Source organism: Wyeomyia smithii, chromosome 3 (genome assembly GCF_029784165.1).
Source record: "Wyeomyia smithii strain HCP4-BCI-WySm-NY-G18 chromosome 3, ASM2978416v1, whole genome shotgun sequence".
Classification (NCBI taxonomy): Eukaryota; Metazoa; Arthropoda; class Insecta; order Diptera; family Culicidae; genus Wyeomyia; species Wyeomyia smithii.
The window spans coordinates 109626965-110203680 of record NC_073696.1 but is presented as its reverse complement, the minus strand read 5'-3'; the positions used below and the strand labels follow the sequence as shown (position 1 = coordinate 110203680).

Below are 576716 nucleotides of genomic sequence, written 5' to 3'. Positions count from 1 at the left end.
TCAATGGAACTGAGACTGTCTGTGAAGATGAAGTAGTGGTCTATGGGCAGGGTTTCGATGATTCCAAGAGAGTACTGAATAGCGGGAAGTTCTGCGACGTACACGAAAGCAGGAGCATCGAGTTTGTAGGAGGCGGTAAAATTTTCGTGAAAGACATCGAAGCCAGTGGACTCATCTAGATTAGATCCGTCAGTGTAAAACATTTTATCACAACTAACATGTTTGAACTTATTGGAAAAAATCTTAGGGATCTCTTGCGGTCGCAATTGATCCGGGATACCAATAATATCTTCTTTCATGGTGGTGTCGAAGAATATAGCATTATTAGAAGTATCTAAAAGTACGACATTGCAGGAATCGTATGAAGAAGGATTAATATCTTGAGCCGTGTAGTCAAAATATAAAGTCATAAATCTGGTTTGGGATTGAAGGTCGACCAACCTCTCGAAATTTGCAATTACTAATGGGTTCATAACTGTGCATCGAATTAGCAACCGATAAGAGAGATTCCAAAAGCGATGTTTCAACGGAAGGATACCCGCTAGCACTTCAAGACTCATCGTATGGGTCGACTGCATGCAAACTAAGGCAATACGCAAACAACGATATTGTATTCGTTCCAGTTTGATCAAATGTGTGTTTGCTGCGGAGCGGAAGCAGAAACACCCGTACTCAAGAACTGACAATATCGTTGTTTGGTATAACCTTAGAAGGTCTCCTGGGTGGGCACCCCACCATGTTCCGGTAATCGTACGAAGAAAATTAATCCTCTGTTGACATTTTTGTGTCAGATACCTAATACCGGGTAGATACTTCAACAAGTTGAATTTGATTCTATCCAACCCTGGAGCTTTATTGTTGCACGAGAGGAGAGCCATAGAAAATTCCAACATCGAAAATGGAGGCTCTTCCGTAGCTACTAAAAACGCGTCGCGAAAGGTTTTCTGTTCCGGTACAGAGTCCGGGCAGACCTTTTTGGCAAAATCGACCATCCAGCGGCCTGAATATTCCTCGCTCTCATTAGAAACGTTACGATTCCGCATGCGTCTGGCCGTGTCCCAAAGAGTTCTCATTGCTGTTTCCCTTGACAACGCGTTTACAAACCGCCGCCAGTATCCGCGTTTTTTCGCTTTAATTAAACTCGTCATCTGTCTATCCAGTACATCGTACTTTCGGAGCAGATCAAGAGTACCGTGTTTTCGGTAGGCCAAATACACTGAGGACCTTTGCGCGTACAGTTCAGAGCACTCTTTGTCCCACCACTTGTTGGGAGGACGCTGTCTAATCGTTACCCCGGGTATCGGTTTCGTCTGAGCTTGAGTCGCGGCGTCGATGATCAAGCCAGAAAGGAACGCGTATTCTTCCTCCGGAGGAAGTTCCTCGTGAGACTTGATGGATTCCGCTATGATCGTCTCATATGACTTCCAATCAATATTACGAGTAAGGTCGTGTGAAATATTGATTGGGTCCGGGGGAGTTGAACCATTAGCAATTGAGGTAACGATTGGAAGGTGATCAATACCGTTGGAATCATTGATTACTTTCCACCGGCAATCTAACGCTAGTGATGTCGAGCAAAGGGATAGGTCAAGCACGCTTTCACGAGCTGGAGGATTAGGTACACGTGTCGCTTCCCCAGTATTCAAAAGTGTCATATTGAAGTCATCGATTAAGGAACAGATTAACGAAGATCGGTTGTCGTCGTACAGCGACCCCCATTGCGAACAGTGAGAGTTAAAATCCCCCATTATCAGAAAAGGTGCGGGAAGCAATTCTGCTATATCAGAAAGTTGCTTCTGTTCAATCCGCGCGGCTGGAGGTATATATAGTAAAGCAAGGCAAAGATCTTTTCCATTTATATTGGTTTGAATGGCAACGACTCGAGATCGAGGGGAGGTTGATTCTGAAGAAGGAATAGCACTTTTTAATCCCTAAAAGTACCCTTCCACCGTGTGAGTCTCGATCTCGACGAATAATGTTAAAATCGTGGAAATTGAGTTGATCGTTTGAATTGAGAAAGGTTTAACAGAGCGCGAATGCGTCACAATGGTATGTATTTATCAAATGAGAAAATAAATCGAATTTGGGGATGATACTTCTGCAATTCCACTGTAATACAGTGATAAAATTCCTAACCTCTTTCGCCGTATTAGTCATCGAAAGATATAATAGCTGAAATGAGGGGCCAAGTTGCTGCTAGTTGCTTCAAAAAGGTTTTCACTGTAGGAAAAAGGGCAAGAAGAATATTTTGTAGGGGATCTGGTATGTTGAATGTTTTAACTATCCAGTCCACAATATCAGAAAACTTTTATGAACCCTTTTTTTTTATCTTCTGATCGAGAAATGGGTGCACGAAGGGTTTTTGGTGCTCCAGGAAGCGGTGGGTACTCCTGGTTTGATTTAAAATTAAAACCGGGAGGAACTTGCTTCGGTTTTTCTACACCGCTTCCTTTTTGTGTTGGCTAATTGGTCATTCCGCTAGGGGTTATCTTGCGGCCTTTGCGAGAAAGATTAGGAGAGTTGATCATTCTCCTCTTCCTAGATCCTTCTGGCATGGCATAAGAACACCCTTCGACGGGATCGTCAGAGGTACCCTCATCGGTTGGCAAAAAGGAAAAAATGTTTCCTGTCGAGGGTGGCTCAGCCCTCTTAAGCATTTCTGCAAAAGAGCGCTTTGATCGTTCCTTGAGGGAACGCTTAATTTTTTCCTCGCGCTGTTTGTACGCGGGACACGCCGAAAGGTCATGCCGAGTTCCCTCGCAGTAAAGACACTTTTCAGTATCCTCACTGCAAGCGGTCTCAGCATGATTGCCTCCGCACTTGCTGCAGCGTGCCTTGTTGCAGCAGTAGGTGGCTGTATGACCTAACTGCTTGCAGTTTTGGCAATGCATGACCCGCGGTACGAACAGGCGTACAGGCAGACGAACCCTGTCCAAAAAGATGTAGTTCGGCAGTGCGGATCCGGCGAATGTTACACGGAAGGAATCCGAAGGGAGGAATTTCTTCTTCCCTTTTTTGATGGATACTGAATGCAATTGCTTGACATCCAGTATCTTTACATCTTGAATCAGGGGGTTCTTGAATCAGCCAACCCCGTGGCGCAAAATGTCATCGACCGTGAGGCTTCCTTCGGTAACCACACCGTCGATCTCCACGTTCTTGGCAGGGATGTACACGCGGTACTCCCTTGTAAAGAGCTCGTAGCTAGCAATTTCGTTTGCTTGCTTCAAGCTACTCACGACAACTCGCAGTTTGTTCGGCCTCACCTTCGTAATCTCGGTTACGGCCGAAAACTGTTTTGCCAGGTCTTTGCCTATTTGAATTATATTCAAAGGTTTTTTTATGGGCCGGAAATAAACAACGTAGGGACCGCTAGCGGCATCTGGGTAAGCTTTTACCCGTATTTCCGGTACCCTTGGTACGGGGCTAGGTAGCGGGGGTGGTACAGGGGAAGGTAAGGGAGAACTGCTGGGGGAAATTTCAATTTCTTCCCCATTTGTTTCAACATCCAGGAAAAGTTGCACCTGCATGTCGTCCATTTTGCGGGAGCGTTACGCTCTACCGCACACAAACGATAAATATTCGAATGTGTGGGGGGGATCAAATAGTTGATATTAAATTTTAAAAACAATTTTTCAAACTACAAGGGATCAAAATAAAAAAAAGACAGTAATACTAATACTAACAACAATAGCAATAATAGTAATAATAATAATAATAATAATAATAATAATAATTATTATTATTATTATAATAATAACAACAATAATAATAATAATAATAATATTAATAATAATAATATTAATAATAATAATATTGATAGTAATAATATTAATAATAATGATGAAAAATCTAAAGTGAATACTTCACCGAACGTCTAAGTCACGACCTCACGGCTGATAGTAGGATCAATTTAGTGTCTCCGCAGAACAAACAATGACGATCCAGCTTCGTGTTGTGAAACAGTGGCCGTATCCTACACGCGACCTTGTAGATGCCACTTGTAGTTGACTTCCACTCGCTCGATCGTATGGTGGTCCGTGCTGCTAGCGGGGTAACAGCGGTGCGGGAGAATTATTCTTGCTGATATATCAGCTGCGTATCAGATCACTGGCGGGGTAGCCTGCCCCTACCAGTGTGCAGAAGATGTTTCTGCCGATAAACTGCAGGCTATTGTTATCGCACAACACAAGAACTAATCGAAAAAAAAAACACCCGTACGATAACTCGTGTATTGTTATTTTGCGAATCAAACGGAGAGAAACAATTTGCGTCTAATCGAGACGAAAGCAAAACAACGAACGAAAGATTTTATTATCTTGAAGGTTTTTTTTTTACTTTTCGAGCCTGTGTGAAAAACATTGTCTAAACCAAAACAAACCTTTCTTCCAACCACACTGCAGTCGCTCCAATTTGAAACGTGACTCCAGTGTATTCTGATTTTTTTTTTACTTTCTTCCTTTCATGTGCCACGACGTACAAAACACGAATAGTTGACGCGACTGGCAACCTACCAGTGTTTATTAACAACAGTTTTTACTCCGCAAATTTCAACCACAAAACGTCGCCATCTCTCATCTCGTGCGCTCTTTAACCTTTGAGACTTTTGGAATTTAATTCATGCCACACGCAAAGCGAAAAGTGCAAGTAAGAAACGCGACCACGGCGGTGAATGAAAAAATCAATATTCTGTCCTCGGTTTGAATGCTTGATGGGTGCTCTTGCAATTCTCTTGCCCCCGGTTAAACGAATCCAACAGCGAAATTGATTAGCAATATTTACTAAATTTAAATCGCCTTCTCAACAGTTTCATGGTTACATTTCACCACTGTGGTAAGCACAGGGTACTAAGGCGGAAGTTCCGCCCTAGTTCCGTTATGTATTTATGAGTTCACCAAGTCGTAATTCCTGGTCTAGCCTGCGGTGTCTGGTGAAAAGATAAGTTCAAACGACGGCCATAAAGCATCGGGCGAGTTGGCTTTTATCGGTAGAAAAATTGCTTCTGGCTCGATGTTTCGCTCCAATATGTATTTTCTAACATATAACCAGCGGTATGAAATGGCATTTCGTAATTACCCAAAATTTGATCAACCGATAATCTAACGCGACCGTTCGTATAGAACTAGTACACACACACATACACACTGTTATCCCTTGTAAATAAAGTGACCGGTCAATATATTCGGAAGTTCGAATTATGGCGACTCGCAGTCGGTCGTCACGTCAAGGGTTCATCCACATTTACCAAAGAACACACCGCCGAGCGTTGGTGGTTTTGTGTAGACAAAGGCGCAATTTTATGCATAATGGTGTGCACTGCTGTAAAGTATAAATTTATTCACAACGCATATCAGTGCCCAGCCATGACTTTGATTGTTTCTGATGTTTGTATCTTTTTGGTAAAGGTGGCAAAAGACAGACTTCGCGATTCGTGAAATCACGTTTTACTATGCAGGTCGAAAAATGGTTCACCTAGTTTCATCTCATGTCATTGGCGAAAAGTTACGATGAAATGCGAAGTTCGGCTGTAACTGTGATGTACGATGCTTTATCTGTTTTACGTACAGTCATTGTCACCGAATCACGGCTGCCTACCCCGGGGATTTAGCGTAATTTGATTAGCGTAAACTGATAATCGGATGGAACGCTGAATTATGTTTTGTTTTGATGTTTGCTGACATTTACTATCGAATAATTGTTTTTGTTGTATAGTTATTTGGCGAACGTGTCATTTGCAGTGTCAAATTACGGTTTCGGCTTATTATCTGCTGGTTTCCGATTATGTTTATGTGTACCTAACAAGTGCAGTATCGTATGTCTTCTTGAATATGGTTGACCGGTTTTTGATTTCATTATACAATCAAAAAAAGTTTAGTGTCGGTGCGATTGATGAGTTGACAGTGGAACCACATATTAGAAAAAGAGTTGAACATGTATTGTAGAATACATTGTTATATTCGATGATACAATCATAATTATGAGCAAACTTATTTGAAGAAAACGCAATTCTTGCTTGAAGGTGCGTTTTGTATCACACGTTTATAGATTTTCATTGAAGAATCGAGCATCATTCGATTTGTAGTGTAGAATAGCATAGAATGATGTGGAATTTCATCATACTGAGTTTTGTATACTCAACAACTTAAGGAGGTCTAACTCCATATGAAAAATTTTGTTTAATTTGGATCTTTCGTCGTTTTGATAACAATTGTTTGGAATATCTTTTCAACGAGAAATCAGACTTTTAAGTACACCTTTTATTCGGGTCGACGATATACGCTTCCTACCATATTATTGATTTACCAGATTTGGTGTGGAAATATTCACTAGTATTATTTTAACCCCTAAATTACACGCATTTGAAGGCATGAATGTTATCGTACCTGAACAATCTCGATGCTTTAGCTAACCCTTAAGATCGACTCGCCCGTCAGCATGGGCATTTGTTCAACTTTTTACTCAATGGAAAAACTTCACCACTCAAGTCACTGCGCGATTTGCAGTTTATTTTCAAAACAACCACTTGTGTGTATGTGTCTGCCTCGTGAATCATCGCAGCGTGCATAAAAACAATAATACAGCACGATGCACCCAGAGCTCAACAACGACCGAGAAGCTTTTGCCGAGGTCACAGAAGTAAAATAATATTTACTTTATTTTGCAACTTGCCACAGCACCACCTCTGTTTACACGGCGATGACGTGGAGCGGGTTGGTACAGAGGAGTGGAACCCAGTGTTCAGTGTCCATCTCTGATTAGGTCCTTGCGGTGGGCCGCACTACATGCTAAGGCCCGAAATTAAAATAAAGTGAAAGCAAAGTTAGCTTTTCATACCAAAATTGGAAGCGTAGTTAGTTTAGAGTTGAACCCCGATCTGGTCATATATCTGTGACGTTTAATTATTCGCAAAGTTAAAATTTGTTGTCAGTTTTTGGGACACACAAGAAAAACTTGTGGCTCAGTTGAGAGGATTGAAGTGAACACGTTGGGAAATAAAACTAAATGCCTGTTGTTTGCTGAAATATCATATCTAAAGTAACCTCAAACAGAGGTTTCATCATTGCTCTCATTACTGGCCAAACAATTATTTCATTACTCACATTATTTCTGCTTCGCGAAGAATTTTTCACTGGTGAATGCCATTTATCGTTGTCCAGGGTAGCAAAAATCTGGAAATACAGGGAGTGTCAGGGAATGTATCTTTCAATCTGGGAATATCAGGGAAAATTAAAGACGCAAGAATTACACTTAGACGCGATTTCTGCAACGTTCATTGGCGCCAAAACGGATTCATTTCAGTGCTAAAGGCTAAAACGGGGCCTCTATTTGTTTGGTGGAGAATTTCGCACATTAGTCGACCAAATGTTGGTAGCTTTCTCTTAGAAATCAATGAAACTTTATGAGTGTGTAGGCCTTACTATTCAAAGCAACTCGTATTTTTTTATTTGTACTAACATTCTAAAAGGACTGGAATTTTTTTATTGATCAATATATCTGAATAATAACAAGAGATATAAAAAAGTTGTCACGCGACGACTTTCACGGAAGTGTTTGAACTTTCATTCAAAAATATTTAAAAAACTGAATTTGATACACTGAAAAAATCGTTTAAACTACACCTACACTGAAAAACAATCATTTAAACAGAAAAATTATTTCTAAAAAATCAGTTGTGTTCTCTTGGAATGGAAGTACGGTAATGTCAAGAGTTAGAGAAAAGTTGTCAGTGGCTGACTTCTGCAGAACTGTCTGAACTTCCATTCAAAAATATTAAAAAATTGATTTTGCGATTCTACACTGAAAAACAAATTCTTTCTAGAAACAACAAATGATTTTGTTCATTGTGATTTTAAAAAAGCGGTCATCTCAGTTTGTTTTCAAAATAAGTTTTGTAGATAGACAATTCAGTTGCCTAAAACTCTTCTAAACAAACCAAAAAAATGCAGGCAATTTCCAACTCTTCTGAGCAAACCAAAGAGATTCTGACAATTTTTCGAAAACCATCCCTTGACAACTTTTCTCTAACTCTTGTCATCATTGAACGGTTATGGTCTCAGAGGCAAAAAAACTTGAAATTGCGGCAGTCATGAAAAAGTTTTTGTTAGAGAAACTTTATTTTTCAAAGTGCCCATTTTTTTGGTTTGTTCGGAGAAGTTGTAGGTAACTGAATTGTTTGTCCAAAAAATTTATTTTCAAAAAAACTGCTCCCATTTTTTTTTAAAATCACTTTTTGTTTTTTAAATGAAATATGTATTTACTGTGTAGACTCTCGAATTTAATTTTGTAAATTTTTTTAATAAGAGTTTAGATAAATTTATCTCTTATCTCTTGTTCAGATGAATCGATTTATAAAAAATGAGCCATTTTCAAATGTTAGTGCAGATAAATTCTTAATACAAAAAACCAAAAATTGCTCAGGGTAGTAAGGCCTACACACCCAGAAAGTTTCATTGAATACTGAAAAGGTGCTGCCAAGCCTCTTCAGGCAAGCTGGCACGATTTTTTTCTGGTGTCATTTTCAATCGAATCCTGTTTCTTTTGGGGTTTCAAAGTTACTTTTTGCGTTGGAACTTCAGCATACTGAGTGCAACGCAATTCATTTATTTTTATCGATATTCTGAATAAACAATCAGAAAAACATAAATCATTCATAACAATTCGTTTTAGATTTTTTTAGATAAATTTACCTAAATTTCAAAATCCACATATTCAAAATCCACATATCTAATTTTTCAAAAATCGATTAGATCCGGATATGAATAAAAAAAGTAACTCCATGGTTGGGAATTTCAAAATGGCAAACTTATTATCAATGTTTAGATAAACAAATTGTAACTCTCCCAGTTGGTCTTGAGGTACGATACTAGCCTAAAAAGCCAGCCGTCGGAGGTTCGACTCGGCTCGAGAGAGGTTAGCATAGTTCGAAACCCCTCCCTCTTCCAAAAGGGAGAGGCCCCATACATATAAAACACGACGAATCAAGCAAATGAAACCATATTTAGCATGTGGAGGTTTTCAGGAGCATAAATTTTTTTATGATAGTACGACACCTCTCCCTTTCCTAGAAGGAAGGGCTCTCATACAGATCGAACCGAAATTTCTGCATAACTTGGGATCTAATCAAGCAAATGGAACCTAGTTTGGTATGTGGAAGTTTTTAGGGGCAAAAAATGATGATGGTTTGCCACCCCTCCCTACTTTGTAAAGAGAGGGCGTGGGGCTGAAACAGCCGAAAGTGACCAAATTATACCCAATATAAGAATTTTCGTAATCATGATGATGCACAGAAGCTAAAAATTAACCTCAGGCCATTTTTATTTTCAAGATGGCGACTTCCGGTTTTTAACAGCCCAACATGACCGAATTTCACCCAATATGGATGAATTGTACAAATCGTACATCCTACAGGGGTAGACGGACCTTCGGAGGAACCCCAAAAGTTTTTGGTACTTCGTCAGCTCTAAAAGGAAAAGTGCATCGATGCCTATAAATGTCCGTCTAGACCAGCGGTTCTCAACCTCTTTTTGTCCGCGTACCCCTTGGTGATGGTTTTGTTTTTCCTGTCGATTGTACCCCCTGGCTTGGAATGTTATCACAGAGTGGGAGAGAGAAGTGGTAGATCATGTTGTTGTAGTCTAGTTCAGGTTTAAAATTCAACTATCATCGTTTGTTTAATTGCTGCAGTCAGGTTCTAAGAGCAAGATGAAGTAAAAAATGCTTTTATTATTATAAAAAATGCATTACTGACTTTTCTTTCGTGTACCCCCTGAAGTCTTTCGAGTACCCCCAGAGGTACGCGTACCCCAGGTTGAGAACCGCTGGTCTAGACGATTCGACTTAGACTTCAGAATCTAAGCTTTTCGCAAAATTTTTCGCTTCGTGTTTGCTGATAGAGTTGCCTGCGATTTTGATTCAGACATTGCGGCTACTGCCGTTCCGGGAGGTATAACTGGTTTGACTACATTCGATATTATCACCGACTTGTTACTGGCCGCAGCAAAGAAACCTAAACGTTCTTATAGTTAAAGACCCGATGGTATCCATGCCATAATTATTGGCCGATGTGCCAATGTGTTGACAAATCCACTTCGCTGTATCTTCAACAAATCGTTTAAGTAACGGCAATTACCCGAGGCATGGAAACAGTCGTTTATGTTTCCAGTGCTTAAATCTGATGATCGACAAAATGTGAGGAATCATTGTGGTATCACTTGTCTGGATCTAAACTGTTCGAAATTCTAGATAGCGCCGTTATATTTCTCTGTACTAAGAATTACATTTCCACAGCGCAGCGTGGATTTATGCCGAACCGCTCAGTTTGTACAGACCTAGTAGAGTTCACATCATTTTGTATCCCACAAATGAAACAAAGAGCGCAAATTGATGACTTCTACACCGATCTGAAGGCAGTTTTCGATCGTTTTGACCATTGCATATTGTTGCGTAAAGTTTCACGACTTGGAGCATCACGTTCGTCGAATGGCTGAGTTCGTATTTATGTGGAAGGATCCTATGTGTTGAATTGGGTTCGTGTGTTTCGTCGCAATTCACTAACAAATCGGGAGTACCGCAAGGCAGCAACTTGGGATCTTTACTTCTTGCACTTCTTCAATGCACTTCTTCAATGACGCTATGCTACTGTTGGAGACTGGTTGTAAGTTAGTATTAGGGATGTTACGGATATCCGCATCCGCAAAAGCGGGATATCCGCACGAAAATTGACATCCGCATCATACCATACGGATATTGCAAAAAAAAAAAAATATCGCTTCATAAAATTTTGAAGAAAAATTTTCCTTGGTGTATTCACTGCTCGCTTAAATAACTTTTGCACTGGGGAGGGCCATGGAAGTAATCAAAATAAAACACAAGGGATGCTACGGATTTCCGCATCCGGGATTTATTACGAAAATTGGTCGAGACTTCAGAAATCCTCACTGTCTAAAACCGTTGTACTGTTCATTGGTACGACCATTACTCGAAAGCTGTAGCATGATTTGGTTTCCTCATCACCTATCTTGGTGTCTAAAGATAGAACGTGTCCGAAAAAGATTCGTCCGATTCGCATTATGTGACCTGCCCTGGCGTGATTCGGCGAACCTTCCACCGTATCCTGATCGCTGTCGATTACTTGGCCTTGACACACTTGAACGCCGTAGAAAAATTTAGCAAGCTGTCTTTGTCGTCAAAATTTTGAATGGCGAGATCGATATAGATATCAAATATCAACCTTAGACAACATTTTGAATTCTAAGAAGGCTACTTCGGTTTCTGGAAAATAACACAAACTGACCGATTACCACCCGAAATGGGTAATTTCGGAATCAAATTGATGATGATGATTTTTACATATAAGATGGTGGCTTTCGATGGCTGCAAAATAGTAGAAAAGACCTAACACCATCCAAAATAGGCATATCCGGAACCAGAATGGCCCCCAGCAGTGTTGCCACATTTTCATCTGTACTGGGAGCTGCAAAAATCTTTTTCATCTGTACTATTTGCGGGAAAAATCTGTACCAAAATCTGTACCGCTGGCTCAAAGTTTTTATTTTCTATATTTATACAACTTCAACGTGAATTGTTTAGAGAAAACTGGGACTGCGTTGATTCAGTTAATATTAATTCCAAATTAGTAGCTCGATTTTCAATAAAACTTTTGCACACTTTAGAATGGGGCTCGGTAATGCATATTACCGTGCCATTGTGGTTCAATCTCCTGAAAATTCAGCCAAAAAACAATGAAACCCATAATTCAGCAACACTACCGATATTTCGGATATTTTGTACCAACATTTTAGTTTGGTTAAATCGAGATTTAAGAAAACATGTAACAACTGCCGTTTTTTAACCGAGTGGTGCCATTCTCGGCAGCAAATTACCGATAGTTGGCAGTAAATTCTAAGTGCGTGGATTGCAAGATTCCATCCATTGTATCGTTGCATAGTCGGCCAAAAAGTTTTGTCTAATCTTTTCTAACCATCTAAAAAATCTGTACTTATCTGTACTTTTTCTGTAATCTGTACGGTACAGAATCTGTACCGAAAAACCCGAGGAAATCTGTACATTTCCAGATAAATCTGTACAGTTGGCAACAGTGGCCCCCAGAGGTCAGAAATTGTCTTCACATGTCATTTTGACAACTTCCGGTGTCTGGAAAACAGCCATAATTATGCAGTACAATAACAGTTGACTGTAAATTCTTTCGAGAAAAAGGCCAACTGTCTTGAGAAACGCTTGTTTTTCAATTAGTGTTATACCCAGCGTTGCCAGGTCATTTTTTTAAAAATCTGGAAAAGGCAAAATAAAAATCTGGAAAAAATCAGGCAGTCATTTCGTGGAGTGAAAGGTTAATTTTTCGGATAAAAGTCTTGGGGTACGCAAAATTTGAGGTGACAAAATTGCAAAATTTCGCGCCAAAATTGAAGTGATGACCTTTTTGCGGAACAGAGAAAATAAAATCTGGACCATCCATGAAAAATCTGGATAATTGGACATCAAAGCTGTTTACCTGGATACATGTTCAAAAATCTGGATAATCCAGCTAAATCTGGATACCTGGCAACGCTGGTCATACCTATTCATATTGGGCAAAAAATGTTCAGCTCGATTCAACATTTGTTTTAGAAGGGTTCATTTGCGTAATGTTATAGATAGCGACATAAAGTGCGCGGATCAAATGCCACACGTAATTGCTAAAAATTATTAAGGCAAATAGAATTGTAAGATTCCTTTTATCTATTTTCATCTTAACTACGTTTTATTTATTGCTAGTTTGTTTTCCAATCCGCGCTGAAAACTTTTCCCATTTCATGTTCAAACAAATATGTCAATCTGCTCATTTCGAACCCATTAGACCACCCTTTTCTTGGCAGCACTACCCTTCCATAGAGTTGCACCGTGTTCGACAATTTCATGCGTGTTGCTTTGACCACTGCCATAATTTTTCCCGACCACCATTGAGCCGATCCGCACCCGAAGCGTAGAAGTTTTCATAATGCATTCGCCACTGTCTGTCTTTCTCGTTCCTTGCTCAATTTATGCACTGCCTACCCCCATCCAAAAGAAAGAGAGAGGGGGGTTAAGCAATCGCACTTTGGATGCTCTTCTGTAGATAACATCCGAGATGGAATGCACCGGCAAGAGCAGCTGTACCCAGATGCACCCAGCTTGCGAAATACCGCATCGCTATCGGCTGCTGCATGAGGCAATAGGGCTGGGTGGGACGAAGCCGACATGGGTAATACCATTAAGAAGCCAACAGTTGCAGCAGTAGCAGTAGTAGGGGTAGCAAAAACAGCAGCGGATATAGTAGTTACCTCCGGCATTAGCGCTCATAAATTATCGCAATAAAGAGTGCAAAATAAAATAAAGGCAAAATTTAGCGTATCCTTGGCCGCTGTATGCAATTTAACGAGATCTAAATGAAAGTATTTAACATGATTTAAAAATTTAATCGTAAGCGAAAGTTACACTGTCTGTTGGGTAAGCAGTCTTGACTGGTTTGGCTTGTTTAAATTTTGTATAACTCACTTCTTGAAAGAAATTTTTGATTTCTATCAGAAGTTGTCCATTTCAAAAACCATTTGAGGAAAAAAGGCAGTATAAGTAGAACAATCATCCGTTATCGAAATGAATCAACATTGAGCCTTTTCTGTCTACGCTTTGTTCAAACTAACTAAATGGGCTCACGGGCCGGACAAGGAGTAACAGTGCCGGCTTTGAACGTGGTTAACTCGATAGGATTATAAGTTGAATCTCATTCCACGATACAACCGCGTATGTCGTAGCCGCGGCACTTATGCAATCCGTGGCTCGTTTTCCTGCAATAGTGTAACGGTGATGACTTCCGAGTGGGATAACAATGACCAAATTGATGGGTGCTCTTGTCTCTCCTGCTCTCCGGTCCTAACGATCGGAATTTGAAAAGCTTTCAAACCTTGCCACCTTGAACGCGAGAGCGTGTTGATGTCATTAGCCAGACTGACTGCAACATTGCAATGGCGTCATCTACAACTGTGTATTGTACACGTGTAGCGGCTTGATGGATGTGAGTTCGAGCGCATTAAAGAAGAATCGAGCTTTCGTTTAATTAGCAACGTTGTTTTGTTTCGCTGCGCTTTATGTGTGAAGTGTCGCACGACTGTTAGTAATATTTCATTGAATCTTTTATCTTTTTTTCGTGTCAAGGCTAATTTAGCACCCAGGGTCTTGGGATGGTCTATGAAGGAGAAGATGTAAGATAATTATAAATTTACGCTGAATTAGGTGGGGATAATTGAACAACACCGTAGGATTCTTCAGGATGTCGTTGGAAAAAAGGGTCTCCTTTCATAAGTTTCTATCTCTCGAAATTGCGTTTTGTTGGATCAAACCTTTCAGTGGATTTTTTATGAACAAGAAACCGACAGAACGATCACTGAAGAAGGTGTTTGTGACAAAAAACTATTTGTGAATCTGTGATAAAATATAAATAACCTTTGACTTCCTTCTCCGAAGAAGCGAAGATTTGCTACCCTATAGCAAAGTTTTGCAATAAAATTCTCCGTTAGTCGATATGTTTTAAGATTGTTCCAATAATTGACATCAGAAGAAAAACAAATCGAATTGAATTTTATTCGATGTGTTGCAACTGCTGAAGCAGATTCAGAAGTCTATGTTTTTTTTATCGGATGTTCCGTTCATTGACTGATTCTATTCCAAGAATGACGAAAGTGACTGTTTTCAAAGCCACTCAGAACTGGATTATTCTTGCTTATCATCACCTTCTGAGTATACCATACAATATCAGATTTCAGTTTGAAAAACGGTGCTGTATAGGTCCATCAGATAGGATTCCTCCAACTCTAGCTCACGACAATATAGTATTATCACAAGGAACGAGGATGAACTTATCGATTGCAATTATATGTATCCAAAATTGAGTATGACTTACAAATTCAATTTCCTCATTGTCAGTTACATGTAGACAACAGGTTTATATCGAGGTGTTTTAATTTGGGGGTTGGTTTTTGCATATTGCTCCAAAGACAGAAATCGTGGTCGAGTTTAAAGCTACGAACATTGGATGCAGCCCTTGAGAATATTTTAGTTTTCTCAGAATTACAAATCAGACCAACCTCGGAGTTAGGTATTAGTTCGTTGGCCGAACCATCAAGACCATAATCTGAAATTTTGCATTGGCTCTTCTTACGCGGCAAAAAGCATTTTTTTATACAAGTACAATCAACAAATGTGTTTTGGATCGAGTCCCCAATAGTTTCCAACAGTCCGTCTCCATTAGGTCTTGCATGCTTTTTTTATACCTGTTTAATGTCTGTAACTTGGAACGACCTTTTTAATGAATAATGATGAATTAACTTAAAAAAGAAACATTTCTGAACTGATAGGAATTACTTCTCTTGTTTCAACTAAGAATTCGTTTGCATGTGGATTAGTACATCCACCTCGCATACAAACCTTCCCATAGCAAATCACGCCCAGCATTCCCGTCCACAGCTTCTCGTCGCATTCCAACAGAGTACAACATACAGATGCGGGGCAGCCCGCCAGCGTTAGCTCACTTGGATTTCTCAAATAGATCAATCGAATTCCCATCAATTTTTTCGTTCGTTCCTTGTGTTCAGCGGTTTGATGTGGTGATTCGACTCGTCTGGTCCGTCAACCTTCGGAAGGAAACCTCTTCAATTACGCACCCCAACCAATCAAAGTTCAATTACTTCGTGATGCTGTTGTACCTTAAGAGCAAAATCATTTCAAATCGCCTGGAAATACGCGAAAATTTAATCGACCATTTTTAATTTGAATGAAACTTTGCACACGTATTTGGCTTAGCAAACTGAGCATTTTTCACAGGTGGAGAGATTTTTTACACCCATGAGTTACATTCTAAGAGGGCGTATGCCTTTTGGCATAGGTTTTATTCGAAGCATTGTAGCCCAGAAACCGTTGATTGTATAGTAAAACTGTCTGAGAATGAGTTGTAGGGAATTGAAAATGCACCATAAAAAATATACACTGTACAAAAAAAATTTTTTTGACCAAAAAAAATTAAAAATAAACATTAAATTTCAATTTAAAAAAAAAGAGTTGAATTTTTTATTATTTTTTTTAAAGAAACTTGACGTTAATACGCAACTTTAAAAAAAAAAAGTCCAGGATGGAGAAATGAAAAATAATTTTTTTATGGTAGATTAATTTTTTTATAAAAATTTCAATTTAAACATTTTCCAAAATATTTGTATTCTGATGATTTGAAAAGATGCAGAGAGTCATTTTGAACCAAAAAGCTAGTAAACAGTAGTAAACATTCTAAAGGCATTGGTTTTCGAGTTATTTCTAATTTAAGCTCGAAAAATTATAATTATTTAGGAAAATACACGTTTCTCTTAATTTGTCCATGGTTCTCCAGCAAAAACCATACGTTCATTGGAATGCTTCATCAAAAATATACAATTCATTCTTTGACAACAAAACGATTGGGCGAACGGTTCTCAAGAAAAGAGTTAAATGTTCTAAGTGATATAAATATATATAAGAATCAAATATTTATTCTCGAGTTTTATTATCTTAGGAACATAATTTTTTATGACATAGATACTTTACAGAGTTTCACCTTATATTTTATTTACATCATAAGTAAATGATTCGTCATCTTTTGAAAACAGCTTCGTTTGTATCTTATTTTCTGAAATCGGAACAAAAGAGTAATACTTTTGTGTGGCAGCTATTATTATAGATTTTTTGAAAATATTGCTCCATTGTTACTCCTTGTTCATATTCTTCATATGATACCCAACTAAATGACATTTTTGATGAATTTTTATTACAATCATACAATAAAGAATTGAATTGCGCTTGTAATGGGATGTTCATGTTCTTTAGCTAAACTTTCATTTCCTGCCATTCGTTTTAATATGCCACCAATTGCATCGCATGGGCCTTTACCATGCGAAGTCGCAAAAAATGCCACTCTGCATCGACGTAATATTTTGTTGCAAAGTTTTTTCTATTTTTATATTGTGAGGCAGCTTCATCAGACATTAATATCGCTTTTTTCAACTCTATTGTTGTTTTAAAAAAACTCATTAATTTGGCAATGAACACCTGAACCGCAACAGTATCATGATGGAGTACTTCCGATATTATGATGAAGCTGATATTCTTAAGTGTTCCAGATTCTGAATAGTGACTTGACTATCATTCCAATAACTACACGAATCACAAATTGATAAAGACATATCAAAATGAGCTTGACTGTTCAATATTTTCAATTTTCCAATAACGTTTTCGTTTAATTTGCGTAAGCTTGATTCCATTTTGCACTTTATTCATCTTCACAAAATGCAAACTGTTACTAACACATCTGGAGTAGTGCAATCGTATTTATATACGAAAACAGATATTATAGGTGACCCAGTAGTTATTGGTTGCGTACTTCACAAACAGTTATTATTAGTAAACAAGTAGGTAGTGTTGCACGACAAACATATTATTTTATAAAACATTTTTATAAAACATTCGAACAAACTTATGATGTATATAAAATATAAGGTGAAACTAGTTCTGTAAAGTATCTATGTCATAAAAAAATATGTTCCTAAGATAATAAAACTCGAAAACAAATATTTGATTCTTATATATATTTATATCACTTAGAACATTTAACTTTTTTCTTGAGAACCGTTCGCCAATCGTTTTGTTGTCAAAGAATGAATTGTTTATTTTTGATGAGGCATTCCAATGATCGTATGGTTTTTGCTGAAGAACCAAGGACAAATTAAAAAAACCTAAATTAATCCACCTAGCGGTCAGACTCAGCCTTTCTCATTCAAACTTATTATTTGTAAAAATAGATTTACATGAATGCTTAAATCCAATCAAGGGGTATATTCACTCTTTGGGTTCTAAAATATTGATGTTGTAATTTAAGTATAAAATATGAAATTTGACGTAATGTTAGTACTTAAGAAATAGCGAAATAAAAGCAATGACTCCTAATTTCGAACAATTTAATCACGAGCGATGCCGGGAACGTTCAGATAGTACGATACCACATTTAAATCATGTTGAGGCCATATATATTGATCGAAGCAGGTAAAGTGTTGAATAGTCTTTGAATTTCTTTTCTTTCTAAAACTTTTAAACAGCATATCAAATTGTTATGAAGTTTGTTATTTGTAAGTTTGAGAGATGACTCATTTGTATGACACTAGTTATGTTCAAATAAGTCGTGTAATACTTGTGATAATAGACTTTCGTTGTTTCACAAATTAAAACATAACGCTTGCTTGAGTTTGATTACAATCAAATGAAAAGGTAACGTATGGGGCAGCCAAACTTTGAAACCACGTGTTCAATCATAATTCATCAGTTAACCCTTAACTAGCCCGTTCATCTGATACCAATATCGTTCAAATCGGTTGTGTAGTTTCTAAGATAATGAAGTTTAGTGATTTTCACATTTCGATACATTACAGACGAAGTTACAGACCGATTACTGCAAAATTCAATAGGGTGTTATGAGGTAGGTAGACCTTTTATTTGATACTAATTCTGTGGAAATCGGGTCAACCATCTCTGAGAAATATGAGTGAGTCCAAGTAAGTTGTCTTGGAATATGTTTCTTTTCATAGCTGGATTTCACATTTTCAAACATAACAGGCAAAGTAATAATCCGTTTGTAAAAAAAAATCATTAGGGTCTTATGGGGCAACAAGACCTTCCATATGACACTAATTTTATAAAAATCGGGCCAGCCATCTCTGAGAAACATGAGTGAGAATAAATAGTCTCCAGAACACGTTTCTTTCCATAGCTTCTGAACCACATGTTCAATCTTCATAAAATTCAAAAGTTAAGGGTTTTTTAGGTAGCCCGTTCATTTGAAACTAATTTTAATCAAATCAGATGTGTGGTTTCTGAGATATTGATGTTTCGTGATTTTTACACTTTGATACATAACCTCTAAACTAGAAATCAGATTACAATAAAATTCAATAGGGTCTTATAGGGCAACTAGACCTTTCATTTGCAATTATATTTCATTGAAATCTGTTCGGTCAGACCATCTCTGAGAATAGTGAGTGCGAAAAAAGGTGCACATACACACGTACACACCCACACACAAACATATACACCTATACATGCTTATATGCAGAAAATGCTCGATTAGTCTAACTGAGTCGAGTAGTATATGACATTCGGCCATTTGGATCACTTTTCTACCTTTTAATTAGCCAGTGATCGTTAGGAGGAAGTCAATATATTTACTTTCATTATGTGATTTCACATTTTCATGAACAACGGACAAAGTTACAATCCGATTGCAATGAAATTCAGTAGCAACCTATGGGGCAACTAGACCTTTCATTTGACACTAATTTTGTGAAAATCGGTTCAGCCATCTCTGAGAAAAATGAGTGAGTTTAAACAACCTCAGGATAACTTTTCTTTACATAACTTTTGAACCATATGTTCAATCATTACGAAATTCAAAAGTTAAGGGTTCAGCCCGATCATTTGAAACTAATTTTATTTAAATCGGTTGTGTGGCTTCTGAGATATTGATGTTTCGTGATTTTTACATTTTGATACATAACCTCTAAACTAAAAATCCGATTACAATGAAATTCAATAGCAACCTATGGCGCAACTAGACCTTTCATTTGCAATTAATTTTATGAAAATCGGTCCAGCCATCTCTAAGAAAAGTGAGTGAGAAAAAAAAGTTGCACATACACACACACACACATACACACATACATACATACATACAGAAAATGCTCAGTTCGTCGAAAGGGGTCGAGTGGTATATGACATTCGGTCATTAGGACCACTTTTATACCTTTGGTTTTTCCAGTGATTGCTATACCTTTCTAGGAGAAAGGCAAAAACGTGTATTTTCCTAAATATTAATAATTTATTGAGCTTAAATTTAAAATAACTCGAAAACCGATGCCTTTAGAATGTTTACTACAAAGAGCTTTTTGATTCAAAATGACTCTCTGCATCTTTTAAGGTCATCAGAATACAAATATTTTGGAAAATGTTTAAATTAGAATTTTTATAAAAAAATTAATCTACCATAAAAAAAATATTTTTCATTTCTCCATCCTGGACTTTTTTTTAAAAGTTGCGTATTAACGTCAAGTTTCTTTAAAAAAAAAATAAAAAAAAATTCAACTCTTTTTTTTTTTTTAAATTGAAATTTAATGTTTATTTTTAATTTTTTTTGGTCAAAAAAAACTTTTTTTGTACAGTGTATATTTTTTTAATGGTGCATTTTCAATTCCCTACACCTCATTCTCAGACAGTTTTTCTATACAACCAACGGTTTCTGGGCTACAATGCTTCGAATAAAACCTATGCCAAAAGGCATACGCCCTTTTAGAATGTAACTCATGGGTGTGAAAAATCGCTCCATCTGTGGAAAATGCTCAGTTTGCTAAGCCAAATACGTGTGCAAAGTTTCATTCAAATCAAAAATGGTCGATATTCGACCATCGGTGATTTGGCGCGATCTTGCTCTTAAAAGAATCGGTCTACCGTTTGTTTGTTTTTCTAACCGTGAACAACGACCACAGTTTGAAATCTTTCGAATTTCAATAGCAATAAAAATGTGCTTCTACCAGTGTTGGGCTGGGTAACAAGGAGTAAATTTCGTTTCATTTTACACAGTTTCCACCTCTCTGTGCACCTGATACCGCAATACCGTTTTTTTCTTTGCCTTGGTAGACGACAAAATGATTCAGCTCGGATAATGGTTGCGTGAAGTCTTATGAAATCGGAGTAAGTTCGTATGGGCAGAGAGAAAAAAAAAACAACCGAATGAGGAGGGCGATAACACGAAAAAAAGATCTGTTTATGGAGTGGTAAAATTGAACCCGCCGCCATTCTTGTTGGCGTCGGTTAAACGAGAAAGATGCACACCCGGTATCGGGTTAAGAGTTAAGATAAGGAAATTGTTTTGTCGTTTTTGGGGTGTGTTCTTTGCTAAATATGTGCTGCGATAAGCGAGTGTACGGGGTGTATTCTGGGTTCAATTGCTTTTATCCGCAGGTCTTTTATTTGTTTTAATATGTTTCCGATGGCTGGCTGCTCTTAAAATATCTTAAAATATTAGTATTGCAACGGCATATTTTAGATACTCAGTGGAACAATATTCCTTTTGCGGCATCCGCTAAATCTTTCTTGCTAAATAAAACTGAAAATATGGGTCTACCAACCTGTGTATTGTAACTTATTACAGTATAGTAGCAGTGTTCGCATTATAGTTTTTTATTGAGATTCTGTTTAAAACTTGACACGATGTACATTCTAAATGTAAATCTATAACGAAGCATATGCATATGCAAAACTGCTACGCCTCGCTTGATGATCTATTATTAATTCGATTTGAAACCGTATCGCTCAAACATTTGCTTTGATGCACGACATGGCTGGCGACGTTTTTTTCTGCTTGTTACGTACGAATGCAAATGCAGTGGTCGATGCACATCGTGTAGGTGAAACAAACGCACAGTTTCCGACGTATGATTAGAAGGGAAAATATTCGTTTGTTTTTGCACTATCCAGTCCACCGGTTCACCCGGATGAGGTAGTGTCTATTTTATGCACGAGTATGTCTCCTGCAAGCTTCAGCTTATAGGTTTGTTGATTTATCAAAAACAATGCCATGCCGTGCTGCTATAAAGAATCACAGCCGCGATGACCTAAGGGTATAACTTTTTGGCAAGGGTAAAACTTTTTGTGGTTCTTTTGCCGTGTCCTGTTTGGTAGAGATTGCATCTGGTGCATCGTCCTATGTTTTGTACCCGTTTCGAAAAACAAAAAAGATTTTTAATCCCTCTTTAGATACGTATTTTGATTGATTTTTTTCTAGTTTATTCTCGGTGGCTGATGCCTCTTGACAACATGATTGTTCAAGATATGTTTAAATCTTTCAGGTGCGCTACTAAATTCTCGTTCTGTGCCAATAGTAAGTGCTGGTCGACTTTTTGAAGACGCTGTGTTGGAGAAGTTGCTCGATGAGGATCTATGCCAAACGCAGAAACAGCTTGCTTTGCTGATAGAAGTTACTCGCCAAGCCATATCCAATCGATTGTTTGCTTTTGAAATGATTAAAAAGTAGGAAACTTGGATTCCTCATGATATGAAGACGAGTTGAAAGCGACAAAACTATCTCTGGAAAACGGTATTGAATACAACCGATAGGATTAAGTCGAATACCGCGCTCAAATCGGTCACAGTACGAGCAGAGGTGCGAAAAAAGATTCTACTGCATGACAACACTCGGCCTCATACTGCTAAAGTCGGTAAAACTTACATAGAAACGCTCAAATGGGAAGTCCTACCTCAACCAACATAATCCAGAAATTGCTTTGTCCAATTATTATTTGTTCCGTTCGATTGCACATAGTCTGGCTGATCGGCAACTCTGCTTAAATGAAGACATAAAAAAATTCATGAAAAACCTTAAAAACGACGAATGGACGAAAATCGATCGCCTTTTTTGCAGTCCAAGATGGTGACTTCCAGTTACTTCCATTACTTCCAGTTCCTTACGTGACTTCCAGTTAGGAATGCAGCCCGAAATGGCCAAATATCATCTAATATGGATATTTTCGAATTCGCGAAGATGCCCATAAGCAGAACATGTACTCCGACATCATTTTGAAATTTGAAATTCCGACTTAGCCTAAAACGGCCAAATACAACCCAATATGGGTTCCGCCTTAACCTATCAGTTAGTCTCGAGGTAAGAGGCTGGTCTAACAAGTCAGTCGTTGTATGTGTGTACCCCGACTTGAGAGAGTCTGTTAGTGTAAATTGTGTAGAAAAACTTTCTAGGAACGAGTGCAGGAAATTGATAATGCTTAGCAAAAAAATACACATAGAGAAAAAAAAATTTCTGCAAAAAAATTTGAATAAACATTAAATTTTGAATTGAATTTTAAGAGTTCCATCTCACACATCACTCATTACTTCTGTTCGTATAATTGTGTAGATTTAAATAGCGATTTAATTCAACAGACTCCACTTCTCTGGTATAAAACCTTTACCCCACTTGAAAACGTTCAAACGTAGAAGATTGCCGGTAATAAACCGAATCGCAAAATGCGTTTAAATTATACTGGTGTTATGAAATACTAGCGTCGAAGAAACTGATCCGTCTATTTACCATACTTGTTACCAAATATCAGTGAAAGTGCTAATCGACTCGACTGACAGGAGACGTCTGCAGTAATATCTTGTGCCAAGATCATCTTCCTGTCAATAGAGGAAAGTCGCTAAGGTCAGGCAACGTTGTGTAGTACACACTGCGCAGTGTACTTGTACTATAAACTGAAAGCTGAATAAAAAATATTAAACTGCTGCAAAGTTATTTTATTTCGCATTATCAATCAGTTCAATGAATAAAAATGATGATAATATTTTACGATTTGAAAGTGTTTGTAGCGATAGCCTCATTCGCTAGTCTCCCCTACTCTGGAAGCAGTGCGCGTGATGCAAATTTTGTTCAAAACGAACCACACATAAACATCGGCAAAACATGCATTGGTGCCGATAATCCGGTAGCTTAAAGCAGGTATATCACGTTGGTGACGACTGAAGCAGGTCTCGGGCAGAAACTGTTGTTGCTATTTTTTTCGTTCGAATAATTATAAATAGATTTTTCCTATCATTGCTCTCGCATCGCAAATCGAATCAGCAACAATACCGTCTCTCTCGGACGGTGGAATGAAGGAAATAAACAGAGACAGACAGACGGACAGCGCATTTATTGCCGTTCATCGGCCACTTAGTTTTGTTGTTCCTGTGGTTCTTCACTACGCAGCAGTTCCGTTGTGTCGTCCGATGCTTGCGTTAGATATCATCTTGGCTCAAGCTCCAGTTACAGTTCCGTGATGCTTCTCGAAAACTGAGCAAGTTTTACGAAAGAATGAGAAACAATCGAGAGTAATCGATATAATGCTCATTGTCGTCATCCGTGGCAGTCTACAGACCAATGAGGTGTGAATGAACTGTAATGGTGTTTCTCTTGTTTCAATTGGCAATAAGATTAATGCTTATTAGAATGATCAATACTGTGCAAGATTTTTGTGCGTTAAATTCATTATAAGTTATATTTCACTAAATATTTGCATTTTTTTTTTCAAATATATTACAATACAAAGTTAGTCAAATTGTTTTATGTTAAACGAATTTTATTCTAGGACTATTTATATGGTTTTACGATTTTTTCGCAATATCCAACTGTATATCGAACATATGGCGAAAAAGATAAAGTTATTATCTACCATATTTGTTCATCTGAACAGAAGGTTGATTGTGTGGTGAACTGAGGGAGAGATTACTTCACCGGTAATCGAATAAACGTACCTATTCATCAAGTTCCGAATAAATTCCGTCGATTAAATTTAAACCTGAGATTCCAAAATTCGTGTAACTAACCATCCCTTTTGCAATTGTGAATTGAATACTAGTTAGCTAGGGTATGGCTAGCACTCGTGATATGCCCTGAACTTGTTTTATTGAAGTGTTCATTATATTGATACCCATTTTTTTTATTCTCTTTACAGGTAAGACCAGTATGTGTATGTTCAATTCATTTCTTCATATTAGTTGTAAGTATACAATAAGAGGACAAGACAATTTGTTCGTGGAATTTATTGAATTGGAATTTATATTTCGTTACTCCTTAGGTAACTGTCAGTTATTACGAACTCTAATGACATTAATCGTTCACATAATAAAATTCAATAAGCTTCTAATGAAAATTGTTTTGACTTCGGCTTAGTACCCTAATTACCAAATGCTCGAGAAATTTTCGTTTCCAGTACAGCTTTAAACTTCTGCGGACTCACATTTTCGATTTTGTTTTTTTTTTTTTGTATATCAACAAACGTTTGTACGCCTCGCTCTGTGTACATGTGTCTATGTCTCCCTGTTATACTGAAAACTTCTCCGTATCAACTGAAGAAATACAGGTGGGCTACATTCGGCAAAGAACACAGTTTCCTCGAAGTAACTACTGTTCTGTGTGTTCACCAATGATAGCATTCTCCCGTCGTATCATTTTATACCGTAGCACTTCTCGCACAGTATAGATGGCCTTTAACTTCCTTGGCGTAATTTGAGAAAGTTTTATTTATCTCGCTATGTTCATGTGCTCCTTCTGTGCATAAACTGGAGGATGGTTCGATACGCTTCAGTCATTCAGACTCCGTGATAGTTGGCCTGTAGATATGCAGTTTTGTTTAATTTGAAGCTGTTTGAATTTTGCACGCTCCTAAGGACAACTGTGTCGCGTTTACTATTGTATAGTTTTTTTAAATAAAAATTGCTAATTTTTTGAAACTACAGATGATTTCTAAAACTCTTCATGCAAAATTCTAGCTCAATCGTGTAGAACAAAATTTTATTCCCACAGACAGGCAGATATTCGACGCAACTTTCCCTTGAATAGTCTGTAATAGCATCAATATTCCTTCGCCAGCATAAAGTGCTGATGCTTGACACCTCATTTCCCATGAGGAAAACAACGACGACCGCTTAGTAAGTGTGCAATAGAAATGAAGAATAGCGATAAAGTTTTCCAATCGCAACAAGCAATTGCACTCCCAGAAAGCGGTTTGACCGATAAAAGCATTAAACTTTCGACTTTGATGTTTTTATGGTGCAAAGTGTTTTACACGCAAAAGTTTAAGTCTTGTACAATCAATGTTTCTTCCCGATTCGCACAAATTTTGCACTAACATCGCACAATAAATGTGTGAAATGCATAACGCAACAGTTGTACCGCGAATTAATTGACGTGGATTGAAATTAGAATATATATCGTGTACACGTGAATCGTGATGTTCCGGTAAACTTCAGTTTCAGGCGAACGATAATTTGGGGGCGCTCGAAAAATCGTGCTTCATTTTCGTGCGCCGGTTCGTATGAGCGACTTCCCCATCCCTAATAATACTCTGCAGCCAAAACAACCTTCAGCGATTCATGTCCCCCCACACAACTTAGTGACGCTGGTGCCAGTAACGTGGAATCATATCAAACCAGAGTCATAGTTAAATGCAAAAATTAATCTCTTCAATTTTTAATGATTCAATGATGTTTTTAAATGACCGGATTTATGAAAGTGAACCTATCAGTTAATATCTTCATTTATATAGTCAGTACCCAAATTATCAGCATTGATTGCTGGTTCCACTGTTTTAACGAGAGCACTGTTTCCTGAAAATCCTTATCTATACCAGTACAAATCAACATGACGATACTAACACCAGTGCAAACTTTTTAAGTGTAGTAGTTTGGAGCTGCAACATACATTGAAAAAACACTAAAGCATGATTTGCGTTATGCCCAACACGCAAGCATTGTACTGGTTCTAAACTACATTAACGAATGCGCTAAAAACGCACAACTTTGTAATGGTTTCGCATCATCCAACTTTTGAGTGTATAATCGTCGAGTTCTGGTGTTGGTTACGCCACTGATATCTCCGGATGATAAGTGTTTTTCGTGTAAATTTTCTACCTAACACCATTAAATCGTCAAATTTGAAATCAAAATATGCTCATTTGCCGAAAATCGCAATTTGATTTTTCAAATATAAAAATAATATATCTGGCAGCACTGCCGCTCAAACTAGGTATTTTTGGATAACTTGACTAATGCCCATTGATATGAAATATCCGCAGATGTAGATATAGAAGAACTTAAAAAAAAAACAAAATTGCTTATAACCAAAAAGCTGTAATCGAGTTTTGTTCAAAATATCTCTGGGTGAAAGGTGTCCTTCATATAAAATTTTCTCGAAAACACGATAAAGTTTGAAATCAACAGATACTCGTTTGCCGAAAAATGCAATTAAAGCTTTCAAATATAACAATTATTTATTTGGCAACACTGCCGCTCGACCTTTTTTTTCGGATCGTCACTTTCTTGAAAAATAAGAGGCCCTCACGGAGCGAGGAATGGTCCAATCGACACCACAGTGAAAATTTTTTCATAGTGATATTACATATTTGTATATTTGTATTAGGGTGGGGAAAAATGATCGATTGTCCAGAACCAAGCTTTTTTGGTTCCTTTTGGGACCCCAAACAACCCTAAACCAAATCTCCATATAAATTTGAAATGCAATGCGCCAAGCGGAGACAAAACCAATCGACTTCCGATAAATTCAGGATTGTTAGGGGCCCCAAAAAGAACAAAAAAAAACTTGGTTCTGGCCTTCTGCTATCAAGTTTCGTTTTTTTTCATATAACGATTCCCCACCCTAATTTGTATATTTGTATATTTTACTATAATTTATCTGACAATAGTCTTAATAAAAAGTAAAAATTAGAGTCAAGTCTAAAACATATTTGACAGGTTTATTCTATGCACAAACCTTCGTGATGACTCACCGAACTCAAACAAATCTTCAACACTCAAAAAGGTTCTGATTGCGGCTCGTGAAAACCAAAGGATGTACGATGAAATGCAGTTTGAAGTAGGCCAGTCGATCTGAGAGTACGTTGCGAAGCACGGAAGTTTAACTGGAACAGAAGCGAAGGTGAATCGATTTCGCCATTGAAAATTTTGGCGACAAATCAGCTTGCTGAATTTTCCTACGGCGTTCAAGTGTGTCAAGGCCAAGTAATCGACAGCGATCAGGATACGGTGGAAGGTTTTCCGGGTCACGCCAGGGCAGGTCACGTAATGCTAATCGGACGAATCTTTTTTGGACACGTTCTATCCTTAGGCACCAAGATAGCTGATGGGGAAACCAAATCATGCTGCAGCTTTCGAGTAGTGGTCGTACCAGTGAACAGTACAAGGTTTTAGACAGTGAAGATCTCTGAAGTCTCGGCCAATTTTCGTAATACATCCCAATTGTCGGTTTGCTTTCGATATTAAGCTGGCATGATGCAAATGGAAAGTGAGCCTAGCGTCAAGTATGATACCAAGGTCACAAACACGGTCAACTCTTTTTAGCTCAAGTCCATCAATGCGATATTCGAACATAATAGGGTTCAATGTTCGGTGAAACGACTCGGACTACCAAGTACAACTTTAAGTCATCCGCGTATACTAATTTACAACCAGTCTCCAACAGTAGTATAGCATCATTAAAGAAAAGCGCAAAAAGTAAAGGCCACAAGTTACTGCCTTGCGGTACTCCCGATTTGTTAGTGAATTGCGCGAAACACAAGAACCAAATTTTACACGTAGAATCCTTCCACATAAATATGAACTCAGCCATTCGACGAACGGACGTGATGCTCCAAGTCGTAAAATTTTACGCAATAATATGCAATGGTCAATACGATCGAAAGCTGCCTTCAGATCGGTGTATATGACGTCAATTTGCGTTTTCTGTTCCATTTGTGAGATACACATTGATGTGAACTCTAGTAGGTTTGTACAAACTGAGCGGTTCGGCAAAAATCCATGCTTCGATAGAATTTCGAACAGTTTAGATCCAGCCGAAAGACTAGTGATACCACGATAATTCCTTACATTTTCTCGATCACCAGATTTCAGCACTGGAAACATAAACGACTGTTTCCAAACCTCGAGAAATTTCCGTTGTTCGAACGATTTGTTGAGGATACAGCAAAGTGGATTTGCCAACACATTGGGGCTTATTACGGATGTCACCTCACGGTGAGAACGAAATGAAAAAACCTCACCGTGAAAAAAGACGCGTGCAAATCAAATGGGAATCACTTTCACCGTGCCTACTACAGTTGTCATTTTACCGTGAAGTGACTCCCGTAATAAGCCCCATTGGCACATCGACTAATAATTATGGCGGAGATGCCATCGGGTCCTGGAGTATAAGAACGCTTAAGTTTCTTTGCTGCGCCCAGTATCAAGTCGGTGGTAATTTCGAATGTAATTATGTCAGCAATTCCCCAAATTTCAAGTAAAATCGGAGAAAGTCGTTGACATGAGGTGTATACACTTGAAATGGAATGACCCATATGTTTTTGACTAAGTATAACACTAAGTGTCTCCCAGATGGTCTCGAGGTACGATGCTGGCCTGATAAGCCAGTCGTCGTAGATTCGAGTCTCGGCTCGGGAGAGACTGTTAGTGTCAGTAGGATCGTAGCGCTAGCCCCGCAGTTGTCCTGTACACTTAACAGTTGGCTGCAAAGTCTGTGTATAATAATCAGAAGGTCGAGTTCCGATACGGAATGTAGCACCAAGGCCTTGCTTTTTTTTAAAGCAGTCCACAATGACAGTTCTAAAAAAGAAGCAAAAGTGATTTATTTTCTTATATTTTTTATTATTCAATTGAGTAGTGAACATATTTTTATTTTCGTAGATGATAATAAAAGCTTTTGCAATGTGAAATATTCAAATGCTTTAATTCAATTTTAGTAGACTTACGTTGATTTTGAACATTGACGAATGTTTGTCTTCTGATTCAATACCATCATACAAAATGTATTTAATATGAAAACATCTATCAGTAGAATTTAGTTGTCAGTTTCGTACTGATTGCATAAGTCGTAAGTCTAAGTGTTTTATTCACAAAAACTCTCCTCCCAGTTTTTAGATTTACGACACTATTAAAATATATGTTGATAACATAACTGTTTTGCATATAAAGTTTAACGTTAAAAATTAAGCACGCAATAGAAGTATACCCAATCGTCACTTCGATATTACCACCATTCTCCGCCGTAATTGTCAAGCCAAAGTCACCAGCCGAACCGGAATAAATGCACGCACATATATTATTTATCGCAAATAAATCACTATGCCGTATTTTAATCAGATTTCCGTAGCATCAACAGGTTGCACATGCCGCTGAAATGTATTATTTAATAAATTAAATTTCATTTTGCTTCTTTGCCTGGCTGCCGTTGTCGAGTTTTGCCATGTATGATTTTGGTTGACACAGGAAGAAAGGAAGCAGTGGTTGTGCAGAGCAAGGTCGGTTCGTTTTGGTAAAACAAAGTCGAGACGGGTTCAGCCAACCCAATCCAAACCACAAAAACGCGCTGTATACATACACACCAGCAACGTTTGTGAGCAGCGTTGCCACTAAGTTTTGAATGAAATCTGGCAAAACGAAAATAAAAAGTCTGGCAAAAATCTGTCACTCATTTTTGGATAAAATTCCTGACAGAATTGAAAGTGATGACCTTTTTTTTTTGCTCTCGCCGTGTGTAGGTAGGTAAAGGCCAGGCACACGGGCCATCTCGCATTAATGACCTTTTTGCGAGACGACGCGGATGAAATATCTGGCAAATATCTGGCTCATTTACAAATATCTGGCAGATTCTGAAGTTTATCTGTTTGTTTGGCGCGCAAACAGAAATCTGGCAAAATCCAGATTTATCTGGCACATTGGCAACGCTGTTTGTGAGCATGTTTACCGGGCCGAGTCCGTCCGCGTGCCGACACGGAGAGTGACGTATAGCTTCGGTAAAAGTTGTTGGTGTAGCACGGTCGCAGATATTTATTACCAAGCCAAAGCCACCTAGCGGCTGCAACGGACCATACGAGGGGCGTGTATGTGTGTCTGCCAACGTGCAGTGTAAGATTGCTTTGGACGGTCAAGCAGAGGCAGGCAATTGGAACTAAATTAGAAGTGCAATTATATTTATGCTTGATGCTAAATGTAAACTTAATCAGCAGGAATAAAACAGAAATAAAGACAGTTCACGAAGGAAAAGTCATCGGACTGAAGTAATTTTAAATAGGTTTTTCACTTACAACTTGTAAATTGTAATTCAAGCATGTTCTGCTATTACGTTTTGGACAGAAAATGTCACATCATTTACTAATTCCAAACCTCCCATCTGAACTTCGCATGCTTCTGCACCAATCATGAGTTTCTATTATATCTTTGAGAATAATTAATTAACGATTAATGTTCTCCGTAATTAAACATATACCTATGTGAACCTAAATCTGCTGGTTGGCTTGCTGGCATGGCAGTGTTCAACAGTTACACCCGTACCAATCCTCCCGATTAAGTTCCCCACGCGTTTGCTATTTGCTATTGGGACCTGCTAGAATCGTAATGTTAAGGTGCTTATCAAAATCGATAACGACAATACGTAATTAAATATGCCCGTGTCACTTTATCTCCCGAGCGAATAAAATATATTGCTTTATGCAGCGCGACTCGTTATAACTGATTAGTTGTTATGCTTATTGTCAGTAATTCATACATAATTCATGAGCTGCCAATTAGTAGATTGAATTATACTGTCAAGAGTTTTATTTATTAATTCACAACGAAATGACGCAAATTAATAATGGATGTAATAATTTATTGGTAATTACTTAATTTCGGTAGCCGGAAAGTGATATATCATGAAAATATGTATTTGCTAACTTTCTGGCTAACGGGTGTTTCACATCAAATTGCTTCACGAAAAAAGAAGCTGTAGAAAATTACCTAATCTACCGATGTTTTTTAAATTTTCAGACTTGAATATATAATTTATTTGTAAGCTTTTGGCATATTTATTTCATTCAACTTCGATGCCATAACCGTACGCTCACATCTAGCTACAGATTTTTCTATACGGAAACTTACTTTATCTTTATGTCATCCTCAGATATAACCCCCTTGGGATGCTTTCGTGGTGTATTTTTTGATAGGTCTTAGTTCCGGTGCATTGGTAAGGAGTTGCTCATGTTCTTGGGTACGAAAGTGACCCCTTTTTCTTCGTACCTCTTCAGGACATAATTTGAATACTGGAACGAAGCTAGATCCGGCTTGAAGTTCGTAGGTCCCTCGTGTTGCTTTAACAAAGGAAGTAGACGTTTGTGTAGACACTCCTTGAGGTAAATCTCCCCGTTTGCAGTCCCAATAGTGACGAACAGTGCACTTCTTATATCACATGAGCAGCCCGCTTGTCAAATCAAGTATTTCTTGGCTAGCTTTGAAAGGTTCTGCCTTCAACCTCCTCTGCAACATCAAACTTGTGCTGGTTAGTGAAGAACCGTAGCCCCGGAAGCTGCAGGACGTCCACCTTGACGTAAGTCTCATCACCCATGATTCTGCAGTTTCCGGGCCCGTGACTTTCCCACCGTATTTTGCCGTTCGTCACGATTTGGAGCCTTATGCGCTTTATATGCATGCAGTCCCTCCTGATCCTTGGCTCTCTGAACGGAAGACTTGACCACATCCCTGACCGAAGCATTTTGATTCCTCGTAAACGCTGTCACAACACGCTTGTGATTCTAACCACTAATAGAGCATCCATTCTGGCCGCATTTCTCTTTCCATTCGATGCTCGTAGTAACGTTTAATCACATGACTCATCGTTGACTGCACGATTTCGAGTTTTTTTTTTCTAATGTCCCTAAAAGAGCGTTGACGACGTTGCTTTGCGGGTAACTGTTTTTCTTCCAATTTTTGAAAAACTGACAGTGATAAAGTACAGTGTAAACAATACACTCTAAACTACTGCTACCCAAATTTTCAGGACAAAATACCCAAAATAAAATACACAATAATCATTAGATTATCTAATATGAAACATGACAATTGACAATTGTGCTGATAGCTATTCTAGATTTAGGTTTGAGCAACTTTTGTACTATAAATTGTACATCTTTCATTGTCTAATTTTGACAATCAATTTCCAATTGTCAATTTTTGATATTATACTTTAAATTGTCGAATCGTGAATGGTGATCTAAAGCGGTTACTTGAAGCTGAATTGCAAATGTTGATTTCTGATTGTAGCTTTTGATTAATAATTTCAAATTTTTATTTTAGATAAACGAGTTCGGCTGGGATTGTGATCCTTGAAACAAGAAGATAACTTTTGAACCTCAAACATGAACTAATTTTATTTGATGAAGAACTGGGGGTGTTCTCGCTGTTTTTTTGTGAATAAAAACGGAGCTTTATTCAAAAAAATAGTTACTAGTGAATCCATCAAAATATTGCCTATCGCTTGCTACAAATTTGTCCTATCCTTCGGACATAGCTCGAATACCGTTACGATAAGAGAGTTCGTCTTTTGAGGTTATCCACGAATCTAACCTTTTTTGATGTCTCAATGTGAAGAGAACTGCTGAATACGAAATTTATGCTGAGACCATGTGTCATCGAACGGAACAAGCAATAATCGGACAATATCTGGGGGATATGGCAGGTGAGGTAGGACTTTCCTGTTGGGCGTTTCTGTGTAAGTTTAAATTATTTTGGTAGTATGAGAACGAGCGTTGTCATGCAGTTGAATCACTTTTTGTGACTCCTCGTTCTGTGACCGTTTTTCGCGCAGCGATTGCCTTATCGCATCAAATGAAGTCGATACCGTTCCCCATTACAGTGCTTTTTCGGTTTTATCACGGTCAAAAAAAATTTTACCGTGAATTTGGCGAAACCGTGAATTTAGCGAAATGATAAAAATTGATTTTTTTGTGTTGGATTTAATCGAAACTTATGATATTTTGAGTAAAATGATGCACTTTCATAGTTGAATGGAATATAAGTTCAAGATACAAATAAATAAACAAGAAAAGGTTAGTTTATGATATTTTTCTCCATTGAATTTTCGCGGAATTTCTCACGGCTATTATACATGCAATATCAATATGATTTGTACTGCTCATTTTTTAGCATAGCTAGCAGAGTCTAATGCTTGTTTATGTGAAATTGTGGAACCGCTAGATTTTATAATTTTTAAATCCACGTTATATGAGAACCAAGCTGTAGGGCTATTTGAGTTGTTAACAGATCTTCTTTCTCAACTGCTCGAATAATACGAAATTTTTGCTTCAAAGTCAATAAAATATCTATTTCACGGTTCATTTTTCTCAAAATTTTGACACAAATTATTTGTAACAGATATGACACTTGGTTGCCTTAGAAAATTGATCAAATAAATTGAGTTCATAAAATTATACACATGCAAGGACACAAGGCACAAGTGAAAATGATGTTTCGAATACATTGTCTGCAACTGGAAGTACATTATTCTTGATTTAAAGTTTAAAAGTTAAAAAGCGTGATAAAAACGAAAAAAAATGTGAGAAAATCGAGCGTGAATTTGGCGAGTAGTGATAAAAACGACTGTTGATAAAAGCGAAAAAGCACTGTATTTCTTTCGGTTTGAACCACTCATAATGAATAACACTGACCTGGTTCCACCAAATGACGTTTTGTTTTCCAAGTTGCATCACCCGCACCCCCTCCCTCAGCGTAGCATTTCGTCATGAAGTTGCAGACCCCTCTCTAGATAATAACAAAAGCTTCCCTTGTTTTTTTTTTTCAAATTTTATTACCAAAAACTACCCTCTCCTCCCCCTTGTCACATTTCGTCACAAAACTGCAATACCCCCCCACCCCCCTCGAATGCTACGTGGTCAGGTTCCGAGAGACTTCACGTGTTATGTGTTGAAATTTGAAAAAAATTTTGTCGTGTTTTTTCTCATAAATCATGATTACTCTCTATCAATATAATTCTTATTCTGCGAAACTCATTCGAAAGCAGAATTTGTTTTTCTTTTTATCATTTAGTTATTTTATCTATCTGGCATTCCATCATGATGACATGGCCGGATTCACAAAGTTTCTCCAATTCACTCGGTTATTGGCTGCCGTTCTCCAATTCCTGGGTCACGGTGTACTCCTCGCCGGATCTCGCTCCGCTTTTTCTACCCATCTCGCCCGCTGCGCCCCTGATCGTCGTCTTCTACCAGATTCGAGGCAAACACCATGTTCGGAGGGTAGTTGTCCGGCATACTTGCATATTTTCGATCTCCTGCACGCAGCTTAAGATCGTCCTTAGTACCCGTCGTTCGAAAACTCCGAGCACTCGCACTACCGGTATTATGAGCGTTTTGTACAGGTTACACTTCGTACGGAGGCTTGGTCTGTTCGACCGCAATTGCTTGTGGAGCCCATAGTAGGCACGACTTTCGCTGATAATACGTCTCGGATCTCACGGTATCATTGTCTTCAGTTAAGCGGGTATTACACGAAGCAAATATTCGCGTGAAATAACGGTCTGCATTTGTTTGCCCGTCTAATACCGAAATAGTTGCTTCAATTATTCGCAAAAATATGTTTGCGGTTGTATTTGCTAGACATGAAATTAACCTTCATTGAACCCTTGTGTGGAAAACCACACAAATGAATTTTGTTTTGATTTTTTTTTCGAAAACTTCTCGATCGATTTTGATGGAACTTCTTGACAATTCCTAAACCATCAATCTTACACAAAATACATTTTCTCCAAGGGAAAAATATTTTTGGTTGATGAGATATTTAAAAACTTACGTTGTTTACCCTGGTGTGTGGATTTCCACACATACAACATTCGAATTTATTTTGGACAAGAAACAACTTAATTTTGCCCCAAACATATTTTTTTCATTGAGTGCTTTCATACCTGAAGCTATAGGCACCAATTAATCCTGTTTCAAAAATCGAATAAGGTGTGTATGTGTGCGGAAGTATGTGTTATGTGTGTATATTTTAATTCTTACGACCAATATATCTCGATTTTCTCAGCAACGGCTGAACCGGTTCGATTGTTGTTAGTCGCGTTTGAAAGAGCTTAAAGTCTAGTTAGTTGATGGAAAATATCGTTTTGATCAGAAGGTTCATTAAAAAATGACGTAACAAAAGGGGAACTGATAAACTAATTGATTTTTGTTTTCAACGGTTTGACTGATTTTAGAAATGTATAAATGTGCATTCTTGTAATTCGCATCAAAATCAAATCAATCAAAAGGCTACGTGGGACATGTGTAAAAGTATGTGTTTATTTGTTTCATCCCAGTGTGAGAATATTCACACATATGGGTTACGAATACGTTAATGCTAAAAGTACCTATTTAGTGTTTGCACAGCCTGGTTGAGCAGTGTTCAACATTTACACAGTTTTATATCTACTGCAAGACAAGTATACTCGCACTTTTAGGTATATTGAAATAAATTTAGAATGGATCTCCCGAGATGGTCTAACAAGTCAGTCGTCGTGGGTTCGAGTCTCGGCTCGGGAGAAACTGTTAGTATTAGTAGGATCGTAGCGCTAGCTTCGCAATCGTCCTATACACTAAACATTCGACTGCGAAGTCTGTGTATAATGAACGAATCGGAATGTAGCACCAAGGCTTTGCTTACTTTGCTTAGCATGGATTTCAGAATATTCTTACGAACATTCCTAGCACCAAATTGCTTCATTTGGTCACACCGATGTTAGGATTTTTTTTGTTCAATTGCTATCATAGCATGTTTAATTGGTCTCATATCATGTAGCCACGTTTTGTTTCGTAACTTTTGCATGAACCATCGGATCAAACAGATGTCCAATGATGACCTAATAGCCGTCAAGCCATTCCAGTTGCAGCCAAGGAAATCAAATCAATACATCCATTGCTGAGATAATCCAAATTCATTTTTCAAGATTGTTTATGTACACTACGCATAATATCATTCAATTAGTTACCTCCAAGATACTGCAATGTACTAGGCGTTTCCACAAGTTTTGTTTTTTTTAACGTACCTTTGGAAATTATCATTTAATTTTAAGTATATTTTTGAATATAAATCTACCCTCCAAATCCTAACAAACGCATCTATCACCAAAAGGACCCAAATCAGTCAAACCGCTGAAAGAAAAACTCAGTTAGTTTATCAGTTCCTATATAAGCTGACCACATTTCGTTACGTCATTTCTAAATGAACCTTCGGATCAAAACGATATTTTTCGTCAAATAATTAGACTTTTAGCTCTTTCAAACGCGACTAAGAACAATCGAATCGGATCAGCCGATGCTGAGAAAATCGAGATATATTGGTCGTAAGAATGAAAATATACACACATACACATACTTCCGCACACATACATACCTCATTCGATTTTCGAAACAGGATTATTTGGTACCTATAGCTTCAGGTATGTATGCACTCAATGAAAAAAATAAGTTTGGGGCAAAATTAAGTTGTTTCTTGTCCAAAACAAATTAAAATGTGTGTGTGGACAACCACACACCAGGGTAAACAACGTAAGTTTTTTAAAGATGCAATGAAGGTTAAGTAAATATTTGCTTCGTCTAATGTCGTTCTTTGCTAGTCAATTCGCTACTGAGTGAATATTTGCTTTAATTTTGAGATCGTTACGTAACTGTGATGTTTGCTCAAAATTGCAAATTTGGAGGGGGGGGGACAGATTGTCCAGCGTTACGTAATTTTAGGGGGGGAGTCATATCGAACGTTACTTATCGTAACATAGGGGGGGGGGTGTACCATAAGACTGAAGTTATTGTTATAAATAACAGAAAATCGGAGCAGGAGGCATCGATCAGTGCTGGTGCATGCACTATCGCCTCAAAACGCTCCCTGAAGCTTCTGGGGGTTATGATCGACGACAAGCTCACGTTCGGGAGCCACGTCGATTATACCTGCAAGAAAGCTTCCATGGCTGTGGCAGCGCTATCTCGCATGAGTGCAAACAGCTCGGCGGTCCGTAGCAGCAGGCGCAAAGTCCTTGCTAGCGTGACCACGTCCATACTCAGGTATGGAGGACCAGTGTGGTCCAAGGTGTTGAGTACCTCGTGCCATCGCGGCAAACTTGAGAGTACGTACAGGCTAATGTGCCTAAGGGTCGCGTGCGCATACCGAACAGTGTCGTACGAGGCGGTTTGTGTCTTGGCTGGCATGATGTAGAGTGCTTCGACCAACGCGACACGAGGGGTATACGCAACACCATACGGTCATCTTCAATGGCCAGGTGGCAGCGGGAGTCGTCCAACACTACGAAAGGTAGATGGACACACCGACTCATTACATAGTTCGCATGCTGGATTAATAGGCGCCATGGGGAAGTAACCTTCCATCTGACACAGATCCTGTCAGGCCATGGCTGCTTTAGGCAGTACCTGCATAGGTTCGGGTACGCCGTGTCCCCTATGTGCCCCGCATGTACGGGTGCGGAAGAGAACGCAGAGCATGTGTTCTTCACATGTACGCGTTTCGAGCGGATAAGGTACGAAATGCTGGCAATAAGTGGGACGGACCCCACACCAGAGAACATCGTGCGTAGAATGTGCAAGAATAGGGAAATCAGGGATGCGGTCATCAAGGCCGCATCACAGATCGTTAGCATTTTGCAGGGCACCAATCGACGGGAAACCATCGATGTGCCCCAGTTAGTTAGCGGTTAACTAACTGGCCTGTATAGGCTGCTCTGCTACCCGTAGAGGTATGTGCAAAAAGCACGACGGCGGTCCCGGGGAGACCAAGAACTTTAGCTGTTCAGCTTAAGGTTGCTCAGCATGGGTAAAAGCAGGGGAGAGGGGGTCTGAAATCTAGGTTTTTAGCGTTACGTAATTTGTGTACGACGCCTGACACAAGATATGAAATGGAAACTAGATTTACTAAATTTGCTAGCAAGTTTATTTTCTGGAAATAATTCGCATCGTGTAATATCACAAACATAACAGGAGGGTTGTGTGCAAAGCCACGACTTTTCCAAGAAAGATAACCCGGCTGCTTGCGTAACAGTCATTTTTTCTAGTAAATAAACGTTGACTAATCAGATCAATCGAATTTTGCGCTTCAACAAGGATTGGCCATTTTCAATAATATAGTAAGTTGCTTGTCATGGTTGGGGCTTGACAATTTTTAAATTCTGAGATGAAATTTTTTCGGACTGAAAGAAAAGATAATTCGGTACGTTTTGAGACACGGAGATGAAGTAAAATTTTTACAAATTTAAAAATGTGAATTAACTCATTAGAAAATATTAACTCTTCAATCAAGTTTTTATTTCATCCTGAAAAGGACAATTTGTTGTTCATTTTAGTATCGGATAAGATGCCGATCACATCTTTGCGTTATCACTGAAAGTGTGAATAAAATATTCCTTGTGATAAAATAAACAGTAAAAAGCTGATTTAACACTCAAAACTAGACGGTTCACGTGTTGTCAAAATGAGTCAACTTTTCATTGAATGCATTTACTAGTGCACACTATCGCACAGAGACTGGATTTCACTAAAGTTCCTCACTGCATCAGCCGCTATCAATGCTGAGATCCACTGCAACTAGTGCGCTATCCATTGCCATGCAACAGTTGTGGCCGCTTTACGCTGCCATTAGTATCCACTGTCCCTGCATCAACTGGCCCAGCTGCTATCGTTGCTGGAATCCGCTGCAACAAGTGCGCTATTCATTGCTACGCCACAGCTGTGGCCGCTTTCCGCCATCGCTGGTATCCACTGCACTGCTAGTGCTGCTGCTAAGGGAGGACGACTGCCGTTGTCGCTGTCTAGAACTATTATGAGCGGCTTCGGCTGAAACAGGCTCTTATATAGGCCAAATAGCATGTTTTCAATTGCAAGGTATATGATGCTGTCGACCGTGCTTGGGAAGCAATCATATAACGACCAATCAGAGGTCAAATTTTTCGTTTTGACAAGGCTTGACTATTTTCAATAGTACAATAGTGTGAATAATAAAATTACAATTATCTTCTTTTGGGAACAATCTTAGAAGAATTTCCAATCTATTGCTGCAAGAACGAAGGAAATCCATCGAATACTAACCGATTTATTAGCGTTTGAAATTAGACATATTTTTTGGTTTTAAATTTTCGTTTCACATCCCTATTTAGCCGGACTACCTGAGAGAAGTATTCTGCTTCAAAACACACACTGAATTCTGTTTTTACGTGACTTTTTTACGTGATTTTATTTTACACGATTTTTTTACGCGATTTTCTCGAAATTACGCGATTTTTTTTGAAATTACGCGATATGTGATATGGGAAATATTGTTTGTGAGCTAAGATGTAACGCACACACATACATACACATGCATACATATACATACACATGCATACACATACATACACATACATACACATACATACACACGCACACTTACCACATAGCGAAAGATTTTGTAACGACTCTATCTTTTTTGCACGATTTGTTCCAAACTACGCGATTTTTTTCACGCAATTTGTTCAAAATTACGCGTTTGTTTCGCGATTCTTTTTTTTCGCGCACGCATCAATCGCTTAAAAAGAGAATCCAGGGGCTTTTCTGCTGTTCGAACAAACAGAATTGTGAACAAATATTCGCTATAGTATAATAGCATAAAAAATATATTTGGTCGAGGAAAAATATTGTGCAAATAAATTCTGTGAGAAATATACCAAATATTTGCTTCTTGTAATGTCCGCTTTAACAGTAAGCAAAGATAGACAAACTCGTGGTCGGTTCAGCCGGCTTACCCAATCCTCGCTGTTTCCTGTTTTAGTCTGGTGTACTGTTCTGCCACCGCCGCAATTGTTCTACCGACAATGTTCATGTAATCAGCAAAGCAAACGAATTTACTGGATTTGTTGAAGAATGTATCCCGCGTGTTGATGTCCGCTCGATTCATTACACCTTGTAGCGCAATGTTGAATAGCATGCAGGAGAGACCTCCTACCTGTCGAAGTACCCTGCAGGATTCAAATGGACCTGACAATCTACCCGAAATCCGCACACAGCAGTGCGTCCCATCCACCGTAGTCTTAATCAGCTTTCCCAGCAAACCGTATTCGTCCATGACCTTCCTTAGTCCTTTTCGGTCGATAGTGTCATACGCGGCGTTGAAGTCGATGAATAGGTGGTGCGTGGGGGTTCTGTATTCACGGCTTTTCTGGAGGATTTGCCGTATGGTAAAGATTTGGTCCGTCGTAGATCGTCCTTCCACAAGGTAGGCCTGATAACTTCTCACAAATCTGTTGGCTAGCGGTGACAGCCAGCGGAAAATGATTTGGGAAAGAACTTTGTAGGCGGTAGTCATGGCGGTGATCGCACGATAGTTTCCACAGTCAAATTTGTCGCCATCTTATAGATATTTTGCATCTCAATCTATAAGCTCCGCTCTAAAGTCATTCTTCCTAGCTGATTTATTATTTTTCAGCTGCTTGATGGCATCCTTATATTCGCCACATCTCGGCTCGCGGCACAAAGCCTCAGCGGGATGCGTTGAGTTTCTGGTAGAACTTTCGCGTTTCCTAAAAATGATGCAGCTGTTCCAGCTCTGCATACTCCTCCTCCTCCAGGTGGCGCTTTATCTCCCGGAGGATTTGGGTTCGCTGCATCTTCTTTTGTCTGTGTCTTCTGACCCTCTGACGAGTGGTACATAGTAGTTAGCCGCCCGCGCAGCGTTCTCCTCATTCATAACCATCCAACATTAAACGTCGAACCACTTCTTTCGTTGGGTTCGTTTCACATGCCCGTGACGTTCTCCGCTACGCTGTTGATGGGTGTTTTGATGGTGTTCCAACAGTCTTCGAGAAGAGTTTCCTCCATTTGGTCCTCTTCCGGCAGCGCAGCTTCGAGAGAATGCGCGTAGTTTTTGGCGACGTTGGGCTGCCTCAGTCGCGCGAGATCTAACCGGGGCGGGCATCGGTACTGAATGTTGTTAACAACGGAGAGTTCTGGACGCATCTTAACCATCACCAGGTAGTGGTCCGAGTCGACGTATGCGTCGCTATAGGATCTGGTTTGAGAAGTGCCGACAACCAATCAGAAGGTGGTCGATCTGTGTTTCTGTCTGATTTGGTGACCTCCAGCTGTATTTGGGAGGAGGTTGTGCTGAAAGCAGTTATTACGCGGCTATGTTCTTGGTATTTCTCCTCTTGGCCGACCTGAGCGTTGAAATTCCTGATGACGATCTTGATATCATGTTTTGGGCAGTGATCGTGCTCACGTTCAACAGCCGATGTCGGTACTTCCGAGGTGAGCGGTGTGCACGTTTATGATGCTAATGATAAGGAACCGGCCATTGATTCTCAACCCGCACATTTGCGGACCGATTAGCCTCCAAGCAATCACCCGTTTTCGCATCTCTCCCATCACTATAAAAGCTGTACCTAGCTTATGTGTGTTGCCGCAGCTCTGGTAGATGACATGACTATTGAACCCTTTCAGCACACCGTCGAATCTGCGGGACTTTGATACTCCGGAGAGCACTTGTGTGCTCCCTTGGCAATTGACGGATCGGCAATTCCACACTCGAGTTTCCAATCGTTAGTCCGTTTTAGTCGCGTAGATCTGGGCGGATTGTTCCAGTCCGATTTTTTTTGTTCCTCATTCATAACTTGTGACTGTTTTACGGTAGCGGCTTGTAAAACCTTTGCTCCAACCCCCTGTCTCGCTGGAGGTCCATCGTGCACAACACTGTTTAGGCCGCCCCTAACCTGGAGTACAGACGCTGTTTTGAGCCGTTCCTAACATGGTGGACAGACGCTCGGGAACTCAAAAGAGCTCTCTTCCCTGTCACCATTCGACCAAGTTCCCACCGGGGCTGGTTACCATATCTTCTCTTGGTTGCTCGTATCCCAGCTGGCACCGCGTGGAGGTCGGGATAGTCCACGGGAAATGTCCACGGTCCATACAATTTTGTTAGAATTTATATGGGCAGTTGTCCACGGAGGGGGAGGGGGGGATCAAAATCGTTAAAAATCTGTCCACGTGGTATGTGGATGACCTCAAAGTCATAAACTTTCAACCTCAGACATTTCCTTGTGATAGTCACATGGTTTCATATTTTTACCTTCAAACCGCATCGCATCTGCGTTAAACGTAAACAAATTTTCTTGCTCGAAAGTCGCAGATTAATTTTATCTTTGTGGAAAATACATCGTGTCTACGAAGACATCTAATAAAACGTTGCCATGCAATCGAAATCATTTAATGTCGATTGGGGATTCACCGTGCGAAATAAAACCCAATCAAATACGAGATGTTTCATTTATATCTTCATTCTCCCTGTATGGCATTCGAGTAATTCAGTCAACAAGTTAGAACAACTGTTTTGCACCCGTATGTGAATTGAAAACAGACAAATCAATTATACTGTTTGTCCAGGGCCATTTACAGTAGCATCAGTTTCAAAGCACCTCACTCAATGTCAAGCGTTTATTCGTTTCATTATCGCAACCTTCTGCTTCTCTGTACATGCGGTTATGCATGGTGGCTTCGGGGTGAACTTTTCATTCTCTCATTCTTCACTAGTGTAGCAGTTTTTTTAAAGGATTCAGGAGAAATGTTTTTGTTGACATTCACCATAGTAAAATTTTTAATGATAATGTTGTTCAAATTATTTTCGGAATTTTCTGAAACCACTGTGTAACAGACATAGCGTTATAAAGACGTTTGCATTAAGTCGGTTTCACGCATACCGATAGTAACTCAGCGTCTGTATCGATTAGAGGTGCAGTGGTATTGAATGGTTCTACAATATTGCAACTATATCCAGCTTAACAACAAAGTTATACATTGGCTTTGATATTGGAAGTGCGATATGAATTGCTGTTATTTATATGAGGGTTCAATCAAACGGTGGCTTATTTGTACTGTAGTAAAAAAAATCGTTCAACATCGTTAACCGAGTAGCAATACCTACACTGATTTCTACAGCTCATATACAAACCAATGTAAAAAGTGAAACTAATCAGTATACTATTTCACTACAACTGTAACTAATTAACAAAAACTAACTAACACCATTCAATCGACGCAACGTGTGTCAACGAAACAGCTGTTTGGCCATGATATTCGATAATAAATCGCTATGTACTGTTGAACTATCAGCTAGCGTAACGTAAACGTCAACATGGTCGCTATAGGCACAGCTTCGCCGCTGATATACATGTATGTGTATGGTTGATTCAACGTGTGGAAACTAACTTTTACAGCAAGACGAAACAAATTGCTTCACTTTTCTCGTGCAAACCTCACGAAAATGGGAGCTCTGTTTTCTTTTTTATTGTCGCTTGAATTGAGCAAATGATGTATCATCTTGGAACTTCTTAATTCAGTTCTGCTGTTACTTTTTTGCTGTACTGTTTATTCGTGCATATATATCAAAGCCGTGATTAAACCATAATTCATGTTTTCACGTTTCAATTCGATGTTGTCGTTGTTCGCTTCACAAGGTTCTGTTGCGTTTTGTAGTGCAGAGCTAGTATGTTTTACTAGGTGTCAGCGTCGGCTGAGTTTGGTGTGGTATTATTATTGACGAAGATGTTCATTAATGGTAGAATCATTGGAGGCATTGAGTGTGCACTAGTGTTTGTCTCCTTTGGTTGAGTATGTAAGTAAACGAAACACGTTTCCCACTTTTGGTGCGGTGGGATTGATAGTGTATACTTGGTTGATGGTGCGTAAGCGTTTTTAATAGGTATGCTTGATAATGAAATAAGGTAACTAAGTTCTATTATTAGAATATTGTTATGCAATATTAATGAGTTTATTATATTAATTTCAACCTTATGAATTTAATGAATCGAAATGTCATGGTTTTATTGGATATCTTAATTTAACCCACATTTTTTATTGATGAGGCGTAAAATATCATGAAATTTAAGCTTTCACATTATTCTATAATTGGACTTTGATTCCGACAGCATTATTCACACACCGAAAAGGCGAACAGATTATAATCATTGTTATATCCTTATCGGTGTAAATTTCAAGAAAGTTCACGATTGTACGATTATCGTATAACCAACCTGTTGGTGGTCGAGGTCTTTTTGCCACATTGTAAATTACAATCTTGTCAGCCTTCTTCTGTTGCTTCAGGTTTCTCGAATCGAAATGGCAGATGATCCTATGTAGGGCAAGCTTAGGAAGAGCACTCGCAAATCGTCGTTGGCTCAGCGAGGGATAACAGGGCGGAGAAAGCTTGAATATACGAACTGCACAATAGAGGAGATTTTTCCTATACCATTTACTGCAAAACTCGTCCTTTGTCACCATTGAATACTTCTAGTATGCGTTAGTGTAAAAGTGTATATATATATATATATATATATATATATATATATATATATATATATATATATATATATATATATATATATATATATATATATATATATATATATATATATATATATATATATATATATATATATATATATATATATATATATATATCTGCTTGAGTTACGTTTTCCTTATGTTGTCACCAAAAGTACGCACCGGAGCCGTACAAGTGAATGGAAGTGAATGTATAGGGATTATGTCCAAATAAAGGAATTATTTCTTTCAAATGTTAGATAGGCGTATAAACGATTATCGTTACAGTCTAGCTTATTAACAAATTGCTATACTTGTCATTCATTGTGTAGAACTCTTCTAGAACTATAAATAGAAAAATAAAAATCTTTGTGAGCGTTCCAAAATAGTTATTTTTTTTTTTCTTCACATAACATTTATTTGACACGGCACAAATACAATTTAATGTTTAACGGCGCCAATTATATCTGATGACTTAAAAACTAAAGCAAATTTTTTATCCTCGCTGCCGACTACGAGCTGAAATTAAGTCTAACTTAAAACTAGCATGGGATTTCCAATCAGTGTTTTGTTGTTCAATGGTCGTCTGATAATCGTCGAATGGCATGCATGGATTCGTTCTGCTGAGCCACGATGTCGTGAGTTGGGACAGAGGCTCGTAGTCCTTGGGTCCTGGTTCTATTGTGCGGGGTCTGGTTGCTGGTTTTGTGCTTAAGGTTCAAACGTGTTCTTGTCGTTTTGTTGGGTGTAGACGGAGGGGAACGGGACTAGACTGGGGCGTGGATGGATTTCAGGAAAACGTATATAAGGGACATGTAGGATAGGTCACGGCTCGCCAAGACATCACGAACAGGAACAGCCGGCTGTCTACCCTCGGCCTGCAGGGAAGCTATTAATTTAGACCTGGCGTCACGGTGTACAGGGCATGACCAAACCACATGCTCTATGTCGTGATAACCTTCACCACAGGCACAGATACCACTTTCCCCGAGCCCAACACGACGGAGGAGCGCGTCAAATCTATAGTGATTGGACATAAGCCGGGACATCACGCAAATGAAATCCCGACCTACATCCAACCCCTTGAACCACGGGTTCGTCGATACTTTGGGGATTATGGAATGTAACCACCTTCCCAATTCCCCTCTGGTCCAAGCATTTTGCCAACTGATGATCGTATTCTGACGTACAAGTGCGAAAAATTCATTAAAGGCAATTGGTCTTTCATAAATATCACCGTTTGTTGCGCCCACCTTAGCCAAAGAGTCCGCTTTCTCATTACCCGGTATCGAGCAGTGAGAAGGGACCCACGCTAAGGTAATCTGAGTAGATTTTTCGGATAAAGCACTCAGATGTTCCCGTATTTTCCCCAGGAAATACGGAGAGTGCTTAACATCTTTCATCGATCGGAGAGCCTCAATGGAACTGAGACTGTCCGTAAAGATGAAATAATGGTCCGTGGGCATTTTTTCGATAATCCCTAGGGTGTACTGAATTGCAGCTAATTCTGCGACGTAAACAGAAGCAGGATTATCGAGCTTATGGGAGACGGTTAAATTGTTATTGAAGATACCGAAGCCAGTGGACCCATCAAGAAGTGATCCGTCAGTGTAGTACATATTGTCGCAGTTGATGTTTCGATATTTATTGGAAAAAATTTTAGGGATCTGCTGCACGCGTAAATGATCCGGGATTCCACGAGTTTCTTCTATCATGGATGTATCGAAAAACACAGTAGAATCAGAAGTATTTGATAAGTCGACACGATTTGGAATATTCGAAGAAGGGTTAATATTTTGGGACATGTGATTGAAATACAATGTCATAAAACGGGTTTGAGAATTAAGTTCGATTAACCTTTCAAAATTTTCAATCACGGGACGGTTCAAGACCTCACATTTGATTAGAATACAAGAAGACAGGCTCCAGAAGCGGTTTTTCAATGGTAGTACTCCAGCTAAAACCTCCAAACTCATCGTATGGGTCGACTGCATGCAACCTAAGGCGATACGCAAACAACGATATTGTATTCGCTCCAGTTTGATCAAATGTGTGTTTGCTGCGGAGCGGAAGCAGAAACACCCGTATTCAATAACAGACAATATCGTTGTTTGGTAAAGCCTTATAAGGTCTCCTGGATGGGCTCCCCACCATTGTCCGGTTATTGTACGAAGAAAATTCACTCTTTGTTGACATTTTTCATCAGATACCTCACGTGACAACCCCAGGTGCCTTTAGAGTCGAACCAGACACCAAGATATTTGTGTACCAAAACCTGAGAAATCGTTTTACCCATTAATTGTGTTTGAAGCTGAGCAGGTTCATGCTTCCTAGAAAAAACTACTATCTCAGTCTTCTCCGGAGAGAATTCGATACCTAGCTGTAAAGCCCAAGCAGACAAATTGTCCAAGGTATCTTGCAATGGTCCTTGCAAATCGGCAGCTTTGGCTCCTGTAACAGAGATTACACTGTCGTCTGCAAGTTGTCTTATCGTGCATGAATTTGCCAGACATTCGTCGATGTCATTTACATAAAAGTTGTAAAGAAGGGGGCTTAAACATGAGCCCTGGGGAAGACCCATGTAGCTAATGCGAAAAGTTGCCAAATCGCCATGCGTAAAATGCATGTGCTTTTCGGACAACAAATTGTGCAAAAAATTGTTCAAAATTGGAGAAAATCCTTGTCGGTGAAGTTTACCCGAAAGAATGTCAATAGAAACGGAATCAAAAGCCCCCTTAATGTCCAAGAACGCAGACGCCATTTGTTCTTTACGAGCATACGCCAGCTGAATATCTGTTGAAAGCAACGCAAGACAATCATTCGTCCCTTTGGCACGGCGGAAGCCAAATTGAGTATCCGATAGTAGGCCATTTGATTCGACCCAATGGTCTAAACGACGGAGTATCATTTTTTCCATCAATTCCCGGATACAGGATAGCATTGCAATCGGTCTATAAGAGTTGTGATCAGAAGCTGGTTTCCCTGGTTTTTGGATGGCGATCACCTTCACTTGCCTCCAATCCTGCGGTACAATGTTTTGCTCCAGGAACTTATTGAACAAGTTCAACAAGCGCCTCTTGGCATTGCCGGGTAGATTCTTCAACAAGTTGAATTTGATTCTATCTAATCCAGGCGCGTTATTGTTACAGGACAGGAGGGCAACTGAAAATTCTGCCATCGTAAAAGGTGATTCTATCGCGTCGTGGCCCGGAGACGCATCGCGAACAATATTTTGCGCAGGAACAGAGTCCGGACATACTTTCCTGGCAAAATCAAATATCCACCTACTTGAAGACTCCTCGCTTTCGTTGACCGTTACGCGATTCCGCATTCTTCTGGCTGTGTTCCAAGGAGTGCTCATCGATGTCTCCCTCGACGTCTCGTTCACGAACCGACGCCAATATCCGCGTTTCTTTGCTTTAGCCAAGCTTTTAAGCTTGGTATCAAGCTCCGAATACCGTAAATAGTCGCCAGGTATACCTCCCGTCTGGTAGGCCTTAAACGCGTCGGATCTTTGCGTGTAGACATCGGAGCACTCTTGGTCCCACCACGGAGTGGGAGGCCGTACTTTGATCGTTACGCCGGGATATTTCTTCGTTTGGGCTTGCAACGCGGCGTCGAGAATCAAGCCCGCGAGGAGGTTGTATTCTTCAAGTGGTGAATGATGTTGAATCGACTCGACCGCTTTTGAAATCATTTCCTCGTATAACTTCCAATCGACATTTCGTGTGAGGTCATACGGAATGTCAATTGGTCGCATGCGAGTTGACCCGTTAGTAATTGAAATAAGAATAGGCAGATGGTCGCTACCGTGAGGATCGAGGATTACCTTCCATGTGCAATCCAACCGTAGCGACGTCGAACATAAGGATAGATCCAAAGCGCTTGGGCGCGCTGGAGGTTTCGGGATACGTGTCATTTCACCGTTGTTTAAAATAGTCATGTCGAAGTCATCGCAAAGGTTATAGATTAAAGAGGAGCGGTTATCATTGTATGGGGAACCCCAAGCCACGCCATGAGAGTTGAAGTCTCCCAAAATCAAACGTGGCGAGGGAAGAAGTTCTATTAAATCAAAGAGCAGCCGTTGCCCAACCTGTGCTCTGGGGGGAATATATATTGAGGCAATACAAAGCTCTTTACCTTGTATTGTCATTTGACATGCGACAACTTCGATGCCTGGAATCGAGGGGAGGTTAATACGATAGAAAGAATAGCACTTTTTAATCCCTAAAAGTACTCCTCCATATGGGGTGTCTCGATCAAGGCGAATAATATTAAAATCATGGAAGTTGAGATCAATATTTGAAGTAAGCCAAGTTTCACAAAGGGAAAATGCATCGCATTTGTTTTTATTTATCAAAACTTTAAACGAATCAATTTTTGGTAAAATACTTCTACAATTCCACTGTAAGACAGAGATAGAATCCTTCATATACGCAGTTGAATTAGGCATCGAAGGATACAATCGCTGCAAGGAGAGGCCATTGGGCAGTCAACTGCTTCAAAAATGATCTAACTGTTGTGAGGAATGCTGTAAGAAAAATTTTAATTGGATCGGGTACATTGAAAGTTTCAAAAATCCAGTCCACAATGTCAGAAAATTTCACTAATCCAGAGTTTGTTTCATCAACTGGGAGTGTAAAAGGAGCAACTGGGGTTTTAGATGTTCCTGGCAGTGCTGGGAACTCCTTCTGGGACTTTAAATTTGCCAGCCCAGGAGGAGTTTGCTTCGGTTTTTCCGCAGCACTGTTTGGTTTGTTTGTAACTTTCATTTCACTTTGAGAAATCTTAGGACCTTTTCTGGGAAGTTTAGGAGAGGAAATTTTTTTCCTCTTTCTAGACTCCCCAGGATTGGCGTAAGATGCTCCCGCTGGTGAATCGTCAGAATCGGTTTCATCAGAGGACAACAAATCGAAGGGGTTCGAAGTAACGGGAGAAGTGGTAACGGTCTTCTTCAGCATGTCAGCGTAGGAACGCTTTGAACGCTCTTTGAGAGACCGTTTTATTTTATCCCTGCGCTGCATGTACACCGCACATGTCGAGAGCTCATGCAGATTTTCTCCGCAGTGAATACACTTTTCAGCGTTAACACTGCAAGAATCTTCCGCATGAGACTCCCCACACTTGCCACAACGTGCCTTATTGCAGCAGTAGGCGGCTGTATGGCCTAACTGCTTGCAATTCAGGCAGTTCATGACGCGGGGCACGTAGAGCCTCACAGGGAGACGAACCCGGTGGATCGAGACGTGGCTTGGTAGTGCAGACCCGGCGAACGTAACTCGAAACGAGTCTGACGGAGTGTATACTGTTTTGCCACCGATGATCGATGCTGACCGCAATTGCTTGCAGTCGAGCACCTTTACTTCGGGACACGTTTTGTTCTTAAAGCACCCTTTGGCACTTTGCAGTATACACTCGACGGACAGACTCGAATCGGTTATGACACCGTCGATCTCCACGTCTCGTGCGGGTATGTAAACGCGATACTCGCGTGTGAAGAGCTCAGAGCAAGCTATATCGTTGGCCTCTTTCAGGTTACCGACCACGACACGGAGCTTGTTAGGCCGGACCTTGGAAATTTCGGTCACGCCCTTGTACTCCTTCGTCAGGTCCTTAGAAATCTGCAAGAGGTTCAACTTTTTCGATTTCGGTCCTGCCTTTGGCCGAAAATAAACAGTATAGCTGCCTTGGGCTCCGTCTGGGTAGAGCCTGGGGCGAGGGGGGACTGAAGAATGAACAGGGGAGGGGGTAACAGAAGGGTCAGGGTCAGAGGGGTTCGGGGATGGTGGCGCGGGAGGCGAGGGATCTACATCCATCGCGCTAAGTCTAGCGCACTAGCGCTGACAAGAACACGTGCCTTTTTATTTCTCCCTTCCAGTAAGGTTGGTTGTCCGATCGTTCGAAGTAGCAGCCGTTACAGCCAGCAGCACCAATACAGCAGCACCAAACAGCCACCAGCAGCGAGCCAGGTGTGAGATCACTCCACACAGCGATACAACTCGCTGACACTGATGGCTTCTTCTTTTTCCTCGTTTGTGTCTCGTCCACTGCTGTAGCACAATCCAGCCAGCAGCCAAATCGGCTTACGCACCAGCTGGCAGTCACGATGCGAAACAGTTGCACAAAGGCACGACCTTGAACCCGGATTTATTTCACTTGACCAGGCAAACAATGCCAACACTTGTTCACACGTCTTTTGTTTTATACTCTATCGGACCGATCACCAAACACGTCCAGTACTGATGCGTGTTCGGCACAGAATGACCAAAATAGTTATGTGACGAAGAGGTTTTTGCGCATAATAAAACGACGGGTTATTCAGAATTCGCAGGGTTATCTATTTTAATACCAGATCCCCCAGCTGGTCTTGAGATACGATACCGGCCGAATAAGCTAGTCGTCGTATGCTCGAGTCCTAGCTCGAAAGAGCCTGTGAGAGTCTGTAGGATCGTAGCCTGTCCTGTACATTAACAGTTGGCTGCAAAGTCTGCGTATATGAAACAGAAGTTCAAGTTCCGCATCGAAATGGAGCACCAAGGCTTTGCTTTTGGACCGGAGCAGAACCAGGACATATCTTTTCGTTTCGATATCGATCACCAGATCCACTTATGCAGCTTAGACGTAAATAATTTGTATAAAAGAGCTCCCGAATAAGTAAAATTCGTGGCACGCAGGACACGCTTCCATATTTTTGTGAACATTTTCACTCTTTGTAAGCGAGCATAACCGACTTCGGTTACATTGCCGTTTTATGTGCTCTGCATAGCACGGCAAGATTCACGAACAAAAGTAACGGCAATGGCAATTTTTTCGTTCTTCTGTCAGCAGCTCCTTGCGGGCATCTCTCGTTGTCCTTTCTCCGTTCGATAGAAAATGATGTAGGAATTTGCAGGATCTTTGTTAGTGGGAAAGAGTCATTACACGGGGAAATGCTGCTGCTTCAGCTTGCAATCCGAGCAATGTGCTGAATGGAAAACAGCAGAAGGATGGAGGTTATACAGTGTTAGCCAGAGCAAGAGGAAGTAAATTTTGGAACTTCAAGAAAGGTGATTCGAAAGGAGGCAATAGAGCTAGAAATGGCACGCTATGTAAGAAACCCATCCTGATGAAGTGGGTTTATGTTATATATCACAAAAGCTTTGGCATGTGGTGGCAGCCTAACTAGAACTGCTCGATATTAATGAAAAGAGCAGCAGTTGGCTTTTGTAGTAGCCGGCTCGAATGAGTGAATATGTTCCCGGAAAACAATAAATGCTCTAAATTGAGACCCTTTCTTTCGAAGTCAGTTTCCTAATTATACTTTGCAAAAGTTGGTTCCGTTTATCCTGCCATTAAAGTTAGGCTCGATTCGATTGTCAACTATTTCTGCAGATTTCAATTTTACATTGCCTTTTTCACTGATAAGTATTGTAACCGTCACTACGCACTGGTATGATTAATTAAAGTTCAGTTTTCATCATATCTTTGCAAGATAAAGTACAGGCAAGAAACAGACGACCCCACGGTATGCTTAAGCGACGTGATGATGCTGTGCAATACGATGTACACACTAGGCGTTCTATTAGAAGACGTCCTGTCGGAAGAAGTTATACAACCGCCTACTGCATCCCTCTGTTTCGCTTCCGCACTCCAGAGGTGAACCATATCCGGTTGATATTTCAAACTAGTCTCTGAAGAAACGAAACAACGATTGAAAAAGGTGGGACGTGCAAAAGACCGCTTTCCTTTATGGGACGTGGCAGCATAAAGCGAAGTTGCACTTTTAGGGCAGTTTCATCCTTGCTATTGTTGGATGGAAAATGGCAGAAACTTGGCTCACAAGCTAAGGGAGTTTATCGCTTTCCACAGTGGGGTTTCTCAGCGTAGCTTTGCATACGTTGTGACGAAAGGTGTAACCTGCAGACAGCTGCGTGTCGTATGTTTTCTCATAAACTGCTTTTAACCCGTACAATCGGGTTCAAAAGTGTTGATTTCAACGCATCTCATTTTCGATATGTTTGTATTTGTCCTTTCAATCAGTATACCGAAATATATCGATACCTATACCCATATGAAAAAACTTAAGACATATTTACGAGTGCAGATGTTCTAGTTATTTTAATTTAGTAGATATTTTATGTTAGATTGTCTAAGTATTCATATCCATCATTCATCAACCAATAAAACGTACTTCAACAAAACACACTAACTTTGCTTTTTTCATCTCCTTCTACAGCTCAGCCCCTCGGATATGGACATGCGGATCCAGTCGAAGCTGGGCAACTACGACCAGGCTCGGCCGCATTTCCTTTACGACTCATCGGCACACCACCTGATTGGCATCACGACGAGTCCTGCGTTCACGCCGCGCTCGAATGCACCCACGTCGCAGATGTCCAACACCCTCACCAGCACGACGCAATCGTCGCTAGCAGGATTGGCTCCGAGCTCGTCGGCGTCCTCGCACTACAATCGACCGCTTCTGCCAAAAACCAATAGTAGCAATAGTAACATCAGTAGTAGTAACAGTAGTAGCAATAGCAATAGTGGCGCCGGTGGCAGTTTCGTCAAACCCACGGACAACCGACCGGTCTTTAATGGACGTTCCTCATTGGCTGGTGGCCGCCATTATGGTTCAGCATCGTCCGGTACTGGAGTAGGGGCATTTCCTAAGCTTGAGGTATGAATTAATTATCGTTTAGATAGAGTGATTGAGTACTCTATGGCAATAATGTGACGAGCACACATACTGTATTTCCTTCTTCTGGTTGGTATGAGCTAGTGATGAGGGTGTAAGGAGAACGATTGATGTTTCTATCATTTTTAATGCATCGTTTCAGTAGTTTTTATCAATCAATACTACTTTCGATTACGTAAAGTTTGTGTTCGCTGTGATAAGCGATGCAACCGATTGTGACCCCAAAACGGACAACATTGATGTTTTAAAGATTTGTGTTCTTCTATTTCGCTCTGGAATTTTTATTTATTCTGAGAACACGCATGTTGTCTCTGGGCACCTACACTCTTTTTTTTTGCATAACCAATAAAACTACCTACGATCGCATACTGACTACATGTCGATTGTTTAGGGTGTTTGTCTATCTTTTCATTATGAATTCATTATTCATGAAAATCATATTATTGTAAATTTGTGATCACCGTACAAAGATTCAAAACGGCGCTATTATCCAAAACAGCTAATAATCAGCATAGGGTTCTATTACGATCTGGCAAAACTAAATCAAAAAGTTTATATTTTTCAACAGTATAAACATAGAACAGGCATATGAATGAAAAAAAAGAATGAATTTAATATTTTGTGTTTCTGAAACTTTTGAATATTTCCGAATATTATTCAAAACTTAATTTTTCCGAAGGCGCATGAAAATTTTAAGAGGCAGGCGATATACTTTCACCATAAAAATGGGATTGTATTTGAAAATAACTCTTGGCAAAAAAGCAAAGCTTTGGTGCTACATTCCGATTCGGAACTTGACCTTCTGTTTATTTATACACAGACTTCGCAGCCGACTGTTTAGTGTACAGGACAATTGCGGGGCTAGCGCTACGATCCTACTGACACTAACAGTCTCTTCCGAGCCGAGACTCGAGCCCACGACAACTGGCTTGTTAGGCCAGCATCGTACCTCGAGACCATCTGGGAGATCTGGCGCGGATAACTCTTGGCATTTATCGCGATTCCGACTTTTTTTTTCTTCATCTATAGTTTATTTGACACGGCACAAATACAATTCAATGTTTAACGGCGCCAATTATATCTGGTAGCTTACTTTCTAAAGTATCTTAATAACTAAAAGCAAATTTTTTATCCTCGCTGCCGACTACGAGCTGAAACTAAATCTAACTTAAAGCTATAATATTTTGCATTAAAAGCACAGGTTTGCTGTTTGATGGGTTTCATTGCCTTAGGTAAGCAGCATATTAAATTTGTTCCGCTGCTGGGCCAAGATATTACGGACTGGCATATTGGGTTGTTTCCATCGGGCCTTGAGAGTATCGTGCGGGTCTGATTGCTGTTTCCGGATCCGGGGTCTTAACGTGTTCTTGTCGTTTGGTTGGATGTAGACGGAAGGGGATAGGACTAAACTGGGGCGTGGATGGATTTCAGGAAAACGTATATAAGGGACATGTAGGATAGGTCACGGCTCGCCAAGACATCACGAACAGGAACAGCCGGCTGCCTATCTTCGGCCTGCAGGGAAGCTATTAATCAAGACCTGGCGTGACGGTGTACAGGGCATGACCAAACAACGTGCTCTATGTCGTGATAACCTTCACCACAGGCACAGATACCACTCTCCCCGAGCCCAACACGACGGAGATGCGCGTCAAATCTATAGTGATTGGACATAGGCCGGGACATCACGCAAATGAAATCCCGACCTACATCCAACCCGTTGAAGCACGGGTTCGTCGATACCTTGGGGATTATGGAATGTAACCACCTTCCCAGTTCCCCCTTGGTCCAAGAATTTTGCCAACTGATGATCGTATTCTGACGTACAAAAGCAAAAAATTCATTAAAGGCAATTGGTCTTTCATAAATATCACCGTTTGTTGCGCCCACCTTACCCAAAAAGTCCGCTTTCTCATTGCCCGGTATCGAGCAGTGAGAAGGGACCCACGCTAAGGTAATCTGAGTAGATTTTTCGAATAAAGCACTCAGATGTTCCCGTATTTTCCCCAGGAAATACGGAGAGTGCTTAACATCTTTCATCGATCGGAGAGCCTCAATGGAACTGAGACTGTCCGTAAAGATGAAATAATGGTCCGTGGGCATTTTTTCGATAATCCCTAGGGTGTACTGAATTGCAGCTTATTCTGCGACGTAAATAGAAGCAGGATTATCGAGCTTATGGGAGACGGTTAAATTGTTATTGAAGATACCGAAGCCAGTGGACCCATTAAGAAGTGATCCGTCAGTGTAGTACATATTGTCGCAGTTGATGTTTCGATATTTATTGGAAAAAATTTTAGGGATCTGCTGCACGCGTAAATGATCCGGGATTCCACGAGTTTCTTCTATCATGGATGTATCGAAAAACACAGTAGAATCAGAAGTATTTGATAAGTCGACACGATTTGGAATATTCGATGAAGGGTTAATATTTTGGGACATGTGATTGAAATACAATGTCATAAAACGGGTTTGAGAATTAAGTTCGATTAACCTTTCAAAATTTTCAATCACGGGACGGTTCAAGACCTCACATTTGATTAGAATACGAGAAGTCAGGCTCCAGAAGCGGTTTTTCAATGGTAGTACTCCAGCTAAGATCTCCAAACTCATCGTATGGGTCGATTGCATGCAACCCAAGGCGATACGCAAACAACAATATTGTATTCGCTCCAGTTTGATCAAATGTGTGTTTGCTGCGGAGCGGAAGCAGAAACACCCGTACTCAATAACAGACAGTATCGTTGTTTGGTAAAGCCTTATAAGGTCTCCTGGGTGGGCACCCCACGATTGTCCGGTTATTGTACGAAGAAAATTCACTCTTTGTTGACATTTTTTCATCAGATACCTCACGTGACACCCCAGGTGCCTTTAGAGTCGAACCAGACACCAAGATATTTGTGTACCAAAACCTGAGAAATCGTTTTACCCATTAATTGTGTTTGAAGCTGAGCAGGTTCATGCTTCCTAGAAAAAACTACTATCTCAGTCTTCTCCGGAGAGAATCCGATACCTAACTGTAAAGCCCAAGCAGACAAATTGTCCAAGGTATCTTGCAATGGTCCTTGCAAATCGGCAGCTTTGGCTCCTGTAACAGAGATTACACTGTCGTCTGCAAGTTGTCTTATCGTGCATGAATTTGCCAGACATTCGTCGATGTCATTTACATAAAAGTTGTAAAGAAGGGGGCTTAAACATGAGCCCTGGGGAAGACCCATGTAGCTAATGCGAAAAGTTGCCAAATCGCCGTGCGTAAAATGCATGTGCTTTTCGGACAACAAACTGTACAAAAAATTGTTCAAAATTGGAGAAAATCCTTGTCGGTGAAGTTTACCCGAAAGAATGTCAATAGAAACGGAATCAAAAGCCCCCTTAATGTCCAAGAACGCAGACGCCATTTGTTCTTTGCGAGCATACGCCAGCTGAATATCTGTTGAAAGCAACGCAAGACAATAATTCATCCCTTTGGCACGGCGGAAGCCAAATTGAGTATCTGATCTGATAGTAGACCATTTGATTCGACCCAATGGTCTAAACGACGGAGTATCATTTTTTCCATCAATTTCCGGATACAGGATAGCATTGAAATCGGCCTATAAGAGTTGTGATCAGAAGCTGGTTTCCCTGGTTTTTGGATGGCGATCACCTTCACTTGCCTCCAATCCTGCGGTACAATGTTTTGCTCCAGGAACTTATTGAACAAGTTCAACAAGCGCCTCTTGGCATTGCCGGGTAGATTCTTCAACAAGTTGAATTTGATTCTATCTAACCCAGGCGCGTTATTGTTACAGGACAGAAGGGCAACTGAAAATTCTGCCATCGTAAAAGGTGATTCTATCGCGTCGTGGCCCGGAGACGCATCGCGAACAATGTTTTGCTCAGGAACAGAGTCCGGACATACTTTCCTGGCAAAATCAAATATCCACCGACTTGAAGACTCCTCGCTTTCGTTGACCGTTACGCGATTCCGCATTCTTCGGGCTGTGTTCCAAAGAGTGCTCATCGATGTCTCCCTCGACGTCTCGTTCACGAACCGACGCCAATATCCGCGTTTCTTTGCTTTAGCCAAGCTTTTAAGCTTGGTATCAAGCTCCGAATACCGTAAATAGTCGCCAGGTATACCTCCCTTCTGGTAGGCCAAAAACGCGTCGGATCTTTGCGTGTAGACATCGGAGCACTCTTGGTCCCACCACGGAGTGGGAGGCCGTTCTTTAATCGTTACGCCGGGATATTTCTTCGTTTGGGCTTGCAACGCAGCGTCGACAATCAAGCCCGCGAGGAGGTTGTATTCTTCAAGTGGTGGATGATGTTGAATCGAATCGACCGCTTTTGAAATCATTTCCTCGTATAACTTCCAATCGACATTCCGTGTGAGGTCATACGGAATGTCAACTGGTCGCATGCGAGTTGACCCGTTAGTAATTGAAATAAGAATAGGCTACCGTGAGGATCGAGGATTACCTTCCATGTGCAATCCAACCGTAGCGACGTCGAACATAAGGATAGATCCAAAGCGCTTGGGCGCGCTGGAGGTTTCGGGATACGTGTCATTTCACCGTTGTTCAAAATAGTCATGTCGAAGTCATCGCAAAGGTTATATATTAAAGAGGAGCGGTTATCATTGTAAGAGGAACCCCAAGCCACACCACGAGAGTTGAAGTCTCCCAAAATCAAACGTGGCGCGGGAAGAAGTTCTATTAAATCAAAGAGCAGCCGTTGCCCAACCTGTGCTCTGGGAGGAATATATATTGAGGCAATACAAAGCTCTTTACCTTATATTGTCATTTGACATGCGACAACTTCGATGCCTGGAATCGAGGGGAGGTTAATACGATAGAAAGAATAGCACTTTTTAATCCCTAAAAGTACTTCTCCATATGGGGTGTCTCGATCAAGGCGAATAATATTAAAATCATGGAAGTTGAGATCAATATTTGAAGTAAGCCATGTTTCACAAAGGGAAAATGCATCGCATTTGTTTTTATTTATCAAAACTTTAAACGAATCAATTTTTGGTAAAATACTCCTACAATTCCACTGTAAGACAGAGATAGAATCCTTCATATACGCAGTTGAATTAGGCATCGAAGGATACAATCGCTGCAAGGAGGAGCCATTGGGCAGTCAACTGCTTCAAAAATGATCTAACTGTTGGGAGGAATGTTGTAAGAAAAGTTTTAATTGGTTCGGGTACATTGAAATTTTCAAAAATCCAGTCCACAATGTCAGAAAATTTCACTAATCCAGAGTTTGTTTCATCAACTGGATGTGCAAAAGGAACAACTGGGGTTTTAGATGTTCCTGGCAGTGCTGGGAACTCCTTCTGGGACTTTAAATTTGCAAGCCCAGGAGAAGTTTGCTTCGGTTTTTCCGCAGCACTGTTTGGTTTGTTCGTACTTTTCATTACACTTTGGGAAATCTTAGGACCTTTACGGGGAAGTTTAGGAGAAGAAACATTTTTCCTCTTCCTAGACTCCCCAGGATTGGCATAAGATGTTCCCGCTGATGAATCGTCAGAATCGGTTTCATCAGAGGACAACAGATCAAAGGGGTTCGAAGTAACGGGAGAAGTGGTAACGGTCTTCTTCAGCATCTCAGCATAAGAACGCTTTGAACGCTCCTTAAGTGACCGCTTGATTTTATCTCTGCGCTGCATGTACACCGGGCATGTGGAGAGCTCATGCTGGTTTTCCCCACAGTGAATACATTTTTCAGCATTAACACTGCAAGAATCTTCCGCATGAGTCTCCCCACACTTGCTACATCGTGCCTTATTGCAGCAGTAGGCGGCTGTGTGGCCTAACTGCTTGCAATTGGTGCAATTCATAACACGGGGTCTATACAATCGCACAGGCAGACGAACCCGGTCGATCGAGACGTGGCTAGGGAGTGCAGATCCGGCAAACGTAACGCGAAACGAGTCTGACGGAGTGTGAACTTTTTTACCGCCGACGAGAGACATGGACCGCAATTGCTTACAATCCAAAATCTTCGCCTGTGTTTCGGTATTTTTGAAGCAACCGGTTGCGCTTTTTAGGATACACTCGACAGACAGACTCGAATCGGTTATGACACCGTCGATCTCCACGTCTCGTGCGGGTATGTAAACGCGATACTCGCGTGTGAAGAGCTCAGAGCAAGCGATAGCATTGGCCTGTGCCAGATCACTGACCACGACACGGAGCTTGTTAGGTCGGACCTTGGAAATTTCGGTCACGGCCTTGTACCCCTTCGTCAGGTCTTTTGAAATTTGCAGTATGTTTAATCGCTTTGAATTCACTCCTGCCTTTGGACGAAAATAAACAGTATAGCTGCCCTGTTGAGATCCGTCCGGGTAAAGCCTGGGGCGAGGGGGGACTGGAGAATGAACAGGGGAGGGGGTAACAGAAGGGTCAGGGTCAGGGGGGTTCGGGGATGGTGGCACGGGAGGCGAGGGATCTATATCCATCGCGCTAAATGTAGCGCACTAGCGCACTAGCGCCGACAAGAACACGTACCTATTTACTTCTTCCTTCCAGCAGTGGTTGTCCGATCGTTCGAAGCTGCACCCAAAGCAGCCAGCAGCACCAGTACAGCAGCACCAATACAGCCACCAGCAGTGAGCCGGGTGTGAGATCACTCAGCACAGCGACACGACTCGACTGTCAAATGATGGCCTTGAATTAGAAAGATCTATTCACTGTGCACAGATCAAAACTGCAGCTGGTATTTTGCACCAATACAGCCAAAGTTGCGAGCCGGGTACAGAACGTAGCGACACAACTCACAATCTAGTTGGCCTTTAGCGCGAATAATACACTCTTTTGTTTGGCTATTCGTACACACGGACCGGATTGTAATAGAACGACCACTTTGCACGTCCGTTTCTGTCGAGTGTTCGACGCGGAATGACGATTTCGACTTGTTGTATTTTATTCCTTTATATGTATACATTCAACCATTTCTGTATTTCATCAGAGAAATTAAATGAATCTAGAATAGAGAAAGGGCTGATTAAATGGACACCCTAAGCCATTTCCCAATTTCTCCACAGTTTAACACTACAACTATGAGTCGATAGCGCACATTAACTGAGCCACTATTGGTTGATACAAAAAAATAAGAAGTAGTACTCAAATTAAGTTTTTTTCGTAGTTTTCATGAGCATTTTCGAAAGCAGTTTTTTGGGGGTTAAATGGACACGTGTGGGTAAAATGAACATAGGGAGGTGGTAATATGAACACCTTGGGCTTGAACATTAATGATCCTGTTACAGATCATAAAATGTTGTTCCATAGTACGTAACACGCTTATGCATTCACCAACAGTTCAATTTTAACCGTTTGTCGTAGAAATAATAACAATATATGTTAAGTTTAGTAAAGCGGGCAATGTATGTAGTTTCGCGGGAATGCGAAGATGAACGGGAATAGAAGGTGTGACTAGAATTAGAAAAAAATTTCCCTCGTCCAGACGGGACTCGAACCCGCAATCTCCGTTGTCTCCGGCAAGGTGTTTTGGCCAATTCAACTACTGGGTGAGGGTAACTCTTCCTAAGACCAATGTCGAATCACCCTCTACTATTGTGTTCCCGCATCTCAGCACGCCGCGATGAAACTGCACACACTGCCCTGTGGAAGTTTATTTCTGTCAACTGAGAGAGTGGTCTCTTTACACACACTATGTATAATGACTTATTATATCTACAGCGGCGCAAGCGATGAGACACGTCAGTTGGTGGCCAACTCCCATGGAAGGCGTATCACAATAAGATATCATCCATAAGCAGGGCCGGATTTAGGATTGTGGAGGTCCGGGAACTAAGTACTGTGTGGGGGCCCCTTGTTCTGGTATCGGAATTTCAATGAATTAATATATCATACAAAATTATAAATCAAAGGAAGGTTATAGAAGAGTGATAGTTGCATAAAAAATTCAGTTATTTTAAAGTTTCACGAAATTTTTGGTTTTTTTTATTTCTTGTATTCAGTCATGAGTCATAAGAAATAATTTTTGCGGGGAGGGGGAGGGGGTGAAAGTGTGGGAGCCCAAGGGGCCCCTCAAATGAGGCTATATCCATGAGCCAGGTTGAAAATCTTATCAATGTAATACAGAAGGTCAAATTCCAAAAGGAATGTGTACCTGGGCTTTGCTTTTTTTGTGAACTCAAATCTACGAAGCGAAAGAGCGATCAAATAACTATAAAGAAGAAAAGAATAGAACCAGTTTTTAGGTTATTTCCTATGAAAATATAGGAGAAATACGCGATTAAGAATGGATATCGACTGATTCATATTTGCTTCACGTTACAACGGAGTGAGAACCTCACTGAGCGTTGTAAAATCACAAAAAATAAACTTTTCAAAATAGATTGATCATTCCATGTGGAATTCTTCGTTCAAAAGTGTGCGACAGTTGAAGGTAAACTAATTGACCAGTTTTATTTTTACTTTTGCAGAATATATAGAAACAAAGGGATCCTACGTCAAAATAAGCGAAATTTCTTATTCCGTAGCTCAAACGGTTTTATCGCTAATTTGCGATTTAAAGAATGGTGTTAACAAAAAAATAACAAAAAAAATATACATTTTTTGGTCTTACATGTGATATAGCCAAGCTGGATTTAAAAATATTTTGTCAATTGGTGTAAGCTTTTGTATCTATAATGCTCATCTGAACGGTTTATAAATTTGATAGCGACATGCACACAGTCCTTTGTCTGCCTTAATTGGTTTTCGCTGATAAAATTAGACAACATTTTATTAGACCGTCATCAAGACCCCGATGCTGGAATGGAATCGAAATCAGTAAACAACGGCAGAAGAAGTGAAGGTTGGCGGTTTATTGAGAAGAATATGATGATGATGAGCTTCACTGCGAATCGAGAAGAACAAGAGAAAAAACTTCTCCGACCGAGAATTTTAAAATTTTTTTATTTAAAACCATTTCATCGACTGCTCGTCGTCTTTGCTAGTGCAGAAGTGATAGCTTTTCTACACTTTGCACTACAGTACGTTTTGTATCACCAGCTACTCAAAATTTCTATCACGTACAAATGGTGCCTCCACTCCATCCGAATGTTTACTTCGGTATGGAGCGCTTGACACCGGAGAAGCCGGATCCGAGAGGTGACCCAAAAATCTCAGAAACCTTTTTGTCTATCATGCTGAATCGGTTTCTCCTTTCGTTCGGTATTCCATCTACCATACCACACAAAACAAAGGACGGGATATAAATAAATTTCAGACGCTGTGGTGGCTCCGAATTTTATCCTTCCTTGCCAATAAATTTGAAAGTTTTATGGTGGATCCTTCCGGATCCAATATACCCTTTTTTGTACCCACTCAATATTATTATGGCAATCGAAAACAGTGAGAAGCAAAATTCGTAAGGACATGTTTAACCTCTCCTCGCTCTCAGGCCTGTTGCTTAAACGTGCATAATTGAATCACTGTGGTGTAAGTCAAGGTCGTTAGCTTTTGGCAAACGAGGTGAGAGTCGTACTTAATTTTTAACGGAGTGGAGGAGTTAGGTTGATTTTAATTATACTTTTTTTTCAAACCTCCTGGTTGGTGGTGCTGCCGATGCAAATAATCATAATCTCATTCGGGAGCCTTATTTATTTCTAAATGAAAAGCCTTTCGTTAGTTAAGAAGTGATCTCATGTTTTGCTACTACTTGTTATTGTTTTAGTAAGCATTAAAATATATATAAATTTCATTAGGAAAGTGTTCGTGATCAAGTAACAAAAGACACGATATATTAATTAAAATGCTTTAGGAATATAAAAAATCCCAAATTCTTGTTTTGCCTTTCTCCTAGAAAGGTATAGCAATCACTGGAAAAACTGAAGGTATAAAAGTGGTCCCAATGGCCGAATGTCATCTACCACTCGACTACTTTCGACGAACTGAGCATTTTCTGTATGTATGTGTGTGTGTGTGTGTGTGTGTGTGTGTGTGTGTGTGTGTGTGTGTGTGTGTGTGTGTGTGTGTGTGTGTATGTGTGTGTGTGTGTATGTGCAACTTTTTTTTCTCACTCACTTTTCTCAGAGATGGCTGGCCGATTTTCATAAAATTAAATGCAAATGAAAGGTCTAGTTGCGCCATAGGTTGCTATTGAATTTCATTGTAATCGGATTTTTAGTTTAGAGGTTATGTATCAAAATGTAAGAATCACGAAACATCAATATCTCAGAAACCGCACAACCAATTCAATAAAATTGGTTTCAAATGATTGGGCTGTCCCCAGAACCCTTAACTTTTGAATTTCGTTTTGATTGAACATATGGTTTAAAAGTTATGTAAAGAAAAGTTATCCTGAGGTTGTTTAAACTCACTCATTTTGCTCAGTGATGGCTGAACCGATTTTCACAAAATTAGTGTCAAATGATAGGTCTAGTTGCCCTTATAGGTTGCTATTGAATTTCACTGCAATCGGATTGTAACTTTGTCCGTTGTTCATAAAAATGTGAAATCACATAATGAAAGTAAATATATTGACTTTCTCCTAACGATCACTGGCTAATTAAAAGGTAGAAAAATGATTGAAATGGCCGAATGTCAACTCAGTTCGACGAATCGAGCATTTTCTGCATATATGCATGTATAGGTGTTTGTGTTTGTTTGTGGGTGTGTACGTGTGTATGTGCATCTTTCTTTCGCATTCAGTTTTCTCGGAGATGGTCTGACCGATTCTTTCTATCTTGGTGTCAAATTAAGGGTCTATTTGCCGCTTAGGTTGCTATTAAATTTCATTGTAATCAAACTTTTAGTGTTGGCGCTGCGTCAGAATGTGAAAAACGCTCTTATATCTCAGAAGCTATGAACATAGTTGAATTCAAATAAATGGGCTTTCAAACCCTTAAACAATGAATTTCATTGTTGAATGTTTAAACATGTGGTTTGAAAGTTATAGAAAGAAACGAAACCCGCAGACTGTTTAAAACTATAGCTACGATCAACATATGTGGCCTCAACATCATTTAAATTTAATATTGTACTATTTCAATGTTTGAGGCCTTGCTCGGGATTGAAGTTCACTTTTTGCCTTTCTCCTAGAAAGGTATAGCAATCACTGCAAAAACTAAAGGTATAAAAGTGCTCAAAAAGGCCGAATGCCGTATACCCAGTGTTATGAAAATGACTGCAAGACAATGACAGCAAATTTTCAACTGATCCGGCTCTCATTGTATTGCACAGCTCTCACTGCTCCCCACACGTTTGGTGAACAGTTCGACAGCAACTGACGACAGTACACATGCAACTCCATACGGACTGTTATTTTTCATCTTCATATGTGTGTTGGTATTCCCAAGCTGTCGTAAATGACAGCCTATAATCTTCCGACATCCTTCAACACGAATCCGAGCGGGATGTCAGGTGATTATGATCACGACAGTAAGGCCGATGAAAGAATGAAAGAGAGATGGTGCGAAGCACGTTTTTTCTTACGTGGGGAATAATATCAACAATGGAAACGGTTTGCTTTGTATTCAATATGCCACCGGCCTGTGAAAAAGGTGAAACGAAAAAATGCAAGTCGACGACAGCCGCAGCCGATCAGCAGGCTGTCAACAGGAACAGGACATCCTCAAAATGAGCAAACTAGGCTGTCATGTCCGAACGAATAAAATACATGCGAAAGAATGAGCTGTCGTACGCAACACAACACCGTTTCTTTGCCTTGTTTAAGCTGTAGCTGTATGTGAGCTCTCATGAATAGCGCATGCATGAGGCTGTTAGAGTGAAGAGAGGGAAAAGTCGTCAGTCGCTCTCCAGTCATTCTCCTAAGCTTGCGTATTTTCTGCATGTGTGTGTAACGCTCTCCCAATCTCACTCGATTTTCTCAGAGATGGCTGAATCGATTTTAATGAAATCAATTGCAAATGAAAGGTCTAGTTGCCCTTTAAGACCCTATTGAATTTTATTGTAATCTGATTTCTAGTTTAGAGGTTATGTATCAAAATGTAAAAATCACGAAACATCAATATCTCAGAAACTACACAACCGATTTGAACAAAGTTGGTTTCAAATGAACGGGCTACCTAAAAACCCTCAACTTTTGAATTTTATGAAGATTGAACATATGGTTCAGAAGTTATGGAAACAAACGTGTTCTGGAGACTGTTTAATCTCATCAGTGTCATATAGAAAGTCTTGTTGCCCCATAAGACCCTAATGATTTTTTTTGCGAACGGTTTATTACTTTTCCTGTTATGTTTAAAAATGTGAAATCCAGCTATGAAATGGAACATATTCCGAAGACTACATAAACTCACTCACTTTTCTCAGAGATGGTTGAGCCGATTTCTACAAAATTAGTGTCAAATGGAAGGTCTAGCTGCCTTATAACACCCTATTGAATTTTGCTGTAATCGGACTGTAACTTCGTCTGTAATGTATTGAAATGTGAAAATCACGAAACTTCATTATCTTAGAAACTACACAACCGATCTGAACAATATTGATATCAGATAAACGGGTTAGTTAAGGGTTAACTGATGAATTATGATTGAACACGTGGTTTCAAAGTTTGGCTCCCCCATACGTTCCCTTTTCATTTGATTGTAATCAAACTTAAGCAACCGTTATGTTTTAATTTGTAAAACAACGACAGTCTATTATCTCAAGTATTACACGACTTATTTGAACATAACTAGTGTCATACAAACGAGTCATTTCTCAAACTTACAAATAACAAACTTCATAAAAATTTGATATACTGTTTAAAAGTTTTGTAAAGAAAAGAAATTCAAAGACTATTCAACACTATAGCTGCTTTGATCAATATATATGGCCTCAACATGTTTTAAATGTGGTATCGTACTATTTGAACGTTCCCGATATCGCTCGTGATTAAATTGTTCAAAATTAAGAGTCATCTCTTATATTTCGCTATTTCTGAAGCACTAACATTACGTCAAATTTCATATTTTATACTTTAATTACAACATCAATATTTTAGAACCCGAAGAGTGAATATACCTTTTTGGATTTAAGCATTCATGTGAATCTATTTTTACAAATGATAAGTTTGAATGAGAAAGGCTGAGTCTGACCGCTAGGTGGATTAATTTAGGTTTTTTCAAAATGGTTGTCTCTATATTTTGCTGGCACAAATAATGGCCGCAGCGTTTTTTTTTAAATTGATCAACGATTGGTCAGCAGTTGACAAAAATTAAAGAAAATTTTCAAAAATTGGTTTGGTTATTGATATACTTTAATTTCCAAAACATTTTAAAAGCACGGTACTTATGATTCATAATGTTAAAGAAATAAATTAAAAGGTTTAAACTAGGTGTAAAAATATTTTAGCATCGCACCAATACAAGCATAAAATTTGTGTCGTATCTATCTAGGAATCATTTTCATTGTACCGAATGTTCTTATTGCCATTATCATCGTCAATGACATTCTTCAATATGAGAGCATCGTGCAATGTGTGTGTGTGTGCCTTAGACTGAACCATTGTCAATTACCATTCAATTTGATTAAGCTGTCTGTTTTTGCTTCTGTTCTATTTATGACTTCAAATCAGTGTTGAAATAATTTGTTTTGAAGTGCACTTGATCTTGGTGATGATAATTGATGACCATTAGATGATTGATGATGGTTGACTTACAAAATTTTAAACGTAAAGCTTTCTTTCACATACTCATTTGATAATAAGAATAAATTCTGCTTTGATTAAACTTACATGTCTTACAAGAAACTTTTGCTGTATCATGCACTATTTGAACTATTTGAAATGATTTCTTATCCGGGTAAAACGCAGATTGATAAGTGTTGTCTTGATCTTCTCATAAAGTCCTCAAGTCTTTAATTTAGGAATGCAATTCAATCGTTCGTTTTTAGGATATTTTTCGAGAAGTTTACTTCATTTAACCCATTCCCAACGGGTGATGATGTATGGCATCACCTGACATCTAAACTTTGATTGAGGCTTACAATTATACGTGCAGTTTTGAACGACGGAATTATTTAATACGGTTAGAGAACAGATCGATCTACAATATGCAATACAGTTTGTGTCAATTGTACATGTAGTTGCTGAATAATACGAGTTAGAAGGTAATTTTTTGAGAGTGCGTCTTGAACTGTCCTACAGATCAGACGTTTTTTCGGTTGCTTGTGGACTGGTCTTTGACTGCCTATAGCTTCAAAGTTTGTGTTTTGTCAGTGTGTCTTTTAAAGACTACCTGAAAGTTATTTTCCATCAGTCTTTCTCAAGACTACCTACTTTTGAATTTAACATTTGTTTTAACTTTTTTCGTATCACCTGAAATGGCTGGACGGAAAAAGAAACCTCGCATCGCTGCGGGGAGGAAAAGAGAGGCATCTCTTTCTGACACATCGAGTGTCTGTAGTGACAATCCTTTTGATATTTTGCTTGAGCAAGAAGCTGGTGAAATGGAAGTTATTAATAATGAAACTATACAAAATATAAAATCTTTAAAAAAGGAGAAAGTTCCACCTATTGTGGTAACTATTTCTTCTGAATTTAATATATTCAAAAAGGAACTTTCAACGTTTGTTTCTGACGTTAAAGTTACCTATCAGATTGGCCGTAGAGGTGAATGCCGCTTATTAGCCGACTCAGTAAAGGGTCGTGATCGTCTTGTTCAGTATTTAACTGACAAGATGTACAAATTTTTTACATACGACACCAAGAACGCCAAGCCGTTCAAGGTTGTCTTGAAAGGTCTCACCAACGATCAAACCGTTGATGAGATCAAACTTACTGTAACAGAATTACTTGGCATAGCCCCTACCCAAGTAATTCTAATGAAACAAAAATCACGAGGCGAAAACAGTCAGAGAACTGGAATTTCCCTTGTTAATTTTTTAATTCATTTTAACCGCAATGAGGTTAACAACTTAAAATTTTTTGAAAAGGCACATGCTTTGTATAATGTGCGTGTAAAGTGGGAAATTTATAGGAAGTATGGCGGAGGTGAAAAGCATATCACCCAATGCCGTAATTGCCAACGTTATGGCCATGATTCCAAATTCTGTAACATGGACCAAAAAAGGCTTAATTGTGGAGACTCTTCTCACAAAAAGGACACATGTCCTGTGAAAGAGAGTAAAAATTTTCGCTGTGCGAATTGTAACGGCAACCATATGTCACATTTTTATTAATGCCCAGTCCGTTTAGCAATTGTTAAGGCAAGGCAAGGTAAACAAAATTCAAAACAAACTTCAAAACAAAATTCTCCAAGCGTACCAGTGACGCATAGTTTATCTACTCCTTTGCATACCCGTTTAACATATGCACAGGTTACAGGTAGTTCGAACATTCTACCGCCTAATGTTGGTAGTTCCAAAATAACCGCTAATATGGGTAAGCAAAACACGCTAGAAAATAATTGTACACCTATTACCCCAGCTAATATTGCTACCGAAAATATTTTTTCTAATGTCAACTGCCTGGGGCCTATTACGGCAGGTAAACTTTCTTTTTTGCAACAGGCAATGTTCGATCTTATGAACGCCATGTTGCAGGCAAAATCAATGTTTGAAGCCATTCAAATAGGCACAAATTTTACTATTAAAATTGTTTCTAATTTAAAATTTAGCAATGATTTTAAATAAAACAATTAAAATATTAAATTGGAATGCTCGCTCATTGAAGGCCAATGAGAATGAGCTTTTCAATTTTTTAACAGTAAATAATGTGCATATTGCAATTATTACTGAAACATTTTTGAAACCTAACATAAAATTAAAATATGATCCCAATTACGTGGTTCATAGATATGATAGGATTCAGGGTTCCGGCGGTGGAGTTGCAATTGTTATTCATCGCCGAATCAAACATCGTGCTCTTTCCCATCTTGAGACGAAAGTTATTGAAACTTTGGGAATTGAAGTTCAAACTGAACTTGGGATTTTATTTATTGCCGCAGCATATTTACCATTTCAATGCACACGCGAGCTCAAAAATTTTTTTAAAGGTGATTTACAAAAACTCACCAGAAATCGTTCGAATTTTTTTCATAATCGGCGATTTTAACGCTAAACATCGTTCATGGAATAATTCTCAAAGTAATTCCAATGGCAAAATTTTATTCAATGATTGTTCTTCAGGATACTATTCTATTTTGTCTCCGAATAGTCCTACATGCTTTTCTTCTGTAAGAAACCCTTCAACAATTGATTTGGTGCTAACAGATCAAAGTCATGTATGTAGTGATTTGATCACACATGCTGACTTTTATTCTGACCATCTTCCAATAACTTTTTCTTTATCACATGAATCAGTTTTAAACCCTATGAGCTCTGTTTTTAATTATAACAAAGCTAATTGGGAAAGATACAAAAATTATATTGAGAGAAATTTCAATAATGAGCTTGATTTGCAAAACGAAGTGAATATTGATTCCGCTTTGGAAGCATTAATATGTGCAATTGTTGATGCCAGGAATTATTCTGTTCCAAAGGCTCAAGTGAAATTCGATTCACCAATAATTGACGAAAATCTTCAACTTCTAATTCGTTTGAAAAATGTCCGCAGACGTCAATATCAACGTTCTCGTGACCCTGTTTTTAAAACTATTTATAAAGATTTACAGAAAGAGATTAAACATAGATTTACTCTTCTGAGAAATCAAAATTTTGAGACTAAAAATGAAAAATTGAAACCATATTCAAAACCTTTTTAGAAGCTGTCGAAGATTCTTAAGAAACCTTCAAAGCCTATTTCAGTTTTAAAAGATGGTGAACGTTTTCTTGTATCCAATGAACAAAAGGCTCAAAGACTTGCTCAGCAGTTTGAGAGTGTTCATAACTCAAATTTGAATTTTGTGAGTCCAATTGAAAATGAAGTCACACGTCAATTTGATTTAATTTCTTCCCAGAATTTTTTACCTGCAGAAATAATTGAAACTAACTTGAATGGGATTAAATCAATTATTAAAAATTTCAAAAATATGAAAGCACCTGGTGACGATGGAATCTTTAATATACCAATCAAACATCTCCCTGAAAGCACAAAGGAATTTTTAGTAAAAATTTTCAATTGCTGCTTCAAAATTGCATATTTTCCCAAATTATGGAAAAATGCAAAAATTACTCCAATTTTAAAACCGGATAAGAACCCAGCAGAAGTTTCAAGTTATCGACCAATCAGTTTGCTTTCTTCAATAAGTAAACTGTTTGAGAGAATTATTCTTAACAGAATGCTGTCACACATCAACGAAAATTCAATTTTTGCAAATGAACAGTTTGGATTTCGCCATGGGCATTCCACAACTCATCAATTGCTCCGAGTTACTTATATGATACGAGCTAACAAATCTGAAGGTTATTCCACTGGAGCTGCTCTTTTAGATATAGAAAAAGCATTCGACAGTGTTTGGCATAAAGGTTTGATTGCGAAATTGCAAACTTTTAATTTTCCAATTTTCCTAATCAAAATTTTAAAAAATTATCTTACTGATCGAACTCTGCAGGTTGTCTATCAGAATTCAAAATCTGATAGATTTCCTGTCAGAGCAGGTGTACCTCAAGGTTCAGTCTTGGGTCCAGTCCTGTACAACATATTCACTTCAGATCTTCCTGATTTGCCTCCAGGATGCACAAAGTCATTGTTCTGCGATGGCACAAGCATTTCCGTAAAAGGAAAAAGTCTTCGTGTCATATGCAGTCGATTGCAGAAAAGTTTAGATATTTTTTCTTCCTAATTGCAAAAGTGGAAAATCTCTCCCAATGCTTCTAAAACTCAAATGATAATTTTTCCGCATAAGCCTAGGGCTTCTTTCAACAAGCCAAACAATAATCACGTTGTCAAGATGAATGGGGTTATTTTAAGTTGGTCCGACAAGGTTAAGTACTTGGGACTAATTTATGATAAAAAACTTATTTTCAAAGAGCACATTGAGAGTATACAGCCAAGTGCATCAAATAAACGAGATGTTTATATCCTCTCATTAACAGGAATTCTAAACTTTGTTTAAAGAACAAACTTTTGATTTACAAACAAATTTTTATACCAGCAATGCTTTATGCTGTACCGATCTGGTCAAGTTGCTGTTCAACAAGGAAAAAAACGCTCCAAAGGATTCAGAATAAAATTCTGGAAATGGTTTTGAAGCGTCCTCCTTGGTTTGGTACACTCGAATTACATAGACTTACTGGTGTTGAACCATTAGAAGCTATGTCATATAAAATTATTAACAATTTTCGACAAAAATCGTTGCAATCCTCAATTGCTACGATAAGCTCTCTTTATAGCCAATAAGTTAGCAATTAAGTTAGTTGTAAGTTTACTTCCCCTTCTCTGACAAGTAGGTTTAAATCCCTACGAATGATAAGTCCTAATTGCGAAAGCAAACAAATCCTAACATTTAAAATTACAAATTTCTAACAGTGTTGAGAAGTCACCATTTGTGATTGGACACACATACTCATTATTTACTAATATTTATCATAAATACTTAAGCTACTAACAAATCCCCCCCATAAAAAAGGTAATTTTTTGAGGTAAAATCTGATTCCTCTCCGCCGGGAATGGGTTAATAATCAACCGTTTAATTTTATTAGCTCATATTGATCAGCACTGGGTTACGATGTGTGTGTGTCATTGGCCGTATTTTTGAAACACATCTATTTGGTACAAGTTAAATGTATTTAATCGTCCATTTTCCCAATTTTCTTTCAGGGGCACCCAAAAGCACTCTCTTCGATGCCCACGTCGATGTTGAACGGCCGCTCTACCTCCGGTCCCGGAGCTATTGGTGATAAGTTACACTCGCATATAATACCGAACGGACGTTTTCCTCAGGTTTCAAACGCCAAAATGCCTTCTAGAGTAGTTAGTTGCCGATTTTATGTTAATTTGCTTGTTTCTACATAACCTCAACTTTGCATCCCAAGTATCGTTCCTAATCTCACGTATGATTCCAATCTATGACGATCGATTTTCTTTATGTTGCATTTATTGTGAATTTTTTGTGATTCGTTTTCTCGATGTATTGGAATGCTGAGCTTCGGTTTGCGATGTCCAGTCGAAACTAAATTCACTAACATTCACTCTCGAATTTTTATTCCCGCAGAGCCCAAGTGATAGACTGACGCCGAAACAAAGTACCGGTAATGTAGAGAAAATTCTGAGCGAGATCAAAACTTTAAACGTGGGTACGCCTCTGACGGAAATCGGTGCAACGCCCCGGAAAGAACTAGAGAGCAAGTTTAGCTTTAACAATCCCAACATGCCACACCACAAATATGCACCTCCACCTGTGCTGATGAAACAACCCTCGTTCAAGACACCACGTAAGTATCAGTTTCTGTGAACTTTCCGTGCAAATATGTGATAGACATTACGAATGTTTCCAAGTGCGACCCGGACCATGCAAAATTAGTATGTGCTTCGGTTTGCTGTGCCAACGGTTGTGACTTCTTAATGCATAATTGATTATCTGGTTTTAATCGATATTTTACCTATATTTTCCGTCATTTTCTTTTATGCTTGCAATTATTATCGTTGGTCAATTGAATGCAGTGGACACGTTTCCCGCAATGTTTAAACCAATAGGGTAAGCATACGGTTGAAAATTGCAAAATAACCACTAATGTTTGTAACTAATTTAAATTACATATATTTGTAGTGCTCGCGAAGATGACCCAAATGGATCGGACAGTGATGACGGTGCCTATAAGAAGAAGCGTAATTCTAGTGATACTTCCTCAAACGAGAGCGGCGATGAGTCGTCCAGTGAGGATTCGAACACCGGCAATAAAGCCAATAGTGCCGCTGGTTTACCGAACTGCGTCAATCCAACGAGTGGTCCGGGGAATGTGCCTACTAGTGGGACTGGTGCCACCGGAAGCGCTAGCAGTCCTCAGCGATCTACGATTGATTGGTCGTTGATGAACTTTCTTCCATCACAGGTGCCAAATGAAACCAACGTCGGCTCTCAGATGGCTGGTTCTAATAATTCTGGCTCGAATCAGAACCTATTAATGCATGAGAATTCCAATTCGCCCCTGATGCCGGGATCATCACCAACTGCTATTAAAAACGAACCTCCCCCGATGGAGGATGATCATTTATCCAATGGTAGCAGTATTCCGGAGGGTGTTTTTGTAAAACAGGAACCTTTTCCTAGTGAAAACAGTACGTCTTCGCTTAGTGCCAGTGGGATGCCCACAGCGACACCGATTTCGGCAATACCTGGTCTAAATGGTGGCTCTGGTGGAAGCATTTTGCAAGATTTCAATAAGTTACGTGATATGAAAGACGACATGGATATGTCCAGCCCTGCCAAAAGTCCAGAAAAAACTTCTGAAAAGGATTCTAATGATCAGGTCGATAGCATCGAGTCGGACGAAGTTAGTAGTGCGCTACGTAAAGTCAAAGAGCTCCAAAATATACAACCCTTATCGGGAATATCCGATATTGAAGACAATAATGTAGAATCGAAGGCGACAGCGTTAGTACGTGCAGTAACGGCAAATGCTGCTCCAAAAGTGACACATAAAGTCAAGCGAATACGCAAAGTCACCAAGTCTTTCAAAGAAAGGGAACGGGATGGGTCAAGTAGTAGTGATGACGACGGATTTTCCAGCTCGCGAAGGAGCCGTTCGCAATCCTTTGAAAAAGAGAAAAAGGCTAAAAGAGGTAGGCCAAAAAAGAACTCAACGGCGACCCCTGCTGGTTCGTCTGTTGTTGGTTCTTCGAGTGCTAGACAATCCGACGCAGACTCGGTAGCCAGTAGCAATAGTAAACGTCGATTGTCGATGTCTTCCACTAAGACAGTAGCTTCAACGCCCAGTAAAAAGGATGCCTCCAGTACACCACTTAAAGAAACTGCTGCTCGAAGGCGACCGTCCAGAGCTAATCGAAAATTTACCAGTAAGGAAGTACTCTCTACTACTGATGATTCCGATTCTGAGCCGGCTAGAGACAGCAACGTTGGAAACAGTGAGCTGGAGGATAAAATCAAAAGTCCCGACAAATCAAAATGCTTCGATGGTAGTTCTACGAAGGGTGTTGCAAGTTTGTTGCTCCCGCCGAAGCCTACAGGAACTGACCCACTTTCATCCGACAGTAACGACAAGTAAGCGTTGATTTTATTATAGCTACTTGAATCAGAGCATTAATCCTGCAAATATTTTCAGTTTATCTTCGCCCCGAAGAACTCCGCTAACGTCACCACCATTCATGCCGATTTTGACATGCAACAGTCAACCGTCGTCCGTTTCAAAGGTGATGCCAAGAAAAACATCCACCTCTACGTCCGCCTCGATCGACGATGACGACGATGATGATGATGATCTGGGACGATCACTTAGCGACTCGGGCAGTGCTAGCGATGGAGGAGTTCGACGAGAGAAGGTATGGTATTGATGCTAAAGAATAGTTGCACGGCATTAGTTTAACTTCCCTTTCACACCAATTTTCAAAATAATATAACTTTTACACGATTTCTTGAAATAACATTTTTTTGCACGTATTCCTAAATTAATACGCATTACTCGGGTTGTCGCCAGACAACGGTTTTACTCATCCGTTGTTTTCAAACTCCACGGATTTTTGGATATTTTTATCCTTTTTTGTATTGTGTTGTTTGTAACGACCATGAATAAAGATAGATTAATAACGATAACTTCAAGTTGGCATTTCGCTGAAACCCCGTTCGAAAAAGTTTCAACTAAAATATTACTTTTTTTTATCGCGGGATAGATCATGCAAGTTACACAAATTACACTATTCTACTATTTATGAATAGATCATTTTCTAAAAAAGTATACAGTCGTACCGCGATATAAGGCAACCTCGATACAACGTAACTTTTACCTCGATATAACGTAACTTTTTAAGATGTATTGAAATTGAAAATAAATGATACAGCAACTGTTTTTGGGGTATAACTTGCTTCAAAAAAATGTTCGTAGTAAGTTTTGAAACCAATGAAACTAATGCAAAAATTGTCCTAAATGGGCATAAGAACGGTTTAAAAATACTAATAGGTGATGGGAAGTAGATTTTCACGCATCCTTTAGTAACAATTCACAGTCTTGCATCAATTAAAAAAAAAATTGTTTTTTTGCTTGTTGAAATTTTCTCTAAATTGGCATAAGAAAGGTTTAAAAATATTGATAGGTGGTGAGAGATAGGTCTTCGCGCATCTTTGAGTAACCATCAGTCAGTCTTGCATCAATTAAAATTTTTTTTTTGCTTGTTGAAAATTGTCCTAAATGGGCATAAGAATGGTTTAAAAATACTGATAGGTGATGGGAAATAGGTTTTCACGCATCTTTGAGTGATATTTTGTATCAATTGAAAAAAAAAATATTCTGCCTCTGAAAATATTTCTAAATGGGCATTAGAAGGATACTGATAGGTTATGGAAAATAGGTTTTCGCGCATCTTTGAGTATAATCATCCTTGCATAAATTAAAAAAAAAAAATGTTTTGCTTCAATATAACGTAACTCGATATAACGTAACGAAAATAAAACTAAAATTGTCTTATATCGAGGTATGACTGCATATTAGGGTGGGGAAAAATGATCGAGTTTCCAGAACCAAGTTTTTTTGGTTCCTTCTGGGGCCCCAAACAATCCTAAACTTACCGGAAGTCGATTGGTTTTGTCTCCGCTTATCGCATTGCTATTCAAATTTGTATGAAAATTTATATGGGAAAACATACTTTTTTGCATTTACCTTTCTATAGTGCTTAATAACGATCTAATAATGCACTACATTATGTAAAAGTAAAGTATTTTAGATGCCTAACAACTTTGCAGAAGGCACTGAAGAGCTAAGATGACCCTAAGGAGAGCTATAGCTGTTCAAAGTTGAGTATGTCGATTTAAATGCAAAAAATCTTGTTTTCTGCCAACATTACCAATGTACCGGCGTCAGTAGGATTTCCATAAGAAATAACTTGTCGTAACGAGTTCATACACTCAGCTGGATCAAACATACGAATTCAGTTCAATATTCTAGGCGTAGGTAGAATCTACAACGTGTTTCAGAGGTAACTTCTGATGGAAATCTGACTAACGCCGGTACACTAGCAGTGTTGGCAGAAAAAATGATTTGCAACATAAATTTCGACATACTCAACTTTGAACAGCTCCAGTATTTTTTTGAGACACCCTAGCTCTTTGATGTCTTCGGCCAAGTTGTTGGGCATCAAAAAACCTACCATTTGAAGTCATGAAACCTATGGTTTGAGCCACTTTGAGCTTTTTAGAATGGAAAATGCAAAAACGTTGGTTTTTCCATACAAATCTCCATATAAATTTGAAATGCAATGCGCCAAGCGGAGACTAAACCAATCGACTTCCGATAAATTTAGGGTTGTTTGAGGCCCCAAATAGAACAAAAAAAACTTGGTTCTGGCTTTCTGCTACCAAGTTTCGTTTTTTCCATATAACGATTCCCCACCCTACTGCATATACCATTTGAGAACTATTCTCTGCAAGGCTACCATGTAAATATAAACTATATAAGGGATTTCATTTTTCGATCAGGTAAATCAGGGAATATTAGGGGAAACTGGAAAACAATCAGGGAAAATTATTCAACCGATACGCGGTTCTTTTTTGAACCGCTCTCTAGCGCAAAAACTGTATTTTTTTTATTTAAAAGTATTATTCAGGGTGGCTGACGTTCAGTTTTATATCTGATCAAGTTCCTTTTCCACTGAGATCTTAGAGTTGCGTTCATCTGCACTTTTTCGTGCCGAATACTGAAAAATATCAGGGAAATTATTGTTATACACTAAGGTCGCTTTTTACGCGGTTTTTTTTACGTGGATTCCGGAATTTAAGCGGTTTTTTTTACGCGGATTCCGGAATTTACGCGGTTTTTTTACGCTGTTTTTTTACGCGGCAAGTATCCCCCGCGTTAAAAGCGACTTTAGTGTGTTTCAGGGAAAAATCAGGGAATTTGATTTTGAAATTTTTTTCGCCACCCTGTCTAACTTATTTGTATATTTTTGAAAACTTGATCTTCTTAAGAAATATGCGAAATGATATTGAAGTTTGCTAAGACACATTGTCTATTTATTTTAGAAAATCAACAAAATCAAGAGTGATAAAAACAAAAAGGACACCCTGAGGAAGCTCTTCTCCAAGGAAGGTGGCGCGAAAGGGGGCAAAGGTAAAGGCCAGGTGGTGATCGAAGAAGTGCACACTTCGAAAGCATCTTCGATTCAAACCACCATCAGGACCACTCCCAACTCTAAGATGCACCATTTGTCCGTGCCACAATCGGATCACTCGCGTGTTATCACTCCGCCACTAAGTGCTACTACTGTCCCTGCTGGCGCCGACAATCGCCACAGTAACACATCATCATTATCGACAGCGTCATCCGTCGTGGAAAAAGTGCTTTTATCACCCGCCAGAACTGCCTTACTGAACATCTCTCTCATCTGCCGTATCGACTTGAGTCGACTGCTCAAGATACCACCGCCGCCGCCAGCCAAGCAACAGTTGGCTAAAGCGAACGAAAGTTACAGTGCCCAGCGCAGTGCCTCCGCTCGAAACAAGAGCAAAAGCCCTTACGAGAAGAAAAAACGTCGTAATTCCATCGCCGTTAACTACTTTGATACGAGTGTCCAGCGATCTATCGACGACAAATCTTCCTCATCCACCAACTGCAAACTGCCCGAGGTTGTAGATTACAAGCTCCCGGCTAATGACTCGGTACTACAATTGGAAAATGGTCGGCATCGGAGTAATAGTAATGCCAGTGAGCATCAATCGCGCGAACGTTCACGAGAATATCACAGAGATGGGGCATCTCCTTCGTTTTCAGTTCACCACCTTAACAATGCCTCTACCAACTCGCTCTCCTCTGGGTGCAGTGGTCCCATACAAAAACAAATTCCCGCAGCCAAACAACATTTAACGTACGATGAAAAGTTACCGACGAAAAGTGAGAAACTACATTACGGAAGCAGTGCCGTTTCATATCCTATTAAGGAAGACAAATCTGCAATACTCTTCAATTCCGCTGGCTCCAGTACGGGCGCCAACACTAAACCGTTTAACATTAAGCACCTCATCAAGCAGGAATATCCCGATGTGGGTGAAGACAGCAAGATGTCTGCCACCGCCTCTCTGGCAAAGTTGGGTGTGACTGCACAACCAGCGCCACAATCGCAGCAACTACCGTCAGGACCGGCGGAGAGCGGTGGCAGTCGGCGGAAGCGCACATTAAGCTCCGGTAGTAACTCCTATAAGGATAAGCGACGAAAAACGCGCAATGTTAATGCGCAGGTAAGTTGGAAAGTTTAGGTAGTTTTCATACCGTGGGTGGCTTTCGCTTTGGTGCTTCGATATTTCTAGGTTTTGCACATATTTTGGTTTAAAAACAGTATCGAAAAAACATTTGCCATCATGTTCATTTACATAAGTTTAATCTATGGTAAGTAAAGGGTACCAGGCTAAGTTAAGCATACGTTACTAACTTGAGACACTCTAACGGGTAATATCCGTTAAGTCGCAAAAAAGGCTCCGCGTTTACAAGCTAGCTGTTGAAATTGAATTATGAAAATCATCAACATTCTGAAGTATCACTGAAATAAAATGTTATTTCCATTTTTTTTACAAATGTAAAAACAGTTTTCGAGTTCAGTACATCGCCGCGCATAATATTTCTCAATTTAAGTAATTGAAATGCATAGTTTTATACTGCTTTTAAATTTGAGAGTGCTGAAATTCGTTTGGTAAATTTTATCTCGCTTCCAAAAAAATGAATTGAGTTCGCCAATATTGGTTTTCCTCTCATTACCAAGAAAATTTGGAAATATCTGTAACAAAAAATAAATCCGGTTGTATTAAACCAGTGGTTCTCAACCTGGGGTACGTAGTAGCGGGGGCCTAGCGTGGTTGGTAACGTCTCTGCCAACCACGCTCGTCGCTTGGGTTCGAATCCCACCGCCGACATAGGTGTCGATGGTTGTGAGGTGGCGTGATCCGCTCACAACCAACCCAACTGGTCTAGATTCAATCCTAGCCGACACCGGGAGATTTTCTGAGGCGAAAAATCTCTGGGATCACGCCTTCCATCGCATGAGGAATAAAGCCGTTGGCGCCGGTCCGTTAATAAACGGGTCGTGAGTTAGGGTCCTGGGTGGAGTCGCCTCCCCGGGCGTCGGTGATTGGCACAACAACGGTGGCGGAACTAGACCGACGGAAAATAAGCGAGAATAAAAAAAAACCTGGGGTACGCGTACTCCTGGGGTTACTCGAAAGCCTTCAGGGGGTACGCGAAAGAAAAATCAGTAATGGCGGATAAAGCAATTTTTTTCAAATACTATATTTGTTGTTCAATTTTGCTCTTAGAACCTGACTGTAGAAATCAAACAAACGACGATAGTTGAATTTTAATCCTGAATTAGACTACCACAACATGATCTACCACTACTCTCTCCCACTCTGCGAGAACGCTCCAAGCCAGGGAGTACAATCGATATGAAATATACGCGGACAAAAAAGGTTGAGAACCGCTGTATTAAACAAATGAATTAATCGGGTGGCGAAATCCTGGAAAATCAGGAAATATCAGGGAATTACATTTTCGATCAGGGAATATCAGTGAAAATTGAAAAAAAATCTGGGAATTTTTTTTATCGAGATACGATTCTTTTTTAAACGGCTTTTCAGCACTAAAACGGATTTTTTTCAGCATAAAAGTCTAATCTGGGACTTCACTGTTTAGTTTCCCATCGGATCGAATACTTTTTTCATTGAAATATCAGACTTTCGTTCATAAACATTGCATTTTTTTGTTTTGAATACTGAAAAATATCAAGGAAATTAATGTTTTATTTCAGGGAATATCAGGGAATTTATTTTTAAAAACTTTTTTGTCACCCTGAATAATGAAATTTTACACTCAGTTTTTCTTTAACAAGTTACATAGGTTTGTCAAAATCAGTGAATTGATTAAAAACTCAGAATAAATTTATTTGTCAAGTAATCTGTATAATTACTTCAAAACCAGTTTATTTTAACACACAACACAGATGTACATACAAGTAGAAGATGAATGAGCAATCATATTTCGCCGCTTATTTTGTCAGTTTGCCTAAAGCAAATTGTGAAAATAATTTATTATATTGCAGAAATAATTACCCTTCATTGTTAGATTCTATTTGTTCGCTTCATGGTTTAACTGCATGATGATTCTCATCCAGGACTCAGCCTTTTTTTAACTTGATTAAAGCATTTTCTCAATGTTACTAATTCATTCCCTCATAAAATGAAGTCCAATAACTTAGTTATATTTTGAAATTGATACAGTATAACATGTCGTGAATGACGCATGTCATTAATGTAGGTTTTATTAATAATAGCTAATGAAGCCAGAATCGTTGGCGTTTCGTGTCGTCAAGTAGAGCCTTTCATAACAAATATAAAACGATAAAAAAATGTAAAGAGGTCGGCAGTGGCGGTTATATCTATTCTATTTGGTCTTCTGTAATAGAGAACATTTCCATTTCAAACAGCGAGATAGTTAGATACGATGGTAGCTGGTTCCAATGGAAAAGTCTTTTTCGAAAAAGTCTTTTTCAATATATGACGGATTTGTTTGAATAATAAAAGGCATAGTATCTTTGTAAATCAATTTTTCAAAAATAGCAGGAATAAGAAAGAAATCTAACAATTATTTATATAAGCAAATTATTCATAACAAGCAGATCATAACTTATAATCTGTTTCATGAATTGTTTTAATCATTTTGTACATACAACATATCCAAATACTTAATGTGGCTGAACTAACCTTGCATAAAAGCACCATTCACAGGGGATGGTAAAGAAACGCTTGTTTGCAGCTTTAATTCCATGCGATTCGCTGTACGCAACCGATTTGTCTTGCGTACAGGTACTCAACAAGGGAACCTCGTCACTAACCCAGCAACCAGAAATTGCATCACATACGCATTCCAAAACACCAAATCTCAGCAGCGGGTATCGGTGTTGTTCTATTCAGCACATCAGAATTGCACACGCATCTATTTCTCAATTCTAGATGGCCCATTCGAGCTGCGTAGTGGACGCTGTAGAACAGCAAAGTAGTCACCACAGGCGTCACGATATATCGAGATCAACTGTAACTACGGTGGATGCATCTGTCCAGACGGAAGCCATAGATGAAGTTAGGCAACTTCGAAGGGAGCTACAGCAGGCGCGAGAATTACTGCGTGTTTATAAGCAAAGATCAGAGTATTTCAAAACTTTGCTTGACAAACGAAACTCTAGTTCCTGGAACGGGGGACATGCTTACCATGATAGACGATATTAACCGAACGCAGTTGTCTATCTACCTTAACGAAACGGATGATCTCTTCACTAAATAGCCAAAGTAGTTCCAATAATGAAGATAATTGTTTTTGCTGTTCTAAAACTCTGCACTTCATACCTAGGTATTTTTTCTTTGATATATACCTTTGTGGAAACTCATTTTGGATGTTCACTCAAAGGGATTTCATCCGTATCAAACCATCAAAGCATTATTGACCTCTGACCATCTCTCAGAACTATGTGCTTGAACGTCACTCAATCATAATAAACATGGTGCGAGTTAGCGATAGCCACTCACGAAATATCACCACTTTTGTATCGCATAAAACATATTACAGTATTCCCTGTTTCAGACTGAAATTCTCGACCAAATGCCCCCCACCAATCACGACCGGTTAGAGGTGGACTCTGCGCCTTCGATCGCTCCTGTAACCAGCGCAGTAAATTCTCACGCAAAAATAGTATCTGGTTGCTCTGTGGCAGCTCCTGTGGAACCTGTTGGCCAAGATGTTACGGTATCTGGCGCGACTAACACCAGTGCACCGGTTGTTAAGATGATGTATGTTTCATATTTTGAACGCTCGAATGACGACGAGCTGGAAGTTCGGGACCAAAACCGATTCTTGTCGGAAGCTAAACGGTTAAAACATGCCGCCGATCGGGAAGGTGATCACCTGGCACAAGCGATGCTCTACCTGGAGGCGGTGCTGTTCTTTTTGCTCACTGGTGATACCATGGAGCGCGACCCGATCACTGAGAAAGCCGCATTCACCATGTACAAAGACACGCTTAGTTTGATCAAGTGAGTTGGTTAGACTGTTGGATGGGCAACATGAATAAGGTTTTAATGCTGGATTTATCTTTGCTCGTCTTTAGGTATATATCATCAAAATTTCGCAGTCAGCAGCAACATCTCACGGTACAGGGAAGCATCCATAGCAAAGTGGCGATTCTGAGGTGATTACAGAGTTCTCGATTAGACTGGCTTTAGGATAGCTTGTAATGATTTCTTTGATACATTACAGTTTACGATGCCAATCATTGATTTATCTCAAGCTCTACAAAATGCGACGTCACGACATCAAAGAGGTGCAGAGAATTATTGCCGAATACAATCAGAAACCTAACACAACTGTGTCGGCTGATATGGTAAACGGCAACACTCCTTCGCCACTGTCACCAACTTCGGTTGGTTCACAGGTTAGTATCAGAATTTTTTTGTTATATACGAAAAAATGTTTCGTACGGTTTTGGGACGATCCAACATGGTTTTAGTTTATAGCCAAAACACTTCACAGCTAATGATATTTTTTCTCTCTCAGAGTTCCGGATATTGTTCAGGTCAAACCGGTCAAACCAATCCAATCCAGTGTTCGTCGATCAGTTCTTCCCCGTCACCGTGCATGGTAATGCCAGTGCACGTAAGTTTTTCTATGTTTTTCGAAAACTAGTATGGATCTAAACCTTTTTTACACGTTTCCAGGTGCACATGGCATTCCAGAAGCAAGCTACCCTCTTCAATCATCTACTCAACTGTCAAGATTTGTGGGAGCAGGCGGACAACTTAGTGATACGGGGGAACCATACAGGTAAACCAGCTTCATTTCGGTTGCATGTAGCCAAAAAGTAATTGTTGTAATTCATTTAGATTTCTTCATCGAATTGGACCATGAGAACGGTCCGATGACACTGCACAGCTCGCTGTATAACGTAGTCAAGTATGTGCAGGCAGGAATCCAAAAGTTGCGACGGATGTAGGAAAGGAAGTCAAACCAAATCAAAGAAAAACTCAAACGGGTCCAATTCTGTTATCCTAGAGAACACTTACACATCAATAACGACAAAAAGCAAAACGCGAATGTCTGATCGGATCTGTAATTTAAGAGAAACACTAGCCCAATCAATAGACCATTAACCGGATTTCTATGCTCCGTGTAACTAAAAGGACTGAGATTGCTGGCACCGATGAGACGTTCGGTGCCAACGAAGGTTTGGCGCCGAGAACCTAGTTCCTCTGCTGCGCCATATCGTCAGTAACTGACAATAATCATTGGTACACGTTTTATTGTAGCGGCCAACAGATGTGGGAGCGACATGCCAAAGGAGTTGGAAACAGACCGGTCGGGAGGATGCTACGTACGGAGGACAACAGCTGTGATTTTGTATTTGAACAATGTTTCAAAATGGTCGACAGCCAGCAATTGGTTAGAACAAATATTGCGTATTAAGTATGAAAATTGATTAAGCATAGTGGGCAAAAGGCTCGGTTGGAGTTGGAATGGCTAAGCCATTCCGCTCAGATTGATAGTGTAGGGGGCGGTAATTTAATTTTTTTCTGTTGAGTTTTCAGTGCTTTGCAGCTGTGTTGTGTGTTAGAGGTTAGGCATGATGAACTGGGATAATCAACTATACATTAATTCCATTATATACATTCGTTATCAGCCAGGTTTTGTTCCCGATTTTCAATTTTCATTTTTTTCCGAGCATAAGAAAGAGCATGAATAAAATAATGAGTTCATGCAGTTGTCGTTAAAATATCTTAAAAATCATAACGCTTCAAGTCAGCGGACGCCAATGCCAGCTTAGGATCAGTTTTGTATGTTTTTTCTTTTTTTTTCTTTTGCGTGTATTGAGAGCAAGAGAGTTTCATTTCTGTCGATTATCGGAAATAGCATTTTGTTTTAATGTTTTCACAGTTCATGCAATTATTTGCGGTATATTTTATAGAGCACAGCTCAACTACCTTTTTGACAATAGTAGTTACTGATGGTAAGAATTTTTGAATATATGAGGCTCATAATCTTTTTTGATATGGGTTTTCCATTGAATATAAATTACAGCCTTGCGCTATTAACTCACGTTTATTTTCTTTTTGACCCAAAAGGGGCTTCAGTTTTTCATCAAATTCACAAAAAAGTACCTCTATATTATGTGAACTACGTAACCACTACGTAACTGCATACATGAGTTTGCTTGTAATAGATTGTATAAATGATACGTTTTTTATAAATTTTGTGTCTTTTTTTTATTCAACTAAATATCAACATTTTTTATACAGCTGATCTTATTCAAAATTTAATTATTGAATTCATCATGGGTTTCAAGCGGTCGAAATCGTATTGCGTATGGAAGAACGATCTATTTTCATACCGTGTTGAACAGTTTGATTTTAAATTTTGTTGTAAAACTGGCAAAAATGGATTTATTTAGTTTTAACGAATAAATTATTATGAATCAATTTTTGCCTGCTTCGAGTACTGTCAAGCAGGTGCTGATGAATACAATCTTCATTCAGCTCCTATTCTCAGTTAATAAATATACTCGTTGTAAAGAATCCCTTGTTTTGTGTAGAAGGTTACACAAAAAACCAAACCCGTGATTTGCAAAAAATGCCAAACCACAGCACAGAGAAGACATTGCCGTGATACCAAAGTCACTCACAGCTGCAGCACGCACCATAGTTTTAGATTCACGAACATTACGTTGGCAGTGTACAACACTACAGCAGTCCGGTTTGTTCGATTCTTCCGGAATCACCAACCTACCTTCATCACAGTCAGTTTTATCCCTCAAAAAGTAAGATTTAAATTATTGCTATAGACTATGGACACCGTAAACATTTAGGGGAATTCTAATTAGAAACTCACATCAAAGATTAGTTAACAATACGTCCTGAACACTGGACGCACGAAGATCTTAACTGTTGTAAAATTCCTTTATTTAAATGCTTTTCATTATCTGTTATTTTAGATATAAGTAATTTAAACTCAGCGCTGTACTTTTACAAGTTGCGTAAGTAGTAATACTGAACAAACAGGTTCCCTACAGGAACTGTACGGTTTTGCCACTAAAGTTCACAATAATAGCTCTAGTTAATATGTAATAAAATGTGCTTTCTTGGTGAGTTAACTAAAGAACAACGACACACCCACAACAATAGTTTAAATTGTTATATTGGTGTTGCCTTCATTCTATGTTTATCTTATGTTTGTTTACCTATTTAAACAAGATGCTTTTTACCATAATTTTTAGTTTATCTGATTTTTTTTTTCAAATATGTTTTATCGTCTAGCAAAACAGCAAATAAAAATGGTAACGGTTTCATATCGCTTACATGTACGGACCGAGTATGGGGTTTCTCCATACTCTATTCGGCCGCATTCTTCTCGCGTAATTAAAAGAACAATTATTATATAATCGATGTTTAAACAATAAGACCCACAAAAAGGATCTAAATCAATCAAATCATCTTTTAAAAGAGATTCAACCAATCGGAACGGGATTCAACTTGAACAATGGAAACATCAATACAATACCAAGAAACTGGAATGAATAGATCGTAGAAAAAAAAGAAAAACAAATAGGAAAACAAATACGCAACCAAGTACTATTTTAGATACATTAGAAGTCAGTTAAGCCAAGTCAATATACATATAAATGATGTGATTTTTTCATCGCATCGAAATCAGAAACGAAGTCTAAACAAATGGAACTAAACTATGATTGACGCAGGAGGCAGTGCAGCAGCAGATACTAAAGCAAGTATAATTGACATAGTTCTAAACTATATAGCGAAACCAAGCAAACAGTAACTAATTATCCTAAAAAATAAAAACAAAATATAATGAACTGGAAGCTGATAAGTACTATATTATATATATACACCGTAGATTTTAGTAATAATTTAGGGGTACTCTCTTGATAAGCAACTCAGTATATCTAAAAACAAGAACGCTAGTAACAGAACATTTCTAAGTGCATTGCATCATGCAAAAGCTCGTAAGTGTAGTTTGGGTGCGCAACTCTGTGGTGGATGGAGCAAATCATATGCAATGACCTATTCGATTACTGATACTTGGTGAAGCAGAAGCGCGTGACGTTGAATTGATTCTAAAGCTAACGGCAGATATATGCTGCCTGTGAGTGCGTGTGTGAGAGAAGCGACAGTCGCAACCGTTGGCTGGTTCGCGAAATTTATACTAAACAAAACAAAATGCTTCAACACAACAAAACAAATGACTAAACTATAAACCTATGCGACAAAAATGCAATTTGAGCAAAAGGAAAAGAAGAAATCAGAACAATTTGTACATAGGTATATATACATTATTATATAATATTATTATTGCTATTATATTATTACAATTATGTAGAAATTTTAGAATAAAAGATTGCAAAATCAGTAAATTTATGTGTTTCCAACTGCGAGCAAATGAGAATATGAAATCATAAACATCGTTGAACACTACAAATGTTTATTGTCTCTTGTTGACAGCAGAACTCTCTCGCGGTGCGACGCAGAACACGCGCTCTCCAGAGCAAATGAGGAGATCCTGACGGGACAACGTGACAGATATGCATAACGGTACTTAACGATTCATATTCCTTGAATGTTGATTATACTAGTGATGATCGCTTTCGGATCACTTAATTACCTGGTGGCAAAACATTTCTTTAGTTGTTTGTTTATTGATAAAAAAAGGTGCATCATAAAATTTTCAATAAACTATCAATCGATAGATTAACGGACATCACTAGCTGCGTGTGGTAAGTCAATGAAAATTCACGATACGGTAGTGGGACAGTATAATTCTCGCTAAACATGTGAAAAGGGCCCATGTGCCATATGTAAACAGGCCACAATTTCACGTTTTTCAATGAATTCAAGCTTAATCTACTCTCACAAATAAGATTTTTTGATAAAAAGTGAATTCTTTTATCAATAAATCTTATTGGTAAGAGAAGATTTCGCTTGTATTGATCGAAAAACGAGAAAATTTGGCTTGTTTACATATGGCACATGGGCCCTTTTCACATGTTTGGCGAGAATTTAGGTTGGTGGTTTCAGTAGTCTTTCAGTTTGTTGTTTACGATAAAGCTTATTAACTCAAAGTTTGAATGAAGTTATTTAAAACATTTGAGACTACCTAAACTGTTATTTTTGTTGCTAGCAAATAGTGTATTTCTATCCGAGTGCAGTAATTCGACTGGTAAGTTAATCCCTTTCGTATTTTAAATTGAAACAGCAGTATACTGATTAAATATTCACGCTGTATTAATATCTAGAAGAAGAGATGGGAGAAAACTGAGTTTGAATTACACACAGGACAACAATCCATGGCGAAGTTTACTCTCAGACCGATCATAATTTGGTTGATGGTCGGTATTTCTCAGACGTTATCAATGTGCGGTCCTTCCGTAATTAAAATTTAATATTTATATTTATGTTTGACAAAATTTGCTGTCGACTTACCAAACAGTCCCAAGCCGTAGGCGTGGCCTTTGCTGAACGTAAGAGGCTTCTCCATTTCACTAGTTCCATGGCTGCAGTTTACCAGCTCTTCGATCTGCGTAGAGTCCGTAGATCGTCTCCACCTATTCCATCCATCTTGCCCGCTGTGCACCTCTCCGTCTCGTCCCTGACGGATTGGTTTCAAGAACCATTTTTACCGGGCTGTCGTCCGTTATCCGTACGACATGCCCAGCCCACCGCAACCTGCTAATCTTGGCAGTGTGGACGATAGATGGCTCCCCGAGAAGCTCCTACAGATCGTGGTTCATTCGCCTTCTCCACGTTCCGTTCTCCATCTGCAGCCCGCCGAAGTTGGTACGCTACAGCTCCCGCTCGAAACCTGCAAGGGCGCGTTGGTCCTGCTTAAGCATAGTCCATGTCTCATGGTCGAAGAGGACTACCGGTCTAATCAGTGTTCTGTAAATGGTAAACTTAGTGCGGCGGTGAATTCTACTCGATCGGATCGTCTACCGGAGACCAAAGTATGCATGATTTCTGCCATAATGCGCCGCTGAATTTTTCGGCGGGTATCATTGTCAACAGTTACCAGTGAGCCCACCACCCGACCACCTCGATTTCATCACCACCAACTTGAACTCAAGGTGGGAGCACTGTCTACTCGTGAACCCTTCTCTTTCATGTACTTCGTCTTCGATGCATTGATGACCAGTCCACGGAATGTATTTTTAGAGATATTTTAGTTAATGCAAAATTTTGCAAAATTTTGAGTTGCGCTAGTATTGAATTCAACTGACGGTATGTTCGTTGTACGTTTAACCGACTTTTGGAATATCGTACCACTCGTGTTATTACCCCCGCTCCTTTAATGACACCGTCAAGGGCAATATTAAACAGTAGGCACGAGACTCCATCACCTTGCCTTAAACCTATTCGAGTTTCGGAGGGGCTCGAAAATGCTCCCGATACTTGAGCTGCACACATCTCTCGATCCAACGTCGCTTTGACCGACAACGTTAGTTTGTCCGGAAATCCGTATTCGTGCATATTTTGCTATAGTTGGTCTCGATCGATGTTTTGTATGCCGATTTCAAATCAATGAATGGATGATGTGTCGGCACGTTGTATTCGCGGCGTTCCAGCTTAATCAGCCGAACCACGAATTTTTGATTCGTGATGGCGCGGAAACCCATGAATCCCGCCTGGTAGTGTCCCACGAACCGCTTCGCAAATGGTGATAGTCGACGGCAGAGTATCTGTGAGAGTACTTCATAAGCGGGGTTCAGCAGAGTGATTGTCCGGTAATTGCAGCACTCCGACTTGTCATCTTTTTGTAGATGTGACACACAATACCTTCTATCCACTCCTCTGGTACTCGTTTTCCTTCCCAAATCAATGACCCAGTGCACGGTTCTAGCCAGTATTTCTCCACCGTATTTCAACAGCTCGCTAGGAAGTCAGCCGACCAATCTCCTCCTCCGCATCCAGGAGATCGGGGACTGGAATCCTGTTGTCTTGTGCTCGTGCACCAAGATCAAACCATCCTCGCATTATACTGCATCGCTGCTCAGATGCAAATCAATGTGTGGCTTCTACCTTTCGACCATCTAATACCCCGTTCACACTACACCGCATTCGCATATCACCTGATATCAGACGATTCGTGCTATCGAGGCCATATCACCATCCAGATTACCTGATATCCCATACAATCGAGCTGTCAACGGATATCACCTCGGCTACATGCTATCGCGGATATCATTTTCGAAAACCAGTAATAACCACATTTCAAGCAGTTGGAAACACGGCCAAATGACTTTTGACGCAACCCTACAAATTTCGAACTTCGCGTTGCATGCGAGAAAAAAGGAAGGAAATATTTTGGTTATTTTCATCCCGCACATATTGACAATTGCATATGAGAGTTCGCGTTGGTGCGAACCAACTCGCTGACATCTCTATCCTAATCCCATTGCTCTTGTTGTCTTGTTTTAGCTTTGGCCTGTTTTTGTTTTTTCTCTTTTCAATTACCGAAGCAAATGTCAAATCATATCAGCTCACTCTAATGTGAACGCTCGAGGTGATATCTGATATCATCTGGCGATATCAGGTGATATCCGGCGTAGTCTGAACAAGGCATAACACTCATCCGTGAGGATATTGCCGTCCAAGCACCAGCCAGTACATATCGGCGAGTAACCTTTACGGGAGTTGTTCAGCTTCTTGTAGAACTTCCGAGCTTCGTTAGCTTGGTATAGCTCTTCCATCACTACGGGATCTCGGTCCTCTTGCTGGCCCTTCTTTCTTCGGAGGACTGCGTTATGGCTGTTCCGTGCCCGTCGGTATCGTTCCACTTTCGCTCTCGTACGGTGTTGCAGCATTCTCGCCTGTGCTGCGTTTTTCTTCTAGACTAACTGTTTGCATTCGTCATCAAATCAGTCATTTCTTTGATTCGGAGCCATTGTACCTAGTGGCGCTACAGCAGTGCTGCTTTTACCCATGCTGAGCAACCTTAAGCTGAACAGCTAAAGCCCTTGGTCTCCCCGGGACCGCCGTTAGGCATTACTTCAGGGAGAGGGCCAGTCGTGCTTTTTGCCCTTACCTCTACGGGTAGCAGAGCAGCCTATACAGGCCAGTTAGTTAACCGCTAATTAACTGGGGCACATCGATGGTTTCCCGTCGATTGGTGCCCTACAAAATACTAACGATCTGTGATGCGGCCTTGATGACCGCATCCCAGATTGCTCTATTCTCGCACATCCTACGCACAATATTCTCTGGCGTGGTGTCCGTCCTACTTATTGCCAGCATTTCGTACCTTATCCGCTCGAAACGCGGACATGTGAAGAACGCTCGGGTTGGCGAAGCGTAGCCTCCACCGTTGAAGTATGGTTCACACGCCAATGATCACGTCGTACTCAGACCCAGACGACGCGTCGACAACATTGCCCAGGCAACACCAACTAGTTCAGAAACCTGTGGTTGTATGAAAAATGTATGAGAATGAACTGTAGGCAACTAATGATGCCTTGTTAAAATACACATCGCGAAAAAACTTGTTTTTTTTTAAGAAACTTGATTTCATAATAAAGTGTTTGTGTAAAGTCCAGGGTGGAGAAAAATATGAGACCAATTTTTGACGTAGAACTACGTTTTTCTTTAGCCTACCTCATAGGAATGCAAAATGAAAATCTATTAACATAACCCTTTTAAACAGAAACCCTTTTTAAATGATTATAGAACGGTTTGATTCTGAATGATAACCATCGTTCTTGCAACTATCGATTGAAAAATTACACGCATCCGCCCAAATGCAGGACATTGTTGTTTGATTATGCTGACTATTGTACAACTGAAAATTGTTAAGCCTTGTTGAAATGTTGTTGAAACCTGCTTATGGTCAAATTCAAAATCTGCCGCAGCCGTCTAATTTTTTTAATGTGAAACCGGTGTTTTACGTGGGACACGTCTTTCTTTTGTAGTGGCATGCTGTGGAAAGGGCTACGAAGATGTGTCCGCTTAAAACGCATATTATGTTGCTACCTCTGAGCGGATTTTAAACGTCAATGTCTTTATCGAAAAGTGAAGGTTGCCCCAAGCTTATGATATAATAATTAGTATATTTTTGCGATGGTAAATCAGTGAAAAATGAGTTTAAAACCGTCAATTTCAGTTTAGTTTTGCAACTTTTAACCAATCACAAGCTCGCTTTCCCTCCGCTTATTGTCTGCTGCTTGCTGTATTACTATACATAGAGGTAGTACGAAAATCAATCACTCATTTTGGTTCGCGGGCCGTGCTACACAGGCAGAGCGTTGCTATCTCAATCGACAGTTGAAACATTGCCCTAAACTTTGCTGTAATAATTGGAAAATCTTGTGTTCATTCAACCAATCACAAGCTCGCTTTCCCTTCGCTTGCTATCGGCTGGTTGCTGGCTTACTATAAAAAGAGAATGAGTCAAAATTAATCGCTTATTTCGTGGAGGTAGCTGTGGCGAGCAGGTAGAGCATTGCGATGTGTGCTTCTGGTTGGTTAGACCGCATTACATACTGCAGAGTTAACAGATACTAATCATTTTCAAAAGCATTTTATCTTATTGCCACCAAACGGTTCTTGGTTGCGATCAGCATCATATCAATTTTGAGCAGCAAACTGGCCTTCTTATGGCCACTAAACAAGTAATGAATTGATGAATTGATTTTACCATGCAATAGTAGACTCTATGAGTCGTTAATACAACACTCTCAACAATGCATTTGGTAATAGTGTGCGTAGTTTTACGTCGGTTATGAAGTCGTGCCTTGGATACAACCTACTACTTTTTTTGGAGGTTGAATATCAGATTTTTTTCAAATTCAACGCTTCTGAATCATTGTTTTGCAATTATGTGAAATAAGGGATTTATAATGGAAACGCTGATGGAGATTTGCCTTCTCAAAGCATCTGTTTTCAAGTTATATCAAATTTAAGTTTACAGAACCAGACAACGAAAAAACGAAATTTTGAATTAAACATTTGTATGTGTTTATTTGAAATTATTATTAGAAAAAAAAATTTTCACAATGTATATTTTTTACGAGGCTTTATAAGTTCCGTTTGGTAGAAATCTATCTCAAACAGGTTTCCTAACTATAATTTTTAAATAAAGCCTACTCCGAAATGCATACGCTCTTTCACAAAATAACTCTTGAAATTAAAAAATTCCTCCACTTACCTATGAAAAATATTCAGTTTGCTTAGGCAAATACCTGTGCAAAGTTTCATTCAATTCAAAAATAGTCTGAATTGGACGATAGGTCATGTGGCATGGAATTGCTTTTTTAAACACTTCAGTACTACTATTAGTGCACGAATCCAACTGATTTACCCATGTTGATTGGGGTTTTTCAAATACATATTTTGGCAACGGTTAACGGGTTTCATTGAAACTAGCTCAAGTCGTCATAATCTTTTAACGGTATTTATTAAAGAATAAACAAGACAATATGTGAAATATATCTTAATACCCTCATTAAAAATTAAAGTTGTGTATGTGTAGTGTATGTACGTAAGCAGTTCTTGCGTGAATCTACGCAAACTTTAAATGTGCTATTGCCAAACAAATTGTCCAAAAAATGCTAGGCGAATAATTTTTTTTTAACATTTTTAGGGGCTTGGGCCTCAATTAGAAACATTCGTATGAAAAACCATTCCTTGTCTTGTCTAAAATGTATTCCTGTAGCTCTGAGGTTCACACACAGCACGTTATGATTCAAAATACAAACCGCTTCCATTTCTTGTGAACCAATGGGGTCGCATGGTTATCTATGAACAGTTGAGCCGCATATTACTATTTGTGCTTGCTTTGTTACGAATTGAGTGGAGTACGAATTTGATTCATGTTAATATTGAATCTGCTGAATCAAAGATTCATTTCTTTTTTTCTTATTAATGCTAATCAGAGTAGGCAGTGTGACTTTGCACTCGTATCCAAGTGAGTTTTAAAACTTGCTTGCACATTTATTTTCGGTTTGCACGTAAACCCTACTGACAGTGCATTACACTTGAGTTGGATTTGAGTTTGAATCCTGCATAACAACAATTGCATAAAAATCGAATTGCGACGAAATTCGCACCGCGTCTGCTGCAACAGTTTGTTGCATTGTCCTTTGAAACATAAATTCAATCTAAAAACAAAACTCGTGCACTGCATGCATTGCACGCATTTAAACTCAATCGATCAGAGTGTGCGGTGCAAAAAACTCAAACTATCGAGGGGAAGCAGATTCAAGTTGGATTCAAATCTGAAAAAGTGTTACTCAGTTCAACTATGCACGAGTTCATGCCATCACTGATGCTAATTCATGCATCTAAATTAGCTAAATTTGGTACATTGTTTTTGTTTACAAAACTTGTAGTGAGAGATTTACGAGAATTAAAAACGCGTAGCTTATTATGTTCAGCTCAAACCATTTTATAAATTTCCTTCTCAAATCCTTCCTGCAAAATATATTGGTATTCTGGAGCATGATTTCTCATTAGTCCTTCACTGTGATACGCATTGAAAACTCGATCAAGTTTCAGCTAACACTGGACACTTGTTCCATTATTCTTGACGAGATTAAACAAGGCTATAGCTGTAGAGAGGAATAAATCTGTTCGATTTCTCTAGGGTCATCAAAGCTTTGAGTTCTACGTTGGCGATACCTAGTTGGAACAAAAAACATATTTTGTGTTATTTGGAATATTCTTTTTAGAATAACAAATGTTTTAACATCGAGAGAAACTGAGAAAACTTATTGTGGGTACTTACGCTTGATGTATTTTTTGTTTGTTTTTGATTTTGGGCATGGGGAAAAATAGTAAAAAATCTACAAATACTACTCTTTCATTCGCAAATGCAGTACACAAAGATTCCCGATTAATGTGGCAGCAGTTCTTATTCTCAGCGAGAGCCAGAGTATTACGCTCTCGCCTTTCTCTCGTAGGTAGACAAAACATAGCTTATAGTTCCGCCGACCACGTGGTTTGCCGTTCCCTTTCCCTATCGTCTAGCGGGCGTAAAGCACAGTTCAAGGATGGCTGCATAAACGATTGTAACTCAATCTCTTCCCTGAAAGCAGTGGTGGTAGTTATTAATTTTTTCAAATTGTTGATATCAAAAAAGTACTAAATTTTAGTTGTCTAAAAATATTAGATAGCTCGTCTACTAAACATTTTAGGCAATGCTGCAACCAGCGTACATTTTAGCGTAATCAAAGCCGTTTTTCGTCGGCATGTAGATTAGATAAATCTAGCGATGGCTTCCAGCATGTTGAATGATTTTGATAGCACTGTCTCAATTGAGTAACGCTAGGATCATCTCAGAGCCGAAACTCTCCTGAATCTTTTACTAGTCTATGTCTACCGGATGTGGCCGCCGGTAACTCACGCCAACATTGATCTGATCCGGACATGCACGACAATACCACACATCCTCACCGACACATACGAGATCATGTTGGAGAGAAATTGTAGCGCTTTCGTTGCTACATTCGAGATGTTATCTCAGCATTCGCGTGTGGGCTGCTGCTGTGGTCCTGATTTGGGTGCTGCTAGGTCGGATTGTTTGCAATTTTTCGATTGCGGGTTGGCTGGACCAGAGGACGGGGAGGGTCGCCACACAAAACATCTCCCGCTCTCGTCTGGGTCGGGGCCGTCCGGTTTTCATTTAGTTGCCGCACTCAATGGAATCAAGTTGTGTATTTTTCTAATCTCGGTCTAAAAGTCTCCAAGTGTGTTCTCTGTATCATTTTTTCGAAGGAGTAAGCAATGATAGTAGGGGCTGAAGATTACAAAAACGAAGAAAAGCAAGAGTTTGTTTTGCTGTGAATTTTGGATGCTATTCGGAGCCTGGAAAAGGTGTCAAATAAATAGTGAGTGTTACCGACAACTAGGTGAAAAGTGCTCCGTTTGAACTGCGAGGTGTGAATGAGGGCACAGCAACTATTTAACTGGGCCTCACTGCTGGTGCTTATCGTAAAAAAACACCCCTAATAATCCATTCAACAATTGAACTGAATGGAATCCAGAAAATGAGGATCGAGTAATCCTGCAATTGGTTCATTTAGTTCTACGGAAAAAATTCGAACTATTATCTGGAATAATACAATTCTATAGGGTAGGTAGAGTGTATGTTATCTACTCAGTTCTGCGGGCTTACATAATTCATCACAATTTTGTTTGGTGTCCGAGTGCAGTGTCCAACGCCCACATGAAAAATAAGGGCAGTACTGCGGTCTTTGGAAGAAAAGATAAAATTAATAGAATTTTAAGAACGTTAGATCCTTGAATGATAACGATAAAAACCCTGGTCACTTTGGGAAAAAGCTTATCTCATACCCGTCAGCTCTAGAATATCTATCGTAAATTTTCGATATAACCACCAATTAGAGATAAAGTGGGTAGCAGGAGAAGAAAAAAAACGCCCATATGATATATATCTGTAAATATCCGTGCAGCCACAGTCCTCGGATGCTGTTCTATTCTGCTTCCATGTGCGAATATGTGCTTTGGTTCAATGGAAGTAAACGTGAATTTATGCTACCTGGAAGTATTCGTGTAGGAGTAACACCTGCAAGTTAGGTGTTCTCTTCCGTAATCGACTCTGGAACGGGTGATATGAGTAGGGTTTTCTGTTCTTTACTGAACTTGCAATAGATTTGTGTTGACTTACCTCGCCTGATGTTAGGCGTTGATGAGGAACTTTTTTGTTGTTGTGTTGTAATATTTAGTATGCTAACAAGCTCAAGCTTCGTTTTCGGTTATAAAAAGAACATTATAAAATGTCTGATCCATATTCTTGGTAGAGGTTAAAACTTATCTCTAGAATCGTGTCGATCTTATGTCGTGTGGTTGTCGATTTTACTTGAATATTACATTTATATTTTTTCTAGTTTTGGATATTGGGAATAGTTAAATACGCTTATATACGTGTCAAATGATACTTTCCTCCTCGTTGATAGCGGATGGGTTTCATCATGGATCTACTCTCAGTTTTGAAGCTGCGGGTCGGCTGACCAAAATTAGGTTTTTAGATTTTAGTTTTGTTTCATTGATGATAAAATCTTCAATTTTATATATTTTACCTATTATATACTATATACATTTCAATGTTATCAAAATAATGGTAAGCATATAGTAAACATTTATGATTATGTTCGCTATTATGACACATACACTATTGAACACTTTAAAATATTGAGTACCCGGCTTTGCTCGGCATAAAAAGTTTCAAATTATAGAATCATTTCTTATATTTAACTGCTCATTTAGCCATCCTGGAATTAAAAATGGCGTCTGAGTACGATTTTCAGCCTCTGGTTATTACTCAGTTCCCGGCAATTTCCATAGGTTGGATTAGTTATTTGAAATTTCTCCTGAAACCAAAAGTTACCATCAGGAATTTCAAAATGTCATCTGGGGTCGATGGACATCATACTTACCTTACCAATTAGATGAAGGCCTGTATGGTCTTTGCTGTACATTCTCGATTCGTGGCTGCTCATCACCATTCTTGCAGGCAGCGTAGGCTGCGAGAATGTCCTTCCACTTGGTCGATCCACCGTGAAGTCATCTGCACGTACGATTGGTTGTTGTACTACCTTCATCGGCTAAAACATCGCCGTTATGATGCTCGTCGTAGTACTGTTGTAGGGGTTGTTACAAGGTTAATCGTACTCCGGTTGGCGGCTCGTGGAGGTTGGGACAGGAATTGCTGGACAGAGTTGAGTGACAACATTAGGCTCTCAAGTTACACGTGAGCAGCCAACTATTAACTCTGCCATAAAAAGTACATGGTAGCTGGCAGAAAGCGTGGAAGCTCCGGTGGTTTTAGTGTTGAGGTGGAGATTGATGGAAAAAAAATTTGAGATGGTTGGACATGTGACAACGATATGAGCCGCGAGGTGAAACGACGAGTTGCAGCTGCGAAAGGATCCTTCTACGGACTACGACCTGCTAACTTAGAACCCGTAGTTTGCTAACTCGCACAAAACAAGCGAGAGGACGCTGCTCAGAAGTCAGAAGATGGATTGTGGCGGAGACGCATGAATCACTAGTTGTACAATGCATACAAACATGCTGATATAGTGAAGGTAATACAGCGGGGCAGGATTCAGTGGGCTGGACTGTAGCCAGAAAGTCTGACGAGAGAGCCACCAAAACTATACCCAGCAGAGAACCAGGAAAAGGCTATCGACTCCGTGGTAGACCTCGCACGGTGGAAGAAGATGTACGATCTGCTGGTGTTAGAGATGGCTGCCCAAGACAAAAGAAGCAGGATATATATAGGATATCTCCAATTCGTTCGGCCTTAGATTGGTAGACGGTCTGTCGGCCAATAAAATAGAGTAAGTAAATATACCTACCAGCTACCTTCAAAAGAGCCTGTGCCAAGTTGATCTTTCGTTGGTAGTACCGCTTCCAGCTGCTGCGCGTATCTCTGTGGCAACAAAGGGTGTGTTCAAGCGTTGATAATATTGGAGAAAAGTCTCCCGTCGATTAGAAAGTGGTCAATTTAGTTTTCTGTACGTTGGTCAGGGAGCTGCAGATGGCTTTGCGGGAGAAGAAGGTGCTTCGGACTACCATACCACGTGAGGCTGTACAGTGTACGCACCGTTGACCGTTGTCGTTCGGTACGGCGTGAAGGCCTGTACATTGCCTCTCGTTCTACCTGAACATTCATGTAGTCCATGACAATTTTAACGCCCCTCTTAGGGCAGCCGTCATAAACTTGTTCCAGCTGCGCGTAGAATGCTTGCTTCTCGTCGTCGGGTCTCGCTTCGTATGGACAGTGCACATTAGTGATGCTGTAGTTGAAGAAACGGCCTTTAATCCTCAGTTTACATATTCTAGCAATCGGGTACCACCCTATCACGCGTTAACGCATCCTACCCAGTAATACAAAACCGGTGTGGAAATGCGGGCTGCCCAATACCCGCTTTTGCACACCTTCTCTCCTGTCCAACAAGCAATACTACAACTTCGAAGCTGCGTGGATTCATAGTCCGTTTTGTTGCCATGGTCTTTGCTAATTATTCCGGGTCGTTTGTTCTCTTTGATCGTTCGTGTCTCGTCGGAGGACCATCGTGGCAACTCTGTTTGGAGTCCCACACTGGCATCAGGACGTTGATCAGCCGCTCCTAATATGGAGATAAGACGCTGTTTCGAGCCGTGAACAGATGCTCGGGTTGGCGAAGCATTTCCTCAACCACCGAATGATATAGTTTATGCGCCAATGAACGCGTCACTTTTGTCATTATTGTCGGATGACAATTTTGCCCAGGCTACAGCAACCAGTTGTGTTCATGTTTCGGCTGGCAGTCAAATATGATCGTATAACTCGTGGAAGTGTGAAACAAGACTTTGTAGTGCCGGAGCTGAATTTGACACTCCTTTCAGGTTGCCAACTCATCGTTTGAAGTTTTGGACATCATTCTGATTCCAAAAATACTCATATTGCATGGTTTCGGATCGTTCTACGTACGTTTCTAAAAACCAGATTCTGGCCTTTAGGCATCATCCCGATCTTATGAATACCTATAATGGGTTGTATTTGGCCATTTTAAGCTGTTCAACAACAGCTAGAAGTTATCATGTTGAATTTCAAAGTAGCGCCTATGATCGGATTCTAGTTTCTGAGTGTCATTCTGATTTAAAGAAATATATTAGGTTGTTAATGGTCTAATCATTAGGATAACGAGGGTATTTTGGCCCGGTTTAGAAAGTGATTGCACAATCTTTTTCAAAAAACAAGAATTTTTCAACATAAATACCTGCTCTATCATACCGTATCTATTTTGACGTACATCGTTCAACTATGCAAGTTATTGGAAAATATCTTAGAAATATAAAAATTTTCATGGAGTACTTTAAATATATTTAGGTCCACCTCAATATTTAGAACCGAAGTGTGGAAGTATTTCGGACTAAACATATTTTAGATCAACAGCGATCTTTTTGAAGTAGAAATAGTGGCTTTCAAGAGAACATCTTTCCACCGTGGAGTTTTCGCCATTTTAGGCATCTGAAAATTGAAAGATCAGGCGTATAAGACACATTCCAGCGTAACGCGACACCATGAGGAACCGACTTTGGTGTACATTTTAGGCTGGATATTAGAAATTAGCTTTAAGAGCATATGATTAAACAGGTCGTAAATAATGCCAACTAAATGTACTTTCTTATGACGGGTTGATAGTTGTATCATGCACTGCAACCCGATACATTTTGTAACGCGACACCATCGCTAAATTTCGCTTTTTCAACCTTCGATGGCATACGTTCAGATATCTGATGATATATTACAAAACAGAAATCACTGATTTTTTAGCAAAATGTTCCCAAAAACATTTCGGTGTGTCAATGGGGTCGCGTTACGCAAAACAGTCTCCTGCAAATGGTGTCGCGTTACGAAAATGCGAGCTTTCTAAATGTGGGTATCATGATAAGTTTTTAGTCATACTATCTTCGGCAAAGTTGTTGTTTAGGTTAACACCAATAAGTTTATGCTATGACATTTACATTTAGTTCAAAGTTACGCCGATGGGGCGTTTCAGATATATATTATTTCACCACTAATCGTACTGAGAATTATTTCCTTCTTAAAAAAGTTATATCTCATTCAGATTTTAACCTTTTTTGATACAGTTTTTCTTGAAGTCAAGGGGAAACAAGTAGTCTATGCAAATCTATCACTCCGCACCCTCCATTTTTCGACTGTCAAACAAAAGTAGCTGTATCTTTATGAAACATTGACATTGAGTAACTCGTCTCGTTTGGGTTTTTCTGCTACAATCTTACTCAAAATTCCACTAAAATTGCAAATTTGTTGAGGTTTTCAAGAAAATAAAAAATATCAAAATGTACTTTAAGCAAGAAAAGATATGTGAAAACACGAATAAATCCGTTTTTTGGGGTTTTTTGTGGCTTGTGTGTTGGAATATCAGATAGTGTCGTAACCATCAATAACTGAGTTTGATAGGAATATTTTGGTAATTTATAATGTACCTAGAGTTTGATGAGTTTGAATGAATGTTGAAATTTTTTTTTTTATTGCTTTATTAAGGTGGTTGTTGGTGTTGGTGTTTTGAAAAGGTATTATTCAGCAACTCCCCAAGGAACGAAGTAAAGTGTAATTGGCCTAGTTGTTTTCGTGTTTCGGAGATTTGAGCATTGAAGACCAACGAGTTTCCATCGTTTGATATTTAGATATATCGTTTAGGTATAATACGTTTTCAATTTTTGACTAGAAGTAAAAACATTACCAGAGTATATGTAGTGTACGTGAGGTTTCTGTTTTATTTTCTGTCCTGTGGCAATGATTATTGTTGATGTGTTTTTCGTAAATAATACGGTTGGTTAAAGCTGTATTTACGCCAAAAGGCAAAGAAAAACTAGACACTAGCAATTGAATCAATTGCTCAAGAAACAGCATAAGTCTATTTGTCTGTTTGGGGTTAAAATAGTCAAAGGCACTGTTTTACACTATCTTTGAAATTATAATATATTCGCGTTCCCATAATTTATTTTAATTTTCAAGCACAGAGATATTTTTACATTTTTAATTAATTTCTCATGGGTTTCCATTGGCACTGAATATGTTATGATCTAATTCCAGTGAAAAGCAAACTTCTCACTTCTAGGTGGATATAATTTGATGCAGATGAATATTATTTATCATGATTCTATATTGTATTATCAGTATACCCTGACAGAGGCTCAAAAACTCGTTTTTGGTAACTTTATAAAAACACATAAAATTTTCGTAACGCGACACCATAACTTTGACCCATTGTAACTTTGAGTAGAATGCACCAATTTCACATACCAGCATATGCTAAGAAGGATCTCATCGAGTACTAAGAAAATCCTGAATACTACTTCTCTACAGTTTGTAACATTTGCACAATACGAAAAAAACTACTATTTTTGTAACGCGACACCATAACGAAGGACCTGTTTTTCAATTACCTACCAATTGAATCTACAAAATAGCAGCAACAACTACGTTTAGGCCATGAATACGCCCATAAAAACCCTTTACTTTCTGATGTATTACATCCCCATAGCTTCAAAATAGTATCATTTAAGCATATTTTTTTAAAATAGTGTCAAAACTATGATTTTATTAATTTTTTTATGAGTGTTTTAATTCAATCATTTAGTCAAGTTTTGCATGTAAATTCAAATGAAACAAACGTTTTCCGTGAATTTCAATTTATCCTCTTTCACATACACAACAATTCTGGTTTAAATATGCGGTTTGAAATTTTGATGTCTTGGCGTAGAAGAGCTAGGAATGTGTCATAACGGTTTTGCAGGCATTTGCAATTAGTTTCATATTGTTGAATGTGATAAATTAAAAAATAATGGGCTGTTTAACGCTACAAGCTGCTCCTCTGTTTAGCGCGTAACTATCTTATAATACCGTGATGATGATGATGATGGTCCCGCCACATACCCCTACAAAGGTTTGAGCTGGACGATTTATCTATAGATAATTAATGTGATCACATTTTAATCAGTTATACAAAACAAAAAAAAACGAACTGATTTTACCTCCAGATATAAACTTCTTCAAAAACTGTATACTTGATTCATAGAGCACACAAAACTAGTACAGGGTTTTCATGACCTTCAGTCAGACCAACCACAACTATTTCATGATTTTCTCTAAGCATTTATTGTTTTTAAAGCTACAACAACATGAATGAAAAAAAAATCCATCTTCATCACCGTGACGAACAGAGTAGTTTTGTTGTTATAAATTTAGAAAAGTCCAATGTAATATAAACATATAAATAAAATTTTACAACAAAATCAGATCCGTTCGTATAAAACTTCGTCAATTACAAGCTTCAATAAAACAATCATTATATGAATAGAAACCAAAACAAATAGTTCATCTAAAATAAATCCGTTTGTTAAAACTTCGTCATTTAAGATCCGTTTGTTCAAACTTCGTCAGGTAAACTCTACATCATTTTGAAAAACTTAGTATCGTTCTATACAATAGAAACTTTCACGTGTGAAATACATTGTCTCTCGAACTCCGCAAGTGTTGGTGCACGTTTAACATGTCTTGGCATCGAATTGAAAAAATTTATACCTTTATAAAACAATGAATTTTGTGAAGCTCTCGTTAGAAAGAAAGGTGTTCTCATTTCATCCGCGTTTCTACCGTGCTGGATCGAAACCCGTACAGTATCGAAATCCGTACACCTTGATGTTTTTCGTCAGTTTTAAGCATTATAAAAATGAAAATTCATATGATAGTTACATGTTTGTACATGTAACTATCATATGAATTTTCATTTTTATAATGCTTAAAACTGACGAAAAACATCAAGGTGTACGGATTTCGATACTGTACGGGTTTCGATCCAGCACGGTAATCAAAGAGCTGTCAAAGCTTGGTTAGGTGGCATGGCCAAAATATGCTTGCTTTGGCCATTGAACTACTATTTTATCTTTTTTCCCACTTGTTAGAGTATAAAAACTGTTTATATGATATTTTATTGATGTTTTTACAACAGTTAATTGTTTTATAGCATGCATATTTGTTACAATAGCTTTTGGAAGTTGATTTGAATATTACCACTTCCCTTTTAACTTTGCGTCGATTATGCCATGATTTTGAATAAGTATGAAATAATTCCAAAATAGTGCCGCCTTGAGTCAGTATTTTTCTTTATTCATAAACTCAAAATTTCAGTAATTAATTGTAACTGGGACTTAAGTACATATGTTTCAATTTCAGATATATTCGAATTTTCGAGTCATCATGAAATGAATTATTGACAGTTTGTAGTTGACTTTGTATAGTTTTTTGTCAACCTATGATGTGTCATCATTTTTGAGAAAGAAGTCTCCCAACGCAAAAGTTTCCATGTCCCTGAAATTTAATTTTTGTTCTTGAAACAAATTTTTATGAAACAACATCAGATCTCGATGTTCATGCGTTTCTGAGAGATTTGCTATAAAAAAAAATCGATTTCGGAAACTTCAAGATCTACACTTGTGCATTTTTAGGTTGGTCAAAAATATAAGACTTCCACGACTGTAAGTGAAACCTTATCAGAAATTTGATTAGGCTTAAATTTTGGATGGAGACTTTTTTCGAGAAGACAAAATTGCTGAGCCCTAACGTATGCATTAAAGAATGCTCAAAAAATACCGATTTTTCATGAGTTTACCTTTACACGCACTGACGAAACTGACAAAAAACCAATCATAGTAACCCATGAGTCAGCAGAAAAAGCTTGACTCGAACTCTAACCGTGATGGCGAAAATATTGAAGCTACTCCGTTTAGAAGTGTGCGCGGTTAAAGAACGTTACCCCGCCGCGTCGGAAACAGACATCGTACGAAAAAGGGGCGCCAGTTACGCCTTTCCCGGTATGTACAACATCTTGGCACTGTTGGACTACAATCAGAGCATCGAAAGAAGACCGGTTCCGGACGGCCGACGACCCTGAGCGACAAGAAGCTCCAAAGAATGCTGAAGAGAAAGACCGAGGGGAAAGTGGCTACATTGCTGCGTACGCTTGATCGGGAGGTCGTTTCAACCGGTCAAACAGTGGAAAAGTACCTGGCGAACATGGACATCAGAAAGCGGCAGTCCCGTCCATTGGTCTCGAAGCTGCAGCCAATGACGCAGTGTCAGCGGCTGAATAAATAGAGGTAGAGTCGATTTTACCGGCGAATCGTGACGTGATGGTGGTGGTCGATGCCGAAGGGATGTCGAAGGGATATCTTACCCTGGATGACAACGACTGACATGGCACTCCGTATTTTACTTTCCCCACGAAAGACCTCTGAGGTGAAATTCATTTCACACACCAAGTTCTTAAAGAAGGTGCTGCTGTGGCTGACAATCAGCGAGAAGCTCCGTTCTGGTCGTGAACGGGAAAATTTATAGTACGAAGTGCCTGCCTGAAGTTGGGTCGTTCATCAAAAAATACCATAGCGTCTTCGCGGTACTCTGGCCGGATCTGGTGTCGGCCCACTACTCGAAGCAATCGTTGGAGGAGATGAAGCGGTTGAAAATCGAAACGGTACCCAAGTCGGCCCAACGTTCCCCAGCTGCGTCCCATATAGAGTTTCTGGGCAACCAGAAACGTAAGACCTATTCCAACAATTTTGACGCGAAAATTGAGAAGGAATTGATAAATAAAACGTAAAAAAAGAACTCAAAAACATGCCTACACGCATGTTCCGGTAAACTCTCGGAAGGCCACTCGCAAGGGCGTGGAATTACTTTTGCAAATGAGCCTATATAATTACCTTCCATGGGAAACTCATGAGAAACATTACTACGAAATTCGAAAATCTCATGAACATTTCATTGGCACACTATTGTTGATGCACTGTCGATTTTTCGTAAAATTATGTTCAGGTATCAGTAGGTCGCCCCCCCCCCCCCCGGCTACACCTTTGTCACCCATGAACCTTCCCTATTCCTTACTACCCACTCGGAAAAAAAACGTGCGCCGGCCCTGCTCTCTTACACCAGGATTTTTCACTATTTTCCATCATAATTTTAAAATTTTCCTTTACGGTAGCCCGAGACATTTCGATGTATGGTAAGGTACAACCGAGCGGAACAGAATGCGAAGATAAGGGACCATCCATTAATGATGTCACGCGTTTAAAGGGGGGAGGGGGTTTCAATTATTGTGAAATTTTGTGACATATGGGGGAGGGGGGGTTAGCCTGAGTGTGACATCACATTTCAACTCAAAAAAAAATAAATATATAAAAAAAGTCACATACCTAATATCTAATTTTTTTTTCTCGTTGAAAACCATAATGTTCGTTAATTCTGTTTTACCGTGCATGTTCGTTTATGAATGACAGCGCAATTTCATAAATTTTTAGTGTCTCTTAATCCAATCAATATAAAAATTGGGACAAAACGTTAAAAAAAGGCTTGGCTATTGTAACATGTGGAGAAGATTTGGATTGCGAACTGATTGAAGAATAGGAACTAAATATTGACGGTCTATCAAAAATCAGCAATGATGCTGTAGTTACTGTCTCGGCTTTCTATGTCGTCGGTATGCGACTCCATCAGCAACATCCTTGGACTAAGAACTAAACGCCTTTTCTAGTTATCTTCTATAATCTTCTTTTCCTTTTAGTTTCAGTTTTTCTTTCAGTAAAATCGTTCTTATTAAGAAAAAAAAGCATTCCTAACAAATTTCTCGATTTTCATTCAATTATTACCAAAGAAGGGGGAGGGGGGTAGAAAAACGTGACGTAACTAAGGGAGGGGGGTCAAGGAAGTTGTGACAGCTTGTGACAAGGGGGAGGGGGTGAGGTAATTTTTTCCAAATTTTGCGTGACATCATTGATGGATCGTCCCTAAAATAATGATACCAACGAATCTACAAAACAAACATGTCGAGACACGTGCTGGGGTCAAACACAAATTATGTGTTTTTAATATAATTTTCTTTGATAATCGTCAGGGAACATGTTGTATCCCAACAATATAATTTCAATGTTATTGACAAAATATTTCAAGTAGGAAGATTGTTCAATTGAAGATCTTGTTAAATTTTGTACCATTTAATATGGATACTGAACGCTTACTTTTGTTTAAAACACTGTTCACTAAATAACAAACTGTTTTCTTGTACTATTAATTATTTCCGAGGGGTCTTCGTACTAGTTTGAAAGACCCCAGGACTCAGTTTTGAAAGACCCCCGAACACAATCATGGTCGTGTTGCATACACCGGCATTCAGCAAAGCCTACTGTAGAAAAAACATCGATACGGACACTGCTGATTAACGATTTTTAACATGAATTGACATGAAGACAATCGTTGCGAAAACTCAATCGATACGAACAAAAAATGCGAATTACTCGGTAAGCCGTTACCAACGTTGCAAAGCGAGCGAGAAGCAAAACCTTTCGCCTCTTTTCTGCTTGAGAACGAGACATATGCTACGCTTCTCAAGTCTTTCGCACATAAGCTCTCGCGATACTCTTTTTTCTTCATGCCTTACCCTGCGTAGCAGCAAGCACGCACCGACACGTAAAAACTCTTTTGTGTTTCTACTCAGCGACTGTAACGTAGTAGTACTCGACTAAAATTGCTCGACTAGAAGGAGTGCTTGAAAAACTGTGCTCGAAAACGAAAATGCTTTCTTCATCTACTCGGTTTTGCTTTGTGCACCAACAGCTGAACGTGGGGGAAGAATCTGTAAAGTATCGTATACTGGAAGTTGAAATTTGAATTTCCTATTTGAAATAGTTTTTTCTCTCCACAACTATCGTGATGCACCTTGATTCTTAAAGCAATTGTACTAGGCTAGTTGTGCTCGCAAGAAGGGGAGTACACGCGAGTAAAAGAGTAGCCACGCGTGTGTGCATTTGATCTCAGGAACGGATGCGAGCAAGGAAGACAGCAAGAAAGAACGAGAAATAGCTTGAATGGAGAATACTCCAGTGTGTGATATCGGCAGCTACGAGAATCTCACTTGAGGTGTTGGATGCTGTTTATGAGTGAGACTAACATCACTGGCCGCAACTAGTAACAGCTGATTTTTGGTTTAGTACTAGTCAATACCTTGTATTTTGTATTTGTTTTTCATATTGCCGAAAATGAGGAAAAATTACAGAAAAGCTTGTTTTACATACTATGTCTCCTACGAACCTAATTTCAACAAAACTGTCCTAATATCACATTACCTTTTAGGTAATACTCTATTTTACGAGGATCATATGAGTTAGCTTATTAATTTCTACGTATTTGCATGTCCTACTGAAAAATATCTGTGAAAGTTTTCTTCTCCATTTTGCAAGCCTTGTGAATTTTCACTTTCACAATATTACAGCACATTTTCTAAATCATTTTTCAAAGTAGATTATCATGATTTCCAGTCGACAACAATTATACTGTAAGTAGAAAATAAAACGAGGCATGAAAGCTGAATTTTTTCTTGAGTTTCGTCGCGACTTTTCTGGGTTCTGCCCCACAGTGCAACGCAATCAGACAGTGCCAATCAGGGAATCAATTGAAACAGGAGGTCATGCGAAGAGGATAGAGTCATCGACAGAAACAGGAAAGAAATAGAAGAGGATGGACAAGCCGTGGATCTGCCAAGCTTGAACGGGGTCAGCGAAGCTTCTTATGAGGTGGAAATTCACAAAGCAGCTGAAACGCTAACTTTTCACAGCTGGCTTATCACACAAGTTGAGGCCGAAGACAAACTACTAGCGGACTGACTAACTTCTGCAAATAGAAAACTTTACCGCATCCTGTTTGATAAACTGAGGCCTTTGCTGGAAGTCCTTGTTAGAGAGTACCAGTGCGGTTTCCAGAGGAGGCGATCGGACTGAATTTTCACCTTGCGTTAAGGGGTTATATACCTTTTTAGTTTTCAAAAAACCGAAAAAAAAATTTATTGTATTATCTTCAAATACAACATCTTGAGAACATTTTCACAAATTTTCATAAAGATCTGAGCAATAGGAAGAAAGTTAGAGCGATTTGCAGCGCGCCTCGCCACGGCCGCATAAGCTAAACTTGAAACTTTACACGCGATTATCTCGGAATAGTGATTTCCGAAAAATGACTTTGCCGTGATCTTGATTGCGGGAAAACTACTGAACCGATTTCCTTCATATTTTTTTTAAAATTTTCGTTATTAAATTCGCCGGTCCTTGAACGATCGCTTTTCGAAACATACAGTTACATTTTGCCGCAAAAAATTTTTTAATGCAATTTTTAGCGCTCAAAACCTGCTTTTTTTGGGGAAAATTTTCCCATTTGCACTGAAAACAAAATGCTCATAAAAGCGATCGTTCAAGGACCCGGCACACTTATAAACTAATGAAATAATATGAGTTTTTTGATTTCGGTTAACCGGCTGAGTCTCTATCAGGATCACCGCAAGCCTCTGCAAAAAAATAGCGTTTCGGGGAAACGGTCATTACTCCAGTAATAATTGGTATATCTCAAAATCAAACGTATTTTTTTTTTTGTTGATAAACTGTACTTTCAGAAAAATACCCCTTTGATGCAATGAAAGTGGTGCTATGCACTTAAAAATAGATTCAAACTTCCCTCATTTTTCTCGACCAAAAAGGTATATAACCCCTTAAATCCATGACAACCCAGAAAAATAAAGTTGTGGATTTTCCATCTGTTTATAGATTTTAAAGCGGCGTACGATTTCGGTAAGCACAACGAGTATTGGCAGATTATGCTTGAACACGGTTTTCCAACAAAACTGATTAAGCTGATTCGTTTCATCCTAGACGGTTTTTCATTATGCGTCAGAATAGCGGGTGTAATTTCGGGCAGGTTCGCAATGTAATGCAAAGTGACGAGATCTCGAATCTGTTGTTCAACATTACCTTGGAGGGTACGGATAGCCTGCCGGAGTGTAAAGAAGCGGTACTATTGCCATTATCTCTAAGTCTCATATGCTCTTTGACTTTGCGGATGATATTGACATGTCGGCATTACTAGCAGAGCAGTGGAAAGATATTCGTGCCTTTTAAAAGAAAAGTAGCAAGAACCTTGTACCTTGAACGGTACTCTGGTTACAGTGGTTTGGCCACGTTGCATGAATGTCGGAAGAGTGACCGGCGAAGATATTATTCAGCAAAGAGCCCGACAGAGGATGATGACTCCGTGGTAGACCCCATAATCGTTGGAGGATATGTGGTGTGGACGAGAACGCCCGATCGGCGGTGCCAGAGGTGGCTGGAGAAAATTAGCCCAAGACCGGGTGATGTAGTGCGTATTCTGGACACGAATTAAAGTAAAGTAAGTATATTAGAAACAGGTCATATTCCAATATCCGAAAAACTCATTCCAAAATGTAGGAAAACGCAGCAATCAGCCAAAACTGTTGGATTAGACATCTGTATTTTGTGATGTGCACTGAATAATATTCATCGACTACCTAACGCAAGGAAAAACAATCAACAGCGATTATTACATAGCGTAGTCCGAACGATTAAACGACACTATGCACTAAATTATGAAAGCAACGGTTCGAATTAGTTTCTAGTCCAACTTATTCTTTTGATTTGTCAACCCATTCTCATGTTTTTCCTATTTTCAAAAGAACTTTGCTTTCTAATTAATAGAGACAGTGGTAATTCGTGGCAAAAAGTTTTAAATTCGCGGGTAGCAAAACAGAAAATATACGAATTTCAATATGAATTTTTTTTAACAGAAATTACTAAACAAAGTGATTTATTTATAAAAAAAACCTCAATTAATCCACCTATTGGTGCAGAAACCTTCGTTATACTAACTATAATTGTATACTTATTAGGCTGCCTATAATCGCATATCAGTCCCATCTTTATTTTCATCAAGTTGAGAAAACAGCACGTAAAGGTATTTTTCGTGCTTAAGTTATTTCAACTGTTAAGCGTGGTTTAACTCATATTTTCGACATGATATAATGAGATAGACATTTACCATAACTTTTCTATAAAAAACGACAAGAATGCACGTGGGACTGGTATGCGATTATAGGCAGTAGGCCAGTAAATCACAAATTGTATGACAACGTAAATCCAATTTCAATTATGAATAAAATGAATTCAAAAGATAATTTTCAGAAGGTGAACCAAAGACGATCTTTAAACTATAGCTTGACGTGGTTTTCGCAAATATTATGGATGTTATCACTGGAGTATATGAGTCTTATTTTTTCAATCGTGAACCAATTTTGAAATGCTGGATAGAAGCAACATATTTTTTCTAAATAAACAGAAACAGTGAACAGTAAATAGTAATAGATAACAAAGATGCTGATTTCATACTAGAACAGCAAATATGTATGTTGGCTCGAGGCAGTTCTAATTTTTTAATTCCCCATAATCCAGGTTTGAATACCACATTCGCATTATTTGCAGAAATCGCAGGACCTAGAATTATGAATCAGCTTCAAGTCTTTTTTACGAATTGAAGCAAACTTCTACTAAGATCAGCATTACAAAGAATAAAATATAACCATTGACGAAAGTTGTCAATTCAATTCTATCTCAAATGCATAATCTGAAAATGAAGGTTTTCGCGACATTTGAGAGATTTGGATTTTCGGAGTGTAGACGAAAACATTATTCTTTTCGAAGGCCCAGGCTGTACGATAAAATCCGAAATAAAGACTTTATAAAACTTCCTGCGATAACGAGAAATGGAATAACATATTTGCACTTTATCTTAAATTAGTAACCAATATTTATATCTTAAATGAGCGTAGTGTATCATATCATAGGAATAAGTGACTTTTCACCGGTGCAAACTAGTAAACGTGTATAGCCATGTATTTTATAACCTTTGTTTAGTATAACCAAGGTAACAAGCAACAACTATCATATGTGGAAAAAACAACAAATAATTTAATGGTACGATGTATAATTTCTTTGCACTGTAACCTAGAGCAGAGGTTCTCGACTTTTTTTAGTCCGTGTACCCCCTGGCTTGGAATGTTCTCGCAGAGTGGGAGAGAGTAGTGGTGGATCATGTTTTAGCAGTCTAGTTCAGATTTCAAATCGAACTATAGTTTGTTTGATCACTACAGTCATGTTTTAAGAGCCATGTTTGAACAACAAATGAAGTATTATAAAGAAAAATTGCTTCGTTCGCGGCTTTCGCGAAATCTCGATTTTCCACTCTCCTAGTTTTTCAAATTTCAACTTCATCGAGAAAATAGAATCTGAATTTCGTTTTGTAACTGGTAATATAATAAACGCATCATCAGTGACATTCATTGTTCACTTCTCCTAGTTGGTAAAACGAGTTAGCGTTGGCAAGAAGCCGCACTTGCAACGATAGTCTAGCTGACGACAGAACGTACTGGTGGTCACTTTCCATTAACAAAATTCGCAAATGCAATGTATAAATGGACCCTATCTGCAAAGCCTAATTCAGCTGGAAATGCACTTTCAGCAGGCCGGGTCATCAATAATATAATTCGGTCAGTTCACTTCCCAGCTAGCTCGTGCTCGAAAGCTGAATCAAAAGAATCGATATAGTGTCACGGTGCAATTCGATAAACACACTTGAAGCTTAACTGAATGCTGAAATGCGATACTCCCATGATGGCGAGCAACTTCCCTCGTCTCTCGAACAGGAGCAACACAGCGCAGTGCTACTAAAATCATCCTCATCAACAGGCCGGCGTTTCAGATTGGACTTTCCTGTATCGGCTTCTGGTTTATTATTCATTTTTTCATTACGGCTGTTGTCACCATTTCCCGTCTTTCGTGTCGCCAAACCTGCATACCTTGGCAGCAACGTCGACGCCCTTGTGCAGGTCGATGCTGTTGGCCAAGCTCCAAAATTGATATTTAATGGCATCCGGCATCCGGTTGAACATTTATGGAGTTGATGTTTCTGGGAGCACAGCCTAATTGTTATCGGGCACGTCTGCACATCAAATAGGCCCTTTTGCCCGCGCTAATGATAGCTGATAATAATATTTAGTTTGAAAATACACAATTAAATTAGCGAGAGCAATATGCGATCGGAGGTAAACAGGGATATCGTCGATAGGCCTTGTATAAGAAAATTTTGGAAAATGTACAAGATGTTGACAATAATGTAATATTCAACTAAAGAGACCCGAAATCACTTAGGCGACATCAATGAATTATGTAACGCAAAAAACTCGATTTTTCAACCATCAACCCTCCACCATAAGTAACAAAACGTAACGTCACCAACTACCCCCTCCCTCCTTCTAAAAATTACGTAATACTGTAAAAGACCTCCCCTCCATAATTCGGTAGAATTCGGATTGATATGTAACTTATGTTGTTGAGTTCAGTTTCTTCATTGAAAAGTCATTCATTTTTTTCAAAACGAGGTATTGGTGCTTATTACGGGAGTCACTTCACGGTGAAATCAGAGTGAAGTGAACAAAATCCTATTACGGGACTCACGTAAGTGAGAAAAACGTCGCAAAGTGACATCTGCCGTGGAATCTGGGTTATTATGAGAGTCATATCAGTGAAGTGAGAACGGAAAAAGCGACGTTTCGCGTGGAATTATTTCACGACCATTTTGAACGGTGAAATGATTCCACGAAGATGCCATAAGTCTTAAAGTTGATTGATTTGTGATCTAATGGTAAAAATTGGATTTATTCTTCAGTAACGAAACGAATCAGAGTTTGATCCGTGCCTTAAAGCGGTCAAATTTTCATTTTTTTTGCCCGATGAAAAAAATGCAAACTAGTTCAGGAAATTTTCGATACCGAAAAAAACATTTTTTCTTTGATGCCGAATGTTTTAGAAATCCAGAACACGTCAAGATCTGGAGTTATCTAAAAAAACGGAAAAAACGACTTTCTGGGACTTAGAGATTTTTGAGCTGGGAAACAATCTCATTTCACTTTTCCTATTCTCAATTTCACTTCACTGTCAATCTCACTCCACGGAGGTGATTTTTGTCACCTCACTTGAGGTGGAATCGGGAATAAGTCTAAAAAAGTGAAGTGAGCGTGAGAGTGAAATATATTTCACCGTGAAGTGACTCCCGTAATAAGCACCATTTAAACGATCAGAAAAACATCAGATATGGTCGGCGGGCGACCAGACCGAAACAAGTGTCATTTTTTAACAAATATCCAAATATTCAAAATATCCAAATACATATATACTGGTGGGGCTTTTCCCACAATAAAGTACAATACTTAGTTCTTTCAAAAGGTGCCGGAAGATATTTTTTATTGCTACCCCTAACGAAGATACCAAGTTTTCAAAAAAATGCCTGTTTTCAAAATGTTCATAACTCTTCACATGTACAACATATCGACAATGTTTTTGCGTCAAAAGTTGCGTCTTTTTCAGCTCTTAGAGTCATCTGGAGACAACTTTGTTATTATATTTGAACCTTAAAAAATAAAGCAACCCACCCTAATTCAGTTACGTAAAATTGCTCTAAATCGGTCAATTTGATAGCTACCAAAAATTTTTTTTTACAAAGTTGCATGCAATTAGTTGATCTACAACTTTGCCAAAAAATATACACAATTATGTCTGCAAAATAATTTTTTTTTTATTTTGCTGATTTTAGGACCACCCTACTTTTCATTTGCACTTAACTATAAGAAACAACTTCTTAGAAGAAACAATGGTTCTAAAACCACAAAATCGCATCAAAAAGCTCATGTCCGCCTAAATTGCCTTTCTAAACTACTGTGCAACGGCTTCTTATTCAAGTTCAGCTCCTACCCTGTTTTTTTTTCACAGTGATTCTGAATACTTGATTGTTTTTCTGTTTATTTTTAACAATTTTGCATAATTGCTTCTGTATGCGGTAGATTTACCGGTTCATGGTTATCGGTTAATCTGCGTCGATTCTCTTCTCAATATTCCATAAACCGAATGTGTGTCATCCATCGATGATTATCGCAAGTTTATTGAAATTGATCAAGGCTGCTAAAAAAAACGCGTAAATAAAATAATCAAATTAAAACGCTCGTTTTTTGAAGTAATATTACGGCTTCCCCGGAGAGGTAGGTAAGATATTTGTTCGTTATGTAACGCCAGTCGTACTTCCCCTCTTTCCTATGTAATATTTTGTAACGCTCGATGGTACCCCTTTTCTTTGAGCGTTACGTAATTTATAGATGCCGCCTAAAAATGCACACTCCTTATACCATTTTGGGTATATTTTTGCGCTTTTTGTCATAAATAATGGTTTTCTCAAAGAACTATGGTTACGGAGGTGGGATTTGTTTGATTTGGACAATTCGTAAGTAATACAAAATTAAAAGAGTCTCTAACTGCAACGAAAGAATAAATTCCACGGCGAAACTACATGCTCTAAAATTGTATTACGATTATTTGACGAAATTTTCAAATGTGTTGTCTTAAATGATGAAACTTTCATCCTGGAAAAATTTAAACAACTACCAGGACTGGGTTGCTTAACTCGGCCATTTTTTATTTCAATGAAACATTTTTGAATTGAATAAAACATTGCATGTAACTGGAACCGTTTTTAAAATATACACCCGAATCACGCGAAAGTCAGTGGACGAATGAATGATGATGTGATGATGAAACTAACCTGTACGATTGTTTTAAATACCTACGGAGAGGACTAACACGGCAAGTGGGCAGTGTCACGCATACTGCATTATGGAAGAAAGTAAAAAAAGTTGGGCTATGCTGCGCGTTATTTTTAGGTATGAAAACGAACGTTGCGTGCGAAGTGCATTAGTTTTTCGGGTGCGTGCCACGGACAAGTGGCAGAGCAGCCAAGTTTAGCTATTAATACGCCAAAATTGCCTTACTGTACCATTGTGCAATGAGTTTAGTTACCTTTTTCACCACAATATCCGTCTTCTTGAAAATATATGGGAAATTTGGGAGTGAACTATATTGCTATTATAAGATATTTGATAAAATCGTCGCCTGCGGCGCTGCGGCATGTCTGCTTGGCGATCCGGTTTTCAGTATATTATCCTTTTGCTATAGTTAACGAATGAACAATAAAGACTAAATTGTTACATGCTAGCTTTTATATGTGACTAATGATAGTTATACTTCCGGTGGGCGTATCGTTATGCACTTGAGTGAACACAGCAACAACAACAACAACAAATCATTTACAAAGTCAAATCGTTTGCATACTTTAGTGTCGGCTGTGGTGGGAAGTGCTTGGATTGTATCGTTGAGAGCGCACAATCGGCCAAAGCTGACTTATAATCAAACTGGTAATGAAATTTAACCTCTTTATTATAAAAAAAAGTTTCAAAAAAAGATCAAATAAACTAGAGAAATTTGTTCTCTATCCAACGAGATATCAATAACAAAAATCCGTTCAGTGGTAACAAAGTCGAGGACATTTGAAATCTTGCATTCTGCATTTCACTCTATTTTTGATATTTCGGAATGGCATTCTATTAAAGTATAACGTGTTCTATGTCAAAACCTGTTTTTTCATGTACACTTGTGCACCCTCTACACAGAATTTCTCGAAGTTATCGCTATAGTTAAGATTGTTTCTAACACCCCAAGCTTTCATTTGAAGGGTGAGATCCCTGGTTTCCAGATAATTTTGGACTATCTTAATGAATACCAATATTTAAGCATATATGAGCAATTTTCGCATATATCCTGAAAACGGATATAATCACATTGAATTTTGAATACTGTCGGAGATCACTGTTCGATATCTAGATCACATCCTGCTTCTGGAAATACTACTAACGTTCGCATTAAAAAAAAAAATGAGCAAAAATTGCTGATTTTTAATGGGGTTACACGTACTGGCGAATTCACCCATGCAGTATCAGTCATAGTAACCCATAAGTCAGCAGAAAAAAAAGATGGCTCTATCAATCGAACTCTAACCTTGATGGCAAAAACAGTGAAGCTATTCCGTTCAGAAATTTGCGTGTTCAAAGAACGGTATTCTGCCTCGTCGAAAACGGATATATAACGGATATATCGAAAGAAAGCTCAGTTTCGGACGACCAACATCCCTGAGCGACAAGAAGCTCTAAAGTATGCTGAAAAGGAAGACTGAGGAAAAAGTGGCTATATCGCTTCTTGCGCTTGGCCGGGGGTCGGTACAAACAGTGAAAAAGTACCTGGCGAACATGAACATACATGTCAGGAAGCAGTAGTGCCGTCTACTGGTCCCGGTGACACAGCGGCAGCAACTGAATAAGATGGTCAAGTCGATTTTTCCGGTGAATCGCGACGTGGTGATGGACGACGAGACCTATCTCACCTTGGATGGCAACGACTGGCACATCGCACAGTGGGGCGACTCCAAACAAATGCTGGTCAAGCAAAAAAAAAATGTCTTCAAATCATGGCAAATAAATGGTTTTTATGTAATTTTAGGATGCTGAGTCCGGATTTGATATTATTTTTGCATGAAAATGCATATTTTTGACGCCAGGGCAAATTCTCATGTTTTTATATATATATATTATATAAGGAAAATTTTACGTCGGTTTCAATCCTTTGGAAAATAAAATGCATGATGCTTGAAAGACTTTCATATGCCGTAAAAAAAACATAAAATATTAATCAATTATTAAGAAAATAAAAATCAATTGAAAAATAGGCTTTGTGTTGAAAATCAATTATGAACTGTTTTTTTTTCAAAGTGACTATATTACATTGCTCCTATTTATCACATTCTTCTTTTTTATTCACTTCTACCTTCATCTTCATTTTTGTGTCCATTTTCAATACAGTTTGAATATCTTCAGGGAGGGTTTTCAAAAAGCAGTTTTTAACGTCAAAATAATAATTCACTATTTGCTCTGTAGAAATTAGCAGGCGATGTATTATGACATGGTTTGTACTTACACGATTGTTTTCACATGTGACTGGTATGATATAGGGTAAACATGTATAAAAGATTTATTGTTTGTGATAAACATAGCTACAATATTGAAGATGTTCCTTAGGGGGGGGGGGGCGTATTATACCTGTTTACCCTAAGCTTGAAACATGATTTTGGTACTCAGTGCTGGTGATCCAAAACATAAACAATGATTGTTTATTGATACTTCGTTAATTATCGGGATATAGATGAGTTAAACTTGTTAATATGAAAATAGTGTGATTAATTATACTGGAACATGTTTGAAAACGTTGTTATTATCAAACTTCTACGAGCTATTTGTTATTCTGTTGACGGCTTGCAGTGTGCAATTTAAATTTACATTTTTAAAGTCCGATATCTGCCGAACACCCGTTGTTTCTCTTCGAAAGAAGGGTACTCTGCGCAACTCTGTGCAGGATCGGACTAGATGCATTTTTCCAAGCTATCTTTTAAAACTAGTGCCAAACCCTGCCGTCTAAACATTAAACGCTGTTTTAATGCAAAAAATACGTAATTTTTTGATTCCGCCTAATTTTTTCGAGTATTACAATGAGATTACATTGCACAATGGTCCAGAAACCAAATTTAGGGGGAGGGTATAGAGCTCTATAGCAACATTTTAGAGAAAAACTTTCTTCTACAAAGTTGTTACATATAATAAAGCGCTTATTGAAAAATTATCAAAAATTAGGGTGACCAACATTTTCGATGCAATCAAGTATCTAACTTTTTATCTTTGTAGATAGAAGAAAAATTTGTTCTACAATGTTATAGCTCCATTAATTTTAAGTAACTTTGTAAAATAAAGTTTTTCTCTATCTTTGAAAACAACTGATTTATATTGAAAAAAACATATTTTAAGTTCTAACTTTTTTATTTCAAGTTTCATCTCAAAACTGTCTGAACGACTTTTAGAGCTTTTTAAGAGAAACAATTTACAACACTGACATCGTAAATATCTCAATTTTACTCAAAGTTATTAATATTTTTCATCAAAAATATGCGTTTTTCATTTGTATATCATTCTTTTTGGGGCAAACATAAAAAATATCTCTTGGTCTCATTTTGAAGGGCATACTCGACTCTATAAATGGATGAACTTTTAGAAATATGTTACTTTTTAAATTTGAGTAAATTCAATTTAAACACAAGCCGAAAATTTCAATAATTTTATACATTATGCATATAAAAGCACCCAGATTTATTTTTTGGTATTTTTTTCTTATAACTAGAAGTAATTACCTTAATTTGACCCAAATCGAAAATCGATCAACTGGTTCAAAAGTTATGATTTTTTTAAAAACTTATGTTATTAATGTTCGATGTACACAGTCGTTTTTTATGGTCACCCTATTTCGAAGTTGGTCACGCGAAGTGCTTCAATTGTGCTCAAAATCGCGGGGATGCATCTATATTGAAAATAATTAAACCCGTATTGTTTCGTTGGGTTGTTAAGGGGACCAGCTCCGAAATAGGGTAGACCCAAATTTCCCTCTAAACTCGGTTTCTTGACCATTGTGCATTGTCCAATGATGAGGATTTATTCTCCACTATTTTATATTCAACTTTTCCTTAGACGTCATCGCTGACTCAGTACACTTTGAAAAATTATAGAAAATTCGAATTTTGTCGTAATGCTCTAAAAATTTGATTTCTGACACTTCGATAGTATACAACTATAGGAAAAATATAATTCAAATGAAATTCGCATTTTCAATTTGGGGTCGATGGCCAGCGATTCCCCACTGGGCATCGCTTCGTATTTTACTTCTCCCACGAAGGAAGTGAGCTCCGAGGTGAAGTTCATTCCATATACCAAGTTCCCCAAGAAAGTGCTGCTGTGGATCACAATCAGCGAGAAGGGAATGTCGAAGTAGTTCTTCTTTTACTCCGGACTGGCCGTGAACGAGGAAATTTATAGTACGAAGTACCTGTCGGAAGTTGCGCTGTTCATCAAGAAATACTTTAAAGGCGAAGACGCGGTGTTCTGACCGGATATGGCGCGGACCCACCAATCGAAGCTATTGGTTAAGGAGATGGATCGGCTGAATATCTATATATATGGTACCCAAGTCGACGAACCCGCTCAACGTCCCCTAGCTGCGTCTCATCGAAAATTTCTGGGAAAACCTGAAGTGTGTTAGATCTACTCGAACAATTTTGTCCCGAAAACTGAGGAGGAATTAATAAATAAAACGAAGAAAGAGCTTAAAAATATGCCAACACGCATGTTTTCGTTTGCCATGGCGAACGTTCCGGTTAACTGCGGGTCGGCCACTCGCAATGGCGTTTTTCTTCTGCAAGTAAGTTAGTATGTTTACCTTTCATGGGAAATTTATCAAACTCAATTATCTGTCTTAGTTATTTTTTTCTCACCTTCCAAAAAAAAATCAACTTGAATTTGAAAATGGCGTCGAATATCATGTTTTGGTCTCTGGAAATCAATTTCCGGCCTCCCGATATGACCGATGGCCGAAAATCTAGAAGTTCTCATAATGGTCGATAAATCGACTTCCGCTTCAATTGAGACCCATTACTATGATCTCTTTATTTGTAGAAAAACACGTATACCAGGTTTGGTGGGAATTGGTTCAGGCATTCAAGAGTTATGCTGGAACATATGTACAAAACTTAGGCTATAAAAATCAATTAGATTGCAGCAGTCTGATTCTCTTCTACTAAACAAGCTGTCTATTTATTTTTATTTAAAATATTGATTTGTGTTCAAAATGCCTGTTTTCTGTGTCTCAGTTTTTTTACCTTGCCTTGTCTAATAATTAGTATTGCAGAGTGTAATATAAATAAAACGGTCAATAATATTCTGTATACCTCCTGCATGACTCAAGTAATTTACCCACCTTCAGAGGAAAGTCTCTCCCCCGGTGTCAACATACAGTTTGCAATTTATTTTCAATTTCCACCCATTGATTGTGAAACATTGCCATTAGCTTGGCTGTTTCTAATAGATGCACCTAGCGGAAGGCAATGCCAAGCATTCGCACACTGATCGAGATGTGAATTTGTAGGGTCAAAACTCGAAGGTTTTAATATTAGTTTTCTATCTAAAAGTTATTCGTTTTGTAAAAAATCAATATTGAATTAATAAATATTGTCTTTAAGAAATCTATTCCACTTTAAGCAGATCATTTTTTAACCACAATGTGCTGTGATAGCACGGGTAGTAGTAATTGGTCCCATTTCCGAAAAAATGTGAAACTTTGATTCCCGAGACCATCCACGCTGATACGTTTCTCTCCTCGGGTATGGACTGGAGCTGCCAACAGCAGAAGCATTGGTGCATGAAAGCGACTCAGTTCGATTCGCAAAGTCGAATTTGGGTTGGGTCCAATTTTCAGGCTTTTGTAGTTCCTGGTCGGTGGTAGTTTCGTTTCCGGGGGGAGTTTATTTGCAGCACAGACATAATATTGTGCTGAAATTGGATCCCCTGGTGGCACTCAGTTCGGCTATTGGCGACCTACATCTTGTGGTTATTATACAGTCCAGCGCCGAGGATGATAGTGTAGCGTTAAAAGTTTTTCTTCGATGTAGAGTTATATTTTCGTTTCATGCGAATCACGCTTCGGTAAAGATCAGAGGTTGAAACTGAACAGAGTTTAACGGAAAATTGTTCGTTCGTGAAACATTAGCGGCCACATAAGCAAGGCTCAAGGCAAATACCGTAGCAATCTACTTGAAAAGGTTATCGTTTCCTGTAACCAAGAACCATGCAGCGAATCAGTTGGTTGTTTAACGCTTGTTTGAGCTGGTAAATTAAAATTACAGTCTTATATTTATCGTATTCTTTTGAATTTTATTTCTAAAAAGTACATTAGCGGACGCGAGGTCCTATCGGTAATAAATCATGGATTCTAATAAATTCTACGTTTTGGCTATATTTCAAGTATTTTATTTTAAGAAAAATTACAGCATTATAGAGAAAATTGTAAGTCATATCCTGCAGTGCCTTTTGAATAAATTCATATCGACGCTACACGCGACGTGGAAAAGCCATATAAAGTACGACGCAGCGCACAGCTTTCAAGGTAGACAGTCGGTTAATGCTGGCGCGCTGTGGAAATACAAGCAAATTCATACACGCGCGTGTCCCTAAAACGTGTTTCCCGAATGGGATCAATGTTTTTACATGGAGTATGGGTTATTTTAGTGCACAAACAAACGGCGATGTAATGGTGAATGTGACTAGTAGCGTGGTGAACGCATCAGTATTGTCGTACCGTAGGCAGGTGCAATATTAACCACCATACCGAAAATTTGGGCGGTCTTGAGAGGTGGATGACGGATTTGGTGTCAACTCGACCAGCGGATAAAAATTTATGGATGCCGAGACTATTTTTTTTAAACCGATGGGAATAAATTTTAAAAGAGACTTTATCTTTCTTACCTACAACTATATAGTGATTACTGTGAGAATCGAAATTCAACAAAAATCAATTTAATGTATACAGTCTACTTTCAAATGCGCGAAACTTAGTCAGTTTTCAAAGGATTTCCTTCATTCTTAAAGCAATCGATTGGAAAATTAGCTGTGCGTCCACCAAAATTCGAAAAATTGTGATTTTGTGACGTTAATTATTCTACTATAGAAAATTTAAAGCCTGGTTAAACGCTTGTAAAAAGCAAAGCCTTGGTGCTACAGTTTTTCGAACTAATTTCTATTTTTAACAACGGCTTTTACCCGTTAACATTCAAGTTCATTAAGGCAGACTATGTGTGCAGCAGGGGAAGCGAAAAATAAGCGAACTGGAAATATGATTCAGATTTGGAAATATATACTGCATCTACACGGGATACTCGTTCGGATGCACAACGACAAGCTGACCGGAATATAACTCTCGGTAGTCCCATATAAAAGCTAGCATAAGTGAAGACTAGACTTATGATATCGACCTGCTGCAAGCGGAGCTACGCCAGGTCGTAGCGCAGCAGGCGGCGATTTTAAATTCCATAGCGGACAGACAAGCAAAAGAAACCGGTGGACGGCGCTGGTGTCTATAAATCATCTTCCAGAACGCTAGATTTTGGATCTCCCGTCTGTGTGGGCAGCTCCGTCATGCAGACAGGTTTGTAGCACTACTCAACAAATCCGGACATCTTAGTGATTTTGTCGGTTGGTTGTTCAGCGTTACGCAGTTCTAGGGGGGGGGGGGGAGTCATATTGAACGTTACCTGTTGTTGCATAGGGAGGTGAGGGGGTCTGAAATATTGATTTTTAGATTCAAACTAGCTCAATAATTATAATATGATAGCTTTTGGTAAACGGCTGGGCAGTGCCTAGCAGCAGTACACCCGTACTAGTAGGCATAAAATAGACCACAGTGTAGCATAACATCCAGCAACTCCTATCCCTACCTCTACGTGATACCGAATGGGATACGAGCAACCAAGAAAAGATCGGTAAACCGGTGGGAACTTGATCGTGTGCTGAAAGGGAAGGGGAGCTGTGCTCATTGGAGGGCAGCTTACCTGAGCGTTTGTTCTCTATGTTTGGGGTGGCTCAAACAGCGTGAATTATTAAATGCGGTGTCTTGCTAACTACACCCAAGAAGGCAGCCCCGTCGAAATAAGAACGAGGATTGGAAGCTCGGTACATGGAACTGTAGATTGCTTAACGTCCCGGGTGGCGACCGGATTATTCTGGATGAGCTAGAACTCCACCACTTCGTCGTCGTGGTGCTTCAGGAGCTTTTCCGGCGGCACAACCAATGAGCTGGGTACCGGCTTTATCGTGCTGGGCAGGATGCAGAGTCGTGTGATCAAGTGGCAGGCGATTAGAGGTAGGTTGTGTTTGTTGAGAATGAAAGGATGGTTCTACAACTACACTATCCTTCATGAGCACTGCCCTCACGATAGAAAACCCGATATAGAAAAAAAAGCGTTCTACGCACAGCTGGAGAAGCTCTGCGATAGCTGCTCGCGTAGAGACATCAAGATCGTCATCGGAACATAAACGCTCAGATTGGTAAAGAAAGGAAGTTCTTTCCCCGAAAGGACATTCACAAAACCACCTGGAGATCACCTGACCAACGTACAGCAAACCAAATTGACCAGGTTCTCATCGACGGCCTGTTCTCCTCAGACATTACAAACGTACGCACCAACCGCGGTGCGGATATTGGCTCGGACCACTTCATAGTTGCGGTATGTTTGTGTTCAAAACTGTAGACCGTATACCACGCGTGACATCACCGAGCATCACGGCTCAACATCAAGCAGCTCCGGGCCACCAGACTGCGGATGAATACGCGCAAAAGCTGGAAAAGGTACTTCCCACGATGGAGGGCTTGACGCATCGGCTCTCAAGGACGGCTGGTGTAGCCTTCGCACAGCTAAAGGTTGACCGCAACGGCGACACTGGGAGTGGAAGTACCGAGTGGAAGAAATGACTGGTATGACGGTGAGTGCTATGCAGCGGTGAATGGGAAGATACGGACCTGGGCGATATACCTGGAGTCCAGGGTTGATATTTGTTGACACTCTTGAGTGAAAGTGAAAAAAAGCATCTAAAACGTTATTTTTTTACAATCCTTTCAGAGTTCTCCCTTCCCGCTTTTTGCATGGAAGTGAACTGTCAAAACACCTCATTATATTTCATGCGATGGAAGCAAGACAACAAAATCAGTTTATCAGTTAACGAAGATTGTCAAGGCATCGGTCAGTGTCAGTGAAAAAGTTTTTCGGTGAGGTTCATTTTGGTTGAGTGGACTGTTTGTTTTTCTTTTTCGCTTTGAAGTGGTTGAATTTGTCGTCAAATTTATTCCGTAACCGTGAACGATGCGCGCGATCTATTTCAACTGAGTATAACAGCACGTTACTAGGACGAAAATCTAGTGTATCTGAAAGAGTGCTGCGATCATTGGAAGTGAAAATTGAAAACGATTGGCTGTAATTTTCGAAGAATTTTGCTGGGGAAAATGACTTTTATCAGCACTGACCTGGACAGGTCAACGAGAAAGAACAAGGCGAATTACAAACGGGCACGGAACGACATGACCACGATTCTCAGACGAATGAAGGGCCAGCAAAAGGATCGTGAACATGAGGAGCTGGAGCAGCTGTACCGTGTCGGTGAGACACGGAAGTTCTATGGGCAGGTAAACCAGTCTCGCAGAGGCTATGTGTTGCCAGACGACATGTGCAACGACGCGGATGGAAATCTTCTCAAGGTCATGTCAGCGAGGTGATCGACAGATGGAAGGAGTACCACAGTAAACAAAACAGAAGCGTATTAGGAATTGACCTAAGAGCACCAGCAGCAGATGACCGAGTACTAGCCTCCGATGATCATGAAGTTCTTTGTGCGATCAGGAAGCTGAAGAACAGCACTACTGGCAAAGACGGACTGCTGAGGGAGCTGTTTAAACATGGGAGAGATGTGCTGGCTAAAACGCTGCAATTTGACCCATTATATATGATCCAAGGATTTGGGAGGAGGAAAACTGCCAGTCGTCTGCCTCATTTACAAGAAGGGTGACAAGCTGGAGTGCCGCAACTATCGCGGTATCTCGCCAATCAATGCCGCCTACAAAATACTCATCTTGTTCCGTCGTCTATCATCTTTAACCAGGAGGTTCGTGGGCCAGTACCAAGCGGACTTCATGGCAGCCCGTGTCACCACGGACCAGATCTTTTTAATCCGACAGATGTTACAGAAATGTCGCGAGTACAACATGCCCACACATCACATCTTCATCGACTTCACGGTGGCATATGATACAGTCGATCGAGAACAGCTATGGCAGATCATGCACGACAACAGATTTCTAAATAAACTAACTCGTCCGATCAAGGCCACCATGGCGCAAGTAGTGTGCTACGTGCGTGTTTCAGGGGTTACTCTCTAGCCCCTTTGAATTGCGCAAAGGATTAAAACAAGATGATGGGCTTTCCTGTTTGCTGTTTAACATCTCCCTTGAGAGTGCGATCCGGTGGGCGGGCACCGACACGAGAGGCACGATTTTCACAAGGTCTGTTCAGCTTCTGGGCTTCGCGGATGACTTTGACATCATAACACGTAGCTTTGCGACGGCGAGGGAAACTTACGCCCGACTGAAAGCCGAAGCCGGACGAATCCAACTGCGAATAAGTGTGTCGAACACGAAATACATGCGAGCAATAACATCGGCCTCCCAACTCAAGTCTGTGTAGAAGGCAATGAGCTTGAGGTGATCTGTAACAAATATGCAAGTTACATTGTCTGGTCATGGCAAAGGAGGCGAAGTCAAGGGAAAGACATAATCCCATTCATTTCATGCTGGGCTTTACCTCGCGGTATCGAGTTAATTTTCTGCTACGTAATGAAAATTATGCGCGCTAAAACCAATTGTCCTTTAAAAAACGACCACGTATTTTCAACTGAAATAGTAAAAATAAATTTTTGTTTCTAATTAAAATTTCAAATTTGACAAAGCATTTATTTCAAGCGGGATTCAATTCCACTCACGCTGTTTTTGCGTTACTCTATCTGGAACGGGGTTTTTGCAACCTTCAACATTATTTTCGAATGCCATCAAGTCCATTAAACAACGCTTCTCTTCGAGTTTACCAATACTTTAGTAAAACAGAAAGTTGAAAGAAAATCATATCCGAATTTACCGCTACCCTTCCTATGAATGTTGGTGCCCTTTGTGGATAAAACTTTTTAAGAGCTTTTTACGTACTTCTGCATACACTAGGGGCTCCAAAATTCACCGGACTAGTTGAAAAGCTATAGTCTTTCTAGGACAACTGTTTTGAGCTTTAGGGCTTTAGGGCAACATTTTATAGCTTTTATCGACCAGTGTTATACAGGAAGCAGTGCGTCGGCGTATCTTTGCGTTACCCTGCTTGTTGGACGTCGTACACAAATTACGTAGCGCTAAAAATGAAGATTTCAGACCTCCACCCCTTTGGTTACGATAAATAAACGTTTAATCTGACTAAACTCCCCTTCCTCCCTAAAATTACGTAACGTTAAACAACCAAAAAAAAAACATCACAGTTGCGTGACTGTCTCAACTAAATAATAATAATAATAATATAAAAATTTACTACCAGAACGTGAGGGGATTACGAACAAAAATAGATGATCTGTTCCTGGCGACGCTTGACTCGGAACACGATGTTATTGTTTTGTCCGAGACATGGCTGAACAGTGAAATAAACTCAGTGCAGCTATTTGGAACACAATATAATGTATACAAAAAAACATATAGACTCCGCACTTGAAATTTCGTGCTCGCTCCAGCCGCATGCAACTCATTTGCTCTTTGGAGACTACAATCAGCCTGGTATAACCTGGACACGTACAAGCTCGGGCTATGCTATTCCAAACATTTCCGAGTCTACGTTTTCTGGAACTGCTTCTGCTCTTCTGGATGGTATGTCGCTGCTGAATATGATACAGATGTGCACTGTCACTAACGATAGGAATCGAACGTTAGATCTCTTATTCGTCAATGAGGAATCGGCACCGGATTGCACTGTCGTTGAAGCTTGTGGAGCCTCTACTAGAAATGGATTCGCATCACCCTCCTCTATTGGTCACTCAAGCATCTCCGCAACCAGTTGATTTTGATGATACGCCCGAAGATAGGGAATTTAATTTTGTCAAAGCAGATTTTATTGCACTAATGGACTCGTTACAAGCAATCAACTGGGAAACGGCACTAAATCATGCTATGGATGTTAATCTTGCTGTAGAAAGACTCTCAACTATTTTACTTCAGCTGTTCAGTCTTCACGTTCCAGCTCCTCGTCCCAGACCGAAACCACCCTGGTCTAATCAGCGGTTGAAAAAACTAAAACGTTTGAGAGCAAAAGCACTTCGCAGATACACACATCAACGGAATCCCTTGACAAAGCGAGACTTCACCCAGGCCAGTAATAACTACAGAGCATATAACCGTATCCTTTATTCACAGCATATCCTACGTGTACAGTCAAACCTCAGAAGAAACCCCAAAGGTTTCTGGGCTTTTGTGAATGACAAACGTAAGGAAAGCGGACTCCCTTCGCAAATGTTTTTAGAAGGAGAAGTTGCAAACACTCGCGATGGCATCTGCAACCTGTTTGCCAAGCACTTCTCTAGTGCATTCAACGCATCCCCTGCTAGCGCTGTACAGGTAGAAAATGCTTTTCAAAACGTTCCAAACAATGTAATGAATCTAGGCAATGTTCGATTCATCGACGATGATATCATGCTTGCAATAAAGAAATTAAAGTCATCTATGATACCTGGTCCAGACGGAATTCCTGCCAGTGTATTTGAAAAATGTGCTACTGCCCTTTGTGCTCCATTAAAATTAATATTTAACCAGTCGCTGGCGCAAGGAGTATTTCCAGAGCGCTGGAAAAAATCAACAATGTTCCCAGTTTTCAAAAAAGGGGATAAACAAAATACAGCTAACTATCGCGGGATAACTTCATTATGCGCTGGGTCCAAACTTTTTGAAGTATTAGTAGGAGGCGTCCTGCTTCGCGAAAGCAAAGCGTACATCTCGGTAGACCAACATGGTTTCTTTCCTAGAAGATCTACAACAACGAATCTGCTACAGTTCTGTTCTCATTGCATCAAACATTTGGAAGATGGTGCTTAGGTAGACTCTATTTACACGGATCTCAAAGCAGCATTCGATCGCGTGGATCACAACATCTTGTTGGCGAAAGTTGAGTGGCTGGGTGCAACATCGAATCTGGTCGGCTGGCTTCAATCCTACTTAGTTGGTCGTACTCTGTCTGTGAAACTAGGAAACAGCGAGTCATACAGTTTTGTAAATTTTTCGGGCGTGCCTCAAGGAAGCAACCTTGGACCGCTGCTATTTTCATTGTTCTTCAACGATGTTTGTTTTGTCATTCCGCCAGGATGTAAATTAATCTACGCCGATGATTTGAAGATTTTCCTCGTCGTAAGATCTACAGCCGACTGTGAGGAACTACAGCAGTATATTGATGCTTTCTATAACTGGTGCATACGCAATTGCCTGACAGTTAGTATCTCCAAATGCTCTGCGATTTCATTCACCCGTAGAAAAAAACCAATCCTGTGGAGTTACACAATCTCTGGTCAGCCGCTTGAAAGAGTCACTGTAGTTAAGGATCTTGGTGTGCTCTTAGATTCTCAAATGTCCTTTAGAGATCACTACACGAGCATAATTGCACAAGCGAATAGGAACCTAGGGTTTATAATTCGAATCGCCAAAGAATTTTCAGACCCATATTGCCTGCGTTCATTATATTTTTCCCTGGTGCGGTCGGTGCTAGAAACATCTGCTGTTGTTTGGTGCCCCAATACGGAGATTTGGAAAAACAGAATTGAGTCAGTGCAAAGCCGGTTCATCCGTTATGCGTTATGCGTTACGTACTCTACCATGGAGTAACCCGAGTGAGCTTCCTCCATACATTGATCGCTGCCTTTTCGAAGGCAAAAAGGAAAACTTTTCGCTGGACAAATTGATGCCCCGGCCATTCTCTCTCAACTCAACATCTATGTGCCTGCGAGAAGCCTGAGATCATGGAACTTTCTACGACTTGACTACCAACGTACTAACTACGGCCAGAACGAACCTATAAGGGCGATGTGTGACGTATTCAATAGATTTTTTGACTATTTTGACTTCAATGTAACCATAGACGTTTTCAAGAATAGGTTAAGACGACTCATGTAGTGCATAAGATAGTTTAAAAATGTTTCATGTGCTTGTTAGATAGTTTGTATTGCTGGAAATCTGTTTGTTAATGTTGCACTTTGTTCTTTGTTTGTTATTGTTAGTGTATCAACATTTCATTAAGACCACTGCGGGTCAGATGGAAATAAATAAATAATAATAATAATAATAATAATAAACTCCCACCCCTTCTCCATATGCAACAAAAAGCAACGCAAACTCCTGCCACCCCCCAACCTTTTTGCTTTGGGTAATTTGTATACGACCCCTTGGTGGTTGTTCCGATTCCCGAAGCATTTCCTTTGCTGACTGGTAATACAAGTAGCTAAAGTGTTTATGTATGCAAGTGTCAATTGCGTGAGAGAAAAATGGTAATAATTGTTTGCCACGTTTTTTTTTTTATTCTCGCTTATTTACCGTCGGTCTAGTTCCGCCACTGTTGTTGTGCCAATCACCGACGCCCGGGGAGGCGACTCCACCCAGGACCCTAACTCACGACCCGTTGATTAACGGACCGGCGCCAACGGCTTTACTTCCTCATGCGATGGAAGGCGTGATCCCAGAGATTTTTCGCCTCAGAAAATCTCCCGGTGTCGGCTAGAATTGAATCTAGACCAGTTGGGTTGGTTGTGAGTGGATCACGCCACCTCACAACCATCGACACCTATGTCGGCGGTGGGATTCGAACCCAGGCGTCGAGCGTGGTTGGCGGAGACGTTACCAACTACGCTAGGCCACCGTTTGCCACGTTGATTTGAACAATATTTCACCATTTTATTAATATCGCATTTTTAAGAATCAATGGATTCCAATCCTCGAAAAATTTCTGACCGATTGATCCAGTTTTTACTTCATGAATCTGAGGAAAAATGACTAATTCATTTTCGCTGGTTGCTGTTTCAGATTTTGATATCACATCCATAATATACTGTAAGACATAGTTCTACGCAAACAAAATCATACTTTTCATTATGTTTCTCGCGCCCTACGAAACCGTCAACAAAGTTACACTACTCTGCGGTGACCACACACACACGCGTACGGCTCATTTTCCATCTCTTTCCACTTGTAAGTACTAGTGTGCTACCGGTGTGGGTCCTGTGGGGGGAAAATTTTGCCTTTTTGGCTTAATTCTGTTTCACCCTCCGCCAAGTGAACAAGTTGCGCGTTTTTTTCGGGCCGTTCGATTTTCTTTCATTTCCGTTTAGTTTTTGTTTTCGGTTCTTTGAGTTCCTGTTAGAAATCTTTAGTTTACGCTACCTTTGTGCTTTTCTTTGAAACATTATCCCGACGCCTGGAAGGTGCTTATGTATCCTGGAACTGGTGGACAGTCGGTAATATTGCGCTACGAATTTACAGACTAAGTAGGAAAACAATTGTACTGACAAATCGGTTTCTTTTCACCTCTCGATTAAATGTGAATAACGTATAACGTGCATCAAAAACGACAAGTGTGATTCAAACTAATATTACGCTTATGATTTTACGTCGTTTTATTTTAGTGACACTTTGAGGTTTATTCCTATGAAAACCGATGACTCAATATGCGCTGTTGAGTTACGTAAACTTTCCATGCAGTGATAAAAAGCAGAAGAAGCTATAGAACGTGCAATCGAGGATGCGGAAAATAGTGCAAATGTAAATTAAAATAAGAAGCGCGCAGAATATAGCAACCGCAAACCAAAAATAGCAATATTTATGACTTTTGTTTGAAGCTTATTTATTATTGTAGGTATGTTTTATTTTTATCGTGCATGTTCGCTTTTATAGCGTAGAATATGTATATAGAAAAATAAAATGCACACTGGTATCGTCTTTTTCTTGGCGCAGTTATTTTAACACTAAATGGATTTGGTTTTTTTTTTTAATTTCGTCGCAGTGGAGTGAAAATGCGGGGAACAATGAAAACATATGATTTAAGATTAGCAGAATAGAGACCTTCAAAATTTTCTGTAATCTGTTGGCTGTTATGCTGCTAAAATCAGCATGATTTCATAAATCAGCTTTTGGGCAGAAACAGTCGCAACGGAAAACATTATGGATTAATAAATGATTTTCACATCTTTACTACTGCATACATTTGGTGCATGAGTTTGTGATCTATAGTGTACACACCGAGAGATTGAACTCCACATATTATATTGGCCCTTTAAGTCACAAGATACACATAATTTCGCTTATGGAGTCAAGTCGTTTAATTCCAAAATGTGGTTGGCATTCGACCACGGTAAATTTTACGTTAAATTGTTGATACTATACACACTCTTGTTAGCTTAATAATGCTGATAAATTGCATTGTACAACCGTAGAAACGCAACTTAATCTCTGATGGCATTACTAATAATCGTTTTCTGGGTCGATCCTGTACTGTCAATAAACATTTTACAGTGATCAGATGGACGTTTTTTGTTTTCTAATTTATATTTTCCTAGTGCTTGGTAACACTTTTGTGTGCTTACATACGAAACCTCTAACTGTGAAACATTTTTTTAATGCACACAGTCTAGTTGTCTTCAAAAATGACAAACTTTGCGAATTAGTACTCTCAGATTAAATATACTTCAGATGAATTTATAATTTGATTCACTGGAACGCTGGGGAAATTGTTGTTGTTGTGAAAAAAAGCTTTATCTTCATTATGAGAGATAGCGGTGTCGCAGTATCGAATAAAGTATAGTACAAAGCATACCAGACGATAATTTTCCCCTATGAGTGCTGTTTTTTCCATACTTTCTACGATTCTGATAAAGTCTGACGACATGTACCATATGTTAGTACAGCTACATTTTCCCTTGATTTTGGATAAACCAGTCAGGAGGAAGAAAAATCGATTATTGCTTGGATATATTGATAACACTTAATTGGTATTTGTTCTGAATGTTATCAATATCGATCGTATGATATTGCTCCGTATATAAAATGCCCCATCACGCGTAAACATAAGATTGTTGTTAGAACTAAAACGTCAAATTTCGTTTAACTCTCCGAAACATTTTTCTGAATCCAATCCACTTAGTACCGAAAATAAATTACATCACCTTACACCGTGACACAGTCCGGCAATCTTTTGAGTACAGAGGTCTTCAAACTTGTATCAAGATGACAGAAAACCGAAAATCTCCAACCCGCCAGAATAGAAACGGTTCATCCGCCGAATTTCGATTCGATCCATGCGCACTGCCAGCCGCTAAGCGCGAGTGAAGGAAGAGAATATGCATTATGTCTAAAACATGCGGGGAAATGAGTCTTTTTAAAAATAGTCCGCTCGAACGCAGACAGCCAAAATATGAATGCGTAGCTATTTTTGGAACGCAAATTTTCATGGTAGGTACTCTTTGTCGAATGACGTGATAGGCGACGTCGTAGGTACTTGATGTTTATAGTGATTATATATTTTTTGACTTTTGAATAATGACCACCGTCAGCTTGTTGTTGGTACTGAATGGATTCAGTAATACGCAGATGCAGCGATCAAATGAGGTGCGATGAAGCGTTGGTGATTGTAGTGTATTATTTTAGGTATTTTTTATCCGCTGTCTGCTCTCTTTTTGCAGTAGAAGTTGGGAAATAAATTTCTAATCCATTATGTAAATAACATTGACCTAAACAGCTGTGGCTTGCTTCTTGGGTAACCGTGGAAATATAACAGATGTCGCGAATTGATGAAAGCATGCTGATGGATTTTATTATTGATGTTAACGACCTCCGCAGTGGATCGGTATTCGTAAGGTATTTTTTATATTCACAAGGAGAAGCTGATTTTGAAGAAACTGCGAGAAATGTTTCTTATCGAATTGTTCGGAATTTTTTTTTTTTTGCAAAAAATCTAAAGCTTATTGGAACGATTCAAATGAAGTTCTAGCCTATTTGTTCGTGGGATTGATAGCTTAATCACCACTGCAGCACCAACATCCAACAGGCTACAACGCTCTCTACCAGCCACCAGTTGCTTTGTTTTGGCAGAGTTTATCAGAGATCTTGAGAGATCCGAAGCCTCTTCCACCGTACTTACCTTGTCAAGCAGTCACAAGCCTGTTGCTGTACGTGAGAGTCGTCTCCATTACACTCGGTCCATAGCTGCAGTTCGCCAGCTCTGCAGTCTGCGTAGAATCCGTAGGTTGTATTCCACCTGATCCAGCAATCTTACCCGCTGTGCACCTTTCCGTCTCGTCCCTGACGCATTGGTTTCAAGAACCCTCTTCATCGGGCTGTCGTCCGACATCCTTACGACATGCCCAGCCCATCGCAATCTGCCAATCTTGGCAATGTGGCCGAAAGATAGATTCGCCTTCACGTGCCGTTCTCAATCTCCCAGATGGTCTCGAGGTACGATGTTGGCCTAACAAGCCAGTCGTAGGTTCGAGTCTCGGCTCGAGAGAGAGTGTTAGTGTCAGTAGGATCGTAGCACTAGCCCCGCAATTGTCCTGCAAACACAGTCGGCTGCGAAGTGTATAAATAAACAGAAGGTCAAGTTCCGAATCGGAATGTAGCACCAAGGCTTTGCTTTGCTTACGTGCCGTTTTCCTTCTGCAGTCCACCGACGACGGTACGCAATACCTTCCGCTCAAAGACAGCAAGGGCGCGTTGGTCCTCCACAAGCATAGTCCATGACTCATGCCCGTTGAAGACTATCGGTCTGAACAGCGTCTTGTAGATGGTTAAGTTGGTACGTCGGCGAATCTACTCGATCGGAGTGTCCTCCGGAGACCAAAGTATGCACGATTTCCTGCCATAATAGCCATAATTAAAGTTTAATAAACAAATAATGCGCCGATGAATTTCTCTGCTGGTTTTGTTGTCTGCAGTTACTAGCGAGCCCAGGTACACGAACTCGTGGACCACTTAGATTTCATCACCACCAACTTGAACTCGAGGTGGGAGGTTAGTAGTGTCATCTCGTGAACCCCTTCCTTTCACGTACTTCATCTTCGATGCATTGATGACCAGTCCAATCCGTTTGGATTCGACCTTTAGTCCGATGTACGTATCCGCCATCTTCATAAAGGTCCGAGCCACAATCTCGATATTGTCGACGATGCCGAACAGTTGAACCGACACTCGTGTTATTTCCCGCTCTTCTAATGACACCTTTCAGAGCAATATTAAACAGCAGGCATGAGAGACTATCACCTTGCCATGTGAGGCAGGAGTAAAACCTCTTCGTTTCGAAGAGCTCGAGGGTGTTCCAGATACTCGAACTACACACATCACTCGATCCATCGTCGCTTTGACCAACCGCGTTAGTTTGTCCGGAAATCCGTAGTCGCGCATAATTTGCCATAGCTTATCTCGATCGATTGTGCCGTATGCCGATTTGAAATAGATGAATAAAAGATGTGTGGGCACCTTGTATTCGCGAAACTACTAAATAATCTGCCGAATCGTGTTCTTCATCCCAAATCTTGAGAATGACCCAGTACACGGCTCTAGCCAGTGTTTCTCCACCGTTTCTCAACAGCCCGCTGAGAAGTTAGTTCACTTCAGCTGCTTTATTGTTTTCTAGCCTGCTAATTGCCACCTCCAGTTCTAGGAGATTGGGGTCTGGCTTCCTGTTGTCTTCTGCTCGTGCACCAAGATCGGTTGCCATACCGTCCTCGCGCTCATCGAAGAGCTGCTTCTACCTTTCGATCACCTTCCACTCACTCGTGAGAAGGTAGCTGGTGCTTCTTCCTCCGGGGGACTGAGTTCTGGCTGTTCGAAGCCCGTCGGTATCGTTCCACGTTCGTTTTTGTACGGTGTTGTAGCATTCTGGCCCGTGCTGCGTTCTTCTCCTCGACTAACTGTTTGCTTCCGCCGTCAACCCAGTCATTTCTATGATTCGGAGCTCTTATACTTGGTAGCGCTTCAACAGTGTTACCTATTGCGGATCCAATGCTCCTCCAGCCATCTTCAAGAGTAGTAGCGCCAGGCTGCTTTTCCATGGATAACGCTGCCTCCAGCTGCCGCGCGTATTCCTGTGCAACCCCAGCGTCTCGCAGTTGCTCGATATTTGGTCGAGGCGTGCGACTTCGGTACAGGGGTAGTGGTCGGAATCTATATTCGCACTGCGATAGGAACGAACATTGATGATGTCGGAGAAGAAGCTGCCGTCGTTTAGAACGAGGTCGATTTGATTCTCTGTCTGTTGTTCGGGTGATCTCCAGGTGGTTCTATGGATATCTTTGCGGAGGAAGAAGCTACCTTGGCCACGGGAGGCCGCATCATTAAACACGGCGTGCAGGCTATCTGGGCCTGTTACCGATCTGTACATTGCCTCCCGTTCTACCTTAGCATCCATGTCCCCAATGACGACTTCCACGTCCAGTCACGGATAGCTTTCGTAGACCTGCTCTAGCTGTGTGTAGAACGCTTCCTTCTCGTCGTCGGTTCTTCCTTCATGTGGGTAGTGCGCCTTGATGATGCTGTAGTTGAAGAACCATCTTTGCGTTGATCGGCCGCGGCCTCATCACGCGTTGACGCACCTTGCCCAGTACTATGAAGTCGGCTCCCGGCTCGCTGGTAGTGTGATAGAAAGTAGCCACCCGTTGCCCGCTTTTCCATACCTTCTGCCTCGTCCAACAAAGTTTCTGCAGCGCTACGACTTTGAAGTTGCGTGGATATAGCCCGTCGCAGATTATCCAGTCGCATCCTGAAAGGCAGAGCGATCTGCAGTTTCATGTCCCAAGTTTCCAATCGTAGTCCTAACTTCGTTGCCTAGGTCCATACGGATTGCTCCGGTCTCTTACGGTGTTTGTAACATATAGGGGACCCATTGCAGCTCTGTTGAGAGTACCACGCGGACACCAACACGTTGATCAGCCGCCCCTAACAGGGAGATCAGACGCTGTTTTGAGCAGCACCATTATGGTGAACAGACGCGACGTCGCACCTTCTTACAAAGCTGTTGTAGGATGACAACATTGCCTAGGCAACACCAACCATTTGTGTCCATACTACAACTTGCAGTCTAGTATAATCACATGACTCGTGAAAGTGCGATATAGGAACTTGTGAGGCAGGAGTGTTATTAGGTTAATGACCGTCTCTGCGTATTGAGGATCAAGGGCAGATTATACAATCAACCAATCAGCCTTATCAGCGTGTACGCGCCGACAAACGATAAAACCAATGACGTAAAGGAGGAGTTCTATGAGCTCCTTGAGAAAACGTATGGAGAGTGCCTACAGCACGATATAAAGATCGTTATCGGAGTACGAACGCACAAGTCGGACGAAAGGAGCTCTTTCGTCCCGTTATTGGTAGGGAAAGCTTTCATTCTACCACCAACGACAACGGCTTGAGATTAGTGAACTTCCCCGCGGCCAGGGGAATGGCCATCTGCACATTCGGAAGCACACTTGGAGACACCCCAATGGAGGGGCCTGCTCCCAGATCGACCACATGCTGATCGACTGAGGCCGTTGCAGGAAGCCTTTGTTGGAGAATACCAATGCGGTTTTCGAGTGGGACGATCTACAACGGACCAGATGTTTAACTTGAGACAGATTCTCGACAAGTTTCGAGAACACAACTTGTAGACGCATCATCTGTTCATAGACTTTAAGGCGGTGAAACGCAACGAGCTTTGGCGAATAATGCTAGAACATGGTTTCCCAGCAAAGCTAATTAAACTGTTACGTACGGCGCTTGACGGTTTCACATCATGCGTCAGGACAGCGGGCGAATTTTCGGACGCGTTTGTGACGTTGGATGGTCTGAAGCAAGGTGACGGGCTCTCGAACTTGCTGTTCAACAGAGCTTTGGAAGGTGCAATACGATGGGTAGGTGTGCAGAGGAGCGGCACCATCATCACTAAGTCTCACATGCTTCTGGGCTTTGCAGACGACATTGATATAATTGGTGTTAACCGTAGAGCAGTTGAGGAGGCCTTTACGGCTCTCAAAAGGGAAGCTGCGAGAATTGGACTCACCATAAACACTGCCAAAATGAAGTACATGGTGGCTGGCAGAGAGCGTGGTAGTTCTACGGGTGTTGGTGCTGCGGTGGAGATGGATGGGGATACTTTCGAAGTGGTCGACGAATTTGTTTATCTTGGTACTTTAGTGACATGTGACAACGAGGTGAGCCGCGAGGTGAAGAGACGGATTGCGGCGGCGAATAGGGCTTATTACGGATTGCGTAGCCAGCTTAGGTCCCGCAGCCTACAGATCCGTACGAAATTTGCGCTCCATAGGACTGTAATCCTCCCGGTGGCGCTCTACGGACATGAATCGTGGACGTGGAAGGAGGTCGATCGACGAGCGCTTGGGGTCTTCGAGCGTAGAATCCTGCGATCAACACTCGGAAGCAAATTAGAGAACGGGGTGTGGCACAGGCGCATGAATCACGAGCTGTACGAAGTATACAAATACGCTGATATTGTCAAGCTGATGAAACACGGCAGGTCACAGTTGGCTGGCCATGTAGCACGGATGAGCGACCGGCAATGATAATATTTAGCAGAGAACCGGATAGAGGCCGACGACTTCGAGGCAGACCGCCCACGCACTGGATGTGTGCTGTCGACGAGGTTGCCAGAGCAGCAGGTGTTAGGGGAGACTGGAGAGTAGCAGCCCAAGTCCGAGTTTTGTGGAGACGTATTCTGGATTCTGGATAACGATCTGTCGCTATAAAAGTAAAGTAAGTGAAGTAAGAGATAGGAGCTATGTTTGAATTAACTATCAGGTTGTCAACTCACCATTTGAACTGCTTTACGGCTAATACCAATGAACGCAAAATTTAAGAGCATGTGAGACTTCGTCTGCCATCTAGCACCTTCCAATGCGATGTTGAACAGTAAGTTTGGTTGTGAAACTATGTTTTAGCATAATCCACCATAACCCATTTCTGAATATTACGCTTCCCTGAAGTCTGTGAATAGATGGTGAATCTGTAGGTTAGACTCTCAAAATTCAGCGAGGATTTTTCGTAAGGTTAAGTCGTGCCGAGGCGGAGCAGGAGGCAAGGATTACGATTGAGGAACTTATCGTGATCGCCAACTCCTTGAAAGAAAGCGAGGCACCGGGACAGGAAAGAATTCTAAATTTGGTCATGCAGAAGTGCTTAGATGAGATGTGGAAACGACAGATACTGGTCCTATTGCCGCAGGCTGGAAAACCGCCAGGGGACCCATAGGTCTACGCGGGATGCTATTCTTTTCGTTACCAAGACTTTCACATATGATGAAGTTTAAGGGGTTATATACCTTTTTGGTCGAGAATCGAAATCAAAAAACTCATATTATTTCATTAGTTTGGAAGTGTGCCGGGTCCTTGAACGATCGCTTTTATGAGCATTTTGTTTTCAGTGCAAATGGGAACGTTTTTCCCAGAAAATGCACGTTTTGAGCGCCAAAAATTGCATTAAAAATTTTTTGCGGCAAAATGTAACTGTATGTTTCAAAACGCGATCGTTCAAGGACCGGTGAATTTAATAACGAAAATTTAAAATTAAAGATGAAGGAAATCGGTTCAGTAGTTTTCCCGCAATCAGGATCACGGCAAAGTCATTTTCCGGAAAACACTATTCCGAGATAATCGCGTGTAAAGTTTCAAGTTTAGCTTATGCGGCCGTGGCGAGGCGCGCTGCAAATCACTCTAACTTTCTTCCTTTTGCTCAGATCTTTATGAAAATTTGTGAAAATGTTCTCAAGATGTTGTATTTGAAGATAATACAATAAAAACTTTTTCGGTTTATTGAAAACTAAGAGGGGTTGTAATCGTTGGTTTTGTGAACGACATAACGTCAGAGTTCTACGGTGAGGTAATCGGAGAGATAGAGAGGACGCACTACATACGCAAGGTCGAGGACTGTATGCATTCCAGGAAATTGGAGTCAGCGCACCATAAGACAGAGGTTACGGTTTTGGATAACCGTAGATCCGAATGACATGCGGCGGTCAGAATCGCAGACTACACCATTACATCAAAGCGATCTTGAAAGCTCTTTATTCATTTATTAATCTCGTCAATCAGAAGTAGACAATATACAATATTATAATATTCCAATACAATGTTTACTTACAAACTATTTTTTTTAATAAGCGTTGCGATTGCGTATTGAGCTAAAAAAGTGTTTAAGTTCATGCCGAGACATTGTAAAGTCAATGGTTTCGCAGTATTGATTGTAAGTGGCCATCATACGATTGAAGGGCCCGAATTTTGCATAATTTGTGCGGTAATGAATGGTGGCAAACGTGTTTCAATTTCGAAGTTGTCTAAGAGGTGCGTAGAAATTTAGCTTAGATAAAAGTGTAGCTGAATCAATGCGCTGCGAAACGATGTCGTTTACAAATGATACTATTGCGAATTCACGACGCTCTTTCAATGATTGTATGTTTATGAGCATGCAACGAGCTTCATATGATGGAAGAGGAAATGATGTCCAAATTCTTTCTTCGTGTGTGATTGTATAGGGTGACCATACAATGCTGCAGTATTCCAGTATCGATCTTACATAGGCTATATATAATGTTTTGATGGTATACGGATCCTGAAAGTTGAAACAAAAGCGCTTTATAAATCCTAGCATGTTATTAGCTTTGTGGATTATTGTGTTGTAGTGATCAATGAAGGTTAGCTTAGAGTCTAAGACAACTCCTAAGTCCCTAACTCTTTCACAATTTGCTACAGTTTGGTTTCCTAATGATATTGTAATGTTTGGTGTTGTTCTTTTTCGACAGAATGATATGTGGTTGCATATTTTGTACATTTAACTCTAGTAAGCTTTTTTTACACCATGTGTAGAATATGTATATTTCATTCTTGAATGCATTGATGTCTTCTTCATTTCTTATTTCCCAAAAGAGCTTCATATCGTCGGCATAAATTGACACTTTTAATTTTTTGAGAATAAAGGAAACGTACAAGATGAAAAGAAGAGGTCCTAAATGAGAGCCTTGGGGGACACCAGAAGTGACTAGAATCGGATTTGAGTTTTGTTCATTAAATTTAACTATTTGTTGGCGATTGGTTAAATATGATTCGAGCCACTTCAGGAGTTCTGGCTCAGTTCCCATTTTTTGCAATTTGAAAAGTAGCATTGGTATGTCTATGCGATCAAATGCCTTACTGAAATCTGTGTAAATAGCTTCTACATGGTGTCCATTATCCATTGCATTCAATGAATAATTTATAAATTCAAGTAAATTGGTCGATGTTGAACGGCCCTTGAAGAAGCCATGTTGCTTCTCAGTTATTCGGTTTTTAATTTGTGAAAATAGTAGGGCTCTAGGGGATTATGGTTGATGATAAGTTCACGCTTGGGAGAAAGCCTCAGCGGCTATTGCAGCACTATCTTAAATGTTGTCATAAAGCTCAGCTGTAAGCAGTAGGCGTAAACTTCTTGTCAGCGTGGTCTCGTCTATTCTTAGGTTTGATGGGGCGGTGTTGCCCAAAGCACTAGGCACTAACAGTTATCGTAGCAAACTTTAAAGTACCAACAGACTCATTTGCCAGAGGGTTGCGAAGTCGTATCGTTTAGTATCATACGATGCAATGTACGTCTTTTCCAGGATGATGTCTATCAGCACGTCATCAAGAAGAATGAAGATTGCTTCTACCAACGTGACACAGGCTTACCAGATCTACGGATTTGTTTCACTTCTACGGAAGTCGAATATACCGAGAGTTCCGTAGAAATCCATAGAATCTACGGAATTACACGAGATAGATTTGATGAAGAGATTTTTCTCTGATTTTTCTCTGTAGCCAACATGTGACATGGTTCTCAACCACTCAAACCACACATGATGACATTTTTTACCGCAGTAGCAATGTTACTAAAATAGTAGCATAGGACAAGTACTTAGAAAATTCAACCAATATAATAAAAAAAAATTAACTTTCAAAAACTACCTAGTAGATAAAACGTCTCTAATTAAAATTAAAAAAAAACCTTTTTTCGGCTTTTATGTACCTATATCGTTGATGCAAGCAGAAGTTAACCTTGTGCAGATTATTTTATAATGAAGTTTCGTAGTGGGTTATAGCTGCTTTCAAATGCTTGTTTTCTTTTGTCGGTGGTTTTCGGCGAAATAATTCGTCAAAATTTTAACTTAAAAGTTAAAGTTAAATGTTCATCTAGATTCTAGAATGCATCCGTTCTTTAAAAGCAAATATTGAATAACAAGTTGAGCTACTTGATTACTGCGTGATACAATAGAATATGCTGGACTCCTGGTAGCATTGTTATGTGTTGCACTTCTCTTTTTTGTGTCACTGATGCTGGCTATATTATATGAATCAAAAGTATCGCGAACATTGCAAAACATTTCATTGCATTCATTGACTTGGAAATAATGCAGCTACTGGGATGAAGCGTGTGGAAAAATATCGACGTTGTAAGCAAAGGATGAGAATGGACTGAAAAGCATGCTGGTTTGTAGGGTATGACTTATTTTTATTAAGTATTAAAACTATAGCAAATTTACAAAGCAAGCACTATGATTCTACAGACTTCAATAACTTTTTTCAACCCAGTTTGAAAATACGATGGTTAACATATCAAATCAATACTGTGCCTCGAGACTAACTGAACAAGATTTTCCCATAAATTTAATGGCTTGAAATTTGAACACCGCTCAGAGTAACGATTTTTTACAACCTTCAAGATTGCTGAGAAAAAAAAACAACTAATCAATGAGAAATTTATTGCAAAACTATTTCGGTACTGACGACGGTGTGACAAACCGCAAAAACCGGACGTTAATTGAATAATGCCAAATCAGCATTAGCACACTAACACTCAAGTTAAACTAATTCGCACCTGTCACTCAAGAACTAATCGCTACCTGCAATAAGGTAGGTGTTTTTAGCTTTCTCTTCCCTTTTCAATATCGATTTCAGTACACGTTCAGATAACGTCGCGTGAACGCAAGTACGCTCACGTCAACATTGTTGGAATAAAGTTACGCAGGTGGCTTATGTACATAAGTAATCCTATCAATTGTCATAGGTGCAAGCACATAATGTTGGCTCAGCAAAAAATTCAACTGGAAAGGGGGAGATTACCTTGAGAATATTCAAATGTGGTAACCATATTATACTTCAAGGCAGTAATGGTAATCAATGATTCCGGTGTAAATTTACAACTCGGGTTTTGATTACTGTACAAATAGTATGAGAAAAGCTCGTACTCAAGGCTCTGGAATAAAGAATAAATACACCGGATATTAACTAGAGTCTTTTCATGTATCGTTTCTTTGAGAATAATTTGTAATTATTTTTTAATCAATATTTAATAGCACACAGACAGAATTGTGGTAATAATAATAGACATTATTGGTGTAATAATGTCGGTTCCATTTTCCTTCTTCGATGGATTGCAATTATTTTTCCGCAGTGCTCACAACCATAGTAAGTTTAATTCAAATCGTTTTCCCTTCTTTTCTTTCAGCAAACAGTTTTTTCATTTGAATTGCAAAACCCTAGCGAAGGTACGTCACGAGCGAAGAAAAGCATCCGCTAAATCAACGGAAACGGGATTTATCACGCCAGCCAATATTGTCTTTTCCGGCTTACACAAAGACACATACACACACACATATACCAATCAAGCAACCAACTTCACACGAGAAGCTAGGCGAATATCAACAGTATTACTATCGTATAAGTCTAAACCAAGGAAGAAGCAGTTGAAACCTGACGTAGAAATACAATAAATTTTAAATCGCTGCATAGGAGCAGATTTTTAGCAATCGTGCACCTGTGAACCAAATAGTAACGGAAAAGAGACTATACATATACATATACGCTCGATCTGCACTTTTTACAAGTGCCAAAGAACCCAGGTTCTTTTACTATTAGTACCAGAACAACTATCCGAACCCGAGTGCATCCCGGAGAGCGCCGGACCGGCATGATGACGAACGGCATTGCGGATAACCAGCAGAATGGAGGTGGAGGCCAGGAAGACTCGAAGACCAATCTCATCGTCAATTATCTGCCACAGCAAATGACCCAGGAGGAGATCCGGTCGTTATTTTCCAGTATTGGTGAGGTCGAGAGCTGCAAACTGATTAGGGATAAAGTTACGGGTAAAGAGCGTTTTTTTTTGTTCTCGATAATGCGATGCGATTTGCAGTGCTAATGAGCATCTTTTTTTCTCGCTTGCAGGTCAAAGTTTAGGCTATGGCTTCGTAAACTACCAGCGCGCGGAGGATGCCAGCAAAGCGATCAATACACTAAACGGCCTAAGATTGCAAAATAAACAGATTAAGGTAGAACGCATTTCGGAATGACATTAAAGCAAACGAAAGTTTTTTTTAACGTTTTTTTTATTTTCTATGTTCCATTTTTAAGGTATCATTTGCACGACCAAGTTCCGAAGCAATAAAAGGGGCGAACCTATACGTATCCGGGCTACCAAAGAATATGCTGCAAGCGGATCTGGAATCGCTGTTCAGTCCGTACGGACGAATAATCACCTCCCGCATACTGTGTGACAATATAACGGGTAAGTTCATTGGCAGCTTTATCCAAAGCAAGAGAATGCAATCGCAATAAAACAAGCGAATTGGAAGTACAAACGAATGTGTACTTTTAATTTCTGCAACGAAAGGAGCGCATAGATAACTGCTGAATTAGATTAGTCAACCAAAAGTTACTCAATGTTCAAATGATGGTTGCATAATACGTTTGATGTATTTGCTTAGTTTGATCAAAACCAGTTTATACTTTAGCGTTTCTTGTTATATTATCTCTAATTTTGTTTTAAAACTTATGATTGTTATTACTATCCGTACATGTTTTATTCGGTTATAGCAAACTTTAAAATAATATGATTTTGTTAATTTCATGTCATAATTTTCTTTTTTTGTTTCGTAGCACGTCAGTATGGTTCAGCTTCTGGAGAAACTTCACCCGGTAGGTGTACGTCTTAAATATAATTTATTTTTTGTTTATTTTGCATTCACTACAAAAAACCATTCTGCTCCAGTTGATGTAGACGCATGATGAACTGTTCAAACGTTCCGCTCGAAGCGTTGCGAAATCTAAACGGAAGCCTAATGGTATGCCAATCCAATAGCTTTCACAGTGAATGTATTATCAATTCGTCATCCCACACAGCTTGAATTATAATTGTTCAGCGGTTTGGTATGGAGTTGCTGTTTTTTTTGTCGCCTGTGGTTTCACGAGTTGCTCTCGCATTGGTAATGCGGGTTATTCGAATCTACATTTTTTTGCATTTCATATATAACATGCGAGTGTGTTCCTACTGCTCGCGACGAGTTTCGTGTCTCTGTTGCGTGTGTGAAAAAATGTCATCTATGTTTCGAGAATCGAATTGTGGGCTACACAAATAAAAATTATTTTTCGTGGAAACTGAGAATCTTTTGTTGAGAGAAATAATATTATCGACAAGTAGAAGGAATTGGGTTTCGCTTTTGAAAATCACTTGAAGGAATTGGCTATCAATAGAGCAATTCTACGTACAATGATGGATCAATAGAATTCGACACTTTCTGATTGAAATGATTTTTTGACGTAGGACTACGTCTAACCGCACTATATCGAGATACATTCTGAGGAAACTAGAAACCAAGATGTAACGTCGGAATGAAAGATTTCAAACGGTAATACTGATGTAACCACATGATGAATCACAATAATCAATATGTCTTTGGATTGATAAAATGATGGACAATTTTGTGATTCTTCATATATCATTGTTACTTAATTGTTGAACAGTGAAAATTGATGAAAAAATTCAAGGTCGTATTTCCACGAACAATGTACCAATCACATGCGAGCACGCCTGGCACAGACTTCATGAGTGGACACCAACTGCCTGCTATGACAACCTCTATATCAGTGGCAAAAAAAATTTGACAGAATCTCCCCGTCTCAACAGGTCAACTAATATTTGCTTCTATGAACCTAGACTGTTTGATGTCTTGAAAGTGAAGCTTTTTTGGAAAGTTCGTAACAACCTCCTTTATCAGACAATCAAACGATCTGCTGTGAGAATGTTATTAAAACTGATGTCTTGAAAGAAAACATGCTGGCACAGGCAACAGTACTGCACCGAGCCATGTATGAGAAGACGGTCGCTCGTCGTCAGTGCATTAGCACCCGATTACCATTTGTGTGCAGTCAAGCCAAGTGGAAACAATGTAGCTGCTGTCGACGTACAGTGTTGCGTGCTCGCACACTACGCTGTGCGGCCGGGGATAATAACTAGAAATCCACTTTTTCTAGTTCAGTTTCGCAGCATTCAACCAATCACGAGCTCGCTTCATATAGCTGCAACAGATGTTTTCTCATCGTTTTAAAGTGCTTATTGTATCACTACCCCTGAACAGATTTCAAACACCGATGTCTTAATCGACAGAATATCGAGAATATTGCGAAAGATTGTAATATAATAATTAAAATATCTTTTCAACAAAAGTTGTGTTAAAAATCGTGGACATTCTACTAATCAGAAGCTTGCTTCCCCGTTGCTCATTTCGTTTTGGTTGTCGTGACGAATAGATGGCATTTGAACTGCAACCGTAGTGATTTTCATATCCATGTTTAATGATAAAAACTTCTTTCAAATTCCTAAAATTTGAAGTTGCATTGGGTTGCTGTATTTTTGAATTCTACACTCTGTATTTCTCAGATTTATTTAAATGACCAACTATAGGCTATTTAAAAGACCATAGAAAACCAATATGCTTCGCAAAGATGTTTAAACAAATAATTTAGATAGCTCGTTTAAGCTGTACTGATGGTTATATTTTTCAAGTTAAATTAATTTAATGCAATATGACAATCCTAGTTGCATTACGTGGTTGTGGTATAGAGAAAAACCAAATTATATGCATCTTGACGTTAGGTTTTAAACATTCATATTCATATTTTTCAATTACAAAAATATTACATCAGCAACTGCAAGAAACTATTTAGATACTAAACATATAAACACAACCTGTCATTGCCGGTCATGTAATTGAACAACATTATGCAAACATCAATTGGAAAGGTTAATGTTGTTTATCAAACCGAGCTAGATTTATTTTTGAAGGAAACAGACAGATGACTTTCAAATATTGCATTTTGTTGCTTGTTTTTTTTTATTGGTATTTTGAAACTGATTAATTTTTTTTCTGCTTCTGCTTAATGAATAAATGTTTCAATTGGCCTAAAATTAAAAAAAAAAATGAATGTTAACATGTTCATAAATTTCAATGTCAATTGAAAATTTTTGTCAATCTAGATTTTCCACTAAAACTGCAACTCTTTATCGTTGCTTTTTCAATGAACATGTGACATCTTTGCTAAGCAGTTGTAAGAAATTGACAATGATGCTGCTTTGGAATCGGTGAGTGAGCGCAATTGAAGATGAAAGGAAGTTTACTGTCTACTAAATCGTTGTTAATTAAGACCTATATAAAAATTGCCTTTTCGCATGTTGAAGAAAATTGACTGCATTAGGATGAAAGGTATTCATTAATGTTAAAAACAGTACTTTTTTCTTCTTAAATAGATGTCTGCAAATAAATAATCAGATTTTTTTCAGTTGTCGTAATCGGACCATGTTAAAAATAAACGCTTTTCTTTTTATAAATTTCTGGTGGCATATGACCTTAACAATATATGGCCACCAATGAACTAGGTTTAGGATTGTAAGTCGTTAGGCTCAATAATCTGGAAGTATCCGGAACGCAACGGGGACAGCCTTTAACGACCTAGACCCTTGATATGACCCTCCCGAGTAATTAGAGGTATAACACGGTCCTAAGTACTGCTTTGATCATGTCTATTATATTACTGGAACTTGTTCCGGTCATATCTCCAGAACCGTTTTACCGATTCCGGTATTCCATTCCGGCACCATAATGGACAAAATGCCTTTCTTTTGGTGGTTGTTGAATTGGTTTAAAGCAAAACAAGAAAACTATAAATTATGATTTAACATAACCGCTTGTTTTTGGCTTATGTGTGCCAAAGTCGAACCGTGCCAAAACTGAACCGTGTCGAAAGTGAAACGTGTTCCAATCGAACAAAGTCTGAATTCTCTAAATGAAATATAAAACTATCGTAGTCCGACGTCAAACATGCGGTCGTGTCTTGGATACCACCCTCGTATTTTTTCACGTGTTATCGATAAAGAGGACTTAGTATTTTCCGAGGATGGAATGATTTTTTTAGTATTTTTCAAAGGGTGGTCATTTGTTTCATTACTGTACAGTTTGAATTTGAAAACAAAACATTTATTTGACGCGGAACGTAATTGAACACCGTTTAAGCGTATTTTGACAATTTTCAAAATTTTACATTTTCATTCTAATTTAACAGAAATAATCGTCGGATTGCTCGGCTCATTGTAAACGAATTTGACGTTTAGTTATCAGTTGTCAATATACACAACCATGATAAACATGAAGTTAGGGTCGTTGAGGCTTTTCCATGCAGCGCGAATCATGAAACGTCATTTAAGTATGCTTCCTAACACTAATTTTTCTTTGATTATCTCTCGAGATAGTCAAGTTGTTGTGAAAAACAAAAATTTTTCAGCGATGAAATATTGACTACAAATCAATCCATTTTTTTTCTTTATTTAACTAATAGTTACGAAAACTATGATTTTTATTTGTTCAGAAATTTATTAGCTTCAAAATAAAATATAAATTTTGGCATATTTGTTATGACGTGTGCAACGCTGCTGCCAGGTATATTTCCCCGTCATACAGTATGCAAATGTTGATAATTTCAAAAACTTCACATCACAATCGCGGATGAAATAAGAACACCTTTCTTTCTAACCAGAGCTTCACATAATTCATTATTTTATAAAGGTTATTGGTTCCCAACCCGCCATAATTAAAAAAATCGCGTAAGAAACCTGACTGTATTCGTTTACACTAAATTCTGTTTTTACGCTACTTTTTTTACGTGATTTTATTTTACACGATTTTTTTACGCGATTTTCTCGAAATTACGCGATTTTCTCGAAATCACGCGATATGTGACATGGGAAATATTGTTTATGAGCCAAGATGTAACACACACACACACACAAACATACACACACATACACATACATACACATACATACACACGTACACACATACACACATACACACACACTTACCACATAGCGAAAGATTTTGTAACGACGCGATCTTTTTTTACGCGATTTGCTCCAAATTACGCGACTTTTTTTACGCGATTTGTTCAAAATGACGCGATTTTTTTTACGCGATTCTTTTTTTGCGCGCACGCATCAATCGCGTAAAAAGAGAATCCAGTGTATTTAATGAATTTGCAATCATTCCGGTAGCGATGCTCGCAATGTAGTGTTTCATTTTCATTTACAAGCTGTGAACAGTTATGTTAGCTAGTACACTAAGCAGTGGTGTTACCAATTAGACATTTGAGGCTGGAGCGCTAAGATTCTGTAAAATGGATGAAGTCTCACTAACATATGGGTCATTCCTCTACTGTCAGTTTGGAAAAATCCCAAATTTAGTGTCGATTGGAATACCCCCCGCTCTGTGGGACCCCCTGTTTATTGCAAAGTCACGCATTTTTTGTTTAAAATCCCGTTTTTCTTTTTCTTACAATTCATAGACGTAAGATGTCCGAAAAATACTGATAGATGATTTTTGAAGAAAATAAACCAAGAAATCCAGAAAAAATATAAGTTTTGAGCGGAAGTGTTGCCAGATAAATTAATTTTGTATTTGAAAACTAAATTTACATATTTCGGCAAATGCAGCCATTTTGATTTTAAATTTGATAACTTCATCGTGTTTCTTGGAAAATTTCATATAAGAAACAACTATTATCCCGAGATAATATGAGCCAATCTCGAGATATAACATTTTTACGAAAAAAGTTGTAAACTTCGTAATTAATTTTTTTTTACAATTTATAGACGTAAGACACCCGGAAAATAGTGATAGCTGAATTTTGAAGAAAATAAGTCAAGGAATCCAGAAAAAATACTATTTTTGACTTGAAGTGTTGCCAGATAGATTAGTTTTGTATTTTAAAACTTAATTTGCATTTTTCGGCAAATGCAGCTAATTTTATTTTAAATTTGATGGTCTCATCGTATTTCTTGGAAAATTTTACGTAAGAAACACTTATCACCCCGTGGTAATAATCAATCTCCCGATATACGAAAATAGTTCTGAATTTCGTAATTAATTTTTCGTGAAAACGTTCTATCTCAAGATTGACTCATATTACCACGGGGTGATAACTGTTTCTTGCGTAAAATTTTATATGACGCATTAACGCCAAAATGGAATCACTAATATGTCGAAGTAGTTTGTTTGCCATATGTCTCGGCTTGACTCGTTACGTTTTAGATGTGTCAAAATCACCAAGCACACACTGCTGGCGCTATCTATTGACAAATAGCGAGAACTTAGACGCGCAGCTAATATTTGTTCATATGAAACAATAAAGTTGTTGTTTTCTATCTAAAACATTTTTTTTGCTTATCAACAATAGCTTATAAAAACTTCTGACACAAAAATCTCACCTCCAAGTAGTGCAACTTTGCTCGCCAAGCTGTGTGAAACCAAATTGTTAGTCAAAAGCCTTTTTATTTCTCTCTTAAAAATTTCAAAAATTGCTATGTAGCATGGTGTTTGCAATTGCAATGGTATTTGTGCGCTATCAATTTTTTGAAAGTTTCCAAGAATTTTTGTTCCTTTGCCTGAAGGGTACTGGGTACTGAAATGCCACTGCGACATTCTTGCTGATTGTCTTTTGTGGCGGGCCCCGATTGCTGTTTGTTGATTGTTTTGTTGTAAACCTGTACCCCAATTAGGTACAACATAGTTGATGAAACTAATTACCTGTTTGGGATTAGAGCTCCACACTTGGTATGGAGTTAAAAGGTAACTTCCTAAGAAGTTGTACCTAGAGGAAGCAAGAGCTTCGCAAGAGCAAAGCAAATGCTCTGAACTTTCTGGTTCAGATTTGCAGAATCGGCAGGTGTCGTTCAACATTACACCGATTTTCTTTAAATGATAAAAAGCGGGACAGTGTTCGGTAAGGAGTCCCGTGATTATCCGTAGGTCACTACGATTTAGACTAAGTAGCTTTCTGGCGGTTCCAGGGTTCGGATAGATAAACTGTTTAGCTTGTCTACAACCCTGTGCCTGTTGCCATTGGGATACTATTTCTAGCCTTTCCCAAGTTAGTAGTTCGCTTTTGATAGCGGAAATGGACGTACCCAGAAACGGCTCGGGGCCAATAAACCGCTGAGCTGATCCCTGTCTTGCTAGGTAGTCAGCGTGTTCATTACCCTCGACTCCGCAATGTCCGGGTACCCAAAACAGAAAAACTGAATTCTGTCGGGAAAGTTCCCGTAGAGTTTCAATGCATTCCCAAACAAGTTTGGAAGCGTATTTGACGGACTTAAGTGCTAGTAGTGCTGCTTGACTGTCCGAGAATATACCGATTTTCGCATGTCCGTAGTTGCGTTGCAGACATATTTTTGCGCAGATATATATGGCATATACCTCTGATTGAAAAACGGTGGGCCATTTTCCCAGGGAAAACGTTTCCCTGATACCGGGTCCGTATATACCAGATCCCGTTAGGGATCCCATTTTCGAGCCATCCGTATAAAAACTGACGATGCCAGGTGGAAGATTAGGCCCTCCATTGTTCCACATAGAGCGGTTTGTTTCAATCACTCTATATGGAATATCCATGTTGGTCCTAACGTCCATCCAGTCGGAGACTGTGGTTAATAGCGGAGTTAGTTTGAACTCCCTAAGTAAGCGAAGGTGGCCGATTAGGTCCCCCTCAAGTATAGTTTTCCACCTTCGCCACCTTAGAGCGCCAAGCTCTGCTTCCTTTTTCACATGAAGATGTAGAGGTAATAGGCAAAGCATAGCTTCCATGGCTGCAGTTGGAGTTGTTCGCATAGCGCTGGTAACCGAAAGACATGCAAGTCTTTGAACTTTTTTGAGTTTGGCTTGCGCAGTCACTTCGTTCACCACACTAGGGCAGCATAGGTGATTCTTGGTCGGGCAATGGTCTTGTAAGACCAGAGTGCCAAGTCTGGTTTCAGTCCCCAGGTTTTAACGAACAGAGTTCTGCAGGCCCAGATCGCTGAAATCGCTTTCTTAGCGGCATGATCCAGTTGTGCAGACCAGTTCAGTTTCTTGTCCAGAATAATTCCGAGGTATTTGACTTCATTGCTGAGGCCCAGTCTAACTACATTCAGTATAGGAGGAGTGATGGAGATCTTCCTTCGTCTGCCGAATGGAATTAGGACTGTTTTTAAGGGGTTTATGTTTAGACCCTCCTGTAAACACCATGACATGGTGGTATTCAGAGCCGTTTGCATTCGGCTCGACAGAGTTGCGTCATTTTTACCTCTGACGATGAGGACATTGTCATCGGCGTATCAAATGACCTCGTAACCAAGCTGTGAAAGCTTGTTGAGAAGTGCATCGACAACTAGTGACCATAACAAGGGCGAGAGAACTCCTCCTTGCGCAATAAGGTATATTACAAAGGAGTGGCAGATACGATTTCAATATGCGATCAGAGGTGGCGAGTAAAAAGTTGTGACGTTACAACAATCGTTACGTACCGGATCTTCCCGCAAACTTTTATGTTTGCTCACATCACTCTGCTAGAGAGCATTGCGTGTATCCAGCTCCTTGAAGTGTGGTCGATTTCTTATTGGAGAGAGCCGTATTAATTGATGCAAAGGACGTGTTATCGAAGGCCCCTTCAATATCAAGAAAGGCACATAGCGCCGTCTCCTGATAACTCAGGGACTTTTCAATCAACGTCACTAAGCTGTGAAGAGCAGTTTCTGTTGACTTGCCGCTTTGATAGGCATGCTGGTTCCTATTTAGCGGGGAGTCTTTAAGACTCTCATCACGGATTTATTTATCCATTATTTTCTCCATTAACTTGAGAATTGATGAAGTCAGACTTATGGGTATGAAAGTTTTAGGTAGGGTCTTGTCCTTTCTTCCAACTTTGGGGATAAACACTACCTTCACCTTCAGCCAGTTATCCGGAATATGGCCCAGGATAAAGCTGGCTCTGAAAAGGTGAACTCATCAACCTGATGGACATGATAACTGCGGCCGATTTTTGTAGAAAGATGGGTAGTATGCCGTCTGGACCTGGAGACTTCATAGGGTCGAATGAGCTTAGAGCCCAACCTATTGAAGCTTCCGTGAACAGTCGACGGGCCAGCAGGATGGACTCCCGAGACGCCATATGTCTCGAATTGTCCTGCCGCGACCCATCACTATACAGTTCTTCGGTCTCTGTCGATCCAGGAAAGTGGGTGTTCATAAGAACCTCCAGCGTTTCCTTGGTAGTGACAGTGAGGCTTCCATCCTCTTTCCTCACTTGTCCTAAACCGTTAGTATGGTCTTTGGACATCGCCTTTTGGAGCCGCGTAGCTTCCGGCAGAGTTCGGATTCTTTCACAGAAACTAACTCTGAATTTCCGTTTAGCTCGGCGTTGTACTTAGTGAGGGACGCCCTGTAGTCGTCCCAGTTAGACGTGACTTTTGCCCTGTTGAATCGAATACCGTCCGCAGATACGTATTTCGGCTGCTACATGCAACCATCATTAGTGTTTTGTGGACTGTCCACTGATTCAATTCCATTCTACTAAGACGCTCAAAAAGAAATTTATTTGATCCATGATTCCGTTTTGTAGATCATTTGCTGCCGAATTCAGGTCAACTGAATTTCGAATGTTGCTGTAACTGAAAGTTCGTGAATCGATCAGGTGTTCCTTAAAGGATTCCAAATCTATATTCTTAGGCTTTCTGAACAGCTCTCTTTTCAGAGGGTTAGCCTCTATATTAAAAACGATGTGTCTGTGGTCCGACAAACTAGGTTCATCGGAGACATGCCAATTTTCAATCCTTTCAGAAATAGAGGCACTACACAGAGTGAGATCAAGGACCTCCTGTCTGATAGCGTTAATAAACGTGGGGTTATTCCCTACATTACATACATTGACATCGTTAGAAGTAAGGTATTCAAGTAGGTACTCACCCCTAGTGTTGGTGTCCGAGCTGCCCCAGATCGTGTGGTGGGCGTTGGCATCGCAGCCGATCAGAAACGGCTTGTTGATGGCCTTACAGTTCCGCACGAGCGCAGCAACTTCGAGTGGCGGTATATCACCTTGCTCGCCCGGGAAGTAAGCCGACGCGACAACCATCTCCTGCTTTCCTTTGGTTGTCGGTACTTCAACCGTGACGGCAACGACGTCGCGTTGGATAAATTCTGTAATAGGTAAAAATTTTAGTTCTCTATTTAGCAGGATTGCAGTCATTGGTTTGGACTGCGTATCACAGTAGATTAGCCTACCGTTAGGAGCGTTAAGTCCGAGAACTTTGGAGCTGCTCTTTGGCGAATCTCCTGCAAAGAACACCCGAGGCGCCTTTTGCGTGATGGAGATTCGCTTGCACGCAGCGAAGACTGCTCACTTTGCAGTGAAGTTGCCGTCTTTGTCCGGATCGGACGATGATCCGGGTATTGACTGACGGCTGCCAACAGCGGTTTGGCTGGAAGTTGCTCTTCCTCACTGTTCGGCTTCGGTTGCAGCAGTCGATTGGCAACAGAAGGTCGTCGCACACACTGTGGCGGTTTTTGACAACGGTGGTTGATGCTTCACACTCTTGCGAGTCTTCGGCGGAATCGTCCGAGCAGCCGCGGGGTTGCGCTGTTTGGGTGGTGACAGGGCATTCTCGGGGGAGCATCCTGCGCGTACCTTCCCAACCGCAGGGTTGCGTTTGGGTGGTTGTGGGGCACTCCCAGAGGAGTTTCCCACGCGAACCTTTAGCCCATTCGCAGGATCGCTTTGCCTTGGTGGTGGCAGAGTACTCCCGGAGGAGTTACCCGCACGTACCTTCCCTGACATTGCGACGGAGTCTTTCCTGCCTGCGACGTTCGGCCTTCCGCTTACCTTTCGGATGCGTGCTTTGCCGAAACCGTAGTGCAGTTCATTATTTCTACTCTCAACGAGTTTGGCCGATTCTTCGTCAATATCCAGAACTAGTTCGACCGAGGTCTTTACCAATTTGCGGTTACAGACTCTCCACATTTTGGTAGAGAGATGGTCGTTCTGATTCTGGAGTGAACGAAGAATCTTCTCGTCCGGAGAGTTCGCACTGTCCGCGAAGTAACCGACATACCGTCTAGCCTTCGGCAGATCCTCCATGTGGTAAACACGAAGCTGTGCTCCCTCCCACGGTACGAGAGAAGGTACCTCCCTTTCCAACCACTGCACTGTGTCGTTGTCGGCACAGGCAAGTTGCAGGAAGCCATTTTTTAGATGGCAACCGTTAAATTTGGGCTTGGTGGTTGGATTTTCCTGGTCCGCAATGTGATCGAGGACGGAGGTCCGGACAGCCTGAAGCTGGTCCGTTGTGAGTAGGGAGATGGGGTGGGTAGCAGAAGTAACCGCAAGGCTCATAGCTCCCACCATGTCCCTATATGTGGCCATCGAAGGCGGCTTCGAACCCGATGATCCCAAACCAGTGCCGTTCCGCAGTTTTTTAGGCTGTGGACACTTAGTACTAGTGTTTGGGGACACCAAGTCGTCCGACCGCTGTCGCTTGACGGCGACTTGGTTCGATAGAGCAAGCTGCTCTGTCGGAAGGAGGGCCAGCTTCCTGGCTTCTTCGTACGGGAGACCGGAGCGAAGATTTTTGCTCAGTCGCCGCCTTTGTGCGTTAGAAAGTCGCTGGACAAGGGGTGCCGATGATTCGGGTTTCCCTTCGTCATCGGGCCTTGTCTCTGAACCGTGAAGTAAATCCATTTGACTTTCGTCATTCCCTTGTGGAGAACGTAGGATTAGGGATGAAACAGAGGGTCCTCCGTCCAGCGGTTCGCTGTCGAGGTTGAAGTCGTCCTCATGCTCCATTTCCTCCGTTCCGCCCGGTGCGTTTGTTTTTATAGGACTGCGCTCCGATAAGTCCATAGGTACCGGCAAAGAAAGGCTGCCGGTGGCTGAATTTTCTGAATTGAAGTGATCCCTAAAATTCCCACGAGTCGCTGGGTAAAGAAGAGTCCGCTGCATCAGTGACCCGCGTGATGCAGTAAGGGCTAATTACTGTGAAGGGTGCCCTGGTGCTCCACAGGTTAGAGGCTGGGTATCTCTTAAACCCCCCCAATACGTCATCCATCGGCACGGGTCGCATAACACCTTAGCTTAGGGGTTTTAACCATTGGATTTTACGCAACAGCCATGGTTAAGAGCTGTTGCAACCATCCTCCTTTACAGGGGCTTTGGACCCTCTGCTCCAGTTCTCAATAATTCAAGTCTATTCGTAAAGGCTAAACTGAACCAAGAGAACTATAACAGGCGGAGTTATTTGTTCCTTTACAAACCGCTGCCAATTTCAGCAACGAAGGATGAAGTTTTCAAGCTGATCGTTGACAAAATGAAAAAAAAAATGCATTCCAAAAGCTGAAACCGGAATTAATGAATGATAATAACTATTCAATCATTCCTATGAATTTTGGTGCCCCTAGCCATTACCAAAACGCGTCAACTTACGTGAGAGTGTCGCATAAAAATTGCTCGCCGGGTTCGTCGCTTCAACGTTATGTTTACGAGGAAACTCATTTAAGTCTCTGGAAAAACGGTAATGGCAACGGTTTTAGTTTTTGGAGTGCACATAACCGTTGCGGTTTTAGTTTTGGAGTGTTTTAGTTTTGGAGTTGACATAACGGTAAACAATGTTCAATGGGAAAATTGTGTTGATATATGTACGGACGGTGCGAAAGCTATGGTTGGAAAAATTTCTAAAGTAGTGGCAAGAATTAAAGGAAAGGCAAAAAATTGCGATAGCAGTCACTCATTCTTCACCGTCATGCACTCGCTATTAAGAAACTATCATCATTGTTGAAAGAAGTCTTGCGGAAAAGTGTTGAAATACTAAATTTCATAAAAGCTCGACCTAAATGTTCAAGATTATTCGAAGCGCTGTGTGAAGAGATGGACAATCAGCATTCTACGTTACTGCTTCATACTGAAATACGCTGGTTTTTTTCGTGGAAAGACGTTGTCCTGCTTGTTTGAATTGAGATCGATAGTAATTTTGTGTTGGGGATTAATTTTATTGATGATCATTAGCTCATTAAGTTAACTTATTTGGCTGATATTTTATATCGCTGGAAGATTTTTGAATTCAGATGAAAAATGAATTAACAATTTTGTCCGATAATGCAAAGCCGATAATCCCATCCTTTTCAATAACATAAATTGTTGGGTCCGGTTTTCTGATAAACCTAGCAACGAAGACTAAGTATCGATCCCGTATCGATAGCATGCGAAATCTCAGAATGCTTACTTGTTCAATTAAATAAGCCCTTTCTAATGATAAAATTCTGCAAAATATTACCGAAAATTATCAAAGTGTTAATATTTGTTACTGATTTTAATAATTGCGATGGAAATACTAAAACCACATCAAAGCAAACGACAAAATAGTGTGAAGTTCTCAACACGAAAAATTTTTCTCATAGATTGAAGAATGCAGGTGCCTCGTCAAATATATTGGTTTGGAAAAGTGCTCCGCCGAGAAAATACTACAAGGTATACAGCCCTAGGGGTTGTATGAAATGGTGACGAAGGACTAAAAGCATATATTATATGCTGCGATAAACTGTTCATAGGCAACACTACCGTTTATATTTGATGGTCGTTATTGTAAAACTAACGATGCATGAATACATGAAAATTTTACACTAGTAGTAGTTGCGAAAATTCTCATAACTCTTATCTTCAAGCATCTATAGTTCTGAAAAGAACCGATTCCATAATCTTCAGTATGAAATTCGTGCTACAGAACGCTGATAATCGCACCATTATTGGTAGCATTGAATATTTTGCTTGACGCGCATAATAAAGTTTGCTTTCCACTGTGCCCTCCAGTAGCTCTGTATTCTGAAGCGTACGAAGGTAACTGTTGCTGCCGTATGCAAAGTAAAGGTAACATGGTCCGCAGTGCCTGAAAGATGACTTGTATGCAGCTCTCGTTTCTCAATGTCGCGTATCTCTAACATCTATACTCCACTCGCTATTGTGTGACAAATTAGCTAGACTGAAGCTGAATTTTCTACACGCAGTCTTTTGTATCGAGTTCAGCGTAGATTTTTGCGTGGCCACGCGGTGAAAATCCTCATAACTCTTATTTTCAAACATTTATAGTTCTGAAAAGAACTGATTCCATAATCTTCAGCTCGAAATGTGTGCTACAGAACGCTGATGATCGCACTACCACCGGTAGCATTGATTATTTCGTTGGCCGCGCATAAAATTTGCTCTCCGCTGTTCCCCTCAAAATATCATGCAGCGTACGATGGTGCCTGTTGCTGCCGTATGCAAAAACCGAAATTATTCCATAATCTTCACGTGTGCTACAGAACGCTGATGATCGCACCAACGGTAGCTTTGAATATTTTGCTTGGCCGCGCATAATAAAATTTGCTCTCCGCTGTGCCCTCCAGTAGCTGTGGCAGCAAAGTATCCTGCAGCGTACGATGGTAACTGTTGCTGCCTTATGCAAAGTAAAGGTAACATGCTCCGCAGTGCCTGGAAGTTGACTAGTATGCAGCTCTCGTTTCTCAATGTCGCGTACCTCTAAAACCTAGATTACACTCTTTGACCAATGGTCAAATATTTGACCCTCTGACATAACGGTCAAATTTATTTGACATCATGGTTGTTGTTTGCCCATGTTTGCCCCATGTAAAAATTGGAGAGTGACAAATAATTATCTTTGACCAAATTTTTATCTGTCAAAAAGTGACAACTATTTGACGCTTGGTCAAAGAGTGTACTACAGGCTTAACAGCTATACTCCACTCGCTATTGTGTATCAAACTAGACTGGAGCTGAATTTTCTACACGCAGTCTTTTGTATCGAGTTCAGAGTAGATTTTTGCCATGAGCGCGTGGCCACGCAGAGGAAGAGAAAGTCAAACTGAACAAAACATTTTGTTGAGTCCAAATATGTAGGCAGTGGAATTTATTCTGTCCGTGTTATTGTTATCCGTGCTCGGGAAGCAAGGGAATAGCAAGGGAAATGTATAGGAAAGTTTGACCTTGGAACTTTTCACCTTTTTTCACCATTAAGCAGTAAAGCAAACATTATATCAAACAATTGTTACACATTTTATCTATCCACCGACATATAAATGACTAAAATGCATTAAGTCGTTCACTTGCTATAATCGTTTGAAATCTGACGTAACATTTGCCAGTTTCATTTTCACTTTCACAAAATGTAATCTAGTATAAAAAACAAAGACATAGTTCTTCGTCAATAGTCTGGGAACCCCAGTTCTAGAGCTTGACTATTTTTTAAAATTTTTGTCTGTTAAATTTTGTTACCAAAATTTATAATTTCAAGTTTCCATAAAAAAACCGATTATTATCATTCTAAATTTTTTGTTTTTATTTTATTATTTTTTGTTAAGATTATTTCTCGGTAAATAATTCTGTAGGGAATATTCATAAATGACGTAGAATTCGAGGGGGAAGGAGAAGGGGTAGCAGTTTTGTGACGAAATGTGACGTGGGGGGGGGGGTCAAGTCAAGCTACGTAGCTAATATGAAACTAAGAATTCTTACTGATACTGTAATGGATTTATTCTAGTTGTTTTTTATTACTATTTTGTCTCTTTTAGGTCATTTTTAATACGTTCTTGTCTTTTCTCTTAACGATATGTTTTTGATAATGAAATTTGCAAAAAAAATTGTCATTTTTTAGCTACGTTATTATCTAAAGGGAAGTCTGCAACTTTTGTGACGAAATGTTACGAGGTTTCTAAGCTTAGATGCTGGGAATAAGGCATACATTAACCCTCTAGTGCCCAAATTAATTTTCAGACGGACTTCGAAAAAATCACTTTGAAACTTCATAAACATTTTTTAAGTATTGATTGAAGCTTTTTAGAGGTTCAACTGAAGACCGTCTAAAGGCGGCACTGGGCACTAGAGGGTTAATATGCATTTCCCCTTATATAAAATTACCTTGAGTCTTATTTCTCATATATTTTTTTTCATTTCAGGTCTTTCTAAAGGGGTTGGATTTATTCGTTTTGATCAGCGCATGGAAGCCGAAAAGGCAATCAAAGAACTGAACGGGACGATACCGAAAGGATCTACCGAACCGATCACAGTTAAGTTTGCCAACAATCCTAGTAACACCAAAACCGTCCCTCCGTTGGCTGCATATCTTGGACCACAAGCTGCCCGTCGCTTTCCCGGGCCAATCCATCATCCGACAGGGCGATTCAGGTAACCATTTGATTCATTGCTAATCCAAATTCCGTTTAGAAGTTAGACTGTAGTTTAATAATATTCAATGTTGTAAGCAGCGTTGCCTTTAAGACTTTAGAAGATTTGTTTTTCTTCCCAGAATTTTGTTGAAAATTTTTTTTTATTGGATTTAGAAATTTTTCAAAGCCACTTGTTGTAAAACCTGGCATCGCTGATTACAAAGTTTGTGCCATGCAAATATGCCGTAGTGAACGCTCTAACGCTTTTGAAATGGGATAGTGCTATTCCCAATTACAGATACTCACCACTGGCAGGGGACCTACTAGCGAACACGATGATTCCGACTAATGCCATTGCCAACGGATCCGGCTGGTGTATTTTCGTGTATAATCTGGCACCGGAAACGGAAGAGAACGTATTGTGGCAGTTGTTCGGACCATTCGGAGCAGTGCAATCGGTGAAAGTAAGTATATCAAGAGACCTTAGAATCAAAACCACCAGGCACTAATCATCGGTCATCTTTCAGGTCATCAAGGATTTGCAAACCAACAAGTGCAAGGGGTTCGGTTTCGTAACTATGACTAACTACGACGAGGCGGTTGTTGCTATTCAATCCTTGAATGGTTACACCCTCGGTAACCGGGTGCTACAGGTCAGCTTCAAGACCAACAAGTCCAAGAATGCGTAAGATGCTAGTCAACGGTTGCTGCTAGCGATGAGCAGATCCGACTGTTTTCAGTTTCGTTGAAGATATATGTTATCAACAAGTGTTTCAAGCGATAATTTCTTTTTGAACCAATCGACACTAAGTTATCTGAAGAAAAATGTCAGTATTCGTACTTAATGTGAAACGAGAAAAGCTTTAAAGCCTTTCGGTTTTATAAAGAGAGAATGCGAATGAGTTTAGCTAACTAAACCAGATCAAATGGAAAATTTTCCAAAGGTAGCGAACAAGAAAGCTAAAATTGTGACCCAACTTATGGCCAACGAATGTGTGATTGCAATACTTTGCAACAATGATTCCAAGATTTTTTAGCCCAAACCTAGAGACTTTCATTGGAAGCACTTTTCGGATTTTAAATCATGGGTATCGATCGGTATGCATAAGTGTTTAGAAAGTTTGTAGTTTATACATACAGTTTACAAAAAAAGAGCTTAGGAAATCTGAAACAACAGCAGTATAAAACTAATTCATTTATTGGATAGTGTGTTTTGTTTTTTTCGAATTTGCTTCTGGAATTTTATTTGTTGGCTTTCGGTTGGTATTCTCTTAATTTCAGTTACTTATGTGCTGTTATAGGACAACTTCAGTTAGTATGTTTTGTTAGGTTAACTGGTGAAATTAGTGTAGCGGATGTTTTATTTGACGTTTTAATGCATTTTGTTCTTCTGTCACATATGAGTTATTATTGTATTTGTTTGATTGTTATGGATAATAAAGTATCAAAATAGATGCAAAACATCAACAGTAGGGGAAGCGAGAAGAAATTATTCTATCTCAATACGATTAAGGGTATGAACGAAACCGATTGAATTCGATTCTAGTCAGCAAAAATAATTTATTAGTATTTGAATGTAAAGCGGTTGAAAAAAATTTTTTTACAGCTTTCATCGGTTTTTTTTTGTGTAACTGTAATCATACCTGCACTTTATCACACTATTATGATTATATATTTATTGGGTTTAATTTTTAAGTTTGAGGTATCGTTTGTTTTCCTCTTTTGCACTATTCGTTCAAAAAATTATAACGATCGAAAGAAATACACTATACAAAAGTTAAACATGTTGAGTTTCATTCTATTCTTCGTTATTTTTTTCCTTTTGTTTATGCAAAATTCTAATGGTTTTGTCGAAATTTGACTTATGGACAGATCCATAAACTATACCTTTCAAAAAAGGATTGAGACCCTTATGCCTAACGTACGTTGATTATGCGAGTCGAAATAAAATGATAAACATATTTGTGCAATTGATTGCTGACGTCATACCATGCCCCACTGTTTGCATTACTTCAAACGAATATCGCAGCAGGTACGAGGTAAAATCGATTAAAGCTTCGAAAAAGTCTTATGTTCAATGAAATTCGTCCATAAGTGGAAAAAGAGACTACAACATTAGAATGAACAACTTTTACAATTGAGATTTTTAGCATTGTTTGGAGAGTTTATTGAAAGTTTTTTTTTGGAAACGAAAATTTGCCATTTTCCCGTTATTTCATTTGAAATTTTTACAATTATTACACAACATTTGAAAACACAAAGAAAAAACTAACTAGCAGCCCAAGTATCGTTCGTGTGCATCACTGGCAAGCATTAGAAATCAACAACAGTAACAATAACACTTTCAGACAAGATAGAAATCACCAAAATCATAATAACATAGAGGTTGTGCTAGTTTACTAACCGTCGCGATGGCATTCGTGCTTGTGAAACAGGTAGGTTATGTGTCAAAAACTATACCAGACGTACATTCCACATCTAGAGCTAAGCCGAACGAAACAACTCCTGAGGAATACAGAACAAATAATTGCTTTGCGTTTCCTAGGACTTCCTGGTCACTTAAAAATTTTATCATATTCAGCTAGTACTTCGATTACTCTATGAGTACTACTATATAATGAATTGAATATTATATTTATCACTCCGAATCAACTGAACAAAAAAAATGATGAAGAAACCAAAGTCAGATATTTACATGCAGATAGAATATAACACGTTCAACATAACGTATATAATTACTTGTCCTTCTTAAAATATTATAAATTAATTTGGTGTTGTTCTGAGCAGTTGTATCATTATAAAACTTATCAACGTCTATTAACAAAACAAAACGAAAAATATTAACGTATTTAAATTTTTCCATAATTAGTAGCGAATCAAGTGAAGAGATGTGAAGGAATATACATTCTTAACCAGCTTTTGTTAAGTGAACATTCTTACAAGTATTAACCTAATTGCTAGACAAAATGAATCAAACGGTGCACTCTCCTACATTTATCGGATCGAATCTAGTCACACAGAGCAGAGCACTTCACCAGATCGAATAGTTTCTGTGTCAATTTGGTTCCATAATAATCGTCTGTTTATTTTCTTCGACCAGCAAGTAATTGAGTTTGAGAAGAACTTTAATAGGTAGAACCTTTGGACAAACAGGCTTAAATTACTCGTAAAGCATCCTTTTTCGTGTTTTCTAGATATCAAATAACAACTATAGTGAAAAATCGAAAGTGAATCAAACCAAAATGAGAAATCAACCGAGATTGTATAAAATGTGATCCCACCAAGATAAAATTAATACACTACAAGAACAAGAGAAGAAGTACTACAATTTATTAGGTAAATTACAATAAACAAAAAAAGACAAGTAAACGTTTTAGATCGTGAGCATTTAGATAAGGATAAAAGCGATATATTATAGAAAAGTGGAAATTAAAAACACGTTAACATTTTTGATATTGATAGACAATTGAACAAACTACTAGTACTCCTAGCAATCGAGTTTTATATTCCAAACACAAAAAAACACCTATGGATGCTGGAATCATAATCGATCGCTGGACTCCTAAATACAACCTAACAGATAGATATACGGAGCGTTCTAGCAATTAGGGAAGCAAAATTCGCAGCATTTCGAAAATATGACGTTGGATGTTTACGTGTTACTTAATTCAGGCGTTGCGTTATTTATGTCACAAACTGTATTATTCTGTACGCAATGAGCATCGGAGAGAGCCCATGCCGTTGGGTTATAATCGAAAAAAAAAAAAAAATTAGGCAAAACTAAATCTCATAAGATAGGTAAACAGCTAATGTGCTCAATCTCGGTCAATGCATACCGTATGTGTACATGTTTTATACGTTCCGTGTTGCATGTTTTTCATTGTCAAAGTAACTCTTTTCATTGGTTGTGTGAAGATGCCCGTCAAGCAATAAAGCATACTTATCGAATATTAACGTATGCATGATAAGAGGACCCAGTACCCATATACTATAGAGTATTGTTGATTCTTTAATTTCGTAACAGTTTTTTTTTTTGCTTTGAAGTGTCATGTTGAATGTCGAGTTTTTGCCGAAAAAAATTGGCTTGTTTTCCTGTTAGTGAATCTCAATTTTGATAATGAAACTCAATTTTGATCATCCATATTCAACAGTTATGTAACTTGCATAATATTTCATTAAACTAAGAAAGTTCATTTTTATACTCCAAATACCATTGATTTCAATTGTATCCAACAAATTAAATACGATTTTTATCATTTCACGTCACGGTGAAATTCTTTTTGACTTTGATAAAACCAAAACAGCACTGTATTTTAATAACTTCCATGACGTTCAATAGGGAACTAGTTATTTTGTTTTTTTTTTTTTTTTGATATCATACTCAACTATTGTTCCGCTTAATTGAATCGTATGCCTGTTTAAAGCCTACTTCCTTCACCATTCAACAGTTCGCATTGCAAATCACAACTAGATTCACCGCGCACGTTTTCTTTCCTGCCATTACACTAGTAAAAAAATCATCATACGGATTCGCACCAACTTGGCCAAGTACAACGCCAAGTATTCAATGAAATAGTGTGGGATTAAAAGATGATATTTTAGACATTATGGCATACTTTGACTATCCTTAATCGATCTGAACTTACTTCTGAAACATAAATATGTGATTTGTGGGTAACTCTTGGAAACATTTGTTATCCTGAAAAAATCATTTGAAATTCAACAGTTCTTCTCGCAAAGCCTATTAATTTATTTCCAAGATAGATACTGTAGAATGGGTGACATAAATCAGCTAAACAATCCCGATAAAATGTACTGAATAAAAAAATATGGATTTTACAACACTAGATAGGGTTTACATGTGCCCTAAAATAACTTTCACGATACGGGGCGATTTTCCTCAACCATTTGCGAAAGTGTGGTATCCAAGTCCCTGCTCTCATCTTCGCCGCTTTCTGAAACGATTATTTGTCTTTTTCTTCCTGGCAGCCGTTTTTCTACGATAGTGAACTTTTGGAGTCTAGTTGGCTGCTTTCATCGTTCTTCGTCTCGCCATTGCTTCTGCTACTTTGTTTATTTGTATCGGCTGTTGGTTTTATCTCGGCTTGCGTTTCGCCGTTTCGCCATTCCTGTGCAGAATATTCCAACATGTACTTTTTAGTGCAAAATTGCCAGTTTTGAAGTAGAATACTTCTCTCAGGAAGTTCGGCTATATAGGGATGTGAAATGAAAATCTAAAACCGAAAAAAGTGAAAAAATTTGTCCAATTTCAAATGCTAATAAATCAGTTAGTGTTCGATGGATTTCCTTCGTTCTTGTAGCAATAGATTGAAAAATCTTCTAAGATTCTTCCCAAAAGAAGATAATTGTATTTTTTTTATTCACACTATTGTACTATTGAAAATAGTCAAGTCTTGTCAAAATTCGACCTCTGATTGGTCGTTATATGATTGCTTCCCAAGTAAGAACGACAGAATCATATACCTTGCAATTGAAAACATGCTATTTGGCCTATATAAGAGCCTGTTTCAGGCGAAGCCGCTCATAATAGTTCTAGACAGCGACAACAGCAGTCGTCCTTCCTTAGCAGCAGCACTAGCCCTGTGGTTGGTCACCACGTCTCAGGAGCAGCGCGGTTCTTCTCAGCGTGTGTCGCCAAACTGCCATCATTCCCTCCGTGTTGGGGCAGCATGAAGATTGCCATCAGGAAATCCAATTTTGAAAATCAAAATGCCTTTTTCAAGGCAAATAAACAAGTCATTGAAAGTTAATAATTTTTGACAACGCAAGCAAGCATTCTCTGTTGGATCCTAGCAATTTAAATCTGTCGCACCCGTCTAATTTACTGAATATGAAATAGCTTCCACAGTGCATGTTGTCCGTGCATTTTAATTCCCCCACTGTTAGGGCAGCTCAAAGGTTGCGATCAGCAACCGATTTTGAACCGCAAAATGCCTTTTTCAAGGCAAATAAACAAGAAATGGAAGCTTAATAATTTTCAAATTCAGTTGTAGTTGTCTAATTTTTACTTTATCGAGTTAACCCCCACTGTTGGGGCAGCGCAAAGGCTGCGATCAGCATAACCGACTTGAATAACAAACTGCCCTGTTAGAACGCATTCACAAAAGCAGTTAGTTCGATTATGCAGAGCTAACATGAAGTCGATTCTTTCAAACAGCTTGAACAGAATTTCGTCGTCTCCCAGCTGCTCAGTTGCAACATGATGCAACACGAAATAGCGAGCAAATGAAATTGCTCACTGTTACAAACCGCAACACGATACGTGTGAAAATCGTTGCGTGTGTGAAAGCACCATCGGTGTTTATTCGCTGGGTACGAATATCATATGCGAATTGTGGAATAATTCGTCTGAAGAACATTAGAGAATGGAAAAACTGAACTCAAAGGCGTGGCCTATTTCGTAGTACCCTTCGGCTATAAAAGAGTGTTTCTGGGAAAACTAGCTACATTCATTAGTCGGAAGGTGAGCTGGATGGACCGTCCACAACGTTGACAGCAGATATCAGCACTCAGCAGTAACAGAGGATATCAGCGGGTTGCGCCTGTGGCTACCTTCAAATTAAACAAATTACTTGCCCTGTGGTTGGTCACCACGTCTCAGGCCTCTGCCAGGCTGACTTTCGTATGATAGCGGCGGTATTAGCGGTAGATGCATTTGCCAACACTTACTCCAGTAAAGCCGTGTCTAATTTTCAATGTGAAAACACCTTTCTATTGTGTTGGCCGTGCGCATTAGGCCTCTGCCAGGCTAAACGCGAAAAGCGGCGCGATCTGATTCGTCCGGCCGTAGGTTAATGTACAGCCGTAAGTAGAGCTGTGTAAAAGTATTCTACTTCAACCTTGCGGTCGTGGCTTTGCACACAACCCTCCTGTGATTTTTTTTCTGGTCGGTATATGAAACACGACTCAGAAAAGACTAAAAAATTACCAACTCAAATTTGATGTAGCTGGGAATTGGTTGATGCAAGCTCATTCGCAAGAGAACGCAATACCGAACTGTATCGCCTTGCCCAGGTTGAAATCTAGTATCATATTATCTCTGAGGATTTTTTCCATCTCTAGAAATTGGAGGCCGTATAGGGCATACTCGAAAATTAGCCAAGACGGACACTATTTTTGAAAGAGCGTCAATAGCTTCTACTATTCACACTCGACGAGGAAAAAAGCAGTGAATATCAGCAAAAAGGCACAACGAACAGCAATTTCGATCAACCAAAGGATATCGAATGTCAATTATTGTTCTCGAGGTCAAAAGAACTTCCTTTTCTTTTGGCTGGAAGACGAACACCAACCTATTTCTAGATACGTCCGATTGATCTGAAATCATTACTAAATTCCTTCTACATCAATGATATGAAGTTAATTGTAAAAAAGTTGAAACTAAAAATAAGACATCATCTCTTAAGAAGAACTTTGTCTTACATTTTTCCAACACCTGCAAGTTTTGGCAAAAATATTTAAAGTAAAAATAAACTTTGATATTTCTTTGCGAAAAAAAATCGGAAGTATTGTGTGCAAAACCATGACAGCAAGGTTGACGTTGATCTACATAAAACTGTTTGTGACATTGCTTGCAGTGTTTAGACGTATCAATAGCTCACAGACAATAGGATGGTATAGTGTAAAGTCGTATGTGCCGTGTGCCGTTTTTTTCGAAAGGTGGCTGGGAAATCTGCAAGCAGACACCTGAAATTAGGAGAGTGACGCTGGTGTAGTTACACTCCCACAGACACCCACCTACTCGGCCTATTCCGGACCTACTAAAACCTCTCCAGTCTCCAGTTATTTGTGCTTTTTGCTTTTTACTTTATAATCCCTAGCTAACTACCTGGAGACTGGTAATTAGCTACCACTGGCGTGTTGGTGGTTGACCCGCCACACGAGTTGCAGCTCCAGGACAATCAGAGAGGCGGCTGCACCAACCGCGCTCCAGATGTCCAGGTGGTCGCACATCGCTTCACCATGGTCCCACCCGACCGAACCGGATACCCCCGGAATAAGTTAGTGCGTTCATCTACCCTTTAGTTTGCCACGGTAACCCGATCAGAAGAGCATAACTAAAGAATTTCAAAGTTCTATCTACACGAGATACAAATAACATATTTTGACACGATTCACTATTTTCCAATATGTTTTAGATAACAAAAGTTAATCTGAAATAAATATGATAACAAATCCTGAAAGGAAGTTGTTCTGAACCAAATCTTCCAAATATTTCGTCTCTATCAAAAGCTGTTGTTTCTAACAATGGTTGTTATCAACTTGTTTGATATGCCATCTTATTTTGTTAGAAAGATGATGCGTTAGTAACAAAATTTGATACTAGTAGAATCATTTTTGTTATAATTTCTGTTATTTTCACACCTAACGGGATAAAAAAACACAACCTGTAAAGTGTTTGGCTTAACTAACCAACAGCTTCTGTTTCATTTTTGTTTTGCCTTTTTGATCGGGAACTGCTAGTACCTAGAGCTCTGAACCACACTGGTCCACAATACCTGAGTATGGACGAAACCACGCTGGCAAGAAGTTTTCGCTTGCTGCCATGCACCGCTGAGCTATTGGACATCATACGCGATAGTGCTGCAATTTCCGATGACGCCCTTCTGCAGGCATAGACGACGTGGCTCCCAAACGTGGGATTGTCGTCGACCATAACCCCCAAGAGCTTTAGAGATTGCTTCGAGGTGATAGTGTTGTCTTCGACTCTGTCACCGTCTGTTGCTCCGGTTGACGGTTGTTCACGGCCGTGACCACCGTCTCATCATGCGCTAGCTCCAGTTTCCTGGAGTGCATCCTTGCGTATACGGTGCGCGGCCGTCATCTCGACCTCCTCGATCGACTCGCCGTAGACCTCAAGCGTTATGTTCTCTGCAAAGCCGACAATCACACTACACGTGACTTGAGTTTCGACACACCGCCATACAGGACATTCCACAACACCGGGCCCAGGATAGAACCTTGCGGGACTCCTGCGGAGATTGGGATGCATTTTGATCCTCGATCGAGTTATAAACAAGTACTCGATTCTGGAAGTAATTTGCCAGAATCTTGTACAGCGACACAGGTACATGGATGCTCCTTAGCGCTATGAAGTCCCAACTGGCGCTATTGAATGCATTCTTCACGTCAAGCATGACAATTGCGCAATAGCGTATGCCCCTTCTCTTGCGCTGGAGTTCTACCTTCTTCTACTTGGTGACGGAGAGAACACCGTCCACCGTGGAACTGTTCTTCCGGAACCGAGCTGGTTACTTGCCAGACCGTTTACACCCTCCATGTACTTCATCAGTCTGATGAGGATAATCCTCTCAAGCATCTTGTTCGTTTTGTCCAGTAGGCCCATATGCCGAAGGGCCCCCGGCGGTTTCCCAGTACTCGGCAATAAGGTCAACCTCTGCCGTTTCCATCTCTCCGGGAATAGGCAGTCATCCAGACCTCTGCATGATTACTCGGAACAGCCCGGGGGCCGTATTTATCACCAGCCTGATTGCCAGGTTAGAAATTCCGTTCGGTTCCGGTGCCTTGCTCACCTTTAGGGAGTTGGCGATCACAATGAGTTCCTCTTTTGTAACCCTTATCTCTCTTTTGATCCCGAAACAGCTGTCGTCGCTCACGGATTGGGTGTTCGGCGGTTGGCCGACCATCTCTGGTCTATGTCTGAGATACTGGAATGTCGGACGTGGGACTCAACTACCGGAGGCCATACGCTCCAGCATCTTCTGGTCTTGACCATTACGATCCTGTAGGCGTCACTTCCACGGATACGTATTGGCACTTGCGCATAGCCTATCAGAGCAGGCTCTCTTGCTTGCTTCAATTGCAATGTTTCAATAAATGACGTTTCCCTTAAAACTTTTGGTATAATAACACAGTGCAACAAAAATTGACTTTTTTTCTGCCTTGGCTTCTATATATAATTTTTTTGTGTATTCTTATGCAAAACTGTATTTCCCCGAGTTTGAACATATTTCAACTTAAGGGGCAGCAATGGCGCCATTTTGAATTTTTGAGAAACCGGTAATTTTGGTGTTTTTTTCGACGCCATTTTGTTTTGAGGCCAAATATCAAAATTCTAACAGTTTGTCCACATATTAGCATCTTTTTACCCATCTTTTGAAAAAAAAAACAGATCTTAAATCGGACAAAAACTGAGCTCAAAACGGTGATTCTACGAAACCGGGTTTGGCATAGTTTGAGTATATTTTTCACAGAGCAAAATAATATCGTTTATTTTGAGCATTAATGGTAATTCGCTAATATCTTAAAGTGGTAGTCAAATTATATCTTATTTTGAGTAAAAAAGTCTCAGAAATCGAATGGTAGGTGTCTGATCTACGTAAAATGTCAGCAGATAAACCTATTTTAGTATTGTAGGGGAATTGGGGCAAAATCGACATTTTGCTGACATTTTACGTAGATCAGACACCTACCATTCGATTTCTGAGACTTATTTACTCAAAATAAGATATAATTTGACTACCACTTTAAGATATTAGCGAATTACCATTAATACTCAGAAATAATCGATATTATTTTGCTTTGTGAAATATACTAAAACTAAGCCAAAAACCGGTTTCGTAGAATCACCGTTTTGAGCTCAGTTTTTGTCCGATTTAAGATCTGTTTTTTTCAAAACATGGGTAAAAGGATGCTAATATGTGGACAAACTCTTAGAATTTTGATATTTGGCCACAAAACAAAATGGCGTCGAAAAAACCACAAAAACTACCGGTTTCTCAAAAATTCAAAACGGCGCCATTGTTGCCCCTTAAGTAGAAATATGTTCAAATTCAGGGAAATTTATTTTCGCATCAAACTTCATCAAAAAATCATACATAGTACCCAAGGCAAAAAAATTGTTGCACTGTGTAATTAGCATATCTTTTCAACTGCAAACTAGTGAACAAAACAACTAAAATAGAGTCACAAGCTCGATTTTTGTTCGTTATGTTTATGTTAGTTTCATGTTGTAAGTGGCTCCGCTCTTTTTTTCTAGTTATATCATTTTCCAAATTTTGCAATACGCAGAGAGATTTTATTCTATTGTAAAACGAACTAAACGAAACAGAAATCTCATTTTGTGTTGGCAAACAGAGGAACTGGATCGATGGAGCTTTCAGCCACGCAATAAAGTAACAAGTTGTATGGTGTTGCGGCCAGGAAAGAAATTTATCAATTTTTTCTCGGTGCTTGGTTGATGATCTTGTTGTAGTTGAAGTTGTAACTTATGGTAGTGTAAGGAAAGATGTTTTTCTCTGCCTCCCAGCTGTTTTCGAATTTATTTATTTATTTATTGATTTATTTATTCATTTCCATCCGACTATAGGGTCTACATGAAATATAAAATGATGGGGAAAAGCCAAAAATTGACATAAAAACCCCATAGCTTTCTGATGCTTGATTCTAACAACATACAGAACTTAGGTCTAAAACATACGAGTCTAATTATAAACAGTAATGCTATTAGAGGGAAAGTCATTATTTGTTCACAACAAATAAATCGTAGTCAAGATATTAAAATATTCATCATAATTATAGACATAACATTCAAAATTGCTAGATGAATATTTACTGTCAATACGGCTCTTAAAGCATTTTACGTCGGAGCACATTAGCTCTCTCTCCAAATTCAAAGAGATGAGAGTATTCATTGAATATTGCGCTCATCGAATGTAGAGTTGAGTTTTGAAGATACTCAGTTCTTGCTAGTGGACGACGGAGGAAACCGGCTAGAGATCTCGAACGCCTGGCTTGGTCACTTATGCTAAGCTTCCAAGCTTTCCAACAAAGAACTGCAATCAATCTCAGACGAAAAGAGCTTGGCAGCGAAAACGGCTTTCAAAAACTTCCGTCTTCTTTCGAACGTTGTAATACACAGCAATTGGCAGCGAGCTTCATATGGAGGTAGATCAAGTGGGTTGAGCCATCGTAGATTGCTGAGGGCGTCAAACAAACTTGTGTAGGATGCTTTCAATTCTGCGAATATAAATTGCATGATACGGTGACCAAATGACGGCAGAAGACTCCAAGTGTGACCGTACTAACGCAAAATATAGCGATTGAAGGCATAGCGGTTCGTCGAACTCCTGGGCGATTTTAAAAAAGAATCCGAGTTATCGATTCGCTTTATCTATTACAAACTGCTGATGTGGTCGGAAAGAAAGTTCAGAGTCGAGATAAACACCAAGATCTTTTACGACTTCTACAGACTCGAACGTATGGCTAGCGATCGTGTAATCAAAGCGGAAGGCTTCGCGGCTCGATTTATGATGAAACGAGATTGTTATACGTTTTTCGATACTAAGGGTCATTCAATTGATATTACACCTCGCAGCAAAATGGTCCATGTAAGACTGTAGAGTGTCACAATCAGCCAAACTAGTCACTTTGGTAAAGAGTTTAAAGTCATTCACGTAAACAAGCTTGCAATTTCCGGTGAAAAGGTGCGTCGCATCGTTGAAAAATAAAATAAACAGGGTTGACCCGAGATTGCTGCCTTGAGTAGTTGGTAAACTCCTGAGATAGAGACGAGCCAACTTTTACTTGTAAAGTTCTTTGTTTTAGGTACGACGCCAACCAGCCACAGGGGCGAGCAGGAAATCCTAGTTGCTTAAACTTCTTGAGAGCTATATCGTGGTCGATTCGATCAAAAGCAGCCTTCAAATCGGTGTAAATTGCATCTACTTGATTACGTCTGGAAGTCTGGATATCCCGTCAAAACACAGAGATGTAAACTCCATGAGATTTGTGTCAACTGATCTGCCAAGCATAAATCCATGTTGCCGTGTAGAAATGCATCTGCGACAGTTAAATATGATACCATTGCTAACTATTATCTCAAGCACTTTAGAGCCAGCACAAAAAGACGTTATCCCTCGATAGTTTTCAACTAACTGCTTCTTACCCTTTTTGAATACCGGGAACATCATCGATTTTTTCCATTCATAGGGAAGCTGAGCTTGCTGCATCGAAAGGTTTAGAATTTTCAAGAAAGGGACTTTAATCTCCTGCATGCACCTTTTTATGAAATTAAGTGGAACACCATGTGGTCCAGGCGAGAATGCAGTTTGCGGATAGCTTTTAATAACATATCTTCGGAAATTTGGAATGTGTCCAAATCGACCACATCGGTGGGCACATTGTCGAGGCATTTAGGATCAATTTCTGCGCAGTTAGGAGCGTTAAAGACACTAGCAAAATGATCAGCAAACAGTTCACATTTTTCCGCATTAGAAGAAGCCATCACGTTGTCTTTGTAAATTGTCACAGGCAACCTATTCTCTTTATGCTTTAATCTTACAAACGACCGAAATTTGGCTGGGTACTGACAAGGGTAGCTGCTGTTGAACATCGCTTTCGTGGTGGGATTTCGATTCCGAGTGTACTTTCGAAGAGTTGCAGCACGGATTCCCTTCAAGGATCGAAGTTGAGCATTACCCCATATAGACTTCGGTGGGGGCTGAAAACGCGGAGTAAATCTATACAAAGCGGCTCGAACAATCGAGTTGAACTGAAGTACAGCTTCACCTACATTGTTGCAACCGATGACGGGCTCCCAGTCAACAGTTTGGAAGTAATCACTAAGTGCTGAATAATCGGTTTTCTTAAAATTCAATGCTGTCGTGTCCACATCTTCTATTAGCGGTAAAGGCGAATTTACGTTCACATCAGACACCAGAGCAGGATGGTTTACATCCAATCGTACTAGAGGTTCGTCGGCGCTAGCCGAAAGTGTATGGCTCGCCCCGTCATTAATATACACCAGGTCCAAGTACCGTCTGTTAATGTTAATGACTGGGTTCACTTGCAGTAAGTTGCATCTTGTGGTACCATCAAGGAGTATTCTTGAACCGTCGTTTCGTTCCGACCACGACGTGACGTCTTGAAGTAGTGCTCGAAACGTCAACATACATAAAACCGTAACGTGAAGGTTTTTAAGCGATTTTGGGCTGGTTTTAGTCACCAGCTAGTATGACGAATTGTCTTTGCACCAACAATTGGTCGCGAAGTTTGTGTATAACGAACAGAGAAGCTTAAGTTTCGACAGCAAAGTGTGGCGCCAAGGCTTCGTTTTGCTCTGTATTTTCATAAATAATCGAAATTTACTCAACTTTAATTCAAAACAACTCAAAAACAAAATAATTCAGCTTTGGTTTTTTAATTGGAAATATCAACTAGAATCATCTAGTATCATTGAATTACTATTATTCTTCAAAATGCTCAAATCCAAAAAAAACACTAAAACTGGACCTTCAAAAAATAGTTTTATTACAATTTTCTTCATTGAACTTTATATCAAAAGTGGTTTCGTGTTTGTTTTGGTGGAGATCACAGTAAACCAACCGAACCATTTTGTTCGAATCCATTGTCTTTAGCTGTATTTATTTCCCATAAAAAATTTATTCAAAACGGCGCAATACAATTTAATGTTTAACGGAGCCAATGTTGTAATTCTCGTTTTCTAAGGTATTTATAAACTACGGCAACTATTTAATCCTCGCTGCTAACTACGAGCTTTCTTTAAACTGTATGTTAATTTTTCTACTGCAGCAAAGCCAACAAATGCGCAATTGCGACCTCTTGTGAAGGCTCGCCACAATACACTTATGATGTTTCCCTTTTTCTCCTTCTAAATTTGATCGAATTTCAAATCCCCGAGCACCTAGTTGATGATATCGATTCAATTGGTTGCTACACTGGCAATCCTATTAGCGACTGTTCGACAAGCAATATGACACTTGCGTTTTGTGATTATCGTAAGGTATGCTTTCGGATTTTCTCGTTCGTTCTTTTGTTTATCGATTTTGTTACTTCATATTGTTCCCCAGAGATAGTCGAACCACGAGAAGAAAATTAAAGACCAGAAAAAGCGTAAGCTAGGGAAAGGAAATTAAGAGTTACCAATATTGAGATGCCACTATCATACAACGATATATTGAAGAATTTTATATATTGTGTAACAAAACCCGTAGTAAACTTTGATATAAATATACCTATTCCCACGATATTGATTGCATGTAAGACTTACAAAGTAAAACACTGTTATGATTGCTACTTGGTGTTCAAGGTACATATTACTTACTAGTCAACGATCGTACCGGTGATCGCAATATATTAACGGCCAAAACAAACAATAGTGGAAGCAGCCGAATAAAAAAATGCACACCATGCAATCATTTCACATATAGAGAAGCTAATGCTGTTAACCAAAGCTCGTGATTTTTAACACTATTCGTAATCGAAAGTTAATAAATACTTTTTTCATAGCTTTTGCCTATTATAACAGTAAGGATGCATCATGATTATATTACCCTAGATAAATCTTCCAGTTCAGTCTTGTTCTATTACGATTAGAGCAATCTCTAGTGACATTTTAGCAAATCAAAATCAACTGCGCATGGTTAATTACTTTCGCATCTAAGTAGAGTGACGAGATTCTGTAGACAGACATAGCATCATTTTTCCTACTAATCCATCAACACGTATAAGCGAATAAAAAAAACATCGTACCATAGATTTCATTCTAGTTTAATCTCTTATTGCAGAGTTAAAGCAACTACTTGTATTAGTCCGTATTCAAATATAATTGTGAACTTTTAAAATAAACAAAAACTAATCCGTAAGTGAAGACAAAAACGATATTAAGTGTATATTTTTCAGTGTAACTTTGACATTTATGATTATTCCTATCGAAATATTAAATCGAAATATATCAAACAAACTAGAGAATGGAGGAAGACTATCAACAATGGTTACCGGCTAGTCGTACAATTTCCAAATATATAGTTTGTAGAGGATATCAACGTCAACAAAGTTATGATTATTGGTGTGAAAAAATTCATCTGTCAAATCGCCTGACAACCAATTGCTGGCTAAAAAAAAATATTAGCTCTATGCCGTTTGCGTTCTTCAATAAGTAATAACTGTTGATTCAATTTTAAACAAGTGTGTAGTTCGAATATAAGTTTTGTTGTAAAACTTCTTCCACTTCATTCAAAATTACTAAAACATAAGTTGTACCAGATGTAGCTGATTAGATCAAAGTTCAGAAATATATAATAGGAACAACAAAGAATGTTATAAACACCAACATACGAGACAAGATTGAACCATTATAGGGATAAACATTTACACAGCACACTTACTAAAAACTATTATGAAATGTCGCAAATATTTACAGAACACAATCCAGTTAAGAAACCAAGCAATGAAAAGAAAAATATTGGTTCCTCGCCACTAACAAGAGCGATCGCGAACGCTTTTGATTTATTTGATTTAAATATTTCTGAAAAAAAAGCCAGTCCATCGGCATCTCTGCGACCTAGCGTGAGAACGTGAAGGTAGGTAAATTTAGTAATCAAGAATGCCAAAAAATACGAGTAGTTAAAAGTGGAGAGTAAACAAAAAACAGCGACGATCCGCTGGGTATCGATCGATTGACAACTGAATTGAAGCGAAAAATCTCATACGTTTTTGAGGTTACGAACAGCGTCATGCTGTGTTTTGTAAATCTTACAATCGATGTCTTTAATGTTGTTTTAGACCTGAGTCACCCGAATATTACTCAATGAACGTTTCTTCTGGCGGTTTGAATTTTATGAAACGTTTTAAATTATGAAGTTGTGAACCATAATTTTCAAATCAGTTGTCCTTTATCGGTACTCGTATTGCACCAAACCCAACGAGAGTTAGAACAAAGCCAAATAATCGTGTAAGTCATACAATTCTTATATGCGATAGAAAGTAAAATGCGTACGATATAATTTGCTATCGAATAAATCAGCAACAAGAATAAGTCAGATACAGACTGATATCGCTCAATACCACATACATATATAACCGCTAGTTCTGAAAAGTAGGCCTGGTTCGTGAAGGGATAGCGTGGAAAACAAAAAACTACACATATATAGTCACAAAATGATAAACACAAATCAATATAGACAGAAAAAAAGAGTTATTACTAATATATAGAATATATTAAAAATGATTCCTGCCAAATGTGATAAAGAAAATCATTAGTAAAAATTTTAACACGCAATGAAAGGGTAAACCCTTGGATTGAGAATCATGCGTAATGAGATTGACAAACATACATACAAATGCACTAATTCGTAAGACTTTTCTACGAGCGTTTTATAAGAAGGATTGCAAAATCTACAAACATGAAAACAAGTTATCTATAACTGAAATTTGACGTGGTACTAATAGCTGTCACAGCGAATAAGCAAAAAAAGGAGGAAAGGATGAACCTTAACCATTTTAACTGAACTGAAAGAAATGAAAGTCGACGCTTTTAGAAAGATAAGCAGAATGTGAGGATCGATTAAATCGATTTAATGAGGTGAGGATATATCGAATCAACCCTGGAGAGACGAATAACGTTAAAACTAATATAAATCAAACCGACGAGACAAAAGTGAAACCCAAAAGCAATGGCATAAGTAGACAAAGAAATACATTTCACTATTACATACTACCGATTATACTACAAAATGGGCCAACGTAACGAAGACAAACACAGTAGGAATAACCGCTCGCTTACGGAAGAAGTTTACTGTAAAAAACAAGGAACGAGTTAGCGGTAAGGGAATATGTCACGAAATAGTAAACGCTTACAGAACGAGGAGAAGGTGGAAAAAATGCATACCTCGTGCATGATGTTATACGTTCAGAAATATCTAATTTGAAATAAATTTAAGGTCGATGGGTTGATATTTTAATTATCATTGGAAGGTTATAATTTTGTGTATTGATCGTAAATATTGTCCTCAACAAAAAATATAACATCTATTCAAAAGTTTTTCACGTCCCAATGCCGATACAATCGGGAGCGAATCGTTAAGGAAAAAATATGTGCTTGTATGTACCTGAAACAGAGTACAAAACACAGTAATAAAATCGTTGCACTGTTTTCCGACTAATTTCAAAGTTTCCAATTGTATCGAATCGGTCGATGATCCTATTAAAATGAAAATCGTTTCGGAGAGCTTAAATTCATATAGTTCAGCATTAGCTTAGTACAGTACAGTTTTTGGATAATGAACACGATATAATAACACCTGGACACAAATTTCATTTTTGCATCACATATCCGACAAAATTTACGAGCAATATTTAGAAAATTTCTCTACGTATTGTGTTTCTAGAATAACAACCTCCTTTTTTAATTCGTAGGCTTCGTTAATAATTTGCTTGAAAATATTAATTGAACAGTTGATTGCATCAACCATAATTGATATAAGTTGCAAAAACGTAACACTATGTTAATTGTTGTTCAGCTAACAAATGGTGCTGATCCGAATCAAGTCTAAATGAGAGCAGCTTCACTTCGCTCGTAAGTAACGTAAACACGAGAATAAATAAATGAGATGAAACAAAACGTAAAAAACACTTAACGAATCAATTTAATAACCAGCGAATTTCTACATGTTTTATTGTGTTTCTGTGAACAGTAAACTTATAAATCGATATATTTTATTGCATTGATATCCGGATTATGATTATATTGATACACATTCCTACTGTAATAAAAACTGAAAGGAAGAATAAAACACCATGAAAACTTAAAAACTCATTGCAGTTTGCCTTCCCAGCGGTTAATGGAAAACATAGAAATTTCCTCAGGGGGAGGAGGGGCTCAGTTGCGCTCGTAGGTAATTTAATTATTTGCCGTCCGCCGGGCACGTGAGCCACAGCAAAAGCCTATTACTCATCAATAGATATAGGCGCTGTTGGCTGTGTGTGTTGTCCCGATGGGTAGCTTATTCGGGAACTGGACGGTTTCATTTGACTTTTTTCTTCTTTTTTGTTGGCTCTTTAGGGAAAATGTATCGGTAGTCTAGTGCAGGTGTACTTTTTGTCTTTCTGGTGAGGTTGTCATTGCCCCATCAATGAAGCATGCTTGCGGTTAAAACGATAATGGTTGATACTGCCGTTGAACTGGAAAATTTGCAAGTTTGGAAAAAATAAACAGTCTGCAAATAATTATGTTTGATCAAAAGCTTATAAAAGCTTGACAACTTTCTTGAAACATTTTGCTTGGTGTTTGAATGAAATTATACTGAAAAGCTTTTGGAGAATACATCTGTAAGAATATCTATTGAGTGTATCCTAAAATTGATTGGAAGGTTAAACTTATCCTATTTTAACAGCCTAGATATTTTTCAACATTCCACGGATTAATCAAGTACTCCATAAGGAAGCAAGGTGGGTCCGTTATCCTCTACTACTACTTCTTTCACTCATTTACTTTTACTCATTTACTTTTCGGAATAAACGTACTTACGCTCTAACTTCAACTGTGTACATAATGAATCTGTTTAAGGGGGTCACCTTATCAGTTGAAGGAGGTTTTTGGTTGAAAAGCGACACGGAGAAATGATTTTTTGCATTCATTTAAAGGTAAATGGACATAAGAAAAAAAAGGTTAAAGAAAAAGAAACAAAATGGCGTACTTGATAACATTTCGTACAGCGTTATTTTTAAAGATTCGTTTTTCTAATGTTGCATACAAAAATAATAAAGAAACCCCTTTTAGAAGTCACTGATAAGGAGATTTCTTCAATTGCGAGCGGTACAAAACTTTTGTAGTGTTAAAAAATATAGCGTCATTTTATAAACTTTACTTTTTGTGATAATTAACATACAGTGACGGACAAAACAATAGGACCACTTGGACATGTTTTCTTGCATCAATCAAATAACTCAGTTAAAGAATCTCGTAACCAGTACAGTATGTGTTAATAATTGATGGATAATAGCACTACAAATCGGTGCTATTAAATAAGTAAAAGTGTTACTATTTCAGTTTAACAAAAACAAAAACAACTTTTATTGGTTCAATTTATGTGACAAAATAATGGGACCATTTTGTAAAATAAAAGTTTTGGAATGATTCAAGTCAAAATTCTTGATCGAATGTTAATATTTTGTTGTATATTCCTTATTTCTGATAACATCCTGAACTCTCTTCGGCATAGTATCGACCAATGCTTGACATGTACCAATGGGTATTAGGGTGGGACAAAAAATAAATGTTAGCTCCCATGCACTTTTCGGGTTACTTATGGGTCCCATAACAACTGTGTAACTTTTCAGATCGATCGGTGAAACGCTCGATTTGCGCCCGATTTTTAAAGTTTCCATACGATTTTATATGGGAAAATTCCCTTTTAAAAACTTATTCTCTAGAAATTCCCAGTTAGGTCCTAAAAATATATCGATACATGATATTTGTAGGAAATTTTCCTGGAAAAAACTCTTTTGAAGACCGTAAGGCGCTACGATGCTTGTAGAAACAGCTGTTCACCCCAAACTAATTGAATGTCTGACAGACGGCTCACAATTGAAATTTTCCAGCAACACTGCTACAGCATGCTGCTATTGCAGACTTGCTTAAGTATGAGAAATAATTTCGCGTGGAATTAATTTTCAAAGTGTGATTTTTGCTCATAGTATCTTTGGGGAAGCCTCCAAGATAAATTTAAGCGATATCATTTCTCATCACATGGTTGAATTTGCAACAGCAGCATGCTGCAGCAGTATTGCTAGTAAAATTCAATGGTGAGCCGTCCGTCAGACATTCAATCAGTTTGGGGTGAATAGCTGTTTCTACAAGCATCGTAGCGCCTTACGGTCTTCAGAAGAGTTTTTTCCAGGAAAATTTCCTACAAATATCATGTATTGATATATTTTTAGGACCCAACTGGGAGTTTATAGAGAATAAGTTTTGAAAAAGTGAATTTTCCCATATAAAATCGTATGGAAACTTTAAAAATCGGGCGCAAATCGGGCGTTCCACCGATCGATCTGAAAAATTACACAGTTGTTATAGGATTAATAAGGAACACGAAAAGTGCATGGGAGCGAAAAAATAACACCATCGCTTTTCCCCATATAACCGTGTCCCAGTCCAATGGGTATGGCATTCCAAGCCTTTTGCACTTTTGACCACAGTTCTTCTTTGTTTCGTGATTTTGACGGGCCAATCGACTTCTTAACAATCGACCACAAATTTTCGATTGGGTTTAAATCCGGGGATTGAGCCACGAGATACCACGAGAAGCATCCCCAAACCATTATGTTTCCACCTCCATGCTTGAATGTTTTAGTGGTGTTTTTTTTTTTTTTTTTTTTTAAAGGTGGCGGGGAAATCTGCAAACAGACACCTGAGAAGAGAACTCAGGGTGTGGGGATGAGACTAGGGGAGAGATGCTGGGGTAGTTACACTCGCCCAGACACCTACTGATCCCTGTCCCGACCCACTAAAACCCCTCCAGTCTCCAGCCCAGGTCTTCCCGGAACGACGGTTAAGTATTACGTCGGGGAGTGGCTTTTGTGCGTGATGCACCCTCTTTACTCTTATAACCTCCTAGCTAACTACCTGGAGACTGGTAATTAGCTACCACTGGCGTGTTGGTGGTTGACCCGCCACACACGTTGCAGCTCCAGAACAATCTGAGAGGCGGCCGCACAGACCGCGTTCCAGATGTCCGGGTCGTCGCACATCCTCCGGACTAGATTGTCCGGAGTAGTGCCAGGCCCGCTCACAGCCATCATGTTGCTCCTCGCTCTTGCGAAACGGGGGCATACGAAGAAGACATGCTCAGCAGTCTCCTCCTCCTCCACGTACTCGGGACACATGGGGGACACCGCGTGTCCGAACCTGTGCAGATATTGCCTGAAACAACCATGGCCTGACAGGATTTGTGTCAGGTGGAAGTTCACTTCACCATGTCGTCTCCCGACCCAGCCGGATATCTCCGGTATGAGTCGGTGCGTCCATCTGCCCTTTGTGGAGTTGGACCATTCCCGCTGCCAGCGGAGCATCGAGAATGACCTTCTGGTACCTCGTATGCCCCTTGTGTCACGTTGGTCGAAACACTCTCTGTCCTCCTTGATGGCGATGCTGATAGGCATCATGCCGGACAAGACACAGATTGCATCGTATGACACCGTACGATACGCACTCGCAACTCTCAGGCACATGAGCCTGTAGGTACTTTCCAGTTTACCACGGTAACTGTTAGTACCTAGCGCTCTGGACCACACTGGCCCACCATACCTAAGTATGGACGAAACCACGCTGGCAAGAAGTCTTCGCTTGCTGCCATAAACCGCTGAGCTATTGGACATCATACGAGATAGTGCTGCAATAGCCGATGAGGCCCTCTTACAGGCATAGTCGACGTGACTCCCGAACGTGAGCTTGTCGTCCACCATAACCCCCAAGAGCTTCAGGGATCGCTTCGAGGTGATGGTGCAGTCTCCGACTCTGACCACCGCCTGTTGCTCCGATTTACGGTTGTTCACAACCGTGACCTCCGTCTTATGATGCGCGAGCTCCAGTTTCCTGGAGCGCATCCAGTCCTCGACCTTGCGTATACAGTGCGCGGCCGTCAACTCGACCTCCTCGATAGACTCGCCGTAAACCTCCAGCGTTATGTCGTCTGCAAAGCCGACGATCACAACCCCTACAGGGAACTTGAGTTTCAACACTCCGTCATACATGACATTCCACAACACCGGGCCCAGGATAGAACTTTGCGGAACTCCTGCGGTAATTGGGACGCACTTCTGACCCTCCTCCGTGTCGTCAACAAGTACTCGATTCTGGAAATAATTTTCCAGAATCTTGTACAGCGACACCGGTACATGGATGCTCCTGAGCGCGAGCGCTATGGAGTCCCAACTGGCACTATTGAACGCATTCTTCACGTCGAGCGTGACGATTGCGCAGTAGCGTATTCCCCTTCTCTTGCGCTGGATTGCTACCTCCGCCGTCTTGATGACGGAAGAGATTGCGTCCAGCGTGGACCTGCCCTTCCGGAAGCCGAACTGGTTACTTGCCAGACCGTGTACACCCTCCGTGTACCTCACCAGTCTGTTGAGAATGATCCTCTCAAGCACCTTGCCCGCGGTGTCCAGCAGGCAGATAGGCCTATATGCCGATGGGTCCCCTGGCGGTTTCCCAGCCTTCGGCAATAAGACCAGTCTCTGCCGCTTCCACCTGTCCGGAAAGAGACAGTCATCCAGGCACCTCTGCATGACTGCCCTGAACAGCCAGGGGGCCGTTTTTATCGCCAGCCTGATCGCCAGGTTAGGGATACCATCCGGTCCCGGTGCCTTGCTCACCTTTAGGGATTTGGCGATCACGATGAGTTCCTCATTCGTAACCCTTGCCTCCTCCCCTGCCTCGACACGGCTGTCGTCGCTCACGGATTGGATGCTCGGCAGATTGGCCGACCATCTCTGGTCTATGTCTGAGATACTGGAACGTCGGACGTGAGACTCGACTGCCGGAGGCCAAGGACTTGGCTCGTGGCGTGGAAAGAGTCCCTCGATGATACGCTCCAGCATCGCTGGTGATCGCTCTGCAGGCGCCAGCGCGCCTTTAGTCTTGGCCATTACGATCCTGTAGGCGTCACCCCACGGATTTGTATTGGCACTCGCACATAGCCTATCGAAGCAGGCCCTCTTGCTGGCCTTTATCGCACTCTTTAGCATCGATCTTGCCGAACTGAATGCTGCGCGGCGCTCTGTCCTCTCTTCTTCGTTTCGCGCACGCTGCATCCTCCGTCTTGCACGGAGGCACGCACTGCGAAGGTCGGCTATCGCGTCCGTCCACCAGTAAACCGGTGGCTTTCCATTCCTAGGTTGGCGAGTCCTAGGCATGGTGGCGTCGCACGCCCGCGATAGCATAGCAACTAGTTGGTCAGCAGTCGGGCGGAGCCAACTGCCCCCCTCGCGCTCCCTTCTCATTGCCTCTTCGAATACCTCGGCATCAAAGTGCGATGTCTTCCACCCGCGAACGGTCGGAGTGTTGGCTCTACCCGTCGCTTGCCGCCTCTCGTTGTTGTCTACACTATAACAGACCGCCTGGTGATCGCTATTAGTGTAGCCATCGTCTACCCTCCAGTTCTTGATCAGTCCTGGGCTGGAGAACGTCACGTCGATGATCGACTCCGCACCATTTCTGCTAAATGTACTTTTGTTCCCAACGTTGGCCAGATCTAGGTTGAGCTTTGCAAAAGCCCCCAACAGGATCTGGCCCCTCTGGTTCGTGAAGCGACTTCCCCACTCAACAGCCCAAGCGTTGAAGTCGCCCGCCACCACCAACGGCGTTAGGCCCGTTAGCTCCATGGATAGGAGGTCGACCATCTGGGTGAACCTTTCGGTAGACCAACGTGGCGGAGCATAGCAACTGCAGTAGAACACTCCGTTTACCTTAGCAACTACGTACCCTTCTTCTGAGGTTGAGACAACCTCCTGAACCGGGAACTTGCTCGTCGTACATATGGCCGCCAAACTGGACTTATCCGCAACCCAATTACCGTTTCCGGGAGGGATGCGGTAGGGATCCGATATGACGGCGATGTCCGACAACGACTCAGTGGCTGCTTGGTGTAGCAGCTGCTGAGCCGCGAAGCAATGGTTCAGGTTCAGTTGCGTCACCCTTACGCCCGTGGTTTCGCAGCCGGCTTACCGGCTGGGCACCTGGGGCCTCCCATAAAGTGTTTGGCGTCCCGTTTCCCGGAACATACCATGCACTTGGGAGACTCCACACAGTCCTTTGCTTTATGGCCTGCATCTCCACAACGCCTGCACAGCTGGCTCCTATCGGGCCCCTTGCAGGTCCAGGACTTATGTCCGCCCTCAAAGCACCGGAAGCAAATGTCTGGTTGCTGTAGTATGCCCAGAGGACATACAGACCAGCCGACCTTCAACTTGCCCTCTTTCAGGGCCAGGTTAGCGTCCACCGACGGTAGTCGGAAGGTAGCTATCTGGGTCCCCGCCGGACCTTTGCGGAGGCGGATTGACTCCTTAGCCACCTCCACCCCGCACTTCGCTTTTAGGGCTTGTGCAATGTCGCACCCCTCAGTGATTTCGTCCAGGTTTTTAAGCTGGAGAGTCACTTCTGAGGTGAGTGCCCGCACTTGCACCTCCTTCCCTAGGACCTTTTCAGCTACCGTTTTGTAGGTAGCCCCCTTGTTCTTGGCGTCCTTCCGGAGCTCAAGTATCATCTCGCCAGTGCGAGATCGGCGGATACTCCGCACATCCGCCCCCAGATCCTTGAGCTGGGTTTCCCCCCTCATCTTCTTCAAGACTTCTGAGTACTTCGACCCATCCGTCTTGAGTATGAGGGCATCACCCCTACTCCGCGCCTTTTTGACCTTTTTTGGTCCTCTGGCCGCTCCGCCATCATGTCGCGTCGCACCTTCCCGACGCTTCCTACCCTCTACGGTAGTCCAAGGGTTGCCCGTAGCCTCCACCTGTGCCTTTTCCGCGGTGGACCTTGAACCGGTTGGCGTGTGTTCCCGTGGGAGTAGCACGACCAATCGTTTCTTGGTGTTCCCGGGGGCCGTTTCCCCCGGGGACTGCCTCGTTCGCTTAGCGACCTGCCCCGTGGAGCAGACCGACGCGAACGAGGGGGCGTCTGTCTGCACCTCTTTAGATGCAGTCGCCCTCCCGGTCCTGGCCGCTTTCTCGGCCGCCTTCACCCGAGCTACGAGTTCTTCGTGCTCCTTTCTGGCTTCATCAATGGTGCTCCGAAGCAGGAGGAGGCTCTGCTTCAGGTCGCCAGCGATGTTTCGCCTGTTCGCCAAGAACTCGATTATGGCATCGAGTTGTTCAGACAGCGCCGCCACTCTTGGCCGCGTGTCCATACACCTTTCGACGGCCTTGACTAGCAAGGGACCGTCTACCGAGATGTCTGGTGTGGACACCGACGGATTCGCCGTTTTTCCACCTCCAGACTTCGCCGCATCCGTCTCCGCCTTCTTCTGCGGAGACCGCTGGATGCCACCTCGTGCGAAGGGATTTGGTAACCCCTCCGCACCCGTCTCTTTTGTTTTTGAGTTGAACATTTTTGTTAATTGGGTCCCCCTACCAGCCGCTATCCTTATCCATAATGGAGTAGTCGCCTAAATGGTCCCAAGGTAGTCTATGCCGGAGCAGTGAGGCCATGGCTAGGGGCGGCTGCCATAGCGCCTTATGGGCAACTATGACACCCCCGACCGGCGCAAGTCAGGAAAAGACATCTGATCCTACTCCTGCCGGGTTCCCACCCGGCAATGGACTCGGAACGTACTGGAAGGCCTGCCAGGTTTTACGGGACGGAGACCCCTGCACCGGTTGTAATCTCGCCGTTTCAAGCCGTTATCACACGACATTACTAAGGGAGCTCGGCGCAGGTGCCAGCCCAAAATCATGGTACGAAAACGAAATCCGACTCTTATCCTATAGTGATGCGACCAGTTGCCGTAATTGGGAACATCACTGGCATCAGTCCAAATGGCCGGTATAGTGCATTTGGGTGGTGGGAGCGGCACTACTCGCTCCGTCGGAGCTGCTTCCGGCCAGTGTGGCTTTTGTGAGAATTCAGCGGCCCAGTGCCTGAATCTCGCCACGACCTAGGCTAGCTCCCGCTGATGGTCCGGGACTGCTTGCTAGCAGTGAGCACTTCCGTGGCCTTCAGTAATCGCCAATTACCGACCCGTGGTGGCATTCAGCTCTGTTTTAGTGGTGTACTGAGGCTTGTATGCAGCATCGGTTGGACGTCTGACCCATCTCTTTCCATCAAATCCGACCAATTTTATCTTGGATTCGTCGAACCAGAGTATATTTCTCCACTTTTTGCCATTTTCGGGTCCGACCCAATCCAAATGGTCCCTAGCAAACTTCAGCCGGTTTTGAAGATGTCTTTTGTTAAGCAATGGTACTTCTCGGGGGCTTCGTCCGACAAGATCTTGCTCAACAAGTCTACGGCGAACGGTTCTCGAGCTGACTGACAAACCCAACTCCTGTTTTATGCTTGCTGCTGATTTGAAAGGATCGACATTCGAAAGCCGCTTGTTTTGGCTATCCTCACTGCTAGTTGTTTTTCGTCGTCTTCCGGTCGGCAATCGCTGCTTTGGCGTTTTTAAAGCATTAAAAACTATAGTTTTCGATTTTCCAATGGCATTAGCAATGTCTCGCTGCGAATAGCCTTGTTTGCTTAGTCTTACGATTACGTTTCTTTCAGCTTCCGTACAATGTGCTGCTCGACCCATATTTCGCGGTTATTTTCTATCGGACTCTAGGTTAAAAAAAAAAAAAACAAGATTACTAAAGCCTCTCATATATATCGTAGCTGCTTACCTATGAGAATAAATAGAATTACGCAACTGAACTCTGAAAATTTATTTTATAAACTGAAATCTGAAATTGTGATCCTATTTTTATGTCCAACGGGTTATTAACATGCTTGACTATTGTTTATTACTGGAGTCTATAACACAATCTCTTGTGTCGATGAAGCGGTATATGAAAACGTCAAACTAGTACCAGTGTTTGACATGTAGTGGCGCTTTGCTGCTTTTTGAAATGGCAGTTAAAGGGAGGTATTTGAATTAAGTATTAAAAGTGGTCTTATTATTTTGTCCGTTACTGTATTAACCTTTCCAACTTAAAGAGCAGTATTATATAGGGTGTTCAATCAGTTCGAATACACTTTGAAATATATTTAAAAAATGAAAATACAAGATATTCTTTTCTGAGTAAGTTTGCTGAGGCAATGTTCATTGAGAACCACACACATTTGACATTTTAGCTGGGAGCACTCTCTTCCCCCTTTGAACGACGAGCTTGAGAGGTTTCTCGAATAGATCTCACGAGGCACGCACCTGTTCCATCTCGTCCCAGATCTTAGAAATGAGCTTCTTAAATTGGTTTATAGTAAATTGGTTTGTAGACTGTATGCTCGCTTTGCGTGGCCAACATGTACGACTATATATAAAAGTCCAGGTGATTAAGGTCCGAGGAACTGGGAGGCTACACAATCTTATTGAGAAAATCAGTCAAATTCCCCCAACACCATGTTTGGACCACGTTTCGGTGTGTGGGCTGGTATACCGTCCTGTTGAGAGACGTAATGACTTTGGGACCCGAAGGGCCGGGACCACAACCTTCTTCAGAACCTCGGTCTTATGGTACTGGGCGTTGATTTACGAAGAGATGCTGGCCACCGTCGGCTGTTGCAAACAAAGAGTTTCTCATAAGAAAACACGACCTCCACGACACGACTTGCGTGTCGCAAAAGTATCAGTTTGGCTCTGTCCAGCCTCTTCTTTGTTGTAGCTTCCAATTCCCGCGAACTTTGAGTTTCTTGTACAGCTTGCATCCCAGTTCCATCGTTATGATGGTGTGGGTCGACACATCAAGGTCAGCAGCAGTCTTCCGGATCGAACAATTAATTTTTCGACGAACCCGCTCCCTCACCACCTTGATGACTGCTGGCGTCCTCGCCGAACGCGGCCGCCCGGACCTCGCACGGCCCTTGGCCGAGCCCGTCGTCCGATACCGACGGATGGTGGTATAGATGAAATTCTACTTCACCTTGTGGGATTTAAACCGCCGGAATATGTCGCCGAGTCGCTCACAACTTTACTACGACCTCGCGGTACTCCTTCATCGTGCGCAGCATACTTCATCGTGCGCAGCAAACAAACAACAAATGTCAAGCAAGTCGACACCGTGCGTGTCGGTTAGCCTATAAATGAGGCTGAAGCTGACGCTAATACCAAAACACAGAATGCACATGGTGCGCACCAATACAACAATGAAAAGTTGTATCCGAACCAGAGCTGTGAAATTTCGAAACTACAAAATGAAAATCACATAACAGCAAGAACATTCTCTCAAGTTGAAACTGATATTGAGTGTCACCCGTGTCAGTTCTCAATGATAATCATGTCAGTGAAAAAAATGATATTGTCTAGAAACATGTTGAATATATTTGATCTGTGCCAATTCAATGCATAAAACCGATGAAGAAAATGAGCATCTACATTCTCAAACACATAAACATCGCTAAAACCATGATGAGTAGAACATGGTGTAACGATTTGACCAAAAACTAGGCGCGGGGTGAGGAAGCGTTTTTTCACTTTGGAGAATTGTAGACGAGGCATCACTATGCAACAGCGAATAACTTTTTCGTGTTTGTTGATATATCCTCACTAACTAGGCAATTGAATACCGCAAATTTCAGGTGTTTTGAGTAGGAAATTGTTTCTTAAACTAATGAATATTGGTAGCAAGGTATGTAGCATTGCCATATTTATAATTTAAATGCATCCAAATGATATATTTTGAGATGCGATAATTTTTATGCCCTAGTTGTTTATAAACAAACCTACTGGCTGGCAATTGTTTTTTCCAATATGGCCGATTCTGCTTTTGACATATCGTTACACCATGTCTTTATACATCATGGCTAAAACAACACAGCGCGTGCGAAATCGCAGTAGTCAGTATTACCACTGTCAACCGATTGAATTTGAAAGTAATTTCATTCCCAGCTTGTTCGTGCTGAAATCGATATTCACAGCCTTCAATTTCAACTTATATTCTGTTGCTGACAGTGAAAATTCGCAGCTCTTATCCGAACTTATTGAACATCCTGTAGAAAAATTCACTGTCCTATAAGTTCAAATCCGATAGAATCGGTGATCGAAAAAATTACATTTCCATTGAAAGATCACAGAATCTCTCAACTTCAAGTCTTCACCTTTCCCAATTGTTATATGGGGGAACTGCTCCATTATTCATCTCATTAAGTCGATATTCACGAAGAATGCACGGATTAAACACCCAATATTCACGGAATCATTAAACAAATAAACTAAATATGCTTACGTACTCTTATGGAATCGTTCAGCATTGTATATTTAGTAAAATTAGCTAGCTTTTTCCTGAATTTTGTAAAACAAACCATTTTTCACAACGCTTCCATATCCATCTCAAAACTTGAATCATTGCTCAATTATTCATTTCACGACGCCCCCGTATTCATCAGACTGTTAATTATGAATGAATCACATTATCATGAATGAACGTCGTAGTAGGTTACCTAGATATCCGCTGTAGTTGTTTACGTGCAAAATTGGTAACCTAGGTAACCATTGCAGTGCTGTCGATTTATGTCAATTATATCGGAACAATTCAATATTTTCAGTATGATTTTTTCGTATTAACAGAAACTGATTTGACAATTTTTGATTTTTTTCAACGCAGTGAAAACAGATGAAAAAACATACAGTCAAAACTTAGGAATTGTAGAAATTCATCTCATATATTTCTGCTTATTCAAGCTTGTTGTAGGAAGTTTGAGGTGATCATTTCAAAGATTAAAGCATTTTTTGTGTAGTGAGTGATTTTGTTTAGTGATTAAAACAAAAGATGGTCCACTAGTGATGAAAAAAACTTTGGTTGGCTGCAGAACGAGTCCCGTTGTAGCCGTATAGAACAATGCGCGGATTTTGTTTTCTGAGGTAGGTGATTGAATTAAATGAGTTTTCGAGTGCAGATGCCCGACAATAATGTCGAATTTCGAGCTTTTAAGTGAGTTTTTGAGGATTATACTTTATGAGGAATCTAAAGTGAACTAAGAAAAACTCATTCCATGGTTTAGCAGATTGGTTTAAGAAGAAAATATGCGTTTTTTCGTTTTCAATTGTGTTTCCATGTTGTATGAGATGAATATATGAGCTGAAATGAATAATGGCGCAGTTTCCCTATTTTTAATTAAAATTTTATCATAGTAAACTGCTTCTCTCGAAACCATTGTTTTTTGACGTAGCATTACGTCTTTGGGCAACATTCTGAGAGCGGGTCATGAAAATTATCCCATTTCTAATGCTAATAGTTCAGTCAGTTTTTAACGCATTTCCTTTATTCTTGTGGTATTCGTTTGAAAAATTAACTACACGTTCACAAATAGGCGCAAAATTGCGGTTTTATGATGCTAACTATACTAGCCTTTTTGAAATTGGAAAGTTAAGATGGTGACTTACGGTTTTTAGAGAATAGCTAAAAACGAGCGAATGAGCAGTTACTATATAAAACGTATTTCATAGATTCATGACCTAATCCAGTTGACAAGAGAAAAAAGCTCTAGGAATCGCAATGTTTAAGTAACCAAAATTTTATACATTTTATACATTTTATACATTTTATACATTTTATAGAGTAGAATTACCATACTTATTTTCAGAGAAATTGATTAAATGTACTCAAAGTTACAGCATTTATTTGTTTTCAGCAGATTTTTGCCTCGGTAGTTCTAATAATCTTTTTTATCCTACTGAACCTTTTTTTAAAAATTTGGTATTTTCAAAACATTATTCTATTATACACATAACAAACCCTTAATATTTCAGTGCGATTGTTGAACCTTGATAACACTTCGTAGTTTTGAAACATATTATTAACTCTCATTTCACTAGATTTCCGATTACAAAATAATGTTTGAAACAAAAAATTGTTCCAAGCCCGCCGATAGAACATTTCAATTTTGATGGTATATTAAAGGGACACCTTAAGCTTTCGAATGATGAGTATTAGAGCGATACTATTTTTTCAAATTAGTTTCTTTCACTAGAGACACCGTTACTAACGTTTATGGTAGCCACCATGCATGCAAAAGCACTGAAAAATATTAACTTAAGCTTGTCTTAAGTCAATGTATTTCTTGCAATTGGTTAGGCAATACATTCGATTGGGGTTTATCAATTGGATGGTCTGAAGCGGTGAATTTCAGTAATAATTTTCTTTCAACCAACATGGTCTTATATAATTCTTTATTAACTTTACGGTCGTGTCTCATACACAACCTCATTGTTTTTTTTTAATTTTTTTTTGTGAGTAACATGACATAGTTTAGTATGAATTTTTTTCATCATTCCGGGGATTTTCTTTGCAACTTCCTTCGCCATAAAAGTAAGTAGACTTCTTACAGATTATAGCTATTTACAGATTGAGCAGCGAAGTCTACGATGTATGGTTTTAGCGGTGAATTTTCAGAGGTGAATTTGATGAAATTTTTATTCCAAGCATAATTCTGAGTATCATGAAGGAGGTATTTATTTATGACTCTTGAAACTGATTGTTAAATTTCAAACTGCATGCGCTATGATGGATCCCAAAAAAATAACTAATTACCATTCGAGCAACCAATTAAGTTTATTTTCGGCGCATTGTTGTTTCCCGAGCGCCCGACGATGTTCTATGTTTTTACTCCCAGTTCGAATAAATTCTTTTTATTTGCCAGCGCTTGTATTTTTTCGGCTTTTAACTGGTGATTTTCGAAGCACAGTTCGAATTTTTTTTATCAGTGCTCAGCTTCTGGAAAAACATAAGAGCTGTGTGCAAAGCCACGACCGCATGGTTGACGTTTGTTCCATTACTTATATTGAATATGTTTAAAATTTTGTGCAAAAGAGAAGTTGAAGTGCAACCGAATTTCGACATAGGCGTAGGCAGGGGGGGGGCAGGGCCTCCCCCCCCTAATCGCTGGCATTGGTGCCGATTTTTTTTTCAATAACTCTAATAACGTTTGCGCTAAAAGAATGGACAAAAACTGCCAATTTTTCATGGGTTTACCTTTACAAACACTGATGAAACTACGCATGCAGCATCAATCATATTAACCGGTGAGTCATCAGAAAAAAATTGATTTGCCCGTTTGAACAACGGTACCCACGTCGCGTCGTCGATGTCAAAGCTGCTCTTCTTTTGCTCCGGACTGGCCGAGAACGGGGGAATTTATAGTACGAAGTACCTGCCGGAAATAGCGTCGTTCACCAAAAAATACCATAAGGCCGAAGACACGGTGTTTTGGCCGGATCTGGAGTCGGCTCACTATTCGAGGCGATCATTTGAGGAGATGGAACGGCTAAATGTCGATGTGGTTCCCAGGTTGGTGAACCCGCCCAACGTCCCCAAGTTGCGTTTCGTCGAAGATTTCTGGCAAGCCTGAAGCGTAAGATCTACTCCAACAATTTTGTCGCGAAATTTGAGGAGAAATTGATAAATAAAATGAAACAAAAATTTAAAAACATGCCTACACGCATTATTTCATCCGCCATGGCGAACGTTCCGGTTAACTGCCGAAATTCCGCACGCAAGATCGTAGATTTTTTCTGCACGTAAGCTAGCAAAATTACCTTCCATAGGAAATTAATCAAACCTTAGTCTTAGTTATTTTTTTACCACCATCCGAAAAAAATCCATTTTTAACGTTAGCACAAAACGACATTTTTAGCCCATTGAAACATCTGTGTAAAATATCAGCCAGATCAAAAATAATTGATTGAAATGTTTGCCCTATGTTGCGTGGAATTGCACAGGTTTTTCAGTTGATCCACTAAGGACATTGCAGCGGTAAAAGTACCGGGCAAACCCACCTGCATCAACTAGCTTAGTATTGGAATCGAGCATTGACAATTCCTTACCTTAATTCTCTAATAACCTCACAGGAAACACGGTTCATGGAAGTTAGTGCACTTGCCTACGCGTTGTCCTCGCTGCATCCTGTTAACGTAATACGCATGTCGTTAGAAGAGTTAAGGTGCAAAACAGGAGCTTTCGTATTTTTTTATGACGTTAACAATTTTGCTGGAGAGGTGGAAGTCTGGTATCAACATTGCAACAGCATGAGAGCAGACGGTAAGAGCTTGGAAGACCGGGAACTTATAGACTTGCTTGCTAAAGCCCGTTCGTTCTTACCTGCGACTGAGAAAGCAATTAAAATTGAACTTGCTTCACCATGTAAAACAAGCACGATTGAGCTCTCGTTCAGCACATTACGTCGGGTGAAAACCTGGCTGAGGTCAACAATGGTTGAGTGCTCTCTGCTTGCTGAGTGTTCATCGGCAGATGGTTAACAACAATCGTGGAAAATTTACTGAATTAGCGCTGGAGCGATTTGCGGAGGATAAAAGAAAGATGTTTTTAGTTAACGACATTGTTATTGTTATCTTTCTACGGTAGATTTAGTGTTTATTAAATTACAGTAAAGTGTAATTTAGTGTTAGTCTAGTCTAGTCTAGTCTACACTAGCACAGCCAGTACTTGAAAGGATCCTGGAAAATGATATCCACCATTTTTTCAAAAAATGATTTCCATACATTTTTCTTGTCAACGGCCAGGCCTACTGTGTAGCACAATATAATACAATGTAATCTAAGAACGGAGACAATCCGTACCAACCGATCCGTATGTAAGAAGTAATATAATTCGTTGGAAGTGACAAAGCTAAGAAATTACACTCCTTTGTTGACCAATCTCCTGGGATGGAACATAGGTATTTCCTCCTTATGTTCGGGTTTCAAAACCAACGATATAGCGCCTTTACACGCTTCAACTGTTACGGTTGGAGCCTGAGTACTAACTCTAGTCCTAGCATTTTAAGCTTATGGTTATAGCGCCATTACTCGCTCTCTTGAAGGAATATTGATTAGTAAATAAGATTTAAGATGATGTTTCTTGTTAGTTTAGCTTAGCTTAGCTTAGGTAGACTGCCCGTAGTTGCACTCCGTGATTGGTCGAACTAAGGAAACTGCAAAATGAACCAGATTTATGGTGCTTGGGACTAGCATTACATACTCATCGTGCAATTTTCACTGGTTCACAATACTTTTACCACTGACCAATAACGACGCCGGCCACCACCAAAAGGCGGTACTACTTGGGAAGGAAAGGGATGGTGATACTCGTTTTGTTTAGAGACCGCGGATACCACTGCATCTCTACGAGTATCACAGGATAGGAATTGTTTTAATAAGGTACAGCTCTGGTAACTTTATGATAACTGATGCATATTACGCGAAATACAAATTTGAAAATTCAGAAGCCTATTGCGCGATCAAAATCGTTATTTGTTTTAGTAAGATGGTAAGATGGGGTGAGACAAATTCAGGATTTGCCATGGTAGGCAATGTGGAACGAGAACGTATGCTGAATCTGAATCCGTTGTTTGAATATATGTACTAGCAAACCGATGAATTTTTATCGAGTTAGTTTGATTTGTACTTTTAATAAGTTCTACAAACAACGCGATACAGATCTGCAGAAATCCACCTGCCGTACTGCATTAATATTAAACATAATTACAGAGAAATACTAAGCTAGAAAAAGAACGCTCTCACCATCTACAATTCGATCCAGATCCTATTCAGTCAATCCTTATTTTGTGTCCTTAATCGATCATACTCATCTGTCGAGTATCACTCAGCTTGGATAAGTTAAAGAGAAAAATTCATAGGACATTCGTTGGCTCCTGTAGCGAAAACTTCTCCTTATGGTGGTTTCAATTACTTCCTAAGTTTTAAGAGGCATTTTAATCCGCTTGATCTTCATGCACTTTGACTAATACTGCGACCTGCGTGTTGACTAATATCGGCTGTTCCTTCAAATTCGGAAGGCAACGTTGGCGGTTTTCGGTGAAAACTAACTTCATATAACATTGTTTCAACCAAAAACAATAAATTAAAAATATTTAGCAAGAAAATTGTGACGCAGTAGAAAAATTGCGCCCGTCCGCGTTCGTGCTTTACTTCGATCTCCACAGTTGAGTTTAATTTGGTGTTAGTAAAAAAAATAAATTTTTTACTTCTAAAATTTTGAAGAACTTGCCCCCCCCCTATTCGAAATTCTGGCTACGCCCATGTTTGCACGTATAAATATGATATCTGAACAGGAATGGAACAAACACTATGCAGCGCAAACAAATTTCGACAGTTAGAGCGAATACAGATAAAAATAACATTCTACTTTTAATTCTACAGATCGACTTGAACTGTCCTACAGTACGGTCGCATTTTACCAACAGCTCGAGGCTAAGTCTTAGACTACCGAGAGATATTGAAACTTTTTTTTTTTTTTTTTAAGGGGGGATTTGTTAGTAGCTTAAGTATTTATGATAAATATTAGTAAATAATGAGTATGTGTGTCCAATCACAAATGGTGACTTCTCAACACTGTTAGAAATTTGTAATTTTAATTGTTAGGATTTGTTTGCTTTCGCAATTAGGACTTATCATTCGTAGGGATTTAAACCTACTTGTCAGAAAAGGGGAAGTAAACTTACAACTAACTTAATTGCTAACTTATTGGCTATAAAGAGAGCTTATCGTAGCAATTGAGGATTGCAATGATTTTTGTCGAAAATTGTTAATAATTTTATTTGACATAGCTTCTAATGGTTCAACACCAGTAAGTCTATGTAATTCGAGTGTACCAAACCAAGGAGGACGCTTCAAAATCATTTTCAGAATTTTATTCTGAATCCTTTGGAGCGTTTTCTTCCTTGTTGAACAGCAACTTGACCAGATCGGTACAGCATAAAGCATTGCTGGTCTAAAAATTTGTTTGTAAATCAAAAGTTTGTTCTTTAAACAAAGTTTAGAATTCCTGTTAATAAGAGGATATAAACATCTCGTATATTTGATGCACTTGGCTTGTATACTCTCAATGTGCTCTTTGAAAATAAGTTTTTTATCATAAATTAGTCCCAAGTACTTAACCTTGTCGGACCAACTTAAAATAACCCCATTCATCTTGACAACGTGATTATTGTTTGGTTTGAGGAAAGAAGCCCTAGGCTTATGCGGAAAAATTATCATTTGAGTTTTAGAAGCATTGGGAGAGATTTTCCACTTTTGCAAGTAGGAAGAAAAAATATCTAAACTTTTCTGCAATCGACTGCATATGACACGAAGACTTTTTCCTTTTACGGAAATGCTTGTGTCATCGCAGAACAATGACTTTGTGCATCCTGGAGGCAAATCAGGAAGATCTGAAGTGAATATGTTGTACAGGACTGGACCCAAGACTGAGCCTTGAGGTACACCTGCTCTGACAGGAAATCTATCAGATTTTGAATTCTGATAGACAACCTGCAGAGTTCGATCAGTAAGATAATTTTTTAAAATTTTGATTAGGAAAATTGGAAAATTAAAAGTTTGCAATTTCGCAATCAAACCTTTATGCCAAACACTGTCGAATGCTTTTTCTATGTCTAAAAGAGCAGCTCCAGTGGAATAACCTTCAGATTTGTTAACTCGTATCATATTAGTAACTCTGAGCAATTGATGAGTTGTGGAATGCCCATGGCGAAATCCAAACTGTTCATTTGCAAAAATTGAATTTTCGTTGATGTGTGACATCATTCTGTTAAGAATAATTCTCTCAAACAGTTTACTTATTGAAGAAAGCAAACTGATTGGTCGATAACTTGAAACTTCTGCTGGGTTCTTATCCGGTTTTAAAATGGGAGTAATTTTTGCATTTTTCCATAATTTGGGAAAATATGCAATTTTGAAGCAGCAATTGAAAATTTTCACTAAAAATTCCATTGTGCTCTCAGGGAGATGTTTGATTAGTATATTAAAGATTCCATCGTCACCAGGTGCTTTCATATTTTTGAAATTTTTAATAATTGATTTAATCTCATTCAAGTTAGTTTCAATTATTTCTGCAGGTAAAAAATTCTGGGAAGAAATTAAATCAAATTGACGTGTGACTTCATTTTCAATTGGACTCACAAAATTCAAATTTGAGTTATGAACACTCTCAAACTGCTGAGCAAGTCTTTGAGCCTTTTGTTCATTTGATACAAGAAAACGTTCACCATATTTTAAAACTGGAATAGGCTTTGAAGGTTTCTTAAGAATCTTCGACAGCTTCCAAAATGGTTTTGAATATGGTTTCAATTTTTCAACTTTAGTCTCAAAATTTTGATTTCTCAGAAGAGTAAATCTATGTTTAATCTCTTTCTGTAAATCTTTATAAATAGTTTTAAAAACAGGGTCACGAGAACGTTGATATTGACGTCTGCGGACATTTTTCAAACGAATTAGAAGTTGAAGATTTTCGTCAATTATTGATGAATCAAATTTCACTTGAGCCTTTGGAACAGAATAATTCCTGGCATCAACAATTGCACATTTTAATCCTTCCAAAGCGGAATCAATATTCACTTCGTTTTGCAAATCAAGCTCATTATTGAAATTTCTCTCAATATGAGTTTTGTATCTTTCCCAATTAGCCTTGTTATAATAAAAAACAGAGCTCATAGGGTTTAAAACTGATTCATGTGATAAAGAAAAAGTTATTGGAAGATGGTCAGAATCAAAGTCAGCATGTGTGATCAAATCACTACATACATGACTTTGATCTGTTAGCACCAAATCAATTGTTGAAGGGTTTCTTACAGAAGAAAAGCATGTAGGACTATTCGGAGACAAAATAGAATAGTATCCTGAAGAACAATCATTGAATAAAATTTTGCCATTGGAATTACTTTGAGAATTATTCCATGAACGATGTTTAGCGTTAAAATCGCCGATTATGAAAAATTTCGAACGATTTCTGGTGAGTTTTTGTAAATCACCTTTAAAATAATTTTTGAGCTCGCGTGTGCATTGAAATGGTAAATATGCTGCGGCAATAAATAAAATCCCAAGTTCAGTTTGAACTTCAATTCCCAAAGTTTCAATAACTTTCGTCTCAAGATGGGGAAGAGCACGATGTTTGATTCGGCGATGAATAACAATTGCAACTCCACCGCCGGAACCCTGAATCCTATCATATCTATGAACCACGTAATTGGGATCATATTTTAATTTTATGTTAGGTTTCAAAAATGTTTCAGTAATAATTGCAATATGCACATTATTTACTGTTAAAAAATTAAAAAGCTCATTCTCATTGGCCTTCAATGAGCGAGCATTCCAATTTAATATTTTAATTGTTTTATTTAAAATCATTGCTAAATTTTAAATTAGAAACAATTTTAATAGTAAAATTTGTGCCTATTTGAATGGCTTCAAACATTGATTTTGCCTGCAACATGGCGTTCATAAGATCGAACATTGCCTGTTGCAAAAAAGAAAGTTTACCTTCCGTAATAGGCCCCAGGCAGTTGACATTAGAAAAAATATTTTCGGCAGCAATATTAGCTGGAGTAATAGGTGTACAATTATTTTCTAGCGTGTTTTGCTTACCCATATTAACGGTCATTTTCGAACTACCAACACTAGGCGGTATAATGTTCGAACTACCTGTAACCTGTGCATAAGTTAAACGGGTATGCAAAGGAGTAGGTAAACTATGCGTCACTTGTACGCTTGGAGAATTTTGTTTTGAAGTTGGTTTTAATTGAGAAATTGAATTTTGTTTACCTTGCCTTGCCTTAACAATTGCTAAACGGACTGGGCATTGATAAAAATTTGACATATGGTTGCCGTTACAATTCGCACAGCGAAAATTTTTACTCTCTTTCACAGGACATGTGTCCTTTTTGTGAGAAGAGTCTCCACAATTAAGACATTTTTGGTCCATGTTACAGAATTTGGAACCATGGCCATAACGTTGGCAATTACGGCATTGGGTGATATGCTTTTCACCTCCGCCATACTTCCTATAAATTTCCCACTTTACACGCACATTATACGAAGCATGTGCTTTTTCAAAAAATTTTAAGTTGTTAACCTCATTGCGGTTAAAATGAATTAAATAATTAACAAGGGAAATTCCAGTTCTCTGACTGTTTTCGCCTCGTGATTTTTGTTTCATTAGAATTACTTGGGTAGGGGCTATGCCAAGTAATTCTGTTAAAGTAAGTTTGATCTCATCAACGGTTTGATCGTTGGTGAGACCTTTCAAGACAACCTTGAACGGCTTGGCGTTCTTGGTGTCATATGTAAAAAATCTTTACATCTTGTCAGTTAAATACTGAACAAGATGATCACGACCCTTTACTGAGTCGGCTAATAAGCGGCATTCACCTCTACGGCCAATTTGATAGGTAACTTTAACGTCAGAAACAAACGTTGAAAGTTCCTTTTTGAATATATTAAATTCAGAAGAAATAGTTACCACAATAGGTGGAACTTTCTGCTTTTTTAAAGATTTTATATTTTGTATAGTTTCATTATTGGTAACTTCTGTGAAGAAAAAAAAAAAAAAAATTATTGGTAACTTCCATTTCACCAGCTTCATGCTCAAGCAAAATATCAAAAGGATTGTCACTACAGACACTCGAAGTGTCAGAAAGAGATGCCTCTCTTTTCCTCCCCGCAGCGATGCGAGGTTTCTTTTTCCGTCCAGCCATTTCAGGTGATACGAAAAAAGTCAAAACAAATGTTAAATTCAAAAGTAGGTAGTCTTGAGAAAGACTGATGGGAAATAACTTTCAGGTAGTCTTTAAAAGACACACTGACAAAACACAAACTTTGAAGCTATAGGCAGTCAAAGACCAGTCCACAAGCAACCGAAAAAACGTCTGATCTGTAGGACAGTTCAAGACGCACTGAATATTGAAACTTTGTTTTTCGCTTTCAACAGGCAATCTTCTTGAAAGACTACCTGTTGAAACGCAAAGTAATAAATTTGTTTTTAACGTTAACGAGTGTTTAGTGAGTAAATTAGGTTTGAGATATTTCTAATTAAATTCTATAGTGAAGTGAAAGTGTAGTGAAGTTTTCCAGTTATGCCTGGAAAAAATAAAAAAGCTCGCTTTGATGCGGCTTCAAGGAAACGTGAGGCATCTCCTCCAAGTGACACTGAAATTTCGACTAACAGGTATGATATTCTTTCTTTCGTTGGGGATCAAGAAATTCAAACTTCTCATACTGAGCATAAAGCCGTTATGAAGAAGGTTAAAGTTCCACCTATTGTGGTATTTGTAGCAAATTTTAAAGCATTTAGATCAGAGCTTTCATCGTTTCTATCGGATGTGAAAGTTAATTTTCAAATTGGCCGCCAAGGCGAAATTCGTATTTTGGCCGAATATCTTGATGGCAATAAACATGTTTTACAGTATTTGACTGGAAAGATGTATATATTTTATTCTTTTGATGCCAAAAACGAGAGACCGTTTAAGGCTGTTTTGAAAGGTCTTTCAAATGACCAAACTATTGAGGAAATTAAAGAATGTTTGTCAGAATCACTTGGTTTTGCTCCCAACCAAGTATTTTTGATGAAACGAAAGGCAAATGCCAAAATTAATCAAACTGGAATACACCAGGAAAATTACTTAGTACATTTTGATCGTACCAAAGTAAATAACTTGAAATGTTTGGAAAAAGCACGTGTTTTATTTAACGTGCGAATAAAGTGGGAAAATTTCAAGAGACATGGAGAAATCCATAATCTTACTCAATGTCGGAATTGTCAAGCCTATGGTCATGGAACTCGAAACTGCCATATGGCAGCAAAATGTATGATTTGTGGTGACACTGGTCACACGAAAGATATCTGCCCCGTGAAAGAGACCACTAATAGTTTCAAATGTGTAAATTGTGGGGGAAATCACAAATCTAATTTCTTTAATTGTCCTGTAAGGTCAAAAATTATTGCTTCCAGACAACGTAGGAATTCTAAGCAACCTGTTGTCAATGTGGGTATACAAAAGACTTTCAATACTGTTTAGGCATCACCAGCACTTTTACTAGCAGGTGTGTCTGTAGGTAATAATTTAAATGCAGATAACAATTTTCAGACAAAAAATCCTGTTCAGGCAACACCAGGCTGTTCATATGCCAGTGTCCTTACAGGTAATATTTCAAATTCAAACAGTAACAAACCATTCGTGTTTGGTGCTGAAAAGTCAGCCAGTATTGATTTAGGTAGTCCAACTCCAGAAAAGATTGAATACCTACAACAATCCATGCTGCAGCCAATGACCGTGTTGAACTGTAACTCGATGTACGAGGCTGTTCAAGAAGGTATAAAATTTACAACTAATATTGTTATGAAATTGAAATTCAGCAATGATTTTAAATAATGCTGTAAATTTTCTAAATTGGAATGCTCGTTCTTTAAAAGCGAAAGAGGATGAATTTTTCAATTTTTTAACAGTCCACGATGTGCATATTGCAGTTGTGACTGAAACGCTTTTAAAGTCAAATATTAAACTAAAAAAGAACTCAAATTATATAGTAAAAACTCACAAGAAATTAATCTAAATTTTTAATCATCGGTGATTTTAATGCGAAACATCGATCTTGGAATAATGCTCAAAGCAATTCCAATGGAAAAATATTGTTTAATGATTGCTCGGCTGGATTTTATTCAGTTTTATTTCCAAATGGTCCCACATGTTATTCTTCTATTAGGAATCCATCTACAATTGATTTGGTACTAACAAATCAAAGTAATTCATGCAGTGATTTATTAACTCATGCTGACTTTGATTCTGATCATCTTCCCATAACATTTTCTATTTCCCATGAAACTATTTTAAATCCCACTAGATCTGTGTTAAATTATCACAAGACTAATTGGGATAGATATCGTTCTACGATCGAAGAAAATTTGAATGATGATATTATTTTACAAAATAGTGCTGACATTGACAGAGCATTAGATAGTTTTAGCAGCTTAATACTCAATGCCCGGAATTTATCAGTTCCTAAGGCTCGAGTGAAATTTAATGCACCAATTATTGACAGTGAACTTCAACTTCTTATACGTTTGAAGAACATACGGAGACGTCAATACCAAAGATCTTGTGATCCTGCTTTGAAAATTATTTTTCAAGAATTGCAAAAGGAAATTAAACATAGATTCACTCTCTTGCGAAATGAGAATTTCATGAGAGAAGTTGAACAACTAAAACCTTATTCAAAACCTTTCTGGAAGCTTTCGAAGGTTCTTAAGAAACCTTCGAAGCCCATTCCAGTCCTTAAAGATGGTGATTGCATTTTTCTAACGAATGAACAAAAATCTCAAAAACTTGCTCAGCAGTTTGAGAGCGTTCATAACTCCAATTTGAACGTAGTAAGTCCTTTTGAAAATGAAGTAAACCAAAAGAATGATCAGATCACCACCCAAGAATTTCTTTCTGAAGAGGTATTGGAAACAAACTTGAATGAGGTGCGAACTATTCTCAAAAAATTCAAAAACATGAAAGCACCAGGAGATGATGGAATTTTCTATATCCTTATTAAAAGACTTCCCGAAAACTCTTTAAATTTCTTGGTAAAAATTTTTAACAGATGCTTTGCACTTGCACATTTTCCTACGAAATGGAAAAATGCCAAAGTCACTCCAATTTTAAAACCCGAAAAGAATCCAGCTGAGGCATCAAGTTATCGACCAATTAGTTTACTTTGCTCTATTAGCAAACTTTTTGAAAGAATAATTCTCAATAGAATGATAACACATATAAATGAGAACTTAATTTTTGCAAATGAGCAGTTTGGTTTTCGCCATGGGCATTCATCAGTTCTCATCAGTTACTTAGTGTAACAAATACGATTCGAACTAATAAATCTGAAGCTATTCGACTGGAGCAGCTCTACTAGATATAGAAAAGGCATTCGACAGTGTTTGGCATAAAGGTTTAATAGCTAAAATGTCAAATTTCAGTTTTCCGCTTAACCTTACAAAAATGATACAAAGTTATTTAACTGACCGCACTCTTCAGATTAACTATCTAAATGGTAAATCTAATAGATTGCCTGTTAGTTTAAAAGTTTGGATATATTTTCTTCATACTTGCAGAAATGGAAGATTTCCCCTAATGCTTCTAAAACACAGTTAATTATTTTTCCTCATAAGCCAAGAGTTTCATTTCTCAAACCCACCAATAACCACGTTATTAAGATGAACGGTGTGGTCTTAAATTGGTCTGATCAAGTTAAATATTTAGGGCTAATTTATGATAAGAATCTTACTTTCAAGGAGCACATTGAAAATATCCAGTCAAAGTGCAATAAGTATATTAAAAGTTTGTATCCTCTTATCAACAGGAATTCTAGACTTTGTCTCAAGAATAAACTGTTAATTTACAAACAAATTTTTGGGCCAGCAATGTTATATGCAGTTCCCATCTGGACAAGTTGTTGTACAACCAGGAAGAAGACATTCAAAGGATTCAGAATAAACTTTTGAAAATGATTTTGAAACGTCCTCCCTGGTTTAGCACGAACGAGCTACATAGGCTCACTAATGTAGAAACATTAGAAAGTATGTCAAGCCAAATTATCAACAAATTCCGACAAAAATCGTTGCAATCCTCAATTGTAACGATTAGCTCACTTTATAGTCAGTAAGATAGTTTTAAGTTTTGTTTTATTGCTTTTTTTTTCTTGACAAGTAGGCTTAATAATTTTCCTACAATTACATTAACTTAACTGCGAAAGCTAATAACATTCAATAATATAAAAAAGCGTACAAATACATATATATATAATAGTGTTGAAATGTCACCATTTGTGGCAGAACACACAATACTAATTCTGAATAGATATTAGTACATAAATAAATCATTACAAACATTCCCCCCCCCCCTATTAAAAAAAAAAAAACTTTTAATTCTAGCGCAAGTCGAGACAAGGCTTCGAATCACCTCCTTTTGTTGAATGGGAAAGCAAAATATTTTAAAATTTTGTTAACATTTCTTCCAAACAATATTACTGAATCTCAATGAGGCACTCTGATAACAAAGTGAAAAGCTGTTTTTAAACTGAAAATCAGACAGCCAGCAGAAATTTTGATTACTAGAATCTAGAATACTTGTGTAGTTGGTGCTACCCGCATTCGACCAATCAGAGGTCGAATTTTGCTTTTTAACAAGGCTTCACAATTTTCAATAGTACAATACTTTGAATAATCAAATTACATATTCTGGATGGATGCAGAAGATTACCAATCGATTACTGCAAGAACGAAGAAAAATCATCGAAAACTAATCGACTCATTAGCATTTGAAATGGGAAATAGGGGAACTGCTCCATTATTCACATCAGCCCATATATTCATCTCATACAACATGAAAACACTATTTAAAACAGGAAAAAACGCATATTTTCTTCTTAAACCAATCTGCTTATCCATGGAATGGATTCTCGAAAACTTATTTGATTCAATCACGTACCTCAGAAAACAAAATCCTCGCATTGTTCTATACGGCTACAACGGGACTCGTTCAACAGCCAATCAAAGTTTTTTTCATCACTAGCGGACCATTTTTTATTTTAATCACTAAACAAAATCACTCACTACACTAAGAATACTTTAATCTTTAAAATGTTCAGATGAGTTTCTACAATTCCTAAATTATAACTGTATGTATTTTCATCTGTTTTCACTGCGTTGAAATAAATCGAAAGTTGCCAAATCAGTTTCTGTTAATACGAAAAAATCATACTGAAAATGTTCAATTATTTCGACATAATTGACATAAATCGACAGCACTGCAGTAGTTACCTAGGTTACAATTTTGCACGTAAACAAGTACAGCGGATATCTAGGTAACCTACTACGACGGGCTGCGGCAACGTTTATTCATGATAAAGTGATTCGTGAGATGAATAATTGAGCAGTGATACAAATTTTGAGATGGATATGGAAGCGTTGTGAAAAATGGTTTGTTTTATAAAATTCAGGATAAATCTAGCTACAATGCTGAACGATTCCATAAGAGCACGTAAGCATATTTAGTTTATTTGTTCAATGGTTTCGTGAAAATTAGGTGTTGAATCCGTGCATTCTTCTTGAATATCGGCTAAATGAGATGAATAATGGAGCAGTTCCCCTATTTTTCACTTTTTCCGCTTTCAGATTTCCCTAGGTAGTCAAATTTTCTGAGAGACCTAGTTCTACGTCAAAATAAGGTGGTTACCGGCAGTTGAAGTTGTACAACACCTATTTTTTTGATAAATGACTAGAACGATTGGTTGAACTTTCTTGTCATTTGATTTAATTTTTTTCCTAGTTTAACGGAGTGTTTATGTGAAGTTTAAAATATCCATTCAGCATTGTTATGCATGTTAGCTACTTATGAACTGTCTTCGTTTCTGATGTTGCGCATTTTAGTTTCTCTTCGTTGATCTTTGTTGCTGACTTCAGGCACGAGATATCTCCAGTTGTTTACAGACTGCGGATCATTTCGTATTCAGAAGACTGAAAATTGTTATAAGGACGTTCTAAAACAGATCACCAATTTCTTTCTCATAAACTAACAGTTTGCCCCAAGCCCCCCCAAGAATATTATGGCTGGTAGAAAGGCTGGTATATTTGATCAGCCCAAACAGTCCGACTCCTCGTGATGCAACTTGGGTAACGCTTAATGGACTCAACAATCGCATGTTTCATGCGAATCCTATCTGATTCCCCATTTTTTTTCAATTCCGTAGTACTTACGGGCGTGTCCCTGAGTCGGTGACCTTTCTGTTTCATTAATATCCTAGCTACCGTGAAGATGGGCGTGACCAGCAATGATAGCTGTCAGGCCTACTTCAGCTTAGATTGGTTCAAATGTTACTACCAAACATTGTTCCTCAAGCAATCTGAGTAGAAGTGATAGTCATCAGTCTGCAATCTACGAAATATACCGTGTTTGAACTACGCTTAGTCATTTTCCTCCTGACTCTTATCAAATGCATTGTCTCCACTTCTGAAAGAGGGGGGATTTTGGAGTGAGTTGAATCCCCCAAGACTGCTCTTCACGCACAGCTGTATATCAAATAGCAATTTTTGCGTATGCACTCAGAATGCTCATGATTTCTAGAATGAAACTGTACGGTTGAAATATGAGCGATGAAATTCGCCACGTTTTTTGTTATAATTCTGCTGTGGACTTAAATTGTTTTTAATTAGACATCCGCATACTTTAAAATCAAAGCAAGGTTCGTTTTTTGTTGTTTTTTGTTGTAACGCTACTAGTAACCTAATATGCCTATGCAAAAGGTTGCTCTGCTTACAAACAACCACGAATCTCCGTCTCATCTGCCATCGATACTGCAACATTGATGAGTTTGCAATTTACCGCCATGACAAACCTGTCGTCCATATATCAGCCGGTAGGTGTCATGCAAGCTGCAATGAAGTGATGCATACCGCCCCGCACGATTCATCGTCAACCTGACATTGATGCACCGATCGAACGGTATGTATATCGCGCCGTTCGCTGTTCGCAGAGGCACAACCAGCCGATAGTTTATCCCAGTGCCGCCTGTTTGGGGGGAGAGCATGGCTGTCGATTTGGTAATGCAACCCTTACGACGCGACGTGCGAGGGTTCAATACTGTGTCGTTACTGTGCCTATACCGAGTATGTGCGATGTGGTTTGTAGGTAGAGACAAGAAAAGAAACGGTGAGAAAAAAAAGCATTGAAGGTGGCCACTCGAGTTAGTTGCTAAACGATACTCACCGCGAACGGTACCGGAGTCAGCTTACTGTAACAACCAATCCAATTTGTTCAATGTTTTGTTCCTAAAAAGTGTCGCGTTGGGTACTCGAGAATCTTAACTTGCTCAAACTTGTTCTCAGTCAAGTTACACTTCGTTTGCTCTTAACCAGTTAAGAAAACAATATCATAATCGGAGTGGCTTGAGAACGAAACGGTGCTTATATTTCTAGACCGGAGATCTTCGAGTGAAGAAACGTAAGACCTCGTACGGGCTGATTGCTTATCACAAACCGTGATAACGATTGCGGTGTTATTCGAGCGTGTAGAGGCAAGATATCACTGAAAAGGTGTGCATGTTTTTAGTAAATATTTGTTATCAGTTATTTATCGGACTGTGTAAAGGTTACTGTAGTGTGAGGAAATCCGATTTCGTTGGAATGAAAGTTCGAATTGATTGATAAACTAAATTTTATACAATGCTTCAAGTGTTCACGATTATTAAGACACAGTTTCATAATTTTTCTCAATCCACTATCTTAAAATATTATTACATTCCAGTTGCATTTGTAACCTTTCTTATTGACGATTCGAGTATGTTAACCTACGCAGTCCAGATTCAACTTGTTCATTCTTCGTAAAGTTAACACTACACTCCTAAATGTTTAGCATCCAAGAGATAGAATACCTTATTGTCAACAATCCGTAGACATACCTAGATACTCGATTTATAGCGAAAAAAAGAACACAACAGATTGCAATTTCATGATTCGGCAACGCGACGCACAGTGGTGCGATGGGTGGAGGTGTAGTGTAAGTGTGCATGAATTTGTTAATGCGCCAAATGTGCTAGACAAGTACTATCAGCACTGGCTAAAACGGTTTCAGTGCTCTTAGTTGCATTCGATCAACTAAGTTAGTCTCACAGATCGCAATCGACTCGGTTTATGAACTAGGGAAACGGTTGGTGTATATGTAGGTGTGACCGTGTGTGTGTTTGTTATTAACAAGTGTTAGATAAATTTCTTCAGCAATCGAAGAATCGATTGTTAGTTGCACTAAAAAAAGTAACAATTCAGATGATAACTTTTAAATATTTCTTAGCTCACAAAATTTGTATACATGTGTGTTTTGATATGGGAATCATATAACTCGTTTTTTTTTATGCAGCAGCTAAGTCGATACGTTTGTTCACAAATGATTTCTTTAAATTCTGAACAACCGAAATTTTTGTTGAAGCAACGAAAAATCTACTTGAAATAAAGAATTTAGAGAAGGTGTACAAAAGAGACATGCAGGGAAAATCAATAATCACGAACAGGAAAATCTTCATATAAGAAAACCTACTGAGCAACCAGATCAAGTAACAATCAAATGCCGTAATATCAGAAAAATGTGACGAGTGAGAAAGGAATCCCCATTTGAGCATTTCTATGTAAGTTTAACTATTTTGGAAGTTTGAGACCGAGCGTTGTCATGCAGTAGAATCTTTTTTCGTACCTTTGCTCGTATTGTGAATGAATTCACTTTTCATCAACCATCACGATGTGATGAAGAAATGTGTTTTTTTTTCAGCTCAAGCAGTTGTTTATAGGCGAAAAACGATGCTTAACGTCCACAGACATTTCATCACAAAAACCCAAATTCCTTGTTTTAGAATCGTTTCCAAAACATGCAATGACTCGAAAATGGCTTGACGGGTAACTTCCGATACCGAAGCAAGCTATTCCTGAGTTTGGCATGGATCCTCATCGAACAATTCCTCCAATTCAGCGTTTTTGAAGTGTTTCGAGCTTTCCTTCACACGGACAGTCGTCAATATCGAAATTGCTGTCATTAAAGGGACGGAACCAATCACTGCACATTGTTTCACATAGAGCAGCATTTCTGCAAACTTTATTTTACTCTTGATGCGCTTGAGCCGCCGTTTTCTTGGAATTTAATGAGAAAAGGACCACTTCCCAAGATTCAATGCTCATTGTGAATTGACAAGGGAAGCGTGTGATATACGACTACGAATATTGAAACTACTTGGGGCCAAACTCCATCGTGGTCATCGTACAGCCCTTTTGAAAATTGGATCTGCTATCATTACATCCAGACTTCTTTATGGCGTTGGCTTAGTAACAAAAGGTGGCCAAACTATGATACAGACAATGGCTTCAATATATAACCGAATGATACGTCTGGCATCGGGTGCGTTTGCTACTAGCCCCATACCTTCAATTATGGCAGAAGCAGGAACCTTACCTTTTGAACTGCTAGTACTTCAAAAATTAGTCCAACTTGCAATCCGCTTACTAGAGAAAGACAGTCGAAACAATGATATGCCATTTATTATAAGAGCACGCGAACAATTAAGAGATACGACCGGATACACGCTACCTCCGATATGTCCTCAATCCAGACTTGGTACTCGTGCGTGGAATGCAAAACCACCTTCTATTGTGTGGGACATAAAAAAACAAACGAAAGCTGGTGATCCTGCTCATTTAGTTTGTCCCGTTGTAAATGAGCTACTGTCAAACCGTTTTCAAGGATACACGACCCTTTACACCGACGGTTCAAAGAACGACACAACAGTTGGTACAGGACTATTCGGCGACGGGATGGCAATATCCGTTGGCCTCCCCCAACAGTGTAGTGTATTCTCGGCAGAAGCTTACGCGATCACGATGGCACTCGCGCAGCACACCTCTACAAATAAAACAGTGATTTTATCAGATTCTGCAAGCTGTTTATTGACACTCGAAGCGGGTAAGTCAAAGCACCCATGGATCCAAAAAATAGAAAATGCTATACGAAATAGACCCATAGAATTTTGTTGGATACCAGGCCAGGTGTGCAAGGCAACGTTAAAGCAGATCGACTAGCCGGTGAAGCCAGAAATAAAGAACCGATTGCTATACCTATCCCGGCAGATGATGCAACGAGAGAAATCAACCGCGCAATTCGGGAACAATGGAACAGTCAGTGGTTCGCAATGCAAGACGCCAAACTACGACAAATCAAATTCGAAACCAAAAAAATGGATAGACTGCAGCAATCCCGGAGACCAACGGGTCTTAACTCGACTGAGAATTGGACACACAAGACTCACCCATGCCTTCTTACTAGAAAAAAATATACCACCGTCATGTGAATGCTGTGGAACCATCATCGATATACCACACCTACTATTGAACTGCAGGAAATATTCCGACACGAGGCGAAAATATGGAATCGATGAAGTAACACTACAAAGAGCACTTTGCAATGATAGAACAACTGAAACAAAAGTGATCAAATACTTTAAGGAATGCGAATTGTACAATTTAATGTAAACAAATTAAAAGATTTTTGATACAGACACGAATGCATTTATAATGTAAAGTGTCTTAAATTAATAAAAAAAAAAAAAAAAAACACTTCCCGCGAAGGACGGATATTTGGCACCAAATCAGATGTTTTCAAGCAAATAAACGTATATGACGCCACAATAAAATCAATAACGTGTGGAAGCAGTTCCTATACCATATGTCGAAGGTTGGCTCATCACGTTTCAGATATGTCAATATCAACCAGCACTTACTGCTGGTGCCATCTATTGACAAATAGTGAAAACTTAGTTTCCTTAGTTTTAGATAACTAAATTTTCACTATTTATCAGTAGATTACACAGTGCAACAAAAATTGACTTTATTTTCTGCCTTGGTTTCTATATATAATTTTTTGTGTATTTTGATGCAAAACCAAATATCCCCGAGTTTGAACATATTTCAACTTAAGGGGCAACAACAGCGCCATTTTGAATTTTTTGAGAAATCAAAAATTTTTGAGGTTTCTTAGACGCCATTTTGTTTCAAGACCAAATATCAAAATTCCATGAGTTTATCCACATATTAGCATCTTCTTACCCATCTTTTAAAAAAAAGATCTTAAATCGGACAAAAACTGAGCTCAAAACGGTGATTCTACGAAACCGGTTTTGGCATGGTTTAAGTATATTTCACAGAGCAAAATAATATCGAGTATGTATGAGCATTAATGGTAATGCGCTAATATCTAAAAGTGGTACTCAAATCATATCTTATATTGAGTAAAAAAGTCTCAGAAATCGATTGGCAGGTGTCTGATCTACGTAAAATGTCAGCAACATGTCGATTTTGCCCCGATTCCCCTACAATATTGAATTAGGTTTACCTCGATGTTAGATTAATCTATTTGAAATCTGTTTAATGTAATTTCAAGAGTGTAAGCGATACTCAAAGATACAATAACAATTAGGCATCACATGATCCTCCCCCTCTTGCGGGGAGGGGGTTGCATTTTTGGCCAGGACCGGTCAGACATAAAAATCTCGCTTCAGCTATGAGACAGAATCATCGCATCTTCGATAAAGTCAAAGTGGCCGTCGGGTTCGGGTTTTACAAAAATAAAATTTTCGAGCTCGGGTCGGGTTCGGGTTTGATCGAAAAAAAAAAAGTTTCGGGTTCGGGTTGGGTTCGGGTTTCAACCGAAAAAAAAAATCGGGTACAGGTCGGGTAAGGGTTTGAAAAAATCCAAACCCGACCATCTCTATTGGTTAGCTATCATTCCCTATCATCGCAAATGTCATAGCTATGCAGTTGCCCACTACCCCCGCCGCTGCTGCCTGATACCACCGCTCTGGTTCTGCTGCAGCTCAGCTTCGTCACTGGAATCAGCCACCGCTGCCGTTCTAGTGGCCTTCCACTGACTGCTATGAGACAACGTAGGTTATTATTAGAGATGGTCGGGTTTCAGGTTTTCGAACCCGAAACCCGAAACCCGAACCCGACCCGTACTCGACGAGTACGGGTCGAGTTCGGGTTTGAAAATTTTTGAAAGTGTCGGGTACGGGTCGGGTTCGGGTTTGGTTAAAAAAAAAATCGGTTTCGGGTCGGGTTCAGGTTTGAGCAGGGGTTTGGGTATGAAAACCCGAAGCCCGACTATAAAATCTATGAAATCTCGGGTTCGGGTCGGGTTCAGGTTTCACAATTTCGGGTTTGGGTCGGGTTCGGGTTTCATGGAAATAAAATTTTCGGGTTCGGGTCGGGTTCGGGTATGAACGAAAAAAAAAGTTTCGGGTTCGGGTCGGGCTCGGGTTTCGACTGAAAAAAAAAATTCGAGTTCGGGTCGGGTACGGGTTTGAAAAACGTCAAACCCGACCATCTCTATTGCCTTTTATGCTAGAAAAAATTACTTTTGCGCTAGAGTCGTTAAAACAAGAAATCGCATATCGGCTACAAAATCTTTCCTAATTTTTTTAAAGTTTTCCCTGATATTCCCTGATTTCCCTGATCGTAAAATAAATTCCCTGACATTCCCTAGTTCTATTGGGACCTCATAATTTTTACTGTATCACTTTGATGAAGACTTTTTTCTTCTAATTTATCTTGTTTTGGAGATATACCGTTTCGTATCAGACCAGTCCTGAAAATTCGATTTTTGAATGTCTAGAAATATGTAGCAGGCAACAATGTTCAGCAAATATTTGTATATCATTGAAGTACACAACTTTGTAGAAAACATGAAATAGAAAGCTTATACCGAGTTCTTATCGAAATGAGCCAAAACTATTCAGTCTTGCACATCAGAGCTATGGTGGTCCCAAAAAAGTTGCAGATAATATTATCACCAAAATCTTCAGCGCGGACGCTTTTATTTTATCTCTTTTGTTTTGGAAATATAACGTTTCATGTTCGACTGTAGTATTTAGAAGGTAACAATGTTAAGCATATTTTGTACATCATTGAAACACACAACTTCGTAGAAAACACAAAAATGATAGCTTCTATACAGATCAAGTTATTGCAAAAAAAAAATGAAAAAAATGTCTTTTTGAATTGCATATCAGGCAATGAAGATACTGGAAGGGACATACGGTTCAATCAACATCGTAGAGTGACTATGATTGTTATTTATCTTATGCGGGTTCCGTCCGTTTGTTTTTGTTTAATTGTGGGATATACAAAAAATATATTTCTTACATTTTTTGGTAAAAAATTGGTCTTTGTAGAAGCCAATTTTTGTGTCTCCTTCAAAGTTGTATGTTTCAATGCTGTGCAAAACTATGCTGCCTTATTGCTTTTTAAATGCTACAATTTTGTAGATATTTAAAAAATCGAATTTCGAGGGCTAGTCTATCACGAAGTGGTGTATCTCTAAAACAAGGGAAGTTAGAAAAAACAGTATTCAGTAAAGATTTTTGTGACAAGATTATTTAAAACTTTGCTTTGTCATGTTTGACTCCATTTCTCTATAGTGTGAGATTGGAAAGTTAGATTTTGCAGCGCCACTACCGGTGGAGATAGAAACTAAAACTTGTTGTCATTCTTGGAGGTTTTTTATATACTAAATATCATCTGAAAATAGTATGTCAATAAAATTAGTATTTGGAGAGTAAATGTAAAAACGTTCACGATTTTGAGATCTCGTACCAATGCGGCACGTGGTGGAAATCGTGGCAAAATTTCATAAGCAGTTTACTTACTTTTCTTTCACGGCGACAGACCGATTATCGGTCCAATGCCGAATCCAGAATACGTCGCCATGTCACTCGGTCTTGGGCTGCTTTTCTCCAATCTCCCCTAATACCTATTCGCGGGCATCCTTGTCGACAGCACACATCCAACGAGTGCGGGGCCTACCTCGAAGTCGACGGCCTCTATCGGGATTTCTGATAAATATATTTTTCGCTGGTCGTTCTTCCGGCATTCTAACTACATGCCCAGCCCACTTCATAGTTCATGTCTGCGCCAAACACCATTTTCTAGTTTGCCGCCAAGGATTGAACGAAAACCCTACACTCAAAAACACCAAAACACCAAGAGCCATGATTCATGACCGTAGAGGGCCACGGGAAGAATTATTGTTTTGTAGAGTGCAAGTTTAGTACGGGTTTGCAGACTACGGGACCTCAGCTGGTTACGCATTCCGTAGAAGGCCCTGTTTGCAGCTGCTATCCGCTTTTTTATCCTACGGCTAACCTCGTTGTCACATGTCCCAAATGTACTCAGGTGAATAAATTCGTCCACTACTTCAAAAGTTTCCCCATCTAACACCACCTCAGCACCTACAACCCTCGGACTACCACACTCTCTACCAGTCATCATGTATTTCTTTTTGGCAGAGCTAATGATGAGCCCTCTTCTCGCAGTTTCCCTCCTGAGAGGTCCGAAGGCCTCTTCCACAGCTCTACGGTTGATACTAATGATGTCGATATCGCCCGCAAAACCTATCAGCATGTGAGACTTCGTAATGATGGTGCCGCTTCTTTGTACGCCGGCCCTCCGTATAGCACCCTCCAATGCGATGGTGAACAATAAGTTTGACAGTCCGTCTCCTTGCTTCAAACCATCTAACGTCACGAAGAAGTCCGATATCTCACCGGCTATCCTGACGCATGATGTAGAGCCTTCAAGAGTGGCACGTATCAGCCAAATTAGTTTTGTTGGGAAACCATGTTCGAGCATAATTCGCCATAACTCATTTCTCGTTATTGTATCGTACGCTGCCCTGAAGTCAATGAACAGATGGTGCGTCTGTAGGTTGTATTCTAGAAATTTATCGAGGATTTGTCGCAGGTTAAACATTTGATCCGTAGTGGAGCGACCCCCTCGAAAACCTCATTGGTAATCGCCAACAAAGGTCTCCGACAACGGCCTCAGTCTATGGAACAGAATACGGGAGAGAATTTTGTAAACGGTGTTGAGAAGCGTTACTCCCCGATAATTACTACAGTCCAGGCGGTGGCCTTTCTTGTAGATCGGACATATGTGACCTTCCAACCAGTCCGAGGGTAATACTTCATCGGACCACATCTCAGCACGATCCGGTGTGAAGCACAATACAGCTGTTCACTCCCTTTTTCAGCTTTTTCACTGCTGATTCCATTTATCTACTTGTAGAAGCTTCTCGCATCGTGCCTAGAGAAGCAACCTTCCGCCTCTGCAAGAATCCGCTCGCAATGCTGTCGTTTCTTCCGGCGATGAAGTCTTTTTTCAGCAGCTCTAGCTTCCCGGTATCTTTCTACGCTCTGCGAGTCACAGCCGTGGCTAACATGAGAACTCTGGCGTGGTTCTTTGCATCCGTCGCTCGCTGGCACTCAGCGTCAAACCACTCACTGGACGTGGCTGACGCAGATGTACCCAACACTTCTTCCGCTGTGGTGCTGATTGCACTGTGGATATGCCTCCACTGTTTATTCAGGCGACCTCCAACTTGATCCTCGATCCACTCATCAACCTTCCGCAGGTACTCTGTAGCCACTTCTCTAGTTGATAGCCGCTGGATATTCAACTTTATATTCCCTGTCCTCCTGGACGTTTGACGACCGGGCGAGAATCTGGGATGCCACGAGATAATCCGATTCAACGTTTGGTCCTCTAAACGACCTCACGTCTGGAACGTCTGAAAAGTGCCGACATCAATCAGGACATGGTCGATCTGAGAGCAGGCCTCTCCATTTGGGAGCCTCCAGGTGTGCTTACGTATATTCCGGCGTGCAAAATAAGTGCTACAGATAGCCATACCTCTGGCTCCAGCGAAATTGACAAGCCTCAGGCCGTTGTCGTTCGTAGTAGAGTGGAGGCTTTCTCTACCAATCACGGGGCGGAAGAAGTTCTCTTGCCTGACCTGCGCATTTGCATCCTCGATGACGATCTTGATGTCGTGTCTTGGCTACTCATTGTACGTGTTTTTTTTTCAGGAGCTCATAGAACTCCTCCTCCTTTTTATCGGGTTTATCGTTTGTCGGTGCGTACACATTTATCAGGCCGTAGTTGAAAAATTTGCCTCAATTCTTAACATGCATATACTCCATCTAATGCTACGCTTCATCTGTTTTCCTATGAGCACGAACCGACTCCCCTTTCTGCTTTCACTCCGCCACTTTAGTAGTACTTAAATGAAGTGCCCACAATAGGATACACTGCCCGGAATTCGCGTTCTCCCGTTTTCGGCCACCTATCCTCCTGTATGACAGCAACCTCCACATATACCTTTTGCAGCTCTCTAGCCAGGATACCTGATAATCGTTGTCTTTTTTCGTTTGCCTAGGTCCATGTCGATTATTCCGTTCCGTATTTATATCTGGATTGTTTGTAGTATTTAACCTTCGGTATGCTGCCTTACTAGGGGTGCGACGGGACTGCCGTCTTAGATATAGTTGGCGAGGTACCGCGTTTCGTAATTCAGCTGCCCGCTCTGGGTCAGACGCTGTTGTACGCCGCCCCTAACATGGGGATACAGCCGTGTACGATCCCCCTTCTCAGTCAGCATACGACCACAGTTTCCACCGGGGGTTGGTTACTCCATCTCCGCTGAGGTTACTCGTATCCCGGTCCACACCTCGTGGAGGTTGGGATAGGAGTTGCTGGACAGAGGTGCATAACTACAATGGGGTCTCAAGTGACACGTGCCCAGCCGTTTACCAACCTTCATTAGAAACACTTTTGCATTATTGTCATTTGGCATCTCCCTGTGGATCCGTACGCTTGTGTACGATCTTAGGAGCAATTAGTATTATTATTCTGTTAAGTTGCGATATCCAAACGGAACGAATACCAAACTCACATCGACACCATAACGTTCGAATTTTTAGTAATTGACTTCTGCTTGGTAATCCGCAGCAAACTTCGAAGTTGGAAGATAAGTGTTGTTTGAGATCCTAAAGTAAGAGGCCCCACTGATGTTTGTAGCAGTTTAATCGTTTAAAAAGCTGTAGATCTATAAACAGAAATTTGCAGGATAAATTCGAAACTAATCAAATCTAATTCATTTTCAATATCTTTTAGTTAAACTTTTAAGATTTGTTAAGTTCCACCTACACATTTGCTGTTGTCTTCTCAGAATGCTTAATAAATGTATTGATCCCCTATCAGCGACCACCCTACCCGCACGAGAACCACACATAAAATAGTGCAAGTGTACCAATAATGGCGCATGTAGTTATCACACTCGAAGAAAATAGTCAAAATCATACACATTCTATTAGAATGCCCATACAGCAGTTGATATTAGATTTAATTGTTTTTCAATCGTAAACTATTTTAACGTTAAACATGCATGCTTTTAGAAAAAAATGAGTATTATGTAATAATGCCTGCGTGGTATAGTGGTTCTTATAATGGTGGCATAAATTGTTCAAACTTGGTTTCATAGAAAACTACTGCACGCTATCTATTTTAAGGTATGATTTTCCTCATGGTAAAGGCCCTTAATTAAATAAAGGTGCATTTAGCTAGCAGCAATATTCAGAGATAACAAGAGAAAATAATTATGTGTTGTACACATTTGAATAGTAATTAAATTTAAATCAGTCTCTGTTATGTTTTATTTTTAAAAAATCAACTTCATGTAAAAAAAAAACAAATTATTATTTCTGGTACTTCAGCTTCAGTGCTCTTGGTTACTACAGCTTCCGTGCTTCTGTCGGTTGTGTTCCGCTATCTCTGATTCTCCTTCTCTTTTTCTTCTTTCGTTCAACTTTTTCCTGTTTCTGCTTTCGGAGTTTGATTCTTTCCATTTTACGTTTCCCAACTTTCATCCGCTTCAGCTTTTGGATATCTACCTTCTCTGTCTTGAGTTCTTCGGCTCTGACTTTTGCAAGCTGTTTCTTATCTACTTTAACTTTATTTCTCTTCCTCATGTTGGCAAATTTCCTCAAGCCTTCCTGAAGCTGTCAGAACTGGATACAACTTATTTTGTAGTTCCTATGATTGCAGCTCCTACGTGGAGTCGGTGGTGGATGAAGCAGTTCAGCGAAGCGCCTATTTTGACTTGGAATATTATCTCTGTTCCTTTTTGTCAGCGCTCTAAGCGGTGGAGTGTTACGATCTTTCGAACTAGAGCATTTCTATCTCCTCGGCAAATAACAAAACCTCTCCAGGGTATCAATCCTCTTGAATACTATTTAAAACCTTATTTTCCTGAAGGCGCATGCAAATTTCGAGGGGTTGGAGATATACTTTCCCCATGTATATGGGATTGCATTCGAAAATAGCTGTACATATTCAATCATTTCTAAATTCCACCGGCGAAATAAACCTAGAATAGCAATGTTCGGGAGTTGGTCACAAATAAAATATTTCATTCTAGAGCTTTGTCACGAAAAATATTCATGAAGTGTTGTTGAAAATAAGACTTACGGTTATAATTTAGACAAAAGAGAAACGTGTCTGGTTTTTTCATAAGAAACACCAAGTTGAAAATACGTAAAAGTAGGATATTACTAACAAACTACTTTGTGACAATCGTCAAAAGTTTGTATAAGGCTCTAAGCCCTGCCTTTTCGACGTTTTTTAGCATTCCTTACCATTTACAGAAGATATTCTCCATATGAATCTGAATCTTCTCTTAAAGATCACCAACATTTTTCATGAATATTTTATTATACTGCAAATTTCTTGTGGGACTGCTTTCTATTTTGTTCAATATTTTTGCTTGACTTCTTTGGCATACTGGAAGGTGATGATTTTATGACGGTGCTGTTTTTTTTATCGTATAATGGTTGTCGGCAACTTCAAGTTCAAAACAATATTATTTTAGTATAAATGGATTCAGCAACTTATCTACTTTCAAATTAGTGTTTAAAGTGCTCTGATTGATATCTCTGGTTTCCGTAAACTCAATTTATTCGAGATTTATTCTGTAATTGTGGCATTTTTGAGACAGCTAAAATTTAAACTGCTCTCTAGCTGTACGTACTAATGTAGTTTTCTGATAACTATGTTGCAAATTTTATTTTATTTGCTCAATATTTTTTAACACTTTAGGTTTACGTGTATGGATTTGTTGACCAAAGTGTTTCTATCAATCTAAACTAAGGAAAAACTTTTCTGACCCTCTGTTTGCTTCCTACAATAACTGTAGGTAGGAGACAATATTTGAGTAATTCACCGAGTTTAAGGTTTTCTCCATTGTGAAAACTAAATTTTTCGGCGATTGCCATATATCATGCAGTTTACACGTTTTGGATAATTTAGTAGACAACTAGATCACTATTACAAATCGCGCCTAAGGTTTATAAAATTGCAATCAGCGATGAAATTTGTTTCCGTTAAAAGTTCAGCAAGCAACCATTTATTCTCTCTCGCTACCTTTTTGCATGCTACTCGTACCACAGTCACACCCATAATTAGCACCTTACCACAATTGCCCACATTTCAGCCACCTACGATCCGCTGATAGCTAGCGTTCAGTTCCCCGTTCAGTGTGTGTTTATCAGCATTAGACTCGTCGTTTTTGCATTCTATGTTAGCACAGATGCGTCGTTTTTCCACTCCGCAGCTCGTTTTATGTGTGTGTGTGGTTTTATACAGTAAGTGTGTTTGTAGAACACAATTGCCGCCGCTGTAATCTATTGTATTGCGGATCCACTATAGGCACCTGAAAATGATCGGGAAAATGGAGATGAAACAATTGAATGTCTAACAGACATGCTGCTTCTCGACAAAAACAGACAGGTATCAAGTTTAGCCCGGCCCTCGTGGAGTGAGTGATCGTTTCCCATCGGATTACACTGTCTGCCTGGTGGCCATCAGCTCGATCAGCGGACGACGATGCACGGGTGTGCATCGATCGTACAGTTAAGCCGGCGTTGCTCACCGCTGATAAGTGTGGTTTTCTAACCAAATGCAAGGTTACAGCTGTTTAACGCTACCCGCCTAACGCAAACGGCAAACAGGTGATGCGTGCAGTTTATCAGGCGCCGACTCATGTTAGGTGTCTAATTAGCATATATGGTATATTCCGGTATAAAAATTTGTACCGATTATTTTACCCATTCTCAGTTTGTTACCTGTTCGGTGTTGTCTGGCTGCAGTAGGGGAAGATGCATTCTGAACTCGACATTTCCATGCAATCTTGCGACGTGCCAATTCGACATCGACGTTGAAAAGGAAGTGTGCCGTTTCCTTTTCTATTCAATGCAAAAGCTTTTGAATGTTCTGCTGTGGTAGAATGCACAACGAGAAACATCTGATTGAATGCAACAGTATCGAAATGAAAAATATTTCCAGCACTGATTGTCTAATGAAAAGCGGAGTGTTGAACCGCCAACGGCGTTTTTCTCTCTCTTTTCTTCCCGCTGTTTACTTTTCTGTGCTGAAATTTAGATTAAACCCCTAGTGTGTCACCGGGAACGGAATGTTTCAATTGCCCTGAGGCAACGCAGCTTCACAATTGATTTCTCGTTGAAAATGCTTTCTGGAAGAAGCAACATAGTGAAGAAAATGTATGAAAATATTGTTTTTTTTTTTACGAAAGCGGATATTCTAATTGGATTATTGCTGATTCGTCAGTTTATGGAACTATCATTTTCAAAAGTTTTCTCAGAATCCTTTGTAGCATTTTCTCTCTGGTTGTACAACAGCTGTCCAGATGGGGAATGCATATAACATTACTGGTCCAAATTTTTGTTTGTAAATTAACAGTTTATTCTTAAGACAAAGTGTAGAATTTCTGTTGATAAGAGGATATAAACATTTTATATATTTATTGCACTTTGTTACGATATTCTCAATACTCCTTGAAAGTAAAATTCTTATAAATTAGCCCTAAGTTTTTTACTTGATCAGACCAATTTTAAATTGCACCATTCATCTTAACAACGGTGATTATTGGTGGGTTTGAGAAATAAAACTCTTGGTTCATGAGGAAAAATAACTAATTGTGTGTTTGATGCTTTAGGAGAGATCTTCCATTTCTTCAAGTATGAAGAAAATATGTCTAGACTTTTCCTTTTACGGAAATGCTTGACCTTCAGATTTTTTACATCCTGGTGGTAAATCAGGACGATCAGAAAATATTATTATTCAAGATTGGGCCCAAAATACTTCCTTGAGGTACACCAGCTCTAAAAGGAAATCTAGCAGATTTACCATTTAAGTAGCTAACCTGAGGGATACGGTCAGCCAAGTAATTTTGTATCATTTGTGATGTAAAGAGGAAAACGGAAATTGGACATTTCAGCTTTTGAACCTGTGTGCCAACACTGTCGAATGCATTTTCTTTATCTAGGAGAGCACTTCTAGTGAAATAGCCTTTAAATTTATTAGTTCGAATTATATAAGTTACTCTAAGGAACTGATAAGTAGTCAAATGCCCCTGGTGAAAACTAAACTGCCTATTTGCAAAAATCGGTACGACAGTTGATTTTGGTGATACATAGGGTAGGGAAGCCAGTTATGGCAAGTGCACCGGCTGGGGTTATATCGCATAAGCACAATGGTACTAGCTATGACACTACTCCATTTGAACTTCATAGGCCAAAACTAGCTCACGCCATAACTGGTACATCTTTTAGATACTGCCATAACTAGTACGCTTCTCCTAGTGACGTTTCAATTTCATTCTTTAGAATCAAGTTTACATTTCAGCAGGCCTCGAAGAACAAACAAAAATGATCTCGTTACGCTATAATTAGATATAGTCAGTTGTCATTGTAACAGGGGTGTGCAAAAATGTTGCAACTACAATGGAATTCAATTAATTTCAAAAGAGCTCGTAAATAAAATCGCTTGAATTTGAAAATCCACGAATAAAAAAACGCGTTAATTAAAAAAATCGCGTAACCCGCAGTCCAAAAGCTGGTCAGGGAACCACTAATCTAGTTAACCACCCTGGAACAATAGGAACGATGATAGGAGCGTACATTCAAAATAAATATTCTCATCCTAAGTAATTTTACGAGAAATTTAATCCTTCGACCTTTTTTGACTAATTCTTTTACTCAATTAACACTAAGAGGTTTATCTTCCTTAACCCGGAATATTATAAATCCCGTTTAAAAAATACCACATAAAATCGAAAATCCATGTAAAAATGTAGGAAAAATCTGCGCAAAAACCGCATAGAAACCCCGAGTGTATATACGAATTCTGCTATAAGTAATTTATTCGCGTTTTCTGCGAAAGTATGAAATTAAGTCCACTAAATCTGAACTTGAGCAGTTTCAGTTTTCTGAGCTAGAATACCGGATACACGCTCACACATTTTAAACAAAAATGAGTTTGGTTAGCCTCTTTCACCACGATTAGGCTAGGCTAGTCGTTTTTGTTCAGAGAATCACTAGCGAAACGTGTGTACCTGAGGAGCATGCGAAAAACACCGTGGAAAAATATCTCTCCAAAGAGATAATAAACTGAGGTGAGCTTTCTCACGTGAAAGGGCATTACGCACAATAATTACACAACAGAGCTCACTGCAGTGCTTTCACAGTGAGTCTCTTGAGCATATATCAAAAGAGAGGAGCATTTGGGTAGGAAAGTAGATTGGTGCCATTCTGCATCACATTTTTCAACGAGAAAACTCAAGTTGTCTCTAATGTTTTATATTAGTAGTGCACACGGTATACTTCTGCTTGCTCTCTCCAAGGTGTGTCGCCATTCTTGTTTCACTCTATTAAGGTGTAAGCAAAAAGTGAGTTATTTTTTTTGTGAGCTGCAGCAAGAAGCAGAAAACAAGTGTGGGGCAGAAAAAAAGCTGCATGCAGCGTTTATGCCGGAGAACAAGCGCAAGGTGAATTTCGACTTCGCTCTTTTCACATTTTGAAGAGAATAACAATCCTGGTTACGAGAGGGAGTATTGTCTTTCCCTCTTTGCGGAAATACATCGATGTATCGATACATAAAAAGAAATTTCATTTTTTTTAAATTTTAGTCTAGAAAAAAAATTAAGTATGCAGTTGCTTAGTTTAGTAAGATCTACACAATGGAAACTATACTGGTGCGGAAGATGGTTTGAAGGTGAGCAATTCAACAAAAAACGGGCAACCAATTTAACCGACCATTTTTGATTTGGCTGAAACTTTGGGCACAAGATGCCATTTTGTGCTATTGGTTTATTTTTTTGGAACATGACCATCGATGGTGATCGGCGATAAAACCGGCGATAAACATTCGATCTTTCTCAGCGTGTGAGTCAGCTTCGTCTCTCAGTCAATTATAACAATCATCGTACGATTGCTAGTCCGAGTGAGCCAATTCGGAGATTCGCTGAGATGATTTATCCTTTCTTAGAGATTGAACTTCCAGTAGCTCTACAAACCGATGATAGAATTGAAGTGTCAAAACAAAAGAGCAAAATCGCGAGCTGATAATTATCGGAAGTGAGAAATGATTGCGATCGCTTGGAAAATTATCCTCCTTTCTTTCTGAGTCGCAAGTGTTGACAGCAAAATAGATTTTTCATTGTTTAACAAAATATTGCTTGCTATTGTTATTGTTACCTCAATGTACCTTTTTTCGTCGGTTTTATTTGCATCGAAGAATTGTTCACTGATGTAAGTGGGCCGATATCGGAAAATTATGTTTAAACAAGCAAAAACCTGTACACATTTTTGCAAAAAATGCGCAAATTTAAAAAGATACGAAAAATGTTTTCTGCAAGCTGTGCAAAAAGTAACAAATAATGGCAAATTGAAAAAACAAAATCGCCCACGAACTCAGAAAATCTACACTTACATTTACATCTGTGACGATAAACTCGCGTATGAACAAACGACGATAAACTCGTGATCAGAGTCCAATAGGATTTTCTCATAATAATTATCTTATACCATTTCAACCATCCTTGAACACGACTCATTTTTGGAAAGCTATTGAAAAATGATATTTTGTGAGGGTATTGATGATTACAAATATTTTTGAAACCAAAACGGTTTGTTTGATCGGTATGATGTCTTCGGCAAAGTTGTAGATAACAATTTTGTCTTTCCAAAAAAATACACTTTAAGAAAGTTGTTTATATTTATAAAAGAGTTAAAAGAAAAACTAAAAATTAATTATCTAAAAGAGCTCATATTTTAAAAATCTACTTTTTTAATAAAAACTACAAATGATTAAGATTTTTTGAAAAAAAAAAAACCTTTTTTTTCCAATTTTTTTCTTCGAGGGGTATAATGTTTTTCGGAAGGACAAAATCAAACGAACCGTTTGGCTGTAGAAATATTTTTAATTTCCAATTGAGCTCTGTATGGAGAATTAAAAATATTCCTACAGTCAAAACGGTTTGTTTGGTCGCCATAGTGTTTTCGGAAAAGTTGTAGATAATAATTTCATCCTTCCATGAAAAAATGTACTCTGTGAAGAAAAAAATAATTTTTATTTCAAAAAATCATAACTTTTTTTCCTTGATTGCTCCATGATCGGACCGGTTCCATTGTTCAGGTAATTTTTTGTTAGGGTAAATGTACCAATAGTGGCGCAAATAGTGGCTACTTCTGAGAATTTTTTTTATAATACTTCATTTGTTGTTAATTATTGCTCTTAGAACCTGACTGTAGCAATCAAACAAACGCCGATGGTTGAATTTTAAATCAAAACTAGACTACCACAACATGATCTACTACTACTCTCTCCCACTCTGCGAGAACATTCCAAGCCAGGGGGTACAATCTATATGAAAAATATCGCCAAGGGGTACGCGGACAAAAAAAGGTTGAGAACCACTGTGATAGACAATTTAGTTGTTTTGCTGATAAATAACGCGTTGTGCATTTTTAAAACTAATGAATTTGAAAAAAAAACAACAATTGTTATCATAGCTTTTGTACCTTTAGTGGAGGTACTGTTCCTATAATGGTGGTACCATGTACCTATAGTGGAGGTAGTTTTAAAAACTTGAAATTTCATTAAATGAAATGGATGAAGATTGTACATTTTAAAGTTTGTTGAACAGTTACATATATAGAAAACAAAAAACGATGAGTTTAAAATAAATATGGAAATCAATGTGAATATTTTATTACACAAAAAATGTGACATAAGTCCGTCATTTTCTATATAATCTACTGTCCACTGTCTATAACTCTGCTGAACATTTTATTTAGAATTGTGAATGAAACTAAGAAGAATCTGTGAAATTTTGGTAATATTATAATAGGTTGAGTTTAGATATAATTCAAACTAGAAAATCGAGTTGACTGGATTCATTTTCATTTTCGCTCATTTTCTATGCAATTGAAAATTAACCACATTCAATGAAAATAAGGGATTTATAAACCAGTAACCATGGAGCATTTCAAATGCATCGAATACAAAGTCAATGCATTCAAAAGATAGCTTATATTAAAAGTCAGTTAAAATTATATAACAAAAAAAAATAACCTGAAAAAATTCATCAGACGAGCATTATCTCTGACGTTTTAGCTTCAGTGCCTCGAGTAACTCGATCTTTTGCTTTTTTTCTCGATTATTTTCCATTAGCTTCTTACGTTTTTTCTCCTCTCTCTCCTTTTTTCGTAGTTCAGCTTTTTTCTGTTTCTTTTTTCGAAGTTCTTCTCTTCTATTCTTACGTTGCTCAGCTTCCTCTTGTTCTCGCTCAAGAATTTTTGTTTTTTCTTTCTTCACTTGTTCTTTTTTTATTTTAGCAAGCTCTCTTTCCTCTACTATGGCTTTTTTCCTGGCTGCATCATTTTCTTTTTCTTGTTCAAGTCGTCGGATTTCTTCAAGCCGCTCTGAGGCCGTCAGTACCGGGTGGAATTTTCTTTTATAATTCCTGTGAATGTTGCTCCGGCGAGGAGTTGGCGGAGTTTGAAGCAATTCGGTTATGCTTATTTTACGGCTCGGAATGTTGTGTCCAGTTTTCTCTCTCATGACACTTAGTGGAATACTGTCATCTGATATGAAACTATCGTCACCTACCTCCTCAATAAATGTTGGATTATCCTCAGATATGTAGTCACTTGACACAGTCATCTCTGGAGTCGTACTGCTCAATAACTGCGATAAATTGGCATCAACAACATCTCATATAGCTGCCGGATGATTTCTCCTTCTGCAGATAAGACAGAACCGCTACTAAAGCTGTTAATGCGCTCCCTACCAATGCAATCTATAGTAGCTTTGATTATTGAAGTAGGACTGATAACCACATCTTTAATAATTACATCTTGTCCTTTTTTTTCCTCATTCAATTCAGGATTGACCTCTACTGCATTGAAGGTGGAAAGTTCCTTGTCTGTTTCTTGAGCTACTGGTTTATTAGGGTTTTCGCTAGTTGACTTGGCAAAACATTTGTCGTAATCCACATTTTCAGGACCAAAAGGGAATAATCCGCAAACTCTGAACCCGTTCTTAACACTGGCCGTTTTGATTCCTTTGTTCATAGCCTTTTGCAGTACGTCAGGAAAGTGTTTCAGCAATAGATTTTTACCTCCATTTTCCAGCCGCCACTCCGATACGGCAGTCTTCCAGGCACTTTTCAATAGTTTAAAAATGGCGACGTCTGCTGGCTGAGTTATTCTCGTAGTGTTTGGATATAAAGCAATCAGCACAATACCCAAATCCAAGCACAGATCGGCCACCTCCGCAGTCGTGTGTGAAGAGTGACCATCCACGAAATACAGCATTGGGAACTGCACTTTTTTCCTTTGAAGATGAGGGTAGAAAACGTTCCTGATGTATAGCATAAAGTTGGCGGTATCCATCCACCCCTTTGCACTTTTGCCAATACCATACTTGCCAATACTCTCCGGGGAACTTCTGCAATACTTCCACAGATAGGCGCTGCATAGGGAGAACAAATCCTGGAGGTACAACTGATCCGTCTGCTCCGAAGGTAAACATTACTGTTATGTTTTTGTGCCCGTCTGCATGCTCGCATTCATACACATTCTTATTGCCACGGCTATCTAGCACGGCTTTCGTTTGTGGGTGTAGGTAGAATGACGTTTCATCGCCGTTGTATATGCGGGTTGCATCCGATGCGGCTGACATAAGGTTGTTTTCCTCGAGATATGATGTTACGTTCGTGAACCATCCGTGAATGTCTGCCTCTTTTACTTTAGAACTTGCGGAAGACACAGTTTCTGGCGTGCGAAAAGTGATTTCACGATGCCGGCGAAGGAATCCTTCCAGCCATTTTCGACCTATAATCGATAAGATGTTAACAATTTTTTGACTGATTTTTATTATAATGAATACAAACCTGGGGCATTGTTCGTGAACGGATTGGGTCGAGAATTCGTTCCGAAGAATGTCTTCACTTTATGCAGAAGTAATTCCTTAACTACCGGAAATCCTTTCTTCTCCATCGTTCTCAAATATTGCACGAGTTTCTGTTCTTCGTCTCCTGTTAGAACAGTAGGTGGCCCTTTCCGGGCTTTTCTGGTCCACTTGCCACTAAGTCGGTAACGAACGGTAGACTGAGAGATGCCATAAGCTTTGCATGCTGCGTACAGTGATTTTTTCTTAAAGAGGACCAACTCCATGCAGCGGGTGATAGCTCTTTCATCGTGTTTATGTGTTTTTTTCGCTGCAGAATCCATTCTGTAATGAGTTATGAAGCTAAAACGTTTTTTTGGTACAAGAATTCTAGAGTTTTTACCTATATGTGGACGCCTTCGTCAACGCGTAGAGGCGGGTAAGCGAGTGGTATCTCTAAAAAAACGGCCAATAGGATCGTCGCTGATCGTTTTGCGTTCGGAGTGTAACACGGCACAAAGCGGAGGACGAAGCAAGCAAAAGATGCGACAATCGCACACACGGCGAGGCGCGAATGGACACATTGGTGAGCTGAGGTCCAATGCGCACTTCTGGCGGACCCAAGCAAATTGTTTTAAATTAATGAAACATCACTGAGTTCATTGACTTTTTTTCCACTTTGAAACACTTCTTTAATCTTTTGTAACTGAGGATGTACACTCGAAAACGGTTGAAAACAGAATGAAAACTAACTTGCGCAAATGTGCCGAATTTATATCGGTTTAATAGCGTCGCAGAAAGTTCTCGGCTCTTTTTTCACCTTCTTCCATGCGGTTGAATGAACTTGGTGGAATAGACTGCTGAATGGCCTTTGTTCCAGTGCAAGTTTCAATGAAATGTCCTTTGAAATGTTGTTTTTGTTCGTATCTCAGAAGTAGTGAATAGGAAGGGCATTGTCCTGCAGCGATGATATAACGATATAGCTCGAAACCTGTTCGCTGCGCAAACACTGTATATGCGCTAAATATTCAAAAATCTGAACTGTAAACGATTTGTTTTCGTGTGACACTTGTAAACAAAACGGGGTTAAATCAAACAAAAACGATTTAAGTGCTAATGAATCTTTAAATTGATGAGTTTTCTACACAATAAGTACTAAAAATTATATGAGACTTTGTTTTAACTTAATAAATATCCCTTAAATAAAATCGAATGCAGCTTAAGAAAACACTAAAAATCAAGCGGTATTCAGCTAGTGATTCGGAAAAACGTTTTTTCTCTTTAGTGTTTCACTGTAAAAAGGGAATTTTTCCCTTAAACATTACATAAAACCCATACAAACATGTTGCATTATACTTTTTTGCCAGTCTTACTCAAAATAAAAGAAAAAACTCTCTATATCGCACTACCTCCACTATTGGTACTACCTCCACTAAGGGTACATTTACCCTAGATTTTTAAAAATTAGCTTTTTTAGATAATTTATTATTAATTTTTTTTTCTCCCCAGCTGGTCTCGAGGTACGATGGTAGCCTAACAAGCCAGTTGTCGTTGGTTCGAGTCTCGGCTCAGGAGAGACTGTTAGTGTCAGTAGGATCGTAGCGCTAGCCCCGCAATTGTCCTGTACACTCAACAGTTGGCTGCGAAGTCTGTGTATAGTAATCAGAAGGTCAAGTTCCGAATCGGAATGTAGCACCGAGGCTTTGCTTCTTTGCTTTGCTATTATTAATTTTTCTTTTAACTTATTTTTCAGGAAAAGAGAAACTTTTTTTAGAGTCTAGAGTGTAGTGTTTTTTCAGAAAAAGAGTAACTTTTTTAGAGTGTATTTTTTTTCGGAAAGAAAAAAATATTATCTAGTACCCTGCCGAAGACGTCACACCGATCCCACAAACCGTTTTGGCTCCGAAAATATTTGTAATCATGGATACCTTCCCAAAATAGCATTTTTCAATAGCTTCTCAAAAATCAGTCGTTTACTTAAAGCATAAAAGGGCATCTTTTGCCAATAGAAACGTTTAAACAAAGTGTCAGCCAAATCAAAAATGACTATTCAAAAAAATATATCAAAACTGGGACATTTTTTGTGGAACTGCTCAGGTGTGAAGTCCTTCACTCTTTTTTAATATTCGTACGCAATCAGCTTCGATTTGTTCGCATCAACAAGACGAAAAATAAATTTGCTTCGTAAAGTAATATCAGCATAACGGAGTTCCTCCGTCAAACACATTTCAGAGGGGTTTTTGCCGTCAACTGAGCATCTCGACGACTCACGAGCCATACGTAAGTCGCTATGGACAGCGTGTGAGGGAGATACTTTCTCAATTACAAAGATAGTTCCCACAAGACAGTGTGTGAGGTGTGAAGAGACGTACTATGAACGGGACACAATAGTAGAGGGCGATACGATATTATTTTCAGGGAAAAATTATTATCTTCCCAGTAGTTCAATTGGCTAAAACACCATACCGGAGACATCGGAGATTGCGAGTTCAAGTCTAGTTTGTTGCTTCCATCTGACACGAGAAGAGTTTGACTGTCTTCCATCCAAGCCGCAACAAGATACAACGAGTTATTTTGTTGGGTAGAAGAGAACTTGAAGAGAGAAATTATGTTTGGTTTATTTGTATTACATACAAAATAAAATATGTTTGTGTCTTGTAAAACTGAGGAAATGACATAACCTGGAAAAAAAGGCGGAGCCACTTGTAACATTGGTCTGAAAAAACATGCCTGGGTTATGGTTGAAATCCATCTGAAACAAAAATCAGACAAGTTAAGGAATGACACTACGCCAGTCCGGATATCGTACGCGAGTTAATCATTATGCAATCGCATCTGAATGAAGTGCTACACTCATTTCAGAAAATGTGATCTATTGAACCCGAGCCCTCACAATTGTGTAAAAACCTTAAAAGCAATTGATTCTTTCAAAAATATATTTGATTGCGTCGACTTTTTTTGGAGCAGCAGCGATGTTCGCACTAGTGTTGTTAGCGTTAAAACAGCGTTAAGTTTAAAGAGAGAGATAGAGAGAGAGAGATAGAGTGTGTTTAACTCGACTTCATAGCAGCATTTTGAGCTCCATTCTCATATCTCTGGCATGACCAGAATTTTGATATCCTCCAGCTGCTAAGCTGTATTATGCCACACTCAGCAGCGTAGTAAACTGTTGCGTGGCTGAGAGCTGCATCAGTTAGTTACAGGTATGGCACCTTCCCCAATTACGTAAGGACTTTTTTTTCGAAATTTTCGCATCGACTCTTTAAACCCTATAAAATGAAAGTTGCTGCCAAATCTAACATCAAAATCGGCAACATCAAAATTTTGTTCAGTTGAGTTTATCGAAAATTCAATTTTCAAGACCCAGCCTTTCTCATTCAAACTTTTATTTGTAAAAATAGATTTACATGAACGCTTCAATCCAATAAATGTATATTCACTCTTTAGGCTCTGAAATATTGATGTTGTAATCTATACATATAAAAATGTAGTCCGGTTTGTCAGTCTGTTTGCTCGAAAACTACTGAACCGATGAGTGAGTTCAAGTAGTCTTCGGAATATGTTCCTTTTCATAGCTGGATTTCACATTTTTAAACATAACAGGAAAAGTAATAGTCTGATTGCAAATCAAATCAATAGGGTCTTATGGGGCAACTAGACCTTCCATTTGACACTGATTTTATGGAAATCGGTTCAACCATCTCTGAGAAACATGAGTGAGATTAAGTAGTCTTCAAAACACGTTTCTTGTTATAACTTTTGAACCGCAAGTTCAATTATTATAAAATTCAAAAGTTAAGGGTGTTTCAAGTAGCCCGTTCATTTGAAATCAATTTTGTTCCAATCGGTTGTGTAGTTTTTGAGATAATGATGTTTCATGATTTTTACATTTTGAACCATAACCTCTAAACTAAAAATCCGATTACAATGAAATTTGATAGGGTCTTATGGGACAACGAGACCTTTAATTTGTAATTAATTTAATGAAAATCGGTCCAGCCATCTCTGAGAAAAGTGAGTGAGAATAAAAATTTGCACATACACACACACATACACACATACATACAGAGAATGCTCAGGTCGTCGAGCTGAGTCGAGTGATATATGCCATTCGGCCCTTTGGAGCACTTTTATACTTTCGGTTTTGCAAGTGATTGTTTTACCTTTCTAGGAGAAAAGCAAAATGGTGATATTTTTTTTTTAATTTTATTTATTCAAAAATCAAACAAAAAGTGGGTGGAAGTAATGCAAAAATGAAAAATTATTCAGCAACCTGTAAGTATATCCACTACGATGCTCCATGAATCATTTTTACCAACTCGTGTTCGATGCAATATTTTTTGCATTTTGTTGGTCAGTGTACCTTTATCTTATGTTCCCTCCAATTCACCGCATAATTCAAGAAATGAACCGTTTATGACACTAGCAGCAACAATTCATTGCCGGTCTTATTCCTTGTTATATAGTTCGTGTATTCACCAGTGTTTTTTTGTACCATTTGTTATATGCCAAGCTGCCAAAATCATGAACTTGATAACGTCAACTCTGCGAAGAAAATATCCCTTCGACATTAAAGCGCATGCTTGAAGTTGAATTTGGCAGTTGGATTGTAAAGCCTCGTTTCCAATGAAAATGTTTCCTATTTCGTTTGTTAAAAGCGTACTAAATCAATCAAAATACTCTGACAAACTCGACTGGAAGCATTCGAGTAGAATAATAATTTTCTCTTAGATAGCGCGCGATAATAGATTCAGCCTAACTGTCCAATCAAACGTTGCGTGTAAATTTCCTCTCGCATCAGGCAACTTTTTCCGCACCCCAATCAAGGTGCCTATTTTCCCACCGTTTTTCCCCCGCCGCTTTTGACACTGCGTTGATATACTTGCAGGCGCGATGGATCCCAGTATTCTAGCAACCATGGACCGTGACGCACTGAAGAAGCAAATCGAGAACATGAAGTACCAGGCTTCGATGGAGCGGTGGCCATTGTCCAAGAGCATCGCAGCGTAAGTACCGTTTTTTCTTATCATTATCTTTACATTTGCACGAAGATCGACGGATGATATGATTGATCGATATTTTGGTGATAAAAATAGTACAGTTTTACATGGATTATGTGCACGAGTGGGCTGAAAAACTGAACTGAAGTAATCGGAGGTGATTTTTTTTCTGTCGAAGGTGTGCTCAACCTGTTTGCCTGCAAGGATACAGAGTATACTAACTAACTGGATGTCGATATTTTCGGGGTGTGTATTCACCCTTTGCCGAGCCTGTGTCATAAAGAAAAAAAATGCAGCATCAGGTGAAATTACTGCAAGATAATGTATACTCAGATAGGACAGTCGCTAGCAAGTTTGGAGAAAAGAACAGGAAAATTGTGAATTTGTGATAAAGTGTTACACTGAATATACACGAAGAAAGAAGAAAAACCGCTTTTGTCATTATGCTGCTGCTTCGCACACCCACACTTGCAGCAGTTCATCGTGCAAGGGGTGTTCTTTTTCTCTTTCTGCCCTGCGCAAATAAAACATATGTAGCATAGCCAAGGGGTGGATGACTGTGGTACGTACACTGCCTGGTGGGTGATGACGATGATGGGGGGCAGTGATGATGACGACGGCAACGACAGTGAAAAGGCTGCCGCACACTAAATCGCGAGACAACCGGTGATATCGGTTATACAGCAGGGTAAGGTAGAGAACATTTGGCCTATTTAGTTGTTCTCCAATTTATCAGAGTTTAATCAACGAGCTCTAACTGGTATCAATTGGATTTGTTACATTTTGATGTGGAAAGCACAGGATGAATCAGTGATTATTTCGGTGTACCGTGGTTGCTTTCAGTATGATACTTAAAAGAAATGTGGTCCTGGAAATATTTTGGAAAAATTTACAAAATTCCAGTTATAACTCAACAAACAGGCAAAAAATAAGTTTTTATAAATTCAGTCGAAGCAAAATTGGACACGGGGCCTAGTGTGGTTGGTAACGTCTCCGCCAACCACGCTCGACGCCTGGGTTCGAATCCCACCGCCGACATAGGTGTCGATGGTTGTGAGGTGGCGTGATCCACTCACAACCAACCCAACTGGTCTAGATTCAATCCTAGCCGACACCGGGAGATTTTCTGAGGCGAAAAATCTCTGGGATCACGCCTTCCATCGCATGAGGAAGTAAAGCCGTTGGCGCCGGTCCGTTAATAAACGGGTCGTGAGTTAGGGTCCTGGGTGTGGAGTTGCCTCCCTGGGCGTCGGTGATTGGCCACAACAGTGGCGGAACCAGACCGACGGAAAATAAGCGAGAATAAAAAAAAAAAAAAAAAAAAAAATTGGACACGAAAGTGGGTCGTTTCCCTTAATATCGATTTTCTTTTCCGTGTGTATACGCGGTTATGTCGTAACGGGTTTTGCTACTTATCTCCATTAAGTTGCTGTACTCGGTGCTGTTCGCAAGGGAATCAAGATAAACAGGGGAGAGTAATGCACGATGGATTCTAACTTTCACCATGTAGGGAGATTAAAACCGGCACATCCATAGACGAAGCATAGTTGGATAAAAATAATGAAGGACTCAAAAAATTGATTTGAAGATGATATTTTCTTTGGCTGTTTCCAAGTTGCTCAGTCCCGGACAGGCCGACAAAAAAATTTTATATTTTATACTATTTAAAACTTAATTCCGAGACAAAAGATTTTCATACGGTGTAGTAATACTTTTTTAAAAACATTTTCTATGTTGATGCAAACGATTATTTTCGTGATTTTTTGCCATTATTTGAATTTTAACTTCGTTATATTTTACTTCGTAATTACCATTCATTTGTCGTTGTTTTTAGCTGTATTATTTAGTACTAAAGTACCCACTATCTTAATTACAGGGTTCCGTTTCAGTGTTCATAGGAAATTCGTATAGGTTATTTGGCCGGATTTTACTTTTAAAATTCACGCTTTTCAATTTACTGTATGATTTGACGCGGGACTACGTTTCTTAACACTATACTGAGGTACATTCTGTGGAAACTACGTAAGAATGTAATACTGAAAGTGGTATATTTGAAATGTCAATAGCTTTCATTCAATTTTACGATATATAAATTCCGTAACTCCTTCAATTTGCTATGAGATAGCTAAAATTTATATATTATGATATAATAATTAGCATTTTTATCAAGAAAAATTTCCAAAGTTGAATATCCTCGAAGGTTTAATCATCCTAAATTGATTGATTCCTTGCGATTTGGGCGGATACGGGATACGATAAAACTCAGAAAACAAATCGTTTGAAATGATAAGGTTTATCGGACTAAGAACATTCTCGCCATTTGACTTCTATACATCGCCTCGATTCTGGTAATACCCATATTGAGTAGCACTCGGTCATTTTCAGCTGTTTTCCAGAAACCGGAAGTTGCCATCTTGGATTTGAAAATAACATCTAGAGTTAATCATCCTGATCATTTTAGGTATACCGGAAAAAATGGTCAAAATATCTGTTTCATTTTCATGGGTACCATCATTTCTTACCCCCTAAACCTCCACATGCTAAATTTGGTTCTATTTGCTTGATTAATTCTTGTATTGTGCAGAATTTAGTATTTCATTTGTGTGGAAGCCTTCTCTTTTAGAAGAGGGAAGGGTATCGAACCAACATGGAAATATTTTTTGCTTTCAGAAACCTGCATGAGAAATTTGATTTTATTTACTTGATTAGTTCGCGAAATGTGTATTTGATGACATTTGTATGAAACCCCTTTCTTTCAGAACAGGAAGGGGTCTAGAACTATCCTACTCATTTTTCGTTGCTTTTGAAACCCCCATATCCAGCTTTCCACGAGCGGTAATGGCGGACAGTGCACGCAGCCCATTTTGACGTTTTCTGTAGGTCGAGAAATTTTCAATCGCAGTAACGGAGTAGAAAATATAACAACGTCGTAACGTAGCAAAGCAACTCCAACAAACATTGGGCGTTTTGTTATTTAGAATTCGTCGTGCGCATGCGTGGATCAAAATAAACAAAACTGTTTATTAAAGTTACTATGCTACGTTGCAAAATATTTAGATCCCGAGCTACAGAAAACATCAAAATAAAATGGGCTGTGTTTACTGTCCGCCATTGCCGCTCGTGGAAAGCTGGATTTCACATCGGTTCAGTAGTTTCAAACAGACAGACAGACAGACAGACAGACCGACAGACAGACAGACAGACAGACAGACAGACAGACAGACAGACAGACAGACAGACAGACAGACAGACAGACAGACAGACAGACAGACAGACAGACAGACAGACAGACAGACAGACAGACAGACAGACAGACAGACAGACAGACAGACAGACAGACAGACAGACAGACAGACAGACAGACAGACAGACAGACAGACAGACAGACAGACAGACAGACAGACAGACAGACAGACAGACAGACAGACAGACAGACAGACAGACAGACAGACAGACAGACAGACAGACAGACAGACAGACAGACAGACAGACAGACAGACAGACAGACAGACAGACAGACAGACAGACAGACAGACAGACAGACAGACAGACAGACAGACAGACAGACAGACAGACAGACAGACAGACAGACAGACAGACAGACAGACAGACAGACAGACAGACAGACAGACAGACAGACAGACAGACAGACAGACAGACAGACAGACAGACAGACAGACAGACAGACAGACAGACAGACAGACAGACAGACAGACAGACAGACAGACAGACAGACAGACAGACAGACAGACAGACAGACAGACAGACAGACAGACAGACAGACAGACAGACAGACAGACAGACAGACAGACAGACAGACAGACAGACAGACAGACAGACAGACAGACAGACAGACAGACAGACAGACAGACAGACAGACAGACAGACAGACAGACAGACAGACAGACAGACAGACAGACAGACAGACAGACAGACAGACAGACAGACAGACAGACAGACAGACAGACAGACAGACAGACAGACAGACAGACAGACAGACAGACAGACAGACAGACAGACAGACAGACAGACAGACAGACAGACAGACAGACAGACAGACAGACAGACAGACAGACAGACAGACAGACAGACAGACAGACAGACAGACAGACAGACAGACAGACAGACAGACAGACAGACAGACAGACAGACAGACAGACAGACAGACAGACAGACAGACAGACAGACAGACAGACAGACAGACAGACAGACAGACAGACAGACAGACAGACAGACAGACAGACAGACAGACAGACAGACAGACAGACAGACAGACAGACAGACAGACAGACAGACAGACAGACAGACAGACAGACAGACAGACAGACAGACAGACAGACAGACAGACAGACAGACAGACAGACAGACAGACAGACAGACAGACAGACAGACAGACAGACAGACAGACAGACAGACAGACAGACAGACAGACAGACAGACAGACAGACAGACAGACAGACAGACAGACAGACAGACAGACAGACAGACAGACAGACAGACAGACAGACAGACAGACAGACAGACAGACAGACAGACAGACAGACAGACAGACAGACAGACAGACAGACAGACAGACAGACAGACAGACAGACAGACAGACAGACAGACAGACAGACAGACAGACAGACAGACAGACAGACAGACAGACAGACAGACAGACAGACAGACAGACAGACAGACAGACAGACAGACAGACAGACAGACAGACAGACAGACAGACAGACAGACAGACAGACAGACAGACAGACAGACAGACAGACAGACAGACAGACAGACAGACAGACAGACAGACAGACAGACAGACAGACAGACAGACAGACAGACAGACAGACAGACAGACAGACAGACAGACAGACAGACAGACAGACAGACAGACAGACAGACAGACAGACAGACAGACAGACAGACAGACAGACAGACAGACAGACAGACAGACAGACAGACAGACAGACAGACAGACAGACAGACAGACAGACAGACAGACAGACAGACAGACAGACAGACAGACAGACAGACAGACAGACAGACAGACAGACAGACAGACAGACAGACAGACAGACAGACAGACAGACAGACAGACAGACAGACAGACAGACAGACAGACAGACAGACAGACAGACAGACAGACAGACAGACAGACAGACAGACAGACAGACAGACAGACAGACAGACAGACAGACAGACAGACAGACAGACAGACAGACAGACAGACAGACAGACAGACAGACAGACAGACAGACAGACAGACAGACAGACAGACAGACAGACAGACAGACAGACAGACAGACAGACAGACAGACAGACAGACAGACAGACAGACAGACAGACAGACAGACAGACAGACAGACAGACAGACAGACAGACAGACAGACAGACAGACAGACAGACAGACAGACAGACAGACAGACAGACAGACAGACAGACAGACAGACAGACAGACAGACAGACAGACAGACAGACAGACAGACAGACAGACAGACAGACAGACAGACAGACAGACAGACAGACAGACAGACAGACAGACAGACAGACAGACAGACAGACAGACAGACAGACAGACAGACAGACAGACAGACAGACAGACAGACAGACAGATGGAAAGATAGGGGCATCCAATGAATGGCCAAATACAATTCAATATGGGTTTTTGAAACCATAAAATGGCCGAATATTGCCTAATCTGGGTATTTTGATGGCAAAGATGGTGACAGTTTCCGATCAACACCCTAAAGTGACAGGATTTGCGGAAGCGTTATGATACCCTGAGGTCAGAAATCATCTTCAACGCCGTTTTTAAATTCTAGATAGTAGCTTCCGGTTTCTGAAAACCATTCTAAAAGAGACAAACATTACACAATGTGAGTTTTTCACTACCCGGGATGGTGTTCAGAGGCCAGGAATCAACTCCATACTTCATTTTGAAATCCGAATTTGCGACTTCCAGTTTCTGGAAAACATCCTTTGGTTAGACAGCTAACCCTTCAATTTGACACTAAGGTTGTTGAAATCTCTCGCGAAACGAGTGAATTCAAAAAGTTCTCTTAACAAGTTTTTTTATAACCTTTAAACCACATGTTTAATTATAAACAATCGTTAGTTAGAATTTTTGAAGACAGCCCTTTCATTTGATACCAATTTTGTTCAAATCGGTTGTGTAGTTTCTGAGATAATGAGGTTTCATAATTTTTACATTTTGATACATAACAGACAAGATTATAATAACCTTCGATAGGGTCTTATAGGGCAACTAGATCTTACATTTGACACTAATTTTGTGAAATTCGGTCCAGTCATCTCTGAGAGAAGTGAGTGAGTTTAAACAGTCTTTAAAACACGTCTCTTTGCATAACGTTTGAACCACATGTCTCATCATTATGAAATTCATCTAAAACTGGTTCAAAAACCAAGCCAAATTTTGTTCAAATTGGTTCAGCAGTTTCTGAGATAATGAAGTTTCGAGATTTTTTCATTTCGATACATAACCTCTCAACTAAATATCCGATTACAATGAAATTCAATAGGGTCTTATAAGGCAACTAGACCTTTCATTTACAATTAGTTTCATAAAAATCGGTCCAGCCATCTCCGAGAAAATCGAATGAGATTGGGAGAGCGTTACATACATACACACACATTCAAAAAATGCTCAGCTCGTCGAACCAAGTTGACGGGCGGACATTCGACCCTTTAGAGCATTTTTATACCTTTGGTTTTTGCAGTGATTGCTATACCTTTCTAGGAGAAAGGCAAAACATGAACATCACCAGAACATGATAGAACCTGGAAACCTTTTTTTTGTTTAGTGGGTTATCAAACTTTTTGTCTTTCTGTCAATGTTTTGTTTGTAAAAACGGTAAAACCCATCATACTAGCATTTGATTCATATTAAAAGTGTGATGATGAATCATGATGAGTAGAACTTTATACTTTACTAGTTGAACGTTCCCGGCGATGCTCGGGATCAAAAGTTTCAAAATTAGGAATCATTTTTTATAATTCATTGCATTAGCACAACTCACTTCAAAAATATTTAACATCTTATACGTCCAACTTTAAGTACTTTAACATTCTGAGAACGCACAGAACGGAAATACCCATATTGGATTGCATTTTGTGATTTAGGGATGTTTTACAGAAACTGGATGTCGCCATTTCGGATTTCGAAATGACGTATGGAGTTCGAAAGTTCTGGAAGTATTGAAATGGTTGGCCAAATACCACTTTAGATTATTTTCCTCCCAGTTCCGGATATACCACACTCGGGTGATAACCGGATATTCGGCAATCGTTCACAGTAAAACCCCTTTTTATGTAACTTTTAGAAGAAAGAAAACAAAGTAAGAAGAATTTAGCGTGACCATTCATGCTTAGTTCTCCTCTATAATCACATCTAAAAAGATAATATGTGAATTTTTATAACGAAAATGTTTGTTGGTGTCCAAGGAACACGTTTGAGAAGAAGTTAACGTTTTAATCCACATAGCTGCGTAGAAATTGAATAAAAATTAAACCAATGAAATGCGGCCTTTCCTCCAGCCAAATGTCCCAAGATTCTAGTTTTGGTAAAAGTAAAAAAGTATTTCGAATCCCGTAATGTGTTACTATTCACAAAACTACGAAAACATCAGAAATGTATTTTTTTCTGCTTGACTCGCTCCAAATTAAAACATAAATTCTTCTGCAGGAAAATATTTGCAGATGTTGAAGGAACAACAAACATTTTATTGAAAAAAAAAATAATTCACAGGCGAATTGAGCTCATGCTCAAAAAGTAATTTATTATATGTATAATATATATAAATTTAATATAAAGTGTATTTTAATGTGTTTTTCTGTATGCTGAAAATCATCTTCAAACATACGTAGTTTTTGAAGTAATATCTCAACTTTTAGCAATCAAATACCTATTATTATTCCTCAAATGTCTTTCCTGAACATTAACAAACATTTCAATGAAGAACATTTACATATCAAAGCTTTGAATTTCGATTTAGAGGAAAATTGAGTTCAAAGATTCATGATTTAGCTTGTTTAACTTGGTGTTGTGAATAATATCTCAATTTTCAGTAATCAAAAATCTGTTATTTTTCCTCAAAAGTCTTTCCTGAACATAAACAAACATTTCAATGGAAAAAGTCATATATCATAGCTTTGAATTAAGATTTAGAGACAAATTGAGTTCAAAAGTCTCAAATATTTAAATTTCAAATAATTAGATAGGGTATCGAACGTCTTCGTCAGTGGTTTTCTTAGGCCCAATTTTGCATGAGTTTGCTGCAGAAAAACTGCCGAAGAAAACCACTGACGAAGACGTTCCCTACCTATTATTTTTCCCTCAAATTGGGTATCGAACGTCTTCGTCAGTGGTTTTTTTCGGCAGGTTTTCTGCAGCAAGCTTATGCAAAAACCTACCGAAGAAAACCACTGATGAAGTCGTTCGATACCCTATCTTTCCTAAACACAACGAACATTTTATTATAGTAAAAATCACAGATCACAGCTTCGAGTTTGATTTAGAGGCAAATTCAGCATAAAAGTCATGATTTTGCATGTTTCACGTAGTTTTGTGAATAATATCTCGGGTTTTAGTTATCAGATACCTGTTATTTTTTCTCAAATGTCTTTCTTAAACATCAACGAACATTTTAATGGAAAACAGAATCATATGTCATCGCTTTGAATTTTGATTTGGAGACGAATTAAGTACAAAAAGTCACAATTTTGCATGTTTTACGTAGTTTTGTGAATAATATCTCAAGTTTTAGTGATCAGATACTAATTATTTTTTCTCAAATGTCTTTTCTGAACATTACCAAACATTTTAGTGAAAAAAGAACCATATGTCATCGCTTTGAATTTTGATTTAGAGGCAAATTTAGCACAGAAAGTCATAACTTTGCATTTTTTACGCAGTTTCGTGAATAATATCTCAAGTTTTAGTTATTAGATACCTATTATTTTTTCTCAAATGTCTTTCTTAATCATCAACGAACATTTTAATGAAAAAAGAATCACCTGTCATCGCTTTGAATTTTGATTTGGAGACGAATTAAATACAAAAAGTCACAATTTTGCATGTTTTACGTAGTTTTGTGAATAATATCTCAAGTTTTAGTGACCAAATAATAATTATTTTTTCTCAAATGTCCTTCTCGAACATTAACAAACATTTTATAGTGAAAAAAGAACCATATGTCATCGCTTTGAAATTTGATTAAGAGGCAAATTTAGCACAGAAAGTTATAGTTTTGCATGTTTTACGTAGTTTTGTGAATGATATCTCAAGTTTTAGTAAATAGATACCTATTATTTTTTCTCAAATGTCTTTCCTGAACATCAGCGAACATTTTCATGTTAAAAAACCTACATGTCACCGCTTATCATTTTTGTATTAGAACGATTCAAAATGATGATGATTACTGTACACCTCAGAGACTGAGGGAATAATATCAATAAGATCAAGCGTTACGGTATTCCATTTTTATATAGTTGATACGTCATGGAGATGAATGTTTGTATAGGTGCCAAAACAAAAGAATTCATTGCGGGTACTATTTAGAATATTACGTCATAGTAGTCGTTGCCGTATTCATTTTCTTGTTTTATTCGATCAAAGTCACGCGTACCTACAATCAGGGTTGATATTTGTTGACACTCTTGAGTGAAAGTGAAAAAAAGCATCCATAAACGTTATTTTTTTACAATCCTTTCAGAGTTCTCCCTTCCCGCTTTTTGCATGGAAGTGAACTGTCAAAACACCTCATTATATTTCATGCGATGAAAGCAAGACAACAAAATCAGTTTATCAGTTAACGAAGATTGTCAAGGCATCGGTCAGTGTCAGTGAAAAAGTGTTTCGGTGGGGTTCATTTTGGTTGAGTGGACTGTTTGTTTTTCTTTTTCGCTTTGAAGTGAAGATCATTTGGTTGGATTTGTCGTCAAATTTTTTTCCGTAACCGTGAACGATGCGCGCGATCTATTTCATCTGAGTATAACAGCACGTTACTAGGACGAAAATCTAGTGTATCTGAAAGAGTGCTGCGATCATTGGAAGTGAAAATTGAAAATGATTGGCTGTAATTTTCGAAGAATTTTGCTGGGGAAAATGACTTTTATCAGCACTGCCTACAATTAATTAATTACTAATTATGAATTTGATTATCAGCTTTTTTGTGAAGCTCAGCAAATATTTAATCATATTTAGAGAAACTGTGGAGAGTGTGAAGTACCCCCCTTACAAGTTTATAGCGCTTAAAGATGATAAAGATGCTTCAGAGTATTTGCTTTTCTGTGCGGCAAGTGTTTATCCGGAATATTTTCAACAACAATTTGTATATCAGCAGCGGCGCGACGAAATGTACCTACACTTCAAACACCGGTTGGTTGTTTTTTTTTCTGGTCAGTAATATAGAGTGGTTGCCGATAATTCTTTCATTCTTATCGCCTAGTTCGACGTATATTCTCTCTGTATTTTCTTTGATCATACGAATATTGTTGACAGTGTTACCAGATTGCTTAGGTATGTTCAAACAGTTTAACTGCCGTATTTGAGTAAGGCCCACAACGGGAAACGCTGTTTGCGACATTCGAAAACATGATTCTCGATTAGTGGCTGTTATCCTTTCATTTGTTCCAATTGAATTATTCGTGAATGGCTGTGCTTGTTCAATTTGATATACCTTGGTTAGAAATTGAATTTATTTCATTATTGTTGCCCTCTTGTTGCTCTACAATACCGATTCCGCTGCTTGAATCAGAAATCATAGCAAGGCTTCATTTTGCTCCATTAACTAATATCATTCTGGTATTGTTTGTTGGCGAATAATTGCATCATTCGCATCGAAATTTTGTCTGACAAAAAATCCTTAAATCGTATGATTTTACACTGTTCATCCTACAGTATTACAGTATTTCAGCAGGCCCACAAAATGAAACAAGAAAATACAGTTTTACCTCCCGGAAAGCAACTTTCCATTATTTCCAACCGGGTAAATTTGTTTCTTTTTTATTTCTCTTGTGCCAACGCGCTTCGCAACGCTGAAAGCGTAGCGTAATTTATTCTATTTGCATGCTTCAGTGGCAGAACTCTAACAGTAGGATCCTTCTTTGCTACCTGCGAAAGGTATACCAATGTGAAGTATTCGCTGCGCTTTTCAGTTTCAACTTTCAAGCAGCGAACTAGCACTTTCAATTGAAGGCAGATTGTGCTTTGAAACAAGTTGAGTCGGCAAAGTTTTTGTCTACGGTTGTGTAACGAGGAAAATCACTTTTTGAGTAGCGTCAGACGACGATATTTCCTTTAGTATCAAGTTACACCGACTGTATTTAATGCTCTTTCGTCATTACGGTGACGTGTATCGTACAATGGATAGCGACCGAAATGTTAGCAACTTTGCGAAGTAAACGAGGCTATTTTCTGTCCACCTATGATAAGTAGAAGGTTGCTTGTAACATACTTTTACTAGCAATTGACCCAAGAACTTAACAGTACTGATTCTGTACTAATCAATATTGTCCGAAATTATTACAATTTTTGATTTTGATTTGAAGCTAGATAACGAATCATTACACTTAAAAATATCAACCGGTGTTGGTATCATCGTGTTAATTTGTACTAGCATAGGTAACTTTTTTCAGAAGGCTGCTGGCAGTGGAACCAACAATCAATACTAAAGCTTACCAAAACATAGGTACTGATTCCATAGTTTTCTCTAATCCTCTTTTTTTTGTTGGCCTTCTACCAAGAATGCTTGAGCCACTTGTTGGTCGCTCTAATTACGATTGAAAACTACAGGATCTGGAAGTGATGCTGTGAAAATAATTATAATAATTGCAACGTCGTATGGTAAACGAATTCGTGAAACGGCTATATCAAAATTAGATTTCAATAATTATTGTGCTTGATTAAATGAGGTTGGTGTTCAGATACGATACAAGCTTAACAAACTATGTAGTTTATGTGAACTACCTTTTAAATGTATACATTTCATAGAGAACTGCAACTTTGTGATTATTCTTACAACATCACAGCTGAAGTAATACATTTCTAACCGTTGACGGAAATAAAATTCAAATTATAATCAGTGCGTGTGCTTTGCTGATTTGAAGGAACCAATCACATGTCTGGTTATATGCACTTGTTGGTTCCAGTGTTTTCACACCTACGGGAAATTTTACTCGTAAAGCCGCTTCGCTTATGGAGATGAGCTGCAACGCTGGCAGCAGGAAATGCTTTTTCGCAGATGTGACGCTATTCAAAATTTCAATTTCAACATCCATATTCAGCATTCTACTGTCGAGTGCTTTCTACAATTCCACAGTTAGGTTGATACATACGCTTGAAGTAGGGGTAGAAGGATTATGCGCGCTGAAATAATTACAGCTGCAGTCTGCTTGAGTTGGAAAACTCGAAATCATACCAGGAATTCTCGGCTCCAGTCTTCTTCCTGGCTGTTGCATCCGTGAAAGGGTAAGAAATCCCATGATGATAACCACACAAAAGTTGCAACTCGTTAGCTTAGAAACAGCAGATATGATACTGTGGTAGATGAACAGTGTACCATGATGATGAAGGCAGAGGATCCCAGCGTAAAATGTGTCTGGATTATAAAACTTGGTGAAACATTTGTATTTTTATATGATAATTCCAACAGTTAATCAAATCGCTTGCTCCTTTACTATTTCAAATTAAACAAACATTCCACAGTCTCGACGTTCTTTTCCATTTATAATTTGGATTTAACGCCAGGTATAAACTCCGAAAAAGTGAAAAAAGAATCATTAATCTTATTCATTGCCTTTAACAAAAGTGATTGTCTGTCGTTAGCATATTTGTCTTTGACTTTGTTTTTAAATTCTATTTATTCAGTCTGTCATTAAATAAAATCACAATATTTCTTTCCGAGAATGGCCGGCAGCTGAGTGTTCTGGTCGAAGACCGGATTGAGGATTCTGTTTTCGGTGATTTTTTTCCTTCTCTATAAGATGTAGGCTTTCCCCCGGGTTGTTATTATAATTAGGATGAGCGCGCTTTTTTAGGCAAATGAGATTTGGCGGCTTTGGATTTGCAGGGGTTAAAAGAGGGTCAGGTTCGTTTGAGCGTGCCGATAGCATTCGGGTGACAGATGATTATTTTGTTTCCATTTTGTCTGTAGCGCGAGATACAAAAAATAAATTAAGCTCGGTGAAACGAAAAGTAGAGCTGCATGAAAATTTTCGACATTCGACATTAGGCTTGGGGGAGGATGATTAAAACAGGGTTTTGATAGATGATAATTTGGATGTTGCACCTGCTCTTGGCGAAAATTCAAATGTCGATAAGAATCAGCGAAAAAAATGTTGTCTTGAAGAAGGGCCCCTTAGTGGTGAAAAAAATAATGAAAAAAGAAGAGACACAAGGCGAAGAAAATACTACCAAATAACACAGTGTGAACTAACAAGTAACAATAACATAAGAAAGCATGATGCATGATTTTAACTGACTAACAATTAGCGTTTAAGAATTGCATGCCATTAACACTTAGTATTAACAACTAGTGACCGTCAACTAATCGAACTAACAAACAAAACTAACATTGATACACACTCTGGCCTCGCATGTGACTGAAGAAAAGGCAGAGAGAAAAAAGTGAAGTGATATAAGATGTGTTGCAGAAATGAAGAAACAGATAAGCCGAGCAATTTAGCAAATTCCCCTATGCCAGGTACGTAAAGAAGATGGCTCTTCTTCAAGAAGTATCAAAAAATAAATATTTACTAAAACATTTTTAAAATAAGAAAATTGAGTTGTCCAGCTTATTATCAACCATAGTGGGTGTAACTTGTGTTGTTAAAATTATTCTATTACTTTGAAAAATTCTTGATTTTTCTACAGAATTTGTTCATTGTTCTTCCTTTTCGCAATAGAACTGATCGATAACAAAAATAAATAATACAAAATCCAAGGCTAAGCGGAAAAATGTTTTGTGAAACTAACATTTTCGTTATTTTCATCGCGTTAGGATATTTTTTCCATTTATTCATCCCAATCTTTCTATTAGATAAAGTAGGTATATGAAAAAATAATTAAAATTTAAATTTTAAATTTTGTACTATAACAATAAAATACTTATTAACAAATTAGAAGTGATGGATCAAAACATGCTTAGCAACGCAATAACGAGTGGCTACTGGCAACGCGTAGCATTTGTCCCATGTTTTATTTTTAATTATTAGTTCTCGAATAGTTGATAATGTTATTTCGAGTTGTACATGTACCTACTTACACGGAGGTCAGGCCATTATGATCGGTAGGAAGCAAAACAGTACTCCGTGGAGGCTGGACAAGTTTTTTTCCATTAAACCTGAACTTGTTCAGGTACAAATGCTTGTTTTGCAAAGCTACATATAAATTCGAACTAGGAAATTTATCTGAGAAGCATTAAATATTATGGATTCTTGTAATTGCGTTAGTGAAAAAAGGAAGGGTAACTGTTTTTTGCAAAAGTTTCAATAATAACTACATATTTTCATTTTGAATGGTTTGGTAGATAAAAGTTTACTGTACTTTTACTTACTACGATCTCAATAGTAAACAGGTCTCAATGAAATACAACCAACTCAACTATTCACGAGTCCCTAACTTAGTTTAGAAAGCCGCTAATTTATTACATAATAAGTGAGCGAATTCAATTGCAATTATTTCGTGTTGACAGCCAGGAGGTACAGATGGCTAGAGCGAAGCGGAGTGCAATCCAAATTTCTGACGATTGATTACGAAGGAAGGAAGGGGAATTCAAGAAAATCTTACGTAACAGAAAATTTATAAAATAATATTTAAAGCTATGAAGTTTAGTTTTCACTTTTGTTCAACGTGATATGAACTGAATTGGTTAGCGTGTTCTGTTTTTTTTTATTCTCTACGAATTTTTCAAATCTAAAGACGTGTTTTTTTGAATTAACATGTGTGACGTCACACCCGCGCAGAAAATACCTTATGCTCCGTCACGAGCCTTATAATTAAAGTTTAATTTTGTTCCCAGGAGGGCATAGCCTTCTGCTATGCTTTAGTCAGGCGAAACATTTGGTTCCCTTGACAGAGGACCGCGAACGTCTCTGTCAACACTCTATGTATCAACAGATTATGCCACAGGTGGCAAAGAACTTCGCGCAGCCTTCTGCTGTGCCACAGGCAAACAAACTCGAATAAAATAAACAAGTTTTGTGTTATAAACAAAACAGAATAAAACTGCTTCTACAGAATATAATTATTTAATTTTCGATTTGTCTCTTGCTACTGTCATACTTACACTACTTACACTTCACCTTAGTATGCAGTTGCCTGCATAATACCTCTCCCCCTTCCGTCCGAAGGTGCGACCGCCCGCTTTAGAGATTCCTGAAAGATAAGAAGGTTAGGGAATAAACGAAAACTCGCACACTCAATCATCCTGGGCCGGTTATTCCCTTGTTTTTCTTTCACCCAATTTGCACTCCCGCCAATCATTCTGGGTAACCACCCCGTTGTCTACATTCGCTCGTCCTTAACTAAAATTAGAATAGTCTGAATCTCCTAAAGTCAGCAGTCTCCTTGTTCGGTAGGTTTTGCCTTCTTGTCCAAAGTCTCTCCTAGTTCTATTGTTTTCCGTCATTTAAGTTATCTCCATCACACAAAATTTCCCAATACATCATCAATCGATTTTCTTCTTCTATTTCTTATTGGGCCATTAGCTATTTTAAATTAATCAAACCTCGTTTTCATGAGGTCTTTGTTCACTATATAATTTTCCCATGTTTACATTTGCATTTTACAAAAAACAAACAAATGCTGTTTTAATTTCTATTAACTCTTTAATTTTCCATCACCACATTCCAGGTCATTCTAGTCATTCAAATTCCCCAAGTTTTCTATTTATTTAACTGTTATCGGCTGGGTTACTCGTCCCTCACGCCTCCATTCGTATTTTAATTTTTTCAATTGTGTTATGCCATTTGACCGGTATCCTCAAAGGCTGTATATCTCTATCGGCGACTTTTCGTATTTTTTTCACGTCACTTCCTTTTTTAAACCTTGTTACGCCTTTTGATTCCTGTCATTGAAAGGCTCTTGATATTTTCGGCGACTTTTTCTATTTCTTCACGCCTTAACTTCAGTATATTTTTTCGTTTGGTTCTGCTTCTTCAATAAAATCATTCATCTTTCTCGGCGACTTTTCGTATTTTTTCACGCCTATATTTTACTTCCACCTTACTTTTTCATACAGTTTTAGGTGCTTGCTATTATAACTCATGCCCTCCAATATCGTATTTCATTAAATATATTCTGTCCGTTAACCTTGAAAGCATAGTTTAAGTTCATATATTCAGTCATAATAACGCTTAAGCCGGTTATTATGAACTTTTTCTAAACGATTTCCGTTTCTAATTACTGTGGTCATTTCGCTTGGAATGTCCACTACTTCATATGGTCCTCTCCATATGTTCTGAAGCTTTTGGCCTGCACCAGTCGCTACGGCCTTCACTAATACTTGTTCACCCCACATGGGTTTGTAATCATTAGATGATCTGTCGTAAATTTGTTTGCGGTTCTCTTTACTCCTTTTCAGGTTGGCTTGTGCGTTCGCGTGGAGGTCAAAAAATATTTTTTTCATCTCTTGTGTATATGTTTCATATGTCAAATTGTCCACTCCATTCCGCTTGTAAATGGAGGTGGGAATGCGTGCTGTACGTCCATACAACAATTCGAAAGGGGTGTACCCCGTTGATGAGTTTACTGAAGTATTATACTGAAACGTAAAAAATGGGAGTAAGTTATCCCACGTGTGCGGTTTTCCGCCAATAAATTGCCTTAGGTAAGTTTTTAACTCCCGATTAGATCTTTCCACCAAATTTGCTTGTGGGTGGTACGGACTCGTCGTTATTTTTTTAATTTTCAAAATTTTGCACACATCTTTCATGAGTGTGCTTACAAAATTCGCACCGTTATCTGTAACTAACTCCAACGGTACGCCAAATTTGCAAATATAATTCTCTACAAAAGTCCTCGCTACCGTCTGGCTTTCTTGGTTTTCCATAGGTGCGACAGTTAAATATCTAGTTAGGTCGTCTTGCATGACCAGACCATAACGATTTCCTAAGTCGGACTCGGGTAATACTACTATATCCATGTATAACTTTTCAAATGGCTCCGATGCGGTTGTGGTGATCTGCATCGGTATCTTGTTTGATCTTCCAATTTTGTTCTTTTGGCAGGAATCACACTGCCGAACGTAGTTCTCGATATCCCGTTTCATCGTAGCCCACGTAAAAAGTGTGCCAATTCTTTGGCGCATTCGTCGCGCTCCTACGTGCCCTCCTAAGGGTGCATCGTGAAATTCCTTTAAAATTGTTTCCACTTGATCTGGCGCAATTACTGTACGCTCGCTATTAGCATTTTATAATACTATTTGTTTTTCTAGCTTACCCGCTAGGAACTGAATCATATGCAGAACTTCCTGTTGCTTGATTTTTCTGAATGATATTAGGTGAATGACCCCGGCTGCCTTTACTGCCGTGGGGCTCTTATTGAAGCTATCTAAAAATTGTGAAAAAAATTTCCGGCAATCGATCAATGAACTTTCGCTGCCGTCTATTATGAAACCGCCTACCTTCTTGTCTTTAAATTTGAGTACACCATCCTCTACGTAGTCTTTCAATCCTTGTGACAGCTGATACAGTGTCTGAAGTTCTCTGTACGCCGTCCGACTGTTCAAAATGACAAGACGAGCTTCAATATTCCTCTCGTCCAATATTCTCTTCGAGACTTCCACCGTCTCACTTGGTATCAGGTCATTTGATAATGCCTGTGAAAAGTCATCATATGAAATGTTGACGAGTTGTTGCTCATCCTCGTCCTCAGCGATGTCCGCAATGTCTATGGCACTCAAATCTTGTATTGTGCCGTTCAAATCATCCGAAGCGTTCTTCTGCTGCTCTAGCAGGCGTTTCTGCTGGCGCGTAATCATGGCTATCTGCCTGTGGGGTGAACTTTCTTGCCCCTGACACGTCCCATCTGATAAACGTGACAAAAAATCGGCGACTATATTTTCGCTACCCTGTTTATACCTGATGCTGCATTCCAAACCCTGCAACTTTAGTCTCAATCTTGTCAGCGTTGGAGATGTCTCTTTGAGCCTCCAAATCGCTATAAGTGGTCTGTGGTCTGTGTAAACGATAAACCTTTGACCAAAAATGTAATGTTTGAAGTATTCTATGGCCCATACAATAGCCAATAGTTCCTTTTCTATGATATGATATCTGGTCTCTGCACCTACAAGTGCACGACTCGCGAACGCGATCGGCCGGTGCATGGATTTTTCATTCGACAGGACGGCTCCAATAGCATAATTGCTAGCGTCTGTCGTAATAACGAAAGTGTCTTGATAATCTGGCTGGACTAAAACTGGCTCTGTAATCAGTGCGTTTCTAAGGAATTCGAACGCTTCCTGACATTCTTTTCCCCACACAAATTTAGCGTCTTTCTTCAACAAATCATTCAGCGGCTTGCGCTTCTCCGCGATGTTGGGGATAAACTTCCCGTAAAAATTTACTGTTCCCAGAAATGACCTTATACCTTTTACGTTTGTGGGTGGCTTAAGGCTTTGAATGGCCTTAATATTTGCATTGGTGGGTTTTATGCCTTCTTCATTAACGACATGACCCAAATACTCCAGTTCCTTTTTCAAAAACTGACACTTTGATGGTTCTATTTTTAAGTTATGTTTGCGCAAAGCTTGTAATACTTTTCGCAAGTTATCATTATGGTCGGTGATAGTGTCACCGAAAACTATAATGTCATCGAGGTAGACAAAAGCTTTCACGTCCCCTATCTCAAAGAGAACAGTATTCATAAGTTTTTGGAATGTTGAGGGGCTGTTCTTTAACCCCATCGGCATCCGTGTAAATTCGAAGTGGCCTTTGGGAGTGGAAAACGCCGTCTTAGCCGCATCTCGGCGGTCTATCGGGACTTGATAGAACCCCGATTTTAAATCAATTGAGGAGAAATATTTTGCTCCTCCAACATTATCCAATATCTCATTTATAAGAGGTATTGGGTATACAAACGGCTTGGTAACTTCGTTCAATGATCTAAAGTCTACCACAATTCTGTATCTTTTATTTCCGTCAGCATCCGGTTTCTTTGGTACACATAACACCGGTGCATTCCAGGGACTAGTGCTGGGTCTAATAATACCCTGCGCCCTCATTTCATCGATTTCCTTATTAATGTGCCGTTTCGTGGCCTCCGGAAATCTATATTGCCGCTTATTGATAGGCACCTCCGATGAAGTTTCTATCGTGTGTACGGCGGCGTCAGTAGTAGTTAACTTGTCGCCTTCGAAAAAGAAAATATCTGCATATCTTTCAACTATATTCTTCACTGTCCTGAATTCTCTATCAGGCAAGTGCGCCAAATTCAGCACTTGCCGTAGTTTTTCAATTCTTGCATTTCCTGTTGACTCTGGTGTTAGTTTATGCTCTAATAGGTCATAATCTAGCCTAGAGTTAAGATCTAACTCGGTCATTATCGTATTTTCCCTGTCACGAGGTGTGTCCTTCGGCCCCTCATACGCATGGGGTATTTCTCCGCCTATGTTGGGACCTTCTCTAGGTTCCACGCAGGCTGTGGCATTCTCATTAGTGATGTTGTTTCTCAGTTGGCTTTGCACCATGACTCTATTTCTTGCCGCTAAAAACACATGCCGACTAAGGGCTTCCTCTCTAGGCACGCTCCATGGGCCCAAACTATCCGGACCCCTGTTGCCGTGTTTTTTAAACACAATATAGTCGAAGTTATTCCCTATCTGGAGGGTGTGTTTTTTCAAAAATTCTACCCCGATTATGCCGTCCGCCGGTAAACCGTTCATCAGGTGAAACTCTGCCGGAATCAAAAAGTTCCCGACTAATAAATCCAGGATAACCGTTACTAAGGTTCGCACGATCCCGCGACCAATGCCCTCAAAAGTGTTTGTGTCTTGTCTGTTTATATGCACATTCAATTTTTCTGCAACATGCATGCTTAACATATTCGCGCATGCGCCTATGTCCAAAATCAAGTTCAGCGTTTGCTGCACATTTTGTTTTGCCAGCAGTGTAATCATAAGCCGCCGGCTGGTGTCAAAGTAGACTCGCTTCGCCACACAGGCACTATTGTCCCGTATGTGGTTACATGCTGTTCTCCAGTCCGTTATCTCTATGTGGCTGGGCTCGTCAGTGATTCTCCGCCAATCGACGTCCTGGCATAATTCCGCGAAATCATCGCTAAAGTATTCTTTCGCAAACGGGTCCTTCATCCCATGATTTTCGTTCCCCGAGTTCTTCGCCCCTCCGTTGGGCTGAATTATACTTAACACATATTGTGAGTGACCGTGCGTATCATCGTCACTCCACTTGGAATAATTTGGAAAAATATCGTGCTCATTTCCAACATTGGGAGAAATGTGCTCGACCGGTTTGTTAAATTTGTTCCTTACAAAATTATTTCTATTCATCGGTCGGGGTGCCCGGCTGGCGTTGCCGTCGGGCCCCCGGCGACCTAGTTTTTTGATTGTTGGTAGCGCTCGTAGCCTCGGCTTCGAAATTGGCGATCGTACGCATCATTATATCTACCATTATTATTATTGTAATTTCCGCGCCCGGGCGATCTTCCTCTATTGCTGCCGTAATTAAAACCATCATCATGGTGGTGATACTGGCGGTCATTATATCGATTGTTGTCATACCCATCATTATTGTAACTATTTCGATTGCTTTGCTGGTTGTTATTCCGAGCGGCGACCCGCCAATCTTGCGATTCGGTTTGGTGTATGTACCCGTTCCAACGCGCTCCCTGTGAGCCTTGGTAGCGATCGTTATTATTATGTTGGTTGGTTTGGTTGCTGTCAAGGTTTCTACCCTGATTAGACCAGCCGCTCCCTGACTGGCTTCCGTAGTTCCCGTTATTTTGTTGTCGCTCGTTTCCCCTATTAGCGTTTTCCCTGTAGTTACGATTGTTATTGTAATTGTAGTTGTTGGTGCTGCTACTGTTCCCACCTGGCTGCTGTCTGTAATCTTGGGCCTCGTTATTTCGTGTATAATTGATCTGCCGCTGGCGATTGCTAAATCGCTCATTGCCCCTGTTCTGCGAGCCCCCGGCTCTGTTGAAACCATCCCGGCCTCCTCCCTGGGTGTTACTACCTGTTCCATTCGGTTGCCAGCGCCTACCGCCTCTCTCTTTCTCTTGCTCCAGTAGATCTAAACAGCGTAGTCTGTTTTCTACATCCGCGAGTTGTTCGCATTCCTCCCCTCGTTCCTCCAGTAGGTCCAGCAGCTCGTCTAAGCTCAATTTTTTATTTCCTCCCGCCATTAACTTCAGATGTGAATTCCGCAAACCCCCAATAAAATGAATCCTGAGGCTTCTTTCCATTGCAGAACCCGCTGCACCCTCCTGATTCTTTTAAAATGTATCCAGCAATTCCTTTATCTCTATCGTTCTCCTTTTATATGCGCTGTAATCTTCGCTCGGTTCCTGTCGTAGTGTTTCGATCCGTTTTATTACCGACTCGATGTTCTCAATGGAACCGAATTCTTTGATCAAGTTGCGTTTGACCTCTGGCCAGCTCTCCGCCTTGATCCGAGGCAAAACTGCCGCTGCTTTGCCTTTTAGTTTTAGTAGGACTACATAAATTAGTGCACTGTGTGACCCGTTTTCTGGGATTTCGTCTGCGAAATGCTGAACATGGTATAGGAACGCTTCCAGTTCATCTTTGTGTCCCCTGAATTCTGGGATGCATTGCAGTGCGTCCGCCTTCGGGAAAACGTAATCTGCCGCTCGGCTCATATTTATTTTATTTAGTTGTTTCCCAATAATAAAACTGCTTCTACAGAATATGTTTTTTAAATTTTCGATATGATCCCCAAAACTGGGTGTGTCTTGAATTTCTACCTCGCTGATTTGGAGGCTTTTTTTAACAAATTCTTCTTCTAATTTTTCTAATTGTTCAAGTGCGCTGGCGCGGTTTCCGCGCTCTCCGTCGTGCTTCTCCTCCCCTGATTCCTGAGTTTCTACAAGGGTCGATGAAAGCGGGGGATCTTCAAAAATCACCGATCGCTCTAAGTTCGCCAACTGATCTTCTGCAAGATCTGATGTCTCAAACTCAAGACAATTTTCTGATAATCTTCTATTTCTGTTTGGCTCAGGAACAATCGCCGAGTTATTTAAGATTTTCAATGCCAGACACACTTTCGATTGAACGAGTGTGTACTGATCTGTTAATCTATTCCAATGTTCTGGCGTTAAATTCGAATTTTCATACTCTTTTAAAATTTCCGAAAAGTCGTTTAAGGCGTCGCTTAATAATTTTCTTCTATTAGCGACTGCTGCCCGCGTTCTCGGCCTGTTTATGTTATTGCTCAGATTATGGTACTCCTGGTAGACATAATCCTTAAGCTCTTTTAATCTTGACATTTATGGTCATAACCGTCTAACACCTATTCTGCTTTTGCAATATGCCGCATAATAAAAAAGGAAATGACTCACTCACCCGAGTATCCTTGACACAGGGCCGGTCATCGTTGTTGACTTCAATTTCCACTACGTAACTTCGGCACCTTCTTAATACGACAATTCACTATATCGAATATCTGCCAACGTCGAAACTGACACTTACATGAAAAAAAACGATCGCACTTTACAAGTCGTCTTCAGCAGCAAAACACAGCACCTTTTCCCCGCATACGAATGTCACTCGCTTGGGTTTGCCACCAACTCAGTTCACTTCCATGCAAAAAGCGAGAAAAAGGAACACTTTTTGTCAACGTCTTTTCTCGATTTTCGTTTCTCTTTTCTTTTTTCTCTTTCACTAGCAGCACTACTTTCCAAGCTGCTGACCTCGATAAATCGTCAAGTACTTTTTCTTCAGTTCTCTTTTTTTTTTTCTTTAAATAACACACTCTTTTTCTTCCGCGAGCACTACTTGGATTAAAACTCCGAAAAACTATTTCAATTTTCACTGAACCACAGATATTTAAACCACTACTTTTTCTTTTTGCTCCCTTAGCGTGATTACTACGACCGAGTTTACGACCGCGTCTGACTTCCGAGATACGTCCGATTAAAGAAAATATTCAATGGCGTGGACAAGACCACCGCTGTCACCAGGATGTGTAGGTTATAACCTACCAGGGAATTCTTCTACCAAATATCCCTGTACGCGCCTTTGGCGCGGAATTAATACACAAGATAACGGTGGACTAACTGACTTTATTTTCGTACATCACTACTTAAATATACCCTACCGGTAACTCAGAGAGAGAGACTTTCTCCACTCTCTGTTTACCTTACTAATCTCTTAACCTATAATCTAGTACCGCATGTACGATAGAACGCATGCGAGAGCATCAACACCTTAGAGAGTGCATAATGGAAAAGAAGTAATCAATGCACAATTGAATGTTATATTTGTAAAATCAGATGAATCAAATACTGAAATACTAAATCAAATCTAATACAAATGATGTACAATTTAGTAGGAAAAGAAAAATTATGTTAACCGAAGAAAAAGAAAAACGGGCATAGTGTTTAAGTAGAAGATTAGAAGATATAATAGAACATAAGAGCCCGTACGCGTGTGAAATTAATTTTAAACAGCAAGTGGAAAAAGTAACAAAACGAAAAAAAGAATTGATGAAATAATGGCAAAAAAATAATGCACCACTTGCTAAGTAGGGCAGCTAGCATCTAAGAATTGACAACGAGACGAGTTCCTGATCCTCGAAGACGACCGAGGTGATTACAACGGATGCTGAGATGGGGACATACCATAATGCCCAGTATGACGCGAAAAGGGTTTTGAGGGGAGTTGAACGGCGGGTGTCTATGGTCGAGATGGAGGTAAAGCCAAACGATATTACCAAGAGGAGACGAGCAGTACCCAGTTTTTGACCCCTGAAGAGGCCAGATGTGCAACAGAACTCAATCAAAGCGGCTCATGGTCGAGCCTGAATCGAGACTTCAGCGCAAAGACGAATACATCAAACTATACAAAGAAGGGAGTAATAATTTGCTCCAAATATATATTACTCATAGAGAGTTATTGACTTCTACAAATAAGGATTCGAGGTCAAAGCCAAACAAGCAAAATGACGCAATAAAATTTTGCTCGTGTTTAATCAACTATGTTCTTCCGCACTACGATTTGAAAGTGTGCGCACATATGTTGGCGGAAAATTGGACACCCCGCGCAGACAGTTAAAGATGATAAACCAAATGACTGCATTATGCAACAGAGCCGGTGGCAATCGCTAATCATTTCGCCACACGGCGCGTAACAATACTATTAGCCAAACAAAAAATACAGCCGATCTATGTCGAAGGGACACGGCTAACCCAACATTAAAGTTCAACAACACACTCTGAACAATCGTAAAATAAGCAGCTGAACTGCAGCCTTAAATTAAAGTGCAATGATAACTATTGAACTTTTGAAAATAACCCGATGAAGCCTTAAAGATGAGTTCGCGAGGATGACATCACAAACAACCGATGAGAACCTCTACTGCCAGACGCACCCTCCCGTTTCAAACCCCCTGTAACCCGTCGCTTGAATCCGACAGCCAAGCAGCGGATATCTACAAGGCGCAGCGCACCAGGCGAGCGAACATTTGTCAATTTGTTATGAAGAAAATCCATGTCTGAAAACGTTAATTTATGTAGAAATGATATGTATCACTATTGTAATTAATTGAATTTTACGTGCAAAGGAAAGAAGGAATATCATGAAAACGAATATGTATATAGTAGCATAAAAACGCGAAAAATAATTGTTATGAAAAACACACCTATCGGCCGTCAGAACGGACCATGTGACCATCATCTCTTCTAGATAATGGCCAACTAGGCGGGGTGGCAGATGTGACGTCACACCCGCGCAGAAAATACCTTATGCTCCGTCACGAGCCTTATAATTAAAGTTTAATTTTGTTCCCAGGAGGGCATAGCCTTCTGCTATGCTTTAGTCAGGCGAAACATTTGGTTCCCTTGACAGAGGACCGCGAACGTCTCTGTCAACACTCTATGTATCAACAGATTATGCCACAGGTGGCAAAGAACTTCGCGCAGCCTTCTGCTGTGCCACAGGCAAACAAACTCGAATAAAATAAACAAGTTTTGTGTTATAAACAAAACAGAAGTCGCCGGTTCAACGGTGTTGATGCTCTCGCATGCGTTCTATCGTACATGCGGTACTAGATTATAGGTTAAGAGATTAGTAAGGTAAACAGAGAGTGGAGAAAGTCTCTCTCTCTGAGTTACCGGTAGGGTATATTTAAGTAGTGATGTACGAAAATAAAGTCAGTTAGTCCACCGTTATCTTGTGTATTAATTCCGCGCCAAAGGCGCGTACAGGGATATTTGGTAGAAGAATTCCCTGGTAGGTTATAACCTACACACATGTTTTTGAATCATTTAATTTTTTTTTTAGAAAAAAGAAATACTTACATAATGACAGCTAGGCTGTACGCGACTCTTAACAGTGTTTGCGTGAAATTACGTTAGTAGTTTGATTTCTTTGTCTTGAATCGACGGTACTCACCTGTCACTACTGATTGAAGAGGGTTAAAAAATACCTAAGTTATATTCTGGATCGTCGTGTTTGGATTTACATTCGTTGGATATTGCCAGTGGTGGGCACCGCTAACAGAAAATTTAGCGACGCTAATCGCTAAGTCGCTAACCGGAAAATTTAGTTCGATAATCGCTAAACGCTAAACGCTAAACCCACATTAGCGGAACTTTCGCTAATCGCTAACTTTTTAATATGTAAATAGTCATATCGCTATATTTATTGCTCGTGTTTTGTAAGATTTGGACCACTTTGATCTGTTTTGGTTAAACAAACGAAAACAATTACTTTTTAAAGCTAAGTAAGAGGTTCACGAAACGGTATTCATATTTGATTTTGTTAAAACAAGAATAACAAAAGTTATTGAGCTTGCATTGAAAATATTTACTCTTAGGAATGTTTTATCAAAATTCAATTATTATCTGAATCGAAAAAGTAGAACCAAAGTTGTCATAATTTCTAGCGCATTGCAATTTACCAAAGTTCTTGGTGTGCCGAAAATTCATTCTAGACCTTGTGATTGTTCTTCAAAATGCTCCTGTGGCTTGTACGATAACTGGAACTCCATTCTAGGGTAAAAAAAACTGACAAAAGTAACTTTCGCAGTAAAGTATGTTCATCTTTCGAAGCAATTTACGTACGCCATCAGCAATTCACAGTTTTTCTAAATATTTCTATTGTCGCTTCTCTACAAAATTTAGCGAATTAGCGATAAGTGTTTCGAAGGCCAAAATTTTAGCGACGCTAACAGTTTCGCTAACCAGCTCAAAAATTAGCGAAATCGCTAAATCGCTAACTGAATTTTAGCGTCGCTAATTAGCGAATTAGCGAATTAGCGGAATGGTGCCCACCACTGGATACTGCACACATTGAAAATATATTTTAGTCTATTCCACGAAAACGGTTGTTTTACATACAAAACATATTGTTGTTTTCTGCAACGAAACCAATGCGTAATCGGTATGAAGGTACTTTCGTCAGATCTGTCAAAATTGTTACAGATTTCTATTCTTATACGTAACGAAAGGTTTTAAAAATAAACGCAGTCCTTCGTGCAAACAAACGCTGCATAATGAAAATAGTACGAAAAAATAGTAAGCTTACGCAATGACATATACATTATGTGAAATAAAAAATAACAGAACACAAAAATTTTGTTTAAGAGCAAGCCAAATCACCGATGGTCGAATATCGACCATTTTTGATTTGAATGAAACTTTGCACACGTATTTGGCTTAGCAAACTGAGCATTTTTCACAGGTGGAGCGATTTTTCACACCCATGAGTTACATTCTAAAAGGGCATATGCCTTTTGGCATAGGTTTTATTCGAAGCATTGTAGCCCAGAAACCGTTGGTTGTATAGAAAAACTGTCTGAGAATGAGTTGTAGGGAATTAAAAATGCACCATAAAAAAAATATACACTGTACAAAAAAAATTTTTTTTGACCAAAAAAAATTAAAAATAAACATTAAATTTCAATTTAAAAAAAAAAGAGGTTTTTTAATTTTTTGTTAAAGAAACATGACGTTGATACGCAACTTTTAAAGAAAAGTCCAGGATGGAGAAATGAAAAATAATTTTTTTATGGTAGATTGTTTTTTTTATAAAAATTCTAATTTAAACATTTTTCAAAATATTTGTATTCTGATGATCTTAAAAGATGCAGAGAGTCATTTTGAATCAAAAGCTCTTGGTAGTAAACATTCTAAAGGCATCGGTTTTCGAGTTATTCTAAAATTAAGCTCAATAAATTATTAATATTTCGGAAAATACACGTATTTTTTAATTTGTACATGGTTCTCCAGCAAAAACCATACGTTCATTGGAATGCTTCATCAAAAATATACAATTCATTCTTTGACAACAAAACGATTGGGCAAACGGTTCTCAAGAAAAGAGTTAAATGTTCTAAGTGATATTAATATATATGAGAATCAAATATTTGTTTTCGAGTTTTATTATCTTAGGAACATATTTTTTTATGACATAGATACTTACAAATACGTGTGCAAAGTTTCATTCAAATCAAAAATGGTCGATTAAATTTTCGCGTATTTCCAGGCGATTTGAAATGATTTTGCTCTTAAGTAAATAGGGTAACGGGGGTATTTTGACCAGCTTTGGGAAGTGATCGCACCATGTATTAAAAACAAACACAATGTTTCAACATAAATATTTACTCTATTATACCATTTCTAAGAGCTAAGTGTCTATTTTAACTTACATCGTTCAACAATGCAGTATATTGAAAAATAACCTAGAAATATCAAAATTTCTACGAAGTACTGAAAACATGTTTTGTCCACCACATTTTAATTTTGGCCCAGCTCTATATTTAGAGCTGTGTATGTAAATATTTCAGACTAATCATATTTAAGATCATCATCGGTATTTTTGGAGTAGAAATAGTAGGTTTGAGTAGGACATCCTTCTACTGTGAATTTTTGTCAATTTTAGGCATCTAAAAATGAAAAGATTGGGTTTGAATGCGTTTTGACAGGCATTCTCGGCAAACTGCATAACTGCGTTGAATGTGATAAATAAAGGAGTAATTACCTGTAAATTGTCACAAGCTGCTTCTTGTTTAGCGCGCAACGGCCGAATGGCTGTTAAAACTTGGCACGAATTGCTTTTAAAACTTGGCATGGCCAAAATATGTTCGCTTTAAAAAAAGACAAACATGTTTCGACCATGCCTTAAACTACTTAAACTAACTTTTTCCAACTTGTTAGAGTATACAAACTGTTTCTATGATATTTTATTGATGTTACTACAACAACGAATTGTTTCAAAAACTTACATATTAGTTACAATAGCTTCCGGACGTTAACTTGTATTTTACCACTTCCTCTTGACTTTAGGTTGACTCAGCCATGACTTAGAATATGTATGAGCCAATTCCAAAATAATGCTACCTAGAGTCAGTTTTTGCCGAAAATTATAGTGTAGTATGATTCTTGGGTGTATTATTTCAATGATGCATGCAGAGTTTTCTTATGTTCATTGAATTTATCAGATAAGATGCGTTAAATATTAACGGCTTTTTGTTCGTTGTTACCCACGTTCGTACGAAAGTACATTCGTGAATTGTACAAATTATGCGTAGGGTAGTTTGGGGTAATTTGGACCCCTGGGGTGAAATGGACAGGGGCTTTATCTTGGAAAGTATTACATTTTTGGGTTCCATGTACTACTTCATCCTTTCCTTGAACTACTAAACCCTAACTAATATAAAAATTTCATGGTTTGCTGTGACAGGTGCACCGCAGTGCCAATGTAAACAAAGGAAACATCAAAAGTTGATTTTGCTGTAAGTTTTACGCTCGTGTATTTAAGGTTTTTTGAGAACTTCTTCGATGTTTTCAGTCTAATGAGCTTTGCAGCCGTGTTTGTTTAGTAAAAGAGTACATTTTAATGAAAGATTGCGATAAGTTTGACCGAAAATAGTGGAAGGAACTGAGTTTTTAGAAAGGCGTCCTGTTTAGGGTAAAATGGACAGTTTTTTTGGGGTGATATGGTCAGGCGAGTTTGAAGTAAATTCTTTTGTCGGACTGATGCCGCGGGCATATAAAAACGAACGGATAGACGGCGGTGTACAAACAATGAACTGTAAAAAGTGTTGCAGGCAATCTGGGATGATTTATCTTTACGAAAAGTGTTTTCAATGCCCCGAAGAGTGGCGGGTTTCTGAACAAAAGTTGGAAAAACCTAATTTTTTTCTAAAATGCTTGAAAATGACGTATAATGCCAATTTTTGGGTGCTGAACTCATTTCTGATGTCCGAAAATGTTGTTTCCCCCAAAATGCCGTTAAACCTTTCTTATTATCAGATTTATTTTTTGTTCAGATCATGTTCAACATTGGTATACTTGTTCTTTATCGAAAAACTTTATACCCGTATTTTTTTGTTTGGTCCTTAGTGTGATCCATTTTGAATTAAAGTTGCCAAAAATCGGCAATCATTTTTCAAAAAATTGTAACTTTTGAGCCGTTTGACCGAATAAAAGATTTAATGGTAAATTTAAGGAATTTCAAGGAAAAATAAGAAATCGTACGTCAACGTACATTCGTTATATATTTTCCCGTTTCGCGAATTTGGGATTAACGGATTTAACGACGATATGCAAACCGGGACCCAAAAATTCGAAAAACACGGTTAATTTCATATAGGCTGTTGATTATCCGATCATTCCGAACTGTTTCACGAGACTGTACGGTACACGAGAGTTCTGAAAAATAACATAAATTTCCCCTCAAAACGAAACTCGTTGATCCAAAATCAGATCAAAATTGAGGGAATTAGGTAATCGAAGTTAAGTTCAAAATTGTGATTTTCGAACATAAAAATCATTGAAATTTCCTGACACAGCAACATTCAAAGTGCTGCCAAAAATTGGTATATCATCCGATTCTCATGAAACTTACATCACACATACACTGACACACACATACACACAAATAGACAGACACACACAATCACACACACAATCACACACACATACACACGCACACAATCACACACACTCACGCGCACACACGCACACACACGCACACAAACACACACACACTCACACACATACACACAAACACACGCACACACATGCACACACACACAAACGCGCGTGTGCGACACACGATCGCATACTCAGTTTCTAGTATGAATAATTGGAGAAGGGGTGTGTTCGTTCACTGGATAACGATGTCCGATGGGACTGCAGGTCTGCTAAAGCGTCATCGCGTGATATTCCCAGTTCTTCATGTACGTCCAGGAAAGTTTCACGTAGCAGGTTTAAGTCAGTTGGTAGTCCTTCAGCTGCCAGCATCACCGATGCACTAATTTTGGTGATTCCTTGAATGCATACCGTTATTGGCTGATCATGCAGGAAAGCAAGGAAAGTTCGTACCGTATCCATAATTTTGTGATCACGCAGCCGTGCTTTCAGATAGCGTTTGCGCAGCGGATTGCTCCGTTAGTCTGACAATCGGTGGACGCATAGGATCTAGCAGCGGAGCAGTATTTTCCGGTTCTGACTTTGAAGTAGTGCTCTGTGTTGTACCTTTTTCAGATCGATACGGGTTGATAGTTTCTCCTTTCCTGAAGTTGATGAGTTTTGGAGCAGAAAGTGCAGCTATCGGATGGTCGGTTGATGAGGGTGGCCCGGCGAATTGAACTTTTGCTGTGGCTAGTAATTCTTTGTCTGATGCGTTGATGCGCTGATGCGTTGATAGTTTTGCGCACCGCTGTGCTGGTTGTTTTGTTTACTGGTATGAGTGATTTGTTGTTTTCTTTTTTTACGGTTTCTTTTGGCATTTTCGGCAGCTTTTTCTTGTAGTCTTCGAGACCGTTGCTTGGCATCAAAAGTGGACCAGTCCTGCTTCCATTGCCATTTGTTACCCAGAAATCTCCATCCTGGAGATGTATGGTCCGCTTTCGGGTAGAAAGATTTTTCAGCTAGTTCTTCCTGAAGATTTTTTTGAGGTTTTGCACTGCATGTGTTGGTCACCTGAAGATTGGAGACAGTCCCTGAGACAAATTTCATCTCCTCGAGTATTTCAGCAAGTTTTGAGTCGTTATTTGTATGAGGTTTCAATGACTCAGCCTCTGTGATTGAACTAATAAAATTGCTTGTCAGGCTTGAGAGCCGTTCGTCAAAATATTTATGTATTTTTTGTGGCATCGTTGAAAACGACTCGCTGATGCCGGTCAATGTCGTGTGCAATTTATTGTCACACGACTTAATGTGCTGCCCGACCGCACTGCACATGTTTCGATTGCCTTTGGTAATCGCTGACAAAGTTTCTTTGACATCATTAAGCAGGTGCTCAATACTGTCGAACAATTCTGACACTAAGCAGAATTTTTTCATATCCGCGGCAATGCGATGATTGGCGTCCGTCTGTCGATGAATTTCCTCCACAAGCTGCTCCTGTTGATGAAGCAGCTTCCGTACGTCAGCTTCCTTCCGGAGAATTTCTTGACATTCCGTACACAATGGCGTCATATAAGATGTGATGAAAAGTTCGCGGTATCGTTGTACGCCGATACACGCAGCATGGTAAGTTCTACTGCAGAACTCGCACTTCCAAAGAAAGCGGTCGTCGTTTATGCTGCACGAATTTACACCGCACGGCATGGTTATTTACGTTAATACACTAAGCGGAAGAGTTACGACACGGATGGTCAGCAAAAACACGCGACGTTGTCAAGGTGTGAAAAAAAAAACAAAAAAAAAGATGTATACTATACAAGTTAATTGCGGAGCGAAAAGCAAACGCGTCCGCGCCCGACGACTGTTCGAGGCGAAAAAAGTAAGAAAAATCAAAGTAAGAAGAATTTAGCGTGACCATTCATGCTTAGTTTTCCTCTATAATCATATCTAAAGAAATAACATGTGAATTTTTATAACAAAAATGTTTGTTGGTGTCCAAGGAACACGTCTGAGAAGAAGTTAACGTTTTAATCCACATAACTACGTAGAAATAAAAAAAAAGAGATTAAACCAATGAAATGTGGCCTTTCCTCCAGCCAAATATCCCAAGATCTAGTTTTGGTAAAAGTAAAAAAGTATTTCGAGTCCCGTAATGTGTTACTATTCACAAAACTACGAAAACATCAGAAATGTAATTTTTTTCTGCTCGACTCGCACCAAATTAAAACATAAATTCATCTGCAAGAAAATATTTGCAGATGTTGAAGGAACAACGAACATTTTATTGAAAAAAAAATTTACAGGCGAATTGAGCTCATGCTCAAAAAGTCAAAATTTTGCATGTATTATACTGCCGTTCCAAGCATAGTTGTCCCAGCGTGCATAAGGTTTGTGTAGAACATGGGACAACTATGATTGGAACGGCAGTATATGTGTAATATATATATAAATTTCAAAAAGAGTATTTTAAAGTGTTTTTCTGTATGCAGAAAATCATCTTCAAACAAACGTAGGAAATTTTGTGGAAACACTGTGCAATGCCTAAGAATTGCAGTTATCATTCCGTATGCCTGATACCACTTCTACTGTGTATTAAGCAACTATTGATACTATAAAACTCACATTTTTTACCCTGTCCACATCATCCCAAACACTGTCCATATTATCCCAATAGCTGTCCATTTTCACCCCAAACGATTTTTTTATGTCCGAAAATCATAATTTTTAGTTTGTTTTTTTTTTTTGTTCTTTGGCCTCAATATCAAGGTTTTTTCGTGCAGAAACATAGAAAACAGATCAATATTACTATAGTACATTACGTTTATGGGATAGAAAAAACAGGTTACGAAATAACAGGAGTTTTCCTTAGGGGGTCCAAATTACCCCAAACTACCCTAATGTTGCAATTCTATTAGATAACTTGCAATACGAATGTTCTATACAATCAACAATTTTGTGTCGTACAATTTTCGAATTCCATGTTTACGAAATATGCGTGCGGAAAACAACGAATAATTATTTTCAGTGCAAGTAGGAATTCAAAATCTTAAATAATTCAAATCTTTGCTGTTAATAATCCGTACCTAATTATAATCATTTCTTCATATGTGCAATAATGGATTTTACTCCGATTTATTGCTGCGAGAACCAGTCTATGCGCACCCTATGTTTTGAATACATATTTCAAATGAAATATAATTCAGGTCACTATTTGAATAAATCTAGAGAAACATTTCAAAAAGTTATGACGTTTATGCTAATCAGCTGAACTTGAAGTTTTATACATCTTTTTCAATCGTCAATTCCAATAGAAATAAAATTCAATCACTTGTTTGATCTTCACTGTAAAGAAAGAACGTCGCCTTTACATTCAACGCGTTTCTTAATGTTTCAAATCTTTTTACCAGCTTTTATTATTGTTTTTGTAACATAGGACCTATTTTGTTTTCGTTATCACATAGGAGCTATCTGATTGGTGTTTTAGTAAATATTGCCGACACATTGGACCTTTGATTCAATGGCTTCAATAACAAATATATTTTTGTGATTAACGTATGATATTCGAATTCGATTTATTTTCATAAAAATATTATCTACCTTTTTATGGAAGTGTAACCCAACATTATTATTACATCAAATTGACCTTTTTGGACTAAAATAAATAGAAATAGAAAATTAATCACGTAATCATGAAGGCAGAAAATCTCATTCCCTGTGTATATCTAATACAGTTAAACCCTATCCCCGCGGAGAGAAATCAATTTTGACATCGAAAAATGACATTCAAACTTTTATTACTCAGCAACCGCATGCATAATTGGTACAAACTATATAGCATGTTGAAGATCGATCTGTTCTCTTACTGCTTTTGAGAAAATTGCTAATTGGCATGTGTCGGATGAAACCTCACTATCTGATCACAAGCACATTTTGTTTGAATGGATTGGTGGGAAACCATCATCTGTTACTCACAGAGATCCTAAAAAAACAGACTGGGATCAATATGCACAATATTTGCGAAAAGATTTACCTTCAAATTGTAGCAGAATTGAAACAGTTTCAGAACTGGAATCTATGACAATTCAGCTTTATGAAATGGTGATAAATGCATACAATAATAGTTGTCCCGCTGAACAATCGTCATCAAGTAGGGACGTGCCATGGTGGAACAAAAAGCTTGAAAGTCTTCGAAAAAATAGTCGTAAACTTTAAAAAAAAGCCAAACGTACTTCGGACTGGGCTCAATATAGAAGAGCTGAATATAGCAATAAAATCCGGAAATCTAAAAGGAGGTCTTAGGTTCAAATGTGTGAATTTATAGAAAGAACTCCAGTTGTTTCCAGATTACAAAAGACTATAGCCAAAGATCATACCGTTGAGCTTGGCAATCTAAAGCGTCACGACCGAATCTATACTAGTGGTCCTCGTGATACCTTAAATCTAATGATGGAAACGCATTTTCCCGGTTCTATTGAAAAGACGGACTCAACCATCGCTGATTTAGGTGAAATTTGTTCTACGCAGACTAGCTCTGGGTCTACTAGAACGGATATTACTGTATCAGATGTGGCGGATGAAATTTTTACGAGAACCAGGGTGGAAAGTGCTATGAGATCCTTTGAGCCTTGCAAATCTGCAAGTGTAGATGGAATATTTCCGGCATTGCTGCAAAAAGGTGAAGCAATACTAATTCCTTCTCTTATTAAGATTTTTAAGGCCAGTTTAAGGTTGAATCATATACCATCAAAATGGAGGGTAGTAAGAGCAATCTTCATACCTAAAACTGGAAAGCGTGATAGGACGCATCCTAAATCATTCTTTCTTTGGTTTTGTTGAAGACAATGGAAAAAGTGCTGAATGATTTCATTCATACATCTTAAATGCAAACAAAACCGCTTTCAAAGTTCCAGTTTGCCTATCAAACTGGAAAATCCACTATCACAGCGCTTCATACGCTGGTTATGAAAATTGAAAAGTCACTTTCAGCTAAAGAAATTGCTCTGTGCTCTTTCTTGGACATTGAAGGTGCTTTTGATAACGCGTCCTATTCTTCAATGTCTAGTGCAATGAACATGGGCGTAGCCAGAACTTCAAATAGGGGGGGGGGCAAGCTCTTCAAAATTTTAGAAGTAGAAAAATGGTGCACTAAGGTCGCTTTTCACGCGGGTTTTTTTACGTGGATTCCGTAATTTACGCGGATTCCGGAATTTACGTGTTTTTTTACGCGAACACGTAACCCCCGCGTAGAAAGCGACTTTATTGTGTTTTTAAAAATAGAAATAAATACTAATCTTTAGTGATTGTTACATCAAGGCAACCAGTGAGAAGTTGTCCTTGGCATAGGCGTAGCCAGGGGGGGGGGGGCGTTGCATTGGTGCAGAATTTTTTTTTAATAACTCTAATAACGTTTGCGCTAAAAAAATGGACAAAAACTGTCAATTTTTCATGGGTTTACCTTTACAGACACTGACGAAATTACGCATGCAGCATCAGTCATATTAACCGATGAGTCATCAGAAAAAATTTGATTTGCCCGTTCAAATAACGGTACCCACGTCGCGTCGTCGATGTCAAAGCTGCTCTTCTTTTGCTCCGGACTGGCCGAGAACGGGGGAATTTATAGTACGAAGTACCTGCCGGAAGTAGCGTCGTTCACCAAAAAATAAGGCCGAAGACACGGTGTTTTGGCCGGATCTGGAGTCGGCTCACTATTCGAGGCGATCATTTGAGGAGATGGAACGGCTAAATGTCGATGTGGTTCCCAAGTTGGTGAACCCGCCCAACGTCCCCAAGTTGCGTTTCGTCGAAGATTTCTGGCAAGCCTGAAGCGTAAGATCTACTCCAACAATTTTGTCGCGAAATTTGAGGAGGAATTGATAAATAAAATGAAAAAAGAATTTAAAAACATGCCTACATGCATGTTTTCATCCGCCATGGCGAACGTTCCGGTTAACTGTCGAAATTCCGCACGCAAGATCGTAGATTTTTTCTGCACGTAAGCTAGCATAAGTGCATAACATAAGTGCTCTCTGCTTGCTGAGTGTTCATCGGCAGATGGTAAACAACAATCGTAAAAATTTACTAAATTAGCGCTGGAGCGATTAGCGGAGGATAAAAGGAAGATGTTTTTTAGTTAACGACGTTGTTATTGTTATCTTTCAACGGTAGATTTGGTGTTAATTAAATTACAGTTTAGTTTAATCTAGTGTTAGTCTAGTCTAGTCTAGTCTACACTAGCACAGCCAGTACTTGAAAGGATCCTGGAAAATGATATCCACCATTTTTTCAAAAAATGATTTCCATACATTTTTCTTGTCAACGGCCAGGCCTACTGTGTAGCGCAATATAATACGATGTAATCTTAGAACGGGAACAATCCGTACCAACCGATCCGTATGTAAGAAGTAATATAATTCGTTGGGAGTGACAAAGTTAAGAAATTACACTCCTTTGTTGACCAATCTCCTGGGATGGAACATAGGTATTTCCTCCTTATGTTCGGGTTCCAAAACCAACGATATAGCGCCTTTACACGCTTCAACTGTTACGGTTGGAACCTGAGTACTAACTCTAGTCCTAGCATTTTAAGCTCATGGTTATAGCGCCATTACTCGCTCTTTCGAAGGAATATTGATTAGTAAATAAGATTTAAGATGATGTTTCTTGTTAGTTTAGCTTAGCTTAGCTTAGGAAGACTGCCCGTAGTTGCACTCCGTGATTGGTCGAAGTCAAAGCTTCTCAAGGACGTGAAGATTGAAGACACAGTCAAGATTCTCAATAAAATCTTCAGGCATCAAACGTCAAACGTTCCGGAAACGGTTCATGTGTCTTTTCACGATTGTTGTTGACCATCTGCCGATGAACACTCAGCAAGCAGAGAGCACTCAACCGCTGTTCAAATATTGTTGACCTCAGTCAGGTTTTCACCCGACGTAATGTGCTGAACGAGCGTTCAATCGTGTATGTTTCCATGGTAGAACAAGTGCAATTTTAACTGCTTTCTCAGTCGCAGGGAAAAAAGAACGGACTTTAGCTAGCAGGTCTGCTCTCATGCTGCTGGAATGTTAATACCAAACTTCCACCTCTCCAACAAAATTGTCAACTTCATAAAAAATTACGAAACTTTTGGTTTTGCGCTTGAACTCTTCCAACGATATGCGTATTACGTTAGCGGGATGCAGCAAGGACAACGCGTAGGCAAGTACTATCTTCATCGAACCGTGTTTCCAGTGAGGTTACAAGAGAATCAAGGAAAGGAATTGTCACAGCTCGGTTCCGATACTAGTTGATGCAGGCGGATATGTCCGGTACTTTTGCTGCTTCAATATCCTTGGTGGATCAACTGAAAAACCTGTGCAATTCCACGCAGCATAGCGCAAGCATTTCAATCAATTTTTTTTTGATCTGGCTGATACTTTACACAAATGTTTCTATGGGCTAAAGATGTCGTTTTGTGCTATTAGAGTTATTGAAAACAAAACTCTGCACCAATGTCAACATTTAGGGGGGGGGGGGCAAGCCTCCCCCGCCTGCCCCCCTCTGGCTACGCCTATGGCAATGAAGAGAAATGGATTTCACACAAGTATTGTAGACTGGATTCATACCATGCTTGCGAGAGAGAAAGCAAAAGAGAAATCACTTCTGAGTTGGGAGGTTCGTCTATCACGGTAAGGGCAACGAAAGGATGTCCGCAAGGAGGTGTTCTTTCGCCACTTATGTGGTCTTTGATGGTGGACGATCTTTTCAAAAGTTTAGAAGCAAAAGGTTTCGAAGTTGTGGGCTTTGTAGATGACAGTCATCTTGGTAAGAGGAAAGTTCGACAACACAGTTTCGGAAAGAATGCAGGAGGCTCTGTAGTATACCCAGACTTGGTGTTTAAAGGAGGGTCTCAGCATTAATCCGACAAAAGCTGTAATCGTACCTTTCACTAGAAAAAGGAAATTCAATCTAAAAACTTTTAAGCTTGGAGGAGTAGAAATTCCATTCAGTGAACAGGTTAAATACTTAGGGGTTAACCTTGATGCCAAGCTAAATTGGAATGCACATCTTAACTATGCAATCAAGAAGGCGGTCAGTGCATCATGGTTGTGCTCCAAAATCGTTGGAAGGAAGTGGGGCTTGAGACCGAAAATGGTGATGTGGATACTCACATCTATTATACGTCCAAAACTGACCTACGCTGCGTTAGTGTGATGGCCAAAAACCAAAGGGTCCACCGCTATAATAAAGCTAGATAAAGTTCAACAACTTGCGTGTGTTATGTCCTGGACTTTGGAATCAGACCTTAAATAAAACACAACCGCTCGTATTCGTCTCACACTCAAAAGTCCCTCCTTTATTTGACAGCTCACCCTAACACTGAGCTCATCATACAATCATCCCTGCGACTGAATTTACTCTATCCTGTTCATGACACGTCTCACTTAAGTTAGGCAACATTGATAGTTTGTACTCTACATTCCTCTTCTTCTTAGGGATCAATCACATTAATTGATTTTATAATCGAGTAAATATGCTGGTTTTCTCATCCCCCTTCGCGGACGCACTTTTGTTTTATCTTCCTCGTGTTCAATTCGAATATCCGGTACTTCATTCTCGACAGACACAGAACTCTGTCTATTGTTTTCTTCTTCATGCCTCTCTGCTTCATTCAGGTAAGATCTCTGCTGAACTTCTCGATCGGTTTCCAACAATTTCAGATGGGCTACGTTCCTATGTATGATCCGTTGTGATTCCTTCGACTGCAGAGTTACATCCGATCCCTTACGATCTAAAACTGTCCATTCTTCTGGGCTAAAATTTGTTGCCAGTTTATTGTCCTTCACCATCCTTTTTACCAGAACCGTATCGCCCACCTTCAACTCTCTCTCTTTTGCTCGACGACGATCGTTGGTATAAGCGGCACTTCTCTGTTTGACTAATCTATCCCGATCCCGAACTTCTTTCATCAGTTTGTTTGGTTGCGTAGATAATGTGGGCAACTTGTCACGAATTAGTCTTCCAAACATTAGAACCATGGGCGCAACTACGGGGGGGCTAGGGGGGGCTTCAGCCCCCTCTAGAAAGTGTTTAGCCCCCCCTAGAATTTTCCAGAGAATGATTGTATTCAATATAAAAACATTCCATACTACTTATCAGAGCATCAAAATCAACACAAATTGAGATGTCGTCATTCATTGGCTTAGAACTAGTTCTGCACCCAGGATCGTTTCTCAAGCCTAGCTCTCTTACTCATCTTACCAGTCAGACAAGAGCTGTAGTAACTCGTGCTGTATCAAGAAGTTGTCGCCATTTTACTCGGTTTTGGGCTGAGTTTGCTGGCCGTTGTCTTTCGTCACGGTGTACAGGCTGTGCGGGCTTTCTTTCGTTCATGTCCCCAATGACGATCTTGATGTCTCTACGCGAGCAGCTACCGTAAAGTTTCTCCAGCTGTGCGTAGAACGTTTCTTTTTCTGCATCAGGTCTTCCTTCGTGAAGGCAGTGCACATTGCGAATAGTATAGTTGTAGAACCAGCCTTTTATTCTCAGCAAACACAACCTGTCGCTGATTGCCTGCCACTTCATCACACGACTCTGCATCCTGCACAGCACTATAAAACCGCTACCAAGCTCATTGGTTGTGCCACCGCTTTGGTGGTACTGTGTCTTGCGGTCACAAATCCACCGTACCTTCTCTCCTTTCAGGCAAAGCTACTGGAGCGCAACGATGTCGAAGTGGCGGGATTCTAGCTGATCCAGCGGAATCCAGTCGACATCCGGAGCGTTGAGCGATCTACTGTTACATGTACCGAGCTTCTAATTGTCGTCCTTATTTCGTCGGCTGGGTCATTGCCTATTGTTCCGGTTCGTTTTGAATTCTTGATTTTCCGTAGTTGTTTATTTTAGTATGCTGCCTTACTAGGGCTGCGATGCCTAGTCTCGCGACGGGGCTGCCGCCATAGGTGTAGCTGGCGAGACACCGCATTTCATAGTTCAGCCGTTCGGTCCGGATCAGTCGCTGTTTGAGCCGCCCCTAGCCTGTGGGGTTCAGACAAGCTGCTCTCTAAGGAGAACAACTACCCCTATCCTGTCTGCATGGTTGCTCGTATCAGTCGGTAACACGTGGAGGTAAAAAAAAAAAAAAAAAAAAAAAATCACAGGAGGGTTGTGTGCAAGGCCACGACCGCAAGGTTGAAGTAGAATACTTTTACACAGCTTTACTTACGGCTGTACATTAACCTACGGCCTAATGCGCACGGCCAACACAATAGAAAGGTGTTTTCACATTGAAAATTAGACACGGCTTTACTGGAGTAAGTGTTGGCAAATGCATCTACCGCTAATACCGCCGCTATCGTACGAAAGCGCCTCGTTTCATGTGGGGAATAATATCAACAACGAAAAATGACTTGATTTTTGTATCCAGCGAATAAACACCGATGGTGCTCTCACACACGCAACGGTTTTAACCCGTATCTTATTGCGATTTGTAACATCAAGCGATTTCGTTTGCTCGCTGTTGCGTGTTGCATCATGTTGCAACTTGGCAGCTGGGAGACGACGAAATTCTGTTAATGCTGGGGGAATTAAGATACACGGACAACATGCACTGTGGAAGCTATTTCACATACAGTAAATTAGACGGGTTTAAATTTAAATTGCTAGGATGCAACACAGAATCTTGCTTGCGTTGTCAAAAATTATTAACTTTCAATGACTTGTTTATTTGCCTTGAAAAAGGCATTTTGATTTCCAAAATTGGATTTCCTGATGGCAATCTTCATGCTGCCCCAACACGGGGGGAATAATAGCAGTCTGACGACACACGCTGAGAAGAACCGCGCTGCTCCTGAGACGTGGTGACCAACCACAGGGCTAGTGCTGCTGCTAAGGAAGGACGACTGCTGTTGTCGCTGTCTAGAACTATTATGAGCGGCTCCGGCTGAAACCGGCTCTTATATAGGCCAAATAGCATGGTTTCAATTGCAAGGTATATGATTCTGTCGACCGTGCTTGGGAAGCAATCATATAACGACCAATCAGAGGTCGAATTTTTCGTTTTGACAAGGCTTGACTATTTTCAATAGTACAATAGTGTGAATAATAAAATTACAATTATCTTATTTTGGGAAGAATCTTAGAAAATTTTGCAATCTATTGCTGCAAGAACGAAGCAAATCCATCGGATACTAACCGATTTATTAGCATTTGAAATTGGACATATTTTTCCTTTTTTTCGGTTTTAGATTTTCATTTCACATCCCTATGTAGCAGTACTTCCTGAGAGAAGTATTCTACTTCAAAAAATCGTATCAGTCGGTAACACGTGGAGGTAGGAATAGGACATTATGCCTTGAACCACACTGGGGTCTATTTTATTCCAGCTAGTACGGGTGTGCTGTTAAAAAGCACTGCCCAGCCATTTACCAAACCTGGCTCTCCTTAATATCAAATCAGTGTTGCTGAAAGAGGTTGGCGTTGACGCTGTGTTCAAGATATTCAGTACATCTTCGGAGATTCTATCCCGAAGTGATTTTTTCTGCTGTTACGACACTATTTTAAGCGTTATTAAATAAGCATATTAAAACTCCTTTTTCCGTCTTTTTTAAATTACATACATGAAAACTAGCCCCCCCTAGAAATTTTCCTTAGTTGCGCCTATGATTAGAACCGCTGGAGCAACTCCCGTGGTTGTATGAGGTGTTGAGTTGTACATTAGAACACTCATCCTCAAATCCCACTTCCATTCGGTTTCCTCAAGTTGACTTGTTTTCAGGTGTTTCTCGATCATTCCATTTACTCGTTCCACTTCTCCATTTGCTTGGGGCCAATATGGAGTGGTCCGCCTGTGTTCTATACCGTATTGCCCACAGAAGTTTCTCATCTCCTCACTGATGTATTGGGGGCCGTTGTCGGTTTTCAGGGTCTCCGGAAATCCAAACCGGCAAAAGGTTTCGTGAAACGCTTGGATTGTCAACGATGCGGTAATCTGTTTCATGATGACGACTTCGACAAACCGGCTGAAATAGTCTACGATTACCAGAAGGTTGTGACCTGATGGTATAGGTCCTACGAAATCAGCAGCTAAATCTACCCACGCTTTATATGGCATATTTGAACTTCTCATCGGTTCAGGCGGATCAAGGGCAGAGACAATAGTGCAGGATTTACAACTTTTAACCACCCTTTCTGCTTGCCTAACAATGGCGGGCCACCATACTTTCTGTCGCAATCGTTTCTTCATAGCCACGATGCCTGGGTGGGATTCATGAGCAATTTGTAGTGTCTGCTGTTGAAGAGCAGCAGGGATCACTATTCGTTCACCTCTCATCAATAAACTTCCTGTTCGGTAGAGCTCAGATTCAAACGGTTTGAAATGTTTTGTTTCTTCGGTCCAGACTCCACTTTCAAGTGCAACAATAACCTGTTGTATCAGTTCATCCTTGTCGGAATGATTCGCTATCTCCTGAATCGTTAATGCTTGGGGTACGGCCGATAAGGTTATTTTCATAATGTATTGCTCTGCGTCATGGTCGAAAGGTTCCGGTTCCTGCACAGCTAACTTCGAAAGAGAGTCAGCCAGATTAGTTGCTCCTGGTTGATAAACGACATCGAACGAGAACGACTGTATCCGTAAAACCCATCTTCAATTCGTGGACAAGGTTTCGAACGATGAGAAAAAAGGTAATCTAATGGTTTGCAGTCAGTTATCAATTTGAATTTCGTTCCTAGTAGAAACAATTTGAATTTTTCTACAGCCCAAACTAGTGCCAGTGCCTCTCTTTCAGTTTGAAAGTATTTCCTCTCCAAGTCCGTTAATGCCTTGCTGGCGAAGGCGATAATTCTTTTTTTCCTTATTCTGATTTTCTTGAATCACCACGGCTCCAAGGCCAGTGGGGCTGGCATCTGCGATGACATACGTAACGTCTGTCGGATTGAAGAATCCTAAAAACCCAACTGACGTTATTCCATGTTTAATAGACTCGAAGGCTGCTTGGTGAACTGCTTCCCACTTGAATGTAACTCCTTTTCTCAATAAACTTCGAAGTGGATCGGTTTTTGCTGCTAAATTTGGTATAAACCTGCCCACGTATGTCACTAGCCCCACGAAACTACGGAGTTCAGCTGTTGAAACTGGTGGACGAAATTGTTTGATCGCTTGCACTCGACTTTCCGTTGGCTTGATGCCCTGAACTGAAAGTTCATGCCCAATAAAATGTAATTTCGACACATTGAACTGACATTTTTCCTGGTTAAGCAAAATTCCATAGGACTCCAAACGATCTAAAAGAGCCTTCAATCTCGCTGAATGTTCTTCAACCGATCTCCCAAAAACCATAAGATCATCTAGATAAACCACCACCCCATCCAACCCAGCAATGATGGATTCCATGACCTTCTGGAATAACTCTGGAGCGGAACATACTCCGAACATTAATCTCTTATATCTATAAATGAAATGAAGCAAAAAAAATGTGATTTACTAGTTTTATTTAATATGTTCTAGAATTTGGAATATGAAAAAAAAAAAAAACTAAACTCAAATTTACCTAAATAGGCCATATTTGGTTATAAATGTTGTGATTTCTCGTGATCTCTCGGAAATTTCGACTTGGTGGTAAGCATCCTTGATATCAAGCTTAGAGAAACGAATCGCGCCGTTGATGCCTCCTAGTAGCTCATCGATCACTGGTAAAGGATGCTTTTCCCGAAGAACTGCGCGATTAGCCTTACGCATATCCACGCAAAGTCGCACCTCACCCGACTCTTCCAATACAGGTACTAAAGGCGAAACCCAAGCAGATGGCTTTGTAACCCTTTCGATTATGTCCTGATCTAGTAGTGCCTGTAGTCTTTTCTCAATCAAGCTCTCCAGTGGGATCGGTGCTCTACGATACGGTTGTTGAACTGGTTGTACAGATTCGTCGATTGGGATCTCCACTAATATCCCTTTGATTTTTGGGAATGTTTTGGAGCTATCCGTAACTGACGCGATATCAAACCCGATCCTAAGGACTTGTAGTTCTTGGGCTGTCTTAGCTCCCAGGAGGCACTGGTGTTTACCGTCAACGACATAGAATTTTGCATCTGCTTCATTGGTACCAGCTAAAATCTTAGCATTGAATGAACCGATAAGCTTCAAGGTTGTATCTGATGCATAAGCTTTCAGGACTCGATCCGGTTGACCTTGATCTGTAAAGTATACTCCAGCTTCCTTCATTTGTTTCCATGTTTCCATCGAAATGATATTAGCATCGGCACCCGAATCGATTATCATCCGAATGATTACTCCTCCTACTGTGAAATGGAATTCATTTTCGCCCATAGCGTAGAACACATAGCCGTCTTCTCGATCCATCCTCTTCTCTACCTCATTTTCTTCTGCAATTGCCCGAATACGCTTCGCTGATCTTCCGAATTGAACATTTCCGTTTTCTGCTTTGCGTTGAGCTTGTTCATAATTTTGACCCTGATGATTTTGACTGAATCGAAAACACATCCTCGCAAAATGTCCATAAGCCTGACATCTAATACATTGTACGTCCCTAGCTGGGCACCATTTACTGGCCTTCAAATGACCGAGACGGCCACAAGCAAAACACGTCATAACAGTTTCTTGATTCATTGCTACTTTCTTCGGCGGAAATCGTGGCTTAACTCGATCCGATCGTTCACGCACCAACTGAATTGGAGCCTCATTCGAGTATCCGCTCACTTTACTCATTTGCATCGATTTCGTTTTGGTGTCAGCCATGGTCGTTCCAAGCGCTATGATATCAGTCAAAGATCTGCGATCCTTCTTCAAAATTTCAACTCGCAGTAGCTCAGAGTTGCATTTCTCGGTGATTTGATCTACAATCATCTCCTCAAAATTATCAGGAGAAAACCCACAGCGTTTTGCTTGGATCCTCAGTCGCAAAGCAAAATCTGACAATCTTTCCAAAGGTTTCTGGGCCATTTGCCTGAACAAGTAACGCTCGTATGCTATCATTCTTTTCGGTTCAAAATGGTCATCCAACGCTTTTATTGCCACTTCGTAGTGGGGGGGTTCTGCTACAACCAGATTAACCCGTTTTGCATCCGATAGATTGTCATACAGTTCTTGCAAATCGGGCCCTCCCAGATACAGAAGCTTTGCTAGTTTCCTGGATTGATCCACAACTCCCACTGCACTGAAATAACATTCCAGCTGCCTCTTCCATTTCTCCCATTCTGCCGCCATCCGATTGTCTTCAATATTCATGTCAAACTGTCGAACTGGCCGAAACGTTTCCATGTGAGTCGTATTTCTGTTCGAAATTTGAAATTTCGGGTTTTTTTTAAACCCAAATAAAAATTAAATTTAATTTTTTTTTACGAAGATTCTTGAGTCAAATTGTTAATTATTTTCTTTTCGCTTGACCAACGTAGCTCTGTATGATGCGATTCTATTAATATGAATATATTTACCCTTACACATCTAATCGAGAAAGAATCAATGGAATTTTGTTTTGAAATCAATAGATAGTTATATTACATCCCAAATATAATAAAAATAAAATGGTAAAATATTTTGCTAAAAACAACGGTTACTAGATTATACTTATTTCCGGTTTTCATAAGCCAACAGCTCTCTCAAAACATCTTCTATAACTTCACTTCCAATGGATGGAACCAACAGTTCACATCTTTCTAACCTTTCAACTCATTCTTTTACTTCAAACCAACAGTTTGAGTTTACAGTCACCGCCCATAGTGTTATCAAAATAACTTAGCCTTATCTGAGCCAGCAGCTCACGATACTTCTGCCTATACTATAACTTTGGAATGAACCATCAGTTCACATCTCGTATCTTACACATTTTAGACTCCAAACCATCAGTATTGGAGTGTTTCTTCTTTATCTTGCCATTGAGAACCTGAACCAACAGTTCGGTTTATAATATTCTAGATTAAAACTGAGCTTTTCTCAGAATATATTCAAGGCTCTTTAAAGCAAAATCATGATCATAATCGCGAACCAGAACTCCTCCTCTTATCTTGATAATCCATATTTCTTTCCTTTTTTTTTTACACACAACACTGGCATGAAAACACCTGACTCCGTTTGTCCCGATGCCTTTCTATTACCTTGCCCAGCATTCCACGACAACAGTAAACACATTCATTTACTACACTGAATTTGTTCGGTTCGATTGCTCCTTTCTTTCCCCCTTTCGGTTCACTGCTGTCCTGTTATTTTCCGCCGCACGGTATTACACGAAAATTTACTGCGATTCATGCGTGACAAAGTCGATCTACCTTTCTAGGTCATCAAGTGAAAAACAAATGGCCTGAAAGTGTTAGATCCTTCATTACAGCGATAAGCATTAGGCATTTTGGTATGGCCCCTCACTCTCGGTCTCACTAATACAAATATGCTGCGTTATCGATTGACTCCCAACCACGTTTGCGTCCGAAATTTACACAACGGTAACATTTCCTAACCTAAAACCAAAATTTTGTCATACTTAAGGTTATGCAGAAGGCGTAGCCCCTAGCATCGTGATCATTTTTCTCAGAGCGTTGGTCAAGACTTCAGAATCAAAAGTTACTAACCTGATTAACAAAAAAAATATCGACAAAACTCCAAAACAGCGCCGTTAATCCTGCCACTAAATACAAAAAAGAAGAAAAAAATCTATCCACCTCGTTCGCCAAATTGTTATGTCCTGGACTTTGGAATCAGACCTTAAATAAAACACAACCGCTCGTATTCGTCTCACACTCAAAAGTCTCTCCTTTATTTGACAGCTCACCCTAACACTGAGCTCATCATACAATCATCCCTGCGACTGAATTTACTCTATCCTGTTCATGACACGTCTCACTTAAGTTAGGCAACATTGATAGTTTGTACTCTACAGCGTGCATTGCTATAGCAGGATCAATGTAAAGCACCCCATCAAAAGCTCTTGATGCAATTCTTCATTTACTGCCGTTGTACGAATACATGCAACTAGAGGCAGATAAGAGTGCCTTGAGGCTCAAAAGAACAAAAACTATCTTGTCAGGTGATCTTGTGGGTCACCTGACTATACTGAACTATTTTAAAAGAGGGCCAGTGACGAGCATGAATGGAGACAGGATGGCACCCTACAAAGTATGCGAAAAGTCGCGTACAGACTGGGAAGTCGGGGTTCCTGAAGTCCGTCCCGGTTCAACGATATTTTCACAGATGGCTCAAAAAATAGGTACAAAAACTGGTGCAGGAATCTTCGGCCCAGGAATTAATGTTTCAGTGGAATGGGACACTGGCCAACAGTGTTTCAAGCAGAGATTCTTGCAATCCTTGAATGTGCGAATGTGTGTCTGACTAGAAAATACAAACATGCAAATATTTGTATTTTCTCTGACAGTCAAGCAGCGCTGAAAGCACTTGATGCTTATAAATGTACATCCAAGATTGTCTGGGAATGTATTCTCACATTCCGACAGCTATGTCAAACAAACTCAATAAATTTGTATTGGGTTCCAGGACATTGGTGGGAATGAAAAGGCAGATGAACTTGCAAAACAAGGATCTAACTTACAGTTTATCGGCCCAGCTTTTCGTGCTAACGCGTTTTTCGATAGTAGGCTCTATTTTCGGCAGCTCTTGTCTCCCAGTATCTTTCTCTTTGCTGACTCATAGCCACAGTGAGCATGCGGCTCTTGGCACCGTTCTACTCGTCCGTCGCTCTCTGGCACTGAGTATCGAACCAGCCGTTACGCTAGTTTCTATGCGTCGTACCTACCATTTCTCTCGTAGTAGTTTTGATGGCCCATTTACGTTTAGCACTTGTTCCTCCTGCACCTGTTGTTCTGCACGCCTTAGATCCAGCTCTCTGGCGTATTCTTTTGCCACGCCATCAGTTTTCAACCGCTTTATGTAGAAACGTATCGTTCTCTCTGTGCGAGACTTCAGCACGTTCGTCAACCGTGCACGTATTTTACAAACGACGAGATAATGGTCAGAGTTAATGTTTGGTCCCCGAAAAGACCTAGCATTAGCAATATCCGGAAAATTCCGACCGTCAATTAGTACCTGATCGAGATTTCACCATTTTGATGCCTCTAGGTGTGTTTCTGGATATTCAAATGTAGAAAATAGGAGCTACATAAGGCCATTTCTTCCGCCGCAGCAAAGTTTATCAGCTTCTGACCGTTTTTATTGGTTGACGAGTGAAGGCTATACCTTCCAATGACCGGAAGGAGGAATTCCGCCCTCCCAACTTGTGCGTTTGCATCTCTAATGACGATATTTATGTCGTGTTGTGGGTACTCGTCATAGGTTTGTTCAAGATTTTCATGAAGTTCATCTTTGATGTCATCGGATTTCTCGTTTGTTAGTGCGCAGGTGTTGACTGAATTTTAGATGAAGTCTTTAATACTCAATACTCAAATACAGTCATTTTCGGACCTCCACTGGATGACCCTTGTTTTCTGATTTTCCAGCACTACGAAACCCGTTCCGCTGCTTTGCCACCACTACAGTAGATGTGGTCCTTGAAAGAAGCGTGTGCAATAGGGTCTACTGCACGGAATTTCCTTTCTCCGGAATTTGGCCACCGAACCTCCTGAATTGCTGCGAATTAGACTCCCTGTCGCGGTAGTTCTCGAGTAAGCGAACAAACGCACACCGGTTTGTTGAGACCCCGTACGTTCCGAGTACCCAATTTACAATCGTTTACTGTTTTCTGTTGCCGTGTTTGTAGGCTAGGTCTTTGTCGATTGTTCCATTCCGTATTTCTAAATTTGTTGCTCTTTGTTAGGAGAGGTTTAAGTATACTACCTTACCAGGGTTGCGATGCCTATATCCTACTGATGGGGCTGCCATCTTAGTTGTATCAGGTGGGATACAGCATTTCATGATTCAGTCGCCCGTTCCTGGTCAGACCCTGTTGTAGGCCGCCGTAACATGGGGAAACAGCCGCCTACGACTCCTCTTCCCAGTTAGTATACGACCAAAGTTTCCACCGGGAATTAGTTATCCGATCGGGTTACCCTTGATGAGGTTGGGATAGGAGTTGCTGGACAGAGGTGAATGGCCAGGGTCTCAAGTCACACGTGTCCAGTCATTTACCAAGTAATCTATTCAATTAGCTAGTGTGAATTTGTTAACTGTTAGACAACTTAGTTGTACTTAGTTTCGTAAAAACAATAACTTTCCAAATTTTGGAGATAGACAATTTCGTTATTACTTACAATCAACAGATGGTAATGCAAATGTATTAATACACCGTGAAATTGAACAGTAAAAATTCGTTATGAAAAGTACTGATCAAACGATACAGATCTTACAACGCTAGGTGATGTTTACGTGTCATCAAATACAGCTTTTACAGTATTCGCATACCTGTCAAAGTTAACTCTTGAATGCAATTTTATATATTCTACACAAACTTTCTTTTACTTCGTTAAAACTTAAGGGAAAACTCTACTCTGAATAGTTAAAAAAATGACTTTTTTTGATTTGTGTTTCGGATGTAAAGAGTAAGGTGAAGTGTTTGGGTATTTTGGCTATCGATTAATGTAGGTATATTTGAAGATGTATTTTGCATATCGTGGATGCAAATATTATAAGTATTACGATGTTGGCAGCGTTTCTCCAGAAACCATGTTTATCAACTGGCGGTAAGTTTTTCTCAGCATCTACACAACCGATTTGGATAAAATTTTGTTTTAGCTTGTAAAAATGGATTATCTAACTTGTTACATAGCCGTTTTTCGATATCTGGATTTCACTTTTTTCATGATTCTTCAAATTGCCATTATGAAAAAAAAATAGTTTTTTAATAAAATGACCGCAATTTAGAAAATTTTTAGAATTTAAACTTGACGTAATAATGCATGGATTTCATGGGGCATTCAGTCGATCGGAAGTTTACTTTGAAGAAAAATAGAAAAAATTGACGGTAAATTTGGCAAATAAGAGCGATGGGATGAATATAGGTGCTGAGATGAATGTAGCAGCGGTTCCCCTATTCGAAATATTAAAATCATCAATATCAATAGTAGTATGAATTTTGAGCGAAAGTTGAATCGAGGTTTTAAATTTTCTCCATCTTTCATGGTTTTCTGTTTTAAATAATTGGTTTGTTGTTTCTAATCAAAGAGCAATATTTTTCAAATATATATCGTGTTTCTAGATGCATAGGAGAACGAAGTAGTTGTTACTTTTAAAAATCTTAGACCAAATACAGGTGTGTTTGAACTCATTTTTAACTGATTAAATTTTCAAGATAAAGCGTTACTGTTTTCCACAACGTTGCTTTTTAAACAAGAATGCTCTGCATGTTTGAGCAAATACTAGAATTTCATCTCTTTGTGTGGATTGCCCCATTTTATTCTGTAACGGTAAACTTTTCCGAAAACATTCTCAATTTCAGTTGATTCTGCTTCGTTATTCATCTACCCGCAATACATCACACTCAAATTTTCGCTAATTCATCCCAAAACCAATATATCAAAAACGAACTTCGAGATGCCAAACAACCTTTTGTGGGCATCCCATATCGCTAGTAAGCATACGGATCACCGGAACGACAATACTAATTAGAGTGCTCAAAAGGCACCCTGGTCTCGTAATCGAATTTCACTAATCTGTTTCTGTGTCAATCGCTTGTGTTTGTATTCGTTGAGAGTGCCTTTTTTATTGCGGTTGTCGGTTCCATTTGCTGCCCGACAGGAGAACAGATAGGATTAAGGTAACGAACGGTTTCTGTCGGTCTCAGGCTAGAGGAGGAGAAGATGAAATGAAAATCACCCGGGCCTAGCAGCGAAATAGACGTGTCAACGGCAGCTAAATATGATAGACTTGCTTTGCTGTTCCACACGTTCCGGTTCCGGGATTGATGGGCTAGCAGCCTTCCGATTCTTGCTTCATGTAGATTTGGCTTCCCGAAAAGGATTTTTCCCGTGAAATCGATTCGATGCCAAGCCCAGTCGCAGCTCGTTGGGTAATTTCCATTTTCCTGCCTCTATCAATTCAACAATCTATCGCTCGATAAAGATCAGGTCAAGTTGGCGTATCGCCAATATACTGATTGATTGAAATTTATTGCATTAAATCTGATAGGCTCATATGTGTGAACTCGATATTATAGTGCTTGTTGTATCGATTGTCTCGCTCAATCGTTGTTCTCTTGAGGGTCGATGTGATATTCATTTCCTCTTTCTTTACAGCTCATTACGCACGCAATTTGAAGCGAGCAGTTACACTTCAACTGTTTGATTGTCGTATTTTTCATCCGCTTCAATTACTAACACGATCATTGAACTTTTCATTCACTGTAATTGAATGCAGCGTAGAAGTTGCTCTACCTTACTCTCTACTAATTCTTCAACTTAGTTTTTCATCTTCAGCTACAGCATCGAGTGACTAATTTCTAGAATTCATAAATTTCATGCACTTTCTCGCACTGCTCGTGACGATGAAGTTGAATTTGCAATCCTTCTTCAGCCAGCAGCGCACCAGTTTGACATTTCGAGCGAAGAAAGAAGCATAATAAAAATAATTTCAAACTCAAAAACGTGCCGAGAATTGAGAATTTTCCATGAATAAGTAAACTTCTGCAGGCGTAAACTTTCCGCCTCAGCTTTTCCAGAAAATTAATGCAATAACGAGCCGTTGCTGGTGGGAGCACGGTAAACGTCTTTCATGGAAAACAGAATTTATTCTGGTTGAGAGCTGCTTCTGTTACTGTTTCTGCTGTTGCCTCCATGCACTATGAATTCTTTATTTGACTAAAATTTTGATATATTGCCTTTTCATTACTTTTTCCGACTCTTTTGAAATAATCCGAATACAATTGAGAATATGAGTTTTCGATGCAATTCGGAAGAAAATTTGAATTAGGCTATCTAAAACACTAATCTCACGTATTCCTGTCAGTTCTATTTTTGAATTGTGAACACATGACTTGGCAACAGAGGCTTATGTAATGTTTCTGTTCTTCGAGCTTCAACTTGTTTTTTCATGGATAATAATCAGATTGCCAAACAAAAATTATTGGTCGATCGGTCATTAGGCGTAGATTCACTCGTGTATTCTTCTCCAACGAATATGTCGTATCGTGTACACTACGCCGTCAGTTACTTTGATTCCAGGTGATGTCTTGCGATGGATTACCGCAGACGGTAAACGGATTAGATACTGTGGTAGAAAAAGATTGAACCAAGTTGGCACAAATACACCGCACCAAATGGCGACACGGTGGTGGCTCTCCTGATCGAGTTATGTATAGACTGTCAAAGTGTGTGACATTTTCTTTCCGTCGCCTGTCGATGGCCGCATTCTCTCAACGCGCCCAGCTGGGGGAAATTGAAGTAAAACGAGCATAAAACTTTCCGATGGAGCTTGGTATTTTGTTCGTAATGCTGAAGCTTAGGGAGAAACTGAAATTCGATAAAGATATACTACTCTGAAAAAGTAGATGAAAATTGAGAAATCATGTGATACAGAGGGGAGTTCTATTTTTAATACTTGGTAAGGCTGACTGGCATTCGTTAAATGTCAGGAATAGCAAGTTAACTGATATAAAGTGAATTGCTACACGCAAAACTTTTCCTTATTACTTTAGAAGCAATAGCGCAAAATTGCCTTTTGGGTAACAAACCTATTACTTAAAAGGCAATAAAATTCTTCCCCAGTCAAGTAACTACACATACTGTCATATTTTAAGCACGTGTTACGGGAGTACGACTATCTAATAATGGTCGTTTCAACCACATGCAATATTTTTTTCTGTCAAAAACTGCTCCCTTTCCATCTCAAGTAAAAAAAAAGTCACACACACAGTCGCATATGTTGCACATGTTACAAGTTTCTTCAATCACCAATTCATCCGGTGAGCGTGTATTAGTTCGCTCGTTGTATGCATACGGAGTAGAGGAAGAATATGACAAGAGCTGCCAAGCAGCATTTTCCCCGTCATAGAGTATGCAAACGTTGATGATTTCAAAGACTTGAAATGCGTCTTTAAATGACATCACGATCTGTAAACTGCGTTAGAGAAAAACAAAAACATTTGCTTTCTTGCAAGCTATCCAAAACACATACTCATTGGTTCATGGAAACTCATTTGCACCTGTTTGAAAATACAAAACTCGTGCCCATCCAGAACAATATTCGCAACTTCGGCAACTCTGTTCAGACAGTATAACGTATTTTCATTTCAAGTAAACACTGGGGGACGAAACGAAAGTGTTTCTGATTAGACATTTGAGATTGACGGGTGAAATTCTCATTATGTGTGGATGAAGGGACAAAAATGAATCTGATCGTTGCATCAACACAAATGCAGCGAGTGAAGTCTTGCTAACACATGCATTGCGGTGCTTGGCTGTATGTTCTCCTGCAGAAACACATACAAGCGTGTGCCCGTCATAATTTTTGTTACTTTTCGGTTATTACTATTTGTGTATAATGCGCAGTCATAAGACACAATAAGTAATAAAAAATTGCCCTAAAGTAATAAAATGTTCCCCGTTTGCGTTGGGTGTACCTAACATCCTTGTAGAACAATTCACTAAAGATTACTGTTCAATTAATAATATACAGTCAATTGTGTAATTCGATTCAGTAAAAAGTGTTTACAATGAACATAAACAATTTCTCGAAACAATTTATAATTGACAACGCAACACTTTGACATACGGCGTAAAAATTTACTGATACAAGGTATCAGTAAATCAAAATAAATTTAATGAGAGCAGAAATTTTCACATTTCCGACTAGACAAACAGCTCCGTCAACCATGAGCAATTGTTGATTTTCTACATTTCAAAACTGTGAAAACACATTTGGATAACACATTTGGAAAAAGATAAATGGATAAAATGATTCCTATTTCTTGGAAACAATAGGGCAGTTTTTGTTCAAATTACATTGTACCTAAAAGAGAAATTTTTTGAAATTTTTTTTTACTCAAGTGAGTTTTCTTAATTCTTAGTTCTTACTTAGTTAAAACTTCTGTAAAAAATTAGAGTTATTATTGTTAGATATAATTTTTAAGAGGGTTCAGAAAGTTTTAATGTATTTTTGAACACCGTGACCATGATTTTTCAACTTGAAAAGACTGTGACCATGAATTTTTAACTTAATTGACACGAAGTTACACGCAAAAGTTGGACTGTGAGTAACCACATCTATATTGCGTCTTTTCAGAGCAATTTCTGTACTGTTTCGGAATCGAAACCAGAACAACGGAAGTGTGTTGTTCATAACGCATTTGGTGCTCTAGCGAATGTTCAATGTATTGGACGGCTCAAAATCAAAACACTTTTGAAGTATTAACCGGTGCTAGTATTGCCATGATGATTCGTACTGGTATTGGTAATATTTTCCAGAATGCTGCTATCGTTAAAGCAGTGCAAGCAGTAATCAATACTGATGATTTTGGTACTGACAAGGTTAACGCATATATGAACTGATCGATTCACTATCATGAATCCGATCATTCAAAAACATCATCGAATCAATAACATTTAAAAAGATATTGGATTTGTTTAAAACATTTCGCATTTAACGACGATTCTGGTTTTATTCATATGCATTCGGTTCCACGTTACTGGCACTAGCGTCAGTAAATTTTGTTGCAACGAGGCTCGCTGTAGGCTGTTTCGGTTGCTGACGGTGGGGATTGCACGGGGAGGCATTGCATTAGGGATGCACGAGCTTTTCATACGCACCGACTCATGAAAGTAACCAGCGGTTTTTTGAGCGCCCCAAAACTGATCGTTTGGCCAAAACCGAAGTTTATCGAAACACCACGATTTCCTGTGTATGATACATATTTTGATTTCAATCTCTGTCAATCTATTCATTACGCAACTGTTGTGTTATCCTTTTGACACGAATGTTGTGTAAAAGCCAGAGCATTTAATGTGCGTTTTGAGAGGACACATCGGATGATGTAAGCTTGAACTTTTGCGTGTAAATGAAAAAAAACCATAGACGCATAAAAGGGCCCTAGACCTGACGGAATTGCTTTCGTATTCACGAAGTATTTTACTGAACACTGTCGAAACAACTTCCAAAACCTGTTACAGGCTTTACTTGGTGCCTCAAGGTTCGCATTTAGGGCCACTGCTTTCGACGTAAAACTACGTCTCATTTTAGTAGAGCGGCTGTGGAAAGAGAAACGAAAATTTGCCCTCTTAAAATGCATATTATGTTATTATAACTGAACGGACTGTAAACGCCAATGTCTTGATCGAAAGATGAAGGTTGCCCCAAACTTGTGGTATAAAAGTTGGTATATCTTTTTAATAATGAGTTAGTGTAAAGTTGAGTTGAAAGTCAATAATTTTTGGTTAGTTTCGCAGCATTCAACCAATCCCCAGTTCGTTTCTATAGTTGAGAACAAAATCTAGGTGTCATGTAAATGTAGGTATTATTAGTTTAATTACATTTTTGGTATAATAAAATATTTTTTTTTGCAATCCAGTGAAAAAATTAACCTAAAGCAGCTCTAACTAATCACATCTTACTTTCTGTTTGCGTTGTGTATTTTAGAATCATGTTGTAAGTGGATTCGTCCTTTTTTTTTTTCATATTATGTCATTTCCCCAGTTTCACACAATAAAATAACTCGTCGTATCATGTTGCAGCGTAGAAGGAAGACAATCGAATTCTCCTGGTATCGGTTGGAAGCAAATAGGTATCGTACTCACCGTCCCGCAATAGTATATTACGTTGTTGCGTGTTGCATATTACATCTATGCGACTGAGGGCAACAAAGTTCTGTTCGTGCTGACGTTGACTGACATAATATCGTCCTGTGTCAAGACATGCTTCTATTTCAGAGGGATTTTTATCATACTATCATCGTGCATATCAGAGTTTATTAGAGACCTATGTTTCAAGTAGCCCCGCCTTTTTTTATGTTATGTCATTTACCCATTTTCGCAAGACGTACTTACTTTTTTATTTCACTTTTATGGTGGTGGATTATAGAGATCCTATGCCAAATTTAGTATGCGTCTCTATAAAACTTGGTCCAGGGCTGCTAGTCGAAAGCACATATTCAGCGCATGCGTGGTCTATTTCGAAGTTATCGGTCTTTAATCTGGGTTTTGCTGAATATTATCTGCTACGTGGCCAGCACTTTGTAACCTGCCGTGTTTCATCAGCTTGACAATATAAGCGTGTTTGTATACTTTGTACAGCTTGTAACTTGAAATTCGGGTGTACGGCTTGCGCCACACCCGAATTTCTAGTTTGCCACCGAGTATTGATCGCAGGATTCTACGCTCGAAGACCCCAAGCGCTCGTCGATCGACCTCCTTTCACGTCCACGATTCATGTTCATAAAGCGCCACCGGGAGGTGAACGCACCTTGTCCACCAGCACATGGCTTGACAAAACAGACCCGGCGGAACGAGTCTGATCGGGTGTAAATTTTTACACCCTTATAGAGCGATACTGAGTGAAATAAAGGCTAAAGGCTGGAATCCTTAAAAAGGCCGGTTTCAACCTTCAGCAGACCACGCCTTCGATCTCCACCGCGCAAACTGGAATTTACACGTGCTAGTCCAGCATGAAAAAATCACAAACAGCAAACTGGTTTGCTTGCTCGAGGCTTGACATCAAAACACGCAATTTGTTAGGACGGACTTTAGCAATTTCAGTCACGGCTGGAAACCGTGCCAGATCCTAACAAATTTGCGTGGTATTCAATACTTTAATATTGGGCCGGAAGTATACAACGCAGGGCACTGGTTATCCTTCTGGGTATAGCTTAATCCGATGGGTCAGCTGGATGGCTCCTTTTTCGACTTGCGGAACCTTGTACCCGGATCCGGATCCAAAAGGGGAACGAAAGTGACGAAAATTATAAATCAGAACCGTAGTAAAAAAAACATGAAAAAAAAACTACCTTTGATAGCCGATCTGCAAGGATGATGCTTATTCTGCTTATCTGCAGTCTATTGATCCAGCAGCTACCTGATACCTAAAGGCTGAATAATGCAATTGAAAACTTCATTCTTGTTCTTGTTTCTGAAGAATTTCACCATAATATCAACTTCCAGCGTGATGTGAATTTTATATCGATGTTGTAAGTGGCTCCGCCTTTTTTTCATGTTATGTCACTTGAGTGCAGTACTTTCAGCAGTAGTTTCAAATTACAATGTTCTGCATTTGGGTGGATACGTAGTCAATTTTCGAATCGATAGCTGCAAGAAAAAAGGAAATCAATTAAAAATTAACTGAGTGATAAGCATTCGAAACTGGACATGTTTTAGTCTTTTGTTTAGATTTTAGATTTTCGTTTTACGTTTTACGTTACTATGGACCTGCCTTGAAGAGTAGCAAAAGCATAGCCTTGGTGCTACATTCCGATTCGGAACTTGACCTTCTGTTTTTATACACCGACTTCGCAGCCGACTGTTTACAGGACAATTGCGGGACTAGCACTACGATCCTACTGACACTAACAGTATCTCCCGAGCCGAGACTCGAACATGAAGAGACTTGAAGAGTAGTATTATCGTAAAAGAGTAGCTGTATGTCAACTCAAATAATTTAATAATAATGTAAAAACGACTGCTTATTCAATATTTCTGCATATCTAACAAGATGTAATATTGCTGTATATCTAACAAGATGTATAAAACGAAAGAGCAACTTTCCATTGATATCTTTCCTGTAAAATTATGCATTAAAGCAGTGAATCATTTTTACTACACGAGAATCTATGATAATTATGCCTGTTTGGTTCTTCGTGACGACATAAAACCAGTATGCAGTGTGGTCACCACATGACACGCCACAAGTTTTTCGTCTGGAAAGTGATGCTACATTTATCACCTAACTGAGCGAAACGTGCTTTCAATTATGCCCAATATACACAAAAGGGGTCTTCACATTGAGCTCGTATACGAATACCCAGCCGTAAACTGTGTATCTTCCATTACTCGTCAATGGAGGTGAGTATTTTTACGGCTGGGTATTTGTTTACGAGCTCGATGTGAAGACCCCTAAAATTTGCCTTTTTCATTTCATCGCAGTGATTACATAGAATTTGGTAGCAACTGAGTATACCAGGAAGTGTCCAATAGAAAGTTAGACCCGGATGTATGGGACGACACACTGATTGCCGGAAACAGACGGGTGTTGCCGGCTTGCAGAGCGGCAGTCAGGAAGAAAGGATGTAATTAATGTTGCACATTCAGCTCCCATGAGTTAGTTACCAGGCTACACTGCAAAAAGAAGTCCAGTTTTTATCGAGTGGAAGGTACATACATTGAGAGGAATTTTGTACTTAGACTGATAATTGACTACCTTCCAATTAATTTCTCGTGAAAGCTATTTTCAGTTCTGCTACCGCTGTTCATTTATTTAGTTCTCAATTGAATTTTATATGTTATAATAGTATGAAACTGTTAAAGAGCCAATAAAATATCAATAGTAGTAACATCTGACTAGTCTCCAATCAGCAATTGATGCCGCGATAGGCATCAAATATTTAATAACCAGATTTTTTCTTCATTTAAAATGTAGTCAAATCATTTGTGGCAATTTTTCGAAAAGAATGACTGCGGCACTAAAGATAGTCGAGAGGGAAACTGTGGGCTATACAAAACTTTGCAAAATAAACAACATACTAAAATGCCAGACCATGTGCTGGCATCGATCGAAAACTATTTTGTTTTATCAACACTTCTATGCTTCTACTAATACTTATGCCTGGTTGCTATGTCAAGAATTAATCCTCTCCAGCCACCTTCGTAAAAAGTTGATCCAAGCAGGTTATGTATATACTGGGAAATCATAAATTGGGATACTCGTGCCTTGTCACGCTTTCTCCCCATTTTCCTAATGAGAAATGAAAGGACGGAGATAATGAAGGTTAGGAAAATGACGACACGTACATAAATGAGCCGTTGAGAGCTAAAGTGGTACATGTGCCATTTTTACACTTTTTGGATTTTATGCATAAATTGATGCAGAACGCAATAACGTACTAGAATATCCAAGAAAAACCGAGATCTGATAACCTAAACCAAAGTTATAGCCAGAACAATTTTCGGTAATTAACATAATCACCCTTTCGTTGAGAGCAAAAGTGGTACATGTCCAGTCTGTGCATATTAGATGAATTGTAAGTCGAAGATCTTAGGATATAGAACAATCATGTCTTCAGCAAAGTTGGTCAAGTGATTGAGTACTTTCAGAAGAAGATCTATCTGTTTTGGAATTTTCTCACTGCGTGGCGCTAGTGTACCCGTGACTATTTTGTAACAGAAAGAGTTTTATCTATTTCAGTATCAACTCGTATGCTGTGGCCAATTCAGAAGATAACTCTCTGAGGTCTGTGATATAGGCAGGGCTTAAGGCAGGCCGCCGATAGCCTTCCGGAAGTTACAGAAATATCGTAATTGAGGTCAATTTTCTAAAGTGATTCTAGAGCTTCCTAATTTTTTCGAAACTGCTTCTGCGGGATTGACTAGAAACGAAATGATTTCACCGAAAGATCCGGAACAAGCGTAAAATGTCAATTTTCAACAGTGTTCCTAAAGCTTCCTGTTTTTTTTTCGAGACCAATTCTAGAAGGAAAATGATCTTTTAACGAAATATGCTTCAAGATGGCCACCACGTGAACCACCGGTACTACCATAAAAGAGATTAATTTTTAAGAACAGTCCCACTTTATTTCTGAACCACTCCCAGATGAAAATAAATGATCTCATGACAGAATGTTACTCAAATTTACCATCAGATAGCCCTCCGAAAGATCCGGAATTACCGTAAACGAGATTAATTTTGAAAAACAGGTCCTAGTCCCATCTGGATACGGTGTATATTTTTCCAAGGCTGTATCATATTTTCAGTTCACTCATTTGTCGCTCCTATAACTACATACACTGTCTGCTTTAATGAACAGGTCCTAGTATTTTCCGTGTTCTTTTTCGAAACTACCACATGCAAAAATATACCATAATATCAAAGAAAAACCAAGATCTGATAACTTATACCAGAGTTATAGCCAAAATAATTTTCAGTTGTCCTCTTCTGCGGTATTTCTGGATCCGGAGGGCAACCGGTAGTCTACCGAAAGTTGAACCTGGGTCCATCGTGTAGTTATAATCGACCAAATAGCAATTCTAAAGATACCAGGGTATTTTCCTTTGAATTGGCCCCAGTCGATCTAGATTACTTAAAATGTCTTCTGTTACATATACACTAGCGCCACAAAGTGACAGAATTCCTTAACAAACAGATCATCATTCAATAGTACTCAATCACTTGAACAACTCTGCTTAAGACATGAATGTTCTATGTTTTAAGATTAGCGAGCAAATGCATCCTTCATGCTTAAACTGGACATGTACCACTTTTGCTCTCAACGTTTTCTGGTTGTCATCATTTTTCCCATAGAACAAAAGTGGTATATGTTTTTCCATTGAAGTTTGTGTAAGTTTCTCAACCAGAAGTCGTTATCCTTTCATGTACCGTCTTTTGACACCTTTCTAGCAATGATTTAGTGCAGTTATGTTGGGAAAAATTGTTGAAAATAATTTACTATTTGAGTGTTTTCGTTTATCGCGTCTACTGAAAAATTTACTTAATGGCACATGTACCACTTTTGTTCTCAACGGCTCAAATAAAGAGGGCGTTTCATGCATCCACGAAAATAATAAGAGTACTTAAAGGAGATTACAGTTAGAAGCATTTTATCCGGCTTTTATTCCACAAAGATTCAAATTTATAAGTACTGATTCACCCGTGAGTGGCATCCTGAGTAACCTCAATGTTGCTCTAACGAACTAACGTAGAAGCGAACTTTTGGTTTAAATTGAACTCATCGGATAATTTTTGTCCAAATTTTATGTTTTATATTTTTTATGATTTTACCAAAAAATAATATTAATATTACGAGTAACTATAACGTTTATAAGTGTGCTATCGTGCCAATTGCTTTTAGAACAAGTTTAGTTTCTTGAAAATTTTTTTAGAGATCGATTTATATTTCTCACTGGATAGAATTGTGCATAATAATTTATTGATTTCAGCAGATTGTTTTTTTTTTCCATTCCATATCATTTTTCTATGATTCTATTAAAATAATTAGTTACAAACGTCGAGAAGCAAACGAGTGCCAATATAATTGAATTATGAATCTTTAATAATATAATATCCTGGTCACACAATGTTAACAATTACAGATTATGACAAAACACATAAAAACCAACATCTCCTATTTCCGTTTCGCTGATATTTAGTGCTTCATATCATCTGACAACAGTCTCGTCTAAGTGGCCAGGGATAATAACGTGGGTGTGCGAATGGCTGTTTCACATTTTCTGCACATTATAGCTTCATTAAATAAGTGCTTGCTAATAGAGGCTGCTCGCGTTACGGGACAAAGTAGCATAAAATATTGCTCTAGTCTTTTTATTGTAACCCCAGACGTCAATGGTAGCGATGGTAGCGTTGCAATAGCGTCGAAAATTTTATGAAGTATTTTTCAAATTTTAATAATATTGTGTGATATATTTAATTTCGCTCATAACAAATCGAAACTAGTTTTATTGCTCTTGAATTTACATTAAGTTGGACATTCGATATAAGTGTTTTACTATATCTATTTATGACATCATAAAAATCAATTTAGGGTAAAACTTTAATAACTCCTGCCTGCGGTACAGAAACGACATCTTTACGAGCCCACCCTACAATTTCGATTATGCTACTCTTCGCGGTCGTTTGTGATACACTGACTTTGCGATAGGTATCATATTCGGATATCCAAGACACGTGTCGGTGTATTTTTACAGCCATCAAACTCGTTCGGTTGTTTCGATGCAGTTTCGAAGCGGTTGAGTTAGACGGTGATAAAAGAAACGGCGAACGGAACAAACTGTTCTGATAGTCGTATAATGATCAATCTCTGTTGGCGACGGCAGTCTCTGAGCAACAGGATTAGAAGCTATTGTCAAGGAAGAGAAGAATGTCACTCGAAAAAAAAGCATGACAATTTTGTTTATCGAGTAAATAGAAAAGGACAAATCGGAGGGAACAAACAGAGAGTGAGAGACAAAACCCACCCTGAGTCTGTCGTTGGGTATTTTGGATCAAAAGAAATGTTCAATCTAAATCGCATCGCATTCTGCTAAAGATAAACTAATCAATTTTGCTCTTTTTTGCTTTTTTTTTCAAACTCTTTTAGTAGCTTCGGCCGACATCATTTTAGTCAGTTAGTGAGTTCATTTCCAAATGGTTTTGCATGACACACATAGTTTTTTTTTTCTCTTAAAGATCAAAATGTTACTCAGAATGAAAACTTTTGCCACGTGGCGTGTGTGACCTAAATATTACTAATCGTTATTATGACTAATGACTTAGAAAGTTACAGAATGCTAGTCAACTTTTTGTCGGAAGATTTTTTATTATCACTGGAGCAAGTCCACGCTACTTCGCAAATCGATTCCGATCGACCGATGATTTCCGATTTCGCTGAAACTTTGCACAGTTGTTTCCAATTGATGAAAAGGTCATTCTATACTATCAGTCGTGAGTCTACATGAATAACTGTAGAACGACCTCCTTACCAACTGGGAACAACTGTGCAAAGTTTCAGCGAAATCGGAAAAGACATCTTAAAAATATTTATTTTTATTTATTTCCCATGGAATGCCTCACTGTACAAAATATTACGATAGGCTTGTGTTATAATTTTTCTTCTACTATTATAAATTTGAAGTGAAGCCGTTTTAACCGGTTTCAACTGGGCTCCATCAAACAAATAATACCTTTATCAAAAAAAAAACAAACTGTTCATTGTTCAAGAAAATTTTAAAACACGGAAAAATCATAGTCGAAATGAGGAAAAGTTTTCAAAAATATTTTTATTATATAGAGTCATTCTTCAATTACTGACCCCTAATCATCGTATCATCTGAATGTTCAAAAATAAATTTAAAATCGGAAAAATTATAACTGTCTCGTTCTGTGTTTTGATGTGTATCTGCGATCAGCAATTAATTTCACTGCAGCTTATGTGTATAAGTCGGTCGAGAAGAAAAATATTACTTACATAGCAAAGGCACAATTGAGCCGTTGCGGAACAGAGTGGTCTACATAAAGACCATTTTTTTCAAAACTGAGTTTTTTACATAATCCGCATTTACTCAAGAAACTGAAGTTAGGAGATTAGAAAAATTTCGAAAAATCAAACTTCAAAGCTGTTTTAGGGGTCGTTCAAAAATTACCTAAGCATATTTTTCCACTTTTTCAACTTCCCCTCCCCCCCCTTGTAAGACATCGTAAGATTTTCTGATACAAAAAAATGGTAATTTTATGTATCCACATGTTAAACCACTACATAATCTTTATATTAGAGCATTTTGTTTGAAAGAATCCGTTGAACAGAATTTTATTTAGAGATTTTTCGAAAATTGCTTCTCCTGACAAATTTGCTTGATGGAACATAGACCACTCTGTTCCGCAACGGCTCAATTATAGATCACTTTTGGCATTCAAGATCATTTAGTCTAGATCATTTAGTTATATAACGTAAAACCAATTCCATCCATGTTTTTTTGTTCTCAACGATAAACTTGTGCTGCCATAAAACTGTTTTGGTCGTTTGTTCTGGATGTAATTGCTGGAAATCCGAAAATTCACGGATAATATTAAATCGCCGTTTTCTCAACATGTTGTTTTTCATTATGGGACAGTTATCCGGGTACCGGTAGTATAGTTGCAAATAAATCACACCATTCAAAACAACCTGTTGTCAATAATATCCATGTGGGTAATCGAAAAACTTTCAGTACTGTTCAGGCATCACCAATATTTCCTGTAGGTAATATTTCAAATTTAGAAAACAACAAATTGAAAACAATTAATCCTGTTCAGGCACCACCAAGCATTTCACATGCTAGTGTTCTTTCAGGTAATATTTCAAATTCAAACAGTAACAAGCCTTTCGTGTTTGGTGCTGAAAAGTCAGCCAATATTGATTCAGGTAGTCCAACTCCCGAAAAGATTGACTACCTACAACAATCAATACTGCAGCTAATGTCCGCTTTGTTGGAACTCGATGTACGAGGCTATTCAAGTAGGTATAAAATATACAACTAATATTTTTTCATTTTCATTTTTTCAATTTTGGGTACAGAAGGGGGCCGCAGGGCCAAGTCTCCAGTGCTTAAACACTTTCCATGCTGTACCAGTGAAGAGATTAGATTTGGCATCGCAGCATAGTAACCCGAGAGGTCAAATAAATTCTGCGTTGGAATGCCGGATAGTAAGACAAGGTTGAATATAGGGGATAGTCGAATGAAACAGTGATAGTAGTTGCAGAAAGGTGCATGAAAAGAAAAAAAGAATTGTAGCTGTGGTTGATGTTAATAAATTTCGTCCATTTGTAATATATGTATGTAATATTTGTCACGTATGCCGGTCTGCGTCCAGAGCCTCTCAAGGCAACCCCTCCCAACCGCACATATATTTAAATATTTTTATTCATTAAAACTCTTGTCAGATGAAACATTTGATAAATAGTAATAACAATTGTAATAGTAATTTACTTTTTACATACCTGCTATGCCTTAATCCTATACTTACCCCGTTTTATGTTTGTTACCTTTAAACACTCTTTCATTGTCCTTTGTTTGATTGTATTCCTCAGGGTAATTGCTTGTTCCTTCGTTTGCTCTAATTCTTGATTTTTCTCGCATTTTTTTCTTTAAAAAGAGGAAACTGGATTAATAATTTGATTTGAACAATAAAAATTAATGTAAATAAGTCTGAATTACGACCGCGCATATATCAAACTACTGGTTGAGCGTTGGCTTTGAGAAAGTTGATAACGCAATCTTTTGATTACTATACCAAATTCCTTTACTGAGCCCTCTCGGCACCTCAGTAGAAAGCATGTCTTAGTTGTCACAATAGTCAATTAAAACTGCTTAATCCGTAAAAGACGAGATCAATCAGACCTTTTATCAAAGTGTTAAATGATTCAAACATTCCACCCAATCATTACTAACATTCAACTTCGTCTTATTACGGCCGTTGCAATGAAAGATTCTAATGAGCTTTCTAGACATTTCAAATTATTTTACAATGGTCATGTGTACGCAGGTTTAGGTTAAGGTTTATTGCTACTTTATTTTGATTACAACCGAAAAGCCCATCAAAGTCTTTTCAAAGAACGTTTGAGGTGTTTTGCAATTAGCATCTGGCCTCATTAGACTGGATCTATCTTGTATAATACATAACCGAAAATAGGATTTTAGTTCACGAATTTAAACCAGATATTACTAATTGCAAAACCATAAAGCCCCTCAACCTAGGAGAGGGATAAAATATACAACTAATATTGTTATGAAATTGCCATTCAGCAATGACTTTAAATAATGCTGTGAATTTTTTAAATTGGAATGCTTGCTCTTTAAAAGCGAAAGAAGATGAATTTTTATGATTTTTTAACAGTCCATGATGTACATATTGCAGATGTGATTGAAACGCTTTTGAAGCCTAACATTAAACTAAAAGGAAACCCCAACTATATAGTTCACAGGTTCGATAGAATTGATGTTGCCGGAGGTGGAGTTGCAATAGTTATCCACCGTTGAATAAAACATCGTGTTATGCCCCATCTTAAAACGAAGGTTATTGAATGTTTGGGAACTGAAATCGAAACAGATATTAGCATTTTATTTATAGCCGCAGTTTATTTATCTTTTCAATGCACTGGTGAGCAGAAAAATCATTTCAAGGCAAAAACTTACGAGAAGTAAATCTAAATTTTTTATCATCGGTGATTCTAATGCAAAACATCGATTGTGGAATAATGTACGAAGCAATTCCTATGGAAAAATATTGTTTAACGATTGCTCGGCTGGATTTTATTCAGTTTTATTTCCAAATGGTCCTACATGTTTTTCTTCTGTTAGGAATCCAACCACAATTGATTTGGTATTAACAAATCAAAGTCATTCATGCAGTGATTTGTTAACTCACGCTGATTTTGATTCTGATTATCTTCCTGTAACATTTTTCATATCCCGTGAAACTGTTTTAAATTCTACTAGAACGATTGCTCGGCTGGATTTTATTCAGTTTTATTTCCAAATGGTCCTACATGTTTTTCTTCTGTTAGGAATCCAACTACAATTGATTTGGTATTAACAAATCAAATTCATTCATGCAGTGATTTGTTAACTCACGCTGATTTTGATTCTGATTATCTTCCTGTAACATTTTCCATATCCCGTGAAACTGTTTTAAATTCTACTAGGTCTGTGCTTAATTATCACAAGGCCAATTGGGATCGATATGTACCACGATCGAAGAAAGTTTGAATTGCGATATTGTTTTACAAAATAGTGCTGACATTGACGGAGCATTGGATGAGTTGTGCAGTTTAATACTCAATGCCCGAAACTATTTGTGTAAGATTTGGACCACTGCAACCATTGTTTTGATCTTTCGTGGTATACCCGAAACTTATCAGTTCCTAAGGCTAGAGTGAAATTTAATATATCTTCTGGAAAAATTCAATGGTGAGCTGTCAGACATTCAATCAGTTTGGGGTGAATAACTTTTTCTACAAGCATCGCAGCGCCTTACGGTCTTCAGAAGAGTTTTCACAGGAAAACTTCCTACAAATATCATGTATCGATATATTTTTAGGAGCCAACTGGACATCTCTAGAAGATAAGTTTTGAATCAGTGGATTTTCCCATATAAAATCGGATGGAAACTTTTGAAATCGGGCGCAAAAATATAGTTTCACCGATCGATCTGAAAAGTTACACAGTTGTTATAGGACACATAAGGAACACGAAAACTGCATGGGAGCTAACATTTATTTTTTGTCCCGCATTCGACTACTCATAAGTTACTTAGAGTAACTAATATGATTCGTACTAATAAATCTGAAGGTTATTCCACCTAAGCTGCTCTTCTAGATATAGAAAAGGCATTCGACAGTGTTTGGCATTAAGGCTTGATAGCTAAAATGTCCAATTTCCGTTTTGCTCTTTACATGACAAAAATGATACACAGTTACTTGACAGACCGCCCAGCAAACAAATTGGTTCATTAAACTCGCGCTCAACTCTGTTAAGTGAGCCCTTATTTGGTAAAAAAATGGCCATATAAGATGCATGAAATGCGCCTATGTGTACAAATCTGGAGGCCATATACGTACATTGTAAAAAAAATTGGTTACGATTTTGTATAACTACGCATGCTCTCTTGAATGGCCTCATTTGAAACTTTGTATTGCATTGTATACGACATAGAGGATTGACGCATTTTACAATTTCATATGACACGTTAAATGGCTTTGTATATAACCTAATATTGCGTTTTATAGGATCTAAATTTTATACGATATAAACAAATTTTATGTTCAAATTTATACACTTATGTTCGAGCGTCTTGATAGAAAAATTTTCACTACACTTTTCACTTTTTATTCACTTTCACTATTTAATTCTACCATTTTTCACTTTTCACTTGCAAATACGTATTTCGGCACTGACATAGTGCCTTCGTCAGTGCTTATTTGGACTGTGGAGAAAATAGCGAAACCCCAAGAATTTTATACCTAATTAGGTAAACGACTGGGGCAAATTTTAACTCAGAAAACGTAAACAACTTGAGTTAGGTAGAGAAATGTGCGGCCTGGTGATCCATGCCTTGTCGGGGAGTTTTCGGTAGAAATTTAAAAAGCCAAGAGAAATGATTACCCTGATCTCTGTTAAGGAGGGTAGCTGGGTTTTGTTTGAAAATTTCTAAACTTTCTGAGACATCTAATTTCCAAGGGGATGTTACTGATCGAACTAGACTAATGTTGTCGGTAGTCATAGCGTGATCTTCATGAAATATATGTTCGGCTATTTTGGATCTGAAATGGTGAGTTATTCCTTTTTCTGAGTCTTTCTTAGCCTTTACAAGTTCTGAAGTATGTTCCTTAAACCGGATGTCTAAATTTATTTTTGTTTGGCCAATGTAAACTTTATCACAATGTGGACATGCAACTTTATAAACACCCGCCCTATGTAATTTGTCAATAGTGTCTTTAGTAGACCCCAACTTTGTTTTCATTTGATTATTTCTACTACTGTAGATAATATCGATACCAAATTTTCTAAATTTTTTACGAAGTTGACGAGTGAAACTGACGTCATATTCAACCACTACTCTTTTCCGATCTTCTGTTAGCGGAGTGAGTGTTGTGTGAGATTTCCTATGTTGGATTCGTTTCTTTTTGTCATAAATGGCTTGTATGGTTCTTCTGTTATATCCATTCTGCTCACCAATATCAAAAATATATTCCATTTCGTTTTTCTTACCTTCATTACTGAGAGGCAAAGATTCCATACGGTGGATCATATGGTGGAAAGAAGCCATTTTATGCTGGGAGGAGTGGTTAGAAGTGTTAGGTATTACCCGCTTAGTATGTGTGGGTTTCCTAATGATTTCGAATTCAAAGTGGTTGGAGTTTTTAACAACGACTACATCTAAAAATGGAAGCCTGTTGTTTTGTTCAATTTCCAAAGTGAACTGGACTTTATGAAGACCACTCAAAATTCCCAAAAAACTTTCCAAGTCCCCCTGTTATAAAATACAAAAAATATCATCAACATACCTCCACCAACGATCTGGTAAGCAGTCTTTTTCATTTAGTTTATTTTCCAAATGTGCCATAAAAAGCTCACATAAGAGAGGTGGAAGAGGATTCCCCATCGGTGCTCCTTTTGTTTGTTTGTAAAATTTCCCACGAAATAAAAAATAATTATCTTCCATGCAAAGTCGAGTTAACTTCAAGTAACTGCGTACTTTAGTTTTCCAAGGGTTGTCACATTGTTGGGAAAGAAGCCAATCTTCCAAAAGATTTATAGCTTCTTTCACTGGAACACTCGGAAAAAGTGCTGTAACATCAAAAGAAACCATTATCTTGCCAGTGTTGATGCCTCCCGATGATTTTAAATTTTCAACAAAACCTTCGTGCTCTTTGGAAATTTTTTCGGCATTGATTGAAATTCCTTGACTTAATTTAATAAAACTATTCGAGGTGGGTAAAAATGTGCCATGAAAAGATAAACAATACGCTTGCAGTGCAACAAATATCACTTCATTTTTTGTTACCGTATATCAAACAATGTTTTCTAGTTCTGTTATATTTTAAGTCTAGATAACGTTGAAACTACGCGAAAACAATTTCAATATTCAAGCTACAGAAACAATCCATTTTGAAAGGTTGTACATTGCTTTTTATAATCAATTTAAAATTAATTGGAAGTGCCATTGACGACACGATTGTCAATCTAGTCGCACTGCGCATAACACCACATTTGCGCATGTGCTGGGTAAATGTTATCATAGCAACGCTTTTGCGCATGCGCTTTGTTGTGGCGAATTCTGACCCACGAATGCTCGAGTTTTTTTATTTCACTGGGTCAGTGCAGATCTACCCAAGAAAAAAAAACGACATTGCGATTTACTACGAATTTAAGAAAGAGATGCCAGATAGTTGTTTACGAACTAAGCCCATGCGGTGGTGGGCTAAATTGACTCCTCACAACTAAATAAATCAGCGAACATTCTGTAATGCATATTTTTTTTTTCACTGATTGACAAATAGAAAACGGTATCCAATGAATGGCGCATGATTTTTTCAGAAGTAAAACACAATGTTTCACCATGAAATTTGACGCGCACGTAGAACTTTGTATTACAAGCATCGAAACGTCGATCTAATATTGTTTGTTCTATAACTGAAGGTTGTATTAGAGGAGTTATTTCAACTGTTCTATAACAACGTGTGTTACTTGGGTAAGAACTCATTAAATGGCGATCGTGACAGGACCCAGTTTTAACTGTTGGACATGTTCGCCTGATTTGTGGGAATGTTAAGGATTGGTTAATCGTTTTGGGACTTGTGGGAATCTTGAGTGGTTTGGTAATAAGTTTGTATCTTGGAAAGGTTTGCTTGTGGGAAACAAAGTGAAACTTTGCTTTGGTTAAATCTTGGAATCATATGGGGAAAAAAGGTTTCTTGTGGAGTTCTTTACTAATCGGAAAGTTATTTGGAAGTTGTGGGAAATTCTTATCTGGAGTATGTCATAACAGTAAATCTGATAGATTGCCTGTTAGAGCTGGAGTACCTCAAGGAAGTATCTTGGACCCAGTCTTATAGAATATTTTTACTTATGATCGTCCTGATTTACCACCAGGATGTGAAAAATCTCTGTTTTGTGACGCTACGAGCATTTCCGTAAAAGTAGAAAGCCTTCGTGTCATATGCAGTAGGCTGCAAAAAAGTTTTGATATATTTTCTTCATATTCGCAGAAATGGAAGATTTCTCCTAATGCATCAAAAACACAATTAATTATTTTTCCTCATAAACCAAGAGTTTCCTTTCTCGAATCCACCAATAATCATGTTGTTAAGATGAACGGTGTAATCTTAAATTGGTCTGACCAAGTTAAATATTTAGAACTAATTTATGATAAAAATCTTGCCTTCAAGGAGCACATTGAGAATATCCAAACAAAGTGCAATAAATATATAAAATGTTTGTATCCTCTTAAAAACAGAAATTCCAGACTTTGTCTCAAGAATAAACTGCTAATTTATAAACAAATATTTAGACCAACAATGTTATATGCTGTCCCCATTTGGACAAGTTGTTGTACAACCAGAAAGAAGATGCTTTAAAGGATTCAGAATAGACTTCTAAAAATGATATTAAAGCATCCTCGCTGGTTTAGCACGAATGAACTACACAGGCTTATTAATGTGGAAACATTAGAAAATATGTCAAACCAAATTATCAATAAGTTAAGTCTTAAAAACTTCAAGATCAATGCGCTGTTAACTCAGGAAAACTGGATGGATAGACAGTACAACTTTGAACGACTATTCCAAGTGACTGAGCCAAGTCGTACTGAATGGGAATCAGGAGGGCCTAGTATTCAACCAGGCTCAATAGTTTTCTACACGGATGGTTCCAGGCTGAACAATAGAGTTGGGGCTGGGGTAACAGGTCCCGGAGTCAACATATCTATACCGATGGGTGAATGGCCAACTGTGTTTCAAGCAGAAATACAAGCAATAACTGAATGCGCTATAGTGTGTTTACGACGCAACTATAGACATGCAAATATATGAATTTTTGAAGTAGAATACTTCTCTCAGGAAGTTCGGCTACATAGGGATGTGAAATGAAAATCTAAAACCGAAAAAAGTGAAAAATATGTCCAATTTCAAATGCTAATAAATCGGTTAGTATTCAATGGATTTCCTTCGTTCTTGCAGCAATAGATTGGAAAATCTTCTAAGATTCTTCCCAAAATAAGATAATTGTAATTTTATTATTCACACTATTGTACTATTGAAAATAGTCAAGCCTTGTCAAAACGAAAAATTCGACCCCTGATTGGTCGTTATATGCTTGCTTCCCAAGCACGGTCGACAGAATCATATACCTTGCAATTGAAAACATGCTATTTGGCCTATATAGGAGCCTGTTTCAGCCGGAGCCGCTCATAATCGTTCTAGACAGCGACAACAGCAGTCGCCCTTCCTTAGCAGCAGCACTAGCCCTATGGTTGGTCACCACGTCTCAGGAGCAGCGCGGTTTTTCTCAGCGTGTATCGCCAGACAGCCATTATTCCCCCCGTGTTGGGGCTGCATGATGATTGCCATCAGGAAATCCAATTTCGAAAATCAAAATGCCTTTTTTAAGGCAAATAAACAAGTCATTGAAAGTTAATAATTTTTGTCAACGCAAGCAAGCATTCTGTGTTGCATCCTTGCAATTCAAATTTGTCGCACCCGTCTAATTTACTGAATGTGAAATAGCTTCCACAGTGCATGTTGTCCGTGTATCTTAATTCCCCCAATGTTAGGGCAGCTCAAAGGTTGTAATTAGCAACCGATTTTGAACCGCAACATGCTTTTTTCAAGGCAAATAAACTAATAATTGAAGGTTAATAATTTTCTGGCATCAACACAAGCAGACATTCTGTGCGGGATGCAATCAAATTCAGTTGTAGTTGTCTAATTTTCACTTTATTTAGTAAACCCCCCACTGTAGGGGCAGCGCAAAGGCGCGATCAGCATAACCGAAATTGTATAATTAACTGCCCGGTTAGTACGCATTCACAAAAGCAGTTAGTTCGACTATGCAGAGCTAATATGAAGTCGATTCAATCAATCAGTCTAAACAGAATTTTGTCGTCTCCCAGCTGCCAAGTTGCAACATGATGCATCACGCAACAGCGAGCAAACGAAATCGCTTGATGTTACAAACCGCAATAAGATACGGGTTAAAACCGTTGCGTGTGTGAGAGCACCATCGGTGTTTATTCGCTGGATACACTATCTACTGTCTACTGAACGCAATAATCTGCTAACATGCGACACGGGGACGGGAACATTTTCTTCAACCAAGCTGCACAACACGACACAAAACATGTTATTTTGTTGCTTCAATGAGAGTGCTATCGGTCCGGTTCGACAGAATGTTCACAAGAAATCATTTTTGTGCATCCGTGCTACGAAACTGAGGAAAAACTTTAGAAACTGAAAAAAGAGGTGGAGCTTATCAAATAATCGCTCTCAGCCATGAGCTATATCATTCCACCACGTACGTAAAATAATTCATTCCTATTTTCATCCCTATATAAGAGCCTGTTTTAGTCGAAGCCACTCATAATAGTTCTGAACAGCGACTACAGCAGTCTTCCCTTAGCAGCAGCGGGAGCAGAGCAATGGGTACCATCGATAGCGGATAGCGGCCACAACTGTGGCATGGCTGTGGATAAGCGTAGCAGTTTCTGCGGATCTCAGCATCGCATCGATAGCAGCTGGGCCAGCAAAAGGAGGTACAGCGGAAACCAATGGCAGCGTTTAGCGGCCACAACTGTGGCGTGGCTACGGAGAGCGTTGCAGTTGCTCAGCAGTTGGGCCAGCGTATAGCGGCCACAACTGTGCCATGGCTATGCATAGCGTAGCTGTTACAGCGGGTATATCAGCATCGATAGTAGCAGGGTCAGCTGCAACGACACTCCCTTCACTAAAATGCTGTTTCAATGCGATAGCGGGAAGCATCAGCAGCAGGCTTGCATGAAGTGAATACATCAGCCAGCAACTTTCTCTAAAGTCTCAGCCATAGTAGACGCGAAAAGCGGTGCGAACCGATTCGCTCGGCCGTAGGTTATTGTGCAGTTCTACTGATGGCTGTACATTAACCTACAGCCGAGCGAATCGGTTCGCGTCGCTTTTCGCGTCTATTATGGCAGAGGCCTAATGGGAAAGTTGTATCATTTTGTTCAGAAGAATATTATTGTCGATAATATCACAGAGATGCGATTGCGTAAATCCGATTTTGAATTAAAAAATTGTTCTTTTGAGAACAAATAAAACACTTATTTGAAGAGTTAATAGCTTTTGGTACCAATAGCAGTATAGTGACAGCCTCAAAGGTAGATGCAGATGCAGCCGGTACTTCCCTGAGGCCGATGTAAAGGTAAATGGGAGCAGCACGGCGAAACAGTTCGGGTTATGTCTAGACACGCGTCATTTTTCGTTGTTGATATTCCCCACATGAAACGACGCGCTTTCGTATGATAGCGGTGGTATTAGCGGTAGATGCATTTGCCAACAAGCCGTGTCTAGTTTTCAATGTGAAAACACCTTTCTCATTGTGTTGACCGTGCGCCTTAGTCCTCATTATCAAGGTAACACAGAGATGTAAGATAAACACTACATCCTATGATAAATTGAACAATTGTCCTTATAAGGACAACAAATGAATTAATGAAGATTTAATTTTGAATTAGAATACTTCTCTCAGGAAGTTCGGCTACATAGGGATGTGAAATGAAAATCTAAAACTGAAAAAAGTGAGAAAAATTTCAAATGCTAATAAATCGGTTAGTTTCCGATGGATTTCCTTCGTTTTTGCAGCAATCGATTAGAAAATCTTCTAAGATTCCTACCAAATGCATGAAATTGCAATTTTATCATTCGAACTATTGTACTATTGAAAACTCTTGAGCCTTGTCAAAACACAAAATTCGACCTCTGATTGGTCGTTATACCGCGCTTTCCCAAGCACGGTCGGCAGAGTTATGGACCTAGTAAATTGGGAATGCATCATTTGGCCTATATAAGAGCTTCATCAGATAATGAACAAACATTTCATCGGATATTAAATTGAACAACTGAAATTTGAAGAACACAAATGATTATTTGAAGAGTTAATATTTTCTCGTTTTGCGCTATAATTCAAAGTTAATTATCTTCCTCTACATGCATACTCTGATTATTATTACGTGTTTGCGTCGCTTAGTGTTTGGCTACGGTCATGCAGAACGCAAATAACGGCGCGATGCGATTCGGCAAGACGAAATCTGTTGAAATGTATAGCTTTACTTCGCCTTAAAAAGAGTTGTACATTTCACCACGGTAAGGCGAATCGCATCGCGCCGGCATTCGCGTTCTGCATAACCGTAGCCTTTGTTCCGTTCCCGTTTAATGATGTCGTATTAAATGTGCATATTACAATTCGGCAGCACTTCAACGTCTCATTTGCACAAAATTTAAAAAGATTCAATGAACTTCATTCAAAATATCAGACAAAAAGAAATTACAATACTGCCAATTAACGGTCAACGTTTATTTACTAGAAAAAATGACTGACACGCAAGCAGCCGGGTTATCTTTCTTGTAAAAGTATTCTACTTCAACCTTGCGGTCGTGGCTTTGCATACAACCTTCTTGTGATTTTTTTCGGATAGTCAAGCTGCTCTGAAGGCACTGAAATCCGCTTCCTGTACGTCAAAATTGGTTTGGAATTGTATTCAATTACTACAACCGGCAGCTAGAAATAGTAAATTGAACCTATTGTGCACTGAAAATATTTTTTCGTTATTCCTGCTCATGCACATTTCGTAAACATGGAATTCGTAGATTGTACAGCACTTTTGTTGATTGTTTAGAACATTCGTATTGCAAAATGTCGAATAGAATTGCAACATTACGCATAATTTGTACAATCAACGAATGTACTTTCGTATGAACGCGCATGACAACGAGTAATTACTCGAATAACAATAACAATATCGCACGCTAGCCTGGGAGCTAATGCGGTCTCGATCAACTAGATTAGTTGAGAGAATTCGTTATCGATATTGTTTTTGGCACATTTTGTATGTTGTAGGATAAGTACAACGATACACCACCGTGCCCCAGTGCTGAGTCGAGAAGCTAGAAGCTAGCTAGAAAAGATTCTCGACCTGATCGGGAATCGAACCCGATATCACAACCGTGTGAGAGAGCTAGCCGACCGACATCGCTAACCACAGAACCACGGAGACCAATTACTCGAATGTGTCCTGTTATTTTTGATTTCGTAGAAAAAGAGATGGTAGCCACTTGGGTACAAAGTCCGCCTTGATAAGCAGATGATCGTAAGTTCAAATCTTGTTTTTAGATATAGAAGCAGGCCATTTTTGATTATATGAAGGACTTAGTATAATTAGGCATGGGTTTATTCTCTCAGGCTCCCCATCACCACTTCTCCTTCACTTGGTCCGAATCCGATTGCTTTCTGGAACATTTATACGCTTCTGGAACAACCACGATAAGATTTCGTAATGAAATAACTTTCGCGAACATTTGTACGTCTTCTGGGGTTGAGTTGGGTAAACTAACGCGCGCGTCGTCGCTCTCTCGCAATCGATAGAACTAGAATCGCGTTGTGGCAAACCGGTGGTGATGATTTCGTACAAATGTTGTATACATTATTGCGTGAGCTTACTAACTTTTCGTACTATTTACATTATGCAGCATTCATTGTACGAATTATTTTACATATACGAATATAGACAGTTCTGACGAAAGTACCTTCATATTTATTACGCATTGGTTTTGTTGCAGAAAACAACAAAAGGTTTTGTATATAAAACAAACGTTTTCGTGGAATAAACTAAAATATAGTTTCAGTGTGGGTACCTGGACATTGTGGTATTGAAGGGAATGAAAGAGCTGATCTGTTGGCGAGAAATGGATCAACGCAACCATTCATAGGACCAGAACCATTTTGTGGGATTTCAGAATGTGCCCTCAAAATGGAACTCAAGAAGTGGGAAAAATCAACAATAGATAACATCTGGAAAAACAATGAAACAGCTCGACAATCGAAGAGATTTATATCACCCAACTAAACAGTAACTCAAAAACTACTCAATATCTCCAAAAAAGATCTTTGTACCTTCAGTGGCCTTGTGACGGGTCACTGCTCAAGCAAATATTACTTAAAGCAGATAGGTAAGTTGCAAGATGATGCCTGTCGCTTCTGTAACCTAGATAGAGAAACCTCAGAACATTTACTATGTGACTGCGACGCACTCTTACAAAAAAGGAAGCAATTTTTTTATATAAACATATTACAACCCTTAGATGTTTGGGTGACTTCTCCAAATAAGGCAGTGAACTTTATTCGTTCAATAATACAATAATAATTGGGACGATGCCAATAATCAGCAAGTGGAAACCACTCAATCAAATAGTGGTAGGACACCCTGATGAGGCTTACATCAAACGCGGCCCGCCACAATAGATCAAATAACTGGTCGCAGTGGAAAATGTACCCAACAGGAGAAAAAAAAATCAATAAGTTCCGACAAAAATCGTTGTAATGCTAAATTACAACGATTAGCCCACTTTATAGTCAGTAAGATAGGTATAAGGTTAGGCTAAGGTTTAATTTTTAATTTATTTTTCTTTTCTTGACAAGTAGGTTTACAATTTTCCTACAATTATATTCACTTAACTGCGGAAGCAATTACAATCTTTTAATTAAATAAAAATTAAAATATATGTAATAGTGTTAATATGTCACCGTTTGTGGTAGAACACACAATATAAATTCTGAATGAATAATAGTAAATAATTAATTCATCGGAAACATCTCCTTCTATTAAAAAAATCGATAAAATTTACATGAAGTTCTTGATTTTTTTTATTACTTTTTTTACGAAATTAAGGAAGGTTTCAACCCAAACTTGTGAAGAAACGGAAATCTTCAGATTTAAAAACAACCTGTAGCCGATGATAATGAAGTTAGTCGAATAATTATCCTCCCGGGCAGTAAATGATTGGTCAATATTTACTTCCAGTTAAATCCACTTTGTGTGCTACAGTTGAAGCTTTCTACAGATTGATTCATATCACATAGGGCATATTGATACTGATGTTATAGCGATATCATATAATGAGTGCTTCTTGTGTTGATTTTATAACTAAACGGGCTTAAGTTTGCTCTTGATTCGTACAGTGGCGTAAACAGCGAAGTTCTAACGATGTGGTGTATAGTCAGTGGAGTCGTTTACGAAACGCTTGAATGTTCGATGGAATTAGATTCCATCAACATACATACATAGTTTGAAAATGCCGGTAGCATCTGATCCGGTTCTCTGATTTAGGAAGCGCCTAAGGAAACAGCAGCGGAGGGAGGGTGATGTTTATATATGATAGAATGTGAATCTCTGAAGATATTTGTATACATTTTTATCGGACGCACGTGAGACGTTTAGAGAGATTATATCGATCCAAAAAGAAATAAATTTCCATATCTGCGAATCAAATGATTACGGAGTAGGAAAACATTTTCCGTTGAACGTGCTTGACGACGATAAAAGGGTTCGTATTATTGGGTAGAATTCAAAATCCAACTGGAAGCTTTAAGATTAAGTTTTTATCAGTTTCTTTGAGCTTAATTTTAATGTGAAGTTTAGGTGATGGCGTTTAAAAAAATAATTTAATTTAATAACCGATATTTTTTTCTTATAAACCTAGAGCTTTTTCTCTCAAGCTTAAGTAAGGGACTAATTTACACTTACAAAAAAAAGTACTCCGAAAGGATACAGGTATAGCGCATGAAATATATCTGAGATGTTAATATCCTCCCATACTGACAGAAATTCTAAACTTTGTTTAAAGAATGTTTGTTTCAAACTTTGTTTCAATGATAATATTTTATTTTCCAAATGAAGATATCAAAGCTTTTCGTGCAGTTTGAAAATAAAATTCTCATTTCAATTTTTTACCGGTTACATATATGCACAGTGAAGTAAAAAAAACTACAAACTACAAAACTACAAATTAGGTGATCACAAAAAACTACCGTTCCATTAACGATATAACGTTTCTGCTGATATTGGTAGAGGAAATTGCTTGATAAATTCATTGCATTCTAGGCCAATCACGTTTCTTTTCGGCCGGTATTAGGCTCAATCATCGAAATATTGTTATTTATTCATCCGGGTAAACGGAATAATGGAGAAAATACCCAAATAACTAGCTGCTACGTGGGGCGAAAAACAAGCGAGGTTCATCAATTTTAGTGCGAATTCCATCAAAATATAGATTTTTTAAATGAAAAACTAATGCTTAATACCCAGCTTCAGATTGATAAGATCACTGACTCGACCGAAGAAATGTTTTTATTGCTTATTTATTACTTTCTTGGATTTTACATGGTTTGTTGAAAATCAGGAGATCAAACGAAATCGACTCAGTCCTCGAATAATGAGTATCGAATGCCATGGGTTTCTATTTCACTTAGTTTTTGGTTACTTTCTGATGAGCTTTCTTCGGAATGAAGGTGTTATACGACATATATTGCTTTCTCTCAAAAGATTGAATTCTGTTTTTTAAGGGTTAATTTTTTGTAATTGTTGAATTAAATAATGTTGATCTGAGTAGAAAAAAGAAAAATAGTGGACTAATTCTGTCGACATATATTTCAAAACCATGACTAAGTCTCATCTCTATTATTTTTACAGGATGCGAGAGTACGTGGAAGAGAACGAGAAGAATGACCCGCTGATCCATGCACCTGACAAGAAGAACAATCCATGGGCAGAAAAGGGCAAATGTGTCATCATGTAAATACCATCAAGACAGCAGACAGCTGCTCCCACTACTACTAATACTACTACTACTACTACTACTACAACTAGTACCACAACACATCCATCCATACAACCTTCTTCACCTAATTTCATACCTTCCACAGTACCACTGAATGCTACCACTGCTACTACTACTACTAATAGTAACTATTGCTCATCTACAGCAATTACATATATTACAAATTTGAACCGAACTTTCATAGACTCAACTGCGAATCTTCACTATTTATAAAGCCTTGTTTCAGTGGTCTGTTTGATGTTGTGCCGTTTTATTTGTTGGTTTTTGTTTAAGTGCCATGGCATCCTGTTAAGGCTTTCGCATTTAATTATATGTTATGTTTATAGAAGAGTAATTGACAGGCGAAAAATGAATCTGAAATAAAGATACTCTAAATTACCGGTGAGACGATCGACCAGAATAATCATATGCATGATCGAGCAACTCGCATTGTTTTATTTTATTTTTGTATATCTATGAAACGTCCTTTTAGTTTCGATTCGGCGAAGGTATGGTTTTATTGTAAGCCCTCAGAGCAACAGTAAAACTCGGAACGAGGTTGGTAATAAGCTGTTGATTGACTAACTGTAGTGTTGTTGTTGCTGGGTGTTTTTGTTTTGCTTTGTCGGGCGTTTAGTGAGCGAGTGTCCTTGCGTTTCGTTTCCAATTTTCGTTGTTTGTCGGGCTACTGTAGGTTTACTATTTGACCTTTGCAGCTTTGGTTTATTTCGGGCAACAAACCTCAACAGGTTCCATGTTTTCCCTTTCCATTTTTTTCACACAGATAAGAAACACAAATTCCATCCTCCTGCACAGTGGTTCCCGATTTTCCACACAACATCATCGCGAAACTGTCAGCCGCAAACAACGACAGTCTGCGAGACTAATATGAAGCATGATCCGGGAGATGATTTTTTAAGCTAACACGACGAAGGCGGTGGCAATCGGGGAAATATGTGATGTTTGGTTTTTGGTTGAGTTTCGTTTCCTAACTGGAATGTTAGTTTTATTTCGAAGTAATTCAGCTGGCAGGACAAGCAGACCGAAAAAAAATATGGAAGTTAACAAAACCACATGAATGTGAAGCCTGTTTGAGCTCCAAGCTGTTAGGGATAATACATTGACGCTTACTTGGCGCTTCTGATGTTATTGTGATTTACTCAGTTTAAAGGAAAACCATAAGCTACATTGAGTAATCCACTGTAACAACTATAAACTCCTTACCACTTTCCCGTTGTGAAAATCATTCTCCGCCACATGTTTTGAGATTAAGGTTAAATTAATTAAGACCAACCTTAGCTTAACAGATGAATAAGTTTAACGATCCATTTCCAGTGTGTTCCTGAATCGAATCCGTGAGAATCGATAGTGTTTCCAGTGCTTTTTTGTATGTGTACACGTTCGTTCGAAAGTCGAATTAGCTGTATTTCCAAAAACCAAGAAAACAATAATAACAGAGTTTTAATTTAGCGACATTAACAATAGAGTCCAAGTTTTGATAGAATTCTTTTGGCCTTTAAGTTACTTTACACAAACAGTGTTAGACGATGGATGTAACCTTATTTGACGAAGTCGATTGATAAAACATACAATCATAAGACCAAATATAATCATGCTAAGGATGGCAGATATCAGATCAAATACCTGAGAGGTTACATGGGTTTCGAAACTTCCAACCATATTTATATTTATTTATGTATAATGTTATTACAACTAATCCTATATGTTTTTAACAATCAACGTTTTTTTTATATTTCAATGAGTAAATCAAATATTAGTGTTTTTTTTTTCAAGTCCACGTTCAATTACGATTAAGATACTTTTACTTTGCAATACTATTAGAACGTTTTGGTTCACTTAAAATCAAAATCTATTTGTTAATGATTCAAACAATCATGAGTTATATTTAGCTTAGGAACCCATGCAACTCCTTGAAAAATGTTGCACAGTTAATACTATTATAATCGTAGCATTCACTCATCTTGCAAACTAAGCTCATCAATAAGCTAAAGTTTTTATTCTACAACAGTTCGTATTATAAAAAAAAAAACAAAACAAAACAAACAACTCGGTATGTACTTTGATTCATAGACACGGTGTCGAAAAAATACAAAATGAAAAATAAAATCGAATATAAAATATGATATATGAGGGGGAAGATTGAAGCTCGAAAGTTTGTATTTGCACGCAAGTGGCTGTATGCAAGATACAGTTTCAAATTGGTTTGTATCTTAACTAAAAAGGAACCGTCAGGATTTGTTAAGCTTTAATTATACCCTCTTATCACGTAATAAAATAGCAATTTCACACGATAATCAATAGTGTTGCTTTAAACAATTTATTCTCAATTTAATAAATAACAGCGTATAACGATTCAAGGTTCAGTAAAGGAGCTTCAATCCAAATTTCCCAATAACGCGTCGACAGATTACTAATAGAAGTTTGAATTCGCTAATTTGGTTGTTTCTTCATTACTAACTTATAAAAATCATAAAAGTGTTCATATTAGAGAATGTAAAAGCTACGTTGGATATTTCTTACCTTAATAATAAACAAAGGGCATAACAATGAGATAAAATAAAGTCAAGTGATTAAAGTTTGTATTCTTTCAGCACTTTAACACTGAAAATTGGATAAGAACATTTTCCTAGGAAAAATAAAAACAAGGAATACAAGTATTTACATATAAAACCAACGAGACATCAGCTCTCCGAGAATCTGATACTGCCGCGATTCAATTGGGCAAACAACATGTGGATAATATTACAAAATGACGAAATCAAGTATTGGCAAATGCGTCGGTTAGTTTTCAACGAATTGAAAAAAAGTATTACTTTCTGTAATAGTTTCCATTATGGATAGTGTGAGCTCCAGTATCTTTTGCATGAACAGCAACCGAATTTATCGATAAAACGCATAGACAGAGAGAAAAGAATAAATAAAAATTTGAATTACTTTTTCCACGGTGACGAATAAAGATAGTAATAAAGATTACCGAAACTATTGGATGGTTTGCTAGTGTACAATCAAGTTCATTTTATCCGAAATTAGAATTGAATCAAGATTTCGTCTGCAACTCAAATCACCCTTTGTCCGATACTGGTCCAGATTAAATCAGGGTGAACAATAAAACTGACTGTTTCTACTCAAATTTTTAGACCAGTATCACTCTACGCAGCATCAATCTGGCCAAGCTTTTCGTTAACAAGAAGGAAAACGATCATAGAATAAAATTCTGAAAATGATTTTGGGACGGCAATTTTGTTACGTGTGTCAATGGCTTATTGATGTCGAAACATTAGAAACTCTGTCAAATAAAATTATTACCAATTCACGATGAAAATTATTGCTCAATTGATATGATTAGCTTCTTTCTACGCGGTTTCTTTTATAACAAACTAACAGCTTTTGTTACATTTTTGTTTTATCTATTCTGATCTAGATAATAACTTTGCTTTGAAATATGGCCGACTCTTAAAAAATCATCAATTATCATCCCCAACTGTGAATTTAAAATGAAAGTTGTTACTTAATATGTTTGCATACGTATGGCAATGGCCTTCATTGAAGAGGTTTTCAGTTTTTCAACTGGTTTGCCTCCAATGTTTGATTTACAGTATTACGTATTATATTACTTGAATAGTTAAAGGGGTCTTCTTAACAGCCAGTGTTTTTTCTTAACTATTACTCGAAGTGAAATAATTAACAAAGATAAAAAAATCAATTGAAGAATTTAAAGGTAGGTTTATACATACAGTGAAAAATTTTCTAATAACGCAAAAAATCAAATGATTTATTAACAACCTCGCACAACTACTCGTTTTTTTAATAAGAAGGCTGTTTTGTGATGAAATAATTATTAACTACTCTATATTAAGAATATATTTTGTATATTGTATATTTCACTTTGTATATTGTATATTCACTATTACATATATTTTAAATTTTATAACATTGATAGATTATAGTTGCTTTCGCAGTCAGGTGAATATATTTGTAGGAAAATTGTAAACCTAATTGTCTCGTGGTGTTTAAGTTTTCCTATTTCAAACTGTTCGATATTCCTATCATTACGGTAGCTTGCCATCCAGGATTACAGTACGTTACGATGTGTTACGAAACGACATTGAAGCTTCAACTGTGTATCCTCGTTTCTATAACGCACAACGCGTCAAAGTGCGTTATTTGGCAGTATCACCAACGTTACCATTCAATCGCAGCAGTTAAATTTGATACGCAACAGAAATTTTCTCTAGACACGTGGTCCATACACGTAAGTTACGCACAAATACACGTTCACTCTCCCTATTATTGGTACGGAAAAAAACGTGGAGGTAAAGTTTACCCCATATTTAACCGCGACACCCCTTGCAAAAAAAATTTCCTCTGTCTGATCGCATCATCACCAAGACCAAGTACCTAAAATGTAAAAAAACGCGTCGTTTTTTCCTCATCCCTGCGGTAGCGAGCGAGGGTGCTTTTGTCTTACATTTTATTGCATTATGATGCCGCCGGAAACGGAGGGTGATTTTTTTTGCCGCTCTACGTTCGTAGACACGATGTGTGATGAGGAATACTGGATTCGTCTCAGACCTTCCCAAAGCGATTCAAATGCTTGACGGTCGAATTCTATCCGCTGGCGTCTTTTTTTTGCATTTTCGTCCTGGGTGGTGTATACTTTTCGTTTGCTTTGAAATGATTATTTTTTGGGTGTGTGTGAACAAATGAGAAAATTAATTCATTACTGAAAACAGGGAAAAATGGTTCATTATTCCGGGCAGTGCTTCAGTGAAAATGCGTCTAATTAAAATGCAAATATATAACATTTTTTTGCGATTTGGTTCAGTTGAATCGATAATTGAATTGGTTAAAGAATGATTATTTTTTCAATGAATCTTGTATATTGCTGAACAGTTATGATGACATCTTAGAGGATGTAGAAGAATGTGAAAGCATCTGAGAATATTACCATGATAATATTCATTGAGCAAAAGTAATTTGTTGTTGCGTTGAATGGCTACACTAGGAAGATAAAACAGCACCAAACGAATTTCAGAATCAGATCAGTACCTTGGACTGTTGTTCTCTTATCTTTTAGGTTTATGAACAAACTACGCCAAGTTATGTATAAGAGTTTCTTCACTTCTTGGAAACATTGCTCATCCAACTATATATCAGCGTAAACGCCACTAGAATCCTAATCTCATCTCTGTGAACCTGAAAAGTGCAAAAGTCTTCTGTACTGCCATCCGCAGAACAATGAAGGATGTTTATTTTTGGGATTATGACATCGATTCTGTTCTGCTTATGCATAAGCTGCCAGAGCAGATTTCGCTCAACTAAATAATACGCTGCTTCGTAATCCATAAACAGATAATGAGCTTGCAGGATGCGAGAAAGAGCAATAACATGTTGCAGTATACAAATGTTTAAATATCTATTGTCATATCGAATAGAATCGTCCAAAGTATGCTTTAATAAAATCTAGAAAATCGCATTTTGCAGCCTCAGTAAGAAGTTTCATTCAAATGCAGTATTTAAGCCATATCTCTAATTGAATTGTTCGGATTCCTCTTAATAGCTTGAACTACCCGCTTGCAATCTTTTACACACATTTGACCCCTCTTTTCTTTCCGGTCGATGGTCAAACGCTCTTTGTACGGATTTAAAACACGAGTTACCGTAGATTGAACCATTCTCAGCTACCTGCTGATTGCACGATGAGAAACATTCGGATTTTCGATGTATGTGTCCAAAATTTCTTTACGCCTTTTCTGTCCTGACTCCAACTTCGCAACGATTGCACTAGCAGCTGAGTGCAACTGACACATTGTCAACAATACACATTGAATAATTATTTACTCTCTAGGTCCATTTCCAGTTCATTTACATTTGCACAATTTGATTTTGGGAAGATGAGACTGATTAAAAACAGGTTGTGATGATTATGATGAATGAAAGGTTGTCGAAATTGGCTTTGTTAAGTTTCTAGTATGGTGTACGGAAAACCTGTATTGTGTTGAGAACTGTAATAATTAAATTATGGGTTGGGTAGTAGTTCCTACTCGGAACATATCTCTGTGGGTACTTACCCACACGAAATTATCGGAGAAAACAAAAAAACATGTAATGTTTTCTATGTGCGAGCGACAGATTTCTTGAACATAGTTGAGCGAGAGGTTTTACAGCTACAGATTTATGTACAGTTGTAAAGTTTCTTAGGGATTATTTGAAAAATCGTCTACGAATTCGTTTGTTTTCTCTGATTATTCATGACAACACCATGTTTATAACGAAAGAAGTTTTTTATGATTTGGGCCGAATCAAAAACTATTAAAAAACTGCAGTTGCTTAGAATAGGCTCAATCACATGGCGATTCTATATTTATATCCAGGTTTCCCAAAATGGAGACTTTTTTCGAGAAGACAAAACTTTTGATCTCTACTGCTGAACGGAATTCGACGGTAAATTTTTTTTCTTATACACCACATTGTGGCACCCTTTTGTTGATGCTCTGTTGATATTTCGAAGAATTTTAATCCCTACCTCCCCTTCCCAAGACCAATGGATTGTATGGGAAAAATTTTACCTACGAATTCAATTTGGGGAACATCCATAAATGACGTTGCTTTTTTTTAGGTTTTGTTTGACTCCCCTCCCCCGTAGCTTCATAACAACCTCCCCCAAGACATTTTTTTTTTGCAAATTTTATTATCAAAAACATACCTTGTATCATAAATTACCCTGTAATGCCCAATGCCGCCTTTTGGTGGGCTTCAGTTCAATTTCTAAAAAACTTCAATAAATACTTAAAAAGTGTTTGCAATGATTCATAGTTATTTTACCGAAGCCCGCCTAGAAATTAACTTGGGCACTAGAGGGATAAACAAGAAATAGCAAAAAAGTCATTTATGTATAATCCCTTAGCAGTAGGGTTGAAGGGCTTTCTACTTCTCGAAAACAGTCCCTATGCAAAATTTCGACCTTATGGGACTTCGGGATGTGTAGCTCCAAAGCAGTCAAAGTTTCACTTATATGATCGATGAACACATTCACAGAAATTCTTGATATGAAATTATCGAAATAGTAACCTTTTTGTGAAACCAAGTGTCTTAGCAATAAATAAAACATCGAGATCTGGCGTAGTCTCAACAACAAAATTCAGAAAAATCGACTTTCTGTTTTCCAGTTCGAGAGCCTACAGACTCGACGATCCATTCAGTTTTAAGACATTTGGCAAAAACAATTTTTTTTCGATATCAAACATTTTATGCTTTTTTATCGGCCAAAAAAGTGACGCTTTAACCACTTTAAGGCACGATTTCCGGAAGTCCGTTTGCAAAAGCTAAGGTAATCTTTTAGGGACTTGTAATACAGAACTTAGGGACTTGTAATACAGAATTGCGGAGAAAATAAAGACCGCCCGGATTCAAGTCTGTTGCTAGATTGATTTCAATACTCTTTTCAATACTCTCAAAATTCACATTTATCCAGACGACTTAGCTTCAAGTGTAAGCAAATCTTGTCCTACTTTTTTGAACAGCTTAAGACTGAGTCAACATAGAAATAATTCGGTAGAGAACCGGCGTCTTTCCGGGTTCTAAGTAGGGGAAAGTAGGTAAAGACGGACACTGCGGGTTAGATGGACACTTTTAATATTTCGCAAACTAGAATGTATTCTGATAGTTGAGTGATGCGAATACCTTCTTCGTAGTATGGTTATACTTTTAAGATGCATCGTTGGTTTTCAGCAAGCAAACTGTCAAATTTGTAAGTAAAACATAGAATATTTCCGTGAACGCGCTATTTGATGTAATTTTCATTCCACGGAAAATAGTGGGAAACTCGTGAAACTTATGTGTTTTCATTTGTTCCCGATAGTAAAGTGATTAATTAGTCTTTCCTCGGTTTTCTAGTGAAAATTCAGCAGATTTTCGATGTTCCGATAAAGAGCTACGATCGTTTGAAAAATTTACAGCCAGGTCAGGCAAGACGGACACAGTAAGGTATGGAAAGATGGACACACGGATTTTCCAAGAATTTTCACATGTAACATCGGTTGTGTACTACAGATGTTTACAAAGTACACCCGCGAGAGAAACCAGCAGATATTAATCACTTAGGCGGCATCCATAAATTAAGTAATGCAAAAAACCCAATTTCTGAAACCCCACCCCCCATATGTAACGAAACGTAACGCCAGCCCCTACCCCCCATAACAATTACCTAACGCTGTAGAAGAATTTGCTTAATAAAAATGCTCGTTTTTGGAGAGTCTCTCCAGAAATTTTTTTGTTACGTAACGCTGACCTTACCTCCCCCTCTACCCTATGTAACAAATCGTAACGCTCATAGCTGCTGCTCTCCAATGGTACATGGGGTACCTAAACGATGTCGGTCGGCTTCGGTTCCGCCGGCTAGCATATACTTCGTTTTAGACGTATTTATCTGCAACCCAATCCTCGCTGCTTCGCGTTTTAGTCTGGTGTACTGTTCTGCCACCGCCGCAGTTGTTCTGCCGACAATGTCCATGGCAAAGCAAACGAATTGACTGGATTTGTTGAAAATCGTACCCCGCGTACCCCGCGGCAGGAGAGACCATCACCCTGTCGAAGCCCCCTGCGGGATTCAAATGGACCCGACAATCCACCCGAAATATGAACACAGCACTGCGTCCCATCCACCGTAGCCTTTATCAGTCTAATAAGCTTTCCAGGAAAGCCGTTTTCGTCCATGACCTTCCATAGCTCTTTTCGGTTGATAGTGTCATACGCGGCTTTAAAGTCGATGAATCGGTGGTGTGTGGGGGTTCTGTATTCACGGCATTTCTGGAGGATCTGCCGTATGGTAAAGATTTGGTCCGTGGTAGACCGGCTTTCCACGAAGCCGGCCTAATAACTTCCCACAAATCTGTTGGCTAGGGGCGAGAGGCGACGGAAAATGATTTGGGACAGCTCTTTGCAAGCGGCAATCAGGACGGTGATCGCACGGTAGTTCCCACAGTCCAATTTTTCGCCTTTTTTATAGATAGGGCAGATAACCCCATCCACTCCTCCGGTAGATGTTCTGTATCCCAAATTCTTGCAATCAGCCGGTGCTAACAGGTGGCCAGCTTTTCCGGGCCCATCTTAATAAGCTCCGCTCCGAGGCCATCCTTCCCAGTCGATTTTTTGTTTTTCAGCTGCTTGATGGCATCCTTAACTTCGCCTATCGTTGGGGTTGGCACGTCTTCTACATTTGTTGCACCGGCGGGATCGCTTTATCCGCCGCCATGGTCTCCTGCCTGGGCGCCATTCAGGTGTTCGTCGAAGTGCTGCTTCCACCTTTCGGTCACCTCACGATCGTCCGTCAGAATACTACCATCTTTATCCCGGCACATTTCGGTTCGCGGCACAAAGCTTCTGCGGGATGCGTTGAGCTTCTGATAAAACTTTTGCGTTTCCTGAGAATGATGCAGCTGTTCCAGCTCTGCAAACTTCTCCTCCTCCAGGCGGCGCTTTTTCTACCGGAAGGGGGATTTGGGTTCGCTGCATCTTCTTCTGTCTATGTCTTTCCACGTTCTGACGAGTGGCACTGCGCATTTTCGCCGCCCGCGCAGTGTTCTCCTCATCCATCACCCTCATGTATTCGTCGTCGAACCACTCTTTTCGTTGGGATCGTCCCACATGCCCGATGACGTTCTCCGCTAAGCTGTTGATGGCTGTTCTGATGGTGTTCCAACAGTCCTCGAGAAGAGCTTCCTCCAGCTGATCCTCTTCCGGCAGCGCAGTCGCTACAGTCGCGCGAGATCTAACCGAGGCGGGCGTCGGTACCGAATGTTGTTAACAACGGAGAGCTTTGGGCGCATCTTAACCATCACCAGGTAGTGGTCCGAGTCGACGTTAGCGCTTCTATAGGATCTGACGTCGATGATGTCTAAGAAGTGCCGACAGTCAATCTTGGAGACGGCAAAGTCGATGAGTCTTAGGCCCATTTCGTTGGTCTGCTGGTGCGCGCTGAGCCTTTCAATCGCCGGTTTGTATTTCTCCTCCTGGCCGACCTGAGCGTTGAGATCCCCGATGACGACCTTGATATCATGTTTTGGGCAGCGGTCGTACTCACGCTCCAACTGCGCGTAGAATTCATCCTTGTCGTCTTCGGTACTTCCGAAATGAGGGCTGTGCACGTTTATGATGCTGATGTTGAAGAAACGGCCCTTGATTCTCAACCTGCACATTCGAGGACTGATTGGCCACCACCCAATCACCCGTTTCTGCATCTCGCCCATTACTATAAAAGCTGTCCCCAGCTCATGCGTGTTGCTGCAGCTCTGGTAGATGGCATGACCATCCCGAAACGTACATACCATTGAGCCCTTCCAGCACACCTCCTGCAGCGCTACGACGTCCAATTTGCGGGATTTCAATACTTCGGAAAGCACTCGTGTGCTCCCTTGGAAATTGAGAGACCACGCCGTGGAACTGCCACGTCCCGAGTTTCCAATCTTTAGTCCGTTTTCGTCGCATGGGTCTGTGCCGATTGTTCCAGTTCGAATTTCTTTGTTCCTCGTTCATTACTTGTGAGGCCTGCGCACCAACCCCCTGTCTCGCCGGAGGACCACCTTGCACAACACTGTTTAGAGTCTCACGTTGGCACAAGGACGGTAATCGGCCGCTCCTAACCTGGAGTACAGACGCCGTTTTGAGCCGCTACTAACATGGAGGACAGACGCTCAGAAACTCAAAAGAGCCCTCCTTCCCTGTCAGAATACGACCAAGTTCCCACCGGGGTTGGCTACCCGATCTTCCATTGGTTACTCGTATCCCAGCTGGCAACGCGTGGATGTCGGGATAGGAGTGGCTGGATAAGGGGCTAAGGACTACATGTGGGGACTATTTTATTCTGTAGGCGCACTTGGCCCCATAAACCTTGGAGGAAGTTCACTAATATCAAAAATGATTATGAAAACAAATGACCTTAAGTTTCAATTTGTATGACTTCTCCGATTTGAATAGCAATACCTAAATAATTATTTAGATTAAACCTTAGGGTGTCCGTCTTTACCTACTTTCCCCTACTTACTTACTTTACTTTACTTTTACGGCGACAGACCGATTATCGATCCAATGACGAATCCAAAATACGTCATCATGTCACTCGGTCTTGGGCTGCTATCCTCCGATCTCCCCTAACACCTATTTCGTGGGCATCCTCGTCGACAGCACACATCCAACGAGTGTGGGCCCTACCTCGAAGTCGTCGGCCTCTATCGGAGTTTCTGCAATCTGCCGAGTTTTATCCGCTTAACTATATCCACCGATTCGTACACCTTCATGGATCATGCGTCTGCGCCAGATACCATTTTCTAGTTTGCTGCCAAGGATTTAACGCAAAATCCTACGCTCGCCTACGCTCGCCTCTTTCAACGTCCATGCTTCATGGCCGTAGAGGGCCACGGGAAGCATGAGAGACTTCGTATTGATGGTGCCGCATCTTTGCATGCCGGCCCTCTGTATAGCACTCTCCAGTGCGATGTTGAACAATAAGTTTTACATCCCGTCTCCCTGTTTCAAACCATCTAACATCACAAAGGAGTCCAATATCTTACAGGCTATCCTGATGCATGCTGTATAGCCTTCAAGGGTGGTACGTATTAGCCTAATTAGTTTTGTTGGGAGACCATGTTCGAGCATAATTCACCATAACTCATTTATCTTAACTGTATCGTACGCTGCCCTAAAGTCATTGAACATATGGTGCGTCTGCAGGTTGAATTCTCGAAATTTATCGAGGATCTGTCGCAGGGTGAACATTTGGCCTGTAGTGGAGCGTCCCCCTCGAAAACCACATTGGTAATCGCCAACAAAGGTCTCCGACAACGGCCCCAGTCTATGCAACAAAATACGGCAGAGAATTTTGTAAACGGTGATGAGAAGGTTTATGCCCCGATAATTACTACAGCCCGGGCTGTGGCCTTTTTTGTAGATCGGACATATGAGACCCTCCAACCAGTCCAAGGTCAATTCTTCATAAGACCACACTCTCAGCATGATCCGGTGTAAAGCATGATACAGCTGTTCACTCTCGACTTTAAAAAAGTCGACTTAAATGCCTTCCTCACCAGCTGCCTTGCAGTTTCTCAGCTCTTTCACTGTTTTGCCATCACCATCATCAATCACCATCCTGCTCCTTCCGACTACGCTGTATTCTTCACCATTCAACAGCACACTAAAGTGTTCCTTCCAACGCCAGGCCACCTTCGTTCTATCGGTAATCAGGCTCCCCTCCCTATCGTTGCACACGGCAGGGGCTGACACGTTCCAGTTCCTGATTTCATTGATCTTTTTGTAGGAGCTTCACGCATCATGCCTAGAGAAGCAACCTTCCGCCTCCGCAAGAATAGGCTCTCAATGCTGTCGTTTCTTCCAGCGACGGAGTATTTTTTCAGCAGCTCTAGCTTCCCGGAATCTTCCTACGCTCTGACGAGTCACAACCGTGGCTAACATGTGAACTCTGGCGCGTTTCTTTTCATCCGTCGCTCGCTGGCACTCTGCGTCAAACCACTCATTGGACGTGGTTGTCGCAGATGTACCCAACACTTCTCCCGCTGTGGTGCTGATTGTACTGTGGATATGCCTCCACTGTTCATTCAGGCTACCTCCAACTTGATCCTCGATCCGCTCATCAACCTTCTGCAGGTACTCTGTAGCCACTTCTCCAGTTGATAGCCGTTGGATGTTCAACTGTATCCTCCTTGCCGTCCTGAATTTTGACACGTTGGACAACCGGGCGCGTATCTTGGATACCCCGAGATAATGATCCGAGTCAACGTTTGGTCCTCTGAACGACCTCACGTCTGTAACGTCTGGAAAGTGTCGACCATCAATCAGAACATTACAATTATTGGTTGGTAAATGGCTGAACACTTGTAACTTAAGACCAGCAACATCTATTCCAACCTCCACGAGATGTCGGCCGGGATACGGGTAACCTTAGTGGAGATCTGGTAATCAACCTCCGGTAGAAACTATGGTCGAATGCATACTGGGAAGCGGGGGTCGTACGCGGCTGTGCCTCTATATTAGGGGCGGCGTACACCAACGTCTGACCCGGAGCAGGCGGCTGAATTATGAAATGCCGCTAGATACACCTAAGATGGCAGCTTCATCAGCAGGATGAGGTATCGCGACCCCGATGACGTAGCATACCGAAACTTCTTCTAACCAACGCCAGCGGAATTGGAAATACGGAATGGATCAATCGGCAAATACCTAGGCTTCCAGGAGACTCTTTACCGAATTATAGTTTTTTTTTTGCATAAGAGACAAATCGTGCGAAATGACCGATGGTCGATCATCGACCATTTTTGATTTGAATGAAACTTTGCACACGTATTTGGCTTAGCAAACTGAGCACTTTCACAGGTGGAGAGATTTTTTACACCCATGAGTTACATTCTAAAAGGGCGTATGCCTTTTGGCACAGGTTTTATTCGAAGCATTGTAGCCCAGAAACCGTTGGTTGTATAGAAAAACTTTCTGAGAATGAGTTGTAGGGAAATAAAAATGCACCAGAAATTAACAAATATACACTGTACAAAAAAATTTTTTTTTGACCAAAATAAATTAAAAATAAACATTAAATTTCAATTTAAAAACAAAAGAGTTGAATTTTTGTTTTTTTTTTTTTTAAAGAAACTTGACGTTAATACGCAACTTTTCAAAAAAAGTCCAGGATGGAGAAATGAAAAATGTTTTTTTTTATGGTAGATTAATTTTTTTATAAAAATTCTAATTTAAACATTTTTCAAAATATATGTTTTTTGATGATTTTAAAAGATGCAGAAAGTCATTTTGAATCAAAAAGCTTTTGGTAGTTAACATTTTAAAGGCATCGGTTTTCGAGTTATTTTGAATTTAAGCTCGAAAAATTATTAATATTTCGGAATATACACGTTTTTCTTAATTTGTCCATGGTTCTCCAGCTAAAACCATACGTTCATTGGAATGCTTGATCAAAAATATACAATTCATTTTTTGACAACAAAACGATTGGATAAATAACTCAAGCGCTAAACCTTAGCCTTTTTATAAAAAAATATGTTTGTCGTGCAACACTATCACTTGTTTACTAATAATAACTGTTTGTAAAGTACGCAACCAATAACTACTGGGTTACCTATAATATCTGTTTTCGTATATAAATACGATTGCACTACTCCAGATGTGTTAGTAACAGTTTGCATTTTGTGAAGATGAATAAAGTGAAAATGGAATACACCAAGCCCAAATGCTGTAAAACCTTTCCTGATCATCGGTGCTCATCAAGCTTACGCAAATTAAAAAAAACGTTATTGCAAAATTGAAAATATTGAACAGTCAAGCTCATTTTAACCCTCTAGTGCCCAGTGCCGCCTCTAGGCGGTCTTCAGTCGAACCTCTAAAAAGCTTCAATAAGAACCTCAAAAATGTTTATGAGGCTTAATAGTGATTTTTTCGAAGTCCGTCTAAAAATTAATTTGGGTACTAGAGGGTTAATACGTCTTTATCAAGATCACAAGATTCGTGTAGTTATTGGAATGATAGTCAAGCCACCATTCATCCCTTCGTTGTTTACTATTCAAATCTGGAACACTTAAGAATATCAGCTTCATCATAATATCGGAAGTACTCCATCATGATACTGTTGCGGTTCAGGTGTTCATTGCCAAATTAATGAGTTTTTTGAAAACAACAATAGAGTTGAAGAAAGCGATATTAATGTCTGATGGAGCTGCCTCACAATATAAAAATAGAAAAAACTTTGCAAGTCTTTGCAAGTTCAAAACAAAATATAACGTCGATGCAGAGTGGCATTTTTTTGCGACTTCTCATGTTGAAGGCCCATGCGATGCAATTGGTGGCATATTAAAACGAATGGCAGGAAATGCAAGTTTAGCTAAAGAACATGAACATCCCATTACAAGCGCAAAAGAATTGTATGATTGGTCTAATCAGCAAAATAATAAAAATTCATCAAAAATGTCATTTAGTTGGGTATCATATAAAGAATATGAACAAGGAGTAACAGAATGGAGCAGTATTTTCAAAAAATCTATAATGATAGCTGCCACACAAAAGTATTACTCTTTTGTTTCGACTTCAGAAAATAAGATACAAACGAAGCTGTTTTCAAAAGATGACGAATCATTTACTTATGATGTATATAAAATATAAGGTGAAACTAGTTCTGTAAAGTATCTATGTCATAAAAAAATATGTTCCTAAGATAATATAACTCGAAAATAAATATTAAATTCTTATATATATTTATATCACTTAGAACATTTAACTCTTTTCTTGAGAACCGTTCGCCCAATCGTTTTGTTGTCAAAGAATGAATTGTATATTTTTGATGAAGCATTCCAATGAACGTATGTTTTTTGCTGGAGAACCATTGACAAATTAAGAAAAACGTGTATTTTCCTAAATAATCATAATTTTTCGAGCTTACATTAGAAATAACTCGAAAACTGATGCCTTTAGAATGTTTACTACCAAGAGCTTTTCGATTCAAAATGACTCTCTGCATCTTTTAAAAACATCAGAATACAAATATTTTGAAAAATGTTTGAATTAAAATTTTCATAAAAAAATTAATCTACCATAAAAAAATTAGTTTTCATTTCTTCATCTTAGACTTTTTTTTAAAAGTTGCGTATTAATGTCATTTTTTTTTTGAAACAAAAAAAAAATTAAACAAAAATTCAACTCTTTTGTTTTTAAATTGAAATTTAATGTTTATTTTTAATTTTTTTTGGTCAAAAAAATTTTTTTTTGTACAGTGTATATTTTTTTTATGGTGCATTTTTAATTCCCTACAACTCATTCTCAGAAAGTTTTTGCTTCGAATAAAACCTGTGCCAAAAGGCATACGCCCTTTTAGAATGTAACTCATGGGTTAAAAAACCTCTCCACGTGTGAAAAATGCTCAGTTTGCTAAGCCAAATACGTGTGCAAAGTTTCATTCAAATCAAAAATGGTCGATTAAATTTTCGCGTATTTCCAGGCGATTTGAAATGATTTTGCTCATAAGTCTAATGCAGAGCAGCAATAAGAAACAAAATAATGTACAATGCTCGAAACACTAGCAGTTGTACTAATTAGGACCATAAGTTTGTACATTTTTCGATTTTCATCAAACTGTTGAAACTAGGTTTAAATTTCTTTAATTTCGCCTAAGAGACAAAAATTATTTATTGAATAAACAACATGAATCTTCCACTCTCGCTTATCGGTACCACCACAGTGATGACCACATATTCGGTTTGCACGCACCGAGCTTTTCTCATCTGAGGGAAATGATTGGTGGTTGAGTTGACTAAAAAATATTTTTCAATAATAGTTAAATTGGGTTCCGCTTCGAGAACTAAACAAATAAGAACAGATGTGATTGTGTGGTCCCAATAGGCTGATGTAATCGAGTTTTTCGTCTGGTGACACTACCACCTCCACTCGGGAGCTTTTAATTAATTAATTTACCTTATATACACGCCCGCATCACCACTTTGTTTCCACCCCCTTGGCAGAGCTAGCAAGAAGAGGTGAGTTCACGCGCGCCAAGCATTGGCTATTTGCGATTTTTCGCACTCTCGACATCGCTTCGTTGGCAACACCCACAAATCTTGTGCACCAGGCTCTGGTCTAGTCTAGTGATAGCATAGTTTGTGTGCCAAGCACAAGTGTCAGCGAGCGAGAAGGAAAAAATTAAATAATTATTCTCATTGTTTCATCCCTCCCCTCGCTCTGGGCCAGAATTGCTAGGATGCCGGGAATAATTATGAAAACTGAGAGTATTTAGTACCGCACACTACTGCAGCTTGGCAGTGGATTTGTGTTGGAAATTTTCCCTACCCATACATGCAAATCGCGACAGGAGTTCAGTTACTGCGCAGGTGTGACACCTTGCTCCTTGCACTGCAGGCTGTATGTAGATGTGTTTACGTACATAAATGGTTACATTTACAATCTAAACCCGATCAGCGTCTTGATTTGTTGTGGTGGTGGTCATTAGCCAATGAACAAACGCGCTTCTAATTTTACACAAATGAGGAAAATCAAGCAGCCTGCTCCCATTCCAGAGCTTTACTCACGATGAGTCGAGGTGTCGAGGGTAAATCATGAGTTTGATGAAACGTGAGAAATGATTTGGCGAAGTTGAGGTTCGCTTCAACGCTTATAAAAATTGTCTATTTATATTTGCAAAAGATGGGAAATTAATTAATTGCTTATTTAAATTACAAGAATTATTTAATTAGTGTAATTATGATTTGGGCATTTTTTATGTTTTCTTTGCAATTTCACCCTGAACATTATTCGAAGCAGGTAGTGTTTCACTAAATTTGTTTGGATTGAAGTTCACTAACTAAACACTTCATTTAGGCATAGCTAAGGAGCATGGTTTTTGGCCCACATTCCGCTCACCAAACAGCCCACAGTGAGCGAACATGGTAACCACCCTTATTTCACTCCTAGCCACCCACTCATCAGCATAACCGTTCGTCTCATCAGCACCATCTACCACCATGGCAAATTTCCACTTCAATTCTTCCGGTAAGTAGATAGTGCAATGCACAATACTCTATCACTCCGAGTAGATTCTTGGTGTGTCGACACGTTGGAACATTCAATAGCAAGTGAGCAAGTAAACGGCAGAGACGTGTGTCCACGAGCGCGAACTCTCTCCCTTCCGATGGACGGCTAGCAGGCATGCAGGCAGGCAGACACGCGGCGACGGTCTGTTGAAGGATCTCGTCTCGACGGCAGAAAACAGCAACTGGCAACCATCGTAGCGTGCTCAGCGTCGTATTAACAGTCAGCGGATGCTAGCGAGCGTTTGAGAGATTGTCCTTGTGCAATCTGTGTTGGTGTCGCGCGCGTCCGAAGGGAGAGAGAGAGAGAGAGATAACACATTCGTCGTCTCAGGCGAGTGTGATTGTGTGTGCTTGCGCCGTAGTCAAGCTCTCACGAGCAACCGAACGGAAGAGAGGCAAATCTTAATTTGCATATATTTCTATATACGAAAATTATTTTTTCTTTTAATATTTCATTCGGTGATAACTTCATTCTGGTGTGAAATAATTGCTTCGTAACTTTTTACATCATTATGCTGTCTACTTTGTTTATGCATGCATACGCGAATCAGGCAGCGAGCGCAGCGGAGCCTTTTTTAGGCAGCTCGCGAGCTGCCGTTAACCAGCCTGCCTGGTTCGGGAGTAGCAGCGCGGGGTAAATTGTTTGACGCGATATCTCAAGAAGTAGGACTGTTGTCCGTTTCGCAGTTGGCCACCTGTCCGTTTGGCATAAGTGAATTATTGAGCATAATTCCAAAGCAAGTGGATATTATCTTTCTTGGCGAGAAACTAAATACTGTGAAAACCTTGTGACAGTGACGTTGGCTAGTTGGCATCGAAAGTGCAGTGCGGAATGTAGTGACCGACGACCGTTCGGGGTCAGATGAAGAGGTTGTTGTTTATTTTTGGGCCTTTGTCGTCACATCGACCAATGTGTGGAAGTTGTGCGTGAAAAAAGGAGCAAACAGCGTCCCTTTGTCGGTGGTGTTGCCGCTGTTTGCCACCCCTAGCAAATCGGCAACTAGTCAGTCTGTCTGTCAGTCAAAAGCGAACAAAAAAATGTTACGCTGGTGGACGAACGTGGAAACTAACCAGAAAGTGAAGCACAGTGAAAGGATTGACCAAAACAAACATCAGTCGCTACTTTCGGACAAACAGAGTCTCAGTCTCCTCTCTTCCTTGTACGCCGATACTGTCGCTGAACGTAACCAATAAGCAGCACATAACAACATCCTGGCACGGGGAAAATGATGATATGAAAAAACTGTTTGCCGATTTATTTATGTTTGGCTGTTTCGGGCTTTTCCTGTCCGGTTGCGCGTCGAGAGTTTCGATCCGGCAGTCACTCGTGTGGATTACTACGAATTTCCAATGCTGGTGAGTGAAAAAAGAAAGTGTTCTTTCCGTGACCAGCTGGCGAAAGGTCCTATAACCTGGGACGCCGGTAGTCGTGTGATAATTAGTTTTATTGATTAAACACTTGATCGGATTGGGACGATGAACTTTGCACCAGAATATAATATTCGAAGCTTTGTGTGATTTTGCACGACTGGATTAGAGCTGTTGACTGCGGTGATATGATGTGAATCTTGATTGTAGACTGAAATATGATTCAATGTTGTCGTGTAGTGTTACGATAGTCATGAGATTTGTTTTTAAATTTTTTACTTGCAGAATCTCGCAAGCACTACTGCTGCTAGAAGCGTTATGAATTCATCGTGATTTTACAATTCAAGGTAGGTTTGTTTTAGTCGTTTCTATATATTGTGAAGGTTATTTCATCATTTCAAAAATTCAGAGGTTCTTGTTGCAAGTGCAAGTGTTTGAATTTAGTAATCGACTTCGCAAATATGTGTTCGATCTAGCCTTGATATACGATACTAGCCCTTCAAGCCTGTTTGACCAATTCTTGATTGAGAGATACTATAAAATCGATGAGAAACAGAACATTAACTCTTCATCTGCCTATGATCAAATATATAATTTTCAAAAGTGGAATGTTCATACGCTTGACTACTCTTCGATTAAGAATTTGTATTCACAGCCGACTATTTGTCGAGGATCGTTGCATTAATTTACTTGAAATTGTAGAACAAAGTGGTCCAAAATTCAGTGCTTATTTGATATAACTATGCTATAAAGAAAAAAAAATAATAACTAAACATTCATGTTTAGCATAGTAACCCATCTAAGTACTAATCGCGCTCGATGTTGCTTAACTTCAGTGATCGGACAAGAACCGGTGTTTTCAACATGGTATGATCGTTGACATGTTTAGCATAGTGTTAATCATAAATCAAACATGTGAAACGTAAATGTTTGATAATCGCAGAGAATTGGTCACATAAATATAACATAAGATGGTAATTATTAGCAAGAAAGGAAGAGCCTGGGATATATCTGGAAGATATTTCAAGTCGGCAACTGATTGTATTTCAAGTTTATTTTTGAAAATTGCAAAGAGTCAAAGCTGTTTTGATTTACTGATTAATTTATCTAGATTTTATAACATTAGCTTCAAAAACAATATATAATTGTTCCTTAATAAAAAAAAAGATTATGGATGATTGAAATAATGATTTAGTGTTTTAAAGTGGAACTATTATTAGTCAAAGTTTTAATGCGTGTCGCACCCACTAGTATCAACATCCATCACACACCTCCAATGTCTGCCTGTCTATAGCAAACCTGCCGTGGAAGGTGACAATCCCACCACAACACGCATAAAACCAGGGCGCATCTTGCCACCAGAAACCATTCATCGAAATGCATACGATTAGATTATCGTTGGATTCAAAAAGTTTCATAGTTAAAAGCACTGTAGAAAAAGCGCTTTCCTATTATTTCTTTAATTTTCTCGTCATTAGTTGGCTTCAAAAAATATAAAAATTCCATCGAGAAAATATGTTTCCTGTGTGAACAGGGGAGAGGCCAATATTGCACGGCTTTTTAACTGATAGCGACGAACGCCATGCGAGATTATTATTACGTCCATCAGTATCGACACGACGGTTACTTTGTAAGTCGACCGGTTTTTTTTTATTGGGTGTTTGAATGTCAACAGATCAATACAAATCTGAAATAATAAATTGTACTTATCTCCCTGAACCACGTTGAATGCGCTTCATATGCTTCATAGCCTAGAGTAACTCCACACAGGAAACATCTAGTTTCCGTATTTTTGTTCGATAACATTTTAAAAATAACCGTAGTTAATCGAACCATTAATTCACGTTCAACATAGAGGAGCGATGTTCCCGCACGATACTCTCAGGCCCCGAGGGAGACAACCCAATATGCCAGTCCGTAATATCTTGGCCCAGCAGCGGAACATATTCAATATGCTACTTACCTATGGCGATGGAAAACCATCAAACAACAAATCAGTGCTTTTAATGCAAAACATTCTAGCTTTAAGTTAGATTTAGTTTCAGCTCGTAGTCGGCAGCGAGGATAAAAAATTTGTTTTTAGTTATTAAGATACTTTAGAAAGTAAGCTACCAGATACAATTGGCGCCCTTGAACATTGAATTGTATTTGTGCCGTGTCAAATAAATTATAGATGAAGAAAAAAAAAATAGAGGAGCGATGGTCGAATGGGTATAATTGACTAGAAACTACTAACCAGAGATTCATTTCGGTGTTGAACTCGTCAGAAATTCGTTAGAAAATGAGCTCTAGGAATCATATGAGAATCATTGCTTTTTGCAAATTTTTTGCTTTCCGTGGTTGAAAAATACTTCATTTTTTACGAGGAAACTAATTACCATTGATCTTCGAAAACATAAACTAGGTACCTACCATAATATTTATTGGATTATAACAAAATTAAGTATAACAAAGTTAAGTTTAGTTTTATATATATATATATATATATATATATATATATATATATATATATATATATATATATATATATATATATATATATATATTTTATTTATATTTATATTACAGTACATCCGAATATTGGAAAAAAATGACAAAAAAAAAAACAAATACACGCTCTAACGCATTAACCCTTTCCGACCGGGCCTATATAACTGCGTAGGTACTACCTTCTCTCTCGCTTTTTGAACGTCCTATTCGTGGTTTTATTTTTCACACCGCTAGTGTCAACATCGCAGCAGCTACGGAAAATGAAAAGAAGGAGCAAGCACGTGTTTTTATATAGGACTTGCTTCGATTTAGGTTTTGTTATCAGTCATTTTTTACTTACACAATTGTGTGGGCTCGTTCGGAAAGGGTTAAATCTCGGAAAAATGTGTCTTAACGCCGATTTCGACCTCTGATTGGTCGCCTAATGCTTGCTTTTCCTTACACGGCCGACAGAAGAACATACCTCGGGAATGCACTAACTTTGGGCTATATAAGAGCCTGCTTCTGCTCAAACCAATTAGTTTACTAATGGGTGGCCACTAGCACGAGCAGCGGATATCATCAGCGGTGGCTGCAGCGAGGGTACCAGCCAGCGTTGCCGGGTCAATTTTTTGGAATCTGGAAAAAGCAAATAAATAATCTAGAAAACCAAATAAAAAATCTAGAAAAAATTGGAAGTCGTTTCATGGGAGAAATGGTATTTTTTTCGGATAAAACTCTTGAAATACGCAACATTTGAAGTAACAAAATTGCCAAATTTTGCGCGAAATTTGAACATTTTTGTGCGAAAATAAAATCTGAATAAAATTTGGATCATTTATAAAAAATCTGAATAATTGAACATCAAATCTGCCAATCTAGGTACATGTTCGAAAATCTGGATAATCGAGATAAATCTGAATACCTGGCAGAGCTGGTACCAGGAGAAGCGACATTACTTCTTGTAGCGAAGAGCTGCCTTTGTGCGGTGTAGCGGCAGCATTAGCGGTGACTACTTTGACCGGTTCTTCCTCTAGCGGAAAGCTGCAGTACTTTGGCAACACACAAACGGGGGTGCTGGTAACCAAAACCTGTCGGCCGTCAAATTTTTAGCGTAGAATTACGGATTAATGGATAGTGGGAAGAACGGTCAAAAAGAGATAATATCCTTTAGTAGTAAAAAAGCAAAGCAAACCCTTGATGCTACATTTCGATTTGGAACTCGACCTTCTGTTTATTATTCACAGACTTCGCAGCCAACTGTTAGCGCTACGATCCTACTGACACCGACAGTCACTCCCGAGCAGAGACTCGAACCTACGACGACTGGCTTGTTAGACCAGCACCATACCTCGAGTCCTTTGGTAGTACTAAAGAATAAAATTGAATTTTACTCCTATTCGCGATGTTTCGGCGAGAGGCAGAAAATTTTTACCTACTGCACGCATAACGTATGCGTTAAAAAAATGGACTTTTTTCGGAAAAGGGTAAAAAAATAACTAAAAAAGATAATTGAGTTTGATAAATTGTTCATGAAAGGTAATTATGTAAGCTTACTCGCAAAAAAAATCTACGTCCTTGCGTGCGGTCGTCCGGCAGTTATCCGTAAGATCCGCCATGGCGTACGGAAACATGCGTGTAGGCATGTTTTGAGTTTTTTCTTCGTTTTACTTATCAATTCCTCCTTAGTTTTCGCGACAGAATTGTTGGAATAGATCTTACGCTTCAGGTTTGCTCAGAACTCATCGACGAGGCGCAACTTGGAGACGTTTTGCGGGTTCGCCAACTTAGGTACCACATTAATATCCAGCCGCTCCCTCTCCTCCAACGACCGCTTCGAGTAATGGGCCGACACCAGATCTGGCCAGAACACCGCTTCTTCACCCTTATAGTATTTCTTTATGAACGATGCAACTTCCGGCAGGTACCTCGCACTATAAATTTCCTCGGTCACGGCCAGTTCGGAGCGAAACAAGAGCAGCTTTGACATACCCATCTCGCTGGTTATCAGCCACAGCCGCTCCTTCTTGGGGAACGTGGCTTGTGAAAGAAACTTTCCCTCGGTGCTCACTTCCTTCGTGGGCGAAGCAAAATACCAAGTATCGTTGCCATCCAGGGTGTCGTTCGCCGTAAAAATCAACTTGATCATTCTAAACAGGCGCTGTCGCTGCGTCATTGCCTGCAACCCTTAGACTTATGGACGGGACTACCGCTTCCTGACATGTATGTCCATGTTCGCCAGGTTCTTTCTCACTGTTTGCTCGGTTGCACCGACCTCCCGTCCAGCGCACGCAGCAATGTAGCCACTTTTCCCTCGGGCTTCCTCTTCAGCCTCTTTGGAGCTTTTTTTTACTCAGGGCCGTCGGCCGTTCGGAATCGGGCTTTCTTTATAGAAACGCTTGAAAAAAGAAGAGAAATTGCTTCGGTAACTCTTGTCAACGATTTAGTTTCACAACGCATAAGTTCCGAAAATCTGCTTGGAAAACTCAACTTTTATGCTCCTACACGCTCATTAAGAACGCGAAAAATTTTCGTATTAAATTCTTATAGAACAGAATATGCCATGGCCGGGCCAGTTAATAGTATGATGAGTCTTTACAATAAATATTGTGAAGTTATTGATTTAACGATGTCACGAAATGCTCTTAGAAAAATATTGAACACTAGAATTACATAACTATATTTGTGATGTTAGCAATAGTTTTTAAGATGTAGTCTACTATGATTGACGAAATAAATAAATAAATAATGCTCTGATTGTTGTCCAATAGTGCCAAGATGTTATTGATGCCGGAACGGGCGTATCCGGTATTCACGAACTGCTGCTTGATGTCTATTTTCGACGCGACAGGTTACCGTTCTTTGAACGCGCACAGTTCAGAACGGAGTAGCTTCACTGTTTTCGCCATCACGGTTAGAGTTCGACAAATAGAGTTGTCAAGTTTTTCTGCTGACTCATGGGTAAATAATCAATATGATTGCTACTGCATGCACTGCACAGTGGTCCAGGAATGCAATCTAGCGGAACAAAATTAATAACTCCCGATCGTGTTGGTTTTTTGAGATAGTGTTTTCGGCAATGTTCATAAGAATCATCAAGGAATATTTTTGTATGAAAATATTTGTACTAAACGTGTACTAAACTAGTACTAAATTTTTTTTCTTCACTTTTTCAATTTAGAAGAACGCTTTCCTTTACAAAGTAGTTTATTAGCCAATAATATGGAACTCTTCCAAAGTCACAACTATTTAAAAAGCCATAGTGTATGAGATATTGATTTTTTTTTGACAATTTTTTTTCCTAAGTGTACTAACAAACTCTATGAGGTCCTAATTATATATCTTTTAAACTTTGAACTTTGCCGCAGAAATAGGATGGTTCTAGCCTGTAGTTTTTGAGATATTAAAAAAACGAAAATTTAGATATTTTTTTTAAATGTCATATCTCCATTAGCGCACAAAAGCGCAACCTTAAACTCTTAGGGCTGAAAGAATATCCAACTAGGTGTGTGTGGACAAAATTTCAGCCCGGAACTCTTTGGAGCTTTTAATCTGTGAGTAATTTTGTAAAATGCTACAAAATTAGGAATAAACGTGCTATTCGTTTATTCAATAGTATGCCAAATGTCTACGGAGATGTTAAGGAGGATTAAATATGAACTCTTTTGGTCTTAAAATATTTAGTTCAATATTAACAATGAACTATTTAAGTCTTATGAAATGCTTTTTTTCATATAGGATACTTTTTAAGATGCTAATGTATGTTTTCACTTAATTTTAAACCATAAAGCTCTTGGTAATTAACTTTCAGAATGCATCCGTTTTTGAGATATTTCAAAATTAAGCTGAAAAATTTGAGCTTTTTATAAAAATATGCTTTTTATGGGTTGCGTAAGCATGGAATCGCTCATTTTTAAGAAGTACAGGTATACCTCGATCATAGGCACCCTAGATTTCATGTACATTTTACCTCGGATTCAAACACATTTTTTTCAACATTTCTCACTGATTTGTTGCTCGACAATAGCCTCATTTTGTTAAGTGATTTTGATCGCTTTTATTATATGTATCATTAGACTGAGAAATGTGCTCATCGATCATAATGATTGATCATAATTTTATGATCAATCCGACTAAACGAATTTTAAATGTTCCTGATTCAGATCGGTAGAGATAGTAGTATAAATTAGTAGTTGACTCGACCATGACTTCAGGATTATTGAACCAACTAATTGAAAATTGGACAATAATTTACTGTATCAAGCATCTGGTTTAACAGATGAAAAAAATCGAATGGATTTTTCATTGGGCTATTCTTTCTTGTGACAATTTTTCGATAGTTCCTTACATATTCTAGTATTCTACAATTCGGTGAAAATGCTGGTTACTTGGACTACTTTCCCCTACAGATTTTCAGAAATTACCTCCCCAACTCGACATCCTTCTCATGCCAATAGACGTTATGATGCTATGAATTTCTTCCTGAAAGGGAATAAACTGATCAAGTGCTGTAAGTAGTTTTTATTTTTGACGTAGGACTACGTCTTTGTTTTCTATACTAGATTACACTTTGTGAAAATGAAAATGAAACTGGCAAATGTTGCGTCAGATTTCAAACGGTTATAGCAAGCGAACGACTTAATGCATCTTAGTCATTTATATGTCGGTGGATAGATAAAATGTGTAACAATTTTTTGATATTATGTTCAACATTGTTGCTTTACTGCTTAATGGTGGAAAAAGGTGAAAAGTTCCAAGGTCAAGCTTTCCCATACATTTCCATTGTTCTTGGCTTGCTTCCCAAGCACAGATAACAATAACATGGACGAAATGAATTCCACCGCCTACATATTTTGACTCAACAAAGTGTTTTGGTTTGTTTGTCTTTGTCTAAGCTGCGTGGCCACGCCTTAATGGTAAAAATCTACGCTGAACTCGATACAAAAGACTGCGTGTGGAAAATTCAGCTTCAGTTTAGTTTGTTCCACAATAGCGAGTGCGGTGCAGCTGTTAAGCTTTGCGACATTGAGAAACGAGAGCTGCATACGAGTCAAGTTCCAGGCACCGCGGAGCATGTTACCTGTATTCTGCACACGGCAGCAACAGTTACCATCGTACGCTGCAGAATATTTTGCTGGCACAGCTGCTGGAGGGCACAGCGGAGAGTAAATTTTATACGCGGCCAACAAAATAATCGATGCTACCGGTGGTGGTGTGATTATCAGCATTCTGTAGCATACATTTCGAGCTGAAGATTATCGAATCGGTTCTTTTTAGAACTATAAATGCTTGAAGATAGAGTTACGAGAATTTTCACAACTACTCCTAGTGTGAAATGTCCATCTATTTCTCAATAATCATTTTTACAATAACGACCAGGGCGCACCAAAGATAAACGGTAGTGTTGCCTATGAATAGTTTATCACAACAAGACATAACCCTCATTTCAAGAATTTTCACTGCTAAAATGAGTGATTTTCCGGTTTAATTGTTTGTTTGTGTTCACTCGAACACCGTTATCAGTCAAATATCAGCAACGAAAATTAGTTAATCTAAGAACCAGAGTGATTTTCGCATCGGGAAAGCAAAAACTTTCTTTTGATGCTTATGAAAATCACTCAGTAGTATTGAAGATGTGTTGGTTTGTTTCTCTTTCTTTCTATAAGCTACGTGGCCACGCCTTAATGGTAAAAATCTACGCTGAACTCAATACAAAAGACTGCGTGTAGAAAATTCAGCTTCAGTTTAGTTTGTTACACAAAGGCGAGAGCAGTGTAGCTGTTAAAGGTACGCGACATTGAGAAACGAGAGCTGCATACGAGTCAACTTCCAGGCACTGCGGAACTATGTTACACCTTTATTTTGCATACGGCAGGATATTTTGCTAGCACAGCTACTGGAGGGTACAGCGGAGAGCAAATTTTATGCGCGGCCAACAAAATATTCATGGTGCGATTATCAGCGTTCTGTAGCACGAATTTCTAACTGAATATTATGGAATCGGTTCTTTTCAGAACTATAGATGCTTGAAGATAAGAGTTATGAGAATTTTCGCAACTACTACTAGTGTAAAATTTTCATGTATTCATGCATCGTTAGTTTTAAAATAACGACTATCAAAAATAAACGGTAGTGTTACCTATGAACAGTTTAGCGCAGCATATAATAATATTTAGTTTAGCATATATTATATATTTAGTCCTACGTCACCATTTCATACAACCCCTAGGGCTGTATACCTTGTAGTATTTATTTTAATTTTGAACATTGTGCGGTCATGTGGTTATGAAATTACTGTCACAATCAAACTTTTCAATCGTTTTCAAAAGTCTTCCGTTGTTTTGAAACCTTTTCAGCATAGAAAATAAAACTATATGGTTCGATTTAAGAGGAAAAAACAAATCGATTTTACGCTCATTGAAAAACTTTGAATGTGCGAAAAATCGAGGTATACCTGTGAAGTGATTTTTCTCTGAGTTCGATCAATCTTATATTTAAGTTTTTTTTCTATATCAGTGGGCATTTTATATCAATGGACATTCTACTTACCTTACCAATCAGATGAGAGCCGTGGTGGCTCGTGCTGTATCAAGAATTTGTCGCCATAGTGCTTGGTTTTGGGCTGTGTTTCGCCAGTTCCCCAGGCGTCTCATCACCCGCAAGTCTCCTTCGATCTGGTGCACCTTGCGCCCCTCTATTTCTGGTGCCGGTAGGGTTGCTGAAGAGAAGTGATTTCACAGAGTTGTCGTCCGGCATCCTTACGACGTGACCGGCCCACGCGCGTGCAGTTCATGATTCATGCACCGTCGCCATTCTCCGTCGTCCGTCTGTACTCCACCGTAGATAGTCCGCAGCACCTTCCGTTCGAAAACTCCAAGAGCGTTGAGGTCCTCCGCGAGAAGCCTTGTTGTCTCGATCCCGTATAGGACTACCGGTCTTAACAGGGTTTTGTACAGTGTCAACTTCGTGCGTCGTCGCACTCGATTCGATCAAAGTGTCTTCCGAAGTGAAAAGTAGGCACGATTTCCTGCCTGGATACGTCTCTGGATCTCTTTGCTGGTGTTATTGTCGGCGGTCACCAGTGACCCCAAATACACGAACTCGTCGACCACCCCAAGCTTATCACCGTCTACAGAGACTTGAGTTGGGAGGCTGTTGTTGTTCTCCTTGGAGCCTTTCGCTCGCATGTATTTTGTTTTCGACGCATTTATCCGCAGTCCGATCCGTCCAGCTTCGGCTTTCAGTCGGGCGTTAGTTTCCTCCGCCGTCGCAAAGCTACGTGATATGATGTCGTAGTCATCCGCGAAGCCCAGAAGCTTAACAGACCTTGTGATAATCATGCCCAACGTGTCGATGCCCGCCCTCTGGATCACACTAGTGCTGGGATTCCGGATTTTCGGATGTTCGGATATCCGGATATTATATCCGAACATAGTTCAATGAGAAATTATGTAAATAATGGGGGATGGGGGTTTGTGAAAAAAGCCATTTTTCGCGTTACATTTTATTCAAACGGGCTTGAAAGACAGAAAAAAAAATCCGGATATCCGGATATACGATTTTTCGATTATCCGTATCCGGATATTCGGACATCCGAATAGTATTCGTTTACACATCCGTGATCCGAGCTTGCTAAGCGAGATACCGCGGTAGTTGCGGCATTCCAGCTCGTCGTGTAGATGAGACAGACGACCCCCTCCATTCACTCGTCTGGCAGTTTTTCCTCCTCCCAAATCCTGGAAATGACCCAGTGTAGCGCTCTAGCCAGCGCATCTCTTCCATGTTTTAAGAGCTCGCTCGGCAGTCCGTCTTTGCCTGCGGCTTTGCTGTTTTTCAGCTTCCCGATCTCACAAAGAACTTCATGAATGTCGGGGGCTGGTACTCGGTCATCCGTTGCTGCCTTGCTGGTGCTCCTAGGTCAGTTCCTGCTCCGCTTCTGTTTACTGTTTCACAATTCAGGTGTCCATCGAAGTACTCCTTCCACCTGACGACCACCTCGCTGGCATCCGTGAGAAGGTTCTCCCCGATAGCTGTGCGAATGCTGCACCAGTTGTCTTCGAGAGGCTATGCGCCCAGCCCCACTGCCGTGGGTAGCACCGCTTCAAGCTGTTGCGCGTATTCCTCTGCAGCCTGGGAGTTCCGGAGCTACTTAATGTTGAGCCGCGGGGTTCGGTGGTGTCGCGCGTGGTATACGGTCGACAGTTTTGAGCGCAATGATACCGCAACTATGTAGTGGTCCGAGCCAATATCCGCACCGCGGTAGGTGCGTACGTTTGTAATGTCTGAGAAAAACCGACCGTCGATGAGAACATGGTCAATTTGATTTGCTGTACGTTGGTCAGGTGATCTCCAGGTGGTTTTGTGTATGTCCTTACGGGGAAAGAAAGTACTTTGGACTGCCAGTCCTCGGGAAGCTGCGAAGTTGACGCATCGCTGGCCGTTGTCGTTCGTCACGATCGTTCGATCACCGGCTTGTACTTTCATGCCCTACCGATCTGCGCGTTCATGTCCCCGATGACGATCTTGATATCTCTACGCGAGCAGCTATCGTAAAGTTTCTCCAGCTGTGCGTAGAACTTTTCTTTCTCTACATCGGGTCTTCCTTCGTGAGGGCAGTGCACATTGAGGATAATGTAGTTGTAGAACCGGCCTTTTATTCTTAACAAACACAACCTGTCGCTGATCGCCTGCCACTTGATCACTCTGTATCCTGCCCAGCACTATAAAGCCGTGGTCATTCTGGAGATTGCATTTTGAAGAAAATTTACCAAGTAATCTTAAATAAATGTCATTTGGGAGCGGCAGTGTTGCTAGATATATCATTTTTGTATTTGGAAATTAAATTTGCGACCTTTCAACATATTTTGATATTAAGTTTGACAACTTCATGGAATTTCTTGAGAACATTTTACATGAGAAGATTCACTTTCCAGAGGTTTTATGACCTACACTCTAGTTATAGCATTTTTTAGAAATAAAGTCAAATTTTCTCAGATCTATCACTGGAACTGTTATGACTATGAGCATTCTGAAGCAATTTGAGGAAAATTGGAAACTCATTACATATAAATATAAATTTTGATCGAAAGTGTTGCCAGTTGTTTGAGTTAAAACAGTTTTTTATTAGCTTGGAATGTTGCAGTTCCATCTTACATATCGAAATGGAGGGGTTTTTTTTATTGATGAAACTATTTTTACTAATAGATACTCAAATCTCAAAGTTAGTAAATCTCCTCTTAATTATTTTTACATCAGAAACAGCATTATCAAACAACTTCAAATTTCTCAGTTCAGGTAAAAGTTTCTAATTTTTGTTTCTTCTGTTTTGTTGTTTGTTTGTATGTTTCCGAAGACTACTGTTTATTAAATTCAAATATTCTCTCGTTTTGGCAGTGTTGTCGATGGCTGTCGTATGCTTCGTGGTTAATAATGTTCTGTTTACCCTCAATACAATACCTATGTGCTTTTACATTTGGCTACATGCGCATGAATAGAGCATTGGAAACCATGTAATATTCCGTGTGGTATTATATTCATATGCAATGTAAATGAATATATTGTAAATTTGAATGCATATTTATATTTTCAGGTTCAAATTTATATCACTTAACGTACCAATTTACATGGCTTTAAACGATCCTGGAATGTAGATTAGTAAAATTGTGGAGGTTTTTCACTTTATGTACCAGAAATGTGTTTTGTATGTGTTTTCATTTGTGTTAGTTGTAAATTTCATTTTTTGGTACAGTGTACGTAACATTATTGCAGCTTGCATCAGGTGGCTGTTTTTCTACGTTTTTGGACCTTTTTATTTGTAAGTCCATGCTAACCTTCAATGTTGCTAATTTAATAAATCTGCAACAACGAAAAAGTTTTCTTATGTTTTTTTACCACAAATTGTAACAAAATAATGTATTGATGATTGAATTTATTTTTTCAGTTAGGTACACAAGCATGTCGGCTTCTTTCAAAAAATGATATGAATTTTATAAACGGTAATCATTGGGAACATGCTCCAATTCACTTAATTATAAAGTCTCTTTGGAGATATAACCAAAAAAACTAAGAAAAAAACAACTGAGAAGACGTTGATATGAGGGGTGTACAATTGGAATGCAATTCGTATAGCTTTTGGAAAAATATTTTGAAAACAGCATTTTGTTACTCGGCGCGTTGCATTTTTCCTAAAACATTAAATATCTATAATTTAGGGTAGCAGAATTTCGTCAAAAAAACAGAAATTAAAATTAGAAATAATTTTCAGATCTTTGATTATGAGTTGCAAATTAAATTGCACATATTATTACAAAATTATGCTGAAAAAATATTGTTAAGAAAAGCTACAGCTTGAAAAAAATCTAATCTTCAAGATCTCCAGAACAAGTCAAAACTATTCTGGCGTTGTTGCTGCTAGAAGTTTTACCATAAAAATTCTCGTTTAGCTAGAAGTTTTACCATAAAAATTAAAACAATAGAAAAATAGAAATATTTTCGTTTCCTGGACATTTTTAGTATTTTTTTTCTGTAAACAACAAAAGTTCAGTAGAATGATTATTATATTACTCTAAAGCCAACATAACTACACTACACTTTTTGAGTAACACTTTTTAAGTAATAATTTTTCCATTTGTTGATGTTCCATTTTGAATAACCTAAAATGATTTTTGTAATCGAATATTGTTCTGAATGAAATTTCAAATTAATGTTCAGTTCAAGAATATCTACCTTCAGAAAGTAGAAAAATATGTTCGATTTCCGAAGAAAGGCTTGAAGTGTTATGTTTTGTTACATAATTTATCTTAATTTGAAATTTTTTATTATATCAATAAAATGAAAATTTATGAAAAAAATATAGCATTATCATATGTACTGTATTATCACAACTACTACAGTTCACTGGTACTGACCGGAGATTTTTCCGGAGAACTCATTTCGTTTACGATCATTGCGGAGCGCTAGCGATTGTCCTACTTTGGGGTCCACAATCAAACAGTCTCTTTCAAGGCCATTAAACTTTTTATTCACATTTAATAACTTTTTTCGCGTGATTTCTGCACCTGTAGGTGCAGAATATAACTATTTTCAATCGAATTTAAATCTCGTGTATAATATTACCATTGTTTTCTGCGCAGTATCGATGTTTAATGAAGGGCACCGAAGCAAAGCAAAGCCTTGGTGCTACATTCCGATTCGAAACTCGACCTTCTGTTTATTATACACAGTCTTCGCAGCCAACTGTTGAGTGGACAGGATAATTGCGAAGCTAGCGCTATGATCCTACTGACACTAACAGTGTCTCCCGAGCCAAGACTCGAACCTACGACAACTGGCTTGTTAGGCCAGCATCGTACCTCGAGACCAGCTGAAGGGCACCACTGTGCATATAATTACAATTATCAAATTTGGAGTATATGCTTCAATGTGTTGATACATAATTAATATTGTAGCGCATGTTTGCTTTGTATGATGCGTGTTACTTGCATTCCATGGGAAAAATTGCGGTTATGTAATAATGTGTAAATTAAGTATATTAGTACATATTTCCGAATGTATTATAAAAAATGCGCCAATTCCGCGCAACATTGATGTGTAATGCTGCAATACACACGCTAGCCTATACATTCAAAATGGGTTCCAATTCCAACACATCGGAATATTATTAATCACAAAAGAATATATATAAATTCTTCTAAGTGTTGAAAAATTTCCCAGTCACAAAGTTCCTTACATGTTGCTTCAGCCTACGCTACAAATCCGCAAATCTATTTATTCCGTTTTTTGCAGCCACAACAAGATAAGGATTCGAGATGAAATTGAACATTATTGACATCATTATAATTGCTCACGTGCTACCATCCTGCAATCTAACATTCAAATCATACATGATTTCCATTTTATAACCTCTCGAAGGCGGAGATCCTGGGTATACTAATATCGATCCGCACTTTCCCCATCAGCACTCAAGACGCTCGTTCGCTGAATTTGTCAGGATTCGGAGTAATTTCGCTATCCCTTCGATTTCGTATTTTTCTTATTGCTTCCCCCCGCGCCCTCGGGTTTTTTTTCTCCCGGCCGTCGCAATCGCAATCAGCTCAAGCCAGCCCTTGTCGAGTGGAAAGGAAATCCCCGGGAAAAAATCGAACAGCGTACAAAAAAGAAGTCGAAGAAATTTCTTCTCGCTAAATTCAATCGAGTTAAATGCAAATCACATATTTTCATACACACATACTTCGTTTCTCCTTCTCTCCGTCCGGATCGGTTCGTTCGTTTCGTTGGTCGATGTCACGTTTCCCATCCCTGCGTTACCTTGTATTGCGAATACCACCCATCACCGCTCATTCACCCCCGAGGATCAACCTCATCCCATCCGGCACAACACGAAAACATATAAACACTGTCATGTTGGCTGCCTTCTCGTTCTGGTCCCTTTCCCATCGCGGCTCAGATTCGGGTGGCGGCCGAAGATTTTCCACATATGAGCCTGTCGCTTTTGCGTGGTTTCTTACGCGGTAGGACAGCGGGTGGTTGATTGTAGATGATTTTTTGTGCTTGTTTTTTTGTGTGTTACTTCTCGGCTACCGACCGACCCCTCCGCTCCGTGGGTACCTATTTCTGCCTGCTAATGCATTCCCTAACGAACGACTCAGAGTTCAGAGTTTCATTTTATTATTCGGCACAATTTTTGGTGGTTTCAGTGTGGGTAAACAGGATGGGCATGATGTGGGGAGGAGGTTTTTGCTAATATTTTTGGTTGGTGATTGCGCGACCGTTATATTTGGCGGACGCAAAGTGTGAGCTTGAAGTCCTTCAGCATGTTGTTCTGATTAAATTACTTTGAACGGATTTATTTAAATAATTTCAACATGAAAAATGTCGGTGCAAGGAAAGAAACTATTTTGTTTCTATTATATTATTATCTTTTAAAATTTTTTAAATATAAATTTTCCCACATAAAAATGATTCTCGAGCTCGTTTAAAAAAAACTGAGAACCGAACTTCAATGAATCTTAGTATTCAATGACTACAATGCAATATATGTTACTAATTTTTAACTTCGCAATTGTAATTTATTAGTAATTGGCGAGATTAGAAGATATTAGAACAGCAAAAAAAAAAATAATAAATCGTACTGTTTCCATCATACTTTTATGTGCCGTATATTTTAATAACTCAAAGAATGCAATTGCTAGCAGGATCCATGCCTCATCGCCAACGAAAACGTCGGAATCTGCTGATAAGCTTTTTCCCACACAAGACCGAACCTTCGGGTACACAAAATGTTTCATCATTAAAATTTTCCAAATTCCAATTCAGCTCCCAGCTCGAAAGACAATACACATAAATTCATATACGTAATGTGTACATGTATTAATCCGAGTAAAAGCCATGGTAGCAGAAAAAGGAAAACTCCCCATCAGCATAACTTCGTGTTTTTTATCCTCGCTATGGGGTTTTCGAAATGGTACAAAGAAAGTACAGACGGTCGGTGGTAAAGTTTCACACATGATCATCGCATTATACATACGCGAGGGGGTGCACAAACAAAAACATCCATACAGTCACGAGAGCTGGACCGAAAAAATAAAAATGTATAATTTTCACACATGCCGAGCTGCGGCTGCTGCTAATGTGAGGCTTTTTTTTATCGTTAAAAATAAGTCCAAGAAAAAAATCGGAAGTAGGACCTAACCTTCATCCTCATCCCCGATCGAACAACCTGTGGGGTAAAGGACTGGCTGAATGGTGCGGCGCAATAGGTTGTCGTGATAATGACAATTTGCACGGCGGGCGGGTGTAAATCGCAGCAGCAGAAACTAGAAATGCTTTTCAAGCAAACTTCTCAACGTTGTGCAACCGTATTGGTGCTTTATGAAATGCTCTTAAGAATTGAATTTAGAAAAATAAAGTCATAAAATTTGAGTTAATGATTTTGTTCATAAAATGAGGAGAAAAATGCAATAAATAGACAATTTTATTGGTTTAATAAAAACATTTTAGATGATGTTTATTATTTAGTATAGAACGTATACGAGTGGAGTAAATAAAAACCTGACCTGATCCTGGAAAAAATAGACGGAACGATCATAGGTTTATAATTATCAGTAAAATGATTGGCTCATAAGATTTAGGTTCAACAGTCAAGCAGTGCATAGGATATACAAAGCACATTAGTTATTGTGCAAGTTTGTTGGCGTATTCCTATTGAAACGTATATTTGTGTATTGTCTTTGCAGCAAATTTTTATTGCTACCTTAGGTAATGAGGAGTTAATTTCAAATTATTTTTTTATGACACATTGTCAAAACAATTACTATCATACCTACCTTCCCGTAGTTCTACGTCAGACTGTGTTTGTTTACTCAGACACAAACCCTGGTAATTTATCATTATTTTTTAATCATCCGCAGCAGATTCTAAAATTTCAGTAAAGTACAAACCTAATTCAGTGAAATACACACTGTAAAATAATATCATAAAATATATGAACATACTGTTTTTTTTCGATCACCTCTTCCTTTATTCTTATCTACTTTCATTGATAGTTATACTTATTGTAGATTCACAGTTTTAAATAGATTTTTCTAAGCGATACAAAAATTTGGGCAAATCACATTTCAGGTTAGAAGCATTTTTTCGCGCTTCATTTTTGAGGAAATAGCTTTCACAAGATTTTGAAAAGCCAATCCACTTACTTCAGATTTGGAAGCAAAGCTTGGGAGCATTCATTTCTTTGAATACCGAGTATTAATAAGAAGAAAATTACGCAATATTTTTGGTGAGATATTTTTGACGCCTTTCGGCAAAGCTTACCACTGCACAATACGAATTAACGTAATACTAATAACATAGACTTCACAACCAATCCAACATAAATAATAACTTAGTTTTAGATTGGCTTCGTAATCTAAGGTAAATTGGAAGGTTGACATGTTTGCTAACGATTTATAGTTCAGGTCGGACTCGATTATCCGGAACATCAAAAAAAATTTCATTCCGGATAATCGAGTTTTCCGGATAATCGAATCACACAAAAAATACTGAAATTTTGCGATTAACGAAAATAAAATAAATATTTCTTTTCTTTATTTTACTTGTATGATGCAGTGGCGTAACCAGAAGTTTCTTCTGAGGCGAAAGGGGGTAAAATCTTAAGAAGCAAAAAAAAATAAATTGGACATTGATTATTTTCACTCAATTCGAACTTATCCCAAACATGCCGAAAGTGACTTAAATGGTAACAAATATGCCAGAAGGGGTGGTAAAGGCAAAATTTCGGAATAAAAATTGAAAATGGACACCAAAAAAATAAAATTCCGGATAATCGAGTTTCCGGATAATGGAGTCTCCGGAGATTCGAGTCCGACCTGTACAACCTTTCGAAAAATTTCGCAATAATTCATAAGGATTATCCTAGTTTAATATCACTAACTGTGAACCAGCAACTGAAAAAATATCATAATTCCTAGGTATCAAACATTGAATAAAAAGTTATGTCAAAATTGATGAATGAGCAAAAACGCAACACTACGGTAACACTGCAGAATAAAATTGACCACGTATTTCGATTCTACAACTAAAACCCTTTAAAATTACAAGATCACAAAATATTGATTTAACGTTTCCAAATTTCAATGGTTCTAATTAGGGAGTACAAAAAGAATATATAATTTTGATTGTCTTGATTCTAATGTTATCGCGGTGAAATTTGTTTATGTCTTAAAATAACGTACACTAAGGTCGCTTTTTACGCGGTTTTTTTTACGCGGATTCCGGAATTTACGCGGATTCCGGAATTTACGCGGTATTTTTCTTTTGCCCGGATTTCGGTTTCCCTTCACTCGGAATGCAGAATTAATGAGGTTTTTCATGCGGTTTCCGGAATTTACGCGGTTTTTTTTACGCGGATTCCGGAATTCACGCGTTTTTTTACGCGGATTCCGGAATTTACGCGGTTTTTTTCTTTTGCCCGAATTTCGGTTTCCCTTCACTCGCAATACAAAATTAACGATGGTTTTTTACGCGGATTCTGGAATTTACGCGGTTTTTTACGCGGATTCCGGAATTTACGCAGTTTTTTTACGCGAATTCCGGAATTTACGCGGTTTTTTTTACGCGGCACGTATCCCCCGCGTAAAAAGCGACTTTAGTCTATTTAATCGAAGAAAATTTACAATTTAACTAAGCTTTTTTATGTAAGTGCCTTTTAAATAGTAATTATAGACCGCAAATGCTTCTCATTTATACTTAGAAAGTTTTAACAGTCTACCCATTTTGGATAGAATCAAATTTTACAGTGAAAATTGGAGCGGTTGCAGGTTGCTTCCTTGTGTCACGTTATGACTTTCTTCAAAACAATGCTCGACGTTTCATTATAAATACACACATAATTAATTAGTTTTAGGTTTCCAGCATCAATCTATTACTTTTAGGCTTGCATCATGTGAGCAAAACATAGGTAATCTTGATAAAATGAAAATAAATTTGGACAGCATTTTCTTCTTTGGGAAATGCTTTTGAGCTTGAGCTTAACGACCGCACATTTCGTAGTTGCTCCTCAGTGATCGATCTGACCTAGTAAAGTTGTACAAAAAACCTCGTATATGGCGACTTGCGATTAGTTTGCCATCTCCAATGTATAAAGTGGCAACGTCAAGTGATACACTTCATCTATTTCATAAAACTCAAATCAGTTTTCATTTCTTTTCGGGATTAATTTCAATCTCATCTATAAGTAGAAAAAATTGCAATGTACTTAGTGGAGTTCAAATCTTTAACCTTTGTGCTTGATAACGGCCCGTTGACGCTTTTCGAAGTCATTGCAAGTCGCACGCAAAACTTCGTTCGGCATTTCGTCCCAAATCTTCACCAAACGTTTTTTAAATGTGTCCAAACTCAAATGCCTAACGTCATCCAACTTTCCTAGCATGTATCCCCAGATACTAAAGTCTAGCGGGTTCAAACCCGGTGACAATGCAGGCTATTCAGATGAACTGATGAAACAAGGGAAATTCTGCTTACACCATTTCTGAACGATCAATGGCTTATGCGCTTGTGCTGATTCCAGATGTGACATTTTCATCCTGATCCCGATGTTAGTCAATCCTTCTAGGTGCAAGACCCTTATTTGTTCTCTATTTGAAGCCATTGTAATTTTTACGAGAGCGGAATTGAAAACTGACTGTATGCGAATAAACAGTAAACACGTCACTCTTTCAAAACATGCTCATATTTTTGTCATGCTGTGACAGAAAACACAACGAGAGCACTCGAATACGTGTATTACTTCTATGTTGTTCTGTACAAAACTTTATTAGCTACCGCTGATATAGAACGATAACGGCACAGCACACTGTTTGCAAAGCTGTATAAACGTGATCGAAATTGTTTTGTCCCAAAAATATTGATTGTAGAGCCGCAGTGTCTTTAGTAAAGTTGTTCCATTAATTATTCTTCATGTTATAGAAGTTGTAATTTAGCGATTAATCCACTCAACAGTGAGAACAAATTTGTCTTTCTCGTTTTGGAATATAAAAATCCACTATGCACATTTCATGAGAAACAATTTTGTGGAAGACATCATACTTCTATCTACCTATTAAAATGGACTTTTGTGGAGTTCTCTACAGATCAGCCGTAAAAATCAATTGTTTTCAATTTTGCTTTGTATGATAATTTTTCTACAATTTTCCAAACATTATTTGCGAAACAAACAATTCCTTCGAAGGAATTTTATCTTCATCTCACATATTTCTTTGATTATCGACGATTTTTACTTAAATAATGCACTAGTTAATTTACACTAATTACTTTTCACTCAAAAAAAAAAATAGATTTTGGAGCCGTAGTGTCTTCAGCAAAGTTGTTTTGTTAGTTATTCTCCATTTAATGGAAGTTACAATTTTGGGATTGATCTACCTAAAAGTGAGAAACGAATTTTATTTTTGTAATTTTTGCATATAAAAATACACTTTGATAAGTAACGTTGTAGCACATTTCATAAGAACCAACTTTGTCAAAGACATCATACTTATATCTGCCTAATCAAATGAACTATTGTTAAATTTGTCTTAGAATGCCCCTTAAAATAATTTTTTTAATAAAACTTTTTATTGAAATTTTCTACAATTTTTCAATGTTCTACAATGTTGTTAACTATAATAAAACACACAAGTTCACCGAAAAAAGTTTGTTTTCATTTCTTATATTTATTCAATTATTGAAGATTTTTATTGAAATAATGCAATAATTTACTTACCGATATCTATACAGGAGACAGCGAGAGACAAATCTCGCGTAATTTTCCAAAAGAACCTGAGTAACAATGAGAGATTCTCTCCTCTCTCACTTTGTTTCGTTAATTACGTCGTCATTATAAATATTTTCCAAGCTTTCTTCCCCTTAATCGAGAGATTGTAATACTGTCTTGCTTACTATGCATTGAGTGTTATGAAATATGGAAAATATAACATAGTTATTGATCAAAGAGAAAGTGAACAAAGAGAGTCTCTCAATGTTAGATAGGTCCTTTTGAAAAATTACGCGACAAATGCCTATAGCTGGATTAATTGATGATTAATTTAAACTTTAATATAGAAATGGTTCATTCTGCAGATATTTGCAGATTTTGTTGGTAAATTAGTGCATCGTTCTGATAAAAACCGTCTATAACCAAAGAAATATGAAAGATAAAAATAAACTTTCTTTGATAAAATTGTTTGTTTTGTTATAGCAAACAATATTGTAGAGCATTGAAAATTGTAGAAAATCACTACTAAATGTTATATTGAAAAAAAAAAAACATTTTTAGTGGTTGGCTACAGAAAAATCCACAAAAGTCAATTAAAATAGGCAAATAGAAATATGGTGTCTTTGACAAAGTTGTTTCTCATAGAATGTGCTACAACTTTGCCGAACAAAATGAATTTTTAAATGCAAAAATTGTAACTGTTGGCAACAACTCTTAGTTTTTTTTGTACATAATTATTTGTTTGCATGTTTCGAGCTTTCACGATTCTCTCCAATACAGAACATAAGCACATTAGTCAGGGACGAATGCCGCTGGAACAATATAAATCGCTGTTTGGTCGATGAGGCGGGACTCAGCATGGCGCAAACTGCTTCAAAAATGAAGATTAAAATTAAGCGCAAAACTATTGGAGGGAACTGGCGGACTTTCTGAGACTATAAAAGGAAGTGGACTTGCAGACTCGGGAGCTTTTTTATACAACAGGCGTCCGTGTGCTGTGCAGTGAGTAAGACCTAGGATTTAACCCCTCCCCCCCTTGGTAGTGCGCTTGCAGATTGACCCGCAGCTACGAAGAAACTGCGCAGTACACGGTTCGGCCCGCGAACCTGGAACGGTTCCGCGCCTAACCCGTAAAGGAGCATCGACACACGGGTGGATTAATTACAAAATTGTAACTTCCATAAAATGGAGAGTAATTAATGGATCAACATTGCTGAAGGTAATACGCCTCTAAAATCAAGTTTTCTGGATCAAAATAATTTCGATTGCGTTTTTGTAGCTTTGGAAACAGTGAGCGCCGGCCACGTTCTTACGGTCGTTAGGGTGAGGAAGGAAATTATAAGAAAACATGTTTAACAGTCGTTGTTGTCGTAGATCGAGCTTAGCTCTGCATCTCCACGACTGCGTCGGAGAGGAAAGGTTGTGTCACCGCGGTAACTGACGGAATTAAACGATGTTGCGCGCGACTCTCTATTTTGTTCTTGAAATTTTTCTTTCAATGTTTTGTTCCTATGAACATTAAAAAATTCACAAAAATAATGTCAAGAATGTAATTTTAATTTATTTTTTTACATCCCTAGTAACAATATTGGTTTTATCAAAGTTATATAGCGCTTAATACAGTTAAAACAGTTATAAAACTTTGATAGAACCAGTTTTGTTACTTGGGATCGTACCTCGAGACCAGCTGGGAGATACCGGTTATACAATGAAGATTAAATTTCACCAAACTGTCATCACTTTCCTCCATATTAACAGTATATACACTAAAGTTACTTTTTACGTGGGAGATACGTGCCGCGTAAAAAAACCGCATAAATTCCAGAATCCGCGTAAAAAGCGACCTTAGTGTACGTCAATAAGAACAATGTTGCCAAATACTTGGAATAATATTTTGCGGTGCTACAAAAACATGTTTTGGGGCTGAATAGTTTTATCAAATTAATATTAATTTATTGCTCAGGTTTTACTTTGGCAAATTATTTCAGTTTTTCTAATAAGGTGAATGATAAATACAAATTAAAATACTCTATGTTAGATTATTTCAGCTAGTTACAATGAACGCTTAATGTTCAGTATACCAAGCTACAACTCATTAAATTCGCAAAACTTATCAACAAGACCCCCTAGCAATTTCATATTATAGTGCTCAAATCTACAAGCATGTGCGGGGTGTAGCAGCTCAAGTAAATCATTTTGCCAATTTCGTCATTTAGAAGCGAATGACTTTCTGCAGTACCTATTCGCAAGTTGAAATTTTAAGAATCACATAAAGGCGAAGTCAAATTAAAAGTTTCCAGTGGCAGCATCCTTGCTGGCTTGCCTCTGTTGCCGTCTTTCTCTCTGCCTCTTTCGACTCGCTCGCACTCGTATACTTCGGAAAATCTCTTTTCATCACTAATGACCACCGCTAGGGATCCGACCGAACGGGGTTCCAAGATGTGCGATTTTTTTGCATACAAAGCTCGTACATGCCTTTAGCTTTCCACACAGGCTCAGCGGCCCCCCAGACCAGACCCTCTGCCAGGGAAAGAGTCACACACTCACACTTTAATTTTGTCTCATATCCCCAATGCTGCACGGCTGCCAGAGTAGAGTCACTGCGCGCTGTCACCGCGTTAGTGGAAGTACGGAATTTGTCTTAATGTTTATGTATAAAAATTTGTTCCGTTGCGCGAATGAGTGAAATAAGCAAACAAAAAAAAGGAAAAGAAAGCTTACTGCACACGTCGTTCTGCAATACTCCACACCTCGCTACGAAGCCCAATTGTAATACTTGTATGCAGCGGAGGACAATCTCCGATAGACGTCTTGGTTTCGAAAGTCGCTGAGAAAAGGATAAGATTCTCCACTTATGCTGTTCCCGACGGCTGGTTGGTGCGCGTGTGTGAGTGCGGTTGGATGCAATTTCCCCAGTTTTCCCCACCCGAAAAGTGGGGAGCCAGATATTTAAAGAATCTTGAGAGCCGAGAGCGAGAACCGACCAACACAGTCACCCAAAGGATTCCGCGCGTATTTACCTTATTCGGAAGAACACCGATCGCACACAAGCAGACCGCCGGCTCCGAGTGAGAACTAATCATAATTACATAAACAATCTTTAGAGCTTATCATTGGTGTTTATTAAATGCGCGCAGGGTGGAAATATGAAAATCAGCCCGCTCGCGTTCGCTTGTAATTGTAAGTGCTGCTGCTTTCGTTTACCCGACTCTCGTGTATTGGTGCAGTATGCCGTCTCACTCATTTACTCTTGCGCGAATTGGCTTTCAGTTTTTTTTTTGGTTTCGTACAAAAAATAATGCACCCGCGCTATAAAAAAGTAGTAGAGCGGGAAATGAGACAAAGTTTTCCCCTATATCTGCTGCTTGGTTGGAACAAAAAAAAAAAGAGCCAAACAACACAGAAATAAAGAAGCATCCTTGCAGGCTGGCTGGGACCCATCATCATAGTTGTGTTCGTTTGGGACGAGTCTTAGCAAGGGCAGTAGGGGCAGCAGAGTTTCCCTCTTTGTAATTGTTGTCGTATATTTATGTATTTCTCCGGTGCCCAGGGAAGAAAGGAGAAAAAAATTCTACTCAGCATAATTTATTGCATATATAATATGAGTGTGTAGAGTGTGTTGCCAGGGACGAAAAGCGGGAAGAAGAAAAAAATCCCTTAAAAAATCGATACTGCTTCTTCTGCTTTCAATCCGACCAAGGCACAAGGAACAACGGCTGGGTGGACAACACCGACAAAAGGTGGGGTAGTTTGTCAAGCGGGCTAGCGGCGGCGGCAGCGGTGTTGGAAATTTTTCACTCGAAGACGGAAGAAAAGTTTAATAAGAACTTGCGCTTGCCTTCGGCTGCACCCGGAGATGGTGCTAGCTGGTGTGGAGTGAGAGCGCCTGGAGATGCTTTAAAATATGCAGGATCAATGGAAAATCGGGTGCGATGCGGTGGTGGCTGGCAATGGGCGGTATCAACTGTTGGTTGCGGTGAGTGCTTGGAACGGGCTCGGAAGCTTGTTTTCAACGTGCGAATGGAGGGACTTATTGATTTTATGCATATTACAATGCAATTGTCGCCTGCATGCCTTATTTTTATGGACAATAGTTTCCGGGATTTGAATTTTACATTTAAAGTGCACTTTCCCCTTTTTTTGCTTTCTTTGAACAGCTGAGAGCATTAGCGATCGTTTTCTAAGTATGTAATCATTCATTTAATTAAATTTCAGTGGTCGAATGAAGCGAAGCAAATTAATCAAGATTCGCTGTACAGTCACACATCGATATAAGGCAACTTTATTTTTTCTCGTTACGTAATATCGATTTACGTTATATCGAAGCACGAAAATTTTCTTTTCTTTGATGCACAATTTTTGATGGCCACTTAAAGGTGCGCAAAACTTATTTCCCTTCACCTAGCAGTGTATATAAACCTGTCTTAAGCCCTTTCAAGACAATTTTCATAGACAAACATAACCAGTCACACAACATTGGAAAAAATATCAATTTGACCCCATTTTAAGGTGTTTATTGGTTTCAAAACTTACTAAAACTATTTATTCCGAACATTATACACCCTAAAAATAATTGTTGTACTTTAATGATATGTAAGTTATATCGATAGCCGCAATTTGTCTCGTACATGAACAGTAGGGTGGCAATTGAAATCGACTTTTCAATTTCGTTCATAAGTAGGACTCAATAGTTACGTCGTCGAAACAAATTCCCATACTAAACTTCAGCTTAATCTGACTTCGGGAACAGGAAAGCATTATTTTGTGACCAATGAAAAAAATGCACAGGTAGTTCAGAAATTTCTGAATATCTAAAAATGTTGATGCCAAATGTCTTAAAAATGCACGAAACATCGAGGTCCGGTGTTTTTTTTTTTCTTCACATAACATAACATTTATTTGACACGGCACAAATACAATTTAATGTTTAACGGCGCCAATTATATCTGATGACTTAAAAACTAAAGCAAATTTTTTATCCTCGCTGCCGACTACGAGCTGAAATTAAGTCTAACTTAAAACTAGCATGGGATTTCCAATCAGTGTTTTGTTGTTCAATGGTCGTCTGATAATCGTCGAATGGCATGTATGGATTCGTTCTGCTGAGCCACGATGTCGTGAGTTGGGACAGAGGCTCGTAGTCCTTGGGTCCTGGTTCTATTGTGCGGGGTCTGGTTGCTGGTTTTGTGCTTAAGGTTCAAACGTGTTCTTGTCGTTTTGTTGGGTGTAGACGGAGGGGAACGGGACTAGACTGGGGCGTGGATGGATTTCAGGAAAACGTATATAAGGGACATGTAGGATAGGTCACGGCTCGCCAAGACATCACGAACAGGAACAGCCGGCTGTCTACCCTCGGCCTGCAGGGAAGCTATTAATTTAGACCTGGCGTCACGGTGTACAGGGCATGACCAAACCACATGCTCTATGTCGTGATAACCTTCACCACAGGCACAGATACCACTTTCCCCGAGCCCAACACGACGGAGGAGCGCGTCAAATCTATAGTGATTGGACATAAGCCGGGACATCACGCAAATGAAATCCCGACCTACATCCAACCCCTTGAACCACGGGTTCGTCGATACTTTGGGGATTATGGAATGTAACCACCTTCCCAATTCCCCTCTGGTCCAAGCATTTTGCCAACTGATGATCGTATTCTGACGTACAAGTGCGAAAAATTCATTAAAGGCAATTGGTCTTTCATAAATATCACCGTTTGTTGCGCCCACCTTAGCCAAAGAGTCCGCTTTCTCATTACCCGGTATCGAGCAGTGAGAAGGGACCCACGCTAAGGTAATCTGAGTAGATTTTTCGGATAAAGCACTCAGATGTTCCCGTATTTTCCCCAGGAAATACGGAGAGTGCTTAACATCTTTCATCGATCGGAGAGCCTCAATGGAACTGAGACTGTCCGTAAAGATGAAATAATGGTCCGTGGGCATTTTTTCGATAATCCCTAGGGTGTACTGAATTGCAGCTAATTCTGCGACGTAAACAGAAGCCGGATTATCGAGCTTATGGGAGACGGTTAAATTGTTATTGAAGATACCGAAGCCAGTGGACCCATCAAGAAGTGATCCGTCAGTGTAGTACATATTGTCGCAGTTGATGTTTCGATATTTATTGGAAAAAATTTTAGGGATCTGCTGCACGCGTAAATGATCCGGGATTCCACGAGTTTCTTCTATCATGGATGTATCGAAAAACACAGTAGATTCCGAAGTATTTGATAAGTCGACACGATTTGGAATATTCGAAGAAGGGTTAATATTTTGGGACATGTGATTGAAATACAATGTCATAAAACGGGTTTGAGAATTAAGTTCGATTAACCTTTCAAAATTTTCAATCACGGGACGGTTCAAGACCTCACATTTGATTAGAATACGAGAAGACAGGCTCCAGAAGCGGTTTTTCAATGGTAGTACTCCAGCTAAAACCTCCAAACTCATCGTATGGGTCGACTGCATGCAACCTAAGGCGATACGCAAACAACGATATTGTATTCGCTCCAGTTTGATCAAATGTGTGTTTGCTGCGGAGCGGAAGCAGAAACACCCGTATTCAATAACAGACAATATCGTTGTTTGGTAAAGCCTTATAAGGTCTCCTGGATGGGCTCCCCACCATTGTCCGGTTATTGTACGAAGAAAATTCACTCTTTGTTGACATTTTTTCATCAGATACCTCACGTGACAACCCCAGGTGCCTTTAGAGTCGAACCAGACACCAAGATATTTGTGTACCAAAACCTGAGAAATCGTTTTACCCATTAATTGTGTTTGAAGCTGAGCAGGTTCATGCTTCCTAGAAAAAACTACTATCTCAGTCTTCTCCGGAGAGAATTCGATACCTAGCTGTAAAGCCCAAGCAGACAAATTGTCCAAGGTATCTTGCAATGGTCCTTGCAAATCGGCAGCTTTGGCTCCTGTAACAGAGATTACACTGTCGTCTGCAAGTTGTCTTATCGTGCATGAATTTGCCAGACATTCGTCGATGTCATTTACATAAAAGTTGTAAAGAAGGGGGCTTAAACATGAGCCCTGGGGAAGACCCATGTAGCTAATGCGAAAAGTTGCCAAATCGCCATGCGTAAAATGCATGTGCTTTTCGGACAACAAATTGTGCAAAAAATTGTTCAAAATTGGAGAAAATCCTTGTCGGTGAAGTTTACCCGAAAGAATGTCAATAGAAACGGAATCAAAAGCCCCCTTAATGTCCAAGAACGCAGACGCCATTTGTTCTTTACGAGCATACGCCAGCTGAATATCTGTTGAAAGCAACGCAAGACAATCATTCGTCCCTTTGGCACGGCGGAAGCCAAATTGAGTTTCTGATAGTAGACCATTTGATTCGACCCAGTGGTCTAAACGACGGAGTATCATTTTTTCCATCAATTTCCGGATACAGGATAGCATTGCAATCGGCCTATAAGAGTTGTGATTAGAAGCTGGTTTCCCTGGTTTTTGGATGGCGATCACCTTCACTTGCCTCCAATCCTGCGGTACAATGTTTTGCCCCAGGAACTTATTGAACAAGTTCAACAAGCGCCTCTTGGCATTGCCGGGTAGATTCTTCAACAAGTTGAATTTGATTCTATCTAATCCAGGCGCGTTATTGTTACAGGACAGGAGGGCAACTGAAAATTCTGCCATCGTAAAAGGTGATTCTATCGCGTCGTGGCCCGGAGACGCATCGCGAACAATATTTTGCTCAGGAACAGAGTCCGGACATACTTTCCTGGCAAAATCAAATATCCACCTACTTGAAGACTCCTCGCTTTCGTTGACCGTTACGCGATTCCGCATTCTTCGGGCTGTGTTCCAAAGAGTGCTCATCGATGTCTCCCTCGACGTCTCGTTCACGAACCGACGCCAATATCCACGTTTCTTTGCTTTAGCCAAGCTTTTAAGCTTGGTATCAAGCTCCGAATACCGTAAATAGTCGCCAGGTATACCTCCCGTCTGGTAGGCCTTAAACGCGTCGGATCTTTGCGTGTAGACATCGGAGCACTCTTGGTCCCACCACGGAGTGGGAGGCCGTTCTTTGATCGTTACGCCGGGATATTTCTTCGTTTGGGCTTGCAACGCGGCGTCGAGAATCAAGCCCGCGAGGAGGTTGTATTCTTCAAGTGGTGAATGATGTTGAATCGATTCGACCGCTTTTGAAATCATTTCCTCGTATAACTTCCAATCGACATTTCGTGTGAGGTCATACGGAATGTCAATTGGTCGCATGCGAGTTGACCCGTTAGTAATTGAAATAAGAATAGGCAGATGGTCGCTACCGTGAGGATCGAGGATTACCTTCCATGTGCAATCCAACCGTAGCGACGTCGAACATAAGGATAGATCCAAAGCGCTTGGGCGCGCTGGAGGTTTCGGGATACGTGTCATTTCACCGTTGTTTAAAATAGTCATGTCGAAGTCATCGCAAAGGTTATAGATTAAAGAGGAGCGGTTATCATTGTATGGGGAACCCCAAGCCACGCCATGAGAGTTGAAGTCTCCCAAAATCAAACGTGGCGAGGGAAGAAGTTCTATTAAATCAAAGAGCAGCCGTTGCCCAACCTGTGCTCTGGGGGGAATATATATTGAGGCAATACAAAGCTCTTTACCTTGTATTGTCATTTGACATGCGACAACTTCGATGCCTGGAATCGAGGGGAGGTTAATACGATAGAAAGAATAGCACTTTTTAATCCCTAAAAGTACTCCTCCATATGGGGTGTCTCGATCAAGGCGAATAATATTAAAATCATGGAAGTTGAGATCAATATTTGAAGTAAGCCAAGTTTCACAAAGGGAAAATGCATCGCATTTGTTTTTATTTATCAAAACTTTAAACGAATCAATTTTTGGTAAAATACTTCTACAATTCCACTGTAAGACAGAGATAGAATCCTTCATATACGCAGTTGAATTAGGCATCGAAGGATACAATCGCTGCAAGGAGGGGCCATTGGGCAGTCAACTGCTTCAAATATGATCTAACTTTTGGGAGGAATGCTGTAAGAAAAATTTTAATTGGATCGGGTACATTGAAAGTTTCAAAAATCCAGTCTACAATGTCAGAAAATTTCACTAATCCAGAGTTTGTTTCATCAACTGGGAGTGTAAAAGGAGCAACTGGGGTTTTAGATGTTCCTGGCAGTGCTGGGAACTCCTTCTGGGACTTTAAATTTGCCAGCCCAGGAGGAGTTTGCTTCGGTTTTTCCGCAGCACTGTTTGGTTTGTTTGTAACTTTCATTTCACTTTGAGAAATCTTAGGACCTTTTCTGGGAAGTTTAGGAGAGGAAATATTTTTCCTCTTTCTAGACTCCCCAGGATTGGCGTAAGATGCTCCCGCTGGTGAATCGTCAGAATCGGTTTCCTCAGAGGGCAACAGATCGAAGGGGTTCGAAGTAACGGGAGAAGTGGTAACGGTCTTCTTCAGCATGTCAGCGTAGGAACGCTTTGAACGCTCTTTGAGAGACCGTTTTATTTTATCCCTGCGCTGCATGTACACCGCACATGTCGAGAGCTCATGCAGATTTTCTCCGCAGTGAATACACTTTTCAGCGTTAACACTGCAAGAATCTTCCGCATGAGACTCCCCACACTTGCCACAACGTGCCTTATTGCAGCAGTAGGCGGCTGTATGGCCTAACTGCTTGCAATTCAGGCAGTTCATGACGCGGGGCACGTAGAGCCTCACAGGGAGACGAACCCGGTGGATCGAGACGTGGCTTGGTAGTGCAGACCCGGCGAACGTAACTCGAAACGAGTCTGACGGAGTGTATACTGTTTTGCCACCGATGATCGATGCTGACCGCAATTGCTTGCAGTCGAGCACCTTTACTTCGGGACACGTTTTGTTCTTAAAGCACCCTTTGGCACTTTGCAGTATACACTCGACGGACAGACTCGAATCGGTTATGACACCGTCGATCTCCACGTCTCGTGCGGGTATGTAAACGCGATACTCGCGTGTGAAGAGCTCAGAGCAAGCTATATCGTTGGCCTCTTTCAGGTTACCGACCACGACACGGAGCTTGTTAGGCCGGACCTTGGAAATTTCGGTCACGCCCTTGTACTCCTTCGTCAGGTCTTTAGAAATCTGCAAGAGGTTCAACTTTTTCGATTTCGGTCCTGCCTTTGGCCGAAAATAAACAGTATAGCTGCCCTGGGCTCCGTCTGGGTAAAGCCTGGGGCGAGGGGGGACTGAAGAATGAACAGGGGAGGGGGTAACAGAAGGGTCAGGGTCAGAGGGGTTCGGGGATGGTGGCGCGGGAGGCGAGGGATCTACATCCATCGCGCTAAGTTTAGCGCACTAGCGCTGACAAGAACACGTACCTTTTTATTTCTCCCTTCCAGTAAGATTGGTTGTCCGATCGTTCGAAGTAGCAGCCGTTACAGCCAGCAGCACCAATACAGCAGCACCAAACAGCCACCAGCAGCGAGCCAGGTGTGAGATCACTCCACACAGCGATACAACTCGCTGACACTGATGGCTTCTTCTTTTTCCTCGTTTGTGTCTCGTCCACTGCTGTAGCACAATCCAGCCAGCAGCCAAATCGGCTTACGCACCAGCTGGCAGTCACGATGCGAAACAGTTGCACAAAGGAACGACCTTGAACCCGGATTTATTTCACTCGACCAGGCAAACAATGCCAACACTTGTTCACACGTCTTTTGTTTTATACTCTATCGGACCGATCACCAAACACGTCCAGTACTGATGCGTGTTCGGCACAGAATGAGGTCCGGTGTTATCCAAAAACAAAAAATGAAAAAGTCGATCGGTTAAAGTTTCACTTTTTGAATGAACGAACTTCTAAATGCGACGAAGGACAATTTTTTTTCATACAAGCCATTACCACCCTAATGAACAGTATCAGTAGTGAGTGCATGTAGCGATTGTATATGAATACCGGGACAGAAACATGTCTGGACTCTGGACGTGCGTAATATGTCCTAAGAAACATGTCCACGCCATTGAGAATCGTGTTTAAATGTATTCTCAAAAATGTATATGGTCCTTTCTTGGTTCCTTTTGTCTGCTATTTTTTCTACCCGCAAACGCAACGCAAACTGCTCAAACGGAATGTGTCACAAAAAGCAGCACAAAGTGTTGTTCCGTTCTCCCTCTCTTGAAATATTTCTCACCTGGTGATATCTTTCATAGTCCTTTCGTTTTCGCTCTTTCTCTTTGTGCCTGTTGGTTGTCAAAATGTGTAGGTACCGTTCTCGTTGTCCCTTGACGTAAAATTAACACACTGAGCGCAATGAGTGTGCGAATGACAGCCCTGGTTACGTTATATGCACCATTATATTGTTAAATGCCATACCAAATGTATTTATCACTTTTGGAAAAAATGAACAAACATGACTTTAAACTTTTCATCACACCCGAAATTAAATTACAACTACCTTCGACAAATGTTGCTAAACCAACAGAGCAGCGTGAGTTTTTTCATCTACCTACATGAAATTATTTTTGAACCAAAAACTTCCACCACGTCGGAATATAACACCCCAAAATATTGAAATATAAAAAAAATGAGTCTGGCTTTAATGTAGTTTACTAATTTTTTCTTATTGTTTCGTTCCTAAGTCAAGTAGGACTACTTATTTCTGTGAAAACTGAAATGAGAATGTGATGTTCCGTGTGTAAGACAAGTGCTAATAGTTTTCAGACAACTGATCAAAATGTGATAACGAACGGAGAACTTTTGAATTCATTCGCAGTAGTCTGGTAGTGAAAATGACGTACATTTGTGTCGACTTACACAGCAAATCTTGTTTTCTGTCCTTTATACTGAATCATTAATTTGTGATGCTCTCACAGTAGAATATCCACGTTAACCATCCTACTTTGTGCACTGTAAAAGAAATATTTGAAGAAAAAAGTTAAAGCATGTGTGCCTAAGCGCAACTTACCACAAAAGAACGATTTCAATTTACCACAAAAGATCCAAATAATGGTCGCAGTGGTCCAAATCTTACAAAAAAAAAAAGCTTACAAACGTAAGCTTGACATTCTGCGGTGTTGGGTGTAAAAATTTGATTCTGCTATACCCATACACACACCATAAATGATGCATCTGGAATTGATATCAAATAAAAGCTCTTTAGTTGTTTTATAAAATGCTAATTTCGAGTTTTGTACTGTGTTCTGTTGAGAAAATAGCACCCCGAAAATCGCCAAGTATTTTCTAAGAAAAATATTTTTTTTTCGTCATGTAAATCTTTTTGTCACTTTTGTCAACTTCCTTTAAGTTCGTATTTAACTAGAGTGATAATCTAAATTTTCAGTAAATCTATCAAGTCCAACCCGAGTTCTTGCAGTTTTGGTGATTTTGAGGGCATTTTTCGGAAAAAAATCTTCAAGGAACGTTTTACCCCAAATTGCGTATCTTCTGGTGAAGTAGGTAGCTCTGATAAGGTACAGTGATTATCCAAATTTTCAGTAAAATCTATTAAGTCTAGAAGGAACTATAGTGAGTTTAGTGATTTTGACGGTTTTTTGAAAAAAACCTTCTAGGGCCGTTCTACCCCATTTGACACACTTAGCTTATACATGACATTAAAGCTCTTGAGTTGCTCTACAAAACACCATATTCAGATATTTTTTTTCTAGCGATGTTGAGAAGAGTAGGATGACCCTGAAAATTGACAATTTTTTAAAAGAAAAATGCGTTTTTTCGTCAATTTACCTCTTTGCCATATATTGTGACCATGCGTTTTGAAGTACTTTTAGTGTAGAATAATACCACAAATTTTTAGGAAAATCCATCAAGTCTAGCAGGAGTTATTGCCCTTTTTAGTATTTTTTTACGATTTGGGTCATATCATTTTCAAGGGCCGTTTTACCCCACTTAACCTCAATGAAAAAAATTGAAATTTTGCAAAACTTCTTACCCTGAATAGACAAACGAACGCTGAAAATTTCAGCCCAACCGGAGAACATCCAAACAACATGCGGTTGCGTTCCTCGCGAACTGGCTCTTAAATGACATTTTGTCCATGTACGGTATATGAGAGAACTGACATTTAAGAGCCAGTTCGCGAGAGGCGAACCGCATGTTGTTTTGATGTTCTCCTATTGGGCTGAATTTGTAGCGTTTATTCATTTATTCGAAGTAGGAAGTTTCGCAAAATTTCAATTTTTTTTTTCATTGAGGATAAGTGGGGTAAAACGGCCTTTGAAAATGACATGTCCAAAAATGTCCAAATACTCAAAAGTGCAATAACTCCGGCTAGACTTAACGGATTGTTCTGAAAATTTGTGTAATTATTCTACACTAAGAGTACTTCAAAACGCATGGTCACAATATATGGCAATGAGGTAACATAACGAAAAAAATGCATTTTTTTAAATTGTCTATTTTGTTGAGGGTCATCCTACTTTTCTAAACGTATCTTCTGGTAAAGTAGGTAGTTCTGTTAAGGTAGAGTGATTATCTAAATATTAGCAGGAAAAAAAGACTGGAACGCGCAAAAATTGGTCGACAAAGAAATCGTTTCTTTCAGTCAAAATTCATGAAACAAAAAACTCCCTATGTTTATTTTGGTAGTTCAACTCACATATTTAAAGGAAAAAATGTACGTTTATTATTTTGGTTTGCCAAATCCAAACTGCCGTGCCTTCCGCATAACCCCTTTCATTAAATTTTGTACAGTGATCTTATCGACCTTATTCGTCGCCAAACGCCAGCTAGATTTATTCTGCTGCTTGTTTTCGATGGATTTATTAATTGTTTTAATATTTCGTGTGATCAATTCTCAACACTGTTCGAAAGGGCGGAAATCTGGGCTGTTAGGAGGGTTGTGGTCGTAGGGAACCACAACCACGTTGTTCGATTCGTACCACTCGATCGCCTTTTTCTCACAGTGGCATCTTGCCAAGTCTGACCAGAACAGCACAGGTGTGTTATGTTGTTCTAGAAATGGTAACAGCCGATTTTCCAGGCACTCCTGGACGTAGATCTCTTGATTGACGGTTTCATAGTGATGGAAATGCCGCTTTTTAGACAACACGTGCATATCGCCTGCCAAACGTGGTATTTTTTCGGGAACTTCGATAATTTGATGGTTTTGGAAATATAGGCCACCTCCCCTTTTCCTGATACGGTATAAAATTTCTGTCCCGGAAGCTGCTCGAAATCAACCTTCACATAAGTTTCGTCACCCACGGTCGAACTTTGTTAGCAGATTACAGTTTTCCGGAACACCACTTTGCTGAGGTGTTTTCATCGTAATCTGGGTTTGCAACCTTCACCGCCTTAAACGTCGAAAACCCGGCTCGTTTCTTGGCCCGCTGCATATTAATATGGGAGACAATGAGCTTGCCAGTGACGTACCTGATGGAGAGGTTAGGATTCCGCCTATAATTCGCTACCACCTTCTTCATCGTCGTTGCCACGTCCGAATTACGATTGCCACCGCTTATAGGCTTCCTGACGGTCGACAGACGCTCCCTGAACACTTTTGAAATACATGTTATGGTCGATTTGGTCACATCCAGCAATTTCGCGTACGAGACGTACGAAAACGTCGGATTCTCTTGCTGCGCGAGCAAAATTTTGACGCGCTGTTCCTCTTGCTTGGACGCCATTTTGAAAACTGGAGAGCAACCGGTGAAAACTCATTATAGTAACTATTGTATATACAATCAACTTCCAAATGCTACATTTCATGGTTTTTTTCATGCATTTTTAACAGAAATACACCAATTTGAAGTCGACCAATTTTTGCGCGTTCCAGTCTTTATAGTGATTTTGATGGTTTTAAAAAAAAACCTTCTAGAGCCGTTTTACCCCATTTGACACACTTAGCGTATACATGACATTAAAGCTCTTGAGTTGCTCTACAAAACGCTATATTCAGATATTTTTTCTAGCGATGTTGAGAAAAGTTGAATGACCCTGAAAATTGACCATTTTCAAAAGAAAAATGCATCTTTTTCGTCATGTTACCTCTTTGCCATATATTGTGACCATGCGTTTTGAAGTACTCTTAGTGTAGAAAAATTTCACAAATTTTTAGAAAAATCCATCAAGTCTAGCAGGAGTTATTGCACATACCATGTGGACAGCTTTGAGGAGGGGGGTATGCATGTGTAATATCCACGGTCCATACAAAAATTTCAGAATTTGCATTGTTGTTGCATTTGTTGATGGTGTGCCAGTGCCAGTGACGTACCTGATGGAGAGGTTAGGATTCCGCCTATAATTCGCTACCACCTTCTTCATCGTCGTTGCCACGTCCGAATTACGATTGCCACCGCTTATAGGCTTCCTGACGGTCGACAGACGCTCCCTGAACACTTTTGAAATACATGTTATGGTCGATTTGGTCACATCCAGCAATTTCGCGTACGAGACGTACGAAAACGTCGGATTCTCTTGCTGCGCGAGCAAAATTTTGACGCGCTGTTCCTCTTGCTTGGACGCCATTTTGAAAACTGGAGAGCAACCGGTGAAAACTCATTATAGTAACTATTGTATATACAATCAACTTCCAAATGCTACATTTCATGGTTTTTTTCATGCATTTTTAACAGAAATACACCAATTTGAAGTCGACCAATTTTTGCGCGTTCCAGTCTTTATAGTGATTTTGATGGTTTTAAAAAAAAACCTTCTAGAGCCGTTTTACCCCATTTGACACACTTAGCGTATACATGACATTAAAGCTCTTGAGTTGCTCTACAAAACGCTATATTCAGATATTTTTTCTAGCGATGTTGAGAAAAGTTGAATGACCCTGAAAATTGACCATTTTCAAAAGAAAAATGCATCTTTTTCGTCATGTTACCTCTTTGCCATATATTGTGACCATGCGTTTTGAAGTACTCTTAGTGTAGAAAAATTTCACAAATTTTTAGAAAAATCCATCAAGTCTAGCAGGAGTTATTGCACATACCATGTGGACAGCTTTGAGGAGGGGGGTATGCATGTGTAATATCCACGGTCCATACAAAAATTTCAGAATTTGCATTGTTGTTGCATTTGTTGATGGTGTGCGTAATTCTACGTCAGTTTTGCAGTCATGTTTTATATACTACCTCCTACTATTTTTTATTGTTGATTATTCTTCATATTTTTTCTTCTTTGATTATTCTCCGTTTTCTCAGTATGTTATTAGAATTTTCTTTTTCTTTTGTTTCTAAGTATCTACACTTCATATTTCACTGGATGGGTTTGTTCAGTGTTTTTATAGTTTTTTCACATAAAGTAAAATTGTTTTTGTTAATTTATCACCGAAAAGCAGAAATTAGCATTAATTGACAGAATTTTTTTCCGGATCTGCTTTTTATGTTTTCTGTTTACTGTATGTTCAGTAGAGTGGCAATGACTGTATGGAAAAAAAATCATCATCGATTTTAAAAATTCGATCATGTACATTTTGTTTATTGGCCTAAAAAATGATCTGTGCAAAATTTCAGCTCAGTCGGACATGGTTCAGGGGTGCCTCAAATTGCTCAAAATTATGATTTTTCGACCCTCGAAAATTCACCCTGGGGAGAACATGAAATTGGGGAAATCGAAAAATCGAAACTTTTTTCCGATGCAAAATGACTTAACAATGCATGAAACGTCAAGATCTGGTGTTATATCAAAAAAAATCTGGGATTGAGTTGTTTCTGGGCAGCTGGGATTGAGCCGTTTTCTGGGAAGCCGAAGGCTTAATATAAGATATTCTAAAACTGGCTTCCACAACTCGATGCAAACCAGATGTAATTTATTTTCATGTTCATTAGGTATCTTAAACTTGATTTTGATAAGGGTGGTTCATTAATTTTTTTACCAGGGTGGTTCCAAAACAATTGATATGAAGTTTATTGTTATTGAACTGAAGAAAGCAATCATAGTAGAAAACCTATGTGTTATGTCATTAACATTGTGTTACTAGCGCTATGACTATATTTTTCAAATGGGAAATTACAAAGAGCTTTCTACAAAATATAACAGTGCGTATGATGAAGGGTTAAGAGGTTGGGCCACCACCTTTACGAAAACTAGCTAGTCCTTTTTTGTGTGGTACATCAAGTATTAGATGTCAAGTAGGCAAATAAATATGAGCATTTTTCCTACTAAACCACTTCAAATGGAATTTTTATTGTGTTTGGAACCACCCTAGCAAAAAATTAATGAACCACCCTAATGAAAATCAAGTTTGAGATACCTAATGAACATTAAAATAATTTACATCTGGTTTGAACCGAGCTGTAAACCATTTGAGAAACCAGTTCTAGAATATTTCATATTAAACATTGACATGGCCCGTTTCATTGCCACCCTAATGTTCAGTTTCCAGATATTTTCTAGCATGTTTTTTTTTTAACTTTCAATTATCACTACAGTTTTTGCCTTTCTTCTAGAAAGGTATAGCAATGACTTGCAAAACCGAAAGTATAAATGTGCTCCAAAGGGCCGAATGGCATATATCACTCGACTCAGCTCGACGAGCTGAGCATTTTCTGTATGTATGTGTGGGTGTGTGTATGTGTGTGTGTGTATGTGTGTGTATGTGCAGATTTTTATTCTCACTCATTTTTCTCAGAGATGGCTGGACCGATTTTCATGAAATTAATTGCAAATAAAAGGTCTTGTTGTCCCATAAGACCCTATTAAATTTCATTGTAATTTTAGAGGTTATTTCATTTTTTTAGTTTAGAGGTTATGGTTCAAAATGTAAAAATCATGAAACATCATTATCTCGAAAACTACACAACCGATTTGAACAAAATTGATGTCAAATGAACGAACTACCTGAAATACCCTCAACTTTTGAATTTAATAATAATTGAAATTGTGGTTCAAAAGTTATAACAAGAAACGTGTTTTGAAGACTACTAAATCTCACTCATGTTTCTCAGAGATGGCTGAACCGATTTTCATAAAGTCAGTGTCAAATGGAAGGTCTAGTTGCCCCATAAGACCCTATTGATTTGTTTTGCAATCGGACTATTTGTTTCCCTGTTATGTTTAAAAATGTGAAATCCAGCTATGAAAAGGAACATATTCCGAAGGCTACTTGAACTCACTCACTTTTCTCAGAGATGGCTGACCCGATTTCCACAAATTAGTGTCAATTAATAAGTCTAGCTGCCTCATAACACCCTATTAAATTTTACGGTAATCGGACTGTAACTTCGTCTGTAATGTACCGAAATGTGAAAATCACGAAACTTCATTATCTCAGAAACTACACAGCCGATTTGATCAATATTATTATCAGATGAGCGGGCTAGTTAAAGGTTAACCGATGAATTATGATTGAACACGTGGTTTCAAAGTTTGGCTGCCCTATACTGCCGTGAGATGACAAAGTGACGTAAGTGCCACTTTTTCGAATATGAGTTTTTCATGCCAATTTGTTCATTATTCGAAGACCTATCTTTTGGTATCTTCCTTTTTGTTGTTACTTACTCGTACGTTGCATAGAATCAAAAAAACAAAGTGACGTTGGCACACATTTCCATACAAAAGTGACGAAGAATTCTTTCGTTTTTGGGCCGTACTGAAAAACTGATCACTTGGATCTACGTCACAATGTCATCTCACGGCAGTATACGTTCCCATTTCTTTTGATTATAATCGAACTTAATTTGTTTATTTGTTTATTTGTGATTAAATTCATCTGACACTAAGTTTTAATGAATTGAAAACCTTAACTAAATTACAGCAAAGTCGAACTAATTAGCCTATTTTTGAATCGATGGATAGGTTCGTTGAATAAAAATAAGTCTTCAACTAATGAAAAGGCACGAATGCACGCGGCGACTGGTTCATTATAACCATAAGATGTTCGATGAAATCTAGGCACAAGTAACGAATCGTTGCGCAACGTTCTCTGCGGTGCTCGCAAATCAAGCAGCGAAAGCAGCCAAGGTGAGTCGATTTCTCCGTTGAGAAGCTTTCCAATAAGAATCGCTTGCTGAATTGATCGTCGTCGTTGCAGCGTATCTAAACCCAGGAGTAGACATCGGTCAGGATACGAAGGAAGTTCCGATGGATTGCGCCATGGTAAATCTTTTAAAGCCAGTCTGAGGAAACGTTTCTGTATGCGCTCGATTCTTGTACTCCACGAGGTTTGATGTGGACACCATACAACAGCAGCAGTTTCCAAAAGAGGACGAACTAGAGCACAATATAGTGCCTTAAAACAGTGGGGATCGGAAAAATCCTTAGCTATTTTCGAGATAAATCCTAGTTGACGACTCGCTTTGGATATAACCGCTGAGCGATGAAGGTCAAACGTCAATTTCGAATCTAGCAGGATGCCAAGGTCGTTTACCTGATCTACTCTCGTTAGTGTAACGCCATCGATTTCGTACGCAAACTCAATAGGCTTGGAGATGCGATGAAATGTAATTACTACACATTTGCCAATACTTAGAGTTAGCTTATTTCTTTGGCACCAACTAGCAAAAATATTGAGTAATAATTGTAGACGTTCACAGTCCTCCACGGAACGCACAACGAAATAGAGTTTCAGGTCATCCGCATAAATCAGTTTACAGTTATTCTCAAGCAATATGGCGGCATCGTTAAAAAATAGTATGAAAAGCAGTGGACCCAGGTTGCTTCCTTGAGGAATCCCTGACGCATTAGTGAAAGGTTCCGAAGTGCAGGAATCAATTTTTACTCGCAGTGCTCTATCCGAAAGGTACGATTCAAACCATGAAACTAGTTTACTTGAGGCACCGAGTCGAGAGAGTTTACAGAGCAATATTCGATGGTCAATCTTGTCAAAAGCGGCTTTCAAGTCGGTATATATCACATCCATCTGAGCCTTCATTTCCATGGTCGCAATACAGGTGGAAGTGAATTGCAGTAAATTACTAGCCACCGATCGGCCGGGCATAAAACCATGCTGATCAAAAGAGATGTAATTTTTAGTTCGCTCTAACAGTACGCCGCACACAATAATCTCGAAAAGTTTTGATGCAGCAGAGAGACTTGTTATTCCACGGTAGTTTGACACGTTTCTACGATCGCCATTTTTGTATACAGGAAACATGTAGGACTGCTTCCACAAAAGTGGAAACTTTCCCTCATTGAACGAGCGGTTGAAAATACAGCACAGTGGATCTACTAATGCAGCTATACAACGGGTCAAAACCACAGCTGGAACTCCATCTGGACCAGGTGAATAGGAGCACTTCAATTTCTTCGCTGCTTCAACAACCATTTCATTTGTAATGACGAAAGATCGTAAATCGACCAAATCAGCTGGGACGTCAGAGGCAGCGTACTCGGCCTCCTGCTGAGATGTGCAACCTGAGTTGAAGACCGAAGCAAAATGTCTAGCAAAAAGGTTACATGTGGTTGCAGCAGTCGAGGCGGTTTCATCGTCGAGGAAAACACTCGATGGGATCGAAGAAGTATTCCGTTTGGAATTTACAAAGTTCCAAAAACCTTTCGGATTGCGCCGAAGACTTGATTGAATTCTCAGGACGTACGACTTATAGAGTGCAGCGTTAACTCGACGGTAAGCGTTACTGGCTATCTGAAAATTATACTTGTGTTCGAGTGTTCGATGGCGGCGCAATCTACGTTGACATGCGTTACGCTCACGTTTTAGTTTACGTAATCCCGGTGTACTCCACGCAGGCGAAGCTGCAGCACGTTTGGTTGGTACATTTGTCAGCAGCCACGAGCATATTTCGTCACTAAACTTATCAGCCATATCATCAACGTCACTAGAAGCAAAAAGCAGATCCCAATTCACCGTTGACAAGTACGCAAGTAAAGCAGCAAAATTGATCCTACGGTAATTAAGCGTTCGCTCAGCATTGGCGACAATCGGTGCGATACCATCAGTGACGGCGGGCAAAGACATCTCTAACGGTGGGTGGTGACTGTCGATAGGTAAGAGCGAAACGGGGCAAACATTGACACTTAACTTCTGCTCAAAAGTGCAGAAAACCAAATCAAGTGTACGATTCAGGCGGTTGCGTACGAGATTTGCCTGGCTTAAATTCATGAAATCCATGCCATCTAGTAAAATACTACTTGATTGAGGAAGTTGGTTTCCATTACTACAATAGATACCGTCAATGCCACTCATCCATTGCATGCGTGGTTGATTGTAGTCACCACAAACGAGAATCGTATCTTCTAGAGTAGAATTCGTTCTAATTTCGTCAATAGTTGCTAAGTGGTCATTCATAGTGCAGATGTCGCTGCTCCTGTCTGACGGAATATACACTGCACAAATAAGCAGCTTTTTGCCTTTGACGACGGAAGACACACAAATCTGTTCCAAGCTTTGTCCGTTAGTTGTACATATAGTTTTACAAGTATTACATTGAGCAACAGCAACAAGCACACCTCCAAGACGAGATTTACAACTATTTTGAGGGCTACGATCACACCGGAACACATTGTATGCAGTACCAAAAAGCTGAAGGTCGTTAATGTCATTGTTTAGTCCAGTTTCCGTCAAAATGATGACATCGTATGAACATTCGCTAGCAGCCAGGAACAAGTCGTCAATTTTAGTGCGTAGGCCGCGGACGTTCTGATAGAAAATCCAAATGGCATCGTTGTCGTCGGGAGAAGTACGCTGCAACGTGCAACAATTTAGTGTTGGGTCGTTGTTTGTTAAATTAAGATACTCGCCTTTGGCGGGAACCTGAAGGTTCCCACCATCCGTATAACATCGCAGAAAGGCAAAATTGTCGGCATTCTGTGCAGTCGTGCAGGATGCGTCATAGTCGGAGCTGCAGCTTACTGGGTGGAGTTTTTTGACTGGTCGATGAATTCTCTGAATCTAATTCCAATCGGCCAAGTAGCGGCATCTAAAGATTTGTCCTTTAAAGCTGGATCCAGGCCAATTTTAAAGGAAACGAATGTCATGTTTGAAACATCCATTCCCTTTGGAACAAGACGAATGATATCCACTGGGTCGGTCAAATCCAAACATCTTCCGATAATTTTATTCACGTCATCATTTGTAATCATTGGTTGAAAGCCGGATAAATAAAGCCAGAACTTTGGCGGCGGTGCAGCAGCAGCAATGAACGAGACCGAGAGATCACTGATGTCGATTGATTTCGTGCCACGATCACTGGTAGGTAATAATATCTGCTCAGGCTCCTTACGACGGCGTTTAGCTCCTACTTTGGGCCACTGAATAATTTTCGGTTCACCTCCAACAGTTGAACAATCGGTTTTGCACACAAAATCATCTACTTTTTTATTTAAAGCCTCAACCAAATCAGAAAGCTGGTGCACTTGCTTCGTCAGGGTGTCGGAGTCGGAAGGCGGCGGAGAACAATTTTTGCGTATATCAGCAATGTACGAACGGATACTTCTACCGTTCAGTTCAACTCGGCAGTCCGGACAAATAAATAATGCTTTGCCCTGCGTAAAGATATCTTTACACGAGCGTTGATTGAAACCACAGCACTGAGGACGAATATGATAAAATGTTTCACAAAAGCCGCAACAAACCGGCTCCAAATCGTGGACATCCAATTTGCATTCACCGCATATTTTGTTACTATCCATTGTTGCTTTCCACTTCTCGTCTTTCGTTGGCGCGAAGAATAAACAATATGGGTGTATAGATGAATCTTAGCAGTTAACGTTCGTAAAAATCTCTCAAAACCACTCAGAACAGCAACCGTTATGTATAAAATTGTTAATAAAACAACGAAAGTCTATTATCTCAAAGATTACTTGATTTATTTGAACATTACTAGTGTCATACGAAGTCATCTCTCAAACTTACAAATGACAAATTTCATAACAATTTGATATGTGGCTCAAAAGTTATGGAAAGAAAAGAAATTCAAAGGCTATTTAAAACTATACCTGCTTTGATTGATATATGTGGTCTCAACATAATTTAAATGTGGTTTTGTACTATTTGAACGTTCCAAATTCATTGATTCCTTGCGATGTGTTAAAAGTCTGCAAATGCACGACGAATCGGCCATAGGATATGATCAAAGTCAAAAGACAAATCGTTTGAAATGAATGGTTTTATCGAAATGACAAAATCTTCGACTTTTGGTCTTTGGCGCCCTTATTCTGAATATATTCATATTGGGTGGTATTCGGTAATTTTCAGCAGATTTTCTGGCATCAATCTGACACCGAAAATACCCATATTGGGAGGTATTTAGTCATTTTGGTTGTTTTCCAGAAACTAACAGTGGTCGTCTATAAATTCAAAATGGTGTCAAGGGTCAATGTTTGGTTTCTATGCATCATCTCGATTACGGAAATATCCATGTTGAGTATTATTTGGTCATTTTCGACTGATTTCTATAAGTTGCCATTTAGCGATTCAAAATGGTGCCTGAGGTCAATTGTTAGCTCATTGCATCATTCTGGTTCCAGAGATACTCATATTGGATGGTATTTGGTTATTTTAGGCTGTTTTTCACAAACCGGAAGTCGCCATCTTGGATTTTAAAATGGTATTTAAAATAATTTCTGGCCTCTGAGCGTCATTCTGGTTGAAGAAACACCCATATTGGGTGTAATTCGATCATTTTCCGCTGTTTCCCAGGAACCGGAAGTCGCCAACCTAGAATCCAAAATGGGGTCTGTGGTCGATTTCAGCAGCTGTGTATCATTTGTTACCACTAAAAACATTCACCTGGCAAATATGGTTCCATTTAGTTGATTAGTTCGCGAGATGTGCAGAAATTTGTGCAGACACATGTGCTTCCATAAGAGGGAGGGGCGTCGAACCATTATGGACATATTTATTACCCTTTAAAACATCCACATGCAAAATTCGGTTTCATTTGCTTGGTTTGTTCTTGAGTTGTGCAGAAATGTATGTTTCATTTGTATTGGACCCCTCCTTTCCAGAAGAGGGAGGGGTCACAAACTATCATAGGAACCTTTATCGGGACCAAAAACCCCTACATACAAATTTTCACGTCGATCGGTTCGGTAGTTTTCGAGCCTATATGGATCAAACAGACTGACAGACCGGACTACATTTTTATATGTATAGATTACAACATCAATATTTCAGAACCTAAAGAATGAATATACATTTATTGGATAGAAGCGTTCATGTAAATCTATTTTTACAAATAAAAGTTTGAATAAGAAAGGCTGGGTCTGACCGCTAGGTGGATTAATTTAGGTTTTTAGTTTTGAAAATTACTGTGTTTTTGAATTGTCACTGTTTTCTGTTTTGCGGTTTTCTTAGTTTCATTGAATTGTGTTTTTTTTTCTGTATAGTTCCCAAATGTGGTGGCGGTGACGACAGTTTTGCCTGATTTTCCCTGACATTCTATGAAATATAAAATTATTTTCCTTGATGTATTCTAGCACTCAGTGTGCATGATACACAGCGCAGATGAACGGAACTCTGGTATCTCTATAAAACAAATATTCGATCAAGTGTGAAACTAAGAAATTAACCACGAATCAGCTATCTACACGTGAAATAATCCGTTTCAGCATATCGGTCAACATTGTTCTCTGATTGGTTTTTAATTTCTATGATATTCCGTGGTTTAAAAATACAATGTGTGTATTTACTGGTCCTCGATACTATCGTACAGCCTTGCCTAGCCTTGGTTTGGTGTTACATTCCGATTCGGAACTCGACCCTCTACACAGACACAGACTTCGCAGCCAACTGTTAAGTGTACAGGACAATTACGAGGCTACACACCAATTTTTTTTACTGAAATTCAGTAAACTTCTACTGAATTTTGCCACGCTGAAACTTTAGTAATTATTCCAGCAATGAAATATTACTGAATGTTTCAGCAATGTGAAATGTCATTCGTTTTGACGGTACTTTGCTGAATTTTCAGCAATGTGAAATGTCATTCATGTTTGACGGACTATTACTAAACTTCCAGCGAACGTCCGTTAAATTACTGAAATATCAGTTCAGTGGGAATTCTTCGTGTAGATTTTAATACACGTTGAAAGTCGATTTTCCGCTAATTATTTCTTAACCTTTCACCATGTCACAAAGATAAAATTTATCCTCGAGTAATGTGTCGCTCAAGTTCGATCCGTTCATCCGATGTTCTTTCGCCATCTTTCTTCACTGAACTAAAGAAAAACAAGATTAATTGATTTTTTCACTTACCAAACACTTCTTTCACGTCTCAACGGTCGGCGTTCAAGTCTTACAAGCTTTTTTTACGCGCGCACATGCCTTTTTCACGCGCGGAGACTAACAATATTGATAACAGGCACCATTTTTTTTCATTTTGACAGTATATTACCGTATATTCAGTAATCGAAGGAAAGATTGCTGAATGTCGGTTAACCAAAACGAATTGCTAAATTTTCAGTACATATTTAAATTCCTGAAATATCAGTACCTGGTTTTTATTGTTGAATTTCAGTAAAGATGGCTGAATCTGATTTCGGGAATTTGGTGTGTACCCGAATCTACGATAGCTGACTTATTAGGCTAGAATTGTAGTTCGAGACCAGCTGGGAGGGATCAGATTATCGTACAGACAGTCCTGAATATTAATATAATATGAGAATAAAGAACTTATAAGGAAAATTGCGGGGCTGGTGCTATTGTTTAGATGACCCTAACAGTCTTTTCCAGTCGAGATCTGAACGTACGATGAACGACTTGTTAGACCAATCGTAACTCAGGATTATCGTAAAGGCTTATTTTTGTTAGGGGAATAGAATTACGTTGTCCAACGGTGTGAACTTTTGTAATAATTGTGAAAATTTGTAAATTTTCCGAAAGGCCTAGACCACTGGAAGAAAAATTCTAAATACCTACTTAAACTTACTGATAATCGCTATGATATTTATTTGTTTAGTAATTTTCATCAACGTGATAGCTTATCACCAAGAAGTTGCGATCCAAACGGGTGAGGCGAGAATCTCAATTAACCTCATCAATGCTGCAAACCTCTCCGAGCGGAACCCTTATTATCGTTTCTCCAACTGTGTCAGCAAGTGGATTAAACGTGCATGTAAACATGCTGTAATAATCTCACACATCCACTTGTGAGGATAACCCTCGCCTCGGTCGAACAAAGAATACGGAAACATCACATCCAACTTCTCTCGTCACGCTTGCATCAATGTACTTCTAATTAAAATAATATTCCCCCGGAAGCGGTCGTCCAGCCCCCGTCCGCATAGTCCATGTACCGATAATAACGGGAATGTACTCTAATGTGGTGCTAGAGTACCAACTTGACTGCTGCCGGGTGATCATTTAGCAACAAACATCGGTCCGTCAACCTACCAATGCCCCGAGGGTCCGCTCCAATCAAGGATCGCTTTTTCCCACCGCAGGCAAAATGGCCAGATTGTTTAATCACTCCGAAGTGTATCTTTTGCAGCCTACAAGCCACGTTTATGGTGTATAAGTGATGACGGACGGACAAAAGCTTCGTACGGGAGTAGAGGGTAAGAGATTAAGGAAATTACACGCAATTAATATTCCTACTGCAGAATTCGCCGTGTGCATGCCAGAGGGAAATTATGAAAGGGTTGAACTCTATGAATAAATTATATTTTCTCAGTCGAGTTCATTTGCAGATGGGTCTGTGAGCTGCAGCCAGTAGCTGAGGATAGAGGAGAGGGTGATGAAGTCAAAGAGAAAGGACTTTTCACCGCAGTTCAAATTCTGCTATTGTTCTGAACTGATTGTGACCGTCTGTGTGGAAGGTCGGTTGATGTCGACCGGCGGCCACCCTTGCAAGTTTCTGAAGTTCATTCCGTTCTCCGACAACCCCTGACTTTCCGAATGCTGTTGTAATGAAAAGACGTGTTAAAATTACTATTATTATTATTCGCTACTTCCCGCCAGTCCAACGTTGCTATTATTCATTTTCAGGGTTTGAAACAAAGTTGAAATTACGCCACTCTTGACTGCTGCTGTAAGCCACAGCCTGACTGTTCATTATTCATGCATCTGCATGAGCAGAAGGGAAAAGTTGGTCCTTCTTGGCACCGCTGCAGTAGGTTTGCCGCTGGCTTGCACTGCTGCAGAAGCAACGTTGCACTTGGATCCTTTCCACAGGACGTCCAATGTGGTTTTAATTTGATTGGGAAAACTTTTAGAAAGCTCTTCAGATAATTACAGTCGATCGATACGGCGAACAGAAAAGGGCCAAACGAAGGCATTGAAGAATCGTCGTTAGTTTAGTATCGGCTGAATGTAGGCAGCGGCTTGGAAGGTAACATGCAAAGAAAAGTTTATCTTTCCTAACAACTGGCCGGGACGAAGTTTTTGCATTTTTGATTTTGAAAAATTTATTCGCTTGAAAATTGATATGACCACTTCAAAAGAAATCAGCGAAGTTCTCCAAAGGGAGGGGAAACCAACCGATTATCCGAGAATCGGAATTTTCCGAGTCACTATGAAGCGAACAATGCAAGGAAGCAAAACAAACAAACGATAATCGAGGTGATTGTACAAAAGCCGAACGTGTTTCGTTTGCACCTATTCCAACAGCAGGGGCTCATACGAGGGGTCCGACTTACATGGTAGGGGACAAGAGTACTGCTGTTTGTTGTCGTTTTGGTCGCTGGACAACAAACACACGGAATGTGTGAAATCTCACATCTTCCTGGGCCCGCGTGGGAGATATTCGATTCGATGGAAGGCGAAACACACACGCATCGGACACAAAGCGTAACTTTTCGTGTTACGGTCACTGCAAGATAAATACGGCATTTCGTCTCGTTTCGGATCTCACATAGAAAAAAAAAATACATGACCGCACTACACATTTGCCGGGAGGAAATCGTGAAAAAAGATGCAGTGACAACTGCCCTACTTGCTGTGCTGTGAAGAATACGTCGTTTTTCCAGGCTTCTCTTGACCGTCACAGGCAAGTTCATGCGTGCGAGTGGCATTCTGAACAAGTTAGTCGTCAACTTAGTTATCGGGGCTGGAGTGGTTTGGCCGCTGGAAGCTGTTGAAGCGAAGCGTACTCTAGTTTTTTATTGGCGTGCTTCGGGCAATTGAAAGGACAAAAAGGACAGTACAGTTTCATTAAAACTAGTATCTTCTCCAGGAGAAGCCCCTTTGGTTTTTGGCGTTTGGTGTCAGGGTTTATTAAGAAGGTAAATTGACAAAGGGGGTATAATTTTCGTTTTAAAAAGATAACAAGAAATCCAGGTTTCAATATAGATCTAAGCATGGTACGAAAAATTTTAAGGATATTATAATGATGTTTCAATTTTTTACTGTCTTGGCAGCGTATAGCTACCTACATTCGCACTACGAAAGGTGCTGTGATCCCAGCTTTTGAGCCATATATTAACTTCTATGTGTATTTAGGAGAGCAAAATAAATTTACTACGAAGACCGTACACCACTGTACGGATCACCAAAGTAAAGTCTAAGTTCTAAATTTTGTTGTCGGAGCTTGATTTTCTTGCGCTGTTTTACTCGAATACCACAAATTGCTTTTATAACATATTGTAGTAGAACATTATCGTCATTTTTTCATTGAAATAAACAACTCAAAATGTCGCAAATATAACTACCGCCGTGAGTGTGTAGATAACCACCAACCAAGAAGTAACAAATTTACAAATAATTCCACTTGCCTCATCCCCCTCAGCGACATCGAGCTGCATGCGAGCACAAACCGAAGATATGACTGACATAAAGAATATAAATCTGTGCTTCATTTCCATTTCGCTGCATAAATCCATTTCGTGGCTCACGAGGCCCACGATGCGATGCAATCCGTTGATGATGATCCTGTTTGGCCTAGCCAAGGTAATAGGTTATTTGGTTTCATTCCGCGCTACTGCAAGGACCCGCCGAGTGAGTGTGTATGCAGTTCATTTAGATATCCATCAAAAGCTATTGATTGCACTGTTTTTTTCCATATATCACGTTGCAAAATGCAACACCGAACATAGTTGGTACACGTCCACTAGAGTGACGAGGAAGGGAAGAAAAGTATCTTCCGTGTGTGCGGCATGTATTTGGTAAATTATTTGTAAATGTGATGCACCTAGTTGGAGGTCCGCATTCGAGCTCTATCCGACTGTTCGATGCGGAACCTTCCATATTCTTTTGCACTATTTTTCCATCATTTCAAAATGCCGAAAAAATCTTATTATTATGCATTTTCCCCTTGCCTGATATCCGTGTGCGGGAAAAAGTATGCAGTTTTTACGTTAGAGTTGCATATGAAGCAGCAATATGCAACTCGCTAAGCCGCCCGCGTATAAATTTGTTGGCCCAAATTGCATGAATGCAGTAATCATCTTTTCAAGACCCAGCCCGAATGGGAAAGGAATTGGCGAGCGGGTGCGGCAGTACGCTTTGTAAGGTAAGGGTGCATCTGCTGCCAAGCAATGCTGGTCGTACCAAGGCTCAACAAAAACCGTTTGCTGTTTGCATACCCAATCGATGGAGCAGATAAATACGGCAAACATAATCCTTTCTGGCGCGTGTGTCTAGGTAACAACAGTGAAAAGGCGTCGTGAAATATCGCTTACTTGTGGTTGCAGAACCGAAACAGGGATATAAACAAAATTTAATAATCCTTGGTGCTGCGGTTTCTGGCACTGCTTTAGTTTTGAACCAGGGTAACCCGATCCCGATGGTACTTGTCGAATAAGTTCGGCAAAAATTGTTCTTTCGTAAATTCGCTTACAACAATAATAATGTGTAGGATATCTGAAGACTGTAGAATTGAACATTGAACTACAATTTGGGAAACTTTCACGAAACACATTTTCGACACTTGCGATCTTTGATTACAATTTTTTCTAGAAATATACAATTCTTAATGTTCGAATAACACCAGCTCCGTCGTTCAAGTGGTAGCCAAGAAAGCTGCCTTTTTGAACACTTACGATTATTTAGCTACGAGATAAATACTTGAGTGAAATTCAGCTCATCTGGTTGCACTCATACCCCAAACGGTGCAATGGAGTATCTTTACTTTTAATTTATAATAACAGAATTAGATGAAACGAGTATAGTCTCACAAGTTTCTTTTCTTTTCTTTCTACTGAAGAAGAAAAACAAATACTGATGATAACAGAAATTTGGATGACTACAATAGAATTTGGATTGGAAATGTTTATCACTAAAACTAAAGACTCGCATTACTTTTCCTAACTTTCCTTTATGAAATTAATGATATTTATAGTAAAAAAGTATGATAAGTATCAATTTATGAGTTCAAATAAATAAACAGGCAATAGATGAGATGTGAATTTAGTTACACTTTCACACTGTAGCTGCGAAGTGCTCACCAAAGCTTCTGATTGTGTCCCAAACTTCAGCCCTAGATTTATGTCCAAGAACTGGTCTAACAACGAATTGTATTTCGTCAGCAAATTTTCGAAGAGCTTCCTTGAACTTTTCTTCAATTTCATTTTTGCTTTGTCTACACATAATTTTGGAAATGTTCTCATTCTCCTTACAACGAATTTGGCAGTATGAGGCCGAGCTTTGTCATACAGTAGAATCACTTCTTTGTGCTTCTGCTCATATTGCGGCTGTTTTTAGAGTTGTGCTCGGCTTATTTACTTTAACTAAAGCCGATATTGTTCCTCAGTGATGATTTCGTTTGGTCTCAGCAGCTCATAGTACAGTCAAACCTGTTTTTGTGCGAGGGATTGGGACCGCAGCAAATAAATCGTATAAAACAGTTAAAGAGGTTGTTTATAAGATACAACCGCAAGGTTAACGTAGAATTACGACAGCCTGTCTTATGTCAATGAATTTTTTGCAATAGCTTTGGAAATAAACTCGATTAGGGTTAATCAATTTGATGGTGCGAAGCGGTGTTTTTTCCACATTTTCCGTATACTTTTCGTATATTATTACATGAATATGGAGGTCGAATTTCTGCTGTGATGTCAAACTATAACCGTCTTCTTCAAGACGTGAGCAGAACGTGCCAAACTTTTCGGATTTGTTTCGTATATACTGCTTGTTATGTACAGTATCAACAAAACGTAATAAACATCACACTGCTGTGCATTTGCAGCAGCATCAAACCATAGTTGCAGTTTAGTAATTACCATTCATTATGCTCTTCCAAATATATTTAGTAGCCTTGAAAAAGGCCAATTGCTGCAATCGCAATTCTCATTAAATTATCCCATAAACGCTTCATGGTCAGGTAGCGTGCGAAATCCGCTCTGACATAACAAATTTTTCGAACGTTGGGGAATGATATAACTGGAAATAGAGGTGTGACTTAATTATTTCCAGTTATACCATTCTACGTTATACCATACGTTCGAAAAATTTTATTTCGTATGTCGTATTACTAATGTACAAAAATACATCTCATTCATTCTGGCTTAGAGCAATCTTTTGATAAGCCCCGTCTTTATTTCCAGTTCCTACAGTTTTTCTCAGTTTCGTAGCACGGATGTACAAAAATAATTTCTTGTGGACATTCTGTCGAGCTGGACCGATAGAGCTCTCGTAAAGGCAACAAAGTTACATGTATTGTGTCGTGTTGCGCGGCTTGGAAGAAGAAAATGTTCCCGTCCCCGTGTCGCATGAAAACAGATTGTTGCGTGTTTGATATTGCCGTTGCCGATGGTAGTCATGAGTATGAAGATCGAAATTCTGCTGTGATGTCTTATAGTTTGTTTCAAGATGCAATAGCGTAAGTGTTGCATTTCTGTTATCTGCTGCAATCCAGCACGAGAACGAGTATAAATTACAACCGGCCCTTCTCAGGGCCACTAACATGTTCTTTAGGCAATGTTGAATTTTTCTTGGCTTGCAAATGCTGAAATTTGCGGTTTTCAGTCTGTTGCACATGATGAAAAATCTTAACTAGGGGAGAAGTACCAGTTATGGCAATACCTAAAAAATGTACCAGTTATGGCATGAACCAGTTATGGCCTATGGAGTTTAAATGTAGTATTGCCATAACTGGTACCATTGCGCTAATGTGATACAGCCATAACTGGTGCACTTGCCATAACTGGCTCACCTACCCTACTTCAATCACATAATTCTAGAGCACCAAAAGGTGCCATTATGTTTCACAACAGTAACAACACTGGCAAGTTTGTTCAATTATCGTCATTTCGGATAACCATTCGCCGATGATTCTAGTTCTCCTGTTTTCTCTAGTAGAATTGCCTGTCATTTCCAATAATTCTGCTGTTAGTGAAAACTCCATAACAGCCGCCAGATAGACAGGTGCTTAAGTATCAACGCGCCCAGCGCGATCAGCCAGAAATTGAAACCCGGCTTTTCTTTCTTCGTTACGACCTACGTCCGTGTAGAATCGGTACAGTCATGGAATGAATTAAACATATAACACAAAGCGCGCATTCCTAGTCAATTGATATATTCTGTCGACCTTGTTAAGGAAAGAAGCATTGTGCGACTAATCAGAGGTTGACATTTGCGTTTCGACAAGGCTTGACAATTTTCAATAGTACAATAGTTCGAACAATCAGATTACAACTTTCTGCATTTGGACGGGTGCTTGATTGATTTTCCAATAGATTACTGCAAAAATGACGAAAATCGGTTGGAAACTGACTGAGTTTAAAACGTTTGAAATTGGATAATTTTCGTGACGCTCTCTTTGTGATTTTTCCTACGTAAAATTGCTCAAATAGTCGAGTATAGCTGAAGCAATACTTATGTAATGTGTTAAAATTCATTTCGTGGATCGGAAAACAAAATCGCTGAAATTCTCGTCGGTAGTGGTTCTTTTTCATATACCGCACCAAAAAAAAATTTACACAAAAACAGTCGCACAGATAAAAAAAAAAACAAAAACGTCGCACAAAAACAGGTTTGACTGTGAATAAGAACCGACTTGGTCCCGCCAAACACACAGCATAACCTTCGCAGCGTGTATTTTCGGCCTAGTCGACTACATATACATAGTCGACTACGGGCAAAACTCATGACTTTTTATTCTTTGGCTTGCTGCAAAGAATCCATTTTTTATTAATCGTTACGATGTGATGAAGATGAGGTTTTTGCTGCAGAAAGAATTGTTCACAGGCGAAAAATTGACGCTCTTGTTCATTGTTTCTGAATCATTTCCAAAACATGCAATTGCTTGAGAATGGCTTGGCGAGTAACTCCTGATATCGAAGCAAGCTGTTCCTGCATTTTAAATAGATCCTTATCCAATTCAGCGTTTTCAAAAGTTTTTGACCTTTTGACTTTCCTTCACATGGACAGCCGTCAACGTCGGAATTACCGTCTCTAGAACGACGAAACCAGTCACAATACGTTGTTTCACTTAGAGCAGCGATTCCGTAAACCTGTTTTAACACTCGATTCGCTTCACTCACCGCTTTCTTCAAATGAAATGAGTAGAGCATCACTCCCCGTAAAGGACGATTGTTTGACAAAAAATCAGACATTTTCACGCAACTAAAAGTATATGACGTCACAGTAAAATCACTACCGTGTGTGTCAAAGCGATTTGTTTACCACATGTCTCAAATTGGTTCATTAATTTTTAGATATGTCAAAAAAAACCATTACTTACTGCTGCCGCCATCTATCGCTAAATAGCGAGAAATTGGTTGGGCACCTAATAGCTGCTTTGAACATAATTCCCTAAATCGAGCCATTCACTATTTTCATCTGAAGTGCCGCGAGGAAGCAATCTGGGTCTTCTTTGGTTCTCACTCTTCATTAACGACATTACTGCTATATTACCGCGAGATACACAGTTCCTCTTTGCGCACGATCATGCTTGGTTTCGCTCTTTTGCTCCTTGAATGCTCATTAGGCTGTATTTTATCAAGGAGGCAGAATTTGAACAAATCATATATGACACACTTGTAGATATACTCTATCTCTACAACTAGTGCAAACATTGTATTATTAAAATTGCTAATGCGATTGGAGCAACCGAATTCTCTTTACCCTGTGCGCAGATAACTGTAACGTCATCGTCTTCAGCAGAATCAGCTTTCCATACAGCTTGTCTGGGCAAGAACTCCAGCGCGTGTGCCAAGTAATAGACCTTTGCGTAATTTTGGACAGTCAGCTGGGAGTCATCTCCAAAATTGTCGATGGTTTCCGAGATTCAAAGTGCATAAAATGCTGCGCCTTGGTACGTTACTTGCTTACATCGCTTCGTACGGTTGGCCGGGAGGTCGGTACAACCGGCCAAACAGTGAAAAAGTCTCTGGCGAATATGTGCATATTTACATGTCAGGAGTGGCAGTGCCGCAATGATGCAGCGGCAGCGCCTGAATAAGAAGGTCAAGTCGATTTTCAAGGCGAATCGCGATGGGGCGGTGGTGATGGACCACGAGACCTTTCTTACCCTGAATGGCAACGACTGGCAGGGCACTTCGTATTTTACTTCCCTCACGAAGGAAGTAAGCTCCGAAGTGAAGTACATTTCACACACCAAGTTACCCAAGAAGGTGCTACTGTGGCTGACAATCAGCGAAGAGGGAATGTCAATGACGCTCTTCTTTCGCTCCGGGCTGGCCGTGAACGGGGAAATCTTTGATACGATGTGTCTGCCGGCTCCGCCTCATCGAGAATTTTTAGGCAATCCTCAAGTGTATGAGGGGCCATCCACATACCACGTGGACAGATTTTGAACGATTTTAACAGGAAAGCCGCTCGCAAAGGCGTAGAATTTTTTGCAAGTAAGCTAATAAAATTACCTTCAATGGGAAATTCATCAAACTCAACTCTCTGTCTTAGTATTTTATCACTATCCGAAAAATGTCAGTTTTTTTCAATGCAAATGTTATGCTGGATTTTTCTCTGATTCTATAATTAGTTAGAATTATAACCGAAGATTATAATTTAAACAAAATGTTAAATTTGCAAAAGAAAGGATTTCAATTTATTGAAGTCTAATCGTTTCGACTGGAAAAAAAAAGAAATTATTTCGAGTACGCTATGTTTTGAAAAAAAAAACATCATATTCCAATTTTCTTCAATTCATAAAGAAAGAAATCCAATTTTTGAAAAATGTTCCTTAGATCAGATTGCTTTTTTTTTATAAATCTCCATAAACGATGGTTAGTTCTTCAACATATGTATCTGTGAGCTGTCTTGAATTTTTGGATAATGAAACAAAAAAAATTTAGAAATATTACGAATATATTACGTTTGGAAAGCTCAATAATACTGTTTCGAAATTCATTTGTCAATCTATAACTTTTTCTGTAAAAACATGAAAACCAAACTTAGTTTGGTTTATGGATTTCTATCAGTTTACTATATCTCATTTTTAAACTAGAAAGAGATTCTTTCGTCTCTAAAAATATTTATCTTTCTTGCTGGAACCAAATGTAAGTGAACTGTCGCCTAAACTGAAAATGATCTAATCTGATCGCTTCTTAGTTAAATGTGGAATTGCTCTCTTTGTGTTTGTTTGGGCTGAAGAAATAACTTATTCTATCGCTACTGTCGCAGATTACCTAAAGATCTTTTATCGAGGGAAGAGGAAAACAGTAATACAATATTATTATATGTAACTAGCTGACCCGGCAAACTTCGTCCCGCCTATTTTTGTGTTTTATTTAATAATTTTTAACATTCCAAATTCATTGATTTCTTGGGATTTGTTTAAATCGTTTGAAATTAATGGTTTTATCGGAATGACAACATCCTCGTTTTTTTGCCTTTAGTACATCACCTCTATTGGGTGGTATTCAATTATTTTCGTTGTTTTTCAGAAACCGAAAGTGGTCATCTTCGAATTCAAGATGGTGTCCAGGGTCAATACTTGGCTTCTATACATTATTTCGATTATGGAAATATTCATATGTAGTAGTATCTGGCTGTTTCCCAGAAGTTACCATCTTACAAAGGGTGCCTGAGGTCAATTTTTAGCTTCATGCTTCATTCTGGTTAAAGAAACACTCATATTGGTATTTGGTCGTATCTCGCTGTTTTTTAGAAACCGGAAGTCACCATCTTGGATTTCAAAATGGTATTCAGAGACAATTTCTGGCCTCTGTGCGTCATTCTGGTTAAAGAAACACCCATATTAGGTGGTATTTGGTCATTTTCGTCTTTTATCCAGTCACCGGAAGTCGCCATCTTACAATTCAAAATGTTGCCTGGGGTCGATTTGTGGCTCCAGGGCATCATAACAATCCCGGAAATACCCATATTTGGTCATTAGCCGCTGTTTTTTAGAAACCGGAAGTCGCCAGCTTGGATTTCAAAATGGCATTTGGAGACAAATTTTGGCCTCTGAGCGTCATTCTGGTTAAAAAAAAACACTTATATTAGGTGGTATTTGGTCATTTTCGGCAGTTTCCCATTCACCGGAAGTCGTAATCTTACAATTCATAATGTTGTCTGAGGTCGATTCGTGGCTTCAGTGCATAATAACAATCCCGGAAATACCCATATTGAGTGTTATTTGGTCATTTGCCACTGTTGTTTAGGAACCGTAGGTTGCCACATTGGATTTCAAAATGGCATTTGGATACAATTTCTGGCCTCTGAGCGCCATTCTGGTTAAATACGCCGACATTTTTGTTACCCCTAAAAATATTCACCTGCCGATTTGGTTCCATTTATTTGGTTAGTTCTCTAGATGTGCAGAAAATTGTGTTTCATTTGTTTGTAACCCCTCCCTCATATTATATTCCATATTTAATACCTCTAAAACATTTACATGCCAAATTTGCTTCTATTTGGTGGATTGGTTCTCAAGCTGTGCGAAATTTGTGTTTTTTTTGTATGAGACCCATCCCTTTTAAAAGAGGGAGGGACGTCAAACTGTTATGGATATTTTTGATATCTCTAAAAACATCCACCTGCCCAATTTGGTTCCATTTACTTGGTTAGTTTTCGAGATGTGCATAAATTGGTGTTTCATTTGTATGGAACCCCTCCCTTTTAGTAGAAGGAGGGGTGTCAAACCATTATGGATATATTTGTTACCCCTAAAAACATCCACCTGCCAAATTTAGTTCCATTTGCTTGGTTGGTTTTCGAGATGTGCATGAATTTGTGTTTCATTTGTATGGTACCCCTCCCTTCCAAAAGAAGGAGGGGTGTCAAACTATTATGGATGATTTTGTTACCTCTAAAAACATCCATCCGCAAAATTTAGTCACCTTTATCGGTCCCTAAAACCACTATATACAAAATTTCACGCCGATCGGTTCAGTAGTTTCCAAGCCTATATGGAACAGACAGACAGACAGACAGAGCTGCATTTTTATATGTATAGATTGTTTTAATATTATATGTAAATGTAGATAAAAATAACAAATGACAGCCATAGTAATTTGCATAATTATTGTTGAGCTTTCACAGTGTACAACAATATAAGCAGTGCTACGGTGAAGAGTTGTGTTGATTTGGAATAAAATTTCTTGAGTTAATACGAACCACAACAGAGGAAGACAATCCTTGAAAGTTTCGAATCACAGCAGTGGTAGACAATCCTTGGAAATTCAACCAGCTAACAATGAAAGGAAAGGAAACCACAAAAACATAAAGTTTTGGAGAATGCTTCTATTTCTGTAGTTTTTTTTTCATTTTTCAGACAACATTTATTTGATACAATAAAAATTAACCAGTTATATCTAGTTTTTTACTTGATATCGATCTTAAAGGCTATAAGCAATTTATTATTCTCGCTGCCGACTACGAGCTTAAATTAAATCTACTAGAACTAGCAAGGTTTTTTAGTCAAGGAATTGTAGTCGAATGAGCACCCTAATGTTCTTCAGATAGCCATAAAATGGAAGTTTGCATGGCAATTTTCAGCTGAGTATTTTTATGTGGCCATGAATTACCGAATATTTTTTCTGACAGCCTAATCAACATTTACAATGAACAAATTTCATGTTTGCAAATTACAAAGCGATTCGAACAATGGTAGAACAATTTAAAGGTGATATATTATAATTTGCGATTGGATGCAATCGAATAATTCTAGTTCTACTTACAATATTCAGATAATGAGCAATGATTTTTCCAATTAGCTTCCATAATATAAACACCTATAATTAAGAATGCAATTCCCAAATTCTCTCATAAGGAATAAAAAAAACAGTAATAGAATTTCAATCCCTCATCCTGTTAATCTCATTTCCTCACAAATTCCAACAAATGCTGCTCCTCAAGAGAAAAAAGGGAGACGACTTCCTGGATAAGGAACGTATCCCTTGCAAAAAAAAAAAGATTCAACGCTGCCATACCTACCTACAGCATGTGTATAGTTGCCGTGTTTCTTATCCACTCGCCCCGTCGCTGGTCCTCGTGCACGTGTATAAAGCCGCCCAAAATAAGAAAAATCCATCATGCATGTTTGTATTATATATGTACTCCTTTCTCCGACCCACCTCTGCCAGTGGAATCGAAAAGCACCCGCCCGGCTTCCCACTGGAAAGAGTATTTGCTGCCAGCGTACACACGGGATTCCAATTTTCATTCAACTTTCGTATTCTTTCCAACCCTATGGCACCGCTCGCTCACTGCTGCTGCTGCAGATCCCTTGCCCTATCTACTGCTAGCATGTTCGCAAAAATGTGAGAAAGTGTACGCAATTGTGGATGATATTCACCCGCCGAAGGCACGCAGTGGACCGGGCAGGGACGATTCTTGGCTAACCTCCTCAACCCGCCCCGGAGAGGAAGCCTAATCAATTCTGCTTCGTAAAATTCTGCCAGCGTAGCGCGGGTTCGCGAAATATTTTTATTAATATTCTAACGCGCAACCATTTCGGGAAAACCCGGATTTGGGATAGAGGGAAATTGCTGGTTTGCAGATAGCCGGATGGAATGGTAGTGAAAATTTTTTATTACTTGGAACAAGGCATGAATTAATATAAAATTCCATGTTGCTGTCGTTTAATTTTATACCAATGCTTCGTTTTCACACATAACCAATCCTATTGAATTGAAAAAGATTAAAAACAATTAATGTTAGTGTTTCTGCTCCGCTAGCAATGTGTAGTACCTAAAACAGCTATAGTTTTACCAAACGATTGTGTGGTCGATCCGCACTGTCCACCAAACTGACGACAAGCACCATGGTAATCGCTGCTCGTTATTGCTAAAACATTTTGTGATAGAAAAAAACGACTATCGTAAAATCATAAACGGTGAGACAGCTAAAACTGCCTCCCTAAGCAAGTAGATGAAAAAAACTTGCGATATCGTAAAATACTCATAAATACTTGAACGCAGCGCTTTTTCATGTTTCTGATGGGATTCTTAAGCACCTCCAACTCGAGCTCATTCTCCAATGAGCTAACGTTGCTTTCAGTCCAACAATGACTATAGTAATAATTGTTTTAGTACTATTCTGGGTATTTCATCCGACCCCGTTAGGCACTGCCATACCGCTAACACCAATCGTTTGTTTTAATAATGAGGGCAAGCGAAATAAAATACTAAAATTGTGTGTCTCTGGGTTTGGCAATGAGGGAGGCGGAGGAGGAGGCGTCGTCGTTGCATAACATGACAATTTTCCAGCATTGGTTTTGTATCAGGTCTGTAGCGTTTCCTGAAGTACTGAGAATGGGGAAAGAGGGTGGAAGACGTGAGAAGGATAGCATGACATCAAATATTATTACTTTGTGGTGCAACAATACAATGTTGTAGTCGAAACGGACCGCGTTGCCTGTCTGTAGGTTGTAGGGTTCTGTTCTACCGAAGGCGGCAATCAAAAAACTGCATTTCGCTTCCCCCGAACAAAAGGAGGGGTGATTTGCACTTTGCAAGGTGTGAGACTTCTTCGGAGCAAGTTTTGCACAGCGGAAATCAATATACATTGGTTTTGGACGGCCTGGATTGCAAGTGTTTGAAATTTCTACTCAAATGGCAACTCAATGTAATAATTTCTGTTATCCTGAAGCATTTTAACACAATTTATTTATTTGACATTGGTTATGATATTACATGAAGTACATAGTAGTTTGAATATCGAAACGATTAAAAACCACAACTTTCCAAGTACGTTTTCAGGTGAATAAAAATATTGTAAACTAATGTGCTACCTAACTACAGTCAAAAATTAAAGATTGGAGGCCGAAAAGCTGGCCAAACTTAACATTTAAAAAAATACGTGCAGCTCAAAACTGAAAAGTTAATTTGAATTCATTTTCACTAAATTCACTAAATATCACGTACAGTTAATACGTAACTGTGTTTAGCCAGCTTCCTAGAAAAAGTTATAAATAACAGGAAAATCAATCATTTTTGGTTTAGTTTCGTTGCATTCTACCAATCATTAGCTCGCTTTCATAGCTGATAACAGGATGGTATAGCTTAGAATTACGTACCATGTGCCGTTTAAAATGCATGCATTGTTACTTTCACAAAACAGACTTAGAACAATAATGTTCCAATTGATAGGTAGCGTTTTCTTCAAAGTTTTGGTATAACAAATATTTTATTTTTTAATTGCAAACCATTAAAAAAGTGAACTAAAAATCAATAAGAATAGCGGTGGCTACCCCATCACGAGGTTGCTTACTGGTCGCGGTGTTGTAAGTGGCTCTGCCTTTTTTCAAGTTTTGTCAGTTTTCCAGTTTCGCAAGACGCAAAGAGGTTTCATTTTGTATGTAGTACGAAATAATACTCATGGCAAACAGTGAAACTGGACTAATGGAGCTTCAGCCACGCAACAAAAAAGTACGTTGTATCATGTTAACGCAAACTTTAAATAACGGACTTTTTTCGGATAATGATAACAAAAATAACTAAGACAAATAATTGAGTTTGATAAATTTCCCATGGAAGGTATAGTACATCATACAACTTGCAAATAAATTCTTCGGCTTTGCCGGCGGAACAGTCGCCATGACGGCATAAAACATGCGTGTAAATATGTTTTTGAGCTCTTTCTTCGTTTTATTCCTCCTCAGTTTTCGCGATTGTTGTAGTAGATCTTTCGCTTCAGGTTTGCCCAGAAATCCTCGATGGGACGCAGCTTGGGGACATTGGTGGGTTCGCCACCTTGAGTATAACATCGATATTCAGCCGCTCCATCTCCTCCAACGATCGCTTCGAGTAATGGTCCGACGCCAGATCCGGCCAAAACACCGCATCTTCTGCCTTATAGTATTTATTGATGAACGACACAACTTCCGGAAGGCACTTCGTACTATAAATATGCCCGTTCACGTCCCGTCCAGAGCGAAAGAAAACTGGCTTTGACATCCCCTTCTCACTGAATGTCAGCCACAACAGCACCTTTTTGGGGAATTTGGTGTGAGAAATGAGCGGTGCTCACTTCCTTCGCGGGGAAAGTAAAATACGATATGCCCTGCACTTTGTATAGTGAGTGACCATCGCCATTTCCATTTCCGTCCACGAGAACTAAGAAACAGGTTTTGCCTTAGGGCTCACACTAGAAAAAAAATAATATGTAAGCGGCTCAAAAATGTGTCAAAAGGCGACCGAGAATCGGGTTCGTCGTTTCTCCGTTTGCTTACTGTGAATTTTGGTGCCCCTAGCCATCTCGGAAGCGCATCAAGTCTTCCGAGTTTCTAATAAAGTTTTTACGTAAGCAAACCGAGAAACGAGAAAACCGTGAGAAATTTCCATGCGCCCTTTTGTCATACTTCTGAGGCGGCTAGACGCACCGAAATACATGGGAATTGTTAAAAAGTGAAATTTTTGACGTAGAATACGTCTTACGGCAACCTATTCAGGGACCCAATTTCAATACAGGGATCCAATTTCAAAACCGAAAACATCGGGAGCGTCACGAAAATTGTCAGTTTTCAACCGAGTTCTGTAATTTTGCAGCAATCGATTGGAAAATCATTTAAGCATCCGTTCAAATGAAGAAAATTGTAATCTGTTCGAACTTTTGTACTATTGAAAATTGTTGAACATTGTCGAAACACAAATGTCGACTTTTGATTGGTCGCTTGCTGCCTTTTCCCTAAAAAGGACGACAGAATGAAGTACCTAGTTAGCCGGGAATGCACTCTTTGGGTTATATAAGAGACTGTTTCTCCTCAAGCAAATCAGTTCACTCACTAGCAGCAGGCAGCAGCAGCGGCAACAACATCGATGGCAGTAGGCGAAGTGGATCAGCAGCGTGCAACAGCGGCGGTGGTAGTGGCTAGCTGCAGTTCCTACCTCTTTCAGTTAGGCTCCCCTTCGATCTGAGTTGGACCCCACCAGCGGTAATCCAATTCAGATATCGTTGGGTGAATACAACCCGAAACTGAACGAGACTCGCACCGCCAGGTGATTTGAGAAGCCATCATCATCCAGCGTATATGTATATATAGGGTGTGTGCACATAACGTGTGTGAATATCTATAGCGTGTGTCGCTAGCTATATAAGGTGTGTGGCTAGCGTGCGTGGCTTGCTATATAGCGTTTGTGGCTAGTATTATACTGCCGCTCATGGCAAGTCCGTCCCAATTGCGTTTTTGTGCTGATGAGAAAACAGCAATTGAAAATCGTAACGTTTTAGGAGAAATTTCGCACTCGTATGCTTTTTTAATTAAGACTGTCAACTGTGCAATGGCGAACAAATACTATTGCGTCAAAAAGCGTACATAAACATCAAATCTTGATAAAATTATGTTGAAAATCATAAACATTACTTTTACGATACCTAGTGATGAAAAATAAACTACTCCAAATCGATTCCAGAGCTAGGCTTGCGTTTAGAACAAATTCGTCGCTAGTCGATCTACAAATGGCCTTTTCTCGTGCTTCCACAGAGTGTTTGAATGATTTTGTAGCGAGAAGCATTTCACAATGTGGTTGAATAACTGCGCCATCCACTTGTTTCTCTATCTGATACTATTGATAAATTCAAAATCACTTCAGGTCGAGAAACTTGTCCTAAATTTTTTTGATTTCTTGGCGGGGCAGCTCCTACACATCTGTGAAAACAAATATGATGAAAACTCTCCTATTAGAAGACTTTTATTCCCTTGTAAAAACAGCTAAGAAGCGTACCAATGTATTCGATATGACTATTGAGGCGGTCTTCATAACGAAATTCACCGTTTCTCATCATGTGTTGAATAATAATTACCCACGGCCCAAAATACGAAGAGTAGTATTTACGCATTAGTAGTATTTAAGCATTTTTAAACTTACATTACCTTGAGTAGTAACATATTTAATGATGATGGCCAAATAAAATTCTGTTCACCGTTAACGAAAAAATATAGCTGAAGCAACTGGTGGAAACTTTTCCTTAAAGAAAACATTGTAGGTGCTACTGAACGCAATCATTTCAGTTGTAAACGACTGGAAGTAGTTTTAAAATAATTTTCGAGTAAGATTTGAGCATTGATAAATTTTTATATTTTTAACTCTTGAAATAATAATAACAAATATTACCAAACAACTACCAAGCAATAAGGTTTGAATTTTTGTCCTATCTTCAGATACACACACATGTGAATAGCTTTGTTTTCTTGTAATTTACTAGTGCAAAGTACTGGCACAATAAATAGCGATTCCTAAAGTTTTTAACAATCAATTTTCGTTAATAAAGGGCGCATGTTTTATTTCTTCTGTTTTAAATACTTAAATATAGTAAAATCCAATCGAACCAAATATCAAATACCACTAGGTCAACTGGTACATCAAATTCTAAGCCTGAAGACCCTGAACTATTGTAAACATCATATATTTCATAATTATTATTGGCTATAGGAATCACTTGCAATGATTTTTCCTATGGGACCGACTTGCGATCATTTTTGCTATGGGACAAACTAACTTGCTATTTTTTTTATTTTGTTCATAGTTTCTCAGAACAAAGAATTCAAAATTATGTGTTTTTTCGAAAGTACGTATGAAAAGGTGATGATTCCACCAATAAAATCAAAATTGATAAAAATGCAATTGGGACGGACCTGCCATGAGCGGCAGTATAGCGATTATAGATGGGGAAATGTCCTATTTGCCCTCGTCTATATCCTCTTCATAGCCACTGCCTAAATTAAGATATCTTAGTGCAACTTGACCATAGCTGCACATAGCATCTGCTGTTGTTCATTGTCGTTACCAGTGCCGGCTATAGAGGTAAACGTCATCTGGAGTATTCTCTGCGCAAATAAGCACCACCAGTTAAGAGTTGAGCAATTCTCGCTGAAACTAGGCCACTAGGTGCTTAAGGTCTTTCAAATTTGATATAAATGCACATAGTTGTTAGAAATAGAGAAAAAATGATAATGCCATTTTTGTTTGATCGAATTTGTTAACACCTTGATCACCAAGGGGCGAAATAGTTTTCAGAAAAGTTGAAATTTTAGCAACTCTTGATGTATTATTTGAGCTATATCTCTAGAATTCGTAATGTAAAGTACTACAAGTAGCACTTTTCTGTAAAGAAAAATGATAGGGCTTTCATTTGGAGTGATTAGAATTTAGGCCACCATCTTAAATTTGGCCGCCATCTTGGATTATATCAGAAAAATGCAATTTTGACTGTGTTCGCAGATACCGATTTTCGATCTGAGATCAGCATTGGAAAGCTGAGAAAAAATGCTATAAAATGCAAAAAAAAATTGATGAGCATCAGTGTTCACTCATCAATTGAAGCTATTTTCCAAGCTGAGTTTCAAAATATTCATCGTACATCGCGCGATCAACGTAACTTGTCTACTGAGACCAAGTGGATGCACATGTTATGTCCATATATGTCCATATATCATAATCGATTGATGCTACAACTGGTACGCCACTACTGTTTGTTTAAGTTTAGTGAGAATAATGAGTACAACAATAGCATGTGTGATACTAACAAAGCGATAGGTTTTTTATTACTGATCAGTTTCACAAAAAATGTCCCAGTTTTAATATTTCATTTAAATCGTCATTTTTAATTCGGCTGAAACTTTGCATAGACGTTTCTGTAGGCAAAAAATGTCATTTTATGCTATTGGTTTAATTTTTTGGAGCACGACTCGTTTTTGAGAAGCTACTGAAAATGCTATTTTGGATACTAATACTTTTGTCTTTCCGACAAAAATATACACTCTATAACTTTTCTTGGTTGCATTGTTTCAGTATTTTTTTGTAATTTTTATAAAAAGAATAGATTTAAAAAAAATGAGCTTTTCACATAGATATCGGCTCTATTAACGTCAGATTTTACCTATTATCGCCCGGGGGGTAAATGATGTCTTAGAGCGATAAATTTTTGCATGATGGTTTTTCATAATGCAGATTATCTTCCTGCAAAAGATTAGTTCTCTATGTCTTCATTGGCCCCCCGGGCGATAGTAGCTAAAACCTGACGATAAATTTACATTTTTCTCTTACCTTTTTTTCAATAAAAAAATCATTTTAAGGTGTATATTTTTTCGGAGAGACAAAAATATTAACTACAACTTTATAGAAGACGTCATACCGATCAAATAAACCGTTTTGGCCCTGAAAATAATTGTAATCATCAATACCTTCCCAAAATAGCATTTTTTGATAGCTTCTCAAAAATGAGTCGTGTTGCAAAATATTAAACCATTAGCACAGAATGGCATCTGTTGCCTATAGAAACGTCTATGCAGAGTTTCAGCCAAATTAAAAATGACAATTTAAATAAATTATTAAAACTGGGACATTTTTTGTGAAACTGCTCAGTATTAAAAAACCTATCGCTTTGTTGGTATCACACATGCTATTGTTGTACTCATTATTCTCACTAAACTGAAAAAAAAAAACAGTAGTGGCGTACTACACTGAAAATATTTTTTCGTTATTCTCTGCACGCACATTTCGTAAACATGGAATTCGTAGATTGTCCAGCACTTTTGCTGGATGTATAGAACATTCGTACTGCAAGTTATCGAATAGAATTGCAACTTTACGCATAATTTGTACAATTCACGAATGTACTTTTGTATGAACGTGGATAACCACGAGTAATTACTTGAAGGTGTTCTGTTATTTTTGATTTCGTATAAACAGAGCTGGTAGCCACATGGTTACATAGTCCGCTTTGATAAGCAAGATGGTCGTGAGTTCCACTCCTTTACTTGGTCCGAATCCGTTGCTTTTTCACGATGAGGTAGAGAACATTTATACGCTTCTGGAACAACATCACTCTCGCATCGATAGAACCGCCGCGATACATATACCCTTCGCTCAGGTGTTTCGTATTGAAATAACTTTCGTGGACATTTTGTACGACTCTGAGGGTAAAGTTTGGAAGGCGCGCGTCGTCGCTCTCTCGCAACCGATAGAACTAGAATCGCGTTGTGGCAAACCGGTGATGATCAATCAAACTCTCTTTCTCTCTTTTATTTTCGATTTCGTATAATGTATACATTCTTGCGTAAGCTCACTAATTTTTCGTACTATTTACATTATGCAGCGTTCTTTGTACGAATTATTATCGTGAGCTTACTAATTTTTCGTACTATTTACATTATGCAGCCTTTGTTTGTACGATTGATTGCGTTTATTTTTAAAACCTTTCGTTACGTATACGAATATAAATCTGTAACAGTTTTGACAGTTCTGACGAAAGTACCTTCATATTCATTACGCATTGATTTCGTTGCAGAAAACAAGAAAAGGTTTTGTATATAAAACATACGTTTTCGTGGAATTAACTAAAATATATTTTCAGTGTAGTTGTAGCAGCAATCGATTATGATATATGGATATATATGGACATAACATGTGCATCCACTTGGTCTCAGTAGACAGGTTACTACGTTGATCGCGCGATGTACGATGAATATTTCTCGCGTAATTTTTCAAAGCGACCTATCTAACATTGAGAGACTCTCTTTGTTTACTTTCTCTTTGATCAATAATTATGTTATTTTTTCCATATTTCCTAACACACAATGCATAGTAAGCAAGACAGTATTACTATCTCTCGATTGAGGGGAAGAAAGCTTAGAAAATATATATAATGACGACGTAATTAACGAAACAAAGTGAGAGAAGAGAGAGTCTGTCATTGTTACTTAGGTCCCTTCGAAAAATTACGCGAGATTTTGAAACTCAGCTTGGAAAATAGCCTCAATTGATGGGTTAACACTGATGCTCACCAATTTTTTTTTTCTTGCATCTTATAGTATTTTTTCTCAGCTTTCCAATGCTTGTCTCAGATCGAAAATCGGTAGTTGCGAACACGGTCAAAATGGCGGCCAAATTCAAGATGGTGGCCTAAATTCTGATCACTTCAAATGAAAGCCCTATTATTTTTCTTTACAGAAAAGTGCTACTTGTAGTACTTTACATTACGAATTCTAGAGATATAGCTCAAATAATACATCAAGAATTCCTAAAATTTCAACTTTTCTGAAAACTGTTTCGCCCCTTGGTGACCAAGGGGTTAACAAATTCACAAAACATGGCATTATCAAACAAACAATGGCATTATCATTTTTTCTCTATTTCTAACAACTATGTGCATTTATATCAAATTTGAAAGATCTTGTGCACCTAGTGGCCTAGTTTCAGCGAGAATTGCTCAGTTCATAATTTCAGGTCTGTATTGATGAGACTTGCAAACCAGGAAATGATGTAGTCAATTGCAAGCCCAATTTCTCGAAATTTTGACCAGAATTTAGTAAAACTCTTTCTTTTCTACTTTAGGTTGAATTTTTCGTAGTCACTCGAATGTACTCGAGATCTCACACAGCCTTATAATTAGCTTGATATAGGCACAACAATTTAATTTAGCTTGCAAACAATGAATACTATGTTTTTCAAATTTATTAAAAATATCGAAAACAGTTGAACAATTTTCCTCAGAAAAATAGTTGAATTTTTTAAGAAGAGAGGATTTAAAGTAACTAGGAGCTTTTGTTTCCGACGTAAAACAAACAAAAGAATAAAAAATATGAATATAGTGAAAAATTACAATTTGAGCGAATAAAGAAAGTACGAGTTAATGTTTAAAACGGTTCATGGTTGAAAAAAAAATGTTTAGAAAAAAATACCTACGTCGCAAAAGCAAGTGAATTTTTTTATAGCATCTATCGTATTGTTTACCAGAGTTTAAACAGTTCGACAGTTTTCTATATTGCTTCTCCTTTCTCTTGAAAATACACTGTATGATATACTAACTCTAGAAGTACAAGAGTGAAACCTGTGTAAAAATGTTGGCTATACATCATTGCATGATGACGTCATTTGACAGCTCAGGAAGCTTGGCTAGGTATTGTTGAGTGGTTAAATTTCGCGTTGTGAAAAATCAGCGTAGGCGTAAGGTTGACCGATTACCTACTCTCAGACGTTTGCCATTTACTTTTTACAGAAAAGCCTAACCCACGATGTACTATGATAAAACGGTTTGGTGAAAAAAGGCTTTGAAATAAGATATATTTTCCTCGCTGTCACTTGGCGACAGCAAGGTATTTTTCATGTTTGTTTATGTATTTTTTTTCGACCAAACAAATGAAAATCTTAATGTTGTGTGTCAAATGCATGAATATTAAAATCAAGGTATGTAGCATCGTTACATTTATGGTTTAAATCGTGATCAGTAGAACATGGTGTAACGGTTTGACCAAAAGGTAGGCGCGGGTAGAGGTAGTGTTTTTTGCTTAGGGAGGTTGGAGACGAAGTATCACTATGCAACAGGAAGAAAATTTTCCTTGTTTATTTATGTGTCCTTGCTCACTTGAAAAAGAAACTTCCGAATTTTCAGTGTTTAAGTTGCGAGTAGTTTTCAAGAAACACCAATATTGATAGCAAGGTATATAGCATTGTTATGTAATATAAAAGCCTTATAATGATATATTCAACGATGCGAATTTTTCTGTCCAGAGGTTGTTTGTAAACAAATTTCTTCTCAATCACACTTGTTTCCAATATAGCCGATTCTGCATTTGACATACCGTTACACCATGGTTTAAATAAATCTTATAATATGTTTTAAGATGTGGTATGTTTTTTTTTTGTTAAGGGGTCGTTTGATTGTTTGTTTGGATGTCTTCTTCATACTTAATTTGTGACATACCGTTATACCACAGTCTAACCCAGTTCATACAAAGGCTCGGAGGTAAAACCGCAATACGATTCTGAATTCTATCGGTCTGCGAACTAACTCTTTGGAGTGTTAAAAAAGTACTTTCATTCTTAAACAACGTAGAGAAATAAATGCTTGAAAGTTGACATTTTCTCATGTGGAAAAAAGTTAAAGCGATGACATGAGCAAATGGCCAAAGATTACACCGATTTCCATCATTTTCTTATACCGCTAAAGATGGAAAGCTTCCAGCGGATTTCGCATGAATTTATAAAAAAGCTGTTTTATTATGTTTTGTTCAGTAACATTGCTTTGAAAGTGATTACAAAAAAAGTAATGTACGATGTATTGCCGCAAATTGTGGAAGAAGCTCGATTATTTCTTGTTTTAAAATAAGCGTCAATAACATCAATAATAAAAACTATGCCTTGTTAAACTGTATGTGGATTTTTGCTTCAACTGAATTTTCAACAAAATTTTCTAGCGATTATGAATATTGCGATGTGCGTTTTAAAAGTTAGAATTATTCAGGAATAATTTAACTCAATGATAAATATATTTAGAAAACATAATAATGTGATCCGTGAAATTTCCAAATATTTTTTGCCGGCGTTCCTTTACCAAAATGGGCGCACTTTTGTTATATTCGGACTGAAACCAAAGTTACCCCGTCTGAAGCAACAATTTCAAGCTGCTTTAAATTCTGACCGCTGACCACCGAAAATCGATTTGCCAGATCGAATCGCAAAGTGGTCAACAAGTGAGCAGCGGAGCTGGTGAAAAGCGGTGAAACATCAATCGAAACTGCATGGGTGTGATGTGTGGCCTGTATGTGTGTGGGTGAGTGTGCGTGTCTATGTTTGTTCACAGTTTTGATCGTTTTTCCCCACATCAGATCAGATCTCTTGCGGGAAGGCAGCATCCAGCCGTTCATCGTTGCTTTCACCTTAAACACGGTCGGTGGTTCGGTGTAGTAACCAAGGCGGCAAAGCAAAGGCTATGACGTGGCACGATAACAACATTCTCAAAGATAAAAAGGTCATGGTCAGTTTTATGTAACCGTACAACACACCGGAGCCGCCGGTCGGTGGTGGCATCGAGAGTGCCATCGTCATCGAAAAAAACCTGTGGAGCGAAGGAGCCACCAGGAATGTGTGCCAGAGGAATCCGTTTTGAATGACTTGAAATCTTGTTTTGTATCTTTCAATCGGCCAGCCAAAGGTTCGAGTGGTTGCGTTGGGGTCTTCTGCGGTGGAGTATGTGTGTGTGGGTACGGTGAGTGGTTTTTATTGTCTGGTCGGAAAATCCATGTCGACTGAAAGTGTTATCGGTTGGAGGAAATATCAATCCGGACAACGGTACTAATATATTTGTTTATATGCCCATCACAATTAATCTTCACATAAATTTTATTTAATTTCAAAACTCGTGTGCTTTCCTTTGTTTACTTCATGTAAGTGAACAAAACTTTTTATGAAATTCGTAAATATCAATTCGTATTAAAAAGTTGACATTTTGTGGTTTTGTTCCTTTTTACCGAAAAAAGTCATCGAAATTTTTGTCGAGCACGGATCTAATTCCGAGATCGATTGGTTAAATTTTTTACACGCACCATTTAACGACGTCATAATCATAAAGCTCAATTTGGGATCGGAATTAGCAGATCCAGGTAATAAAGCCGATTATGAAACTGCCGAAGGATTGCCTCCGTGTAATAACGCTAACCATAAATAATTTTAATTGGATTAAGATATGGCAGAATAATGGGCGCTCACGTGCGCATTTAGATTGCGTATCTCGTTATTTTCAGTAGAGATCCTTTCATGGGATATCGGAGGCAACTTCAAGAAACGATTGTTTTTTTCCTCTCCCGCTGTTGTTTCGAGACATAAATAATATATTAGTTTTTGCTGCCTTCACCTTTGCAACCCTCCCGAAACATGCGCACGGTTTACCGCCCTTACGAGCGACGAAAATATAATGGGTATACTCATTTATGAATAATGCTGTGCTTCCATTCGGTATGCGTTTTTTAATCTTTTATCGTGCTTCTTGATAACGCGCTTGAATCGCTTTTTTTTTTCATTTATCTCTAAAATCTCTTACAGCCAGTTGTAGTGTGAAGTTCGAATTGAAATTATAACATGTTTTGGTTATATACAAATTAACTGTTATTTTCCTGACGCCTTCATCAATGCAGATAGCTAAAGCGAAATTATATATGTGAAATAGATAAAACAATGTTTTTTTCGTTTTTAAATTTGTTCAGTTTCAATCATGGTTTAACCATTTTCCTGTCTATAAATATGGATGAACGTCTATTCTTTACACTCTAGTTTGTGCTAAAATCCTAACAATCTAGCCGTTTAGCACCGAAAATCCCATTCCATTTGAATCGCTTTTTTTTTTCATTTATCTCTAAAATCTCTTACAGCCAGTTGTAGTGTGAAGTTCGAATTGAAATTATAACATGTTTTGGTTATATACAAATTAACTGTTATTTTCCTGACGCCTTCATCAATGCAGATAGCTAAAGCGAAATTATATATGTGAAATAGATAAAACAATGTTTTTTTCGTTTTTAAATTTGTTCAGTTTCAATCATGGTTTAACCATCTTCCTGTCTATAAATATGGATGAACGTCTATTCTTTACACTCTAGTTTGTGCTAAAATCCTAACAATCTAGCCGTTTAGCACCGAAAAGTACAAATTAAAACGAAAATAAATTATCCCTTTTCGATTTCCGTTCCGATCGGTTGTTTTTCTTCTTTTGAAATTCTTCACCCCTTGCCTGCGTCGCGCTATCTCGATCCCATTCAAGCGAATCAATTTGCCCTAATGAAAGCGAATTAATCCGCTGTAGAGCCGATTCTTCCTCTAGTCGTTCGATCGAAAAACATTTCGGTCCGTTCTCCGAGTCGAGGGGGCAAGTGCCAGGAAGCTGCTACCTATTCCCCAACGGGGTTCAGTTTCACTTGAGGGTACGGAAGGAAATTTTATCTAGAATTACAATTGCAATACAAGGATTGTATCTTTGACTGCCACGCCGCACTTCAACCCTGCGCTCACTTCTCGTACGGTTTCGTGAGATAAAGAAAACGAAAAAGGAGTAAAAGTGGGCCTTGTGGGTATTACTTAGCTGCGAGCTCATAAATATCGTAGGAGATAATCAAATTTACCGAGAACAAAACTGTTGATTATGCGGGGTAGATGAAAGAAATTAATCGGGGTTTATTGGTTTCCTCCGATCCAATAAGGATTGACTGAACGACTATGACGTAATTTATGTTGTTTGTTTCGGTCCTATCAAACTTTTTGCTTGATTGTTGTTTCTATTTAACATTCAATTCATATTTTTTCATCTACTTAAACTCTCGAAAATAACGCTCCTGTTTTTATTCTTCAATTTTCAGGTACGTCCCGAATTTCACTAAGTCGAAAAAAACAAGAGTAAGTTAATTTAATTTGGCTTCGTATATTAAAAATTCTTTTGTATTGAATAACCCAGAACCCCAACGCATAAGAAAAAATTATGATTGACATCACCACCGACCAAATCCCGTGTGGCACAATGTGAGGGACTTCATAAACCCACATCTTGGCTTACGAGATGTGATGCCCACAGAAAGGTACCAGTGGCTAACGGAAAATGCTATAATTTTCCTACTTTGCTTTCCTACGATTCGCTTTTTGGCTCACATGTCCCTACGTGGGTGGTTACGGTTGTGTGCGTGTGTGTATGTTTGTGTGATTTTATGCGGTACGTTAGTTTTGCGCTCTCTTTGTTTAGTCGCTGGACTGAATGGCTCCAGGTTCGCATTATTATTATTATTATTATTATTAATTTTTATTTCCCGCTTTACCCATCGCTGGATGGCAGAACCGGGAAATATATCTTCGGAATCCTTGCTGAAAGCGGGAAAAAAACTGCCACCCCTAACGATAATGTTTTGGAAATGGTTTACCGTATATGAAAAATCAACCCACATCCTCTTCTTCTGCCATATAGAGCAAATCGGAACACATAAACGCACACAGGCACCGCATGAAAAGTAAAGAAAAATTTTCTAAAAAGACTCGAATGTGGAAATATTTGCTCACCAAAGAAGATTATCATCCTCAGCCAGCGCTCGTTGACGACACGAGGTGAAAATTGAAATCAACCATGTTGATTGAGCCTTTTTAGTAGCATTTGGCTGCTTCGTGGCTTCGCAGCGTCCTATAGGCGTTGAGTGGTTAGCTTATTCGTGATAGTTTTATCAATCCTTTTTATTTGTACTTCTTGAACCATCGCCGTGATTTAACAATTTGCACAAAAATAGTCACGTTCTAAATTCCTTGAAACTGAATTACAATCAAATTATTTTTGTTAACTATATTATAAACTGATTTAGCAAACTTTAACAACGATCATTTGAAGTTCCCAATTGACAATTTCAATTCCTCCGAACGCTTATTAAGCAGTTCGCAACTATTTTGCCGCCGGTTTTCTTCAGCACCCAAACATGGCTACAATTTTGGTTGATATTTTCGTTTGATGTTTAGACTGATACACTCCGTTTCTCACCAGGTTTCTTCTTGGGAACAACCGTGCCTGTATCCTTGAAACGCTCGATGGTCCTGTAGACGAATAATCTGCTTAAATTCAGATGTGAAAGCTTCCTCCTGATCTCGATATTAGTTAATCCTTGCATGTGCAAGACCCTTACTTAAAATTAAACAACATAAAATGAAAATAAAATTTGTAACGGCCTTATTCAATAATTTTTTTGTGATGAACGGTATTTCATATAATCATGAAACAGCTGAGCGATTTCATAAAGAATGACACAGTTTCAAATCAATTTTAAAATTGTAATTTTTGATTTCAGCCTGTTTGTCTTCTTGAAAAAATAATAATATTTTAATAGTTATCTAGGGCCGGATTTAAGTGCTGGGGTCCGGGGCAGATAGTTTTTCCACTTCGCTGGAGGTAACGAGAAAAAAACAAAGGTCACCACTTTGACTTCACATCGAGCCTATGGGGGCTCCTCGTGTCGAAAATCCCGGGGCATTTGTCCCCTTTGCCCCCCCTTAAATGCGGGCCTATAATTATCATTGCAATTTTTCAACCAGATCAAAAATGGTCGAATAAAATGGTTATGGTATTGCAGAGCTAGTTAATCAAAATTTTTATTTCCGTCGTTGAATATTTAGAATTTTTTGTATACCTGAAGGGCATTGGGCGGAAGTACCACTGTGATAGGAATGTTTGCCTTTTGTGGCTGGTTCCGATTGCTTTTCACAGATTACATTGATGGATTGATTCATTGATTCATTGATGGAATTGAGTAAGTTGTAAGTTGTCCCAATTCGGTGACTGTTTTGGGATGGTACTCCATACCTTGTATGAAGTTGAGAGGTAGCTTCCCGGATGTTAAATCTCAATCAAGCACGAACCCCGCAAAAGCAAAGCAAATGCGCTGAGATTTCAGGTTCAGGGTTACAAAAGCGGCAATCGGCCTTGGGTTCACCAATTTCTTTAAATTATAAAGACCAGAACAGCCCTGTGATAATGCGTAGTTCACTACTAAGGCAAATAGGTAAAAATAGTAGGAGGGTGGTATCGAAGACACAACCGCATGACGTAGGACTACGGTATTTTTCTAAATTTTTATTGAACAGTGCATTTTAAATTGCTGAGACATTAGAGCACTTTGAACAATAATTAATATAAATAAAACATATGAATGAAGCCTTATTTATATTGACATCTCCATTTCGCAGATATTCGAATTATAAAAGCATTTGTTCGGAGCTTGTAATGACAAGACAAACATTAGCGAATTCGGTGTATTCTTCCTTTCTCCGTAGGCAGCAAATACGAATTCTACTAGACACTTCAATTAAAACACTTTGAAGCACCAAAAGATGCCAGTTGCCGATGATTCTTGTTCTCTGATTATTACGGCCAGAATTCCAGCCATTTTAATACTTTTGCAGTAGCCATGTTCTCCCAGATGGTCTCGAGGTACGATGCTGGTGTAACAAGCCAGTCGTCGTGGGTTCGAGTCTCGGCTCGGGAGGTACTGTGCGTGTCAGTAGGATCGTAGCGCTAGCCCCGCAATTGGCCTGTCACTAAACAGATGGCTGCGAAGTCTGTGAATAAGAAACAGAAGGTCGAGTTCCGAATCGGAATGTAGCACCAAGGCTTTGCTTTGCTAGTAGCCATGTTCTACTAACAGCCACCAGCATTACGGGTGAAACCTGGCACGAGATGCCCGGTACTATTTTGTCTTTCCTCCTATCAACGGCGCGCACCTAGCGTCCGTATGTCACTGGTACGGTTTTGGAATGAAAATGATGTGGCAAAATGTTCTAATGGTACCTTTTATATCAAGGTTTCGTCAGTTAGTTGGAAAGAGAGAGGAGTTAAGTAGAATAGGGAATGGTAATGGAAAATAAAAAAGCATCGAATCAGAAAGTGACCTCGAGTAAAACAACAACAAAGTCAGATCGGTTGTATCCGTTAGTATCGACTGTGTTTGAGAAGAGAGGTAGTGATTGGCTGCTCGGTATGATTTAGACAATCGATGTTATTTACCAATTTGTCAAAAGTGTATCCCAAACAATAGTTTGCGTTTGTTGCATAAATTTAACCGTGAAAGAATTTCTGATCAATTGATGCCAAAACCTCGATAACCTGATTATAAATGACTGAAATATAAGCGCTCGAAACCTGACCGCTTTTCCGTGGTTTTCCCTGGTTGAATTACTAGATTTTCAAATTCAGGTATCTAACTTCCAGATAAACGTAGTCCTACGCATGCTTGTCTTTTCTCCTCAGGAAACCTCTAGAGTGCAGGAGAACATCTTGCACTGCGAAAACAACTGCTCTCACACTAAAGAGCAAATCAATACACATGCTAGAAGAGAGTGACAGACGATTTTCATCTGCTGAGTTTCCTGAGAGCACCGTTGTGAAATCTGAAATCTCTCTCTTGCGAGACAATGAACTATGGTGTCCTTTCTCACACGTATGGACATCACGCACAATATTTACACAGCAGAGCTATCTGCGGTGCGTTTCACAGGTCGTTTCTTGTGCATGGCAGAAGAGGAAAAGAGATTGGGAGAAAAAAATAGACTGCGTTGCTCGTGTCGGTCATGTTCACTCTGGTCGAATTCGTTTTCGCGGTGTAGCAACACGCGAACTACATCTTTGCCCGGTAAGTTTTTTTTCACTCTCCGGACTACTCGCCAGTAGACATTGTGGTGCACTTCTGCGTTTTCTCTATAGAGTGATTCACCCCTCTTGTTTCTATCAGATGTCGGGTGAGTTGGAAGTGTGTTTGTCTCTCTGTAAGTTGGTTGAGACACTTTGGAGTGGAGGAAGAAGCAGTGTGGTGAAAGCATTTGCTACACGCTGGCACATACTGAAAGGGAAGTGCGCGGTGATTTTTTTCTCCGCTCTTCCCACATACTGAGGAGAATGACAAGACTGGTCCTACGTCAAAAATATATTTTTTGGCATGGCATTTCAGATTTTACTGAAACTTTTCACAGTTGTTCCTTTTTGATAAAGAGGTCGTTTTTTGATATCATTTCTTCATGTAGACTCGCGACTGTTGCCTATCCAAAAATGTGACTGATGAGTAAAATATTCATTTCTGTGCCGTAAGTCTAAAAATGATTAAAAATATTTCTAGTGTCTAAACGGTTTGTTAGATCGGTCTAGTGTCTTCGGAAAAGTTTTAGATAGTAATTTTATCCTTCCGAAACAAAACAAAAAACAAACATTGTAAAACAAATTCCAAAGAAAACACCGGTCAATCAGTATTAATTTTCGAAGTAGCGTCATGCTCTTATTGATAAATTTTCAACATTGTTGTGTGTAGCTAAAAAAAAAAACAGTCAAAAAAATTCAGAGTAAAAATTTCAACATACTCAAACATTCATAACTTTTTTGTTTTTCACTTTACTATCACCAAATTTTGACAAATAGGTAATAAAGGTACTTTTTGAGATATTTAATATTTTGTGACAATTTGGAAAATTTGGCACAGCAAAATATTTTGTTTACACTGTATATATTTTTTCTAGAACCGCAATTTCATTACCTACAACTTTGCTGAAAACACAATTTAAATCTAACAAATCGTTTTTCTGATATAGAAATTTCTATATATCAATCATCATTTTAAATAGGCCCTTTTTAATGAAGAACTGATATTATAAAACGATTTCTTTATTAAAAAGGAACAACTGTGGAAAGTTACAGCGAAATCGGAAATGGTCGAACAGGATCGATGTGCGAAATAACATGGAATGACTCCACTAATAATTAAGTAGCCTTTTGGTGACCGCAAGGTTGACGTAAACTGTTTAACTAGTCTGCAATCCTCAGCATATTGCCAATGCGATGCTATGACTAGCTTTTTCCATGTACTTGGTTCGCCTTCAATGGCGGATGTGGAGATATCCAGAAACGGTTCAGGTCCAATGAATTACTGAGCAGATCCTTGTCTTGGTAGACTGTCGACATGTGCATCTTGTTCGATTCCGTAGTGATCGGGTACCCAAAGTAGCTCAACTTTGATGAGACGGGAAAGTTGCTTGAGTGTTGTAATTAACTCCCAGATTACTTTGGAAACACGACTATCTCTCGTAGCCTTTAGCCGTTAGAATTTCTGTTCAACAGAATTGCAGTCTTAGAATTCGACTGTTAATTGCAACAGATCAACTTACCGTTTTTGTTGGCTAAGTCAAGGTTCCTGGTGTCGTGGACCCATGGTTCTTGGATCAGCGCAACGGATAGCTGATCTTTGGTGAACCTCCGGCAAGAAACACTGGAAGCGAACTTTGCGTGATGGAGATTCACCTGAACCCAACGTATGCTGCTCACGTTGTGGACGACGCGTTTTACATCGGATGTAGTTGAGTTCCGATTGGTAGATGGTTGCCATCAGCGGTGACGCTAGGTCGGGTTGTCTGCCTACCCTCAACAACAGGCTCCCGCTTATAGATGAAGAAAAGAAAACAGGCTCCCGCTGCAGCAGACGATAGGCGACATAAGTGTCGGAATGCGGCTTTGAAGGTCGCGACTGGTCATGTGCCTACGCTTGCTCCTCCTTCGATTTTTCGAAAGATCCTTCTTCGCGATCGCGGGAGTGCATCGTGGAGGTGGTGACGGTACACTCGCTGAGGAGCGTACCTTTCCTACCTTTGCACCAGAGCCTTTCGCGCCTGTGTTAGAGGACTTTCTGCCAACCTGCCGCATGCATGCTTAGCCGTACTCGTAGTTCAGTAGGAAGTTCTGTGTCGTTATTATGTCGTCAGAGTGTTAGTTTAGCTCCACCATCAGTTCGATAGTCTTTCCAGTATCGTTGCGATGGCATACTCGCAATTTGCGTGTGGCGAAACCGTCGTTCTGCTTTTGGAGTAGACGGAGAACTCTTTTATTTGTGGTGTCCACACTGTCCTGGATTTTAGAACCTTCCTTCATATGCAAGACACGAAGGTATGCTCTCTTTCACGGCTTGAGATAAGACACCGTAGTGTCCAGCCATCTAACTGTGTCGTAGTCGGCACAGTCAAAATGTAGGATATCGTTTTTAGAGCTCCTTAACTTGGACCTGTTGGTAGGGAATACTTGGTCCGCAATGCAGTCTAGAATGGTGTCGCAAACAGGTTTTAACTGTTCAGGGGTAAGTAGGAAAACTGGAAAGTCGATCGATGTGAAAGACAGGCTTGTGACCTCCAGCATCTCCCTATAAGCTACCCTGACGTTTGTCGCGGTGCAGGAGGCTCCACGCTTGCCAAGTCACGGGGCTTTTTACTGCTCGAGCCTTTAGTTTTCGTGTTTGGCGACGCAGGCTCAGTCGACTGTTGTCGCTTGGATGCGGTCAACCCGGTCGACTGCGCCGCCGTTGCGATCGGAATAGCCGTTTGACAGTAGCACGAGATGATGTCATTCGGATCCGTCACTGGATCGGGGAAACAGTCCGTCGAGCTCACCTCTTTCCCGCTAGGCAAACCAACAATTAGTACTGAAACCTCCGTCCAGTAAATCGCTGTCGAAGTTGCGTCCTCCTTCAGTTCCATCTCTCTGGTTCTGCCTATTGTGTGCGGCCTTGTAGGGCTGCACACCATGGAGCTTGTTGCGGAAGAGTAAGGTTGTCGGGACCCGAGTTTGAAATTAATTGTTCTCGTGTGTTAGAATTAATTTTTGATCTCATGAATTTGCCCCGAAAGAAAGGTCCGCTGTGTGACACGAATAGCCTTACGTCGTGAGGCCTAAGTACCGTGGAGGGTGCCAAGCATTCCGTAGGCTATGTTAACGGCTGGGCAATTTGTTAACATCCCCCCTACATTAAACCTTAGGTTAGGGGTTTTACCATTAGATTTTACGTAACAGCCATGGCTAAGAGCAATTACAACCATCTCCCTTTCCAGAGTTGGAGACTCCAGTTTCCGTACAAACTAAACTGAGTATAACAGTCACTGGCGTCACTCTGATACTGCTATATCTATAAAAGCGAATATCTGTCTGTCTGTTTCCTATAGACTCGAAAACTGCTGAGCCGATTGCCGTAAACATTTGCACATAGGGATTTTCGAGTACGGGGAGTAACACTAAAATATTAATTTGGCTCTATCTCGAAGGCGTGGTTGGTCAATTTGTTCTTTGTTAGCTTGGAAACGTCTTCCACGGAAGCCGTGTAAAGTAGTTTACAAAAGTTTTTGAGTATGAGGTGTGCTTTTGAAACATTACTGTGTCATCTGAGATATAGCTGTATCCCATTGGCGTTGTAAAGAGCGAAGGAGGTCGAAGGTGGGGGTGAGTGATTCAATGATTTTCATCCTGGTGAACGAATCATCATTCAATTCGGTATATAAAAGCTATTGTAGTCGATGTAATTCAACGTCTTTGAATTTGAGCTATTTGATTAGCGTGGCAAGGGGCGATATTTGTAAATTCCCATACACTTAACTTGATTTCTATGACGAGGTAAGAGGGGGGGGGGGTTAGTTTGTGAAATATTACTATTCGTAAAATATTGACAAGTTCATCATGACAAATTATATACAGACGTTTTTGAGTGTCGTTTTTTTTTACATGCGTCGGCAAGAAGGTAGGGGAGTTAATTGTTTCTATTGCGAAAATCTTCAGTTCTGATTACCTTGTAGATTTATCTACGAGGTTTTTTGGTCTATGATGATATATCACATAAGCGTGGACAACATGGAAGGGTTGAATTTGTACTCTGTGAACTTGGAACGTCAAATATAAATTAACAGCAGTTTTCGAGTATAAGGAGGTTTTTTTTTTGCAATAGTACTGTGTCATCTAAGACAATGATATATCTCACGGATATCAGCTTCTATTAGTATTAAAAACCCCTAACCAATTATTATTTAAAATAGTACGTGAATGTCCTACAGTAGCGGATATTTTCTATCTCATGAGCGTTGGTAGGAAGAGGAGGGGTTTAATCAATAGTGAAATTGTTCATTTTAAACTCCTTGACACCAAATTCGATCACCGTGGAAATTTGTATACATAATCAAAATTAAAATCGTTAAAAATCTGCCCACTTGGAATGTAGATGGCCCCTAACAATTTTTATAGATACATCTTGAAGCGTTCTGTTCAGTTTAGCCGTTTCTGAGAAAAACGACTGTTTTGTTTGGTTTATAGCTATGAAACTTATTTTTTTACATAACTTTCGCACTAAACCTATAAAATAAACTTTAAATGAAATCTTCGAAAAGCATTTATAAACGTTCAAATCGTTAACCGAATTGGTAAAAATTGTCTTGTAGTTTATTGTGAGACAAAAACATCCCTCAAATACTTGATGACTTATATTCCATCGAATTTCATTCAAAGTTTTGTGAAGACGTTCAGGATGAACAACGTACAGTCCACAAGATTTCCAATTAATTTTAATTTTCGACTAAAGCCATTTATTTTTTCCAATTATTATTATCCAGTACGATTACAGCAGCGAACGTTCCCGTCTTCCCGTCACTCGTCAATGTCCTTTATTGCAACTCGTGGCTTCGCAAGTAAATCATACCATATTTTATTGATTTTTCCCTCCCGTCTGCAGACTGTACTGCTTCCGCTGGAATAAAACCCTTCAAACACACAAGTACCAACTGTCTCAACTGTCGCTTTGATTTATCAGTATTCTAGCCACACCGAAATAAGGACGGCTGTGCTCACGGATTTCACGATTCCTGATGGCTGCATCGAACGACCGGAGCTCATCGCTCCGCACGGATATCGTGAAAGAAGAACAACTAAAAAATATACAATAAATCCGGGAAACGCTCATTCTCCGCGCGCGCTCCGCACACTCTTCGGAGCACATTAGCACAAGCAATCGTGTTCGCTTCTTACGGCTCCACTGCACTTGGAACGACACATTTCAAATGGGAAATCTATAGGAGAAAGTAAAATAAAATACATGTACCCTCCTCTTAACGAACCCCTTCGAACGGTGCCTTCCGCGCCCACTTCTGTTTGCATCGAAGAAAAAAATCGCTGACAAAAAGAAACCAAACTACCATCCCAGAAAATCCCGGGTGAGGCGGACTTGTGCGCCCCATTCAACCCCATCCAGTCGAGCTTTATCGATGGATCTTTATGTATTTTCATTAAAACACAATATATGCTAACATCCTTCGTTTCATCTCCACCTCGTGGTCCCTTCAGGCGGGGATTCATACAAATCAGAAAAAAAAGAACCTGCAGCCTTTCTCGGTTACTGCGCTGGATGTAAGTAGGTACTCTGTACAGTCCCTCTTCTAAACCATAGTCGAACCGGCACATGGTCCCCGGATAAAAACAGAGAACCAACGCCGTCTTGAGCTTTCCATCTACATCCATTTAGTGCTTCTTCAACTTCTTCTTGTTCTTTGCTTGTTATTCATCATCTTCTTTTTCCACTTTTCCTGGAGGTACACGCTTTTCCTTTGCCAATAACTGCTCGGTAAGACCGGACCGGCTTCGACTATATGCATGTATGTTTGAACATCACCCACAACACATGCCACCCATGCATGCCAGCATATACGAGTGTATGCGAGAAGAGGATATTTGCATTTTAAATTCCCTTTTTTTTGCATTCTCCACAGCCGCCTCTGTCTTTGCTCTCATTCATTCGCCACCGAAAGGGATCTCCTCATCATATAATGTGCGCACGGCCACAGACACATTTACATACTTTTGTCATGTCTGTAGAACGGTTTTTTTCTGACTGACGTTGGATGTGTTTTTCGGTTTGTGTTGTTCGGTTTTGCATTCGGTTTTGCTGGTTTAATCTTCATCCCACTCTTATGAACCCAATGGACCGAATTTCAAGTGTGAGCTACTACATTCTACAAAAAACCAAACTCCTACTTAATTGAACTTCTGGCAAACAATTGTTCAAATCAATTAAATCGCATGTCATGTTTCTCAACTGACGCTTGCAGGATCTACAATAAGATTTTCAAACTCTACTCTGTAAAATGTTTGCCATTTTCAATAAAACAAAGATTACTAACAAGGATGGAAAAACTCGTATCGCATAACTATCATTCGGGTATCATTTCTGAACGTGCTATTTATAAGCTTTCAATCCTAGCAAACCATCGCTATTAAAAGTTACACATTCTCAAGCTTGCAAAAGACAACTTAGAGCAAATAAATATATGGTAACTTTCTTTGATGATTTTGTTTCAGTATTGCCTGCTTTAGGCGGAGCGAGCAGCATATAGCGAGTGTTTCACGAAAGAATCGTAAACGATTGCATTCAAGCGATCGCAATGATTCTTTCAAATGTTGGTTGCTTGTAGGCGTAATTCGGCTACTCTACGTCGTGCTTTTACCGTGATATACCACGATGATTCTTGGTGAATTCAAGTATCAGATGCTAATGCACCATGCTACATTTTCCGTAAGCATTGATCATACCTATTTGCTCCGGCAAGCAAACATTTGAACGCAATCTAACGTTCATTTGGATTCATAATTTTGTATCACTGGCGATAATATCTCAAAGCTTCTCGCGATAATGTTGAATGCAAGTGAACTTGGATATAATAAATACTATCCTGTTTGAATTATTCAGTCTCCTTCTATGGTATTCGGAACTCTTAGAAGCGAAAAACAATCAGCAGCGTTTCTATGGAAAACTTGTACGCGAGTGGAAATAGTTGAACGATAACTGATAAATCAAAGAACACATTTGCATGAAATATTGCTAGTGAGTGAACTTTTCCATGCTTGATTACTATGCTAAGTAATAACACTGAACTGATATTTGGTTCATAATTATTAACTTAAAAACACGTTAAACTTAAGGTAAAACTGTGTTGAAGCCACAAGTGGCCGACTTAGAGCCACCACTTCGAATTTTCAACAGCACAAGACTCGGTAATAGTTAATGCGTAACCTGTGAAAATGCTATTTTATGTTTGTTGTGATGAAGCAAGACGTAGACCTGTTGAAGAAGGTAACCAAACTCATTGTTGTTAATAATCGTTTTTTACACAGAAAACTGAAACTACTCAACGTTTTGCGGAATTTGCACTTGTGCATACGACGTGGACTGACAGGTCTTTGGCCAACTTATTGAAAACGATAAACATTCATGAAAAAAAAAACTGTTCTTGTCTTCAACTTAGTCTTCATCTAGAGTAAAGTACCATTTGTTGCGGTCCTCTAACATTTCAATGCAAGTTTTGTGGTGCTGCACGTCAAGTCTATCAAAATGACCGTTTGCTTCCAATTTTACCTCTTATTCGAGTAGAATTGCTTGCCAGAGACCCATATTTTCAACCGGGGAAACAGGGAACAGCCTAAATCTGCAAATACGAAGGGTAGGGAACCAGTTCGTAGCGCGAATCGTTCAATTTTTCGGTCGTGTCGTGGGCAGACTGAGCGGGAGCGTTGTCTTGGTGAAAGATCACTAATTTGTGCAGCGGTTTATCTAATCGGGTCAATGATGTACCGTGACTGCAGGTAATTCCACGTAGCACTTTTTTCCGCGTACTTGTTAAAAAAAAAACTATTTTTCATCAGTAAATTTATTATGTGCATAGCGTAGTGCAGAAATTAGGTAAGTTTTAGTAAAATTTACTGTTGAAAAATGTGCTGCACGGAATTATCCGCAGTCACGGTACAACAATATTGTTCATTATTATTGAGCCTTGCAATTATGCATTTTATTGTTGGTATTATTGCATTGATATTTTCTAATATTTTTAAACTTTTTTTCTTTTATTTTCGATTGTAAGCACCTATTGAATTGCTATGAACTGCCCACGTTCTATTGATTCCATTCCTGGTCATTTTGTATGTTCAGTTTTCAGTTAGTTTTTGGGTTTGAAAAAATTCCTATTGTTTGATTTGCATTTTTTTTTTTTTGACCAAATGTTGCTTGGTTTTTTTGGGTGCTTTTTTATTTGAAAGATTTATAATTATTTGCCAATACTTTTTTTTTATGTAGAATCACGAATTACTTCAGTAGGATGATATATGTAAAAAAACAAGAATGGAGTTGAGCAGCAGAATGAGCGGTTTTAAATGCTTACAAATTTGTTACCACTGAACGGATTTTGTTCATTGATATCTGCAACAAGCAACTTTAGTTTATTACAACGTTTTTTCATGGAATTCAAAGCCAATTTGATTATAATTCAACCAATCGCGTACCCACAAAGACGCAATCCAAGTACAGACGACGCACGACTATGAAATGTTGTATCAGCGAACTATCAGCAGGGGAGGAGCCTAAATGAGAAAACCAAACATTTCTTTATCGTTTTCGATCCGCAATATTTTGGAAACTGGTAACATTAACTATTTTGAACAAATGATTTCAGGGCACTAAGAATTTTGGCGCCATTGCACAGTAGTACAGTTAGGCAATTTGGGCGGACCTCATGCCCGCCTATGCGGTTTTGTGGTTTTAGAGCTATAGTTTCTTGTCAGAAGTTGTTTTTATAGTAAGTACTTTATTTATGCGCAAAATAAAGTTGAGGTGGTTTGAAATCCATGAAATAAAACAAAACTAACATTTTTATTTGGAGAAATAATTGTGTATATTCTTCGGTGAAGTTGTAGATCACCTAATTTTAGACAACATTGGAAAGAATGAATCTATTAAATTGACCGACTTAGAGTAATTTCATATGGCTGGCTCAGGGCGGACCCAAAAAACTGTTTTTGCTCTCTTTCTTTCAGTTCAAATTGAATAACAAAGTTACCTTCGGTTGACCTTACAAGCTTAAATACCCATAGCCCTGGGGGTTGTATGAAATGACGTAGGACTAAATGTAAAAACTATATAAAAATCCGTGTTACAGAACGCTGATGATCGCACCATCGGTAGCATTGTATCTTTGCTCGACCGCGCATAATAAAGTTTGCTCTTCGCTGTGCCCTACAGTAGCTGTGCCAGCTAAATATTCTGCAGCGTACGGTGGTAACTGTTGCTGCCGAATGCAAAATAAAGGTAACATGTCCCACAGTGCCTGGAAGATGACTCGTATGCAGCTCTCGTTTCTCAATGGCGCGTAGCTTTAACAGCTATACTCCACTCGCTATTGTGTGACAAACTTCTTTTGTATCGAGTTCAACGTAGATTTTTGCCATTAGGGCGTGGCCACGCAGCTTAGAGAAAGACAAACAAACTAAAACACTTTGTTGAGTCAAAATATGTAGGCAGTGGAATTTATTCCGTCCATGTTATTGTTATCCGTGCTCGGGAAGCAAGCCAATAGCGAGGAAAATGTATGGGAAATCTTGACCTTGAAACTTTTCACCTTTTTTCACCATTAAGCAGTTAAACATTATATCAAACAATTGTTACACATTTTATCTACCCACTGACATATAAATGACTAAGATGCATAAAGTCGTTCGCTTGCTATAATCGTTTTAAATCTGACGCAACATTCGCCAGTTCATTTTCAATTTCACAAAACGTAATCTAGTATAGAAAACAAAGACGTAGTCCTACGTCAAAAGACGCAACTTCTGACGCAAAAATAATTTTTATTTTTCGAAAAATCATAACTTTTTTTTCTTGATTTCTCCATGATCGGATCGGTTGCATTGTTTAGGTAATCTTTTGTAGCTTTTATAAAAAAAAATAGATTTTTAGCAATGATCTTTTTCAGATGATTAAATTTTAATTTTTCTTTTAACTTTTTTCAAAAAATAAATAATTTTTTTCTAGAGTGTTTATTTTTTGGAAAGACAAAATTACACACTTTGCGGAAGACGTCACATCGATCAAACAAACCGTTTTGGCCCTAAAAATATTTGTAATCATCATGTAATATATTGAGATAAAATAATGAAAATGTTCAATTCTTGTTGAGTAATTTTAATCAGCAGCACCATCAGCAACAGCATTGCAGTTTTTCCTTGATTGCAATCGAAAAGAAATCGTGTACCGCTGCAATGATAGACTGCGAGAAACCAGCGGCGCTCTGCTTCGAAGATACTGTACGGTAATGTTGCTTCTACTAGCATATTTTCTTTCAAGACATCAGTTTTTATTGCGCTCCAAAAGTAGGTTTAAAGATTGTTCAAGAAAAGCTTGGCCCTCAAACTTCTGTATTTTGATCAATATCGACAATATTAATGACTAGAACGAACACAAACACAATTCAACATAGATAAATCTTTGAATAAACATCACTCGAAGGAAATCAACCAAAATTGCAGCCATACAGATTTTATTCGGGTGTTGAAGAAAATCGCCTGCAAAACAGATGCTAACTGCTTAAGCGAATTCCTTTCTTCAAGATCGTCATTCGAATATCATGACATTGCCTTTTCGAAAAATTGTTCCTGCACGTAAACCCTTGGACTTCTTCCGCAGAATATTCTTCGCACATAGGTATTTCTCTAACAGACTCTGATGCTGACTCCGAAGATTTGATCAGATTTACAATTCGTTTTTTAGCCAAACGGTATCCGCTTAGAGCCCTAGGTATGGAATAATTTTCAGTTATTCATTGGAAGCGACGATGTCTGCTTCTTCGGCATATTTCGGTAAAAAGTTTCGATTTTTGTTTTTGTCGATACATTTCTCGGTTTCAAACATAACTCTTCCATTTAACCAGGCTGAATTCGCGATCAGAAAACGAGCCTTCGTGCGTCTTCCACAATTTTTTAAATGTTGAAATCAAAAGTTTCAAGTGACTCGTGAAGGTAACACTGTCTGTATCAACACTGGGAAACCGTTGACGAACGAAACTAACCAAATTTCTTGATTTTCAACATGGTCACGTCTTCCATCGTAAACAGTCCAATAATATGTTTATTTCAATGCAATTCCAATCACTCAGAAAAATGCAACATATACTTGGGAAGTGCAGTTAGGCTTCTAAGTTTAAAGGTTTTTGGATTGGAGACTGGGTGACAGCTTTTATATACCTATTATTAAAACTAATAAATCAATTTATATCGAAAAATTATTTTTTTTCTTGCTACAACACCCTAACTAATTCGGATAGTTCGATAGTTTATGCATTGTTTTTTTTTTAATTTACGATTTTGCAGCTTTAAAATTTTTTATGTTTTGCTTTGAGTTATTATTTTGAAGACATGTAGTTATGGTTAATTTCGGTTATGAACTATTAGAAAATTATATATATATATATATATATATATATATATATATATATATATATATATATATATATATATATATATATATATATATATATATATATATATATATATATATATATATATATATATATATATATATATATATAGGTGAGATGTTGTTTACACTATTTTAAGTTCAATAGTATTTCCATATCTTAACACATTCCTGTTCTGAGTCTGGTGTACCAAACCAAAAATCGTTCGTAAAAACCCTTTTGAGATATATGCAAATGCCACGATTTCAAAAGCTTTTTTTTAAACTATCAATAATAATCAATCAATAATAAGTTGGAGCCAGAGTCATTTTCAATTGACAACCGTCAGGTGATATTGACGGTGTTAACCGTCGATTTCAATTGATGCACATTTGTTTCATTTTATAGTAGGTGCTTGGTTAGTAACATGGAAACTGCTCGAATGCTGTTGCATTGACATTTGCATTTGACGAGTTAAAATGCTTTGTTTTTTATCAACAGATTCTGTACGTTGCATTTGATGGGTTTCTCTAATTTATTTTAATAGGTATACAAGTTTGTGATTTTGAGTCCCTTACACATATTCTAGTTTTTTTTTACTAACTTCTCTAAAAATCGATTCGTCTTTGCATTCGAAATGTGAGACTCGATACTCACCTCATATAGAAAATCTATCATAACTTCGAATCGAAATACTCTTTTCCTCATCGTTTTTCTTGTCCCACGGAGACAGCTTAGCTAATGAGCAACAAAAACGGGGAACGATTCTCCCACAGTGATTACAGGCTGCAGCGTCAACACCACCAGCGGCAAACGAAGGGGGAGCTTGGGTGATAATTATCCGGTCTAATGATGCTGTGAAATATGCTGCCACCCTCGCGCTGCGTTCTGTTGAAACCTCGTAAATGGGTTGTTAAAGAGGATTGTCAACCGATAGCTGCTCTTGTTTGTTATGCTATTTTACCCCACGGAGCAAAGGGTTGTCGGTGAAGTGGTTTTAATTAACCTGTTGCTTGTCTAGAGGGGGGATTGTATTGTGAGTGTAATTAAAAACGACACTTTCAACAAGGGTGTGAACCAGATTGTTTGCAGAGGTTTTCTACTTAGAAAGCATGAAGAGGTCTTTTCGTAATGTACATAATTGACTTTTGTGCTGGTTTTGAGAGTTGATAAGATATGGTGAGAAACATGCTCCTACGATAGTGCAAATCAAATATTGTTTAATGAAATCAGCTGGAACCGAATCACAAACACTCAGTGGATAGCATTAGCTACATCAAATAGAAAACCCCAACTGGACCGCACATAAAGAAATAAATTTTCATATCATATTTCTAGAAACCTAATAAAAAACAACTATTCTGCTCTCCAGTGTACGAGCTTCTTCCGCACGTTAGTTTTTTATCAGCAACACATATGCTGCTATCCCTTATCCACATTACCTCCTACGGACCATTCTCAATGTATACTTTCTACGAGCTAGGATTTAGACAAAAAACAGTCCCAAGCTTCTTTTTTCCAGCGCTTTCTTTTTACGGCCGTGCCATTCGAAGGGTCGCGAGTGGGATGCGAAGCTGTTTGCGTGTAATATCCATTATCCGCCATCCTGATGGAACCTTGTTGCTGATCCCTTATCGTCCCACGAAGGGTAGAACACACTGAGAAATATAATTAAAATCATTTTTTGAGGCCGTTGTTTGCCATGCTTTTCATTTGTTGTTCTTTTATGTATGTGCAGGATATTGTTTCCTTTGTTCTATAGCTTTCTATGTTAGAGAAAGTTGGCCAGCCATATTCAATGTATGTTGTAAGCCGCATGAGCTTAAGTTGTCTAATCAAGGATGTCAAAATCTTACCGAGGATATGTTGTGGTTTGTTTCGAGCACGTTTCATTTTCGAACACCTTTCTTATCTTCGTGTTTATGGGAAGCGCCCGAATAAATGCAGCGGTTATCTTTAATGAGACTATTTCGATCATTCATGTCAAGTGTCACCCCATTTCATAGGACTTCCAATTAACGTGACATGTGAAAAATCACGCATCATACACAAATCACCGTTTTCCGTCACGGAATACGGACGCAGGCTGAAACCCCAAGCAACGATCCTAATTCGTACCAGCCGATGTACAATGTAAAACATGATTGATGATATCATCGGAATATTCTAATCATCGTCATCACCGCTTCCATTCCATTCGCACCTCCCTGAAGTGTTGCAGAATAGAAGTTCCTCGTCAGAGCGCGAAAGTAATTAAACAGATCCCCTAAATAGATCTACCAGCACCGTTCGCGTTCATCGACACCCTCGGGCCAACTGTTCGTTAGTAGATAAAAGCAATCCAACAGACTGGCCGTGCTAGCCGACGAACAGCATAAATTATGAAATCAAATCATCATTCATCATTATGATTATCCTTCTCGCCAAGTTTTCTCGCAGGTTGGGGAGCAGGCGTTCGGAATGTGTGCATCCATGCATAATTAATTTCGAATTTATAATTCCTTGCCCTCATTTAACGAGTCGATTTTCGTCACATTTGTCTGCCGACTTTCGTCATTGACGCGTCATCCATCGGTCGGAACAGGACTCTGTTTAAACAAGCCCGCGAACGACCGGTGTGATCTTTGATGAATAAATCCAATCTCGTTGCTCATTACTCATTCATACCAACGAATGCGTACCTACGACGGCTTCGAGCGGTGGGGTTGTGCATATGCATCCCGCCAGTTCACAGCAATGCCGATTGTCAATAAATATCGAAGAACATGCTACGCATTTTTGTCATTCTATATGATTAGCCAAATGAGTGATTTATTGTGACTGTATGACTCAATGTATCTTGGTAATCGGAGGGAGATTTTTGAATTCGATTGTGAATTATGGCAAGGTACGAACAGGATTGATAAACTGTGAACTCGCTCGAAAACAAAATTGGTTGTTTGTTTGTCTGTCTTGTTTGTCTTTTAACATTGTAAATGGCGTTGTATACGAAAAGCGATATATTTCTAAAAATATCAAATCGGGGCCCGCAATAATATATAAATGAAATAACAAGTCACAAAGGAAAATGTAGCCAACAGGGATAAAAATCATTGAACTATATTTTTTACAGTACAGTACAGTACAGTACACTTAAAAGTCTTCAGCAAAAACAAGGTGTCATAATTTATTCAGAGTAGTTCACTATGATTCAGGTTAAGGATAGTAACTCAGACTACAACAGTAAAAAATTATCAGTAAATAGTAAATATCCAATGGCAGAGTATAAACGAGTCTGTTTAAACCGCTTGAAACGAGCTTCGTAGTGGACGACATTCCAGAAACTGTGAATAAATACCATAAAATGATAAAAGTTAACCACTGGGAGGTAGATATAGAAGACATATCAGACAGTGTTGTGTCTCGCATATTGATGTATATTAAAATGAGACTTCACACTTGCGACGAAAGAACATTTGAAAGAATGAGCTAAACGAAGATAATTTCCTCCAAAAAAGGCGTAGATGTTCCATTCGCTTACAAAATCATTACATTGGTTTTATTGGATGTGCGTGGAACAATTTTTATTACTTATCTGCAAACAATAAGTACCAACAACACGTAAATTATGTGAACATATTTGAGCGTTTTTATGGTGAAATTTAAAAAAAAATGACCAAAATGGCTAAGTAGCAAGATTACAGCAGAAATAATTGCGTGTGTCCTAATACATAATATTTTCACTGAAAATCACAGTTTTGAGATTTTATTAGTAGTTATAACTCCAAATAAATCAGTCTCAAGGTTGGTAAACGGCTAAGCAGAACGTAGCAGTGGTACAACCCGTACTAGTTGGCATAAAATAGACCCCAGTGTGGTCCAGAGCATACTGCTCAGCAAATCCTATTCCTAACTCCACGGGATACCGACTGAGATTCGAGACCAAAGGACGATCGGTGAATCAATGGAAACTTGGTCTTGTGCTGTCAGGGAAGTGGGACTTGTTCTCTTTGGAGGGCAGCTTGTCTGAGCGTCTTTTCGCCAGGTCATGACTGACAGCTGAATTATGAAATGCGGTGTCTTGCCAGCTACACCCAAGACGGCAGCCCACAGTGGTTCCGTTTTCTAAGAAGGGTGGTCATAAATATTGTTTTCCTATGTCTCGAGTTCAAAACGTCAATCTAAGTGTATTTTCCAATGCTCAATTTGAAAATCACTTCTCTTTTGATGTATTTTCTATAGGTTCGTGGTCAAGAGTCATCCAAAAGTAGTGATATATTTTACCAACTTTGTTTTTCTTAACCTTCTTTTTCTTAAACTTTTATTGTTCGTTGCCAGAAATTTCATGAGTGTATACATATAAAAGAAATGTGTTTTTCTATATGTATTTGTAAATTAAGGAATTGTTTTGTTCACAACATTTATTTTATATGGCACAATATATATTTAGGAAATTACAATGAACAAAATAATATAATCACAATATGTTATCAAAATGGATGGAATAAAAAATTTTCTGCGTTCTTCTAACCACGAAGAGGAACTGTTTTCTTCTCGGTGGTGTTATCATAGTTCGATAATAAAAGATGTGGCATATCCTTTTATGCAGCTGCGCTTTGTTCTATTAGATTATTTTCAATGAACTGATAATCGGGTGCAAATGTAATGTATTCGAGCATGAATCCTACCAGATTTTCAAGTTCAAATTTTAATTATATGCATTTTGGGAAATGTAACCTAAGCAATGACCCTAGAAATATGTTGACGCCAAACTGTATTCGTCGAAAAAGGGGTAAAAAATATTACCGCAAAAAAAAAACACCCAAAAATAAATCAAACACGAAGAAGACATCCCAAAAATGACCGATTTGTATTCACTTCTCACAAACTAATCGGCCGGTCTCGGCAGCCAAATCGTGTTTAGGACAAATGAACGATGCCTAACGAACATTTTGATATATTGCACTTACATAAATTCGTTTAAGAACATTGTTGAATTGACATATGAAAATATATTCGTGATATCTGTTTATATCAAAATATTCCTATTTAACCATTGGCTTAGTCGATGACAACACAATACAACATTCTGAAAACCACTAGAAAAGGCTCAACATTTCTTGTTTTTGAACCTCCATATCAAAAAAACAATTTGGAGAACTTAAATTCACTTAAAGGGGAGAAATTGCACTGAACCTAAAAACATACTTTTTTCAGCTGTTTAAAAGTGAAAACTACGCGCACTTCCAAACCTCACAGTTAACAATTCCTCCGTAATACAATACAATAATTGATGTCATTGATAGCTTCAGACTACGAAGGATGCTGAGAGATGAAGAAATACCAAAATAAAGAAACTAGATTTTTGGCTTTATGAACTATGGGGGAACCACAGTGCAGCCCCGTCACGAGACTCAGCATCGCGGCCCTAGTAAGGCAGCATGTCAAAACAAATATACTAAGAACAATCTACAGATCAATGCGAACTGGAACTATTTGTATAAACCTAGGCAAGCGAAAAAGGACAAAGATTGAATACTTGGCACTTGGAATGTTGGGAACCTGCTCGAACCGGCATGCGTGGTTGTCTTGCCCAGAGAGTTGTGTAGGTAGCAGCTATACAAGAGGTGCGTTGGTCAAAATGCGGAGAACGTGAATCTTGGGCGGTAGAACCGCGTCAAGTACCACATCTACCACAGAGAGGAACCGGGTGTCGGTTTTGTGCCACTAGGGAATCAAATCTATTGAGTACCAAGGGCAAAAAAGCAAAGGCTTGGTGCAACATTCCGATTCGGAACTCGAGCTTTTGTTTATTGTACACAAACTTCGCAGCCAACTGTTACAGTGTGCAGAACAATTGCGGGGCTGTTAACAGTCTCTCCCGAACCGGGACTCAAAACTAACAACGACTGACTTATTAGGCCAGCATTGTACCTGGGGACCAGCTGGAAGGGTTAAGGGCAGATTCATCAAATTCAGCCTTAACAACGTGTACGCGTCGTCGACAAACGATAAAACCGACGACATGAAGGAGGAGTTCTACGAGTTCTTTGAGAAAATGTATGGAGAGTGGCCACAACACGACTTAAAGATCGTCGTCGGGTATACGAGTGCGCAAGTCGGACCGGAGGAGGAATTCTTTCGCCCCGTTATTGGTAGAAAAAGCATCCACTCCATCACCAGGAATAATGGTTTGCGGCTAGTGAACTTCGCTACTAGCACGCCAAGTTTTCAAAATTATTGAATGTGGCCAAATCAACCATCACCAATGTGATAAAAGTGTTTGAAGAACGTTCGTCGAACCCCAACCTTTTCGTCCGAGATGTGTCAAGCAAGCTGGGAGTGTCGTCTACAACTATGAACCGAACTGTCAAACGAGCTGGACTGTCGACTTACACAAAAGTGGTAACTCCAAAACGTCAAGATAATCAAAACAAGTCGGCCAAACAACGATCGCTAAAGCTGTGCGTGAAGATGCTGACGAAGTTTACCTGCGTGGTACAGGATGATGAAACCTACGTCAAGACAGACATCAAACAGCTTTTCAACATTTTCATCGCAGAAAGCTCTGTCAACGAGGAAACGTACTGCCCATAATCGCATATTTGTAACATTTGCAAAATTGGTTGTTCGAGCAAATCGCACTTTTATATTTTGACCTTAAATGCTTTGTTCTCAATAAATTCTTGCAAATAGGCACTTCAACTAAACTTCGTATCATGAAGAAAGCACTACTTTACACTCTGTATACAATAATTTTGAAGTCAAATTGGTTGAAATTTCTGCAATGTTACATTTAGGCCGTCACTTTCAAGCTACTATTGGAATATATCACAGGGAAAATGAAGTTTTTCATGTATTCAACAAGCATGAGCTGAAGATCAGAAACGGATCACCTGTGGTTGGTTACCGGACCAGAAAAACTTCCGAGTTCCAAAGGATGCAGATGTGGATTTGGATGGTAGCTTTTTTGAGAAAAATGTTTAAAAAGTTAAGTAGTGTGACAATTATGCGGTTATTTTCGCTATGTGACAAAACAACTTGGTATTTTTTACGACTTTTTTCACACAAACATAAGCATATTTTTTCAGATGTAAAAAGTATCTACTTTTCTAATCATTTCCCAATAAAAAGCACAAAATCCATAAAATGTCGAATGTTACAATTATTCGATTACAGACAGCGTAGGTGTGCGGGAAAAACGTATGTTGCATTTCCTCAAGCAACACGGTTGTTCCGTTCTATTTCGGCCAGATTTGGCATCTTGTCATTACGGAAAAGAAGGCCATATAGTTGTATGCCGCGAACTACGTCCAGGTGGTGCTGAAGGATATGAACATGAACCCTCCTAATACACTAGATCTCCGCCCTATAAAAAACTGGGCTATCGTCAAGCGGAACTTTGATAAGACACGAAAGACAGGTCGGTGTTAAGTCAGACCGGACCAAGTCGCAAAATTGAAAAAAACGAGTTAACGATACAGATGGATACAGATTTTCTTAAGCTACATCACACAACAATCAGATTTTATTTATCTCTAAAACAGCAGAATTAACAGCATGATTTTTGTCTGCATGACCAATGAAAAGCGATCACAGTGTTCAGTCAGAATGGACCAAGTGTTTATTTTCAAGGAGACTGCCTTCGGTCAGCTATTGATAAAAGCGAACGAACAGAAGAATTTTCAAGCGTTTTTCCAGATTTCTTTGTATCAGAGAACTCTTTCACTCACCCCCCATCGGAATCTGTAAAGTTTCACGCACTGCCGTGGTTTTGGATGTGTTTTTGGACCGTTTATAGCTGTCACTAACATGACCTGATATCATGCCTTATAGTGTGCAGACAAAGTGAACCATGTGTTAAGCAGAAAAAAGTTGAAATTATCGGAATTTACAGCATCGGTTTAAAGTCAACATAAATGAATTTCAACACTATCAGGAAACTTATCGGAATGCTTTATTGCCCGTTAGGCAAAAAAGTATACTTTACCAGTAAATGAGGAAAAAGTACATGGTCCACTCTGATTGAACACGTAAATGAGAAACGTTAGGCATTTGTGTGGGTGAAACAACATTCCACAATTTCTAAACGTGACAGAAATTCCAGTACCAAAACACGAGGAAACCATCCAGTCCATCATCAATTCTACGGCAATTTTGGCCAAAGTTGCAGAGAAAGTGGATGATTACGAATAACCTAATTGAGTAAATTAACCATATTTTTGTTCCATTAAAACATTCCGCTCCTATCAGTGGTGGGCACCATTCCGCTAATTCGCTAATTAGCGACGCTAAAATTCAGTTAGCGATTTAGCGATTTCGCTAATTTTTGACCTGGTTAGCGAAACTGTTAGCGTCGCTAAAATTTTGGCCTTCGAAACGCTAATCGCTAATTCGCTAAATTTTGTGGAGAAGCGACAATAGAAATATTTAGAAAAACTGGGAATTGCTGATGGCTCTTGTCAGTTTTTTTACCCTAGAATGGAGTTCCAGTTATCGCACAAGCCACAGGAGCATTTTGAAAACAAGCACAAGGTCTAGATTGAATTTTTGGCACACCAAGAACTTTGATGAATTGCAATGCGCTTGAAATTATGACAACTTTGGTTCTATTTTTTCGATTCAGATAATAATTGAATTTTCATGAAAACATTCCTAAGAGTATCTATTTTCAATGCAAGCTAAATAACTTTTGTTATTCTTGTTTTTTCAAAATCAAATATGAATACCGTTTCGTGAAAAAGTAATTGTTTTCGTTTATTTAACCAAAACAGATCAAATTGGTCCAAATCTTACAAAACATGAGCAATAAATATAGCGATATGACTATTTACATATTATTAAGTTAGCGATTAGCGATTAGCGAAAGTTCCGCTAATGTGGGTTTAGCGTTTAGCGTTTAGCGATTATCGAGCTAAATTTTCCGGTTAGCGACTTAGCGATAAGCGTCGCTAAATTTTCGGTTAGCGGTGCCCACCACTGGCTCCTATGATTGATTTGTTGAAACAAACACAGTTTGAAGTTTATTCAAACTATTTTCAATAATTGTTGATGTCGCAGAAGCTAACCATGTAGATTAAAAACTTTTTGACTGTTCGACGATCAATGGGCTTAAATTATTTGTTCAATTGTTCAGTCATAATGGACCAAGTCATTAATGATTCTTCTTTGGTTCAATCAAAGTGGACCAAGTACATTTAATCAGTTACAAACCTGTCCTTTTTGAGCTCATGGCACTCCTTTTTTTCAATTGTCACATTGCATAATACAGATAGAAGGTTACTCCAACTTATAACATCAAAACTGCGCAAAAATATTGAAAACTTCAACATTCCCAGAGCAACAAACTTCAAACTCGCTTTTCTCGAGATGATCAAAATATATCTTGGTCCAGTCTGACTTAACACCGACCATGTTGTCAACGAAATGCAGTTTAAGGCTAACTGGCATTCTGCGGCGAACAAAGCGACTATGAAGGCTGTATAAAACTTGATAGAAGGGGTCAAGAGAAAGGTCCTGCAATTCGCATTCGCTAAACAGGAAGATTGGGTCAATATTTTTCTTTTATTCTGTACAAATTGAACTGGACAATGAAAAATGATTTGATTTTAAATGAAAATACCTATACACATTTTTATTTGAATAATTTTTGTCCGTAACATCCTTTAACGAAGTGAGCTGCGTGGTAAAAAGACATATTGCAGCAAGGAACTGTGCTTATTACGGATTGCGTAGCCAGCTCAGGTCCTGCTTCCGGGCCTACAGATCCGCACGAAATTTGCGCTCTACAGGACGCTGATCTTCCTAGTGGCACTCTACAGACATGAATCGTGGACGTGGAAGAAGGCCGATCGGTGAGCGCTCGGGGTCAACGAGCGTAAAATCCTGCGATCAATACTCGGTGTAAACAAGAAAAATGAGTGTACCGCAGGCGCATAAATTCTCAGCTGTACTACAAAGTGACAACTAAAAATTTGGAACTTGTTTTCTACAGCTGTTGACAGGCGGAAAAGGCGGAAGAACTTAAAGAAAAACTGATTAATTTCTCATCATGAAGACACATCCATTATGAACTAATAAAAAATATTGAACATTTGAGAAAGGTCCGTCCTCCCAACGAAGTTGTCTTATGATGCCAAAACAAGAGCGTTGTACGGCCTTCAAGACCGCTTTTTGATTGCATCTCTTGATTCTACCGATCAACTGTTCGCAATTCATTGATCTCCAGGTATTTTTGCACCGAAGGAACTCAAAATCCCAAATAAATCTTCGATTGGACGAAACTGAGGTGTATTTGTTGGGTTGCGTATTTTGGGTACAAATGGAGTCGAGTGGTTGTTAAAAAACGTTTGTGGTTTTTTTGACGTGCTGTGATGGTATTTTCTCTGGCCAAAACATATACTTTTCATCTCTATGGTATTTTGGAAGGAATAGCCAAATTACTAGGCTTGAACCATGATTTGACAAGAATGAAAAAGTACTTTTCTGTCCACTACTCCGGCCGGTCTTCCATTACCTTTCTGGCGAATTATAGTTGTAGTTCGCAAGAAATTATACATAATAGAAACCGGAAGATTTTTGCTTACAAAATGGTTTACTCTCACTTTCTTCAAACTGATTTTGAGTGTCACCCGAGTCAAATATCAATGAAAATCATGTCAGTGAAATAAATGATATGTCCTAATTCATATTGAAATTATGTGATCTGAGCCATTCCATTGCGTGAAGTCGATGAAGTAGATAAGCATCTTCATCCTCCTCTGCAACGTAACATATTGTGTGCGAAACATCGAGACGAGCGTCCTGGAGCTGTGAAAAAAAATCATGGACGCAGAACTAGAGGTGAAACCATCACAAAAGCTTACTGACGGCAAAGCATGCTGTGAGATGGGTGTTAAAGGAGAAATGGCCTCAATACAAAAAGGAGACACAACCGAGTGATTTTTTTGCACGACAATGCTCGACTAAATATTACTGACGTCGTCAAAACGTACCTGGTAATATTGAAATGGGACGTCCTACATCATTCGCTGTATTTTATTAAAAAATTGGGTACATTCAGAGATAGTGTCACAAACGAGCTGTTTTTTTCTACTGCAAGAAAATGTGTGGCCAGAAAGATAACTAAAAGTCGTACAAAATTTTCTTAAATATGAATGAAACTATTTTTTCACGGCAATGTCTCGATTTGTGCAATAAAATAAATTTCAATTAGTATTTGTTTTTCTCTATTTTTGATGCTTTATGTGTCAAACAAAAGTCTTCTGGAAATAGTGTGCACCTGACATTATAACCGTTGATCACGTAGTCATTTGCAAATTTTTGAAAAGTGTTTTTTGTCATGACTAAAACCAATAAACACTGTCTCTAGTCACTCTATAAAAATGCCAATTGTGGAAGAATCATCGGAAGTTAAAAGCTCCACTTCCTTCAACATTTTGGAAGCACTTTTTGGCTCAACAAAACAAGTTGAAGGTAACAAATAAAGACATGTTTTGAAAAGTTATCAATAATTTTCCGCACAGAATCCTCAGAACCAAAGATCACTACCTCGAAAGAAAGTCACGAGCAGAGCCCAGTCGATCAGTCGCTTTCTTGGCAGACAACATCCAGCGTATTCGATAAAAGAAGCTCCTTGCGCCCAAGAGCTCGGCGAGTTTCTAGCTTGCAGCGTGATTCCCTCATGGTTCAAAATCTCCGAAAAATTAGTGTCAAACCGTTTGATTCGCCAAGTGCCGTCACTCTATCACTGCAGCCAGAATTTCATGACCCGGAAGTGTTGGAAGAACTGCGACGCAGACATCAGAAAACATCGGAGGAGTTTTACAAGTCTATGATAAATGTGCACACTAAACTGTCGAAATTTGGCCTGATGACTGTAGACAAATTCAGAAAACCAGTATCCCAGGAGTCTTTTGAACCGCTACTCAACCAGATAACGAATGCTCGAGCTACTCTATCTAAACAACGTCAGAAATTGATAAAAATGTTTCGACAGTTGGAGGTATTGAACCGGCTGGATTCGGAACTGGATCATCAAATCCAAAATATACGCTTCGAGGATCTACATGATCTGCAGGTCGAAGTGGCTCGCACTGGTGAGAAGATTGACGAAACCAACAAGCAAATGGCCAAGGCGCGAAAGCAGTACGAAAGTGACATTTTAAAAGCAGCTCACGTTCGTGAGAAATGGTTTGCTTTCCAAAACAAAATTCTGGGTAAATTAGATGATTTGTCTGAAGTGGAATGTCGTATACGAGAAAGTCGCGTTTTGTTGTGTGAATTGTTGCGTCGAAAGCAAGCGTTGCGTGAGGAACGTTTGCAGTTGAAGAAAGATTGTAGGATGATCGAGAATGAACCACTTTTAAGAAAATACGATCAGATTGTTAATACGGTGATTTTGAATCTACTCAGTTTTCAACCACGCTGTACTCAACATACTACAATCCCTTTAATCATTTATTTCAGATTCAAGCTATTGAGCAGTACAAAAAGAAAATCAAAAGTCTTTGAGAGGCTTAGGCACTCAAGTCCCTTTGTCATGCGGCAATCTCAAAACTACTGTTCCATACAATTGATGATAAAGCCAGAAATGAGGAAATCGATCAATCTTATGGTTTCATTCAGTTTCCATTGTCAAGTCATTCCTATCTTAATTAGGGCATCTATGAGATCGCTCCCGCCAACAGTTTGGTCGGTTGCTCTGTTTTTCATGCGGAATCGCCTCGAATTAGAACACAATTATGACCGCTCGGCTCAATGGAGGGTGAAAATTGCACTTTCAACACGTTTTGCCATCTCCCCTTAAGAAGCAGAACGTTTTCTTCTTTTTTTTTGTTATGTTCGAAACTCTAGCGAAACGTGCCCAGTCACTGTCGGTCGCCTCCTGCCACCCAGCAACGTTTGAGTGATGGTTCGGTTCGGAAGCAGAATCAAAACAAAGAGAACGCTTCGGTCTTAGGTTCATCATACCATGCCGATAAATATCAGTTGCGCTGTTTAGCAGCGTATCGTGCGGGAGAAACCAGGAAATCGAAAATGCTGACCGCACCATGGATGGAAAGGTAGCTATAGAAGTTGTGTTTACATTTCATCAATGACTTGATTGCTGAAGCTTCAAGTGGAAATGGTTCAATTTGAAGCTTCGTACCTAATCAAATTAATCGCCATGCGCCTCCATTAAAATTCACAAATGTAGAATAAATATATTTTTTACGGCCCAGAATGTCGTGTTGCCCATGTGACGCCAGAATAGCGTGTAAACGTACGTAGAGCCGCGTGTGTCGCTAATGGCTCATATATATATATATAACAATCGACTCATGTATAGGATACGAGAGACTAGCATTATTTCTCTTTCCACGTGTAGCCTGACTCAAACCCCATCTGCGCTCTCACACGAGCGAACAATGGCAACCCTCACAAACACATGTAAGGTAGAAAATGTCCTCACTGTTCGTGAGCACATTCGGTGTAAGTAGAGGAGTGAAGCTGAAGTATACAATTTCTTAATTGTGTTATTTCAAACAAAGAACCGAGAAAGAGAGAGAGACACAGAGAGGAAAATTAAAAATACCTTTAAAGAAAGCACACCTTGAAACGATGTACAGGGGGTGGTTGGTAGGGAGGCTGGTGATGAGGATATTCCACGGTTTTATGGAATCTTAGAGCGTGAAAGAAAAAGCAGACACCACCGTGCTGCATGCTGTTGAGGAAATATGTTTCCCTGTAACGGATGGTGTACGGCTGAATTTTAACTTTTAGTGTTTTGTCTTTTCAGTTGGTAGCATTCATATTAATCAATAAGATGAACTATAATGCTGCCTATGCATAAACATCAGATTAGATGTTATTTAGTTACTGAAATCATTATGCCTAATACATCTGATATTATGAAATATCTAACCATTTATCTTTCACTTTTTTATCTTTCTTACTACTCTCAATTATTCAATTATTTTTTTCGCTTTTTTCTATGTTTCCTTGTTTTATTTTCTTCAAAACATTTCCTATTTTTGTTTGCTCTTCTCTATCTTTCGCTTAATTCTTCAGAAACGGTCAATTTGTTGTTTTGTTTTGTTTCATTTTTGTTTATCTCACATGCAGCTATCAATAAATACGTTAAATTTGTTTTGTAATAGAATTCAATTGAAGCTTCAATGTTTCAAAGAAAAATAAATATGACATAAATTTGATGTTTGTTGATCACGGTATGTTCATGTTTTGAAATGCATTTATAAATAACGCAAGAGAACCCGATTGACCTTATTAGTCTACCTCAACAGAACATTCTACCAATTCTGATCCTAATGTAACCAAGAAATCAGATGATTGAATCGATCGTCCTGCATCGTGGAGGATGCAGCCTGCAACTGACGATGGAGCAGTGTAGACTTTTGAAATCATCGTTGTCGTCACTTCCTTTTGCTTTCTCTTATATCCTCTACTCGGTCGGTCCATGGCTTAGCAAATAATCCATATTGATTTTTTTCTTTTCCAACCTCAAACTACTGAACTTATCACTCCGTCGGTCCTTCGCGCCAACCTTCCACACAAGTGGGCGAGGGTGGGAATCATTTTTTCTTATACAGCGCATTTTCCAATCTATTCTGCTATTTTATGTGTCTATGAGTCCTGCAGAGGAAGCATCTCGGTAGGCGACGGCAGTGGTGGCAGTACCGTCTAAGGGGACCTACGGAGAGGCTAAGGAAAAATAATGATAATCAGGTTCGATCGCTTTCCGTTTTCCACCCCAACCTCTCCGTATTGGCCAAGAAGCATGGTTCGGTGCCGTTAATGCAGCTCTATTCCGTCTCCTCTCCTTGAACAGTGTCCACAAACCGAAGTGAAAGAGAAAAAGAGCCCCGGGATGGGCGCGCAAAAGAAAATAATTTCTCATCCTCCCCATGTTTACTCGGCAGCATCTCGAGCCGAGCGTGTATTTTCCCCTGGCCGTCCGTCGTCCTTCACCGTCGTCATCATCGTCTAGCGTTTTTTTTATATTTTTTTTTTTAACTCCTCGCGCCTCACAACACCCTCCTTCACTTTCGCAACCTTATTGCTTATTTATAATTTATTACTTTTTCACCCCACCCGCTCTACCTCACACTTATATTACCCACCTTCGTTGGTAGTGGTGAGATTCGTGTGCTCGACCCTAGTGTTTTTTTTCTTCTCTTATTTTTGGCTACAATTTTTTATCCCCTAGCTTCCTATATAAAAAAAATCCTGCATAGCTACAGAATCTTCGTCAATTATAATTAAAAATATAAAAAAAGGAAAAGATGCTTTGGTTGAAAGCAAAGACGCAGAGTCGTATGATGTTCGAAGCGGTGTTGGGTTTTTGATGGAAAATTGATCGCACTGTGAAACGTATATAGGTACCAGGAAATTTCTTTTCATGTTTTTATTCAGATTATCTCAGTGGGTTTATTTAAGCTTATTCCAGTGATCTAATTGCACAAGATAACTTCGAGCGTAATAAAATATTTTCTAATTATTATGTTTGACGCGTTTGATTTTGATATCCGCTGGATTTTTACGACTACGTCCCTGTTTACTACAGGGTGTGTGCGATATTTCTGGACTAAATTTTAAACCGCTATGTTTCGTTCTGAGCAAGCACGATCCTAATATATTTGGCAATACTGTGTAGCAATGTTTTCAGGTATTCGTGAACAGTAAAATAATTGTTGAAATTAAACAGATTGCAGAATAGGAGAATATTCTTTTCTCGGTTGTCGTTTTTTTTCGGGGCGTCAATGAAAATATTCATCTTGTGATTATGTAGAGATCAATAGTTAATAAAGAATGAGAAAGAGACAAAATCTCCAACACTCCTAGGTAAACACTGAAAAATTTTCTAGAGATATGAAAGAAGAAAATTTGGCCACCTAGCAGCCCTGACCTGAATTCAATTTTGGAAAGGTATTGATAATTACCAATATTTTTAGAGCCATAACGGTTTGTTTGATCGAGGTGACGTCCTCGGCAGAGTTTCAGATAATAATTTCGACTTAAAAATATATTTATATATGCACCCTAAAAAAATTTTTTTTTGAAAATAAAGTTAAATGAAAAATAAAAAACTAACTATTATATATCTATAACTATATCAAAATTATCGTTATTTTATCAAAAAAATATCAAAATTATCGTTTTTTTGAGTGGCACGTTTGTTTGTCTGCGATATGACAGTTCCATTAAAAAATGAGCTTGTTTAGATAATAATTTTTAATTTTTCTTTCAACTTTAAAAAAATGTGAAGACAATTTTATCTACAACTTTGCTGAAGATGTCACACCGATCAAACAAACCGTTTTGGCTCTGAAAATATTTTTAATTATCAATTCCATTTCTTCCCAAAATAGCTTTTCTGAATAGCTTTTCAAAAATGAGTCGTGTTCCGAAAAATTAAACCAATAGCATGAAAAGGCATCTTTTGCCCAGAGTGTCGTCTATGCACAGTCTCAGTCAAATAAAAAATGACAATTAAAAAGAAATTATGAAACTTGGACATTTTTTATGGAACTGCTCAGAACGAATAACTAGATCTAGCATATTTTTTTCAAAAATGTAAGGAAAAATGACAGGTCGTTGAACAAACAAAATCACTGGCGCTAATATCAAAATTTATCCGCCTCCTTTGGCTCTCCTTGGCTACGCCTATGGCTAGCACCAATCATTTTCAATTTTCGCTTCCAATAAACGCAACAACCCTTTTAGATAAATATTATTTTTACCTTGTGACGAGCTGTCATACTCTGATGAAAAATTCACATGCATCGTTCACGGTCACGCAATCGAATTTGTTGAAAATTTGACCAAATGATGTTCATCGTTCCTTTGGTAAAGCAATAATAAAAACCAACCAGCAAGCGTTATCGGAATGAAACGCCAAATTTTGATCCAAAAGTAAACTTTCCAGAGCCGGTTTCAAGCGGGTAGTATCTTTCCGATTTATCACTAGTCGCGTAATGCCATCGTACAATAAACGAATTTATAAAATTACAGTTCACACAACAATACTCTGAATATTAAATTTTTAGAAAATTTGAAACGGTTAAAATGAAACGAACTCTGTTCGACTGCGGCTGACGAATGACTTGACCTTCTTTTACTCCGAATAAAGAAAAAGCGAAGGAAGATAAAATGAGCATTACATGATAGTGTAATTTTTTTTTGTCATGGAAGCACTGATGTTTATGGTGGCTATATTTCACTTTCATGCAAAAGTGCATAAAAATATCAGCCCTGATCCTAGCAATAGTAGGAAAGTCATGTGTCCTCTAGTCGAAAGCAAATGCAAAGTTTAATTCGAATCTAAAAGAATCTTATTTTGTAATTTACCAATCTTGCAAAAGCAGAGGAGAACTGTACAAAATGCACCGGTAAGCATTTACGCAATTTACAGCGCATTTAATCATTTTTGAGCGACATTGAACATGTAGGATGAATGAAGGATCTATATAAGGTATATTTATAACGTAGCTTATTCTAAAACACCTATTCGATTTCAATGTTATTTTTGATAATAATTACCATTGCAACCAAACAAGCCCGTGGAAAGGACGCACCACAACGAAAGCCAATATGCTCCAAACTCCGGGAAAGTAAGTAATCCTGGTGAAACACTCCTCAGGATTTCATCTACGTCACAATATTACGCCAACGCACTCGGCCCACGGCAGCTTGTCTTCGTTTCTTGAGCGTCCTACATTTCCGAAATCATGCACGCTTGGTCCAACCACATAGCTCGTTGCGCGCCTCTACGTCTTGTACCGGCTGGATTCGAGACGAACAGCTCCCAAGTAACAATATCAGTTTTGCGATGTACTTGAAGAAGTTTTGATTGCTTGTTCTTTAAAACAGTGCATAAATCTTATTATTCTCACAAACTGCTACAAATCAGCCGTGAAATCCCCATAAGATGAAAGGAGACCCATGCTAGAGAAGGTACTCAAGAATAGTTCCTAAAGTAGCTTAAAACTCTATATATTAATCGATATGTACTCATGATGACATTCAGGAGTTGCTCACAACCATGAAAAAACTGTAACGAATTTCGAGAGTTTTTTAAATCAGGTTCGCAACCCTTCTCTCTAGCTTATTTTGCTATGAGCAGAATTTATTTTTTATTTACTTAGATCAATTTATGAAACAAACCCCATCGATCTACCCTTTCTCCAAAATGAATGTCATCGCAGTCGTTGAATAAAATAGGTAGATAAATCTACATGTATTTTTAAGGTCATATTTGTTAATTTTTAATTGCCACGTTAAGTTTATGCGTTGTATGGCAAAAAAGTTTGTAATTTTCAACGCGCCGTGACATTACTGGCAAATCAGTAATTTATTTAGAAAATAAAAAATATATTTGAATTTTCGTTAAGTTCGGGTTTGCAGGAAACATATTACTAAACTTTGTGTTCAGCATGGTCAACATTCACTACTGAACTGCCAGAATTATTAGTAGCATTGAGAATCTCGGCCTTTTCTTATCGTTTTATTACAAATGGCTATTATTTTGACGTAGTTAATCACAGTCTGTTCGCCATATTTGTCGTCAGTTTTATTGTAATCCCTCATAACACGGCTTCTAACTAAAACTTCTTGTGCGAGACTAATAAATTTTTTTTAGTATCTCGAAAAGTTGGCATTTACTTGTTGCATTCTCGGAGAAGAATACTTGTGCTTGAATAAAACTTGCTTGAACCTTTAAGACAAACAAATTTTATCTGAGATAACCCCCTCTTCCGTTTGACAACTGTTTGTTTACAGTCAAGCACCATTTTTGTGATCATTGCTGTTGGAGAAGTCTTACTTGTAGCGATTTTAAAACAAGAAACAATAAATGGTTTAGAATAAACATCCGATGTATTTTATAATTAGGGCCTTGAAACATAAGCAAAATGAAGAAATGCAACATATTGCATGAAGCAGGAGAATGAATACCATTTCTCTGCCATTCTCAGGTACAGGTCGGACTCGATTATCCGGAGTAAAAAATGTTTTGGTGTTCCGGATAATCGAGTCCGACCTGTATTGGATTTTCTACCATCTTATATTTCATGTCCGTTAGTGAGTATTGAGTTTTTGCTGTTTTTAACGCCAAAAGTAATATACCCTTAAGTGACTTCATTTACTATGATTTAGGTTGACTTGATTTATATGAGTTAGTTGCTTGAATGAGCTGAAAAATGTTTGTTTATTTTAGATCCTTTTTTTCACGAATGTTTTCTCTTTCATGAGACAAAATGGCTTTAAGAAAATTTCATAGGCACATTTTCAAGATAGATTCTTCTTGAAGATAAGTACCATAAAACTATCGTAAAACTCTCATGAAGTATTATGGAAGCTTCTCATAAGTATTCTGAAAGGGATTTTGAGTGCGTTGTAAAACCGCTTCTCATTGATGAAGGAGTTTTATGGAGGACTCTTCAAGTGTTCTTTAATTACTCTTGGAAACTCTTGATAAATAAAAACCACAAGTACTTAAATAAATTTATGATAAAACTTGATAGATTTTAGATTTTAGATTTTAGATAGTTTTGATAAAACTACTATAAAATATAAATAAAACTAAATCGTCTTTAGATTGTTACTTGGGCTTTGACGACTATCTGGATACTGGGTTCGCCGTAGACTTACGCCAGCTCGTGGTTCATTCTTCGCCTCCATATGCCACCCTCCGGAGATGGTCCTAAGCACACGTGTCATTCGAAAACGGCTAGTGCTTGCAAGTCCTCCTCAAGCATTGTCCATGTCTCATGCCCGCAGAGAACTACCGGTCTTATGAGCGTCTTGTGCATGGTGCACTTGGTACAAGGGCGAAGTGTGGCAGACCTTAACGGCTTGTGGGGTTCATAGTAAGCCCGATTTCCAGCTACTATACGTCTGCGGATTTCTCTGCTTCAGTTGTAGTCTGGCGTTACCAATGATTCGAGGTACTCAAATTTGTCAATCACCTCAAACTCATCTCCATCGATCACTACACTACTGCCGATGCGAGCCTTATCGCGCTCGGTTTCCAATACTAGCAGATTCTTGGTCTTCGACGTATTTACCTTCGACCCAACTTTTTCTGCTTCACGTTTCAGCTTGGTGTACTGTTCAACAACCGCCTGGAATGTCCTTCCGAAGACGTCCACGTCGTCAACGAAGCAAATGGACTGACTGAATTTATTGAATATCATGCCCCACGTATTAAAGGCCGCCCGTTTCATAACACCTTCAAGCGCCATGTTGAACGGGAGACAGAAAAGATCGTTGCCTTTTCGTCCATAACTTTCCATAGCTCTACACGGTCGATAAAATCTATGAATAGATAGTGCGTGGGGACTTGGTATTCGCAACACTTTTGAGAATCTGCGGCAGCGTAAAGATTCGGTCCGTCATCGATCGCCCATCCACAAAACTTGCTTGATAACTCCACACAAACCTTCGTGCTAGCGGTGAGAGACGGCGAATGATGATCTGGGAGAGCACTTTGTTGGCTGCATTCAGAATCGTGATCGCTCGGTAGTTCTCACATTCCAACTTGTCGCTCTTCTTCTATATTGGGCATATTACTCTCTCCTTCCACTCCTCCGGTAGCTGTTCTGTATCCCTGATCCTGACTATTAGCTGATGCAGACAGGAAGCCAATCTAAACGGGCCCAGCTTGATAAGATCCGCTGCGATGCCACCCTTTCCAGCTGATTTGTTTTTGAGCTGCTTGGTGGTATCCTTAACTCAACTTATTGTGGGGGCAGAATGTCTCCCTCATCCGGTGTGCTGATGAAGTTGTTCCTCCTACCGTCGTGGTCCACTGTCTCTGTGCCATTCAGGTGTTAATTGTAGTGCTGCTTCTTCCTGTCGATCACCTCACGTTAATCCGTCAAGATTCCTTCTCAAAGCTTGCGCGGGATGCGTTTATGTTCTTGTAGAATCTACGTGTTTCTCGAGAACGATGCAGCTGCTCCAGCTCTTCCATGCGGCGCTTCTTATCCCGGAAAATATGGGTCTGCTGTCTTCGTTTCTGTTTTTATCGACTCACGTTTTGATAGGTCCTTTGTTGCAGCATCATTGCGCGCGCTGCATTCTTCTCGTCTAGAATCGTTTGACACTCCTCGTCGAACCAGCCGTTACGTAGATTCCTCTCGACGAATCATACAGCACTTTTCGCTGCGTTTTTAATGACTGCTTTCACAGTACTCCAGCAGTTCTCCAAAATGGCTTCGGAAAGCTCCCTCTCTCATCCGGCAACGAAGACTTTGCGAGTACTCAGTAGCGACTTTGGGGAGTTTAAGTCGCTCCAGATCATACCGTGGCGGGCGAAGGTAGGTTGTTGACAATCGATAATCTTTGGCGCATTTCGACCATCAGGAGATAGCGATCAGAATCGACGTTTGCGTCATGATAGGTTCCGTCCTGCAGAACGTGATCGATTTACGATTCGGTTGTAGTGATCTTCAGGTGTAACGATATGGGAGGGTATGCTGGAAGTAGCTCTTGGAGGCAGCCATTGTCGTTCATGAGCCGGTGTGCGCAGAACTACCCAATAACCGGTCTAAATTCTTCCTCCTGGATGACCTGAGCGTTGAGATTCTCGATGACGATTTTGACGTTATGTTTCAGGCAGCTATCGTATGTACGCACCAGCTGCGTAAGTGAGGCGTCCTCATCGTCATCATTACCTCCTAAGTTAGGAGTGTACACGTTAACGGCTTCTAATTCTCAACTTACACATTATCTTGCCGAATGGCCCCAATTACGCGCTTCTGTATTTTTCCCATCAAAATGAAAGCTGTGCCCAGCTCGTGTGTTTTGCCGCAGCTCTGGTAGATGGTGTAACCATCTCTCTGTCGAGCTTGCGAACCCTCAGTAAGGCGGAAAGGATGCGGGTACATTCCAAAAAAATAAGAGACTTGCAGTCCCATGATTCGAGTTTCCAATTGTTAGTCCTTTTTCGTTGCCTAGGTCTATGCCGATTGTTCCGGTTCGTATTAACTTTCTTTGCTAATATGCTCCGAAGCAAAAGGTTAATATGACCCTAGCAGAAATCGACATGCGAGGTGAGAAGCGCTCGAAGTCTCAGAAGTAAAATTGAAGGCATACCCTATGTTGTCAAGCAATCTTCTGCGAGCGCCCTATGATGCATTCCACCCCAAATTTAATTTCAATCGTTTCAGGTAAAATTTGATGAAAGTAAGTGAACAAAATTTAAATATTCATATATTAATAAATTCCAAAAGTGGGAAAGTTTTAAAGGTACCGCAGTTTTTTTTTTGTTTTATTTGCAAGTCAGCTGACCATAGAAGCTTCTATAAAATTCATGAATAATTGCATGTTGGACAGAACTAGAGGCAATTCTACAGATTTTTAAGTATATTAGTCATTTTGGCACACTTTTTCATATGAGAACTGTAGGAAAGCTGGATTTATATGAGAAAAAAAAAAAAAAAAATCATCATTAAAAGCCACATATGTGCGTATTTTAGGAAATTAATAGCATTAGGCATAGGTTAGGCCAAGCCAGCCGTCGTAGGTTCGAGTTTCGGCTAGGGAAAGACTGTTAATGTCAGTAGAATCGTAACACTAACCCAGCAGTTGTCCTGTACACTGATTGGTCGGCTGCAAGGTTTATATGTATAAATAAACAGAAGGTCGAGTTCCGAATCGGAATGTAGCACCAAGGGTTGGTTCGCTTAGCACGGGCCATTTTACCCAACTCTCCAACCTATAAACATGAGTAGTCGCACATGAGTTTTTCTTTAATGTGTTAATTTTCATATTTGTGATTTGTGCAATACTAATGAACCTTTTCTTTTGTTTTCAGGTACATTTCACTCATATATTGGTTACTTCTACGGTAAGCACTTAAGTAAACAAAATAAAAATAAAACAAACCTACCGATAGATCAAGCTGTTTGCTTGTGATACTTGACGAAGGTTAATTCTGGTGATCAAAGCTTCTGATTATCGTCTTATTGCTTTAAATTCCATTGATTATTTCCAAATTGTATAAAACCATAGCAACAGTGTTAATACTCCTGTATAAATGTAAATCTTTCCCTTCAAACAGTTGGAATTCGTTAGCATCATAAATTGATACTTGACCATTTCTACGCGAAGTATTAGGTTTCGTAAAATTTTTATGTGTAATAGAGTACAAAAATGCACACATTGCCGTTTTATGAAAAAAAAAAAAACAAGCAAAAAGTGACAGTGACACTACACGCTGCGTCATGAATCGTCAATGCATCGAATTTTTCGGTTCCGAAGCGTTCTGTGAAAAATAGTTGTTGAGCGTTTTGGACCACATAGAAAATATACAGAATTAACCTTCTCAACTTCTTAATACCTTCTCCTCTTCCAATGCACACTGTTTCCAAAGCTGCAAAAACGTGATCGAAATTATCTTGAATCAAAAAATTAGAGCCATAGTGCCTTCATGAAAGTTGATCCATCAATTATTCTCCATTTTATAGAAGTTGCAATTTTGTGATTAATCCACTTAACAGTGAGAAGCAAATTTTACTTTTTTCATTTTTGCATATATAAATTCATTTTGTTTAGCAAAGTTGTTGCATATTTTATAAGAAACAACTTTGTCAAAGGAACTAAACTTCTATCTGCATTTTAAAATAAACTTTTGTGGAGTTTTCTACAGATTGCCACTAAAATCAATTTTTTTCAATGTAACATTTAGTAGTGATTTTCTACAATTTTTCAACATTCTACATTGTTGTTTGCTATCACAAAACAAACAATTTCATCGAAGAAAGTTTATTTTTATCTCTCATATTTCATCGATTATTGACGATTTTTATTGAAACAATGCACTAATTTACTAACAGATATCTTCAAAATCTGCAAATATCTCAGACTAAACCTTTTTTATATTTAAGTATAAGTAAAACATCATTTAATCTAGATATAGGCATTTGTCTCTCGCTGTCTCCTGTGCAGATATTTGTAAATAAATAAGTGCATTATTTTAATAAAAATCTTTAATAACTAAATAAACTTGAGAGATAAAAATAAACTTTCTTCGGTGAATTTGTGTGTTTTATGATAGTTAACAACATTGTAGAACGTTGAAAATTTTCAGAAAATCACTATAAATCAGCGATGGAAAAAAATCACCTCTAGCGATTTTGAATACATATAAAGCAAGCCTAAGATGCGTTGACATCGTCGTCAGTATGCGAATAACAACGTATCGGTGTTGGTTCATTCTCTTTGCTTTCCTTTTTACGATATATTGCTTGTCGTTAGTGTACACCACAATATATGGTTCTCAATGTGCACAACTCGGTATATGAAGTTATTCGTGACTGTTACACAGATCGATCAGATCTTGTTATGTTCTTACTCATGAATATGAATTTTTGTCAGAAAAAGAAAGAAAATGACAATGTATGCTCTCCTACTCTCGCTCAAGTCAACCGCTGCCGAAGTAGTCCCTTCCCCCATACTTTCCCTCTCACCGCACCACACCTCTGATGCTGCTCAGGCGACATGCACATGATATTCTTCTGCTGCTATTCTTTGTTCTTCTAACGACCGGCATATGGAGAGACAAACGCAACGAGCGAATCGCTTCTCAGAGCAGATGTAGTCTAGTCATGTGTTTGTTTTCTCCCAGAAACCTACGTACCATATCATCATTTTATTATGTGTTGAGAGGATTCAAGTTTAGTCACGGTCTGTACACTTCATGATGTGTACATGTGGAGATTAAACGATGATTGCGTCATATTCGTTTCGTTTCCATCACTGGTGTTGAACGAGAAGAACGCTGCGCGGGTACTACTGTTGCTTACAACGCACTACACCTACAAAGTAGTGCTGGGACTTTTACCCGGATATATTCGTGATCCGGTTATCCGAAGCTCGGATCACGGATGTGTAAACGAATACTATTCGGATGTCCGAATATCCGGATACGGATAATCGAATAGTCGGATATCCGGATATACTATCCTTCGCTTCGTAGAAGGCCAGTCAACAACAGACCAGACCTTCACTGTGCGGCAGAGTCTCTACGCATCTTCATTAATCATTTTTAGAGACTCTATGGGAGATCATGAACGAGAACGACTTTTCCGGGAAAGTGATCCTTCTGATCAAGGTAGCGAAGGATGAAAACCAATGCTATGTGAGGGTTTCGGGTCAATTTTCTTGCAGGGGCTTCAAATGGTGAGTTGATGACCTGGAAAGAGCGTCAAACAGAGTTCCGTTCCTTATAAGTTCCTATATCACACCTCCACGAGTTATATGATTACACTAGACTGCCAGTTGAAACATGGATACAACTGGTTTGTTTTGCCTGGGTAAAGTTGTCATCCGACAGTAGCGAAGTAAGAAGATGCGACGCGATCATTGATTGGCGCGTAAACTATACTTCGGCGGTAGAGGAAATGCTTCGCCAACCCGAGCGTCTGTTCACCAAGATGGTGCGGCTCAAAACAGCGTCTGATCTCCATATTAGGAGCAACTGATCAATGTCCTGGTGTCAGCGTGGAACTCTAAACAGAGCTGACACGATGATCCCCCGACGAGACAGGGGGTTGGGGAAGGCCCAACGAGCCAACAAACATGTTGTTGATTGAAAACTTGAGACATGAAACTGCAAATCGCTCTACTTTCCAGGATGTGACAGGATAATCTATGACGAGCTACATCCACGCAACTTAGAAGTCGTGGCGCTGCAGGAACTTTGTTGGTCAGGACAGAAGGTATGGAAAAGCGGGCAACTACGGCGGCTGCTTTTTACCAGAGTTGTGGTACCACCAGCGCTCTGGGAACCGGCTCCATGGTGCTGGGCAAGATGCGCCAACGCGTGATGGGGTGAGAGCCGATCAACGCAAGGATGTGCGACTTGAGGATAAAGGGCCGGTTCTTCAACTGCAGCATCATCCAGGTGCACTACGCACACGAAGGAAGACCCGACGACGAGAAGAAAGCATTCTACGCGCAGCTGGAGTAGGTCTACGATAGCTGTCCGCGACGGGACGAGAAAGTCGTCATTGGGGCCATGAATGCTAAGGTAGGACGGAATGCAATGTACAGACAGGTAATCGGGCCAGATAGCCTGCACGCCGTGTCTAATGATAACGGTCATCGGTGCGTAAACTTTGCGACCTCCTGTGGTATGGTAGACCAAAGTACCTTCTTCCCCCGTAAAGATATCCACAAATCCATCTGAGATCACCCGACCAACAGACAGAGAACAAATCGACCACGTTCTAATCGGCGGCAGGTTCTTTTCCAATATCGTCAACGTTCGCACCGACCGCAAATATAGGTTCGGAACACTACCCTGTAACTGTGTGCATGCGCTCAAAACTCTCGACGGTGTATTAGACCTGCCAAAGTCGAACGCCGCAACCAAATATCGAGCAACTGCGGGACGCCGGAGTTGCACAGGAATACGCGAAGCAGTTGGAGGCAGCGTTACCCACGGAAAAGCAGCTTGGTGCAGTTGGCGGAGCATCCGATCACTGCTGCTAGCGCTACTAGGTACAAGGGCTCCGAATTATAGAAATGATTGGTTTGACGATGAATACAAACAGTTTGGAGAAGAACGTAGCACGAGCGAGAATACTCCAACACCGTACAAGAGGGAACTTGGAACGATACCGACAAGCACGGAACAGCCAAAACTCAGTCCTCCGAAGGAAGAAGCGCCAGCAAGAAGACCGAGATCGCGTGGTGATAGAAGAGCTGTGCCAAGCTACCGACACTCGAAAGTTCTACGCGAAGATGAGCAACTACGGCTGAAGGCTACGTGCCGCAAGTCGATATGTGCAGGAGCTTGGATGGCAGCCTCCTCACAGACGAGGTGATCGAAAGATCGAAGCAGCACTTCGATGAGCATATAAACGTCGATGCAGTAGAGCGCTAGGACTGTCTGGCAATTGATTTTGGTGCTCGACAACAGGATTTCAGCCCCGATCTCCTGGAAGTGGAGGAGGAGATTGGCCGGCTGAAAAACAATAATGCTGCAGGAGTGGCCCAACTTTCCACCGATCTGTTGAAATACGGTGGAAAAACACTGGCTAGAGCCGTGCAATGGTTCATTGTCAAGATTTGGGAAGAAGAACGAGTACCGGAGGAGTGGATGGAAGGTTTTGTGTGTCCCATGTACAAAAAGGGTGACAATCTGGAGTGCTGTAATCGCCGGGCAATCACTTTGCTGTACGCCGCCTACAAGGTATTCTCCCAAATACTCTGTCGTCGATTATTACTATTAGCGAAGCAGTTCGTGGAGCACTACCAAGCGGGATTCATGGGTGCCCGCGCCACCACCGACCAGCTATCCGCGGTACGGCAGGTTATGCAGAAATAGCCAATACAACGTGCACACACACCATTTATTCATCGATTTCAAATTAGCATACGACACCCTAAAATCTGTCCACGTGGTATGTGGATGGCCCCTAAGGGGTTATAGTTTATGGTGCCTACGTTTTAATATTGTCCTGGAAGTTGTTATTAGAGGAGCGGGAATTAAGACGAGTAGCACGGTATTCCAAAAGTTGGTTCAACTTTTTGGTTTCGCCGACGATATCGGCACTGTGGCTCGTAGCTTTGTGGAGATGGCGGATACGTATAGCGAACTAAAGGTCGAAGATAAACGGATTGGACTAGTCATCAATGCATCGAAGACGAAGTACAAGAAAGGAAGTGGTTCATGAGAAGACAGTGCTAACCTCCAACCTCGAGTAAAAGTTGGTGGTGATGATATCGAGGTGGTCGACGAGCTCGTGTACCTGGGCTCACTGGTAACTACCGACAACGATTCCAGCAAAGAAATTCATCGGTGCATTATGGCAGAAAATCTTCTTTTATCGGTCTCTGAAGCGCACTCAGATCGAGTAGAATTCGCCGCCGCATTAAGTTAATCATCTGCAAGACACAGATCAGACCGGTAGTCCTCTACGGGCATGAAAAATGTACTATGCTTGTGAAGGTGTTGCGTACCATCTTTGGTGAACCGGGGACCATAGTGTATTTTTATTATCTTAAATAAGACTTGCTGATTTCGCAATCGCTTAAGAATGCCACCAATTGCATCATATTGACCGTTTCCGAGAGGTGTTGCGAAAAAGTGGTGTTTCCTTCAAAGTGTAAACAATACACAATACAATACAATACAACAATACAATACAATAAAGAAAATAACGATGATTCCATGGAGGCGCATGGCCGTTTAGAAGCAAAAGAGGCGAAACAGTGTTGGACATGAAGGAGTTTTTATTGAATCGATTTTTTTCCGTAAATTCTAATGATTTTTAAAACATCAAATGTGTTTTTTAATAATTTTTTGTGTAAAATTTAAAATTTAACATTTCTGATATTGTCGAACAGCTCTAAAAGTTATTCCTTAGAAATCTGTCTGCTCTCGCTATTTTTTTTTATTATTCCGATTAATGAAAAAAGGTTTAAAAATTTTAGACCATTTTAAACGATGGTCGAGATAAATTTCTAGGAAAAAATATGCAAAGATGCTTAGTTTGGTAAGGCTTACACACCTACAAAGTTTAAATCTTTCAATATTCTCAAATTATTTCGTTTCTTTTGGTAGTTTAATAACCCAATACTGTGGGTTTGATTTTCATTTTAGACCTCAAATAAAATCAATTTAGTGGTCCTCCTCTTACCTCTAGATTTTCACATTGAAATTTTGATTCACTGTAATAGCTTTGCATCAGCAAAGCTAATTCACAACACTGAACTCAATCATAATTATTTGATAACCTATGATATAGAATAGTTCATTTAAAATTTGTTCATTCTAAGTGAGTTGACTAGAAAACCTCCTTCGGCAATTGTTTTACAGGAAGTTATAATATTAGTTATAGAAGCATCTACATAACGCAAAACCTCAATCATTATTTTATTAACATTTGTGAAATGAAAGTTTGTATTCAGAAATTTTTAAAGACTACTCAAGTAAATTCCGACGCGACTCGGAGGAAATGAAATGCTCTAGTTTAACAGATCTGGAACCGAATACAGAAACATATATTGGGTATGGTTAGCATGGCGCCGCAAAGGGCAAACTCTGACACAATACACATATTGTTTTGTTACAGATATCAAACTGCGTCTGCCGACCGAATCTTGGTAATTGATAATACAAATCTGGGTTGAGAGAAAGAAATTCAGCATTCAAAGCGAAAATATATACTATCTCATTATTTTCTTAAGGATATCGAGAATACATCAGCGATCTAATTTTTTTATTTCCGGCCTTTTCGAAAGTGACAGAGCAGATATATGCTAGCTGTAGGATGAAGCGTGTGCCTGTGTGACGAGGGCGATAAGTTTCCGTGCTCGCGTTGGTCTGCGTCCGTATATGTGGACAAACACGCATTTCAATTAGTGCTTTCCGGAAAGATACAGCAACCCATGCGGCTGGTAAACAAGCTGCAAAAAAAGCAAAAGGAAATGGAAAACAAAAGACAAGGGAAAACTTTCCGTTCCGGAGAAAATAACCTAGCAACGTGAAACACGTAAAATTGTTGATGGAAGACGTTTCCTCGGTTGGCTGTCAACAAGACGGTCCGAAACAAGCGACGACAGCTTACCGGGGCAAAGTGTCGGTGCGTGCAAGAAGTCACCATGTAATTGGTGATTGTTTGGAGTGGCGTTCTTGGCAAACTACGACCAAAGTGTCTAATTGGATCAATTATTTGCTTTCCTACCGAAATGGCCTCCGGGTGAGTGTAATCGAATGCGGACTTAATCTGCTTTCATCTGGTCATTGATTGGTAATGTCGGAGGAAATCAAGCTGAATGACCGTGTGCACTTGTACTACTACTGTATCAATAGGATTCTTTGGTGGGAATTTGGTAATGAACAGGGGATCAAGGCTTGTTAGTTAGGCTAATGAGACACTATGTTGGTTTCTAGCGTGGGAAAATTGGGGTGAAAAGTTCTGGATCTGGTATTGCATTAATAAACGTCGACGTCAATAAGCTGTTGAGTATATAATGTGGTTTAGATATGTTGCGTAGAAAGGCATGTCATTAATCAGTTATCAATTCATACCTATTTGCGATTACCTTGTATACAAAAAGTTATGCCATAGATTTCTTTTTTTTAATGCGTCTGAATCTCATGAGGCCACCGCTCAAGTATAAAGTCAAATTGAAGGCTTATATAGAGCAATCAATCTACTTGGAGATCGGTATGACGGCCAGTAGAATGTACTTTCAAAATGTTGTCCTGGTATAAAAGACACCCATTTTCCTTGAAATTTTGTCATCATTACCATCATAACTTTCGAACCGTATCAAACAGAAAGAAAGGAGACAGACGGACCAAGAAAACTGATCTAGGTCTCAGATATTTGTGTGTATGTATAGTAGAAGGGCGAGAAACAGAATCTCCTTCTAATTATCTCATAACAAGTAATTTATGGCAACTCGACCGCACTGACACTCACTCCGGTGCTACGAGGGTAATTTATTACGATGTTCACTAGTTGTGCTGCGACCTACTATTTGCAAAGTGATGAAATTATGACTGACAATATGGCTATGATTACCGCACATTGGATGATAGTGTGTCTGCATCTAGGTCATTTCTCTGGTATAGAGTTTATTAATAGTTTTTTTTTGTCAACTAGATGATATAGGTATCGCATTTTGTTCAAGGCTCTTCAATTAGGAGATAAAAAAAATTATCTGAAAATTACATTTAAGCTGCCGGGTGCTTAGAGATATCGGGCAGATTACTTCAACAAATTTAATTAATAATTCTTTGCTCTAAAATTCTGAACTCCATGGTTTCATTTCACGATTTTTGTTCTCAGCACTCCCACCGTGCGATGGGGAGGATGAACTGCAAAAGGTGGTGGTGGTTGTTTATTACGTGCTTTGCCTGTGGAATCACCACCATTCATGCACTTACTCGCTGGACCGTGCTGTAGATAAAACAGATAAGCTACTCATGTCTCATTTGCGACCCTTGTCGGTACGGAGGTGCTTTCCACTGGCACTAATTGTGGGAGCGAGAGCCGGGGTTGTCATTTTCCGTCCCACTAATGGGAGCATATGTTACGATATGATTAGACCGACAAGCGCTTTTCCCCGACCGGTTAAATGATTTATTGATTCGGAAGTGATTTAATTAAGCTGCCATTGAGGTAATGGATGTGTTTTTTAGGTCCGCTTTCCTCGACATCTAATTGAGGTCATTTACGTCGGGGGTTATTTGTGGCTAGTTATAGGTGACATAATGATAGGAAATTATCAACCGCCCGCGAACGACCGAGACGAATATTGGCCTGCAATGCGAGGCTCGTTTTACCCTTGAATCCAATTAAATTGGCTGCACTCTAATCTGTTTTGATCTTGCAGCGCAAATCCTTACTAAGCAGAAAATCTTTTCACCAAATATGCAAACTTCAAAGTGGAGCCAAAAATATTCCCGCAGCCAACTGCGAAATTCCTCACAAAAACCTTTCACGACGTTAGATGATGTGAATATGCAAAGAAAATCACTAAGCCGTTGGTGCTTCCGTACAGGATAACAGTTTTTTAGTGAACCTAGAAGGGAAGTTAACTTTTCCGGATAGGAAGCAGCTTATCAAAAAATTTGTTTTCTTTTCATGTAGTCACCAATGGAACATCAAAAAAAGTGGTAACTCAAAGTAAGAGAAGGAGTTTTTTTTCCCTTTATGTAATGATAGCCCTAATTTTTAGCTCAAAGTTAGTAGAGAATCAAACTCCCGCACCTGATTATAATCATCATAGCTTGCTTGAAGTGGATCACTCTAACCGTTGTGCATAGAAATAAGTCCTACGCGTAACATCAATGAAGAATTACGCCCCCACCATGAGTTTGCCTACAGTTCTCTGAAAAGCATAAATATGCACACGTTCAGAGTGCAGGCTAGAATATATTGGCTTTGGCTGAATAAACCTTTTTTCCTGAACAGACAGCGTACATCATTATGGAATGCTCAAGAATCTGGTTGATCGGTCAGATCGGAGTGAAAAGACGGGGAACCGGGTGGAAAATCCTTTTACATCACAGACATACAGCGAGCGTACTTGTACGATGTTCGTCCAGCATACCGCCTGGCTTTTTCAAAGCTGCTCAAAGTATCATAGCCGTATGCAAAGGAAGTTTGCATGTGTGAATGGGTGCTGCGCTAGCTGCTCTTCGTTTTCGTCTTACTGCACACATGACGCTCTAGCATTGGAGTGGAGCTTCGAAAGGCTGATTTTTCCATCAAAAGGAGAGTTTTTCCTTTTTGATGCACATCATGTTGTCGGCTAGAACCGGAATGTGGTTGGTTGGTAAAAGCTGAACCACTATTAAAATGGGACGTCGTCTAAAGTGGCGCTGCTGTCGTGCCTGACATTGCCCTTATTGGCTTGATCGGGTCTGGCTTTTTTGATGTTGTTATTATGCAGCCCATAACTCAGAATGGAACAAAAATTATGAGAAGGTCACTTGTAGAAATGCAATTCTGAATTACTAAAATTGTGCACATTAATGTAAAAATAAAAGGGTATATTTTTGTTTAAATATTGCAATGAAACTTCCTGCATGAAAATTTCGCTCAAATAAAACAGGTATTCAACGGAAAGATTTCGTCTTTTGCCATGGTTCTACTGCATAGGAGAATAGTTTTTATTCTACTCATACTCGCAGGTAATTATAACCACCAGCAAGGCAATTGATTCCTGCCTTAGATCTCAACTCGCTACATACAACAATCGCAGCAAATTGAGCCTTTCGTTAGACAAGTAATCGCCTCATTGCACACTGTTTCCAAAGCTGTAAAAACGTGATCGAAATTATTTCGACCATCTTCAGCAAAGTTGTTCCATTAATAATTTTCCATGTTATAGAAGTTGCAATTCCATGATTAATCCAAGAAGAACGAATTTTACTTTTCTCATTTTGGAATATAAAAATTCTCTTTGTTCAGCAAAGTTGTAGCAAATTAAAAAAAAACAACTTTGTGGAAGACATCATACTTCTAACATCTATTTTAATGGACTTTGTGGAGTTTTCTATAGATTACTACTAAAAATATTTTTCTGCTATTCAACTTTTTATAGTGATTTTCTACAATTTTTAATGCTCTACAAAATTGTCTGCTACAACGAAACAAACAATATCTACGAAGAAAGTTTATTTTTATCTCACATATATTTTTGATTGATGACGAGTTTTACTAGAATAATGCGATAATTTACATTAATTACATTTACATTAACTCAAAAAATAATGATTTTGGAGTGGTAGTGTCTTCAGTAAAGTTGTTCTATTAATCATTCTCCATTTTAGAGAAGTTAGAGTTTTGTGATTAATCTACTTAAAAGTGAGAAATGAGTTTTATTTTTCTCATTTTTGCATATAAAAATTCACTTCTTTCACACACAACATTCATTTGACACGGCTAAAAATTCACTTTGCTGAGTAAAGTTTTAGTACATTTTGTAAGAAATAACTTTGTAGAAGACACAATACTTGTATCTACTAATTTAAATTAACTATTATGAAATTTTCTCTAGAATGCCCCTTAAAATCATATTTTTATATAACTATTTATCAACACCAGCCGACACTCTGTGTCGAACCACTCAGTCTGTCGACTACGTTCCTCGCTACGCTGTTGATGGCTGTTTTCATGATGAGCTCAACAGTCCCTGAGAGGGGATTAGCTCACACTCTTCGAACAGCGCAACTTCGAGCGAATACACGAGCTTGTACTGTTGCGGCCGCCGGTACCGCGTTCACACCGGAGAATTTTGGGTACATCTTCAGAATAACTGGATATCGGTTCAAATCGACGTTAGCGCCTCGGTATGTTCTGACGCCGATTTCCCAGAAGTGGCGACCATCTATCAATACGTGCTCGATTTGCGATTCTGTCTGATTTATTGACCTCCAGGTGTACCGATCGTTGTGGGAGATTATGATAGGAGAGCGTACCGCATATGGCTATATTCTAGGAGGCGGTGAAGTCGATGAGTCTTAGGTTGTTTTCGTTTCGTTCCGGTTTCGTTCTGGTGCACGCTGATCTTTCCAATCATCGGATTGAACTCCTCCTACGTTTTAATCCTTGATGATGATCTTGATAACATGTGTTGGGCAGCGCACAGTGGGGCGACTCCATACAAAGGCTGGCCAAGCAAAAAAAGTGTCGATAAATGCGACAAAAACTTGGTAATTACATGATTTTGGGACGCTGAACACGAATTTGACATCCTTTTTTTGTTTGGGGCCGTCCATAAAGCACGAAACCCAGTTTTTTATATTTTTTGGCTCGTTTATCCTTTTTTATAGAATTATATGATCTTTGACGACAAGTAGTGCCACCGGGCGTCCTCCCCATTGAAAGAATAATACGTTATTTATGGACGACCCCTCGAACTATACAAATTTTGCATATATATATATATATATATATATATATATATATATATATATATATATATATATATATATATATATATATATATATATATATATATATATATATATATATATATATATATATATATATATATATATATATATATATATATATATATATATATATATATATATATATATATATATATATATATATATATATATATATATATATATATATATATATATATATATATATATATATATATACAGGGGGTGGACAAAATGATTGAGACAGGCAAAATTTTGTCAATTTTTAAATAGCCAGAACTTCACGAAAAGTGAATCAATTTTGATGAAACCGGTTTCATTTTACTGGAACACTGTTATAGTTTCAAAAAATTATTAGGGATTTCGACGGGACCAACGGACACCGGGAATAATCCGGATTCTAAAAGTGTGTGTGAAAACGTGGATTTTTGCAATGCTTATAACTTTTTCTGACATCTTGTTTCTTTTAGGTTTATATGTTTCGAATAAACTAGAATTCATTCCGAGTTCATTGGTATCCAAAAGTTGAAAATCTATCGAAGAACCATCGAGATATGAATTAATTGAGAATGGATGTTGGTTTTGGCAGTTTTTTCTCTTGTTGCGTATCATTTTCCTTGGGCACCCTAGCAGAACTCAATGAAACTTTGTGGATGTGTAGGCCTTAGTAAACGAAGCAATTTTGCAAACATTTTTTTGAAAATTCATCTGGACTAACATTTGAAAAGATTTGAAGTATTTAATCCTTTTTCTTATAAATCAACATTTCTAAATGGATAACTTCTAGAAAATTATATGAACTTTTATTTTAAAATATTAAAGAATTGAATTTCAGGTCCTACACTGAAAAAACATAATTTTAAAAAACAAAAAGTGATTTTAAAAATATCGGTTATTTGAGATTTTTTTTTTAAATGAAAGTTTTAAGATAGACAATATAGTTGCTTAAAACTCTTCTGAACAAATCACAGTACAAACTCTTAAAGAAAAAAAGTTTTTCTAACAAAAACTTTTTCGTGTACTATGTACCCAACAGCAGAAAAACTGCCAAAACATACTTCATTAATTCATATCTCGATGGTTTCTTGGCGGATTTTCAACCTTTGGTTACCAATAAACTCGGAATAAATTCTAGTTTATTGTAAACATATTATCCTAAAAGAAACAAGATGTCAGGAAAAGTTATAAGCATTGCAAGAATGAACATTTCGACATACACTCCTGAAATTCGGAATATTTCCGGTGTCCGTTGGTCACGTCAGATTCCCTAGTAAATTTTGAAAATTAGAATAGTTTTCTTGTAAAATGAAACCGGTTTCATCAAAATTGATTAATTTTTCGTGTAGTTGTGATTATTTTAAGATTGATAAAATTTTGCCTGTCTCAATCATTTTTTCTACCCCCTGTATATTTTAAATAAACTAAAACAACATAAGTAAAACAAACTAATTACAAATTGAAAAAGTCATCATCATCATCATCATCATCATCATCTTCCGCTGTGATCGCTTAAATCTTGTGTTGAATTATTCCAGAAAATATGAAGTTCATTATACTTATCACCAGGAAAAATTTCTTTCGCTGTAATTTTCATTTCTTCTAGTGATTTTCGATGTTTCATTGTTTCATATATATGTTATCTTCCTAATCCGGTTTCTATGGTTGAAAGATGACATTTAAATACATGTATAACACCATGAATTGACAACTTACTAGACATTGAATTAGGTGGTGCCGCTGAAGTTGAAGGCTCCATAATCAAATTCAACGAATTTGTGAATTTGAAAACCAAGACACTGGACTGACACAACGTTCTAAATGAATACGAAAAGATGCGGAAGGCGACGACTGTTCTTTGTTTTTTTTCTCATAAAGCAAAATGTGTGCTTTACTTTTGTATGCGAACGAGTGCGAAGCAAAGGTAATCTTCAAACGGACTATTGTTAGCCGGAGTTTGATGGTATGAATTTGCTGCTAGTATTTGACATTTCAATCAGTTAAGCGAAATACATGATCATAAATTGAAAAGGGCTGAATGTTTTTATTATTGTTTTAAATTTGCAGAAAGTGATAAAGTTTGACATAAATAAAATTTCATTAAGATTTGTTTACTGTTTTCTTGTTTACCACTTATTTTATAACTTTTCATTGTTAAATTTTGTGATTTTTGCCCAAATTTATATTTTATCCGTACGGATTGAGTACGATATCATAAATTTTCATTAATGGGGTATCATGGTTATGATTAAAATTAATCCTGGATGAAATTTCAACTTCAAGAATAAAAACTAGAAAAATCTGCTATCGCTATTTTCACTAAAGTGACAATTTGCGCAGTTTTGCGCTACAGCGGATAATATGCATTTGAAAGCTTACGTTTTCACCTAAATTTTGAATTTAGTCACAACCGTGGCAAACTGCGGCAACTAAACTTTTAAGCTACTTTTCTACAAAAAATCACGTTTTTTTTTAAATTTTTTTTAGTGTCAGGCCTACTATAACCAAATTTTGCAATATCTAATGGAAAGGGCTGTGTGCACAATATTTACAACAACTTTTCTTTTGACGTCAAAAAAATCCAAGCTATCATTGAAGCTACAGAGCGTTTCAAATTATTGTACTTTTTTTCAAAAAAAGACAAAAAACGTCAGTTCGCCAAGCTTTGAAAAGTCATAAAAAATTCAGATTTCATTATGTTGCGCCCAAATTTTGGATTTAGACACTTGAATGTTATAGCAATAAAGGAAAAATATTATGAAACAGCTAACGAAAAAAAATTTTTTTGGCTGATGGCCAGTGATTCCCCACTGTGCAGCGGTTGTATTCGCGCTCCAGTTGCGCGTAGAATTCATCCTGATCATCATCGGTGCTTCCTAGGAGAGGAATGTAACCATGCTGATGCTGATGTTGAAAACCGGTCTTCGAACTTCAGCCGGCACTGAGGGGGAGTGGTGGGGTGGGTGATCGGCCACCAAGGCTCGCTGTCTAAATACATTCTTGAACAAACATGTCAAACGAAGAGGTACTCACCACCACGACGTTTTGAATTACTTATATCATTGATCTTATAATAATATTTCTCAACATAACTAGAACGAAGTAGACAGAAATAGGCCAGAGCAACATCGTTAAACGAATGACACTGAGCATCTCTTCGATGCGCAGAGGCGACGGTTGTTCTAAATTTACGAGCGAAAGCCTACTGCGACGCACATTGAAGAAGCGAAATAAAATGAAAGTGTTGACCATTTACAAGCCTGCCCGCAATTAATCCCACTGTCTCGCAGGAGAACCAACGTGGTACCGCTGTGTTATGTCCCGAATGCCATAGGTCTTTATAAATATTTACTAATATGTTCCAAAGGTCAGCACGTGACTCTGTTTTCTCAGCAATTTTAGCTGGTTCGAAAAGAATCAGTTGGAACTGAATGTTTTCTATGCTATGAAAACTATATGAAAATTTATTTTGCTTCAAAAAACCTTTACGGTTAAGCACGAATTTTGAATATTCCATTTACGCAATAATGTCCTTACCAATCGAAATGAACACGCAATTATCAGACAAACCTCAATCCACGCTAATCCCGGCCACACCGACCACAGCCTTATCAACAGGGCTCACCTAAGCAACAACCGCAAACGCCGCAGTCGTTCGCATTTTCCTCCACCCACAGTGGCACAGACGCACAGTGAGATGACAATGAAAATAACGATGATGTGACGATGACGGCGCGGTGGTAACGAAGGCGACCGGAAGGCTCTGCCAGTGACGTTTTAGTTGCAAAGAAGAGTGAAGAAAAAAAAAACAATCATTGGCGTCCTTTCACCTCCGCCCAATCCTCCTCAGCTTCCCTGCTATGTGCCAACGGGCAGAAAGGCAAAAGACTGAAGAGGTCCCTTGCTCCGATTCGCGCCACGACGACAGTTTGCGTGAAAAGTTCACATATGAGCTTTAGACATTCCACCTTGCGCCCGCTTTCCGCAGATGCCTCCTATCCGCAGGGTTGCCAATGTTCCAGTTTGAACTGGATTCCTCCAGTTTTTTTCAAGTGATCCAGTCAAACAGTTTATTCCCGAAATATTCCAGTTTTTTCAGATATTTGCCAGTTTTATCCAGTTTTTTATTCACTAAAGCTCCGATTGGTTTTCGGAAATATTTTTAAAACGGAAATTTTGTAGATTGATAAATTATTATGACAATTCTTAACACAGGGTGGCGAAAAAATTGTCAGAATAAAATTCCCTGATTTTCCCTGAAATTTAACATCAATTTCTCTGATATTTTTCAGCATTCGGAACAAAAAAGTCATGCGAAACAAAAAAGCATTCGGAACAATCCGAAATCACAGTGAATAAAGTATAATCGGATATGAAACCCAACAGTAGATGTCCCGATTTAATCTTTTGCGCTGAAAAAAATCAGTTTTTGCACTAAAAGCCGCTCAAAAATATCGCGTCTTGGTTTGAAAAATTTTCCCTGAATATTTGTCAGTTCTCTGATTTCCCTGATCGAAATATGAATTCCCTGACATTCTATGATTTTTCAGGTTTTTCCAGGTTTTCGACAACCTGTAACACCATTTTCATTATACCATCTTCTCGCACGAAACACGGTCAAATAAAAGACGGCATGACATGGTTGAGATAATACCAAACAAATAGATTTTACCAGACCATAAAAAAATCTTCTATTTATTTTCTGTTGCGTAGCAGTTAAAAAAATGTTAGAGGACTCAAATACCAAAAGATAGCGAAGTCAGAAATAATTGAAATTTAAACTTCACTGATGTAACGGAAGGAAATGTTGCGTTAATACTTTTCTCAAATATAAAAGTAAATGGAAAAGCTCTATATCTTAATTTTGAGATAGATTGATTGCGTAATTTTAAATTTTGTTGCTGTTAGAGGAAATTTTTCAGTCCATAATTTTAACAAAATGTAACAAAACAAGACAGTTCTGAATGAAATGAGTAATTTTTTGCGAAGAGTTATCTCTTAAGATCCAAAACTGACACTGACTGGGCTCAATCCCCGTAACAGAAAAGCTCCTTCACAATCTTTTTTTCCTTTTTTCTAAATTTATTTGGGATCCAGTTTTTTCCAGTTTTTTCTTCAGCCTTATTCCAGTTAAATCGAAAATTCTATTGGCAACTCTGCCTATCCGTACGTTGAACGAACGCCGGCAGGGGCAATGACGACGACGAGTATATAGAATCCTGGCCGAAGAAAATAGCGTCGTTCCGTGTATGTAAATTTGCTTTTTACTGGAAAACGGAAGCTTTGCGGGGCAACGAAACGAGATGGAAAAGAGAGAATGTTTAATATGTATATGTGAATTTAATTTAAATTTAGTTTTATCAAACGGTGCGCACCAAGCGTGAGCAGGCGGCCGCTGCCTGCGGGGTTTGCAGTATGTAAAAAAAGGCGGCAGGAGCTGTTGAGAAGATTGGCAAAAAGCGTTCGGTTGGTTGGATAGGAAAATGAAATTGGGGTGGCGCTGCGGAAGCTGTGTACATACGTGCGGGAGATTGGAAGGGGAGAGTACGGTTGCAGGACCGGCGAGGTTCACTGTCATTTGCCACCAAGGCAGAGCGTTATTTTGAGCGTTCTTATTCGATGGAATTTTGCACGATTTGATAGTAATTAAGCTTTGCATGTTTGTGTAAATTGTCAAAACAATTTCATGTTTAAAATCACAGTTTCAATAACTAAATGGAAAACCGTAGTAGTTTTGCTTTAGTAATAGAAAAATTCTTTGGAAGTTTTATTGCCTAGTTCCGTAATTGTTTTAATGGCTGTTGGCTTCTCAATTAGACATCGTTGATGAACATTATAATGCTTTTTAAACATAGCAGTACGCATACACACACAAAAAACTTGGGTCCCATTCATTGAAGCTTCCGGTAGCACAATTGAGGGCTTCGGACAAATTGGGCGATGTGTCTGTGTTGAAACATATATTTTTATGTATGTTCTCATGTTCCCATAAGTTGGGGAAATGTAGATGTGTTGGCACGAGTAAAATAATAAGATATGAAGGTGACTGATTTTCCTCCGCTGCCTTGGTACCGAATGATGAAATACGGCTCGTTGTTGCCTGCTGTTGAGAGGGAAAAGGCACTAGTGGGACGATAATGTGTTGCCCTCCCTTGGATGAAAGAGTGTGAAACTTTCGCTCGCTGCGAAAACTTGGAGGCGAATGCGAAAAAATGAAAAATAAAACAGTTTTTTTTCCCGAGCAAGGTTTCGTTGAGCATAAATATGAGCACATTATGGGTTGGTGCTGGAGTCTGGCTGGCTGTGTTGTCCCCTTGTAGCGTACGGATATGGGGAAGGTGAACGCATGGCAAACGTGTTGGGTCGCGCTGAAGCTGAAGTAGGAGGCTGTCAGCATCATTATTCATTCGCGCCCTAGGAGAGTGGATTAACACTAGAATTTCAAATTGGTGTAACGTTGGCGACGGGTGTGTACTGTGAATAAATTTCTTACAGTACGAAGAAAACAGCGCGAAGACTTGAAAATCAATCAACAACCCGTAAAGTCGCATGTGTGTTTCCTAGTTTTACAAATAAAAATCGTTTTTGTTTCTCATGGAATGTAACATCTGAAAAAAAAAATAGAACTTTAAATGATTTACAATAAAGCAGAGCTCTGGCTCTGAGTTTTTTCCTTATTTTGGTTTTTAGAAAAATATCATATTGTATTCACAACAACGTCGTATCAAAATACCTTATCGTTAGTTAGGACGGAAATCTTGCATGGGAGGACCGATGCACATAGGAGTATTTGAGCCAAAAAGCTGGCCAAAAGTCCAAGTCGCTCTTTTTTGGTAGTAATTGGATATATTTATTTCAAAAACGTGTTATTTTCGTATAATCAACACAAAAAAGGTGACATTCATTTAAAACGTCACCCAATATATAAAATATTACTTTAAAATCGCTTGCTCCATTTTTGTGGTGTCTTTTTACACATTATTTGAACCAAAGATTTAGAAATTTTCATATAAATCTTCATTTAATAAAATGGGAATAAAATAAAAAAGAGGAACCAGGAGGAAGATTTTTCTTTTCGTATATTTTCAGAAGGCTTTGACTTTTCGGTCAATGAATAAAGCTTCGACGGGACTTGCGCGGAAGGTTACTAAATCATATAATTAATTTCACAATATTATGGACTTTTCGCGGTCGGTTTTCACAATCACTTATTTCGTAAACAATCCATGATTATTTTATGCATTCAACGTTTTAAATATTGCAAAACATTTTACTTATCTTGTAGATTATGTCCTGTGAGAGAGAAAAACTTGTTGACAATTTTTTTCAATTTTTTACGCCACCCGAGCAGTAGCACGTATTTTTTAAACTGACCAAATTACTGTGGAATAACTTTGGAATATAACAGTTTGGTTTATGTGATAAGACACAAATGGGTTCTTGGATAGCATGAGGGTATGTTTCAACTGAAATCAATTAAAAATAATGGAAATCGTGTATTTTGTATGTCGGACTTTTGGCTAACTTTTTGGGTCAAATACTCCTATGTGCGATGGCTTCATCATACTAACAGATTTAAAATATGCTACAGGAAATATCATCCCTCCCAGCTGGTCTCGAGGTACGATGATGGCCTAACAAGCCAGTCGTAGTCGGTTCGAGTCTCGACTCGGGAGAGACTGTTAGTGTAAGTAGGATCGCAGCGCTAGCCCCGCAATTGTCCTGTATACTTAACAGTTGGCTGCGAAGTCTGTGTATAATAAACAGAAGGTCGAGTTTCGATTCGGAATGTAGCACCAAGGCTTTGCTTATTATGCATGAAATACCGAAAGAAACTGCCAGAGCCTTCAAAACATTGCTATATCACCACCGATTTTTTTCCACCAGGCGATGTTCACAATTCTGCGTCGGTCATTGCTAGGCTATTTTTGACAAGTACCGGTACTTGCGAGTCACGTAACCACTAAAACTCTGTATACTTTTCTTTTTACTCTTAAAAACAGTGCGATCATGGCTAGTTTCTACAAAAAAACGGTTAAAACGGACTGAAACTTGTTTTAAAAGAGTAGCGTGTCGCAAAATTATTTATTTTGCATTTTTCTTGGTTCAGCTCAACCGCGTGACATCTGTGCGCCAGTGTTGTCAGCTCTGCCAATATAGACATACTGGTATTAAAAAAACTTATAGTCAATATCTATTGACAGGAAAACAACTTTCTGAAATTAATTTAATTAATTTCAAAAGCGATTTGAGTTTCAAATGAAGGCCGATCTGTTTGCTAACAGTTTTTATTAATTATAAGTTTTAATTTAGTTTATCTACCTGCTTCAGTAATTAGAGTCTGTTTTATTTGCAGTTTTCCAGGAAAAATGGTGACCCTGTTTTTTATATTATGATTTTTTTTTCTTTATCTATAGTTTATTTGACACGGCACAAATACAATTCAATGTTTAACGGCGCCAATTATATCTGGTAGCTTACTTTCTAAAGTATCTTAATAACTAAAAGCAAATTTTTTATCCTCGCTGCCGACTACGAGCTGAAACTAAATCTAACTTAAAGCTAGAATATTTTGCATTAAAAGCACAGGTTTGCTGTTTGATGGTTTTCATTGCCATAGGTAAGCAGCATATTAAATTTGTTCCGCTGCTGGGCCAAGATATTACGGACTGGCATATTGGGTTGTTTCCATCGGGCCTTGAGAGTATCGTGCGGGTCTGATTGCTGTTTCGGATCCGGGGTCTTAACGTGTTCTTGTCGTTTGGTTGGATGTAGGCGGAAGGGGATAGGACTAAACTGGGGCGTGGATGGATTTCAGGAAAACGTATATAAGGGACATGTAGGATAGGTCACGGCTCGCCAAGACATCACGAACAGGAACAGCCGGCTGCCTACCTTCGGCCTGCAGGGAAGCTATTAATCTAGACCTGGCGTCACGGTGTACAGGGCATGACCAAACAACGTGCTCTATGTCGTGATAACCTTCACCACAGGCACAGATACCACTTTCCCCGAGCCCAACACGACGGAGATGCGCGTCAAATCTATAGTGATTGGACGTAAGCCGGGACATCACGCAAATAAAATCCCGACCTACATCCAACCCCTTGAACCACGGGTTCGTCGATACCTTGGGGATTATGGAATGTAACCACCTTCCCAGTTCCCCCTTGGTCCAAGAATTTTGCCAACTGATGATCGTATTCTGACGTACAAATGCGAAAAATTCATTAAAGGCAATTGGTCTTTCATAAATATCACCATTTGTTGCGCCCACCTTAGCCAAAGAGTCCGCTTTCTCATTACCCGGTATCGAGCAGTGAGAAGGGACCCACGCTAAGGTAATCTGAGTAGATTTTTCGGATAAAGCACTCAGATGTTCCCGTATTTTCCCCAGGAAATACGGAGAGTGCTTAACATCTTTCATCGATCGGAGAGCCTCAATGGAACTGAGACTGTCCGTAAAGATGAAATAATGGTCCGTGGGCATTTTTTCGATAATCCCTAGGGTGTACTGAATTGCAGCTAATTCTGCGACGTAAACAGAAGCAGGATTATCGAGCTTATGGGAGACGGTTAAATTGTTATTGAAGATACCGAAGCCAGTGGACCCATCAAGAAGTGATCCGTCAGTGTAGAACATTATGTTGCAGTTGATGTTTCGATATTTATTGGAAAAATTTTTAGGGATCTGCTGCACGCGTAAATGATCCGGGATTCCACGAGTTTCTTCTATCATGGATGTATCGAAAAACACAGTAGAATCAGAAGTATTTGATAAGTCGACACGATTTGGAATATTCGAAGAAGGGTTAATATTTTGGGACATGTGATTGAAATACAATGTCATAAAACGGGTTTGAGAATTGAGTTCGATTAACCTTTCAAAATTTTCAATCACGGGACGGTTCAAGACCTCACATTTGATTAGAATACGAGAAGACAGGCTCCAGAAGCGGTTTTTCAATGGTAGTACTCCAGCTAAGATCTCCAAACTCATCGTATGGGTCGATTGCATGCAACCCAAGGCGATACGCAAACAACGATATTGTATTCGCTCCAGTTTGAGCAAACACACATGCTGCGGAGCGGAAGCAGAAACACCCGTACTCAATAACAGACAGTATCGTTGTTTGGTAAAGCCTTATAAGGTCTCCTGGGTGGGCTCCCCACCATTGTCCGGTTATTGTACGAAGAAAATTCGCTCTTTGTTGACATTTTTTCATCAGATACCTCACGTGACAACCCCAGGTGCTTTTAGAGTCGAACCAGACACCAAGATATTTGTGTACCAAAACCTGAGAAATCGTTTTACCCATTAATTGTGTTTGAAGCTGAGCAGGTTCATGCTTCCTAGAAAAAACTACTATCTCAGTCTTCTCCGGAGAGAATTCGATACCTAGCTGTAAAGCCCAAGCAGACAAATTGTCCAAGGTATCTTGCAATGGGCCTTGCAAATCGGCAGCTTTGGCTCCTGTAACAGAGATTACACTGTCGTCTGAAGTTGTCTTATCGTGCATGAATTTGCCAGACATTCGTCGATGTCATTTACATAAAAGTTGTAAAGAAGGGGGCTTAAACATGAGCCCTGGGGAAGACCCATGTAGCTAATGCGAAAAGTTGCCAAATCGCCGTGCGTAAAATGCATGTGCTTTTCGGACAACAAATTGTGCAAAAAATTGTTCAAAATTGGAGAAAATCCTTGTCGGTGAAGTTTACCCGAAAGAATGTCAATAGAAACGGAATCAAAAGCCCCCTTAATGTCCAAGAACGCAGACGCCATTTGTTCTTTGCGAGCATACGCCAGCTGAATATCTGTTGAAAGCAACGCAAGACAATCATTCGTCCCTTTGGCACGGCGGAAGCCAAATTGAGTATCTGATAGTAGACCATTTGATTCGACCCAATGGTCTAAACGACGGAGTATCATTTTTTCCATCAATTTCCGGATACAGGATAGCATTGCAATCGGCCTATAAGAGTTGTGATCAGAAGCTGGTTTCCCTGGTTTTTGGATGGCGATCACCTTCACTTGCCTCCAATCCTGCGGTACAATGTTTTGCTCCAGGAACTTATTGAACAAGTTCAACAAGCGCCTCTTGGCATTGCCGGGTAGATTCTTCAACAAGTTGAATTTGATTCTATCTAACCCAGGCGCGTTATTGTTACAGGACAGGAGGGCAACTGAAAATTCTGCCATCGTAAAAGGTGATTCTATCGCGTCGTGGCCCGGAGACGCATCGCGAACAATGTTTTGCTCAGGAACAGAGTCCGGACATACTTTCCTGGCAAAATCAAATATCCACCGACTTGAAGACTCCTCGCTTTCGTTGACCGTTACGCGATTCCGCATTCTTCGGGCTGTGTTCCAAAGAGTGCTCATCGATGTCTCCCTCGACGTCTCGTTCACGAACCGACGCCAATATCCGCGTTTCTTTGCTTTAGCCAGGCTTTTAAGCTTGGTATTAAGCTCCGAATACCGTATATAGTCGTCGGGTATACCTCCCTTCTGGTAGGCCTTAAACGCGTCGGATCTTTGCGTGTAGACATCGGAGCACTCTTGGTCCCACCACGGAGTGGGAGGCCGTTCTTTGATCGTTACGCCGGGATATTTCTTCGTTTGGGCTTGCAACGCGGCGTCGAGAATCAAACCCGCGAGGAGGTTGTATTCTTCAAGTGGTGGATGATGTTGAATCGACTCGACCGCTTTTGAAATCATTTCCTCGTATAACTTCCAATCGACATTCCGTGTGAGGTCATACGGAATGTCAATTGGTCGCATGCGAGTTGACCCGTTATTAATTGAAATAAGAATAGGCAAATGGTCGCTACCGTGAGGATCGAGGATTACCTTCCATGTGCAATCCAACCGTAGCGACGTCGAACATAAGGATAGATCCAAAGCGCTTGGGCGCGCTGGAGGTTTCGGGATACGTGTCATTTCACCGTTGTTTAAAATAGTCATGTCGAAGTCATCGCAAAGGTTATAGATTAAAGAGTTATTATGATTTTGTTTATTATTAAATTGATTTTCCTTGTTAGCTAAAAATAATAAAAATCTGTGTCTCATTGTTATTTTTATAAGACAACAAACAATAATTACTGAAAGCAAGCTTCTACAGATTAGGGCGTGAGTTTTAACTGTAAGCAAGGTCTAAATGACTATTAAAAATTGGCTTCCACCTTTTTGCATTAATAATAATTACATTATTCAGAACTTAATGAAACTTCAGACTTCTTTGTCGGTATGTATTAATAAAAAAGATGATGATTTTATTGCTGCTTGGCAAACGTCTTCGGATGCACCTCATCTCAATCGCTACCGACCACTTCCACTTTACACGCCGGAGCCTAAACTGTTTCCTGAGAATCCTGTGTACTCGAGTTGCAGATTTCTTTTCCGTTTCATTTTTAAGCAGCAAGCAGCGTCTGCGGCATGTAGTCTCGTATAAGTGAATTCCCTTTTTCATTCTGTTTTATTTTTCAATTCCCGCCTTCGCTTTGCAGAAGGATGTAATTTGAATTTTAGATTTTCTTTCAGCATTTCCCAACAACTCCCCTAATTGGATTTTTAATGAGATCGTGCGGAATGATATCGTTCGTCCGCTTAGAAGATTTTTTTCTGGCCTTTTCTGTGTTCTTTAATTTTTCGTCAATACAATCGCTGTGTGGGGTATATTTACTAGAGAATAAAAATGTTTCGAGGAACAAAAAAAAAGGTTAAAGAGGGTGAAAGATAATTGGCTTACGTCTGCCAAACACTTCAATATTTGTTGATTTTTGATCCAAAATCTCTTTATTTTGGAACAATTAATTCTTGTCGCATGCTTGAATATCATTGCAACAAAACATGCTGACTTAATGCTACCATTCGTGACTATGTACTCATCATTCCGAGTCAATTCGGGAACCATCAAACACATATTTTCAACATGAAGCGTAGAAGGTTTCATGTTTATGACTGAGTTTTCTTATGAGCCTATCTGAAGGTCCTTCGTTAACCGATTTCAGCTTGGTTTTGTCGAACTATTCTGTCTGCTGTCTACCCTTAGTTAGTTTGCTGCGGAAGTCAACCCCAAGCCCTCACCTGAATGTCTTGCGCATGGTAACCGCAAAAAAGTAAAACTTGTGTATAATAACGGCATGTATAATCGATCAATATACACACCCGGTTGTCCTATCCTTTTCCACAAATGAGACCTATTAAACATAACAAACGAAGATACTCGAAGTGGTTTCCGTCAAACCGTGTCGCGTTGCCCCGTGTGGAAATCGTCAGGAATCAAAGTGGTTTGCGATATCGTGTCGTTAATAATATCACCCCCGCCTATTCTCAGCGTTGTCGCAGTCGTTTTGTTTGGGTCTGAGGGTATCTTCGGTAGGCGGAAAGTCAGGCCGACTGGCGGCTTCGCGGGAATGGAAGGGCGCCGTAATTATTACCGGGAACGAAATCGTATACCGTGGCATTAATTATTTAGCTGTTCAAGTCGCGAAGTCGATGGCAAAGCGGGATCCTGATGAGGTAAATTCACTTTATGCGTCAATTTAAATTAAAACGCGCTGAAATAATCGCAAAAATGTTGATGATAGTGTGTCATGGTCCATTAGTTGGATAAAATATTGTTGACACCGTACTTTCTGATAGATGCGAACGAAGCATTCCAAAAAAACCAAAACATTTTATATTACATATTACAGCAACCACTAACTTCTAACAATTGACTTTGTTAACAACACATTCATGCCAGAGGGTAAAACATAGCTGAAACGTATAATTATTCAGCCGCTCTACTGTGTGTACTTCATGGATGCGTGGATGATTTCCAGAACAAAATTGAAAGCAAATGCCCGATGTACCTTTTTAATTTGTAATTGTGGAGGTTCGTGCTGGATGGAAAATTCATCGCACCGCGCAGTGGAACTCGAAAATGCCCTGCGCCTCTACCAGCAAACGGGCACTTTCCTGGTCCTGGCGATGAATGCTACAGCGAGCACGTAATCGGTGTTTAATTTTAATGAGGGGGAAAGCTCCACTGAAGTCAATTAATGCATTTTTTTCCGCTGTCCGGCGGCGTTCATTTCAATGGAAAACTAATTATATTTATTGAATTGATTTTTTTTTTCTGTAATAGGGCAACGAATCCTTCAGCGTATGTTATTATGGTGTAATACAAAAGATGAATGACTGAATACAATCGATCATTACGACATATGATGTGTTGAATATGTTGCACCAGGAATATGGAACAATTATCGAAAGGGGATTTCGATTGAACACCGTATGCTTGATTGGTTGCTAACAGAAGATATGTAATTATTTGAAAATATTGCTGATTTAAATCATTGAATACGGTACTAATTTTTGGTATATTGTTGAGTCACACTAACAATTTTACGTTGTGATAAATTCTTGTGTACAACATTTTGTCAATATTTTTCCTAGTTCTACTTATGAGGACAGCGAACTTTTTTAAACACTGAAACCTAATTTAACAACGAGAATTTTTCTTGAAAAAATTTAGTTACTTACTCTGTTGTGCAATTTAAAATTCAATTAGAATACAATAAAAAAAAACTTCAAAATCACTTTTTTCCTGTATGGACTTCCTCACTGCGACCAGAATCGTTGATCTATTGTGAGATATGCCCGGGTGTCTGCTGTATCCCGCACTTCTATTATTAGCATTACCGCTATTGAGAAGTGGCATGCTTATTATTATTATTATTTTTTATCAGTGCTTGTGTGTAATGTGCTACCTTTCCTTTACCACGCCCACTGTTCTCCTATACCGAGCCTTGTTCCCTCCTGCCAAATATCACCAATTATAATTCCCTGGAGAAGTTTCGTCGTGCGTCCTTCTGGCCAGTTTTATTGATAAGAGGGACTTATTTTCGTTAGGAGGAAGTCACGTAAATGTATTGTAGATTTCAGCGTAAAGGAAGGATAACTGGTGGGGAGCCTGAGAATAAACCCATGCTTAAAGTCCCTTTCTGACATCGAATGGCCTGATTCTACTAAGATTCGAACCCATGACCATCCGCTTGACAAAGCGGACTCTGTAACCTTGCGGCTACGCAGCTCCCCGACTTGGCAAAACCGCTCGATATTACACGCTTATAATATATACCACATTATCTCATCGAATTGGTTGAAACCTCATTGCGAGTTATGAGCTTTTTGAATTATAATTTATTCTTCTGGTTGGATAAAATTGACGACAAAGAAAAAGTTTTAGAAAAAAGAGGTTTTTTCGGGAAAAATACTTTGAAAGAAAATACTCAGTATTTTTTTTGTTCGCACAAGATTTATTTGCCACAGTTAAACTCTTTCGTTGAAAAAAGCCTAAATTTTACCCTTAAACCCATCGAAGAGGTACTCGTGAAAATTTTTTCTTTGTTCTGGACTGCTCAAGCAAACCAATTAGTGTGAATAAAATCTATTACCGATTTGATGCTCTAGTGAGGATTTCCTTTTACAATTTACTCGAAGTTTACACTTTGTCACATCGGAAGTTTTCACATCTCTAGCTAAAAATTGGTCGGTAAAAATGAACATGAAATCACCCGAAATGGTTAAACCTCCATCGATATTTACGGTGATTGTTTCCGGATTGTTTATTTGAAAACAGTGAAAATTTTTTGTTTGCTTATTTTCAAGGTGATAAGTTTCAGATGCTGGTTGGGTTACCGTCCTATGCTAGTCTATCACAAAGAACAAACAACCACAACTCTGACACCAGCATTAGACGTCGAAATCTGCTAACAGATACCTGAGAAGATAGCTCAGGGAGTGAGGTTGAATTTAACCGAACCCACTAAAACCCCTTATCTCCCCGGAACAACGGTTAAGTATTACGTCGGAAAGTGGCTTTCAGTGCTTCATGCACCCTTTTTACTCTTATACCTTATACCTAACCACCTGGAGACTTGGTAATGTCTCCGCCAACCACGCTCGACGCCTGGGTCGAATCCCACCGCCGACATAGGTGTCGATGGTTGTGAGGTGGCGTGATCCACTCACAACCAACCCAACTAGTCTAGATTCAATCCTAGCCGACACCGGGAGATTTTCTGAGGCGAAAAATCTCTGGGATCACGCCTTCCATCGCATGAGGAAGTAAAGCCGTTGGCGCCGGTCCGTTAATAAACGGGTCGTGAGTTAGGGTCCTGGGTGTGGAGTCGCCTCCCTGGGCGTCGGTGATTGGCCACAACAGTGGCGGAACTAGACCGACGGAAAATAAGCGAGAATAAATAAAAAAACCACCTGGAGACTGGCAGTTAGCTATTATGGGCCTGTAGGTGGTTGACCCGCCAGACACGTTGTAGTTCCTGGACTATTTGAGAGACGGCTGCACAAACCACACTCCAGATGTCCAGCTTTTCGTACATTTTCCAAACTAAGTTGTCAGGAGTAGTGTTTAGCCCGCTCACTACCATCATGTCGCTCCATGAGCGCGCAAAGCGAGGGCATGCAAAGAAGTCATGCTCAGCGGTCTCATCCACATCCACGTACCCGGGACACATGGGGGACCCCGCGTGCCCGATCCTGAGTAGATACTGCCTGAAACAACCACGACCTGACAGGACCTATACCAGATGAAAGATCATTTCACCGGACCCATCCGAATACTTCCAGAATAAGTTGGTCCATCTACCCTTCTACTCTAGAGCCTCCTTAATGGTGACGCAGATAGGCATACCGAACAAGATGCAGATTGCGTCGTATGACACTGTATGATACGCACTCGCAACCCTCAGACACACGAGCCTGTAGGTACTTTTCAGTTTACCTCAATAACTCTTAGTATCTAGCACTTTGAATCACACTGGCCCACCATACCTAAATATGGACGAAACCACGCTGGTAAGAAGTTTCCGCTTGCCGCTAAGTTATTTGACAACATTGGAGATAGTTCTGTGAAAGCCCTTGAGCCCCTCTTACAGACATAGTTGGCGTGGTTCGTGAGCGTAAGCTTGTCGTCAACCATTATCCCCAGGAGTTTCAAAGATCGCTTTGACCTTTGCTCTGATTTACGGTTATTCACAACCGTGACCTCCGTCTTATGGTGCCTGATCCTCGATCTTGAGTATGCAGTACGTGGCCGTCAACTCAACCTCTTTGATCGACTCGCCGTAGACCTCCAGCGTTTAATAGTTTGATATTAATCACGGTCGCCATTTAATAGTTTTGTACTAGTTTTGTTGTTATGACCAGTTTCATCGTACTCGGTACGTGTATTCAATCTTGGAGCGGAACAACCGGCGGAACTTCGGGACATAGAACGGGAAGTTTCTATAATAGCGGTGACAGAGTCGACGAAAGCCAACCCGTTCGCAATCACCAGTCGCTGCGGAATGCTGACACTGAATTGCTTATTCTTCATTGAAATTAATTTCCTTCTATATCCAAATCGATCACCGAATTATTGGTTCTACATATTTGTATGAATATAATCAATTTGGTCCCTACTGGAAACAGCTGGAGTGACGAGCATCAAAATTGCAACGCTGCATTTTGCGTGCTGTACGAATAGAGCACCAAGCGTTGCAGTACACTGAGCAAGCCCTGGTAGCGAGTGTAATGTAACGCTTAGGCAACAGGCATTCAGTTAAACACAGCGGAACTTACCTGCGCGGGTCAATGGTTTAATTCAAAATTTGTTTGTTTATAGTTTACGGTGCCGTACAAAAGAGTTGGTATACGACAAGCGTTATGTCGTCCGCAAAGGCTACAATCACAACCCCTTCAGGGAACTTCATTTTCAACACTCCGTCGTACTCCTGCAGTGATTGGGACGTACGTCTGATCATCCTCCGTGTTGTAGACTAGTACTTGAGTCTGGAAATAGTTTTCTAGAATCATGTATAGCGACACCGGTACATCGATGCTCCTGAGCGCAAGCGCTATGGAGTTCCAGCTGGCGCTATTGGATGCATTTTTCAGGTCGAACATGACTATTGCGCAAAAGCGGATGCCCCTTCTCTTACGCTGATGCCCCTTCTCTTACAAAGCTGTCTTGGTAACGGAAAGAATACCCTTTCGGAAGCCGAACTGGTTACCTGCCAGACCGTTTACACCCTCTGTGTACTTCATCAATGTTGTTGTGTCATCCTCTCTAGCACCCCGCCCGAATTGTCCAGCATACAGATAGATCTTTATGCTGATGAGTCCCTAGCGGTTTTCCAACCTTTGGCAGTAGGACCAATCTCTATCGCTTCCACCTCTCCGGGAAAAGGCAGTCATCCAGGCACCTATGCATGACTGCCCGGAACAATTCGGGGACCACTTCCTGATTGCTAGATTCGGGATTCCATCCAGTCCCGCTGCTTTGCTCACCTTTAAGGTGTGGACGATCACGATGAGTTCCTCATTCGTAGCCCTTGCGTCCTCCTCAACCTCGACACGGCTGTCTCTGCTCACGGATCGGATGTTCGGACAGTTGGCCGATCATTGCTGGTTTGTGTCTGAGATACTGGAACGTCGACGTGAGACTGAACTGCCGGAGACCAAGGACTTGGCTCGTAACGTGGAAAAAGTCATTCAATGATACGTTAACCGCTGGCTTTCCATTTCTAGGTTTCTAGGCGAGTCCTAGGCATGGTGGCGTCAAACGCCGATAGTGTGCCAACGAATTAACCAGCACTCAGACGGAGCCAACTGCCACCCTCTAGTTTTTTTTATTGCATCCACAAATACCTCGGCATCAAAATGCGACGTCGTCCACCCGTGGACTGTTGGAATCTCTACCCGTCGCTTGACGCCTCACGTTGTGATCTACTCTATGATGAACCGTCAGGTGACCATCGTCTACCCGGCAGGTCATTATCAGTCTTGGACTGGAGAACGTCAAGGATGATCGACTCTGCACCATTTTGTTAACTCTCAGTAGCTCAGAGTGAAGTAAGAGTACAAGAAGGGAGGAAACTTAACGTTAAAGGGGATTGGCTGTAATCTCGTTCCACCAAACCTGAGTGAGAAGGTTCCCCGATCTCAGCACAGCAGATCAGTAAGATTGCCAAAGCAGAGTCTAACAACGCTAGACTGCTCAAAAGCGATCATGAACCTAGAGAACGCCGGAACTAATCAGACTGACGACTCCCTTTACGAGTCCGGTGAGCGAAATCAAACGGTGTAACAAACAAGAGTATATGGATTGCGCTTTACAGTGAAAAGCTGCTATACAAGTTTACATTATAACTTAATATGTTCTAGCAGCAGCACGATTGTCGACTAGAACGATGGTAGTCGGTTGATCCAATCACTGACCAACATGGAGACTGACGAAAAAGATGGCCGATCCTGCGGGCCTTCAACAATACCGGCGTCTACTGGCAGCCGATGATTAGCCGCTCACGGGATATCGCTTTTTTTTTTTTATTTATTTGTTTATTTGATCGGCCACTAGCACATTCCAAGGCTATCGGCCGCACGGGATATTGCATGCACGAACCAGCGACCGTCGCTGGTAGCTGCAACCCTCGAGGTTGCAATTAACACAAATTTGTGTAAACAACGCCGAGCGTGTAAATATATGTTGCTTGTCAGTGTGTAGGAGTTTTGTTTTGATTTTTGTTCTTGTGGCAAGCAACATACTCGCCACTGCATGTTAATTTTAATTAGTAGTTAACTCGTTAGATTTTATTTAAAAGTTTGTGATAAGTGTTTTAGTAGATAGGGTTAAAATTATCGGTGTGAAAAGTCTCGCGAGTGAAATAAAAGTAGGTTCCGTTTCTCCTCCCGGAGCAGAAAAAAGGCGAAGCATAACCGGCGAAAGTGATGGCAAAACGTCAGCCGGTTTGTTTTGATGCTACGCCAGAGGAGATCGCTCTGTACCGCCGAAGAGAAAAGACGCGTTTTGTTGTAAAAAGGAGTTTTGACCGGCAAAACCTGAAGACCGTGACTACGTGACTGTGAACCAACGCGAGTCGGAGTGCCGTTTTCGATACCGCCGGGAGTGAAACCGTGTGTGTGCCCCATCATGAAATACACCCCGTCAGTGCGGTTAAAAAGCTGTCACAGAGTGCTGGATCGCCACGCCAGCAGCGAGCAGCCTGAACAGTTCACGGCCAACGGCTTGAGTTCACCAACCCGCCATTGCGACGAATCGGCGAGGAGGGCGGAAGAGTAGGTTAGTGCTAGGTTTTCTTTTCTGTTTTCTATTTATTTTGTTTTATTCTATTTAATTGTTATTTATTTATTAATTTGTCCTATTAAATTTTATCTCCACCCAATCTAACCCCTTTTTGGTAAAGTACCCCGGTGCTACACCGCCCGCCGGGTAAATCGGCCCCGTAAAAGCTGGGGTGGTAAGCGATAACTTACATAGCGTACGATTAGCTGGGAGCTTGATGCCGTTGATCCACCCTGGGTTACGTGTAAGCACCTTGGCGGTACTAACTTAACCTGTACGAGCACCGCCGATGATCCTCGAAGCGGTTCAATGCCGGGCGGGCACAGAATACTGGGGTAGAGAGTGGCGAGGGTAGAGGCAAACCGGTTCCTAGTCCCCAGAGATGACGGAGTATCGGATGGCTTCCAAGTGGACGACTGTGTAGGAGGGAATCTCCGGAAAAAGACCAGTAAAAAAAGGCCCAGCTGTACCTGTCCAGCTGCATTAGCCTGACACAATACTATTCTCCCACTCTTTACCTGTACCGCATATTTAATATTCCAGTTACCTTTCCCTTATTCTATCGTTTTGACAGTTAACAATAAGTGGTTCTTCGCATTTACAATATCTGAACAGAGAATAATTTTTAGCTTTAGGGTATATCGTATATCACAATTTTCGTTCTATTTCACGAACCGTATACTTATAGTTCAAAACACATCCACTTTTGCACGTGTAGGCTAAAGTTTTAACTATTATTGCAACTGTAAGAACAAACGTATTCTTTTATAAAATTTAAACCAAGTAGTTTAAATTTTGAACAATCCACCTTACGAGCCGGCGCGCACTACTACTATCTGTGTTGTTTCTGACAGATCAAAAGGTTCTTCGTAGTGCACTGAGCTTTTTATGCGGTTTACGGCGGAAGTTGTCCGACGAGACCTATCACTATCCTTGAAATGTAAAAAAGATAACTCGACACCGAAATTGAGATTTTTTCTAAGTAACACTTGATGATTAACTCCCCCACTTTAAGTAAAATTTGTGATGGTAATGTTCAAGTGGTGTGTACTCTTCGTATGGAATGACTCATATGTCATTAGCAGTAAAGACGTCGTTATTTGTTTGTTCAAGTGTATTGTGCTATAACTCCGGTTTAAAGTTTTAACCACACCACTCGTTCTATCCTTAGAAATAACATGGCTATTGATTTCAAGTTATATTAATTTTCGCATGTTCTTCTTCCTTGCGAAATAAAAATTAACCTATGACATTGAGGACTGCGGTCGAAATTAGTAAGTGGAGATAATTTGCCCTAAAGCTCCAAATAGTTGTTCTAGAAAGGACACTGGGGTAACCCCATACAAAAGCTTGGACAAAACCTAAGATTTTTCAATTCCGGAATTTAATTCGAAACCGATATTTTGCAGAAACTAGAAAGCCAACAGACCAAGAATCAAGCATAGATTGTAAAGAATTTGCATGTTTTAGTACATCGTGAGGTACGAGAAGTTTGGGTTTAAAATTAGATAAAATCAAAAAAAATAATTCGATCATCTTTACCACCCTACAAAATGCAGGTTCTACTAAATAATAATGATATTATGCATGAAATTTCTTTAATATGAGTTATTATTAAGGAAAAAAAACTTAGATAGATAAGTATATCTTACCATGCCACGATTGAGCACAACGTTTCACACAGATAAAAAACTCAATTTTTCACTAATTTCAAACATTTGAAAAAGTGATTTACCAGCAAGTACCATCTCTACATTCTTTTTAAATTCAAAGATTTCAGTCTCAGCTATTCAAAAAACCCAACTTCAGCTGCCGCTTCCTGCTGCTTCAAAAGTTATTTGATTTTTGGTACAGTATGTTTTTAAGTATAAATCATGCGTTTCGCGGCAGCGCTCTATGACGACACCACATTTTCACAAAGTTGTGAAGCGCCAGCAGAATTAAAACCATACAAGATGAATTGAACGGTATGTTTGTTACATCTGATCCCTTTTTGTCCAGCTTAAGAACAAATTTTGATTCAACTAATACCCGCGAAACAAAAAAAAGAGCTGTCGTGAAACTCCCTTACATTGAAAATGATTTGGAAGACGATGAATAAATGTTTCTGTCATCTATTTAAATTTAATCATTTTTGTTATACATCATGAATCATGATTAATACGTTTAGAAGGTGAAAAAAAGAGTGACTTAAACCATTTTAAGTATGGCGATAAACCACGATCCAAATAATTAAACAATCCTAACAACTGATATAAGGACTCTAAATTGCTTAGACTTGAACTTGAGTAGCAAAAAGAATTCTACTTTCGATATTGAGCGATCTAGATCAAATAGTAATCTGAAGCAATACATGTTGTACATGGATGTACAAGGAATCCTGCCGACAAAAAAATTCCTGAAAATGCCAAACCTCCTTGCTTTGAGTTTAAGAATATATTTCTAGATAAAAAAGCCGTATAGCTCAAAACATGATGTGCAAAATGGTAAATCGTATACAGTTGATCAACTTCGCGTGACACTTGAGTCCTCTATAACATGAAGTTGAAAAGTTGTTGGGTTTTTTTTTCGAACATCGTGATCTAGATAAGTATAAACTGATGTAGACCAAACATTAAAGATAGATCACAATCATTCGAACAACTTTGCCGAAGACACCAATATTCTTTGACTCAAATTTGAGGGGTTATGAGGGTTTGTTTTGTGAATAATGAAAATAGTTATATCTCGTCAACGATCAATCCTACAATTTTATTGTTTTCGACAACTTTATGTCAATTGATGATATGAGCGAGTTTTCCGAAGAAACAAAATGGCTAGCACTATTTATTCAGAAGATAGATGTCAGCGCCATCTGTAGGAAGAAAATTAAAGCTACTTCAATACATTTTTTATAAAGATATTTTTATGCTGAGCAACATTGCCAAACACATAAACACTGTAGAAACAACCGTCAGGAGTTATGAGGTTTTGTCGCATCAACAGACCAATTTGCCCCACTGTGTGCCGCGTGGTAATTTCTCGCCGGGTTCGTCGCTTCAACGTTATGTTTACGAGAAAACTCATTTAAGTCTACGAAAAAAGTTGGTGGCCAGGGACCTCAAAATGGTAAAAAAGCTATAATCTTTAATTTTTACCAGTTTAAGCCTTAAGGCCACACCTGTGCTAACCAGCGTAATCGGAGAAAAAGCGTTCTTTTTTCTCATAAGAATTATTATCATTTTTTGAAACAGCATCAAACAGTGTTGCCAAAACATTAAAATTAACAAAACAGTTCATAATGTTTTCTATGAAATATTTAGATTATTAACCCTATAGTGCCCAAATTAGTTTTTAGACGGACTTCGAAAAAATCACTATGAAGCTTTATAAACATTTTTTAAGGTCTTATTGAAGCTTTTTAGAGTTTCAACTGAAGACTGTCTAAAGGCGGCACTAGGTAACCATCCTAGCTAGTTTCATGTGGTTTACTAGTGTATGCGCGAAATTTTTTCAATTTTTCGGTATTTTCTGACTCGAACGGAATCAAAAGAATGGAAATCAAAATATAATCAGGAACATCTACTTAATTTGATTTTATTCCACATTTTCCTATTACTTAGAAAAAAAAATTAAAAACGAACACGGCAACGGCACAAACCGTGAAATTTCAAAGTCTACAAAGGGGAACGGCGCCGTATTGGCAGGCGGAGGATAACCGAATAAATAAACTCTATTTAAGAGGGGTGGCCGGTGCGATACCCATGCCGACGCGACACTGGACTAAAGGTGGGAATTGTGATTTTCTAGTAGGTAGGGGACAGTAGGTAAAGACGGACACCCTAAGGTTTAATCTAAATAATTACTTAGGTATTGCTATTTAGATCGCAGTAGTCATACAAATTGAAACTCAAGGTCATTTGTTTTCATAATCATTTTTGGTATTAGTGAACTTCCTTCAAGTTTTATGGGTTTTGGGTCTTCAAAAATAAGACTACAAATTGCTGTTTTTTGACATGGTTGGGAAAGACGGACACTTGGGGTGGGTAAGATGGACACTACGAAGGTAAAGGTGGATACTCACAAAAAAGATGTAGTACGTTAAGTATTCTTTTGCTTTATGTGTTAAGTGATGGCCATACATTACTCTACGTTATTAGAGTCCATCTATACATCACGTGAACAGTTTGAGAGGATGGGTTTCGATGAAGGTGAAAATTCTCCGCCTATATGGCCTGTTCTAACTGCTAAGTGATTATTATATGCTGGTTTCTCTCGCGGGTGTACTTTGTGAACATCTGTAGTACACAACAGATGCTACATGTGAAAATTCTTGAAAAAACCGTGTGTCCATCTTTCCCTACCATAGTGTGTCCGTCTTGCCCGACCTGGTTGTAAATTTTTCAAACGATCGTAGCTCTTCATCGGAACATCGAAAATCTGCTGGATTTTCACTAGAAAACCGAGGAAAGACTAATTAATCACTTTACTATTGTGAACAAATGAAAACACGTAAGTATCACGAGTTTTTCACTATTTTCCGTGGAATAAAAATTACATAAAATTGCGCGTTCAAGAAAATATTCTTTGTTTTACTCACAAATTTGACAGATTGCTTGCTGAAAACCGATAATGCAACTCAAAAGCATTAACACACTATAAAGAAGGTATTTGCATCACTCAACTATCATAATACATTCTAGTTTGTGAAATATTAAAAGCGTCCATCTTACCCGCAGTGTCCGTCTTTACCTACTTTCCCCTACTTCTTTCTGGTCCGTCGACGCTTGAAAGAAAAACAATTAAACGACCGACATAGACACCAGAGTCAAGAGGGATGGTTCGATTTCCGTTCTAGCGGTTTTTCTCTACCGATGTGAACAGTTACGAGGGTGTTTAAAGAAAAAAAGTAAAAAAAAGTAAAGCTAAAAGCAAAAAAAAATGAAAATTCAATTTCCTTGGAAGCTAAGGCAATACCCATACCAGTCGCCAGTAATTTCTTTCCTTTCACTGTAACTGGAGCACGTAAAAGCAAGCCTAATGAAATCGGTTGCCTGTCGCCATTAGTCGTTCCACGCTTCATGGAAAGTAAAATAATTATACCAGCTTTTAATGGAAATTGTTAGCCGATAAGCCAACCGCTTATTTAGTTTAGCTTAATTTAGTGCAACAATTATTTTCGAAGTCAGTGCTGGCAATTATTATCATTCTTGATACTTTCACTCTGAAAAAAATGTCATTATGGTGGAATTCACTTGTTATTAAAGTGAGTTTCTTTAATGCGAAGAAAAAAAGGGTTTGAGCATGGACTAATACATTTATATTTGCTGATCATTTTCTCGCCCACCCATAATGCATAGATTGCCACAACGAAGTGAAAGATAGAACACGACCATTTTCCCAACCGGCCATAATGATAACCCTTACAGTTAATCGAATGAACTTATGATCATGAAATCAAGACAAAATGAAACATCGTAACCCAATTGCTGCATATCACTGAACTTCACATAATTTTAGAGTTTCAAATAATTTAGAGACAATATTGTCTATTGAGTGTTTTATTTTATTTGGCGATCTTACATTGTGATTTTTATCAGTTACAATTGGCTTCAACAAACTTTGAGCATTCCCGGCTTAACGCAAAAGACAAGTAAATATTAGTAATCAAACTTTTATAGTATAAGTATCAGGCTCTTTTGATTAAATGAAACTTGAGCTCAAATATGAATCATATTTTTCATACACGGTCAGTTTTATTGGTCACTCTAAAAAAAAGTTTTTGTTCAATCAGCCTTGCCAACAAGCATCAGACGGACAGTCAACAATCGAAAGAAATGGAGAGAATGAAAGGTTATTGCGAGATTTACGACGCAACGATTAATCACAGGAAACAGAAAAGTTGTTTCAATTTTAATCCTCCGGAAATGTGTCTTAAAATTCTAAGATGGCATTGGAAAATTCCATGAGACAGACAGACAACAATTGATTACCTGTTATTCTGCGAACAGGAAACCAAAAATAAAGATATATTCTCGTTGACCCACTCCGATAAAGTGTAGCCTGTTGCATACAATCCGTTGGCATTTTGTGAATAGTCCGACCTATCCGAGCAAGCAACCGCACCTGGCGAAACTGTTCGGAACTGGTGGGTTAAAAACCAAAAGGGAATTCGACTCTCACAAGCGATAACGCGATAACATCGGAACTGCTGAAATTTATCCAGTCACCCATTGATACTTCAGTGGTTGATGAGGGGACTTGTGGGGTGGTTGGTTACCTCCTGTTGTCAATACTTCGTCCTCAAATGTTGATGGCCGAAGGTAGCAAACGTGAAAAGTGTGGAAACATATGTTTTGCTTGAACCCCACACCTACCGGGGCATGAGAACTGTTGAATGAAAGCGTTTTGGGAATCTGATAGAAATAAGACCCTTCATACAGTGGCGTAGCGTGACCGGGTGACACCCGGGGCGGACAATTTGGGTGTCACTCCTTCCCCCTCTGGGTGTCACCCCCACCAGGTTGCAGTGGAATCATTTGGTTATCAAAAATTATGAAAGTTAGCACGTTCGTTTTCAATTGCATTAAATCTACCCATTTTTGAAAAATTGGTAGAGATTATACTCTTAGGAGCAAATTTAAAGTTTTACTGCGACCTCCACCTAATTGATAATTAATCTTACGGATGTCACCTTTTTGAAGATGACACTTATGAAAATTTTTCTCATGGGTGTCACCCCCTAGAGATGACCATCGGGGCGGACCGCCCACGCCAATCCCCCCCCCCCCTTCACGCTACGCCAGTGGCTACATGGAAACATTGATCGTAAGGATTCAAACATCGCACGAATTCATTGCATAAATAACACTTACAATAGCCGTTTTTGCTTTCGATAAGAAATTATAAAAACTAATACGGTTGTGACTTACAAAGTTAGGAAAACTATATAAAAGGAGGCTTTTAATTCACGCCGAATCTAAAATTATCAATTGAAAATTCCGTGATAAGCTTGAGCGTTTCGTTTGGCAGGCTTAGGTATTGAATGCTCACAGTATAGCAAACAACTTCACATTAAACGCTCAAGGGTAAAAATGTCAACTTTGGCTATTGATTTTACCGACTACTTGATCCTAGGAATTTATTTTTATAATGCTCTCCTAGCGGAAGTAGAGCATGCATCTCTTCGTGACACTAGTCGATAAAGGTTTTCCGCTAAGTACTATTCAATTTCAAAGACTCCCACCCACCCGTTCACTTCTGCTATCGCACTGATAGCACAGCTGTAATGAAATTCCTTTGCGCACATTATATTTCGCTTTATACATAAGAAGCGGGACATCGACACAGGCTTCTCATTCCCGCCGAAGGAATCAACATCCAGCAGCATACACTCCCATCTACAATGTATGTTTATGTAGATGAGCATGACAAAACGTCGTCGTCGTCGTCGTCGTCTTCGTCGTTATGGTAGATGATGCATACATAACTGAACACACACGTGCACTACGGGTGGCACTTACGAACAAGTGGATCCAAGCCTCACACTAGAAGGGCGAAATAATCAGAAAACTATAAAAGCAAACGAATGACAAACTTCGAAACCTTGTTCAACACATGAAACCCTATCATTTGACGCCTGTCTGCTTCCTCATTCCTTCCCGTTTGACTATCTCCGACCAGAAAGGGGGGAGGGAGTTTCATTTGAGCCTTGGTGAATGCGAGAAAAAAAAAACTTATACTCTCCCCGAACGGAATCAGCCTCGCTACTTACTGAAGCTGTCGAACGTGCAAGTCGGGTTTTGATTTGAACGGCACTTTCCATCAGCTTTTTTTTTACCGCCGCTTCTGGTGCGAAACCGATGGCCAAAAGAAAACCAAAATCGTGGAAAATCGTAAATAAATAAAATAAAATAGGAGAAAGTTGAATAAAAATCAATTTACTTTCCATCGCGCACCACTTGGCTTCGCATCGTCTCATTTTATTTGTGCTCCAAGTCAAAGACCTCACGTGTTGCCTACCGCCGTTCGTTATCGAACACCGATCCCTAATCCTGTCGAACTTTTCGCGGAACCACCAGGGGTTGGCGGCTACTATGAGCGAGATGCCAATCGATTTAGAAATGAAAAAAAAAACATCTGGATACAAGTGACAAGAGAGGAATCGAGAGACACAGTTTGCCATACATTTGAATTGCCATCGGCTTTTCATTATTTTAATGATGATATGGATTTCCTGACGATTTTGTACCGCAACCTTCGTCCGTAGAGCATACACACGGGGGACTGACGCTGCATGCGTGATTGTATGTACAAACACACGAGCAAGTCAATTTCGTCTTCGAAAGAAAAAAACAAGCTCCTTTTTCAAAAAAATACCAGCTCTTCTGTGGCAACAGTGTGCTTCCGCATCCGCACCTATCGTCGTCGTCGTCGCCACCGGCGTTGTTTCCCGTTGCCTCGCAATGCTAGTCAGTTGTGTGATGATTTTGGAGCTTTCTCACGATGTTTGCTCGTATGAAAATTTTTCCGGAACATGAGTATATTAAAAGTTTTCCTGTTTGCTTTTCGATTTCGTTTTTTGGGAAATGAAATCGAAAGAACGAAGATTTTCTGAACCAATAAAAATCAGTCATGGATGAATATAACTAGGTAGCTTCCGATTATATCGTTTACCTAAACTGCAAGATTTTGGAGCAATGTATCTCCGCGAATCAAAACTTTCGGCGTAGGACCTAATACTATATCGTTGAAAGTCATTGAATATTCAAACTTTTTTCGTTGTCAGTCAATTCCAGGACAAAGTGTTCTGGACTGTTCGAACAAGTACTCTTCACTCAACTCGGTCAATGGATGCAATTCGCTAGCTACGTCGTCTGCGGAGGCCCCGCAGTTCGTCTTCCACTTGATCGCGCCAACTTGCTCGCTGCGTGACTTGACCTTTTTCTAGTCAGGTCAATATCGAGAACCATTTTCTGCGGGCTGTCGTCCAACATCCTCACGACATGCCCAAACCACCGTGACTTCTACAATCCGTAGCACCTTTCATTTAAAGGCACGTTAGTCCTCACAAGCATAGTTCAAGTTTCGTGGCCACAGAGAACTACTGTTCTCTACGTATCTGTGTTTTGTAGTCTGTCGATTTTGATTTTACACCGCTAATCAGAATTCATGAAAGAAGGTTGACACTGTCTTCCCTGGAACCTTTTCCTCTCATGTAGTCAGTCTTCGAAGCGATCATGGCCATTCGTGGTACAGTGTCAAGGCCAACAGCAAAGCTAAAGAGCTGAACGGACCTCCTAAATATAGGACCACTCATGTCGATACCCGCCTACTGACCATCTATAAGATGCAAACCCATGAATCCTTCTACTCCCCCCCCCCTCTTCTTTGTAGGCTGTTCTCCTTCTTTACCTCCTGGAGGTTAGGGACTGGAATTCTATCGTCATTCCCTTATTTGCCACCCTCTCCTATATCGCCGCTAGGGTGCTAATTGTAGTGCTACTTCTCAATTTCAATCACCTCACATTTCTTGTTCGTGGGAAGGTTTCATCCAGGTGCAACGTCATTCCTTTACTTTGAAGAACGCAGAAAAAACCCGGAACCGATCTTCTACCGGCATCCACAAGTTAGAACAGATAGCATAACTAGAACACGACCGACAGCCGGTTTCGTGAGTTGGTCAGAATCTTACTTATAGTTGAACCAAGACTTCCAACAAAAAAGTGGAAAGTCGCCAATAAGCAGAATAAAAGAATCGAAAAATTTACAAAGCGTCCGTGATACGACGTGTAACTCGTCGCCGCATGAGTGAGGGTGATTCGCCGATTTATTTAAGAACTCAGGAAACCATGCAAAGTGCGAGAATCGCTGCTTTTAGGTCAAGATGATTAATTAGGTACTAACATAGAGAAAGGCCGAGAAAGGCCAATGGGTAAAATATATAGGCAGTGAATCCGCGAGACGAAATTGTCTCTGCAGCATTTGTGTACGTGTTTACGCAAGGTGAAGTCCAAAAGAGCGTTTTCATCGCATTGTATAAAAAACATAGGGTTTGATCGTTGATGAGACCTTTCAAGACAATCTTGAACGGCTTGGCGTTCTTGGTGTCGTAGGTAAAAAGTTTTTACATCTTGTCAGTTAAACACTGAACAAGACGATCACGACCCTTAATTAAGTCGGCTAATAAGCGGCATTCGCCTCTACAGCCAATTTGATAGGTAACTTTAACGTCAGAAACAAATGTTGAAAGTTCCTTTTTGAAAATATTAAATTCAGAACAAATAGTTACCACAATAGGTGGAACTTTCTCATTTTTGAAAGATTTGTATAGTAGCACATATATCAATAACTTCCATTTCACAAAACACTCAGGCAAAATATCAAAAGGGTTTTCGCTGCTGACACTCGAATTGTCCGAGAGAGAGTGCTCTCTCTTTCTCCTCGTAGCGATGCGCGGTTTTTTCTTCGCCCTATCATTTCAAGTGATACGAAAAAAGTTAAAAACAATTGTTAAATTCAAAAGTAGGTAGTCTTGATAAAGACTGATGTGGAATAACTTTCAGTCTTTAGTCTTTAAAAGACGCACCGACAAAACACAAGCTTTGAAGCTATAGTCAGTCAAAGACCAGTCCACAAGCAGCCGAAAACACGTCTGATCTGTAGGACAGTTCAAGACGCACTCATGTACCCGTAGTTTGCTTATAAGTGTTTCAAAATGCTCCGTAATTTATGTCACACGAAAAATGAAAATGTTGTAATTATGTTATGTCTGGAGACACCCTCGAGAGAGTGTCAATGATAAAAGATTTGGGTGTACATACTGCTTTTTTATTTCTTTCAGGTAAAGGGAAAATTTGATGCCAAACAACTGAGAGTCCAACCTCAGGTAGTGTGGGGTTTGACTCACTAAAAATTCTTCAGTCTCCAGCCCATAATACTCCCCGAAACGATAACTAGATATTGCTTTGAGGAGCGGCTTTTATGCTTTTGTAACCTCCTGGCTATAACAAGCCTCCTAGCTAATTAGCTAGCTAACCTAGAGAGTGACACTAACACTCGCGTGCCGGTGGCCAAACTGTCGCCTGCTTTGCAACTCTAGGACTGTTTGAGAGGCGGCTGCACAAACCGCCCTCCAGATGCTCGGGACTTCACACATCTTCAGAACTAGGTTGCCCGGAGTAGTGTCTGGCCCGCTCACTACCACCATGTCGCTCCTCACAAGCGCAAAACGAAGAAGACTTGCTCAGAAGTCTCTTCCGCATCCACGCACTCAGGCACATGCCCGAACCTGTGTAAGTACTGCCTGAAGCAACCATGACCTGACAGGATCTGTGTCAGGTGGAAGTTAACTACTCCATGGCACCTCCTGACCCATCCGGATACCAGCGGAATAAGTCGGTGCGTCCATCTACCTTTCGTGGCATGAGACCGTTCCTGCTGCCATCTGATCATCGATAATGATCTTCTGGTACCTCGTATGCCCCTTATGTCACGTTGGTCGAAGCATTCCACGTCCTCCCTAATAGCTATGCTGATATGCATCATGCCGGATAGGACACAGATTGCGTCGTATGACACTGTACGAAACGCACACGCAACCCTCAGGTACATGAGCCTGTAGCTACTTTCCAGTTTACCACGATAACTGTTAATACATAGGCTTTGGACCACACGGGCCTCCATACCTGAGTATGGATGAGACCACGCTGGCAAGAAGTTTACGCTTGCTGCCATTCACCGCTGAGCTATTCGACATCATTCGAGATAGTGCTGCAATAGCCGTTGTAGCCCTCTTGCAAGCATAGTTGACGTGACTCTTATGTGTGTGCTTATCGTCAACCATAACCCCGTCACTCAACACCCCGTCATACATGACATTCCACAACACCGGTCCCGGGATAGAACCTTGCGGAACTCCTGCGGTAATTGGGACGCACTTCTGACCCTTCTTCGTGTTGTAAACAAGTACTCGGTTCTGGAAGTAATTTTCCAGAACCTTGTACAGCGACACCGGTACATGGATGCTGCTGAGCGCAACCGCTATGGAGTCCCAACTGGTCCTGGTCATACTGATCAGTGTCTGAGATACTGGAACGGCGGACGTGAGACTCGACTCCCGGAGGCCAAGGACCGATGATTCGCTCCAGCATCGCTGGTGATCGTTCTACAGGCGCCAGCGCGTCTTTAGTCTTGGCCATTATGATCCTATAGGCGTTACCCCACGGGTTCGTATTGACACTTGCGCATAGCTTATCGAAGCAGGCCCTCTTGCTTGCCTTAATCACACTTTTTAGCGCTGATCTTGCAGAACCGAATGCTTCGCGGCGCTCAACCCTCTGTTCGTGTGTTCGCGCATGCTGCATCCTTGGTGTACTGTTTGACTCACAGCTTTCCTTCAAGCATAACTATTCCAATATCATAGCATATTGGAACGGAAACTTCGGTTTTATGATGAGAATCGCTGAAGAGTTTACTGATGTGTTTTTCTTGCTATCGCTATACAGTAAGGTTCTTTTTTACACGTTTTTTTACGCGGGTTGCTGTCTCTAGATTGACTCTATCCTATTTAAACGAAGGACAAACATTTTAAAATGGGTTTCTTCGTTATATTTGCAACTCAAAAAAGTCTTTTTTTACGCGATCCCATACAAATTTAAGACGCATCCCTCGTGTAAAAAAAGACCTTACTGTATGTCTCACTAGTTCGATCTATTTTGGAAACCTCTGCCATTATATGGAGTCCCTACACTGATATCTGGATTGAATCAGTCGTAATACTGTCTAATTACCACCCTATGCTAACCGATGCCGTTTACTTGGCATTAACACACTAGCAAAAAAAAGAGACGTGTCCAGGGCCGTATTTTTGAGAAAACTGTTAACTGGCGAAATTGACGCTCCAAACATCCTCTCTGAAATCAACGTTAATGTACCCCACAGAAATTTGATAATCTCATTTCATCGTACAGAATATGGCCAAGACAAATCCATTAGGGTGATATAAGACGTTTTAATCATGTATTTGACTTATTAGACTTTAATGTATCAAGTACAGTCTCCGATTTTTTTCCACTATATATCATCGAATTTTATATACAATTGAATCAGAGAAAAGAAGTGATTTTTATTCATTTTACATAAATGTTTGTTGTTTTCGAATAATTAATAAGAATTTTATTTTTGACCCATCAGAAAACACTTTTCTTACAGAAAAAATATATTTGTCTTGTAGTTTTTTATGTAATTGCAGTCAAATGTGAAGAAAAATTTTGATCAGTGTATATTGATTTGTCATTATTTATCAAATTTTTAAATATTTTAATTTTATATATTTTTTTTTATTTTATAGTTTTTATAGTCCGACCAATATTACTTTTAAAAATAGACTTAAGCGAATACATATCACAATTTGTTAGTCTCAATTTTGTCAGAGCTGAGTTAAGTAGTTTCTTGAGTCATAATTAGGGCCGGATTTAAGATTACAGGGGCCTTGTCCCCCCCCCTTTTATGTTGTCAAAATTTTAATAAAGAAAGTCATACAAATATACAAGTAAAGGTTATGCTGGTTTTATCAAAATTCCAGTCATTTTCGATGTTTTTGGATTTTTATTTTTTTTGCATTTAGTCATAAGTCATGAAAAGTGAACTCCCTCCTCCAAATCCGGCTATGGTTACGATGATGGGGTTTTACGTGCATTTGTTTCGCAAAAAATTTCTCAAATGGGCTTTTCCACACACCCCCTTAACTTTATTGAGAGCATGAGCATGAGCATGAGCATGAGCATGATTGACCGCCCGCGGTTGCTACTCCGTTATTGCCAGATCAGCTGTAATTACACAGAGATCCAATGGATGATGCTTGGGACTAACATTCATCCTCAATGTGTAAAAACTGGTGACCTAAATCTTTATGTTAGGCAATACCAGCGCCGGCCGCATCCAAATGCAGGTCAAATAAGGAGTTTGTATAGGAATATGTTGACGTGATACTCGCTTTATTGGAAGCCGAGAACACCTCTGCACTTCCACGAGAAATCACTGGGATGTTGGAGAAAAGGGTAGGGTTTGCAGCAGGTTTCGTTTTGGTAAACGATGCGCTGAGTTCGAGTACCGGGTTCATAATAACAAATATCGCGCCTACAAGTTCATAATAACCTCCGCGAAAATTATTACGCGATTCGAACTCGTTCTGTTTGATATACCACCGAAAAAAGGGCACGCGAAGATACCGGACCTGCGATTAAATTAAGACAGACTAAAATATTCGAACATTCCCTCATCAAATCATCATGCAACTACCGAAGAGAATCTTCCATTGATGTATCTCAGCCGACTACACAATGTCACGAGAGCTACGAAAGATCTATCCACGTAACGTATCGATACTTCTATTGTTTCCTCGATGAGGTTATACCGAAAACTATATCGCGTTGATAATCTATCTGTAGAAAACACGAACTCATGGAAGATATCGACGTGACATTCGGACATTCGGACATCTGTTTATGAAGTCATTATGCAACTACCGAAACGTATCTCCCATTGATTTATCTCAGCTGACTACACGATATTACGAAAGCTACTAGAGTTGAGTCCACGTTAACGCCTCGCCACTCCTACCGCTTCCTCGTGAAGTGACCCTCTTTATACCGAAAATTATAACACGGTTATAACCAATCTGTAGACAATGCGACCTCATGAAAGGTATCGACGCGAAGTCTCTAGATATTCGGTCACCCGGAGATCTGGCTTTCTGCTTAACAGGTCTTCTAGCGACATTTGTCTGGTCGCATAACACCTTAGCTTAGGGGTTTTAACCATTGGATTTTACGCAACAGCCATGGTTAAGAGCTGTTGCAACCATCCTCCTTTACAGGGGCTTTGGACCCTCTGCTACAGTTCTCAATAATTCAAGTCTATTCGTAAAGGCTAAACTGAACCAAGAGAACCGTAACATGCGGAGTTCCACACACCCCCTTAACTTTATTAAGACCAAAAAGGTCAAATGATGTTATTAAATATATATAAAGGGTGATTCTTTTGCTGTTTTGTTTTTCGTGTATTCAGATTTGACAGTTCACGCGGGAATTCTGACAGTTGTCAAAGTCTAATGTACTCAGTTTGGTTTGCCATTTTACCATGAACAGAATCACGCCTGAACAACGCTTACAAATAATCGAATTTTTGGGCCTTAGAACTTGCCGAAAATCCACTTTTACCGAAAAATTGTGTTCAGTGACGAAGCTCATTTCAGGTTGAATGGGTATGTTAATAAGCAAAATTGCCGCATTTGGATCGAAGAGCAACCCAAGAATCGCCAATACACCCAGAAAAATGCACGGTTTGGTGCGGTTTATACGCTAGAGGCATCATTGGTCCGTACTTCTTCAAAGATGATCAAAATCGCAACGTTACGGTCAATGGCGCTCGCTATCGCGCGATGATGCTGATTATTTTTTACCCGAAATGGAAGATCTGGGTCTTGTTGACATGTGTGAGCAATTCATCTCACGAAATGGACCGGTGAATTGGCCGCCTAGATCATGCGATTTAACACCGCTAGATTATTTTTTGTGGGGCTACGTTAAGTCTCTCGTCTATGCGGATAAGCCAACAACAATTCCAGCCTTGGATGACAACATTACACGCGTTATTCGCGAGATACCAGCCTAGAACTTTTCGTATGGACCATTTAAAACGTAGCTGTGGCCAACATTTGAATGAAATTATCTTTAAAAAGTAAATGGCATAAACCAATTTATCGGCTCAAATAAAGATTTAATACAGTTTTGTAATTGTTATTAAAATCACTCTTTACAAATACAAATATCAAAACGAAGAACGCTGCAACATCAAAAGCGATTTCTGTGTATCTGAAAATTAGTGGTTCGAGATATCCAGAACGGCGAAACGTACCTAGAAATTGCAAAGAAATGAAACATCTGCAAGCGGTCGGTAATATAAAATCTCCTAAAGCTGGAAACATTTGGATCGGTAGGGTAACACCTAGGCAGAGGATGGGAGAACTAACTATCCGGTAAATCCAGAAAAACCATCAGCCGTTGGTTTCTCACCGTACTGTTTACAACCACGTCGTATTGAAGCGAAGGAGCAACACTGCACGAAAGTGATCAGCACGAAGAAGCACGCTGACAAGCCGCTGGAGTACCTACTAGAAAAAGATTCTGTGTACAGATGAATCGAAATTCAAAATTTCTAAACGAAAAAGGCGACTTCATGAATGGTTCAAATCGGACTAAGATCAGCAGAAGCACCACATCCAAGGTACGGTGAAACACGGAGGAAGCAACGCTTGATGTTAGAGTGCTTTTCGTGGGATGGAGTGGGTAGTCTGGCCAAAATTAACGAGATCATGACGGCAGACTCGTACTTCATCTTGCGTAGAAATTTCGATGTTTCACTGCTTAAGACGGGCTTTGAAGATCATTACGTGTTTCAGCAGGATAGTGATCCCAAGCTCACCCAGTCATTCTTATGACCATGCCGCATCAAACCGATGAATGGTCTCCACAAAGCATCGACCTCAACCTCATCGAAAACGCCAAGGACGGCAAAAGTGTTGTCGCCAAGAAAACGATTATTTCGAAGCCTTGGAACGCGCCTAGTAAGAACTAGAGATTCTTAGAGAGAGAGAGAGAGAGAGAGAGAGAGAGAGAAAGAGGCGATGAAAAAACCGCAAGTTTGGCAACTAGGTTTCACATGTCAGAGGTGCCAGTTTTCTTCTCTAAGCGCAATGGGTACTAACTTTTTCAGTCGACTCGTATAACTGATGGTGACGGTGGAAGTCCTCGGGAATAATGAAGTGCATCACAAGAACCTTGAAGGTGTTAAATCATATGTTTGTGTTTAATTTTGTATACTTTCACCATAATCGATCATTATTTTGTTCCCCATACAAAAGGTTTATGAACCACCAGTTAAAAATCACTGTGATAAAGCAATTTTGGAGCATACTCAATACATTGTTTAGCAATAGAACATGAAAGACGTGTGAAGACATATATATCCTTCAATGTACCTGATTGCAATACTATTCAATGTGTTACCTTTCTTGTTCGTTTGCTCATAACATTCTCTCCGCTTATCTCTTCCTCTAAGTATTGCTAATAAAAACTTAATGAACAGCACCTCAAAAATCTCCTGGAGAGTATACCGAAGCGATTTCAAAATAGCACAATTAGAATGTGGTCGTCATAGATTCGTGTTGGGCGCACCCCTCGTGCGACAACATACCTAACAACCAGCAGCACTGGCCTATTGGTAATGCAAAACAAAAAGAAGAGCAATAGTCCTTTGTATTGAAGAAATGAGAAATGAGTATGAGAAATCTGGCATTTATAAGGATGAAAAGGCAAAGCTCAAAAATTAGTACGACGATGACTTTTAAATTTGGCTCAAAGTTTTAGAACGGCAAAACAAATCGACTGAAATTAACAATTTTTATGGTGCACTTTTTATATAATGATATTTGGAACACCGTGGTGTAATGATTACTGAAACGTTGCGAGGTACATTTGAATATTTTTTAATTTTCTTTTCGGTTCGATTATACCATTGTCGATTCGAATGTTGTCAAATATTTTATGATACTGATTTAATAATACTGCTGAAATTTATGATAATCCATTTACATTTACTATTTAGAAATTTTGGGTAAAGTGGGAAATGAGGCCTTTGTCCAATTCACTGTACACACATTAGTTCTATTTGAACTGTGGGTTGAATCAAATCACGTTTAAAATAATACTGATGAGCTCAATAGAAATCTAATTTTGACCCCGTCTAACCGATATCCAATCGAAAGCCTACCTCCAAAACGAATTACGATGCAACTCTATCGTCTGAAAACCGCTAAACCGCACACCATCAATGCAAATTCCACCCATCCAGTTCCCGCCCTGCGCCGGTGATTATAAATTATAAATTACAATCATTTATATTTAATACTAAATTGAATAAACGCTTCGCTGCGCATTTTATCATTATGGTTATTACCAAAAACGGCTACCCTGTCACTCCCCGGTTTCACCGCAAAATGGCACGCTTGATTTGCATATTCGAATGCTCTACCAAACTGCAACGGTTGTTCGTTCGGCCTGCTAGCATTCCAGGAGGCCCCTTCGGCTCCGATGGTCTTTGATTAAACAAAATCTATGATATATGCGAATATGTGCAGGACCGGTCAATCCGACTAAAGCAAACCGGCAAATCGCATAAATGTATCCTGAAAGGATTCGCTGAACCGTAATATTCATTCTACGTACAGGCACAGCCAACCAACCTGCTCCCCCGAACCGAAGCCGGACCGCATGATGAAGAATCGGAATAAGGCTTTTTTGCTTATTTCATAAATTTTCATTCCAAAATGAATAACCGAGCCGAAATGTATGATATGCAAATGCATTTTATGTAAATTCATTCATTCCGAGCTTGCACTTCCATGAAACGGACAGACTTTGCGGGCTCGGATGCACCATCGCCGCCATCAGTAGCTAAATGGGAGGATGGCTATACCCACGAAGAGGGCCAAATTCTGCAAGAACTTTTGTGCTCCAGTACTAACTGATCTGATGCTTGTACCCCAGACCCAGTGCGGTACAAGAATGCTCCACGTCGTGAAATAATAAAGATTTTCATATCAAATAAAACATCTGTTTTCGATTCTGTTACTTTTATTGTTTCTTGCTATCACTGAGTGGCACCATGTTCGAAAAAAAAACTAAACTTTCATCAGGCTAAGCTTTTTTAGGCTTGGTTAAACAATGAACATGCTTGAAAATATCCACATTTGGAATGCCGTCTCTACAAAGCTCCACAGCCCAGCCTAGGCATTCATCTCCGGTTTTCGAGCTCGACTCCCCAGCATTGGGGAACTTTGCCCTCCACATCGAAACCCCACTCGTATCAGAAAAAGAACGGCAGATAGTCGCAATCTGGTGTCTGGTCGAGTGTTACCTAACACCTTCAACTAAAGCTTCCTCGCCATCGGCACACCAACAAACACAGCAATGGCAATCGCTAGGATTTGCACAAAAGCCAACGACGAGACTTTGCCATAGCTTATTCATATTTAATCTATTAATGAATATGAAAACTTTCAACATTTTCAATTATGCTCATTCGTTTTCCCCACGGTGACCCTGCCAGCTGCTTGTTCTGTATTCATAAGGCTATGAAAATTGAATGGATTCGAAAATAGTTGAACTCAACGGCTGCCCCAAGTCGCACCACCGTACGCGGCACATTATGGTGTTTTCCGTGCATGAGCATTGTCTGTAGTCACCATACTTGGGTAATCGTTTTTATGGTTTAAGCATGATAAAATAGCTCTGGTACCCTGTGTATCAACAACGGTATTTATATTCTTATATTTTGCAGTTAATGAGAAATAAAACCGATTACCGGTGTAAAAATGGAAAAATGTTCAACTTGAATGACGAAGAATGCATTGTTACTGTTATTGATTTAGTCAATGCATCGGTGTCAAGTATTCCCAGAGGTGTCCACTGGATGCGCTACAGTGAGCTTAATTAAACCTTTTAAAACTCTTTTCTCATCCTTCAAAAGATTTTGTTACAAGATTCACTTGATTTTTTTTTATTCCATCGAATTGAAATAACTTAATTTTTCTGGAGCTTTAAAGCTATTGTGTCCATTACTAGTTTCCATTTCCTTTCTTAATGAATATTAGTACTAACTGACAAGAGAAAACAAAATGGAGTACCAAGGCTTTATCATTTCCGCTGAGTGTGCGCTTTTATAGACCCTTCGAAAAATATATTAAAGAACACTATATACCCTTCCGGTAGCATCGTACATAGGAGTAAAATATATTATACTTCTTCTCCATCTCTAGCACATAAACCTTCCCTTCTGTGCCAGCAAGTTGTGCCTCCAAATAGGTTACCCCATCTAATTAAAGCCACACCAGAGCAAATTAATCTGGCGTCCCCCTCGGCGGATTCTCCACCACCGTCTCAGCTCCCCACTGGCAGCCACATCCCACATTTTCTCATTTTCCTTGCTTGGTTTGATTCTCCCCTTTCACCGGACTCATTTTCTCTCAATCTCGGGTTGGTACGGTTAGCACAGTCTGCGTGGGCACCATTACTCTTTCGTCGACTGCTAATTGGCGGACGAGATGAGCTCCCATTCTGTGGTAGGCTGATGGTAGGAGATGGGGGATGCTGTGTTTGTCTTTATTACATAGTTTTTACCTTCGTTTGTGTTCTGTGTGCAAAAGCAAGCGCACTAGTGGTTGTAATGTGCACCTTGGCACCGGGAGCTGTTAACTATGTACTAATTAATTTCAGTTTGTGTGCTGCCAATTTAGGGGAAGCTTCAGTCCCCCAGATAAAGGGCGTGGAAACGAAAGTTGGACATGGATGGTACAGCACTGCGCTTGCAGAGCGAATTGTAATAGAAAACTATTTTAATTGCAAATCACCGATGGTTTCTATAGAAAATGGCCATTCCGTTTAAAAATGCATTTGGATCCAAAACTTATTTCATTGAAAGCTTCCTATTATAGATGCTAAGTATACATTATGCTTACTGTCGTTTGTTTTCTTTTTCAGACTTATATTTCGAGAGGATTTGGTTCCTTCCTGAAAAAAAAAACAGCAGCACACTTGATAGAATTTGGTAAGTTTCATTGTTTGTAAAAAGTTGCAGAACCTCTTATTCTCCAGTGTGAATAAAAGTATGCTGTCTGCTTGTTCGTGAACCATTTTTATTGATTAGGATAATGATGGTACAAAAATTACTGCGAAAGTTGGTGTATATCTTCGAGGATCAGCTTAATCAATGATTAACTTGATGAATTTTAACTAATATACTAAAAATCCATCAAGTTAATCGTTGATTAAGTTAATCGGCAAATCTTTTGCAGTACTGTACATTAGCTATCTTTTTTTCTTAATTACTTATCTACATGCTTAGGGGCCATCCACAAACCACGTGGACAGATTTTTAACGATTTTGACCCCAACCCCCTCCCCATCCGTGGACAACTGCCCATATAAATTCACTCACTCACTCACTAACTTATTAACTCACTTACTCAATCAATTACTCATTCACTTACTCATCTACTCACTTACTCACTCACTTACTAACTCACTTACTCATTCACTTACTCACCTACTCACTTACTCACCTACTTACTTACTCACCTACTTACTTACTCACCTACTCACTTACTCACCTGCTCACCTACTCACTCACTCACCTACTCGCCTACTCACTTACTCACCTACTCGCCTACTCACTCACTCACTTACTCGCCTACTCACTTACTCACCTACTCACTTTTTCACCTACTCACTTACTCACCTACTCCCGCTCCCACAGACCGTTATTATCAAACGAAAAATACCATCAAAACGGTGAACGCCAGTTGGTTCGTTATGATGTCTTTCATTTCTAGGTAAATTTTTGAAAAAATCGTTGGTAGCATTTTTGAGTTATGTCCGTTTTATGTTAAAATGGCCGATAAAAGCAAAGCCTTGGTGCTACATTCCGTATCGGAACTCGACCTTCTGTTTTACTATACACAGACTTCGCAGCCGACTGTTAAGTGTACAGGACAATTGCGGGGCTAGCGCTACGATCCAACTGACACTAACAGTCTCTCCCGAGCCGGGACTCGAACATACGACGACTGGCTTCTTAGGTCAGCATCGTACCTCGAGACCAGCTGGGAGAGGGAAAATGGCCGATATTCTTAGGAAATTCATAAACACTGGACCAGTTATTGGTTTGAGTCTGTCAGATTGCAATGCTACTTTGTAGGTATAGATATTTTGCCAACCTATAAGCTTTTTGCATAACCCAAAAACAAGTCTAAGCTTTGAAAAGGGCGTAACTTCTTTATTTCAATATAAATTATATTGGTGAGAGGTCGCTCAACCGAATTAAACTTAAATTACATATAAACAATAAACCTTAATTAGATAGATCCTTTTCAACTTAGTTTTTCGGTTGCAGAATTCGATTGCTTTTACCGTAGATAAGGTTGAAATAAAACCATCACCCAAAAATATAACATTTCACTACGCCACTGTGATACCGCCAAATTATTTGCACGGGAATTCACCTTGAATTAAAGAATAAACGTTTATAAATTGGCATAATGATCGAGTTGTGTTTTGGAGTTAACAAAGAATAAATTCATCCTTGCTGTACCCCCTTCCTGCCCACGATAATGACATAGACAAAATCTGCAGCTTTACTATCTCTATGTAACGAATTAAATAATCAAATTAATAATCATTAAATGATGACATTACTCATACTCCCTTCCTACTGCCACTTTACTACGTCACTGAGATATAGCAAAGTCTCAGAATACACAGTAATGTTGTAAAACCCCGCCTCATACCCAAAACCCTTGTATATGACATTTGCACAGTTATCATGGAGGACGTTTTCAAGTTTACAGAGTACAAATACCCCCTTCCCCTGCCCACGCTAATGAGACAGAGCAATACCAACATATTTATTACAGTTTTTACTCGAAAACCCCTAAGTGCAAATTTTCACAGTTGTCGGTTCAGTAGTTTCTGAGTCCTGAGGAATTAGTCAGGCATATATACAGACAAACAATGATGCCTACTATGGTTCAAATTTTTCAACGCAAACTTTTGAAATTCCTGTCCATTTTCAACGCCTACTACAGTTTGAGATTTTTCTTCAATAACTACAACATAACTTCAAATAAACTTCTGATCGCTGGATTATATAAGTTTTATTGAGATGAAGAAGTTACACCCTTTTCCAAGCTCAGGCTTGTTTTTTGGTTATGCAAATTGCTTATAGCAGGGCAAAACATCTATCCCTACATAGTACCATTGAAATCTGAGAGACTAATACCTCACTCACTCACTCACTCACTCACTCACTTACTCACTCACTCACTCACTCATTCACTCACTCACTCACTCACTCACTCACTCACTCACTCACTCCGTTTTATGTTAAAATGACCGATATTCTTCGGAAATTCATACACACTGGACCAGCTATTGGTTTTAGTCTGTCAGATTTCAATGGTCTTTGTGGGTATAGATATTTTGCCAACCTATAAGCTTTTTGCATAACCAAAAAACTAGTCTAAGCTTTGAAAAGGGCGTAACTTCTTTAATTCAATATAAATTATATTGGTGAGAGGTCGCTCAACCGAATTAAACTTAAAATACACATAAACAATAAACGGTAAATAGATAGATCCCTTTCAACTTAGTTTTTCAGTTGTAGAATTCGACTGCTTTTACCGTAGATAAGGTTGAAAGAAAACCATTACCCAAAAATATAACATTTCACTACGCCACTGTGATACCACCAAATTATTTGCACGGGAATCCACCTCGAATTTGAGAATAAACGTTTACAAATTGGCATAATTATCGAGTTTAGTATTTTGGAGTAAACAAAGAATAAATTCATCCTTGCTGCACCCCCTCCCTGCCCACGATAGTGAGATAGACAAAATCTGTTGCTTTAGGATCTCTATGTAACGAATTATATAATCAAATTAATAATTAATAAATGATGACATTACTCATACTCCCCTCCTACTGCTACTTGACTACGCCACTGAGATATAGCAAAGTCTCAGATTACACAGTAATGTCGTAAAACCCCGCCTCATACCCAAAAACCTTTGATTATAAAATTTGCACAGTTATCATGAAGGAGGTTTTCAAGTTTACAGAGTACAAATACCCCCTCCCCCGCCGACGCTAATGAGACAGAGCAATACCAACATATTTATTACAGTTTTTACTCGAAAACCCCTAAGTGCAAATTTTCACAGTTGTCGGTTCAGTAGTTTCTGAGTCCTTAGGAATTAGGCAGACATATAGACAGACAAACAATGATGCCTACTATGGTTCAAATTTTTCAATGCAAACTTTTGACATTCCTGTCCATTTTCAACGCCTACTACAGTTTGAGATTTTTCTTCAATAACTACAACATAACTTGAAATAAACTTCTGGTCGCTGGATTATATAAGTTTTATTGAGATGAAGAAGTTACACCCTTTTCCAAGCTCAGGCTTGTTTTTTGGTTATGCAAATTGCTTATAGCAGGGCGAAATATCTATTCCTACAAAGTACCATTGAAATCTGAGAGACTAAAACCAATAACTGGTTCAGTGTGTATGAATTTCCTAAGAATATCGGCCATTTTAACATAAAGCGGACATAACTCAAAAATGCTACCAACGATTTTTTTCAAAAATAACCCAGAGATGGAGGACATCATAACGATTGTTCACCGTTTTGATGGTATTTTTTGTTTGATAATAACGGTCTGTGGGAGCACTCTGACTCACCTACTCACTCACTCACCTACTCACACACTCACCTACTCACTTACTCACCTACTCACTCACTCACCTACTCGCCTACTCACTTACTCACCTACTCGCCTACTTACTTGCCTACCGAATCACTCACTTACTCGCCTTCTCACTCACTTACGCCCCTACTTATTCCTAAACTCATTTATTTACTCACTTATACAATAACTCACTTGTTGATTACCTTATTCATCCCAGAAACTAAGAAAGCAACACCAATAAGGACTGCGTTATGGTATTTCATATTTATATGGGTGACTCGAGTCGAGTGTCCGAGGAAATGCATCGACCATCTTCGATTTCAACTGAAATTTTTGAGTCGATGTATTTTGGGCCGGAACTTATAAATTCAAAGTTTTGAACCGATTGGTGAACCTCTCGGACACTCGAGATGGAATGACCCATATAAAGATGAAATGCCGTAACGCAGCCAGTGTTACCACATTTTCATCTGTACTAGGAGCTGCAAAAATCTTTTTCATCTGTACTATTTCCGGAAAAAGTCTGTACCAAAATCTGTACCACTGGCCCAAAGTTCTTATTTTCTATATTTTTTAAAAAACAGCTGCAACGTAAATTGTTTTTCTCTAAACAACTGTCACTGTGTTGACTCAGCTAATATCAATTCCAAACTACTAGCTCGATTGTCAATAAAACCTTTGCACACTTAAGAATAGGGCTCGGTAATGCATATTACCAAGCCATTGCGATTCAATCTCCTGAAAATTTAGCCAAGAAACAATGAAACCCATAATTCAGCAACACTACCAATATTTCGGATATTTTGTGCCAACATTTCAGTTTGGTTAAATCGAGATTTACGAAAAAAATGTAATAGCTGCCGTTTTTAACCGAATGGTGCCATTCTCGGCAGAAAATTACTGAGATTTGGCAGTAAATTCTAAATGGATTGCAAGATCGCATTCATTGTATCGTTGCAGAGTCGGTCAAAAGCTGTGTCTAATCTTTTCTAACCATTTAAAAAATCTGTACTTATCTGTACTTTTTCTCAAAATCTGTAATCTGTACAGTACAGAATCTGTACCGAAAAAACCGAGAAAATCTGTACATTTCCAGATAAATCTGTACAGTTGGCAACAGTGAACGCAGCCCTTATTGCTGTTGCTGTGTTAGTTTCTGAGGTGAACCCTTCCAATTAACGTTGCTGGCAAAAACGTAACCAACTGCGTTAGACCGACGCACGCTACGATAGTCATCAAAATGATGACATGATTTAACTCGGGTGTAATAGTTTATTGGGCATTAAAATTTTATAATAACTCAAACCTTTCTGTTCGTCGCAGAGTAGAAATGCATGGATAAGCTTAGGCTTGGTATGACCGTTTAGCCGAAGATTGTTTGCTCGTTTTTTTACATAAAGGTGTTGCGAATCGAGTTCGGTTGGAAAATATCGTGATTGATCTAACCCACGCAATGTATACATATCAAAGAATCGCGTCTTCCGAAGTGCGTTTTTTTCTCGAGAATATTCGGGATTGGTCATAAACAAATGTTTAAACATTTCAATTCTTCTGGTGGTGTATAGTTTTCGTGCGCACCGCTTGTATATATTCGCGGTGTTTGATATTAATGATACCTCATTCGCCTTCATATTGAGCTAGCTCCGCACGCAACACTGTTCGATTCAGTCACTTACCACGGCGATACAACCTTTCCTTTCCGTCGCACACGTAGAGATGTTCCAACAACAACGGCTGCTACAGCTATATTCTTACAACATTCTTTCTAACCCTAAGCGGTAGCTACTGAATTGTTGTACACTAAAGATGGCAAACTGATTCCAAGTGGCCATATACGTGGTTCCTTGAGCAACTTTACAAGCTCAGATCGATCACGAAGGAGCAACTACGAAATGTGCGGTCGTCAAACTCAAGCTCAATTAAAATTCTTTTACAAAATGAGAGTTTCTAATTTTGAACTTATTTTTTGAGTGATTGCTTAATTCAACTGGTCACTCAATTCCTCAAGTTAGTTGCAAATCTCACAGATGGCACCAGAATAGACCTATTCTGTCAACAACATTCAGCAAACGTCATTCAGCATTTTCAATTTGGTCAGCACATACTGCGGTCAAGAATGCAATTGTTGGCAATGTCAATGATGTAATCAAATTTATTTATTAATTAGTTCATCTGTAAAAAATGTAAATATATTTTTTTACAACTATACTATGTATTTATAACAACTATTTTATTTACAAAGCCACTTATTTTAGTCTGAAAAAATACTAATTACCTCTAGTACATTCATTGGTTTGGTATGGCTTGTTAAAGTAAACAGCTTTTCACTACTTCTTTAATCAAGTTTTGAATTGCCGAGCACAAGAGGTTTTAAAATACTCCCCCAGTGTGTTATACTTTCATATTCGCTATGGCATGGTTAAAGCGATAAAAACGAAAGAAGAGAATTCGTAATTCTTCATCAGTACTAGCTCAAAAAATTCCGTTATATCTATTTTATTGAATATAATTGAATAATTCTTATCACTGTTCTACCTTCTAAATACGTTTTCTTTGTTTTAGGTTAACAACGGCCCGCAATAAGCAACAACCGAATCGCAAGCATGAATCAAAAAGCTGACAGCTACAGCATTGTGGACCACGACTTCGAAGCCCTTCTGTCTGCCGTGCCAATCGGGAACAGGAGTCTTCATCAAACATTGATAAAAGCAAGGATTAGAAGAAACTAATACTGATGTTATTCAATGCGGACAACAACAGCAACAACTCTAACATCAGAAAAAAAGAGCAAAACAACAATAATGCAGAAGGCATAATCTAAAAATGAGAAGAAGAAGAAGAAGAAGAAGAAGAAGAAGCAAAAACAGAAGCGAAAAAATGCAACAATTAAGTTCCTACTCTAACACATAGATAAAAATATACGTTATAAACGAGAGTGTAATGTAATTGTAATCTTAGGTCGCAACGATGCGGAAGTTTGCTCGGCGTCTCACCCATACAGGTTTGCTTCCGGCCACCTCGGCCCTGATGGGTAGCGCAACTGTAAAGTTAAAAGACTGATCCGCGCCCTGGCAGGCTGAAATCTTTGCGATCTCACCAGGAAAAGAATGTGAATTTGGCAGCACTGGCGTAACGATTTCGCATGCAGCGATATTCGCCAGAGAATCATCGTTTCTGTAGCAATCGCGAACCGTGTGGCAGTGTTGCTAAATTAAATGCTTTTTGTTTGTGATAAAACCTTGATGCAGCTCTCGCCAGGGGCGCCAGTTTTGCACCTCGCTTGCTCCCACTACCGAGACCGGACTGTGTGTGTCAGGAGACTTCCGATTATGATAAAAAAAAATACAATACTTGTAAAATTTATTGATTTAAAAGGTGACATTGTATTCGTGCATAGAAATGAAAACATAAGTTCTGCGTTTTGAAATATGCAGCAAACACTAGTTTTTTTATATAGCATGGATTGAAAAGCAGAATATACTTGACAAGGGCAAAGTGTAATTCGATTGTTTCGAAACTGTTGAAGGGACTTTTTGCAAGCGTAGAGCGAGCGAAGTTTTGATCACAAAAATACTTGAGCGTAGAAGTTATATAGAACTAGCGAGTTTCGGTGCCAACTTGTAGAAAGCAGTATCTTATCAAATATTGAAAGTGACAAGAGTAACACTAACTGATGATACTCAATGTAGTTGGCTTAAAGCTTTATTTTAATTAAAAATCAAACGAAAATGATTAAAAAAATATAAAAGTAAAAATACAAAAAAATGTGTGCGTAGATGGAAGTTATCTAATATAGGTCAGCGAAAAAAACTCAATCGCTTAGTGTACTTATCAACGTGCAATGTTCATACTATTGAATACGATACAACTCATGGTTGTCGTTTGCGAGGCGTCAACAATGGTTTAAACTCAAACACTTTTCCTGAAGTCGACAGGAAAAGAGTTTCAAGTTTTGTCACCAAACAAAAAAAATCAAATCTATTTACCGAAAATGTTTGAGCGTAAGCAAGTGTATAATAAAAATAAAAGTTCCTAAACAGTCCGTCTCCTTTCACGGAGCGACTAAACTACTATTCTTAGTGTCATAGAATTATCGATCCTGTAGTTGAAAACCGGCGGCATCCAACGCACTCGCTTTTCACAGAATTCGTTCCTCCAAAGCAAAATTTTGTGGTCAAATCATCAATCGTGATTGCATCAAAAAGTTCATAACTTTTTTTCCTTAAGCTTATTAGGCAAGCGTTTTAAAGGTCGCACTCTGAGAAAAAAAAACAATCATCCTGAAGGTATCCAGAAATTCTGATTGGCCGAATTAGAAACCATTTTGTTGTTGAGTTCGTTAATTTTCGATTGAAAGAGAGAAAAAAACATAAACCAAAACAAAGTACTCGCGTGAACAACAATAATAGCGTTTAGAGAAGTCTGCAGGCGAACCAAAAATTATCAGAATTAAAAATTGAGGAGATGCGAAACGATTTTTGTTCGTACGAAAAAAATACTATTGAGAGTAATATGAGAGAAAAAACGAAAAGACTCGACATATCATGAATGTTTAATTTTGTCCTCGCAAAATTTTTTAACACTTAAACACACACTAACGATTGTGCTCAGAACCAGTTGCGCCACCTAACCGTGCAGTTTTATCATCATTCATAGCTACTTAACTACTAAAACTACCGTAACAGAATGACAGAACTACAAGTGGCATATTTATATATACCTAATCGATGTTTCAACTAGTGCTCACCAGATATCTCCCTGGTCGTCACGAACGAAAGGAGGTGATTCTCCCCTCTACAACACGGTTTTGTTTCCTAATCTAGTTATATGCATTTAAACAATGCACTACAAAACTACTACAAAGTTCCTGTCGGCTCTGGCTGCGATGGCGGAGCCCAGTTTGTTTCTCCATTTTATTTCTGTTACTCCTTATCGGTTGAAATCGACAGTTATTCAAATGGACACTCAGGGGTAAGCAAAACATAAGCAATAGGTCACTGTTTGAGTGTCCCATTTGAAAAGTGTAGATTTTGCATTTCGAAACTGTGTATGCTTGCTATCATCATGCCAGTTTCTTTGGCAATGTCGTTGATGATATCGACCATACACAATATATTCCTGAAGAAAACGAAACAAAAATATTGATTAAAGTTCCTAACGGCAAAAGTTTGTTTTTATTACAGGTTTGTTTTCATGAGTGTAACTTATGTTTTATGCTTCATTAAGTTTTTCTGAAACAAAATCTTTGTGCAATTTCTACCACTCCCCAATTCCCTCATACTACAACGTTGACGAGTGAATAGCTATTGTTTTCCAGTAGAAGCAAGCAGGCACTATCTACATTTAGAAACGCGGACATGAGAACCCGAGTTTGCAACCAGAACAGAAACACAACATTCAACATGATATGATATGCATACTATTTTAAATACTCATTATTCCCATTATTACTGAAAGTAAGCAGAATTTTTCCAAGAACTGTAAGAAAGACAGGAATGCATTAAGATGGAAGAACATCAATTAGTACGTTTGTCAGCTGCTGCGACGGTCGACGAATGTAAACGAGTGCGATAAATCCTTGCTATTTGAGTAAAACCAAGCTGCAGTTAGTACTTGAAGGTACGGTAACACACACACAACTACTATTATTAAAACTATTGCAAGATTACAAGAAAACAAACAATTGTAAAAGATATATTGTCAGATGTAAAAGTAAATAGAACATAAATAATAATAAAAACTTATTTGGCAGTCAATGCTGTTGAATCGTCTGGTGAATATCCGAAATGATCATGCTTTTGATTGGATATGAATTATACCCGATTGAATCCAATTAGTAATCTTGCGACAATCGAGGTTTGAAGAGGTAGGTATATTAAACATATCAAGAAAAAACGAAGACATCCCTTCTATATGAGTTGCTGATAGATGTATGATGTTTAATAATTACTTATTTTCGAACTTAAGCCCCAGGATAGGGCCCCAATTCGATGTTGTATGATTATAGAATTTAATGACCGTTTTTGGAATAAACTCCAACAAATTGAGACACTAAAAGAATCGAAGCGTCAAGTCCTCCATAACAGTCTTTGGGTTCTTACCTCTTGATTTCTGGATTTATAATCACTTGTGAGTTCTCTCGAGACATACGGCTCCGGACATTTTTGGTAGAAGTGTACAGCATATATGCGTTTGTAATAGCCAAGTCCACACAAAAATAAAAAATTCTCATCCACAACTTCTTGCTTTTTCTACCCATAAGTGCTTCTATTTTGATCAAACCGATCAACTCCATCAATCCGCTTAGTGTACTCTACAATTGCTTTTGGGCATGTAATAGTCTTCCTGGTTCCATCATGTAGTTTTTTCATTTCCAGGAAGAAAAGCTGTTGTTAATAACGTAACCGGTTTTGAATCTTGCCAAATAATAAAAGCAACGGTTTTCTTTAAACGCCACTTATATTCTCCTCTCAAAAGGCACTTTAGTTTCTTCGGCTTAGACTAACTTTTATAGTTCTTCAATAATATTGGTAGATCTGATCTATTACTATTTAAGGTAGCTGTAGCATTAATTCCGTGATCATATAAATATTGCATGATACCAAACGATGTTAAGAAACTGTCGAATATCCCGTGACCGTGAAACTCTTCATCAATCAACTTTTGGGTAAGGTTCTTAACAACACTGGCCCCCAAGCCGATTGTTGGTAATTTGTCATCACGTTTGCCAGTATAAATATCGAATTCAAATACGTATCCCGTTTCACTATCAGCTCTTGTCCAAACTTTGTAGCCTCTCTTGACAGGTTTAAGTGGCATATATTGTTTTAGTTACGAACGCACTTTAAATAGAATCATGGATTCATCAATAGATTGTGATGATGCGGACTTAGCTCCTTTTTGACACGCAGATTTTAACATGTCAAGAAGTGGTCGAACCTTGAACAGCTTGTCATGTTTCTTAGAATTCCTCGGAGGCATCATACGGTTGTCGTTCAAATGCAGGTTTTCTAGAATTTTTATTGAATCTCTTGCATGTCATAATTGACGCAATCTCCTCAGTATGAAAGAATGGATCGGTTACTTACTTACTTACTTTACTTTTTTGGCTAACGGACCGTTCACCGGTCCAGGGCCGAACGAATTAGAGATCGACATCTTCTTCTGTCTTGAGCAGCCGTTCTCCAGTCTCTCCGTACACCAGCAAATCGTGCATCTTCTTCCACCGCGCACATCCACCGCGTGCGAGGCCTACCACGGAGTCGACGGCCTCTTCCTGGTTCTCTACTGAAGATAGTTTTGGCGGCTCTCTCGTCAGGCATCCTGGCTACATGTCCAGCCCACTGAAGCCTGCCCCGCTGTATTACCTTCACTATATCAGCATGTTTGTATACCTGGTACAACTCGTGATTCATGCGTCTGCGCCACACTGCATCTTCCAGTTTACCGCCAAGTATCGATCGCAGAACTTTACGCTCAAAAACTCCGAGCACTCGTCGATCAGCTTCCTTCAGCGTCCATGCTTCATGTCCGTAAAGGGCCTCCGGGAGTATCAGCGTCCTATACAGCGCTAGTTTTGTGCGAGTTTGCAAACTACGGGACCTTAGCTGGTTACGCAGTCCGTAGAAAGCCCTGTTCGCAGCTGCAACTCGTCGTTTCACTTCACGGCTCATATCGTTGTCACATGTCACAACGAATTCGTCAACCACTTCAAATCGTTCCCCATCTATCTCTACCTCAGCACCAACACCACGGGGACTCCCACGCTCTCTGCCAGCTACCATGTACTTCGTTTTGGCAGAGTTAATGACAAGTCCCAATCTCGCTGCTTCTCTCTTAAAAGGTACGAAGGCCTCCTCCACGGCCTTACGGTTGATACCGATGATATCGACGTCGTCCGCAAAGCCAAGAAGCATGTTAGATTTTGTGATGATCGTACCGTTTCTTTCGACGTTTGCTCTTCGTACTGCACCCTCAAGAGCGATGTTAAACAGTAGGTTGGAGAGCGCATCCCCCTGCTTCAGTCCATCCAACGTTATGAACGCGGCTGATGTCTCGCCAGCTATCCGCACGCACGATTTTGATCCCTCCAGTGTCATACGACTCAGCTTTATTAGTTTCGCAGGGAAACCGTGTTCCAGCATGATCTGCCACAGCTCGTTTCTTTTCACTGAGTCGTTTGCCGCCCTGAAGTCCACAAAAAGATGGTGAGTCGATAAGTTGTACTCCCGGAACTTATCGAGAATCTGTCGCAGGGTGAAAATTTGATTCGTCGTGGAACGCCCTTGTCGGAAACCAGCCTGGTATTCGCCAACAAAGGATTCCGCTAGCGGTCTCAAGTTGAAGAACAGGATACGGGAGAGCACTTTATATGCAACGTTATCCCTCGATAGTTGCCACAATCCAATCGATGGCCCTTCTTATAGATAGGGCATATGAGGCCTTCCAACCAGTCGTTCGGCATTTGTTCGTCCGCCCAGATTCTCCCAGAGTATTATCTGGTGGACCGCATAGTACAGCCGCACGCTTCCCGCTTTTAGAAGTTCGACCGGGATACCGTCCTTCCCAGCGGCCTTGCCGTTTTTCAGCTCACTAATCGCCTATTTCATCTCCTCCTGTGTTGGTGGCTCCACAGCTAGTTCGTCACTCATAATCGTCATCCTGTTCCTGCTCTGCTCATCCGGCTCCTCACCGTTCAATAGCGCCTGAAAATGCTCCTTCCACCTGGTTGCAACCGTCGGTTTATCAGTAAGTAGGTTGCCGTCCTTGTCATTACACATGACCGGCACCGGGAAATTCCTGCTCCTGACTCTGTTGACAGTTCTATAGAATCTCCGCACGTCGTTTTGAGCATAGCTGTCCTCTGCGCTGGCGAGCACCTGCTCCTCGTACTCGCGCTTCTTCCGACGGTGGGTTCTATTTTCAGCAGCTCTTGCCACCCTGTACCTCTCTCTGTTCTGACGCGTAGCCGCAGTGAGCATGCGGCTCCTGGCACGGATCTTCTCATCTGTCGCTCTCTGGCTCTCTGGCACTCGGCATCGAACCAGCCGTTAGGCTGCCTTCCACGCGTCATACCTACCACCTCTCTCGCAGTCGTTTCGATGGCGCCGTGAATACTGCCCCACAGCCCATTTATGTCTTCCACTCCTTCCTCCTGCTGTTCTGCGATCCGTTGATCCAGCTCTCTGGCGTATTCTGCTGCCACGCCATCAGTTTTCAACCGCTGAATGTTGAAACGCGTCGTCCTCTCTGTGCGAGATTTCATCACGTTCGACAACCGTGCGCGGATCTTACAAACGACGATATAATGGTCAGAGTCAATGTTTGGTCCTCGAAAAGACCTAACATCAGTAACATCCGAAAAGTGCCGACCGTCAATCAGTACGTGATCGATCTGGGAGCGGGCTCCTCCATTTGGATGCCTCCAGGTGTGTTTCCGAATATTCAAACGTGGAAAATAGGAGCTACATGTGGCCATTCCTCTGGCCGTGGCAAAGTTTATCAGCCTCATGCCGTTTTCATTGGTTGACGAGTGGAGGCTATGCCTTCCAATGACCGGACGGAAGAATTCCTCCCTCCCAACCTGTGCGTTTGCGTCTCCGATGACGACTTTTACGTCGTGTTTTGGGCACTCGTCATAAATTCGCTCAAGCTTGTCATAGAACTTATCTTTGACTTCATCGGATTTGTCGTTTGTCGGTGCGTAGGTGTTGATTAAACTGTAGTTGAAGAATTTGACCTTTATCCTCAACACGCATATAAGGTCATCTACAGACCTCCACCGGATGACTCTTGTTTTCTGATTTCCCAGCACTACGAAACCGACGCCCCGTTCCGCTGCTTTGCCGCCACTGTAGTAGATGTGGTACTAGAAAGAAGTGCGTGCAATAGGGTCTACTGCACGGAATTCCCTTTCTCCGGAATTTGGCCACCGAACCTCCTGAATCGCTGCGATTTCGACTCCCTGCCGCTGTAGTTCTCGAGCAAGCAAGCCAGCCCGCACCGGTTCGTTGAGAGATCGGACGTTCCAAGTACCCAATTTCCAATCGTTTACCTTAATCTTTTTCCGTGTTCGTAGCCTAGGTCTTTGCCGATTGATCCGTTCCGTATTTCTAAATTCGTTGTTTGTGGTTGATGAAAGGTTTCGGTATGCTACCTTACCAGGGTCGCGATACCTACATCCTGCTGATGGCTGCCATCTTAGGTGTAGCTGGCGGGATACAGCATTCCATAATTCAGCCGCCCGCTCCGGGTCAGACGCTGTTGTACGCCGCCCCTATGGGGATACAGTCGCGTACGACCCCCTTCCCAGTCAGCATACGACCATAGTTTCCACCGGGGTTGGTTACCCGATCTCCGCTAAGGTTACTCGTATTCCGGTCGGCACCACGTGGAGGTTGGGATAGGAGTTGCTGGACAGAGGTGAATGGCCACATTAGGGTCTCAAGTTACACGTGTCCAGCCATTTGCCAACCGAATGGATCGGTTAACCAGTGCAAATCAATACTTAGCTGTGGTTTGAGTCCCATCAGAATCATAATCCCTAGAAAGGCTTTAATTTTCGCTTGCGAAACGTGTTCCCAGCGTCGACTATGCTGTTGATCACCGTAAATGTTCGTTTGCGTAACAATAAGTTCCAGGACATTATCGTCAAAAAAAATCTTGAAATAATCAATGGGACGTGCGTTTCCTGGAAAACACCCTTAAGCTTTTAAATGAACTATATCAAAATTGGATGCAATGGGTTCTTGTGGCCAATCGGCTGTTTTCCAGTCAACTTCATTGTTGTTCGATTGGTCTGTTTCGAAATCATCTTCATCGGATTGACTTTCATCTGATGTATCCATATATGAATATCCATATATGAACAAGATTTCTCGGATGTTGCCACTATTTGAGTAAGTTGCTTTCCTAATAGGTGGGGTACTATATGAGGAAATCACGAAAACTAAGATCGGCATGTACACCGGACTGGGCGATTAGATACATACCGATAGTTGTAGGTATATATTTGACACACTTACGCTTTTGGAGACCTGAAGAACATGATTGTGAATCAGTTCATAATGTGTTGCTTGCTGTTGTAGAATAGTAGTGAACATAAAACACATCGTCTTGCCCCTTGTTCGGAAGAACTAGAGACGGTGAGAACAAGCAAGGTTTCAGCTTCGGGCAGAACAGTGGCGAACGTTACTGTGAGCGGACGAATAAATCGGTATCAATCGCGGAATTTGAGTGTCGTAAGCTAATCTGTATAAATTACAGGAAACCGAAATAATTGTTAATCCGGGGTGAACTCTACAATTTGGCGCAGCCGGTGCGATATAAGGGTGAGTATTTTAGTACCGGGATTAACTAAGGAAACGTAAACTATTATGAAAAAATGGCTGATTTTCTTGCCGTTTGCATAAGCGATGGTTTGTGCTGTTCATGCGGCTCGTATGTTTGGTATGAGAGTGCTTAAAATAGGACATGAAATTTCTGTTGAAGACCGCAGTGCCAAACAGATTTACATCGTGATGTCAGCAAATTATTCATACTTTGAAAGGATGCGAGACCGGCTGAAGACCGCAGCGCACACAAAAAAAAATGGAAGAAAACATGAGAAAAAGATGCGAGATCGGCTGACGACCGAGGCAAAAAAAAAACAAAGAAATTATGAGGAAAAGATGCGAGATCGGCTGACGGCTGAAGCACACAAAAAAAGAGAGAAAATTAAAAAAAAATACGGCGCCGGCTGACGACCGTTGCGCAAATAGAAGAGAAAAAAAAAGTGGGATCGGTGGAGGACCGTAGCGCGCGAAGAGAGCGTGGAAGTTAAATGACGAGTTGGAAACTGATGTACCACATGAAAAATAGTTATCGTTGTATGTGAAAACGAAGAGCCCATCTAACGACTACACCCGGAAGCTCTGGATGAAATTTGGAGCTTTTACATTTTTGCGAACGATGCATACTACCACTATCACTGCACTCTGATGTGAAAGTAAATAAAAAGAAATGAGTAGCGAGAAGAAATTAGAGTATACCTCCATCATTAGGTATTCATGAGAGGCAGAATATGCACTGGGTCAGTATGCGTAATATACCGAACACGGGAAAGCGATGAAAGAAAAGTAATGTAGTAGTGGCTGGCTGCTGAACTCGATTTATGTTTTGTTTTCTTATTTTTTTCGATCAGTTTAATCAGCGAGGTTTAAGTAACAGTTTATAGTGTTTATTATAAAAAAATTTGATGTTAGCAATCAAAATTCGACAGAAATGAACATAGTGCTGATGTTATTGAAATTTGTGGGCTGAAACGATTTGTTTTGTTTTGATTTTCAGATGGATTCTGAATGGGAGGAATGGCACCGCTCCTGTGAAATAGTTTTGGAACTAAAGAAGATCGAATCTCAGCACGAAAAGCTTCTTTTTCTGCTAGCCCGAGGAGGCAGGGGCCTACAAAGAATTTACCACCACCTCGCATCCGTGGAGGGAGAAAAGTATCCAGAACCGGTCAAAGTTCCGTTTGCTCCTCAAGAAGTTCCCGAGTATGACAATGCTATCAAGCGCCTCAACGCCTTTTTCGTTGGAAAACGTAATGAAAGAGTGGAGCTGAAGGTTTTCCGTTCTCTCCGCCAGGCCGCTGGGGAGACATTCAATCGATACATGCTGAGATTGCGTACGCAAGCCGCTTGCTGCAATTTTGGTGAACGTGAGGAGAAAGAATTACTACAACAAATAACTGTCGGTGCAATGGATGAGAGGGTGCGCGATAAAGGCCTCGAAAGTACTTTGAATCTGGATGAGCTCGTGAACTATGCCATTAACCGCGAGGTTTTACTGAAGCAGAAGGAAAAAATGTAACCATTTGAATCCGAAAACGGAGCGGTAGCAGTGGTCAAACAGGAATGTAAAACAAAGGTAATGCCAAGGAGTGGACGGTTTACTCAGCCGATTCAGCGCGAAAATCGGAACACTGCATTGCACGAAATGCTAGGTGCAACAACTGTGGCGCTGTAGGTCACTTTGCAAGGAAGTGTACAGCTAACCGGAACAAGTCGTCTAAAGCTCGATACTCATGGAAGAGAGCGGAAGCTAATGCTTTGCGAGAAGAAAATGTCCAAAGCGCAGGATCTGGATATCCACTACGACGCGACGAACATAAGACTTTAGAGGTAGAATGAGTTTTTTTTATTTCTTACATTTTTACTAACTATTGATTAAAACTTGTTAAAATAAACGATGAATAAAATTAGTAAGCACTTATGATATTTTCAAATTATTTACTTTGCTAGGTAAAGACACAGCATGATGGGACGATTGTAGGGTTTATTGACCAACTTCCAGTAAAATTCCTGATTGATTCGGGGGCAACTATCAACACCGTTACTGAGCATATCTGGGAGAAACTAGTATCAAGCAACGCCAGGATGTTTAAGAAAAAACTGCGTAGCGATCGACGATTTGTAGCGTATGCTAGCCAGGAACCTCTACGCGTAGTGTGTATTTTCGAAGCATGGGTAGCTATTAACGATACAAAGCCCAAAATGTTTACCGAGTTTTACGTAATTAAGGGAGCGCATAAATCTTTACTTACCAAGAGAACCGCAGAGGACCTCAAAGTTTTGAAAGTAGGACTATAAGTCCAAAGTATTGAACAGAACAAGGTTCCGTACCCCAAATTTCCTCATATACAAGTAAAATTGTCTATTGATCCAACTGTGGCTCCCAGGAAGATGGCTTACCTCAAAATTCCGGTAGCGATGGAAGACAAGGTCAACCAGAAAATTCAGGAAATGTTGGAAACCGACATAATTGAACCCGTAACAGGGCCAGCCGATTGGATCTCCCCGATGGTTGTAGTTCCAAAGGGAGCTAACGATATCCGCTTATGTATCAACATGCGATACCCCAATCAAGCCATACAACGGGAGCATTACCCACTGCCACTCATTGACACGCTGCTTAACAAGCTGAAAGGAGCGACACTGTTCTCAAAGATCGACATAACCTCTGCATACTATCATGTGGAGTTGCATCCAGCGTCGCGCGAGATTACTACATTCATGACGAGTAAGGGTCTAATGCGGTTCAAGCGATTGATGTTTGGTATAAACTGCGCACCCGAGATCTTTCAACGGATTATGTGTGAAATGTTGGCTGGCATCGAGGGTGTCGTAGTTTATATCGATGATGTGGTTATCTGGGGATCAACCGCTGACGAGCACGATGAGCGGCTACAAAGGGTTATGGAAATTTTTGAAGAAAATCACGCGTTGCTGAATAAAGAGAAATGTTTATTTCGAGTAAAAGAGCTTGAAATACTAGAGTTCAAGGTCAGCGTCGATGGAATCAGCCCTACTGATGATAAAGTTTCAGCCATCCGAAACTTCAGGATGCCAGAAACGAAGGAGGAAGTCCGAAGTTTCGGAGGCCCTCCGAAAATTCATAAGAGGGGAAGTAGATTCTTTTGACAACGAACAACAGAAAGCTTTCGATGACCTTCGCAACGAGTTTTCAGTACCGTTCACCGCTTAGGATTCTTTGACCCAAAAGACCAGACAGAACTTTACGTGGACGCATCGGCGGTGGGCCTTGGGGCGGTTTTAGTCCAGAGAGATAGTATGAACAAACCAAGGATCATCAGCTTCGCATCAAAAGGCCTTGCAAAAACGGAAAAAGTGTACCCGCAAACCCAACGCGAGGCCTTAGCCGTCTTTTGGGCAGTTGAGAAGTTTTATTCGTATTTATTTGGGATACACTTCACGGTACTGACTGACCACAAGACACTCGAATATATATTTGAAGGAAAACATCAGGAAGGAAAATGTGCTTGCTCTCGTGCTGAAGCCTGGGCATTACGCTTACAGCCCTATGATTTCAAGGTGGTGCATGTTCCTGGATCCCACAATATCTCAGACATTTTTTCGAGGTTGTGTCCGGAGTCAGATCTTCCATTTGATGAAGCTTCGGAGCATTTCGTTTGTGCGATAGGTGAAGGCCCGTCAGCAATAACATTGGACGAAATACGGAAAGAAACGGATCTTGATGATGCACTTAAGCAAGTAGTAAAGTCAATTGACACGCAGGTCTGGCCATCGAGTTTGTTCGCCTATCAAGCTTTCGCGAAGGAGCTGGGAGTAATAGATGGCGTTGTTGTTCGCAATGACCGCATCATTCTTCCTTCGAGATTACGACAAAGAGCATTAAATATCGCGCATCGTGGACACCCGGGAATAGTATCAATGAAACGAAACCTCAGAGAGAACTTATGGTGGCCTCAGATGGACTGTGATGTTGAGCCTAAGGTACAAGAGTGTGCTGGATGTGCTTTAGTGACCTCGCAAGGACCCCCAGAACCCATGCAGCGCAAAGAAATGCCGAATCGGGCATGGCAAGATTTGGCTCTTGATTTTTTTACAGCTAAAGAATACACAACTTTCTTGGTAGTTGTTGACTACTATAGCCGTTTTTTGTCGGTTACTGAAATGAAATCAACAACGGCGTGTAAGACGATAGAGGTTCTGGAGAGTTTGTTCAACCAGCACACGGGCCCCCATTTGCCAGTGAAGAATTTGCGAATTACTGTGTTAGCAAGAATATTCGACTAGTGCACAGTATCCCATGTTGGCCGCAGATGAATGGCCTGGTTGAACGACAGAATCAGGGAGTCCTGCGGACTCTGAAAATTGCTCGTACGATGGAAGAGGATTGGCGGAAGGCGGTTAAAGAATATGTGTATTCGTACAACACCACACCGCACTCTGTCACTGGGAAGTCGCCAATGAAGTTGCTTACAGGTCGTCCTGTAAAAGACCTACTGCCGTCACTACGTACTGAACCCTATTGGAATCGTGATGAAGAACAACGGGATAAAGACATCATACGGAAAATGCAGGGTAAACTATATGCTGATAAACGCCGGCATGCAAAGGTGTCGGATTTTTTTTTTTTTTGTAAGATTTGGACCACTGCGACCATTATTTTGATCTTTTGTGGTATACCTCTTCTTTAGTCTAGGTACTCGTGGCAGACATATCACTATTGATGGAAGTGATCGTCGTTGTCCTATCGCACCCTTTCTCCCAATTAGGCACTGTATTTCGTATGAAATGTATTACCTCATTAGGATTCGCAGACCAGACCTCAAAAGGCTCCAAAGTTCCTTTTCCAAAGGCTCTTATTCTGCGCTGTATTAGTGCACTGCAGTGGCAGAGCAAATGTTCTGCGGTTTCACATTCGAACCCGCAGAGACGACAAATTTCGTCATCTGACTGACCAATTTGTTTCAGGTGATGCTTACTTGGACAGTGTCCTGTAAACAGTCCGGTAATTGTCCTTAGTCCCTTTTTATTTGAACTAAGCAATTGCTGGCTTTTCTTGACGCTTGGTTTTATAAAGCGTTTAGACTGGCGTAGCCCTACTGAGCATCTCCAGTTCTCTTGTATTGTCCTATGTTCCCAGGTTTGCAATTCTGCTTTCAAGGCGCTTGATGACACCCCACAGAACGGTTCTGGGCCAATGAAATCGGTACATGACCCCTGTCTAGCTAACGTGTCGGCTTTTTCATTGCCTTCCACTCCGCAGTGACCAGGAACCCAGTATAAACATACTTGGTTCCTTTCTGCCAGTTGTTTCAGTGAAAGGATGCACTCCCATACTAGCTTAGAGGTACATGTGGAGGCTTTTAGTGCTTTAAGTGCTGCTTGGCTATCAGAAAAAATGCATATGTTAGCATGCTTGTATTTCCTAGCCAAACAGACTTGTGCACATTCATAAATTGCAAATATTTCCGCCTGGAACACTGTAGGCCAACGGCCCATTGGTATCGAGATACTTATCCCAGGACCATTTATACCTGCTCCGGTTGAATCATTCATTTTTGAGCCATCTGTGTAAAAGACGACAGAGCCTTGTCGGATGTTTGGGCCACCTTGTTCCCAAACTTCCCGTTCGGTCTCTATGATTTTGAAAGGTATTTCGAAGTTTGCTTCTGTATTCATCCAATCTTCGATACCTGGTATATGTTTGCTCAGCTGAAAATGTTTGAGGATTGCCAGCTGGCCTGTCTGATCTCCATCAGGTACTTTTTTAAGGCGTGTTAGTCTCAATGCACTTTTTTCCGCCTCTAGTTGTACTACCTGGTGGAGTGGTAATAGATGCAGAATTGCATCTAAGGCTTTCGACGGAGCACTTTTCATTACTCCTGTAATTGCATTACAAATTAGCCTTTGCAACTTGCCAAGCTTGTTCTGCGTTGACCTTTCTTTTGTTTTAGGCCACCAAACTAGCGAGGCATACGTTATTCTTGGTCTTATTATTGCCTGGTACAACCAATAGATCATACTTGGCCTTAGACCCCATGTTCTGCCAATAGCTTTGCTACATGCCCAGAGGGCACTCGTAGCTTTACCGATGACATATTCAATATGTGCATTCCAGCTGAGTTTCTGAGCTAAAACTACTCCAAGATGTTTAGTCTCAGTGGAAAGCTGCAGTGTAGTCTCGCCCAGCTTCAGGCACTCCAAGTTGTACCTTCTTTTTCGGGTGAAGGGAATAATGGTTGTTTTAGAGGGGTTAATGGTCAGCCCCTCTTGTCTGCACCATTCTAAAGTATAGTTTAGAGCTAACTGCATTCTCTCCGATACTGTACTGTCGAATTTTCGCCTCACAAGAATCACAACATCATCGGCGAATCCGACAACTTCGAAACCTAGCTCAGTTAGGTTTCTAAGTAGCTGGTCTACAACCAATGACCACAGCAAAGGCGATAGGACTCCACCTTGCGGGCATCCCTTAGTTGTGTTCCTTGTAAGGGTAGTATTACCCGATACTGCAGTTATCTCACGACTATTCAGCATGGTTTCAATCCATTTTGAGGTATATGTATCAAACCCATGGTGTCCCATTGCGTTCAACATTGAGTGATGGGATACATTATCAAAAGCTCCCTCTATGTCTAAGAACGCAGCGAGTGCGATTTCTTTTGTATCTATAGATTTCGCTATTTTTGTCGTTAGCATATGTATTGCATCCACTGTTGACATGTTGCTTCGATATGCAAACTGATACCTACTCAGCGGAGAGGTTTTTAGGTACGTTGATTTAATGTGATAGTCAATTAGTTTTTCCATAATTTTTAACATAATGGAGGTTAGACTAATTGGTCTGAAGGCTTTTGGAAGTGTTTTGTCGCGCTTCCCAGCCTTTGGTATGAAGATCACTCTCGTTTTTCTCCAGTTGGTGGGTATGTAATTAAGTGTCAGGCTTGCCCTAAATATCTCGGTTATGAATGGTATTATTTCCCCTCCCACACCGTTGAAGCATTATTGGTAATAATCCATCCAATCCCGGGGACTTATAGAGCTCGAATGAGTTGATTGCCCATTCCACTTTCGATTCTGTGAAGATATCGCAGGCTATGTAATGCGCATTTGTCCTAGCGATAGTCGAACCAGCACATGGCGCATTAGAGTCCTGCGTTTCTTCTTCTAGAATGGATCGTGATCCTGGGAAATGTTTCTCCATCATTGAGTGTTTCAAGAGAATCGGTAGTAAAAGTACCGTCGTCCTTCTTTATTCTGCCCAAGCCATTCGTGTGATCTTTGGAAAGGGCTTTGTGTACTCTTGCAGCTGCAGGGGTGCTTTCAATTTGTTCACACATTAATCTCCATCCCCTCCTGCGTGATTTCCTAATTTCTTTATTGTATTGCGTAAGGGACTCTCTATACGCATCCCAATTTGAGGTTAACTTGGCTCTGTTGAACAACCTTCTAGTTAACTTCCTCAGTTTTTCTAGGTGTCGGATATAGCTGTTGGAGATAGCGTTATGATCAGGAACTATGAGACGGGGAAACTCGAGCCAACTTTTCGACCGGAAAAGTATTCAGTGGTTCATAAAAGTGGAAGCGACGTAATTGTACTGAAAGTATCCGACTGCAAGTGACTAAGATAAATCCGAAGATGGATTGGAGCAACAACCATATACAACAGATCCTGTCGTGAGACCCGCCACCACAAATAAATCAGAAAGGAGCGCTACTCATGTTGAACCTCCACCCACGAAACGTCTAAAGAGAATCACTAAAATGCCAGCACGGTATAATGATTCATTTTTCTAAAAAGATTTTTTTCATTATGTTATTGATTGATCTTAAGGGAATAAAATAAACATCATTTTGTTTTCTTTGTATAGTTTTTTTCTCTATGGGGTAGGTTAGGGATGTAGAATAATAGTGAACATAAAACACATCGTCTTGCCCATTGTTCGAAAGAACTAGAGACGGTGAGAACAAGCAAGGTTTCAGCTTCGGGCAGAACAGTGGCGAACGTTACTGTGAGCGGACGCATAAATCGGTATCAATCGCGGAATTTGAGTGTCGTAAGCTAATCTGTATAAATTACAGGAAACCGAAATAATTGTTAATCCGGGGTGAACTCTACAGCTGTTTCAGTCGCAACGTCCTCATGAGCATCATTTGAATCGTCACTTCCAGCAAGGATGTCGATCAAAAAATCTAGTTGGTTTCCGGTGGAGGTATCCGGATCAGTTTCCATATCATCTTCAGACACATCCAGATCCTCAGGAAGTCCACAAAGTTTCTCCAGCTCCCTTTCAATCTCGTCATCTGATTCCGTATAGAGGATTTTCGGCATTGCTTTAGCTAGACCGTAGATCAGAATCTTTCAGAGAGAAATTTTTTGTTCAATACACCATGTATTTAGACAAAATAACTACATAATATAACACATTAGGTCCTAAATAAAGTTTCTTGTAAAAAACTTACCGATTTGTTGGATTTTTCACAAACTGAAGCAGAACTAAAGACGTTCAAAAATGGCGGTTTGATTACATGGAAATGAGTTTGAAATGAATTATCTACATCTTACAGCCCTAGAAAAAACCTAAGCGTTGCCAGATATCCTTAGAAGTCCCTGGTTAAGTAAAATTCTAAAATGCTATTCTCAGTGCAGCGAAAAAAATAATTTTTGTTGGTGGCAATATAGTTGCCACTGCCTTATAAAGGGTTAAACGTCCAATCGATCCAAAAATGTACATTAACATTGTTTTTGATTAGTTTATCATGTTCAAGGTGTAGTGGTTGAATGTTATACCTTGTGAATTACAAAAAAAAATGACCAACACAATACCGGCAGATTGTAATGTTTTAAGGAGTTTCGTACGACTTTCAATAGACAACTAATTGATATTTGATTTGCAACGCCATCTTTGTATCAAGCCTAAGACTTTTTAGCCATGTAGTATTTAGAAAAGACATAAATCTCGCGTAATTTTTCAAAAGGACCTATCTAGCATTGAGAGACTTTCTTTGTTTACTTTCTCTTTGATCAATAGCCATGTTATATTTTCCATATTTCATGACACTCAATGCATAGTAAGCAAGACAGTATTACAATCTCTCGATTAAGGGGAAGAAAGCTTGGCGAATATTTATAATGACGAAGTAATTAACGAAACAAAGTGAGAGAGGAGAGAATCTCTCATTGTTACTTAGGTCCTTTTGAAAAATTACGCGAGAAATAATGAATGTGTAGAAAAGATACAAATAATGAAAAAGTAGGAGGTTGTATCCAAGACACGACCGCATAACTGACGTGGAACTACGCACACTATTAACAAATGCATTGTTGTAGGTGTTTCAATAATGAGTCAAAATCTACTAATGCTTGCTTTGTGCTACCTCAACAGTGGGGTAATAAAGACACTGAAAACACGAGCTGTAAAAGTATTACAATCTCTCGATTAAGGGGAAGAAAGCTTGGCAAATATTTATAATGACGAAGTAATTAACGAAACAAAGTGAGAGAGGAGAGAATCTCTCATTGTTACTTAGGTCCTTTTGAAAAATTACGCGAGAAATAATGAATGTGTAGAAAAGATACAAATAATGAAAAAGTAGGAGGTTGTATCCAAGACACGACCGCATAACTGACGTGGAACTACGCACACTATTAACAAATGCATTGTTGTAGGTGTTTCAATAATGAGTCAAAATCTACTAATGCTTGCTTTGTGCTACCTCAACAGTGGGGTAATAAAGACACTGAAAACACGAGCTGTAAAAGCAGTTGCACATTCTGTAAATTAGACGGCTGCTACAGATTTGAATTGCTACTATCCAGCACAGATTGCTCGCTCGAGTTGTCAAAAAATTATTAACTTTCAAATATTTGTTTATTTGCCTTGAGAAAAGCATTTTGCTGCTCAAAATTGGATTTGCTGATGGCAACCTTTATGCTGCCTCAGTAGTGGGGCAATAACGGCAGTCTGACGACACACGCTGAGAAGCGAGAAGAACCGCGCTGCTCCTGAGATATGGTGACCAACCACAGGGCAAGTGCCTAATTTGAAGGCAGCCACAGGCGCGACTCGCTGCTATGGTCTGTTACTGCTGAGTGCCGATATCTGCTGCTACTGCTGTCAACGTTGTGGAAGGTCCATCAGCTCATCTTCCGACTAATAAATGTAGCTAGTTTTCCCAGAAACACTCTTTTATAGCCGAAGGGTGCTACGTAATAGGCCACGCCCTTCAGTTCAGTTGTCTACAGGGTTGCCAATGTTCCAGTTTAAACTGGATTCCTCCAGTTTTTTTCAAGTGATCCAGTCAAACAGTTTATTCCCGAAATCTTCCAGTTTTTTCAGATATTTGCCAGTTTTATCCAGTTTTTTATTCACTAAAGCTCCGATTGGTTTTTGGAAATATTGGAAATATTTTTAAAACGGAAATTTTGTAGATTGATAAATTATTATGACAATTCTTAACACAGGGTGGCGAAAAAATTGTCAGAATAAAATTCCCTGATTTTCCCTGAAATTTAACATCAATTTCTCTGATATTTTTCAGCATTCGGAACAAAAAAGTCATTCGGAACAAAAAAGCATTCGGAACAATCCGAAATCACAGTGAATAAAGTATAATCGGATATGAAACCCAACAGTAGATGTCCCGATTTAATCTTTTGCGCTGAAAAAAATCAGTTTTTGCACTAAAAGCCGCTCAAAAATATCGCGTCTTGGTTTGAAAAATTTTCCCTGAATATTTGTCAGTTCTCTGATTTCCCTGATCGAAATATGAATTCCCTGACATTCTATGATTTTTCAGGTTTTTCCAGGTTTTCGACAACCTGTAACACCATTTTCATTATACCATCTTCTCGCACGAAACACGGTCAAATAAAAGACGGCATGACATGGTTGAGATAATACCAAACAAATAGTTTTTACCAGACCATAAAAAAATCTTCTATTTATTTTCTGTTGCGTAGCAGTTAAAAAAATGTTAGAGGACTCAAATACCAAAAGATAGCGAAGTCAGAAATAATTGAAATTTAAACTTCACTGATGTAACGGAAGGAAATGTTGCGTTAATACTTTTCTCAAATATAAAAGTAAATGGAAAAGCTCTATATCTTAATTTTGAGATAGATTGATTGCGTAATTTTAAATTTTGTTGCTGTTAGAGGAAATTTTTCAGTCCATAATTTTAACAAAATGTAACAAAACAAGACAGTTCTGAATGAAATGAGTAATTTTTTGCGAAGAGTTATCTCTTAAGATCCAAAACTGACACTGACTGGGTTCAATCCCCGTAACAGAAAAGCTCATTCACAATCTTTTTTTCCTTTTTTCTAAATTTATTTCGGATCCAGTTTTTTCCAGTTTTTTCTTCAGCCTTATTCCAGTTAAATCGAAAATTCTATTGGCAACTGTGGTTGTCTAATTCTCTAATATTCTTTAGACGAATTATATCAATTCGCATTCGATATTTGTTTCCAGCGAATAAACACCGATGGTGCTCTCACACACGCAACGATTTTAACCCGTATTTTATTGCGGTTTGTAACATCAAGCGATTTCGTTTGCTCGTTGTTGCGTGTTGCATCATGTTGCAACTTGGCAGCTGGGAGACGACGAAATTCTGTTTATGCTGATTGATTGGATCGACTTCATATTAGCGCTCTGCATATTCGAATTAACTGCCTTTGTGAATGCGTTCTAACAGGGCAGTTTGTTATCCAAAATCGGTTATGTTGATCGCAGCCTTTGTGCTGTCCCAACAGTGGGGGTAAACTAAAACTAAATAAACTACAACAGAATTTGATTGCTAGGATCCCGCGAAGAATGTTTGCTTATATTGATGCTAGGAAATTTTCACCCTTCAATTACTTGTTTATTTGCCTTGAAAAAAGGCATTTTGCTGTTCAAAAATCGGTTGCTGATCGCAACCTTTGTGCCCCAACAGTGGGGGAGTTAAGATACACGGACAACATGCACTGTGGAAGCTATTTCACCTTCTGTAAATTAGACGGCCGCGACAGATGTAACTGCTGGAATCCGCACAGAATGCTTGCTTACGTTGTCAAAAATTATTAACTTTCAATGACTTGTTTATTTGCCTTGAAAAAAGGCATTTTGCTGTTCAAAATTGGATTTGGTGATGACGATCTTCATGCTGCCCTAACACGGGGGAATAATGGCAGTCTGGCGACACACGCTGAGAAAAACCGCGCTGCTCCTGAGACGTGGTGACCAACCACAGGGCTAGTGCTGCTGCTAAGGAAGGACGACTGCTGTTGACAACTTGTCGCTGTCCAGAACTATTATGAGCGGCGTCGGCTGAAACAGGCTCTTATATAGGCCAAACAGCATGTTTTCAATTGCAAGGTATATGATTCTGTCGACCGTGCTTGGGAAGCAATCATATAACGACCAATCAGAGGACGTAATTTTCGTTTAAACAAGGCTTGACAATTATCAATAGTACAATAGTTTGCATAATCAATCAACAAACCGATTTATAAGCACTTAAAAAGGGACATATTTCGTCCCCTTTTCGTTAATAGTTTTCCTATTTACATCCCTATGTGGTAGGCTAAAGAAAAACGTAGTTCTACGTCAAAAAACTTGCAACGTTGCAAAGCTGTACTTACGCAACTGACCTTCACTTTTGCGGCTACAGACCTATTATTTATTCAGTGTCGAATCTAGAATACGTTGCCATGTCACTCGGTTTTGGGCTGCTGTCCTTCAGTTACCTCTAACCCCAATTACACGGGCATCCTCGTCGGCACCACACATCTAACGAAAGCGAAGTCTAACCCGGAGTCAACGGCCTCTATCGGGATTCGGGTTTGTTTTCGCTCCTCCGATGTTATAATTACATCATAAATAATTTACATGCCCAGCCTGTGATGTCTGACGTGTTTTATTTGAATATATCTGCCCAATTTGTATGCCTGGTGCACTTTGCGGTTTATGCACCTGAGCCAAAAACTATCATCCAGTTTGCCTCAAAAACAAAACGAGTTCGCTACCCTGCTTAATACTTGATGCGGAACCGTCAAGAGTAGCACATATTAGTCTAATCAGTTTTATCGAGAAACCATGTTCACGCATAATTCACCATAACTCACTTTTCTTTATTGACTCGTACGCGGCACTGAAGTCTATAAACAGATGGTGAGTTTTGGCAAGATAAATAAATAATTATTCACAAAATTTATCGAGAATTCATCTCAAGGTGAATATGGATGACATGATACAGCAGTTCGCTGTTCGCGGCTAAGGGGCGACATCTGGCTTCTTACTCTTCTTCCTCATCCACCTCGATGATCCCTGTTGTATTTTTCGTTAGTGATGCCATTCACTCGGAAAATACTTGAATGTTTTTAATGCTTTTTAACACCATTATGCACAGTTCCTCCTGCAGGCGACAGTTTTACCGTCTGAGGGTTACCAGAGAATCTGCATCTTCAATATACTTAAAACCGAAGGCGTCATCCATCAATGATTATGTTTCATTCATTGACCCAACTGCATTGTACTCTCCGCACAAGCAATATGCCTCAACAGGTATATTTCAAACTTGATCCAGAACGGGTTCAAAACAGAAATAAGCTTACACTACACTATTTACTTCCGACATTGAGCAGCGGTATGGTGTTCTTATGCTTTACGCAAAACCGTTTTAACTCCTTGCGCACTTTTAGATCTTTTGGTTATTGATATAAGTGATGATCCAAGTCGGATCTCTTACTACACCCGTATTTGTACGCTTTGTACTTCATTTTGGATATTCACTTGAAAATATTTTATATTATAATAGGTGACATCATAAGAAAACACAAATCAAAACAAAGAAACATGTTGTTCAGCAACACTGCCAGCAAGCCTGATGATAAATTTTAACGCACTCGAGGTTTTCAATTACAACCAATCAGCGAGTGGTTCCCAAAGTGGATGCAAATCTATACCCAGTTGTCTCCCCTTAGGTTCGCGGTAAAGCCGTTTTCTAGCCGCCCTGTATTTTCTCAGCTCTTTCGCTTCTTTGTTCACCTCGTTCATGGATGGCGGATCCACAGCTTGTCCATCATTGTCAATAGTCGTCCTGCTCATTCAACGCTTCTGTTTTTCTCGTTGTTCAACAGCACACTGAAATGTTGTTTCCAACGTATGGCCACCTCCAATTTATCGGTAACACAGTGCAACAAAAATTGACTTTTTTTCTGCCTTAGCTTTAATATATACATTTTTTGTGTATTTTGATGCAAAACCAAATTTCTCCGAGTTTGAACATATTTCAACTTAGGGGCAACAATGGCGCCATTTTGAATGTTCGAGAAATCGGAAATTTTCGTTGTTTTTCCGACGCCATTTTTGTTTCAAGACCAAATATCAAAATTCTAAGAGTTTGTCCACATACAGTCGTCGTTCGATAACTGCAACGCTTGACACATGCCAAAATTTAGAATGGGGTCCGTCACTACCATTTTTGTTTTCAATGATGTCGAAATGTATTTGTTTAATGGAATAGTGGCAAAAAATTGCAGAAAACTAAAATAGGCAAGCTTTTCGATTAATTATTATTTATGCTCGTAACTTTTGTTATCTTTTACATTCAAGCTTTCTGCTCTTCTGTATCATTTCTTTCTCCTGCCCTTCCATTATAGAGAACACCGATTGATTCTTAGAATCGTATATAACCACTAACTGATAAATCATAACTGTCAAATGTCAAAACTTCTAACTAACTAAATAATTCTTCAGAATAGATTTTTCGGTACTTATTCCGCCATTTTCAGTGTTTTGAGTGAAGTGAATGTTTAATGCATTTTATTGCTTGACTTAAAACCAACGTGTCGTTTCGAACCAATATGTTTAATAAAATATGTTGAGATGCTTCAAGTATACGGCCGGAAAGCATTTATGAAACAAAAAAACGTGACTCTCGGGTGAATGCCACAATAATGTATTACTATTCGATATTGGAAACAATCCAATCGATTTGCTTGTAAACATTGGAATAAAACCCTGGTTTGCTGGTGCCGCATGCTAAACCCTTACTGACAACCCCTCTCAAAAAGTAACGATTCGTTTTACTGTTTAACTGTTTGATCTCCATTAGCGGTCCACCAGAATCGCCTTGGCAGGCGTCTTTTCCGTCGTTACCCAAAGCACAAATCATCGTTTCGTCAATCTTTATCAACGGTGCGTTGATTTTTTTACGGCACTCCTCCAGGTCTACATTACTCACGTCGACAAACAATTTCTTTCTACTGGTCACGTCATCTTCGGTCATTCCCCAGCCGGCCACGTAAAACATTTGATCGTCGCTGAACTGTCCTTCACCGGCGTTTTGAGGGAGACAGATCGGAGCAATAAATTCCCCGAAAGTGACATCGCGATCCAACCGCAACAAAGCCATATCGATTTTTCCGCCCTTAGATACTCGTCTAGTGTAGTTTTTGTGGATTGATATCTTCTCGATACCCCTTTCAACTACCGGATCTGCGCAGTATTTAATTCCTTGTTTAGTAACACAGTCTGGATTCGTATCAAGATTCCATTCACCTAGACGAACAGCGGCACTGCAAAATAAGGGTCGCTTTTTGAGTTCAATACCATTAACTGATCAATATTCATACTTACATCATGCTTGTGATGCAGTGAGCAGCCGTGAGAACGTAACGTTGAGTGATAAGCGATCCTCCACACTTGAACGATTCATTTTCATCTATTGAAAAAGTAAGAAATTACATACAATGAAACACATTCGATGAACCTCATTACCCTCATCAATGTACTTGATCAGTGCCAGCCAAGGAAACTGATCCAAGTTTGTAACATTTCCATAATAAATGCGATCTGCACTGTCCAATCCACATACACTAGAATCCGGTAAAAGGCGAACTTGACCATTTACTGACGGTTTGGTATCCTCATACGATCTGGGAATGATCGGACGTGGTTTCCGTTTGCAGCAGATCAACCCGACCCTATCGTCATCCAAGCACTTGCTTTGTTCCCGTTCAATTGCATCACGTTGGCCAGCGGATAAACTTGCTTTGTTCCGAGCATCTTGGAATGCTTCGCACCTATCAAAAGGGATACATACGCCGTCCTCGTAATCCTCGGTTTCGCAGGATTTCGCTAAACTGCAGGTTGATTGGATGGTTAGTAAAATGAGCGCCGCTAGTACACGAGTCTGATGCATCTTTATCTCCGAATAGATTGAAGTGCACTGATATTTGATTAGCGTAAATTCCATTCATATAGGTAGTTTGAGATTAGTTTAGAGGGTGCTTCTTCCCTAATAAAACTTATGATGCAAGCTGCAATAAGTCTGCTAGGAACTAGATTTAAATAAATTTTATCACGTTTGCGATTACAGCAGAGCCGTAACGACCGAGCGTCAGTTTATTGTCGAGTAGATCACCATTAACTTTGTCTACATGATTTTATAGTGTAGCTTTTAAAAGGATTTAAAATAGTGGCCAACCCAAGAAACATTTTTTGGCTAAATAAACGTTTTTATAACTAATCTTATCCAGTTGACGGCTGAACATAGGTCGAATAATATAATTCTAAGTGTTTATTCAGCTTTTAATCAGTCGGTTTTGGAGAACTACATCAGCTACTTGTTACATTCGGCTTCCTAAATAGCCGAACAAGGGCTTAATAAGAAATAGCTAAGCCATTTGAACGACTGTAATACATGTTGATCGATTCTGTAAAAGCGATTATTCATTCTTTGTACAGTTTGTAAAAAACTCTTTTACAGCCTACAGTAGCTGGCATATAGTCTAAATAAGCGCTTTATGACAATTCCATGGCTAAAATTGTACATTCTGTCTTTCTGAAAAAGTGCTTTTTCAGCTTTATTACAGCTACGATAAATATAATTCAAAATATATATTCGTCTTAATAAGACTTTTTTTTTTCATTGTTTAGGCGATTCAAACACATCTAAATCTTTTGATTTCTTGCACTTTTGTGTTTATTTTTCATCGTTTATTTTCATATTATTGTTAGTGAAATTACCTTTTTAGTATCCAATTACTTTACTGCCAGTCTCGAATCTCTAACTCGTGCTCATGGGGTTGCTGGTAGAACGCGTTGCCGATTCATCTGACACACATGCATACGTATCGATTTAACCCGTACATCTATTTCGAGTTTATTTCATAAACAATTTTACTTTGGCTGTATATAAACTGAATTGTAGTTGAACAAGCGCTTCAGCTAGTGTTGAAAATATGATATGATAAGTTCCGTTCATTGCGCCGCATGTGTTACTGTACGTATTTTTTGCGTGCTCCCAACTATATTGAATGCAGGGCTCTCCAGAACGTGTTGAAATATGTTTGAACATGACCATTTATGTCCAGAGAGCCAGAGAAAACCGGCTTCAAGCAAAATGTATGGTGATGACGTTCGTGACAGGGATGTGGTTCATCAGTGTATGTACTTTTCACTCCCTTTGGTAATACCGTTGAAATATATTTGCTATGCCCTTCGCTCCACGGTGATGGTAGCGACATCACATCTTATTTTACCATTTAGCATGACGAGGGGTGTAATTTGGAGCGTATATTTTTGCGTCCACAAACTGTTTTACACACTTTTAATCGTTTGCTTGTTAGTCTGTTCTCTGTGTTTTTATTTATTTATTTATTTATTTATTTCGTCAAGCAAATGTAGACTACAGTTATAATAATACAATGTTTTCTTATATTCTATACATTATTTCCAGTAGTTAGTCGTTTTTTTATTTGATTTCTGCCCATGGTGATGTCGATATTTTCGCAGTGCTGGTTATAGTGACGCATCATGCGATTTATTGGGCCATTTTTTGAGTAGTTTGTTCTGTGAGAATTTTCCGAAAATATTTTACGATTTCTTAATTGACGACTGGGTGCATAAAAATTTAGTTGTGATAATAATTGAGTAGATTGCACGCGTTGAGAAATAATGTCTTTGATAAAATAAAGCATTGAAGATCGCGGCGTTCTTCAAGTGCTTGTATGTCTATAAGCATGCAGCGTGCTTCATATGATGGTAAGGGAAATGATGTCCAATTTAGCTTACGAAGCGCGTACAAAAGAAATTGTTTTTGGACAGATTCAATGCGTTCTTCATGTGTGGCAATATAGGGATTCCATACAATGCTACAATATTCCAGAATTGGTCGGACGTATGTAATATATAATAGTTTGATTGTATATGGGTCTTGAAAATTGTGGCCGAAGCGTTTTATAAAGCCCAGCATACTATTTGCTTTGTTGATAATTGTATTATAATGTTCTATGAATGTAAGTTTGGAGTCTAAGATTACGCCTAGGTCCCTTACGATTTTGCATTTTTCTACTGGTTGGTTACCTAAGAAAATGTTTGTAGGTGGTGTTACTGTTCTTCTGCTAAAGGCTATTGAATTACATTTTTTAATGTTGAGTTGTAATAGGCTTTTGTTGCACCAAGTGTAGAAAACATTAATTTCATTCTGGAATATTTCGAAGTCTTCTGCATTGGTTATTTCTATAAAGAGCTTCATGTCATCAGCATATACAAGCACATGTATTGACTTAAGAAGAAAGGAAATGTCATTTACGTATAATATAAAAAGAAGAGGGCCCAGGTGGGAACCTTGAGGAACCCCAGAAGTTACTTCGATTGGGTTTGAAAAGGAATTTTGAAAGCGGACTATTTGTGTTCGTTTTGTTAAGTATGACTGCAGCCATTCCAAAAATTTTGTTTCAGTTCCGTATTTTTCGAGCTTGGGTAATAATGGTATGTCGATTCTGTCAAATGCCTAAAGTCCGTATAAAGAGCTTCTACGTGGTTACCGTTGTCCATTACAGTCAGAGTGAAAGTTATGAATTCCAAAAGATTTGTGGTAGTTGATCGGCCTTTGTAAAAGCCGTGCTGTTGAGTTGTAATTTGGTGTTTTACTTGTTGAAAGATTTTTTCATTAATTATTGATTCAAATAATTTTGGAATGCATGAAATAATGGCAATTCCACGATAATTACGAATGTCAGATTTAGCGCCAGATTTGAAAATTGGCACTAAATATGAAGTTTTCTAGAGCTCTGGGAAAATTCCATTCTTCATGGACATGTTAAAAAGGTGTTGTAAGGGTGTAGATAGTTCTTCTGCCAAATTTTTGAGAAAAATTGGAGCTATTCTGTCAGGTCCAGGACCTTTCGTAGCGTCTAAATTTTTAAGTGCGTTTTGAATTTCGAATTCAGATATTTGATTGACAGATAAAGAATTCGAAAATTCAGGAAAATACGAGAAGTATTCGCGGTCGCGATCTGTTTCTTCATATGTGGTGTAAATTTCATGAAAAAAAGTGGCAAAAAGACTACTGTTCGCGCCAAAAGTCCCGCCTCAGATGGGCAAGACTGTAAGTCGCCCACCACACCACCACACAGGCTGAGGCCCAAGCGACGCCGACTTGTGCGCGCTTATTCCAAGCTTTGTTCTGGCTCGACAATGCTGCCGTTCGAGAGGCAGCCTATAAAAGCGCTCTCCACAGCAGCGTTAGGGTTCATTTTCTGTTAGTCATTAGGGTTCAGTTTCGGTTAGTCGATAAGCTTACGGTGGCAGCGCCGTCACGTCACCATTCCATGCGTCCCCGCCATGGAATGGTTAGCAGTCGTGCCTGCTTCGATGGAGCTGTGTATTCATCCCGGACCCACGCGTCTGTACAAAGTGATGTTTATGGAATAGCGCCTCCATTAACGGACCTGTGCGTCCACGCTGTTTTCGGAGCCCTGCCTCCACCCTTTCGGAGCGATGCCTCCAGGAGCCTAGCCTCCTTTGTGTAAATATTCGGAGTCGTACCTCCACCCTTCGGAGCCCTGCCTCCTCGTGTTGATATTCGGAGCCGTGCCTCCAACTGCCGGACCCCTTCATTCGGAAAACGTTGAAAGCCATAGGGTTTCAAGGGGGAAAGTATGTTCGCGCCAAAAGTCCCGCCTCAGATGGGCATGACTGTAAGTCGCCCACCACACCACCACACAGGCTGAGGCCCAAGCGACGCCGACTTGTGCGCGCTTATTCCAAGCTTTGTTCTGGCTCGACAATGCTGCCGTTCGAGAGGCAGCCTATAAAAGCGCTCTCCACAGCAGCGTTAGGGTTCATTTTCTGTTAGTCATTAGGGTTCAGTTTCGGTTAGTCGATAAGCTTACGGTGGCAGCGCCGTCACGCTGCCACTGTTGTAAATAAATTCGTAGAATAAATGTGTCTCTTAGTGAAGTTAAGATTTGCGTTTGTGTTCGTCGTGGTAAAGAGAACTTTTCCCTGGGCCGTAATTGCCCAAAGGGCGAATGTAATACACAACGCCCGCCAAAGGGCGAATGTAATACACAACGTAGGGCCGTGCGCGATCAACTACATATTTCATTACTAGTTTGTCCTACATTACTGTCAAGATGCATTCGTGATGGAAGGTTGTTACTTTTCAGTTTGGTTTTTACGTAATTAAAGAAGTTCTTAGGGCAAGACTTGATTTGATGTTCGATTTTACGATTATGTTCTTCATGTGCAATTTTAATGGCTGCGTCAAGTTGACAGCAAATTTCTTGGTAATTTTGAAGATTTTCGCTATTGTTGTCTTTTTTGTATATTTTATGTGCTTTTTGTTTTTTATTTTTTAGGTTCTTCAATTGTGGAATCAACCACACTGGATATTTGTTGGTGTTCGTTCGTCTTCTTTTCTTTAGAGGTACATTTTCTGATATAATTTGATTAATTATTTCATAAAATTTTGTTACTTCTTCGTTGACATTTCCTTCTTTACAAATTATACTACGCCAATTTATTATGCGAAGTCTACGTTTGACTTGCTCGAAGTCAGTTTTGTGGTATTTCGGTACATCCTCGTACTCGCAGTCGCTGGGGTACGAAGTGTTATTCATTACTATTGAATATTCAATCAATGTGTGGAATGCTTCATTTTTCCAGATGGGAGTCAATGATGCATCTACACAGAAGTCTTCAGTGCAGTTTGTGAATAATAGGTCTAAATAAGCATTTTGTTTGTTTTTGACATGATTGATTTGATATAGACCGAGTTCTGAGGATTTGCCAAAAAGATACTGCAGTGTTTCGTTTTCGCCTACGACTGGGAGTAAGATAGATTCATTTTCAATGTCTACAATAAAGTCTGCATAACATTGGTTGAAGTCGCCATAGACATGCAGTTTTACTTTTAATTTCATGTTAGACATAATAGATTCTAGAGTTTTGAAAAATAATTCATACGAATGTTTATGAGCATGTTTCGGTGGAAAGTACACGGAACAGAAGATATGTTCTTTGCCAGCAATAAATGCTTTGGCCCATACGTGTTCAAATTCTTTATATTTGTCGGATATTATTTCTTCAGAAGTAAAGTCTACATTAATGGCAATGAGGACTCCACCGCCTGACTTTTTTTGACTGGTAGACAAATTCCGATCGTGCCGGAATACATTGTAATTGTTTCCAAATACTTCTTCGCTTCTTACGCTTTCGTCCCAGCTACTTTCAGTTCCTAAAATTATTTTAAAAGATGACGATAATAGATTTTGTTGAATTCCTTTCATTTTGCTTGGGCTTTTCATGCGATTGAAATTCTGACAATAGATAAGAATTTCAGTCGCATTCTGTCGAGGAAGCGAAGAAGTGTTAGTCAAGTTATTACTTATGTTTAAATATAATGGTTCTGCCTCAGAAGAGGGCGTCCTTACTTGCGAAAATTTGTACTAAATTTATTTACACTTTCGCGAAGTTGTTGAAGACGGTGCGTGCGTCCCACCCCCGTGCGTGGTCTTTCGTGGTCTTTTTACAAACCCCCCCGTCCCCCTCTTAATGACCACGTGGTTTAGGAACAGTCCCTATTAGACAGTTTAGATAAAAATTCAATGCAATACTCATGCGGTTACTTCAATATTATACCAACATGAATGTATCCAAAACATCAATCAGTAATTGGATTGTTTAGCTATATTACTTTTTTATATCATATGAAAAAGCTGCATTTTCTAAGCAAAACGTGATTTTCAAAAATTTTTTATCGGTGTTCTTCGATTTCTAAATCACGAATTAAAACTGCTCAAAATCTGCTCGAATACAATGACAGTTCGCTACAATGACAGTTCGCCCATATACCAACTGTCATTGTAGCGATTTAAAGCGATTTTCTATTCTTCATTTAAAAATCGAAGGACAATTATATTTTTTTTTTTAAATCACGTTTTGCTCGAAAAATTACACTATTTTAGCTGATATATAAAAATCAGAAATCCGTGAAAAGCTAAACAACCCAATAGTCTCTTGGACTTATCGCTTCACCTCGAACAAAGCTATCATCCATCCTAATGCAAAACTCAAAGTTCAAAAGGCGGTTCCTTGAGCCATCTAGTAGACTATTTACTGTCAAGAAATTACATATATAACAGAAAATATGTGAGATCCGGTTTCATTTTTAATTTGAGGTTATGTTTTTTACAGGAGTATGAAGGTACATAGCGTGTTGAAATTGCATTTTCTTAGTTTAACTCTACCGCACAGACTAACAGACATAACACGTCGAACAAATTTTCAATAAAATCATCGTTTGGATGATTCCAGTACTTTACGTTAGTAACACTAGCACCATCTGCTGTCGTGTTCGCGCTGCGTCATGTATTTCGACATCAGCGCCAGCGTTATTGCATGTGTCAAATGGGGAACTACAAAATATGTAGTAGATTGCATGACAGCGCCCCAGACGACGTTTTCGCGCGATGACTGTTATTCGATTGAAAATTTGCAATGAACGTTTTTTGTGATGATGGCGCCAGGTTCCAGTGTTACGTCTGTTAGTCTGTGTCTACCTTTTGGTGGAAATAATCTAAATTTTTAAAGTTTCCCGCTACGTAAATAACTGATAACTCACTGCAAATAGAATCTTAATAGGTTAAAATGCTGCCTACAAACAGAGATGCCAGATGTTTTTGAAAAATGTCTGCAACTGCTCGAAAACCGGAAAAATCTGCTTGAAATCTGACAAAAATCTATTCGTGATTCGAAAAAATTTCGCTCGCGCTGGTGAAAATCTGCAACCATTTTGAGAAAAACTGCGCAAATATAAGGAGATTCTGACAAAAATCTGCAGAAACTATGTAAAATCTGTGAACATCTGCAAATCAATAAAAATCTGCACACGGACTCTAAAAATCTGCGTTTTGCAGACAAATCTGCATATCTGGTATCCCTGCCTACAAATCTTTATTCTTTTTTCTGCAGCGCCAACTGTCAGTCGAACAGTCCTTTTAATCCAATGAGGTACACAAAGGTGAGGAAGAGGAAGACATTTGTCTGGATTAGTCACCCCTTTGGAATCACGCCATGTTTCAAGGGCTAACATCTCAACATATGTAAAAACGAGATTGCGTATCACCGCTTCTTCTCATACATCTTTATCATACTGCTGACAGCGGGCACAAATTAATTTGTGCCCAGGACATGAGTTCATTGACATTCACTGTTACTCGGTATAGGGATGCCAAAGGCTCGGTACAGTCGCCGCTCGATAACTGCAAGCAGAGCTGCGATTAATCCAAGCAACATGCTGACTATGACGAGAGAGAAAATATCATCGCACTCGTTTCTTTCTCTCATAAATAGCCAGCAACCATCACAGTAAGCGTGAGGTTCCGACAAGTGATTCAATATCTTGTCTCTTTTGTTGCCATTTTCGGCTTCTCATTGTCAATCGTAGTGAATATACAGAGTTCACTCGGAAATATCAGTGCAATGCAAATCAAGGTGATTTTTGGAATATCAAAAATCGTTTCAGTAGCGTGATTATGTCAGTGCTAGCTTGAAGTTTGTTGCTATCAGGATTTTTTAAAATTGATCTGCTTTGCGGTCTGTGACGATCCCAACTCAAGATATGGCAACCAATGAACTAGGTTTATAATTTCAAACCAGTGGTTATAGGTGTCGCTTGATGGGCTGGCACAACAACTCCGAGTATTCGGAACACAACCGGAACAGGTCCGCATTTTTACATTTTTCAATGAGAGGCGTGGTAGGATTTCAAGCACTTCTAAGCACTGCTTTGATCATCGTTACCATGTTACCTAAACATATTCCGGTCATATATCCGAAACCAGTCGATTAACTCCGGCCATCCTCTTGGTTAAAAGAAAATATGAATAAAAAATAGGAGAAAAGCAAAACCGTTCCGAACCAAAATTGAACAGTTTCAAAGTTGAACCGTGCCAACATTTAACAGGATCTGTATATAAATATACATACCCATACATATTTAAAAGTTTTCTGTTTTGCCACCCGCGATTCATTTTTTGCCGCGAACAACACTGTCTTTAGTTTAACCTACAACAAGCACAATATTCAAGAATCAAGTTAATAAACTCATGCTGTCAAAAAACAAATAAAAATGTAATATTATTTTTCAGATATGAGATCATTTGAAAAATATTAAAAGAATTCTCTTTATTACAATTGGTGTTATGAAGAAGCATATTCTCTACTGAGAATAAAAATGAATGATCATACAGATTCAAAAGTACCAAACTAAAATACGCTCAGTTACAAAACGAAGTAATAGTTGTTTATTGACAATGCTTTTAGTCGGCGTGCAGCCAAACCGAGCCAAGCGTCGAAAAACATTTACCGCCGCAATTGCTGTTACAGAGAATTTTTGTTATAATATCGTTATCAAATGCTCAAACGATTTCGTTACTTCATAATAGATAGATTATTACTTCTCATATCCACTGGGTGTCAATAACTCAATCTGAGAAAACGGCGCTTAGTTCGGTCTGATCGCATGCCGACCATATATCAATATGATACATATCAATTGAAGAAAAATCATTGATTTTATGTTTGCTATCCTCATAACATCATGCTGTCAAAATGAACTTGATATTTCTGCTGGTTCAATCTCAGTACAGCCATACCCGAATGATCGAGAAAGATAGCAAGAAAAAAATGAGAGTGAGAGTTGACGCTAAGAGAATCATTGTAACATCGCAAACTCTTTTGTAATGAACCATGCATCGTAGTTGGCTGATTCTGGTGTTGCATCATTTTGGCGTAATGTCAGTAGTATGATATTGACTTTCCGCAGCTCTGACTGCAAGTCTTTCAACTGCAACGCTTTCTAACTGCAAGACCGATAACTGCAACAACTTTGCAGTTATCGGACCGCAATCCGTCAAATCTCAAATCAAAGTCATATTTGACATTGAAGTGACAAATCTCGCGGGGGGATTCTAAATGCATTCGAAAATAAAAAATTGTTGAATCTCTAGAAACATTTCAAAAGGACTTTTCATTTTTCTCGATTTTTTTCGATTCCGTTTACTTGTTGTCTCTTCATTCTAGATGGGAAATTATAGATCTCCACTATTAATCAATGAAGCCAAATCACCATGTTATGTGGTTCACTTTCCGTAATTATTATGAGAGAAAAAAAATTCCTTGTGCATTGTTTGGCTAGCTTTCACGTCATGGATCCTGCTGACATTGATGTTGCTTTTACTTGCGTTACGTCAGCGGTTCCGAGCCTTCTGTCAAAATTTCATTCATGTCTTCTGTAGGGATGAACTTTATCTTCGCCTACATATTGGTTATGTAAAGTACTTACTAAAACGCAATAAATTATGATGCGGAAATATGACTATCAAATTGATTAATCAAAAAGCTTACCTATGTTAGTTTTCTGCTATTTTTTGCTACTATGTACTGCATTAAAAAATACATTTCGACATCATTGGAAACAAAAATGGTAGTGACGGACCCCCCTCTAAATTTTGGCATGTGTCAAGTGTTGCAGTTATCGAACGGCATTCGATAACTGCAATGTAAACATGTTGCAGTTAGCGAACGACGACTGTATTAGTAACGAAAAAAGGTAAACAGAAGCACGTGTTGGGGTTGTGACGTAGATCTCCAAAACCTAGAAAATGCCATTAGGAATTGTGTTCCGCATTGTTTAACGACGCAGGTATGCATTTTCAGCCGTAAACTGTCATAACCTGTGAACAAATTTTGAAAAAAATGTACCGAACATTGATTTTTGGGCATTGTTTTTTGACTTCTACGACATCTCTGTTTACAAAAAAGAAGCCCTTTAAACCCGAGACTCAAACTATCTCCGTACATTTCTATATTCCATTGATGTTGATCGCCCATCAGGTTTGACGTTTTCGTATCTTAGATGTTATACTCTGTCAAATGTACGGCGAGGGATAGGAAAAGGCATTCCCTTGCTCAAAACATGTTTTTTCGGGAAAACCGTTCCTGTTTGCACTGAAAATAAAATACTTATAAAAACGATGGTTCAGACGGCACACTTCTAACCTAATGAAATGATATGAGTTTTTTTATTTCAGTTGATCTGCTGCGTCGCTATGTAAACACCACAAACCTCTGCCGAAGAACAGCGGCCATTACTCCCGTGTTTTGTTGTTGTTGAATTATTGAACTTTCAGAAAACTACTACTTTTATGCAATTAAAAAGGTAGTACACGCTCAAAAATATCCAAACTTTGCTCTTTTTCCTCGAGCAAAAAAATATATAACCCCTTGAAAGTTTTCAAATAGAAGACTTATTTTTTAATTTAGCATCACTGGCGTTCACGCGAACGCGAAAGAACAAAGCAGTCATGCCAGATGTTTAGATATGCCTTCTATTAAACAAAATGATAGCCCGAAAGAATATTAGTTTTTTCTTGCAAAGTGAAACAAACTGTTTTGTTCGGCCTTCATTCAGCTACGAAAATGTTTGATTGCAAGTTCAAAGATTGAACAATTTTTTCTAGCCCAAAAGTGCATGAATCAAATATCTTAACTCAATTTGAATTTTTCAATGTACAATTACATCACACACATAAGACGTAGGACATATCCAGCTTTTTACGCACCATAATGGCGGTCGCTATAATGCGTGTTCGTAATATGCGAACCTCTCTGCTTACGTCAGATTTCTAAAAAAATGACAACACAAATGTTGCCAAATATATTTTTCTTTTGATAAATTGTATGCACGCTCACTCTGCGCTACTCAGCGGCTGAGTTGAATTTCAATCATTTTTTTCAGTTGTTCGAAGATGTCAAAAATGAGTAGAATTAAAGTGATCATGGCGGCAAATTGACTCAAAATTGGGTAACTGGTGCTTGCGTGTTGTTTTTGTTATTTTTTTTACAATTAAAAGCAAACAGCAAACCAAGCAAACCGTCTGAAAAAAGGAGGAAATTGAAATGTTTGAAATTAGTTGTTATCGGTAGGTAATTCATAATTTGAAATAATTGACTGCAACTAATGCCAATTTATCTTTTTCACCAGGACTCGTTGGTTGGATATACGGCGAATAAATTTAAAGATCTCCCGTGTCCCGGAGAACAAAGGTAAATTTCTTGGAGTAAGCCTTTTTTTAAATAAAATTCAATAAAAAGGCAAAATATAATCATATCGAGTCAATAATGATAATTTTTCCGAAATTCCTTCATTGAAGCTTGAAGTACTCATTTTTGAGTCGATAATGAGTCACTTTTACGCATCGCGAATCAGCTAAAATATGGGTAATATTTACTCAATTTTTATAACATTCGGTGGTACTCAAAAATGAGTAAAACAACTTCTACTCAATTTTGAGTACATACGGTTTTAGCGAAACTGATTAGGTTTTGACTCAGTTTTGGGTTATCCAGAGTGAGCGTGTGAAGACTTCAAATTGACGTAAGCAGAGTTGTCAAAAGGGTGAGTAATTTATTACGGACTTTGCATTATAGCGTCCACCATTATGGCGCGTAAAAAGCTGGACATGTATACGTAACACTCAGGAAGAAATCTCACAAAAAAGTTGGTACAAAATTACCTTCTCGAATGGTTCCATACTGTGAAAAAAATCACTGTTTGAGTAGTTTATGAAGGCGGTGTACCTACGCAGTCCTGCATTTGTCTTGTTCCCACTCGAAAAATGCTGCACCGATTTTGTAAAGAACTTTTTGACAGTTCCTTATGGGATTTTCTTTGGGGCTCGATAAAGCCGAGAAAAAAAATCACAGGAAGGTTGTGTGCAAAGCCACGACCGCAAGGTTGAAGTAGAATACTTTTACAAGAAAGATAACCCGGCTGCTTGCGTGTCAGTCATTTCTTCTAGTAAATAAACGTTGACCGTTCATTGGCAGTATTGTAATTTCTCTTTGTTTGATATTTTAAATGAAGTTTTTGATTTGCCTTACCGTGGTGAAACGTTCAGCTCTTTTTAAGGCGAAGTAGAGCTATACATTTCAACACATTTTGTCTTGCCGAATCGCATCGCGCCGTTATTTGCGCTCTGCATAACCGTAGCCAAACACTGAGCGACGCAAACACGTAATAATAGTCAGAGTATGCATGTAGATGAAGATAATTAACTTCGGATTATAGCGCAAAACGAGAAAATATTAACTCTTCAAATAATCATTTGTGTTCTTCAAATTTCAGTTGTTTAATTTAATTTAATATGCCAAATGATGCATTCCCAATTTACTAGGTCCATAACTCTGCCGACCGTGCTTGGGAAAGCAATCGTATAATGAGCAATCAGAGGTCGAATTTTGTGTTTTGACAAGGCTTCAGAATTTTCAATAGTAAAATAGTTCGAATAATAAAATTGCAATTTCATGCATTTGGTAGGAAAGGAATCTTAGAAGATTTCTAATCGATTGCTGCGAAAACGAAGGAAATCCATCGAAAACTAACTGATTTATTAGCATTTTAAATTGGACATATTTCTCACTTTTTTCAGTTTTAGATTTTCATTTCACATCCCTATGTAGCCGAACTTCCTGAGAGAAGTATTCTACTTCAAAATGCAATCAGAACGTTTCGTGCTCTGTTATGCAGATATGACATTTAGATGAGGACTTACACACCAAATTTTATTTGCTGGAAACCAGCAAAATTTTGCTGATTTTTGGTGTGCTGTATTTCCAGCAATCTGTTCAGCGAAATTAAATTTGCTGATCAATCAGCAATACTCAATTGCATAAAAATGACAGATCGCTTGCTGTATGTTCAGTAAAACAAAATACTGTTTGCTGGTTAGCCAGTCATTGTTTTTGCTGGAGTTCAGCAAGATTTAATACCGCTTGCTGATTTGTCAGCAATAAAGTTTTTGCTGAACGTTCAGCATAGCGGAGTACATTTTGCTGATTTTACAGTTATTGTTATTTTTTGCTGAACGTCCACTGGTTAACTTTTTTACTGGTTAACCAGTAGGGGCCTGAACACCATGTTTTGTTCAGGCATAAGCTTTCGCCCACCCGCAGAATCATAGCCAAATTACAGTTGATATTTTTCATATTCTTTATTTTATTTTAACATTATCCAACTTAACTGTAATTTAACTATGAATGTGCGCGGGCGTAATAAAATGCTTAGACAGAATATGGTAGCCACGCACTATTGAATTTTCTTTATGTACTTCCAATAATAACTGAAAATAAAACGAAAATAAAAATTACAGAACATTGTGAACGAACATTAAAAATAAATGAAATAATAGTTTGAACTAAAAAAAAAAGTATTACGGAAGAAGTTTTAACTTTTTATTTCAATTGTAAAAGGAAGCTGTTAGCGGTGGTTGTAGGTTTCGTTATCTTGAGTACAGTTGAAGTAAAAAAAAAGTAAAAATTCGAGAGTGATGGCTCGAATTTCGTATTGAAGTAATAATGCGATATGATCAAAGTAAAAAAAGTAATGGGTAATTCGGAGCCCGCATAGAAAACGTTTTTTCCTATACGAACGTACCCTTCTCCTGAACTGTATATGGGGGCCTTCACAATTAGGACTGGGTTTTTCGTGGCTTTATACCTCTGAGCATACTGATCGACATCTTCTTCTGGCTGAAAATAGAGAATATTATTTGACTGTAAATTCAGTACATATATTTTTCATCGAAAAAATAACATACATCAATCCACTCTACAATTCTCTCCAGAAGGTTATTAACTTTCTGTGAACCGTCATTTGTCCGCTTCGCGCCGCGTGATGGATTTTTTCCTTTGCGGATGAAATCTAAAAAAAAAACAAATTAATTTGGATTAATGCGTTTTTTTAAATAAACATAACGGTGACTTACGATCCGGTATTGTTGAGTGTAGGTGGGCAAATCTATTGGTAACTTTGATCTGCAATGAATCTAGTTCATTTTCGATGTTGGGATTAGCGGATGGAAACATGTCATTAAAATCCAAGTTAATCTATATGAAGACACATGACTAATAAAAATAGAAAAAAAAAATTACCAAGGCTCCTCTGAACGCCGTAGAAAGTGGGAACATTTCCAACATTAGCTCGGGTTCGGTAACTTTTCTGCGATGCTCTTGGCGAATTTTGAAGGTCTTTATCCAGTTTGCTCGTATCATCTCTAGTGATTCGTCGGATGGCACGATGAATTTAAGGTTTTCAACGTAAAAATAACAAATATTAAAATGCGAAAGAAAGGAAACGAAAAATTGCCCGCAAATTTTAATTGGAATTTCAATTTTTTTTATTTATTAATTTTTTTCGGAAAAGTTTCTTTTCTGTTTCGCTTACGCTGTAAAACTTCTAATTTGTATGTACGTTCAAACATCTCCTCACGTTTTGTTTGCAACTTTGTGAACTTCTAGTTTTTAAGGTACGAATTCAAATACATATGAAAAAACAAAAACTGTATAATCAAGAAAAAGGAATAGTTTTCCTCATTGAAATAACTTTAAAAAATTAAAAAAGAATTAAGATATCATTCTTTAGGACGCATAGATTATTTTGAATAATCACGAATAAACAAAAAAGGACATCCATAAATACGTAACGCAAAAAACCCAATTTTTGGACCCCTACCCCCCATATGCAACAAAACGTAACGCCAGCAACTACCCCCCATAAAAATTCCGTAACGCTGTAGTAGAATTTGCTAAACAAAAATGCTCGCTTTGGAGAGTCTCTTAAGAGATTTTTTGTTACGTAACGTTGATCTTACCTCCCCTATGCTAAGACAAGACGTGACAGCTGGTCACCGTTACATTCAACCAATTTGAACCGGCTGCTGATTGGCTGAATTCGATAACGCAATCGTCACGTAGAAAATACAACGAGGTTACTTTTCACTGTAAAGCAGTGATGCTGGAGAGTCATAATTTAGCAATTATAATTGTTCATAAATAATGATGCAAACGTATGCAAGGTACATGATATTACCGAGTAATGTATTTCACTGTTATAACTTTAAAAATGCATTGATTAATCGTTTATTACTATTTCGGTTGCAGTCCAAGAAACTTAGAAAGAAAAAATTTGGGTACCAAGAAACTTAGGAAGAAAAAATTTGATAATTGAAGTATGCTTAATTGAACATAAAAAAATAAATAAGAATTGAGTATTATTCGCCTATATATTGCAATTTTGATTTGTTTTATTTTTATTGACCTGCAGAAGTTGTTGAAAATAATCATTCTGCAATCAACGGTATGGAACGTTCAAAAAAATTTCGACGGGGATGACGGCCGTTATGAAAAGAAAAATAAGAAGCCAGCTGTCGCGTCTTGTCTTAGCCCCTATGTAAAGGATGGTAACGCTCAAGGATACCCTCTATCCCCCCTATGAGCGTTACGTAATTTATGATTGCCGCCAAAGTTGTGTCGAACACATTTTTTTCACGTGTTAACTAAGAACAGTCCTCGAATTAACCTAAGCTTGCATCAGTGTCTATAACTTGAATAACTCTCGGATGGATGGACTCTTGGACAGCTACTTGGGAAAAAATCGACTAGTCAATACTCTTCTCTTGAATTTATCCTACGTGATATAGTTTGCGCTTAGTTTTGTCAGATTTACAATGTTTCTGCATGATTTGAATGGTCTTTTCAATTTCGATGCGTAGTGACGCGAAGGCATTGGTAAATTCAACTGCTGATTGAAATTTTCATGTAAATATCTATGTAGGAGCTAAAAGCCGCTGCTAAAACCCTTCTACAAATTAAGATCAGGACGAAATGAAACTGACTTTATCGCAAACACGGTCCTATACAACAATACTATGTTATATCTGCAATGCAAGTACAATCACCACATCGAAGATTTTCCCATAGAGGTACTGTTTGTATAATAAAACATATAACAAAATCGAATAAATGTTTTATATCAGAAATTCTTCTAGGGGCCGTCCAGCTTTTTGCTTCGATTTCAAAAGCGAACTCTCGAAAGAGAACAAAAGCGTTGGAATGTTCAAATGTGGTTGTCATCACAGAGAAAATCGAGCTTTTGAATAAACACACACATCGGGGCCCTATTACAGAAGATGAGGCGAGCAACTCGCCTCGTGTTCAGTCACTGACGAGACGAGCCAAATGTTGTATTGCAGAACGCAAATGAAACTTGGCTGATGAAGCTGGGTCAAGAACGAGTCAAACAGTTTTGCAGAAGAGCTACTCGTCCAGCCGACTCGCCATCTGTAATACCATATTGGTCAGACTAGAAACTCGCCACTTGTCGTCTCCTGTAATAGCCCCCATCAAATGTTTTAAAACTATGTCGATTGTTATATAACTCTCCCGGTCAGGATTTCCTGATGGCAATCTTCATGTTGCCCCAACAGTGGGGGAATAATGGCTGTCTGGCGACACACGCTGAGAAAAACCGCGCTGCTCCTGAGACGTGGTGACCAACCACAGGGCTAGTGCTGCTGCTAAGGAAGGACGACTGCTGTTGTCGCTGTTGTCTAGAACTATTATGAGCGGCTCCAGCTGAAACAGGCTCTTATATAGGCCAAATAGCATGTTTTCAATTGCAAGGTATATGATTCTGTCGACCGTGCATGGGAAGCAATCATATAACGACCAATCAGAGGTCGAATTTTTCGTTTTGACAAGGCTTGGCTATTTTCAATAGTATCATAGTGTGAATAATAAAATTACAATTATCTTATTTTGGGAAGAATCTTAGAAGATTTTCCAATCTATTGCTGCAAGAACGAAGGAAATCCATCGAATACTAACCGATTTATTAGCATTTGAAATTGGACATATTTTTCACTTTTTTCGGTTTTAGATTTTCATTTCACATCCCTATGTAGCCGAACTTCCTGAGAGAAGTATTCTACTTCAAAAAATCATTTTGTTTATTATTTGTTGAGCAGTTGGACAGGACTGGATACGGATTACGGAGTACTATGGGGCTACGTGTACCAGAAAAAACGCCAGTGTTACGTTTATCTTATGTATGTGATGTAATGAAGTATCTTCTATAACTTATACGGCGGATTTATTTCTAGCACGGATTTTAATCGCATTTTTCCGGTGTTCAAGCAGCTTCGGATATTTTTCAAAAACATCTGGCAACTCTGTTGCTGACACTTTGAACAAAGAATCGATATAATATTTATCGATATTGACAGTAACTTTCAATCTCTGGCATCTCTGCGTATCAGGGATACCTAATTCGGGTTATTCGCGTTGAAAGAGATTTTGAAGGCTGTTCGCACCTACATGAACTCTCATATGCAATTGTCAAAATGTGCGTGATGACAAAAGCAAAAATATTTCCTTCCTTCTTTTTCGCATGCAAAAACTTAACAAATATCAGCAACACCGTCAACGCGATGCAGATTTGTCTGCTAAACGCAGATTTTTGGAGTCCTTGTGTAGATATTTATTGATTTGCAGATATTTGCAGTTTTTCCACGGTTTCTGCAGATTTTTGTCAGAGTCTCCTTATATTTGCGCAGATTTTCTAAAAATGTGTTCAGACTTTCACAGACTTTTGCCTGCGGGAGCGAAATTTTTTCGGATTACGGATAGATTTTTTTCAGATTTCGAGCACATTTTTCCGAGCAGTTGCAAACATTTTTCAAAAACATCTGGCATCTCTGCTGCGTATAGAGAAATGTCTCTGGCCGTGTCGTCTGTTCGGTTGAAATAACTACCTGTCCGCGCTGCATCCTTCCAACCCTTTTTGAGCAACGTAATCTACATTGAGCTGAGAGTAAAACGCCGTCTTTTCTACCTTCTCAGCTTTACTCCGAATATGTGTGTTTCGAGAAGCCACGGGCTGCAAAACGCTTGTGTATAGTGAGAGCAGCCTTTTAGTTCGGACGGTCGGTACACAGGAAAAGTTTGATTGCCGTTTGTGCTGGTTATATCTGTAAAATGTTGTCTTCAAATTGCATCCTACTAAGGCGAATATAATGTCCGAATCGTACCCACTTCATGAGTGCGTTTTCAAGGGTGACACCAGAAGATTGTCCAGACTTCTCCGATCGCACGAGCCTTCGGAAAAAGATAAACATGGTGAGTTTTCTTTAGCAGTATGTCTGCGAGAGGTAAGCTGCTTCGGGAAACTTTTCTATCCCAGGCGTACAACCCACTGTGATGTCACTATATTTGTATGCCCGTTTACTCATTCGTGGCATTTCATGGTTCTTTTCAAGTCGCTATATAATAAACATTGAGTCGAAAAATAAAACTTCATGCATCGATAATTTGTGTACCCGTAGTCTGTGTGGCGAAATAATTGTATAATTTCACAATGTTTTGTGCCCCGCGGAACTCCTCATCCACACCCACCATTTATATAAATATCCATTCACGCTAAGGAGTTGTAGTTTTATTGATAAACAAACCATAACACAATCTTTCGAGCAAAGTTTCCCATTGCATACCGTTGCAAATATTTTCTTTTTAATCAGGTTGCATTAAATCGACAGTAGGTGAATGATAATTTGAAAATTTTCTTTTCAATTTTAGGCAACACACCACTGCATCTTGCGGTTATGCTAGGCAGAAAAGGTAAACATATTAGAAAAAAAGTGTGTTTATTCGTCCCACCCCAGTTCACCTTCATCTCATTAATTTTTGATGGGTATCAAACTAATGTGTCGTTGCAATCTAGTCGAGTGTATTGCAAAAAATGCGTTTCTGATAAAGCTGGTGAATTACGGGCATTTTTTAAGTGATTCATTACCGTGTGCTTATCATTGGAACGTTCGCGATTAGAACACCCACTGTAATTGGATTATGTGCCTGATAAATGGAACGTGAAGATAAGTAAGAATGTCTAGTTTGAGTAGTGTGTTTTACAAACTGTCCAATTTAGAAATTTCAATCCCTATCTGGATCTAGTGAAGTGATACGGATTTCATAAGCAACAAGACAAAATAAGACGTTTAAAATTATTTTACTCTATTGTCGGCATCGGCGTCTACCGATTTATTTTTATGGATTGTAAAAACATAATATCTTTAAATTCTATTAGAGTAAATTATAACTTATTTTTGTATTTTAACGATGTTCCTGAATCTGGTACATTATACCGTGAACGAAATTCAATTTTTCTGAACCTCTAAAAACAGTATTAAGAATAAGTTTTATAGTATTTTAAAATAAATCCAAGTTGCACTCACTGTACATCGAGCCGCCTCATTTTAAGCAAGCTGGTATTTTTTTTTTTGGGTGGCAGAAAGTCCTTTCAATTCTTTTGAGCCATCGTTTGCCTCCACACAGGTGAATACTGAGATTTCTATATTTAGATTCGATTTTCCTCTTGATCTCCCACTGCTTCTGTCTGTTCGAACGAAGAACGGGCAGCTTACGGTTCGAAAATGTATCCTGTCGTACCGCCCGAACACATGTTGCAAAGTAGCTTCAACAAGTGGGATTAATTATTTATACCCACGGACGATGAATTTCAGCTTTTTTGATTATCGATTAGCTGTGTTAAATAAGCGTTGTTTGTTTTTGGGGTTCCCAAGCTAAAAAATAAGTTACACATTATTTATGTTCAAGTTTATTCATAAAATTGCTATTGAATTGAAAATTGAAGTCGAACGCCGCGACCAAATATTGAGCAACTGCGGGACGCCGAGGCTGCACAGGAATACGCGCAGCAGCTGGAGGCTGTGCTACCTACGGAAGAGCAGCTTGGCGCAGCTACCCTTGAAGATGGCTGGAACAGCATCCGATCCGCCATAGGTAAAACTGCAGTAGCGCTACTAGGTACAAGGGCCCCGAATCATAGAAATGACTGGTTTGACGGCGAATGCAAACGGTTAGTCGAGGAGAAGAATGCAGCACGGGCGAGAATGCTGCAACACCGTACGAGAGCGAACGTGGAACGATACCTACAGGCACGGAACAGCCAAAACTCAGTCCTCCGAAGGAAGAAGCGCAAGCTCGAGGACCGAGATCGCGTAGCGATGGAAGAGCTGTACCAAGCTACACTCGGAAGTTCTACGAGAAGCTGAACAGCTTCCGCAAAGGCTCTGTGCCACAAGCCGATATGTGCAGGAGCTTGGACGGCAACCTCCTAACAGACGAGTGTGAGGTGATCGAAAGGTGGAGGCAGCTCTTCGACGAGCATCTAAACGGCGATGCAGTAGAGCGCGAGGACGGTATGGCAATTGATCTTGGTGCACGAGCAGAAGACATCAGAATTCCAGCCTCCGATCTTCTGAAGGTGGAGGAGGAGATTGGTCGGCTGAAAAACAATAAAGCTGCTAGAGTGGACCAACTTCCCAGCGAGCTATTGAAATACGGTGGAGAAACACTGGCTAGAGCCGTGCACTGGGTCATTGTCAAGGTTTGGGAGGAAGAACGAGTACCGGAGGAGTGAATGGAGGGTATTGTGTGTCCCATCTACAAAAAGGGCGACAAACTGGAGTGCTGCAATTACCGGCATCACTCTGTTGAACGCCGCCTATAAGGTACTCTCCCAAATACTTTGCCGTCGACTATCACCATTTGCGAAGCAGTTCGTGGGGCACTACCAGGCGGGATTTATGGGTGCCCGTGCCACCACGGATCAGATATTCGCGGTTCGGCAGGTTATACAGAAATGCCGCGAATATAACGTGCCCACACATAATTTGTTCATCGATTTCAAATCGGCGTACGACACAATCGATCGGGACAAGCTATGGCAAATTATGCACGACTACGGATTTCCGGACAAACTGACGCGGTTGGTCAAAGCGACGATGGATCGAGTGATGTGTGTAGTTCGAGTTTCGGGGGCACTATCGAGCCCCTTCGAAACCCGAAGAGGTCTAAGGCAAGGTGATGGTCTCTCGTGCCTACTGTTTAACATTGCCCTGGAAGGTGTCATTAGAAGAGTGGGGATTAACACGGGTGGCACGATATTCCAAAAGTCGGTTCAACTGTTTGGTTTCGCCGACGATATTGACATTGTGGCTCGGACCTTTGTGAAGATGGCGGATACGTACATCGGACTAAAGGCTGAAGCCAAACGGATTGGACTGGTCATCAATGCATCGAAGACGAAGTACATGAAAGGAAGGGGTTCACGAGAGGACAGTGCTAGCCTCCCACCTCGAGTTCAAATTGGTGGTGATGAAATCGAGGAGGTTGATGAGTTCATGTATCTGGGCTCACTGGTAACTGCCGACAAGGATACCAGCAGAGAAATTCAACGGCGCATTATGGCAGGAAATCGTGCATACTTTGGTCGCCGGAGGACGCTCCGATCGAGTAGAATTCGTCGCCGCACCAAGTTAACCATCTACAAGACGCTGATCAGACCGGTAGTCCTCTACGGGCATGAGACATGGACTATGCTTGTGGAGGACCAACGCGCCCTTGCGGTCTTCGAGCCGAAGGTGTTGCGTACCATCTTCGGTGGACTGCAGATGGAAAACGGAGTGTGGAGAAGGCGAATGAACCATGAACTGCAGGAGCTGCTTGGGGAGCCATCTATCGTTCACACCGCTAAGATAGGCAGGTTGCGGTGGGCTGGGCATGTTGTAAGGATGTCAGACGACAGCCCGGTAAAGATGGTTCTTGAAACCAATCCGTCTGGGACGAGACGGAGAGGTGCACAGCGGGCAAGGTGGATCGATCAGGTGGAAGACGATCTGCGGACCCTACGAGCTGGCGAATTGCAGCCATGGACCGAGTGGAATGGAGACGACTCTTACGTACAGCAAAGGCCACACCACGGCTTGGGACTGTTTGGTAATGTATGCTATTGAATCACCAACAATTGATTTTTGATCAGCCGCTGGCACTCGAGTGAAAAAAGGTTAGTTCTATAATCATCAAAAAGCTGTTTTAAGAATTTACCTACAATTCTACGACAAAAACAATATAAAAATCTAAAATCAGGGGTTGAGGGTCAGTAAATATCAAAGCAGTAACTTTTCCTTTGTAAATAATATACAAAAAATTAAATTTTGTATCCTATTTTTTTCAGAATGTACCTATCTTTTACTTGCCCATGGTGCGCCAGTTAAAGTAAAAAATCAACAAGGATGGTCACCCTTGGCCGAAGCCATCTCCTATGGAGACCGTCAAATAAGTAAGTATAGGTTCTATGCCATTAGATCGTTCCTAAACAAACTACCCTTATATTCCAGTATGTTCCTTACTGAAAAAGCTAAAACAGCAAGCCCGCGAACAGATGGAGCAACGGAGGCCCAATCTGGTCAGAGCATTGAAGCAGATGGGTGATTTTTACATGGAGCTTAAGTGGGACTTTCACTCATGGGTGCCACTGATCTCGCGCATCCTCCCGTCTGATGTGTGCAAGATTCACAAATCTGGCTGTTCTATCCGACTCGATACCACGCTAGTAGATTTTTCCGATATGCGCTGGGAGCGGGGAGACATTTCGTTCATCTTCCGTGGCGAAAATCCTCCTAAGGACTCGCTAACGGCTCTTGACAACGAGTGCCGCTGCTATCAGCACGTTCGGCACGAGGAAACCGAACTAGAGATTGAAGACGAAGTGGATATTCTGATGTCGAGTGACATACTCGCAGCACAGATGTCAACCAAAAGTATTAGTTTTACGAAAGCACAATCTGGCTGGATATTTCGGGAGGACAAGAAGGAAACAGTAGCCGGGCAGTATGACAGTGATCTCTACACCATCAATGGACTGACGCTGGAACAGCGGAAACGACGAGAACATTTATCGAGGGATGATCTACAAAAGAACAAAGCATTGATGGAATCGCTAACAAAAGGTGGCCAAGCCCAGCCCGGTATTGACCAGAACGGGGAAATTATTCGAAGAGCCTCACTGCAACCCCCGCCCAGCAACGGTTGCAACTGGGAGGACTACATTGCAGCTAAACCGGGACAGTACCCCAACTTGGGACGTGAACTAGTGTATAAGGAATCGAGTAAAAATTTCAGAGCAACAGTTGCTATGGTAGGTACCTAAATAGAACGTTTACAATGTATGAATCGATTAGTTACGAAACTTTTAATATTCTTGTAAAGTAAATATCGATTTAATGTTGCTCAAAACATTTTGCCCGAGAGCAAAGCTATTAAATTGCAAATATTCTGTAGTATTATTATTTTACATATAATTTCGATTTTTTTATTATCTGTCTTTCACAAGACAGAAAAGTAGCATATTTTACACTAACACTTCTTTGTAAGTAAAAACAAATTGTGGTTGATTGCACAAAATTTTCTAGACAATAATTCTTGTCATTCGCATTTCAGAGCAAAGATTTTCCTCTCAGTGTGGACATGCTGCTGAACGTACTGGAAGTGATCGCCCCCTTCAAGCACTTCAGTAAACTGCGGGAGTTCGTAACGTTAAAACTGCCCAGTGGATTTCCGGTGAAGATTGACATCCCAATTCTGCCAACAGTATCGGCAAAGATTACTTTTCAGAAGTTCGAATTCCGCAACGACATCTCGCCGGATCTGTTCGTCATCCCGGATTCCTACAAGGAGGATAGTATGAGGTGAGTTGTTTTTTTTATACAAACTCATGATAGTTTTTTTTCGGTTGAAAGATTTTGTTTTCCTCTGTGTCCATGAACGTTATTTTGATAAAACTACCTTTTCAAATCTACAGCATTTTTGCAAAAAAAAAAAATCACAGTGATAACTTTTTATCGTGCCAGCAATTGAGTGATCTGTAATGTAACAATTATGAATCTTTGGCTTTTCTCCCCGTTTTCAATAGCATAAATTATTCATAGCTTCAACAATTAGGTTACAGTTGGGTGTCTATTTTTTTTTGTACACAAAATTTTGTTGAGCCCTACCTACGCTAACAAGCATCTGTTCCGGAAAACAGCTCTTACAGCCATTTTGATTAGTTCTAAAATATCCCGGTGTTTTTCAAGTTCATTCTAACTTTAACAATTTTGGTTACTAATACTATCAGATTTCTTATCTATTTTATAGATTTCCTGATTTATGACCTTTCGATTTCCAATACGTAAGCAGTGGAAATTCAACGGTAGAGTCCTCAACCTTGGCTGTTGTAATTTTTCTGGTTGGATTTGAAAACCAAGTATTTTGGAATACAACATCCATCGTGTCCGTCACAACCATTATCGTAGTCAGCGCTTCGATCCATAACATATCCATTTTCATACATTCTATCATAACTAAACAACAGATATCAACAATAGTCCTAGCGACGCAGTGAAGAATTTTACACCGACCCAACACTTTTACACAACCTAATTGGAAATTTTCCAGCCTAAGTCTATTTGTTTTTATACACACTCTCTTTGAGCACGGGCTCTACACAACTCGTACCCATCCCACTGAGCTCATGACTGAACCACGATACCAAACTCTTCAAAACAACATCTAACATAAGGAAGATAAACCTCTAGACATGGAAAAGTCAAACAGCTAATAGAGCATGGGGAATTCGCCCAATATTTCCTCGTTGAGTTTATTTAGTCAGTTATCTGATGAAACAGGTAAAAACGTATTTCATTCCATTCAAGTTTATAATCTAAGAATCTGCTATTTCCTGTGCGCTAAAACAAACCTCACTTCGGTAGAAAACAATTGAACTTGATGTAGAAATGACATATTGAACGCTAACTGACGAATTTAAGCATTCTGACAAATCGGTAACATTTTGTCTCACACAAATCCTTTTCTATAAAAACTATGGCAATCATAAAATCGCTTACTAGAAACACCTTTACTCAAAATTCGCAAAACTGTACTATCAATCTTAATGTTACTGTTGCCATTTTAAATTTATTAAATTGCATCCGCTTGTTTCTAGATTGTTTTGATTGAAAAATTACTTAAACCGTAACATGTTCTTCTCAGACATTGCTGAATTGTAGCGCTTTCTATGAAATCGAATCAGAGCCGTAACCAAAAAGCCATCCGCCCTTAGTCATTGCATGCAAACAAATAGCTTTTTCTGATGAGAATCCGATCAACAACTTGCTGTTTCCGGTGTAATCACAGGTTCGGATCATATTCGAAAAAAAATGCAACGTGTTTGATGAACCAGGCAATGAATATTGTACTGAAAAAATAAATAAACGAAACTGATCGTTTCACTATATTATATGCAGGCATGTGATTCGAGACTCTCGCCTCAAGCGGCAGCCAACTGCCAAGTGTGAAGTTACTCTAGTTGACATATATGTATACAGTTAGGAATACCTTAGTCGCAGAAATAGTCAATCGGAGCAGTCGATCGGGCCTAGGCTCAGCTTGAAACTGCAATAAAATAGCCGTTATGTTCATGTTCCCTGATATGCGAAAAAACGAACATTGAATTCCGATGCTCCTATCTCCCTATGTTTGTTCGAAACGCTAGTAAATAGTATTTAAACAATTGTCTACAGTTTTACAAATTGTGAAATAAAAGGACGTGTTTCAAACTAAACCGATAGCTGTCATTTATTCATCTTACTTTTTTCACTTAGTTTTTTTTGAATTGGGTTCTAACAATTGCTACGGAGAATGTGCTTTCAAATATGTAAGATGCAGATTTACTTTTTATGTACAATGAAATGGAACCGAATAGAATAAGTGAATCTATTGTTAACATATATTCCTAATAATCTATAACATAACTCTTTCACCTGAAGTTGGTCGAACGGTCAGTTTGTTTTTTTTTTCGGACGTAAAATTTGGACCACTGCGACCATTATTTTGATCTTTTGTGGTAAAATGCTCAGATACTTACACCGTTAGATTTCTGCAGAATTGCAAGGAATATCTAATTTCGTGGTTAATTTCGAGTGCTCAAATGTCGGCTGTTATGGTGAAATTTTTTATCATGCAAAACATTCGACTTTACATAGATTTTTCAGGCTACTCGACTCGACTATGTAATGCTAGAATTAGTCAGCCAAGTAGAGTGACTCTAAATTCGTTGAATGTATTAGAGTTGGTGTCCAAGCATGATTATGGATTTTTCTCGAATGAGTTGGCGACAATTTCTCACGAGACGATAACGGTTTTGTAAACAAGTAAGCTAAATTTCATCATTTAAGTGTTTTGTGAGAACCACAGAAGGCAGAATCACAAAAGGCAGAAACTTGATTTTCCGCCTTTCGTAAGAGACCAGCACCTACTACTTCAGCTTAGATCGATAATACGTCTTAAAATTTCTAGTTTCCTGATGGGCGGATGCTCGGAGATCACATGCGGGTCCTTAACATAGGTGCTTATTACGGGAGTCACTCCACGGTGAAATATATTTCACTCTCACGCTCATTTCACTTTTTTAGACCTATTCCCGATTCCACCTCAAGTGAGGTGACAAAAATCACCTCCGTGGAGTGAGATTGACAGTGAAGTGAAATTGAGAATAGGACAAGTGAAATGAGATTGTTCCCCAGCTCAAAAATCTCTAAGTCCCAGAATGTCGTTTTTTTCCGTTTTTTCAAATAACACCAGATCTTGACGGGAGTCACTTCACGGTGAAATCAGAGTGAAGTGAACAAAATCCTATTACAGGACTCACGTAAGTGAGAAAAACGTCGCGAAGTGACATCTGCCGTGGATCCGGGTTATTATGAGTGTCATATCAGTGAAGTGAGAACGGAAAAAGCGACGTTTCGCGTGGAATTATTTTACGACCATTTTGAACGGTGAAATGATTCCACGAAGCTGCCATAAGTCTTAAAGTTGATTGATTTGCGATCTAATGGTAAATATTGGATTTATTCCTCAGTAACGAAGCGAATCAGAGTTTGATCCGTGCCTTAAAGCGGTCAATTTTTCATTTGTTTGCCCGATGAAAAAAATGCAAACTAGTTCAGGAAATTTTCGATACCGAAAAAAACATTTTTTTTTTGATGCCGAATGTCTTAGAAATGCAGAAGACGTCAAGATCTGGTGTTATCTAAAAAAACGGGAAAAACGACTTTCTGGGACATAGAGATTTTTGAGCTGGGAAATAATCTCATTTCACTTGTCCTATTCTCAATTTCACTTCACTGTCAATCTCACTCCACGGAGGTGATTTTTGTCACCTCACTTGAGGTGGAATCGGGAATAGGTCTAAAAAAGTGAAGTGAGCGTGAGAGTGAAATATATTTCACCGTAAAGTGACTCCCGTAATAAGCACCTTTATTTTTTATTACTTCGTAGACCATCGTAATTGAATGCTATACGATTTAGAGGAATGAAGCATTTTTCGATTTGATATGACACGTTAAATTGCATCATATAAAAATTAAGATTGCGTTTTACAAAATTTGAATTTCAAACGATAAAAACAAACTGAATATCTAAGGTAATTGCAACTTTATATGCACATTTGAGCCACTGAAAATTAGCACCCTTCCTTATACGACTTCTGGTTTGTTGGAAAAATAGTGTTAAAGAACAAAAAAACTACAGAGGTCCTAGATTACTGCTTCAGGTGGGCGGGTTTGCCGACTTTGGTACAACATCGATATTCAGCCGCTCCATTTCCTCCAACGATCGCTTCGAGTAGTGGACCGAACATCGCGTCTTCACCCTCATGGTATTTCTTGATAAACGACGCAACTTCCTGCCTGCCGAACTAATTCATACTAAAAGTTTCCCCGTTCAGGGCCAGTCCGTAGAAAAAGAAGAGCGGCTTTGACATCCCTTGTCGCCGATTGTCAGCCACAGCAGCACCTTCTAGGGGAACGTTGTGTGTGAAATGAACTTCACCTCAGAGCTCACTTCCTTCATGGAGGAAATAAAATACGAAGTGCCCTGCCAGTCGTTGCCATCCAGGGTGAGATGAATCTCGTCGTCCATCACTACCACCACGTCGCGATCTGATTGTATGGCTCTGCCATATAAATTTCAATATCCTCGCACGGTGTAGCCATCTAATTATCTGTATCCTTATATGGTGCTGCCATTTAGTTTTCATTTTCATCTAGCGGATTATGCACGATAAATAGATTTTGCTAATATACAGTTTAATGCGCATTTATGTATGTCATCAGATGGCAGCACTAACCGTTGTGAAGGTGTCGTGAGCAAAATGTATGGAAAAACTGGAAGTCAGGAATCTTGTTCTAGTCATCTGTGAACCAAGGGAAGATCGGTGAACCGGTGGGTACTTGGCCGTATGCTGGCAGGAAAGGGGGAGTTGTTTCTCTTGGAGAACACCTTGCCTGAGCGTCTGTTCCCCAGGTTAGGGGCGGCTCAAACAGCGACTGATCCGGAGCGGACGGCTGATTTTGAAATGCGGTGCCTCGCCAGCTACACCCAGAACGGCAGCCCCGTCGCGAGACTGGGCATTGCAGCCCTTTTAAGGCAGTATGCTGAAATAAACATACTACGAACAATCCAGAGAATGATACGAATTGGTATATACCTCGACAAACGAAAAAGGACGTGGAAACTTGGCACTTGGAATGTTAGGATTCTGCTCAAACCGGCAAGCGCGGTCATCTTGGCCAGAGAGCTACGTAAGGCAAAAGTGGAGGTAGCCACCATACAAGAGGTGCGTTGGCCCAAAATCGGAGAACGTGGATTCCGGGCGGTTCACTTCTTTCAAGTACCACATCTACTACAGTGGAGGCGACAGAGCAGAACGGGGCGTCGGTTTTGTACTACTACATAACCAAATGAAACGTGTCATTAGCTGGAGGCATATTAATGACCGTCTATGCGTATCGAGGATCAAGGGCAAATTCTTCAATTACAGGTGCTTATTACGGGAGTCACTTTACGGTGAAATCAGAGTGAAGTAAATTAAGACCTATTACGGGACTCGCAAAGTGACATCTGTTGTGACATCCAATGGTACTTATTACGGGAGTCATTTCACGATGAATTATATTTCACTCTCACGCGCACTTCACTTTTTGAGACCTATTTCCGATTCCACCTAAAGTGAGGCGACAAAAATTAGCTCCATGAAAAGAGATTGCCGATGAAGTGAAATTGAGAATAGGACAAGTGAAATGAGTATGTTTCCCAGCTAAAAATTTTCGAAGTCCCAGAAAGTCGATTTATTTTTCTAAAATTTCCTATTTAGAGAAAACATCTGGTGTCAACGTTTTCTGCATTTCTAAGACGTTTGGTGTATAAAAAAAAAATTCGATATCGACAATTTCATGAATTAGGGTAAGAAACGGCTTAAGCAGTAGCGCCTATTTTAACCAGTCGCAGAAAACAAGCCTCAAACTCCTGTTTTTTTTATCAATATCGACAATTTCCATGATGGAAACGAAAACTTTGATTGTCTAGCTGTCTTACGAATATAGGAAATACCGTTTATTACAATGAAATCTGTGAAGAAACATCATTCGAAACTAATCGACCTATATTGTAGCCATTCAGGAGCCCCTTTGGGTGCTGCAGAAACGACTGCAAAACAGATGGAAACTGCTTGAAATAGGTTTTGGGTGATTGGAATAGTATCCCTCGATTGGTAACTTTGATTGATTATTGTTAAAGTTTGCTAACTTAGTTTTACGATCTGAAAACAAGTTCTGACAGAGAAAACGATAAAAAACAGATTGATATACTACTGTTTGAATTTCACCCAACACATTTCGAATATTTCGTCTGAATACACAAGCGGTGCCTAAAGCTGCTTAGAATATGTTCCCTACCCTACAACCTGTGCAATCAGTGTTGCAAAGCTCACTCGCTCCAGCTGCTTGGCGGGCCCTCCTGAGTGCGTATTATCAGCTATACACACAGTGGAGTTTACTCCAAGCAACCCATGTACACGCTGGATTTCTATTTCATTTGCTCCGCGCGCACGTGGAGCATCATAGCAGCCACTCCGACTGCCTCGCACTCCGACGTGAGCTGCAGGCATATGCATCGCTCCGGAGCGCACCGCGGAGCGTCACACAGCTTGTGTTTGCTGCGATTAGTTTTCCTTTTCGCGAATGAAATTACAATCGAAACTGATGGGATAGGATTTAATAGTAATGTTCCTTATTATTAAATACATTTATGACAATAAAATCAAGGATTGAACGGGAATTTTGTGTTTATTCACAGAACTATATATGTTGAGAGAAAATTCTTTTATTCAATTTATTGGCAAACCTGTTTCAAATATTATTTGGCAACTTTGTATTAAAACACATATACACTCATACCTTGAAAATAAATTCATTCTTTGTTAAAAATTCGTAATAACCAGACGCGTTTGTAATCTAATCAAATTAAAATACAGTCCACGCTTCGAAAGAAGGTACATTTTTGGTCCTTCTATAGCCGGATATCGTGAGAAGTACTGGAGAACACAACGTGAAGTGTTATTCCACGAAAATTCGTATTGAATGGTGAAATCGAGCATTCTCCAAAGCTGTTGGTGCAATGCAGTGACGCGCTACACAAATTGCAAATGGCCGTCACTCGTATCGAAAAAGTTAAGGATTAAGGAATATTTTCAACGCCGCCAAAAACGAAACCGAAATCAGTCAGTGAACAAAAATCGGAACAACAACAGAAACAGGAATTATTGAAAATGGAAGAACAGCTACGAACTCTGACTCATCAGAGAGGGGCAGTAAAGGGCAAGTTAACTCGTGTAAGAAAAGCCTTACAACACAGTGACGCCATTCCAAATCGTAATATTGGTAATGTGCATTATCTTCGATTGCATCTTAAAACAGTTGAACAGGCTTACCTTGAGTATAATGAACTACAGAATCAAGTTTATGTCCTACCCCTCCCCGAAGAGCGACGAGTTGACCAGGAAGAAAAGTATATTGAATTTGAATCTATATACACCGATTTGGCGATCCGCCTAAACACGATGATTGAAGAAGTCACGAAGGAAACCCAAGCTGCGAAGAGAGAGGTGGCTATCCCTTTAGCGGCACCTAATGCTCCGACGGTTGGAACAGCATTACCTTTTCTTCAACCACTTCATGCGCCTTTACCGACATTTGACGGTTCATACGAACGATGGTTTTCATTTAAATCCATGTTTACGACCATCATGAATCGATACACACATGAAACACCAGCGATAAAACTTTATCATTTGCGAAACTCTCTTGTGGGATCGGCTGCGGGGATAATCGACCAAGACATCGTAAATAACAACGACTATGATGCTGCTTGGGAGTTCCTGACAAACAGATATGAAGATAAGCGGATAATAATAGATAAACACATCGATTCTTTGTTTAATTTACCGAAGATTAACAAAGAGAGTTCGGCGAATCTCCGGAAATTATTGGACGTTTGCAATAAGAATGTGGAGGCGCTGAAGAATTTGAATCTTCTGGTCGAGGGACTTGGAGAACAAATGCTCGTCAACATGATTTCTTCGCGGATGCACAAAACAACGAAAGTTAGCTGGGAGACACGGCATAAGGCTGGTGTGCTGCCAAGTTATGCGGATACAATGGCGTTTTTGCAAGAGCAATGCAGAATTATGGAAAAAATAAAAACGAACAGCAAAGTGGAAATTACTAAACCGAAAGCAGTGGGACGATCTAATACATTGTTGAATACCAATGAACAGAAAAGTGAAACGAAATTCGATCTCAAGTGCCCGGTTTGCAACAATAGCCATGAAATTTGGAAGTGCGAAAATGACAAGAAAATAAATGTGAGTGAAAAATACAATATATTGAAAAGGTCAGGCTGCTGCTTTAATTGCTGGCAAAGGGGCCACAGAACAAAAGGTTGTTCGTCGACAAACAATTGTAAAGAGTGTGGCAAGCGGCATCACACTTCGCTTCATAGTGACAAAGGCTTCAACCAGTCTGCAGAACCGAATGACGTCCGAGTTCATGCTACAACCAGTGAGAACACCGATACACCTAAAAAGGAAACGAATTCCAGTAGTCAAACTGATGCACATCGCAACGGAACAGCAACTTCTTTATGTGTTAGTGTGGGCACACAAAATAAACAAATGTTGCTATCAACAGCCGTAGTAAAGGTTCGTGGACTGAGTACTGCCGCATATCCATGCAGAGTACTTCTAGACTCGGCATCACAGATGCATTTTATGACGGAGCGATTTGCGAACCTGATCGCTCAAAAGAAAGATCCAGTAGATTATGTAGTCAGCGGTCTCAACGGAGCCAACACAAGACTTCGGCGAATGGTTCGAACTACCATCGAGTCATATGTCGGAAGTTTTACTTCCGAGCTAGAATTTCTCGTAGCACCTCGGATCACAGGTGATATGCCGTCAAAATCGTTTGATATTTCAGAATGGCGAATACCGCCAGATGTTCAATTAGCTGATCCGAAGTTTAACAAGCGCGGACGAATCGACATGCTCATCGGTGCTGAGCTTTTCTGGGAGTTAATAAAAGGCGATCGGATTCTGTTAGGATCTTGTTTACCAGTTCTTACAAATACTGAATTCGGTTGGGTCGCTGACGGTGTTATTACCACGAACGCACCGATAATTGCACGAACCTTTTGTCAAACGAGCAACGAAGAATTGAGCGAACTTTTACGACATCTACAGGAGTGGCAATTAATGATGTTTTAATACCTGAACCAACCGTGCAGAATGATTTAACTTCAATTCTACTCAAATTGAGAGGCTTTCCGTACGTGTTCACGGTGGACATTCCAAAAATGTTTAGACAGGTTGGAGTTCTTCCCCCAGATAGTGCCTATCAGCGGATTGTATGGCGCTATGATCGGAAGGAGCCGCTGATGGTTTACGAACTTTTGACTGTAACGTATGGTTTAGCTTCATCTCCATTTCAAGCGACGATGGCGCTACGTCAGGCTGCAGAAGATTATAAACACGAGTTCCCTCAGGCGTCGAAGGTAATTCAAAAGAGCACGTACATGGACGACATTATTGCGGGGGCCCATAGCATACAAGAAGCCCGCGCACTCCAGCAGGAAATCAGCAGTTTACTAACGAAGGCCTGCTTCGGCGCACACAAGTGGTGTGCAAACAACTCAGAAATACTACAGCAAGTTGAAGAGTAACGGCGTGGCATTAACTTTAACATAAGTGATGATAACTCCAACATTATCAAAACGTTAGGAGTCGTCTAGAATCCGTTTGATGATTGGTTTTTATTTTCGGTTACAGCCGAAGCATCTGAAGCTAAAACTAAAAGAAAAATCGTTAGTGAAGTTGCAAAAATTTACGATTTGTTAGGCTTGTTCGGACCGATTATCACGGCAGCGAAATTAATTCTTCGAGAAGTGAGTATGTTGGCACTGGAATGGGACGATTTAGTTCCACAGAACATTGTTAATAAATGGCAATGCTTTCGCGATGAATTGATTTGTTTGAATGAGCTACGAGTGCCACGATGGATTTCTTCGGGCGACATTATTGTAATACAACTACACGGATTCTCCGATGCCTCGGACGTCGCGTATGGGGCGTGCATTTATTCTCGAATTGTTCACAAATCCGGCGCCGTCACTTTGCAGGAAGTCACGAATCCTTCCGAAGAAAACCGGTAAATGCAAACCAATCACTACTCCGCGTGCAGAATTACTTGCTGCTGTGTTGCTGTCAAGACTGGTGGAAAAAACGGTTGCTGCGATGGAAATTGAATTTGAGTCTGTCAATCTTTGGTCGGACTCTCAGGTTGTGCTTTGTTGGATTGGGAAACCGCATGAAAGGCTGCAGTTGTATGTCTCAAATAGAGTTCGCGAAATACAGCGTATTACTGGTTTTTATGCGTGGCACTACATCCCGACAAGTGAAAATCAAGCCGATATTATTTCACGTGGTGAAACCCCTCGTCGACTTTTACGAAATCAATTGTGGTGGTATGGGCCACCTATGTTAAAAACACTTACGTTTAAAGGAGTGCCTGTAGCTCTAATAGCAGATGAATATTTACCAGAACTGAAAGGAGGTGTTGTGCTCGCTTTAACTACTATGAAGCGACTTAACATTTTCGATCGCGTGAGTGATTATAATAAGATGATTCGAATCATGGCTCATGTGTTTCGGTTCGCGAAGTACATGATATCCAGAAGACAAACGCTCGTCAAGGGAGATCTGTCCTCGTTTAAATTAAATTCCGCGCTACTTTTAACAGTGAGATACGTTCAGATGGAATCTTTTGAACCTGAGTTGAATGCAATGAAGCAGAGTGGCGAACAAAGGCACCGTCTCAGTGGCCTGAAACCGTTTGTTGACCCTCAGGATGGACTTTTGCGAGTTGGAGGGAGGATTAAAAACGCTCCAATTTCATATGACAGCAAACATCAGATGTTGCTACCGGCGAAGCACCCGTTCACAGAAGCTCTGGTGAGAGCTCTCCATCGATCAAACCTGCATATTGGACAGAAGGGTTTACTCGCCATTGTTCGTCAGCGTTTTTGGCCTTTGCGTGTAAAGTCTACCATACGAAAGGTTATCGGAAGTTGCTTAACCTGTTTTCGAGCGAATCCCATGAAAGCATCTCAGCTAATGGGCGACCTACCGTCTTATCACGTCCAGCCGGCACCTACCTTTTCCTATACCGGTGTGGATTATGCCGGATCATTTTCGGTCAAATCGTTCTCGACAGGACGAAAACCGTTGGTAACGAAAGCTTATGTAAGTTTATTTGTTTGTATGTCAACGCGGGCAATTCATGTTGAACTCGTGTCTGATTTGACCACAGAGGCGTTTTTAGCTGCTCTCCGACGATTCACGAGCCGTCGGGGATTGCCGTGTAAAATGTTTTCGGATAACGCAACCAATTTTGTTGGTGCGCAGAATCAGATGGAAGATTTGGCGCGCCTATTCGAAAATCAACAGCAAGCTAAGAAAATTAGCGAGTATTGCCAAAGTCACGGAATAAATTGGTCATTCATACCACCACGAAGTCCCCACTTCGGTGGGATTTGGGAGGCAGGAGTAAAGCAGGTGAAACACCACTTAACTAGAATAGTGGGAGACTGTTTGTTGTCTTACGAAGAACTGTACACTACGTTAACTCAAATTGAAGCTGTTTTAAACTCGCGGCCTTTGGCGCCGTGTTCCAACGACCCGAATGATTTAACGGCGATTACTCCTGCCCATTTCTTAATAGGGCGAGAAATGCAAGCGGTGCCCGAGCCTTCATATTTGCATTTGAAGCAATCTACATTGTCACGGTGGCAACTTGTTCAAACAATGTTCCAACACTGGAAAAGGTGGTTATCGAAATACTTACCGGAGTTGCAAAACCGGTCGAAGTGGACGAAAGCCATTACAATTTTGGAAGGAGCTCAAGTTTTAGTAGTCGATAGAAACGCTCCACCCTTTCAGTGGCTGCTTGGAAGAGTCACAGCACTACACCCTGGGAAAGACGGAGTAACCCGTGTTGTAACTTTGAGTACGGATAAGGGCGAGTATAAGCGAGCGATATCGGAGATATGTCTACTCCCCCTAGATGGCGAGAAGGATTGAAACGGATTGCCAACGGCGGGAAGCTGTTGAGAGGAAATTCTTTTATTCAATTTATTGGCAACCCTGTTTCAAATATTATTTGGCAACTTTGTATTAAAACACACATACACTCATACCTTGAAAATAAATTCATTCTTTGTTGAGAATTCGTAATAACCAGACGCGTTTTTAATCGAATCAATTTAATAGTCTGTTATGTAATCTTAGTACACTTCCCGCGGCGAAAAATAAGTATCTACCTCGATAAACGAAATTCAAACTTTGACCAACTAGTTACAAACCTTATTTGCACAAGCTGTATAGCGTGTTTAACAGTTTTTATTTCAAAATTTGAAGTACAAATGGTAAACTCTGATTAAATTTTAAATATCAGGTGATGTCAGTGGTGAAAGGGTTGATGCAAATAATAAAAAGTGCAGTTTGAGCGAAAAACATTTTTCGAAAGGTGAGTCTCTTCACTTGTTGGGGAGGTTATAACGCAAATCAGTTTCAATACTATCTGTTTTCTCCTGAAAACTAAAAATGCAAATACATGTCTGTTGGTGGTAAGTTTCAGCCAAATCAAAAATAACAATTTAAAAAACTAATAAATTGGGCCATCTTAATGGAATTTCTCATATACAGTGGTAATTCGCTCGTTGGGTGTTCGCTGGGCCGTCACTCAACTAAAGAGCACTCTAATATCAGAAGTCAACATCATTCAAATGCATTACTTAAATGCATTAGGGGTCCGAGAAATGAAAAAAAAAATTACTAAAATATAATTATATTATTTTGGTGGGCACCATTCCGCTAATTCGCTAATTAGCGACGCTAAAATTCAGTTAGCGATTTGGCGATTTCGCTAATTTTTGAGCTGGTTAGCGAAACTGTTAGCGTCGCTAAAATTTTGGCCTTCGAAACGCTTATCGCTAATTTGGTAAATTTTGTGGAGAAGCGACAATAGAAATATTTAGAAAAACTGTGAATTGCTGATGGCGTACGTAAATTGCTTCGAAAGATGAACATACTTTACTGCGAAAGTTACTTTTGTCAGTTTTTTTTATCCTAGAATGGAGTTCCAGTTATCGTACAAGCCACAGGAGCATTTTGTAGAACAAGCACAAGGTCTAGATTGAATTTTTGGCACACCAAGAACTTTGGTAAATTGCAATGCGCTTGAAATTATGACAACTTTGGTTCTACTTTTTCGATTCAGGTAATAATTGAATTTTCATGAAAACATTCCTAAGAGTATCTATTTTCAATGCAAGCTAAATAACTTTTGTTATTCTTGTTTTTACAAAATCAAATATGAATACCGTTTCGTGAACCTCTCACTGTAAATAGCTTTAAAAAGTAATTGTTTTCGTTTGTTTAACCAAAACAGATCAAAGTGGTCCAAATCTTACAAAACACGAGCAATAAATATAGCGATATGACTATTTACATATTAAAAAGTTAGCGATTAGCGAAAGTTCCGCTAATGTGGGTTTAGCGTTTAGCGTTTAGCGATTATCGAGCTAAATTTTCCGGTTAGCGACTTAGCGATTAGCGTCGCTAAATTTTCGGTTAGCGGTGCCCACCACTGATTATTTATTGTTGTGAAAAATTTGTAAACATGTTTAGTTATTACGCCTTTCATTCAGCATTGATTAGTTTGTTCCTCAGCGCTACTAGCTGGACACTTCATGCAGATCATCTCTGACATAATCAATCGCGTAATTTAAATAGTACATGTTATACATCTACAACATTTTGTGTGTAATTCAGAGGTTTATTGTCAGGTTGTTTGTTCTTTTATTTCTTTAACGCCTTCACCGGAAATATCCAGCATCGCGATCCTCCAGTTTTAAGGCAGGAAGAGTGATGTGCTGGCGCTTTATCATGCTGCTTTTCGTTGGATTTTTAGTATAAAAAAGTATTGACCAAATACATTTACCACAGCAGCAAGACAGAAGAACGAAGTTTATTTTTTTTGACATAGTTTTAAAAACTCGTAAATGACAAACAAACAAATTTTCTCTTGGTGAACGGTCATGGATACATGCGTTTTTTCGACAACGACATTCTTCGATAATCAATCAACCGAGAAACGAACCAGCGATAAATATTTTCTTAGTGTAATAAGTTTGTCAAATAATTTTGACAAACAATTATCTCCGACTAAAAATCTGTGAAAATTTTATCTGTCAAAAAGTGACAAATATTTGACGCTTGGTCAAAGAGTGTACTACAGCCTTAACGAACACGATTCGCTAGTTGGGTGGTAGCTGTGTTCATACATACAACATACAAAACTCCGTTTTCCATTTCACGCCAAGCACATTTGGTATAAATATTATAAGACTAAATATCGTGCATTTCCACGTAAAATAGGTAAATGTTCAAATACGAGTATTTTAATGTATCAGTTATGCCAAATTCGAATTGGTTTATTCGAAATTTAATATATAAGTTAAGGCGGACGAAGAGTGATGATCATATTGTAGTTTATCTTAATAGTAATCTGTTCGGACCGTTCAAAATTAAACTCAACGCCATTAAAATCACAAGCAGCACATTTACATTGCAGGTTGTTTTTTTGCATTTTTATAAAAAAGCATAATAGCAATTGAAGTGACATACCGCAAAGAAAATACATATATGTAAACTGAATATTTTTAAAGACTGCGTTTTTTATATGCTGATAAAATAAACCTAAATAATTTCTACCACAGTGCAAAAACATGGATCACAATTCTGTTTGAAAAATTCATGCAAGGTATGGAACTACTCCGGCTGCGGTTTCTCCGTCAGGTTTTTTGTAGCTTCCTGATGCAAATCCTGCCGAAGAGCGACCGCTGCCGAGGTGATGCAATTTTCTATCTGGTAATGAATCACACTACATCGATAGCGGTTGCTTTTTGGCAGGTTTTGCATTAGAATGCTGTGGACAATCTGACGGAGAAACCGCTGCCGGAGTTCCGGGGCACTTACCTTTGACAAAAAAAAACGTTTTGAGGAAGTCTTTCAAATTTTACAAAAAAACTTGTTTTGCACTCCTTTCATTGCATCACACAGTTTCTAACATGCATATCAGTCATTGTTTGATTTGTCATTAAACTGTAGTTCGAAAAAACTGGGGACTTTCATTTCCAGACTCCGAACCGGACCGAACGGAGTCAACCGAACCAAACCCAAAACGGATTGTAATGAATCACTTTTTTTTATTCACTTACATTTTGAAACATCCAACTCTGGATCATAGAAGCAGAAGTTTTAAAAATCTTGTTCTTCAAAACATTTTTAACAACAACTGAACGTTTATTTGTTTAAATGTTTGTAGTCTAACCCAGGCATGTCCAAACCCACCACACTACTGCGTGTGTGTTTTAGGCGATGCCACGGAGGGTATTTTTATTGCCCTTCAGTGCTTATACAAAAAGGAAACCCACAGTGTTCTAAATAAAACAGCCCTTCAGAAGCTTCGGCAAACACAGGTACGAGTGTTTCCGAATTCGTGAGCCCTCGGATTGCCCACGCGTGTTTTCTCAAACGCATCATGGTTACTAAAGTACATACGAAAAAAAAAATTGCAAGTGATTGTATGCGATGACTACCGTCAAGCTTTCCAATATTATACCATTGTCGATCTCGTCGTGGCGACGTTAAAAACCCTCGGCTCTCGTGTCCACGAATGGCTCTCCAGTGTTTTGTCTTTAGCTAGCGACGGAGGGTGGTAATACGAATAGCCCTGCGTGGTGTGTTTTTTAGCAGATGGGCCCCACGCGTTTTGGTGTGCTGTGTTTTCCTCATGCCTGGTCTAACCTTTTAATAATCTTCAGTTATCTAAGCAAAAGGCCGAAGTTTCATTGCAAGAGAGATACCTCATACGCAGCATTTGGCGCAATTTATCGTATGATAACATAGGTACATCGTATTAAACATGTGGTTCAAATTACAATTGCGCCCAAATTCAATCATAGCAATTGACTCACTCCTGGTGTTCGCTCATATAGGTGCACTCCGGCGTGATAAATATCACGTCGGAGCGTTTAATATAAAAGAGTAACCGGAGTGTTGCTTTTGCTAGTCGCGCTCCGGCTGGAGCCGTGAGCTTTCAGGAGCTTCACCAAAGTGTGCGAATATGATATGAAAAACATAGCATGCCGCTCGTGCTCCGGCAGGAGTGTGAAGAAGGTTTCATTTTCGCACTCCAATCGCAACACTGTGTGCAATTGTATCCATTTTGCACGTGTGAACATTCCGAAGCACACCTGGAGACACCCCAATGGAGAGGCCTTCTCCCAGGTCGACCACATTCTGATTGACGGCCAGCATTTTTCAGACGTCATAGTTGTGCGGTCCTTTCGAGGGCCAAATATCGACTCGGATCACTATTACGTGGTAGGAAAAAATCGCGCACGGGTGTCCAACGTAATTGTGATCGGCGAGAAAGATACGTCTGGACATCCATGACGCGGTCAGCGAAACAGCGCGAGAAGTGATAGGTATGACAACGGGAGCCACGCGTATTGGGTGGTTCGATGCTGAGTGTCTAGAGGTAACGAAAGAAACGAACCGGGCCTACGCCAACACATTAGCAGCAGCTGACCGTGTGACGCGTCAGATAAGGGATAAATACCGGGAGGTAAGAACTGCCTTCCCCGCCGTAAGAAACGTGAGCACTACGATCGCGTCATCGCGGAGGATTGCTTCACCAGGCACGACTCGAGGAGCGTCTATAGAACGATTAACGGAATCAGGAACCTAACCGTGCCAGTACCAGCTATGTGTAATGATAGGGAGGGGAACCTGATTACCGATAAATCGCAGGTGATCAAGCGTTGAATGCAACATTTTGAAGAGACGTTGAACGGTGAGGAAGGTAGGAGAGTCGTTGAGGGGAATAGGATAAAAAATCGGGAGGGACGGACAAGCTGTGAACCCACCAATATATGGCGAGGTGAAAAATGCTTGCAAAGAGCTGAAGAACCACAAAGCCGCTGAAAGGACGGCCGAACTTTTCAAAGTCTGGGGTATGGTCTGAGGAACAAATACCTACGGACAGATTGGAAGGATACATATGCCCTATCTACAAGAAAGGACATAAAGTTAACTGTGGTAATTATCGAGGAATAACCCTCCTCAATTCCGCTTATAAAATTCTCTCCCGTATCCTGTTCCAGCAACTAAGGCCGTTGCAGGAAGTTTTTGTTAGAAAATACCAATGCGGTTTTCGAGTGGGACGATCTACAACGGACCAGATGTTTACCTTGAGAAAAATCCTCTACATATTTCGAGAACACAGCTTGCAGACACATCATTTCTTTATTGAGGCGGCGTACAATACAGTGAAACGCAACGAGCTGTGGCAAATTATGCTAGAAGCTGTGGCAAATTATGCTACAACATTGTTACCAACAAAACTAATTAATCTGTTACGTGCGACGCTTGACGGTTTCACATCATGCGACAGGACAGCGGGCGAATTTTCGGACGCGTTTGTGACGTTCAATGGTCTGACGCAAGGTGACGGACTCTCGAACTTGCTGTTCAACATAGCTTTAGAAGGTGAACGTGAAGAGCAGGTGTGCAGAGGAGCGGCACCATCGTCACTAAGTACCACATGCTTCTGGGCTCCGTGGATGACATTGTTATAATTGGTGTTAACCGTAGACAAGCTGAGGAGGCCTTTACGGCTCTTAAAAGGGAAGCTGCGAAAATTGGACTCGTCATAAACACTGCCAAAACAAAGTATATGGTGGCTGGCGGGAGCGTGGTAGTTCTGCGGGTGTTGGTGCTGCGGACGACGAATTTGTTTATCTTGGTACTCTTCTGACATGTGATAACGAGGTGACCCGCGAGGTGAAGATACGGATTGCGGCAGCGAATAGGGTTTATTACGGATTGGGTAGAAAAATTTGCGCTATATAGGATTCTGATCCTCCCGGTGGCGCTCTATGGACATGAATCGTGGACGCGGAAGAAGGACAATCGACGAGCTTGGGGTCTTCGAACGTCGAATTCTGCAATCAATACTCGGGGGCAAAATAAAATAATGAAATAAAATGGGGCGTGGCGCAAGCTCATGAATCACGAGTTGTACGAAGTATACAAACACGCTGATATTTTCAAGCTGATGAAACACGGTAGGTTACAGTTACTTAGCACGGATGGCGGATGAGCGATCGACAAAGATGATATTTAGCAGAGAACCGGATAGAGGCCGATGGCTTCGAGGTAGACCTCACACGCGCTGGGTGTGTGCTGTCACCGAGAATGCCAGAGCAGCGGGTGTAAGGGGACACTGGAGAGAAGCAGTCCAAGATCGAGTTTTGTGGAAGTGTTTTCTGGATTTGGCATAGGATCTCAACGATCGATTACACAATTGGTCAGAGCCAAGGTTGTTAATACGATAGATTATCGTCGATAATCGTCATCGCCGTTACCGATAACGCATGGTATCGTTATTGACGATGACGATACCGTCTTCAAACATTAACGATATCGGCGATAACGATAGTCACTAGACGTTATCAGCTCACTAACACCTTATACCAGTTTTGTCTGCTGTGGTAGCGAATGGTGTACGACTTGATCAAAAAGCAGGCACGGGGTGAGGTAACATTTTTTCACTTCGGAGGATTGGAGACGAAACATCACTAGGCAACAGGAAGAAACTTTTCCTTATTTGTTTATGTTTCGCTTCTCATTAGGAAACTAAATTTCTCAGTTTTGATTGTTTTAGCTTATGAGGCGCTTTTTGAAGCACAATTTCGAATAGTAAGGTATGTAGGAATGTCATATTTGCATTTAAAATGCATTTAAATGATAGATCTAATAAGGCGTCGTAGACAAATTACGTAACGCTAAAAACCTAGATTCCAAACCCCCTCTCCCCCCTATGTAACGATAAGTAACGTTCTATATGACCCCCCCCCCCCTTAAAATTACGTAACGCTGGACAACCTTTCCCCCCCTCCAAATTTGCAATTTTGAGCAAACATCACAGTTACGTAACGATCTTAACTACCCCCCCTACCCCCTATGTAACAATAAGTAACGCAGATTTAACCCCCCTCCCCCCCTCCATGCGTTACGTAATTTGTGTACGACGCTCAAAGCAAAAGATGGTATTGCAGTGAATGGTAATAAAGAAACGTTATTGATTCGATACCGTCCAGTAGCTATCGTCATTGACAATGACAATAATGTCTGAAGACGTAAGCGTCATCGTCGATAACGATAACAGACAGTATCGTTATCGGCGTTCACGTTAAATTATCGATTAACAACCTTGGTCAGAGCGATGGATACAGTGATGTGTATACAGTGCGAGTTTCGGGAATGCTTCCATGGTAGATGTTATTAGAAAAGCGAAGATAGACACGAGTGGTACGGTCTTCAAGAAATCAGGCTAGTTACTTGGCTTCGCCGCGACGGCAATGTACAGCAGACTTAAGGCGAGGCCAATCGGGTCAAAAGTAAAATATACGAGAAGTAGAGGCTCTAGGGAAGATTCTGTTAGTATCACACCGAGATTCTAATTGACGGTGACGTAATCGAAGTGGTAGATGAGTTTGTGTATTTTGGCTTACTAGTGATCGCCGACAATGACACTAGCAGAAAGGTGAAAAGACGCATATTGGCCGGGACTCGCGCTTACTTTGGACTGTAGAAAATGCTTCGATCGAACAAAATTCGCTATCTACAAAACGCTTTTTAGACCGGTAGTCCTCTACGGCCACAAAACATATGCCTTGCTCGTGGACCAGTATGCCCTTGGGGTTTTCAAACGGAAGATGCTGCGTACGACCTATGGTGGGGTGCAAGAAAAGATGGAACAATGAAACAATGAAAGATGGAACATGGAGACGACGAATATACCACGAGTTGTATCAGTTGTTGGTCCATAGTCCATACGGCTAAAATCGGAAGGCTGCGGTGGGCTGAGCATGTCGTTAGGATGTCGAATGAAAGCTTAGTCAAAATGGTTCACGATAACGATCCAACTGGAACGCGGCATCGTGCACGGTGGATCGACCAAGTGACAGAAGGTCTCCACAGCAGAGATGCCAGAACTATTTCGTGTGATTTCATAGATTCTACGCATTTTTACGAATTTCCCTTGATTTCCCCTCATGTCTACGGATTCTCCGTTTACTTGTTTATCCGTAGAGATGAAACAAATCTTTAGACCTACGACGAGCAACCATGGATAGAGTACAATAGCATCGGCTCTTAGATACAGCAAAAGCCACACAGGCCTTCGATAAATATTAGATACAACTTCAAACAAAAATAAAAATCCAAATTAAAAAATCCTGGTTGGGTATCTTAGTAGAACAGAATTAAATACTAAGATGAGACAAATTTTTTTTATTAGATTTTGCCATTGAATTTGAATTGAATGAACAGTAATAAGTAATTGACTTGTTTGCAGATATGACGTGCTTTGTATTTGTATAATAGGTTAGATCCTAAGTTGACATGAATAATAATAAAGCTTCGATTACTACATGGGATCTTTTTCAGCCCAGTTGAAATCCAAAAAATGGAAATCATCTATACTATTCTTAAAGAGCGAAAGTTGAAATTGTTAACATGTATTATCGATTTTCTGCCAAATATGTGCTTTTTTGAGTTTTTTTCTTCTCTAAGAGAACGGAACAATGCGAGGTTCAACAAACTTAGGGCAACAAACTCTAGTGTTGATTTGATAGCATGGAGCGTGTAATTGCTCATAGCGACATTCAACAATACTTATCGCCAAGTGAAAAATTGCTTCTGAGTTCCATGACAGATTTATTTTGTTTTTATTTCTATTTATTTTATGTGGGATATAGCTACGACTGGATAGAATATCTTAGTAAACGAATTGCTGAATGAAACATGGCTGGATGATACTGTATCTATCTTTTTAAACTTTCCTTCATTCATTAAAACTTGTGTGTGTTTTTTGTAAGATTTTTACCCTGAAAACAGTTCGACATTATTCTTACTCCAATTTAAATAATAAATATAAACAGTTCTCGTTTTGATAAACAGTTCATTGGCCGTGGGAACTATCCTAATACCGTGCTGGATCAAAACCCGTACAGTATCGAAATCCGTACACCTTGATGTTTTTCTTCAGTTTTAAGCATTAAAAAAATGAAAATTCATATAATAGTTACATGTACATGTCCGTTGAGCTGTTGGCCTTCTGTTCTGAAACGTTCTTCATATAAAAACGTTTTTCAAGTGGGAAATAAGTGTTTTACTCTGTGAATCTTTTTAAAATTGATAGAAAAGGTAAGTCTTTGTCATTTTAGGGCTGTATATTGTCTGGTAAATAGTGCAAATTGTATTTATTCAACAAAAACTGTGCCGTACGGATTTTGATCCTTGTTAATTGCTCGAATCGAAATCCGTACAGCGTGTGTATCATGCATATATTATTGAACTTTCTTCTTGTTTTCAGCATATAATGGAAGAAAACAAGTAAATATACGACAAACAATTTCGAAGGAGCTGTGACTGAGGTGTACAAGGGAAAGTTGTACCGGGAAGCTTCGAGAGGATCCGGCGTTCCGGTTACTGCGACAGAGGAAAACTCTAGGAACCAATTGATCCTAAAAATATATTTATTCGTAAATTTAAATAAACTATAAATAAAAGATGTTCATTTTTGTACTTCTATATCTATACGGATTTTGATTCATTGCTGTATGGACTTTTATCCAGTCTATATCGCGTGTGTTTGCGGATTTCGATTCAAAAGTGTACGGGTTTTGATTCAGACAAAAAACTGTGTACGGATTTCGATTAAAAACATGTTCTATTCAAACATGATTTTTTCGAGTTTCGGAGTGATTTTAATCATTTTGCTTGAAAAGAGTGATACAATATAAGTACACCTTAAAGTAAAAGGTCAGTTTAAAACAATATGTGGCACGTTAATTTTCATTTGAAACTGAAGTTTGTTCAATTTTTTGGAAGTAACGATTATTAGACATACTTTAAACATGCTCAACTATCAGCTTACAAAATGAGTCTATGATTAGAGCCGGTAAACATGTGCCTGACCTCTAAAAAGTACTTTATTTTCTGAAATGTTTTCAAAATACATTATGAAAATGGTTCTTACCTCCCGCAAGACGTAGCCCTATGTCAAATTGAAAGTCATCTAGTTAAACATCCAACAACATCACAGCAGCATCCGATAATATTTTATTGAGCCTTAAGTTGCATAGGGCAAACCCCTATGTAGCATACTTGTTGTAGACTTACTATAAAATTAACCGAGGACTCATAAGTTCTATACAGTATACAGCCTCATTTCCATGATTTGCATAATAACAACAACTTTTACGAGCGCACTTACAAGTACCCGCTCTCAGCGGTCATACAAAATAGCCATCGAATATCATAACACAATTCATCCCATAACCTACCAGCAATAATCAGTAAATGTTTTTCATCCCGTGGTCTGCGCAGCCGACTGAGAAATAACATTAAAAACCCGTTATCCATTTCTCCATGCCATGGCACGGGTGGTGGCGCGAAACCTTCAAGAACCAACTCAGTCTTACAAGCAGTCATCAGCAGCGTAAATCGCCTTCCTCGCAGTCAAAAGTACCAATTCAATGCTAAAGCACAGTTCGGCTTTGTTTTGGTATTTCTTTCTTTCCTCAATTTCTTTCTGTAATCTTTGCTTGCTAACAATCTTCTAAAAGGTTGAAGATATTAATATTTTCCTTCCTAGACTGTGCAGTAACATGCCCCGTATCGGCGTCAACATCAGATCTGGCGGTGTTGTTTAGACTGCTGGTTATCGTATAACACTTGTTTAGATATCACCTCCTCTATCTCCGACTCTTATCATGGCCCTCGACCAGGCTCGCATAGATGCGGTAACGAAAGCGAAAGTGTATTTGCAACATGTATAAGCATTTATATTTCAGTTCGGCGCCACTCTAGGAGAACAGGTTCGTCACTTGAGAAGCAGCACCGGATGACTTTTGAAGTCACTCTCACTCTCTCATGGGCACAGCAATCGATTCCGAAGTGATAGATCACGCAAACTATACAATCTTCGCTGCGATACTCACAGCGAGCGCTCCTCGGTTGCGGTTGATGTTGCTGCCCAAAAGCCAATGCACGAATCTAATCAAGTCAACAGAAAACCATGTAGCGAGATCAAATTTTGTTTCCGGGAAATTGCATGTAAAATATATAATGAAATGAACACCAAAAGAAAACAGATGAGCTTTATGTTTTAAGTGAGTCACGCCTTACAGGGCCTGTGTTTGCTTCGAGTAGTACTCTAACCTTGCTCTCAGTTCTCTCTCAATCAGGGCTGAAGTCAAAAACTATCCAGTGCCACTAGAAAACGAAAACAAAATCTCCAAAATAAATATAAGATATGATGATTTACTCTACTCTGTAAAGTTGAAAAATTCATATTTTTTTCGCTCATTTATTGTGCTTTATTTTGAATGTTGGAACGGTTATAAATTTGACTTCATCTTCATGCCTCAAAACGTACTGAACTTCTTTTCCCTTCAGCAATGTAGCAACTGTATACTGTTAAAAATCAATCCTTGTCGAAACATAGATTTCGGTTGATTTGATTGGTCGTTCAATGATTGATTTCCAAAGCACGGTCGACTGAACTACAGATTTAGTATATCAAAATGTTCTATTTTGTCCACATGATTCCTATTTGTGTCTTAGATTGTCATATTAGTTCTTGACAGTGACCAGGACTGTCCTTATTAGCAACAGCCGCAGTGGCAGCAGATAGCAGCAGCGACGGTGGCAGGGCCATCTAGTGCAGCGGTACTTCCTCTAGTAAATAGCCGCCTTTGTGCGGTAGCGGGCAGCATCAGTAGTAGGTACATCACCCGGCGCTTTTCAGACTGAAAAGTTGCCGTATTTTGACAACACACAAACGTTTTGGAATGCTGGCATTCAAAATATATGGGCCGTCAAATTTCTAGTGTGAAAACAGATTTTCACTGTGTTATCAGAAAAATGCCCTAATTTCCACTGTCGGGGCAGCACACAGATGCGATCCACATCATATCCGATATCAAATTGAACAACAATCGTCCTTATAAGAACAACAAACAAATTATTGAAGATATAATATTTTCTCGTTTTGAGCTAGAATTAAAAGTAAAATGTTATGACTCTGACTGTTGAAACTTGTTTGCGCTATATAGTAGGCATTTGTTCCATACCTGTAAAGTGATGTCGTATGTGCAAATTGATATTCGGTAGCACTTCAACTACTCTTCTGCACAAAATTTGAAACATATTCGATACTAGTAGTGTAACAAACTTTTCGGCAAAATTTTCCAAATTTTCATAAAATCCAAATAGGGTATCGACCGTCTTCGGCAGGTTTTTGCATTAGACTGCGGTCGAAAAACCAGTCGAAGAATAACAATGTTCGACACCCTATTTCAAAAAGTACTTTTTTCAAAAATCTCTTTTTTTACACATTTAAGACAACAATATTTGTTACAACCTTTCATAATTTGGTGAAAATTAGGAACTTGAAAAAAAAATTGTTTGAGCCAAAAGGGTTTTATTTTTGATATGTCTTCAGCAAAGTTGTAGATAGCACAACTTAGCCGATCAAACAAGCCGTTTCGATGCTAAAAATATTTTTTGTCAATAATAATACACACTTATAACTTGATGTTCCGGGTTTTGTGATGACATAAAACGAACCTTGGAACCACTGGCTAGAAGTTAACATTTTCAACCGGGGAAACGGAAATCAATTGCACGAGGTTAGATATGGTAAATACGAAGGATGGGAAATCAGTTTGTAGCGCAAATCCTTCAATTTATCGGTCGCCAGAATAAGCGGGTGTTTTGGTTTGGTGAAAGTGCGCTTTTCTATGCAGCTTTTCCTGGTTGATTCCAACTCCCAATTGTTACAATAATGTACAGTATTATTGTTAGTATGTTAATTTTTTACCATACTTAAGGTAGATGAAACGCTGTGTGTCATGCTCTGCGAATTTTGAAAAAATACTGGCCAACACAATCAACCGACAGATTGTTGCGCATCGGACGACTCCTGGTAAAAGTCCCTCTATCGACTGTTGATTGAACTCAGGAGCGTAGAGGTGGATCCATGTTTCATCTAATTTTACGAATCACCGCAAAAATTCCAATGCTTTTTTATGAATTGTTAAGAAACGCGGCTCCCATCGTGCGCACAGCTATTCTTTATGTAAACATCAATGTATGATGTGACTAATGTGTTGCTTCAATATGTCTATGGTCTTGTCTAGCTCGCTCAATTGCATTTTGTGATCATTTAGCACGATTTTATATTTTCCGGCGTGAATGCCTCATTTGGTCAAAACATCATATCACGGAGGCTGGGAACTCTTGCTGAAATCAAACGACAGTTTTTGCAGCGCAGTTATTAGGGTAAAGGCTCTTTTCATACATCTTTATCTTACTGCTGACAGCGGGCACAAATGAATTTGAGCCCAGGACATGAGTCCATTGTCATTCATTGTTACTCGGTATAGGGTTGTCAATGACTCGAGTGATGGTAACGCATGCTAGTGTGTGATGCGAATGCAATTCGTACGCGCAGTCAGGATCATCATACACGCATACAATGTCTTCGTAAAGATGTAATTACCATCGATTTCATAACAAACTTCCACCTTTAATAGATGAAGTGCGCTGTTCGATTCGATGCTTATCATTTGTATGGGATCGAACCGGAGTTGCCAGCTTTGCTCTTCAATATTTTCCTTCTCATTACTGCCGTGAGATGACAAAGTGACGAAAGTGCCACTTTCTCGAATATGAGTTTTTCATGCCAATTTGTTTATTATTCGAAAACCTATCTTCTGGTATCTTCCTTTTCGTTGTTACTTATTCGTACGTTGCATAAAATCAAAAAAACAAAGTGACGTTGGCACACATTTCCCTACAAAAGTGACGAAGAATTCTTTAGTTTTTGGGCCGTACTGAAAAACTGATCACTTGGATCTACATCATAATGTCATCTCACGGCAGATTAGTGGTCGATGGTTGATTAAAAGACAAAAATCACTTTTTTCAATGGTAATCAACATTCCGAACTTAAGAACGATTTAATGACATGTAATAAAATGTTCATATTAATGTTCTAGTTAAGGCTGGTATTACCATTCCAGCTGAAAATCGAAAAAACGACTTGCGACATTCGATTTTTGACGTGGGACTACGTCTTTGTTCACTATACTGGAATGCATTCTGTAAAATTGGAAATGAAACTGGCAAATGTTGCGTCAGTTTTAAAACGTTAATAACAGCATAACCACATGATGGATAACAATAACCAATATGTTGTTGGATAGATAAAATGTGTAACAATTTTATAACACGCGAGTTATCATTATTACTCTCCCAGCTGGTCTCGAGGTACGATGCAGGCTCAACAAGCCAGTCGTCGTAGGTTCGAGTCTCGGCTCGGGAGAGACTGTTAGTGTCAGTAGGATCGTAGCGCTAGCCCCGCAATTGTCCAGTACACTTAACAGTTGGCTGCGAAGTCTGTGTATAATAAACAGAAGGTCGAGTTCCGGAATGTAGCACCAAGGCTTTGCTTTTTAGTTATCATTATTATTTCACTGCTCAATGGTGAAAATTGATAAAAAGTTACAGCGAAACTTACGCGAACAAAGAACCAATTACATGCGAGCATTCCTAGCACAGACGACGTGAACGGACACATCCGTTCCCCGTGTTATTCTCTGTATCGATATCGATATAAAAACTGACGGAGTCTCCCCGTCCCAATAGGTCAATTTATTTCTGCTTCCATGAGCTTAGACTAAAATGATGTCTCGAAGGTAAAAGTTTTCCGAAAAGTTTGAAACAATCTCCATTCTTGAACAATTTCTAATCGTGCTTTCAAAACCTCATAAAAACTGATGTATTGAAAGAAAACATGCCGGTGAAAGCAACAGTACCATTGGGGTAAAGAACCGCAGGTCTCTCGTCGTCTATGATTGCAGCGGTACTCTTCTATTCGTACATTTCAGCGGTACACTTCTATTCGTACTGCAGCGGTACTATGCATATTGCACTGGTAAACTTTTGTGCGTACATTTCTACTCGTGTGCAATCGAGGAAAAACTGCAATGCTGCTGTTGATGGTAATTGTAAGTTTATCTCATAAATATGATTACCATTAACTATTCAACAAGAATTGTAAATTTTGCAACGGATGTTTATTTAAATATATCTTCGAAATTCACTAAATAATTCCCAGATGGTCTCGAGGTACAGTGCTGGCCTAACCAGACCGATGTCATGACTACTGTTTCCTGAAGCCGCCGCCGATGATGATGACGCTAGTGTTTAAAATGTGATCATAAGCTCCGTTCATTGTGCCGCATGTGTTACTGTACAGATTTTTTTCGTGCTTCTAACTATATTGAATGCAGGGCTATCCAGAACGTGTTGAAACATGTTTAAACATGACCATTTATGTCCTGCACAAAATCCATAGAACGTTCAAAACAAAACAGTTGTTGTTCGCTTTTTGCATTCCTGCACACCACTTGCATCAACAGTTGATCTCGCATGGACGGAGCTTATTCGGCTGTTTCGCAAGCACTGACAGCCTTTTGACGTATAATCGAGCCAGAGAGCCAGAGAAAAACGGCTTCGAACAAAACATATGGGGATGACGTTCGTGACAGGGATGTGGGCCTAACAAGCCAGTCGTCGTAGGTTCGAGTCTCGGCTCGGGAGAGACTGTTAGTGTGTCAGTAGGATCGTAGCGCTAGCCCCGCAATTTTCCTGTACACTAAACAGTTGGCTGCGAAGTCTGTGTATTAATAAACAGAAGGTCAAGTTCCGAATCGGAATGTAGCACCAAGGCTTTGCTTTTTTATTCACTAAATAATCGTGACCGGATAGTATCGAAAGAGTAAATTCCACATAAACACATTTATAGAAGAGTAAGAGCCTGCGATTGCTTGTGAATTTTTGGTTTATTTACTAAGATTCATTAGAATCTCCTGTTACATTTCAAAATGGTTAGATGATATATTATTATTCTAAGCTTTACCATAATAAACGTATGTATATTAGCAGTCTTCGGATTATCGATTGAATGCCGAATCCAGAATACGTCGCCATGTCACCAGGCTTTGTTTTCTCTTTAAGATGAAGATGAGCAACTTCATCTTAAAGAGAAAACAGTTTTCTTCCCTCTTAACAACTGTGAGCTTACATTCAATGTGCATCACCCGATCTGCTGTAGAGAGAGCGCGGAGTAATAGTTTCTCTCACGAAAAAACGCTCCTAATTTGACAAAGCAAAAACCCAGTGGAACTCTTGTAAATTGCTCATCCACGCACGCAAGAAAAGTGAAATAAATTGCTCGGCGATCAACTGAGCATTGCACTTGCACTTTCTGCAGAATACGCACCCATGGTGAGTTGTGAATCTTCCCATAATACTAAATTCGAAAACGGTTAGGACGTGGCTTTAATGTGAACCTAAATGTTTTGATATTTGGCCAACTTCTCTTCTAGTAAAGGAGAAGCTAACGAAAACTACTCCCTCTTAAACTGAGAGAGCAAATAACTACCTACCTCTCTCTACCACGCTCCCTACCAGCCACCATGTATTTCGTTTTGGCAGAGTTAATGATGAACCCTATTCTCGCAGCTTCCCTCCTAAGAGGTCCGAAGACCTCTTTTACTGCTCAACAGTTGATACCAATGATGTCGATATCGTCTGCAAAACCTAGAAGCATGGTAGACTTCGTAATGATGGTGCCGCTTCTCTACACGCCAGCCCTCCGTATAGCACCTTCCATTGCGCTGTTGAATAATAAGTTCGACAGCCCGTCTCCCTGGTTTAAGCCATTTAACGTCACGAAGGAGTTCGGTATATCACCGGCTATTCTGACGTATGATGTATAGCCTTCGAGGGTTGCATGAATCAGCCTAATTAGTTTTATTGGGAAACCAATAAAACTAATTAGCTTCGTTGGTTTTTCGTCCACCTCCTGTATGGCAGCAATCTCCACATTCACCTTCTGCAGTTTTCTAGCCAGGATACCTGAACGTGCCGGTTCGAGTAGAGTCCTTACATTCCAAGTACCGAGTTTCCAATAATAGTTGTCCTTTTTCATTCGCCTAGTTCCATGCCGATCATTCCGTTCCGTATTTTTATCTGGATTGGTTCGGAATGCTGCTTTACTAGGGCTGCGATACCTAGTTTCGCAACGTGACTGCCGTCTTAGATATAGCTGGCGAGGCACTGCGTTTCGTAATTCAGCCGCCCGCTCCGAGTCCGACGCTGTTGTACGCCACCCCCAACATGGGGATACAAGCGCGTACGAACCTCCTTCCCAGTCAGCATACAACCATAGTTTCCACCGGGGTTTGGTAACCCGATCTCCGCTAAGGTTACTCGTATCCCGGTCGGCACCTCGTGGAGGTTGGGATAGGAATTGCTAGGCAGAGGTGAATAAACACAATGGGGTCTCAAGTGACACGTGCCCAGCCATTTACCAACTAACATCATCTTTATGTCAGGCCGAAAACTTTTCAGCCCGAGCACAATTAATTCAAATTTTCCAACGCTGGGCAATACGATGACTTTACTTGCAAAGAAACTGTTAAGAGCAAGTCAGGTTAGTTGAAAATTAATGAAATTGTTATAATTCACCACGTTTGCCGTTCAGAAATTACATTATTTCCGTCTCGTCTGACCAAATGATCGTTTTCCGATCACCATTTTCAAACTTCTTAAGGACTGCGTTACCTTCGAAACTTCTTCGTAGATGATTCCGCACTGTTTGAAGTGTCAAATGGATCTCGTTTCTTGTTTCTTACGATAGCCCTGTCAATCCGGAAGCTTGTCTGTGGTGAACGTTCTGATTAATTCAAGCATCCTTATCCGTAGCTGTGATCGGACGATGTTTATAACTAGTGACAGCGGTAACAGTTCATAAACTTTTTTGTATGTTCCCTATTTGTTGTTTATAACATACTTTTTCAAAGGCAAGATAATTTCGAGAACAAATGATAGGAACATGATGAGTATTAAAAAAATGAATCAAACGGATGAACACATCCATTTTATTAACTTAGAGTTGAATAGGAAAACAGGAAACCTAGAAATTTGCAGCTGGGTCGTAAAATGACAGAATACAAAATTTGTTAAAATATATCAACTTTAATGTTATAATATAATTAACATATTCGAAGTAAGGCTGTCCTAGAAGGAATATTTT

At 39.3% G+C, this 576716-nt stretch overlaps 8 protein-coding genes and 2 long non-coding RNA genes across 23 annotated transcripts in view; 7 read left to right on the top strand and 3 right to left on the bottom strand.

Annotated features, from left to right (window-relative positions):
- Nucleotides 1–86895, top strand: part of LOC129726552 (AF4/FMR2 family member lilli) — a 183494-nt gene extending 96599 nt beyond the window's left edge. Inside the window, exons 1-14 of one of the 4 annotated variants that reach the window (XM_055683404.1) lie at nt 24592–24599; nt 53008–53451; nt 72112–72264; nt 72506–72725; nt 72955–72988; nt 73061–74512; nt 74574–74790; nt 77480–78691; nt 82077–82525; nt 82600–82680; nt 82749–82923; nt 83046–83144; nt 83207–83312; nt 83372–86895. In XM_055683404.1, coding sequence (XP_055539379.1) covers nt 53023–53451; nt 72112–72264; nt 72506–72725; nt 72955–72988; nt 73061–74512; nt 74574–74790; nt 77480–78691; nt 82077–82525; nt 82600–82680; nt 82749–82923; nt 83046–83144; nt 83207–83312; nt 83372–83481 — 4737 coding nt within the window. In that variant the 5' untranslated portion in view covers nt 24592–24599; nt 53008–53022 and the 3' untranslated portion in view covers nt 83482–86895. Of the gene's footprint in view, nt 1–24591; nt 24600–53007; nt 53452–72111; nt 72265–72505; nt 72726–72954; nt 72989–73060; nt 74513–74573; nt 74791–77479; nt 78692–81451; nt 81846–82076; nt 82526–82599; nt 82681–82748; nt 82924–83045; nt 83145–83206; nt 83313–83371 lie in introns of those variants that run through there. The other 3 variants (XM_055683403.1, XM_055683402.1, XR_008728357.1) reach the window with 3 other exon arrangements.
- Nucleotides 86896–87510: 615 nt separating this feature from the next.
- On the bottom strand, nt 87511–94763 carry LOC129726551 (uncharacterized). 2 transcript variants are annotated; one of them, XR_008728356.1, is made up of 4 exons: nt 94626–94763; nt 94269–94568; nt 87977–94162; nt 87511–87916 (listed from the first exon to the last, which is right to left on the bottom strand). It is a non-coding gene; the product is annotated as an uncharacterized LOC129726551 (long non-coding RNA). The 2 variants fall into 2 exon arrangements; XR_008728355.1 differs by having other exon boundaries at nt 87511–94162.
- A 660-nt stretch (nt 94764–95423) lies between these two features.
- Nucleotides 95424–177302, top strand: LOC129726550 (ELAV-like protein 3). 7 transcript variants are annotated; one of them, XM_055683395.1, is made up of 9 exons: nt 129620–129831; nt 130000–130229; nt 141872–142511; nt 142591–142694; nt 142777–142930; nt 143302–143340; nt 158499–158727; nt 158989–159172; nt 159236–177302. In XM_055683395.1, exons 3-9 carry the CDS (start codon nt 142334–142336, stop codon nt 159395–159397), a joined length of 1050 nt encoding a protein of 349 aa, XP_055539370.1. In that variant the 5' UTR covers nt 129620–129831; nt 130000–130229; nt 141872–142333; the 3' UTR covers nt 159398–177302. The 7 variants fall into 7 exon arrangements, with proteins under 7 accessions (XP_055539372.1, XP_055539370.1, XP_055539371.1 ...); XM_055683397.1 differs by lacking the exons at nt 129620–129831; nt 130000–130229 and adding an exon at nt 95424–95615; XM_055683396.1 differs by lacking the exon at nt 130000–130229.
- A 28385-nt stretch (nt 177303–205687) lies between these two features.
- LOC129726548 (guanine nucleotide-binding protein subunit gamma-e) lies at nt 205688–312604 on the top strand. 2 transcript variants are annotated; one of them, XM_055683393.1, is made up of 4 exons: nt 205688–206039; nt 230506–230623; nt 309475–309746; nt 310386–312604. In XM_055683393.1, exons 2-3 carry the CDS (start codon nt 230511–230513, stop codon nt 309578–309580), a joined length of 219 nt encoding a protein of 72 aa, XP_055539368.1. In that variant the 5' UTR covers nt 205688–206039; nt 230506–230510; the 3' UTR covers nt 309581–309746; nt 310386–312604. The 2 variants fall into 2 exon arrangements, with proteins under 2 accessions (XP_055539368.1, XP_055539367.1); XM_055683392.1 differs by having other exon boundaries at nt 309475–310159.
- On the bottom strand, nt 221658–225904 carry LOC129728486 (uncharacterized). Its single transcript, XM_055686932.1, has 4 exons — nt 225622–225904; nt 225148–225562; nt 224518–225062; nt 221658–221731 (listed from the first exon to the last, which is right to left on the bottom strand). The coding sequence occupies exons 1-4, from the start codon at nt 225902–225904 to the stop codon at nt 221658–221660; spliced, it is 1317 nt and encodes a 438-aa protein (XP_055542907.1).
- A 14637-nt stretch (nt 312605–327241) lies between the features above and the next one.
- On the top strand, nt 327242–501388 carry LOC129726549 (uncharacterized). The gene is made up of 4 exons (XR_008728354.1): nt 327242–328569; nt 328867–328928; nt 491864–491930; nt 498195–501388. It is a non-coding gene; the product is annotated as an uncharacterized LOC129726549 (long non-coding RNA).
- Nucleotides 428080–429715, top strand: LOC129726546 (uncharacterized). The gene is made up of 3 exons (XM_055683388.1): nt 428080–428204; nt 428255–429123; nt 429198–429715. Exons 1-3 carry the CDS (start codon nt 428114–428116, stop codon nt 429240–429242), a joined length of 1005 nt encoding a protein of 334 aa, XP_055539363.1. The 5' UTR covers nt 428080–428113; the 3' UTR covers nt 429243–429715.
- Nucleotides 501389–506823: 5435 nt separating the features above from the next.
- LOC129726547 (uncharacterized) lies at nt 506824–508829 on the top strand. Of its 2 annotated transcripts, none has more exons than XM_055683389.1 (2): nt 506824–506962; nt 507960–508829. In XM_055683389.1, the coding sequence occupies exon 2, from the start codon at nt 507960–507962 to the stop codon at nt 508479–508481; it is 522 nt and encodes a 173-aa protein (XP_055539364.1). In that variant the 5' UTR covers nt 506824–506962; the 3' UTR covers nt 508482–508829. The 2 variants fall into 2 exon arrangements, with proteins under 2 accessions (XP_055539364.1, XP_055539365.1); XM_055683390.1 differs by lacking the exon at nt 506824–506962 and adding an exon at nt 507721–507826.
- Nucleotides 508830–521482: 12653 nt separating this feature from the next.
- On the bottom strand, nt 521483–523184 carry LOC129726545 (phenoloxidase-activating factor 3-like). Its single transcript, XM_055683387.1, has 3 exons — nt 522709–523184; nt 522568–522652; nt 521483–522506 (listed from the first exon to the last, which is right to left on the bottom strand). The coding sequence occupies exons 1-3, from the start codon at nt 523130–523132 to the stop codon at nt 521894–521896; spliced, it is 1122 nt and encodes a 373-aa protein (XP_055539362.1). The 5' UTR covers nt 523133–523184; the 3' UTR covers nt 521483–521893.
- Nucleotides 523185–540842: 17658 nt separating this feature from the next.
- On the top strand, nt 540843–548581 carry LOC129726544 (ankyrin repeat domain-containing protein 13C). 2 transcript variants are annotated; one of them, XM_055683385.1, is made up of 6 exons: nt 540843–541239; nt 541696–541737; nt 545156–545260; nt 545319–546118; nt 546421–546668; nt 547097–548581. In XM_055683385.1, exons 1-6 carry the CDS (start codon nt 541137–541139, stop codon nt 547152–547154), a joined length of 1356 nt encoding a protein of 451 aa, XP_055539360.1. In that variant the 5' UTR covers nt 540843–541136; the 3' UTR covers nt 547155–548581. The 2 variants fall into 2 exon arrangements, with proteins under 2 accessions (XP_055539360.1, XP_055539361.1); XM_055683386.1 differs by having other exon boundaries at nt 540844–541239; nt 547117–548581.
- Nucleotides 548582–576716: the final 28135 nt, after the last annotated feature.

Excerpts from the sequence above, each read along its gene's own strand:
- LOC129726550 (XM_055683397.1), top strand. The coding sequence starts at position 142,334 with ATGATGACGAACGGCATTGCGGATAACCAGCAGAATGGAGGTGGAGGC. Across the intron at positions 142,512-142,590 it reads GATTAGGGATAAAGTTACGG|GTCAAAGTTTAGGCTATGGC; the intron begins GTAAAGAGCGTT and ends TCTCGCTTGCAG. Across the intron at positions 143,341-158,498 it reads TTCTGGAGAAACTTCACCCG|GTCTTTCTAAAGGGGTTGGA; the intron begins GTAGGTGTACGT and ends TTTTCATTTCAG.
- LOC129728486 (XM_055686932.1), bottom strand. The coding sequence starts at position 225,904 with ATGGAGTTGGTCCTCTTTAAGAAAAAATCACTGTACGCAGCATGCAAA. Across the intron at positions 225,063-225,147 it reads GGAGAGTATTGGCAAGTATG|GAAAAAAGTGCAGTTCCCAA; the intron begins GTATTGGCAAAA and ends TCATCTTCAAAG. Across the intron at positions 221,732-224,517 it reads AGCTACTATAGATTGCATTG|AGCTACTGGAAGTTCAATCT; the intron begins GTAGGGAGCGCA and ends ATCGGTTTGTAG.
- LOC129726548 (XM_055683393.1), top strand. The coding sequence starts at position 230,511 with ATGGATCCCAGTATTCTAGCAACCATGGACCGTGACGCACTGAAGAAG. Across the intron at positions 230,624-309,474 it reads TTGTCCAAGAGCATCGCAGC|GATGCGAGAGTACGTGGAAG; the intron begins GTAAGTACCGTT and ends TTATTTTTACAG.
- LOC129726546 (XM_055683388.1), top strand. The coding sequence starts at position 428,114 with ATGCCAATTGTGGAAGAATCATCGGAAGTTAAAAGCTCCACTTCCTTC. Across the intron at positions 428,205-428,254 it reads CTCAACAAAACAAGTTGAAG|AATCCTCAGAACCAAAGATC; the intron begins GTAACAAATAAA and ends TTTTCCGCACAG. Across the intron at positions 429,124-429,197 it reads ACGATCAGATTGTTAATACG|ATTCAAGCTATTGAGCAGTA; the intron begins GTGATTTTGAAT and ends CATTTATTTCAG.
- LOC129726547 (XM_055683389.1), top strand. The coding sequence starts at position 507,960 with ATGGATTCTGAATGGGAGGAATGGCACCGCTCCTGTGAAATAGTTTTG.
- LOC129726545 (XM_055683387.1), bottom strand. The coding sequence starts at position 523,132 with ATGCATCAGACTCGTGTACTAGCGGCGCTCATTTTACTAACCATCCAA. Across the intron at positions 522,653-522,708 it reads GATCAAGTACATTGATGAGG|ATGAAAATGAATCGTTCAAG; the intron begins GTAATGAGGTTC and ends CTTTTTCAATAG. Across the intron at positions 522,507-522,567 it reads CACTGCATCACAAGCATGAT|TGCCGCTGTTCGTCTAGGTG; the intron begins GTAAGTATGAAT and ends CTTATTTTGCAG.
- LOC129726544 (XM_055683385.1), top strand. The coding sequence starts at position 541,137 with ATGTCCGAATCGTACCCACTTCATGAGTGCGTTTTCAAGGGTGACACC. Across the intron at positions 541,240-541,695 it reads TTCGGAAAAAGATAAACATG|GCAACACACCACTGCATCTT; the intron begins GTGAGTTTTCTT and ends TTTCAATTTTAG. Across the intron at positions 545,261-545,318 it reads CTATGGAGACCGTCAAATAA|TATGTTCCTTACTGAAAAAG; the intron begins GTAAGTATAGGT and ends CTTATATTCCAG.